At 46.5% G+C, this 567,198-nt stretch overlaps 12 protein-coding genes and 1 pseudogene across 24 annotated transcripts; 7 read left to right on the top strand and 6 right to left on the bottom strand.

Moving 5' to 3' along the window:
- Window positions 1-7,330: 7,330 nt before the first annotated feature.
- Window positions 7,331-35,433, bottom strand: EIF4E2 (eukaryotic translation initiation factor 4E family member 2). Of its 2 annotated transcripts, XM_066620324.1 has the most exons (8): window positions 35,325-35,433; window positions 32,385-32,499; window positions 27,101-27,235; window positions 21,553-21,657; window positions 21,118-21,270; window positions 20,893-21,029; window positions 10,870-10,948; window positions 7,331-7,770 (listed from the first exon to the last, which is right to left on the bottom strand). In XM_066620324.1, exons 1-7 carry the CDS (start codon window positions 35,342-35,344, stop codon window positions 10,903-10,905), a joined length of 711 nt encoding a protein of 236 aa, XP_066476421.1. In that variant the 5' UTR covers window positions 35,345-35,433; the 3' UTR covers window positions 7,331-7,770; window positions 10,870-10,902. The 2 variants fall into 2 exon arrangements, with proteins under 2 accessions (XP_066476421.1, XP_066476422.1); XM_066620325.1 differs by lacking the exon at window positions 10,870-10,948.
- Window positions 35,434-37,646: 2,213 nt separating this feature from the next.
- Window positions 37,647-53,925, bottom strand: LOC136645341 (cytochrome P450 2J2-like). The gene is made up of 10 exons (XM_066621571.1): window positions 53,755-53,925; window positions 50,728-50,893; window positions 45,897-46,046; window positions 45,461-45,621; window positions 44,014-44,172; window positions 41,626-41,811; window positions 40,956-41,097; window positions 39,219-39,406; window positions 38,484-38,625; window positions 37,647-37,825 (listed from the first exon to the last, which is right to left on the bottom strand). Exons 1-10 carry the CDS (start codon window positions 53,923-53,925, stop codon window positions 37,647-37,649), a joined length of 1,644 nt encoding a protein of 547 aa, XP_066477668.1.
- Window positions 53,926-65,123: 11,198 nt separating this feature from the next.
- LOC136643806 (cytochrome P450 2J4-like) lies at window positions 65,124-92,148 on the top strand. The gene is made up of 9 exons (XM_066619156.1): window positions 65,124-65,297; window positions 67,529-67,691; window positions 71,106-71,255; window positions 72,863-73,023; window positions 74,473-74,649; window positions 74,780-74,921; window positions 86,107-86,294; window positions 90,091-90,232; window positions 91,970-92,148. The coding sequence occupies exons 1-9, from the start codon at window positions 65,124-65,126 to the stop codon at window positions 92,146-92,148; spliced, it is 1,476 nt and encodes a 491-aa protein (XP_066475253.1).
- Window positions 92,149-96,467: 4,319 nt separating this feature from the next.
- On the top strand, window positions 96,468-109,924 carry LOC136643807 (cytochrome P450 2J4-like). The gene is made up of 9 exons (XM_066619157.1): window positions 96,468-96,641; window positions 98,903-99,065; window positions 100,813-100,962; window positions 102,605-102,765; window positions 104,504-104,680; window positions 104,809-104,950; window positions 105,987-106,174; window positions 107,417-107,558; window positions 109,746-109,924. Exons 1-9 carry the CDS (start codon window positions 96,468-96,470, stop codon window positions 109,922-109,924), a joined length of 1,476 nt encoding a protein of 491 aa, XP_066475254.1.
- A 5,400-nt stretch (window positions 109,925-115,324) lies between these two features.
- LOC136645340 (cytochrome P450 2J4-like) lies at window positions 115,325-134,944 on the bottom strand. The gene is made up of 9 exons (XM_066621570.1): window positions 134,771-134,944; window positions 133,682-133,844; window positions 128,075-128,224; window positions 126,948-127,108; window positions 124,626-124,802; window positions 124,354-124,495; window positions 118,795-118,982; window positions 116,756-116,897; window positions 115,325-115,692 (listed from the first exon to the last, which is right to left on the bottom strand). The coding sequence occupies exons 1-9, from the start codon at window positions 134,942-134,944 to the stop codon at window positions 115,514-115,516; spliced, it is 1,476 nt and encodes a 491-aa protein (XP_066477667.1). The 3' UTR covers window positions 115,325-115,513.
- A 17,857-nt stretch (window positions 134,945-152,801) lies between these two features.
- Window positions 152,802-184,231, bottom strand: CAPN10 (calpain 10). Of its 3 annotated transcripts, XM_066620303.1 has the most exons (14): window positions 184,149-184,231; window positions 178,790-178,848; window positions 177,102-177,305; window positions 176,286-176,417; window positions 170,793-170,989; window positions 169,501-169,718; window positions 167,497-167,638; window positions 166,768-166,934; window positions 163,337-163,620; window positions 160,521-160,723; window positions 157,890-158,145; window positions 155,132-155,337; window positions 154,679-154,724; window positions 152,802-153,408 (listed from the first exon to the last, which is right to left on the bottom strand). In XM_066620303.1, exons 3-14 carry the CDS (start codon window positions 177,243-177,245, stop codon window positions 153,379-153,381), a joined length of 2,025 nt encoding a protein of 674 aa, XP_066476400.1. In that variant the 5' UTR covers window positions 177,246-177,305; window positions 178,790-178,848; window positions 184,149-184,231; the 3' UTR covers window positions 152,802-153,378. The 3 variants fall into 3 exon arrangements, with proteins under 3 accessions (XP_066476400.1, XP_066476403.1, XP_066476402.1); XM_066620306.1 differs by lacking the exons at window positions 155,132-155,337; window positions 157,890-158,145; XM_066620305.1 differs by lacking the exons at window positions 152,802-153,408; window positions 154,679-154,724 and having other exon boundaries at window positions 155,250-155,392.
- Window positions 184,232-185,639: 1,408 nt separating this feature from the next.
- On the bottom strand, window positions 185,640-208,740 carry RNPEPL1 (arginyl aminopeptidase like 1). Its single transcript, XM_066621949.1, has 12 exons — window positions 208,315-208,740; window positions 207,981-208,173; window positions 201,631-201,771; window positions 200,669-200,820; window positions 199,782-199,898; window positions 195,696-195,931; window positions 194,794-194,907; window positions 192,894-193,006; window positions 191,957-192,065; window positions 189,357-189,584; window positions 188,551-188,693; window positions 185,640-188,314 (listed from the first exon to the last, which is right to left on the bottom strand). Exons 1-12 carry the CDS (start codon window positions 208,632-208,634, stop codon window positions 188,042-188,044), a joined length of 2,139 nt encoding a protein of 712 aa, XP_066478046.1. The 5' UTR covers window positions 208,635-208,740; the 3' UTR covers window positions 185,640-188,041.
- Window positions 208,741-216,458: 7,718 nt separating this feature from the next.
- Window positions 216,459-283,053, bottom strand: ABCC5 (ATP binding cassette subfamily C member 5). Of its 4 annotated transcripts, none has more exons than XM_066622602.1 (30): window positions 282,969-283,053; window positions 279,595-279,777; window positions 256,682-256,842; window positions 256,280-256,435; window positions 255,823-255,970; window positions 251,325-251,558; window positions 248,324-248,497; window positions 246,321-246,468; window positions 245,333-245,481; window positions 240,687-240,794; window positions 239,269-239,619; window positions 237,972-238,043; window positions 237,517-237,641; window positions 236,394-236,466; window positions 234,679-234,882; window positions 234,230-234,373; window positions 233,910-234,006; window positions 233,245-233,429; window positions 231,554-231,700; window positions 230,422-230,551; window positions 229,927-230,080; window positions 229,697-229,825; window positions 228,724-228,910; window positions 227,938-228,027; window positions 227,036-227,225; window positions 224,081-224,240; window positions 223,414-223,492; window positions 221,650-221,763; window positions 220,466-220,630; window positions 216,459-219,489 (listed from the first exon to the last, which is right to left on the bottom strand). In XM_066622602.1, the coding sequence occupies exons 2-30, from the start codon at window positions 279,721-279,723 to the stop codon at window positions 219,388-219,390; spliced, it is 4,305 nt and encodes a 1,434-aa protein (XP_066478699.1). In that variant the 5' UTR covers window positions 279,724-279,777; window positions 282,969-283,053; the 3' UTR covers window positions 216,459-219,387. The 4 variants fall into 4 exon arrangements, with proteins under 4 accessions (XP_066478699.1, XP_066478700.1, XP_066478702.1 ...); XM_066622603.1 differs by having other exon boundaries at window positions 256,682-256,839; XM_066622605.1 differs by lacking the exons at window positions 216,459-219,489; window positions 220,466-220,630; window positions 221,650-221,763; ... (20 more) ...; window positions 248,324-248,497; window positions 251,325-251,558 and adding exons at window positions 252,188-253,468; window positions 253,747-253,821.
- Window positions 283,054-312,625: 29,572 nt separating this feature from the next.
- On the top strand, window positions 312,626-346,265 carry EIF2B5 (eukaryotic translation initiation factor 2B subunit epsilon). The gene is made up of 16 exons (XM_066620018.1): window positions 312,626-312,965; window positions 321,538-321,662; window positions 322,896-323,081; window positions 323,188-323,365; window positions 325,244-325,324; window positions 327,483-327,560; window positions 328,254-328,566; window positions 330,341-330,486; window positions 331,713-331,851; window positions 332,691-332,792; window positions 333,412-333,519; window positions 333,678-333,768; window positions 334,109-334,232; window positions 339,763-339,888; window positions 342,506-342,616; window positions 344,529-346,265. The coding sequence occupies exons 1-16, from the start codon at window positions 312,786-312,788 to the stop codon at window positions 344,592-344,594; spliced, it is 2,154 nt and encodes a 717-aa protein (XP_066476115.1). The 5' UTR covers window positions 312,626-312,785; the 3' UTR covers window positions 344,595-346,265.
- A 5,965-nt stretch (window positions 346,266-352,230) lies between these two features.
- Window positions 352,231-431,488, top strand: DVL3 (dishevelled segment polarity protein 3). Of its 7 annotated transcripts, none has more exons than XM_066620167.1 (17): window positions 352,231-352,489; window positions 402,754-402,823; window positions 406,239-406,360; window positions 407,614-407,720; window positions 408,149-408,284; window positions 408,811-408,904; window positions 409,121-409,190; window positions 412,093-412,232; window positions 413,381-413,457; window positions 420,719-420,786; window positions 421,378-421,428; window positions 421,543-421,620; window positions 423,058-423,189; window positions 426,360-426,527; window positions 426,912-427,124; window positions 428,338-428,730; window positions 429,136-431,488. In XM_066620167.1, exons 1-17 carry the CDS (start codon window positions 352,317-352,319, stop codon window positions 429,165-429,167), a joined length of 2,124 nt encoding a protein of 707 aa, XP_066476264.1. In that variant the 5' UTR covers window positions 352,231-352,316; the 3' UTR covers window positions 429,168-431,488. The 7 variants fall into 7 exon arrangements, with proteins under 7 accessions (XP_066476264.1, XP_066476261.1, XP_066476265.1 ...); XM_066620164.1 differs by having other exon boundaries at window positions 421,543-421,692; XM_066620170.1 differs by lacking the exon at window positions 352,231-352,489 and adding an exon at window positions 368,639-368,689 and having other exon boundaries at window positions 421,543-421,692.
- Window positions 431,489-434,413: 2,925 nt separating this feature from the next.
- AP2M1 (adaptor related protein complex 2 subunit mu 1) lies at window positions 434,414-482,859 on the top strand. The gene is made up of 11 exons (XM_066618979.1): window positions 434,414-434,524; window positions 460,381-460,497; window positions 467,336-467,601; window positions 471,032-471,114; window positions 476,060-476,195; window positions 476,330-476,471; window positions 478,976-479,095; window positions 479,724-479,859; window positions 480,413-480,510; window positions 480,634-480,745; window positions 481,762-482,859. The coding sequence occupies exons 2-11, from the start codon at window positions 460,424-460,426 to the stop codon at window positions 481,894-481,896; spliced, it is 1,302 nt and encodes a 433-aa protein (XP_066475076.1). The 5' UTR covers window positions 434,414-434,524; window positions 460,381-460,423; the 3' UTR covers window positions 481,897-482,859.
- An 11,032-nt stretch (window positions 482,860-493,891) lies between these two features.
- On the top strand, window positions 493,892-511,222 carry MMP23B (matrix metallopeptidase 23B). The gene is made up of 8 exons (XM_066621568.1): window positions 493,892-493,987; window positions 494,512-494,642; window positions 495,709-495,845; window positions 499,172-499,339; window positions 500,498-500,662; window positions 503,848-503,958; window positions 509,778-509,907; window positions 510,934-511,222. The coding sequence occupies exons 1-8, from the start codon at window positions 493,892-493,894 to the stop codon at window positions 511,220-511,222; spliced, it is 1,227 nt and encodes a 408-aa protein (XP_066477665.1).
- A 14,670-nt stretch (window positions 511,223-525,892) lies between these two features.
- Window positions 525,893-544,065, top strand: LOC136645338 (cytochrome P450 2J4-like; annotated as a pseudogene).
- The last annotated feature ends 23,133 nt before the right edge of the window (window positions 544,066-567,198 follow it).

Raw genomic sequence — 567,198 nt, 5'->3', positions numbered from 1 at the left:
GGGCCCCTCCCCCTGGAGCCATTCCGGGCGGGGGTGCAAACGGAGGCGCATTTGGGCACCTGCTGAACCTGGCGCCTCGCCCCCCCGGCTACGCCACCGCGACTCCTTCTGGAGGAGGCGCTGCGAGACTCGGCGCCTCGCCTGTCCCTCCTGAGCGCCCCACGCGCCTTTCTCTCGGTGGCGTAGCTGGAGCGGGGCCAGCCTGCGTGTCCACCCCCAGCTACGCCACTGCCTTCTCTGCCTCGGGGCAGCGCTGCTGCTCTCAGCCGCACCAGGACGGAGCGCCCGCCCCGCCGCTTGAAGAGCGCCTGCGCGCGCCTCGTCTTGCAGCGCCAGCCGGCTCCGCGGGGGTCTCGGCCGCTCCCGAGGGCGGGGGTCGCGGTTCGAGGCGTCCACGCGCTGCGCAGGTCGGCTGGCCGGCCCTCGCTGCAGCACGCGGCGGGAAGGCCCCCGGGGGGTGGCGCTGCCCTCCGGGTCGCTCTTTTGGGAGGGGGCTCGCCCCACGGCTGCCTCGTCTGCCTCCCTTCACACCTGGCTCACCCCACACCTGCTTCCCCTAGCAAGTGACTGTGCCTTTCACAGTGGGGAGGCTCTGCCTCCCCCCACACCTGCTTCCCCTCACAAGTGGCAGCGGTTCTCACAGGGGGGAGGCTCTCCCTCACCTGACCTCACACCTGCCTCCCCTGACAAATGGCAGCGCTTCTGGGGGGGGGAGGTGCTGCCTCACCCTCCTCACCTCACATGGTGGTGGCACTTTTCAGAGGACTCCGGTGGGGAGGCTGTGCCTCAACTGCCTCACCTCACACAGCCTCGCTTCACACCTGCCTCACCTCACAAGGTGGTGGTGCTTTTCAGAGCACTCCGGTGGGGAGGCTCTGCCTCACCTCACATGTAGCAGCACTTTTTGAAGGGCTACAGTGAGGAGGCTCTGCCTCATCTGCCTCAGTGGTTTTGTTTCTCAATTTTCACTATTCCCACATTCCTTACATTATTCATTAATTAAAATGTGATTAGTTTCTTCATTATTACTTCCACAGTTCCCATTCATGTATTTTAAAAGCAGGAGCCTACCTTGAAGGGCCACAGCAGCAGGTTTTTTCTTGTCTTTTTTTGCATTTTGAACAGTCTTGAGCTGTCTTTTTCTACGTGTCTTAAAAACCAGAGAAGACTGTACCACCACAATCAGTCGCAGTTGTTCTATCGGTCCCAAGAACTCATTGCATCACTCCCATGATGGACCTCCTTCCATACCAGACCATACAGAATAAGGGCCCAATCCTATCCAACTTTCCTGTGCTGATGCAGCCACAATGAAGCCCCAAGCTAAGGGGAAAACTGTTCCCTTTCCTTAGCAAGGCCTCCATGACCCCTTCACTGCAGTGAACTCCCCGTTGGCTGAGCTACATCAGCACTGGAAAGCCGGATCGGATTGGGCCCTAAATTACAATATCATATCCACAGCCTAAATGCAGTGACATCACTAGGGTTGGTGTCACCCCCATTATTTTATTTATTTAATATGTAACAGTACAGATCACCCAACAAATCAGTCAAAAAACCAGTGGCCAACTTGATGACATTCACATAACTGAATAAGAGTTCTAGTATTAGTTGTGAGTGTGGTGGTACAGTCTTCTCTGGTTTTCAAGACATGTAGAAAGAGAATGAACTGAGAACAGAATCGCAAAGACATTGGATGAAAAAGAGAGTCAAATCAACAAGAGTGGTCAACAGTATCAAAGGTGGCAGAGAAGTCAAGAAGGGTAAGGACTGAGTAGAGCTTTGGACTTGGCAGTGAGGAGATGTTTGGAAAGGCTGAGAATCAGCAAGCCGAGAATCATCAATAATTCTCTCTGTCTGAGAACTGCTCTGGTGACCCAGAGAGTCACCATCTAGGCCCTGCTTCCAGATTTCCTGGTTCACGTCCCATGGCTTGTTCTAGAATGTTTGAGCATGCAACACTAAAGTCAGTGCTACTCTAACAAGTGTATGGTCTACTTTACAGATACTTGCTGTGTCGTGGAGCTCAACATCCACTTCTGCACGCCCAGCACTCACATTCTGTCCAACTGGATCAAAGAGGTGAGCCAATGGGGGAGCCTTCCCAACAGAGCAACAGGAAGAGGGGGCAGAGTGGAAACATGGAAGAGAGAAGAATGGTGGGATAGAGCATCTCCGTTGCTCTAGCCCAACACTCAGCTCTCCATCATACTTCCAGGGAGACAGCAAGGGTAGCATGTGGTCCCTGTCATGCTTGTTGTGTCAAAGGACAGAAGTCTGTCCCTGCTGGCTGAGAGCACAGCAGGTTCGCTTTGTCCAGCATCCTGGGAAGCCGACAAACAGGGAATAGTGCTACCCTAGAGTGGAGCCAGTACCACAGCTATTCTGCCCCTGAACATGGAGGCTCCTTAAAACCCTCAAGTAATAGCTCCAAATAGTGCAGGGCAGGGACATCTTTTTATAGGTGGGAGAGACACATTTGAAGATTAACTCGCTTCTGTTATCTGCAGGCAGAAATGGTACAGTCCTGAAACACATCAATGACTCACATGAGTCCACTGATGGCTCAGCTGAGCTCTTGGAGTCATGCCCTTTTCTGGCAGGCTTCACAGTGTCGCTTCTCTTGCTGCCTCTCCTACTGGACTGGTCAATGCCAGCACCAGATTGCTGGAGGCCATAAAGCCCCTTCCCTGACTGTGGATTGCAAACCTCCTTCCTCCACTTCTTGAGCCACTTTCTCTCAAAGTTGAAAAACTGCAGCACATTCACCTTTTCTTGTAGGAAGTGCCATTCTTGTCACCCTTTTCTGGAGCTTTTCCAGCTTGATGAAGTTCTTTTCAGGATGGAGCAGCAAAAATCAGACCCGTCTTCCAGCTGCACGTGCCCTGTCGCTGGATGCACCAACTGTTTTATCCAGTCCCGTGTCCTGAGAATTCTCTACCAAGCACCTGCCCACAAGTGCCAGAAAACCCCAGTGCAGTGACTCCAACGATGACAGTGTAACGGTGCCCCTTGCAGGCTACGTGCTGCAGGTAGAGGCCTTGGACTGGATCCCGTGCAGCAGCCTGCACCTTCAGAAGCAGGGCCTGACTTCACTGGTGCCACTTTAGCTCCGACCAGTACCCCTTTCTCTGGCCTGTACCCCTTGGTGCTAATTGGCAACTCCCCACAAGCCACACTGCAGCCCTTTTGCATGCTGGGATGTTGAGCCTTCACATAGTATGCAAGATGAACTCTGCATTGTCTAGAAATGTGCAAATCTTGATCATTATTTCAAGATATGAGAGATGCCAACGATCATGCTGGGAGGGTCCAATTTTAACGAGGGCCAGTTAAATTGCTTCTGGAGGGTGCATTCAGCCCATGGGCCTTGTGTTTGACACCTCCTCTCTAGAATGTCTACTCATGTCTAAGTTTCACTCGGCCACAGCCTCAACCAGCTTCAAATAAAACATTTATGGCTTCCAGGTCTACAGCTTTGGTTGATCCCAGCTGGGGAATTAGTGATCAATTGCCCAGTGTCAGTGTCAGTTCCTGTGAGGTGGGGTGGCTTTTGTTACCAAGTCCCGTCCCCCCTGGTTCCACTTTTCTTTTTAAAATTGGAATAGAGAACCTCCAGGTACAGAAGCAGTGTGCCTCTGAGCACCAGCAGCTGGGAGGAGGCAAGGCCATAGGGAGAGCCATCACTTTTCAGCTCTGCCTGATTAGCTGGCTAGCTGGACCGGATCCAGGAGGGCTCTTGCATTTCCAAGACCAGCTGAGTGCCTCAAAAAAGGCAGAAGAAACAACAGATCAGGACAACAGGGAGGGAAGGGGGGGCGGATGAGCCAAAGGAGAGCCAGGATAAGGACACAGGCGCTAGAAAAGCGAAAGGCTTTCAGAGGCCTTCACTGGATGAAGCAGTGGCCAGAGCAGCTCTGGGCTGGCACAGGCCCAGTTAAATGACCACCACCTAGTGAGGGCTTTTGCTATTTTCCGAGAGTGCTGAAGGTTGTGTTCAACCCTCACTGAATCAAAGCCTGTCTGTGATGGAGAAGGGTGCTATCTGGCATCCTTTCCAGTATGCTGCTTTTCTGCCTGCAGGGATTCTTTGTGTGTGGTGGATCATTCCATCCTGTGACCTACAGTTGGAAGCAGGGATGTGTAGTGTGTGAGTGGAAGGTGAGGCAGAGGCACCCCACTGGAGTCCTTTAAAAAGCACTACCACCACTGCTGCCATGTCAGGTGCACAAGCACTCACAACCCATGCGCAGAGCATGTGGGCTGTAAGGGCTTGCCTGCCTCACAGCAGCAGCAGCAGTGGCATTTTTTGAAGGGCTCCAGTGGGGCAATTCTGCCTCACCTGCTGCCCCCCCACACTGTGCGTCCTTGGTTGGAAGTGGCATGGGTCTACTAAGTGAAAACAGGGCCAATGATTCCTAGCCATGCCTGTGTCTGTGGAGAGACAGCATTGTTTTTAAGTTGTTCCTTTGAAGCTTTCCAGAGTACTTCAAAGCTGAGCTGAAGTGAGGCACAGAGAGAGAACTGAAAGGAACCTTTGCAGACCAGAAGTATCCTCACCTTCTGGATGAGCCTGTCTTCCCAGGCACAGCTAGGAAAGACCCTTTTGGAAACCTGGGGAGCCACTGCTGGTTTGTGTAGACAACACTGAGCTGGATGGACCATTGGTCTGACTCAGCAGGGCAGCTTCATAGGCTCATTCTTCTCTTCCCCATCCAGTCTGGTGGCAGCAGAAGCAATGTGATAAGTGATGGGGGCAAGGAGGTTCAGAGGGCAGGCCTACCAGCAGAAGCAATCTGAATGGGTCTGCCATGGAATTGGGCAGATTGGCAACCCCTGCTATTATACCACCCCAAAATACCTTGTATGCATATCAGTGTGCATATATCCCCCTCACTCACTGCTTAGGGCAACCCTCATCAGCTTGCATGTGCCGGAGGCTTAGCGGCTAGTGGTTTAGCCCCAACCCATCATTGCTTACCAGGGCACCTGCAACAGCCAGCTGGTATAGGAAAAGCAAATACTTGATGGCAAATAGATTATGCAGATGGGGGAAAGGATATAGATGAGTTCTGTCCTTAAGTCTGGCCAAACCACCGATGGAATCGCTATTCATCATAGACCCTCTTTGACACCAGTGAACAGTCTTCAGTGATTGTTCTGGGTGTGTGTGATTGTGTCAAAAAAACAATCTAGATAAAAGTGTGTTGCGTTCATTCTTTAGAGAATTTGTTATGCACTCCTTCCAGTTGTCTCCAACCCCTCAGCCCTTGTTTAAAACAGTAACACTGGCCAGAGGCTGGTCAGACACATGATGCAGCCTCATGCTCAGGACTCTGTGCGATTAAGAGAGAAATCTGCACCCTGGGAAACTTGATGAGCTACATCAATTCTGCAGAGAAAGGATACCTCCCCACCATGCTACTTTTCTATGTTCAGGAGCTACTTGTTTTGCACAGAAGAAACATGTGAGCATCCATCCCCGTGATCTGAAGTGGTACAGCCCACCTTACTGGGCCCCCAGCTCAGGACCTCGTGCATGCCAAGCGTGGCCTCTGCTTTGCATTGATGCTTCCCCATTGCTCCATCAAGTTCCAGCTGACCGCTTAGCTTTTCATTGTTTCTGTTCCACTGCAAAGCCCCCTTTCATTCCAGCTTCAGCACTGATGAGAAGATAATAATCAAATAGACTTGACTGCTCCCAAAAACTCAGAATGGAGAGTCAGTCTCTTGAGTGGAAAAGGAAACCAGAAGGTGAATGACTGAGAAAGACTTTAGCCAGCCCTGAGCTGCGGCTTATCTGCAAGGTAGGCGCTGCGGGATGCGCCGTCTTCATTGTGAACAGCAGGACTTGTCATTTGTCTGGGCTCGTACACTGTGCATGAGAGCAGATGAGACAGCAGCAACTTGTTCAGTGCACAGCTGGGACTGGGAGCGAGACAAAATCCTTAAGTGCCATCATTTGCAAAACAATTAATGCAACTTGGCGGGAAGGAGGCTGCAGCTGGCAGTTTAAGCTTGCCTCATGCGGATGCTTCAGAGGCTTAGAGCACCAAAGTGCTATTACAATGAAGCGCAAATCTCCTCCTGTAACCAATATTGGAAGCGGTAGGGGTCGTGTGTTTAGCTGAATAATGCATGCTAAACACACGGCGGGTTGGCTACTCGCAGTCCCAGGGAAAAGCACAAACCACTTCTAGATGGGGCAGGATGCGAATTAACACAGAGGAGGAGGGGAAGCAAACCTGGGGCAGGGTAGAGGTGGTGGTCATTCATTCTCTGCCAACTTACTACCACTGCCCCTTACTGGCGGGGGCACCAGTAAGTGGTTCAAGATGGCCAGAGGGAAATGCTGCTCTACGATGTGTTCAGCATGACACACAGTGGCAGCGTGCGTGACTATGGAGCTGACGGCAGCAGAGACTGGTATGTGACCCATGAAAGTCAGTGGGGCAAAGCTTCTCACAGGTCCAACCTCAGAGCCAAGTGGCGTGCCCAGTATTAAAAGGCCAGCTGGAACTAGAAGTGCTTGCTTCTTCTAAAACTAAAGGCAGTGAGGCACGGCAACAGAGACAGGGTGCTTAAATCTTTCCCATCATGAGGTTTTCCTGCTGGAAGTCACCCAGTAGCTCTTTACCCCCCAAAGTAGCCCTTTGCATCATGTGCTTGCTTGGAATACAGCCATTGCCATCCCTGCTTTGCTGCAGGGGGGCCAGGTGTCTTCTCTAAGGGAACACTTCTTGCAGGAATGCCAGTTCCCCAGCAGCCAAATGGAAAAGCACAGCACTTTTGCCAAACAATACGATGGTCATGGCCATGAAAGTAGGATGTAGGAACACAGGACATACATTGGTAATGAATGAAGCAATCGCATCCTTCTCTGTTTTCCCAGCATCCCTGCAATTTTCCACAGACACTGCTATTTATAAGTTGCTCTACAGTCTAAACCCTCTCCTTGGCTAATGCTGAGGCACACAACCAGTTACACCACACATCAAACACACTGCCCCCACCTTCCCCTTCCTATTCTGTTGCACCATCACAGTTCAGCAGCACTAAAAGCCTATCCGGTTCGACTGGTTTATTAGCCCAAACAACATTTGCTTCAGTGATGCTATTTGTGTGACAGTGTCTGCTGCCTGGGGAGACTTTGCAAAAAGCAGCTGCAGACGTTTTAAGTGTGTTTGTTTTCACCTGTATAACTGCAGTGAAGCCTGAGAGTCACTGCAGTGAAGCCTGAGAGTCAAGGAGGGATCCCAATTCCCCCATTAAGGGATCCTGAGCAGGTCAGTCCTTCATGTATTAAGACACAACAGCAAGGAGGAGGGAATAGAAGCCTAATTGTTTATTGGCAGAGGCAAAGGGGGGGCACTTGCCAATATCAGGCTGCTTCTGCGGCAGGAGGCGGAGACATTCGTAATACTGGAAGTCCCTGGGCAGAAGACGGCCCTTGGTAGGAGAACCCTGGAATCGAATGGAGGTCAGGCGGAGGCACCCAGGGTTTTGCTGAGGAATGCAAAGTACAGCCACCTGCTCAGCCAGCCAAGATGGTTGGGCGCCAGGTCAGTCCTTGATGCAGGTATAAAAGGCATCCATGGGGCTCTAGGGCCCAGGCAATCCTGCAGCCTCCTCAGCAGGCAGAAACTACAGGGGATGCATGGAGACCCTCCCCCATTTTCTGAGGCAGATTGAAAAGGAGGAACTTGTGCACCGGACCTCCCGCCTCTGCCTCACAATGTGATCTTGGTATTTCGGAAGCTTGAGTTATCCCTGGAAAAAAAAAGGAGAGGAGATTAGTAAATGCAATTTCCAAGGCAGCCATGCTTGATCTATGACGCTTTATAAACCAAACCTGTTCGGTTGTGCCCCCCACCCCCCATGTAGCAAATGTTCCTGAATCTTCACACACAGAGCAGTTGCAACACAAAAAGCATCTCAACCACAGAAAGCCCACAAATCCCCAAATTCAAAATGTGAATTCCTGGGATCCACAAGTTGTGTGCCCTGTTTCTGTGCTACATTTTTCCAGGTATGGAAAAGTGACTCGCACAGGTACAGAAACCTGACAAAAAGTGAATCATGCAACCAGTAATCCACAATAGCATTAGAACTGCAGATGGCCAGAACTTCCACCTCCAAGTCTCAGTGTTTGCTTGCAATTCTCTTAAATTCTGCAGGAAAATGAGATTCTCTTCAGCCCTTTCCTTGTCATTTAACCTCACAGATTATGGCCTTGGTTAACTGTGTGTGCCTGGTGCAATTTAATCCTCTAGTTCAGGGGTGTCCAAACTTTTTGGCAGGAGGGCCACATCATCTCTCTGACACTGTGTTGGGGGCAGGGGGAAAAGAAGAATTAATTTACATTTCAAATTTGAATAAATTTAAATAAATGAATATATTAGAGATGGAACTTATAAGAATGAATGAAGGTCTTGCAATAGCTCAAGGCCTATATAGGGCCTTGCACAAAGCAAGGCCATCCTTTCTTTTGCTGCTGTTGCTGCATCACAGATGCACCAACACCCCTGGAGGATTCAGTACTGGAAGGGGTTTTCCAATGACCAGCCAAGCAGTGGGCCATGAGAAACCCAGAAGATGTCCAGGGGCCCATCTGCCTTGTCCAAACCCATCCAACAAAATGTCAATTTGTCAGTCTTTGCTCAGCCACCAGATTCTTCCAGTTCAAGCCTGCATAGTGAAGAAACAGGCACTCCCTTGGGCAAATACTTGGGCAAAAACAGAGCCACTCTGTTGAATGGAAAGGGATTAACATCTCTTCTCCCGGAGCCAGGGCAGCTATACAATTGCCCCTGAAGGCTAGCATGCCAAGTTCACATCTGTGAAAGGGGAAAGTAGCAACATCTCTGCTTCCTGGTTGCTTTGTCATATGCAGAGCTGGGTTCCAGATGCTTTCTCGCCTTGAATGCCCCTTCTAATGTGCTTAGGGCCACTCTGTGGGTAAAGTCACCCCACATTATTGCCATAGCTCAAGAGAAATGTGTCCCTTGCAAGGATGGCATTTGGCAAATGGAACTGGCCCATTTGGGAAGTCACTGGAAAGCCTTGCTAATAATAAACATGACTTACAGGCAGCACTTCAATCACAATCCTATTAAAACTGGCCCAGCATAACACATACATACACACACACACACACACACACACACACACACACACACACACACACACCCCAATAAACTGACCCCACTTTTGCATGGGTTGATAGGCTGAGTTTACTGACCAATATTTGTGCAAAGCCAAAATGGGTAAATGCTAGAGATTCCCATAACAGCCATTGAAACAGACCTTGAGATGGGGGCGAGCCACACAGCACCTCTTGTAGCCCAGCTCTGAGTTTCATAAAACCCTGTGATATCTAGTAAAAGGACACTGGGCTGACAAAAACAAGAGCTGAAAGGGGGCCCTGCAGAGGCCAAGGGACATGCCCCAGCTCCTGGGTTATGGAGCAATCTTCTGGCCACCCCTCAACTCAGAGTGAGGATGACCATGGATACAAGGTTCACAAAGGCACTGCCCCCCATGAGTTCTTCCATGAATTGTTCCCTTGACCCAACCCCCATAGCTAGTGTCTCTGCAAGCCTTCTAAGAGGGTCTCCCTTGAAAGCCCAGCCTCCCTCACCCCACTTCCTTCTCAGCTTCAGCTTTCACTTCGCCCCAGGACTGCAAATGTAGACCAGCTTCAAGTAGTCAAGTCTGGTCTGCACAAATTTGTGCCCCATCCAGCTGAGAACATTCCACCAGCCACAGACTGCCTGCCAACTTTGCAAACCCCTCCCACACTGTTTCTGCAGTCCCCTGCAGACTACAGAAACGGAAGGTTTGTCAAGCCATTGGTGGGCCCAGTGGTGGTGCAGCCCAGAATGCCACCTGATGCTGCCGCAAGTCCACCGCCACTTCACAATGAAAAAATAAAAGAGCTGCTCACCTCGCTCCTTGCATTTTCCTGAGCTGCAGAAGTGCAGGACTTCTGATTCGATTTCCGAGGAGGGCCCAAAGGAAGAAGCTCCTTTGTTCACACAGTCCTGCATTTCTGTGTCTGAAGAAACTGCCAGGAGCAAGGTATGGAGGAGTGATCCATTTTCTGCTTGCTTTTAGCAAGCAGAAAGTAGATCATTATGGACTGCCCCCATAGCAGGCTGGAGGGAGGCAATGACGGCAACCGAGTCAGGGTAAAGGGCACCCTACACCGACTGCCCTCTTGCCCCCCCATCAGTCACTCATGCAACCTGCATCACCTCATCTGATGGATGGGCCCTTGTTTGTGGCTGATGGATCACAAGTTGGGCTGGGCTGGCAGCATTTGCAGAATTGGGGGCCTTGCTCTCTTCCCACCCTAACAATTGACACCGGCACAACATAAGCAAGCTGAAGACATACCTCTCAGCCTCACGAGGCCTCTCCCTGTGACGCAGTGGCCTTGCAACAGGCACTGCGTGGTCAGAAAAGGGGGCAGATGCCACATTGCCAGAAGATCCAATTTACATTAAGAGATCAATGCAGGCTCACAAAGATCCATTTGCCTGGTTAACTGCCATAAGGCTGGTCTGCAGCCAATCAGACGGGACATTTTACCAACGGGATTTCCCTCCTTTTAGGCCATAAGTGACTGACACAGATTAGTCATTTGCATGTGTGCATCTAGTCACATTTGTGGCCTTGTTTATAAGGCCACCTAAGTGCAATGTTGAAACTCACAGAGAAGTTTGGTCATGAGGAAGTCGGTCTACAAGGGAGGAGTGGAGGTGCCCAGGCTGTGGAGCCAATAGGCTCACCTGGCAGCAGACCCAGGGAGGCTCTGGCTGAGAGGTGAGTCCACATGATCATGTAAGAAGAAAGATGAGGCCCTACCCTGGGTGTGAGAGAGGGAGGGAGAGCGCTCATTCAGCGACCGCTGCTGTTCACCAGGCCATGAAACTCCTCCCAGGCCCTGGCAAGCCAGAAGGGGAAAGAAAAAAAGAGGGGGGAAAAAGAGAAAACAAAAACACAAAAGGAAAAGAAAACAAAAACGAGCACTTCAAACCAAAGGCTTAACTCCGAACAAGAGCTTAGACAATTGTGTGCAATTTTAAGGCACTTGTCTGGAAGGTGCAAAGCACTGTTGGCAGGATGGCATCCATAAGAGTAGAAGCATTGGGCAGCCCAAACAGCCTGGGGCAGCAAAAGTCCACTTGAAAGCCCTTCACTGCTGACTCCGGGGCCCAGGAAGACTGAGCAGGTGTCACAGCATTTGCTCACATTCATCCCAGGTCTCGCCCATTCTGCCTGTCCCCCGGTGGTCTGTTGCTCTCTGTCCACTATTGCTATCCTCTGTACTGAATGGAACACAGCAAATTCACATTGTTCTGTAAAGGCCCACATACACTGATGACATTGCATAAACAACAAAACTCACAGACACGGAGAAATAGAGTTGGTTGCTGGAGTCACTGTAGATGGGTTAGCCATAATAAAAGACTTCCCTCCTATTGCTTTTTCCCAAATAAAGTAGCATGGCTAAGAAAACCTGGGAAGCTACTGATACCACCCAAATGAATAGTATGCCAAAGAATTCCTAGCTTATGCTATCAGGGTCTACAGTTTGGAGTCTGGCTGTCAATTATATATTAAGAGTCCTAAAAATTCATAACACCCAATTTAAATTGGTTGTAACTTATGACTACATCTAGTCACAATGGTCTGACCATTATAATGTGTAATGTCTGGGTCCGCCCTGGGTCCCTCTGGGGAGAAGGGCGGGATAAAAAAAATAGTTTATTATTATTATTATTATTATTATTATGTATTATTTGCATTTGCTGTGTGTTGAGGGCTTGTGTGTTTACTATGAATAAGATTCATGTATTTTAAAATCCTCAAACAAACCAACATGTCATGCACACGTGCAGCTTACTCGGCCCACCTAAGCTCAGTGGGCTCTGCAGAGAAAGTCTTTCCCAGCCTGGACAGATCCTTCTGACTGCAGATGTCAGTAACTGAACCTGGAACTTTCAGCATGCAATACATGTGCTTACCACTGAACTCAGACCCCCACCCCCTGCCCAGCAAATACAGGACATATCATCTCCTCTTCCAACATTCTGAAGCCACATTTGAATGATTCAGACCAACAATGCACTTAGTCCACTGCTGTCCATACCAACTGGCAGCCCAAGCCTGGACCCCAGCTATCCATGTTCTCAAGGCAGAGGTGTTGCCTTGCACCACAACCTGAAGCCCTCTCCCCTTGCTGGTGGCCAAGATGCCAAGAATTTTGACACCTTGCACTGCTGCTGGGAAAAAAAAAACCGGGAGCTCTCACAACCAACAACACTTCCACCCACCTCAATCAGGGCTTACAAGAAGTCTGGGCAATGCATCACTTTGCAGGCTGCACACAAATCTGTTAATAGAGCCATTTTTTGATTGGAAAGGGGAAGCCAATTGTTACCAGTCACATCTTCCCTTAAATCTGCTTTGCTAATGACACCCACAATAAACATAAAAATGCTATCACTATCTGCGGCAAAAGTGCTTTTAGATAAATCTCAGGGAACGGGCCTAATGCCACCTCCATTGCTACTATTTTTTCTCACTGATGGGTAAAGTGAGTAGGAAGGAAAAAAACTGCCACTCTGCAGTCAGATAAATGGAGATTACTTGGAGAGAAGATGCTGAGAGTTCATAAGAAACCAACCATTTTTCACTCTTCCAGAGCAGCACAGGGAGAGAAGCAGTCACTAGAACAGGCAGGATTTGGCCTTCACAACCTCCACTTCACCCTTTTACTCTGTAAAGCTAATTTTTACTATAGAACAACAAGCTTACATACACGTGCAGGGAAGCAAATCTGTCTCTAGCCCATTACTGGCTTGGGATCCCTGCCATCTCCCTAGTTTAAAAAAAAAAAGGATTGCAGGTGGAAGGTCTGGGAAAAACCTTTATCTGAGTCCTCAGAGAAGTGTTGCCACTCAGACTGGGCAAGATTAGGCCAGAGGAACCACTGGTCTCACTCTGTAGAAGGCAGCCTCTAAAGTACTCCTGGAGCAGCTCTCAGGGAAAGGGGGCTTCCAGAAGCTGCTATTTGAGATCCTTGCATTGGGAGCTTTTGCAGGCAGACCATGTGACCTACTGCTCCCATCTTGCAATGGGTTTCCTGCTGTCACTCCTAAGGTGGCAGCAGATGCAAGAGAATCGTTTGAACCCAGTCCACCCTGTGCCTGCTTCCTGGAAACAGGAAGGCACACAGGGGCAACTAATGTTCCGCTTACAACAGCAGCATTGCCAAGTAACGCAAGGAAGGCAAATACCTGGCTAGGCATTCTCCTTCGTTGAAACGAACAGGAGTCATTTCAGAGCAGTCCTGCCTTGCAGAAATCCCCATCACAAACTGTGCCTCAAGATGCTTCGCCTGCTCTTCTACCCTGCTCCTTTTTGTTCAAAAACAAGCCCACAGTTAGATATGGGTCAATGAGTAAGCACACTCCTCACTAGGCAGACTCAGCAGGAGGCTTCCTTTCCCTCTGGCTGGCAGCCTCAGAAGTGTTTCACCCCAGGGTGAGGGTCAAACTGCTTCAAGCAGTGTGTGGAAGGACCTGACATGTCTCTCCTGGCACCAAGTTAGCCCCTCACAGGCTGCAACAACAGGGGCTGTGACAGCAGGGGCTGGAGAAAAGGAGGGGGAATAAGACAAGGAAAGGCCAGCCCAATCCTGAGCTACAGAACTGAGTAGGCACAGGAGGACATGTCTATAAGAGACTATTAGCCATGGCGGCTCAGTGGGAATTCTGAGGCAGCCCCTCTCTGACAACTGGGGACACATGACAGAGGGCAGCAGCCTTCAGGTCCCACTTGTGAGCTTCTCAGAGGCACCCAGATGGCCATGACTGGAAACAGGGTGCTGGCTAGATGGAGCTATGAAGCCAGCAGGGTTCGTATGTTCTCAGCGGAAACTGAAGGGATGAACAGTAGGGCACAGCAAACAAGCACAGATCTGTGACAAAACCAGGGGCTTTTCTCTCACATCCTAGTTTCCCCAGAAGTGACAGCAAGTGTCTAGTATGCCAACACTGGAAGCGCACAGAGGCATTGCCCAGTTTGCCACTCCCTATCACTTATCACAGCAAGAAGTATGGCAGCAAAAATAAAAATAAAAAAATAAACCAGCAATCTCACCAACAAAATCTAAGTCTAAAGATCCACATTTCATAACCAAGCCAGTTGAAGCAAAATTTCCCTAAATTGCACAATTTATCTCAGCCACAGTTTTTCAATCTGTGGACTGCAGAATTACAGGTTTCTAGACTCTTTGGCTAAGGGGTAGCCCTGCATCAGTGTTGAATGGGATTTATCTTGATTTGCAGCACAACCAAGGCATGGGGACACTTCAAAAAATATCAGCTCCTCCTCCTCAGGTCATTTTATCTCCATTCAAGATGAGTGGAAGCCAAGGCGGTTCTGAGCAAAGAAACTGGACTCCACAACGAGGTTCAGGGATAACCTGAGGGTCAATGTTTCACTGGGTGGGGGGAAGGGAAGGGGACTATTCACTGCCTGCATTCCTCCAGTTCCTGCTCTCTTTGCAGAAGCTGACAACGGGGAGGGGAGGCGCGGGGAAGTGACGAGAAGAAAAAAGGAGAGGACTGTTAAGACAAAAACTCTTAACCTCAGTCTAACAAGCACTGTAATGGCTGCTAAGACCGACACTAGACCTGACCAACCATATCATTAGCCCTGCTCGCTTCCTCCTTCCCCTGTAAGTAGCATGATTAGGCAGGGGGTTTAGTCTAGATCAAGAACAAGATGAGGGGGCAGGGTTATCACCCAGCTTTTACCTTCCATTGTAGTTCTATTTTGACCAGCAACCCCGCCACTCCCCTACGCATGCTAATTACCAGTGAGAGGAGAGAACAAATAGGCCAAGGCTAGAAGCATCACTAATGTCTAATTGGACCATAAGAGTAGGCAGGAGCTGAAGAAGTAATTCTAAGTTACCCCCTTACAAAAGTCACAGAGGACTGGAGATCAAATGCTGGAAAGACATACACAGGCTGTGACCATTCCTGGTATTCTCAGGCAGAGTGCGACAGCACAGGGGATAAATGGCCCACGAACCTTATAGAATTCTTTGAAAAGGTCAACAGGCATGTGGATTTGGGAGAACCCGTGGACATTATATATCTGGACTTTCAGAAGGCGTTCGACACGGTCCCTCACCAAAGGCTACTGAAAAAACTCCACAGTCAGGGAATTAGAGGACAGGTCCTCTCGTGGATTGAGAACTGGTTGGAGGCCAGGAAGCAGAGAGTGGGTGTCAATGGGCAATTTTCACAATGGAGAGAGGTGAAAAGCGGTGTGCCCCAAGGATCTGTCCTGGGACCGGTGCTTTTCAACCTCTTCATAAATGACCTGGAGACAGGGTTGAGCAGTGAAGTGGCTAAGTTTGCAGACGACACCAAACTTTTCCGAGTGGTGAAGACCAGAAGTGATTGTGAGGAGCTCCAGAAGGATCTCTCCAGACTGGCAGAATGGGCAGCAAAATGGCAGATGCGCTTCAATGTCAGTAAGTGTAAAATCATGCACATTAGGGCAAAAAATCAACACTTTAGATATAGGCTGATGGGTTCTGAGCTGTCTGTGACAGATCAGGAGAGAGATCTTGGGGTGGTGGCGGACAGGTCAATGGAAGTGTCGACCCAATGTGCGGCGGCAGTAAAGAAGGCCAATTCTATGCTTGGGATCATTAGGAAGGGTATTGAGAACAAAACGGCTAGTATTAGAATGCCGTTGGACAAATCTATGGTAAGGCCACACCTGGAGTATTGTGTCCAGTTCTGGTCGCCGCATCTCAAAAAAGACATAGTGGAAATGGAAAAGGTGCAAAAGAGAGCGACTAAGATGATTACGGGGCTGGGGCACCTTCCTTATGAAGAAAGGCTACGGTGTTTGGGCCTCTTCAGCCTAGAAAAGAGACACCTGAGGGGGGACATGATTGAGACATACAAAATTATGCAGGGGATGGACAGAGTGGATAGGGAGATGCTCTTTACACTCTCACATAATACCAGAACCAGGGGACATCCACTAAAATTGAGTGTTGGGCAGGTTAGGACAGACAAAAGAAAATATTTCTTTACTCAGCGTGTGGTCGGTCTGTGGAACTCCTTGCCACAGGATATGGTGCTGGTGTCTACCCTAGACGCCTTTAAAAGGGGATTGGACAAGTTTCTGGAGGAAAAATCCATTACGGGGTACAAGCCATGATGTGTATGCGCAACCTCCAGATTTTAGAAATGGGCTATGTCAGAATGCCAGATGCAAGGGAGGGCACTGGGATGAGGTCTCTTGTTATCTGGTGTGCTCCCTGGGGCATTTGGTGGGCCGCTGTGAGATACAGGAAGCTGGACTAGATGGGCCTATGGCCTGATCCAGTGGGGCTGTTCTTATGTTCTTATGAGATAAGCACCAATGGGATAAAAAAGCACCACAAGATAAATGGCTCCCTCAATCCCATCCAGGCACTTGGAAGTGTGACCACAGAAAGGGCATGTCTATGGGCTGTCTGCTCCAGTGATCAGCCACTTCCTCTCCTGTCCATGCAACACAGGTGGGTTCAGACCAAAAGATAACTACAGGCGGTTCACGCACAGGTGCTGGTTCCTTGGAGAGGAAAGCCTGTAAGAACATTCAGTTCTCCAGATATACTCAAGAACAAGATATGAAGTAATGGAAAGAAGGATCACCACAGCTGGCAAGTGTAATGGAAAGAGGGGGTGGGGGTGGCAAAGACTTCACAATAACAAAAGGCCCACAGACTCGCTGCCTGGATGCAAGTACATTTCCCATCCGTCTGATAACAAAACACAGCGGCTTTCTCGTCCCTGCAGTTTCCCAGTGAATCAGGTGTACAGTTCCTTATGATGGAGTCCCAGGAAATTCTGAGGACTCTTTGTGCATTTATGGTACAGCTGGAAGATGCACCTCATATTGTTGCCCTTACTTAGCTGTCTCCTATTTTGGACTGGGCAGATTCCATACCTACCCTACCCAAAACTATATGATAAAGGACCTGGAGATTACCAGTTGCAGTTTCATCTGCCCTAACTAAGAAAACAAATCAAAGCCAAGTTCATCTCAGAGGAATGATTCAGTGAAATCATTGCATTATTAGTAAAATAACAGATAAAATACAATAAAATTACTACTATGTGTGTATGGTGGAAGCAACAGGGCCACTGAGAGCTGGGACTGGACCCAGGGCATGATGTCTGATTGCCCCCCCTTCCTAAATTTGTTTTATACTGTATAATATGTTTTCTCTGTAAACCGCTTTGTGAACTTTTAGTTGAAAAGCGGTATATAAATACTGTTAATTAATGTTTTGTCATGGCCCGACCCACCCCACCCCTGGGGGCTAGGGGATAAGAATAGGCCCTCAAGTTTGGCTGCACTTGTCATAAGAGGCGACTAAACAGCCACCGGGTAGATGGGACTCGTCAGTCTGGGAAGGCAGCTCATCTAAGAGAAGGAAACTCTGACCTCAAACCTCCACTGCCTTGTGGCTATATCCAGTTGTGGAAAAGGCTTCAGGAGTCAACCTCAAGGCAAAATCCAGAGCCAGAGTCCCCGAGGCTGTTCATGGCTGAACACAGTCGCGTTCTGGCAACTCCTGCGACACCGCTGGAACCAACCGCATTGGCTTCTACCTTTCCAATGGACCATTCCAGCGACGTGGAGAGGGGGAATTGCTGCATGGGTAACAGTCTATCCTCCACATCTACTTTACCCAGGCTTCGTGCACTGGAGAGGACACTGTTCCAGAACCACCTTTCAGAGCGCAATACCATAGTTTTCCGAGACTGAAGGATGCCAACCCCAATGGTAGAAGCACTTGATTTTTGAGATGCCCCCATGGCCTTTGACTTCAACATAAATACATCTGACTGACAAACACCCTCCATCTTCTGTTTCGAAGTGTTTGGCAACCTTCCTCCCTAAATCACCGCTGACCGCAAGCCTGTGTAATCTTTCACTTACTGTGCAAATAAATACAAACCAACATTCCCCTGCTCCAGCAACTGACCAGTGGTGGTCTTGTGCCAAGTAAAGAACCACGACGATGGGGTGCACACCCCCAGACTCTGCACTCCTCCCTTTCTTTGTCTTATGCTAACTTGCAAGCATGCTCCCAAGTCTCTCTCAATGCCCCATCAGAGATCAACATTGATGGTGACGGGGACTCTGGCTGAAAGACCGGCACAAAGCAAAATGTTTTACATTATTTGCTGGATACTTGTTCATGTCAGCCAGTTCATGTCAGCCAGTTCCTTTCCATAACCTCTCTAGGTAAGAACATTGTTCTTATGGTTTGTGCATGTGCATGTGCAAACGCACATATGACAAAGAAGAAACAGAACTGCTAATCTAAATCAATACTTGAACTTATTGTTCTCTTGTCACTGGATACGGGATGGACAATTGTCCTTCCTTTCTACCATCTTCCCATAAGAACGTAAGAAGAGCCCCGCTGGATCAGGCCAAAGGCCCATCTAGTCCATCTTCCTGTATCTCACAGTGGCCCACCAAATGCCCCAGGGAGCACACAAGACAACAGACATAATCTGCATCCCAGTGTCCTCCCCTGCATCTGGCAATCAGAGGCAGCCTGTCTCTACAACCAAGAGCTTGCACATACCTACTATGACTTGTAACCCGTAATGAACTTATATTTATATTCCCATTTATCTGAGAAGTCATGGTTCCAGTCCTCTTTAGGAGGCCTGAAGGAAGGGGCCACAAAATGGAAATCCTCCACACGCCCAAACAGGGAGTCACTCCTTGTCCACAAGCACTGTCAATCAAAGTATCAGTCCATAATAAATTAACTTATGCTGGGCAAAGAGTTTCAGGGCCCAGTCAGCACACATTGCATCTGGTTTGGGATGGAATGTGGTTCCCTCTCCCCCCAATTCACTTCCTAATGGCCTAATTCTAAGGCAGTTTACACATTCTGCAGCTTTCCGAACAGTAGGTCCATCAGTGGATATTAGCCATGATGGCTAAGGATGAAACCTCCCTGTTTCATCCAGATGTAGGGGAGAGCACCAGGATGAGGTCTCTTGTTATCTGGTGTGCTCCCTGGGGCATTTGGTGGGCCGCTGTGAGATACAGGAAGCTGGACTAGATGGGCCTATGGCCTGATCCAGTGGGGCTGTTCTTATGTTCTTATGTTCTTATGTTCAGAAGCAACACATTTCTGTGTGTCAGAAGCTGGGGACAAACAACAGGAGGACTTTGGCCATCTCCATCAGATCCTGCTTCTCCGAGACAACTGGCAGGTCATTGTGGGGAGATACGATTGCTAATTAGACAGAGCTTTAATCTGATTCACCAAAGCAGTTCTTAAGTTCTCCTTGCAGCTCCTTAGGGAAGATTTGCCTCCCTTCTTGAGAACTGGCCTGTCGATAGTCTGGGGAAAAGGGAAACTGGCCCTGTTCAACAGCTAGACTGGAGAATCTTCTACTACTGAATTCTACTTCTCAGTTGTTTCATCTCCCCTCCTCCTCCTCTGTTTATGTTAATTTTGCAGCATTCACCCACATGACCCAACCAGCCCCCTTTGCTCATGGTGCACTTAAGTGCAAAAGGTTTTTCACATTCCTCACCCCTGATCTGAAAGCTCTTAAATATGCAGCGATCCTTCATCACTTTGCAGGGAAATAAAAGTCATCTTGAACGGCCTGGCATGGTAAACTATAATGGTCTTGTTTAAAATACAGCTGTCCTCTCCATGTTCTATAATCCTCTGTTCTAGTTAAAGAGCTTCTGTCACCAGGGGACTGGGAGGATTTAAAATATGGCATTTATTATGATTAGAAATCATTTGTACAGCACAGTAAATTTACATAGTGCCTTCCTGAGAACATTTATAAATCTAATAGGTCTATAAATCCCTGTTAGCTTCTGTATTTTATTTCCCCAGGAATGCGGTGTATTCAAACAGCACTCCTCTTCTGCCACCTTGGCTCAGAACAGGGAAAGCCATGATCCAATGCCAGGATAGCAAGCACCAGAAGCAGCGATGCTACTTGAGACTGTGTTGGGAGATGCTGGTTCCTGGATTGTTGGGCGGCTGCATTTGTGACGTTTGAATTTTATTGCGTTTACTTATCACAAAGTTTTCTTTTGGTAGGAAAGGCAAGGCTTAAATATTTTTAAACCAACAAGGCAAAATAAATATCAGGTTTGGCCAAGGGTCTGAGAACTTGGTTTTCAGGAATCCGGAAGTATTTATTTAATGCCATTCTTCTACCTGAATATATGCAGGAGCCACCAGGAGCTACTTAAGGAGGTCAGTCAAAACAGACAGTGTTTCTCAGAGACACCCTGCCTGTCACTAGTGACTTTCCCTTTCACAAGGAAATGGCTGTAGTGTTCCAGGAAGTACTGTCAGCTCGTGCAAGAGGACAGTGAGGCTCAAAGGACCCGGACAGCATCTTGCAGGAAGGAAATTCAAGAACCTCTCTTGAATCCTCTGTAAGGGTCTGATGACAGAGGTGCTGGGACTTATCTGATGGATTCCCTGAGGCTCAGAAGTTTGGAAAAATCACTGAGCTAGGCCACCAGTGGCAAGCAAAGTGTAATGGGCAGTGGGCAGATGGGCAGTGGAGCAAAGTATGCCATAGCAAAAGCAACCACAAGGGGTTTGGAACTTTGTTCTTTGTTAGCCACATGAATGGTGCTCAGAGCTTTAAAGTTTAGCACACGTGCATGCATGTACCCTCCCCACCTCTCCCCTACTCATATAGCATAGACCTTACTTCTCTTTTAAGCATTAAAGCTGATAGAAAACAAGCTTGTGGCCGCGAGTGCTCCCCGCTCCCACCCAGCACGTACTTGATGCTGTCTGTGTGTGTCTTATACTCCATGATGGTGTTGGGGGGCAGATTGAGCACTCGCCGCAACGTGTCCCGTATCCGGGCAGTGGTTGCCTGGTCACTGGCGGTCTTGTTCCATATGGAGATGATGTCCTCCTGCAGAACGACCAATGGGAGATGATCACACAAGGGGTTCTCAGTCCAAGCCAGCAGATGCATCCCACAGCTGCCCCGGGTGCCTTACCTGAAACCGGACAGACACTACAGCCCCACAGATTTCTTCCCCCACCATAAATTGTTCTCCCAGCATTGCCAGAATAAGGTTCTCCCAGCATCGAGATGCCAAGCCCTTCCGGAGGCGAATGATCCACTTGCCACCATTCTTGTTGGCATCATCCTGCAGAGATGTTTATAAAGAACTCAGCCCCCTCACCAAGATAGCATCTTTGCAAAGCTTTACATTTTCATTCCAGAGCCTCGAAAAAGCCCCCATTAAGGCAAACTTAACAGACAGAAAGCTGATGTGAAGAAAACTGACTTGTACAATGCCTCTCAGTGAGACTACGCATAGCTCAGCCCCTTAAACCCAGATTCAAGTCTGCTCCACACTGGAAAAACGAACTCACACACACTGCCAGCAGGCACACCTGTGAGCAAGCACAAGTGATTGTCAACTCACCTCCCACATGGGTTTAATGCCTTCTTTGAAAAGATGGAAGTCGCTATGACCGGTCAGGTCCCCAGGACGGACCATGTGACTATAAAACCTCCAGAATTGCTCCACCTGGAATAAAAGTCAAACCATCAAGTCAGACAACCTTCCAGGAGCCAAAAAGAAGTGTCCTTCCCCAGCCAACGCTTCTGGCTGCAAAACAGCAGGGGAGGAGCAGCTTGTGTTGACTGAAAAATTCAAAGATCTTTCAAGCCTCCTGGAGAGCAGCTGAATGCCTGCCCAGTTATCTGGGCCACTGTCAACTCAGACAAGGCTTTAAGTAAGCCCCACCACTGCAGAGACCCTTGGTGGTATGCCAGCTAACTTCAGCAGGTATGTCCCATCTTACAGGCCCCAGGTGACCACAGTAGTGGCCATGGTTGGGATGACCAGTCAAGCATTAAAAAAAAAAAACAATACCACCACATCACCCAGCATTAATATAGAACTTTTAGAATGTCCAATAAACTTCATGTACTGTTGTGATCCTTACAACAACCCACACATAGGCCAGTATTATGACCCCCATATTGCAGAGAGTGGGGGCGGGGCGGCAACAACTTAACTATGGTCAAATGGCGAGTTCATGGTGGAAAAAGAGTTTCCATGATGAACATTCCAATTCATAGCCCAGTCTCTCACCAGCTCTAACACATTTATTAGGATACTAGAAAGAAAAATAAAACATAAAGCTCCTGCCTTCTTGAGGATTTCCGCATCCCTCCCTTCCCAGTCCCAGAAGCTTTACATAGCTTCGTGCTAGATCCCACAAAGACCTCTAATCATCACAGCACACACAACGGACTTGGTGCAATCCTGCCTCCTGGGCACTTGCTATGTTTCCTGGGACAAACGTTTGAGTGTTTGGTTCCCCGAGCCCAACTGTGCTCCTGATGTTCCTGTAGCTTAACTGGGAGGGTAGAGAGCAAAGGTGAAGGGTCCCCATGTCGCGGCCTCTCAGGACATTTGTGTGATGCCTCCTCTTCTCTCACTTCCTTCAAAACCCTGCATAAAACCCACTTTTTCCATGAAGCCCTTAGCACAACCCTTTAGTTCACATAACACCCTGTAACCAATTGAGTACACATAACTGAAATAACTGCATATTCTTCCCGTTTATTCTGTATCTATTACCCAACCCTTTCCTCTCTGGTGCCAATATCTGGACTGTCCGCTCCTAAAGACAGAGACTTGCCCTTCCTTATTCATTGTAAGATACCATGTATGTGGATGGCACGACAATCATAAACTCAAATACATAGGGCCAGGGAGCAAGGGACTCTCGCTCCTTCTAGCCATAATGCAGTCAAAAAAAGGCAGCCACCATCTATGCAGAATTGATATGTCGCCAAGATCATTTCACAGTAACTAATTGAGTTGAAATAATACCCTGGGGTCAACTGACAATATCTGACTAGTCAGTTAGTCAGTTGCAGGCTCTTCTTGCCTCTTGCCAGCTATTTCCTGGATGCCACCTCCTCCTCCTCCCACTAACCCCTAGGCCTGCCAGCACTTAACCAAGTCCAAGATTGGGGGGGGAGCCTCACTATGCAATTCTGCACCAAGTGTTTTCCCTCTTAGACCCTTGAAGGCATGCCTTAAGCTGTGTCAGTCCTAAAAGTAAACCCAATGCCCATCGGAGAGTTCATCTCCCTAAACATTCATCCTTACAACTTCTATGCAATTATACGTAAACCTTCATCGTGTGGCTTGTAAAGAGGTTCCACATACAGAGCTTTGAGGAATTATATAGATCCGGTTACATTCATTTCTTCTTCTAGTGCAACACATTTCCAAAGTCTCCACTGGGAGTTCTGGAGACCACTGCTGCCCCCCAGTGGCCAAAACGGATTTTCAATAGATCGTACCAGACTTGACATGCAAGCCTATACAGGTCTACCAAGAACTGAGTGCAATGGGACATGCTCAGTTAACTGCATATATGACTGCAGTCTTACAACAAAACAACATACAACAGTGACAAAACCACTGGTTTAAACCCAGGTACCTCCCAATCATGCACAAAGTGATGGGGGAGATTTTTTTTAGTTATTTCACAAGAAGGTGCATCTTGTTTAACCCCCCTCGGCCTTTCATGTGAACAGCGAGTTTCATTTCATTTCACAAGTATCGCCCTTGTCTCTGATATAACTGCATAGTGCAAAAGGCATGTAAGCTGCAAGGCAGGGCTGGGGATGTATTCCAGGATATACTTGCCATTCACCTGGAATGCTAGAGAGGCCCAACAGGTCAGGCCAGTTTCACACATGACCTGAGTGTGCCCTAGGATACGACCCAGAAGCTCCTGCAACACCCTGGGGTTTTGTAATGGATACATAGGAGTTTCGTGGCAGATAAGTAGAAAGGGTTCCCTGAAAGTCTAATGTTTGAAAACCACAGCTGTAGCCAATGGTTGGCAGTGGGCTCATATAGCAAGCACCTCTTGCCAATCTACTTGTCTAAGAGTAGGCTTTGTTGCTTGCTTTTGCTAACAGCAAGGTTAAGTTCAGCTTGGGGTTAGACTACATATGACAAGGTAATCCAAGAATAGGGTCTCCTGTGGTTTTTTCCAAAGTCTTAATAGCAACCATGCTCAGCAGAGTGTGGGCGGGAATGCAAACTGCAACATCCGCACTGAGGTGGGGGGTGAACCCCATTCCATTTTCATCTTCCCTCCATTTCATTTTTCTGACTGAAACTTCCCCCATACTTTCCCTCAAAGCAGATATAAATAAATATCACACAGGTACTCCCTAAGTTTTCCCCTGTAAGAAACAGCTGTTGGGGGGAGGGGTACATTTCCTGCTGTTTCAAGAAAACAACATGGGGAAAAAGTCAAGCCCCTTTCTCAGCACCATAATCCAGATCTGAATTGGAGACCTTTGCAGCTGCTTTTAAATTTAAACACCTGCAGTAACTATACAGCACTATCATGTTGGTGCACTACAGAACACCATAAGCTAAAAGGTAGTCCCTGCCTTAAAGGAGTCTGCAATTTAAACTTTAATAAAGGAAGAGGAAAGCTACAGGATGGATAGGCATGGTGACTAGGGTGCCCTTCAGGGAGAAAGGCGTAATATAAATCTAATTCATAATTAGGCACAGATTCAGTTTAGCTTAGGAAGAGAACAAGAAGCCAAGGCATAAGTAAAAAGTTTCATGGAAAAAGTAGGTTTTAAGGAGGAAGCAAAGACAGAGGAAGGGGAGCTTGCAGATGTTCTGGGTGAGAGTTCCAGGAAAAAGGGGTAGAACTTCAAAATACCCATTCTCACTCCTCCATACACCACAGCCATGCCTGTTGCTAAACAGGTGTAGATCGGTTTCTCTCAACCGGTGATACTTGATACTTTTTAGATTGTGAGCCCTTTTGGGACAGGGAGCTATTAGATATTTGATTTTCTCTGTAAACCGCTTTGTGAACTTTTTGTTGAAAAGCGGTATATAAATACTGTTGTTGTTGTTGAACCACTGGTGTTACTTCAGAGGGTCTCCAATGGTACTCACAGGACTCCAGACTCCTGCTACCTGGCAACAAGACCAGCAATGCAACGCAACAAGCAGAAGTAGGAGGTTCAGCTCAATGGGCAGAGCTCCAGCATGAGCTTTTGTGTGCTCAAAAAAGCCCTCTTGTCTGCCTTGAGCTTCTTACTGGTGTTTGTTGCATTGCATCTGGCCTCCCAATCTGGAAGAGACATGCAGAAGTGGCAATGACATCATCACCAGTTACTTCCAATGGTACTTCCAACAGGTGGACGATGCAATGTGGTACAGTGGGGGACGAATACTGAGAAATGCTGGTTTAGATCCTTAGCTTAGGAAAGGGGGCAACTGCTCTACTCTGCTGGACAAGGAGGAATGGTATTCGAGAGGCAAGAAAGGCCTATGGATTTTTGCTGCACTTTCTCCCTACCAAACTCTCTTTGGTTAGGACGCCAACCAGGCGCTTGTGCTCCTATCCCTGAGTTTCGGTGTTCCAAACCTGTTCAGCAACCCTTTTCTCCACAAATGCTGAAACTAACACTACGTGCCCCAGGGTAATTTTAAAATGAATAGTACATTTGTACACACCAGCAAAGAGTAATTTAGTCAGGCCAATATTTCCACTGAGACTCAACCCCCGCCTTCAACCCTTGAGCAGTTCTGGGTGCTTTGAAAAAGAGAACATTTAAAAGGGTCTCTGACCCATTGGGGCTGGGAGTGCACTGAGCATTGGGGCCTGGCTGCAGGACTGCCGGGTGGACTTGAAAATAAATGGTGGAGAACTCTGAGGTTGGCAGGCATGCGAGTGATGGAGGCAGTGAGGGTCAGCACAGCAGCCAACGGAACATGGTCAACGATGTATTATTTAATGGTTGCCATATACAGTGTTCCATGAAGGTTTAATCATGCTGATAACGCCTGAGGAACTGGCCTGCTGCCACCTTAGCATCACTTCCATTAAAACTTAGTTTTTTAATAGTTCTTGTAAGTTTGCATTCTTTAACTTAATTAAAAACAAACTGTAAGCAAACTCTGGTGTTCCGGGCTAAAAGTGGAACAGGAGGACTATGCACTGAATTGCTCAAACTTAAAGAAATCTTTCCTAAGTTTGTAAAATGTTACACTATAATAACATTTTTCTTAAAGTTAATGTCATTGTTTCACAGTAACAGCAAACTAATCAAGGTAAGTATCAAACCTGTGGATGACTGAAGTGCCTCTTTCTGTTTATGGTAATAGAGTCAATGCTTTAAAAATACTACTGTGTAACAAAATTTGAACAATTTCATGTTTACCTGAATATTTTGATGACTCTTTATTAATTTTGGATCAATGATTTCAACAATGCTGCTGTTTTTGGCAGAGTATCAATAGTTTACCTACAACTTACACCATGCAGTAGTATAATATGACATGTAATACAATGCACTAAGCAATGGGATAAACAAGAGCACAAATTTTAAGATAACTAAAAATGTTCTGATGAAACAAAAAAATTATGATTACCGTTGGAACCAGCACCTCTGAATTGTATAATAAACATCATCAAGTCAACATAAACAATTTTTGTGTCACACAGTGATTTGACATGTCAACTTTAACAGAGGGAGAAAAAATTCTGTCCATCCAATCTCACACCATTCACCTTCATTCCATCTGACAATGAAGGCACCTGCTAGCACTCACAATCTTACTTTGCCCAACTACCCCCTAAGCCTGGTGCTCCACACCCAAGAACATGCATGTGGTTTATGAGCATCAAACAGAAGAAGCTGCTTTATAGCAAGTCAAACCATGGATTTTCCAAGTTCAGTTTTGTTCTCTTTGGCCTGGCAGTAGCTCCCCAGGGTCTCCAGCAGGGGCCTTTCCCAGCCTCGATCCAAGGGACTGAACCTGAGATGTTAATGCATGCAGTGAATGTGCTCTACATTCTAAGCTACTACTCCTCCCCACGTCCTGCACTGCACAAACACCCACACAGCCACCCAAACTACACTGAATCAAGTTAAATGAGCAACAACAGAAATGCACTTACAGAGGCGAAGGTACCAATTTGTTTGATGTTCTGTTCGTAACTCTGAGAGCTGGTGGGCCTCCCGGGTGTCCGTCTAGAGTACCAGAAGGTGTAATTATACTGCAGGGGGTGCTCAGCCGGCCCTGGAACCACAGCCTGTGTGTGGAATAGAAATGTTCATTTATCCTTATGCATTTCTCTAAAGAAAGGGCTGAAAGAGACATTTGCAGCATTAGAAGTCTGCCATCAGAGAGCGTGAAAGAACAGTTTAGCCTCATTTTCTTTGTGAAATTCCATCTCTGTTAATAGCTTGAAACAGATCATTAGTCTGGCAGGAATCGACTATACTTCAAATAGGAGATTAGCAAACCTTGGTGCGCTCGATTTTCTCCAAGCTGGCAGCAGACGAGCCCCATGAGGGGCATTTCGTGTCTCTCAAAAGCAACTCATCAGACAAGGCCAGTTCATGAACTCTGCCTACATGCCTTTATATGTCTCCAACTGTTAGAATAACAGATCTCAAAACAAAACAAACAAACCCTGTGATACAATGCCACATAGACCCTCTCTGAGTGGGGAAAAAACACATGAAATCAAAGCAAAGCAAAGAGAAGAACTCCAAAGATGTTCAAGTAAGCCAACAAAGCCACACTGGGAAGCTGGACATTATTAACACCATATTTATCTTTTGCATCAAAGAGATATGAAACTGCCTTCTCCCAAATCAGACCACCGGAACATCCAGCCCAGCATGGTGTCCTCAGGCTGGCAGTGGCTCTCCAGGGCTTCAGGCAGGGAGCTTCTCATGACCTACCTAAGGGCCCAATCCTATCAAACTTTCCAGCTCCGGTGTAACCACTATGCAACCCTGTGGTAAGGAAACAAATGTTCCTATACCTTGAGAAGGCTCCAGTGACTGCCCCTTCACCATAGGATGCAGCTCACACCCTACTGGCACAACTGTACCAGCACTGGAAAACTGGATAGGATGGGGCCCTAAGTGTCTTAAACTGGAAATGACTTCTACCTGCCTGTTAACATACCAGCAACCCAGCTTCATCAAGATCACCACCATTGCTATGCCCCTTGGAATGCAACAGGATTTGCTAAAACTTCAGCCCAACACTGTCCGCATAGCTCTGCTCCTCCATTTCTTGGTCACACTAGATCAGTGGTACGCAAACTGGTGGGTCCCAACCCACAAGGGGAATCATGAGTAGGGCATTCTCCCTTAACGGGAGTGGCCCTGCAGTGATGGTGCTGAAACAATGGGTGCAATTCGCAATTGCGAAACCAGGTCATGATTGCTATTTTTAGGCATTTTAAGGTTTGGGGAGTCTCATGGAGGTATCTGCAAGCTCCCCACATCCCCCAGGAGGCTGGAACTGCCCCTAGTAAATAGAAAAAACAATTTCAGTAGCGCAGTAGCGCAATCCTGGTGATTGCATCACTGCCTTAGCCCCTCCCTGCAAATATTTACTAAGTTTCCAATTTCTCTGTAGAAGTTTGGGAAGCATTGCACTAGATGGTGAAAAACCCACAGTAGCAAGGTTTTATTAAAAAAAAGGATTCCCTTTCAATGGATAGAGTTCCTCTTGGGGTTTAGCATGATGCACTGGGTTTGTGAGTATTGTAATAGGGGGTTACAGCTACATTTACCTCGAGGTCAACAGGAGTTTGACTAAATTGTTGGAGCTAGAGGTCTTAACTAAGGGATCAGTTGCAATGACCTTTAGGGTAATGGGGAGAAAGCGAACAGATGACTATCATCCTATAAATTGAAAGCACTGACAAACTCTTAGAGCTGCGGTTTTCAAACTCTTATTAAGAGTTTTCTCACTTATTAAGCTTCGGGGAGCCCTGCGGACAGCCGTGCAGGGCTCCCCCCACCCCCAGGAGGCTGCAGGAGGATCTGGTAAGTGTACCCAAGCCCCTGCAGTCCGCCTGAGCGGCGCGATTCTGGGGATTGCCTTGCTGCCTCTTCCCTGCCTCCAGGCTTCCCCCGCCCCGTAAGGGGAAACAGGCCAGGGCCCACCAGCTGGGGCGTCACAACACCCCAGTCTGAAAAGCCCTGCCTCAGAAGAAGCCACCACTTGAGTGCAAGAGTATGGGGCTTCAGTCAGATGACTGGCTACAGCCTTCAGAGATGCAGACTTCACCAACAGTCGCAGGCCAGATGTACAAGGTCCCAGAAGGGTCTGTTTGAAAAGACTGCCATGTTGTGCTGCTCCTTCCCACATGCAGCCTGTGGTCTCTGAAGCAAACAAGCATCTAACTGACCCTCTGCTAACTGAGTAAGAAGCACTTTTTCAAGTGGGTGCTCTTCTTTTTTAAGCAGGGGGAGAGTAACTGGCCCTTCTCACCCCAGCAGTGTCTTTTCTAGTGGCTGCCTGCTGGTGTTCTTTTGCATCTTTTAGATTGTGAGCCCTATTGGGACAAGGAGCCATTAGTTATTTGATTTGTTCTGTAAACCACTTTGTGAACTTTTTGTTGAAAAGCGGTATATAAATACTGTTAATAATAATAATAATAATCTAAGGCAGGGGTCTCTAAACTTTTTGGCCAAAGGGCCGCATCAAATATCTGGAACAGTGTCGAGGAAAAAATAATTAAATATAAAATTTAAATAAACACATTAGAAATGGAACTTAGTTGAATGAATAAATGAATAGGCTCAAATGCCCAGGACTTCTCCAAGAATGAACACAGCCCAAGAAATAAAGCACACACTTAAATGGACCCCCATTCTCCCACCCCACAAGCACAACTCTGGTTGTGTTTGGTCAATTGGGCCAGAGGCTCTCAGGGGCTCAGAGGCTGGCTGCGGGTTGGATAGAAGCTTGCCCGAGGCTGCATCTGGCCCCCGGACTGGGGTTTGGAGACTAAGGTGGCCCTGATCTAAGGCAATGATTCTCAAACTGGTGGGTTGTGACACACCAGTTTGTGTAAAGGGTACCCAGTCCCTTTAAGGGGTTGGGGAGGGGGCAAGGGCAGAAACACAATCCCTAGGTTCACATCGCTAACAGGGGTGGAAAGCCACTTACAAGTGGCTGCAGGATATTGCAGGAGGAGTCCTGTGCAGTCCTCCACAGGGCTCGCCGATGCTTAGAACATTGAAAAAAGTGGGTACAAATAACTTCTTCTTTACATTTGTATATAGGAAGTGGCCGTAGCTGTGGGTGAAGGAGATCTATTTGGACATTCATGAGCCATAGAGAAGCTCTTTGTGGAGCAACCAGTCATTTTAATTTTGCCAACTCTAACTTCACCTAGTACTAGCAAACCACTTGTCATTTTGATAGTTGGCATGTGTGTGAAGAGCGGGTCAAGGGCCCTTGACAGTAGGGGGTGCAGGCCCCTGCCATGACTGCCAAGACTTATAAGAACATCAGGCCTGCTAGATCAAACAAGGTTCAGCCTCTTCTCCCTCAGTGGTCAGCCTAATGCCTCTAGGACCTAGTAGGTCCTGAAGGCAGCTTGAAGGCAGCCAGGACCTAGTAGGGCTTCAAGGCAGCAGTCCCCTCCCACTGCTGCTCCCCAGCAATTAGCATTCAGTGGCATCCTAACCAGAAAGGTGCCCCTCTGAGAATCAAGGCTTACGGGGCTAGCTTGGCCCTATACCTAACTACCATTTCCCCCAAGTACAGTGCCTGGTTTTCTTCACAGGAATAAATGATAGAAACGTACACAATTTGCTAAATTATTATTTAGCAAATATTTATCTACTGAGTTTGTATTTTTTCGTTTAGTGTTTATCCTGAGTTCTGTTTCAATTTATATGGGGTTTTGCTTCTATTAATGCATTCTTAAAATGCCTTGGACCAAATTGTTCAGAAAAGGCAGAAAACAAATAATACAGAATGCAAAGTGCACTTGGGAAAACCAGGGGCCATGGAGGGTCTGGACATGTCCCCTGCCCCTAATGGCCCACGTTGTGGAGAACCCAGCTTGCATCTAGCTGCACAACCTCATCCTGCTACTCAGTCACACTAGGGCAGGGGTCTCCAAACCTTCCAGCATGAGGGCCACATTGTATATCTGACATAGTGGGGGGGAGGGGGCAGAAAATAAATAGATAATAAATACATGGAGAAATGCATGGAGAGTTTGATTGAATACGATAAGTGGGTGGCGTTGGAAGGAGGAGGGGAGCAGAGGGCAGAACTGACTTGCACAGGAAGAGCAGGGAATGGATTCTGAAAATGCATCAAACAACTTATGACACATCATAAACTTCCTTTGTTTCAGTTTCTGCTCCATATAAGTTTAATGTAGACATTAACTTTAATTAATATTTATATTACAGGTCTCTCAGCATCAGTATATATCTCATTCAACCACTAAAGGTGCTGAATGTAATGAAATGTAATGGAATAATTTCTTTCCATTATATTGTATTACATTCAGCACCTCTAGTGGCTAAATTAAGTATGCCCCCCCCATATCCGCAGATCCCACACCCGCAGTTTGGGTCCATTGGCCCTCCTGCGTGTCAAATCCAGGTCTTCTGAGCCCAGCGGAAGCCGCATGAGTCTGCTCGCAGCTTCTGCTGGACTCAGACAGACACTTAAAGAGTAAAAAAAAAACACAACTTCTGGTATTTTTGAAAAACTGGAAGTGACTTTTTAATGCCTTACAAGGCATTAGGAGGCCCTGAAAAGTCAGATGAAATCATCCAGAGGGCCTGATGTGGCCCATGATTTGTGGTTTGGAGACCCCTGCACTAGAGTGCAGAGGAATGCTGGGTACAGGTTTTTTTAGGTAGTCCTTACAAGCCAGGTTGTATCAACTCTATGCCACCAAAGTCCCATTTCCATTACTCTCCTGATTATATACAAATCTATTATTTCATATGCATAATAGCTTCTATTTTCACAACTGACACTTGTCAAGAACTCAGATTACTTTCTTTGACAAGGAAGGAAACAGCATGCAGGCCAGTAGGGTCTTACAGCCCAATTCTATGCACGTCTACTCAGAAGTAAGTCCCATTATAGTCAATGGGGTTTACTTCCAGGTAAATGTGGATAGGATTGTGACCATAAGGCCCAATCCTATCCAACTTTCCAGCACCAGTGCAATCACAACACAGCCCCAAGGTAAGAGAGCAAGTGCTCCAATATCTTGAAGAGGCCTCTATGAACTGCTTCCCCACAACAGGATGTAGTGCATGCCCCATTGGCATGGCTGCACCAGCACTGGAAAATCAGATAGGATTGGGCCCTTAGTCAGTTGTGCACAGTTAACAATTTTCTCTCAGAATTCTCTACTGAGTCTGATGTATGGTGGAAAGCCAAGAATATACCTTCCTCTTGGTGCTGCTCTGGGATTTGTCTCTGTCGTTTTTTTCCTTCTCACCATCTTTCTGTGTGCTGTTCTCTTCATTCTGGTCATGATCTCCACTGTCGTCATCCTTCAGACTATAATAGAAGAAGAACAAAAAAGAAGAATCAGTGTGAAAGCATGTGGCTACCAGTAGCCCACTCTCACAAGACCCAGTGCCTACCTCAGAAAAGCTGCTAGGGAAAATACTTTTAAAAGGAAACAACAACCCAACCCCACACTGTGTGTGGTTTTGGGTGTTAAAACAACTATGGGAGAAGAGGAAGCACAAAAGACTGTGACTTCTTAGTACTGTCTGAATAGAATTTTTGAACTGCTTCCCCTTCTGTCCAGGAAGAAGATGTAGAAGTTCACACTCGAAGACAAGTAAAGCAGTTGCCTCATAGGTTTAGTGTGGATTTTGACGCTGAACTAGCTTCTTACCCATTATACAAGATGCTATTGCCTGACTCCCCCCCCCCCCCCAAGAATAAGAGCAACAGGGAGGTTGCAATTTTCTTGAATCACAGACCTATTGTTGGAGTCATCTTCTGGGCAGGACAATGTCCCCTCTCCGTCATCCCTGAACTTGCCTCTTTTGCCTTCACCTTTTATTTGCCCAGAGTTACACTTTTAAACTTGTTTCAACCTATTTTTGCCTGGCACACAGGTGTACACATTTGGTCCCTGTTGCATATATGCAACGTTGGGCAGAAATGGCTTACCCTGGTCTGGCATTGATATGTTTCCAGTGGATCTGTCCATTTTTATTGCATTGTCTTTATTTGCAATTTTATTGTTTTAAAAATTATCAATTCAGAGCCCACAGGCTAAATAAATAGTAGGTTAAAATTTTTACAAATAAGTAAAAACTCCCTTTGGTTCCAATCAATTATCCAGCAAGCCACCAGTTTCTTTACTTCAAATCACATTTCAAAATGTTCTTGCACACAACTGTTCCCAGGCAACTACGTATTCATCTTTTTTCTGCAACTATTTACACTCACCTTTTCCACACTACTGATTTTCTATGCCCAGTTTCCTTCCCTTGTACAGTATCTCTCCACACTGGGAGAATAGGCAGCAAAATGGTAGATGCATTTCAATGTAAGTAAGTGTAACGCAATACACATTACAGCAAGAAATAAAAACTTCACATATACACTAAAGGGATCTGGGTTGTCTATGACAGATCGGGAAAAAGATTTTGGGGCACTGGTGGACGAAAACATGCTCGATGAAAACATCGACCCACTGTATGGCGGCTGGGAAGAAGGCCAATTCCATACTCGGTGTAATTAAGGGGATAGAGAATAAAACAGCTAATATTATAACGCTATTGTACAAATTAATGGTAAGGCCACATCTGGAGTATTGCATCAAGTTCTGGTCACCACATCTCAAAAAGGACATAGTAGAACTATAAAAGGTGTAAAAAAGAGTGACCAAAATGATTACTGGACTGGGTCACTTCCTATATGTAGAAAGGTTACAGCATCTGAGGCTGTTTCAGCGGCGTAGCTAATGGGGTGCAGGTGATAGCAAATGCACCAGGCAACAAGCTTGGGGGGGGCGACAAGCTGAGCTTCACACTGGTGGACAAACTTATGAAAACCTTGGTATGTTACATCATCCATCATGTTACATAAAACCATCATGTTACATATCATTGGAAAAGTAATTTAGCACAAAATGCAATGAAACAAACTGCACTGAAATACCTGCATTGTATCAAAAGTTATGGTCAATTAACCAGAAAATGAAAACACAACTGCCTTTTGAAACAAAAAGTGGATTTTCTTAACTCAAAACTGACCTATAAGGCTGATTGTTCTGAGAGCCAATGAGGTGTTATGTCATCGCAAGGAACCAATAAGGTGTTAATATGAGTCAGCTCTCATTTCCATGCCCCATACTACAGTTACTCCTGCTAACTGAGTAAAGAGGCTCTTTTTCAAGTGGTGATCATTTTCCATTTAGTAGGGAGAGAATAACTGTCCCTCTTCACCCCTGCACAGTGTTCCTAACCAATATGGGGCAAACGTTTTATTTATTTACCTAATTAAAATATTCCTTGTCCACCAATAACAGATAAAGGCCTTAGCTATGCTACTGGCTGGGGGAAAGGAGGTGGCAGAGCAAACAGGTGATGAGAAGCTGGGGGCAGGAAGTGGGTTTCCCCCGCTTTTCACTTTTTTAAAAGCCTGGGTGTGCTGTCACTTCCGATTGTGACATCACTTCCGGGGCATCATTCTGAGCTCGGGACCAGGTCACGCAATCGATAGCTACGCCACTGGCTGGACTGAGTGGGCCTTTGGCCTGATCCAGCAGGGCTCTTCCAACCGTCTTAGTGTTTGCAGTTGTGTAGAGAGAAGGAATCCCGACCAGAGGCAGCAACAACTTCAGACAACCTGCCTAGAAAGCAGCCTCTGCCAAGGCCACCGCATGCCCCACGCTTGCCCTGCGGGCAGAGGCCCTCCTGCATCCCAGCCCTTCAAAGTCATTTGCTGTGTTGTCCATGGAACGTGGGTGCTCCACAGGGAGCCTGTGTGAGGAGCCGCACCAGTCACCCCCACCCCCAAGTTGCTCTCCCAGTCACTCCCACCCCCAGTCACTCCCCCCCACTCACTCCCCATCACCCCCACCGCCCAGTCACTCCCCCAGGCATCACCACCCCTAGTTATCACTTCCCCCAAGCCATTCCCCCAGTCACCACCAAGTCACCACCCCGCAGTCACTCCCCCACTCACTACACCCCCACCCCCCTGAAGTCACCCGCCAAGACACGCCCAAGCAAAGGGCTCTGGCCTCCCAGTGGGGGGCGAGGGCAGGACGGGGGGGCTTTGGGGGCGGCCTGCTGCTGCGCCCGCCCCCAGGCACCCCGAGACTACCCCCCGCCGAGCAGGCCGCGGACCGCACTCACGCGTCGAACTTGTTGTTCATCCTCCTCGTTCGCTCGCGACGGCCGTCCCCTTCCTCGGCCCCGCCGCTTCCGCTCGGCCGGTCCCCGCTCACCGCCGCCCACTTCCGCCGCGCGGAACCTCCTCCTCCGCCCCCGTTTCCCTCCGGCGCCTCAATGCTGGAACGCTCGCTGTGCGGCGGGGGCGACCACCCGGACCGCACTTCCGATCGGCGACCGCCTCCCAAGCCGCTGTTCTCTATGGTGCGCGGCGTCGCTCTGGGCCGCTCATGGAGGAAACTCGACAGCAGGCCCTTCTCGTGGGCTGAGGGAAACCGGAAGTCCCGCCCAAGACAGTGGAGGGTGTGGCGTGGCGGCGGCCCCAGTGGGACTTCCGGTCGCCTATGGAGCGCTAACCCTCAGAGGGAGCGAGGCAACAGGCGCCACCAGGTTCCCTGCTGCCACCCTGGACACGCTTGCCTGGGAATAGCCCCACTGACTGTAATGTTACTTTCGAGTAGGCATGCATAGAGTGGGGCTCTAGGGCTGCCATGCTCTCCACACTTGCCTGGGAGTGGGAGCCACTGACTGTAATGGGGCTGTCTACCGAGTAGGCACGCACAGGGCTAGGCCTTGACTGCAGTGGGACTTACTTCTGAGCAGACAGGCGCTGGGCTGGGCTCTTGAGTCCTGTCAGAAGTGGATAAGGCTACAGTTTTGTTCTTCAAATGCCATGACTTTTTCCACATCCTGTTGTTCATGTTTTATACATCTGTGTGGTGGTGTAGCTGGAGGGGGCGGAGCACTCAGCCTGGCAGGGGGGTGGGCGAGTGGCCCCTCCCTTCGGAGCCATTCCGGGGGGGCAAAACAGAGTCATACGGCTCTCCCCCATCTCCCTTCCCCCGTATGGCTCCGTTTCCCCCCCCGCCAGGAATGGCTCCGAAGGGAGGAGCCGCTTGCCCCCCTCCAGCTACACCACCGCATCTGTGCAGCTGTGGCACAGTCGTGAACAGACTCGCTCTGGATCTTCCAATTCACAATTCCAAGGTCACCAAGCAATAACACTTCAGGAGCCTCTGTCAGTTCAGTTCTGGCAATAATTCAAGTGATTCATAAAAGCAGTAGCATAGCTAGAGGGGGTGCAAAGCACTAAGCTGCACGATGCCTCACCACTCACCCAAATCTATGAGAGCAGTGGTTCTCATACAATTAGCACCGCAACCCACTTTTTAGAATGAGAATCTGTCAGGACCCACTGGAAGTGACGTCATGACAGGAAGTGACATCATCAAGCAGGAAAATTTTTAACACTCCTAGGCTTCAATCTTACCCACACTTACCCAGGAGTAAGTCCCATTGACTATCATTGTTAAAAGAATATACATAGCTTGTTAAAAGTACAGGTCTGTCACATTTCCCCAAATGCAGTCACATACCATGGTGGCATCAAGTCTAATATATTAAAAATAAAATATTGAAATGAATGGGGACTCACCTGAAATTGGTTCGCAACCCACCTAGTGTGTCCCGACCCACAGTTTGAGAAACACTGTGTTAGAGAATAAGCTGGAAACATCTGAGGAACAAGTTGTGGGGAAAACGAACATTGAGGCCAGTACGGTGGATCAACAGAAGAATCAATGCAATTTAGCAGTTTAATTTCTAAACTACTTCACAAAGCAAATTGCTACCCTCCCTTTTTCCAGGCTCTGACTGGGATCTGGCTGGGGCATTGGATCATGGAGGGCACATCCATGCCTTCATGTTAATAATCAGGAATAAACTGCTGTTTCTGAACAGCTGTGGATGACACTGTGGGCATAACTACATTACAGACACGAGCTGGTTTAACTGTCATTTCCTCTCCCCAGAGAACTTGTAGGAGGATGGGGAGAGGCAAGGCCAGGGATCTCCAACAGAGAATTCTTAGTGTCTTCATTTCAGGTCCCATCATTCTTTTGGGAAAGTGATGACTGTTAAAATAGTTTAAGGTTGACATAGGTTTTCAGTCTGGATATGTACTCACATTACTATTTATCTTATGAAGGCCCATAGGCCAGGGAGACAGACCAGAGACTGACTGCACTTGCTCCCAGTGTGGAAGGGATTGTCACTCCCGAATTGGCCTTTTCAGCCACACTATACGCTGTTGCAGAACCACCATTCAGAGCGCGATACCATAGTCTTTTGAGACTGAAGGTTGCCAACACAACACAATTTATCTTACACCAAAACACCCACCACCCCATGATGCTAATATAAGTTTTAAAAGGGGGTGAAAGTATTGTCCCTGCCATGAGGAACTTCAAAGTCAAGTATCTTGGCTGCTGCTGGATCAAATGCATTCTAGCGAGGAACAGCGCATGTCTTGTATGGGTTTGGATGTAGGGCAGCTCCCAGCATAGGCACACTGTTGATTTCCTTCACTCCTTCTGGCAGCTGAAATCTGAATACTCGCAGCAAGCTGGTGAAGAAGATGAAGAGGGTTGCTCTTGCCAACTTCTCTCCTAAACACACCCGGATCCCTGCAAAATGAAAATATGAACCACTATCATTCGACAACAAACAGATAAGCATGCCTGGGGATGGGAGGAGGCTGTAGCAGAGCACCTGCTTTGCATGCAAAAGGCCTCAAATTCCAACCTGGCATCTCTAGGTGGAGAAAGACCCCTGTATGATGCCCAGGAGAGCCACTGTACTGAGAGAGTACTGAGCTAGATGGTCCAAGACAGTTTCATCTGTTCCTATGGATGGCTGTGCTTGGGGTTTGACTCATGGAACCAAGGAGCTGTTCACATGTTAAGCTGTATCAGAAATCTTATTCTCTCACTCCTCTGTATAAAGCAAGGGTCTCCAAACCCTGGCCCGGGTGCCAGATGCGGCCCACGGCAAGCCTCTATCTGGCCCGCAGCCAGCCTCTTGTACCCTGAAAGCCCCTGGCCCACTTTGCCGAACAGGACTAGAACTATGCTCTGGTTGCATCTGGAGGGTGTTCTAAGGGCCAGAGAGGTTGAATGAATGAGCCCATTCATTCATTTATTCACACATCTAAATTCCATCTCTAATTTATTTATATAAATTTATATTTAAAAAAATTTTCCGGCCCACAAAACCGTGCCAGACATTTGATGCAGCCCTCTGGCCAAAAAGTTTGGAGATCCCTGGTATAAAGCAATGCATTACCTGCTGAAAATGGTAAGAAAGCTTCCTTGTTGATGAAATTCCCATCCTTGTCCAAGAAGTGATTGGGGTTAAACTTGCGTGGTGTCTCCCACTGCTTGTGGTCATAGTGGACAGAGAAAATGTTTGGAAGAATGGTGGTCCCCTGAAGGAAACAAGATTCTTAGGTAATGCTAAACCTTGGCATTTGCAAAGTCCAATTATGTTTTATCATGATGTCTGAGCTAACCCCACCCAACAGTGGTTTGCATGGCTGGCCTCTAAACCAGAATCTAACACCATTGTTTAATGCTAGTTTGCAAACCATAGCTTGGGGAAATTGTGGTTTGAAGTTACACCTCAACTTATACAAACTATAGTTTGCGATGTTGCTGCGTTCTTAGAGATTAACAGATCAGAAATGGAAGCATCAAGAGTAAGAATCAGGGATCCTTTAAATGCTTTTGATCATTGTTTAATGTTAATGAGAGGATTTATTGCATTGTTTTTATTAATGTGATCTGCCTTGGAAAGGTGGGATATACATTTCTTAATAAATAGAATAAATTGAGCAGGGGGAGAGACAAACTACCCAAAACCTGGTTGCTTTGTTTGGAGTCTGAACTATGGCCTCTGTGAGGGTGAGGGGCTTTTTTTTATTTTCTAGTGGCTGACCAAGAGACTAAGGTGATGGGACTGCACCAACTTTTTCAGCTTATGTATTAGTGAAGAACAGATTCCAGCTCTCTTGAAATGCACCTTTCTGATAGGCAGGCCTTGGACATTTGTATCCTTGGTGCACTTATGCACAATTCCAATTGCGGCCATGCTGCTCATTCTCTGGGTTTCATGTATCACTGCATTGGTGAAGGGCAGGATTTTCCGGTCCTCATAGCGGATGACACGGGATGGGTCCACGACCGTATCCAGCTCCTCTTGCACTCGCTCTACCAGAGAATGCCAAGACATTCAATGAAATTGTTAAGTGAAGTTGACCTTGCTTGGGACGCCTCTTTTCCTAACAGACACTTCTTTTTATCTATGTGACAAATTCCTTGCATTTCTGCTTGCTAGCGTGTTGGGTGTCTCAAACCAGAAGGGCAGTTTGCAGTACACCTTTGTCTGCCGGCAAAACTGGAGGTGGAACTGTTATTCCGAGGTGCCACCTGGCAGCATTACAACAGGACTCTGCACCTGTTCAGGTGATTCAGGTAGGGAGTGCAGTGTCAACTGCCTCAGGCCTCAACCAGGGATCTACTTCAGGTTTTCAGGTGTAGAGACCCAAGGAAACTGGCTGTTAGCCCAGATAGCAGAGAGAAAAGTGTGGTTCAGAACCAGGATAGTGTGGTGGTTCTGGTGTTGAACTTAGACCTGGAAGATCCAGGTTCAAATCCCTGCTCAGCTATGAAGGTTCCAGATGGGGAAGACTGAGGCTGAACTTTTCTAAGGCCATGTAGTGAGAATTCATGTTCCACCTCTATTTTACCTAGTGGGTACACCTCCCCTCCACTTTGATCTCCAGAGACAGGACAAATTTGCCTTATGTGCCCAAGAAGGAGTTCTAGGAGATCAGACTGAATTTTAGATTTCTCCCCCTGGTAGGGAAGAGGTGCACCCCTTTCTCAGGAGTGCTCCTCTGGACTTTAGTGGAAGTGCTCTTCAGGACCTGTGGAGGACTGAGCATAGATGGGGAAGAGATGCCCCCTCTGCAGTGGTGTTGCTAGAGAGGGTGCAAAGCACAAAGTTTTGCAGGAAACCTCACTGCTGCATGCATGGCCCCTCCCCTTCAGAGCCATTCCAGGCTGCGAGAGCCAAACGGATACCTTATGTTGTTAGGTGACTTAGGGTGAACTTGGATTGCTTTGAAAAGAGTCAGAATTTTTCCCATTGAAATTAATGTAATAATTGTACACATCCAGACTTTCCCTCTATAAGGAATGTTTTCAGGAGTGGATTAAGTATGTGTAAAGAGGGAAATGAGTATTATGTTGGTTTCCTCCCTTATTTGTTATTAATCCACTATCCCCCTGATCCCCCGCACAAAGTCTGCAATCTTGTACATGGTTACCTGGGAGTAAGTCCCATCATATACAATGGGACTTACTTAAGTGTAGACCTGCCTAGGATTGTGCTGTAAAGAGAGCAACAGGTAAGGTGAACAGGTAAGGATCAGTACCGGAACAGACTGCAGCACACTCCTGCCAGGCAGCGGAACTGTTCCCCAGTGACAGCATACCACAGCGTACCACTGGTACCATTTTCATGCTCTTAATCTGCCTGCCCTGCTGCTCTCCCAGCTGTGGCAGATTAGGTTAGATCTGCCAATTGTGATTTGATCCACTGGGGGTACTTCTAACACGCACAGGTCCTTGGCAGTTGCCCAATTGTACTCTATGCTGCACTTAAAATATCTTGCATTATTGTGGCAATTGTGTAAACTGAATGCAATATGGAAGCAGGAGGAGAAGAAACCCATATATGGTGCATCATCCAAACCTTGTATCTCTGGATATGCCATCATGTAGAGAAGTGCCCAGTACAAGGCAATGGTGGATGTGTCTGAGCCTGCTATGAAAAGGTCTATAATGACCTGGACCAGATTGGCTTCTGTGAATGTTGAGGTGGGATCATCTTTGCTCTGCAAATGGAAAAAAGAAGTACTGTCTTATTTTTTAATTTTATTTATTTATTTATTTTTATTATGGTGAAGGAGAGGCACTTCCAGTTGGAAATGCATTTCTTAATAGCAAGTTTATATGCACATCTCATTTGGCACAAAGTGTGTCACTGTTGAACCCTTGAAGGGTAGGAGAGCAACATCTGGTGGTCTAACAGGAACATTATGAACCTACAATTTTGGTTCCTGCCTAGGACTGTCAAAATAGGTGGACTATCAAGCACCTGGAAGACCACATGATATAGCAGTTGATGGGTAGTGTTCCGCTTTGATCTCTAGCATTAAAGATGAATAATCCTTGGCATGTTCACCTAATGTTTGGAATGTTATTTGAACGGCACCATTAATTTGAACGTTCCCCAAATAGGAATCCCTAAGGACACCTTGTAGGTGTAGGTTCAAAGTATCTGTGGTCTCTTTGTTGGCCAGCAAAAGTCACTAGTAATTTAAGCTATTAGTTTCGGGAGTGCAGTTGGCACAGGTGCTTACTTTTTCCAGCTGAGCAAGGTACAAGTCAATGAAGTCCCGAGGCTCCTCAGGTGACCAGCTCCTCTGGTGCTGCTGGATCTCCTCCTTGACAAGCCTTTCAAGGTCTTTCCAGTGAACCAGGCATGTCAATGTTCTGTTCAGGATAGGTTGTAGGTGTTTCATCAGTCCTGGAAAGGCATCAAAGAGCTGCATGGAAAGAAAAAGCACCAATTATATTAGGATTCATACATGTATACTGTCAAGGGTTAGAGGGCGGGAATCCTGACCAGCCATGGTTTTTGTTAATAACTACCAGCCCAAAAGGAGAAGGGGATGGCATAGGATGAGTTGGTTGGATAGTGTCACAGAGGCAATGAACATGAATTTGGACAAACTCTGGAAGAAAGTGGTAGACTCCGGAAGAAAGGGGCCTGGTGTGCTGTTGTCCATGGGGTCACAAAGACTCAGACATGACTTAACAACCGAACAACAACAAACAGCCCATTCCTACTCAACTCCCACACAGTGATGCAGCTGTGCCAACATGGCACCCCATGGGGGAGTATCCCTGTATCCCATGGGGGAGTTTCAGCCTGGGGATAAGGGAACATTTGTTCCCTTGCCCCTGGGTAAGCCCAGGTTGGCCTGCTAGGTCTACTTGGTCCTGTGCCAGCTCTATTGTTGGTGCAAGTTTTCATGGTCCCAGGTCTGGATCAAGGCCAGGAAGTGGACTAGTGTATCATTGTGAGCAGCAGCTGCTGATACCTTTCCCTTCTCAGCCTTGATCTGCCCACCCACCACCCCATTCTCCTCCCCCTCCCTGTCTTGTTCTGCTCACAAAACACAACTAGATCATTATCTGGAAACATCTGTGGACTGAACTGTAGGAATACCCCTTGCGTGGCACAAGTTAAGGCAGACCCTTCACTGACAAGTTCCATGCTTTTTGGTCATGAGGGAATCTGTCAGTGCATCTTGTAAGGCAAATTGCAAGCAGAGCAGGGTTGTGCAGTTAGCACAGCAGTAGGGCTAAGATCGCCTTCCAGACTGTGAAATGCCACTGGTTGAAAAGTACTGTCCAAGAATTAGTGTTTGCCGCAAACCATTTCAAATGGGCCTCATAATTTTAATTAGATGTTTTACAAACTCTGAACACTTGAAAGATTAACAGGCCAATCCCATTCAGGACTGGATTGTTGTGCAAAAGCATTTATGACAGCAGTACAGAGGTCTGCTGTCATACAATGGCTGTTGATGGGGCTCAAAGCATTCCTTCAGCAACCGTTTTCCAAGCGCTAACCCAAGAGGTGGCAACTCTCCAAACCTTCCAATAGACCAGTCATTTTCAACCACTGTTCTGTGGCACATTGGTGTGTCATGAATGGTTGGCAGGGGTGCTGTGGGAATTTGGGGAAAGGTCATTTGGGCCTCTTCAGCCTAGAAAAGAGGTGCCTGAGGGGGGACGTGATTGAGAAATACAAAATTATGCACGGGAAGGATAGAGTGGATAGAGAGGTGCTCATTACAATCTCAAATAAAACCAGAACCAGGGGACATCCACTAAAATTTAGTGTTGGGAGAGTTAGGACAAAATAAAATATTTCTTTACTCAGCGTGTGGCTGGTCTGTGGAACTCCTTGCCACAGGATATGGTGATGGCATCTGGCCTAGATGCCTTTAAAAGGGGATTGGACAAGTTTCTGGAGGAAAAAACCATTACGGGTTACAAGCCATGATGCAACCTCCTGATTTTAGAAATGGGCTACGTCAGAATGCCAGGGAGGGCACCAGGATGAGGTCTCTTGTTATCTGGTGTGCTCCCTGGGGCATTTGGTGGGCCGCTGTGAGATACAGGAAGCTGGACTAGATGGGCCTATGGCCTGATCCAGTGGGGCTGTTCTTATGTTCTTAACTACAATTCCCAGGAGGCCTTGCAGGTCTCTTGTTAGCTGGTGTGCTCCCTGGGGCATTTGGTGGGCGGCTGTGAGATACAGGAAGCTGGACTAGATAGGTCTGTGGCCTGATCCAGCAGGGCTGTTCTTATTTATTAGTAGGGCCATTGAGGAACTTGAGCCCCTCACCCAGTGGCGTTCCTGGGGGTCCTCACGCCTGGGGCAACCCCCATAATTCTGCCCCCACACCCCATTTTGCCCCCTTTCTCCGCCCCTTGTGCACATGACCCGGAAGTAATTGCGGTGACGTCATCATCACCGCAATTACTTTTGTGCAGCTGCCTCCTCCGTTCCCCCTTTGAAAACAAGGGGGAACGGAGGAAGCAGCCGAGGCTCCCACGGAGCCTTCCGCGGGGGTCTCCATGGCAGCGGTCTGGGGCTGCTCCCAGCAGCCCCAGACTGCTGCAGTGGAGACCTCCGCACAGCTTGTAAGCTGCACAGAAGGCTCCGTGGGTACCGGGAAGCGGCGCACGTCCCCTCCGAAGTCGGGGGGCATGCGCTGCTTCCACTCCACCCAAGGGACGCCCTCAGCGGCGGAGCAGGGCGACCTGGCCGTGAAGCAGGAAGACCTGGCCTCAAGGGGTGCGCACCACTTCCGCGACACCCCTGAGGGATGCTATCAGACGCGGAGCAGGGGCGGCCAGGAGCGCTCCTAGGAGGCAGCGTCTCGGCGCCCCCTCTTCCCTCCTCCTTTATAGGAGACGAGATGGGTGCCCTAGAACATAAGTGCCTCTCTAGGGCATCTGTCTCATAAAGGAGGAGGGGAGGGGCGGCTCAGTCTGCGCTCAGGCGCTGACGGAGAGGCGGCCTCTCCACAGCGCTCCTGGGCGCTCCTCCTGGCGGGGCGGGCTCCAAGGCGCCCCTGGACGATCAGCTCCGGGCCCCGCTTGCATAGGCAGGCATTTCTAAATCCCTCAAGGGATTTACAATCATGGAGGTTCTCTCTTTCAAGAACCAACAACATTTCAGGTGGATCTTCCTGGTTTGGTCTCACTTCTGGCCTCCAGTTCTCCCACGCACACTGACAAGCAGCTCCACCTCTCGCATGGAGGGCAGCCAAGACGCTTCTTGCTCCCACCAAGAGCAGGTGGAATCACTCAGATGGGCTTGTCAGCTGCTTCAAGGTCTCGCCATTCTCAGCCATTCAGGGAGCTCCGGTGTCCTCGAGCTGGCAACCTTCTGATGTTATCTACGGGCTAAAGGAGGCTCTACCCTCTACACGAGGGGTGCTCAAACCCCGACCCGGGGGCCACTTGTGGCCCTCAGGGAGCCCCCAGTCTCCAATGAGCCTCTGGCCCTCCAGAGACTTGCTGGAGCCCATGCTGGCCTGATGCAACTGCTCTCAGAATGAGGACGACTGTTTGACCGCTCACCTGAGCTGTGGGACGCAGGCTCCCTCCACTACTTGCTGTTTCATATCTGTGATGCAGCAGTGGCAGCGAAGGAAAGGCTGGCCATTGCTTTATGCTAGGCCTTGAGCTATTGCAGGACCTTCATTCATTCATATAAGTTTCATCTCTAATAAATTCATTTATGCAAATTTGAAATGTAAATTTATTCTTTTTTTCCCTGGCCCCCTGACAGAGTGTTGGAGAGATGATGTGGCCCTCCTGCCAAATTGTTTGGACGCCCCTGCTCTAGACCAGACCTCCTGCCCTATAGAGCTGGCGCAGGTCCAGAGACCCATTGAGGAGTGGGTGTCTTATAGGAATGGGGAAATAACTTGCCTCCTCCCTCCAAAGCCTCCTGACAGCCCTGCACCCCCCCCCTCCCCAGGATACAGCATGCTGGTTTTTTGGTGTGGCTGCTTGGTGGAGGGAGGAGGATTGGGCCCTAAGACTGCATTGCTGGGGCAACAGTGATGCATAACAACAAACTGTAGTTGTGATATGAGGAATACAAACCCGTGGCCAGATAGTGCCACTGAATTCTTCCAAGGCTTTAGAGCCTTTGTTCAGGCGCTGGAGAGTGTCATCCTCCATGGAAAAGCAATGGCCCAAAAGAATTGTGGCAATCAACTTGTTAACAGAACAAAAGATGGGACTGAAGGGGTCCATTGGCTTTGCTGTGAAGTGAAGGGGACACCATTATGCTGAGTTGTAGTGAAGAGAGGACTACATTGCATTGCAGTAGGATTTGAGTTCAGTCCCATGGATCTCCAGTTGTTTATGATTTTTTAAAATTATTTTTTATGTTGAGAATGCACCTCCCATCTTAGTTAAAATTAAAACATCAAGTTGGATCACAACAAAATCATAACAAAAACAGAAGCACAGCGCAATAAAACACAGCAGCTTGAAGCAGAATGTGGGACTCTGGAATGGTGCCAAGGGATTTTACCTTGCTCTTGTGCAAAGGCTTGGACCAGATGCCTGGCTTCGTGATGAATGCAGTCTTCCAGGCTCCTCTTCCCGAGACCCAGGTTCCGCAGCACCGTCAGGCTAAATCGTCTCTGTTGCTTCCATGCACGTCCATTAGCAAAAATGATACCTGGCATTATAGAGACAGTGAGAGCCTGGGATAAGGGTTCACAAGCAGCTTTGAAGGACCGTTCCCACAACAGGTAAGAGGTCAGTATTTGATATTTCGCTTGATTTCTTGGTGGAGATTTTATTCCAGCTAGCCTGCCTCTTTCCCTACAATAGCCAGCATGTTCTCACAGGGCTTCACGATGGGGTGTATTTTTTTGCATGGAATTGCAACAATCACACTACAGCAGACTCTTTAGAGCAGGGTCTTGGGGCCAGGTAAAGTAAAAAATATTTCACTTCCATCTTCTATTTGCATACTGCATTTCACAGCTGCCTGCATAGGGATGTTTGTAAGTCATACCAGATGCAGCAGACAAATATTCCTGCATGTATTTCTAAAATATTCCTAAAATATTCCAATTTTAATGGAACTGATGACAAGTAAACTTGCACGGTCTTCTTAGTGTTGATACCCTAGCTGTGCAGCAACTTTTTCAGGGAAGCACCCTCCTACTTCTTTAATTATAAGCATACCTGCAAAGATTGTCCTATCTTCTCAAGTTTTTTTATTTACAATGTAAGCCTATATGTGTTTACTCAGAAGTAAACCCACTGAGTTCAATGGGTAAGAGTGCATAGGACTGCATCCTTAATCTAGCAGAGAAATGCCAGGACTGTGGCCCTCTTGGGACTCCCTCAGCAGCAGGCGCTGTGTACTACAGGCCCCTTCCTACTGCACCCCAGCTAGGGCGCTCCCAAGGGGTGGGAAGTGCCTGCCCATTGTGTTGGTGAGCAGTATCCCAGCAGTAGCATAGCTGGAGGGGGTGCAAAGCAACTAAAATGATGACTGGGCTGGGGCACCTTCCTTATGAAGAAAGGCTACAGTGTTTGGGACTCTTCAGCCTAGAAAAGAGGCGCCTGAGGGGTGACATGATAGAGAAATACAAAATCATGCAGGGGTGTAGCAATGCTACTTGGGAAGCAGTCCAAGACCCTGGGATTCAAGGACTGCTTGGTGTGGCATAGAGGCCAGAGCAAAGAATAAAACGACAGACATGTATAGAAGCGAGATGCAGAAGGAAGGCCACTGGGATTCAGCCTTCTCTGGCTTTTATTCCCTCTCAAACAATACACAACAGGCTGGGGTTTTCCATTCTCTTATCTTGTTTACAATACTAAGCAATGAGTCAGAAGTCTGCGGCTTCTACTGAACAAGAACAAGGCAGAGGCTTCTAGATGTGTCCAGATGCCAACGCAGGTGTGCCTGCACTGTTGCCATGTCTCTAAAAGCTTAATGTTCTATACATTTTCCTACACAGGGGATCGATAGAGTGGATAGAGAGATGCTCTTTATTCTCTCATAACACCAGAACCCCTGGGTTCCCCTGGGGCTGGGGATAAGAATAGGCCCTCAGTTTGGCTGTACTTGTCGTAAGAGGCTGTTTAGCCACCGGGTAGATGGGACTCGTCAGCCTGGGAAGGCAGCTCATCTGAGAGAAGGAAAACTCTGATCCCAAACCTCCACTGCCTTGTGACTACATCCAGTTATGGAAAAGGCTTCAGGAGACAACCTCGAGGCAAAATCCGGAGCCTGAGTCCCTGAGGCAGTTCATGGCTGAACACAGTCACATTCTGGTAACTCCTGCGACACCGCTGGAACCAACCGTATTGGCTTCTACCTTTCCAATGGACCATTCCAGCGACGTGGAGAGGGGGGATTTGCTGCATGGGTAACAGTCTATCCTCCACATCTACTTTACCCAGGCTTTGTGCACTGGAGAGAACACTCTGTTCTAGAGCCACCATTCAGAGCGCGATACAGTGGTCTTCTAAGACTGAAGGATGCCTAGGCAGGCCCTCCAACCAGGTGCAGCTGGAGACTCGGGCAGGACTAGGATGCAGTTGGCAGCAACTGGTGGCCCCTTACCTTGCAAAACGCTGGGTGGCACTGGTTATTGCTCCTTGCCTACGGGGCTGCAACACCTGGCTGGCTGCAACTGGTGGCCCTGGGTGGCATCATGTATTGCTCCTTATCCATGGGGGTTGCAATGGCCAATTAGCACTAACTGGTGGCCCTTTACCTTGCAAGATGCTGGGTGGTATCAGGTATTTCTCCTTGCCCATGAGGGGGGGCCTGCAATGGGAGGGAGGTGAGGCAGGTGTGGGGTGTGGCAGTCGTGTGGAGTGAGGCAGAGCCTCCCCACTGTGAAAAGTGCAGCCACTTGTGAGGTGAGGCAGCTGTGTGGGGAGGTGCATTTGGGCGCCTGCTGAACCTGGCGCCTCGCTCCCCCCCCCCGCCTGCCCCTCCTGAGCACGGCCACTTGCCCTTCTCTCGGTGGCGTAGCTGGAAGGGGGCGGTGCCGCCCCCTCCAGCTACGCCACTGCCTTCTCTGCTTCGGGGCAGCGCTGCTGCTCTCAGCCGCACCAGGACGGAGCGCCCGCCCCGCCGCTTGAAGAGCGCCTGCGCGCGCCTCGTCCTCCAGCGCCAGCCGGCTCCGCGGGGGTCTCGGCCGCTCCCAAGGGCGGGGGTCGCGGTTCGAGGCGTCCACGCGCTGCGCAGGTCGGCTGGCCGGCCCTCGCTGCAGCACGCGGCGGGAAGGCCCCCGGAGGGTGGCGCTGCCCTCCGGGTCGCTCTTTGGGGAGGGAGCTCGCCCCGCCCCAAGGCTGCCTCGTCTGCCTCCCCTCACCGCACACCTGCCTCACCCACCTCACCCCAGACCTGCCACCCCTCACGTGGCACCGTTCTTCAGTGGGGAGGCTCTGCCTCACCCCACACGTCTGCCTCACCTGCCTCCCTTCACACCTGCCTCCCCTCACAAGTGGCTGCGCCTTTCACAGTGGGGAGGCTCTGCCTAACCCCACACGACTGCCACACCCCACACCTGCCCCCCCTCACAAGTGGCTGTGCCTTTCACAGTGGGGAGGCTCTGCCTCACCCCACACGACTGCCACACCCCACACCTGCCTCCCCTGCCTCCCTTCACACCTGGCACACCCCACACCTCCCTCACCTGCCTCACCCCACACCTGCCTCCCCTCACATGGCATAGGCAATCACTGCATGCAATCATTGCTCTGCCCCCCCCCGCTCGCGCTGCTCAGTGTGGGGGGGGCTTCCTGGGGGCGGGGCTGAGGGGAGCTGCAGCAGGGCGTGGGGGGGTAGATGAGGCAGAGCCTACCCACCTCTTGGAAAAGCACCATTGCCTGTGAGGGGAGGCAGATGTGAGGTGAAGCTGAGGCAGGTGAGGCAGAGCCTCCCCATCCCTTGGAAAAGCGCCACTGCCCAGTGATGTGAGGCAAAGCCTCCCCACCAGAGCCCTTTCAAAAGCTGAGCAGCTGTGTGACATGAGGCAGGTGTGAGGTCAGGTGAGGCAGAGCCTCCCAGCAGGAAGCCTTTGAAAAGCAGAGCCACCATGTCAGGTGAGGCAGAACCTCCCCACCAGAGCCCTTCATTAAGAGCCTCTGCCATGTGAGGGGAGGCAGAGCTCTTAGCACTTGTTGTATATGGTTGTTGTAAATTCTGCATAGTTTACTTTTTTCCTACATCACTTGTAAGTTAGGAGTGATGTTGTTGTAACAATATTATAGTTATTCTTATTAGTTATTATATATTATACAGTTACAATAATATTACTGCACCCTGATATTCTGCTTCATGCCAGTGATTGTCCATGCCTGCCAGTATTGGGGGTTTGGAAAGACCATGAACTCCGCATTCCTGCAGGCCCCACTAGCTTCTGTCTTGTTTCCCCCTGCTGGATTCTGGTGCTGGATTCTGCCCAAAAGTGCCATATACTCCTGAGGATAGAGAATTGCTGTCTTTCGTGGGAACTACAATTCCCCAGAATGGGGGCCTCCAGAGCTGTGGCTCAGGTTGTGTGGATTGAGCTCTCTCCACCACCCCTGCCTCTCCTTGGTGGTGTTTAGCGAGGGCTCAGCCTGCCATAGCCAGTCTATACTCTGCACCACGGCCTCTGGATCCTGGAGTAGACCAGTGACAGAATAGAGCCATGCAGTCACATAGGGGCTTCTGTGCAGTGTTTGATATTAAAAACATAAGAAGAGTCCCGCTGGATTGGGCCACAGGCCCATCTAGTCCAGCTTCCTGTATCTCACAGTGGCCCACCAAATGATTCAAGGAGCACACAAGACAACAGACACAACCTGCATCCTAATACCCTCCCCTGCATCTGGCAATCAGAGGCAGCCTGCCCCTACCTTGCATATACCTACCATGACTTGTAACCCATGATGAACTTTTCCTCCAGAAATTTGTCCAATCCCCTCTTAAAGGCATCCAGGCAATCACTACTTCCTGTGGCAAAGAGTTCCACAGACTAATTACACACTGGATAAAGAAATATTTTCTTCTGTCTGTCCTAACTCTCCCAACACTCAACTTTCGTGGATGTCCCCTGGTTCTGGAGTTATGCGAGAGAAAAAAGTGCGTCTCTCTATCTGCTCTATCCAGCCCCTGCATAATTTTGTATGTCTCAATCATGTCCCCCCTCAGGCGCCTCTTTTCTAGACTTAAGAGCCCAAAACATTGTAGCCTTTCCTCGTAAGGAAAGGTATTGCCAGGTTAGGAATGGGTGAACTTGCTGGCCCTAACAGAACACATATGGATTCTAGTAAATTCAGTGAGTTGCAACTCCAGTACACCTTGCATTCTAATCTGGACAACCTTCATTGACAAATACCCTTTGCACCACCCAGTAGGTCTTCAAGGAAGGGTTGGAGGGGCCGTTCTGCAAAATCCTCTGAGTGGTTGATCAGAACCTCCTTCACAGCCTGGAACCCATTCAGCACAATGATAGGGGTGTGTCCCAACCAGAGTGTGTAGATGTCACCATACACCGAGGCTATCTGGAAAGACAAGCGACACGTGGCATAAAAACACATGCAGGGAGGGGGAGAGGGTGTGGGAAATATGGAAGCTTGAGCCAAAAGATTCCAGTAGGTCAGTCACCTGTATGGACTATAGACTGGTTATCTCTGAAGCTGGAACTAGCAGGATGGTGACATGATGAAATGAAAGGAGGCTGTGGCTGTTTCTTCACCATACATCTAATAGTAGTAAATAGGTCAGCGACCTGTGTTTGCAGAGGAACTGTGTGTGCCAGTGGCATAGCTAGAGGGGGTGCAAAGCACTAAGTTTTGCAAGGGAGCCTCACTGCAGTGTGCAAGCAGCCTCTCTCCTTCCCCTTCAGAACCATTCCAGGCAGTGGGTGCAAAATGAAGGCGTATGCCTGGAACGGTGAGATTCCCTGCAAAACTTAGTGCTTTGCACCCCCTTTAGCTGTGCCACTGGTGTATAAGAACATAAGAACAGCCCTGCTGGATCAGGCCATAGGCCCATCTAGATAGATCTACATAGGCCCATAGACCAGTGGTTCCCAAATGTTTTAACACTAGGACCCACTTTTAAAAATGACACTCTCAAGACCACATAAGACTAAAAAAAAGTTGCACTTTACCAGCTACTCAAGCCTCTGTTTTTATTCTTTTTATAATGGTGGGGAGAACTGTCTTCTGGTGTATTTGTTGAGCTCCACATTCATAGGATGGGACCATTCTGGTGGGGTTGCCTTCCCCTCAACCTGCCCTTCAAAGTGGACTGAGGCACATTTGCCCACTCATGAGTAAATGTGCACATGCTGCTCCATTTCAGTTTCCATAGTGCTTAATACATTTTTTTTTTACAGCAACCAGCTTGTTAGTTTCAAGACCCACCAAAATTTGGATCCCAGCCCACAGATTGGGAACCACTGCAATAGACCACAGTGTGGAAGAAACACCATCTGCATTTCATATAAGTGGGTAAGTTTTCAATTCCAGGCCAGGAGCTCCAAACAGGTTCCAGAGCATTCATCCTACCCTTGTTTTCTTTATAATAAGAAATACAATGTGTGTGGTGGGGGGAGAGGGGGTTAGGCTGACAGGGTCCCCAGGGATTCTTCGTGTGTGAAGCCTGTACCAAAACAATGGCCAAAGGAGAACATAGGAAGCAGTCTTCTGCTTGTACCATCTAATTTACTTGATGGTGATACTACAACAACAACAGTAGTCACCACTACCTACAGAAAAGGCTTGTGTACTTTTCAAAACGTTTAGAAGACAGAATTTCAGCAGACTAATTTATCAACTTTGCTTAACAAACTGCATGTGCAAAAGATTTTCCCACTTCACAAATATTTTTTAAAAAGGTCAGTCTGCAGTGGGACATGGTGACCTTTGCTCAGCCCTCAGCTGTAGCAAACCTCCATGTATCAGACATTTGAAAGAATTGGCATGTGGAGAGGAAGCTGAGGGTCAGCTAGACAATCTGTACCTGGGCTGTTTTCCACAGTTGCTCTGTATCTCAGTGCTGGCACTGATCCCTTTTTTAAGTGTCCTGGAGTTCATTCAGCTTTCGCTAGTAGCAAATGAACAATAAAAAGCACATCCAAACAAGTGTTTATCATAAGAACATGAAAAGAGCCGGATCAGGCCAAAGGCCCATTTAGTCCAGCTTCCTGTTTTTCTCAGTGGCTCCCCAGATGCCTCTGGGAACACTCAAGACAACAAGCTACCTGTATCCTGTTGCCACACATTTGCGTGTGGCATTCAGAGACAGGCTACCACTAAAACCTGGAGATGGTACATACCCATTGTGACTTGTAACCTATAATGAACTTTTCCTCCAGAAATCTGTCCAGTCTCCTTTTAAAGACATCTAGGCCAGATGCCATTGCCACATCCTGTGGCAGGGAGTTCCACAGACTAATCACATGCTGGGTAAAGAAATATTCTGTCTGTTCTGACTCTCCAGACACTCAATTTTAGTGAGTTTCCTCTGGTTCTAACTCTCCTGACACTCAAATTTAGTGGATGTCCCCTCCACCTGGGTCCAAAACAGATAAGATAATGCTGGGCATTATCTCACAAACAGCCCAATCTTACCTAAGTTCCCCTGCAGCAATGCAGTGGCACCAGTGAGGTTTCCACTGCACCCTGCAGGGAAATTTCAGGTTCTGGAGGTCTCTGTGGGGTAACAGGCCATTTTTCCTCTTTCCCCAGGGTTAACCCCATAAGCTACTCAGGCCTGCACCAGCATTATCACTGGCAGAAGTCTGCATTGCCCCATTTAGAGGATCGGGCCTGGGAAGGGGGATAGGATATGCTGCGTGTCAGCACTGCCAATACCACAAGCCCCCGGCCAAATCCACTCACCCAAACCTGTGTTGCAGCCCTTCCCCTGCCTTGTCACACCCCCTCCTTGTTCTCCCCTTGACCTTTCTCCACCTCTGCCCTACTCAGTAGGAACTTATCTTGTCCAGCACATGCTACTTCTTACATTAGCGTTGGCAGAAAGGCTTTGGGCTTCCTGCCAGCAGTCCTAGATGGTGTGCAGTCACAAAATACTATATGGCACGCTTGTGACAGTGCGCACCAGTGGAGCTCTCGGTCCACTGGTGGTGAGGCAGTGAGAATATGCAGCAAGTCCCCAGCATTCCTGAAGCCCAGCCCCTCCTTGCAACAAACTGCAGACAAAGGCTATATGCACAGGAGTGGGGTATGTGCTCTGGGAGCATCTAGGTGCAGGACTTGCCAGTGCACTCTCATTCTCCCTCCCACCATGTGTTAGTCTCTGTGGGGAGAAAGAGTACTGCTCTTCTCCTTCCTCCTGCTATTGCCTTCGATCACACTTGTGAAGCAGGCACTGGCGGGAGAGGCAGACATTGTACCTTGAGCAAAGTTTCATGGTGGAGTTGAAAGCCAAGCAGTCTCAGGTTGCCAATGACAGGAAGTGGGGCTGGTCCAGCCGGGAGTTTGCTTCGGGCTCTGTGAATGTTCAGGATGTGCCGGGCAAAGAGAAAGACTATGAACCCCAAGAACAGTGGAATGACAGGGAACATTGTCCTTCCAGGTTCCAGGCTCCTGGGTTCAGCTTGTTCTCCTGTAGATGGATCCTCCCTCCAATTCGCTGTAGCTATTCCAACAGGCTGCCTTTTAACATGGGCGTGCGCTCATGTGCTGCCCCTTTTACACCTCTTCAAATATTTACAGTTTTACTAGCTTTGGTCCTGGTCCCACAGCAGGAGATTGCTAGGCCAACATTATTAGGAAAGAAATGTGCTTGTCTCCATGGCACTGAAAGTGTCAGCTGCAGATTCCTGCATACCAGTGCAATGGTTCTGAATGCAAGTTACTGCCATGGAAATGGGTACTGGTCGCTCAGACCTGGCCACGGTGACCCATGCCCTACATCCAGATTAGATTACTGCAACACGCTCTACGTGGGGCTGCCTCTGAAGACAGTCTGGAAACTGCAACTAGTGCAGAATGTGGCAGCCCATGTGGTTGCTGGGGCTCGTCAGTTCGACTCAGTCCGGCCGCTGCTTCGGCGGCTACACTGGCTGCCAGTTTGTTTCCGGGCTGAATTCAAAGTGCTAGTTTCGACTTTTAAAGCCCTATATGGCTCGGGTGCAGGGTATTTGAGGAATCGTCTCCTTCCATACAATCCGACCCGTCCTCTCAGGCCATGGGGGGGGGGCCTTTCTGATTGTGCCGCCACTAATGGAGGTGAGGGGGATGGCGGCTAGGAAGAGAGCCTTCTCAGTGGTGGCTCCCAGTCTGTGGAACTCCCTCCCCCTGGAATTGAGGACAGCTCCCTCCTTAGAGTCCTTTCGGCAGGGGCTTAAGACCTTTTTATTTAGGAAGGACTTTTAGGCTGACATCAGGGGGCATGGCGTTTTTAAATGTATTTTAATTCAGGATCCAGGTTTTTTATTTTTTTTTATTGTTTTATTGTTTTTAATGTCTTTATATATATGTATATTTTATGTTTTATATGTTTTTAATTGTAAGCCGCCTTGAGTGTAAGCCACCTTAATTGAACTGAAAGGTAGGGTATAAATCTCTCAAATAAATAAATAAATAAATAAATGCATACATACATACATACATACATACATACATACATACATACATACATACTGCATTGGTATGTCAAAGGAACCCAAGATGCTTTGCTTAGAAGAAGGCTTTATATTGAGCAGGGCTTTATATCTGGGCATTACAGGCCCAGATCTTCATGTTTATAATAAATTAAATCACAAGTTGATGCTTGAGTTATTTTTCACTACTCTTCCAGCTATTATGTTTGGGCCTACGTAAAAGCTAGAACAGAACAGGCCAGATTGGGCTATTAATGAATGAAACTGAAGCAAACAACAGCAGGATATGTTAGACCAGTGGTGTCACTAGGGGATGGCGGGGGGTGGACTGCACCAGGTGGCGCTCTCAGGAGGAGTGAAACCACTACTAGCCAAAATTGTGAAATCTTAGAGCTTTTGAATAACATATAACATCATGTTATATATCATTCAATGTATAATTTAATGCTGAATGCAATGAAACAAACCATACTGAAATATCTGCATTCTATCAAAAGTTATGACCAAATAACTAGAAAAGGAAAACTCAACTGCCTTAGGGCCCAATCCTGAACGGTGCGCACCACCTCACCAGCAACACACACTGTCACAAACATGCCGTAAGGCATGCCTGCAACTGTTAACACCAGGCCAGCACTGCACCTGGCCTGGCATGAGCGCACGCTGGGCCAGCGCCAGTTGGAGGCTGGTGGATTACTGCCTGGTGCTCACCCGGAGCGCTGGATGGTGAAGAGGTGTGTGGGGGTGTGACGTGAGGTGTTCTGGGGCAGGGGAGAGCAGGGAGGAGGTGTGGTAGGGGATGGAGTGGGGCAGGAGGGGGTTGGGATCCAGAGCTTCATGTTGGGCCTCATGGCCTGACACAAGACATCGTCACTCTGCGCCAGCTAAATAGCCAGCACAGAATCAGGTAGCCCCATTGCAGAGCTACTTTCCTCACCCAGACTGATTGTTCTGAGAGCCAGTGAGGTGTTGGTGAGAGCCAGTGATGCAGCAGGGAACCAATAAGGTGTTAAAATGAGTGAGCTGTCTTTTCCATGTGTCAGAACTAATACTAGAACTCTTTTTCAGTTGTATGAGTCCCAGCAAGTAGGTGGTTGGTTTGTTGTTGATTACTGATTTGTTGGGTGACCTGCACTATAATATAAATACAATAAACAGGAAGAGCAAGAGGAGGGCGTACAAAGAAGGGAATCTCCTGCCTATGGTGATGCATCTCAGTTGGTCTCATGGATGGGCCATGAGAAGCCAACTGGCTTTCAGTTTTCTCTGTTGTATAGGGTTGTGAAATGGGAGCCTGGCTACCAGTTGGAAGAGAGACTGGCTTGTGCCCAGGGTGGGGGAGAGGAGTGTTGGAGTTGATGCAACTCCATTTGCTGTCCAGAGGGAGCAGGATGCTGTCCAGAAGGGGTCAAGCTATGGCCCAGTGACTGACCTTTCTATCTCTTCTCTCTGTGATCCTTGTGGGGTGTGGCCCTAACCCTTTATCCTTCCCTTCTCCTCTGAGCACTTCCTCTTGTCCTCTGACCACCGACCTGTTAAGATGCGCACACCAGGGCTCTGATACCCAGGCCATCTTGAACACAAGGCATGCAGGGCGAGGCAGCTCTAGGGTCTTGCTATCTCTAAGTGTTAGCTGAACCTCTGATCCTAATCAGATGCTGTAAATATACACTCAATGGAACTGTAAGTAAATAACTTCTTTTTTGCAACTTTAGCAAACTGTTGCCTCTTTGTCTTTTTTATTGATTAGCAGTCAGCCAGGTGAGGGAGGTTTCCTGTGGTGAAACCCAGAAGGGGGGGCCTTCTGCTTAAGCTACCCTGCTTCCCCCCAAAGAAGAAACTATTTTTAATTTCCTCCAATAAGGAGAACCACAAGCCATCTTGGTCCTTGACTTGTACATAAGAACATAAGAACAGCTCCACTGGATCAGGCCATAGGTCCATCTAGTCCAGCTTCCTATATCTCACAGCGGCCCACCAAATGCCCCAGGGAGCACACCAGTTAACAAGAGACTGCTGCAAGGCCAATCAGCAACTCAGATAAGCAACTCAGTATGACTCAGTACACAGGGATGAAGGTTCACAGGCTTTTATTGAATTGTATACAATTGGTCCACGGGACTCATGTCCAAAGCATGAACCCCGTCTGAACGCTAGTCCTTAACCTTTATACCACACAGTCCTTTGTCTGAAAATCTAGACTTCTCATTCGCTGAAAGTTTGACATCATAAATGGGGCTAACTCTTAATAGGATATAGATAAAATACCATTTACATACAAGATGGAAAATAGGTGGGCAACAAACGATCAAAACTATTGATTGGCTCTTATTTACATACAGGTGGGGTTTCATCTTAAAACTTTGCCAAAATTACACAATTTCCAAAAGTTTTCAAAACCAGTAGGGTTCGTTGTAACATCATTCCATCCAGCACTGACCCCCACTCACATTTATCAATCTAACTAGGGACCTCTTTGAGAAAATAGGTTTTCGTACTATCCTCATTAAAGAGAACACACAAACACTTAAACACGGGTGTGAAGACCTTAATTTGGCAGAACTTCTAACCCATTTATTGACATATATTCCTTTCAAACCCTTCCTAATTAGGATCTTATCTCTTCTGCATCTCTTCTCCTGGTTTTAGTAAAACTCTGTGGGCCCTCTGCAAACCTCTGCGAACCAAAGTCTTTTAAACTTCCTTTTAACAGTTTTACTATATGTCTTAATTTTATTTGTGACTACTATAGTGGTGTGTATCATTGCTAGAAGTGACTTCTTTTGTGGCTCGCTAAGGCTTTAGCCAGCTTCTTGTGACTTTTTATATATTTTAACATAAAACAAGCCAAACTTTCACAGCATCACAATTTCCTTTTTAACAAATCCTTCTCTCATTTACCTTCAAACAAGTTACTGAAACATTATCTGCCAGGCAAACTGTTTTTTCCCTGCACCAGCCCCCTTTAACATTCATTTCTCCATTTCAGTTGCAATTCAAACAAAGACTAATTCTTAAGGATGCTCCTGGTTATCTAGTTAAATGTATTCTTTTTCTAAATTCGTTTCCTGCAGCTGTTTGCCAAGAACATCCTTGCCAACTGATAAGGATGTCTGCAATGTTAAACCCTTTGTCTAGTTTTCTTTAAGCTTTTCTAAAATCAAGCATTTTTGTTTAAGACTTACTTCTAATAACTACCATATGTCCCATATGCCCAAATATGTTGGTTATACTTTAAAGCAAAGACTATATATTCTATGTCCCCATATAAGTTTTTCCTTCTTTTGAAAACTTGGAAGAATAAACAAGTGAGCGCTGGCAGCAAGCCTAGTGGAAGCCTTGGCCAGACCTATGCATCTGCCAAGAATCAGCCTATTATCTTTTCCAAATTCTAAAGTGTGTAACTTCTGTGAAACTAGCAAAGAGCTTCTAAAAATAATTTTCTTCAAGCAGCTTGTCCCTGCTCTCTGTGTTTCTATGCTTTTAACCAGACTTTTAACCTTCTGCACAAATGGTATCAAGCTGCTCTTTACTATTGTGTATATGCTATAGTCTTAAAATGACTTTATGGTCTAGGGTCAAAGGTCACCGTGCCTCAAGACCTGCATCCTTGTGCCCTCCCTTGCATCGGCATTCTGACATAGCCCATTTCTAAAATCAGGAGGTTGCACATACACATCATGGCTTGTAACCCATAATGGATTTTTCCTCCAGAAACTTGCCCAATCCCCTTTTAAAGGCATCCAGGCCAGATGCCGTCACCACATCCTGCGGCAAGGGGTTCCACAGACCAACTACACGCTGAGTAAAGAAATATTTTATTTTGTCTGTCCTAATTCTCCCAACACTCAATTTTAGTGGATGTCCCCTGGTTCTGGTGTTATGTGAGAGTGTAAAGAGCATCTCTCTATCCACTTTATCCTTCCCATGCATAATTTTGTATGTCTCAATCATGTCCCACCTCAGGTGTCTCTTTTCTAGACTGAAGAAGCCCAAACACCGTAGCCTCTCCTCATAAGGAAGGTGCCCCAGCCCAGTAATCATCTTAGTCGCTCTCTTTTGCACCTTTTCCATTTCCACTATATCCTTTTTGAGATGTGGTGACCAGAACTGGACACAATACTCCAGGTGTGGCCTTACCATAGATTTGTACAACGGCATTATAATATTAGCCATTTTGTTCTCAATACCTTTTCTAATGATCCCAAGCATAGAATTGGCCTTCTTCACTGCCGCCGAACAGTGGGTCGACACTTTCATCGACCTGTCCACCACCACCCCAAGATCCCTCTCCTGATCTGTCACAGGCAGCTCAGAAGTCATCAGCCTATATGTGGTTTTGATTTTTTGCCCCAATGCGCATGACTTTACACTTACTGACATTGAAGCGCATCTGCCATTTTGCTGCCCATTCTGCCAGTCTGGAGAGATCCTTCTGGAGTTCCTCACAATCACTTCTGGTCTTCACCACTCGGAAAACTAAGCCATTCTGGCCATGGAGGAGAGAGAGCATGGTCAGTGCCTGGCATGGGAACAGAGAGGAAGAAATGTACCATGGCCCATGGCTTGTACCTCAAGGAAGCATCTTCCCCAGCTGCAAAGAGTGTGGGTTGTTGGCGGAGAGAGCAGTGGTGTTATGCAAGACATTCATCTCCTCTTCCCTGTGAAGATTTCTCCCTGAAGCCCCTTGGAACTACAGAAAGAGCAAGAGATTAAAAACAGAAGATTTATAAAAGCAAAGTGCAGTGATTTTTAACTTTTTTCCCCAATGGCACTCTGACTACTGTGGTCTTCACCTCTTGTGATGTCACTTCCAGCTTCTGGGAGACACTTTGGAGACCTGCGGTTTGCTTTCCAGGGCAACTGTCTGTAGCAACAAACTGTCTGTCCCTCTTCAGAACCCTAAAGACTTTTTCAGCAATTTTCAACTGCTGTGCCCCAAACTCCGGTGGCAAACCAGTTGCTTACCAGTTCACTATCTTATGGAACTGCATAACGACTGTTATAAGAACATAAGAACAGCCCTGCTGGATCAGGCCATAGGCCCACCTAGTCCAGCTTCCTGTATCTCACAGCGGCCCACCAAATGCCCCAGGGAGCACACCAGATAACAAGAGACCTCATCCTGGTGCCCTCCCCTACATCTGGCATTCTGACTTAACCCATTTCTAAAATCAGGAGGTTGCGCATACACATCATGGCTTGTACCCCATAATGGATTTTTCCTCCAGAAACTCGTCCAATCCCCTTTTAAAGGCGTCTAGGCTAGACACCAGCACCACATCCTGTGGCAAGGAGTTCCACAGACCAACCACACGCTGAGTAAAGAAATATTTTCTTTTGTCTGTCCTAACCCGCCCAACACTCAATTTTAGTGGATGTCCCCTGGTTCTGGTATTATGTGAGAGTGTAAAGAGCATCTCCCTATCCACTCTGTCCATCCCCTGCATAATTTTGTATGTCTCAATCATGTCCCCCCTCAGGCGTCTCTTTTCTAGGCTGAAGAGGCCCAAACGCCGTAGCCTTTCCTCATAAGGAAGGTGCCCCAGCCCCGTAATCATCTTAGTCACTCTCTTTTGCACCTTTTCCATTTCCACTATGTCTTTTTTGAGATGCTGCGACCAGAACTGGACACAATACTCCAGGTGTGGCCTTACCATAGATTTGTACAACGGCATTATAATACTAGCCGTTTTGTTCTCAATACCCTTCCTAATGATCCCAAGCATAGAATTGGCCTTCTTCACTGCCGCCGCACATTGGGTCGACACTTTCATCGACCTGTCCACCACCACCCCAAGATCTCTCTCCTGATCTGTCACAGACAGCTCAGAACCCATCAGCCTATATCTAAAGTTTTGATTTTTTGCCCCAGTGTGCATGACTTTACACTTACTGACAATGAAGCGCATCTGCCATTTTGCTGCCCATTCTGCCAGTCTGGAGAGATCCTTCTGGAGCTCCTCACAATCACTTCTGGTCTTCACCACTCGGAAAAGTTTGGTGTCGTCTGCAAACTTAGCCACTTCACTGCTCAACCCTGTCTCCAGGTCATTTATGAAGAGGTTGAAAAGCACCGGTCCCAGGACAGATCCTTGAAGGGCTTGATTGAAGTACCATTAATTACTACAGCACATCCATTGCCATCTTGGTGACATTCTCTCTCTCACATATAAAGTAAATAACTAATCACAATACTAGGCCCAGCCGAAACCTCTCCCCATCCCCCAAAAGCCTTGTGAAATAAAAGTACTCTTTGGCCAGCTCCCCAGGGCCTTCATCAGCCTTTGTGATCTCACAAAAACACATTGCTTCTTGTTTTGGCAAAGTCCCCTGGAACAGGCCAAAAAGTGCCAAGAGATGAACGCACACTGGAGATCAACATTGCCACCAGCTCAGGCATTTTGATATCACCTGTCCTATGGGTGAGACCTGGTGTGGGCTTAAGCTTCCATGCCTCCCTTGTGACACCCCTGGTCTAGGAACATCTCCGTGTCACTTTATAGGGGCCATATGAGGGGATGTTGTCCAGCCATCACCCTGGGATTGGTGTGTAGCGCCTCTGTTTCCATGGATGTGTTTCCATGCAGTTGTTTGGGCTCTTGGTGCAGATTAGGGTTGGGAGACCATCTCTGTCAGCATAATGCAATGTCTGTACTGGCAGCCAATAGAATTACACCATTCATATACAGCAGCTGCTGCTAGGAGGCTTCTTCAGCCCTTCTGCTCTGAAACTGTTACACAGTTTTGGTCTTAAGGGTTCATAAATTGCTTGACTCTCCCCACAAACAGTTTGGGGAAACCGGTCTGACAAGAGCTGCATGCTGCTGCCTCGCTTCAGATGCTTTGTACATGCTGAGATGGCATCTCTTTGCTAGTTTTATATCTCATTCTGGGAATCACCTCAAGCATCTAATTATATTGAGATAAAACAGGACATTGATGAAATGATGAGAAGACAAGAAATGTTGTCTTGTATTTCCCAATCTGTATTTTCAAACCTCTCTGTTTTCACAACCCGCACCTCCATCCTTGCAAGAGAAGGGACTGGTCCTCCCCTCCTCATGCAGAAAATGCAAGGAACTTCAACATCATAAAGCACTGAAAAATTGAAAGTACGTTGAGTGCTCTCATTTCTATTTTACAATTAACCTTTTTGATAGACCACCATTTACAATGAAGTGCTCTTCTTTCCCCTTGACAAGTGGCTTGTTACCCTGTGAGGGTGATAAGCAAGATCTATTGGGTGGGGAGTGAGCTTTGGCTGTGTTGAGAGTGTGACCCCCCTGCACCTCCTGCTCCAGGGCAGAAGGGATGCTGCCAGGAAGGGGGATTCTTGATGACAGTTGCTACAGGCACTGCCAAACAGTCCAGCTGCAGATTTCAAGCTTATACTTCAGTGCAGGAGGGGAGCTTAGGGGGTTGCTGTGACAGATGTTCCCTGGACTGAATGTGTCCCGGCAGCCCAGCCATGTTCTGCAACAGGAGAGGGAAGCCTCAGGTCTGTTGGCTGTGCTCCTGTGATATGCTCTTGAGCTCCTTGGCTGAACAGGTGAGTCAGCAATTTCCTCTTCTGCTCCAGGTAAGACATCTGCACCTGCTTGTAGGCTAGTGAGGAAAGCCATCAAACAATTTGGAACACCTCATGTAGGTGTCATGATCTCCAGGGCTGTGCTGAGAAGGACCACTTTCACCTCCAGGAACCCATGCTTTCCCATTCTCAGTTAATGTCAGATGGCTCATATACAGCGTACCACTGCCCTGCATGCAAGGTTCCAGCTCTGTGAGATGAGGCCACAAAGCAAACCTTCCACCCAGCTGTATGTTTATCCATCCGCCAACAACCTGCACACTGAGAAGGAGGGGGAGTGTCCTCACTGATGTTTTGCTTCTCTTCTTGCCCTTTGTGTCCTATGCATCCCCATAACACTAGTTGGCAACCTTCAGTCTCGAAAGACTATGGTATCGCGCTCTGAAAGGTGGTTCTGGAACAGCGTCTAGTGTGGCTGAAAAGGCCGATTCGGGAGTGACAATCCCTTCCACACTGGGAGCAAGTGCAGTCTGTCCCTGGCCTGTCTCCCTGGCTATGGGCCTTCCTTCTTTGCCTCTTAGCTTCAGACTGTTGGCCAAGTGTCTCTTCAAACTGGGAAAGGCCATGTTCCACAGCCTGCCTCCAAGCGGACCGCTCAGAGGCCAGGGTTTCCCACTTCTTGAGGTCCACTCCTAAGGCCTTCAGATCCCTCTTGCAGATGTCCTTGTATCGCAGCTGTGGTCTACCTGTAGGGCGCTTTCCTTGCACGAGTTCTCCATAGAGGAGATCCTTTGGGATCCGGCCATCATCCATTCTCACAACATGACCGAGCCAACGCAGGCGTCTCTGTTTCAGTAGTGCATACATGCTAGGGATTCCAGCACGTTCCAGAACTGTGTTGTTTGAAACTTTGTCCTGCCAGGTGATGCCGAGAATACGTCGGAGGCAGCGCATGTGGAAAGCATTCAGTTTCCTCTCCTGTTGTGAGTGAAGAGTCCATGACTCGCTGCAGTACAGAAGTGTACTCAGGACGCAAGCTCTGTAGACCTGGATCTTGGTATGTTCCGTCAGCTTCTTGTTGGACCAGACTCTCTTTGTGAGTCTGGAAAACGTGGTAGCTGCTTTACCGATGCGTTTGTTTAGCTCGGTATCGAGAGAAAGAGTGTCGGAGATCGTTGAGCCAAGGTACACAAAGTCATGGACAACCTCCAGTTCATGCGCAGAGATTGTAATGCAGGGAGGTAAGTCCACATCCTGAACCATGACCTGTGTTTTCTTCGGGCTGATTGTCAGTCCAAAATCTTGGCAGGCCTTGCTAAAACGATCCATGAGCTGCTGGAGATCTTTGGCAGAGTGGGTAGTGATAGCTGCATCGTCGGCAAAGAGGAAGTCACGCAGACATTTCAGCTGGACTTTGGACTTTGCTCTCAGTCTGGAGAGGTTGAAGAGCTTTCCATCTGATCTGGTCCGGAGATAGATGCCTTCTGTTGTAGTTCCAAAGGCCTGCTTCAGCAGGACAGCGAAGAAGATCCCAAACAAGGTTGGTGCAAGAACACAGCCCTGCTTCACGCCGCTTCGGATGTCAATGCAACACATTCAAGCCTTTTCTGGGTAGCACATCAGCAGGCAGCCCAATCCACTGTAATTCCCGGCACAGCGATGCAGTGGCACCAGTGCGGTGCCCAATGTATCCCGCAGGGACGTTTTGGAATGTTTAGGCCCCCTCGTGGTAAGGGAACGTTTGAGCTCTGCCCCATCCCATCTGTTATCCTCACCAGATCTGTCCCCACGCTTATTTCTCTGCCAGCAGAACTTCATGGGTGGTTGGTCTGGGTGGTGCTGTCAGCAGCGCATGGCCTTTCAGGCCTTGGATTTGTGGCAGCACTCCTGTTCCAGAGGCAGATCCTTGGACAAATGCCTGAAGGTGAACTAGACCGGGCAGGATCCAGGAAGGTTCAGATCCAGACTTTTGTTCTCTGGGGAAACCAGATAGTCATAGGGCTCTAGTATAAACCTGAGAGGGGCTGCTGTGTGTGATACATGATCCTGAGCACTGGATAGAACAGGGGATACAACAGACTGTTGACATTGGTCAGCTGCAGTGTACACAGGGAACTATCATATCACTCATATTCAAAGAAGAAGTTGGGAGTTGTGTACATGGACCGTTAATTGAGTTTGTATTAAAGAATTAATCCATCAACAACTTTCTGTTGAAACAAATTGTGCTTGGATAGCAATTAAACAAGAGTGGTGTGTCTTGTTTGGCAGTATGGTATTTACCTTTATGTTGCCTTTTTATCTGACAGCCACAGCTGAATGCATCAGCTAAATGTAACTTAATTAAATTCTGTGACACCCCCTGTAGTTTTTTCTTAAGCCATAATGGTGCTTGAGAAACCCTTCTGGGGATGGCTTTTCATTAAATTTTCATTGTTGATCACACACCAACCTATAAAATGCCCTAAGCAATGGAGATATACTGGTAGGCTTGGCAGAGGGCTCGCCAAAGCAAGAAGGCAGGCTGGAAATATCTGGCCTGTGAACAGGATCACATCCAAAGCTTCAGCTCACACTACTGCAGCACAGAGAGCTTCTGGTCTGAACCTGGGACAACTGCGCTTCCATGTTGGGACTGGGTTCCCTGTTCATCCTGTTCCTCCTGAGCCTTCTGACGGTGCAGTTTGTAAGGCTGCAATGGAGAAGCAAACGTCTTCCTCCGGGACCGACTCCTCTCCCAATTGTTGGAAGTTTGTGGCAGCCGAAGCTATTTCAACTCAGTCGTGACGTCCTGATGGAGGTATTTGTTTTCTGACCCTTGAATCAGTTGCCTGAGCAGTAGGCCAGCTTGTGTAGAAGTGATAGAGGTGATAAGAGAAATTGGGTTTTTGTATATTGAAACTGTTGCTCTCCAACTGTTAGGTTCTTTAGTAGTTATGGTTTGGCTACGGCAGCCCCAAAGTAGTTGCACAGTTTCTTTAGTGTATGGACACTGAGAAGAAAGCCACATGATGCAGGGAACACTTTGTTTTCACGGATGCCATGGTGATGTGTGTGTGTGTGTGTCTTTCCCAAAACGTGTGTGTAGGGATCTTTCACCTTTTGTCACTGTGCAAACACCTTTTAACTAGTCTGAAGAAAGAGAGGGGGGTAGGGAGTGAGGGCCCAATCCTATCCAATTTTCCAGTGCCCGTGCTGCAGTGCATGCTGCAATGGGGCATGCGCTGCTTCCTGTGGTGGGGAGGCAGTCACAGAGGCCTCCTCAAGGTAAGGGAATGTTTGTTCTGTTATCTCAGGGCTGCAATGTGGTTGCACTGGTGCTGGCAAGTTGGACAGGATTGGGCCCTGAGTCAGAGCCCAGACATTCCAAACAGACAAGTTGTATTTGACATAAATTAATGTGATGAACAAAAGGAACAGCATCAAAATAAAAGTCACTAATAACTATCAGCAATTGCTATTTATCCAGGTGAGCATAATTTAAAAAGGAGAAGAACTGCTTAAGCACACATATAGATAAGTGTGAGCAGGCATGAAAAAGTGAAAGAACCAGGAAGAGGCTTTTTCAACTTACAATGAAACTTCTCTCAGGAAACGCAGGGCTCCTTGCAGAGACAGCAGTTAACAGGAGGGGGAAGAGAAGCATCAGGGTGACGCAAGGTGGATTTACCTGTTTTTGAACCTATTCAGCTCAAAGGGAGAGAGAAGTTGATTGAAGGGCTCCCCTCACATACACTCTTCTGCTTGCATCTCTGCCCCTAGTCCAGCACTCATGAAGCGGTGCACCTTTCAAAGATCCTGCTCCTATGGTAAAATCCCAAGGGTGTGTTTCTTGGGTGAGCTACACCGGATAAGAGTAATAGAATCCTCAAGGAGTAACAGGATTCTCTAGGAGTAGGGAGCTGTAACCCATAAAGTTACACAGCTGAACTTGTTTCTCCCAAGAGAATGGTGTCACCATCACGTTCAAGGGGCAGCCTGTGTTTCCTGCTGGGAAGACCTTAAAGGCAAAAGGCCTGCAATTCTCAGAATACGCCTGACTCCCACCGGCTGCACTTTTATCAGGGATCATGGCACCCTTCAGTTGAGGCAGGCTGCAGTTTGAATACTTTCACTTTGCTTAGAAGCCTCTTAAGAGAAAGGCAGGCAAAGGGTTGATGGGGGATCAACCACTTGTCCTCCCATCCTGTTCACCCCAAATGTGTGGGTGCATGTGGGAGGCAGTGCCTGCCCAATGACTTCCCTAACTGCACACTGGATCTCTTCAATACAAGTTAGAACAATTAGGGCGCAATCCAAACCTGCGCTGCAGCAGGCAAGCCAGGAGGCTTGCACTGCATCCAACACAGGTTCACTGGCTGCAGCGGCTCAACCAGGGGCAAGGGGAAGCTCTTCCCCTTACCCCTGGGTAAGGGCTGTGCGCCCCAATGGGTCTCCTCGAACCTGCACCACCACTGGAGGTGGTGCAAGTTCGAGGAGAACGGAGCGGCTCAAAGCCACTCCTTTCTCCCCGGGGATGGGGGTTGGGATCCGGCATAACTACCCCAGCCCCGCCCCCAGCTATCCACGCACCGGCCCCCGGGGCCACTCATTGCCCGCCCTCCCCCCTGCCCAGAAACGCCCTCTCTCGCCTCCTCCCCAGCCCCCACGCCTACCTTCACCGCTTGTGTCGGCGCGGATGCACTGGCACAAGCAGCGGGGAGGAAGCCACCACAGAGGCTTCTGCCGGCTTCTGTGCATCAGCACATCTGCGTCACACAAACTTTTAAAAATTGAAATTAATTGTTATAACTTAAAGATAGGGAAGGTTTCTAAAATTGTAAATGATTAAACAGCTGTTCTCTGTACCTTTTATCCTGAAATGCCAGGACCAGCCTCTAGTTGCAATGAAAAATAAAACAATTATAACTCAGAGTAATTATTACAGAAATGAAAGTCTGCTCCCAAAGGCCCTTGTGCTAACAGGCTGGGAGGAAGAGAGGCTGTGTTCATGGACAGGTGAAGTGTACTTTTTATTGTGTTTTCCTACAGGTAGCAAAATCCTACGGAGACATCTACACTTTGTGGTTTGGCTGGAACCCTGTGATTATACTGAATGGATTCCAAGCGGTGAAGGAAGGTCTCACCACCAACCCAGAAGCGGTTGCAGGCCGGCCTCTGACTCCTATCTTCAGAGCGATGGCAAACAACAAAGGTGAGATGATCCTGCTATCCGCCAGAGACACATGAGTACACTGGTCATTCCTTGGATGTGAAAAGTCCTATTCCAGAACGGTTAAGGTGGAGTCCATTTTTAGCCTTCTACAGCTATAAAGCACATACATTCAGTTCCATATAGAATGTGTTTGATGTGCCCTGTCAAAGTGGAATTTGGCCTGATGAAGCTCTTTGAAGTGAACAACTTCTCCACATTTCAGAGATGTGGCTCAATCACAGCAGTTTGCTGGTGGGGGGGGAAGCTCAATCACAGCAGTTTAAATTCAGGGGGGAGAGGTAGCCTTAACGGTTTGCCAGCCTGGCCCCATGCCAGCCACCAGCTCCGCTTCTCCTCCTCCTCTTCTCACTCTGCAGTTTCAGACTGCAGGAAGTTGGGCTTCAACTCACTGGATTTGACTTTCAGCCCTCAAGGGCCCTCAAGGCGGCTGGGTGGGTGGTGTATGTACAAGGAGACCCATAGGCGGTCTTACTCAGAGGTAAGTAAAACTACTTTTTTCTTACCTCTGATTTGCCATCAGGACATGCCCCCTCCCCCCATAACATAAAGTGAGTGCCTTTTTGCTGTGGTTTTTTTTTTTTCCAACAAAGGTAACACTGTCCTTGAATGGCTGGACGAACTGGACATTGATATTTGATCTAGTTTAATTGTTATGTAAGTCCATGTATTATATGCCATATGCTAAATAAATAAATAAATGCTGTGGCTGCATGCTTTACTACGCAGGGGGAGAGGATTGGGTCTTCTGAGGCTGAACTTGACATTTGCTTCACTTCAAAAGTGGGTCAGGTTGCAGGTTGTCTCCATGGGTGTGGCCACAATTGCTAATGTAAAGGAATGCATTTCATCCTCTCTGGGCTTTAGGCAAGGTCCTTTTTCAAAATAAGGCAGGAATGGATGGTGCCAGTGGAACAACAAGGGATTTTGCTAATGATGTTTCTCATGTCATTTTCCAGTAAATGTGATTGGATGATAAATTTGGCTTGATCCAGCAGAGCTCTTCTTATGCTCTTAATTGATACCAGTTCAATTCAGATTGGCACAGAAACTGAGCATTGACTCACCAGTGTTCAAGCCTCCCACTACAAGTGTTTTATTTTCCTTTACTGATGGAGCATCTGAATCTGAACTCCAGAGTCAGGAAAACAATGTACATATAGGTCGTGTCTGGGAAAAAGAGAATCCCCAAATATAAATGATAGTAATTCCCCTCAACATACAGACAAGCAGAGGCCCAGCCCTTCCCCCTGAAAAGTGTGAAGCGGGTAGCACAGAACATGAGGGGTTTTATATTATATGATATAACATAAGAACAGCCCCGCTGGATCAGGCCATAGGCCCATCTAGTCCAGCTTCCTGTATCTCACAGCGGCCCACCAAATGCCCCAGGGAGCGCACCAGACAACAAGAGATCTGCAAGGCTTCCTGGGAATTGTAGTTAAGAACATAAGAACAGCCCCGCTGGATCAGGCCATAGGCCCATCTAGTCCAGCTTCCTGTATCTCACAGCGGCCCACCAAATGCCCCAGGGAGCACACCAGATAACAAGAGATGTGCATCCTGGTGCCCTCCCTTGCATCTGGCATCCTGACATAGCCCATTTCTGAAATGAGGAGGTTGCACATACACATCATGTCTGTAACCCATAATGGAATTTTCCTCTAGAAACTTGTCCAATCCCCTTTCAAAGGCATCCATGCCAGATGCCATCACCACATGCTGTGGCAAGGAGTTCCACAGACCAACCACACACTGAGTAAAGAAATATTTTCTTTTGTCTGTACTAACTCTCCCAACACTCAATTTTAGTGGATGTCCCCTGGTTCTGGTGTTGTTGGCATCCTTCAGTCTCGGAAAACTATGGTATTGCGCTCTGAATGGTCGTTCAGGAACAGAGTGTCCTCTCCAGTGCGCGAAGCCTGGGTAAAGTAGATATGGAGGACAGACTCTTTCTCATGCAGCAAATCCCCCCTCTCCACATCGCTGAAATGGTCCAATGGAAAAGCAAAAGCCAATACAGTTGGTTCCAGCGGCATTGCAGGAGTTGCCAGAATGTGACTATGTTCAGCCATGAACTGCCTCAGGGATTCCAGCTCCGGATTTTGCCTCGAGGTTGACTCCTGAAGGCTTTTCCATAACTGGATGTAGCCACAAGGCAGTGGAGGTTTGGGATCAGAGTTTTCCTTCTCTCAGATGAGCTGCCTTCCCAGGCTATCGAGTCCCATCTACCAGGTGGCTGTTTAGTCACCTTTTACGACAAGTACAGCCAAACTGAGGGCCTATTCTTATCCCCAGCCCCCAGGTGTTATGTGAGATTCTGATGTTATGTGAGATTGTAAAGAGCATCTCTCTATCCACTCTTATCCTTCCCTTGCATAATTTTGTGTGTCTCAATCATGTCCCCCCTCAGGCGTCTCTTTTCTAGGCTGAAGAGGCCCAAAACACATCATAAGGAAGGTGCCCTAGCCCAGTAATGATCTTCAACGCTCTCTTTTGCACCTTTTCCATTTCTGCTATGTCCTTTTTGTGATGTGGCGACCAGAACTGGACACAATACTCCAGGTGTGGCCTTACCATAGATTTGTACAACGGCATTATAATACTAGCCGTTTTGTTCTCAATACCCTTCCTAATGATCCCAAGCATAGAATTGGCCTTCTTCACTGCCACCGCAAACTGGGTCGTTTCTTCTCTTATGTTCTTATATTACTTTCTAATAGAGTATTTCAGAAAGCAGTTTACATAGAAATAAATCAATAAATGGTTCCCTGTCCCTAAAGGTTCACACTCAAAATAATAATAATAATAATAATAATAATAATAATAATAATTACAGAAGAGACACCATCAACAGCCACTTCAAAAGATGTGATGTAGGTGAGAAGAGGGACAGTTGCTCTTCCCCTGCTAAATATAAGAGAACATCACTTTTAAAAAAGGGGGCTTCAGTGAGCAGTGTCTGTGGTATCTGAGATTACATGCATGTATTTCATGATCAGGAGTTGAGTTCCTGAGCACAAAATGTATCATATGAAGTGGCATGAAGCCGGCTCCATTTCAGATTTTTTCATTGGTGTAGTTTTAGCAGTTGATCACACACCTATCAGGGATCACCCTTTCATCCTCTTCATCCCCTGCTCAGACAAACAGAATCAAGGGTCAGGCACGAACTGGGAAGGGAGTGCTCACTACCTGTTGCTGAAGCAAAATTGACATTCTGTGCGGTGTCTCATAATGGTAGGAAGGCTCAAGGTATTGGAATTAGTGTTTGAATGGCCACCTTAGATTCCGCCATTCTGGGAGTTGGATTCTGCACCCCAAGTAATGTCTTTGGTCCTGTAAACAACTCTACAGTATCTGCAGGGTTGCTAAGCTGATTTTCAATGGCTTCAGGTCTGTTGTTGGCAACTGGCAGAACATGGAAGAATCAGAGACGATTTACCCTTGTGACTCTGAAGAGCCTGGGCTTGGGGAAGACAAGCCTGGAGTACAAGATGCAGGAAGAGGTCCACCATCTGATAGATGCCTTTAGGAACACCAAAGGTACAGCTTGACTGAGCAAATGCATCTTTTGTTTATTTTCTTCCTGTCCATAAGCCTTTTCTTCTTCTGTACTCAAATGGAACACACACCCCCCCCCCCAACCTATCTTTGTATTGAGATTGAAACAAAGGAGCTGTTTTGGAATCATTGCATTGCCAAGCAAGATTTATTTATTTATTGCAATTTGATACTGCCTTTCAGCCAATGACCCAAGGTAGTGTGACATTTAAAAACACACAAATGAATAAAAAGTCAGAAGAGCAGCAGTGACATGGGTTGAGGTCTGAAGTTGGGGAGGCACTGCCTGCAGAGTTTGGTGATCCAAAAGTATGGTGGTGACATGATGATGGAATCGCCAAACATCCAGGTCACTGAGCTTCTGCGTTATTGTGATGTAGCAAATGTGCAATCACAGTGGAGAGGAGTGTCCAAACAGGGAGACTATACAGGGAGAGCCTAGAGCTGCAGCAGGTGAGAGCTCTGCCTCCCCTGTGATCGCACAACCCCTCCGAAACTGGGTGGAATGTGCAAGCAATCCAAAGTGAGGCTGAGGCTATTTTCCTTGTCTGACAGGTGAGGCTCTGCCTCCTTTGCCTCCTCAGACTGCACATCTCTGGAAAGCAGCATTGTTTTTGGCCCATTGGCAGTTCCTTCAGGAGGAGCCGCTGACATGAGTTCACTGGCTTGGGGTTGGTTCTTTCTCTTCTGTCGTCCTTTCTGGCACACAAACTCATGCGCAGCTGGGTGACAGTATCCCCCATTGTCCAGGCTGGGGATACTACAGCTATCTGTCCGATCTTCACTGGCCACTTGGAGCACAGACACAGCTGTGAAGGGAGAAAGTGAAGATCTGACAAAGATTAACCTCTGATGCTCCTTCTTTTGTACATCCAGCAGCATCTTTAAGCACAACTGGATGGGCAGTGCTGCAAGGGGCAGCTGTGGCAGTGGCAAGATGCATGTTGAAGTTAAAACAAAGAATGAATTAAGATCCTGCCCGAGGTCCCGTGGAGATGCATGCATGGGGGATGCATCTTCTATGGGGGGGGGGAGACACATGAAATCTCTCAGACCTGGGGAAGAGATTTGTGCTGATGGGGGCAGCAGATCCATGCAGTGTCAGGCAGTGCATCCTGTTGAGCCATCCCACATTATGAGGACCTCATTAAGTAGATTTGGTTTATTTATTGTATTGATAGCCCACCTTTAAGACCACCATTCTCACAATACAGCTCACAACAAGAGTGAAAATAAACTCAAATGCACAAGAAGAACATTACCACCAGAGGAAGAGATCCTTCCACTGCTCTCTCCTAAAGTAACCAGTATTGAATTGCCCTGTGCAGAAAGGGGGGGCGGGCTAGAGTAGGCATCAGGTCTTTTTGCCTGCCAGACTCCAACCCCACTTGCTTCTTCTCCCCCCCCCCCCTTGCACTACATCAGCTCTATGACTGAGGCTTCAAGACAGCAGCTTGGCTGAGTCCACCTAGTGAGTTTGTGGCTGTCACAGCATTTGAGCCAGCAGCTTCCTGGATTCCCAGTCAGATGTTTAGCCCCTGGGCTGCACTCCCAAGACTGGCTCATGACACAATCCATTCCACTTGCAGGAAAGCCCACAAACCCATCTTTTGCCCTCACACTGGCCGTCTCAAACGTGACTTGTGCCGTGGTCTTTGGGCACCGCTTCTCCTCTGACAACGAAACCTTTCATCAGCTGCTGGAAGCCATGGAGTGTATCTTTAAGTTTGGAGGGAGTCTCTTGCACTATGTGAGCAAACCCTTTTGTTACTTTGATCTTTTCCCCTTTCCCAAGAGTCAGAAATCAGGATGTTTCTGTAGCCAGACAAGTTGAGAGAGGAGAGGTCCTGGCAAAGAGTGGCTGGACTTGGCTGGTGGGAGGAAGGGCACAGCCCATTCTTGAGTTTCAGGGACTTCACCCCATCCATTGAAGACTGGACCGCTATGCATTCCAACTTGGGAGTAAGCCCCACTGTAATACCCCGTTCGTCTTATGGCTTTTTGGTTCATGGCATGCTAGCATTGCTGGTTTCCGCTGAATTTGTTCAGAAAAAGCAGTGACATTCCATCAGGGGAGGCAGGGCAGTAAAAAATAAAAGTACCTTGCCTTTCCACACCACTCCTTTCTTCTCCAGCACAGTCAGTGAGTTAAGCAAAACACACAGACACACATACATGCAAGCACACCCATGCATTACCATACACAGGGAAGCAACCAGCAGCCAATTTACTCCTGCCTTACTACAGGTTGAGCCTCATTATTCGCTTGAGTTCTGTTCCAAGCACTCACCTGGATGGCAAAAATAGCAAATCCACTATAGCAAATCCATTTAAAAAACAAAGTTTCTTTGCTCCAGTGATTTAAAAACAGCCTTGCTGACATTTGTGTTGTAAGGTAAGAGTCATTAAGAAGACAATTCTTCAATCAGTGGGCCACTTCACTCAACCCCTCCCTTCCCCAATGCAAAGTGATCACCTTTCTTTCACATGCTCAGGGGGAAGGGAGGGGTCCCCTGGAGAAAGATTGATGGGATTGTCAGCCAGCTGACCTCTCTCTCTCTCTCTTTAAGGGGGCTATTGTTAAAGGACTGTTCAGTTTTTAAAACTGATTTTAAAAGGGTGCATTTTTCCCCTTCTCCAGGGATCAGCACATTCCTTCTCATTTGCAGGGGCCATTCGTGTTGCATATAAAAAAAATCCGTGTATAAATAGGCTGGACCTGTATACTTCTTTTATAATGAATGCCATGTAGATTTCTCAGTTGCATGCTGGGTGGGCCTTGTTTTTTCTTTAGTGTCAATATGGCGCAGACACGTCTACTAAAATTGCAAGGGATGCTGGGGGAGGGGGGCGCGAACATCCTGCATCATGCATGAGTATCATCTAAACGGTGCACAGCAGGCCAGCATAACCGGTGGTCTACCAGGTGGGTGTGCATGAAATCTGCTCCACCCAGGCTTCATTCCAATTAGACCTTCCAAAAGTCAAAAGAAAAAGCTGCTCCGGCAGCCTGCCTAGAGAAGGATTTCTGCCAGAGTCATTGTAGTCATCACCCTGCCCTCAGGTGTCTGAGGCAGCTGAAGAAGGGGCTTTTCAGATGAGGAAGGTTCACAGTGGAGAAGGGGATCCCAGCAGGTACTTAATGGATATTGATGCTCATGGCTGTTTCTGAGCACCATTTGCCTGATATGTCTTCCAGTTCTATGATTTTTTCCCCTGGCTGATGCAACGTATCCCAGGGCGCCATAAGAAGATGTTGCTCAGCTGTGATGTTGTGCGTTCCGTCATAAAGAAGGAGATCAGCAACCACCAGGCAGCAGGGATGCCAGAGGAGCCACAGGACTTCATTGATTTTTACCTTGCACAGTTAGAGAAAGTAAGTGGCTGCTGTGTTTGTATTCTGAAGATGCACAACCCTTCCTTGTTGTTCTCAGTTATGAAAGACACCAGTTACGAGGGTAGCCTTGGACATGTCATGAGCCATTTCCTTCTTTGTTGCCCTGCAGAGCAAAGATGAGCGCAGACCAGTCTATGATGAAGATAACATGATGCAGTGTATATTTGACCTCTTTTTGGGTGGAACAGAGACCTCCAGCACTACCCTCTACTGGAGTTTGCTCTACATGGTGCTGTATCCAGACATCCAAGGTGAGAGAAGAATGAGATGAGCACATAGTCACATTTGTGTGTGGAGGGGGGAGGTGCATAGCTTGTTGGCAGAACCCACCTGCTTTGTGTGCACAAGACCCTAGATTCAGTCCCTTGTAACATCTCCAGGGAGGACTGGGAAAGCTCCCTGTCTGCAAACCCAGAAAGCCACTGCCAGTGGGTGTAGAAGGTATTCATCCAGCTAGACTGAGGGTCAGACTCCGTATAAGGCAGCTTCCTGTATTCACAGAATCCTGTACCCTCTCTGAGTTCTGTGTGGCTCTTGAATCCTTACAGAAGAAATAAAATGTCATCTTTTATACCGAGTAACTGAGAAGGTAATTTCAAGGCCGATAATGATAAGATGGGCCTGTTGGTGTACAATGGCCATGCTTCATTCCCTAAGAACAGAAGGAGAGCTCTGCTGGATGAGGCCAAAGACCCATCTCCAGTCCGTTATGCTGCTTCCCACAGTAGCTATCCAGATGCCTCAGAGTTTTCTCATGCACGTTGCAGTCTGATTAGTGCAGTGTTGGCTTGTATCTGTGTTAAAGTCTCCTCCAGCTGTCCTGGCACCGTTCTTTGACATATGCAGTTTCTCCATCATTTCTTATAAAATTGTGTTTGAATACTGATGGGATATTGTTGACCCCATAGCACTAGTAGTTTTATTTCGCTTCCCGCCTCTAATAAATATATATCATCCCTCCAGAGCTTTTATTATTATTATTATTATTATTATTATTATTATTATTATACCGCTTTTCAACTAAAAGTTCACAAAGCGGTTTACATAGAAAATCAAATAACTAAATGGCTCCCTGTCCCAAAAGGGCTCACAATCTAAAAAGATGCAGAAGAACACCAGCAGACAGTCACTAGAAAAGACACTGCTGGAGTGAGGTGGGCCAGTTACTCTCCCCCTGCTATAAAGAGGAGCACCCACTTGAAAGTGTGCCTCTTACCCAGTTAGCAGGGGTTTTAATACCTTTCTTACCTTAAAGGACAGCCCATGCTGCATTCATATCATTGCCCCCCCCCCCCCAATTTTCTTTGCCTTGGCTGCTGCACAATATATTTGACTTTTAAATACTGATGTTAGGTAACATGCATGGTTTTGCTTAAATACTAGTTTCTTGGATACAAATTTTCCTGAGTGGATCACCTTCTAAACCTACTCCTTTTGCAATGGAGTATTCAATCCAGACACATTAAAGTTTAAAATATTGACTGCATTAGCCATTATAAAACAAACACCCAATCCTAACTTGGACTGAGTGGCCTGTGCAGTATCTAGTGCAAGGTAAGGGTCAGCTGGAGCAGGGCCTCTGAGAGGCATTTTATCAGGGGGTACGAAGTTTCTTCTGGGCCCTTTTGCAAAGGGGGAGGGGTGAAACAGCGTGGGGGAGGGTAGTGACAGACCAGCAGAATGGGGCAGGAGAAGCAAAACAGGGGAGATGAGGATGGAGACAACTGGAAAAGTCTTTGGAGTCCAGGTCCCACATGGGACCCTTGTGGAATCAGCAGCAAGAGACAGTAATACGGGAAACCAAACATATTCCTAAGGCTCTCTAAAATCCTTTAAATATAGAAAACTATTGCAGAAAGTCAGCATCATTGTGTTTAGGCTCCCGCCAGAATGGAAAGTGTCCTGTGCAGACCAGACTTTCTTCTGCAGCAACTGTCCCTGAGCTCCTCTGCACTCCCTCATGGTAAGCGGTTCCACAGGCAAAGAGCTACTGTAGCAGGCCAGTTTCCTCCCAGATTAGGCACTGTGTTAAGGAGTGTCCTGTGTTCCTTGGCCCAGCATACATGGCTTGCCAGTAGCTGCAGCTACACACTTGTGGTCGTGTTCCCAGCATCCCATGTGGGCAACATCTGAGTAGACAGGAAAACACAAGGTCCCAGGAAATTTCTGGGCCCCCTCCTTTGGCTCCTGGGCCCCCTTTCTGAACCTGGGCCCAGGTACAAATTACCCCCTTTACCCCCCTCTCCTAGGCCCTGAGCTGGAGCACAACTTGGAGTAAGGGGATATTTTTCCCCTTACCCTGAGTAAAGCCCCAGCCACCCCATGGTGCTACTGGGATCTGTGCCAGCAATTTCACTGGCACAAATCTGAGCAATCCCTGCTGCCTAGGAATGGGGTCAGTATCCACATAACTGCCAGATCCTGGCCCCGCCTCCCACTCCCCAAATGCCTGACCCTGGGAACACCCACTGCCCATCCTCCCCTGCCCCAAAATGCCTCCCTCCTGCCTCCTCCCCACCAGACCCCTGTGCCAGCTGAGCTCGGCCAACTTATACTTATCTATACCTATACAACATACTTCTCAGGCCTGGGGTTCATGTCTGCACAGCGAGGCCAGCACAGGTTCCTGCTCTGGCCCGTCTCCCCTCAGAGTGGTACAAAAGTGCTCGATGGCACTTCTGGGAGACTCCTGGGCCAGCTCAAGGGACTTGCATCAGCCCAAGGCTGCTTCAGGATTGCACCCTTAAATTAAATTGAGAAATAAGAGATAGAGAATTAACAAGAAAGTTTGTGTAATCTAAGCAATGACTGAAAGTTACGCAAACAAAAGTCTATCTATCGTTTCATCCACCTTTCAGAAAGGTGTGAACTACCAGCCAAGCAGATGCCTCCGTCCAAGTCACTTTGATCTAACTAATGACCTGGAGATAACAAAAATAATAATAGAGTAAGATTCTTCTCTCGAGTTTTGCACCTAGAACACCTAGTGATTATTAACCTGTTGCCATTTATATCTAAGTTTCTTGATCTAAAAATAAGTATTACTGAAATGATTATATTTACATATAAGATATAACATTACAACATATAAATACATTTAATAGTTACTGTTCATTCCATGTGTTGCAAATTGCCAGGTGGGGAGTGCCTACTGTAAGATGCAATATTTAAGATAAGGTAAAGTAAACTGGAACAAGTCATCAATGAAGACCTGTTGCCCAGAGAAAGCTTTGTAGACTTCATAGGGCTCCTTCCCCTTCCACACTCACTGTGGAAGCTGAGCCCTTCTTCTGAAAAACTGTGCTTTATCCAGCCCATCAGTTCTGTGGTAGTTGCTGCATGTGTGCAGGGCTGGTAGCCCTCTTGGGCAGCTTCCAAGGGTCCAGCACCCCAGTACAGACACCAGTCCTGCCCCTTTCTGCATTGGGAGGATTGGACCGACAGGAGGAAGGCCGACAGGAGCCGAGGGGCATCCGGTTCGGGACTCCTCATCCCTATGGGATGAGGATGGGGAGGTTAGAGAACAACAAGACAAAGGCAGAGTAGGAGAAGAAATTGGGAAAGGTAGTGTGATGGGATGTGATAGACGGTTTGGCACAATGAGAGGATGCGGGGACAAAGAAGCGAATAAGCAGCGCATCCTGGGGCATTCTGTGTACAAATGCTTTTATGCAAATGCCCGAAGTCTATGAGCAAAGTTGGGAGAACTGGAATGTCTGGTGACAAGGGAAAACATTGACATAGTGGGCATAAAGGAAACCTGGTGGAATGCGGGGAATCAGTGGGATACCACAATCCAGGGCTATAAACTCTACAGGAGGGACAGGCAGGGGCGTGTTGGAGGTGGGGTGGCCGTTTATGTTAAGGAAGGGATAGAATCCAGCAAAGTAGAGATTGAAGGTGGGTCCGACTCCACCGTAGAATCTCTGTGGGTTAAATTACCAGGCTTGTGCAGCGATGTAATACTGGGGGCGTGCTATCGTCCTCCAGACCAGAAATCGGATGGGGACCTTGAAATGAAGAAACAGATCAGGGAGGTGACAAGGAGGGACAGGGTTGGAATCATGGGGGACTTCAATTATCCTCATATTGACTGGGTTAATTTGTGTTCTGGTCACGATAAGGAAACCGGATTTCTTGACGTGCTAAATGACTGTGGCTTAGATCAGCTAGTCACGGAGCCCACCAGAGGACAGGTGACTCTGGATTTAATATTGTGCGGTACGCAGGACCTGGTTAGAGATGTAAACGTTACTGAGCCATTGGGGAACAGTGATCATGCTGCGATCCGTTTTGATGTGCACGTTGGGGGAAGAATACCAGGCAAATCTCTAACAAAAACCCTTGACTTCCGACGGGCAGACTTCCCTCAAATGAGGAGGCTGGTTAGAAGGAGGTTGAAAGGGAGGGTAAAAAGAGTCCAATCTCTCCAGAGTGCATGGAGGCTGCTTAAAACAACAGTAATAGAGGCCCAGCAGAGGTGTATACTGCAAAGAAAGAAGGGTTCCACTAAATCCAGGAGGGTGCCCGCATGGCTAACCAGCCAAGTTAGAGAGGCTGTGAAGGGCAAGGAAGCTTCCTTCCGTAAATGGAAGTCTTGCCCTAATGAGGAGAATAAAAAGGAACATAAGCTGTGGCAAAAGAAATGTAAGAAGGTGATACTGGAGGCCAAGCGAGACTATGAGGAATGCATGGCCAGCAACATTAAGGGGAATAATAAAACTGTATTGGCAACCTTCAGTCTCGAAAGACTATGGTATCGCGCTCTGAATGGTGGTTCTGGCACAGCGTCTAGTGTGGCTGAAAAGGCCAATCCGGGAGTGACAATCCCTTCCACACCGGGAGCAAGTGCAGTCTGTCCCTGGTCTGTCTCCCTGGCTATGGGCCTTCCTTCTTTGCCTCTTAGCCTCAGACTGTTGGCAAAGTGTCTCTTCAAACTGGGAAAGGCCATGCTGCACAGCCTGCCTCCAAGCGGGCCGCTCAGAGGCCAGGGTTTCCCACTTGTTGAGGTCCATCCCTAAGGCCTTCAGATCCCTCTTGCAGATGTCCTTGTATCGCAGCTGTGGTCTGCCTGTAGGGCGCTTTCCTTGCACGAGTTCTCCATAGAGGAGATCCTTTGGGATCCGGCCATCATCCATTCTCACGACATGACCAAGCCAACGCAGGCGTCTCTGTTTCAGCAGTGAATACATGCTAGGGATTCCAGCACGTTCCAGGACTGTGTTGTTTGGAACTTTGTCCTGCCAGGTGATGCCGAGGATGCGTCGGAGGCAGCGCATGTGGAAAGCGCTCAGTTTCCTCTCCTGTTGTGAGTGAAGAGTCCATGACTCGCTGCAGTACAGAAGTGTACTCAGGACGCAAGCTCTGTAGACCTGGATCTTGGTATGTTCCGTCAGCTTCTTGTTGGACCAGACTCTCTTTGTGAGTCTGGAAAACGTGGTAGCTGCTTTACCGATGCGCTTGTTTAGCTCGGTATCGAGAGAATGAGTGTCGGAGATCGTTGAGCCAAGGTACACAAAGTCATGGACAACCTCCAGTTCATGCTCAGAGATTGTAATGTAGGGAGGTGAGTCCACATCCTGAACCATGACCTGCGTTTTCTTCAGGCTGATTGTCAGTCCAAAATCTTGGCAGGCCTTGCTAAAACGATCCATGAGCTGCTGGAGATCTTTGGCAGAGTGGGTAGTGACAGCTGCATCGTCGGCAAAGAGGAAGTCACGCAGACATTTCAGCTGGACTTTGGATTTTGCTCTCAGTCTGGAGAGGTTGAAGAGCTTTCCGTCTGATCTGGTCCGGAGATAGATGCCTTCTGTTGCAGTTCCAAAGGCCTGCTTCAGCAGGACAGCGAAGAAAATCCCAAACAAGGTTGGTGCAAGAACACAGCCCTGCTTCACTCCGCTTCGGATGTCAAAAGGGTCTGATGTGGAGCCATCGAAGACAACAGTGCCCTTCATGTCCTTGTGGAAAGATCTGATGATGCTGAGGAGCCTGGGTGGACATCCAATCTTGGGGAGAATCTTGAAGAGGCCGTCTCTGCTGACCAGGTCGAAAGCCTTTGTGAGATCTATGAAGGCTATAAAGAGTGGCTGTCGTTGTTCCCTGCATTTCTCCTGCAGTTGTCTAAGGGAGAATACCATATCAGTGGTGGACCTGTTGGCTCGGAATCCACACTGCGATTCTGGATAGACGCTCTCTGCAAGTACCTGGAGCCTCTTTAGTACAACTCGGGCAAACAGCTTTCCTACAACGCTAAGGAGAGAGATGCCGCGGTAGTTGTTGCAGTCACCCCTGTCACCTTTGTTCTTGTACAGCGTGATGATGTTTGCATCCCTCATGTCTTGAGGTACTCCACCTTCTCTCCAGCAGAGACAGAGGATTTCATGCAGCTCAGTGACGATGATCTCTTTGCAGCATTTTAGGACTTCAGCAGGGATGCTGTCTTTTCCAGGTGCCTTGCCAAAGGCAAGGGAGTCCAGGGCCACGTGAAGTTCTTCTAGGGTTGGTTCACTGTCAAGCTCTTCCAGCACAGGCAGGCACTCAATGTTGTTCAGTGCTTCTTCGGTGACTACATTTTCTCTGGAATATAGCTCAGAGTAGTGCTGCACCCAGCGTTCCATCTGCTGCGCCCGATCCTGGATGACCTCGCCTGTGGCAGACTTCAGAGGGGCAATTTTCTTCTGTGTTGGACCTAGGGCCTGCTTGATACCATCATACATCCCCTTGATGTTGCCCGTGTCAGCTGCTATCTGTATCTCGGAACAGAGCTGGAGCCAGTAGTCGTTAGCACATCTCCTGGCAGTCTGTTGGACTTTGCTGCGAGCAGTTCGGAGGACCTGCAGGTTGCGCTCACTGGGACAGGCCTTGTATGCTGCTTGAGCTCTCCTCTTTTCCTCAATGACTGGTGTCAACTCCTCAGAGTGGGCTTCAAACCAGTCTGCCGCCTTGTTGGTCTTCTTGCCGAATATGGACAAGGCGGTGTTGTAAACGGTATTCTTGAAATGTTCCCATCTGTTGGATGCGTTTGCGTCGGCCGGGCCTGGAAGAGATTCCTCAAGCGCTTGTGCAAATTCCTCCACTTTTCTCTGATCCCGGGTCTTGCTGGTATCAATGTGAGGTCTTCCTTCCTTTTTCGTGTGATACAGTCGCTTTGTTTGCAGTTTCACTCTGCTGCACACCAGGGAGTGGTCAGTGTCGCAGGCAGCACCATGATAACTGCGTGTGATCTTGATGCTGGGAAGGCTGGAGCGTCTGGTGAGGATCAGGTCGAGCTGGTGCCAGTGCTTTGATCTTGGATGTCTCCAAGAGACTCTATGTCTCTTTTTCTCTTTTCTTCTTTCTGCCCCTTCAAAAAATTCATTCATTCATTCCACCTTTATTGGCATAAACAATCCAACAAGAAAACAAAATTAAAACATTCAGGGTGGCCACCAATCATTGATCAGGCAAAGAAATACAGAGGAATTTATGCCTTGACAGTGCCTTAAATATATATTTTGCTACATTTGATGAGCAGCACTCATTTCTCCTGTCTAACAAGTACCGGACCAAGTCTGTATCTGAACCATGAAAGCTTTCTAGGAATAGATATAGAAATAGATGGTGTAAATCAATATAGTGGGTACAATACAAAAGTACATGGGTCAAGGACTCTTTTGAGGTCAGGTTGCAAGGAAATGACTGGGGACTTTCCAATGGTCTATTAAATCTTGCTCTTAGTACATTTGTAGGTAAGATATTAAACCTACCCAGTGTAAAGGCTCTATGGATCTGAGGTGAACACATGAACGATAGATAGCTTGAACCCAAATCAGAGAACCCAAATCAATGAATGAATGAATGAAAAAAATTCTTGTTTGTACTCTGGTAGCATGTAGGCTTGGCTACTGAAACCCTTCTAACTGGTCTATTGTTGGCCTTTACTTCTTTACTGTAAACACTTTACTTCTGTCCAGCACTCTGCTAAGATTATTTATCTGTCTCACTACATCAGCCACACCAAGCCTCTTGCTGAAATCCCTTTACTTCTTCCCTCTCTGAGTCACCCCAGGGCTATGTATTTGAGGGGAAAAAATCAGTGAATGAAAGTTAGAGGAATATTTTTCTCATTAGTAATTTATGAAAAGAATTGTTGTCCTTTTGAGATAAAATTAGTCTGTTTCACTTTTGTGGAAGGAACATTTGAGTGCTCTTTGCAGTGTCAATGTTAAATGCACTCAGCTGTCTGAATTGAAGTTGGCTTATTTACTCTTTCATGTTTGTCAGATATGGAAGGCTGGGAACAAGATTTGGAATGGTGTACAGGTATTTTGTGATATTTGGATATTGTTACTAGAAAGTTGGGCCAGCTGGAAATTTTCATTCTCATTCCCTAATGGTAGCTAGTTTTAGTTAAGAGGTTTTTTTGTTGCTAGAATGTGTGGCAGTTGTAACAGTTGTTGTTATCCCTGGGGGCTGGGGCTAAGAATAGGCCCTCAGTTTGGCTGTACTTGTCGTAAGAGGCGACTAAACAGCCACCGGGGAATAATAAAAACTTCTTCAAATATGTTAGAAGCAGGAAACCCACCAGAGAAGCGGTTGGTCCTCTGGATGGTGAGGGAGGGAAAGGGGAGATAAAAGGAGACTTAGAGATGGCAGAGAAATTAAATGAGTTCTTTGCATCTGTCTTCACTGCAGAAGACCTCGGGCAGATACCGCTGCCCGAATGGCCCCACCTGACCGAGGAGTTAAGTCAGATAGAGGTTAAAAGAGAAGATGTTTCAGACCTCATTGATAAATTAAAGATCAATAAGTCACCGGGCCCTGATGGCATCCACCCAAGAGTTATTAAGGAATTGAAGAATGAAGTTGCAGACCTCTTGACTAAGGTATGCAACTTGTCCCTCAAAACGGCCATGGTGCCAGAAGATTGGAGGATAGCAAATGTCACGCCTATTTTTAAAAAGGGAAAGAGGGGGTCCCGGGAAACTATAGGCCGGTCAGCCTAACATCCATACCGGGTAAGATGGTGGAATGCCTCATCAAAGATAGGATCGCAAAACACATAGACGAACAGGCCTTGCTGAGGGAGAGTCAGCATGGCTTCTGTAAGGGTAAGTCTTGCCTCACAAACCTTTGAGAATTCTTTGAAAAGGTCAACAGGCATGTGGATGCGGGAGAACCCGTGGACATTATCTATCTGGACTTTCAGAAGGCGTTTGACACGGTCCTTCACCAAAGGCTACTGAAAAAACTCCACAGTCAGGGAATTAGAGGACAGGTCCTCTCGTGGATTGAGAACTGGTTGGAGGCCAGGAAGCAGAGAGTGGGTGTCAGTGGGCAATTTTCACAATGGAGAGAGGTGAAAAGCGGTGTGCCCCAAGGATCTGTCCTGGGACCGGTGCTTTTCAACCTCTTCATAAATGACCTGGAGACAGGGTTGAGCAGTGAAGTGGCTAAGTTTGCAGACGACACCAAACTATTCCGAGTGATGAAGACCAGAAGTGATTGTGCGGAGCTCCAGAAGGATCTCTCCAGACTGGCAGAATGGGCAGCAAAATGGCAGATGCGCTTCAATGTCAGTAAGTGTAAAGTCATGCACATTGGGGCAAAAAATCAAAACTTTCGATATAGGCTGATGGGTTCTGAGCTGTCTGTGACAGATCAGGAGAGAGATCTTGGGGTGGTGGTGGACAGGTCGATGAAAGTGTCGACCCCATGTGCGGCGGCAGTGAAGAAGACCAATTCTATGCTTGGGATCATTAGGAAGGGTATTGAGAACAAAACGGCTAGTATTATAATGCCGTTGTACAAATCTATGGTAAGGCCACACCTGGAGTATTGTGTCCAGTTCTGGTCGCCACATCTCAAAAAAGACAGTGGAAATGGAAAAGGTGCAAAAGAGAGCGACTAAGATGATTACGGGTCTGGGGCACCTTCCTTATGAGGAAAGGCTACGGCGTTTGGGCCTCTTCAGCTTAGAAAAGAGACGCCTGAGGGGGGACATGATTGAGACATACAAAATCATGCAGGGGATGGACAGAGTGGATAGGGAGATGCTCTTTACACTCTCACATAATACCAGAACCAGGGGACATCCACTAAAATTGAGTGTTGGGCGGGTTAGAACAGACAAAAGAAAATATTTCTTTACTCAGCGTGTGGTTGCTCTGTGGAACTCCTTGCCACAGGATGTGGTGATGGCGTCTAGCCTATACGCCTTTAAAAGGGGATTGGACAAGTTTCTGGAGGAAAAATCCATTACGGGGTACAAGCCATGATGTGTATGCGCAACCTCCTGGTTTTAGAAATGGGTTATGTCAGAATGCCAGATGCAAGGGAGGGCACCAGGATGAGGTCTCTTGTTATCTGGTGTGCTCCCTGGGGCATTTGGTGGGCCGCTGTGAGATACAGGAAGCTGGATTAGATGGGCCTATGGCCTGATCCAGTGGGGCTGTTCTTATGTTCTTATGACCATGTCAGCAACTGTTGGATGCTGGCCAGGTAGGCTCCTGCACCCAAATCTTGGTGGTGGGGACCCTCATGTTCTGCAACACACGCATGTTCTCACTCTGCTTCTCCTGGTCACACCTCTTCCCTCACCCTCCATTAAAAAATTGTGAGGGGGCAATGGGCTGGACTGTCTCATCTTCTCCTCCTCTTTGCCAGCACATTTTTTGAAGGGATGATGAGGATGCAGAGGGGGAGGCATGTAGGCCAAATGATGGTATGTAGCCCTTGTTCCCTGTACCCTGGATGGACAGGTGTGGGCAAGAGTGTGACTCTGCCCTGCTGCAGTGAGCATGGGCGACTCTTGCATGGCCACCTATCACATTGTGTTTGTCCCACCTCTGAGTAGCTGCAAGAGTAATGTTCTTGTCCTTGCCAGCTGCATGGCCAAAGTAAGGGGAGGGGGTCCCATGGAAGTAGGATCCCTGCAGAGGCCATGCAGCCAAGGGCCTGCCTCAGTCTGGAAAGAGAGAGAGAGAGAGAGAGAGAGAGAGAGAGAGAGAGAGAGAGAGAGAATGTAATTCTGAAGTGTGTTTCGTAGCCCTTTTCCAGTTTTGTATATGCAGCAGAAAAGTGTGGATTAAATAAACTACACCACTCCAGATTGCAGGTGGAGAATCACCTGTTTTTATGCTCCCTACATTAAAAATACAATTTCTCCTCCCTTGCAATAGATATTCAACACTGTTGGCTGAATGGCTGAGCTAGAGCCTCTGTCATTGAGGAGCTACTTGTCTATTTCCAGACATTTTTTTTACTTGGGGGAGCATCCAAAAGTGATTACCCCCACCAGTAGGCTGACATGCTACAGCCCATGGTCTGCCTTCACCTCCTACCACTTCATTCTACTACATGTGCAGACCAGGCCTTAGCAATGGAATGTTTGGAATCTCTCTGCATCCTGAATGAATCCCTTTTGCTTCTATAGATGAATAATCTGTTTCTCCCCAGCGAAAGTCCAAAAGGAGATGGATGCAGTTTTGGCTCCTGGCCGAATGATCTACTATGAGGATCGCAAGATTCTGCCCTACACAAATGCTGTGATCCACGAGGCCCAGCGCTTCAGCAACGTTGTTGCCATTGGGATGCCCCGACTTTGTGCAAAGGACTTCATGTTGGGGCAATTTCACCTTCAAAAGGTAAACAGATTTCTTGTGAGCCTGCTCTTCCTCCTTCAAATGTCTAGGAAGATGATGCAGAGCCTTGTTGGTTTGTTTTTTATTTGTTTTTGTCATGCTTCTGCAATTAGATGCAGGGCCATAAAATGAGCTCTCCAGTCTAGTTTGCAAAAGAGTCTGCATGCAAAGGTGGAGGGAGATGGAAATTTGGAAAATGAGAAAACTGGTCCTTTAGACTCTTCCCACTTGAGCTGTGTTTAATGCTGAGGCTGCAAGCCTGTAACGTCCATGGCGGGAAGAGGCCCCTTCCCTGGGGTTGTTACCGAGCGCAAGGGGCTTACCCGGTCGATGAGCAGTGGTCGGCGGTGAATTAAAGGACGGAAAACAGGTATGGTAGCTCTACACAGGCAGTTTAATTGCGTCAACCGTTTTACATTCATGTGGACCTTTACTGCACAGCCCATCACACTCTATGCTGACTTGTGCCGTCATCGTCTGATCCTCTCAGGACCCGGCCCTTCTGGCTCCTTGGCGGTTTCAGCCCAAGCTTCCTGGCCAGGGTCTCTTGGCCCTGAGCCCGGGCTCTGGAGGGCCACAACCCTGCTGGCTGGAGTCAGGCTGGCTGGCTGGCCTTGGGAGGGCCCACGGTACCTCTGTGCTGGATCACCGGTCAGTTAGCCACCACGGGGTATAGTTGGCAGCTGGTGCAAGGTCACGAGAGCAAAGTTCAAAAGCAAACTCAGTAGGCAAGAGTTGTGATCGTCTGCAAGCTTTATTTCATTGCCAGCAATGGGCCTCTCAGGGACTCTTGTCCAAATATGGAGAGCAATGACAGCTGTGTGGTAACTCTCAGTGTCTCCAGAGAAAAGCAATGTTCCAGTGTGTGTCTCTGTTTATATAGCATTTTGGCTTCTTTGTGTGAAAATCTGTCATTGGCTGGGGTTATGACATCAGAAATGGAGGCTTTCTCAGGATTAGTTACAGATTTACAGCATCTGATTGGTCAGTTTCAAGTTACAGATTCCATATAAGGCAAATACTTATACAAAAACACTGTTTCCAAAAACCACTAGGTGGCGCTGTTTACTTTTTTATTACAGAGCTAGTCTAAATTCCTTTCTGTTTGGTTTTATCGGTGGGCTTTTAACTTCTGTTTAACTTAAACCTCTGGTTTTCTGTAATTCTTAATATGTATATAAACTTATTTTTAATACAAAACAAACTAAATTCTTACTGCAAACAAGGATTTCAAGAGACTTTCTTCTTTATTTTAATTAATTTTAGCTCCTTCTGCCAGCGTTTACCTCTTGACAAACATTCTTAGGAATGTTTGCTAATTAGGGCTTTTTCATATTATCTAGTCCAGCTGTTTATCTGTTTCTGTCTGGCTAGTTTCTGCTGATGTCTGTATCTGCCAAGCTCCATTTTAATTAGCGGCAGATTTACTGTCTTTATTCTTCATTAAAATGTTAGTGCTATCTCTTTAGCCTATGTACGACCCCTAGTTTTCTCGCTTCTTGCAATAATTTGTTACTGCAAATGTCAAGAGATATTCTTTTTCTGGCTTTCTTGATTAATTGGTGCAGGTGTATCCTGGCTACTTATAAATTTGTCTTATAATCTGTCTCTCTTTGTACTTCCTTAGTTCTAATTAAAATTAACAAGCTGGACTTTAAAGAGATATACAGAGTTCTTATCTGTAAACTATAACTTTTCTAGAGTCTCCTTGTCAAACTCTTAATTAACTTTGCCAGACACCTGCCTTTTCAAGGTTACTTCTGAATTACAATTTATAAACCTGTGGCTCTAAATCTCTTTAATAGTTTTCCCCTTTCTGTGTATTTCTGTACTATTATTTATCTTTCAATAACATCAGGCAATTAAGCTTCACTCCAACAGCCAATCTATACATTGTTTTTTAAAGTGTAATCAATCTCTATAATTATTAATGCATTAAAGAACTATTGGCATTTCTGTGATGCTCTAGTGTCTACAAAGCCTTTTCCAAGGCTATTCTCTGTTCAGCCTAGCTTCATCCATCATTTTCCCAATTAAACTTGACAGCTGGGAAATTCCAGCCTCTTTATCTAGTTTTTGACAGCTTGAGTCTGATTTACAGCTTGTCTCTGTTTCACTTTCAGACTTCTTCAGACAAAGTGGATTTCATATGTTTTAAGCATTGCTAAACATAATATTTTCCTATTTCTTGAATCATAAAAACAAATAACTAATTTAGCTATTAACATCCATTAACATTTGGTTCATTAACATGAGTAAACATTTGAACATTTCCCTATTAAACTGCTAAACATATAAACTATAATGTGTCTGTTTTTGCTTGGCCCATGGCTTTCAGAGCCTTGCCTCAGCGGTGAGCGCCTGGCTCAAAAACCCAGTCTCTCCAGGGTACGCCCTCTGGGTCCAGGCAGGTCCTGGGTCAGGGAGGTCCCTGCCCAAGCCTCCCCTCTCTAGAGCGGACCACAGCCCCTTCCCTCTAGAGGCCTCTCTCTTTCCCCTCAAGCAGGGGAGACTTTCCCCCTCTGGCTTCACTCTGGCCTTCCACCCCTCAGGAGAGGAGCAACCTCCCTCTTCCCTCTCCAGGCTCCTTATGAGGCCAAACTCAGGTCGGTCCAGCCCACCCCTCCTGACCATGCATCTGCCTGTTCCCAGCTGTTCCTTGTCCCTACTCCCAGGTAGGTGTTCTGCAAGGGCCCCAGTCCTGATGACACTTGGGGCTTACTCCCGAGTAGGCCTCGACTCTAGAGGAGATCCCTGTTCCCAGGGAACTCCTGGCCACCTGGGCTGGGCCCATGTGACAAAGACTTTACACTCTTTCCTGGGAGTAAGCTCATTGGACAGAGTGGGACTTATTTCTGTGTAAACATATATTGGATTGCTGAGTGAACATACGTTGATGGCTTTTATTGTCTAAAAAAGTACAAATGGCATCAACCACACTGCACACTCCTGACCTTTTTCCCAGTTCTATGATATCCTTTTTGAGTTGGCACAACCAGAACTGGGCAGTCTTCTGAACAGCACACAAGAATTCTAGGCAGTGGCGTTATGATGGTTACTGTTTTATTTTGAATTTTCAACGCTGAATTTGCCTTTTCACTGCTGAAGCACATTGAGGCCTTGTTTCCACCCATCCACTATGACTTCAAGTTTGGTTTCTTGAGCATTTAGAGCAAGTTTGGTCCCTGTCCGGGTATACTTGAAATGAGGCTTGTAATTGTACCTTTTTTTTGCCCCAGGGTGCCAGATTCTTGAGCCATGCCACTGCCACCAGCTGGGACCCTATCAGGACATATTTAAAGTGAGGATTGTAATTGTACACTGACAGCGTTGCACAATGTGGACCCAGCACAGGCTTGCTACAACCCCCCCCCCACACACACACACACACACACAAGTCCTTGTCTGTTTTGCAAAAGAGAAGATTTAGTTGTTGTCTTCTATGCGGGCTACCAAGGAGGCCCCAATCCAAGTGGTGCTTCTCTTACATTTAGGAGGGGGAGAGCAGATGTCCTGCTTCATTCCAGCAAAGTGTCTCCAATGGTTGTTTACTGGTATCTCCACCTTGGTGGCTTTTTTCTTTTTTTAAAGATACTGAGACCCTTTGGGACACAGAATCATTTTCTCATTCCATTAGCTATGTAAAGTGATTGTGAGCATTGCACTGAAAAATGAGGATAGATATTAATAAATGTGTAAATGTTGAAAAACGGCTCTCCTTCTAATAAATTTCTTTCCCTGGAGCTCAGCTGAGAGGCCAAATGAAACAAACTAAACTAAACTAAACTTCTCTTTGCAGGGCATGGTCATTTTCCCAAACTTGGCTTCTGCCTTGTATGACCCCAATGAGTGGGAGACGCCTCGACAGTTCAGCCCAGGCCACTTCCTTGACAAGGACGGGAATTTCACCTGTCCAGAAGCCTTCGTTCCCTTTTCAATGGGTAACTGCACAGACTGGGAAAAGCTCTTTCATACCATTGAAGCTCAGGGTTTGAAAAAGGGTCTGCTTCCCAGAACACCCGCATGGAAAAGTTGCACATTAAGCTACAGGCAAAACTTGGCCTTGCAGTTTTGAGTTTTTTAAAAAAGAAATAGCAGCTGAAAGTATCATGAAAGGGATTGGAACCAGAGGGGCGTTGGGAGCGGCTAAGGGTGTTGCCCATTGTGATTTCATTCATGGTCGTGCTTCCCCATCCTAAGGCTCCATACCCCTTCCTCTGTAGTTCAGCTTCTGTTCATACCCTTGCAGCTGCAAGTTTTTTAAACATAAGCCACCAGGTCACCTGATAGTCTACGTATGCCCAAAGGTATGCTGTTCCCAGGGCCTAGGAGAAGGGGGTAAAGGAGGTAATTTGTACCTGGGCCCAGGGGCAGAAAGGGGGCCCAGGAGCCAAATATGGGGGCAAGGAAATTTCCTGGGATCTTATATTGTCCTGTTCCCCCTGGATTAGCTGTCAGTGTGGGATGTGCTGGGCCAAGGAAGGCATACATGACACTCCTTAACACAGTGTCAGATCTGGGAGGAAACTGGCCTGCTGCAGTAGCTCTTTGGCATGTAGATCAGCTTGCCATGAAGGAATGTATAGGAGCTCAGGGACACAGCAGCGGGGCTACAGCTGCTGCAGAAGTATATTGTGGTGCAGACAGGACACTTTCCATTCTGGTGTGAGCCTAAATATGAAGGTGCTAATTATCTGCAAGGATTTGCTATATTTAAAAGATTTTAGAGAGACTTAGGAGTGCATTTGGTTTTTTTCATATTACTGTGTCTAGCTGCCAACACTGCATGGGCAGGTAGACCTGGGCTCTGCATTAGGAAGCCCAGTAGATCTTGGCTCCAAAGACTTTTCCTGCAGTCATCCTCCTCTCCCTGCCCTGTTTTGCCCCATCCCTGCCCCTGTTCTGCCTACTGTTATCACCATCCACCCCTGCTCTGTTTCATCCCCTCCCCCTTTGGGAAGGGGCCCAAAAGAAACTTTGTACCCCCTGTTAAAATTCCTCTTGGAGGCCCTGGCTGTTCCTGTCATGGCTTGTGCTCTTCAGGGGGGGAAGTGGGGGCAATAACTCAGTATCCTAATGAGCAGCATAAAATGGTGTCTAGTTTGCTGGTTTGCTGTACTGGACTCCTTCATCACCCTTACTGGGAGCCACACCACAGACAGGCTGGTGCTGAAGGATGGTATGTTGTGGTGGAGTGACCAAGAAAAGGGACATGTAGCTGCCTGAGGTTCAGTCCTCTTGGATTAGCAGAAACTGAGCCAGGATGAAGTCAAAGGCTGAATGGTTAGACTTTTCAGCATTTTATTCAAGATTGTCTTTTTTGCCTTCAATAGTTGGGACATGCAGAAGCAAGTCTCCTTCAAGACAAGCCTGGATTCGTCTTTAACATGAACTCTGGGAATCACCTGCTTACGCCCACCTGACAAGCAATTTTACACTAGTCTGAAATGCTGCTCTGCTGCCTGCCATGTTATCCTCTCAGTTTAGAATCACATTCCCATGTCCAATGTACAGAGATACACTCAGAGCCATCAAATAAGTGTGCTGTGGACACAGGATTGTGGAGGACCCAAGAAATGTGTTTGATTTGTTGAGGACTGCTTTTCAGCTGGAATGTTCCCTGTAGCACACCCTGGGCACTGATTGTCCTCTCTCTCTCTCCCTCTCTCCCCTTGCAGGACATCGTGTGTGTTTAGGAGACCATTTGGCCAGGACGGAGATGTTCCTTTTCTTTGCAAACCTTCTGAAGACATTCACATTCCATATGGCAGAAGGAACCAAAGATGTAAACACGGAGCCTGTTGTGGGGGGAACTCTGCAGCCTCAGTACTTTGAGATCTGTGCTATTCCTCGATAAGCCTTGTGTGCAGTCTCTGCCTGCCTGTTTTTAGGGTGTTGCATGGCAGCGACAGACAGTACCGTGAATTGAAGGATTTGGTTTCCCAGCCCAGAATGTTGTGGCTTTCTTCCAATTCTGTTGTTCTTTCCTGGTATAAAGGAAAAAGGGTGTATTTGGAATAACTTAACAATAACAGCAGGTATTTAGTGTGCTGTAGTGATCTGAGTGCTGGACTCAAGTGTGAGTCAAACAAGTGTGCCCCATATGAACCCAGCTACTGCTTCGTGAGGGGCCACATTGCAGCCTGAAGACAGAAAAAAAGCCCCGCAGGATCAGGCCACAGGCCCATCTAGTCCAGCTTCCTGTGTCTCACAGTGGCCCACCAAATGCCCCAGGGAGCACACCAGATAACAAGAGACCTGTAAGGCTTCCTGGGAATTGTAGTTAAGAACATAAGAACAGCTCCATTGAATCAGGCCACAGGCCCATCTAGTCCAGCTTCCTGTGTCTCACAGGGGCCCACCAAATGCCTCAGGAAGCACACAAGACAACAAGAAACCTGCATCTTAGTGCCCCCCCCCCCCCCACATCTGGCATTCTGAGGTAGCCTACACCTAAAGTCAGGAGGTTGCACATTACACATCAGGTCTCGTAACCTGTGATAGATTTTTCCTCCAGAAATGTGTCCAATTTCCTTTTAAAGGCATCCAGGCCAGATGCCATCAGCGCATTCTGTGGCAAGGAGTTCCACAGACCAACTACATGCTGAGTAAAAAAATATTTTCTTTTGTCCTAACTCTCCCAACATGCAATTCTAGTGGATGTCCCCTGGTTCTGGTGTTATATGAGAGGGAAAAGAGTATCTCTCTATCCACCCCCTGCATCATTTTGTATGCCTCAATCATGTCCCCCCTCAGGTGCCTCTTTTCTAGACTGAAGAGCCCCAAATGATGAAGCCTTTCCTCGTAAGGGAGATGCCCCAGCCCAGTAATCATCTTGGTTGCTCTCTTTTGCACCTTTCCCATTTCCATTATATCTTTTTGGAGATGTGGCGACCAGAACTGGACACGATACTCCAGGTGTGGCCTTACAATGGTTTTATCCTTTTATTTAGCTGCCTTAGATGCTGGACGGAAACAGGTCTTTGAAAACGGTGCTGGGATGCTTTTGTCTGACTAGCGAGTCTGCCCTCAAGTCTGTATCTGTTTATACCCTTTGAGGAGCCCAGACAGCTGCTACCCCATACTGAATCAGGCCATTGGCTCTCCCAGCTGAGTGTGGTCCACACTGACTGACTGAAATCCCTGGTTTCTGGCAGAAGATACTAAGGCTGGAACCCAGCACCTTTTGAATGCAAGGCAGGTTCTCTACCATGGAATTGTAGCCCCTCAAAAATCAGAGAAACACTGCTAGTTTTATTTGTTTGGTGTGCTTTTGTTTGAAATGCACAAGCCGCCTTGAGGTCATGTTAGAAAAGATGGGCTAGAAATGCTATCTGAGTCCAGAGAAGGGCTGCCAGCAACTGTTGCAAGGTGTTGCAAGGTTCAGAAGCAAGAGGCACTTTTTCAAGTGGGTGCTCCTCTTTTTAGCAGGGGGAGAGTAACTGGCCCACCTCACTGTCTGTTCGAGTGGCTGTCTGCTGGTATTCATTTGCATCTTTTTAGATTGTGAGCCCTTTTGGGACAGGGAGCCATTTAGTTATTTGATTTTTCTCTGTAAACCGCTTTGTGAACTTTTAGTTGAAAAGCGGTATAGAAATACTGTTGATTGATTGATTGAAGCAAGACTCAGTAGTCAGAGTGATCGTCTGCAAGCTTTTTTTTCGTTGCCAGCAACTGGCGTCTCAAGGGACTCCTGTCCAAAGCTTGGAGTGCCAATGTCAATCTTAACCAGAACCTTTATAGGATTTTGGGTCCTTTGTTTGAAGAGTTTTACACTTCTCATTGGCTGGGGTTTGACATCATAGATGGGGCTTTACTTTTCATAGGCTGGAGATACCTTAGAGACATTTGATTGGTGAGTTTCAAGTTACAAGTTTCAAATAAGGCAAAAACATCCATTTGAACATATACAATACAAAGTTTTCAACAACCAGTAGAGTGCACTGTAACTGGACACAATACTCCAGGTGTGGCCTTACCATCGATTTGTACAATAGCATTATAATATTAGCCGTTTTGTTCTCAATACCTTTTCTAATGATCCCAAGCATAGAATTGGCCTTCTTCACTGCTGCCGCACATTGGGTCAACACTTTCATCGACCTGTCCACCCCCCCCAAGACCTCTTTCCTGATCTGTCACAGCTCAGAACCCATCAGCCTATATGTGAAGTTTTGATTTTTTGCCCCAATGTGCATGACCTTACACTTACTGACATTGAAGCGCATCTGCCATTTTGTTGCCTATTCTGCCAATTTGGAGATATCCTTCTGGAGCTCCTCACAATCACTTCTGGTCTTCGCCACTCGGAAAAGCTTGGTGTCGTCTGTGAACTTTGCCACCTCACTGCTCAACCCTGTCTCCAGGTCATTTATGAAGAGGTTGAAAAGCACCGGTCCCAGGACAGATCCTTGGGGCACACCGCTTTTCACCTCTCTCCATTGTGAAAATTGCCCATTGACACCCACTCTCTGCTTCCTGGTCTTCAACCAGGCCTCAATCCAGGAGAGGACCTGCCCTCTAATTCCCTGACTGTGGAGTTTTTTCAGTAGCCTTTGGTGAGGGACCATGTCAAACACCTTCTGAAAGTCCAGATATATAATGTCCACAGATTCTCCCGCATCCAGATGCCTGTTGACCTTTTCCAAGAATTCTCAAAGGTTTGTGAGGCAAGACTTACCCTTACAGATGCCAGGCTGATTCTCCCCCAGCACGGCCTGTTCGTCTATGTGTTTGAAGATTCTATCTTTGATGAGGCATTCCACCATCTTACCCAGCATAGATGTTAGGCTGACTGGCACATGCTTGTAGACTGGTGAGGAAAGCCATCAAACAATTTGGAACACCTCATGTAGGTGTCATGATCTCCAGGGCTGTGCTGAGAAGGACCACTTTCACCTCCAGGAATCCATGCTTTCCCATTCTCAGTTAATGTCCAATGGCTCATATACAGCGTACCACTGCCCTGCATGCAAGGTTCCAGCTCTGTGAGATGAGGCCACAAAGCAAACCTTCCACCCAGCTGTAGGTTTATCCATCCGCCAACAACCTGCACACTGAGAAGGAGGGGGAGTGTCCTCACTGATGTTTTGCTTCTCTTCTTGCCCTTTGTGTCCTATGCATCCCCATAACATAATGCAACACATTCAAGCCTTTTCTGGGTAGCACATCAGCAGGCAGCCCAATCCACTGTAATTCCCGGCACAGCGATGCAGTGGCACCAGTGCGGTGCCCAATGTATCCCGCAGGGACGTTTTGGAATGTTTAGGCCCCCTCGTGGTAAGGGAACGTTTGAGCTCTGCCCCATCCCATCTGTTATCCTCACCAGATCTGTCCCCACGCTTATTTCTCTGCCAGCAGAACTTCATGGGTGGTTGGTCTGGGTGGTGCTGTCAGCAGCGCATGGCCTTTCAGGCCTTGGATTTGTGGCAGCACTCCTGTTCCAGAGGCAGATCCTTGGACAAATGCCTGAAGGTGAACTAGACCGGGCAGGATCCAGGAAGGTTCAGATCCAGACTTTTGTTCTCTGGGGAAACCAGATAGTCATAGGGCTCCAGTATAAACCTGAGAGGGGCTGCTGTGTGTGATACGTGATCCTGAGCACTGGATAGAACAGGGGATACAACAGACTGTTGACTCATTGGTCAGCTGCAGTGTACACAGGGAACTATCATATCACTCATATTCAAAGAAGAAGTTGGGAGTTGTGTACATGGACCGTTAATTAAGTTTGTATTAAAGAATTAATCCATCAACAACTTTCTGTTGAAACAAACTGCGTTTGGATAGCAATTAAACAAGAGTGGTGTGTCTTGTTTGGCAGTATGGTATTCACCTTTATGTTGCCTTTTCAGCCACAGCTGAATACATCAGCTACATGTAACTATTAATTAAATTCTGTGACACACTCGGTAGTTTTTTCTTAAGCCATAATGGTGCTTGGGAAATCCTTCTGGGGATGGCTTTTCATTAAATGTTCATTGTCTGTGGAGCACACACCAACCAATTAAATGCACTAAGCAATGGAGATATACTGGTAGGCTTGGCAGAGGGCACGCCAAAGCAAGAAGGCAGGCTGGAAATATCTGGCCTGTGAACAGGATCACACCCAAAGCTTCAGCTCACACTACTGCAGCACAGAGAGCTTCTGTCTGAACCTGGGACAACTGCGCTTCCATGTTGGGACTGGGTTCCCTGTTCATCCTGTTCCTCCTGAGCCTTCTGACGGTGCAGTTTGTAAGGCTGCAATGGAGAAGCAAACGTCTTCCTCCGGGACCGACTCCTCTCCCAATTATTGGAAGTTTGTGGCAGCTGAAGCTACTTCAATTCAATCGTGATGTCCTGATGGAGGTATTTGTTTTCTGACCCTTGAATCAGTTGCCTGAGCAGTAGGCCAGCTTGAGTAGAAGTGATAGAGGTGATAAGAGAAACTGGGTTTTTGTATATTGCCGTTTCCTTAGTGTATGGACGCTGAGAAGAAAGCCACATGATGCAGGGAACACTTGGTTATCACAGATGCCATGGTGATGTGTGTGTGTGTTGACCATTGAACTAGTCTCATGAAAGAGAGGGGGATAGGGAGTGAGGGCCCAATACTATCCAATGTTCCAGTGCCGGTGCTGCAGTGGATGCTGCAATGGGGCATGCGCTGCTTCCTGTGGTGGGGAGGCAGTCACGGAGGCCTCCTCAAGGTAAGGGAATGTTTGTTCTGTTATCTCAGGGCTGCACTGTGGTTGCACTGGTGCTGGCAAGTTGGACAGGATTGGGCCCTGAGTCAGAGCCCAGACATTCCAGACAGACAAGTTGTATTTGACATAAATTAATGTGATGAACAAAAGGAACAGCATCAAAATAAAAGTCACTAATAACTATAAGCAATTGCTATTTATCCAGGTGAGCATAATTTAAAAAGGAGAAGAACTGCTTAAGCACACATATAGATAAGTGTGAGCAGGCATGAAAAAGTGAAAGAACCAGGAAGAGGCTTTTTCCATTTACAATGAAACTTCTCTCAGGAAACGCAGGGCTCCTTGCAGAGACAGCAGTTAACAGGAGGGGGAAGAGAAGCATCAGGGTGACGCAAGGTGGATTTACCTGTTTTTGAACCTATTCAGCTCAAAGGGAGAGAGACGTTGATTGAAGGGCTCCCCTCACATACACTCTTCTGCTTGCATCTCTGCCCCTAGTCCAGCACTCATGAAGTGGTGCACCTTTCAAAGATCCTGCTCCTATGGTAAAATCCCAAGGGTGTGTTTCTTGGGTGAGCTACACCGGATAAGAGTAATAGAATCCTCAAGGAGTAACAGGATTCTCTAGGAGTAGGGAGCTGTAACCCATAAAGTTACACAGCTGAACTTGTTTCTCCCAAGAGAATGGTGTCACCATCACGTTCAAGGGGGCAGCCTGTGTTTCCTGCTGGGATGACCTTAAAGGCAAAAGGCCTGCAATTCTCAGAATACGCCTGACTCCCACCGGCTGCACTTTTATCAGGGATCATGGCACCCTTCAGTTGAGGCAGGCTGCAGTTTGAATACTTTCACTTTGCTTAGAAGCCTCTTAAGAGAAAGGCAGGCAAAGGGTTGATGGGGGAACAACCACTTGTCCTCCCATCCTGTTCACCCCAAATGTGTGGGTGCATGTGGGAGGCAGTGCCTGCCCAATGACTTCCCTAACTGCACACTGGATCTCTTCAATACAAGTTAGAACAATTAGGGCGCAATCCAAACCTGCGCTGCAGCAGGAGGCTTGCACTGCATCCAACGCAGGTTCACTGGCTGCAGCGGCTCAACCAGGGGCAAGGGGAAGCTCTTCCCCTTACCCCTGGGTAAGGGCTGCACGCCCCAATGGGTCTCCTCGAACCTTGAAGTTCGAGGAGAGTGGAGCGGCTCAAAGCCATTCTTTTCTCCCCGGGGATGGGGGTTGGGATCCGGCATAACCGCCCCAGCCCCGCCCCCGGGCTATCTGCATGTCTGCCCCTGGGGTCACCCATTGCCCACCCTCTCCCTGCCCAGAAACGTCCCCTCCCTCCTCTTCCCCACCCCCCCAGGCCTACCTTCGCCGCTTGTGTCGGCGCGGATGCACTGGCACAAGCGGTGGGGAGGAAGCCACTGTGGAGGCTTCTGCCGGTTTCTGTGCGTCAGCACATCTGGATGCGCCAAGGCAGCTTCCTCCCACGGAGGCACAAATGTGCTTTACAGCACGTTTGCGACCCTCCAGGGGCTCCTATACCGGCATAAGTGCTGGTTAGGATTGCTCCCTAAATGATCTACTTCAAATATCAGCAGGCACAATATAATACTAAACAAAAAGAAAATTATTTTATTGTGACACCATAATAGTACACTTTTAAAAATTGAAATTAATTATTATAACTTAAAGATAGGGAAGGTTTCTAAAATTGTAAATGATTAAACAGCTCTTCTCTGTACCTTTTATCCTGAAATGCCAGGAACGGCCTCTAGTTGCAATGAAAAATAAAACAATTATAACTCAGAGTAGTTACTACAAAAAGGAAAGTCTGCTCCCAAAGGCACTTGTGCTAACAGGCTGGGAGGAAGAGAGGCTGTGTTCATGGACAGGTGAAGTGTACTTTTTATTGTGTTTTCCTACAGGTAGCAAAATCCTACGGAGACATCTACACTTTGTGGATTGGCTGGAACCCTGTGATTATTCTGAATGGATTCCAAGCGGTGAAGGAAGGTCTCACCACCAACCCAGAAGCGGTTGCAGGCCGGCCTCTGACTCCTATCTTCAGAGCGATGGCAAACAACAAAGGTGAGATGATCCTGCTATCTGCCAGAGACACGTGAGAACACTGGTCATTCCTTGGATGTGAAAAGTCCTATTCCAGAACGGTTAACATGGAGTCCATTTCAAGGTGGCTAGGTGGGTGGTGTATGTACGAGGAGACATAGGCAGCCTTACACAGAGGTAAGTAAAACTACTTTTTTCTTACCTCCAATTTGCCATCAGGATGTGCCCCCCCCCATAACATAAAGTGCCTTTTTGCTGTGTTGTTTTGTTTTTTTCAACAAAGGTAACACTGTCCTTGAATGGCTGGACGAACTGGACATTGATATTTGATCTAGTTTAATTGTTATGTAAGTCCATGTATTATATGCCATATGCTAAATAAATAAATAAATGCTGTGGCTGCATGCTTTACTATGCAGGGGGAGAGGATTGGGTCTTCTGAGGCTGAATTGACATTTGCTTCACTTCAAAAGTGGGTCAGGTTGCAGGTTGTCTCCATGGGTGTGGCCACAATTGCTAATGTAAAGGAATGCATTTCATCCTCTCTGGGCTTTAGGCAAGGTCCTTTTTCAAAATAAGGCAGGAATGGATGGTGCCAGTGGCACAACAAGGGATTTTGCTAATGATGTTTCTCATGTCATTTTCCAGTAAATGTGATTGGATGATGAATTTGGCTTGATCCAGCAGAGCTCTTCTTATGCTCTTAATTGATACCAGTTCAATTCAGATTGGCACAGAAACTGAGCATTGACTCACCAGTGTTCAAGCCTCCCACTACAAGCGTTTTATTTTCCTTTACTGATGGAGCATCTGAATCTGAACTCCAGAGTCAGGAAAACAATGTACATATAGGTCGTGTCTGGGAAAAAGAGGATCCCCAAATATAAATGATAGTAATTCCCCTCAACATACAGACAAGCAGAGGCCCAGCCCTTCCCCCTGAAAAGTGTGAAGCCGGTAGCACAGAACATGAGGGGTTTTATATTATATGATATAACGTAAGAACATAAGAACAGCCCCGCTGGATCAGGCCATAGGCCCATCTAGTCCAGCTTCCTGTATCTCACAGCGGCCCACCAAATGCCCCAGGGAGCACACCAGATAACAAGAGATCTGCAAGGCTTCCTGGGAATTGTAGTTAAGATCATAAGAACAGCCCCACTGGATCAGGCCATAGGCCCATCTAGTCCAGCTTCCTGTATCTCACAGCGGCCCACCAAATGCCCCAGGGAGCACACCAGATAACAAGAGACCTCATCCTGGTGCCCTCCCTTACATCTGGCATTCTGACATAGCCCATTTCTAAAATCAGGAGGTTGCACATACACATCATGTCTGTAACCCATAATGGAATTTTCCTTCAGAAACGTGTCCAATCCCCAGACTCCTGGACTTGACAGGCTTCCGTTCCCCATCCCACCAGCCCACACCTCTTTACTTATTGCATTTATGTCCCATTGCTCCTCCAAGGAACTTCAGGCAATGTCCATCGTTCTCCTCTTCTTCCCCTGCTCAGACAAACAGAATCAAGGGTCAGGCACGGAACTGGGAAGGGAGTCCTCACTACTTGTTGCTGAAGCAAAATTGCCATTCTGTGCGGTGTCTCATAATGGTAGGAAGGGTCAAGGTATTGGAATTAATGTTTGAATGGCCGCCTTAGATTCTGCCATTCTGGGAGTTGGATTCTGCACCCCAAGTAATGTCTTTGGTCCTGTAAACAACTCTACAGTATCTGCAGGGTTGCTAAGCTGATTTTCAATGGCTTCAGGTCTGTTGTTGGCAACTGGTAGAACATGGAAGAATCAGAGACGATTTACCCTTGTGACTCTGAAGAGCCTGGGCTTGGGGAAGACAAGCCTGGAGTACAAGATACAGGAAGAAGTCCACCATCTGATAGATGCCTTTAGGAACACCAGAGGTACAGCTTGACTGAGCAAATGCATCTTTTGTTTATTTTCTTCCTGTCCATAAACCTTTTCTTCTTCTGTACTCAAATGGAACACCCCCCCCCCCAACCTATCTTTGTATTGAGATTGAAACAAAGGAGCTGTTTTGGAATCATTGCATTGCCCAGTCAAGATTTATTTATTTATTGCAATTTGATACTGCCTTTCAGCCAATGACCCAAGGTAGTGTGACATTTAAAAACACACAATTGAATAAAAAGTCAGAAGAGCAGCAGTGACATGGGTTGAGGTCTGAAGTTGGGGAGGCACTGCCTGCAGAGTTTGGTGATCCAAAAGTATGGTGGTGACATGATGATGGAATCGCCAAACATCCAGGTCACTGAGCTTCTGCGTTATTGTTATGTAGCAAATGTGCAATCACAGTGGAGAGGAGTGTCCAAACAGGGAGACTATACAGGGAGAGCCTAGAGCTGCAGCAGATTATTATTATTAATTATTATTAACAGTATTTAATAATACTGCCTGCCTCCCCTGTGATCGCACAACCCCTCAGAAACTGGGTGGAATGTGCAAGCAATCCAAAGTGAGGCTGAGGCTATTTTCCTTGTCCGACAGGTGAGGCTCTGCCTCCTTTGCCTCCTCAGACTGCACATCTCTGGAAAGCAGCATTGTTTTTGGCCCAGTGGTAGTTCCTTCAGGAGGAGCCGCTGACATGAGTTCACTGGCTTGGGGTTGGTTCTTTCTCTTCTGTCTTCCTTTCTGGCACACAAACTCATGCGCAGCTGGGTGACAGTATCCCCCATTGTCCAGGCTGGGGATACTACAGCTATCTGTCCGATCTTCACTGCCCACTTGGAGCACAGACACAGCTGTGAAGGGAGAAAGTGAAGATCTGACAAAGATTAACCTCTGATGCTCCTTCTTTTGTACATCCAGCAGCATCTTTAAGCACAACTGGATGGGCAGTGCTGCAAGGGGCAGCTGTGGCAGTGGCAAGATGCATGTTGAAGTTAAAACAAAGAATGAATTAAGATCCTGCCCGAGGTCCCGTGGAGATGCATGCATGGGGGATGCATCTTCTATGGGGGGGGGGAGACACATGAAATCTCTCAGACCTGGGGAAGAGATTTGTGCTGATGGGGGCAGCAGATCCACGCAGTGTCAGGCAGTGCATCCTGTTGAGCCATCCCACATTATGAGGACCTCATTAAGTAGATTTGGTTTATTTATTGTATTGATAGCCCACCTTTAAGACCACCATTCTCACAATACAGCTCACAACAAGAGTGAAAATAAACTCAAATGCACAAGAAGAAGATTAACATTACCACCAGAGGAAGAGATCCTTCCACTGCTCTCTCCTAAAGTGACCAGTATTGAATTGCCCTGTGCAGAAAGGGGGGGCGGGCTAGAGTAGGCATCAGGTCTTTTTGCCTGCCAGACTCCAACCCCACTTGCTTCTTCTCCCCCCCCCCTTGCACTACATCAGCTCTATGACTGAGGCTTCAAGACAGCAGCTTGGCTGAGTCCACCTAGTGAGTTTGTGGCTGTCACAGCATTTGAGCCAGCAGCTTCCTGGATTCCCAGTCAGATGTTTAGCCCCTGGGCTGCACTCCCAAGACTGGCTCATGACACAATCCATTCCACTTGCAGGAAAGCCCACAAACCCGTCTTTTGCCCTCACACTGGCCGTCTCAAACGTGACTTGTGCCGTGGTCTTTGGGCACCGCTTCTCCTCTGACAACGAAACCTTTCATCAGCTGCTGGAAGCCATGGAGTGTATCTTTAAGTTTGGAGGGAGTCTCTTGCACTATGTGAGCAAACCCTTTTGTTACTTTGATCTTTTCCCCTTTCCCAAGAGTCAGAAATCAGGATGTTTCTGTAGCCAGACAAGTTGAGAGAGGAGAGGTCCTGGCAAAGAGCGGCTGGACTTGGCTGGTGGGAGGAAAGGCACAGCCCATTCTTGAGTTTCAGGGACTTCACCCCATCCATTGAAGACAGGACCGCTATGCATTCCGACTTGGGAGTAAGCCCCACTGTAATACCCCGTTCGTCTTATGGCTTTTTGGTTCATGGCATGCTTGCATTGCCTGGTTTCCGCTGAATTTGTTCAGAAAAAGCAGTGACATTCCATCAGGGGAGGCAGGGCAGTAAAAAATAAAAGTACCTTGCCTTTCCACACCACTCCTTTCTTCTCCAGCACAGTCAGTGAGTTAAGCAAAACACACAGACACACATACATGCAAGCACACCCATGCATTACCATACACAGGGAAGCAACCAGCAGCCAATTTACTCCTGCCTTACTACAGGTTGAGCCTCATTATTCGCTTGAGTTCTGTTCCAAGCACTCACCTTGATGGCAAAAATAGCAAATCCACTATAGCAAATCCATTTAAAAAACAAAGTTTCTTTGCTCCAGTGGTTTAAAAACAGCCTTGCTGACATTTGTGTTGTAAGGTAAGAGTCATTAAGAAGACAATTCTTCAATCAGTGGGCCACTTCACTCAGCCCCTCCCTTCCCCAATGCAAAGTGATCACATTTCTTTCACATGCTCAGGGGGAAGGGAGGGGTCCCCTGGAGAAAGATTGATGGATTGTGAGCCAGCTGACCTCTCTCTCTCTCTCTCTCTTTAAGGGGGCTATTGTTAAAGGACTGTTCAGTTTTTAAAACTGATTTTAAAGGGGTGCATTTTCCCCCTTCTCCAGGGATCAGCACATTCCTTCTCATTTGCAGGGGCCATTCGTGTTGCATATAAAAAATCCGTGTATAAATAGGCTGGACCTGTATACTTCTTTTATAATGAATGCCATGTAGATTTCTCAGTTGCATGCTGGGTGGGCCTTGTTTTTTCTTTAGTGTCAATATGGCGCAGACACGTCTACTAAAATTGCAAGGGATGCTGGGGGAGGGGGGCGCGAACATCCTGCATCATGCATGAGTATCATCTAAACGGTGCACAGCAGGCCAGCATAACCGGTGGTCTACCAGGTGGGTGTGCATGAAATCTGGTCCACCCAGGCTTCATTCATAAGAACATAAGAACATAAGAACAGCCCCACTGGATCAGGCCATAGGCCCATCTAGTCCAGCTTCCTGTATCTCACAGCGGCCCACCAAATGCCCCAGGGAGCACACCAGATAACAAGAGACCTCATCCTTGTGCTCTCCCCTACATCTGGCATTCTGACTTAACCCATTCCTAAAATCAGGAGGTTGCGCATACACATCATGGCTTGTACCCCATAATGGATTTTTCCTCCAGAAACTCGTCCAATCCCCTTTTAAAGGCGTCTAGGCCTTCCAATTAGACCTTCCAATTAGACCTTCCAAAAGTCAAAAGAAAAAGCTGCTCCTGCAGCCTGCCTAGAGAAGGATTTCTGCCAGAGTCATTGTAGTCATCACCCTGCCCTCAGGTGTCTGAGGCTGCTGAAGAAGGGGCTTTTCAGATGAGGAAGGTTCACAGTGGAGAAGGGGATCCCAGCAGGTACTTAATGGATATTGATGCTCATGGCTGTTTCTGAGCACCGTTTGCCTGATGTGTCTTCCAGTTTTATGATGTTTTCCCCTGGCTGATGCATCGTATCCCAGGGCGCCAGAAGAAGATGTTGCTCAGCTTTGACTTACTGCGTTCCGTCATAAGGAAGGAGATCAGCAACCACCAGGCAGCAGGGATGCCAGAGGAGCCACAGGACTTCATTGATTTTTACCTTGCACAGTTAGAGAAAGTAAGTGGCTGCTGTTTATTTTCTGAAGATACACAACCCTGCCTTGCTATTCTCAGTTATGAAAGACACCCATTGCAAGGGTGGCCTTGGAGATGTCATGAGCTGTTTTCTTCTTTGTTGCCCTGCAGAGCAAAGATGAACCTAGACCAGCCTATGATGAAGATAACATGATCCAGTGCATATCTGACCTCTTTTTGGGTGGAACAGAGACCTCCAGCACTACCCTTTGTTGGAGTTTGCTCTACATGGTGCTGTATCCAGACATCCAAGGTGAGAGAAGAATGAGATGAGCACATAGTCACATTTGTGTGTGGAGGGGGGAGGTGCATAGCTTGTTGGCAGGACCCACCTGCTTTGTGTGCACAAGACCCTAGATTCAGTCCCTTGTAACATCTCCAGGGAGGACTGGGAAAGCTCCCTGTCTGCAAACCCAGAAAGCCACTGCCAGTGGGCGTAGAAGGTATTCATCCAGCTAGACTGAAGGTCAGACTCCGTATAAGGCAGCTTCCTGTATTCACAGAATCCTGTACCCTCTCTGAGTTCTGTGTGGCTCTTGAATCCTTACAGAAGAAATAAAATGTCATCTTTTATACCGAGTAACTGAGAAGGTAATTTCAAGGCCGATAATGATAAGATGGGCCTGTTGGTGTACAATGGCCATGCTTCATTCCCTAAGAACAGAAGGAGAGCTCTGCTGGATGAGGCCAAAGACCCATCTCCAGTCCGTTATGCTGCTTCCCACAGTAGCTATCCAGATGCCTCAGAGTTTTCTCATGCACGTTGCAGTCTGATTAGTGCAGTGTTGGCTTGTATCTGTGTTAAAGTCTCCTCCGGCTGTCCTGGCACCGTTCTTTGACATATGCAGTTTCTCCATCATTTCTTATAAAATTGTGTTTGAATACTGATGGGATATTGTTGACCCCATAGCACTAGTAGTTTTATTTTGCTTCCCTCCTCTAAGAAATATATATCATCCCTCCAGAGCTTTTAATACCTTTCTTATCTTAAAGGACAGCCCATTCTGCATTCATATCATTGCATGGGCTGAATGGCTGAGCTAGAGCCTCCGTCATTGAGGAGCTACTTGTCTATTTCCAGACTTTTTTTTTTATTTGGGGGAGCATCCAAAAGTGATTATCCCCCACCAGTAGGCTGACATGCTACAGCCCATGGTCTGCCTTCACCTCCTACCACTTCATTCTACTACATGCACAGACCAGGCCTTAGCAATGGAATGTTTGGAATCTCTCTGCATCCTGAATGAATCCCTTTTGCTTCTGTAGATGAATAATCTGTTTCTCCCCAGCAAAAGTCCAAAAGGAGATGGATGCAGTTTTGGCTCCTGGCCGAATGATCTGCTATGAGGATCGCAAGATTCTGCCCTACACAAATGCTGTGATCCACGAAGTCCAGCGCTTCAGCAACATTATTGCCATTGGGATGCCCCGACTTTGTGCAAAGAACTTCACGTTGGGGCAATTTCACCTTCAAAAGGTAAACAGACTTCTTCTGAGCCTGCTCTTCCTCCTTCAAATGTCTAGGAAGATGATGCACAGCCTTGTTGGTTTGTTTTTTATTTGTTTTTGTCATGCTTCTGCAATTAGATGCAGGGCCATAAAATGAGCTCTCCAGTCTAGTTTGCAACAGAGTCTGCATGCAAAGGTGGAGGGAGATGGAAATTTGGAGAACGAGAAAACTGGTCCTTTAGACTCTTCCCACTTGAGCTGTGTTTAATGCCACTGAGGCTGCAAGCCTTTACACTCTTTCCTGGGAGTAAGCCAATTGGACAGATTGGGACTTATTTCTGAGTAAATATTGGATTGCTGAGTGAACATACGTTGATGGCTTTTATTGTCTAAAGAAGTCCAAATGACATCAACCACACTGCACACTCCTGACCTTTTTCCCAGTTCTATGATATCCTTTTTGAGTTGGCACAACCAGAACTGGGCAGTCTTCTGAACAGCACTCAAGAATTCTAGGCAGTGGCGTTATGATGGTTACTGTTTTATTTTGAATTTTCAACGCTGAATTTGCCTTTTCACTGCTGAAGCACATTGAGGCCTTGTTTCCACCCATCCACTATGACTTCAAGTTTGGTTTCTTGAGCATTTAGAGCAAGTTTGGTCCCTGTCCGGGTATACTTGAAATGAGGCTTGTAATTGTACCTTTTTTTTGCCCCAGGGTGCCAGATTCTTGAGCTATGCCACTGCCACCAGCTGGGACCCTATCAGGACATATTTAAAGTGAGGATTGTAATTGTACACTGACAGCGTTGCACAATGTGGACCCAGCACAGGCTTGCTACAACCCCCCCCCCCCACACACACACACACAAGTCCGTGTCTGTTTTGCAAAAGAGAAGATTTAGTTGATGTTTGATGTCTTCTATGCGGGCTACCAAGGAGGCCCCAATCCAAGTGGTGCTTTTCTTACATTTGGGAGGGGGAGAGCAGATGTCCTGCTTCTTTCCAGCAACGTGTCTCCAATGGCTATTTATTGGTATCTCCACCTTGGTGGCTTTTTTCTTTTTTTAAAGATACTGAGACCCTTTGGGACACAGAATCATTTTCTCATTCCATTAGCTATGTAAAGTGATTGTGAGCATTGCACTGAAAAATGAGGATAGATATTAATAAATGCTTAAATGTTGAAAAACAGCTCTCCTTCTAATAAATTTCTTTCCCTGGAGCTCAGCTGAGAGGCCGAACTAAACTGTTGGGTTTCTCTTTGCAGGGCATGGTCATTTTCCCAAACATGGCTTCTGCCTTGTATGACCCCAACGAGTGGAAGACGCCTCGACAGTTCAGCCCAGGCCACTTCCTTGACAAAGACGGGAATTTCACCTGTCCAGAAGCCTTCATTCCCTTTTCAATGGGTAACTGCACAGACTGGGAAAAGCTCTTTCATAGCATTGAAGCTCAGGGTTTGGATTTAAAGAGGGGTCTTGAGTGCTGCTTCCCTGGCCACCCGCATGGACAAGTTGCACATTCAGCTACAGGCAAAACCTGGCCTTGCAGTTTTGAGTTTTTTAAAAAAGAAATAGCAGCTGAAAATATCACGAAAGGGAGTGGAACCAGAGGGGTGTTGGGAGCAGCTAAGGGTGTTGTCCAGTGGTGGGATTCAAATAAATTAACAACAGGTTCTATGTCCTAATGAGCAACTCAGCTTCAATTGTCTGCCACAAAGGAAGTTGAAAGACTATTTCTGCACTCCTATACTGTACAGTACACACTTTCCTGGGAGTCAGTCCCATTGAACTTACTTACTTAGGATTGGGTCCTAAGTCCTCTTAACTGTAACTTTCCAGCACCAAGTCTTGGCGGTCTCCTTGTGACAAGGGAATGTTTGTTCCCTTACCTCGGGACTGCAATGTGGCTGCATTGGCTCTGGAAAGTTGGGTAGCCCTTAGGCTGCAATCCTACTCACACCTGGGAAGCAAGCCCAATTGACTATATAATGTGATTTACTCCTGTGTAGGCTTGCATAGGATTGGGCTGCTATTCCCAGGTAAGTGTGCTGAGGATGGTACAGTTAGCATGCTCCTTCTCTGGCAGAAAAGTTCCTTTAGGTTATTCTCCCCCCCCCCCCCATGCAAGTGAAATGGCAGGCTGACTAGAAATTGAAGATTTTTTGATCAAGTTTGCAAATTGGGTTTAGGTCTTATCACCTAATGAAGAAGCACTGGAAAGAACTTGTGATCAGGGTGAACCTCAAAACCTGCAAGGCTTGTTACATGTGCTGTTAATTTTCATTTTTAGGCTGGGTTGTGGGTGCTTGGGCACCTACACAGCTGCAACACTTTCAAAGGGCTGTGGTGGGGAGGTTCTACCTCACCTGCCTCCCCACCAACTGCAGTCACCTCCCCACCCACTGCAGGCTTTGCACTCCCTGGTCAGTAGCAGCCCTCAAACTTGTGGGAGAATCGCCACTAGAGTAGACCAAAGTGATGGGTATCTGCTGTTGTCTGTCGGAAAGCAACCTAGAAGAACAGTCCCCTCATAGTACCTTTTTGTTCATTAGTGAAACTGTCCTTCAAGGCTGCCATTCTCTCTCAAACCCTGGAAGTCAACAACTCCCTTTGAACTTGTTGAGCTTCTGAGTAGACATGCATTGGATTGCAGAGTTGGAAGTTGGAGGGGGAAGCTTTAGAGTTCACTGGAATTCTTTTTGGGGCTGGGTGGTAAAAGCAATAGAGCAGCATTTCTCAACTGGTAGTACTCATACCACCAGTGGTACTTGAGGTGGTGCCCAGTGGTACTCATGGCAGGACCCCCCCCCCCCCGACCTCCACTGCCTGGCAGTGAGACCAGCAATACGATGCAACAAACAGTGGTAGGAGGCTCAGTTCTGCTTTTCTTGCACTCAAAAAAGACCTCCCATCTACCCTGGGAGCCCAATCCTATGCATGTCTACTCAGAAGTAAGTTCCATTATAGTCAATGGAACTTACTACCAGGAAAAAGTGGATAGGATTGTAGCCTGAGCCTCTTACCGTGGTTTGTTGCATCATGTCTGGCCTCTTAATATGGAAATAACTGGTGATAAAGTCATTCCAGTTACTCCAGTTGTACTTCCCAGAGGTGGGCCATGCAAAATGGTACAGCGGGCGAGAGGTTCCGTCTTCTTGGATTAGCAGAACTGAGCCAGGATGAAGTCAAAGGCTGAATGGTTTGGCTTTTCAGCATTTTCTTCAAGGTTGTCTTTTTTGCCTTCAATAGTTGGGACATGCAGAAGCAAGTCTCCTTCAAGACAAGCCTGGATTCGTCTTTAACATGACCTCTGAGAATCACCTGCTTACGCCCACCTGACAAGCAATTTTACACTAGTCTGAAATGCCGCTCTGCTGCCTGCCATGTTATCCCCTCATTTTAGAATCGCATTCCCATGTCCAATGTACAGAGATACACTCAGAGCCATCAGATAAGTGTGCTGTGGACACAGGATTGTGGAGGACCCAAGAAATGTGTTTGATTTGTTGAGGACTGCTTTTCAGCTGGAATATTCCCTGTAGCACACCCTGGGCACTGATTGTCCTCTCTCTCTCTCCCTCTCTCCCCTTGCAGGACATCGCGTGTGTTTAGGAGACCATTTGGCCAGGACGGAGTTGTTCCTTTTCTTTGCAAACCTTCTGAAGACATTCACATTCCATATGGCAGAAGGAACCAAAGATGTAAACACGGAGCCTGTTGTGGGGGGAACTCTGCAGCCTCAGTACTTTGAGATCTGTGCTATTCCTCGATAAGCCTTGTGTGCAGTCTCTGCCTGCCTGTTTTTAGGGTGTTGCATGGCAGCGACAGACAGTACTGTGAATTGAAGGATTTGGTTTCCCAGCCCAGAATGTTGTGGCTTTCTTCCAATTCTGTTGTTCTTTTCTGGTATAAAGGAAAAAGGGTGTGCTTGGAATAACTTAACAATAACAGCAGGTATTTAGTGTGCTGTAGTGATCTGAGTGCTGGACTCAAGTGTGAGTCAAACAAGTGCGCCCCATATGAACCCAGCTACTGCTTCGTGAGGGGCCACATTGCAGCCTTAAGACAGAAAAAAAGCCCCACAGGATCAGGCCAAAGGCCCATCTAGTCCAGCTTCCTGTGTCTCACAGTGGCCCACCAAATGCCCCAGGGAGCACACCAGATCACAAGAAGACCTGCAAGGCCTCCTGGGAATTGTAGTTTAAGAACATAAGAACAGCCCCACTGGATCAGGCCATAGGCCCATCTAGTCCAGCTTCCTGTGTCTCACAGTGGCCCACCAAATGCCCCAGGGAGCACACCAGATAACAAGAGACCTGTAAGGCTTCCTGGGAATTGTAGTTAAGAACATAAGAACAGCTCCATTGAATCAGGCCACAGGCCCATCTAGTCCAGCTTCCTGTGTCTCACAGGGGCCCACCAAATGCCTCAGGAAGCACACAAGACAACAAGAAACCTGCATCTTAGTGCCCCCCCCCACATCTGGCATTCTGAGGTAGCCTACACCTAAAGTCAGGAGGTTGCACATTACACATCAGGTCTCGTAACCTGTGATAGATTTTTCCTCCAGAAATGTGTCCAATTTCCTTTTAAAGGCATCCAGGCCAGATGCCATCAGCGCATTCTGTGGCAAGGAGTTCCACAGACCAACAACATGCTGAGTAAAAAAATATTTTCTTTTGTCCTAACTCTCCCAACATGCAATTCTAGTGGATGTCCCCTGGTTCTGGTGTTATATGAGAGGGAAAAGAGTATCTCTCTATCCACCCCCTGCATCATTTTGTATGCCTCAATCATGTCCCCCCTCAGGTGCCTCTTTTCTAGACTGAAGAGCCCCAAATGATGAAGCCTTTCGTCGTAAGGGAGATGCCCCAGCCCAGTAATCATCTTGGTTGCTCTCTTTTGCACCTTTCCCATTTCCATTATATCTTTTTGGAGATGTGGCGACCAGAACTGGACACGATACTCCAGGTGTGGCCTTACAATGGTTTTATCCTTTTATTTAGCTGCCTTAGATGCTGGACGGAAACAGGTCTTTGAAAACGGTGCTGGGATGCTTTTGTCTGACTAGCGAGTCTGCCCTCAAGTCTGTATCTGTTTATACCCTTTGAGGAGCCCAGACAGCTGCTACCCCATACTGAATCAGGCCATTGGCTCTCCCAGCTGAGTGTGGTCCACACTGACTGACTGAAATCCCTGGTTTCTGGCAGAAGATACTAAGGCTGGAACCCAGCACCTTTTGAATGCAAGGCAGGTTCTCTACCATGGAATTGTAGCCCCTCAAAAATCAGAGAAACACTGCTAGTTTTATTTGTTTGGTGTGCTTTTGTTTGAAATGCACAAGCCGCCTTGAGGTCATGTTAGAAAAGATGGGCTAGAAATGCTATCTGAGTCCAGAGAAGGGCTGCCAGCAACTGTTGCAAGGTGTTGCAAGGTTCAGAAGCAAGAGGCACTTTTTCAAGTGGGTGCTCCTCTTTTTAGCAGGGGGAGAGTAACTGGCCCACCTCACTGTCTGTTCTAGTGGCTGTCTGCTGGTATTCATTTGCATCTTTTTAGATTGTGAGCCCTTTTGGGACAGGGAGCCATTTAGTTATTTGATTTTTCTCTGTAAACCGCTTTGTGAACTTTTAGTTGAAAAGCGGTATATAAATACTGTTGATTGATTGATTGAAGCAAGACTCAGTAGTCAGAGTGATCGTCTGCAAGCTTTTTTTTCGTTGCCAGCAACTGGCGTCTCAAGGGACTCCTGTCCAAAGCTTGGAGTGCCAATATCAATCTTAACCAGAACCTTTATAGGATTTTGGGTCCTTTGTTTGAAGAGTTTTACACTTCTCATTGGCTGGGGTTTGACATCATAGATGGGGCTTTACTTTTCATAGGCTGGAGATAGCCTTAGAGACATTTGATTGGTGAGTTTCAAGTTACAAGTTTCAAATAAGGCAAAACCATACATTTAAACATATACAATACAAAGTTTTCAACAACCAGTAGAGTGCACTGTAACCTTATTTTTATTCAGAACTGGCCTTTTGGCAAGTATTTAGACTTTTATCTCTTGGCACACTAATTGAAATGACCTCCTACTTGTTTCAAGAGCCATCTGTGTTATTTTGTCTTACATTCTTTCTCCTGTTCCCAGCAAACACTGCAGGACTTTCTGCCAATCTTTGCTAAGCAAGGTCCTTTGGACCTTCTGCTATCAAATTTGTATTACACAAGCATGCACGGCCATGCTTGAAGTTTGAATGTAGGCAACTAAGGGACAGCTGCCAATGAGGTTTTCCTCCACCTCTTTTGCTTTTGGCATCCAGACACCCAGCCTGTTTAGAATAAGTGGCTGGGTTGTGGTGGGGGAGTAGCATGATTGGAAGAGAACTGCAGCCACTGCCAACCTCCAGTTCCGCCACCGAGTGCTCACTCATGGCACTGGAGGAAGAGGAAGTGATCAGTCACTGTCACCCTGGTTCTTTCTTTCTTGCTGTCCTTCCTTTGTGAGAAGGAGAATGAATGAAAGGAGGATCAGGGTGGTGGCAGGGCGAAGTGGCCAGGCTGATAGAGGCGGGAGGCAGACTGGGTTACAGAGCAACCCACTGCCTTCTGCAGCCTGCCACTTCAAGGGGTCACTCATTTCCATAATCCCGCCTTGCTATTCCTGGGGGGCCTCCGCTCATCCTCTCCCATCCTTCTTGCTGTGACACCCTTTTGAGGCATTCTTAGAGCCACAAATTATCTCCTTCCCTGCCCCACCCAAATGTTTGCTAGAGTTGACCTTTTGCCATTTGTTTAATAAAAAAAAATAATGTGAAGCATAATCCGAAGTATAATGTGAAGTTTAATGCGAAGTATAATCCTATGCATGTCTATTCAGAAGTAAGTCACATTGAGTTTAATAGGACTTACTCCCAGGTATGTGTGTATAGGACTGAAGCTGAGGCAGACATTGTACCTTGAGCAAAGTTTCATGGTGGAGTTGGAAACCAAGCAGTCCCAAGTTGCCAATGACAGGAAGTGGGGCTGGTCCTGCTGGGGGTTTGCTTTGGACCCCTTGAACATTCCAGATGTGCCCCCAAGAAAAGGGCAATGACAGGGAGCATCTTTCCTCTGAAGCCTTCTAGGTTCTGGCCCTGCAGACTGCTTGCTGCTCTCGCTTGTCCTCTGCTGCAGCTGGCTGACAGGCTGGCTTTTGCATGTGCTCAGGTGCCGCTCCTCAAGCATTTGCTAGCATGGGAAAAAAGACAACTAACCATTTTATTGCCCAGAATGTAGTTGGCAGCTTTTTATTGGCTCTGTCCTCTTCTGGCTGTGCAAGAGGGCTGCCAGCCCCAGCACCAGGTTGCAACTTGGCTTCAACTTGGTTGCCTAAATAGATTGGCCTGGGAGGCCTGGTCTGTTAAGGAACCAAGTGCTCAACTGTGACACTGCTTGGTCTGCCAAGTAATTTAAAACAAACAAAAATGAAACAAAAATAAAACACTTAGCAGATACATGTGTATGTACTTAACAAAAAATACACATCACACCACAAGACACCAATGTGCAGCTTTGTCTTTCAGTGTTAACATTTCTAGACATCATGACCTGCTCTTTTTCACCCTTTTAAGTCTGACATCTTGTCACTTGATTCAGACCTTTCTTCCTGCTTAAACCTTGCAACGTCCAATCACTTTCTTTGCAATTAACCCCACAACAGTGTGATGTCTCTCTTTTTAACATTTTCTAAACCCTTCACCTTCAACATAATCTCTTTAGCACAGCAATTTTCAATGCTTCTCACAGCCTTCTCTGCTGGATCCTATCCTATCTTATCCTCTGTGTCGGGCTGAAGAACCCAACATGGAGGTTCTCAAGTCTGCAGTGGCAAAATAGATGGGTCTGGGGCTTTCTGCAGGGGAAGGGGATGAAAGTTCTCTTCCCCACGGAGACCTCTGGCTACTTCCCAGGATACAGAGATCCACGGATACAGAGATCGCCATTTTGGCACTTTTGTTCCTCCAGGCACCAGGAAGTTTAGGATGGGGCTGTTAGTAAAGGAAAACAATCCTGGGGCCAGGGAGGGGCTAAGCCTTTCCCCCTTTTGACTTCCTTGTCTCACCACATGAATAGATCACAGTTGTTTTGCAGGAAGAAAATGCACTTAGACATTTGAGTGAAGCAAACTGCAGTTTTTACTTAGAACACTCGGAACACAGTTTTCCGAGCAGCTTGTCAGTGAGCTTTTATGCTCACATTCACCCTAAGGAAGGGGGAGGACCTTCACGCCCGTTTATGCTCACATTCACCCTAAGGAAGGGGGAGGACCTTCATGCCAGTTTATGCTCACATTCACCCTAAAGAAGGAAGAGGATCTTCACGCCAGTTTATGCTCACAATCACCCTAAGGAAGGGGGAGGATCTTCTTGCCAGTTTATGCTCACATTCATTCATAAGTAAGTCCCATTAAAATCAATGGGGCTTACTCCCAGGAAAGTGTGGATAGGATCGGGCTGTGACTTATCTGCCACGCACCTTTCAGCACATTGCAGAGGATTCTGGGACATGTTCATATGGTGCACTCTGTTCACAAAGAGCAGTGGTCAGGCCTATTGGGCCTGCAAGAGGGCAGTGACAATGACCTGGCTGGAGCCTCAGCAACACATTCAAAAGTTTATGTCACGTTCTGTAGTGAATCCATCTCCATTTCTTTGATCTTCCTCTACATTCTCTAGAAGTTCAGTATTTATTTATAAGAACATTCCATGTGGTCATAAGGAAAGGATAATTTATTTACAGGAACACTATGCTTGGATTAGGGGGAGGGACAGAGAGAAGCCCCACATGCTTCCTACGTAGCTGGAATGGGATCCCCAGAAGGAGGAAGGATAGTCTGAGATTAGGAATCTATATATCAAAGACAGCTTTACTGAAAAGATAAGACTTTATTATTATTATTATTATTATTATTATTATTATTATTATTATTATTATTATTATTATTATTATACCACCGCTTTTCAACTAAAAGTTCACAAAGCGGTTTACAGAGAAAAATCAAATAACTAAATGGCTCCCTGTCCCAAAAGGGCTCACAATCTAAAAAGATGCCAAGGAATACCAGCCGACAGCCACTAGAACAGACAGTGCTGGGGTGAGGTGGGCCAATTACTCTCCCCCTGCTAAAAAAAGGAGCACCCATTTGAAAAAGTGCCTCTTACCCAATTAGCAGGGGTAACTTTATTTTGGCTAATGACGCATGATTTGATTATCAGGATTTGGAGGAAGCCACAACATTCTGGGCTGGGAAATCAAATCCTTAGCTTCACAGTACTGTCTGTCGCTGCCATGCAACTCCCTAAAAACAGGCAGGCAGAGACCGCACACAAGGCTTATCGAGGAATAGCACAGATCTCAAAGTACTGAGGCTGCAGAGTTCCCCCCACAACTGGCTCCGTGTTTACATCTTTGGTTCCTTCTGCCATATGGAATGTGAATGTCTTCAGAAGGTTTGCAAAGAAAAGGAACATCTCCGTCCTGGCCAAATGGTCTCCTATGCACAGGCGATGTCCTGCAAGGGAAGAGAGGGAGAGAGAGAGGACAATCAGTGCCCAGGGTGTGCTACAGGGAACATTCCAGCTAAAAAGCAGTCCTCAACAAATCAAACACATTTCTTGGGTCCTCCACAATCCTGTGTCCACAGCACACTTATCTGATGGCTCTGAGTTTGTCTCTGTACATTGGACATGGGAATGCGATTCTAAAATGAGAGGATAACATGGCAGGTAGCAGAGCGGCATTTCAGACTAGTGTAAAATTGTTTATCATGTGGGCATAAGCAGGTGAGTTCCAGAGGTCACGTTAAGAGATTAATCCAGGCTTGTCTCAAAGGAGACCTGCTCTTGAATGTCCCAACTATTGAAGGCAAAGGAGACATCTTGAATAAGAAGCTGGAATAGGCAAACCATTCAGCCTCTGGCCTCACCCTGGCCCTATTCTGAACTGCATACCACCTTTCAGCACACAAAGAGAAATACATGTCCATGTTCTCGTCTGTGGAACTGGTCACCTCAACTTGGGAGAACACATACAGGAAGAGTAAAATCCCAGGCTAGTGGATCTGCTTGAAGTGTGCATTTCTGTATACCTTCAGTGGGGAAATCTAATCTTGCTAAGCTGACAGGAATCCTCTACCTCAAACTAAGAGGTAAATGCTCAACTACTATATATGTAAATACAGACAATATTACAAAGGTGACTTAAGCCTCCAGAGCTCTCTCCTCCAAAGGAAGCTGCCTAGAGCAACAGCCACTCAGTTTCTGCTAATCGAAGAGGACAGAACCTCAGACATCCCCATGTTCCTTTTCTCTGCCACTCCACTATGGTGCATCTTCATTGGGCACCAAACTGCCTGTGATGTGGGACCCATGGTTCCACTCCCTTTAGTGATGCTCTCAGCTGCTATTTTCTTTTCTTAAAAAAACACCCCAAACTGCAGGGTCAAGTTTTGCTTGTAGCTAAACGTGCAACTTGTCCATGCGGGTGGCCGGGGAAGCAGCACTCAAGACCCCTCTTTAAATCCAAACCCTGAGCTCCAATGCTGTGAAAGAGCTTTTCCCAATCTGTGCAGTCACCTATTGAAAAGGGAATGAAGGCTTCTCGACAGGTGAAATTCCCATCCTTGTCAAGGAAGTGGCCTGGGTTGAACTGTCGAGGCGTCTCCCACTCATTGGGGTCATACAAGGCAGAAGCCATGTTTGGGAAAATGATCGTGCCCTGCAAAGAAAAAGCTGACAGTTTAGTTCGGTGTCTCAGTTGAGCTCCAGGGAAAGAAATTAATTAGAAGGAGAGCCAGTTTTCAACGTTTACAGGCTTATTAATATTTATTGACCATTTTTTTCAGTGGAATGGGTTCACAAATCAGTTGACAGCAAAAGGAATGAGAAAGCAACAACAGGCCCCAAAGGATCTGAGAATCTTAAAAGAAACAAGTAGCCAAGGTGGAAATACCAGTAAACAGCCACTGGATAGGAGACTTTGCTAGGATGATTCAGGACAGTTGCTCTTCCCCATGCAAAGAGTAAGAGCAGATCCACTTGGATTTGGGTTACGTTCTTAGCCCATACAGAAGACACCAACTAAATCTCCACCTTTGCAAAATGAACAAGAACTTTTGTGGGATGGGGGTGGGGGGGGTCTGTGTTACATGGGCCCACATTGTGCAATGCTGCAGTCAATGTATAATTACAATCCTCACTTCAAATATATCCTGATAGAAACCAAGCAGGCTCAAAATGCTCCAAAAATTGAACTTGGTCATAGTAGGTGGGTAGAAACATTGCCTCAGTGTGCTTCAACAGTGAAAAGGCATAGTGTTGGAAATTCAGAATAAAACACCAGCCATCACTCTAGTCACTGGCGTAGCTAATTGGGGCTGGGGTTCATTTCCCCAGGTACCAGGCCTTGAGGGGGTGTCAAGGGAGCTTGACACTAGTGGCCAAAATTGTGGAAACCTTGGTATTACGAGTAATTCAAATCATGTTATATATCATTTGAATGGTAATTTAATGCAGAATGTAATGAAACAAACCCCATTGAATTATCTCTATTCTAGCAAATATTATAACCAAATAACCAGAAAAAGAAAACACAACTGCCTTATGTAACAAAATGTGAATTTCTTTAAATCAAATTGATCAATGACACTTTAGTTCTGAGAGCCAATGAGGTGTTATTATGATACAGCAGGGAACCAATAAGGTATTCATATGAGTCAGCTCTCATTTCCATGTATCATAATACAGTTACCCCTGCTATTGGGTAAAGAGGCACTTTTCAAATGCTGCTCCTCTGATATTTAGTATGGGGAGAATAACTGCCCTCTTCACCCCAGCACAGTGTCTTTTCTAGTGGCTACTTGCTGATGTTCTGCATCCTTTTTAGATTATGAGCCCTTTTGGGATAGGGAGCCATTTACTTATTTGATTTCATCTACAAACCACTTTGTGGACTTTTTTGTTGAAAAGTGCTACATACATATCCTTAACAATAATAGTCAGAGCTAATACTAAAACTCCTATTCAACTGTGTGAGTGTCATCAAGTTGGGCCCTGATTTTTTGTTGGTTACTGATTTATTGGGGGACCTGTGTTTTTTTGGTTCCCCCCCTCCCAACATTTCAAGACAAAAAAGCCATTGGCTGATCAGCATGTCGCACAACCACTCCAAGCACACCATAACTCAAAAGCAATTGGGTGTAAAAAATTTTTGTTCCCCTGGGTGCCAGATGCCTTCACGGTGCCACTACCACTACCACTATTCCACTACCACTGTTTTGCAACAGAAGTAGAGAGAATCACAGAACAACTGTAATAGTACACCCCTATGCATGATTACGCAGAAGTCCCACTGTGTGCAGTGGGGCTTACTTCCAAAAAAATGTGTTAAAGGCTTGCAGCCTCAGTGGCATTAGTTATGACACTGCTCAAGCACTGAAAGTCTCTGTGACCAGTATTGCGGTTTTCAAATGTCCATCTTCCTCCACCTTTGTGCGCAGACTCTGTTGCAAATTAGACTGGAGAGCTCATTTTATGGCCCTGCAGCTGGCTGCAGAAGAAGCATGACAAAAACAAACCAACAATGACATTTGAAGGAGGAAGAGAAATCCATTCACCTTTGGAAAGTGCAACTGCCTCACCACGATGTCCTTTGCACAGTATCTGGGCATCCCAATGGCAATAATGTTGCTGAAGCGCTGGACCTCGTGGATCACAGCGTTTGTGTAGGGCAGAATCTTGCGATCCTCATAGCAGATCTTTTGGCCTGGAGCTAAAACTGCATCCATCTCCTTTTGGACTTTTGCTGTGGAGGAAGAAACAGACAATTCATCTATACAAGCACAAGCGATTCATCCAGGATTCAGGGAGACATGAAACATCCCATTGCTAAGGCCTGGTCTGTGCGTGTAGTACAGGGGTGTCCAAAGTTTTTGGCAGGAGGGCCACATCAGTTCTCTGACACTGTGTCGGGGGACAGGGAAAAAAAAGAATTAATTTACATTTAAAATTTGAATAAATTTACATAAGTTTACATAAATGAATATATTAAAGATGAACTTATATGAATGAATGAAGGTCTTGCAATAGCTCAATGCCTATAAAAGGCCTTGTACAAAGCAAGGCTGGTCTTTCCTTTGCTGCCACTGCTGTGTCACAGATGTGTAAGAGCAAGCAGTGAAGGGAGCTCTCATCCCACAGCTCACACGAGAGGTCAAACAGTCGCCCTCAAGCTGAGAGAAGTTGCGTTGGGCCAGTGCAGGCTTCAACAAATCTCCGGAGGGCCAGAGGCTCATTGGAGACTGGGGGCTCCCTGAGGGTCGCATTGAGAGGCCTCGAGGGCCGCAAGTGGCCCCCAGGCTGGGGTTTGGGCACCCCTGGGTAGAATGAGGTGGAAATGAAGTGGCAGAATGGAGAGGTAAACCATGGCCTGTACCATGTCAGGCTACTGGTGGGGGTTATTGCTTTTGGATCCTCCCCCATGTGCAGAAATGTCTGCAAACAGACAAGTAGATCTTCAAAGACACAGGCTCTAGCTCAGCCATTCAGCCACTGAATGTTCTATTGCAAAGGAGGTACAACCACAATGGCAACAGTGATGGGAAGCCACATAAGAGCTGCCCATGGGCACTGCAGCAGGGCACAGTCACAATCTTGCCCACACCTTTCCATCCAAGGTAAAGGGAACAAGGGCCACACACCGTAATGTGGCCCACATGCCTCCCCCCCCCGGTCCTCTTTCTCCCTTCAAAAATGTATAGGGAAAAAGGAGATGAAACAGCCAAGCCCATTCCCAGGCCCCCATTTTTTAAATGGAGGGAGAGGAAAGAGATGGGACCAGGACGAGCACAGTGAGAACATGCATGTGCTGCAGACCATGAGGGTCACCACCACCAAGATCAGGGATGGAGAAGCCTACCTGGCCGGCATCCAACAGTTGCTGGCATGGCCTAATCCTCCCAATGCAGCAAGGGGTAGGACTAGTGTCAGCAATGGCACCACCCTGGGGTGCTGGGCCCCTGGAAGCTGCCCAGGAGGGCTATCAGCCCTGCACACATGCAGCAGCTGCCACAGAGTGGATGCGCAAGGAACAAATTCTAGGTTCTTGTAGACGAGCTACACGCTCTTCTTGTCAGGAAGGGACGAGGATCCTTTGCTGGATGCTAGCTGGATAAAGCACAACTATTCAGAAGGAAAGTTCTCTCTGCTCTGCTATACATGGGGAGTGTGGAAGAGGAAGGAGCCCTGGGAAGTCCACAAAGCTCTCCCTGCACAACAGCTCTTCACAGAAGCGTAGCTAGATCGTTTGACACCAGGGGCCCATAAAATTTTGTCACCCTGTATGATGCAATCAATCAATCAGTCAATCAATTAACAATTTTATACCACCCTCCTCTAAGCAGCTCAGGATGGTGTACATGGTTCCTCCCCTTATTTTGTCTTCACAACAACCCTGTGAGGTAGGTGAGACAGAGATAATAATAATCACAACATGAAATGAGTAATAATAGTGGCTGGAAAATAAATGCAGTGAATATTTCCCCACAAGCAATGGATGAAATTCTGCATCAAATGGTATATAACATGATGGTATTATTCCTAAAAGCCACAATTTCCAGAATTTTGGTTACTAGGAAGAATGTGGGGGATCTAGGCTTGGAGGGGGGAGAAAGGAAGATTGTGGAATGATCCAGGCTGGGGGGGAGAAAGGGAGATTGGGGGGGATCCAGGCTTGGAGGGGGGAGAGCAAGCATATCACTATCAGGACTCACCCAGCTTTGCAAGTCTAAAAACAATTAAAAATTCACCTTACAGCTAAAGCCTCTGTTTCATTCTTGGGGGGGGGGGAGGCTGCCTTCTGGAGCATTTGTTGAGCTCCAGTTTCATCGGATTGGCACCATGTAGCTAGCCTTGCACTCCCTGTGCCCAACATGACCAGGAACCAAGGAACGTTTGCCTACTGGGGAGTAAACGCTACCATGTGGCTTCCTTTCGCTTTCCATAGGGCTCAATACATTCATCTGCTTGGAGGGAAGGACTTCCTTTTTGGGTATTTTTTGGGGGCTGCTTTCATTGGACAGGAACTATTCTGGTGCCGTTGGATTACTCTCAGCCTGCCCTTTCGGACGGACTAAGGCAAGTCCGCCTACTCATGAATAATCATGCGATATGGCTCAGTTTCACTTTCCATAGGGTTCCATGCAATTTTAGGTTCCTGGTTTTTTGGCCATAACTTTTGATGGAAAGGAGATATTTCACTCTGGTTTTTTGCATTACATTCCACTGGAAATTCCACATCCAATGGTATATGGCATGATGGGGTTACTCCAAACCTTCATGATGTTAGTGATGTTGGGTCATTTGTGGTGTCACCCACCCAAGGGTGGAACCCGGGGTGGACTGCCCCCCACCCCCCGCTAGCTATGCCACTGGCTCTTCAATAATGCCTTGGTCCAGTTTACTTTGCCTTATCTTAAACCAGGCACCACCCACCTGGCAATTTGCAACACATGGATTAAAAGTAACTGTTAATTAAGTTTATATGTTGTAGTGTTATATCATATATGTAAATGTAATCATTTCAATTATACCTACTTAGATCAGGAAACTTAAGATGCATAGCTCATAATAACAAGAAATTAATGAAAGCTAGATGTTGCAGGTGAAAAGCTTACAGACTGTCCTTTAATGCAAGCAATGTACTCTATTTAAAACTCTGGAGGGATGACAGATATTTATCAGAGGAAGAATGCAAAATAAAACTAGTGCCGTTTGGTCAATCTCTGCTCCCAATAGTATTCAAAAACAATTTAATGAGAACTGATTGAGAAACTGCAAATGTGGAAGGAAGGTGACATAACCATTGGAAGAGACTTTGGCCCAAATCCTCACCAACTTTCCAGCACTTACATAGCTGTGACAGGGGGGCATGTGCTGCATTCTACAGTTGGGGGGGGCGCTCACAGAGTCCTCCTCAAAGTGAGGGAATGTTTGTTCCCTAACCTAGGAACTGCACTGCCCTCATGTTAGTCCTGGAAAGTGGGTTAGGATTGAGCTCTTTAGCGCAGATACCTTTTACTGGACTCTTCTAATCAGATTGTATCATGCATGAGAAAACCTCTGAATTTTAGAAATTGGTCAAGGCATGAAAATATAGAGGATGTGTATAAACAATGGAACTCTGGAAAAAGAGATTGCACCTTCCTTTCTGAGAGACATGGATCTTATTCCAGAATTGATTACTGGAATGTACTATATAGTTAAAACATATAGGGTGCAATTCTAATTAACTTTCCAGCATTGAACTAAGGGCAATGCAGCTCTGCAGTAAGGGAACAAACATGCCCTTACCTCGAGGAGGCCTCTGTGCCTGCCACTCAACTGCAGGATGCAGCACATGCCCCACTGGCACAGCTATGCTGGAAAGTTGGTTAGGATTGTGCCCATAAAGTCTAAACTAGAATGATAGTGTAGACCATGCTCCAATTACCTTTATCTTTATGGGAATGAAGGTGTGCTACCCACTCACTGTGATGATCAAAGGCAGGAATACATTCCTTATGAGGTAAGGCTACAGTGTTTGGGATATTTTAGCTTGGGGGAAAAGGCAGTTAAAGGGGGATATGACTGAAACCTGTACAATGATTCATGACTTGGGGGTAATGGAGAGATACATTATTCTCCCTCTCTCACAATATTAGGACTATTAGGGGTGATCCAATGAAACTGTTTGGCAGGAAATTTAGAACAGTCAAGAGAAGGAGCTTCATCACACAGTGCATAATTTGTCCGCGAAATCTGTGGCTTCAAGTTGTGATGATATCCACTCCCCTGTTTGGATGACTTTAAAGGGGCACTGGACAAATTAATGGAGAACAAGTCTATCAATGGCTACTGATCATGATGGTGATGCAGCACCTTCTTGTTCAGTGGCAGTCTACCACTGAAAACCAGTTGCAGGGAAGCAATAGGATAAGAGAAGTATGCCTTTGTATTCTCTTTATGAACTTTCCAGAGGAATCTGGATGGCTACTCTGCGAAGCAGGATAATGGATTAGAAATGGCTCTTTGGCCTGATCCAGCAGCTTCTTTCTGTCCTTAAGAACATATAAGAACATAAGAACAGCCCCACTGGATCAGGCCATAGGCCCATCTAGTCCAGCTTCCTGTATCTCACAGCGGCCCACCAAATGCCCCAAGGAGCACACCAGATAACAAGAGATCTGCATCCTGGTGCCCTCCCTTGCATCTGGCATTCTGACATAACCCATTTCTAAAATCAGGAGGTTGCGCATACACATCATGGCTTGTACCCCATAACGGATTTTTCAGAGACTTGTCCAATCCCCTTTTAAAGACGTCCAGGCCAGTCGCCATCACCACATCCTGTGGCAAAGAGTTCCACAGACCAACCAGACGCTGAGTAAAGAAATATTTTCTTTTGTCTGTTCTAACTCTCCCAACACTCAATTTTAGTGGATGTCCCCTGGTTCTGGTGTTATGTGAGAGTGTAAAGAGCATCTCCCTATCCACTCTGTCCATCCCCTGCATAATTCTGTATGTCTCAATCATGTCCCCCCTCAGGCGTCTCTTTGCTAGGCTGAAGAGGCCCAAACGCCATAGCCTTTCCTCATAAGGAAGGTGCCCCAGCCCAGTAATCATCTTAGTCGCTCTCTTTTGCACCTTTTCCATTTCCACTATGTCTTTTTTGAGATGCGGTGACCAGAACTGGACACAATACTCCAGGTGTGGCCTTACCATAGAGTTGTACAACGGCATTATAATATTAGCCGTTTTGTTCTCAATACCTTTCCTAATTATCCCAAGCATAGAATTGGCCTTCTTCACTGCCGCCGCACATTGGGTCAACACTTTCATCGACCTGTCCACCACCACCCCAAGATCTCTCTCTCCTTTGGGCAAGAAGCACAGCCACTGTAAGCTAATATGCCCACCTTACCATGATCTGCCTTGATCATAGTACCCTTTCATTTGCTCAGTATAAAAGGCTGACAGTGGCTTTCCAGGTTATCAGACAAGGGGCTTTCTTAGCCCTCCCTGGAGATGTTACAAGGGACTGAATCTGGTGTCTTGTGCATGCAAAGACAGGCCACCAAGCTACAGCTCCTCCCCCCAACTGTGAATGTGACTGTGTGCTCATTTCATTCTTTTCTCACCTTGAATATCTGGATACAGCACCATGTAGAGCAAACTCCAGTAGAGGGTAGTGCTGGAGGTCTCTGTTCCACCCAAAAAGAGGTCAAATATACTCTGGATCATGTTATCTTCATCATAGGCTGGTCTGGGCTCATCTTTGCTCTGCAGGGCAACAAAGAAGGAAATGGCTCATGACGTGTCCAAGGCTACCCTCGTAACTGGTGTCTTTCATAACTGAGAGCAACAAGGAAGGGTTGTGCATGTTCAGAATACAAACACAGCAGCCACTTACTTTCTCTAACTGTGCAAGGTAAAAATCAATGAAGTCCTGTGGCTCCTCTGGCATCCCTGCTGCCCGGTGGTTGCTGATCTCCTGCCTTATGACGGAACGCACAACATCACAGCTGAGCAACATCTTCTTCTGGCGCCCCGGGATACGATGCATCAGCCAGGGGAAAACATCGTAGAACTGGAAGAAAGGCACATCAGGTAAAAGGTGCTCAGAAAACATGAGAGCATCAACCAGTGACGTCACAAGGGTGCAGTATGGGGGTAGGCCACCCACACAGCGGTGCCACACCACACTTTCCTTTGACAACCTCCATCTTGCTCCAGGCTCTGCCTCCTCCTGCACTTGCTGGGAATTGTGTTTTTGCCGCTAACCAGCGAGGACATGAAGCTAGAAGACCCGAAGATCACTAAATGGAAGTGATCCAGAGGCAGGTTATTGCATTTAATGCATTGTGATAGCCCAGAAGATTGGGGCTACATGATGATGTTTCAACATCATCCCCAAAATTCTGCGTCGTGGAGATCCTTCAAGACTGTGGCACCCCAGGTGGCACCTGTATCTGGGACGCCTCCAGCATCAACATCCAAGAAGTACCTGCTGAGATCCCTTTCTCTGCTATGAACCTCCCTGCATGATCAGCTCATCTGAGGAGCCCCTTCTCCAGCTGTTTCAGGCATCTGAGGCCTACAAAGCCATTGGTAGAAATCCTTCTCTAGGCAGGCTGTCTGAGCTGCTTTTTCTCTTTTGACTTTCAGAAGGTCAGTGAAAAAGACCTGCATGTTTCGGAGGGCCTCTAAAGTAGTGAACAGTCTATGTCAGGGGTGTCAAACATAAGGCCCGGGGGCTGGATGCGTCCCCCGGCAGCTTTTTATCTGGCCCTCAGGCTCTCAGCTGCTGCAGTGCTGCAGCTGAAATGGTAGCCCACATGAAAATTGGGCTTTCCCAAATCTTGAAATATGATCAAGATTTGCGTACTTTCTCTTCTGTCATTTGCAGTTAATGAGTTTCTATATGAGAACAGGGTCTGATTTCTGACCATTAGCTGCTTAATGATGTCACTTTCTGCTTAATGACATCACCTCCAGTCCTCAGCTAGAGTCCTGAATGCTAACTTCAGCCCTCTGTATGAAACGAATTTGGCACCCCTGGTCTATGTGCTGGTGCTTGATGCATAGTCTTGTGGCTGATTCTAGCAATGGGCCTTTTGGTTTTGGATGCTGTAATTCTCTTTATTTCAGTTTTACAATGTTCATTTGTACATTTCGTTTGTACATCGTTTGTACCTTGAGAGCTTTGCCAAGACCCTAAGGTTGATGAGCAGGCCTTAAAATGCAGTAAATAATTAGGCTACTTGGAATGAAGCCTGGGAGGGACAGATTTCATATGCACCCTCCTGCCTCTCAGTGAGCCAGACCATTGGTCATGCGCTAGCCTGCTAAACACCATATAGAACAGTGGTTCTCAAACTGTGGATTGGGACCCACTTGGTGGGTCTCGATCTAATTTCTGGCGGGTCGCAAGAAGCTGGTGGCAGCCATTTTGGAAGATGGCAAAAGACCTAGGCAGCGCCATTTTGGAAGTGGGCAAAGCCTGGGCTTCACCATTTTAAGCTTCCCGGCTTAAACATCTTTCTGCTCTGACATCACAGTGATGTTACTTCCTGTTTGATGATGTCATTTCTGACTATGACATCACTTCCAGGTTGCTGACATCACTTCCGGTGGGCCCCAGACAGATTGTCATTCTCAGAAGTGGGTTCCGGGCTAAAAAGTGGGTTCCGAGAATCACTGATATAGAAGATAGTGGCTTAGCTTAATCAATGCATGATTATGAAGGATCTCTACCCACCCACAGTATCCCTTGCAGTTTTAGTCGATATGTCTAAGCCATACCCACATTCATGAAAATATAACACTCACCCACCATGCAATTGAGAAAACTAAACAGTATTCATTATAAAAGAAGTAAAATACATTTCAAAGTCACAGAATCCAAACCACTGCTGTACCTTTTTGGAACAAATTCAGCAAAAATCAGCCAGTGCTAACATACCATAAATCAAAAAGACATAACAGAAAAGGGATACCACAGTGGGGCTTACTCCCAAGTCAGTGTGCATAGCGGTCCTGCCTTCAGTGGATGGGGTGAAGTCCCTGAAACTCAAGAATGGGCTGTGTCTAGCAGTGCCCTTCCTCCTGCCAGCCAAGTTCAGCCACTCTTTGCCAGGGCTCCTCCTCTCTCAACTTGTCTGGCTACAGAAACATCCTGATTTCTGATTCTTGGGGAAGGGAAGAAGGCAAAGAAACAAAAGGGTTTGCTCACATAGTGCAAGAGACTCCCTCCAAACTTAAAGATACACTCCATGGCTTCCAGCAGCTGATGAAAGGTTTCGTTGTCAGAGGAGAAGCGATGCCCAAAGACCACGGCACAAGTCACGTTTGAGACGGCCAGTGTGAGGGCAAAAGACGGGTTTGTGGGCTTTCCTGCAAGTGGAATGGATTGTGTCATGAGCCAATCTCATGAGTGCAGACCAAGGGCTAAGTGTCCAACTGGGGATCCAAGAAGCCACTCGCTAGAATGCTGTGACAGTCAAACTCACTAGGTGGGCTTACCCAAGCTGCTGTCTTGAAGCCTCAGCCATATGGATGATGTTTGGGGGGGGGGAAGCAGGAGAGAGGGGGAGTCGTAGGCCAAAAGACCTGATGCCTGTTCCGGCCTGACCCCCCACCCCCACCCCGCCCTTGCACAGGGTGACTGAACACCAACTGTCCTGAGAGAGAGCAGCGGAAGGGTCTCCCCCTCTGGTGCATTTTAGTTTTTCACTCTTGTTGTGAGCTGTCTTGTGAGAATGGTAGTCTTAAAGGTGAGGTATTCATACAATAAACAAACCTGATGTAAGCCCTCATAGGAACTACTGAGGCCAGGGATGGCTTAAGAGGATGCAATGCCTGACAGTGCTTGGATCTGCCACTCCTACCAGCTTGCATCTCTCCCACATGCAAGCGTCTCCATGGCACCTGGGGCAGAATCTTAATTTTTGCTGTGACTGCACATTTGCTACATCACAATAACGCAGAAGCTCAGTGACCTGGATGTTTGGCGATTCCATCATCATGTCACCACCATACTTTTGGATCACCAAACTCTGCAGGCAGTGCCTCCCCAACTTCAGACCTCAACCCATGTCACTGCTGCTCTTCTGACTTTTTATTCATTTGTGTGTTTTTAAATGTCACACTACCTTGGGTCATTGGCTGAAAGGCAGTATCAAATTGCAATAAATAAATAAATCTTGACTGGGCAATGCAATGATTCCAAAACAGCTCCTTTGTTTCAATCTCAGTACAAAGATAGGTTGGGGGGGGGGTTCCATTTGAGTACAGAAGAAGAAAAGGCTTATGGACAGGAAGAAAATAAACAAAAGATGCATTTGCTCAGTCAAGCTGTACCTTTGGTGTTTCTAAAGGCATCTACCAGATGGTGGACTTCTTCCTGTATCTTGTACTCCAGGCTTGTCTTCCCCAAGCCCAGGGCCTTCAGAGTCACAAGGGTAAATCGTCTCTGATTCTTCCATGTTTTGCCAGTTGCCAGCATCAGACCTGAAGCCATTGAAAATCAGATTAGCAACCCTGCAGATACTGTAGAGTTGTTTACAGGACCAAAGACATTACTTGGGGTGCAGAATCCAACTCCCAGAATGGCAGAATCTAAGGCGGCCATTCAAACACTAATTCCAATACCTTGAGCCTTCCTACCATTATGAGACACCGCACAGAATGTCAATTTTGCTTCAGCAACAGGTAGTGAGGACTCCCTTCCCAGTTCCGTGCCTGACCCTTGATTCTGTTTGTCTGAGCACGGGATGAAGAGGAGAACGATGGACATTGCCTGGAGTTCCTTGGAGGAGCAATGGGACATAAATGCAATAAGTAAAGAGGTGTGGCCTGGTGGGATGGGGAACAGGAGCCTGTCAAGCCCAGGAGTCTGGGAAGAGAGGTTGCCCAGGATGCCAAGATGCATAAAGTTGGTCCACAACAACAGGACACCTTCCCATGTGTGCTGCTGTGACTGTCATAGTTAGCAACCACTGAAGCAACTCCCAACCCCTTTTCAGCTGCACCATCTGACTGATTCCTAATGATACCATCACATCAGCCAACATGCATGGAAGCCCTCAGGTTATGCCTGATAGGTGTGGGATCAACTGCCAGAACTTCACCAATGAAAAAATCTGAAATGGAGCAGGCTTCATGCCACTTCATATGATACATTTTGTGCTCAGGAACTCAACTCCTGATCATGAAATACATGCATGTAATCTCAGATACCACAGACACTGCTCACTGAAGCCCCCTTTTTTTAAAGTGATGTCCTCTTATATTTAGCAGGGGAAGAGCAACTGTGATGCACACCTGCATCACATCTTTTGTAGTGGCTGTTGATGGTGTCTCTTCTGTGTTTTTTATATTCTGTGTTTTTTTACACTCTTATTTTGAGTGTGAACCTTTAGGGACAGGGAACCATTTATTGATTTATTTCTATGTAAACCGCTTTGTGAAATACTCTATTAGAATGTGGTATATAATATAACACAATATATTCTACTCCTTGTGTTCTGTGCTACCTGCTACACACTTTACAGGGGGAAGGGCTGGGCCTCTGCTTTTCTGCATGTTGAGGGGAATTGCTATCATCTATATTTGGGGATCCTCTTTATCCCAAACACTACCTACATATGTACATTGTTTTCCTGACTCTGGAGCTCAGATGCTCCAACAATAAAGGAAAATAAAACCCTTCTAGTGGAAGGCTTGAACGTTGGTGATTCAGTGCTCAATTTCTGTGCCAGTCTGAATCGAACTGGTATCAATTTATTATCCAATCAAACTTACTGGAAAATGACAAGAAGACCATCATTAACTAAACACCTTTTTGTGCTGTTGCAATGACTTAAAAGGAACAATTGGCAGCATCCGGCCTTTTTTTGATAAAGGAATTTGCCTAATGCCTAGACAGGATCAAATGCATGACTTTACATTAGCAATTGTGACCACTTGCAAGCGCTCCTGACATGAAGCAAACTTCAATTCAGCCTCAAAAGGCCCAATCCTATACCCCGCCATAGTAAAGCATGCAATCACAGCAAAAAGGCACATGCTGTATGCTACGGTGGAGGAGTGACCTGAAGGCAAAAAGGAAGTAAAAAGCATATGTTTTGAGGAGGGAAAAGTTTCCAAGAGAGGGGGGTATCCAAGAGAGGGGAGAAGATCCAGCAGGCGCAACTGCCACTGAATCCACCCCTCCCTTCCCTGATGCCCCCAGTTCCTGTCCCAGAACATTCCTCCCCCTCCCTGCCCACAGCCCACCCTGCTGGAGGATCTGGAAAGCTCACTGTAGTGTGGCCAGCACCACTTGCCGTTTTCAGAATTGGCTTGAGTAATACACTATAGCTGTGGTTCTCACACTTTTCGCACCGGGACCCACGTTTTAGAAACAGAATCTGTCAGGACCCACCAGAAGTGGGTGGGTCATGAAAGGAAGTGACATCATCGAGCAATAAAATTTTTAACAATCATAGGCTGCAATCCTACCCACACATACCCAGGAGTAAGCCCCATTGACCATCATTGTTAAAAGCATGTGCAGAGTAGCCTATTAAAAGTACTGATCTGTAATATTTCCCCAAATGCAGTCACATAGCAAGGGAGCATCAAGTCTAAGAAATTAAAAATAAAATACTGAAATGAATGGGGACCCACCTGAAATTGGTTTGCAACCCACCAAATGGCTCCCAACCCACAGTTTGAGAACCACTGCACTATAGAACATGGGTGCCCAATTTTTGGCAGGAGGGCCACCTCATCTCTCTGTCACTGTGTTAGGGGCCAGAGGAAAAAAAGAATTAATTTACATTTCAAATTTGAATAAATTTACATAAATGAATATATTAGAGGTGGAACTTATATGAATGAATGAATTTTACTGAGGCAATGATACACAAGGGACAATCAGGGATGTGCTTTTACCAAAGAATACAGACAAAGCCAGAAAAGGTGGGGGGTATTAACATAATTCCTGACCACACACCTCTTGCCCGGAAATAAAACACACGGAGACATAAATTGTTTGGAGGCAATGATGCATATGGGACATGGGGGTGGTTAAAATAACATCAATCAGGAGACAATCAAGGATGTGCTTTGAGACTAGCCAGACTCACCATTCTTCTCTGTAGGTAGGGTTAAGAGGGTTAAGGGTGAGAGCCTGAAGCGGCAGCCATGGAGACCTGAAGATCTTGTGATAGCTCAAGACCAGGGGTGCCCAAACCCTGGGCCAGGGGCCATTTGCAGCCCTTGGGGACTCCCAGTCCGGCCCATGGGGAGCCCCCAGTCTCCAATGAGCCTCTGGCCCGGTGGAGACTTTTTGGAACCCGTGCCAGCACAATGCAACTGCTCTCAGCGTGTGGGCGACTGACCTCTTGCATGAGCTGTGGGATGAGCGCATCCTCCACCACTTACTGTTTCACATCTGTGATGCAGCAGCAGCAGCGAAGGAAAGGCCGGCCTTGCTTTGTGCAAGGCCTTTTATAGGCCTTTAGCTATTGCAAGACTTTCATTCATTCGTATAAGTTCTGTCTCTAATATATTTTATTCAAATGTGAAATGTAAATTACTTCTTTTATTTTCCTGGCCCCTGAGACAGTGTCAGAAAGATGATGTGGCCCTCCTGCCAAAAAGTTTGGACACCCCTGCTCAAGACAGATGTGAAACAGCAAGCAGCAGAGAGAAACCTTGCCTACTTTTTACTATGGTGGGGAGCCCACCTTTCAGAGCATTGGTTGAGCTCATAAGAAACATAAACATAAGAAAGATAAGAACAGCCCCACTGGATCAGGCCATAGGCCCATCTAGTCCAGCTTCCTGTATCTCACAGCTGCCCACCAAATGCCCCAGGGAGCACACCAGATAACAAGAGACCTCATCCTGGTGCCCTCCCTTGCATCTGGCGTTCTGACATAGCTCATTTCTAAAATCAGGAGGTTGCACATACACATCATGGCTTGTAACCCGTAATGGATTTTTCCTCCAGAAATGTGTCCAATCCCCTTTTAAAGACATCCAGGCCAGATGCCGTCACCACATGCTGTGGCAAGGAGTTCCACAGCCACACGCTGAGTAAAGAAATATTTTCTTTTGTCTGTCCTAACCCCCCCAATGCTCAATTTTAGTGGATGCCCCCTGATTCTGCTGTTATGTGAGAGTGTAAAGAGCATCTCCCTATCCACTCTGTCCATCCCCTGCATAATTTTGTATGTCTCAATCATGTCCCCCCTCAGGCGTCTCTTTTCTAGGCTGAAGAGGCCCAAACGCCGTAGCCTTTCCTCATAAGGAAGGTGCCCCAGTCCCGTAATCATCTTAGTTGCTCTCTTTTGCACCTTTTCCATTTCCACTATATCCTTTTTGTGATGCGGCGACCAGAACTGAACACAATACTCCAGGTGTGGCCTTACCATAGATTTGTACAATGGCATTATAATATTAGCCGTTTTGTTCTCAATACCCTTCCTAAGGATCCCAAGCATAGAATTGCCCTTCTTCACTGCCGCCGCACGTTGGGTCGATACTTTCATCGACCTGTCCACCACCACCCCAAGATCTGATCTGTCACAGACAGCTCAGAACGCATCAGCCTATATGTGAAGTTTTGATTTTTTGCCCCAATGTGCATGATTTTACACTTACTGACATTGAAGCGCATCTGCCATTTTGCTGCCCATTCTGCCAGTCTGGAGAGATCCTTCTGGAGCTCCTCACAATCACTTCTGGTCTTCACCACTCAGAAAAGTTTGGTGTCATCCGCAAACTTTGCAACCTCACTGCTCACCCCTGTCTCCAGGTCATTTATGAAGAGGTTGAAAAGCACCGGTCCCAGGACAGGACAGGACATCTTTGATGAGGTATTCCACCATCTTACCCAGTATAGATGTTAGGCTGACCAGCCTATATTTTCCTGGGTCCCCCCTCTTTCCCTTTTTAAAAATAGGCGTGACATTTGCTATCCTCCAATCTTCTGGCACTGTGGCCGTTTTGAGGGACAAGTTGCATATTTTAGTCAAGAGATCAACAACTTCATTCTTCAATTCCTTGATAACTCTTGGGTGGATGCCATCAGGGCCCGGTGACTTATTGATCTTTAATTTATCAATGAGGTCTGAAACATCTTCTCTTTTAACCTCTATCTGACTTAACTCCTCGGTTAGGAGGGGCCGTTCGGGCAGCGGTATCTGCCCGAGGTCTTCTGCCGTGAAGACAGATGCAAAGAACTCATTCAATTTCTCTGCCATCTCTAAGTCTCCTTTTATCTCCCCTTTCCCTTCCTCACCATCCAGAGGGCCAACTGCTTCACTGGTGGGTTTCCTGCTTCTAACATATTTGAAGAAGCATTTATTATTCCCCTTTATGCTGCTGGCCATGTGTTCCTCATAGTCTCTCTTGACCTCCTGTATCACCTTCTTACATTTCTTTTGCCACAGTTTATGTTCCTTTTTATTCTCCTCATTAGGAGAATAATAGCTCATTAGCTCCACATTCATCAGATTGGGGCCATTCTGATGGCCTTGCATACCCCTTTGCCTGGCCTTCAAGGAGAGCCAAGGCACATTTGCTTCTCGTGAGTAAATGCACATGTGTGGCTCAGTTTCCCTTTACCTAGGGCTCAGTATATTTTTCCTTATCAGCTTGGAGGGGCAACTTCTTCTCGAGAGTTTGTTGCGGTCTGTGTTTATCAGATCGGGACCATTCTGGTGGCATGCTTTGCCTCGGCCTGCCCTTCAAAGTGGACTGAGGCATGTTCAACTACTTATAAGTAAACACAAACGTGCTACTTTGTTTCAGTTTCCATTGCACTCGATACATTTTCTTGGTCAGCTATCCGCTTGTCAGTTTTGCAAACTACTGGTAGATCTCGATCCACAGATTGGAAACCACTGGACAAGTCACATTCCAGGAATGACCAATGCTGGCATGTGTCTCCAATGGAAAGCAGGATCATCTCACCTTTGTTGTTTGCCATCTCTCTGAAGATAGGAGTCAGAGGCCGGCCTACAACCGCTTCTGGGTTGGTGGTGAGACCTTCCTTCACCGCTTGGAATCCATTCAGAATAATCACAGGGGTCCAACCAAACCACAAGGTATAAATGTCCCCATAGGATTTTGCCACCTGGAGGCAAACACAAAAAAGGACACTTCACCTGTCTGTGAGCACAGACTCTTTTCCTCTCGGCCTGCACCCTGCTTAGCACAAGTGCCTTTGGGAACAGACAATCATTTTTGTAATAATTACTCTGGAATAATACAGAGTACAGAATAATTACAGAATAATTACTCTGAGATTATATACATAATCACTTTTTTCACTTTTTCATGCCTGCTCACACTTATCTATATGTGTGCTTAAGCAGTTCTTCTCCTTTTTTAATTATGCTCACCTGGATAAACAGCAATTGCTTATAGTTATTAGTGACTTTTATTTTGATGCTCTTCCTTTTGTTCATCACATTAATTTATGTCAAATACAACTTGTCTGTTTGGAATGTCTGGGCTCTGACTCAGGGCCCAATCCTGTCCAACTTGCCAGCACCAGTGCAACCACAGTGCAGCCCTGAGATAACGGAACAAACATTCCCTTACCTTGAGGAGGCCTCCGTGACTGCCTCCCCACCACAGGAAGCAGCGCATGCCCCATTGCAGCATGCACTGCAGCACGGGCACTGGAAAATTGGATAGGATTGGGCCCTCACTCCCTACCCCCCTCTCTTTCTTCAGACTAGTTCAAAGGTGTTTGCACAGTGACAAAAGGTGAAAGATCCCTACACACACGTTTTGGGAAAGACACACACACACACATCACCATGGCATCCGTGAAAACAAAGTGTTCCCTGCATCATGTGGCTTTCTTCTCAGCGTCCATACACTAAGGAAACTGTGCAACTACTCTGGGGCTGCCATGGCCAAACCATAACTACTAAAGAACCTAACAGCTGGAGAGCAACAGTTTCAATATACAAAAACCCAATTTCTCTTATCACCTCAACTCAAGCTGGCCTACTACTCAGGCAACTGATTCAAGGGTCAGAAAACAAATACCTCCATCAGGACATCACGACTGAATTGAAGTAGCTTCGGCTGCCACAAACTTCCAATAATTGGGAGAGGAGTCGGTCCTGGAGGAAAACGTTTGCTTCTCCATTGCAGCCTTACAAACTGCACCGTCAGAAGGCTCAGGAGGAACAGGATGAACAGGGAACCCAGTCCCAACATGGAAGCGCAGTTGTCCCAGGTTCAGACAGAAGCTCTCTGTGCTGCAGTAGTGTGAGCTGAAGCTTTGGGTGTGATCCCGTTCACAGGCCAGATATTTCCAGCCTGCCTTCTTGCTTTGGCGTGCCCTCTGTCAAGCCTACCAGTATATCTCCATTGCGTAGGGCATTTTATAGGTTGCTCAATACATGATAATGAAAAGCCTCCCTTAGAAGAATTTCTCAAGCACAAGTACGGCTTAAGCCAAAAACTACAGTGTGTGTTACTGCATTTAAATAATGCGCTCAGTTGTGGCTGTTAGATAAAAGGCAATACCATACTGCCAAACACTTAAGACATACCACTCTAGTTTAATTGCTACCCAAATGGCATGACATTTTTTAGTATTATATCAGCTGTCAAAGGGATCTTCCTGCCAAATTTCTGGCAGATAAGAAAAAGGGTCCTTGGTTATAGGCAATTTAAAAAGGCCCACAGACACTCAGCATAATTACCACCTGAACTAGTGGTTCCCAAGCTGAAGGTCATGACCCACTGTTAAAAGAAAAGAAAAAAGATCCACTGCCATGATCTGCTTCATGGTTAAACCCTCACCACCACCACCACAAGTTACAAAAACAAATAGGAGTGAACAAACTGAATGATTCATATGCTGTTCAGTTTGACTCTCATACAGGTTTTTATGATATGTTATGTTTTTATCTGCTTGTAAATTATGTTTGTTTTGTAAGCTGCCTTGAGTCCCTTCGGGGAGAAAGGCGGGGTAAAAATAAAGTATAATAATAATAATAATAATAATAATAATAATAATAATAATAATAATAATAATAATAATAATAATAATAATAATAATGTCCTTCATTTAGAAATGAATAAAATAAAAAATTGAATAAAATAAAATAAATAATAAACTGAATTGGGGCCATTCTGTTCAATTTTTGTTTGTTTGTATCAAAATGAATTCACATCTCAATACAAACAGGGAGAACATTAGGAGCATGCCTTCCCAGGCCTGATCCACTTTCATGGGTCAACCCAGACTTGCATCAGAGATACTGCTGGAGCAAGTGCAAGTTGACCCATGGCGGTAGCTGAGGCTTACCCTGAGGCAAGGGAACAAATGTTCTCTTACCTTGCGGAGGCCTCCATGTGCCAAAACTATCCTGTGGAGCCACTGCATCACCATGCGGAGGGTTATGGCAGATTGCGCCACCCAGAAGATGCTTGGATGTGTTGTGTTGTGTTACAGTAAACCTACAGCTGGGTGGAAGTTTTGCTTTGTGGCCTCAACTCACAGAGCTGGGACCTTGCATGCAGGGCAGTGGTATGCTGTATATGAGGTGTATCTGAGAGCAGGGAAAAGTTCCTTGAAGATCATATGGTGTTCCCAAATTGGTGTGCATGTGGTGTTCCAGAATAGTTTTGTGGCTTTCCTCACCAACTGAAGCTGAAGCAGCTGTTAACTGGAGCAAAAGAGGAAATTGCAGGCTCACCTGTCCAGCCAAGGAACCCAAGAGCACATCAGAGAAGCACAGCCAACAGCTCTCAGGCTTCCTTCTCCTTTTGCAGGGCTGCCAGTACATACTCAGCCAGTATGTCCAGGGAGTCTCAGCCACAGCAACCCCGTAGGCTTCCTTCGTGGTCTGGAGTAGAAGCATGGGGTTCAGCTGCCTGGCAGTACCTGCAACCACTGCAGCTGAGCAACCCCCTCCTGGGAGCAGGAGAAGAAGGTGCAGGGGGTTGCTCTCTCAACAGAGGCAAAGCTCACTCCCCTCCCGCTGTTCCAACCTTGCTCTTCATCCTCACAGGGCAACAACCTTCTCAACATGGCTGCCAGGGGGGAGGAAAAGCATCATCATAAATGTTGGCGTATCAAAAAGATTAGTTGTGAAAATATAAATGAGAGCTCTCAACATGCTTCCAATTTCCCAATGCTTCTTACACTATGAAAAAGATAAGAACAGCCCCACTGGATCAAGCCACAGGCCCATCTAGTCCAGCTTCCCGGATCTCACAGCGGCCCACCAAATGCCCCAGGCAGCACACCAGATAACAAGAGACCTCATCCTGGTGCCCTCCCTTGCATCTGGCCTTCTGACCTAGCCCATTTCTAAAATCAGGAGGTTGCACATATGTTGAACCATTGAAGAAGCATGCATTTTCTGGAGGAGGAGTGGAGGAGGAACCAGTCTGTTCTCTTGCAAGAATGGGGGCACAGGTTGTGAAAACAGAGAGATAAGAGGCATTAATCCTTCAGTGTCTCATCAACATTTCATCAATGTACTGTTTTATCTCAACTTAATTACAGTAGTTGCCTGAGGTGGTTTCCACACAAAGCAGGTTAGCAAGGAGATACCATCACAGCATGTACAAAGCAGCTGAGTTGAGGCAGCAGCCAGGTGAGGCAGCTCTTGTCAGACCAGTTTCCCCAAACTGTTTGCAGGGAGAGTCAAGCAATTTATTTTAACCTTTGAGATCAAACTCTATAGAAGCTTCAGAGCAGGTCTGGCTGTTCCAGAAATTCTTTCAGCAACCTGAACACAATGCCCTACTTCTCCTTCAGCAGGCTCGGCAGAGGGAGAGCACAGAGGGAAGAGAAAGAAGCCGGAGGGAGACAGACATGAGAACAAAGGAAAGTGATACATGTGTGGCAAGACTTCTTTCAGACATGTGCATTTGCCATCCAGTAAAAAGCACTGGTCCCAATCAGTGTTCTCTATTACCTTGCCCGCCCAGCCCTCCCCCCATGCATAGAGCCCTACCATGCCTACCTTCTCCGGAGCACTCAGCAATGATGTCATCATGGGCAGGAGGTCTGATCTAGAGGGTAGAGCCTCCATTCGCCTGAAGATAACATCTGAAGGTCGCCAGTTCGAGGCCACCGGCACCATGCGACCTTGAAACAGCTGACAAGCTGAGCTGGGCTATTCCATCTGCTATGAGTGTGGGAGGATGGAGGCCAGAATGTGCGACCAGATTAAGAAACAAACATCTGAATGTTGTGGTTTCTTGAAAGATAGAAACCTTCTTTCAAATTCATCTCCTTCTTTCATCTCCTGTGACAGATCAGGAGAGAGATCTTGGGGTGGTGGTGGACAGGTCGATGAAAGTGTCGACCCAATGTGCGGTGGCAGTGAAGAAGGCCAATTCTATGCTTGGGATCATTAGGAAGGGTATTGAGAACAAAACGGTTAGTATTATAATGCCGTTGTACAAATCGATGGTAAGGCCACACCTGGAGTATTGTGTCCAGTTCTGGTCGCCGCATCTCAAAAAAGACATAGTGGAAATGGAAAAGGTGCAAAAGAGAGCGACTAAGATGATTACGGGGCTGGGGCACCTTCCTTATGAGGAAAGGCTACAGCGTTTGGGCCTCTTCAGCCTAGAAAAGAGACGCTTGAGGGGGGACATGATTGAGACATACAAAATTATGCAGGGGATGGACAGAGTGGATAGGGAGATGCTCTTTACACTCTCACATAATACCAGAACCAGGGGACATCCACTAAAATTGAGTGTTGGGCGGGTTAGGAAAGACAAAAGAAAATATTTCTTTACTCAGCGCGTGGTCGGTCTGTGGAACTCCTTGCCACAGGATGTGGTGCTGGCGTCTAGCCTAGACGCCTTTAAAAGGGGATTGGACGAGTTTCTGGAGGAAAAATCCATTATGGGGTACAAGCCATGATGTGTATGCGCAACCTCCTGATTTTAGGAATGGGTTAAGTCAGAATGCCAGATGTAGGGGAGAACACCAGGATGAGGTCTCTTGTTATCTGGTGTGCTCCCTGGGGCATTTGGTGGGCTGCTGTGAGATACAGGAAGCTGGACTAGATGGGCCTATGGCCTGATCCAGTGGGGCTGTTCTTATGTTCTTATGTTAAATTGTAAAATTGCCTGCCTATGTAAACCGCTTTGAATAAAGTCTAAGGAGAAATCTGAGGACCAAGAAAGGCAGTATAGAAATACCTATATTAATTATTATTATTATCATCAATGACTCACCGAATATGTCATCACTGAGCTAGGGAGCACCAAGAGGGAAGCTGCATGAGCTTCCTATAGGGCTGCACAGGTCACACACAGCTTAGAGGGAACGCAGATCTTTGGGGGCACTCTATGTCTCACATCCACTGAGAAAATTACACAATGCTACTTATTTCCATAGAAGATCCGCAATTTTGCACAGGAAGACACTCTGAAAGAGTAAGAAAGAGATGTGTACTTGGTGTTTGGTGGGGGAGCTTGGTGCCAGCAGAGTGTACATGTGGTGCCCTGTTGGGAGGAGAGCAAGGTGGCTCCCACCATTACCATTCCCTCTCCTGCAGGGGAGTGGTGGCTGCCATGGGACTCACTGTGAGAAATGACTCTTCTGCCCCTGTGGCTATGATCCTGACAAACAGAAGGGCTCCCAATGAGCCTTCGGCCAGCAGTAGCAATGGTTGTAATGCCTAGCATTCACCAGGGGAGAGAAGATGCTCACTGTCATTAGCTGTTGCAAAGAAAGGGCTGGTCCCCTGCTAGCTGATAACGAAGACATGACTGGCAATGCTGAAAGGCGATTGTTGGGCTAGAGAGGCAAATATGCAGCATCAGTACATTGCAGTATGGAACTCCCTCCTTTCCTTTGCTTACCTGCATGGAGGTGACGTCCTCCACGATCCTCCCCAGAGTGTCCTGCAGTCTGTTTATTGCCCCTAGAGGTAATTAAAAGGCCATAACCCTGTTAGCCATTTAACACCTCTCTAGCTTCTCCAATTTCAGTTGCCAATTGCTCTTTAACCATAAGAGCTTTCAGTCCTGGTAGTCAGGCCAATTTGGTAAACCCCTTGTAGCCCTGCTCCAGCCTGAGCCTCTCTGACTTGGCTTGAACCCAGGAGCCACCGGTTCCAGTTACTGGGGTCTCTAGGTCCCACACTACTCACTCTGGATTAGCTCACACAACCAAGTTCCCCTTGTTCAATCAGTCCCAATAATCCATTCAGTTGTAATGGATAGGATTTATTGAATATAGATTTAAAGAATAGTTATACAGACAGCACTGCATCAGTCATAGATTTCAGAATGTAGGGTAGAGCATATCAGTACAATGCAATACTCAGCACTCATCATTGGCATCCTTCAGTCTCAGAAGACTCTGGTATTGCGCTCTGAATGGTGGTTCTGGAACAGCGTCTAGTGTGGCTGAAAAGGCCAATTCGGGAGTGACAATCCCTTCCACACTGGGAGCAAGTGCAGTCTGTTCCTGGTCTGTCTCCCTGGCTATGGGCCTTCCTTCTTTGCCTCTTTGCCTCAGACTGTTGGCCAAGTGTCTCTTCAAACTGGGAAAGGCCATGCTGCACAGCCTGCCTCCAAGCGGGCCACTCAGAGGCCAGGGTTTCTCACCTGTTGAGGTCCACTCCTAAGGCCTTCAGATCCCTCTTGCAGATGTCCTTGTATCGCAGCTGTGGTCTACCTGTAGGGTGCTTTCCCTGCACGAGTTCTCCATAGAGGAGATCCTTTGGGATCCGGCCATCGTCCATTCTCACGACATGACCGAGCCAACGCAGGCGTCTCTGTTTCAGTAGTGCATACATGCTAGGGATTCCAGCACGTTCCAGGACTGTGTAGTTTGGAATTTTGTCCTGCCAAGTGATGCCGAGAATACGTCGGAGGCAGCGCATGTGGAAAGCATTCAGTTTCCTCTCCTGTTGTGAGCAAAGAGTCCATGACTCGCTGCAGTACAGAAGTGTATTCAAGACGCAAGCTCTGTGGAACTGGATCTTGGTATGTTCCGTCAGCTTCTTGTTGGACCAGACTCTCTTTGTGAGTCTGGAAAATGTTGTAGCTGCTTTACCAATCCGTTTGTTCAGCTCGGTATCAAGAGAAAGAGTGTCGGAGATCATTGAGGTCTGGGCAGGAGGTCTGGTCTAGAGGGAAGAGCCTCCATTTGCCTGAAGATAACATCCACAAGGTTGCCAGTTCGAGGCCACCGGCACCGTGCGACCTTGAAGCAGCTGACAAGCTGAGCTGAGTTATTCCATCTGCTCTGAGCGTGGGAGGATGGAGGCCAGAATGTGCGACCAGATCAGAAAGAAACATCTGAATGTTGTGGTTCTTGATAGATAGAACCTTCTTTCAATTGTAAAAATCCCTATGGGGATTTAAATAGCCTGCCTATGTAAACCGCCTTGAATAAAGTCTTGAATAAAGACTAAGAAAAGCGGTATATAAATACCTGTATTATTATTATTATCAAGCCAAGGTACACAAAGCACTAATTAAACAATCAAGAGCTAACTCCTAACTCTAACTATCACTCACCAAAGTCTTACACTTTCAGAGTTCCAGTCCAACCCATCCTTGCTGCAGTCAAGGCGGGTCCATCTTGTCAGAATGTCAAAGCTCAGGCCCCCTTAGCCAGAGACAAAGGTATAACAAAGGAAAGCTCTTTCCTTTCACCTTTATAGGTCTCCTAACCCATCCACCAATTAGAACTCGGATCTAGCCTAACATTCTGGGGTGAATGTGCCACAAGCCTCCTTGCTCATGGTGGACTCCCCCTCCCAACCTGAAAAGTTCACAGCTGTACCTTGTTGTTAATCAACCTTGAAGCCAACCTTGGTACGCTATCTGAGGGTATGCGCTAATTAGAAGTTGGTTACAGCTGATCCTTGTAACTCAGGCCTACCAACATGGCTACAAGCAGAAGTTTTCCTTATTCTGATGTTACCTGATCGCCAAATGTTCACTTTTCTGTCACAAACACTGTCCTTGCTTCCCCTGGTGGTATGGGAGGTTGGTTCTACTTAGGTGTTTGGATGTGGGGCCCTCCTGGGGCAGGGTAATTACAGGCACCTGTAATAAGAATTCTGAGGAACAAAGTGTATCTTGCCATGTGTGTTGTGAAGCTCAGCAGGCTGTCTGTGGAAAGTGCTCCATAAGAACATAAGAACAGCCCCACTGGATCAGGCCATAGGCCCATCTAGTCCAGCTTCCTGTATCTCACAGCAGCCCACCAAATGCCCCAGGGAGCACACCAGATAACAAGAGACCTGCAAGATTTCCTGGGAATTGTAGTTAAGAACATAAGAACAGCCCCACTGGGTCAGGCCATAGGCCCATCTAGTCCAGCTTCCTGTATCTCACAGCTGCCCACCAAATGCCCCAGGGAGCACACCAGATAACAAGAGACCTCATCCTGGTGCCCTCCCTTGCATCTGGCATTCTGACATAGCCCATTTCTAAAATCAGGAGGTTGCGCATACACATCACGGCTTGTACCCCATAATGGATTTTTCCTCCAGAAACTTGTCCAATCCCCTTTTAACAGCGTCTAGGCTAGACGCCAGCACCACATCCTGTGGCAAGGAGTTCCACAGACCGACCACACGCTGAGTAAAGAAATATTTTCTTTTGTCTGTCCTAACCCGCCCAACGCTCAATTTTAGTGGATGTCCCCTGGTTCTGGTATTATGTGAGAGTGTAAAGAGCATCTCCCTATCCACTCTGTCCATCCCCTGACAGAGTGCCTCTCTCCATAGTTCCATCACAAAAGTTCCTGTGTGTGCGCGCACTCTCTGTCTAAAAGACAAGAGCCAGATATATCTCCGTGCCACATGCCCTGTCATCTGGGTTGGGGTATCCCTGGCGGGGGCTTAAACCTTAGATTCATGTGCAGTGATTGGCTGCAAAGGGCAATCTGTATCTTATGCTCCATTGTAAGAAAGTGGACTGGGTTGTGTGGGTAAAAAGATCGGATGTTTTTACCTTCCCCATCATTCCCTGTGGGTTTTCCCCTTCCTCTGTTAGCTCTGTCATTGGTGTAGCATTTTTAAGTGGCCAGGTGGTGCTTGGGATATGGCGTCTGCTGACTCCTCCTCATCCCAACCATATATCCATACCATTTTGGCCGGTCTGCAGACTTCAGAATCAACTTTCTTAATGATAGCTTGTGAAGCAATTTTAATCACTGTAATAATTATGAATTTTTTTTTTTAATAATGGAGAGAAAACTGCTTTATTGTGTTCTTAACATATTCTGCCTACAGAGCAAAGATGACCCAACAGCTATGTTCAATGAAGATAATTTGGTCAAAGTGTCACTGACCTTTTGAATGGAGGAACAGAGACCACCACAGCTTCTCTGCCTGCAAAAGCACCCACAGGTTCAAGGTGGGTGAATGAGCTGCAAACATTCATGATGTTTGCATGCTTGCTGAGTAAAAATGGTGTACTTCAATCCAGGAATTCATGTGCAGGCGTGCATTGATTTGCCTGCAGCCCAGAAAGACTAACTGGGGCTGGGCTTTCACAACACTTTCACATCTGTGTCACAGTATGAATGGACGATGCTCAACTCACCTGCACAGAGCAGTACAGAACTAACTGGGGCTGGGCTTTCACAACACTTTCACAACTGTGTCACAGTATGAATGGATGATGCTCAACTCACCTGCACAGAGCAGAGCAGAACTGATACCCATGAGAGGTGCTGCCTTTGCACCTGGTCCCCTCTGTCCCAGACAGACTGCTGGGTGAGTCAAACTGCTTAAGAGACATGTATTCCGTGAAAGAAAAGCTCTCCCACACTTCAGCTTTTGGGGAGTTTGGACTGGTCAGATATCTGTGAAAGTGTCTCTTACTATAGTTGTGCCTCAGGTGTCACCTGACGGGGGCAGCAAAATAACCTCATTGTTTTCTTAATGACAGTGCCAATTCCCAAATGGGCAACTGACCTACAGGTCTCAGGTCCTACAGGTGTCACATCAGTGCTCTGCAGGCTGTGGAATGTGGGAGAAGAGGAGGCCATTTTGCAGACTGAAAGGGGCAAAGAGAAAAAGCTGGGCATGTCTAGCTGGAGTCAGCTGAAACAGAACACGGGGGGGGGGGGGAACCATAAGCCAAATGAAGGGTTACTCAAGTTTACCTTCACTGTGTTCCATCCCACTGCTAATCTCCAATGTGCTCTCACCCAAAGGCAACTGAACCCTGTTATATTGCTCTTGGGAAAGTGAGGAGGGAGTAACAGCTTCTTATGCAAGCTCTCAAGCACAAATAATTAAACAGACTTGGTACAGACCGGCCAACCTTATTTTTAAAAACTAATTAAACTTTGCCTTTGCAGGCCGGCCCGTCAATGACATGCAAGGCGATACTTGTGTTGGGCAGCAGATTGGGGGAAGTGGCTAAGCAGGTGACTGCTGCCTCCTTCCCTGTGGCCGACAGAGTCAGCCCCCTTGCTCTTTCCAGTGTGCAGCCGAAGGAGCAAGTCAAGAGGGTGGGGAGCCAGGCTGCCGCAATTCAAGGCTCAGAATGCAGGATTCCTGCCCCCCTTTGCCCTTTCCTCAACACTGACCCTGAAAGCAAAGCAAGAAGTGCAGAATACACAGAGATCACCCCCAGCACCTTCCACATTTCCTGCTTTGCACAAAGGCCCATTCCTGCATTGGGGGGCAAGGTGAGGGCAGGAGCAGGGAGAGAACATAAGAAGAGTCCTGCTGGATCAGGCCAAAGGCCCATCTAGTCCAGCTTCCTGTATGTCACAGTGACCCACCAAATGCTTCAGGGAGCACACAAGACAGAAAGACAAGACCTGCGTCCTGGTGCCCTCCTCTGCATCTGGCATTCCAAGGTAGCCCATTTCTAAAATCAGGAGTTTGCACATACACATCATGGCTTGTAACCCGCAATGGGTTTTTCCTCCAGAAACTTATCCAGTTCCCTTTTAAAGGCATCCAGGCCAGATGCCATCACCACATCCTGTGGCATGGAGTTCCACAGACCAGCCACACACTGAGTAAAGAAATATTTTCTTTGTCTGTCCTAACTCTCCCAAAGCTCAACTTTAGTGGATGTCCCCTGTTTCTGGTGGTGTGAGAGGGAAAAAAGTATCCCTCTATCCACTCTATCAATCCCCTGCATAATTTTGTATGTCTCAATCATTTCCCCCCTCAAGTGCCTCTTTTCTAGACTTGGTCTCCAAACCCCAGCCTGGGGGCCAGATGCGGCCCACAACAAGCCTCTATCCAGCCCATGGCAAGCCTCTGGCCCACTCAACTGAATGTGATCAGAGCTGTGCGCGTCACAATTGGAGGGTGTTCTGAGGGCCAAGGAGGCCACTCACCTCCCCTCAAAGTGCCTTCTAAAGGACTAAAAACATCACTGCCTGGTTTTCCTGAAAAACCAAAAGTGTCATTTTTGGGCCATCTGAAGACCTTAGGCTTTCTAATGTATTTATTTAAATGTCATATTTAAAATTTATTTTTCCAACTCCTGTCAACATGTCAGGTATTTGATATGACCCTCTGGCCTAAACATTTAGAGACCCCTGTTCTAGACTGAAGAGCCCCAAATGCTGTAGCCTTTCCTCGTAAGGGAGGTGCCCCATCTCAGTAATGATCTGGGTTGCTCTCTTCTGCACCTTTTCTAGTTCCACTATGTTCTTTTTGAGACGTGACGACTAGAACTGGACACACCACAATTAGGTGTGGCCTAACACCTAACTGAGGGCAACAGTTTTGAGCTACCTCAAGCAGCCCAAGAGCTTCAGCTCACCCTGGCTATGGCTATAGCCTGAAGGCACCTGATGCAGCACCCTTGCACCCTGAAATTCGGCAAGGTGGGGCTCTAGTCAGTGCTTGCAGGGAGACCATCAGGGTCCCCCAAACATGTTGTCTTGACTTCAGCTGAAGACAGGCAGGATATCTGTGTAATAAATTCCAAAGCTCTGAGGACCTTCAGTTTTGGAAATACTTCTTGGGAAAGAGATGGGCCAGTCCTCCTTCCTGTACTAGCTGCTTCCCTGACAACTCTCCACTGGGTCCAGGGAGTCCTTGGGCACCAACCCTGGGCTCAGAATACTGAAGAACCTGTTGGTGGGTTGCCAGAACCTCAGATTGGGTCTGGAAAGTCAACCCTGGCCTGAGCATCATTTTCAACTTGGGCTATTTTGTGAGGGCTGTGGTTCCTGTCCCTTTCCCTGTCCTGTCCCTTTTCTTTGATGAACCCGGGGGCTGGGGATAAGAATAGGCCCTCAGTTTGGCTGTACTTGTCGTAAGAGGTGACTAAACAGCCAAGATGGGACTCGTCAGCCTGGGAAGGCAGCTCATCTGAGAGAAGGAAAACTCTGATCCCAAACCTCCACTGCCTTGTGGCTACATCCAGTTATGGAAAAGCCTTCAGGAGTCAACCTCGAGGCAAAATCCGGAGCTGGAATCCCTGAGGCAGTTCATGGCTGAACATAGTCACATTCTGGCAACTCCTGCGATGCCGCTGGAACCAACCGTATTGGCCTCTGCCTTTCCATTGGACATTCCAGCAACATGGAGAGGGGGGATTTGCTGAATGGGAAACAGTCTATCCTCCATATCTTCTTTACCCAGGCTTTGCACACTGGAGAGGACACTCTGTTCCAGAACCACCATTCAGAGCGCAATACCATAGCCTTCCGAGACTGAAGGATGCCAACAAGGATGAACCCTGTACTTCCCAGTCTTTCTCTGTGCCCCTCTGGTGTTCTAGCCTGGAAGCATCTAGCATCTTCTCTACTAAACAGTAACTGACAGAGAGCCTGTTCCTTTGTTCTACCAAGAGGGGGAAAAGCAGGGATTAGCAAAACCAGTTTATCTTGATCTAAGGAGATGGGAGGGAGCAACTAGGCAGCTGGCACTCCTCCAACCAGTGGGGCATATGTCATTCCAGCCAAGGAAAAGAATAGCTTCCTAGCCAGAAGCTCACAGTCTCTTTCTCCAACCGTCCAGAGCTCCAAATTGGAGAGCCTACCAGCACCTGCAGAAAATGTGAGGGGAGGCTGGCTGGTGGTCAGATACAATAAGACAGGGACCGTTATTTTGTTAGACAACCATCAGAATTTGTTGCTTTTGGCTTTGTCACTCCAGAAGCTTACAAAATGCATTCTGAACACCTGGAGAGCTGGCTGGCTTGCTACAAATGCAGATGAGATTCTGCAGCACCTCAGCACCAGCTGCTGGCAGCTGGTATTATTGCACCTTCTTTTTTGTTTTTCTTTCAAGTCATGTAACCCTTTTGTTTTACTTTTTTAATTAGACTTTTAATAAACATTTTAACCTTGAGTCTGCCTGATCTCCTGGGCTGCTGACAGCAGATTCATTCTACCGAGGCTTTTCTCATTCAGCTGCCATTCAGACTCCTGCTGCTGCTTTTGGTTCACACAAATCTTGAACGTGTCACATGTCTTATAATGGACACTGCTGGTCCACTCATCTAGCCCAGTACTCACTGAGGGAGTTGGTGTGATCCGAAAGCAGGAGGTGGACAAGCAGCAGGGAATGGGTGTGCTGGAACAGGTGTGCTGCCCTTTTTCCATTGGCTGTTCTGCTAATAGTACCTCTCCCAGCTGCATTTTTCCTCCATGCAATATTTATCTGTGGGTAAAGATGCATCTGGAATTCAGGAAAGTCCCAGCAGGGTCTACAGCAACTGCCCCCCCCCCCCGCCACTTAAAGTTGTAGTCTTCTGAGGGGAGCTTTTCTCCAATAAAACCATTGTGATTGTTGTACACTTTTGAGTATGGCATCTGTTTTGCTCCTTTACGTAATAATTAATTTGCGCCACAAACCCAAGTTCCTTCTCTCCCCCCACCCCTTGCAGGGAACGCTTCTGCTGCCAAACTCTCCCATTCAGCTGAAAGACCTTGGAGGGCAGCTCTGTGAACAACGAAGCTTTCACAGAGGTCACTGCACAATACAAGTGACAAAGTGATGCCAATGTCACCCAGCATGCAAACTGTTTGGCATCTGTTTTGCTCCTTTACGTAATAATTAATTTGCGCCACAAACCCAAGTTCCTTCTCTCCCCCCACCCTCTCTCTTCCCTTGCGAAGGGGGCTGCTAACCAGTGTAGGGTTTTTAAGTATCCCTAAACAAAAACAAACAAAATAAAAAAAGCTATGCATTCAGACAGCCAGCAGCAGGGTGGGGGCTATCCAGTGTTTTGCATCGAGTGCCACATGTATGACTATATGCCTCTGGGGCATAAGTCATGGGTGTGTCCTCGGTGCAAGGAGCTCCAGGGACTCAGGGAACGCGTCTGGTCCCTTGAAGCCTTGGTGGCCGACCTGGAGAAACAGAGGATGGCAGAGAAGGACCATGGAGAGACTTCCCGGAATGATCAGGCTTCGTCCCAACCTCAGGTGTGCACCTCCTCAACTGGCCGGGTAGGAAGTCTTGGGGCTGGAGGACGTCATCCTGGAGAGGAGGGAAACAATCCCCTAGGGGGGACCCCTTTTCCAGGGGACAGGCCCGTATCCAAACGCACTCAGGATACTCCTTGGTGGGAGGGGGTTCGGGAGCTTCTTGTAGTGGGGGATTCGATTATTAGAAACATAGAGAGGGGGGTTTGCGACGGATGTGAGGACCGCATGGCGACTTGCCTGCCTGGTGCGAAGGTTGCGGACATCACTTCTCATCTAGACAGGCTGGTAGACAGTGCTGGGGAGGAGGTAGCGGTTGTGCTGCATGTCGGCATCAACAACGTGGGCAAGTGTAGCTGGAAGTCCTGGAGGCCAAATTTAGGCTATTAGGTAGGAAGCTGAAAGCCAGGACCTCAAAGGTAGCATTCTCTGAAGTGCTACCTGTTCTACGCACAGGGCCAGCTAGGCAGGCGGAGATCAGGGGTCTCAATGCGTGGATGAGACGGTGGTGTATGGAGGAGGGTTTCAGATTCGTTAGGCACTGGGGAACGTTTTAGGACAAGTGGGGCCTGTACAAGAGGGACAGGCTCCAATTGAACCAGAATGGAACCAGACTGCTGGCGCATAACATTAAAAAGGTGGCAGAGCAGCTTTTAAACTGATCCCTGGGGGAAGGCTGACAGGAGCCAAGGGACATCTGGTTCGGGATCCCTCATCCCTATGGGACAAGGATGGGATGTGATACACAGTTTGGCACAATGAGAGGATTCAGGGATAAAGGGGCTAATAAGCAGCCCATCCTGGGGCATTCCATGTACAAATGCTTTTATGCAAATGCCCAAAGTCTACGAGCAAAGATGGGAGAACTGGAATGTCTGGTGACAAGGGAAAAATATGACATAGTAGGCATATCAGAAACCTGGTGGAATGCGGAGAATCAGTGGGATACCGCAATCCCAGGCTATAAACTCTACAGGAGGGACAGGGAGGAGCGTGTTGGAGGTGGGGTGGCCATTTATGTTAAGGAAGGGATAGAATCCAGCAAAGTGGAGATTGAAGGTGAGTCCGACTCCATAGAATCTCTATGGGTTAAATTACCAGGCCTGAGGAGTTATGTAATACTGGGGGCGTACTATCGTCCTCTAGATAAAAAACCAGAAGGAGACCTTGAAATGAGGAAACAGATCAGGGAGGTGACAAGGAGGGACAGGGTTGGAATCATGGGGGACTTCAATTATCCTCATATTGACTGGGTCAATCTGTGTTCTGGTCACGAAAAGGAGACTGGATTCCTTGACATGCTAAATGACTGTGCCTTAGAGCAGCTAGTCATGGAGCCCACCAGAGAACAAGTGACTCTGGATTTAATATTATGCGGTACTCAGGACCTGGTTAGAGATGTCAATGTTACTGAGCCATTGGGGAACAGTGATCATGCTGCGATTCGTTTCTACATGCACATCAGGGGAAGAATACCGGGCAAATCTCAAACAAAAACCCTTGACTTCCAACGAGCGGACTTCCCTCAAATGAGGAGGCTGATTAGAAGGAGGTTGAAAGGGAAGGTAAAAAGAATCCAGTCTCTAAAAAGAGCATGGAGGTTGCTCAAATCAACAGTAATAGAGGCCCAGCAGAAGTGTATACTGCAAAGGAAGAAGGGCTCAACTAAATCCAGGAGGGTGCCCGCATGGCTAACCAGCCAAGTTAGAGAGGCCATAAAGGACAAGGAAGCTTCCTTCCATAAATGGAAGTCTTGCCCTAAATGAGAATAAAAAGGAACATTGTGGCAAAAGAAATGTAAGAAGCTGATACGGGAGGCCAAGTGAGACTATGAGGAACGCATGGCCAGCAGCATTAAGGGGAATAATAAAAGCTTCTTCAAATGCGTTAGAAGCAGGAAACCCGGCCAGAGAAGTGGTTGGCCCTCTGGATGGTGAGGGAGGGAAAGGGGAAATAAAAGGAGACTTGGAGATGGCAGAGAAATTAAATGAGCTCTTTGCATCTGTCTTCACGGGAGAAGACCTCAGGCAGATACCGCTGCCCGAACGACCCCTCCTGACCAAGGAATTAAGTCAGATAGTGGTTAAAAGAGAAGATGTTTCAGACCTCATTGATTAATTAAAGATCAATAAGTCACCGGGCCCTGATGGCATCCTCCCAAGTGTTATTAAGGAATTGAAGAATAAAGTTGCTGATCTCTTAACTAAAATATGCAACTTGTCCCTCAAAACGGCCATGGTGCCAGAGGATTTGAGGATAGCAAATGTCATGCCGATCTTTAAAAAGGGAAAGAGGGGGGACCCAGGAAACTATAGGCTGGTCAGCCTAACATCTATACCGGGTAAGATGGTGCAATGCCTCATCAAAGATAGAATCTCAAAACACATAGACGAACAGGCCTTGCTGAGGGAGAATCAGCATGACTTCTGTAACGGTAAGTCTTGCCTCACAAACCTTATAGAATTCTTTGAAAAGGTCAACAGGCATGTGGATGCGGGAGAACCCATGGACATTATATACGTATCTGGACTTCGACACGGCGTTCGACACGGTCCCTCACCAAAGGCTACTGAAAAAAACTCAATAGTCAGGGAATTAGAGGGCAGGTCCTCTCCTGGATTGAGACCTGGTTGAAGACCAGGAAACAGAGAGTGGGTGTCAATGGGCAATTTTCACAATGGAGAGAGGTGAAAAGCGGTGTGCCCCAAGGATCTATCCTGGAACTGGTGCTCTTCAACCTCTTCATAAATGACCTGGTTAGCAGTGAGGTGGCTAAGTCTGCAGAAGACACCAAACTTTTCCAATTGGTGAAGACCAGAAGTGATTGTGAGGAGCTCCAGAAGGATCTCACCAAACTGGCAGAATGGGCAGCAAAATGGCAGATGCGCTTCAATGTCAGTAAGTGTAAAGTCATGCACATTGGGGCAAAAAACCAAAACTTCACATATAGGCTAATGGGTTCTGAGCTGTCTGTGACAGATCAGGAGAGAGATCTTGGGGTGGTGGTGGACAGGTCGATGAAAGTGTCGACCCAATGTGTGGCGGCAGTGAAGAAGGCCAATTCTATGCTGGGGATCATTAGAAAAGGTATTGAGAACAAAACAGCTAATATTACAATGCTGTTGTACAAATCGATGGTAAGGTCACACCTGGAGTATTGTGTCCAGTTCTGGTCACCGCATCTCAAGAAGGATATAGTGGAAATCGAAAAGGTTCAAAAGAGGGCAACTAAGATGATTGCTGGGCTGGGGCACCTTCCTTATGAGGAAAGGCTACGGCATTTGGGCCTCTTCAGCCTAGAAAGAGACGCCTGAGGGGGGACATGATTGAGACATACAAAATAATGCATGGGAAGGATAAAGTGGATAGAGAGATGCTCTTTACACTCTCACAGAACACCAGAACCAGGGGACATCCACTAAAATTGAGTGTTGAGAGAGTTAGGACAAAGAAAATATTTCTTTACTCAGCATGTGGCTGGTCTGTGGAACTCCATGCCACAGGATGTGGTGACGGCATCTGGCCTGGATGTCTTTAAAAGGGGATTGGACAAGTTTCTGGAGGAAAAATCCATTATGGGTTACAAGCCATGATGCGTATGTGCAACCTCCTGATTTTAGAAATGGGCTATGTCAGAATGCCAGATGCAAGGGAGGGCACCAGGACGAGGTCTCTTGTTATCAGGTGTGCTCCCTGGGGCATTTGGTGGGGCCACTGTGAGATACAGGAAGCTGGACTAGATGGGCCTATGGCCCAATCCAGTGGGGCTGTTCTTATGTTCTTAAGAACAAAACATCAATAAATTAATAAAAACAAAACATAGGTACAGAAGAGCATAAAAAGGTTGTTTCCAAAGGAAGGTCTTCAGTCTGTATCTGAAGGTTGGCAGAGAAGGAGCCAGTCCACTATCCTTCAGGAGGGCCTTCCATACACCAAGCACTGCCACAGAGAAGGCCCTCCCTCTGTTTGAGTTTGACTGTGTTTTGGATTGCAGCAGCTGGAGAGAAGGGCCTCTCCCATTGATCTTGCAGAACAGGCAGGTTCATGGGGGAGTTGCCAGCCCTTGAGGCAACCCAGTCCCAGGACTAAAATCAGCAACTCCAAATTGAACTCTGAAGCACACTGGCAGCCAGCAGAGCCGGCACAGAACAGAATGAGCCACACAGTTCCTCCTATATAGTGATGTGGCTGCTGAATTCTGGACCAAATGAAGCTTCATCAAAACAGTCTGCAGAGGCAGCCCAACATAAAGCGCACTGCAGTAATCCAAACTGGATGTAACTAATGAACTGAACTCAATTTACAGAATCATTCCCTAGATAAGGCTGCAGCAGATGCACCAGCCAAAGCTTGTAGGAAATGCTCCTGACCATCACAGTCAACTGGGCATCTGGAAACAGCTCTCAGTTCAAAAGCATTCCCAAGCTGCCTGTTTGACTCTTTGAGGGAAGCGCAACTCAATCCAGAACAAGCTAGACACCGTTATCCAGAACCAATGCATCTCTCAACACCAAAGCTTCCACTTTGTCTGGATGAAGTTTCGGTTTGCTTGCCATTCCAGAACCACTTCCAAACATTGGTTAAGGACTTCCACAGCCTCCCCTTGATTAGTTGTGGGAAACATGAGGTAGACTTGAGTGTCAGCTATAGAGTGGAGACAATTCAGCCCAAAGCTCTGGATGACCTCTTGAAGCAGCTTAATGGTGATGTTAGAAAGCGCAGGGGCAAGATGGATCCTGTGCACCCTACAAGCCAGCACCCATGGAGTGCAGCAGCAATATTTCACTTAAATATTCCATTTTGAAGAACTTTCCTCCTGAAACAATTGCAGCGTAGCCTTCTTCTCCCCTGTCTCCTTTCCCAACCATCACTCTCTGAAGCTTAACTCAGTAAATGTATTCTTTTCCCAAACCGGTTTGCACTATGCACACCACACACAGGTCAAAGTATTACTGTTGCAGACTTAAAACCAATCTGAACACAGTGCATGCACAACATATCTTTCTACTGGTATGATGAGCAGGGGGAAGAGGGAGAGACTGAGGCACAAAGAAGGAAGTGCACAAAGGACTACAAAACATTTCTACACGGGCTAAATGTTGTATGAGTGTGTGATAAAAACAAGAGGAGGATTCAAGTTGGGATTTGATTCAGTTCATTTACAGAAAGGCTGAATAAAAGGGCTGGGATGCTACTGTGCCTGGCACACACTGGATCATTGCAGTTTCAGTTGGAAACGACTTTCCTTCTAGGAGTTTCTACCCAGTGTTGACGTGCCATTTTCAATTTACATTTTCATCACAGCTTTAAAGGAGACCTGCAGAAAGACAACAAAAAACACATCCAAGTCCACATAACATCCACATCCAAGTCCACATAAACAGGCAGCATTTAATGTACTTTGTAAATGTTCCCAGGAAATTACAGTCAGAAGGAGAGACCTCTGCAGGTCAGAATTAGTCCACAAAAGTGTGCAATATAAGTTCCCCCTGACTCTGCTGGCTACTGGGGGATCTTGAGAACCTAAGCGCCTTTAAATAAACAAAGCTTCTCATCCACATGGCGTCAAAAAAGATGCTCTCTCCACACTTATGATGCACAGTTGACTATTGGAGGGGCCCGGAAGGAACTTCTGGGATGGAGAAAAGGGTTTTAGAGATTTATTTCACACAGACTCTCGTCCCCTTCCTACAAAACAAGTAAGCAAACGGACTAATTCTAAATGCAACTACAATAAAAAGGTATCCAAAAACCAAAACATAAAACTTCTTGCATTAATGATAGACAGTGAATCGTATTTCTGGATGGCAGTTCCTGGACAAAGCTTTAGAAAGCTTTCGGTCTCTCCCTGGGGTCAGTCTTATCACACATTAAACACAATAAAACTGAAACTGAGGTTATTCTGTGAGCTTCTTATGCAGAAAGCTCCAGAAATACTTCCAGGGTAGTATTTTCAGAAATTCTACCTGTTCCACCTTCCACCACCTGACAGTCAGGAGGAGCTGATGGCTCTCAATACATGGATGAGACAGCAGCGTCAGGAGGAGGGGTTTGTATTGTTAGGTTCTGGAGAACATTTTGGGACAAGCCAGGCCTGTATAAATGGATCAGGCACTACTTGAACACAATTGGAACCAGACAGCTGGTGCTTAAAATCAAAAAAACTGGCAGTGCCATTTTTTGACTCACCTCAGGGGGAAAGCCCTGGGCAGCATCCAATTTCGGCCAAAGCATGGCCAAGGAAGGAGGGTGTAAAATGTTATGGATCATTCAGAAGGGGAAAGGGTACAGTTAGGAAATGAGTGTGTGGCAGGGCAAGACAGCAGGCCAAAGAAAGTCAAAAGCAGCAGGGAAAATGACACATGCTAGCAACATTTGAAAGAGGACACAGTGGAAAGGTATTTGTGTGCAAGTGCCAGAAACCTCTGAGCCAAGATGGGGGAGCTGGTGCACTGGATCACAATTCCTGTGCTTTGATTTGTTGATTTATTATTCATTAGAGTTATCTACTCTGGTTTCTTTAAAGTGATATATTTATATTTAGTTAAGAATACTTAAACTCAATCATACTTAAAAATGCCACTCACTTCTTGCAGCCTTTGTCCTAAAGTCTCCTGGATTCGAATACTTTTCCTGCGTAAAAGCAAACACAAAACAATAAATATTGCAAACATTATAGCTTTTGACTTCATTTTGCACATTTTAAAATACTAAAGTAGTTCCACAACTTTGGGAGTTGAATCTGCAACATCTGGGTCCATCGTTAAATCCATCTGGGTCCATCGTTAAATCAGTTTCAGAGGTCTGAAAACAATTCCTCCTAGATAGCAACTGCACCATTCAGAGGAGGGCAAACATTCGGGGAAAGTCCTGAGTCATGAGCTTCTTAGGAGAGCTGCATCTAGTATCATAAAGCTGTCACTGCCAATGGGATGCAGATTCATTTCTTTTGTCCCACAGGTGGGGGTGCGGAACTGGCATCCAAGTCCAGCTTGCTTGGATTTATGCGTCAATCCAAAACAAAACTAAGAGTGCTTTACCTGTCTATTTTGGTTGCTATGATCAGTGTGAAACTGCCTTCTGTGTCGGGCAAGTATGTTGACGGAACAATGGCGTAATTTCCTGAAGGCAGTCGGCACTGCTGGCTTACTTCCTGAGAATAGCAATGGGGCACGCAGCTCACCAGAGGCTCCAAGTGCAGGAAAGAAGCAGGAGGCATTTTCTTGTTGTTGTTATCGTAGGGGACCTGAAAGGATCGTAGACCAAAAAGTCTCCACCTTTAGTCTTTCAGATATGACTCCCTTCAATCAGAGAGAGAAAAAGAGGTCTGGTCTACACGCCCAACAGAATTTGCTCCTGCTAAGTGGGGCAAAGAGGCAAGCTATATACATCACTTTTTGAAAGTTTTGCTGAAAAGCAGTATACAAATCAAAACAACAACAACAGCAACAGTAATTTCATTTCATACTACAGGTAGTAATGCAGGTTTTGAATGCTCAGTGCTCCCCCAAGTACAAAGAACACATGCACGTAAAACTGTATATCAGGGAGGGAGACTCTGGTCCAGTACATTCTGTATTGGGCTAATTTTGTACTTGCAGGGATTTTTCAGACGAGAGAGCATTTTAAAATATGATACCCCACCTGCAGCTGAAGTGGTACAGCCCATTCTGCCACACTTGTAGACCAGATCTAAGTTCCAATTAATTTCATGCGTCTTACCCAGGCCCAGTCTACACATGCAGCAGAATGAGACAGAAGACTGGACTGCACTACATTACAGATGGAGGATTTCGCTTTTAGATGCTCCTCCAGATTGAAAACACATAAACATTCCCTGCGAATAGAAAATTAGCAAAACAGGAAGATGGTTCTATCCCAGTTCTTTACTTTTTCGCAGGGTGTTAAAAAAAAATCCCACAGGGAAGCACCTGCAACTTGATGTGCTACAGTTAGCTCTGTAACCTCCAATCCCCATCATCTCATCTTGCTGCATGTATAAGGACACAATCCAGACCACGTTTGCACCTCCTCAAGAGGAAGCTGGGCCAGTGCTCCAAGAAGCGACAGCCTGCAGAGGCTGACATAAGCCTCTGCGCCAGCTTCCTCTCTCAGACTGGTGTTGGCCCAGCTGGGCCAACGCAAGCAGAAAAGGTAGGTGGGGAGGAGACAGGGAGGGGGGCATTCTTGGGCGGGAGGAAGGCAGGCAGTGGGCAGCCCCCAGGGGTGGGCAAGCGGGGAGTGGGAGGCAGGGCTGGTAGGTGTGCAAGAGATGCCTTGCCTTCAAGAGGTGGCGCAAGTCCAAGGAGACCCATAGGGGCCAGCAGCCCTTACCTGGAGGTAAGGGGAAATGTTTCCCCTTACCTCTGACTGAGCTGCTTATGGCCACTATCCTGTGCTGGATACAGTGCAAGCCTTATGAGGAAAGGCTACGGTGCTTGGGCCTCTTCAGCCTAGAAAAGAGACGCCTGAGGGGGGACGTGATTGAGACATACAAAATTATGCTCTTAGAGCATAAGGATAGAGTGGATAGAGAGATGCTCTTTACACTCTCACGTAACACCAGAACCAGGGGACATCCACTAAAATTGAGTGTTGGGAGAGTTAGGACAGACAAAAGAAAATATTTCTTTACACAGCGTGTGGTTGGTCTGTGGAACTCTTTGCCGCAGGATGTGGTGATGGCATCTGGCCTGGACGCCATTAAAAGGGGATTGGACCAATTTCTGGATTGGACCAATCCATTATGGGTTACAAGCCATGATGTGTATGTGCAACCTCCTGATTTTAGAAATGGGCTATGTCAGAATGCCAGATGCAAGGGCCATCCCTTGAAGGATGCAGGTTATCTGGTGTGCTCCCCGGGGCACTTGGTGGGCTGCTATGAGATACAGGAAGTTGGACTAGATGAGCCTATGGCCTGATCCAGCGGGGCTGTTCTTATGTTCTCCTGGCTTGCCTTCTCCAGCACAGGATAGGACTGTGGCCTAAGACCAGATCTCAGACTTCCTGGCTGAGGAGGAAAGGTCAGTATTTGGAGACATTTGTCTAAGCAATTGTGGCTCACGTCAGGAGCTTTCAGAATTTCTATATTCATGGCAAATATTTCTTTAATTTTCGTGTGTAAGTACCTGAAAAGTAACCCCTATGTTTGGTAAAAGTTTCTTAAGAGTGTGACATCAGGTTAATACAGTAGTTAGGCGTGTTGGGGCCTCACTATCACTCATTCCAAACCAAGAGCAACCTTCAAAGGATGGGCAGTGGTGGGCAAGCTGACCATTTTGTAAGGACCCACCAGAAGACAGTGTGAAAAGCAGAGATTCAATAGATGCCAGGGCTCCAGGAGGGCCCACCACCACTTACAAAATTTTCTCTTTCTTTCTTCCTGGCACAGCTAGAGTCATCTTTTTAATTTCCCCACAAAGTTGTCCCCAAAGTTTCACAGTTGTAGAATGACGCTACATTACAGGGGCAATGTGGAGAATTAAAATGGTGGCTGAAGTTGTCTGGTGCAGAAAGGAGCACAGCTACCACCTCATTGAGAGGGCCACCAAAACAGAACACTTTGCCGAAGGCACGTTCAAGCAGGCCTTGTCAGAAGGTTTGCACTTGCATGAGCAAATTGTTACTCTTCTGCTTGACAAGCAGGGGCCCAGTCCATTACAACCTTCCAGCAACACTGGGAAAGGCCTCCACTTAAAAAGCTGTAGGGGCCCTCGAATCAGAGTTGACGATACTGGTAAAGCCAGGCCAATGGTCTGACTGGCAGGAAGAAGCCATCATCAAGCTAAATCCTACCTGGAAGATATGAAACCCAATTGGACGGCACTTGTTATCCGGGCAGTGTTGGCGGAGAGCGACCTTGATGCTACTCTGTCCCAGGTTTGCAGGAACACAGAGGGGAAAGCAGGGATTGGTGTGGAAAGATGGGAAGTTTCTGCTCCCACCAGCGCTCTGCCCTTTTCTCCAGCATCCCTCCAGCTGGGCTGTCTCCCATTCACCTCCCGGGGCATCTTCACGGATGGGGTTGTCAGGAGCTGGCAGTTTTATCTCACTACCAGAAGGAAAGCAAGAAAAAGAGACCATTCACATTTCCAAAGAGATAAATGGAAAAGGCAAGCTCCTGTTTCCATCAGAGAGCTGGTGCAGTAACATTGTCAATAATAAGGAGGGGGTGAAAACCGATGAAGACCCTTACCAAAGTACACTGCCTGGAATTCTTTGGGGGAAGCAAGGAGAGATAAACTGGTGCAAACCAGATATATTTTTAAAGTGCAGCTATGCTACCTAGCCTTGAACCAACTACTGCTCTCACAGTCCCAAACTCTCCTTTGCATTCTAGTTGGCAACCTTCAGTCTCAAAAGACTATGGTATCGCGCTCTGAAAGGTGGTTCTGGAACAGCGTCTAGTGTGGCTGAAAAGGCCGATTCGGGAGTGACAATCCCTTCCACACTGGGAGCAAGTGCAGTCTGTCCCTGGCCTGTCTCCCTGGCTATGGGCCTTCCTTCTTTGCCTCTTAGCCTCAGACTGTTGGCCAAGTGTCTCTTCAAACTGGGAAAGGCCATGTTGCACAGCCTGCCTCCAAGCGGGCCGCTCAGAGGCCAGGGTTTCCCACTTGTTGAGGTCCACTCCTAAGGCCTTCAGATCCCTCTTGCAGATGTCCTTGTATCGCAGCTGTGGTCTACCTGTAGGGCGCTTTCCTTGCACGAGTTCTCCATAGAGGAGATCCTTTGGGATCCGGCCATCATCCATTCTCACGACATGACCGAGCCAACGCAGGCGTCTCTGTTTCAGTAGTGCATACATGCTAGGGATTCCAGCACGTTCCAGGACTGTGTTGTTTGGAACTTTGTCCTGCCAGGTGATGCCGAGAATACGTCGGAGGCAGCGCATGTGGAAAGCATTCAGTTTCCTCTCCTGTTGTGAGTGAAGAGTCCATGACTCGCTGCAGTACAGAAGTGTACTCAGGACGCAAGCTCTGTAGACCTGGATCTTGGTATGTTCCGTCAGCTTCTTGTTGGACCAGACTCTCTTTGTGAGTCTGGAAAACGTGGTAGCTGCTTTACCGATGCGTTTGTTTAGCTCGGTATCGAGAGAAAGAGTGTCGGAGATCGTTGAGCTAAGGTACACAAAGTCATGGACAACCTCCAGTTCATGCACAGAGATTGTAATACAGGGAGGTGAGTCCACATCCTGAACCATGACCTGTGTTTTCTTCAGGCTGATTGTCAGTCCAAAATCTTGGCAGGCCTTGCTAAAACGATCCATGAGCTGGAGATCATATCACCCTGCCTTAAAGGGATGCTGTAAGATTACTAGGTGAGTGTGCAAAACAGTGTATATAAACAGTGTGTGCTCAGAACAGTGTATATAAAAGGGTTGTTCTGAAACTAACTACTGCTTGGCTGTTTAAAAAAAAAGGAACACTTATGGAACACAATTTAATATGACTCAGAGTTAAATACCATGGCCACACTAAATTTCCATGCAATCTCCATCTGATTTGATGCAATTGTCAGGCCAGCTAGTAACCCATTCTGCAGCATGCATAGTCATACAGCAGCAGAGTTCCTCTCCTTTTGTTCCTAATCTCTTTCATTAGCTTCTTGTTGGAGAAAGTTTGTTTGAGGTTACTGCTCAAACAGCCCAAACAGCACACTCAACAAACAAACTTTGGGTGCAGTCCCAACCCCTTATGTCAGTGCTTTCCAGCACTGACTTAAGGGCAATGCAGCTCTGAGGTAAGGGAAGAAACATTCCCTTACTTTGAGGAGGCCTCCGTGAGTGACACCCAACTGCAGGATGCAGCACACATCCCATTGGCACCACTATGCCAGTGGTGGAAAAAACAGACATAAGGGGTTAGGATTGCACCCTTTGTCTGTTTGGCCACTGTGTTCTGGGACCGTAAAAGGAGAGCAATCACCTGAGAAGTAGGAGAGCAATTAGGAACAAAAGGAGAGGAAGTGGACATCAGGCTGCTTCTTCTGCATGACATTGCACACACACACACACACACACACACACACACACAGAGTGACCTGCAGAACAGGTTACCAGCTGTCTGAGCCTGGTGGAAAAGTTCTTAGTAAAGAAGCTTGTCCCAAGATATGACAATTGCCTCATAAGAACATAAGTAGTGTGACCTAGTGTGGCCATGGTATTCAACTTCTGAGCTGTATTAAAATGTTTTCCTTAACTCTTGTTTTTTAATCAGCCAAGCTGTAGTTAGTTTCAGTAATAACATGGCAAGTATTATTATTCCATCTCCCAGGACGCCTCTAGCATCCTAGCTGCTCAGGCATCCCCAGGAGCTGGACATCCTATCATTCAAATCATGGGAGAAAAATGTTAAGATAGCAACACTGCACACAGGTTGTTAATGACAGAATTCTTTTTCTCCCTATTTCCCTTCCCTTTAGAAGTACCTGAGGGAGATTCTTCCACTGGAGAAGACCCGAAGCAGGAAGTTTCCTTCAGCATCATTCAGAAAGGTGCTGGGGACGACAAGGTAATACCCAGGAGAAAGACTGCAATGCAGGTGCACTTCTCGGTTGTAGGAATGGCAAATGGTGCCTGAAACTGGAGGCGCAGAGAAGGTTCTCGAAAGATTAAACTGCTTCTTCTCAACCTAGAAGGTGAAAAGGAATCAACAGTACTAAGAATTCAGATAAGAAAATTGTTTGGAAACATTTAAAAAAGGATCCTGATCTTCAAGGTAGGTTCAGGTCATGCCTACAAACATGCATTTCCATAGGGTAAGGCAGGTCCCCCATTCCAACCCAACGTATGACAAGGAAGATTCTGAACCTGGAATCTTGATACACTGCTCCTCACTGTACTGTTCCCCTCCTCAAGCCTAATCCCATCCAGGGCTGGAGAAAGGAGGTTCAGGCCCACCAGGGGAGGCTGATCAAGTTCAATTACCAATTCCTGGACCAGTCATTTTATTGTCTGGATGACAAACTCTGAGTGAAGGAACCCACCACCAGTTGTTGGGCCTGATTGTAGGAGAGATTTCCCCACTCCCTCTACCCATCATTTTGCACCTCAATGCTGTGGCCAGCTGGCAGTACCCCAAAATGGCTGCTGCGGTAGGCACTGCAAAGATATTTCATCTCACCAACTGCACCTCTCTTAATTCACTCAAAGACTGCGGGGAGGCGCAATTTCCTACAGATGTGGGCTCTTTTGGTTACAACACTGACCCTTCCTCAGCACCCTGACTTTAACAGGACCCAGGCAGGTGCCTCTATAGAATGACCACCCTTTGGCTGCAAGGTCTTTGTGCTATCAGGAGCATCAGTCAGAGCAACAAGCCTCGAGACAGTCTTGCCTGGTCAGCAACACTGCTCATGGGTTTGGCCTGCCTGAGGGCGATTGCCCCGTTTGAGGTGCAACTGGTGTCTCCTCAGACACAGAGCCATTTTTGAGCACATCTGCTTTTCTCCATGAGCCCACTGCAAAGCACTCAAGGAAGGCCAGGCATTGCAGAAGTTCTCAGCCCCTTTCCCCTCCTTTGTCTTTCAACGGGACAGAGAAGCTCCGTCAATACCCCATGCTTTGGAGAAGACAGGATGAGAACTGCAAGGGGTCTGCTTTCACAGAACAATGCAGGGAAGTCTGATTTGTATAGCCATGCCTAATAATAATAATAATAATAACAACAATAATAACAGGTATTTTTATACTGCCTTTCTTGGTCTTTATTCAAGACTTTATTCAAGGCGGTTTACATAGGCAGGCTTTTATTTAAATCCCTTATTAAATAGGGATTTTTACAATTTGAAAGAAGGTTCTTTCTTTCAAGAACCACTACATTCAAGGTGTTTCATTCCGATCTGGCTTCACATTCTGGCCTCCATCCTCCCACGCTCAGAGCAGATGGCATCGCTCGGCTTCAGCTTGTCAGCTGTTTACAAGGTCATTCATACTAGAGAATGAAACATGCAAGGATACATGAAACATGATCAAGGATACCCTCTTATGTTGCAGGAAAAGGAGTTATGTTCCCTCTCCTGCTGTGTTGCAGCCCTGATCCAAATCAGATCCTGTCTAAGACTGCTTTTGAAAAAGAAAAAGGTATCAGGAGCTTCAATCATAGAACTCCCATGCTGCATCTAATGAGACCCAATGTCATTTTGTAATGCAAATTAAAAGGTTATTGGAAAGGGACAGGGCAAGGTAGAAGAGTAGGAAGTCAAATTTCTGGCAAGGGTAGAGGAAAACAGAGAAGGGGAGTGTTTTGAAAAGGTCTGGTGAACTATTCTGGATTATCTAGAGCAGGGGTGTCCAAACTTTTTGACAAGAGGGCCTCATCATCATTCTGTCTCTGTGTTGGGGACCAGGAAAAGAATTAATTTACATTTCAAATTTGAATAAATTTATAAAAATTTACATAAACGAATATATGAGAGATGGAACTTATATGAATGAATGAAGGTTTTGCAATGGCTCAAGGCCTATAAAAAGCCTTGCACAAAGCAAGGCCGGCCTTTCCTTTGCTGCAGCTTCTGCATCACACATGTGAAACAGCAATGGAGTGGAGGGAACCCTTGGCCTGCAGCACACGCAAGAGGCTGAACAATCACCCTCAAGCTGAGAGCAGTTGCGTCAGGCCAGCATGGGCTCCAGCAAGTATTCAGAGGGCCGGAGGCTCCTTGGAGACTGGGGGCTCCCTGTGGGCCGGATTGGGAGTCCCTGAGGGCCACAAGTGGCCCCTGAGCTGGGGTTTGGGCACCCCTGATCTAGAGCAAAGGATTGTTCCCATACTAAACAAAGGGCCGCTTTCACCAGCATGAGTCTGTCCACCAGCTAGGACTGTCATCAGAGACTCTCTCTCCCGAAGTGCTCCTATCTTCTGAAGTCAGGTAGCTGGTTACCAAAGAGAAGGTATTTTCTGTGGGCGGCCCTAAATGATGGAACTCTGTCTCTAGTCATGTTCAGCTGGCATATCATTGTCTCCTTATAGGCACCAAAATCTGTCCTCTTCCAATGGTATCTGCAATCCTTTTACTGCTAACAGTGTTCATAAGAACTACTAAAGAGCAAGTGCTAAAACTATAGTTGAGGGACTCATTGGAGACTATAGTTGAGGGACATTCCACAATATGGTTAAGGGATATTCTTATTCATATTCTTGCTTCCGACTCATTCACACTTCCACATTCCTCTATACAAAAGAAACATACTTTTGATAATAGAATGCCCCCCCCCCCCACCATAGAAGGCAAGCTTCAATTACCTTCCAGATATGCAATCCCACAGCATGGTAGTTCTTTCCCCGGATGCCATCCGACAAAGATGGATCAGGCTCCACTATGCGGGGCCAGTTCCGGATCCTGCCAGCCCAGTCTGTGCTGTACTTCCGATGCTTCTGCAAGAGGGCAATGCACACCTCGCTCTGCTCACAGACCCGCAGCCAAAACTTGGGGTTCATGGAGAAAGTACTGTTGTTCCGGCAGCCACCTGCAGACTGTCCCCTCACCCATGACCCATACAGCTTCTGGGTATGGCTCAGCACTCTGTCTGTTGAGAGGGATGACCACATATTTATTTATTTAGAAATTTTCTATACCTTCTTCCCCCAGGATAAAAGTCTGGCACTCAGGTTTTTGCAGTTCACAGGGTACAACGTGAACCTATTTATCATCTAAGCAGTGGTTCCCAAACTTTTAAGAACATAAGAACAGCCCCACTGGATCAGGCCATAGGCCCATCTAGTCCAGCTTCCTGTATCTCACAGCGGCCCACCAAATGCCCCAGGGAGCACACCAGATAACAAGAGACCTGCATCCTGGTGCCTCCCTTGCATCTGGCATAGCCCATTTCTAAAATCAGGAGGTTGCACATACATCATGGCTTGTAACCCGTAATGGAATTTTCTTCCAGAAACTTGTCCAATCCCCTTTTAAAGGCATCCAGGCCAGATGTGGCCTCACCATCGATTTGTACAACGGCATTATAATATTAGCTGTTTTGTTCTCAATACCTCTTCTAATGATCCCAAGCACAGAACTGGCCTTCTTCACTGCGGCCGCACATTGGGTCAACACTTTCATCGACGTGTCCACCACAACCCCAAGATCTCTCTCCTGACCTGTCACAGACAGCTCAGAACCCTTTAGCCTATATGTGAAGTTTTGATTTTTTGCCTCAGTGTGCATGACCTTACACTTACTGACATTGAAGCGCATCTGCCATTTTGTTGCCCATTCTGCCAGTCTGGAGAGATCCTTCTGGAGCTCCTCACAATCACTTCTGGTCTTCACCACTTGGAAAAGTTTGGTGTTGTCTGCAAACTTAGCCACCTCACTGCTCAACCCTGTCTCCAGGTCATTTATGAAGAGGTTGAAAAGCACCGGTCTCAGGACAGATCCTTGGGGCACACCGCTTTTCACTTCTCTCCATTGTGAAAATTGCCCATTGACACCCACTCTCTGTTTCCTGGTCTTCAACAAGTGCTCAATCCATGAGGGAACATGCCCTCTAATTCCCTGACTGTGGGTTTGTTTTCAGTAGTCTTTGGTGAGGTTCTCCCGCATCCACATGCCTGTTGACCTTTTCAAAGAATTCTAAAAGGTTTGTAAGGCAAGACTTACCCTTACAGAAGCCATGCTGATTCTCCCTCAGCAAGGCTTGTTCGTCTATGTGTTTTGAGATTCTATATTTGATGAGGCATTGCACCATCTTACCTGGTATAGATGTTAGGCTGACCAGTCTATAGTTTCCCAGGTCCCCCCTCCTTCCCTTTTTAAAAATCGGTGTAACATTTGCCACCCTCCAATCGTTTTGAGGGACAAGTTGCATATCTTAGTCAAGAGATCTGCAACTTCATTCTTAAATTCTTTAATAACTCTTGGGTGGATCCCATCAGGGCCCGGTGACTTATTGATCTTTAATTTATCAATGAGGTCTGAAACATCTTCTCTTTTAACCACTATCTGACTTAATTCCTTGGTCAGGAGGGGCCATTCGGGCAGCGGTATCTGCCCGAGGTCTTCTGCCGTGAAGACAGATGCAAAGAACTCAATTTCTCTGCCATCTCGAAGTCTCCTTTTATCTCCCCTTTCCCTCCCTCACCATCCAGAGGGCCAACCGCTTCTCTGGCTCGGTTTCCTGCTTCTAACGCATTTGAAGAAGCTTTTATTATTCCCCTTTATGTTGCTGGCCATGTGTTCCTCATAGTTTCTCTTGGCCTCCCGTATCAGCTTCTTACATTTCTTGTGCCACAGTTTATGTTCCTTTTTATTCTCCTCATTAGGACAAGACTTCCATTTACGGAAGGAAGCTTCCTTGTCCTTTACAGCATCTCTAACTTGGCTGGTTAGCCAAGTGGGCATCTTCCTGGACTTAGTTGAGCCCTTCTTCCTTTGCAGTATACACTTCCGCTGGGCCTCTATTACTGTTGTTTTAAGCAGCCTCCATGCACTCTGGAGAGATTGGACTCTTTTTACCTTCCCTTTCAACCTCCTTCTAACCAGCCTGCTGGTTAGGGAAGCCTGCTCGTCAGAAGTCAAGGGTTTTTGTGAGAGATTTGCCTGGTATTCTTCCCCTGAGCTGCATGTCAAAATGGATCGCAGCATGATCACTGTTCCCCAATGACTCAGTAACACTGACATCTCTAACCAGGTCCTGAGTACCACACAATATTAAACCCAGAGTCACCTGTTCTCTGGTGGGCTCCATGACTAGCTGCTCTAAGGCATAGTCATTTAGCATGTCAAGGAATCTGGTCTCCTTTTCGTGACCAGAACACAAATTGACCCAGTCAATATGAGGATAATTGAAGTCCCCCATGATTCCAACCCTGTCCCTCCTTGTCACCTCCCTGATCTATTTCCTCATTTCAAGGTCCCCTTCCGGTTTTTTATCTGGAGGATGATAGTACGCCCCCAGTATTACATTGCTCCTCAGGCCTGGTAATTTAAGCCACAGACATTCTATTGTGGAGTCGGATCCACTTCAATCTCTGCTTTGCTGGATTCTATCCCTTCCTTAACGTAAATGGCCACCCCACCATGCCCCTCCCTGTCCCTCCTGTAGAGTTTATAGCCCAGGATTGCAGTATCCCACTGGTTCTCCACATTTTATAGACCCTAGAGACTGCTGCCTGATTTATAAATGCCAAGGGGTATGGCTGTAATGGAGATTGGGCAGCAGTGCTCCTCCCCCCACTAAGTAGCAACTTGTTTAGCCCTTGATGAACATAGCCTAATCTGTCCTGTCAGTTTCATGACCCAGTAAATATTGGGTCACAACCCACTGATGACGCCCAGACTCACAGTTTGGGAACCATGGCTCTGATGGAATACAGGGTCCTAACAAAGGTTAGGACAAATAGTGGTTATTCATTAGAAATGAAAGTTCTGGGCTTCCTACACATAGGGTTAGAAGCACAAAGCAGAGTTATAGGGATGGAGGGAGAGAATCTATTAAGAAGTAGGACAGGATGTAAGGAGAGAGTCTAGTCATAAGAAAGACACCAAGGTATCCTCAGCTAACTTCTTGGTTCGTACAAACTATAGTTTCTTACTTTAATTTCTTTGTTTCACGCCACAAACAGAAGCTGCAAGCTCCAGCATTATGCTCACAATGCTAAATTATGGTTTCAAAGTTGGGTCTGAACAAACCTGATGTCTCAGGAAAAGTGTCCTCTTTCTGGGCACCTCATACCTGTGTAAAGGCTCTGAAGCTGTCCTTCTTCAGTAATTGGATAGCCAGTTATTATCTCATCAAATTCCACAAAAAATTCTTCTTCCTCCACCCAGAATTCTCCTTCCTGTATCTGGGACAGCAGTTCTGCAGCCACCACTGGATCCAGCTGGCTCCACCCTGGACCACTGAAGAACAGATGACAGGAAGTGAAAGACAGTTTGTTTACAGTCCAGTTTGGAATCATTTTTTTTTAATCCTTTTCTTATTCTGAGGCAGGCTCTAGGGAAACTGTATGTGTTGCAACTACAGTGCAAATGTTACCACATGTAACAACGCCAGAAGATATGTAAGCACTAAGGTAGGCAATAACCAACACAACTACTCCATACACATTCCCAACAGTTAGTAGGCATTTTGCTAGTAAATATATATGTTTTTAGACCAAACCTGTTTTAAGGATCTGTGAAGGAAAGAAATAAGAGTGCCCCCACTTTGGCCAAAATGTTCAGATCTCCTTCACAAAAATAAGGAACTCCTAGTGCAGTCTTATGCGTTTTTATAGAGAAGCAAGTCCCACCATAATCAATGGGGATGTAAATGTGTTCAGGGGGTAGCCTTAATATTCAGGTTGGGGATTTTCCAGACTGTAGCCCACAACTGGTGTCTGGTGCGGCCAAATAGGTATCCTTAAATGTACACAGCACCTATGCAACCTGAACATGCCACCACTAAACATAGGTCACTCACCCCTCCCTCCAGGGCCCCTTCCAGCAACGTCTCCCCCAGGGGTTGCGTATCCTCAGCAGAACGATTTCCTTCCCAGACACTTTGGAGAGGTCCTGCATGTCTACAACAATGAAGGCATGAAACTCCCCCAGGTCACTGGTACCTAGTGGGAATGAGGGGAGGGGAGAAAAAGTAAGCACTGTTTGAAGACATCCAACACACACCTTCCTTGATGAAGTGGAAGGAAATTGCACTCTGCCTTATGCAATCACCAGTGCTGGGAAAAAAGTTAACAGTGAACCACTCTAGCCATAGAGTTAAAAACTATAGAGTTAAAAACTCAGACAGTGAAAAGAAGGCATGCCTCACCCCTTTATTGTCAATTTCTGGAAGAGCACTAGTTTCAGTGGGCATCTGAAAGTATGGTTTCTAATTGAGCCATACCTTATAGTTGGCAGTACTAATGCTAGAAACCAGCCATTTTTGAGGCTCTCTTTCTCTTACAATCTGTTGTTTTATTGTTTAAGGTTTCTAAAACTAAGCTCGTAACCATTCTTAGTACATCAGTGATTCTCAATCTTTTACAACCAGGACTCACTTTGTTGGCCATGGCATGCCCCAGAATGCCTTGTGGCTTTTGGGTAGCGCCAGCATGCAACTCACTTCATTGGCCGGGTTGTGGCTCAGAATGCCTTTAGGCTTCTAGGTAGCCTGGTGTGCAACCCACCAAAAATCAGGTTGCAACCCACAGTTTGAGAACCACTGTAGTACATGCTAATGTAGAAAAGCAAGGAGTCAAAGATGGACAGATGCAACAGGAGTGGCCAGTGAGAAGATGACTATGACAGAGAAGTGAAAGGCAGGACTGGGGTGTCCATGGGGTAGAAGGAAAAGATTTTGGAGATGCTGAAAAGGAAGGAGAGGAGACTTATGCAGGGCCCAACTATAGGGAAAGAAGGTGAGGAGGGATGCCGATGCTGACCCAAGGACTAGAGATGGTTGGTAACCTTCAGTCTTGAAAGACTATGGTATAAGCCTACAGCACCTGGTATTCCCAGGCGGTCTCCCATTCAAGTACTAACCAGGCCTGACCCTGCTTAGCTTCCAAGATCAGACAAGATCAGGGATGTGCAGGGTAACAGTTGCTGCACCCAAGGACTAAATGCTTGTGGAAGGGGGAGACCTTCTCCAACAGACAAAAGTCAAAGAGGGTTCAGCCAAAAAGATGTTTTGTTTTAAGAGAGTGGCAGAATGGCCAGAGACTGCTGCTAGGCTGAACACGGAGAAAGACAGTTGGCCCCACACAGTGCAATTAGGAACATATGCTAGCATGCACCCAGCCCCCTCCCAGCACACCACCTTGTCCTTTTATTACTAAGAACATTTACATGCTACTCTTCAACTAAAAAGTTCAAAACGTTTTAATCAAATGAGAGGAGGGTTCATCCAAACCTTTCTCATATGTGAACTAAATATTAGTTTACCAATTTGTATATAGTTCAGTGATTTTCAATGTTTTTCTTCTCACAGCACACTGTCCTCTATGATCTTCTCTAGGTCTCGAGATGTCTTTGAGATCTTTGCCTCGAGATGTCACTTCCAGCTTCCAGGTTCTTCAGCTCTGTTTCTAGGACAACTGTCTTCCTCTATCAGCAGAGGAAGAAGGACATGTTATGAAGGACATGTTATGAAGAAGGACATGTTCTTATGTTCTTATGTTCTTATGACAGACAATTTGTTACTACAGACAGTTGCCCCAGAAAGAGAGCTGCAGAACTCTGAAGAGTTTTCCAGCTATTTTCAACCACTGTGCTCCAAATTCCCATAGCACACCTGCAGACCTTTTTTGGCACACCAATGCTGTGTGGCAGGGGAAGGTTCAGACAGCCTCACACACACAAGTAAAAAATGGAAGGTGTATCAAGAAGAGGACTGGGACTTTTTCACATATGTCTCTAATTGTGTGGTGGGGGTTGGCATTGTTCTGACCATACCTGAGGTGGCTTTGCAGTATTCTTCCCTTACCTTGTCGTGAACTGAAAACTGAGCAGCTCATGACACATTTCTCCTTCAGGTTCATCAGTCTCCTGAATACCTCCTTCTCCAAGACTTTGCTTGCCTTCTCCTTCTCTGTGCTTCGGCCTGGATCTTTCAGGGCCCATCTCTCTGCAAGGCCTCCAGTCAAGTCAACAAGAGCATCTGCGACCTGGCCTGCCCAGAGCTGCTCATAAGATCCATGCACCCTAGAAATTTAAGAAGATGGAAATCTCAGAGTCTCGTATCACTTATTTCAAACTGCATTCCTCAAAGGAAGAGGAAAAGTAGCATCTTTTGTGGACCAGTTTAGGATGATGAAAAGATTACATAAGCTCTTGCCAATCTGCAGAGGGGTAGAGTGGAAAAATAGTGAGTTTCATCTATAGCTAAGGAATTTCTAGATAAAATTTAAAAATAGACAGAAGGTATCACTTCAGGTAGACAAAGGCCTAAACAGTAATTTGCCTGGCTGCCTATGACAGTAAGAATTTCTTGCTTAACAAAAGGCAATTCTTTTCTGTTTAAAACAGACACCATAACAATATTATACATACATGTGTGGACAGGCAGCTTAGTAAATATTTGTATTTTGGACTTATTTTGCAAGCTGGCCTGATCACATTAACAACTCTAATACATTAACCAGCAGCAAGAGAAATTATTCTTATTAAACCACCATATGTTAGTAGTGATTATCTACAGTGCTTTCTTTAAGAAATGTCTGTGTAAAAGATCCAGTAGAAATCTAGTATCTTGATGTGAGGTACAAGTTGTACAAAAAGTCTATGTGAATGATAAGTTATAACGTAAACATTTTTTCCACACATTCCTAGTTCAAACTAGGCACACTGTTCAACCAAGGAGCAAAATTATTTGAAGGACAGATTCATATCCACCCTTCTCGTGACCTATACTATACTGACAAATGATGTACATCAGTAAAAACCACTAATTATTATTGCAACATCAGTAATAATCACTGAATTATTACAATATTAAGAATATTTATATTCCACTTTTCCACAAAAAACTTCACAAAGCAGTTTACAGAGAAAATTAAATAGCTAAATAGCTTCCTGTCCTGTCGATTGTGAGCCAAAAGGGCTCACAATCGAAAAAACTGCAGACGAATACCAGCAGACAGCTGGCATGAAGGGGGACAGACTCTTCCCCTGCTAAATATAAGAGGAGCACCACCTGAAGAGAGCATCTTTTCCCAGTTAACAGTACACACATATACACACAATTTACAGCCACTTCCAGGACTGCCATTCACATACTTGGCATAGGCCTTTTCCAAGAGGGGAAGCCAAAAAACATCTTCCGTCTGGCACTGCGAAAAACAGAGTTTTCCTCCAAGGCAAGGCAGACGATCATCTACGGTGACCTCCACCCAGTGTCCAAACTGCCAGATTCGACAAGTGAAGCAGCCTCTATATTTCTCATCCCTCCAGTTGGGCTGACCTGGAGGTATTACCTGTCAAGACAGAACAGTAGCAGTCAGCACAAATGGAAGATTTTTGTTTGGGGGGGGGGGAGAATGAATAGGCATTGGGTTTTATATTCTACATTTGTGGCTAGCCATGCAAGTGAAGAATCAGCATGCAACATTCCTTAGTGAACTAGTCCTTATGGCAGATTTAATTAATATAACTAAGGGAACAAGCCTAACCAGGTCTACTCAGAAATAAGTCCTATTTTGTTCAATGGGTCTTACTATCAGGAAAGTGTGGTTAGGATTGCAGCCTTAGATCATGACAATGAAAGAAATTCCCAAGAAGCTTGGAGAGGGAGGTGTATGTGGTTTCTGGAAAGGAAGAACCATGTTTTGAAGCAGGTCTGTTCAAACTGTCATCAATTGATATGCTCTGATATGCCAGGAGGTGTTGGCAAAGAGAGACGAGACTGAGCATGCTGGAGAAACGGGGGAGGGGGGTGAGTGGCAGTGAGAAGATGTGGCTGAAACAAGGTCACATCCCAGTGCAGGATTCACTGAGGTGCGGGGGGGGGGGGGGGAGAGAGAGAGAGAGACAGAGAATGGAACTGACTCTGGACTTTGGAAGGTGGGGAAGAGGGAGGGGTGGGGAGGGGCAGTAAGAGGGGTTAACTGCAATTATGATGGGGAGATGTGTGTGCAAGAGGGGAGGAGGTGGGGTGGGGGGAAGAAAAGCATCACTTGCCTGCTGATTTATTCAAGAGAGTGCAACCAAGCCTCTGTACGTCTACTCAGAAGTAAGCCCCATTATAGGTAAGTGTGGATAGGATTGGGGCCCATACCCTTAAAGCCAAAGCCTTGCCAGGGGAGGCAATGCAGACAGGGTCACTTTGGGGCATTGCTGGCAAGGAAAAGGGTCTCTCCAGGATCCTTCCCAGCCAGCTGCTTCTGGCTCCTACCTGCTTCCACCTTCAGGCTCACTCTCACTCATTCCTGGCTCTCCGCGCTCGCCCTCACTCCCTCCACATTCTGCCCTGCTCTTCCAGGCTTCTCTAGCTGCCTGGCTGGTTGCCCAATTAGCACGCGGGGCACGCACCAGCAACAGCAGGAGTTTTTCTCCTGCTACCACATGAGGCTGCAAGCCTCCCCTGCGTGCAGCTGCTTCTGCCACCACCGCCTGACTCCTTGGCCCACAGCACACCTGAGGCAGCCTTACGGCACACCAGTGTCCCATGGCGCAGCGGTTGAAAACCCCTGCCTTGTGGCTTCAGAGAGAATATGGGAACCACACTTGAGGACCCGGCTGAGGAATATGCAATCTTCTGTACTCACCCAAACCAAAGACCTTAACCAAATCTGAATCCCAAACAGAGTTCAGAGAGGATTTTTTAACAAAGAACTGAGCCCAAACCTCAAATCTCTTGGTTGCCTTGAACCAAAGCCCTATACACAGAAGCAAAAAAAGGGAGGGAACAATCACCTCAGCTTTTAATTGAGCATAAGAACATAAGAACAGCCCCACTAGATCAGGCCATAGGTCCATCTAGTCCAGCTTCCTGTATCTCACAGCGGCCCACCAAATGCCCCAGGGAGCACACCAGATAACAAGAGACCTGCATCCTGGTGCCCTCCCTTGCATCTGACACAGCCCATTTCTAAAAACAGGAGGTTTCACAAACACATCATGGCTTGTAACCCCTGATGGATTTTTCCTCCAGAAACTTGTCCAATCCCCTTTTAAAGGCATCTAGGCTAGACGCCAGCACCACATCCTGTGGCAAGGAGTTCCACAGACCAACCACACGCTGAGTAAAGAAATATTTTCTTTTGTCTGTCCTAACCCGCCCAACACTCAATTTTAGTGGATGTCCCCTGGTTCTGGTATTATGTGAGAGTGTAAAGAGCATCTCCCTATCCACTCTGTCCATCCCCTGCATAATTTTGTATGTCTCAATCATGTCCCCCCTCAGGTGTCTCTTTTCTAGGCTGAAGAGGCCCAAACGCTGTAGCCTTTCCTCATAAGGAAGGTGCCCCAGTCCAGTAATCATCTTAGTTGCTCTCTTTTGCCCCTTTTCCATTTCCACTATGTCCTTTTTGAGATGTTGCAACCAGAACGGGACACAATACTCCAGGTGTGGCCTTACCATCAATTTGTACAATTGCATGAATAAATGTTTCTATCCCATTGCATGCATTTTTGTTTGTAAAATTTTTCAGAAAAAACAACTATTTGAGAGAAAATATTTATGACTTCACAGATTTTCACAAGAAAAAAAGTTTGATATCATTTTGTCTATGTTATCTTATGCAAAAGATAATGTGATAAGAGGAACAGAGCATTTGAAATTTGGGGTACAGAGTTTCAAAGAGAAAGGAAGGTCAGTTATGAAACAAACATTAAAAGAACAATTACTAACACTTTAATGATATAAAAAGAAAGTTCAGGGCTGCTGCAGACATAATACTGTCAACTGTTTAGTCCTTCCTTCCCTTCTGCAGTCAGCCATCACATTCACAGATGTTATTCAGGGTTAGAGCAAACCAGGGCTTGCAAAACCTGGAATCCAAAACCAGTTTGAAGCTATTATCTTTTCCCTCCTCCTCCTTTTGTTCACCTCCTTGACTCTTTGAATAAATTACAGATTTATTTTGATTTAGTAGACATTCCTCCACCAGGACAAATTGCAGTTCTATGAAGAGGGACAAACAGATGCACAAACAGATGTGGTGCCCTGGGCAGGAATGGAGTGACATCACGTGACATGATGATGTCACATGTCACTTTGGGAAGCAACAGAAGCAAGTACCCATGCTTGCAGCCGTGGCTGGGGTGAAATTGCCCTAGCCACGACTGTGAGCACCCAGGCGGCAGGCTCTCCTGTCACTTCTCTTCCCTTTCCTGTGTCACTCCCAGGATCTGTCCTGGGACCAGTGCTTTTCAACCTCTTCATAAATGACCTGGAGACAGGGTTGAGCAGTGAAGTGGCTAAGTTTGCAGATGACACCAAACTTTTCCGAGTGGTAAAGACCAGAAGTGATTGTGAGGAGCTCCAGAAGGATCTCTCCAGACTGGCAGAATGGGCAGCAAAATGGCAGATGCGCTTCAATGTCAGTAAGTGTAAAGTCATGCACATTGGGGCAAAAAATCAAAACTTTAGATATAGGCTGATGGGTTCTGAGCTGTCTGTGACAGATCAGGAGAGAGATCTTGGGGTGGTGGTGGACAGGTCGATGAAAGTGTCGACCCAATGTGCGGTGGCAGTGAAGAAGGCCAATTCTATGCTTGGGATCATTAGGAAGGGTATTGAGAACAAAACGGCTAGTATTATAATGCCGTTGTACAAATCGATGGTAAGGCCACACCTGGAGTATTGTGTCCAGTTCTGGTCGCCGCATCTCAAAAAAGACATAGTGGAAATGGAAAAGGTGCAAAAGAGAGCGACTAAGATGATTACGGGGCTGGGGCACCTTCCTTATGAGGAAAGGCTACGGCGTTTGGGCCTCTTCAGCCTAGAAAAGAGACGCCTGAGGGGGGACATGATTGAGACATACAAAATTATGCAGGGGATGGACAGAGTGGATAGGGAGATGCTCTTTACACTCTCACATAATACCAGAACCAGGGGACATCCACTAAAATTGAGTGTTGGGTGGGTTAGGACAGACAAAAGAAAATATTTCTTTACTCAGCGCGTGGTCGGTCTGTGGAACTCCTTGCCACAGGATGTGGTGCTGGCGTCTAGCCTAGACGCCTTTAAAAGGGGATTGGACGAGTTTCTGGAGGAAAAATCCATTATGGGGTACAAGCCATGATGTGTATGCGCAACCTCCTGATTTTAGGAATGGGTTAAGTCAGAATGCCAGATGTAGGGGAGAGCACCAGGATGAGGTCTCTTGTTATCTGGTGTGCTCCCTGGGGCATTTGGTGGGCCGCTGTGAGATACAGGAAGCTGGACTAGATGGGCCTATGGCCTGATCCAGTGGGGCTGTTCTTATGTTCTTATGTTCTCAAGTCAGGAAACAATGGGAGCAAGCACTTGCAGCTGGGGCAAAATCACCAAGCCATGGCTCTGAGCACCCAGGCAGCAGGTGCTCCTGTCACTTCCCAGTTTGGGAAGCGACAGGAGCCTGCCGACGCTTGCAGCTGGGGCAAAATCAACTGACTGGCTGCTGAGAAGGGACTTGTACACCAATCACTTCCCCAGTTGGAAGCTACTGGAGCCTGCGCAAGCTCTCAGCATTCAGTTTGGCAATTTTTCCCTAGCCATTACTGTGAGGGCATGTGCATTCCAATAGCTTCCCAACTAGAAAAGCAAATTGAAGTGCACACGCTGGCACCCACCTCAAACTGAGGTCCAGGGCAGATACGCCCCTGGGGACTAGGAATCTCTAAGCAGGAACCCTCAGCAAACACAACAGCCACGATCTGGGAGAGTGGAAGTCATGACAGATGAAGTGGTATTAAACCAATATAGTTTGATGTACAGATACAGGTATAACGTAATTATCCACAGATTTTTCTTCCGTAGTTTTATTTCAATGTGATGAGAAGCACCCTTTAAATCAAAGACTTTTAACAATAGCCATATTAATGGGGGAGAGGGCAGCTGGTAGACAACCCATCAATCATTCTCTCTCCAGGCACTCAGAACAGCCAGGCAAGTGACCCCTCCCCCTTCCCCCTGAGCACACAAAAGAATGCATGTCATTATCACCCCCTCCATTCTTTCCCTGTGCTGGGCTCCTGGGGAAGGGAGGGTTTGCTGCCTCAGAGTGAAGCCTTTCTAAGAGCCTGGAAAGAGACCGATTGCCTCTGTCGGCATTACAAAAGGTCAGCAAGGTCATTTTTAAATCACTGAGCTAAAGGACATTGTTTTTTAAATGGATTTGCTTTAGCGTGATTTTTGCCATACATGTGAGTTCTGGGAATGGAACCCTCAAGAATAAGGAGGCTCAACCTATATACTCCAATAATATTCAAGTTAATCTGTCTTCCAGCTGTAGGCAGTGACCCTCCCTTAGATACCTTCCATACTATTTCTATCCCTCATAACCAAGCAGGCTCTTGCTCCTTCACAGACTGATTGTATGAACACAGCTCTCTTGCCCAGACTCCAGCAGCTTTACACTTCTGCAAAGCCAGCCCACCCAAGGTTCCCATAAACTCTTTCCAGTCAGATGCCAAGAAATTATTATGATTTACAGAACCTCTTATGCTGCACCTAGATGTGTCACCATATCACATTTGCTGCTGCCAGAAAGATACAATCCATCCAGATCTTGCAATAAAAATTGGTTCAGTTGGGACACAGAGCACAACACGCTTGCATTCCTGTACCTTTGCTAACAGATATTTACTCTTCTGCAAAGCAGCACAAGCACATAGGAACCAGCAGTCTCCCAGCATCCCTTGCTTGACTTGCCACTCATATTGATTGTCTGAAAATAATCGAGGTGTTGAACAAATCTCCTGATAGAGAAAAAGAAAGGCAAAGGTTTAAACAAACAAAAAAACAGAACAGTACAGTTTACTGTCCACCAAAAGAGAGAGAGATAACAAACCAAATTTCAGGATAAAAACAATGAAAGCCTGGGATTCAGCCTGAAGCAGTTTCTTAAAATGGATTGATTCTTTTGCTCCAACTGTATCACACAATCACCAAATCATAATGCCATTTGCGCAGAATTACAGGACAAACCAACACCCAAAATTAACAACCACCTATTTTGACAACTTAAGCACTCATGCCAACATGTGATGTTGTGGGTTGTTGAGCCGCCCTGGGTCCCTTTTAGGGAGAAGAGCGGGATACAAATAAAGTTTATTATTATTTATTTATTATTTACCCATGCTGAATATTGTGTTTCACTGTTCTTCTTATGTTTGTTCAGAGAATACCTTCTCCTCTGAACAAACTTAAGAATACTGAAACACAGCATTTTATGAGGACACACAACAGCCTGCAGCAAGAGACTGATAACTGCAAAGATAAATGCACATAAAGCAGTTGAGAAGCCAAGTTCACAAGGCTGATGAACAACCCAAGCAGAAATTAATTTAAAAACTTGTGACATATGAGAAATTTTTACAACTACTCACTAGCTACTCAAGTGCTAAGGTTTTGCCAAAACAGCCCATACATTAGAAACAAACCTGAGGTCTCAACCAACAAATCTCCCCTCTGAAATGAGCCAGTGGAGTAGAGTAGTTAAAAAAGAGAGAATCATCGTTGGCAGGAAACGCGAGATCCTTGTAAAGTTCTCTCTTCTGATCCGACAGTACTCTGTCTCCCAGCATCTTCGACAAAAAATGAAGCACTTGCCACTACTTCAGAAACTGCAAGGCTTTGATGTAAACCTGTAAAACATATTAGGAGACCAAAAAAATACCAATTACCACCACAGTTATTCGTGCAGTTGCTTAAGATAATACAAGACAGTGGCATAGCTAATGATTGTGTAGCTAATGATTGTGTAGCTCAAAATGATGCCCCGAAAGTGATGTCACAACCAGAAGTGGCATCACAGCTGGGCTTTCAAAAAAGTGAAAATCAGGGAAAAACCTGCCTCCTTCCCCAGAAGCTGGCCACCCACATGCCTCCCCCCAGATGCACAGCAAAGGTAACTATCTGCTACCTGGGGTCAAAGAAGATTTTGTAGCCCCCCCCCCCAAAAAAAAAATCAAATTTCATTAAGTAAATAAATAAAAACCTAACCTTATTGGTTAGAGGCACTATGCTGAGGTGAAGAGGGACAATTACTCTCCCCCTGCTAAATATAAGAGGAGCACCACTTGAAAAAGAGCCTCTTTACCCAGTTAGCAGGAGTAACTGTATTATGATACATGGCAATGAGAGCTGAATCATATTAACACCTTATTGGTTCCATGCTGTATCATAACATCTCACTGGCAATCTCAGAACAATCAGTCTCACAGGTCAGTTTTGACCTGTGAGACGGAGTTAAAAACATCCACTTTTTGTTACATAAGGTAGTTGTGTTTTCATTTTCTGGTTAATTGGCCATAACTTTTGATAGAATACTGATATTCCAACGGGGTTTGTTTCATTGCATTATGCATTAAATTACATTTTCAATGATATATGTATAACGTGATAGTATTATTCGTACATACCAAAGTTTTTTACAATTTTGGTCACTAGTTTCAAGCTCAGCTTGTTGCCTCCCTAAAGCTTGCTGTCCAGTACAACTGCTACCCCTTGCACTCCCTTAGCTACGCCACTGATACAAGAAAAGACAGACTGATGGGAATGAGTTGGAATGAATCAGTGCAGGACAAAAAGGGATGTCTCGCTCATAACACTGGAACTCGGGGTCACCCAGTAAAACTGACTAACAAAATAAAGTACAGATACTTCTTCCTGCAATGCATAGTTAACATACCATAGTATAAGAACTACTCAAATTCATGAAATCTATTCGCAGTGAGTAGCCATGAAAGCTAAATGGAGCCTCCATGGTCAAGGGAAGTTTACATGAGAAACTGGGAGCAGACCACAGGAGAGGGCTGTTACTTTCATGCTCTGCTTGCAGGGACAACACAGGCATCTGGCTGGTTGCTGGGAAAACAGTACATAGGATAGCATGGATCTTGGCCTGATCAAGCAGGAATCTGCTGATGTTCTTAAGGAAGAAAGTTCAAGGGCCTTCAGGAGGAGGGTATTACTTAGAGTTATAGGGTCATTAGAAAAGACAGGCCTGCAGTCCACCCAGTGGCCACAGGCCAGAGAAGCTGAAGAAGCAAGGAGAACACTTGCTTCTGAGATGGAGAATACTCCACCCCCTGCTGCCCCAGTTGATATGGAAAAGTATGTTGCTTACCATGCCTGCTCTCTCAGTCACCTTGAGCTAAAATCTTCTTCAGGCACTGCAGCTACCACCTGGAGGTAATCACATAGTATAAATCAGAAAAAGGGGCAGAGAATAATCTATTTGTATGGAGAGAACATCAGAGACTAAACAATCAAGAGAGTAAGGAATGCTTATGTTTACAGGGGGTGTCAAAATTCTGCACCAAATTCTGCCACAAGTTGAATTCTAGAGCCAACTTAAGATATGCAAATTATGAACAGTTTTCTCTCCTGTAGCACAATGGTTTCTGCCTCTGCCAATTACAATCTGGGGTGGGTAGAGAGGCACAAAAAGCCTGATCTCTGACGCCTGGCAATCTCATTCTGAAGCATCTGGCTGCAACCTGACTGATGATTTTAGGTATGCTTTGGAGTTTTGTGTTTTCACCCATCCACCCCAAATGCATTTTTTCCTTAATTAAAAGCCACCTTAGAAAGCAACAAATAGGAACAGAAGAATGATGGAAGGGGAGGGTCTGCCTAACCTTACCCCCTCCTGCCAGTACTGGCTAAGAGGTTGAGCTGAGAATCAGGACTTCTCTGGTTTGCATCTCACTCCTGTGAGAAGTTCATCAGATGGCCTTAGGTAAACCATTCCCAGTACACTAATATGCCATGGCACACTGGTTGAACTTTGCTGCCTTAAAGGGTTGTCGTAAGGACAACAACAAGACAATGCACACTTAGAAACTGCTTTACCACTGTTAAGAATTAATCCACCAAAAATCATTTCCCAGCTGCTTTTTTCATCTACTGCAGGGGTGCCCATACCCCGGCCCAGGGCGGCTTGCGGCCCTTGGGGGCTCCCAATCCGGCCCGCGGGGAGCCCCCAGTCTCCAATGAGCCTCTGGCCCTCCAGAGACTTGCTGGAGCCTGTGCTGGCCTGGTGCAACTGCTCTCAGCGTAAGGATGACTATTTGACCTCCCACCAGAGCTGTGGGACGAGGGCTCCCTCCACTACTTACTACTTATTTCACGTCTGTGGTGCAGCAGCAAAGGAAAGGTTGGCCTTGCTTTGTACAAGGCCTTTTATAGGCCTTGAGCTACTGCAAGACCTACATTCATTCATGTAAGTTCTATCTCACTTGCTGGGGTGAGAGAAGCTATGAGCCAGTGGTTGCTCTTTTGTGCTTATTTATTTATTTATTTATTTATTTATTTATTTATTTATTATTTCCCACCTTTCCACCCTGCTTAAGTGCCTCAAGGCAGCTTACAAGATAATATCTCAATACAATGAAATCAATGCTAAAAGCATTAATTTAAACAGGAGTGAAGTATGACAGAAACATATAGGCCTGACTAGAATTTTAACCACTTGGCCAACTGTTGGAACTAGAAGAGACAAAGCCAGAAAACAATTCCCACTGAGCCCTTTCATCCACTAATTATCCTGATTGTGCTGTCAGAGTGCACACTCATCAATGGGGTAGTGTTCCATCCAGAGCAAACAGTGATCAAGGGGGTCTCAATCAGACTAGGACTGCACAAGCCATGCTGCTGACTGAAGCAGCTTGCCAAATGCTCCTCCCCTCACATCTCTAATGTGCCAGTCTCTGCTCCTCTCACTCCCTGACAGAGCACAAGAGGAAGCTGTGGAGGAGAGTGGAGATACTCTAGCCCAGGGCTGTCCAAACTTTTTGGCAGAAGGGCCAAATCATCTCTCTGACACTGTGTCAGGGGCTGGGGAAAAAGAATTAATTTACATTTCAAATATATTAGAGATGGAACTTATATGAATGAATGAAGGTCTTGCAATAGCTCAAGGCCTATAAAAGGCCTTGCACAAAGCAAGGCCAACCTTTCCTTCGCTGCCGCTTGGGCTCAGAACAGAGCCAAGACTCAGCCCAGCATCTCGCTCCAGTCCATGGCTGTGCCACTGCGGCCCTATAAGTGAGCACAGACTGAGGGCAGGGTAACAAATAATGGACATTACTTCCAACAAGGAAAGTTAGTTTGCATATGCTTAGTGGCACTATGTGCTGATGCTCCAAATCCCAGCTTTTGAGGGGGAAAAAAAAAGCTTTTGCAATGGAAAAGGTCACATTCCCATGAGGACTCGCGTTTCTGCCCAAACTCCCTTTTCACAGCAAAACTGAAAAGTGAGTTAGTCTTACCCTCTGTTATGTCTTATAACCTAATGGGGAACTTTCTCAGGCAAAAGCCATTCCTTCAAATACACCAGACCACAAGCTCATCTCATCCTGCTTCCTGTCCCCCACAGCGGTCAGCCCACAGGGAGCTCACAAGGGGGCGGCATGAAAGGTAAATGCCCACCACAGCCTCCACCCACATTGTCTAACCCCAGCACCTGGCACTTCGAAGTACACTGTTCCTGAACATGGAGGGTTCATTCCATGATCGCGCTTCTGTGGGCTGATCTGCCTCCATGAACGTGTCTGATCCCCCCTTTAAAAAGCCACCTTTGAACCAGTGGCCACCATCAACACTCCTTGAGCATGCATTCTGCGACTTCAGACCAGGGCCTATGAAAGGGGGGGCAGCTGGGATGAGCGGTGGGTGGGGAGGCAGGTGAGGCAGCGCCTCCCCACCAGAGTCCTTCAAAAAGCACCACTGCTGCTGTGTGAGGTGCTCAAGCACTCTCAACCCGCCAGAGAAGCGGTTGGCCCTCTGGATGGTGAGGGAGGGAAAGGGGAGATAAAAGGAGACTTGGAGATGGCAGAGAAATTAAATGAGTTCCTTGCATCTGTCTTCACGGCAGAAGACCTCGGGCAGATACCGCTGCCCGAACGGCCCCTCCTGACCAAGGAGTTAAGTCAGATAGAGGTTGAAAGAGAAGATGTTTCAGACCTCATTGATAAATTAAAGATCAATAAGTCACCGGGCCCTGATGGCATCCACCCAAGAGTTATTAAGGAATTGAAGAATGAAGTTGCAGACCTCTTGACTAAGGTATGCAACTTGTCCCTCAAAACGGCCATGGTGCCAGAAGATTGGAGGATAGCAAATGTCACGGCTATCTTTAAAAAGGGAAAGGGGGGGACCCGGGAAACTATAGGCCGCTCAGCCTAACATCCATACTGGGTAGAATGGTGGAATGCCTCATCAAAGATAGGATCTCAAAACACATAGACAAACAGGCCTTGCTGAGGGAGAGTCAGCATGGCTTCTGTAAGGGTAAGTCTTGCCTCACGAACCTTATAGAATTCTTTGAAAAGGTCAACAGGCATGTGGATGCGGGAGAACCCGTGGACATTATACATCTGGACTTTCAGAAGGCGTTTGACACGGTCCCTCACCAAAGACTACTGAAAAAACTCCACAGTCAGGGAATTAGAGGACAGGTCCTCTCCTGGATTGAGAACAGGTTGGAGGCCAGGAAGCAGAGAGTGGGTGTCAATGGGCAATTTTCACAATGGAGAGAGGTGAAAAGTGGTGTGCCCCAAGGATCTGTCCTGGGACCGGTGCTTTTCAACCTCTTCATAAATGACCTGGAGACAGGGTTGAGCAGTGAGGTGGCTAAGTTTGCAGACGACACCAAACTTTTCCGAGTGGTGAAGACCAGAAGTGATTGTGAGGAGCTCCAGAAGGATCTCTCCAGAGTGGCAGAATGGGCAGCAAAATGGCAGATGCGCTTCAATGTCAGTAAGTGTAAAGTCATGCACATTGGGGCAAAAAATCAAAACTTTAGATATAGGCTGATGGGTTCTGAGCTGTCTGTGACAGATCAGGAGAGAGATCTTGGGGTGGTGGTGGACAGGTCGATGAAAGTGTCGACCCAATGTGCGGCGGCAGTGAAGAAGGCCAATTCTATGCTTGGGATCATTAGGAAGGGTATTGAGAACAAAACGGCTAGTATTATAATGCCGTTGTACAAATCTATGGTAAGGCCACACCTGGAGTATTGTGTCCAGTTCTGGTCGCCGCATCTCAAAAAAGACATAGTGGAAATGGAAAAGGTGCAAAAGAGAGCGACTAAGATGATTATGGGGCTGGGGCACCTTCCTTATGAGGAAAGGCTACGGCGTTTGGGCCTCTTCAGCCTAGAAAAGAGACGCCTGAGGGGGGACATGATTGAGACATACAAAATTATGCAGGGGATGGACAGAATGGATAGGGAGATGCTCTTTACACTCTCACATAATACCAGAACCAGGGGACATCCACTAAAATTGAGTGTTGGGCGGGTTAGGACAAACAAAAGAAAATATTTCTTTACTCAGCGTGTGGTCGGTCTGTGGAACTCCTTGCCACAGGATGTGGTGATGGCGTCTAGCCTGGACGCCTTTAAAAGGGGATTGGACAAGTTTCTGGAGGAAAAATCCATTATGGGGTACAAGCCATGATGTGTATGCGCAACCTCCTGATTTTAGAAATGGGTTATGTCAGAATGCCAGATGCAAGGGAGGGCACCAGGATGAGGTCTCTTGTTATCTGGTGTGCTCCCTGGGGCATTTGGTGGGCCGCTGTGAGATACAGGAAGCTGGACTAGATGGGCCTATGGCCTGATCCTGTGGGGCTGTTCTTATGTTCTTATGTTAACCCAAGTGCTTCGCTCCTAGCTTGAGTGTGCTTGAGCACCAAACATGGTGATGGCACTTTTCAAAAGACTTCGGTGGTGAGGCTCTGCCTCATCTCACAGAGCAATGGTGCTTTTCGAAGGACTCCAGTGGGGAGGCTCACCTGCCTTCCAACCCACCACACGTCCCTGGAGTGCAGGGGATAAACAGTATCCAGACCTAGGGTGCGAAAGGGGGCCCAGGTGCCCCCTTTGCATGGGGCTTCCAAAATTCCTGGGATCTTACATTTCCAATCTCACCAGAAAGCTCATGAGAGGGAGCTGCGAGGGGCACATCACACCAGGCTGTGAGGTAAAAAGAGTGTGCAGGAGGAGGGTGTCAAAGGGGGGGGGAGAAAAATTTTGTGGGATCTCAGAAAATGTTTGCACATACTGTGCGGAGGCTATAACTGCGCATTTTGTGTCAGGCTCCATAGTTGTATATTGTGTATATGTTGTACATCCTCTATATATTAACATTTGTAGCAAGAATGATCCAGTGGATAAGTGGGGGTCAAAGGACATTTGTGCCCCCTGATCAAATTCCTATCAGAGGCCCTGGGGCAGACCACCCTCACCCCCCCACCCTGAGGTGAGGGGACCCTTCCCCCCACACCCTGAGGTGAGGGGCTGAGGGGACCCCTCCCCCCGCCCTGATTCATCTTCACACACCTCCCTCCAGGCACGCCAGACAAAGCCGGCTCTCCAGCTCGCCTCCCATTTGCTCCCACCACCCCACCTGCATGAGAGAGGAGAGGCCACCTGTGGTCCCCCACGCCCCCCCCCCGAGCTGCACCCCTGCCAGTCCCACCTGCCATCAGGACTCCTGCAGCCAGAGCATCGCCTCAGCCAACCCCAAGGAAGGGCCTCAGGTGCCCGCGATGTCGCTGCCACCAATCACAGACGCGCCTCCCCGCCCCCGCAGTGCTCCCCTGCAAAAAACTACCCTTCCCATCAGGCGCCGCGGTCGACAAGAGGGTAGCCACCCAGCACGCCTTGCGGAAAAGGGAACTACATGTTCCAGCATGCTCTTCAGTACAATCCTTTGGGGGCACGCCCGCGCCACCTGCCTATAGCAAGCTGACCATGGCGAAAGGGCGTGGTCAGGAAGGCGCTTCTGCAGGAGGGTTGGCGCATGCGTGGTTAGAATAGGAGGCCAGGGGAAATAGGGTGGCCAGACAGAGTGGTCTCTACCCTGAATACATTGCTGCCCAGCCCACAGGTGCACACATTTCATCCCTGTTGCGCATATGCAACGTTGGGCAGAAATGTCTTAAGCATTGCATAGAAGAGGGAATTTGGGCAGGTGCAGCTTTTTAAGCCTTCCATTGTGGAACTGCACCTGACCAAGTCCCTTCTAGACTGCACTCTGCCTGCCCCACTTTGCACCTGGTCACACCTGTCTATTCCCACCTGGCCTGAGAGGCAGCATGGAACAGCCTCTGTTGCACTTCTCACTCACCACCTTCTGCCACAGCACTGCTGTCACCTAGCCAAGGCAGGGCTTGCTATCACCTGTGGAGGGAAAATCCACCACTATTTATGGACAGTCTCTGTGACTAGGGATGTGGGTGCTCGCGCACCTCCCACAGCCATGACACTTTTTTAAGTACTCCAGTGGGGAGGCTCTGCCTCACCTGCCTCCCCACCCACCACACATCCCTGACTTAACAGATCAGGAACAGTAACTGGGCTTCTCAGGGGAATGGAAAGTGTGCCCTCCTGCCCTCAGGCTGCAGTGATGGTATATTCAGTAGGTTTTATGCATTTAAAATTGGCCACTGTGTTTAATAAAGTAGCACAAGTTAACCCCAATTGCAATCTGGTGTCTTCGCTGGGGTGTGTGAGCATAAATAGAATGCTAGATGCAGGGAGGTGGTAGTGCGATGCAAGTATCTTGTGTGTGCTCCCTGAGACATCTGGTGGGCCACTGTAAGATACTGGAAGCTGGACTAGAAGGGCCCTGGGCCTGATGCAGCAGGGCTCTTCTTACATGCTTATAATGGGTGCTTACCTTGCCCCTTATCAGTACTCTACAGTTTGGAGCTAGGGTGCCTAAAGAACTGCTGCCTTCTCCCATAAAGAACTTCCCTACCCCTGAGATCATCCGGCAGGGCCCTCTAGTGCCCCCCAATTATCCAGTGGAAGAAGAGATGCACAGGGCAGTCTTCTCCACCGTGGCCCCTTCCTTGGGAACCTGCTCCTCCAGCAAATTTGTTGTGCATCTGGAAAGCCCCTCCCCACCACAACCCCAGGGGCAGCACAGTGCAGGACAAACCAGAGCCTCAGAACGTCACAAAGCTGAGCTGAATTCAACATTTATCAATGATGTTATCATAAGGCATCAATGTATGTTTAAAAAAAGAATTTCCACCAGGGTTGCATACATTCTCTTGCAAAAATAAAATGCAATAAAATAAAGGCCAACAGCAACAAGGGAGGGAGGAGGGCACTGATGGTTGTGGCTTCTCTGCCAGGCTGGAACTGGTGTCAGAAGGTGCTACAGGCCAAGTGAGGTAAGCCTTGCACCATTACCAACATGGCACAGGTGTACGTGGGCAGAAAGTTCAACATATTCCCCACAAATGAAGGTTAATCCCGGTTACAAAGGAGAGCAAAGCTTGCTGTAACTTCAAGTATCACAACACAGAGGGAGCATTTTTCTGATGCCTGAGTTCATTATTGCTTTGTCTCAGGCTAACATGAAAGGAAGAAAAAAATTCATAAGTCAACAAATTGAAAAAACAAAAAACACTTGTGCTGACAGCAAGCACCTCCACCTGCATGCAGAGGTAAACAGTTTTCAGATTCCAGCCTGAGGTTCCCCACACACACCTCAAAGTATGGCTAAAATGTAGCTGTGCCCATGATACAGTCCCCTTCTATTACAATCAGCAAAACTGACAAGCATCATTCTTGAGTGCGAAGGCCGGTCATGTGAGCAACACCTACAGCCCCTTCCCAGATTGCTTTATGCAGCAGCCAGGAAAACTCACAAAAACAAGAAGGGGAGATTATGTGAGCAAACCAGAAATGAGAAGGAACCCAGGAACCACTGCCAATTCCCACTCACTTGTGCCAATGTACTGCCTGGCCCGAAGTGCATGGGAACAGGGGTCTCCTCCTTGCAGTGGCATACACCAGTGTCCCCAGCTCAGCACATAAAGAAGTTGCTGGGCACCCTCGCCTCCCTAAAGATGGATGCAGTGCATAAAGCATGTGCCCTGTTTCTGTGGACCCCTCCCCCGCGGCAAGACTATTTCCAGCGTTTCCTAGAAGCCTCTTCAAAGACCTTACAGAGTCATTTACTGTAAGAGTCAACCATCAGCTCTCTTCTGCTCACAGACCGCCCTAAATATTCAGAGGACAGCCTGACACAACACCATTTTGCCCATCTTTGGTCACCTTCTGAAGGATGCACTAGGGTCTCACACAGGGCAACCCTCCCTCCCCATTCACTTCTGACAAATACTAACTTTGCTGCCTGTTTGCATCAGATGGATGTTGCATAGTTGAACTCTCTCCACCTGATGGTCAGGGAGGAAAAGCTCTTGTGAGTGGGCAAGAGCCTTTCCTCCCGGCACAGTGAGTGGGCAGCTTGGCTCTGAACACAAGGACTGCATTCAATTTGGAAGTCCGCTGCGGCCTCATTTTTCCTCTGGAGAGAGCCTAAAACACATCTTCTGCAAGGTGCAAGCTTCTGGGCACAAAAATCACCTGATCTCAACCCAGTAAAACCACCTCCATGGTTTCTATGGCCGCAGAGGCCAGAGATACAATCTAACTGGATCCTCTCTTTAAGCTGGCCTCTTAAAAAAAAGCAGAAGTTACACAATACCAAACATGGAAAATTTCTGGTGGAATGGGTCCCTGCTTGCCCACACATCTCCTGTATTACTTTGCCAGGAGGAGCACATCTCCCCATCTGTTTCACAGCTGCACCTCAGGCACTAAGGAAGGCCAAGGCTTCAATCTGTAATAGGATTCAAGAAAACTGAACCCTGACCCCATTGCGGTTTAGCAGGGTGTGAGCGTCCAACTTCCAGCAAAGCAGAAAGACAAGTCAGAGCTGAAGTGTGAGAGGCTATCGAACTCTCCTCAAGTATGCCTAACCATCTAGATGCTGCTAGAAAGAGATTCTGCATTGTTCAAGATTTTCCACCTTCAAAATCACACAGTAAAGAGCACAAAATAAAACATGTTCCCCACCCCTTTTCTTTCGGTTTTAGAAAGTCCATTCTCTGCAGAGGACTGCCCCACCTTCATGATCTTGATCATCTCTTTTTCTTCCTTCATTGGCAACACAACACACACCACTGCCAATTTTGTCTCTCTTCAGAATCAGAGGGCATAGCACCACCCAAGTGCCTGAAACAGAACTATTTCTGTTTGCAGCGAGAGAACAAAAGTCACCCTGGAATTCACCTCCATGATGCATCTTCAAAAGCTCCATCCCGAAATGGTTCCCATTTGCAGCTGGAAGAGATACATCTACATCCCTGATATCTGGCTGTGCCAACACATCAGGCACATGAAGGCACATACGCTTGGATTTTTTTTGTGTGTGGGGGGGGGGGAGTGTCAAGAAACCCAGTCCCCCAGCAGTGACAGCTGCAGTGCAGAGGGTTAAATGGCAGCACTTTGCCAAAATGTCCTCCTTCCTGTCTGTTCCTCCACCTTCAACATCCTGCAACTGTTGGCAAACTAAGCAGACACATTCACGTCCCTGAGAGAAATGGCACCATTTGCAGCTTCTGAGGGTTTCTCCTCCAGCCCAGGAGCTGGGGCATCTGCAGTGACAACTGTAGAGTCCACGGCTACAAGAGGGTTCAAGCCCTGTGTCAAGATCTGCTGGATAGTTTTCCGCAAGTTTGGGTGTAGCTGGTTCTGGGTCTGGTAAAAAACTTCTAAGGCAAAGGACTTCAGAGTGCCAGTGCAAAGGTCCTCATACAATGGAATCGTGTACATCCGAGACATCTGCAAAGCAAACAGAAAAAGATGAACCCTGCACCAAAAGGCAACGCTTCCCCCCTGCTCTGGGCACTGCTGCCCTCCTCTCACATTTCCATCTCCCCCTAGCCTCAGCATCACAAACTGCATCACACACTTGGCCAAGTTGCAGGGGTTCCTTGGTTTGTTGGAACATCTCATGACTCATGCCTAAATCTCATGTCCCAAGAGGTGTGAGGCTCCTCCCCCACAGCAGACAGTACCTGGTTTTCCAAAAAGCGCCGCACTTTGTGGAGGTCAGGATAGTAGTCGTTGCGGACAATGATCTGCAGCCAGCGGATGCGAATCTCTGCATTCATGCTGTCCAACTGTGAGGAGTAGCTTTCAGAGAGCTTTGATATTACCTCTGAGAATCAAACATCAGAGAGTTACGACTTGGCAGCAGAGTGATTGGTACTAGAAACAGAGAAATCATAAAGGAGAGGAGCTATTCCTACCTAGATAACTGGCAAGTCAGACCCAACCAGAGCCAAACACAAAGAGATCCTCTCTCCCTCAGCATCCACAGTCACCCCTGCTGCCGACTCTTCCTCCTCCTCCAATGGCCAGTGGAGGAAATGCTGGTAGCCCAGCACTCCCGCTGCAACTATTGTGGGAAGCAGTAGCACTACCAGATGCCGAGTGAGAGGCAAGTGATGCAGGGAGGCGTCAGGGGTTACGCTCCCCATTATTCCAAGGGAAGGTATTGAGGTGTTTGCCTCTCTCTCTCAGTGTTGAATTCCACTGCCACCATTTCCTCAAACAGCTGTAGAGGGAATGCTGGGCTTCCAAGTGCTATAAATGTCCTCTTTTTCCCAACACGTGCAGTCTAACCTAACTCCATTTTGGTTTCTGGCTGGCACTTCTGTAGCCCCTCCTCCCCTTAGCTACACCACTGCTTAGCCCCCAATCATATACTTAGCTTACATGGAAAATGTAAACACCACAAGTAGAAGTGGGGTCTTAGATACTCTGATCTAAGTGGGCACTGCCAAACATAGCTCTGACCTGCCCACTCCACAAAACTCACCATGAGGCAGTGGTGACCCATCCAATAATCTGTCCAAGAACAGCACAGTTTGGAATGTTCGCCACTTTGTGATGTCAACACTGCCAGCAGCAGCAAGAGCATCCAAAGGCTCCATAGTCCAGAGGCTGAAAAGCGTCTCCACTGGACTGGTCAGACTGGATCCCTGAGATAAGTCCGGTTCAATTAGAGGAGGACCTGTTGCATTCAGCCAGCGTTCAAATTCTAGTCCTGCAATAAGATAAAGGAAGAAAAGTCTATCAGTGACTGGCTGGAATCTCCAGATTTAGAGGCAGGATGCCACAGAACAGCAGCTGCTGGGGGCCTGTAACAGTGGCCAGAGGGCTTTGTGGACTTTCCAGAGACAGCAAGAAGGCAGGACTAGGAGGCCCTTTAGACTAATCCAGCAAAACTCTTATGTTCTCCTCCCTATAGCTACTGCTAGCTCACTCCACCTGCCCCATGATTTGGTCCCAAAGATGCTACTGCTGTCACCAGCACCATCTTCTCCCCCGTGGCCTCAGTCATACTCAATTTCCTTAAAAAAGGAAGAGGCTCTTTATTTAGCAGAGACATCCAAGAGCCAGCATAAGAGATTGCTGCTGCTTCATGACAAAGTGCAAAGAACATCACAATTTTAGACAGATGCAAAAAGGGCTTTGGGTCCATACATGAGTTTCAATCGAGTTGCTGCTAAACTGAATCAGGCTACAATCCTATGCAATCTTTCTAGGGAGTAAGTCTCATTGAACGCAATGGCAATTCTGAGTAGACATGCGTAGGATTGGTCTGTCAGTCAGCAAATGACTGCTGGGAAGGTATACAACATACCCATTTATGCAGTATGCAAATCCAGCACTGGGCTTCCAAAATTCCTCCCCTTGGAAGTCAGTCAGGCATCCATTCCCCTAGCTCAATGTTTCTCAAACTGTGGGTTGGGACCCACTAAGTGGGTCAGGAGCCAATTTCAGGTGGGTCCCGATTCATTTCAATGTGTATTTTGGGCAAGAGGTCTGGTCTAGAGAGTAGAACTGCCATTAAGCTCAAAGGTAACATCCAAAAGTCATCAGTTTGAGATCACCAGAAGCTTCTGTGACCTTGAGAAGCGACTGACAAGCTAAGCTGAGCTATTCCAGCTACTCTTTGGTAAAAGAGAAGAAGCTGTCTCTGCTGCCCTTTGGCGAGAGAAAAGGAGCTGTTTGTCAGTCAGCATGGGAGGCAACCACAGCCAGAATTTATATCAGACTGTGAAAGATCCATTTGGAATGTTGTTTGTTTTTGAATGATTAGAACTTCTTTGTGATTGTAAAAAACCCCTAGGGCAGTGGTTCTCAAACTTTTAGCACCTGGACCCACCTTTTAGAATGAGAATCTGTTAGGAACCACCAAAGTTATGTCATGACCGGAAGTGACATCAAGCAGGAACACTTTTAGCAATCCTATACTGCAATCCTATCCACACTTACCCAGGAATAAGTCCCATTTACTATCATTGTTAAAAGCATATAAATAGAAGCCTGTTAAAAGTACAGGCATGTAACATTTCCCCAAATGCAGTCACATACCATGGTAGTGTCGAGTCTGATATATTAGAAATAAAATATTGAAATGATTGAGGACCCAACCTTAACTTGGCTCACGACCCACAGTTTGAGAAACACTGGCCTAGGGCATTTAAAGAAAGCCTGCCTATATGAACTGCCTTGGATAGTCAAAGGAGTAATCCAATGACCAAGAAAAGCTGTATACAAATACCAGTTATTATTAATACTATATTTTTAATATATGATACCTGACGCTACTATGGTATGCAACTGCATTTGGGGAAATGTTACAGATCTTTACTTTAAACATGATACTATGTATATGCTTTTTACAATGATAGTCAGTGGGGCTTACTGCCAGGTAAGTGTGGATAGGATTGTGGCCTTTGGGATGTTTGGGAAATTTTTTTTAAAAACAGAACAGCAACTGCTTGGGTGGGGGTTAGGAAAGTTCTTTAAACTTATATTAATTGTAAACTTTTAATTTACTAAATTGATTTGATTAGGTTATATGGGGGCATAAAAAATTTTCCTACTTGATGATGCCACTTCTGGCCATTACATCATTTCCAGATTGATGACATCACTTCTGGTCGATCACAACAGTTTGTCATTCTAAAAAGTGAGTCCCGGTGCTATAACATTTGAGAACCACTGCCCTATCTTTTAGGCAGTTAATTAAAACCTGGTTGTTCAGGAAAGCATTTACTACTACAGGCGTGCCCCCTTATCCTCAGGGGTTCCGTTCCAGAACCCCCAGAAGATAGCTGAAACCGCAGATATGGACGAACGCCCATCCCTTTAGTCTGGGCGCCACCTCACCTCTGGGTGGGGCTTCTGAGTTCAGCAGAGCTGATAATGATAAATTACTCAGAAAATGCAATTAACAGTTTCTGGTTTCCTAAAAAAAAAACCCTTTATCCAACCCATAGCTGCCACATATAAGTTTTCTTGGTGAGAAATGGCAACTGCATCAATTCTACAGACTGAGTGGGTTGTCATCTTATGCCAGTGTATCGGATGGGCATAAGATCAGGTCATTGCTGTGCTCCTTCCCACCTGTTTTGCTTTCAATGCATTGTTCTTTCAGTTCTGGGAAGAAAGTCAGGAAAGAGTCCAACAGATCATGGGCCACCACACTAGTGAACTTGTACTTCTCAATGTAGGCCTGAAAGGGAGACAGAAAACAGAACATAAGAACAGCCCCACTGGATCAGGCCATAGGCCCACCTAGTCCAGCTTCCTGTTTCTCACAGCGGCCCACCAAATGCCCCAAGGAGCACACCAGATAACAAGAGACCTGCATCCTGGTGCCCTCCCTTGCATCTGGCCTTCTGACATAACCCATTTCTAAAATCAGGAGGTTGCGCATACACATCATGGCTTGTACCCCGTAATGGATTTTTCCTCCAGAAACTTGTCCAATCCCCTTTTAAAGGTGTCCAGACCTGTCGCCATCACCACATCCTGTGGCAAAGAGTTCCACAGACCAACCACACGCTGAGTAAAGAAATATTTTCTTTTGTCTGTTCTAACTCTCCCAACACTCAATTTTAGTGGATGTCCCCTGGTTCTGGTGTTATGTGAGAGTGTAAAGAGCACTCGCTATCCACTCTGTCCATCCCCTGCATAATTTTGTATGTCTCAATCATGTCCCCCCTCAGGCGCCTCTTTTCTAGGCTGAAGAGGCCCAAATGCCATAGCCTTTCCTCATAAGGAAGGTGCCCCAGCCCCGTACAGGATTTAGGAACTGAGAAGCATCAAGGAAAAGGGTAAGATAACAAAGGCAGGGAATTATCAGCAGGGAAAGCAGGGAACAAATGTTCCAGAGCAGTGGTTTCCAAACTGTGGGTAAGGACCCACCAGAGGATTGTGACCTGCTTTTTGTTGGGTTGCAAAACTAACAAGCTGATAGGCACTCTCTCTTCCTATATAGTTGGACTGAAATATACACACATGTGGTTAACACCCTAGCCCTGAAACCCAGGTTACTAACCCGGAGGAAGGCATCAAAGTGTGCTGGGTCTCCACAGAGCTGAGACAGGTAGTAAACAAAGCAGTAACCTTTCTCATAAGTGAAGAGGTTCATCAAGTTGCTGGGATTCACACCTGGATGAGGGAAGGCACTGGGTCAGGCAGTGAGAAAGAATGCAAGCAAAGTTTCTTTGGACTACGTTTTTCTTCCCCACTCAAATCTTTATTTTAACTACTACTGATGCAGCTCCATTAATGGACATGGCACTGAGTAATAGCTGATAAACAAAAGGTAGACAGTTCCCTCCCCCCAATGGGCTAGCTGTCTAAAACAGTCAGTGGGGAAGATGACAAAGGGAGGAGAGAGAGACACATGGGTAAGCAAAGGTGAACATGCAGCTCCGTGTACTTGAATATGGTTACAACTGGGAATGCCAAATACTTTAAGAAAAAGTGGATTCTGAGGGGATTGTAAATCCTCAATATAAAATACGAACCTGAGACGTGAAAAACAAGTCAAGCTCCCTTCCATTTTTCCACCAGGTAGCACCACTGGTTCATACAAATTGTCCCCAGCTTTGACTTTATGTGGGCTGTATGAGCTATTAGAAGTTGATTAAGGTAGGTTGTCTGAACACATAGACAGGCCAGGACACTGGAGTATATTGGATAGGCTTTTGAATGATTAATCTTGACAAGCAATGGCCTGGATCTCCCTCAGGAAATCTACTTTCTACTGTCAAGCAATTTTGGGCTAGCACTTGGTTAGGTATGAAAGACCATTATGCAGTATAATCTTTATAGACAGTAAAATATGACAAACGCTGGAGAATCATAAGAACAGTCCCGCTGGATCAGGCCAAAGGCACATCTAATCCAGCTTCTTGCATCTCACAGTGGCCCACCAGATGCCTTAGGAAGCACATAAGATAACAAGATACCTGCATCCTGTTGCCACTCCCTTGCACCTGGCCTTCTGAGGTAGCCTATTTCTAAAACCAGAACCTAACACATACCCATTATGGCTTGAAATTTATGATGTTTCTTCTAGAAATCTGTCCAATCCACTTTTAAAGGCATCTGGCCAGATGCCATCACCACATCCTGTGGCAAGGAGTTCCACAGTCTAATTACATGCTATTCTTTTGTTTGTCCCAACACTCATTTTAGCGACTATCCCCTGGTTCTGGTGTTCTGTGAGAGGGAAAAGAACATTCCTCTATCCACTCTACCCACCCCCTGCATAATTTTATACATCTCAATCATGTCCCCGCTCAGGCGCATTTTGTTTGAAAATCTGTCAAAAATGCTGACAAAGGGCATACTCAAAATACTGAATATGACTTTTTTATAAAGCATACTATAATCATTTTGTCATAGAATCAGGTTAGATTTAAAAGGTTAATTTATCTACACCTTCAATGCATGTTAACATGTGGAGTTGCAATAATTCCTCATTAATCAACAGTGGTATGAGTTTCTCTTTTACACTGAGCAGCTGCTGTGAGAAGCACTGAGTTCAGTTTGTTTGAGGGGGGAAAACCATCCCACAGAGAATTACAAAAGGCTAAGTATCCTTACTGAGAAGGGAAGGGTAAATGCCAAAGGGCTGTGTCAGGAAATTCAAATTAACCAGCAACATATCCTGTAAGGCAAGTTTATTCGCTGTCCCTGATTTAAAGTGACATTTAAAAGACAAGCAGGGCCCATTATGCAGTAATATTTTAATGCTTGATCTCTCCCAGTGACATGACATTCCTGCTGTGGAACTGACCCAAAATTCAGCTAGCTATTTCAGGCCCTCAGAATGAGATTACAGCAGCCACAATCACGTTTTACATGTGCAGCCAAAGCAAGCTCCCCCCCCCCCCCCACACACACCTGTCTGGTTTTACAAAAACAGAGGTCCAGGCCAAACATACCTGGTTCCAGCTTAACCTGAAGCTTGCTAACAGGGTTGTCCTCCCCAAGGAGCTTCATTTGTCTGTGGAGGGCATCCAGACGGAAGGCAGTCTCCAGGCATGTAAAAGCAGCACCTGTCCTCCCACCAAAGAAAATTGCATTTATTTAGACTAGTCACCTGCAGCTAAATATTTGGCTTCTGTCTGTCGCTTAATAAGTGTTCTCAGGTGCACCTCTTATGGTAGTTCTTGTATTTAGCAGGGAGAGAGAACAACTGTCCCTATTCAGTCTAGCAAAGCGTCTTTTCCAGTGGCTGTTTTTGGCATCTGTTTATTCTTAACTATTGTGAGCCCTTTGGAAACAGAGAGCCATCTTTTCACATATTTTGTTATGGAAACCACTTTGTGAACTTTTCTAGTAAAAAGCAGCATATACACAAAGACAACTGTAACGTTGTCAGCATTGAGAGTGCGCCCCCCACCTCTGGCATTACCTTCCCACTCAAGCTTCAGCCACACGGAAATGAGCCATCATTAAAGAACAAAGGTGAGCTCTAAGCTGGACCATAAAACCTCTTCAAACTGTGGTTTCAGATCCTGCTTAAACAAGTGAACAAATCTGATTCTATTTAACTGGGGACAAACCACCTGATTCTGAGTCCAGTTTTAATTTGTTCAGCATGTTTAAAAGGGAGTGGCCACAAGAGCAAAAAGTCCCAGGACAACATCTGCCAGACACACCAACAGGTGGGGTATTGTCCATTTCACAGCAGAATTGCAGCAGTACAGAAGTCCCTGCTAATAGTGACAAGCGCACTGTTGAAACAAGCTGCCTCCTCCACTGGCCTAGGCAATGTACAGAAGTAGTGGGAAAACAGGGTCTTGGACACACTGACCACCCTATGAGACAACCTGTGGCTTACCATAGGTCTCAGTGGTGATCCGGCGCTGAGCGTAAGTGGCCAGCCCCTCACTCAGCCACATCTCTTCCCATGTCGCATTGGTGACTGCATTGCCAAACCAGCTATGGGCCACCTCGTGGATCACATCAATGATGAGAAACTCATCACTCTCCAGAATGGAAGAGATTATGAAGGTCAGGCACGGATTTTCCATGGCAACAATAGGGAAAGAGGGAGGAAGAAACACAATGTCGTACCTGGAAAGGACAGGTGAGAGAATGATCAGATGGTCAGTAGTTATGGAGTCAGAATTCTCAGTATGTGACAACATACAGGAAGGAAGGGTTGGGACCCACCAAGTGGGTCGCAAACCACTCTGTGCACCTTTGTGCTTCTCCATTATCATTCAGTTATGAACCAGTTAAAGAGAAGCAGCCCCAACAGAGATCTTGGGGAACCCACTTTGGCCTTCCTCCCCTGGGAAAACTGCCCATTTATTCCTATTCCCTGCTTCCTATTCCTTAATGTTACCAATTCATAAAAGGACCTGCTCTCAGATTCCAAGACTGCTATGCTGGTGAGGGGCTTTGTCAAAAGCTTTTTGAAAGTCCAAGTAGACTACGTCAACTGGATCACCTCTATCCACGACTGCTGAGATTCTATGTCTAGAACACTGATTCTCAAACTGTGGGCCTGGGACCCACCAGTGGATCATGACCCTATTTTGGGTGGTTCACGAAACTGACAGGGCAGATTAGACTATGTGGATCAAGGCTTAAACAAGCTGCTAATGGGGGGAGAACTGCTAGCCAAACATCATTACAGCCACAACCCTTGGCATTTATAAATCAGGCAGCAGCTCTTGAGCTTCTATAAGAGTTTGAGAACCACTGCTGTAGATTCTACAGTGTTTCTCAAACTGTGGGTCAGGACCCACTAAATGGGTCGCAAACCAATTTCAGGTGCATCCCCATTCATTTCAATGTGCATTTTCTATTTTTAATATATTAGATCTGAGGCTACCATGGCACATGACTGCATTTGGGGAAATGTAACAAATCTTTTAACATGCTACTATGTATATGCTTTTAACAATGATAGTCAAAAGGGTTTACTCCAAGGTAAGTGAGTAGGACTGCAGCCTTTGGGAAGTTTGGGGATTTTTTTTTTTAACATATCAGCAACTGCTTGAGAGAGGGAGGAGGGTTCTTTATTATAAATAATTTTTTAACTTTGTAAACTTTTAATTTACTTAATTGATTTGATTTTGACATATAGGGGTGCTAAAAATTTTCCTGTTTGATGATGTCACTTTCGGCCATGACATCACTTCCAGTGGATTCGAAAAGACTGTCATTCTAAAAAGTGGGTCCCAGTGCAAAAAAGTTTGAGAACCACTCACTGCTCTAGAACAGGGGTGCCCAAACCCCGGCCCTGGGGCCATTTGTGGCCCTTGAGGCTTCTCAACGCGGCCCTCAGGGAGCCCCCAGTCTCCAATGAGCCTCTGGCCCTCCAGAGATTTGTTGGAGCCCACACCGGCTTGATGCAACTGCTCTCAGTGTGAGGGCGACTGTTTGACCTCTTGCGTGAGCTGTGGGATGAGGGCTCCCTCCACTGTTTGCTGTTTCACGTCTGTGATGCAGTAGCAGTGATACAGGCTAATAAAAGTCAGCCATTTATGCATATGTTTAAAATTAAACTTAGCAAGTGATTATGCTATGCAATTAAAATATATTATTAATTTAGCAGTTAATGGGAAAATTTATACAAGCTCAATAGTGCTTAGCATAAACAAATATTGGCAATAAGATAATTAAACAAATTATGCTCACATGTTTAAATTTTAAGCCAAGAAGCATATTTGGTCTCAGTCTGTAGAAAGTGCAGGCTAATTGGCAGTTTTACTGAGATAGCAGAAGAATGTCTCTTTGACAGCCTTCCAAGCAGATAAAGACATAGGAGTTTGGGAGTGACACACACTCCCTCCTGCTTGCTTTTACTAATCATTTATGTTTACTTATGTTAATAATGTTAATGCAATGTTATGGGTGAATTAGTTAAGTTTATATGTTTAAGAAATAAGGAAAATGTTATGCATTTAACAAACAAATATTAAGAAATAAGAAAGTGTTAATATGTATAGCAATGCTTATATGTTCAATACTAGAGAGCATTGTTCTGGTTTTTGTCTCCAAACCCAAACAACAGGCAAGCTGTAAATCAAGGAATGTTTTTAACTAAAATGTCAAAGACATCAGATAAGAGTTTAAGCTTTAAACCACTGTTTGTGAAGGAAGCTAGAATTCCCAGCTGTCGGGCTTAATTAGTATGATAAATGAAGCCAGGCTGAACAGAGTAGTTTCATTTAAAAATACACTTCCAAGCTTGAATGCCTGCTTCTGAACAGAGAAAGCACATTAAAAGAAGATTTTTGTATTTTGAAACATTCAGGCTTTTGAACAGAGAACATGCTGAATTTTAAAATATAACTCAACAGGCTTTCCAAAATATGCACTGGGAGAGCTGTTTAAGGCTAATTACACAAAGGCAACACACCAGAGCATAATGGAAGTGTCAAAGGATCACACAGTTAGCATGCAAGCCAAATATTTTAATGCTTAATAGTTATTGCTTAGAATTATAATCAAAATATATGTATAAAGGCATAGTAAAGAGTTTAACTGTTAATAATAGTAAAGAAATACACAAAATAGTAAAAAGCCATTAAATTAGACCATTAAGGCTGCTTAAGTCTCAGATGTAATTCAAATTGCAACCTTAGCAGAAGCCTCACAGACAAGCTCATAGACCTGGAATGTGAGCAAAACAACTCCCCACAGACAAGACTTCTCTTCCTTCTTCAAAGGACTTTTAGTCCAGCTTGTTAATTTTAATTGGAACTAGAGAGGTACACTCAAAGAGAGATAAGATATAACATACAGGAAAGACAGATTTATAAGTAGCCAGGAAGCAGCTGCACCAATTAATTGGGAAAGAGATATAGGTTATACACAGGTTAAGAGATAGTACTACCATTTTAATGAGAAAGTTTATCTTGTAGGACAAGCAGAGATGTTTACTGAAATACAGACACTTGCAAATCAAATGGACAGGAACAAGATAATATGAGAAACCCCTAATTAGCAAACATGCCTAAGAATCTCTGTCAAGAGGTAAATGCTGGCTGAAGGGGCTAGAATTGATTAAAATAAAGAGGAAAGTCTCTTAAAATCCTTATTTACAATAAGAATTCAGTTTGCCTTGTATAAAAAATAAGTTTATATACATATTAAGAATTACAGAAAACCAGAGGTTTAGTTTAAACAGAAGTTGAAAGCCCACAAATGACCAAACAGAAAGGAATTTAGACTACTTCTGTAATAAATAAGTAAACTGTGCCACCTAGTGGTTGTTGGAAACAGTGTTTTTGTATACATATTTGCCTTATATGGAATCTGTAACTTGAAACTGACCAATCAGATGCTTCTAAATCTGTGACCAATCCTGAGAAAGCCTCCATTTCTGATGTCATAACCCCAGCCAATGACAGTGTGAGATTTTCACACAAAGAAGCCAAAATGCTATATAAATAGAGACACACACCGGAACAATGCTTTTCTCTTCGAGTGCTGGGAGTTCCCACATAGCTCCCATTGCTCTCTCCTTTTGGACAGGAGTCCCTGAGAGGCCCGTTGCTGGCAACGAATAAAGCTTGCAGACGATCACCACTCTTGCCTACCGAGTTTGCTTTTGAACTTTGCTGCTGACCTTGCAACAGCAGCAGCAAAGGAAAGGCCAGCCTTACTTTGTGCAAAGCCTTTTTATAGGCCTTGAGCTATTGCAAGACCTTTATTCATTTATGTAAACTTACGTAAATTTATTCAAATTTTAAATGCAAATTAATTCTTTTTCCCCCGCCCCCAACACAATGTCAGAGAGCTGATGTGGCTCTCCTGCCAAAAACTCTAGACACCCCTGCTCTAGAAGATTAATTAACCAGGACTTACCTTTGCACAACCCAGGCTGATTCTACCTTCAGCAAAGCTCACTCTTCTATATGCTTAATAATTTTATATTTAATTAAGCTTTCCCCAGTTCCCAACTTACCTTCCCCATATATAGGGCCCATAGAGACTTTCTGCAGCACTTAGCCAGCGCTCAACCCTACCCGAGAGTTTGCTGACAGCTGTTGACAGAAGGCACGATTCTGCCCATACTCTGCTCCTGTTACAAAAAAGCAATAGTCAACCAAAAGACCTCACACTGGATCCAGGATTAACTTTATTTACCAGTAATTTTGTGACCCTACTCTAAAATGTTGCATTTCCAAATACAATTCCACATACGATTTTAGTTTTTAAGTGAACTGCCTGATAAATGCTGATTAAACACAGGTCACATAACACAGGCCTACAAAATTGAGGGTCAGAAAAGTTTTTCCCAAACTTTATGGTGGTTTGATATGAATTTGGGGTGCCAATTACAAAAATGGCATCCGTTTTGCCCTTTCACATCTAGTTTTGGAGATATAGCATAGCCTCTTTAGTGAATAGTTGAAGCAGCTTCCTCATGAGGAAGTTGCTTGAACCATTCACTAAATCCATTACGGGTTACAAGCCATGATGTGCATGTGCAACCTCCTGATTTTAGAAATGGGCTATGTCAGAATGCCAGATGCAAGGGAGGGCACCAGGATGAGGTCTCTTGTTATCTGGTGTGCTCCCTGGGGCATTTGGTGAGCCGCTGTGAGATACAGGAAGCTGGACTAGATGGGCCTATGGCCTGATCCAGTGGGGCTGTTCTTATGTTCTTATGAGAATATGTAGATGTAAGGCCTACTTGAGAGATGCCTGGCAGCACCACTGTCAGCACTGCACAAGCTGCACAGGGCAGCAGTACATGTTGGCAGGAACTGTTTTGCTGACCCATCCTGCTTACAAAATTCTAAGCAGCTTTGCAAATGAACACAGCTAAAGCAGGCCAAGGTAGCTTACCTAGGACCAATGTCTGCAGGCACAAGGTCTCCTGCGACCAGTGCCACCAGATAAGCAGGGACTGGATATTCCATGTAGAACTGGTAAACGCCCTCCTGCTCCTCATACGTACTTTGGGTAGCACTCATCAACACATGCATGCCCTCAGGAGCCTGAAAAACACAATGTGCAAACGCTGATAGGATTGCTGTATGGGCTGGGTCTATGTATGTAGATATGTTCAAATTCTGCACATTCCATCATTGTCCTGGTGGAATCTGTAGCATGCAGCACCTTCCACTAGCTATAACATCTCCTGGACAGAAGTACAAGAGAAAGTGGCCAGGCCAACCTCCAGAACATGCTACTGCAATGTGTTATACATGGGGCTGCTCTTGAAGATTTCTTGGAAACCTCAGTATGTACAAAATGCAGCTGTTAGGTTACTTTCTGAAAGTGGTGCCCCATATTGAACACGTCCTAGAGAGGTTCCTCTGGAACCAACTTTGATGCCCTTCCAGTGCCACAGAAAGACTTTTCTTACTTGCTTAGCATTCCAGCATGTCATACAGATGGTCTGAATTACTGCTTTATGGTCTGGCTGGTTTTTATTGACCAATGCTGCTGTCTTTCTGTGCTTGTATGCCTTCACTGCTTTATTTTATTATACTGTTTTATTCTTTTAATTGCACTTGCTGCAGATCTTCAGGGATCATTTTCAACTCTGCCTGCAGGCAGCAGGGATTGAATCTGAGACCTTTTGCATGCTAAATATGCACTGTACAACTGAGCTACACCCTTCTCCATTCTAAAACAAGAGTGCTCCACAGAGGCACTCAACACAGGTTAGTTATCTCTTAGCTGTGAAAATATGCTGAGCGTGCCTGCTTGCTTTGTAAATTTAAACCATATCAGTGCACTATAGACTCAGAACAGCTCAAGTGAGGCTTTCCTCTCCACAGAATCCTAAGCAGCATACCCACCTTGACAATGGCAGAATAGGTACATTTCACAGCTGGTGTGTCAAAACAAGGGAAGAAAGAGCGATTGCACACTGAATGGCCTTGAGTGAAGACAAATGGCTTGGAGTTGCCATAGGTCAGTTCTGGATCCAGCCACCAGATCTGAAGAAACAAGAAGGAATATATGAGGAAAATGACAGAAATTTAAAGGAAGAAAGCAGCATGAAAACAGAGAGGGTCAAATATATATTTCAATGAGAGTATGATGAATTGAGAGATCATCAGCCAATCAGTATCCTTTAGCATATGATGGGGGAAGAACACCCACCAAGGTATGTACCTAAAACTTGGCTTTGCACATCCTCGTTGACTGGTTAGAACAAATGAATGAAGTGCCCTCCGTGTGGAACTCGCTACCCTAAAAAAGAGCACCAAGCTGCATCCTTGTCCACGTTTTGCCAACAAGACAGCACCATTTTATTCAAAAACATTTTAAAAAAATATTAATGTTGGGTCACTCTGAAATGAATTTAAATTTTATTTCGTTTTAATTATTACAGATGCTGGATTGTAAATGTTTTGTTTTTAAACGTTGTTTGTTTTACTGTCTGACTGTGATATCGACGGAGCAGCAGAAGCCTCACTGCCAGTGCCCCTTACTCCCTGGGTGTCACAAAGTGCTTTACAGCATATTTGCGACACCCAGTGCTGGTGCAGGGGCAGCATTTGATTGGGTAGTCAGATTTTTCCACAGACATCAAATTAGACCAATCTTGCCCATCAGCACATTTGTATGTATGGTGTAGCTACACCAGTAGCCAATCAGTCCTTTCTATCTACTTGTTTGACCATTCCAAGTACACTGGGGCAATCTGCAGAATTCAAAGGTGCCCACCTTGCTAATTTGAGATAGATTTGGGTTCCAGGCTGCAAAACTAATAAGCCAAGCAGTCATACACTTGGGATTTTCCAAGCATGAGCCTTTCCATACAGCACCCTGCTCTGTACCAAATAGCATGAAAAATAAACACTCTTCAGATGCCTGTCTCAATTATAAGCAGAACAGTCTGGAGTGCAGTGCAGAAACAGATGAAAATTAATCCAGAATGATGACAACATCTCTAACAAAATGTCACAGAGGTCTCCAGCTCCGGGCAGACTTCCAAGCCGCCACACAGAGAAGAGGGCATTCCACTGTCTCATTTTTTAACTTGGCCAACAAGCATGGCTTCCTCTCCTACCAAGAAAAGAACAATAAAAGCCCTGAGTCACACAACTAGAAAGCTCAAAGAGGTTTTAAAAAGTACGTTTTCCTTTGCCACATCAGCTCAAATGGCAAAGAGATTAGAGAAACTTATCCACCATATAAGGATACATCCTCCTAATGTTGCACATGATCAGCCCTGATTTCTCAGCCTCATCTATCCACTGGGTTGCTAGGAGGAAAGAATGAAAAGGCCCATGTGTTTGAAGAAAAAAGGGATGTCTCTCCTGCCCTGGTGCTTTGCACAGCAGAGCAACAGGACAATACAAGACCCTCTGTAACTCCTAGAAATTTAGTTTTCCCAAGGGTTACGGCAGTGGTTCTCACACATTTAGCACCGGGACCCACTTTTTAGAATAAGAATTTGTCAGGACCCACCGGAAGTGATGTCATGACCAGAAGTGACATCATCAAGCAGGAACATTTTTAACAATCCTAGGCTGCAATACTACCCACACATATCCAGGAGTAAGTCCCATTGACTATCATTGTTAAAGGAATATACATAGTAGCTTGTTAAAAGTACAGGACTGTAACATTTCCCCAAATGTAGTCACATAACGTGGTTGCATCAAGTCTAATATATTAAAAACAAAATATTGAAATGAATGGGGACCCACCTGAAATTGGCTCACAACCCACCTAGTGTGTCCCGACCCACAGTTTGAGGAACACTGAGTTAGGGTAATAGCAGCTCAATCCTATCCTGGGATGGCCCTGAAGCAGCCTCCACTGCATGCTTTGGAACAAGCGACCAGGCAGCAACAGAGAGGTAAATAAAGATATTTTATACTTACCTACTCTGCTGTTGTCTGGTTACCAATGGCTCTACATGGATCTGCCCCAGCTCTTTGTCTTATGTTCTCCCAGAAGCACCTGGTGGGCCACATGAGATATAGGAAGCTGGAGTAGATGGACCCTTGGCCTGATCCAGCAGGGCTCTTCTGATGTTCTTTGGTTAGTCATGGCCCTAACCAGCCACCATTTGAGGCGCTCTCTCATCTTACTGACAACCTGCATGATTTTGTGTATCCATCTGGCTATCTTCTCCTGAAAAGGAAGGAGGAGGAGCTGGAGAGGTCTTGTGGGGGACCCTGTCCACTCCATGGCATCCTGGCAGGATATATCATGTCTATTAATTGAGACAGAGACATGAAGTCCACCTTCCTGAGCAATCTGATTTGTTGCACGCTTGACAGAACATGCATTGCCTCCCCTCTGATGCAGACATGTGGAACTACCTAGTGCCTATTTGGACTCCCAGATGCACCAGGTATCAGGGACCTCTTCTCCAAATTCACCACAAACCCCAATTTCTGTAGGCATTTCGCAGTGTTTTTCACACCCTGAAAAAACCACCACCTTATACAATGCATAGGATTATAGTCCTAATGCGGAGCCACGGCCAAGTGAGCCACCAGCTGAAAAAATTTGGCAACCACTGCCCTCAGTCTTCAAAATAAAGTTTGTTACAGTCAAAACCTGAACATATTTCAGAAGCACTGCTAATACCCTCTCTATCAAGGTAAGGATGTCAAGGTAAGGGTGGGGTAAGGATGTTCAGGAATAACCTAGCGTGGTGAACTGTTATCCTGGGGATGATATTTTTATGCTTATACATTATTACCTGACCACAGCAGCAGGACTGTGCATACAATAAATAATATTGGAGCATAGCTGGTAACAGAATGCAGTGGTGTCACTAGGCTTTGCGTCACCCGGTGCGGGAGGCCAGTGCGTCACCCCCATGTGCAATGCACCCCCTCCTGTGCAGTGGATGGTGCCTCTAGCATGCACACAATGCTAGATCTAACTGCAGCCAAGTTCGGAGGTGCCTGCAAGCCCTTCTGAACTCAGCTGCAGGTGCCTCTAGCGTCGTGCGCATGCGCGAGGCTCGCACACATGCACACGACCCTAGATCTAACTGCAGCCGAGTTCAGAAGGGCTCGCAGGCACCTCCAAACTCAGCTGTAGGTGCCTCTAGCGTTGTGCGCATGCGCAAGGCTCACGCACGACACTAGATCTAACTGCAGTCGAGTTCGGAAGGGCAGGAACTCGGCTGCAGTTTTGAGGCTGTGGCATCGTGCGCTTAGTAAGCGCGCAGGGGGTGGGGGCGTGTGGCGCGTCACCCCCCCACAGCACGTCACCTGGTGCGGCCTGCACCCCCCTAGCGATGCCAGTGCAGAAAGTAGAAATAGAAACACATGGGAGAGGCCCTTTATGGAGAATGTCTCATGACACCGTAAAACGCAGCCTTGATGCTGCAACATGACATTGATCCCCATAGAATATGTGCTCTTGAGTTATGGAGAGGTTTCAAGCACAGAGTTAATCATCTATTAATCCAACTGAAGCAAACAGTTCCAGGCACTGAAATGAACTAATAATATATTTACTCTAGGAACAAAAAAGCTTCTGTTTATCCAAAGGCCATCTGGAACTTAGCAAAAACTGGGGTGAAACAGGCAGGTATAGGGGTTTGGGGGCAAAACAGCACTTTGACTGACACTGTGCCAAACTCATACTGGTGAAAATGTAGCAATGGCACCAAGCTAAAAAAGGGAAATTTCATAAATCCAATATTTTCCTTCTGTCAATGCATTAAAACCCTTTGTTAGAATTTCTGTTAAAAACTGTTCAGATCAAACTAGGATCCAACAAGTCTAATACGCTCATAGTTGCATGCTTTGGGAAGCTCACAAATAAAAGATAACAGCAGTTGCCAAACAGAATGGAAATCAGGTATACTGTACTGCCCCTAGAGAAGGTTCCATTCTTAGATATTACAACCAAAGGAATTGACTGGCTGAGCAATTACAGTTTTGGCCGCAGTCCTAACCAACTTTCTAGCACTGACATAAGGGTAATGCAACTCCGAGGAAAGAGAATAAACATTGCCTTACCTTGAGGAGGCCTCCATGACTGTCCCCCAACTGCAGGATGCAGCACATGCCCCACTGGCACAGCTATGCCAGTGCTGGAAAGGATTGCACCCTTTGTCTCATGAGTTTTAAAGCCACCAAAGCTAATGGCGATCCTCGCATCCTTTGGCAACAAACTCCAAAAAGGAATTCTGTTCAGTGTCAAAGTCCTTTCTATTGTTTGTTATGTACTTACAGGCAATCAGGTTCACTGGATGAACCCAAGTTCTAACAGTTTCCTTTGCTAGGGTTCAAGTCTTAGTGTTTGAGAGAGAATAATTTCTCTCTATTATTAATATACTGTTTTTAGAAATAAAAATGTTATTTACCCAGGTATTTGTATCCCACTTACTTACCCAAATGTGCTCTCAAGGCAGCTCACAATATAATAGAAACACAATAATACAGTAAAACAAAAAAATGCAATACAAATAAATAGGCAACATTAGCTACACTATCAAGTTGACTTACTATGATGACTAACAGCAGAGAAAAACTCAGGCTACAAAACCATGGGAACCAAATCACCAAATGCTTACAGGAAATTTTATTTCCACAAGACACCTAAAACTCAACAGCAAATGTATAGTGCTTTCTGTGTGTATAAAGTGCTTCATGTGTATTATGTTGATGTTGTCCTTATATTTTCTTAATATGTTTTTAGCCTGCCTTTCCCCCCAATAACATGGGCGCCCAAGACAGCTTACATAAAATAAAAAATAGATCATAAAAACAATGACATAAACCAGGGGTGTCAAACTTGTTTCATACCGAGGGCCGAATGGCATTCATGATGCCTGCTGAGGGTCGGAAGTGATGTCGTTAGGCAGGAAGTGATGTCATTAAACAACTCATTACCAAAAGTAAGCACTTTTTCTCACTTAGGAATTCATTGACAGAAGAGAAAACACACAAATCTTTATCATATTTCAAGATATGGGAGAGCCCAATTTTTGTGAGGGCTGCCCTTTTAGCAGTAACATCTAAGCACTAATCAGCAGCTGAGAGCCTGAGGGCCGGATAAAAAGCTTCGGCTGGCCGCATCCGGCCCATGGGCCTTATGTTTGACACCCCTGACATAAACCATCAACATAAACAATGCAGTGATGAAACAGAAAAAATCAGAGGCAGCAGGAAAAAATGTCACAAAAGCATCAGTAAGACATAAACATATAACATACAGGAGCAGAAAAATGTAGCAGCCTGTATGGTAAGTGTGATCATCCCCATACTGCAGCTGATGAGTGGAGACAAGTAGGGGCAACCTGCCTACCACCCAGTAAGTTCATCACAAAGGCCAGATGTGAACAGGAGTCATCGCCTTGGCCCCTGTGCTACAACAAAGTGGCCAAAGTGAAGAGGGAGGGAGCCTGCCAGCCCTGGGAACCCCATTTGACAACCAGCAAATGTGAACATGGGAGACCCAGGTTCAAAACCCCACTTGGTCACTACACGGGAGTTTGCTTTATTGGGACCTTCACTGCCCTTCTCAGACTGCAGCCCACCCCCAGCCTTAGCAAGAGAAGTGGCCTGAAGACACCTGGTGCAACCACCTCAGGGATGTGTGGTGGGTGGAGAGATAGGTGAGGCAGAGCCTCCCCACCAAAAGCCACTGTGTGAGGTGCTCAAGCACACTCAAACCATGAGCAAAGCTTAGGGAGGCTCTATCTCACCTTGTCAGGTAGCTCCAGAGGGGAGGCTCTGCCTTGCCTGCCTCCCCACCTGCTGCAGGTCCCTGAACCACCTTACTGGAGGTTCAGCTGGGTCTGGTCAGTGCCTGGATGCCTCTGGGGATCTGCACCTGCACGAAGAACTTGTGGAACTGTCCATCACATGCCTGGAGAGGAAAGCAACTGACCAGCAAGCCACCTGCTTTGGACACCCTGCTTGGCAGCTGCACCATGAAGCCCAGGAAGTGAAAGCCCAACCCTTTGCATGTCTACTCAGAGGAAAGCCCCACCGCAGTCAACAGGCTTACTACCAGGTAAGCGTGTAAAGGATGGCAACCCTTTGCATGTCTACTCAGAGGAAAGCCCCACCGCAGTCAACGGGCCTACTCCGTTGGCCAGGCCAGGCCAGCGAGGCCAGGACTGTGGCCTGGGGCTGAGCAGCCCATGCAGGCTTCCTGGAGCGGCCCCACCGGCTCTTCCCCCAGCGCCCCCTGCCCGCCCGGGCGCGGTACTCACGGCGGGCGCGTCGACGGCGGTGTAGCGGACGATGAGCTGGAAGGGCTGCCGGGGGTCGAGGGCGGCGGGCAGGCTGACGGAGAGGGCCGCGCCGAAGTCAGCGAAGGGCTCCAGGCGGAAGGGCAGCGGGCGCGCGGGGCCGGCGGGGCCGGGGAAGGTGGGCGCGGGCGGCGGCGGGGCGCGGGGCGCGGGCGGGCGGCGGGGCGCGGGCCGGGGGTCAGGCGCAGCGCCGAGGGCGAGGGTGCTGAGCGGGCAGTGCGGGTGCGGGTGCGGGTCGGCCGGCGGCGCGGGCGAGGGGCAGCGGGGCGCGGCCGGCGGGTCCCAGGCGGGGGCTCCGGCGGCGGCGAAGGCGAAGCCGCAGCGCTCCTCGCCGGCCCGGCAGGCGCGCAGGGCGACGGAGGCCACGCGCAGCGCCGGGTGCGCGTCCAGCACCAGCGCCTCCTCCTCGCCGCCGCCGCCGCCGCCGGGCCCGGGGGCCTCCGCCGCCTCCGCCCGCAGCTCCAGCACGAGGCAGCCGGCCAGGGCGCGGGCGTCGGGCCGCAGCTCCAGCCCCAGGCGGAGGTGGCGCGGGCGGAAGCGCGCCCAGCTGGAGGCCGAGGCCACGTCGGGGGGCGCCGCCATGGAGGCCGCGGGGCGGAGGCGGCTACGTGACATCCATGGGCGGCGCGGCTGCCTCACCGGCGGCTCCGAGGCCGCGCCGCAGCCGGGAAGAGGCCCTGCCCTGCCCTGCCCTGCCCGCGCCGGGTCTGGCCGGCGACGCTCCCGCCGCCGAGGTCGGGCCGCTGGGCGGCGCCAGGGGGAAGCGGGCGGCGGCCGCGCCGGCAGCAGGGGGCGCCCGGGCCCCGTCACGGGCGGTCGCGGCACCACCGGCCTGCCGCTCCCTGCCCGGGCGACTGGGCGGGGAGGCGGGCGCTGGCAGAGCACTCCTGAGGAGGAGCCCGCCTCGCGCCGCTGCGGGAGGCTCAGCCGCGCCTCAGGCGCCTGCCTCGCGCTCCGTGGGGAGGCTCTGCCTCACACAGCAGCGGCAGAGCTTTTCAAAGGACTCCGGAGGCGGTGCTTCACCTCGCCTCACACGGTGGTGGCGCTTTTCAAAGGACTGCCTGTGGGGAGGCTCTGCCTCACCTGCCTCACCTCACCTCACACGGCCTCGCTTCACACCTGCCTCGCCTCACATGGGGGTGGTGCTTTTCAAAGGACTGCGGTGGGAAGGCTCTGCCTCACCTGCCTCACATCACATGGCCTCCCCTCACACCTTTGCCTCGCCTCATGCCTGCCTCACTTCTTTCCTTTACGCCATTTTAGCTTGGAAAAAGGTGACCCATTTTTGCCCGGGTCACAGGTGCACACATTTGGTTTCTGTTGCATATATGCAACATTGGGTAGAAACGGCTTCAGGGCAGATGTGATGGAGGGCACAGAACTCCCCTGCGCTGGAACAAGCAAGCTAAGAGGCTTGCGCTGTAGGATAGTGGTCATAAGTGCCTCAGCCAGAGGCAAGGGGAAGCTTTTCCCCATACCCCTGGTTAAGGGCCAGTGGCCCCATGTGTCTTCTCAGACTTGCGCTCTTGAGGTGGCGCAGGTCCGAGGAGAGCAGAGCAGCTTGGACCCACTTCGTTCTCCCTGGGAATGGGGGTTGGGACCCGGGATCCCAGTACCGCCTCGCCACTCCCCACCCACCTGCCCACCCTCCTTCCCGCTTCCTCCCCTCCTGCCTTTGTTCCTTGCATCAACCCAGCTGGGCTGACGCAACTCGCAAGGAGGAAGCCAGCGCAGAGACTTGCTTCAGCCTCTGCAGGCCGGCGCTTCTTGGAGCACCAGCCCAGCTTCCTCTTAAGGAGGTGCAAACATGCCATAATCAGCGCAAGGGCACTTTTGGATTGTGTCCTGAGACTTACAATATTATGCATAGTGTGGGATGAGAGAGGTTTCTATCAAAATACTGAAATGGAGGTAATTCAATGAAACTGATTGGTGGAAGATTTAGGATGGACAACCGGAGATGCTTCTTCACACAGTGCACAATTAGTCTGTGAAACTCATTGCCACTAGCCTGGATTCAGGCAAGGGAATCAGAAATTCATGGAGAACAGGTCTATTAACAGCTCAGCTGTGTGTTACCTCCTAATCCAGTGGCAGTCCACCTCTGAAGAGCAGTCACTGGGGAGATGTGGTAGGAGAGAAGTTTCCATTTATTTCTATGCCCTGCTTCTTATTCTTTAATCAGTTACCAAACCCTAAGGAGTCATTATCTCATTCCATGGCTACCATGTTTACACAAAGGCATTTGCCTCAAACTCAGTTTCAGTCAAAGGACCTCAGTGTCAATAGGCCTCTGTTACAGCCACTGCCAACTTCCAATGCCATTTAAGACACTTGATGTTGAGCTGGTACTGGAGAGGTTTTGTCCTGCTCCCTCAGTATCAAACACCCATCTCCTCAGCTCAAATATTGAATGGTACTACAGATGGGAGACCATAGAACACACAAGTGCTGGTGTTGTTTGTATCTTACATAAGAACATGAGCCCCGATGGATCAGGCCAAAGACCCATCTAGTCCCTGTATCTCACAGTGGCCCACCATGCATCAGGGAGCACACAAGACAACAAGACACAACCTGCGTTCCAGTGCCCTCCCCTGCATCTGGCAATCCATGGTAGCCTACCTCTAAAACCAGGAGCTTGCACATACCTACCATGACTTGTAACCCGTGGTGAACTTTTGCTCCAGCTGAGCTGCTAAGTGTTCTGTGAACGTATTACCCACCTTTGAGTCAAGAATTGGTATTCTATAAAGTGTTATAGACAGGAGATTGTAGAATTCACAATGGCAGCAGTGGGGCATTAGAATAGGTAGGATTTGTATCTTTAAAAAAAAGGAGATCAGGCTTCCCTTTGGAGCAAGGCCTGCTTGCTTTGCATCACAATCCTATGCATATCTACTCATAAGAAATTCCCACTGTTTTCAGTGGGACCTATTGCCAGGTAAACATGTATAGAATTGCAGCTTTGGAACATGTGAACTCTGCCTGTTTTTACACTTTTTCCTTTTTAATGAACTGCTTTTGGAAATGTGTCCTTTCCAGTCACATCACAGCAGAGCGCTCTTGCCTTATGCTCCCTTACAGATCACTTATGGTCAATGCTTCAAGGTTCTGTGTGTGCATGTGCCTCTGCACACACCCAGGAGCTGATGCTGGCTAGGTCAGTTGTCTGCACCTTTAACAACTAGCTTCTCTGTGACAGCAACTTCAGTAATTGGGCTGTCTTCTGATGGGAGGATCAGTGGTGTAGCTAGAGGGGGGCAAAGCACTAAGTTTTGCAGAAAGCCTCACTGCAGTGTGCAAGCAACCCCTTCCCCTAGGAGTCATTCTGGGCGGGGGAGCAAAACAGAGGCAAATACTCTAAAGGGAAGAGGACACTTATATACTGCTGGTTTTTTGGAAGACTCACCTAGTGCAGAATGTGGCTAGCAGGCTGCTCACTGATGGCAAAAGTTGTGACCATATCATACCTTTGTCATCATCTACATTGGTTGTCAAAATTTGTTTCTAGTTGCAAGTCAAGATACTGGTTGTGACTTATAAAGCCCTATGTGGCTTAGGACCTAGGTACCTGAAGGACCAACACATTCAATCTTCCTGTCCAAGTGAGATCCCCTTGCATCACCAGTAGAGGTCTGACTAATAGTGGGCGCAATCCTAACCCCTTATGTCAGTGCTTTCCAGCACTGACTTAAGGGCAATGCAGCTCTGAGGTAAGGGAACAAACATTCCCTTACTTTGAGGAGGGTTCCGTGAGTGACACCCAACTGCAGGATACAGCACACATCCCATTGGCACCGCTGTGCCAGTGCTGGAAAGTACTGACATAAGGGGTTAGGATTGTGCCCTGTATTAATTACAAGTAAAGGCCTTTACTGTTGCAACAGTAGTTGGCAACCTTCAGTCTCGAAAGACTATGGTATCGCGCTCTGAATGGTGGTTCTGGAACAGTGTCTAGTGTGGCTGAAAAGGCCGATTCGGGAGTGACAATCCCTTCCACATTGGGAGCAAGTGCAGTCTGTCCCTGGTCTGTCTCCCTGGCTATGGGCCTTCCTTCTTTGCCTCTTTGCCTCAGACTGTTGGCCAAGTGTCTCTTCAAACTGGGAAAGGACATGCTGCACAGCCTGCCTCCAAGCGGGCCACTCAGAGGCCAGGGTTTCCCACCTGTTGAGGTCCATTCCTAAGGCCTTCAGATCCCTCTTGTAGATATCCTTGTATTGCAGCTGTGGTCTACCTGTAGGGCGGTTTCCCTGCACGAGTTCTCCATAGAAGAGAACCTTTGGGATCCAGCCATCATCCATTCTCACGACATGACCGAGCCAAAGCAGGCGTCTCTGTTCCAGCAGTGCATACATGCTAGGGATTCCAGCTTGTTCCAGGACTGTGTTGTTTGGAACTTTCTCCTGCCAGGTGATGCCAAGGGTGCGTTGGAGGCAGCGCATGTGGAAAGCATTCAGTTTCCTCTCCTGTTGTGAGCGAAGAGTCCACGACTCGCTGCAGTACAGAAGTGTACTCAGGACGCAAGCGCTGTAGACCTGGATCTTGGTATGTTCCGTCAGCTTCTTGTGGGACCAGACTTTCTTTGTGAGTCTGGAAAACGTGGTAGCTGCTTTACTGATGCGTTTGTTTAGCTCGGTATCGAGAGAAAGAGTGTCGGAGATCGTTGAGCCAAGGTACACAAAGTCATGGACAACCTCCAGTTCATGCGCAGAGATTGTAATGCAGGGAGGTGAGTCCACATCCTGAACCATGACCTGTGTTTTCTTCAGGCTGATTGTCAGTCCAAAATCTTGGCAGGCCTTGCTAAAACGATCCATGAGCTGCTGGAGATCTTTGGCAGAGTGGGCGGTGACAGCTGCATTGTTGGCAAAGAGGAAGTCACGCAGACATTTCAGCTGGACTTTGGACTTTGCTCTCAGTCTGGAGAGGTTGAAGAGCTTTCTGTCTGATCTGGTCCGGAGATAGATGCCTTCTGTTACCGTCCCAAAGGTCTGCTTCAGCGGAACAGCGAAGAAAATTCCAAACAAGGTTGGCGCAAGAACACAGCCCTGCTTCACTCCGCTTCGGATGTCAGAGGAGTCTGATGTGGAGCCATCGAAGACAACAGTGCCCTTCATGTCCTTGTGGAAAGATCTGATGATGCTGAAGAGCCTGGGTGGACACCCGATCTTGGGGAGAATCTTGAAGAGGCCGTCCCTGCTGACCAGGTCGAAAGCCTTCGTGTGATCTATGAAGGCTATAAAGAGTGGCTGTCGTTGTTCCCTGCATTTCTCCTGCAGTTGTCTAAGGGAGAATACCATATCAGTGGTGGACCTGTTGGCTCGGAATCCGCACTGCCATTCTGCATAGATGCTCTCTGCAAGTACCTGGAGCCTCTTTAGTGCAACTCGGGCAAACAGCTTTCCTACAATGCTAAGGAGAGAGATGCCTCGTTAGTTGTTGCAGTCACCCCTGTCGCCTTTGTTCGTGTATAGCGTGATGATGTTTGCATCCCTCATGTCTTGAGGTACTCCACCTTCTCTCCAGCAGAGACAGAGGATTTCATGCAGATCAGTGACAATGATCTCTTTGCAGCACTTCAGGACTTCAGCAGGGATGCTTTCTTTTCCAGGTGCCTTGCCAAAGGCAAGGGAGTCCAAGGCCATGTGAAGTTCTTCTAGGGTTGGTTCACTGTCAAGCTCCTCCAGCACAGGCAGGCACTCAATGTTGTTCAGCGCTTCTTCAGTGACTATAGCTCAGAGTAGTGCTGTACCCAGCTTTCCATCTGCTGCGCCCGATCCTGGATGACCTCACCTGCTGCAGACTTCAGAGGGGCAATTTTCTTCTGTGTTGGACCTAGGGCCTGCTTGTTACCATCATACATCCCCTTGATGTTGCCCGTGTCAGCTGCTATCTGTATCTGGGAACAGAGCTGGAGCCAATAGTCGTTAGCACATCTCCTGACTGCTGGACTTTGCTGCGAGCAGCTCGGAGGACCTGCAGGTTTTGCTCACTGGGACAGGCCTTGTATGCTGCTTGAGCTCTCCTCTTTTCCTCAATGACTGGTGTCAACTCCTCAGAGTGGGCTTCAAACCAGTCTGCCGCCTTGTTGGTCTTCTTGCTGAATATGGACAAGGTGGTGTTGTAAACGGCATTCTTGAAATGTTCCCATCTGTTGGATGCGTTTGCGTTGGCCGGACCTGGAAGAGATTCTTCAAGCGCTCGTGCAAATTCCTCCACTTTTCTCTGATCCCGGGTCTTGCTGGTGTCAATGCGAGGTCTTCCTTCCTTTTTCGTGTGATACAGTCGCTTTGTTTGCAGTTTCACTCTGCTGCACACCAGGGAGTGGTCAGTGTCACAGGCAGCACCCTGATAACTGTGTGTGATCTTGATGCTGGGAAGGCTGGAGCGTCTGGTGAGAATCAGGTCGAGCTGGTGCCAGTGCTTTGATCTTGGGTGTCTCCAAGAGACTCTGTGTTGGGGCTTCGTGTTGAAGAACATGTTGCTGACACAGAGACCGTGATGACAGCAAAACTCTAGCAGGCGTTGGCCATTTTCGTTCATCTTCCCAGTGCCAAACTGACCTAAGCAAGTGGGCCACGAACTGCTATCAGCACCAACTCTGAAATAGCCGAGGATGAACAATGGCTCTTTTCCGGGGATCTTCTTGATAGTGGTGGCCAGGTCATTGTAGAATTTGTCTTTGGCTTCTGCTGGAGACGACAGAGTCGGTGCATAAGCACTGATGAGAGTGACAGGTCCTGCTTATGACTGGAGCTGCAGGGACAAAATTCTTTCACTTCCCACAGTAGGTGGGATGATGGATTCCAGCAGGGTATTTCTGACCGCACCCATGAGGTTAATGGACCGTGGCGAGGCAACACCTTACTGGCTGGGGACTGCCCAGCTTAAGGCGGGCGGCAGCTGCCCAATGAGATGCAATGATCTGTCCCACCGTCGGAAGCAGCCCCTGGCGTCACGCTGTACGCCAATCGAGCGAAGACTTATAACCGGTAAACTGCTGCTTCCCGTGTTGTGCCGACGCCATATGGCGAAGTTGGAGTGTCCTCTCCAGTGCGCGAAGCCTGGGTAAAGAAGGTATGGAGGATAGGCTGCAACAGCCAGGCTCACAACAGCTAACAGCTAACAACAACAGGCTGTTGCAACAGCCAGGCTAACAAACTCCCCATCACAGGAGTCTTGATCAGCTCTAACTCTGCCTGTACCTTGGAAAATGCACTTTTCTGTTCTGTGAAGCTATTGATTAGTGGTTTCTACAAAGGTCTATTGAGTCTGGTTTTTGTGTGCATTTTAGTGCTGTCATTTGTAAATCGCTATGGGCATCTGTCTGTGGAAGGAAAACGTAGATTTACATAAATAAAAATAAAAATATATAGATTTGTTAGAGTTAAATAAACTTGGGAACGAAGTCTTATAATTTCACTGCCTCTGTTGTAGATCTTTGTGCTCCCATTAAGCTCTGCAAGGATGAAATTCCCCATTACATAGAGTTTGGCTCACTTTCTCAACTTCTAAGTTACTTTACTCTTTCTTTTGCAGGAAGTGTTCTTGCAATGCACATGGTTTTTCCTTGACGCACACGGGGAGCGGAAATGCACTGTTTGTGGAGGCAGGGTGGGAAACAGGCAGCCTGATCCTATCCATGCTCTTCACTTACTGCAGGCTCTGGATGTCACAAAAATGTGCTATGAGGCACTCCGGGGCTGGGAGTAAGGCTGCAGTGACTGCACTGAGGTTCAGCACCAGTGGCTTAGCACTGAAAATTAGCACCGAAGGAGCCCCCAATGGTAAGTTTTGCTGCTGGTTCGCAGTGAAGCATTTTGAGGTTGAGGAAGGTGGGAGGGGAGTGGAACTGGATGCAGGCCCTTATTGAGCCTCTGGTCTCTTGTGAATATGGACTCCAAATCTATTTCTCTTCTGTTTTACTCGAAGCACCTGTCCTGGCTATCAATTGTGCATTAAACCTGTGCCACCAATACCAACCAAGGAATGCTCTTCTGATCAGTTACCACAGTAGAAGTTTTCTACTTTGTCCCCAAAAGCAGGGACACCAAAGCTGTGCACAAGTTTCTGAAGGGCAAAAGAAGCAACTTCCTCATTACTGTGGTACTAGTCCTAACCCAGCATTAGTAACTGTAAAACTGTACAAATGTGGGGCATTTATTCACAAAGAGGCACTTTACCTTTTCTTTCCAGTGCAGTTTGGAAGTAACCCAATCTGCTGGCATTTGGAGCTTTCCCTAAGTAGTATAGTAGTTGGCTCAGTAGGGAGGGATGTTGAATTTTCACTTAGCTGGAATGTATCCAGTTACACAACTGTCTAATCAGCAGTAGGGACAATTCTGTGTTACTGGGAAGAGATCTACCATGCCCCAAACAAACAGTTTCACACAAGAGTTTACAAAACCCAAAATAGTTTTTATTTACTTTTCCGGATTTGTGTCTCAACAAGTCATTTTGCAAACATGCTAAGGCTATAATATCTGTTTGAACCCATCCTTAAGAAAGAAGAAAGAGAGAGAGAGAGACGTGCAATGCTGACCAGTTTAAAAAGTCACAGCTATTATAGGATGGACCATGCCCACCTGGGCTACTGGTCTCATGTAACAGGGATGGCAAACAGTAACCATGGTAACATACCACACAGGACTTAGCAACCTGAGGTAGGTCTCTTTACAGTAAGAAAATAAGACTTCCTACACCAGTGTTGACTCTGATCAGCAGGAGCTCGTGTAAAAAAATGTATGTGGGGAGGGCAATAAGAACAGCCCCACTGGATCAGGCCATAGGCCCATCTAGTCCAGCTTCCTGTATCTCACAGCAGCCCACCAAATGCCCCAGGGAGCACACCTGATAACAAGAGACCTGCATCCTGGTGCCCTTCCTTGCATCTGACATAGCCCATTTCTAAAAATCAGGAGGTTGCACATACACATCATGGCCTGTAACCCGTAATGAATTTTTCCTCCAGAAACTTGTCCAATCCCCTTTTAAAGGCATCCAGGCCAGATGCCGTCATCACATCCTGTGGCAAGGAGTTCCACAGACCAACCACAAGCTGAGTAAAGAAATTCTTTTGTCTGTCCTAACTCTCCCAACACTCAATTTTAGTGGATGTCCCCTGGTTCTGGTGTTATGTGAGAGTGTAAAGAGCATCTCTCTATCCACTTTATTCTTCCCATGCATAATTTTGTATGTCTCAATCATGTCCCCCCTCAGGTGCTTCTTTTCTAGGCTGAAGAGGCCCAAACGCCGTAGCCTTTCCTCATAAGGAAGATGCCCCAGCCCAGTAATCATCTTAGTTGCCCTCTTTTGCACCTTTTCCATTTCCACTATATCCTTTTTGAGATGCGGCAACCAGAACTGGACACAATACTCCAGGTGTGGCCTTACCATAGATTTGTACAACGGCATTATAATATTAGCCATTTTGTTCTCAATACCTTTTCTAATGATCCCAAACATAGAATTACCCTTCTTTACTGCTGTCGCACATTGGGTCGACACTTTCATCGACCTGTCCACCACAACCCCAAGATCTCTCTGATCTGTCACAGACAGCTCAGAACCCATTAGCCTATATGTGAAGTTTTGATTTTTTGCCCCAATGTGCATGACTTTACACTTACTGACACTGAAACGCATCTGCCATTTTGCTGCCCATTCTGCCAGTTTGGAGAGATCCTTCTGGAGCTCCTCACAATCACTTCTGGTCTTCACCACTCTGAAAAGTTTGGTGTTGTCTGAAAACTTAGCCACCTCACTGCTCAACCCTGTCTCCAGGTCATTTATGAAGAGGTTGAAGAGCACCAGTCCCAGGACAGATCCTTGGGGCACACCGCTTTTCACCTCTCTCCATTGTGAAAATTGCCCATTGACACCCACTCTCTGTTTCCTGGTCTTCAACCAGGTCTCAATCCAGGAGAGGACCTGCCCTCTAATTCCCTGACTGTGGAGTTTTTTCCATAGCCTTTGGTGAGGGACCGTGTCGAACGCCTTCTGAAAGTCCAGATATATAATGTCCATGGGTTCTCCCGCATCCACATGCCTGTTGACCTTTTCAAAGAATTCTATAAGGTTTGTGAGGAAAGACTTACCCTTACAGAAGCCATGCTGATTCTCCCTCAGCAAGGCTTTTTTGTCTATGTGTTTTGAGATTCTAAACTTTAGAATCTAAATCTTTAGAAACTTTAAATAACTTTAGTAACACATTATGCAGAAAAGAATGCTTGCACTCGTATTGAGTACTGTAAAGAATTAATTGTTACAAAATATTTTAAGAACTTTCCAAATGAATTATTCAATTGGTGAATTGAGAACTTGTGCAGGGAACATCAGGGTCCCAACTTGAAGGCAGTTCACTGTTGCCATTTATTCATGATGTGCGCTCTGGGCAGAGAGTTTCATCAGGAAACTGATGAAGTCGTTTGTATTTTCTTTCCAAAAAAGATAAACTGGGCTCTACTGACAGAACACACCATCATATCCCCCTGTAATGCACCAGGGTGAGCAGCAAAGGGGTTTTAAGGTGCCTGAGGTAAACAACTGCTTCTTCTGCTACTGTTACCAGCAGATGTTGCCTCTTAAATCACAGAAAGAACCTCCTGCCAGAAAGAATCATGGGAAACAGCTGCTACCATTTCCATGCACCAAAGACTGTGACTGACCGTTAAGAGTCACATCACCAGAATTCATACCTGCCCTACGCAGAACAACAGGACACAAAGGTTATAATAGTAATGCTTCACTTCCATCCAGAGACCTGGAGAAATTCAGGACTAAGAAAACCAACTGCAAGAGACAAGACAGGCTCTGGCAACAGCCAGATTCCCAGTACCAGATTACTGTACAAAAATGATAGAAAAGAATATGCACTGGAATTAACACAGCGCTTATTTTAATATAAAATAAACAGCTTACATTTCCACTGTAAATATAGGCTATGTACAGAATTCTGTATAGATATAGCTACATATATAAAGCTTCAATATAGGCCTCTTGATACATTTATAATCATGGCTCCCTGAGCCATTTCGAGGAGTGCATTTGATAGCAAAAATTAGTAATAAGAATATGGAATAAATACCATAATAAAAACTGTGAAGAATCCTTACAATACTTTGATATATATACTTTTTATATACAGAAAAAGTATATATAAATAGAAAACTACTTCAACATTGAGCTGTTTCTTTTTATATATAAAGGAAAAGAAAAGGCTCAATCTTTACCCACAATGCTAAAAATTAAACATGTGAAAAGGCAATAATCTGCTTGGGGAGCATGGTGGTGGTGGAAGAAGAGGAGGGGCCTGCCACAGGCAGGGAGCATTACCCTCCCCATTAAAGTGACATCGCCCTGAATTTTAGCCCTTGACAGCAATCTTGTTTTCTGCAGCAGCGAACATGGAATAGAAGCGAGAGTTCTCATTGGATAGGAGAGCAGACGGAGTGTCAAATTCCACCACCTGAAATAAATTAAGCAAGAAGATTGTTAGTGACCTATGACATTTGGTGTAGGGCCTGGGTACCTAAGAATGCTCACCATCATGTCTGTGCTTTCTCATAAGAGGCAAGGCGCTGCATAGAGAGCCTTCTCCATGGTGACACCCCAACTTTGGAGAGGCTCACCTGGTTTGTTGTCATTTAAGTATCAGGCAAAGGTTTTGTTTTCCCAGAAAATTACTTTCTGAGAGATTGTTACTGCCTCCAGTTTCATTGCTTTGACATTTATATCCTGCCTTTCCTCCCATACAGTGGGGTGCCAAAGGTGAGCATCCTTCATCCACTTTCTCTCTGTATGTGCAATGTTACATTTTAAAACTATGTTTTGTTATACTAGCAATCAAATATTTGATATTGAAGGGTTTATAGAAATTTATTAAATAAAAAAGAAAGCAAAGCAAACACCATCAACAAGCTTTGGGACATCACAGGCATCAATGATATGAGTTAGTCATGACGAACAGCCCAACTCCCCACACAGCAGTGCAGCCAAACCAGTGGGGTGCATGCTGTATTTGAGACCTGAAGTCCTCCTCGAGGTAAGGAGGAGGTTCCCTTGCCCCAGGGTAAGCCCTTGCCACCTGAATGGATCCACTTGGACTTATGCCAGCTATACAGAGAGCCGTTTCACAGTGTGAAAATACAGATGTGTGTCACTTAATGATGGACAGCATATACAACAGTGGTCAAACACAACAAAGAAGCTCTTAATGCAAAGAAAAGGCAATATATCTCCAACAGGCTGTGCAAGCAGCTAGTGTCTGGCAGGGAGTGTCTGTTTACACAACGAAGACTAGATTGGTTTGAACATTCGCTTAATAACCTAATCACATAACAAGGATTGGAGAATGTATCCCCATCATTAAGTGGCGCACATCTGTAACCCATTGTAATAGTTTTAGAGCAGCTAAAGGAAGAAAGTCTTCCCTTCTTGCTCACCTGTCCTTGTGTCAGCACCATGATCCGATCAGAGCCTAGGACCGTATGCAGGCGGTGGGCAATTGTCAGCATTGTGCAGTTTGCAAATGCCTCTCTGATAGTCTCCTGAATCAGCAAATCAGTCTCTGTATCCATAGCAGCTGTTGCTTCATCCAGGATCAAGATCTGAAAATAGAGCACAGTGCAAGCTGTGTCAAAATACAGACATACTCCTTGATCTGTGCGCATGTCAAAAGATTTTTCCAAGATGCCAAAAGATTCAACCGCATACTGGTTTTAATGCTTCAGTGGCAAATCTGCAGGTGCATGCAATAAGCAGACTTTCCAGAGGCAACTAGGATCTCAGACAACAAGACCCTACTCACGAATGGCGAGGGGTCGTCTCAGTCTTGTTCCTTTCAGCTATGTGAATTGGCGTACGCTGAGGACTGACTGTATGTACCAAACAGCTTCTGCCGCTTTCCTTCGCCAGACACGAGTCAATCCTCAGTATACGAAAATTCACGTAACTGAAAGGAACAAGACTGAGACCAACCCTCGCCATTTGTGAGGAGGGTCTCGCTATCCGAGATCACTGCTGCCTCTGGAAAGTCTCTGCTTGTTAGCAGAGACCTTCCAGAGGCAGCAGGGACACTGATAACAGTGCCGCCCACCTCCCGACTGGCACAGAGCGTGTTAAAGTGGATGGAGAAAGTCTCTAAGGCTTTTCCTGGCCCCTTCAAAGAACTCCACGCCAATTGCAGGGGTTGTTTAGAATCTCCCTGCTGCATTCAGGAAGTTCCTGTGTGTAGCAGGACATTCATAATTGCACCAGTGACCAGCACAGAACACTTTCAATGCCAGCTGCAGGTAACTTTCCCCCCATCCCTAAACCCCTGGTACAGAACCTCATCGATCCCATAGGATCAATGGTTCTATACCTGCTAATTCACAACCCATGGGGATTTGCAGGAACCTAACTCTCCTGGGTAATGGGGATTGACTATACTTTGTTGCCAGTGCAGCAGCAATTAAAAAATTGAAGGCAAGGGATAAAGCAAGTAGACAGACAAAATTCAGGTCTTTGGTAAGAAAGTAAATAATAAATAAATGTTGCCAAGGCCAAACAGCCCTACTCCTTAAATCTTGACTTCAGAGCAGATTTTAGGCTATAGACAATTATCCTCTTCCACTCCCCTGCTCACCTTACAGCGACGCAGCAAGGCTCTTGCAATGCAGAGCAACTGTCTTTCCCCAACAGAGAAGTTTTCCCCATTTTCCATCACTTCAGATTCAAGTTTCATGGGCAGCTGAGAAATCTGGTCAAAAAAAGCGAAGAGAGGGATCGATGCCATGCCACTATCTTAATGGGAAAAGGCTGTTACACCAATGCCCTGTTTACCAAACAGCTCTCAGTCAATGAGAAGGATACGACGTTGAAATGTTTCCCCACATCTGAGTTTCAAAAACCTCCACTATAGGCCACATCAAAGCTAAGCAATACGCAGAAGTGCAGTCCAATCAATACCACCCACAAATTCATCTGACATGGTCCTTTTTTATACAAATGTTTGAGGGTCAGTTTCCAACTCTTTTTTCAAGAGTGTTCAAAGTGATGTACAATAAATTCAATTCTTTGTATCAGGTGGTGTTTACATTATTCCTGTTTTTGATATTATAAGCGTGTAATTCCAGATCAGTATCATGTTCAATAGTGATCTCAATAACTCTTTACAAATATACACCACACGGAACATGCTATAAATCTGCTACACCAAAACCCTCATTATCAATCACCTTCACCCTTTGTGTAACCCCACATCACTTAATCCTGGTTGTAATTATCCAGGTATCTACAAACATCCCAGGTCTCAGTACAAGAACAGAGTCAACTTTAACCAACAGGCTTGACTTCAAGCTAGGTTATTCTCAATTGGTACTGTATTACAAAAATACAGACTGACAACCTTCTTTCAGTCCCTGCCACTTGCTCTATACCAGCAGTCGCCACTGGAGACCACTGTGTGCTGGTAAAGGCGTCCCCAGCATGGATGGAGCTTACAGTTCTGCCAGGGGGCCTCTCCATTTTGCCACAGATTGCCCCTGGCCTTCGTGGCGGCCAGCCACTTCTGGGGTCTGTTGATTCAGCAGATTTTGCACCTGGATTTCTAGACACACGCGGCTGGCCACCATGAAGGTCAGGGGTGATCTACAGCAGAATGGAGGGGCCCCCAGGTGGAACAATAAGCTTCATTCACCTGGGGGAAGGATCTCAGTGGAAGCTGGATCCAGCCTGCAGGAAAGGGTTTAGCACCTGCCGTTTTATAACAGGGCTGTCCAAACGTTTCGGTAGGAGGACCACATCATCTTTCTGACACTGTGTCGGGGGCTGGGAAATAAATTTATATAAATTTGCATAAATTAATATACTAGAGATGGAACTTATATGAATGAATGAATGAATGAATGAATGAAGGTCTTGTAATAGCTCATGGCCTATAAAATACCTTGCACAAAGCAAGGCTGACCTTCTTTCACTGCCACTGCTGCATCACAGACGTGAAACAGCAAGCAGTGGAGGGAATTCTAGGCCCACAGTTCATGTAAGAGGTTGAACAGTTGCCCTCACGCTGAGAGCAGTTGTGTCGGGCCAGCATGGGCTCCAGCAAGTCTTCGGAGGGCCAGAGGCTCATTGGAGACTGGAGGCTCCCCGCGGGCTGGATTGGGGGTCCCTGAGGGCTGTGAATGGCCACCCTGTGAATGGTGTGGTGTTTGGGCACCCCAGCTTTATACCTTCAAATATAACCAAGGATTATCAGATGCAAGATTCTTGATTGCTCGCAAAAAGCAACTTTTTCTTCCCATTAAAGAGAGTGCAGTCAAGTTATCAACAAGTCTTTATAGAATCAAGACATTGTACTCTGGCTACTAGTAAAAACCCCACCTCTACTACAGATTCCTACACTTACACATTCCTTCATGTGAGTCCTTTCCAAAGCATCCCAGATCTGCTCTTCACTGTACTGCGTGAATGGATCCAAGTTAGATCTAAAGAGAGAAATATGACAGAAAATAACCACCAATTCCCTTTTACAAAGACATGTAAGCACCCATCCCAATTCACACTATTAACGACAGGCATTCACGTACAAGGCTTGAGGCAGTCCAGTTTACGAGACGTTAATCACTTAACAAGGTGGAGAAGAGATGAATAATGTTACAGAGAAAATGTTCCAGACCACTTGGCCCGACACCCATGTGCTGAACAAAAATGGAAAGCAAGACATATTTGGTAGCAGGCGACCATCTGCATCACAGGTTTAGAAGTTCATGCAGGATGGCAGAAAGCAAGGCCAACTCTAGAAAAACTTTCAATGTCTATATTCCCAAGAGACATTTATCATAGAATCTCCAGAGGTTTGAGCAGAATAGAGATCCTTCAAATACTGATCTGCTTTGCATGAGACAGAAAATGCACTGAGCAGGAGTAGCAGAGCAAGACAAGCTCATCACATTCTCAATTTGGCATGCTGTACCATGAAATGCCCACTTCCATTGCAGCCAACTCAATCTCAACTGAAGGCGTGCATGTGAGTAGGAGAACAGTCTGTTGCTTCAGCTATGTGTTTTACTAACCTCACAGTACCACTGAACAGCACAGGCTCTTGGGGGATTATGGAGAGCTTGCTGCGAAGATCTGCTAAGCCAATATCATTGATCTTCACTCCATCAATTTTAATACAGCCTCCTGAGAGTTCAACCAAGCGGAAGAGAGCCATTCCTAGAGAGGACTTCCCTGTGAGAGACAGCAAAGAGGAATACAGTCAGTGTTTAAGAAACATCCAAGTTTGATTGGGGTTCATAAATTAGGACAAATACATTAAAATTTTACAATACCACTATATCAGCGGTTCTCAAACTGGGGCGACATGACACCCCGACCTGAGGGCCCTGGACTCTGGCCCCTTAAGGGCGGGGGCAGGGGGAAGGCAGCGACGCGAACCCCAGGATTGCATCACTAAGGGGGACACAGGGGCTGGCAGGTACTTACCAGTCCCTACAGCAGCCTCCTGGGGATGTGGGCAGCCTTGCGCAACCCACTGCAGGGCTCCCCAAACTTTAGAAATTGAAAGTGGAGCGACTGCGCTCCACTTCCAGTTTGCAATTGCAAATCGGAGGTGGGGTGTAATCGCTCTACTTTCATTTTCTGAAGGTTGGGGAGCTCTGTGGTGGGTCACGCAGGGCTCCCTTCACCCCTGGGAGCCTGCTGCAGGGTACATGCCAGCCCCTGTGCCCCCCTCAGCGATGTGGTCCTAGGGATTGTGCCACTGCCTTTGTCTCGTTCCTGCTGCCTTCCCCACTCCCCTGCACACAATTACAGTGGTTCTCGAGCTCCCTGGTTTGAGAACCACTGCACTATATACTCAGAGATGTTGCATCAAACCTTCTGAAACATCAAATTATCTTTTTAGTCATGAAGACAGCCCTAAGGGAATTGGGAGAAAACAAAATATACTTGACTGGAAAGAGTGCTTATCCATGGGTCTTTGCCCAGAGAACCACCCAACTGTTAAAAAAAAAACTGTTCCTATGCCACAGGTATCATGGGATCAAGTAGTATCAGCCATATCATCAGTGGTTCAATCACTTGCTCAACTCCTAATGAGATGCATGCCATCATTTGCCAATATCCTTCTGCTATCTAAACAGGATAAACAAGTCAATCTATGCAAAAAGGCAAAATAAACACAACCTGCCATTTATAATGGCAATATTCAGAAGCCCAAAATGTCTTAGCAGGTAAAGAAAGAGGATGGGGAAATTATGTTCCTCATCCCCCCAAGGGGGAATCTTCACCCTTGGTCTTCCAGGGGAACTTGGACTGGATAGCTCACACAGGAGCCTGTCATCTATAGTGCAGTCCAAGATAGAGCCTCCAGGGATACCTTAGGCCAGTGGTTTTCAAAATGGAGCATCATGACGCCCCAGCATGAGGGCCCTGGCCTCTGCCCCCATAAGGGGTGGGGGCAGGGAGGAAGCAGGGAGGAGGTAGCGACCTGATCCCCAGAATCGTGTCGCTAAGAGGGCTGCAGGGGCTTGGCTGGACTTACCAGAGCCTCCTGCAGCCTCCTGGGGGTGCGGTAAGCCCTGCAGGGCTCCCCAGGTCTTCAGGAATGAAAGCGGAGCGATCGCACCCAACCTCCGCAAAACCGGAAGTGGAGTGCAATTGCTCCACTTTCACTTTTAGAAGCCTGGGGAGCCCTGCAGGCACTCATGCAGAGCTCCCCGCACCCCCAGGAGGCTGCAGGAGGCTCCGGTAAGTTTAGCCAAGCCCCTGCAGCCCTTCCTCCCACCCCCACCAAGACTTACTGCGGTTCAAACTCTCCCTGAGAGAGTTGCCACTGCTTTAGGCCCCAAGTAATCTGCTGGATGCAAAAGGTCTCTGGATCCTCCACCAGGATCAGGCCCAGTCCACTGAGGCTCTGTCCCTGCCTCTCCAACAGAAAGCCAGCAGCTTCCCTCCCAGTCCCTACAGGAGATCCAATCTCCTTTTGGGTCTTCTTCTTGTTATCGCCTCCTTCCTTGTTCTTTCCTCCTCCCTACTTCTCCCTGGCCTTGATGCAGGCTTCGTCTATTCCTCCACCCACCTCCCAGCCAAATCAGCAATCCTTTTAAGAGCTGAGCATAGCCCCATGCTCTCTCAGCCAAATGTTGCCTATTCATCCCTCAATCTGAGCAAGAGTGAGTGCAACCAATGGCATAACTCAGTGGCTTTCAAACTCTCTCGGAGAGTTTCAACCACTCTAAGTCCTTGTGGGGGCGGGGGGAGGCAGCATCACGATCCCCAGGATCGCATCGCTCAAGATGCGATGAGCTTACCAGAGCTTCCTGCAGCCTCCCAGGGATGCAGAGAGCCCTGCATGACTGTCTACAGGGCTCCTAGAAGCTTTGAAAGCAAAAGCAGAGCGATCGCACCCCACCTTTCGAAAACCAGAAGCGGAGTGCAATCACTCCACTTTCACTTCTAAAGCTTTGGGAAGCCCTGCAGAAGGTCACACAGGGCTTCTCGCACCCCCGGGAGGCTGCAGGAGGCTCTGTTCAGTGCAGCCAAGCCCTTGCAGCCCCTTAAGCGACACGATCCTGGGGATCACATCACTGTCTCCTCCCTGCCTCCTTGCTGCCCCCACCCCTTAAGAGGAAAGAGGCCAGGGCCCTCAGGCTGGGGTGTCACAATGTCCCAGTTTGAAAACCCCTGGCATAATTGGTTGCTACCTCATAGCTCCTTCTGAAGGTGGAGGTTTTTCTCCTGCACTCCTTCTGGTCAGCCAGATCACCAGTTCAGCTTGTCCCTCATTGATCAGCAGCACTCTGTGAGCTGCTCCCTTGCTAGGCACTGGAGCTGTGCCCCCTGCCATGGCTCACACCAAGTCAGTCAGCAGTCTTCACAGAACCTGCTCCAGTACAAAAGTAGGTACTCCCTACAAAAAGCAATTTCCAACTGCATGTCTAACAGGTGGCTCCACCTGGCTCTTATCAGTACTGATGGTGCTTTCAGAGCTTCCTGAAGGAGTTGACAAATTACATCCTTACCTGACCCTGTCCTCCCCACAATGCCAATCTTCTCCTTGGGTTTTATGGTGAAGGACACTTTCTTCAAGACAAGGGGGAGGTTCTCCCGATATCTCATTTCTGCATTTTCAAAGATGACTTCTCCTTCCTGGGGCCAATCTAGAGGGGGAGCCTTGTTCTTAATCCGAGCGGGAGCCTCCAAAGAAAGTGTCTTAGAAATAAGTTGGGGAGGGGGAGAGAGAAAGAAGAGATTGTTAAACTCAGTTATGAAAATGTTCTTAGAAACAGTTATTCTGAACAGCTGCAAACTGGAACATGAGCCACAGGAACTGAAATGTGAGTGTTTTAAAGGAAGCAAATCCATTAAAGGAATGGATAAGACCATAGCTACTGCCCAGAAGCCCCAGGTCAATAGTCCCCAAATGGAACTAATATATGTTTTGGATCCACCACTGATTTTTCCCTGTTAAGTTTATTAAAACTGCAGCATTACTAGGTTTTAAATGCTTAGAGTAGATGAATTTATTCTTCAACCAAGGGAGTGGCTGAAGTCAAGAGGGTTCCTCCTGCCCTTGGAGGTTCTAAAATCTGCCTGAAGTGAATGGGAGAAGATGACAGATCACCACAGGAAGTCCCCTTCCCTGTAACAAGAAGACAGCGCTCCAAAATTCTTCTCAAGTGCACACATTTTGTATTTGCTTCAATTCTGTTGCTGAAGTTTGTGACACTATCAAAGCAGAGCCAAATAAAAGGATTTCATTTAGCCTGCTATTCTCCAAATGTTTATGATCAAGCTTAATTTAAAGAATGTCACAAAACCAGCATGCAAGATAATTCAGTGGTTGGAGGCATTTCTTCTACAGGCCGATCAGTGAAGAACACTAAAAGCAATGAGCAAAATAGTGGGGAAGCATTCTGGATACCTTGATATAGTGATCAATTCTCTCCACAGAGGTGAAGCGGGCCTCTGTCTCAGAAGCCAGCCTGACTGTGAACTGGAATAATCCTGTTAGCTGTGGAAGAAACAAAACCATGTTCAAAATCACCTGCACACAGAGTTTTGGGGCATAACTTTTAATTTATATAATGCAGCAGTACTAATCACACAGCCCATGAAGTCAATACCGCAACTCAAGTATTTTCCTAAACTGCAGTCTAACACTGTAGTAATTCATGCAACGTAATGGTAACCATCAACTGGTCATATGTACTCCGCTTGAACAATAGGGCGAGCAAAACCTATCTTCCCTTCCCCACTGCAGCTCTCCAAGTCAGAGTTACCTTCTGGATTTCAGCCATCTAACTGCACCATCCTATGCATACCTGCTCAGAAGCCCTATTGTGTTCAGTGAAGCTTACTCCCAGGCAAGCGTGCATAGGATTGTAGCCTAAGTATTTTTCCTCAAAAACTAATGTTTCTTTTCCTTTGCAGAAGCTACACTTACTCTAGTGCAGACAACCTTCTACCCCAAGCACTTAAAATGCTCACACATTCCAAGACACAGTTAACTCTTCTGTCAGTGGTTCACAGTCACTTAAGACAGGAAGGCATGCAGAAGAGAGTTAGATTTTAGTATATTACATACAAGAAAATTTATGTTCTCTGCTGCACCCATTACCTTCTGTTCTTGCTGGACAACAGCACTGCTACATGCCATTAGATAAGTTCCAAAACTCAGGATATATTTTGAGACAAAGGAAGCACTCACCTGAACAGCATAGGATATTGCTAGCCCTGCATAGGCAGGGGGGATCTGGCCGTGCATTAGGACAATAATTAAGCCTGTGGTTGTGATGAGGGCAATGCTGACAATATCAAGTCTGACAGCCAGCCAACGCATCGCACAGCTGAACAAGTAGACTGGTGCCTGATTGTCATCCAGCAGTTCCTGGTACCTAGCAAGAAAGAGATGGAGAATGTTACACTTCTAGGTATCTCACATTTATTAAAAAGTTAGCTGGAACCGAAGTTTCACAAGAGTTGAGTAATGAACTGCTAAGTGTAACAGTCAGAATTTCATATGGACAGAAGAGCCCTGTTGGATCAGGCCCACCTAGTCCATCTTCCTTCATTCCACAGTGGCCCAATAAATACCTCTGAGAGCACACAAGACAACAAGAGACCTGTATTCTATTGCCACTCCCTTGCATCTGGCATTCAGAGACAGGCTACCTCTAAAACCTGCAGGTTGCATACTGTCATCATGGCTTGTAACCTGTGATGGACTTTTCCTCCATAAATCTGCCTGATTCCCTTTTAATGGTATCTAGGCCAGGTGTCATCACAACATCATGTGGCAAGGAATTACAAAGACAAATTACATGCTGGGTAAAGAAATATTTCTTTTTGTCTGTTCTGACTGTCCTGCCAGTGAATTTTAGTAGATGTCTACTAGAACTTATGTTGTGCAAGCAGGAAAAGAACTTTCCCCTATCCACGTTGTCCATTCTATGCATAATTTTATGTGTCTCAATTATGTTTGCCCCCCCCCAGCCCAGTCTTTCTAGACTGAAGAGCCCCAAACATTGTAACCTTCCTGGTAAGGGAGATGCCCCAGTCCATTAACCATTTTGTCCCTCTCTTCTGCACCTCTTTCAGTTCCACTATATCTTTTTTGAGATATGGCGACCAGGATTGGATACAGTAAAAACTGTGGGTCAAAGAAATACTAATACACTAACCTGTACAGGAACTCCTGCCCTTTATTATAAGCATGAATTGTAGACAGTCCCTGTATACTTGATGTAATGTGTGAAAGGAATGGAGACTGTGTGATGTTGTCCAGGCGCTTCAACTCCCGAATGAAGACTCTGAAGAAGAGAAAATATGATCTTCAATGAGAGATCTGCCACTGCAAACATGACCTGCCTGAAGAAACATAACTGAAGAATCCCAAAACGACTGTGTTTACCTGGATACAACATGCAGGATTATAAAAATGACAACAAGTGGTCCAACTGCCATTAGGAACCACGGGAAGACACCAGAGATAACTCCCACACAGAAGAATACCAGAATGACATTCTGTATAAACACTTCAGCTTGAAATGGCAGGCGGACATCAACTGAAAGAGATGGACAAAGATAGCAAGTCACCACACAGAATTCAAGAAGTTCCTAACCAAGCTGGACAACTTCACCAATCTGCTGTGGATGTTTTAGGGCGCAATCCTAATCAACTTTCCAGCACTGGCATAGCTGTGCCTGTGGGGCATGTGTTGTATCTTGTAGTTGGGGGGCAATCATGGAGGCCTCCTCCTAAAGGTAAGGCAATGTTTGTTCCCTTACCTTGGAGCTGCATTGTCCTTACGTCAGAGCTGGAAGATGGGTTAGGATTGTGCCCTTAGTCCACCACCACCACGCCAAACAAACCAACATAATGACCTATGATTTTTTAGTGAGTTACCTTCATCCATATCTTTGGAGAACCTATTGAGAATCCGTCCTGTAGGTGTGGTGTCAAAAAATTTCATTGGGCTGCGAAGAATTCGACGGAAGAGCTCATCATGGAGCCTGGAGGAGGCTCGCAGTGTTCCCTGCATTGACAGTAAAACATAGTTACTGGAACTAGGCAGGAATGCCAGAAGCACTGTAGGTGCATGCACCACATAATCATTTCTGGCTCCAGATGAAAGTTCATAGAAGCCTTCAGTGACTAAGGGCGCAATCCTAACCCCTAATGTCAGTGCTTTCCAGCACTGACATAGCGGTACCAATGGGACATGTGCTGCATCCTGCAGTTGGGTGTCACTCACACAGGCCTCCTCACAATAAGGGAATGTTTGTTTCCTTACCTCAGAGCTTCATTGTCCTTATGTCAGTGCTGGAAAGTACTGACATAAGGGGTTAGGATTGTGCCCTAAGAGGTTAAAGAAGCTTGGTATGTTTAGCCTAGAGAAAAGAAAAGATAGCCATCTTCAAGTATTTGAAGGGCTGTCATAGAAGGAAGGGAGGACTTATTCTTTGTGGCTCCTGATGACGGGACTAGAACTATTGGGTTGAAACTACAAGGAAGTAGTTTTAAACTAGACATTGGGAAGGAATTCCTAAGTGCAAGAGCTATCTGGCACTGGAACAGTCTGCCTTGTGCTATTGTAGGCTCTCTCTCATTAGATGATTTGTATACCAGTAAAGGTTATTGGATTGGACGTTTCAAGCAGAGGCTGGATGGCTGTCTATCAGGGATGCTGTAGTCATCTGCACTGAGAGGGTTGGACCAGATGACTTCCATGGTCCCAGTGCTAGCATTTTATGATGTCCCCACTAGCTCCCCTCAAACAGAAAATCCAGGCTGTTGCAACTATAAAGGAGGCAACTAGGAGCAAGAAAAAAGTCACCTTTAAAGAGACTTACTATAAATAAAGAAAAATACAAAGAAGATTCAAGGGAATATGTCTGGATCGGCTAGCACTGCTAAGTGAAGGCAACCCACTCCGATCACTGTGGAGAAGGGAACCAGGTTCCAGAGCTCTGCTGCAGAGAAGAGTGTTTAAACACACACCTCGACACACCTACACATTCTGTCCCCCTGTGCATACCTTGACAAAGACAACACCACGCACTGCTTTCAGAATCAGCATGACACCCATTGAGAGTGCATAGATGCCCGCATAGTAACGCATGTGAGGGTTGTCCTTCATACTGTTGCTCACCACCGTTTCATTTCCCAGCATCAAAGTAGTGTTCTGTTAAAAACCAACACTGGTTACATGACAAAGATGGAAACAGGTTTGCCATGTTTTGTACCATCAGCTGAGCTACCTCCATCTTATACACAACATTCTTTTTTGGGTCTTAACACTTAGGAATTACAACAGAACTTCTGATGAGTTTTCATGATTCTCAAACCCCCCTAACCCTAGTAATTCTACCACAAGTCATCTTTAAGTTTCGATTATACTGTAGGTGGAAAAGTCAAAGGCTTTCCATATTAGAATTGAATATTTTGGTTTTTGCTTCTGTTTTCTTAAACTCACCAACCTGTAAGGCTAGCAAGCCTTTGTCATTTTGACGTATCTGGCTGACAATCTTCTGGCGTATATTGTTAAACTTACAAGTCTGTCATTCTCCATCCTTTTTCCTAGCTCTTACTAAATAGAGGACCAATAGCTGCTGTCTCCCCGCCACCTGGTACTGCTCCAATATCAAAGTCTCCCTAGAAACAGTTAACAGTTTGATTATGGGATTTCTAAACTCATTAATGTGATAATCATCAGCTTAGCTATCCCCCCTTCCCTACAAAACATAACAACAAACCAGATGCTTACTGATTTTTGCAAGAGATTTAGGGCCCAATCCTAAATAGTAGCAGCGCCAGTGCTGAGCTCCAGCACTGGTGGTGGATGTCACAAATGTGCCATAAGGCACATCTGTGGTGCATAGTGAGGAGAGGCCGTCAGCACTGGGCCAGCACCAGTCAGCTCTGAGCCTCAGTGCCGCGCAGAAGGCTGGCCAGCACTCCAGCAGTGCTGACTGGCAATTAGTAGTATCATGGCAGGGGGAGGAGGGAAGTGGGCAGGACAAGGGAAGGGCAGGGCAGGGAGAAGAACCAGTATTGCTCTGCAAAATAGCTCGCACAGGCTTGAGAAGCCCCACTGCAGGGCTTGGGGCTTTCCCCACGGGAAGGGGACAAAAGGTCCCTTCCCCCAAGGAGACCTCCAGCAGCCTCGACAGTGCAGCAGGATGCAGTGATAACTATTTTGGCACTGCTGCACCCAGCAGAGCTACCAGTTTTAGGATCGGGCTGTTAAACAAATTGACTATCTGGTCATTAGTTAATCTCTATTTTGAAACTAAGATTACAATCCAACATACATTATCTGAAATAAGGTCCGGTCAGACATGGCACTTATTTCCTGAGTAAAAATGCTTCGCTATTAAAATCAAACTTTGCTGTTATTATTCTTCCCTCCAGTCATGCCCATGCTTTGAAATTATCAGCCTTCTAAGAGACTCCTTTGATCACTCAAACGTCTTCAAAAACCCACGTTGCTTATTAACAATATTTGTAACCTGCCTATCAAGAATCTTTAGGTTATTTCTTCCCCTTTAAAAACTTACTAAAATCCTCAGACCAAGATTTCTTTTCTGCAGGTTTCTTTGAAGACTTGGTTCTGATTAAAAATTTATTGGTCCTTTAACTGAGAATGTGGCATCTCTAAATCCTATGATTCCATGAAGACAATCCTCTCTTAATACATTGGAGAGTAAAAGATACCATTGCTCTTACCCCACTGCCTTGCTTGATCCAGTAACTCAGCCACCAGTTGCTGAATGCAGTGCTGCCCACATTCAATATAAAGAGTGCCATGATGATGAGAAAAGCAATGGGACCTCCAGCTGCCTGGATGTAAACACCATAAACTGACCAAGGGACAGAACCTTTGCCTTTCTCTTCCAACTGCATAAGTTGACCTAAAACACATGCATAAACAAAGAGAACAGGGAGGGGAGGGAAGCAAAATAACAAAGTGAGCAGGCTGGTGGGTACTGCAATCTAAACTGTAAATGTTTCAAGGCTGCCATCATAAAAACCTCTAAACGGTTATTATTTGGCCTTGCTCAAGTTTCATCCACATACAAAATGCACAGTGCAGCATTTCAGGATCATAACGAGCATTAATTGCCAAATTCCAGCTAAAGACACTCACTCAGTTTACAAATATAACAGAAACTCCTCTGCAGAGATGCACTGCTTTAATAAGCAGGAAACGTCTCTGAATGATTGGAGTTGAACTGTTAAAATGCCAGAGTGTGTACACAAAGAGCAGAGTGGAATATCCCCTATCTAAGACAGCTGTACTAAAAATGGTCTGAAATACACTAGACCACTTCAAACATGAGCCCTTTTAAAGATAGTGAAACTGAAAGGTATTTCTGTGTGGTCAACTGTACCGTCTTCCTTCTTGACTACTTTCTCTTTCTTCACAGATCCTGTTTTGGTCCCTTTATCTTGGTGCTTTTTCAGTGAACTGTCAGTTACTTTTTTAATCTGCACAACAAAGAAGAAACTAAGTGAGGTACAACTCAAACTTCAGAACAAAAATACCTTCATACAACATGTTCAGAAAAAAAAATAGAAGGCTTCAGCCATTACCATTTTTGTTTTTAAAAACTTGTAATGTAAATGACTGCTTTGGGTGTTCTTCACAACAGGATACACAACATAGAAATGGTAAAAATAAACCAATTCCAGCTGCAATTTGACTACTTACCTCAATGTGTGGAGTCTCCCCCAGCTGCAAGTTGTTAAAAATGGTTGCGTAGTCACCGTTCAAATTCATTAGATCTTCATGGCTTCCCCTCTCAGTGATACAACCCTCCTTCATGAAGATCACTTCGTCACAATCCACAAGGTACTAGTAAATACGAAAGACAGAGAGGAGCACATTTATTAATGCACAATATTCAGGGGTGGGTGGAGTGGGGAGAAGCATTTGTAATAATTACCCAGGGGTGGCCCACCCATGTGCCTGGGTAAAGAAAGCCATTATTAATGAAAGCCACAACAAGGAATTGTTTTTCATTTCAAGGCTTCCACTGTCTTCCCTTAGGTCGAGTCTGAGGAAAAGGGCACCTTTCAGTTCCACATCTCTAGAAACAGAGGCATGTTGTTCAGACTGCACAAATTAAATAACCATGCAAGGCAAATCCACTGATATACCTGTAGCTGGTGGGTAATGAACAGGACTGTTTTTGATTTCAAGTGCTTTCGTATGGCACTGTTGAAGATGTGGTTTCCAACATGGGCATCCAAAGCACTGAGAGGGTCATCAAGGATATAAATGCTCTTGTCACTGTATAGTGCACGGGCAAGGCTGATTCTCTGGCGCTGTCCCCCGCTCAGGTTTGCACCTCTCTCCCCAATCTAAGTAAAAAATGTTTTGTTAGGTTTCCTTTTGTATTAAAGCTAGAGAAAGGGTTGTACCGAACACTTTTATATCCCTTCCTTTGTCCAAAGAGGTGAGAGTAGCATTCTGTCTGCACAATAACACAGTAAGAGGGGCAAGACTGTAGTCCTTGGCCTGGACTAAGGTCACTTAATGAGCAGCCCAATCCTAACCTGCCCTGGAGCAGGCAGACTGGCTGACCCGAGCTGCATCCACAGCAGGGTTGGGTCGGGTTGCAACACAACTCAGAGTAAGAGAAATTCATTCCCCTTACCTGGTGTTGTGTGGTAGCTGCTCCTATGGGGCTACTCAGACCTGCTACCTAAATCATGGCACAGATCCAAGAGTCCCAGCATAAGGCTGGGTTACTCAAGAAGGGGGTTAGGATCTGGCCTAAGTGCCAGATCCTGGTCCTGCCCCTCTCCTGGGTCTGATCCTTCCCCTGTCCCACCCCACTCCACCCCCACTCCCAAAATACCCCTGGAACCCCCTCTCTGCCCTTCCTAGATTCCCGTGCCAGCGGCTCGCCACCAGCGAAAACTTATCTTGGGCCAGGGCCAAGGAGGCTGGGGCACTTCTGTGTGTCAGCCTGCCAACTCTCCCAGTGGTGCAGAAGTGCTTGATGGCACTCTTGTGACACCTGGAGGCCGGCACAAGGAACTTGTGCTGGCCCAAGAACGCCTTAGGATCATGCTCTGAGGTTCATGACCAAACAGGGAGTTGAAATTGGGTTGCGTACATTTAAGTCATACAACCTAACCACACTACACTGGCCTTATACATCCCAAGAAGCTACTGCAGACAAAATAATTTGGCCAATATACTGGAATCAGGACCTTGCAAAGAGACAGACATGCTCAGGTAACCATCCACCAAGGACAAGTAACAGTGGTTCCTGCAGGGTAATTACTCATCAGACTTATCAAACTCGCTACCAATACGGAGAAGCAGGTACATGGTGGTGGATCAATACATTTTTGGAGTGTTGACACTATTTTTGAGTAAGGTGCTCAAGCCCATAAATGAAACTCAGTTCTAGAAACTCCTGGGTAAGATGGATAATTTAGACCCAATGCAGTCTTGCTTTGGGCTGGCATTTGAAATGAAAACAGCTTTGTTTTCACTGAAGCCTATGCCATGGCTTCCTCACGAGGAAGCTGCTTGAACCACTCACTGAGGCTATGCTGTATCTCTGAAACTAGACTTGATAGGGCAAAACCGACACCATTTTTGGAATCAGCACCCCAAATTCATATAAAATCACCATAAATTTTGAAAAACATTTTTCTGACCCTTAATTTTGCAGACCATTAATGGATGGTAAAATAAACCAGTGTTTTAGATTCCTATAACTAAATCCTACATGGCCTTGAATCTGTTAACAGGAACAAAAGAGAAGGAGTTCACCAATTTGTAAGCATGTCAGACCCTTTTCTTCACAGGCTGCCTTTTAGGGTACTGAGCTAATACAGTCAAACAAGATTCCTACCTCTGTCAAGTCCCCATTAGGTAAGATAGCCAGATCAGGTCTGAGGCAGCAGTCATTCAGAACAGAATTGTACCTAAAAAATACATTTAAGAAGTACTGAACAGTAGCAATGTTTCCAGGTGTAACGTTAAAGGGAACAATAATATCCCTGTAACACTTCCCCTGTATCCTTGGAAAAGCAACTCAGCAACAATATAGATTGAACACCTGTGTTAGCGGCAAGTGCTCCTTTAAGGAAAGGTGTTCTTTGGTTCTGTCCCAGATGTGACCATGGACATATTAATATCAATCACAACCATTTGCCTAAAATGTTTAAGTAACACAGACCTAACAAGCAAAAGAAACACACTGGACTTGACAAAAAGATAGTTTGCTAAAAGTTGATTAGCTAAAGTCAACTGCACCTCCAATCTAGGGACATAAAGGTTTGGAAGGGTATGATCCAAGGTAAAGTTATATAAAAGTTAACAAGTATACAAAAAATATACTGTTTGCCTAGATAGAAAATCATAATCTTTTAATCCAGGGGTGCCCAAACCCCAGCCCTGGGGCCACTTGCGGCCCTCGAGGCCTCTCAATGTGGCCCTCAGGGAGTTCCCAGCCTCCAAAGAGCCTCTAGCCCTCTGGAGATTTGTTGGAGCCCACACTGGCCCGACACAACTGCTCTCAGCGTGAGGGCGACTGTTTGACCTCTCGCATGAGCTGTGGGATGAGGGCTCCCTCCACTGCTTGTTGTTTCATGTCTGTGATGCAGTAGAGGCAGCAAAGGAAAGGCCAGCCTTGCTTTGTGCAAGGCCTTTTATAGGCCTTGAGCTATTGCAAGACCTTCCTTCATTCATATAAGTTCATCTTTAATACATTCATTTATGTAAACTTATGTAAATTTATTCCAATTTTAAATGTAAATTAATTTTTTTTCCCGGCCCCCAACACAGTGTCAGAGAGATGATGTGGCCCTCCTGCCAAAACTTTGGACACCCCTGTTTTAATCAGACAGGCTGGTAATCCAAGAACTGCCAATACTAAACAGAGTGGAATGCACCTGTTCTAAGTAGCTTTTTCAACTCGCAGCAAAAGGGTTGAGCATTTATAAAGGCTCAGCACATTAACACAGATTACAGACCTTTCTTCATCAAACTCTTTTCCAAAGAGGATATTGTCTCTAAGCATAGCATTGAGAATCCAGGCCTGCTGGGCTACATAGGCGAACGACCCATGCACAGCAATGCTGCCCTCCAGCAGTGTCATCTAGAACAGATAGCAGGAAGTCAAGAAAGGATGCCACTCCACACTTATATAGGAAAGTATCTCTCTGGCATGCAAAACCAACCACAGGTTCAATATGAAGTTATTTAAGTCATTTAAAACTCTGAAAAATGTGCCCCACTTCACTGCAGTATAATAATTTATCTGATCTTGGATTTAAATACTCACTGTGTGGCTAATGGCACATTGAACAAAATGCCAACTACTGGCAGAGAGGATTATTGCAGGGGCTTCCTGCTCCTCCTGCAGACAAGAGTGCAAAAAAGCCAGAACTGACAGCATGAAAGGAGAAACCAAGTGATTGTTGCTCACCTGTCCTAAAATGGCTGAAATGAGAGATGTTTTCCCGCTCCCCACACTGCCACAAATCCCAACAAGCTTCCCCTAGATTAGATTGGAAAAGGAAATATTAGCACATTAGAAATCAATTCTTCACACCAGATTTATTGCAAGCTGCAGCTTATGTGTTTTAACAACCTAATGTGTGAAATAGAAAGAATCAAGAGATCACATGGTTTGGGAGGAAATCCACGTCCCCAGTGTTGAAAGCTAGACCTTGGCATAAGTACTTTTAGGCTCAGGCCAGCCCCCTTGGTGTCCTTTTGGACTTCTCACAAAATGCCCAACTTCAAAGAAAGGAAAATAGCACTAAACTCAACACGACTAAAATATTCATTGTATTAAAGAAAAAGAGAGAAAAAGCCTTTTTGCCATCCTCTGCCCAATTGACAGAACTGTAGTTAGAAAGAACCACTGCGTCCCTGTGCCTGGAGAACTGGATTCAGATTTGTTATATGCAACACACGAGTGCCTGTCTTAACAGCTTGTCGGTTCTGTGTGCAATAAACACAGCCAGCATATCCACAGGTAAACACAAGCCTCTGAAGAGAAAGTGCACAGTCATTTGCAGAGACCCAGGGTGGGGAACTGTGGCTATTTGTTTGACATGCATCATTCTTCCCAAAAAGCAGAAGTATTTAACTTGTGTAGATGTGCTGAAAAGTTGTTTGTTGCACCAAGTATGAACTGGCCCTCAGTAGTCACTGGCTTGACTGCCTGACAAAACATAGTATGCTATTATTCTAGAGCATTGTTTCTCAAACTTCCCGGGAGATTTACTCCTGGGATCTTTGCGGGGGCGGGTGCAGAGGCAGCAAAGCGATCCCCAGGATCGCACCTCTGTGGGGGAAGGGGGGGGCTATTTTTCAACTAACCTTACGTGCTCCCAGGGTCCAGGCAGTGTGGGGAGCCCTGCAGAGTTGCTTTCAGGGTTCCCCGCGGCTTCTAAACACTGAAAGTTTAGAAGTGGAACTTCTTGTTTTGCCGCACTTGGAACTTTCACTGTTTAGAAGCCGCAGGGAACCCTGAAAGCACTCCGTAGAGATCCCCACACTGCCTGGCCCTGGGAGCACGTAAGGTTAGTTGAAAAATAGCCCCCCTTCCCCCACAGGGGCACAATCCTGGGGATCGCTTTGCTGCCTCTGCCCCTTGCCCCCACCCCTTAAAGGGAACGGGGCATCATTACATGAACTGGTGGGTCGCGACCCACCCGTTTGAGAACCACTGTTCTAGAGCATTCTGGTCCAAGGGAAAGAATTTCAGTCCTCACCTTCTCAATTTCCAGGTCAACACTGTACAGAACCTTCTGCAGTCGGACATTTGTTGAGTGTATGGGTTTGTTCTCCTCCTCGGGGCACAGGGGTTCAACACCATCCACTAAAAGATGACCCTTCTGCTCAGCCAGCATTGCCTGCTGTCCCTCATGATGTTGCTGCTTCATCTTTTCTTTCTTGTCTTTGGCCATCTTGTCTTTTTTCATTTTAGGGGTCATCTTGGGTGAGCTCTGGACACTAGCATGAGAGGATTCCCATGCCAAGGTAGCATTTTTCACCTCTATGGCGGTGTGAGGATTGGCTGGTTTTTTCTTTATCATATGAACCTCTTCCATTAGAAACAAACTCTGATAGGAGTTGTGAGAGAGGTGCAAAGATGAGATATCTGGTCAAGACCGGGGAGTGGGGAACAAGCCTACGGCACGCACACGTTGCAAAACACATCAGGCTATACAGTGGGCGGAAGCTGAAGAGCAAAAAGTTAGCCCATTAGTGAAGACTAACTCCAGGTCCACAAAAGGGCCTGGCTATCCATGGGTGTGGCACTTCTCAGAGGAGACTTCTGAAATGGTCCCATACTCTACACACTGACGTGCACAAAACAAGATTATGTTTAATAGCTTGCCCTCACTATTGCTTGCCCTCATATTTGGGTAACAGGGTGACAGAGAGCAAAACAAGGAAGTAAAGGAAAGGCTGGTTCATCAGAAAAACCACAAATCTTAAAATGAGATGGAAATGTGTCTTAAATCAGCATTCAGAAAAGTTATATTCTTTGCACACTACGGATAGCACAGCATTGCAAACAAAGCTTCTATGCCCACATTATCCAGTTACTCAAAAGATATTGCTGTGTCTGACAAACTACTCAGGCAAATCAAATGGACAGATGCATTTTCTGCTCATTAACCAGCATTTCCAACACCAACTCCCAACCCAGAACTGTGGTAACTACATTGAAATACTATCCAAATTAACAAATTATGAGCCCCTTACTGACAGGATCACAGGTTCATTTAGGATTAATTCCGTTGTTCTCTCACCTTCTACTATCTAATATTTTCTTTTAGCATCCTATACATTTAAAAGTGGTTTTGTCGCACATCTCAAATTAAAAAACCCACAATTCTGATCACCCCAATTTGTTTACCTATGAAATTCTTGTATGTTCAAGTAGCAATAGCTTTAAAGCCTACAGGCCAATTATGGTTCAATGCCAACGTACAATGCCTTTAAACCACATGCGGTCTTTGACAGCTTAACATGAATCATCCTCAAATTTTTCCTGCCCCATGCCACTGCAAGAACTACACAACCAATAACACATTAAAGACCAAATCACCACCTGCAAAATGTAGCAAATCACAAAATGCTAATCACATTTGCAAAATGTAGCAAAAAAAGAAGTACTCACCTTGTATCGGTCAGCTGCAACAGATGCCTCAGACAGAGACTTCACAGAAAAAGGTGTGACTTTCAGAGCAAAGGTCATTGAATTGAACACTGTGACTACTGTAAAAGCCTGAAAACAAAAAGGTGGAAAGAAAAATGTCTGACTGCAGTATCTCCTAATGCAGTGTATCTCAAACTGTGGGTCGGGACCCACTAAATGGGCCGCGAACCAATTTCAGGTGGGTCCCCATTCATTTCAACATTTTATTTTTAATATATTAGATTTGATGCTACCATGTGATGTGACTGCATTTGGGGAAATGTTACAGACCTGTACTTTTAACAAGTTACTCTGTATATTCTTTTAACAATGATAACAAATAGGACTTACTCCTGGGTAAGTGTGGGTAGAATTGCAGCCGAGGATTGTTAAAAATTTTCCTGCCTGATGATGTCACTTCTGGTCATGACATCACTTCCGGTGGGCCCTGACAGATTCTCATTCTCAAAAGTGGGTCCCAGTGCTAAATGTGTGAGAACCACTGTCCTAATACAATGGTTCCCAAACTGGTGGGTCACGACCCACCAGGGGAACTAGAAAAGGGCTATTTGGTTTTAAGAGAAATGGCCCGGAAATTGGCAGCAACGTGATCGCCATGATCATTGTGCTGCTGGGCAGTGAAGGGGCTTTGAACTTACCTGGGTAAGTCACTATGACTCACCGGAGAGTCTGGGGAGTCTGTGACCCCCCCTGTAGCCCTACCCAAGACTTGGATATGTTGTAAAAAGGGGGGAAAAACCATTTCCAGTTTTCATCCTAAAATAGGAAGTACAGGTGGAGCCTATTTATCCGCGTTAGTTGTGTTCCATGACTCGACGCAATTAACAAAAAATGCATTGTGCTAAATTCCATAGAGTTACACAAATACACTGCAGCCTGACACTTCTGGATGGAAGGAAACTAAGGCAGCTGTTCTCAATCCCCTCCCCTCCCCTCCTACTCAGCCCTCCTGTTGCCAGCTGTCCTGCTTCTTTCACAGTTGGATGGTGAACTTGCTTGGGAAGTCTCATCCTCTGTGCCCCAGACGGCCTCCCAACATCGCTGCAGGTTCTCCTCCTCCTGCTCCTGCAGCCCTCCCTGGATACCATCATGGAAGCTCCTCCCAGAGCATTCTGGGACTTGTAGTCCGGCTCTCTGCTCACCCTCACCTATCTCTCCAAGGCTTCCCAAGGCTTGCTGGAGCAGCCTGCATGTGGGGGGAGGGAATTCGGCAAACACTCCCTGGGTTTTTTTTAAAGCAAACCCCTCTCCTCCCCCTCCTGAGCCCTCCCCACTGCCAGCTGTCCAGCTTCTTTCACAGGTGGGATGCTGAGCTTTTCAGAGTCCAGCCCTATGCGTTTCTACTCAGAAGTAAGAAGAAGAAGTAACTGAGTAAGTGTGGAGAGTATCATAAGCTATATCTCATGCTTTGCTTGGTGGGAAGGCTTGCTTGTGTTGGTGATTGCCTGCATCATGGGGAGGGGGGGAATTCGGCAAACACTCCCTGGGTTTTTTAAAGCAATCCCCTCTGTTGCTACCATACCTGTGTGTGTGTGTGAGAGAGAGAGCGAGAGCGAGCTCCACCTTGCTGTTCTGGTTACACACAGTTTTCTGCCCCCCTCTTCAGCCTCTTTGCTGGCTCAGGGGCTCCAGGAATGTTTTACTGTTCCTTGGAAAGGGGAACCTCTTCCATGACTCCAGGGCTATTCCCTGCCTGGGCGAGGCAGAGCCTTTTTGCAGTGTTTTGGGCTGCCTGGAAACGGATGGAGAGGCCAGGGCAGGGTAAAGGAGGCAAAGGTGTGTGTGACTTTCAGTGCCTCCACCCCACTGGAGTGGAGACAAATCCACAGATAAAAAGTCTGTGTATAAATAGGCTTCACCTGTAGTTTTTTTTTTCCTTTTTACAACATTTCCAAGCCTCAGGGAGGGCTGCAGAGGGGGGTCGCAAGCTCCCCAGACCCACCAGAGAACCATAGCGATCCCCCCCTGTTAAGTTAAAAAATCCCTTCCCTGCTTGGCAGCAATGCCATCATGGCAATCACATTGCTGCCCCTCCATGCACATTTAACACTTCACATTTAATCCCTCTGACTAGGTGGACAGGTTTAGGACCCTTATGGATTAAGGCAGATGGAGTTCCACCCACAATTTTGTCAGTCAGATATTTCTGTTCTATTACGGCCAGAAATATAATTTGACCCATTTACTCACACTAGGGCTACACTTTGAGCCAACACTGAATTAAAAATTGGGGCGGAATCCTTTTTTTTGGAAGAATTGGGTGGGCATAAGATTTTTTACTCTGGATCAGCTGGTCGATGATGATCAGGAGTTTTTTTTCCTTTGACAAATTGAATAGTAAATATGAATTGCCATGTTTAGCAATAAATAAGTAAGGGCCCAATCCTATCCAGTTTTCCAGCACTGATGCAGCCATATCAATAGGGTGTGCACTGCATCCTGTGGTGCTGGTGGGAGTTATGGAGGCCTCCTCAAGGTAAGGGAATGTTTGTTACCTCACCTTGGGTCTGCATTGTGGTTGCATTGGCAATGGAAAATTGGATAGGATTGGGACCTAAGTTATTAGTAAGTAAATTTAGTCGAGTTGCAATGTCAGCATCTCAGGTACCTTCAAATTTAGTAACATTAGCTGAATCTAGTATGAAAAAGAAGCCTACAATATTGCTATATAAACATTTAAAGTCATTGAACAAATATGACCATAATAGTCTTTGGGACGTGTGGAATGACAAGTTGGAAAATCCTATCTTAGATGACCAACAGCAGATTGCAATAGCAAATGTAACCAAAATATCTACGGATCTTAAGGTTGATCCAGCAAAAAATCCTTTTTAGCATCTACTGGACTCCCAAGCATTTGTTTAGTAAGGGACTTATTAAGGAATCAGATTGTTGGCGATGTGGTGAGCGTAATGCTTCAGTCCGACATACGTTCTGGTCTTGTGCTGTTATACAGGCACCTTGAATAGAGGTTATTAGTAATATTAATCAGATTTTGAAGCATTCAAGTTTTTTATAGATATGTCCAATCTTTTGAATTATATACCAACTTTATGGAAACTTTCTGAAGGATAACAAAGATGGACTCTCTGCAAACTCTCTGACAGTTGCAAAAAGACTTCTATTTAAAACTTGGAAGGACAAACACCCACCCACTATTATCTAATGGAATGGATAATCCAATGGCATTATCTATATTTGAATATGTTGCAAGCAGAAGACAATTTTGTGTTGATAAATTTCTTGATATTTGGAAACCTTTTTTTAGATATTTCTATATAGATTTTAAAATTCTTCTTACTTTCATCTTTCTATGTGCTGTTCTCACTTTTTTCTTTTTTCTTCTTTATAGATAACACTATGTACTAAAATTGTATCTTTTGTATGATGTTATTCACTAATAAAAGAGGTTTTTAAAAATGCAAAGACATACAGGGTTCCCAAAGTACAAGTAGGATGTTGGGAACCACTGTCTTCAAGTAAATCCAAGAATCATCGGCTACTCAGAAATAGCAGGAAAAACTCAATAGGAATATATTCAATAGGAAGTTAAACTCAAAGAGAAAAAAGCATCTTTTTGCTCCAGAAGCCTCCAACTTCTGGGGTGGGGAGTTAAAACACAACTGTCCTTCAGTGCTTCCTGCAGTATACATACTTCCTATCTCCTTGTTACCAGGAAGAAGGAACTAGGAATTTTTATAGCTGAAAATCTATATAGTTTCATGCAGTTTACAAGCAAATCAGGGAATTTACAGGTAAGACCAAATTTGCCATTCTCAGTGGTTCCAGGATGGCTCACAGTCCAATCCTGAGCTGCCCGTAGCACCCAGGTCTGGCGGCTCTGTGGAGGGCTGCCGTCGGATCCTGTGCCTCCCGCACTACCGCGGGAGACTCCTTGGGAGAAGGGGACATTCGTCCCCTTCCCCCAAGTAAAGGAAGCAGCCCCACAATGGGCCTACTCACTTTAGTGGTGACCAAAAGGTTGGCGCTAAAGTAAAGGTGCTCGTGTAGGGCGCGCAGCCCTGCATGAGTGCCTTGGATCCTGCGGAGCTCTGCTCCGCAAATCCACCTCACTCACTCCCCTCAACATGCCTCCTGCCCGCCCCCGGCCACGCCTCCCGCCGGCCTCCCCCTCCCTGGAACGCCCCCATGCCCCCGCCCCCCCTTTTGCAGCCCGGTGGTCCAGGAGACAGCAGAGTTGCGGAACCCAGGCGACCGCCGTGCACTAGCCCAGTGCCAGCGTTTGCGACTGAGGTCCATGGTGCGGAGCCGTGCCACGGACCTCAGGATTGGGCTCTCAGTTCTCTAAATCCTACAGAGGTTCTTTAACTTTAAAAACCAAAATGCCCAGCATGCCTGGCAACTGTCAGAGTCACCTACCCTAATCTGAGAAGCAGAAGGAAACCAGTATACTGGTGACAGCCTACTGCAGCAGCTGACCTTTCTAGGTTCATCGTGACCCCAACTCGTGCACTTCATCACTGAAATCCATGCCAGGGACAAAGCCTGTCAACCATTAAACTGGAAGACTCCTCCTGCCCCTTCTCATGGCACAGGACAGTAATGTGCAGAAATGATCACGATGATGCCGCCCAATGAAGAGTTACCTGTGCTGCTGTGAGGTCGTAGCCAAGGATCATATGGACAGAGAAGGTCACCACACTGGCAATAACCACAACGATAGGAGCCACTCCCACAGTAATACTTTGAAAGTAGCCAGCACGTTCTAAGATTTTACGTTCTTCCTCTCTTATTTCTAGGAATAAACACCACCACATGCTTAAAAACTCCACATATTCAAATAAGCAAAAAAAGAAATGATCCACCTACATGGAGCTTTCCATGATGTTTGCAAGTTCCTGCTTCAGCATTCACGATATTACAGATACGCTCAGAAGCAAAATTCATAATCACAGAAGCACAAAGCATAATCACACAGATTACACAGGCCTACAAAACTGAGGGTCAGAAAAGTTTTTCCCAAACTTTATGGTGGTTTGATATGAATTTGGGGTGCCAATTCCAAAAATGGCATCCGTTTTGCCCTATCACGCCTAGTTTTGGAGATGTAGTATAGCCTCTTTAGTAAATGGTTCAAGCAGCTTCCTCATGAGGAAGCCATGGTGTAGGCTTCCTCATGAGGAAGCTGCTTGAACCATTCACTAAAGAGGCTATACTATATCTCCAAAATTAGACGTGATAGGGCAAAACGGATGTCATTTTTGGAATCGGCACCCCAAATATACCCAGGAATTGGTGTAACATTTAAGGAAACAAATATGTGTTGGCCTGTGTTATTATTCACAACATAGCCATTAAACACCATCATGCTTTGCAGTTAAACATTTATAACACTAGGGAGGATCAGGCTTAACAATTTGCAGGCAATGCAAGTTCACTAAAACCAAAGACCCTTACACTTTAAAATCAGCCAAGGAAATATAATAAGAGCAGAAGAGTCACACAGAGTCCGGGAACAGAGCATTTAATGATCTGATTTTTGCTGGCATTTTTTTTTTTTTTTTTTGGGGGGGGGGTTTAAGGGAGATAAAAGATACTACACATTAGTCAATGAGAAGGAAAACTGACACTCACTCAGAACATTCTGGGAAAAGGCTTTAACCCAGGCGTACATTTTAATGAACTTAATGTAGTTAAGAACTTCATTCATTTTCTGGACACGCTCATCAGTTGCCGAAACACATTGCCTTCTGAAATAAGCTGTTAGGCGAGATGCAAACATCTGAAACAAAAAAGAGGCAGCATGAAACATGGTAGCAGACACACCAGACTCCTTCCAGATACAAAACAGATAAATGAACAACACATGACAAGAGTGAAAATGCATCTGCCTGCCATACTATTTTTCTCTATATGGTTCCTACTCTACCTGGAGGAAGAGACAGGGTTATGGGGGACTGCCAAGTTTCCATTACAAGCAAATTACACAAGCAAACTACATTTCATTCCTCTAACTCAGTGGTTCCCAAACTTTAGGAGCTCAAGGACCATTGAGGTAAATATTGGAATAGTCATGGACGATATGCAACCCACCACCACCCCCCCGCACACAAAAAATACAATTTAACTTGTGATATTAGAGATGTATTATTTACAGAGAAGATTTGTGGGTTTCTGCTTTTCTTGCAGCTTGCAGGCAGCATGTTCTCCGCCCTCTAAGGTAGTGTTTCTCATACTGTGGGCTGGGACCCACTAGGTGGGTTGCGAGCCAATTTCAGGTGGGTCCGCATTCATTTCAATATTTTATTTTTAATATATTAGACTTGATGCTACTATGGTAAGTGACTACATTTGGGGAAATGTAGCAGATCTGTACTTTTAATAGGCTACTATATATATGCTTTTAACAATTATAGTAAATGGGACTTACTCCTTGGTAAGTGTGGGTAGGATTGCAACCTAGGATTGTTAAAAATTTTCCTGCTTGATGATGTCACTTCCGGTCATGACCCACTTCCTGTGGGTCCTGACAGATTCTGATTCTAAAAAGTGTGTCCCAGTGCTAAAAGTTTGTGAACCACTGCTCTAAGGTGATCTGTGGGGGAGCACTTGCTCAGCAAGTTAGTACAAGTGATCAAAGTAGATTTTTTTTCCTGAGGCCTCACAGACCACCTGTGGTCCATGGACCGCAGGATGGGAACAAGAGCTCTAGCCTAAAGACCACTATAGCCATGACTTTCCAGCAATGTCTACATGCATCAAGACAGATAAGAAATAATTGTGTGGCTACTTAGCATGTTCTCTTCCTTCACAGGATCAAAACTAAATAAATTATAATTATGAAGCAGCCTTTCTTCTTTCCCCCATTCCTAAATATGCAGATGAACGCATGCTTTCAAGTTTCACAGAAACAGCCAATGCAGCAAGAAAAAAGTAACCTATTCTCAATTGCATACAAAAATCAGGATATTTCTCAGTAATACCATTTGCTTGTCTTTCTTTCCAACTCAATTGGTTGCCTGCAAGTAATGCGTTTAAGCACCAAGCTGTTAGGCAAACATTGCCCTAAACACAAAGAATTAACAGAGACAACACTGTAAATGTAGTATGTCAGGATGGCAAACTACAGTAATCATTCTAAAGGCAACATCTCTGTTAAGCCACTGATTCCTTATGTCAGACTAAGATTGCAGAAACTGGCAACATACCTTTATTCTACTTAACACACCTCCTTCCAATCTAACAAAAACAGGCTTGCTTGTTCCTTTCAGTTTATGCAATAAGTGGAAACAACAAGCATTGCTCAACAAGAGCCAGAAGAATTTTCCAGAGCGATGACATCAGAGGAGGAGCAAAAGCTAAACAAACAGACCAACATTAGGACAGCACAAAGGAAAAAGGATGGCACAACTCAGCATCTCTGTGCTGACTGAATATCGCCTGGGCTATTGTTTATTCTGGATGTGAACAATTTTTGAGGCCAATCTGAACTCCTAAACTGCCAGGAGCAAGCATGTCCAGTTCAGGAGAACATCACAACTACCTCCTCCTCAGGTTTCCTTCAGCATTCTCTTCTCATTCGCCATTCAAGAGGTGGGTTCACATTTAGTTTTGTGTGCCAGCAACCATCTACTCACCATTGCTGGATAGAAGAGGATAAAGACCGCTGATCCCAAGAAACCTGTTGGTCCCAGAATAACAATGTTATAAACCATGCCTAGAATGGCAACAACCGGACCTCCAGCCAACAAGCTGCCCACAGCTGCCGCCTCAAACATTCTCTGTCCATCATTGGAACACACATTAATGAGCTGGAATACACAAAACACAGGAAAAGTTGATTAGAAACAGCAACTTAAACCATCAACAGAAAATGAAACAAAGAAAAAAGTTGCCTTCACACCAGTACTACTGAAAGCAAGCACAACAATTTGAGCTTCCTGTCACCAGAGGCACAGTTATTTCTCTGGCTCTAATAATACAAGCAAGTAGCAGCATTTAGACAAAAGAAGATCCCTTATGTGGAATCAGACAAAGCTGGCCCATCTATAAGGCCAACTGAAGCAGCTGCCTCAGTGGATTTGTAGAGGGCACCCACTTCTATCCATCTGCTTGCCTACACTGAGATTCTCCTCTTCCCCCCACTCCCTGGATTGGAAAAGGGAATAGAGCATAAGTGTGTGCCTGTGGGGGGTGCTACCCATGCCTGTAAGCAGTGGCGTAGCTAATGATCATGTAGCCCGGTGCCAAGCTCAAAATGTTGCCCCAGAAGTGATATCACAACCAGGAGTGACGTCACACCCGGGTTCTTTGAAAAGTGAAAATTGGGAAGAACCCATCTCCCCCCAGAAGCTCACCACCCACTTGCTCTGCTGCCTTTCAGTGGCATAGCTAAGGCATTTATCTGCTGCCTGGGGTCAAAGAAGGTTTTATAGCTCGCCCTCCATGACAAAGTCAAATTTAATTAATTAAGTAAATAAATAAAAAGTTATTGGTTCCCTGCTGTATCATAACAACATCTCATTGGCATTCAGAACAATCAGTCTCATAGGTCAGTTTTGAGTTAAGCAAATATACATTTTGTTCCATAAGGCAGTTGTGTTTTCATTTTCTGGTTAATTGGCCATAACTTTTGATAGAATACAAATATTCCAATGCAGTTTGTTTCATTGAATTCTGCATTAAATTACCTTGCCAATGATATATAACATGATGGTATTATTCATACATACCAAGATTTTCACAATTTTGGTCACTAGTGTCAAGCTCAGCTTGTTGCCCCCCTAAAGCTTGATGCCTGGTGCAACTGCTACCCCCTGCACCCCCTTAGCTACGCCACTGTCTGTAAGATAAGTACTATCTACACTGCAGCTGGAGAGTTGAGGGTTAGAGAAAGTAGCTTGCATAAGGCCACTTAGTAATTTCAGTCTTCAGATGAATGACCTGCTTTTCCCCCTATTTTTTGCCTATTTCTTATTTTGGCACACTCAACTCACCAGGAGCTCCTGTGCAGATTCAGAAGTCTAAAAAACAGCTGAGGGGTCATATTGTCAGCAACTTCTGTCTGTTGTTTGAAAATTCCATTTCCCAAACATGTGCTGTTTGTGAATTTGGATTCACTTCCTGTCTGGAATAGTCAGCCCCCCTCTGGGATTGGCATGTGCTTAGCAAATGGACTGCCAAACCTGTCCATCTAGGTCAGAGAGGTGAGATGGAACGTTCAGGGGGGCTCCGCGACTCCAACCAAGTAACTTGATGACATCAAAGCAAAGTTATACATTTCCCGGACTACAGGAAATGTGGGGTGTTCTCTACCAGTTGTGCCTCAATGAACCATTTGTTGGGTGCTCCTCGCTGAGCTCCCACTTGTTAACCCACAAATGCAAGGACCAGGAATCCTTGAACAATGTACGTTGCTTAAGGACCAAACAACTAGATTGTGATCAGGGAATTTCCTGTTGCTTTGTCTGCTAAGTTACTCCAAGCAGCGTGCAAGCTTCCCCCGGCTTGACACACTGACAGTTTTGAATAGCATCTCACCTCTATCTGCCAGGCATATCTGATTACTGTATTAATTTAGTGAAAATTTTTCTTTGAACTTTCCAGCTCAGCATAGGCATTTTTCATCAGGCTGCTTGCACTTTTACTAGCCCTCTTTTTCCAATTTTGTTAATTCCCTTTTCTTTTGGACTTTTCACACACTAGTTACATTTTGACCCTTGGTCTGCCTGCTCCATGTTCATGGGTAATTCAGTGGACTGTCACATCTCTTTGCTCTGAGGACACTGCTATGGGTTTGATTTTTAATAACAGCCTCTGAGATTCAAAGCTCTCCTAGGAGGAGTTTTTTCCCCCCAGATGACCTTCTTTTGCCTGTTCTCTGTAGCCTGAGATGGTGGTAGCAATTTTTTGCCCTGTTCGGCTGCTGGTTCAAATAAAGAGAAAGCAAACAGCAGGAAGGGGTGTTAGCAAACACTAACCACTAGGCATTACTCCCTTTGGTCACCATGTCTTCTCCCAGAATATCTTTCCCTGACACTATGCTACATCAACTTCAGATAGCAAAAAGACAGCACATCTTCTTGGAACAAACTTGGATAGGCTACAATTACAGAGGGAAATGCTTCAGGGATATCTGAATAATGATTCGCCTGTGCCCACTGTGTCTATCTGAAGGCTGTATCTGCTAGACTCAAGACATACATGGCAGCAATCTTTCATCTAGTTAGGGACCAGAGCATGTCCTGCAAAAAGCATAAATACCTATATAACACCTGCAAATGCAAGTGAGACCTAAATAAACAGAAATAAAAGAAAAATACAAGGAGGGCCATATCTGCCAATTCAGTTATCTGTGGATTCCCCCCGCCCCCCCGTAAGTGGGCTCAGAGGACCCTCCAGAAGTGAAGGGAGCAAAGCTCCCCTCAGCTCCAGAGGGTGGGGGACAGGCGTTCACCTGTATCCAGATGAAATTTGATATGTGGTTATAATTGAAACTGGTTGAAAGAGCAAAGCAATGAAAGCTGATGAAAGTCAAAGTGTTGTCGTCAGAGCATGCAGGCAACACCACTAGAGATATACAGCTTCCAGGGCATGTTTGACTGAATGGCATTGCCAGAAGGATGGATTCCAGTTTACCTCTCCCAAAGACTTCTCCTTGATACTTTTCAGCTTGAGTATTTTCTTGAAAGCCATGGTCAGGATAGCTCCCCGCAGTCGGACACCAGTGCGGTAATTTAAAGCCCAGGTTAAAGCCAAGGACCAGGAACGCACTACTTCCATCATAAAGATGCCAAAAACTAACAACAGGCTGTACTGCACATTGGGCTCCATTTCCTGTGTGTACTCAAGGAGGTGTTTCACCACAAATGCCTAAGGAAGAAATGCAAGCTTGCGTGAACACCCCAACGTGCCAGAGGAACCATGTGATAATTTTATGTTAAGTTAGAAATAAGTGAGCTACATTATATCCAATATAAAATTCATATTTAAAAAGAAGTATTTGAATAAGACTGAAGCAGTTACACTGTCTGCTGAAGTCAAGCAGGAAGTCAAATTTAGCAACAGGAGTGGGAGGAATTGGAAACTGCAATTCCTTACACAAAACTTCTGCTCCTTCATATCTCCTAACTTAACATAAAGTCGTCAGATGAAAGCAATCCATCAACATCAGGTACTTTAAAATAATCTGTACTTATGCAAAAATTGAGAACATTAAAAATATATAGTCCTTTACATGACATTAAGACCTTTGTTTCAAACGTGCTTATTTTATAAAAAGGAACAAATGTACCTACAGTTGAACTGGGGAAGAGTGTGAGAAGGACATTTTGCAAAACATTCCTGAAAATAAACATCAGCAGTTTAATAGTAAAGAAAAGGACAAGCAGTTAAAAAAATAAAGGTGATACCACTGATTAAAAAAAAGAAAAAGCCAACCCTTCACCCTCACCCCCCTGTCCTCCCCCCACTTCCAAAGACAAAAACAATTTTACCTCAGGATACCTCACATTTCACACACCACCTGCAGAAAGAGAAAGACAGTCCCAAAGCCACAAATCCCCAGTCACATGTGTTGTCTGAAGAACAGAGCAGCATCACAACTCACATTCGTCAGCAATATTAAGCACTAATAAATGGGAAGCAGGAAACTTTTATTCTTTTTTTCCAAGTACTATATTAAAATGGGCAACATCTCACAAAACACTATACAAAAAAGGTATTGTGGAAAACATACAAAACTGCATGCACAAGGAAAAATTATACAGGGCCTGAATCCAACACACAGTCTTGCTTCCAACATAAAATCAAGTTGAACTTCACATACACACAAAAATTAAATACAGGAAAAAGCAGAACCAATATTTGTTCACAAAGTCCAAGAAGTCGTAAAACTCATAAGGCTAGTCAGGAAGACTTCCAAGGCCAGGGGTGTGTGTTTGAGTGTATGTGCGCATGTGTATGTCTCACAACTTAACAGAACTTTGCTACAGCAAGGTTGCCCAGCTGAGTTTTTCCAACAATGATGCCTGTGGATGCCGATGCTCAAGGTTCTTTAATCAGAGCTGAGAAATACCTTTGCCCACCACAAAAATCTGAAAACAAGAAAGTGATTCAGGAAGACTTTTGGAGTCCGCGGGAAGTCCTCTTGACTAAAACAGGCTTTGCAATTCAGAGTTCTGTGCAACACAAGGATGGATGGAAACAAAAGCACACAGCTTCAAGCAAAGGCAACAGTTGCTAAAGCCGAGCATCAAGGGTCAGATTTAAAAAGGAAAGCAGAATGAGCATGAAAGTCTTGAGGTGGTCAATTCGGAATGCCACGAGAACTCAGTTGTACTGCATTTCTGTCATGAGTTTTCCACATGCACACATTAAGAGACAGATGTCCAGGGAGTTTACAAAGAGACCACCATTAAAAAAGAAAACCCAACCCAAAAAAACTATGAATCTGTGATCAGCGCACATGAGCCCATGTTCAAAAGTTACTCTGTGTCAGCTTTCGCTTCCATTTGGCTTGTTTTACATCCTCTGTGTTGAGTTGTAACTTGCTATGCAGCTAGTTCGCTGTTACTTAGCAAAAAGATCTTTAGTTTCTTTCCACATTCAATCCAACAAAGGCAACCGAGTCACTGGAAAGGCCAAGAACCCCTCTCTGCTTGACGTTCATGAGCCACAACCCAGAATGGCCACTGTTTTCTCACGTACCACAGTACTGAAGAAAAAGTCTCCATAGGAAACATGTGCAACATCAAGCAGGATCCTTCTCTCCCTCAATAACTCTAAGTTAAATTGTTTGGAAACAGAATCAGTGACTCTGATGAAGAGACATCGCTTACTTTATTTTTAATAAAGCCTTGAAGAAAGAGCAGTTTAAGGGAAGAGACAACACTTACATTCTTGGAAAACATTGTTCATTGTTAAAGGCATAAAAATCCCAACACATACAATATAATAATTATAGCTATCAAGACTAGCAGAATTATGGGAAATTATTCCTGGAAGCAGCTGTCCTTGATTGCCTATCTTAAGCATTCCCATTGAATAAATGTCACCTTACCTTTCATCTTGGCGTTGGATTCTGCCCAGCTTGACTGTCTCATTCTGATCGCAGAATACAGCCATCCTGGAAATTCTAAAGAACAGCTTCTGTCATTGCTTTCACTACAGAGAAAGATTCCCCCAAACCACATCCAGCACTTTACAGCACAAAGCAAGCTGTGACTGGAGTGGACCTGGAAGAGTGGGAGGCTTACCTCAAATGGCTACCCAATCCAGCCACCCTTCCCACACCCCACAATATCTTCTTCAGAAACTGCATGAGAACTCATAATGCACTTCACTACAACTTCACTTCACTTTTTTTGGTCTTTCAAAACAGGAAGGATGACTTCTGATATACATCATCATCAAACTTCAAGCCCAGATTTAAGACCCCTGGCTGAATCAAGCAGGAGTTCTTTGGCCCCAACCTGAACAAGAAATGTTTAGCAGCCATCTGAACAGAATATTACCACTCTTTTTTTTTCCTAAAGTTGCACCTTGTTCTATCCTATAGAGTTCTGATGCTATTATAAAATTTGAAGCTGTTTCAAGTGGATGAAGGTCAAAATATGGGTTTGAAAATGATGCTAGACAAGGACACTGTACAATTATTTATGTGCTTATTTATTAAGATAAGGCTATTGCAAGTTTGAATAATACTAGGAGCTTATAAACACCACCACTCCTACTTTTAGCAACAGTTACCAAGAGGAATTATAAAAACCTAATTGTGCTACTTCCTGCTAGTATTCCATGTTTATGGATTTTCAAAATGTCAGTTTGCAAAAACGTTTCCAATTCATTGATAAAAATGGATGAAATATTTTTTCAGGCATCACTTTTGCCCAAAATAATGTTTTTTTTAAGCTCACCAATACTTCAAGGAGAGACAGCAGATGACTTTAAAGGCAGTGGAGAAAGGCTATCATTTCTCTTGTTCCAAATGATGGAATCAAAAAGGGAGCTATTCATTCACAGATGACTGGACAATAGTGGATGTGCAGAGGAGGTCTCATAGACCTAGACTGCACAGGGTGAACGTGATTCAGTTCCTTCCTTTCTCTCAGGTTGGATCTGATGAATTAGAATCATGCAGCCTAAAGACATTATGGACAATACTGCTGCCAACTCTGCAAGAGGTAAAGAGCATCCACAAGACCCTGTAGTGAAACAATGACAGAAGCTCTTCTTGGGGGGAAGCTGGTTCTGTTAAAACCTCATTCTTACTAGTAAGTATCACCATAACCAATTAATCCTGTTTAATTTCCATTTAGTTTCCATTACCAACTGTTAAACAAAAAATAGGAAGACAAAACTATTTACTCCCTTCTTACGGAACAAACAAAAAATCTCTTAAGATTTAAGAAAAATAGATGGGATTTGGGAATTTAAAGGAATTTAAAGGACAGACAAATGCACCTCAGCTGTACTTACCCAAACACTGAACCATTCCGCTTAACAGCACACTGAAATGTGTACTACAAGCAATAACTGCTCCTACTCCTCAAGGGAAATGTGTAGAGAATAGATTTAGTCAAGATGGCAAAAAGAGTAAATCTTGCACAACATGTGCAACAAACAGGTGACAAGAAAACGTTGTGAATGTCAAGTTCTATATACTGCATCTGCATTGCCAACCAAGAGCTGGTATCAACAGTCTTCCAGTCACACCACCAAAAAGGCAACTGACCCAACTGTCTTTCATACAACTCTGCAGAATCCTCCAAGCCCTGTTACCTGTGGATCTCAAGGAACCTAACAGTAGTGCTCCATTTCTTGCAGAGATCAAAGCAAATGACCTACAAAGGACTGTTTTTGTTCATTGATTTTCAGTAAAAAAAACACCTCAATATCCTCCCCTATCTGACCACCTAGTACAACCAGTAAACATACACATGCCCCTAAAACAATTCAAAAACTTTCTTAAGATTCTCAGAGCATTCTGGAAAGGTCTATTTCCTCTCTGCAAATTGCACGTCATATTTCTAAAAAAAGGGTTTGAGATTCACTGCAATGCAACTTGTATACAATTAGTGCTGGCCATAAGATGGAGCCCACTGTGGACATCAGACAAAGGACAGATAATACTTACTGGTCCACAGAAGCCAGCAAGTTGCGTAACCATCAAGCACACTATGGAGATGATGAGCCTGGTACGACAGAAGACCCACACAACCTTGCGGAGCGAGGCTTCATCTGGCCCACATTCTTGCAGTTCTTGGTGCCACAACCGTTCTAGCCTAGAATATCACAAATATACATCATGGAATCCTTTCATTAAGGAGACAATGTTTTAAAAATTTAAAAAGGTAAAGGAAAGCTCTCCAAGGGGAACGGTTGAGTTCTTTTAAATACACAAGGACAAAGAAGTTTCAGCTCCTTTCTGAAGTAGAAAGAAAAAACACATGTGAAAAAGGAATGCAAAATTTCCAAAGGGTTGTGCCATCGAAAACAGCTCATCATCATCAGACTTACAGTGGGCTTTACAAGCAGCTGACAGACGGTAGGGAGAGGGATTTCTGTACGAACAAAGAACAAGCAAGTCATACCTTCTACAGTTAACCTCTGAAGACTCATGCGTAGACACAGAGTATACATCTTCTGTCAGTAGTTCCCCTTTCTTGTAGGCTAATCGTGCCAAAGGAGTAAGCCAAGAGAAAGTCATATAGGAGAAAAGTCCAGCATTATCTATGGGGTGTGGATGTCTATAAATATAGAAGCAGAGAGATTATAATCAAAAGGAGGAACAAGACACACACTATAGTGTTCCAAAGTAAAATAAAATATTTTATTACTCAAGAGACTGGGTGCCAGTTTCCATTCAAAAGCATAACTTAATGAGCATCATTGCAATTTCTGAGCCAACATTTCAATTCACACCCACATCTGTTTTGGTCCTCCTGCCTTCAAAAAGCTTTGTCTGTAATTCATTAATACGACGTCTGTCTTACTTGGAAGTAGTCCGGATGGGTTTCAGCAAGTTCAAGCCATAGTGATATTTCCCTTTGTGATGGTCCTCATCCAACACTCCCAAAGGATAATTTGTCAAGGCATCTAATGAAAGGCCTTCTGCCCGGGCAGCCAGTTCCAATGCATCTTGGCATTCCACCTGCTTGATAGGGAAAATTGTGAAAAAATATGCTACAGAGTGAACTTAAATCCTATTCTTTCTATCTCAGACAATTTCATATCATGTTAATTTGGGAAAAGTAGGGATTATCGATCATGCCCTGCTTTAATGGAAAGTGCAAGTCTTATTTTCCCATTTTGCACAACTGGAAAGCCAGAAGCTATTCACTAAAGAGAATGATGCCAGATCATCTTGTTTCTTCCTCTGATATCTGGTAGCTTACAGATATGATTAAGATAGCCTCCTGAGCATGATAACCTCAATGATAAGTGATCTAAAAGGTCACCAATAGTTAGCAGTTGGCTTCCTCCAATCCCTCTGGTTACACAACTTTGCAAGCTTTACTGATTTTTTTCCCTACAGTCATGGTACAAGAATGTCAGTGCATTCTATGGCCAAGGGACTAGAAACTTACTTTACTACAAATAGCTATGCCATCATCTGATCTGAAAGCATATGCAGAATATGGAAAATGTTAGCATACCATTAAAAAAACACAAACCATCAACCAAGTATTCAAAAAGCATTTTTTAAAAAGGGAACACTGTCAGTTAACGGTGATCTTTATGGGACTTCCAACAAGCTGAGGTTAGCATTCTCTCAGACACCCATGTAAGCACTCCATCCTTTCTAACACTTAGCCCATATGTTCATTTTCAAGTAACAAAACTTTTGCATCCATGCTAATTCATAGACTTTACTGCTGCTTAAAAGTTGGAGGTGGACTTTCATCCAATACAAAACTGGGGGAAATAAACTGCTACTAAGTGAGAGCAAGCATTTTGCAATTTTCATTAAGAGAAAGAGTTCAATGTAGATACACGAGCAACAAAAGTTCACGCCTCCCCCAGCAACTACATATGCCACCTTAAGAAGGCCCATTTCTACATACTTTTATGCTAGGCTGCCCACACTGCCAGACAGCACTTGTGGGTATTTAGATCTTAAGTAACAGACTTGTTCAATAAGGCTAAAGCAAGGGTGTTCGAATTTTTTGGCAGGAGGGCCACATCAGCTCTCTGACACTGTGTCGGGGGCCAGGGAAAAAAAGAATTAATTTACATTTAAAATTTGAATAAATTTACATAAGTTTACATAAAATAATATATTAAAGATGAATTTATATGAATGAATGAAGGTCTTGCAATAGCTCAAGGCCTATAAAAGGCCTTGCACAAAACAAGGCTGGTGTTTCCTTTGCTGCTGCCACTACATCACAGATATGAAACAGCAAGCAATGGAGGGAGCCCTCATCCCACAGCTCACGTGAGAGGTCAAACAGTCGCCCTCACGCTGACAGCAGTTGCACTGGGCCAGTGAGGGCTCCAACAAATCTTCAGAAGGCCAGAGGCTCATTGGAGACTGGGGGCTCCTTGAGGGCTGCATTGGGAGTCCTTGAGGGCTGCAAGTGGCCCCAGAGCTGGGGTTTGGGCACCCCTGGGCCAAAGATTCATCTAGAATGGCAGCTTGCTTCCAGCAGTGGCTGCCAGATACTTTCATAAACTTCTTTAGAGCAGTGCTCTTCAATCTTGTACCCTGATCCCAAACAAACAAACTGGGGACCCATTACTGATTCTGCTCCCCTCCCAGGACTCTATCTGCCCACTCCTTGCCCCCATTACACACTCCCAGCACTGCTAACCAAATATTCTTATTAGAGAGAACAGAAAAAGTTACTGTGAAACCTGGCACTAGTGAAAACTATTTCTGCACAATTGCTAAGAACCTGAGCAGGACTGAGATGTCATTTCTTTGTATTTGAAGGGGTACACTAGATGCCTCTTCCTTTGACTGGTGGTGCTCTAGTCCAGTGGTCTTCAACCTTTTTCATTCCTGTAATCCCACAACTGAGGCTTCGCAACCCCATTGGGGTCACAACCCCAATGTTGAAGAACACTGCTTCAGACATTCCCTAAAGAAAACAGCCCAACTCTGTTGTACACCCCCTGCACTTCTCTGAAAATAGAAGTCTATTTAGCCAGCACGGCTAATAACTGTTGATAGACTCTGTGAGACTACGCTGTCACAACACGTTACTTCCATAGTTGCAAAATGGCGTCAGTGGTCACAAAGACAAAAAAGAAGAGTTTTCCATAAGCATGAGACAGATGTAAGATACAGAAGCGTAACAGATACACTTCTGAAGTATAACAAGGATGAAACCTGAGGGGAACCTGCCACAGGTGCTACACCAAGGGGGGCACAATTGTTTTTCTTAGACAGCACCTTCTCCTTTATTTACTATATTTCTGCCCCGCCTTTCTCCCCAAAGGGACCCAAGGAGGCTTCTCCGGAGAATTCGGAAGTCATGGAGGAGGCGGTACTTGAACAGCCACTTTGTGATCACACTGCCATTCCTTCTCCTGTGGGGGCTTCCCTTTGAAGGGGGCATTCCTTCAAGGGGGAGATCCCAGAGGAGAAGGAACAGGGGGTGGCAGCCAGATTGCAACGTGACCACTGACAGCCCCTCCTCCTCCAGGCAAACCTGGAAGTGACATCACTGCCCTGGGTGATGCTCTCCACTGTTTCGCCACCCCAGTTTCAGTGTCAGGAGTTGTAAAACCAGACTAGATTGATGTCAGATTTTGAACAGCTCTTGGGTGTACCAGCTATTTCTTTCCAACCAGTACTTTCACTTTCAGTACTTTCAGGCCAGGTCTGGCATATGCAGATTCTGGGTGCCTCTTTCAATCACATTTTAAATGCTTTCTTCATTCATCTGAAGTCTATCTTACTGTACTTCGCAACAAGGATTAAAACTGCTGCTCAGAATTTCCTATCCACTCCTCTAAGAGGAGTAGATTTATCTCCATAGTCAAGACTGAGCAAAAGCAGGGCTTTTCCATTTATTTATTTATTTTTGTAAGTACCATTTTTTCAAGCAAGACCTTTGTAGGTACCACATTTCCAAGTACTACCAGTAGGTATAATTGTGTATTGCCCCACAACTGCCTGTGTAACAAGGAAGAAGTTTCTTCAATTGTTGTTAGCTCAATCAGGAAGCTTTCCACCTTTCCTAACTGACATCTCTTCTGGAGGCCCATACCATCACACAGCCACACATGTGACCAGTGCACTGTCATCCAACCTCTGCCAGAGTCAGACCAGGCAGAGCAGTTTCAGAAGGGTCCAGTAGCAATGGGACCAAAGCACTGTCTCCCATACTGTGAAGTACCACCAGCCATACTCATACCACTGGTTCAAAAGCACTGAATTCGAGCTCTCCCTGTAATGTCTCAATGTCAGTGCTCCTTGTGACCTAATTTGGTGACTTAACCTCTTATTTATAACATTCTTTCTAAAGATGTGCTTCAGAACTATTTTTCCAATCATATTTTCTATCTACCTGAGAAGACTTGCTCCCATTTCTTTAGAAAATATTTCCTTACCCAGCATGTAATTAACCCATTTCTGCCCAGCCGACAGCTGTACACATTTGATCCCTGTTGCATATATGCACCATTAGGCAGAAATGGCTTAATCTGTGGAACTTCTTGCTAGAAGATGTAGTGATAGCGCCTGGCCTAGATGCCTAAGGGTGGCAGTTTCCAAACTGTAGGTCTGTGACCCACCAGTGGGTCATGACCCACTTTTTGGTGGGCTGTAAAACTGACAAGGCAGATTAGGCTATGTGCAGCAAGGATTAAACAACCTGCTACTTTGGGGGAGCACTGCTGCTGAATTACCATTATAACCACAGAGGTTTGAGCAGCTGGTAAAGTGAAACATTTTTTAAGGTGGGTCCCGATGCTAAAAATTTTGGGAACCACTCCCTAAGAAGATTCGACAATTTTATGGAGGAAAATTCCACCACAGATTACAAGCTGTGAAGGGTATGCCTCCTGGTTCTAGAAGCAAGTTATATCTGATGCCAAATGCAAGGGAGTGTCAAAAGGATGCAGGTCTCTTGTTGTCTTGTGTGCTTTCCAAGGCATCTGGTAGGCCACTATGAGATATAGGAAGCTGGACTAGATGGGCCATAGCCTGATCCAGTGGGGCTCTTCTTATTTACAGATGGGGAAACCCAACATTCAATACAGCTCCCAATGCAGAGGTTCCCACCCTGAGTGTCGCAATGCATGTCTGAGGGCATCACAGGACCTGCACCGGCCAAGCCACTCAGCAGAGCAAGACCAACGTGACACACTAGAGTGCTTTGAAGAGGTCTGCAGCAGCAAACTGGATAGCCTGTGGAGCTCCAAGGGCCTGCTCTCCTACACTACCTGGCCAGTTTTAAGCTATTTTTGAGGTGTTTTTCCAACCTGGATGTGCTGATGACATCAGCACATCAGAGCATCATCAGCATTTAGTTCCAGGTCCAGAGCTTGACGGGAGCAGCACTGACTGGGTAAGTTTGGAAAGCACTGCCCTAATGTGTAATTATAAGTATATGACTATGCTACTGGCCAATACTTATTAGAGCCCCTGTAGTAAGGCACACTGCTTGAGGGAAAGAGGTTGACGGTACATAAAAAGACTCGTATGTTTTGACAAACTATTTTATTGTTGCTTCTTCACCCATTTGAACCTTTCATGATCTCAGCTATCCTTACTCCAACTGTAGCAGAGAGGCTGATTCTGTATGCCAGATTGCATCTTCATCTCATTGCCCAGTTTAGACATAAATGTGACTTGCAATAGCACAGCCTCAAGTGAATGACTCAAGCCCTGATTAACTTCTCAAAATCATGCTCCAGTTTGCCTCAAAGCTCTGCTCAGACACGATAATTGAAAATCCTATCATCTTCTGTAATCCCACACGTGCTGGTATTACATGTGATTTCCAAATCACAGGGCCTTTATATGGGTAGCTGTTCATTTTCTGAAACCATACAAGGAAAAAGTACAAGCACAAGATATAGAGCTCAAGTTACAAACCTACACTTTCACTCATACATGCATTAAAGTAGCTCAGCATTAGAGAAGAGTACAGTTGCAGGCTGTTAACCTTCATTCACCTACATAAGAACAGCCCCGCTGGATCATGCCACAGACCCATCTAGTTCAGCTTCCTGTATCTCACAGCAGCCCACCAAATACCTCAGGGAGCACACAAGATATGACCTGCATCCTGGTGCCCTCCCTTGCATCTGGCATTCTGACGTAGCCCATCTCTAAAATCAGGAGGTTGAACATACCCATCATGGCTTGTAACCTGTAATGGATTTTTCCTCCAGAAACTTGTCCAGTCCCCTTTAAAGGCATCTAGACCAGATGCCATCACCAAATCCTGTGGCAAGGAGTTTCAGAGATCAACTACAAGCTGAATAAAGAAATATTTTCTTTTGTCTGTCCTAACTCTCCCAACACTCGATTTTAGTGGATGTCCCCTGGTTCTGGTGTTGTGTGAGAGTGTAAAGAGCATCTCTCTATCCACTCTGTCTACCTCCTGCATAATTTTGTATGCATCAATCATGTCCCCCCTCAGGTGCTTCTTTTCTAGGCTGAAGAGGCCCAAATGTTGTAGCCTTTCCTCATAAGGGAGGTGCCCCAACCCAGTAATCATTTTAGTCCCTCTCTTTTGCACCTTTTCCATTTCCACTATATCCTTTTTGAGATACGGCAACCAGAACTGGACACAATACTCCAGGTGTGGCCTTACCATAGATTTGTACAACAGCATTATAATATTAGCCACTTTGTTTGCAATGCCTTTTCTAATGATCCCAAGCATAGAATTGACCTTCTTCACTGCCGCCGCACATTGAGTTGACACTTTCATCAAGCTGTCCACCACCATCCCAAGATCCTTTCTCCTGATCTGTCACAGACAGCTCAGAACCCATCAGCCTAAATCTAAAGTTTTGATTTTTTGCCCCAATGTGCATTACCTTACGCTTACTGACACTGAAGCGCATCTGCCATTTTGCTGCCCATTCTGCCAGTCTGGAGAGATCCTTCTGGAGCTCCTCACAATCATTTCTGGTCTTCACCACTCGGAAAAGCTTGGTGTCGTCTGCAAACTTAGCCACCTCACTGCTCACCCCTGTCTCCAGGTCATTTATGAAGAGGTTGAAAAGCACCAGTCCCAGGACAGATCCTTGGGGCACACCGCTTTTCACTTCTCTCCATTGTGAAAATTGCCCATTGACACCCACTCTCTGTTTCCTGGCCTCCAACCAGTTCTCAATCCATGAGAGGACCTGTCCTCTAATTCCCTGACTGTGGAGTTTTTTTAGTAGCCTTTGGTGAGGGACCGTGTCGAACGCCTTCTGAACGTCCAGATATATAATGTCTACAGGTTCTCCCACTTCCACATACCTGTTGACTTCAAAGAATTCTATAAGGTTCGTGAGGCAAGACTTACCCTTACAGAAGCCATGCTGATTCTCCCTCAGCAAGGCCTGTTTGTCTATGTGTTTTGAGATCCTATCTTTGATGAGGCATTCCACCATCTTACCCAGTATAGATGTTAGGCTGACCGGCCTATAGTTTCCCACATCCCCCCTTTTTCCCTTTTTAAAGATCGGCATGACATTTGCTATCCTCCTATCCTATGGCACTGTGGCTGTTTTGAGGGACAAGTTGCATGTTTTAGTCAAGAGATCAGCAACTTCATTCTTCAGTTCCTTAATAACTCTTGGGTGGATGCCATCAGGACCCGGTGATTAATTATTTTTAATTTATCAATGAGGTCTGAAACATCTTCTCTTTTAACCCCATCTGACTTAATTCCTCGGTCAGGAGGGGCTGTTCGGGTAGCGTATCTGCCCGAGGTCTTCTGCCATGAAGACAGATGCAAAGAACTCATTTAATTTCTCTGCCATCTCTAAGCCTCCTTTTATCTCCCCTTTCCCTTCCTCACCATCCAGAGGGCTAACTGCTTTTCTGGTGGGTTTCCTGCTTCTAACATATTTGAAGTTTTTATTATTCCCCTTAATGCTGCTGGCCATGTGTTCCTCATAGTCTCTCTTGGCCTCCCATATCACCTTCTTTGCCACAGTTTATGTTCCTTTTTATTCTCCTCATTAGGGCAAGACTTCCATTTATGGAAGGAAGCTTCCCTTGCCCTTTACGGCCTCTCTAACTTGGCTCATTAGCTTGGCTTATTATTAGCCACTTACAGGCTCAGCTCCATTTGACAAAGGGCATAAGATGGCATCAAGGAACTTTTCTATCTTCAGGTGCTACAACTCCATTCTTCTCCCCCCATCCCTTTGTGGGTGGTTGAAACTACTAGTGAAGGGACTTTTTCCCCCCTCCAAACAGAACAAAAGAGCAGAGAAGGGACTATGGCAGTTGAAGTCTTTGTGAGAACTACTTCCTTTGAAATAACTCTCCAGAAACTACAATCCCATGTGTCCCTTCACCTTTGATTCCTCATGCCTGGAAGGAAGCAATACATATGTATTAAGTTAACAAAGTATCACTGGCAATATTTAATATTTATATAAGGTCTTTTCAGTCCCCCTCCTCAGCAGACACATGGATTGGGTAAGTGGTACATTGCTATCTCTGCTTGCAATATCTCCACATCCTGCTAGCCCTGCGCCTAACCTCCATATGTAGACTTTAGGATCTAAAAAGTGCCTTTTTTAGACCTCCTGGTTAATGTGCAAAAATTGGGGACGGACATAGCGAGGCATAGCACTGGGGGGATGGTGCCAGAGGTGCACTCCTGCTCACTGTGCTTCATGCCATCTTCTGTTTCTTTGCAGTAGCCTGTCCAACACTGACATAAAAGTCAAAGGGCTGTATTATCTTGACAAGCAAAAATGATTGTACTTCAAAAAAGCCTTCCCCACTGCAGCCTGGAGGAGGGGAGTGGGTGGATCACATCCCAGGAGATTAAACAAAATAGTAGAAAGGGGTGGGTAAAGCAGTGGGTACAAGCAGGCTGAAGAAAAAAGCCTTAGCTCAGCTAGACAAGCAAAAAGAAAAGGTTTGATCAAATGGAAGTAACCATTAATGCCTTACAGATGAGTCTGGGATACCAATCAGAAAAAATTGCCCACAGATACCATCCCAGCCTCAACCCATTGTTACCTTAAACCCTGTAAAGTTTGCAAGTTGACTTGGAGTAAAAATAGCAAACAAATGAAACTAAAAAGTTCTTGATCACCTCTAGTTAGAAATGATCCCTAACACTAGCAACTTACATTTGTCAAAGGAATCCTGGCCCTTTACTCTTACTGGAGACTGGGTGCATGCTCATGTCCCAGCAGTAGGTATTCACAGAAGAAGCAAGTGGGACACATCCAGCTTCCTATGTGCTCAGGGTTAAAAAAAGCCTTCATCAAGCCACACCTAGCTTCTCCACTCCAGCCCTTTATTTGGACAGGTTAGGCTGCTCATTGACAGATGCAGGCTCTCTCTAAGATGAATAGCTTCTACAGACACAAAAAAATCTGTGACTGGGGGATACCAGTGTTTCAGAGGACAAAAGCTGCTTGCCCACAGCTTCAGGTTGCTGAACAGACACAAGAGCCTCGGGGAAGCAGTGTCAAAAAATAAGGGAAAGTGGGGAATTAAGATAGTCATAAGGCGTATATGGATACCCTTATTTAGAAGAGCATCAAAGAATGCATTGAGACTTTGTTTCTCAAACTGCAGGGCTAGCAGGATAGCAAACTCAAACATAACAATTTCAGGTGGGTCAGGTAGTATCTAGTTCAGCTGCCACTGAAAATAGAGAGCTGAAAATACAGGGCACAAAGCTGGTGGGCAGGGCAGGCTCCTGATGGGAGAGAGGCATAGTGCTTTGCCCTGAATAGGGATGCTGGAAAGGGGGGAAGGGCTGTGTGGTTGGAGAAGAATCCAAACTACATTCTAGTTTGACTTCAGAGCTGGAATGTTTGAATTCCAAGCTATGCAAAACAATAGCACAAGCATGCTGTGTAATGGAACCTTTGGCTGATCACCATTAGGTACGAAGACTGAATTGATGATGTCACTTCCAGCCACGACATCACTTTCAGGTCAATGACATCACTTCCGATGAATCCCAACAGACTGTTATTTTAAGGAGTCCCAGGGCTAAAAGTTTGAGAACCATTGCATTAACAGAAGCTGCCACATCCCAACCCCCAAGCTCTGTATTTCAACCTGCTTTAAGTATTTACCCACATAACACTCACAGCAGAATCCTATCATGAACATTTCAGTCATTGCTCAAGAATTCACTTCTAGTTGGTACAGTATTAGGATATCAGGCAGCCTTCATTGGACACCACCTTTACTACTGGTGAATAAGCAGCCAAGGGCTCAATCCTATCCAACTATCCAGCACTGAAGCACCTGCAATGCAGCCCTGAGGTAAAGGAACAAATGTTCCCTTAGTGTGAGGAGGAATCCATGACTGCTCCGACTGGAGGATGCAGAGTGCACCCTGTTGACTGCATTAGTGCTGGAAAGTTGGATAGGATTAGGCCCCAAGTTTCTTCTCACCCTATTGCCACCTATTTGCCAATGCTAACTTCAGACATTCGTTAACATTCTTCTCAGAAGCCCCAACACAGAACAGAAAAACAACTTTTACAGATATGGTTGTTATGGTTCAGCATTTTTAATACATATTTAATTTAATATTTAACATATTTAATATGTATTTTTTCTTTGCAGAATCTCTTCACATCAAGGAAACTGGAAATCTAAAGGCTTGGCTGCAATAGCCATTTTGAAGGACATTTAGCCTTGATTAATGGATATCAAGAGTCTCATTACTTCAGCAACCTGGTCACACGTCTCTTGTTTTCTTCCCATCAAGGTCCTTCACTACCAAGAACACCAACTCCTCAAAGGAGCAAATAATTTGACATTTGTGTAGTCCTCCATAGTGCAACCATATTTGTAAAACTGTCTATAGTTCTGGTCTCATATCTTGAAAATATTGTTGAGCTGAAAGCGATGCACGAGAAAACCAATTATGAGGGAAATAGAATATCTTCCCTACAAGGAAAGGCCAAAGCACCGTTTCTCAAGCTATGGGCCGGGACCCATTAGGTGGGTTGCAAGCCAATTTCAGGTGAGTCCCCATTCATTTCAATATTTCATTTTTAGTATATTAGACTTGATACAAACATGGTATGCGACTACATTTGGGGAGATCTGTACTTTAAACAGGCTACAATGTATATGCATTTCACAATGGTAGTCAATGGGACCTACTCCTGGGTAAGTGTAGATAGGATTGCAGCCTAGAATTGTTAAAAAAAATTTCCTGCTTGATGCCACTTCAGGCCATGACATCACTGGACACTCCATGAACTCCTTGTTCATAAAGGACCTGGAGACAGGGCTAAGCAGTGAGGTGGACAAGTTTGCAGATACCAAACTTTTCCGAGTGGTGAAGACCAGAAGAAATTGTGAGGAGCTCCAGAAGGATCCCTCCAAACTGGGAGACTGGGCGGCAAAATGGATACATTTCAGTGTAAGCAAATGCAAATTCATGCATACTGGGGCAAAGAATCAAAACTTTACATAAAGGCTAATGGGTTCTGAGCTGTCTGTGACAGATCAGGAGAGAGTTCTTGGGGTGCTTTGTGGACAGCTCAATGAAAGTCTAGAAAAGAGGCACCTGAGGGGGGACATGATTGAGACATACAAAATTATGCAGGGATGGATAGAGAGATGCTCTTTACATTCACACAACACCAGAACCAGAGGACATTCATTAAAAGTGAGTGTTGGGAGAGATTGGACAGGCAAAAGAAATATTCCTTTACCCAGCATGTAATTAGTCTGTGGAACTCCTTGCCACAGGAAGTAGTGATGGCATCTTGCCTAAATGCCTTTAAGAGAGGACTGGACAAATTTCTGGAGGAGAAGTTCATCACGGGTTACAAGTCATGGTAGGTATGTGCAAGCTCCTGGTTTTAGAGGTAGGCTACCTCAGATTGCTAAATGCAGGGCAGGGCACCAGGAAGCAGGTTGTGTCTTGTAGTATTGTGTGCTCCCTGAAGCATTTGGTGGGCCACTGTGAGATACAGGAAGCTGGACTAAATGGGCCTTTGACCTGATCCAGAGGGGCTCTTCTTATGTTCACTGCTAGTGGGTCACAAGAGACTATAATTTTAAAACGTGGGTCCTGGGTTAAAATGTCTGAGAACCACTAGGTTAAAGTATTTGGGCTTTTTTAGTTTTAAAAGGCAAATAAAAATACATAATTGAGGCCTATAAAATCATGCATGGAGGGGAGAATGTGATAGTCTTCCTTCTCACAACAGTAGAAAGAGGGGTTATCCAATGAAATTTGCTGGGAGGAGATTCAGGTCAGACACATGTGGTTCTGGCTACAAGTTCAGAAAACTTTAAAAGGAGACTAGGCAAATTTGTGAACAAGTCAATCTATGACAAGTCATAGTGGTTTCATTCTATCTCCAGCTCAGCAGCAGTATGCCTCTGAATAACAGCTGCAGGTAAGCAACACTGGCAAGGGATGAACCCTTTGCTTCTGCTTGTATTCATCGTAGAGGCATCTGGCTGGCCACAGTGGAAATTAGGATGCTGAACAAGTTGGGCCTTTCATCTGATCCAACAAGGATTTTCTTATATTTTTCCAAGGATCACATCCAAGCTTCTTTTCACATTAATGTAAGAGGCAACCACATTACTGCACCATTTCCGAAAGATATCCATCAAGCCACAGAACTACCTGCTGCCAACCAGGACATGACTGGTTCACACAGGCAAAGGAAGGGTCTGAAGTGGTAGAGGAGAAGAAAGAAACACTATCCAGTGCCAAAGGATTTCCTGACACTGTTGAGAGAAAAAGGTCAAAAAATCCTCAAGAGGAAGATGGTTGAAGTTTGGGCAGCTTCCTTGTCAAAGTACAGCCCTGTTCTTTTTTTAGTACCAAGGTCCTCAGTGCAAGCAGCAGCAGCAAGAAGTCTGAGTTAATTTAATACTTAAATCTTTTATTAAGAGTTTATTAAGAATCATTATATGTGGGGGGGCGGAGCCAACACTCAGCAAAGCAGCAGTGAACCTCGGAGGGCTCCTGGGGGGATTGCTAAATACATGTGTTTTTCATGTTCCTCAACAAATGAGACACGCTTCGTTGCCAAGAAGATGGTATGAAGAGCTGAGAGCTTGAACGGGGGAGTCTTTTGAAACAGGCAATTTCAAGGATTTTTCCCCATTTGCTCTGTGCTGAATCACATCGTATCCCGGTCGCCATCTTTGGAGATTCGGAAAGCTGAGAACTCACCCTCCCACGGCCTAGATACAACAATATGATAGCAAAAAAAGTTTTAAAATTGTAAGTAACCTTGGATCATTAAAAGACAATAACAAGAAGTGTAATCAAGAGTTTGGAAGGAGGAAAAGATAACTTTAAGATTATTTACGTTGGCCGGTAGCCGCCCAGAGGGGAAGTGAGCAAATCTGGATCTAAAGAAACCCCTGCTGGAGTAAACACAAGATTATTTTGTTTAATGGTGTGCAAGGAAAAGAAATGACTAATAATCAACTGCTGAAAAAACTTTACTTTCGTTTTCCTAGCAAGAGGCTTGAAATCTGCCCTGCTCATTTAAAGGCATACTAACTTAATTTGACTGTGTTGTTGACCTGGATTATTCACACACCCTTTTTGGAAGAAGGGATGCAAGATAAAGATTTGGATGACTCTTTAATGGTTTGACTGATTTGGCATCGATATTGACTGGACATGGAATATTGACTTATACTTTTTGGATACAAAAATTGGAAATTAGCCTTACAAGAAGTGGCTGGATTTGATTTTGATAAAAATGGCATTTAAAAATGTAAAGGACGTTAGTAAAAGCCAGACCTTATTAATGAATTTCTTGATGGATTTTACAAGAGAAATGGAACAACAGGTCAGAAAATTATCTGAACAAATGAAGCAAACAAGCTCCTCCCTCGTAAGCACACAGGAACAGATTACAAACAATCGACAAGAAAAAAAATGGATCAAATGTCGGGTGAAATTAAAGAAGTGGAGTATTTTGAAATGAGACAGAAGACGGAAGAAGCAATTGTCACTATAACAACTAAGAATCTTAAGGAAGAAAAAAGAGGAAACGTTCAGGGAGCAAGCTGTCTCAAGAAGAGGAAGAATTTATGGATTAAATCCAAAAACAACAGAAGAAGAAAGGAAAACAGAAAGGGGCCAAGAAATCTGAAAGATTTAAGAAGAAAAACAAGAAGTGGAAGAAGCAGTAGGAGGAGTAAGAAAGAACACTGATAAGATAGAACAAAGCAAGCACTAAGACAGAAAATTAAAATGGCTGAACACGTAGAAATTTTTTTTACCATATTAAATCAAAATAGATGTAAATGAAAATTTGAAATATAAATATTGCAAAAATTAAGTGGTATTAAGATAAATAAGGGTTATTTTTTAAAAGAAAGTTATATAAAATAATCTACAGATGGTATTTTATTCTAAAGGAAATAGTAAAAGTGTACCCTCGATCACAGTGTACCCTCTTCACTCACAACAGGAGAAGAAACTGAATGCTTTCCACATGCGCTGCCTCCGACGTATTCTCGGCATCACCTGGCAGGACAAAGTTCCAAACAACACAGTCCTGGAACGTGCTGGAATCCCTAGCATGTATGCACTACTGAAACAGAGACGCCTGCATTGGCTCGGTCATGTCGTGAGAATGGATGACGGCCGGATCCCAAAGGATCTCCTCTATGGAGAACTCATACAAGGAAAGCACCCTACAGGTAGACCACAGCTGCGATACAAGGACATCTGCAAGAGGGATCTGAAGGCCTTAGGGGTGGACCTCAACAAGTGGGAAACCCTGGCCTCTCAGCGGCCCGCTTGGAGGCAGGCTGCGCAACATGGCCTTTCCCAGTTTGAAGAGACACTTGGCCAACAGTCTGAGGCTAAGAGGCAAAGAAGGAAGGCCCATAGCCAGGGAGACAGGCCAGGGACAGACTGCACTTGCTCCCAGTGTGGAAGGGATTGTCACTCCCGAATCGGCCTTTTCAGCCACACTAGACGCTGTTCCAGAACCACCTTTCAGAGCGCGATACCATAGTCTTTCGAGACTGAAGGTTGCCAACTAACTAACCCTCGATCATCAAACATGTTGGATCAGTAAAGAATTGAGGGAATTTTTTATTATGTGTGGTGGAATGGCGAAAAAGTAAAGAAATTTTGGAAAGTGATATATAACATGTTATAAGAGATACTGAAGTCTGTATTACCATTTCAATTGGAGACATTCCTCTTAAATGCGATATTAGAAACTAAGAATCAGATAAGAAAAACCTTATTTTAAATATTAGCTTAGTGGCAGGAAGACTGTATAAGTAAAAGTTTGAAGTCCTTTTATGATTGGATAGATAATTTTAGAGAAAGCATTGATTGTTTAGTTAAACTATTAATCAGTAGATTGATAAATAGGATAATTTTTGTATTAATGAATAATTTAGTTTGCACCAATGTATGTTGTAATCGATGGCCAATACCCTCATGTGTAACCTGTGTAGTCCCAGTCCTAAGTTTATCCAGTCTTCCTTACCTGTATCTGTAATAAATAAAAAAAGTATTCAAAAAAAAAAGAATCATATGTATACAAGCTGTATAAAATAGGAGCAATCACAATCCAACCAAGTTCTGTGTCCAGGCAACTCTCCAATATCAGGTAGCCAGCCCAACCCATTGAGATGGGCTTGTCTCTTACCAAACTGCAGAAGATTAGTTTCACGTCAGTTCCATGATCACCCACTGAACCCTTACCAATTGTTAACAGTGGCCTTAAATACCCTGGTTACCTACTTCAAAAATATTGAACTTGAGTGCTTCCATGATACATCATGCTCACTGCCATGAACTTACTCAATATGCAAACTGAATATGCCCTGGGACTTATTTTTCCTCAAAAAATAAAAATCAACACATGCAGGGTTTTGCTCCACTTTCTTTTTCTTCTTTTGTCTATGCTCCCCATAGAGAACTTCTCCATACTAATCACTGCAGCAGTTCCCAAAAGTGAAAATGTGGGGAGGGAAGCAGAGATGCCCTTGTGAGGTTTCCACAGAGAAAGAATGAACTGCGCGACTGATTGCTTGCCCATAGAGCCAACAGTTCCCTTCCTGGTTCAACTAGGAAGACTGCCCTGGGCAATCAATCAGCCCACTGTGAATTTAAGTCTAGGGCGGTGATTCTCAAACTGGTGGAACATGACCTACCAGAGAAAGTAGAAAAGGGCCATTCCCCTTTAAGGTAAATAGCCCAAAAACTGGCAGCAATGTGATCACTATGATTACACTGCTGCCAGGCAGGGGGGTTTGTTCACTTACCTGGGGTCACTATGGCTCTCCAGACAGTCTAGGGAGCCTACAACCCCCTCTGCAGCCCTCCTTGAGGCTTCAAGATGTTGAGAAAAGGGAAAATGCCACTTCCAGTTTTTGTCCCAAAACAGGAAGTAGGTTTTTTCTTTCTTGGGAAGAAAGAACATTCTCAGGCCTTGGGAAGGGCTGCAAAGGGGGTCACAGGCTCCCCATGGAGAGTCATATCACCCCAGGTAAACTCCCTCCCTGCCTAGCAGTATTGCAATCATAGTGATCACATTGCTGCCAATTTCTGGGTCATTCGCCTTAAAGGGAAATGGAGCCTTTTCTGAAAGTGCTATCCTGCTCTCAATCCCCAGATCTAGAGACCCCAATTGCTATAGCAACATGGTCGCTATTACAGCAATGCGGTCACTACTTACAGCCAAGCTGCTCAGTTTGTCCCCCAAGCAGCTTCTGTAGCCTGTCTCGGGGCATCATAGTTAAGCCAGGTGCGCCAGCAAATGCACAAGGGCTAGAAGCCCACTCCCAGACTATGTCCAACTGCTGGGAGTTTTACTGTGTTTTGTAAGTGCTTTGATCATATTTCTGAAAAGTATAAATCCAGGAAATATTCATTTCCTAATAACTCACCAGACACAAACTTTGCCTTCTTCATTGTTACTGCACACCCAGCTGATATTTTCCACTAAGTTCACCACCACAACCTCAAGTCATTCCAAACAGTAAGATCTCTTCTTATTTCAGGCAAGTGTGGGAGAAGCAACTGTCAGGGTTCAGTGTTTGTTCCCAAAACAGTCTAGTTCAGCCCCTCTGATAAAAGGTCAGAATGTTCAGGATAGGAGATATGAAATTAGATTTTCAGCCTCAAACACACACATCTATCCAAATTAAACGCCTCAAATTCTCTTAACAGAGAACTTCGTTTCAGTAAAATCAAAGGGAGTAGGTGGCCCAAAGCTGCCAATTCACATTGATGAAAAAGTTTACTTTAAAAACAGAGTGTCACCAAATTCTCTTCTGAAAGGAGATCTCGGTTTCCTGCCTCCCCAAATTATGAGCATCCAAGTTACAGACTGTCGCATCAGTGCTTCTGCACAGGAGCAGTACATCCTTTGCGGTGCTTTTGCACAGGTGTGACCAGATTGGGCCAGCAAGAGCTGACTGTGCTATGTATGTTTTGCCTTTTGCACAAACCTTCAGAACACAATCGGTACATACGGAGGACAGAGGGAGCCCAATCCCAACCAGTGCTGGCACACAAGGATACACAGCCCACACCATATCCAGCGCTGGTGAGGAGCAGGACGGAGGTCTAATCAGAGTAAAGGGACATTTGTCTCCTTATCCCGTATAAAGCCCCAGGCTGCCCAATGGGGCTACTTGGATCTGCACTGGCTAAATAGCCAGTGCAAGTCCAAGAAGTCCATGTTGGGGGGAAAGGTTTAGGAAGAAGGCATAGGATACAGAGTAAGCCTGCTTTGCCAGTCCTACCTCCCCCCACCCACCAAGCCTGATCTGCCCCTTATTCCACCCTCACCTTCCAGAAACAGCCCTCCCTGCCCCTGTTCCACCCTTCCCCCCCCACCCCAGTGCTGCCTAGTTCTTGTAGTCAAGTACAAGTTTTTGACTACCACAGTTTTTGTAATCAAAGTTTAAGAGAAAATCTAACATGGACATTGCAGATCACAGTACTTCCAAGGACACCTCTAAAATGGAATTTGTGATGCTGCCATCAAAAAAACTTTACAATGAAGTCCTTCCTCATCAATTTAATGTCTTCCAAAAAATCCGTAACTTAACAGAATATTGAGCACCTGAAACTTCTGTGCAGAATGAACTTCACATGCTGATGAACTACACATACTGTATTTTCAAATTACACAGTACAGTAGAAAATCCCATTAACTATTTGAACATAAAGACTGTAAGTTATAGACTAACACAGAGACACAACCTTTTGAAGGTTTGTTAATAAGACAGACTCAAGGGGGATGTTGCAACACTGGGAGAAATGGAAGCTCACAATGACAAGTAATGAGCATTACTTCCCACATCAACACTCCTTCACAAGCCATTTAGGCAAATGCACTTCTTGGGAAACCATCACTGATGACTTGTGTAACTACCTCTCAACCTGGGTGGTTCGTTTCTGTATATGGGACAAAGGTCTATAACTTCAAAAACTGCAGCAAATGGAAAGCAAACGGAAATATTATTTGCTTGCTAACCTCTTTGCTTCATAAGATGGCAGTTGTCAACCTGCCACTACGTGGGGGGACAGGGCCTAGTATCAGCTTTGAAGAGGCAGCAGCGGAAGAAAAGCCTCCTGGAACATTCAAGCTACCCAGGAGTACATACACTATTACACAAAAGAAAAACATGAAGTCCCCAAGTTATATCCTGTTTCAGAGGTTTGCCCAGAAGTTGGAATGGACGTTCGTCTTAATAGCCTGAGCTAGTCTGAGCTCTTGAGGACTAAGAGCTATTACAAAAGTACCAACATAGCCAGCCATATGCTGGCAACATAGTGCACTTGACTTCAACCCTCATACGCCTACTGAGCCTAAGCCCTTGAAGTTCCCAACTTTCTTTATTAAAATCCAAACTTTGTTCTCCTGCTGTGTTTATCCAACAGGAGACTTTATTTCCCATACTTTTTACACTTCTACTTCCATTTCCTATATAAAGTTTCACACTTGCAGTTCACAGCAGTACCTTCAACAGACACTTCAAGTTCTACTGGCCAGATGGATAACACTACAGAGCAGAGAAAATTCAAAACACAGTACACTAACTAGGGAAAAATCCATTTCTAGCTGCTGCAATCTGTTTTGCTGAGGATCTTACACAATGTGTAAGCACATCTGCAGGCATAAGCCAATCCCAAAAAGTGTCACTAGGCAAGGCTACAGCAAGGCTCAAATCCTTGAACTTAAAAGGCTGCCTGCAAAGAGTAATGCTGCTGACACCAGCAACTTGACAATGGACTGCTACAGTTCACATAAAGAGCATGAATTTTGGCAACAGCAGCAAATTAAGAAAAAGCAACTGAACTGCTCAGTATCACCATCTGCATTTGAAAACAGAAGACAGGTATTTCCATCTCCCCCACCCTGCACAACAAGGACATTCTACCAAGTCACAGACTACAGCACCAAGCCGAAGAACAGTAATGGCAACAACTGCAAGCTGATGCAGCACTTGAAATAGTGCCCTACTGTACTGTTCTCTTTAATATTCCAAATTCCAGCAGGAAACCTGCAAAAACCAACTGAGAAAAAAACTGGGCCATGAGACTCCACTTTTGCAGAAACAGAAGCAACATAGCTATCCCTCTAGCATTTTGTCTGAATCACCATTTTCACCTGCTGGAGAAGAACACACTTACACACTGCAAGGCCCTACTAGTTGGTGGCCATTTCCTCTATCAAAAAAATAAAAGCCTTTTTGAGATACTGTTCACTAAATCCTTGCAGAGGTTAGATTGCTCCAATGGTGCTCTGTACAGGGTTGCCCTTCACTATCAGCTTTGAGCAGGTGCTGATCACTGCTTCTCTTCAGAGAGCATGCAGCCAGGAAAGTATGTCATAAGTATCTGCACACGTTGGTAGCCACCACTGAGAGTAGCACTGTACATGCTCTGCATTTTAAAAATACAAAGTTCTATGCCATGAGGAAAGACCTGGAAACGGCCAAACCAGGATTTAGAATGATCCTGATCTTGACAGACTTTATCACTGGGTCCATAACAAGAAGATGAAGTTTTAACAGCGACAAATGTAAAGTCCTGTATGTAGGGACAAGAAAACCAGACACACAAGTACAGATGGCAAAGACCTAGCCAGCATGTATGAAAAAGGACTAGCATATCTTAGTGGACCACAACTACGTGACCCTGCAGCATAATGTAGTTGTGAAACCAAAAAAACAAAAACAGAGCAATGCAGAGCTAGGCTGAGTTCAGAGACAAACACAGCATCCAGATCATGAGAAGTAATAGTTGACTGTATACCAATACTTTCTACACCAGCTTTTCTCACCATTTGTCCCCTGCTGCACCACTTCTCATAACATAGCTACTGAAAATACCACTGGAAGAACTGGCAATTATATCATCTCAATGATGTCATCACCAGTTACTTCCAGATTGGGAGGCCAGTTGCAGTAAGACAAACATGATAAGAGGCTCAGGGCAGATGGAAAGGCTTTTTCAAGCACACAAAAAGTGCATGCTGGAGCTCTACCTGCTGAGCTGAGCCTCCTACCGCTGCTTGTTGCATTAGTTGCTGGTCTCGCTGCTAAGCGATGGGTCTGACAGTCCCACAAGTACCACCAACCACCACCTCAAGTAACACCAGTGGTACACCAGTTGAGAAACACTACACAGATAAGCTGGAGTGGGTGCAGAGGAGGGCTAAAGATGGTGAGGAGTTTCGAAACTAAGGAGGAGAAGCAGTTAAAGAGTACAATCGTTTAGCCTGGAAAGGAGGAGACATTTTAGCTGTTTTTGAGCATCTGAGAAGCTATCATGCAAAAGAAGGGGGGACTTGCTCTCCATGGCTCCCGATTAGAGGCCTAGAACCAATGGGTTAAATCTACATGGAAGCAGATTTAGGCTAGACATAAGGAAGAATTTCAATCATACGGCACTGAAATAGTTCATCTCATACAGTAGTATCTCCCTCACTGCTGGATTTCAAGCACCATCCACTCCCCTCCACTTCCTCTGTTGTCTCCCATGTGTCTTTTAGACTGTGAACCTTTGGGACAGGAATCCACTTTTCCACTCTACATAAACTGCTATGTACTCAGAGGATAATTAATAATAATGCATTATTAAAGATGCATAATGTGCCAGCTCTGAATCAATCTCACTTAGTTGGTTTAATTTGATTCACTTTCGGTTGCATGTTTAAATCTCTTACCAATGATTAAGCTTCACCTGTATATGAAAGTAACCCCCCCTTTAATCCATCAGGACTTGACAGAAAAGATCTCACATCAGAGATGACAGAACTGTATTACCTCCAAGGTTTACAAGCTTGTCAAGAACTTCAAAGATCTCAGTTCTCATGTCAAAAGAAAGAAAAAATAGATTTGTAGTCCTCATTATTGGTAATAATGTGTAATTTATTAACACAGCGTAATTTATGAACTGCTGGAACAACTGTTTCAATTATAATCCTCACCAAACTTAACAAGGTGCCCATCTCAAAGCATCTATCCCCACCACACTGTCTCTACACTTCAACTTCTTTACAGACCAACCCACACCAATTATAGTCATGCCCAGCACATAAACAACAAGGAATCAATTAACATCCCAGTGATGCATGCTAAAGATGCTTTGGTAAAAATTTATTTAAGAGATTTCTACCCCACCTTTCCTCTGTTGAAAGCAGGTGCCCAAGGTGGCTTACAATTTATAGATTAAAAAAATATAAATACAATATACAATAGAGCAGCGGTTCTCAAACTGGTGGGTCATGACACATTAGTTCGTGTAAAGCTTCCCCTGCTCCTTTAAGCTCCTACTTAGCCCTACTTAGTTAAAATGCAAACACCCCCCCTTCTCCCCCTTGAGCAAAGCAAATCTGAGGATCATGTCACTGCCTTTGCCTCTCCCCTGCAAGACTTACTGAGGAAGTAAAACTCCCTCAAAGTTTGAAAACCATTGCAACAGAGTCAGTAAGCAATAGAAAAATACAATGCAAAAATAGAAAAAGGAAATACAATGGGGGGAACACCAATTGGAGAAAGGCAAAAATACTCAAGGAACTGCTGTAGAGACACAGGAGGCAGACACCCCAAAAGCAAAATGAAACAAAAATATTTTAAGCCCTTGCCAAAATGCCATGAGGGAGGGGGTAGATCTTAATGGTGGCCATAAATTTAACTTCGATGACCAGCAGAAAAAGTCTCTCATGTGTGGGAAAGTCTACTTAAAATCAAATCTATGCAAGAAGTCAATGCATGAAGTCTAGTCTATTGGGGTACAGCATCTTCCATGGTTGCATCACAGCTTTGGAAGCAGGTTCCTATGAAGGCCAACTGGATGACTAATTGCTAGTCTTGACACACTAAATTAAAACCTTTTAATCTCCTCCATTTTTTTAAAAGGTTTTAGTTTTTTGATAGTCTTCCTTTTTGTTGATATTGTTGGTTTATTGTTATTTACATTCCAACTAAAAACTGCCTTGAGGATACATTTTTAACAAAGGCGCCATATAGGCTTTGGGCGCTCTGTCTGGGCACCATATAGGCTTTCTATTCAACACTGCAGCCTCCTTTCTTTGCATCTGCTCTTCACACAGCTTTGTGCCAGGCAGCTGCTTCCCCCAGATAACTGGGGCAAAGAGCAGGGGTGCCCAAACCCCAGCCCTGGGGCCACTTGCGGCCCTCGAGGACTCCCAATGCAGCCCTCAGGGAGACCCCAGTCTCCAATGAGCCTCTGGCCCTCCAGAAACTTGCTGGAGCACGCACTGGCCCAGCACAACTGCTTTCAGTGTGAAGGCCAACTGTTTGACCTCTCGCATTAGCTGTGGGATGAGGGCTCCCTCCACTGCTTGCTGTTTCATGTCTGTGATGCAGTAGCGGCAGCAAAGAAAAGTTCAGCCTTGCTTTGTGCAAGGTCTTTTATAGGCCTTGAGCTACTGCAAGACCTTCATTCATTCATATAAGTTCCACCTCAAGCACATTAATTTATGTAAACTTATGTAAATTTAATCAAATTTTAAATGTAAATTAATTCTCCCCCCCCCGGCCCCCGACACAGTGTCAGAGAGATGATGTGGCCCTCCTGCCGAAAACTTTGGACACCCCTGGTGTAGAGTGTTCTGGGGTGACAGATGAAATGGCTGACTGGTGTGAGGCTGTGTGAAGGAGGTTGCAACGTGGAATGGAAAGGATATTCCTGGCATGTTGGACTTGGAGACCGTTGATGTAAAGATTTTCAGTACAGGGAGACAGAGTGCCATCAGGATACATCTTATGCTAGGCTGTAGCACCAGTATCACAGATTGTAGGATAAGGTTGTTCCATCACTCCATCCGCTGCTACTCCTCCTCCATTACATATGCTTCAGTTAATCAACTGATACCAAAAGGGACTTCACTAGCCTTTGTAGAGCAGGAAGTATGATAGAAAGATCATAAGAAACAAAGTGACACCCACATGACCCAGCCAAATGGGAAACTCCTGCCAAGAATTGAATTTTTTTCCTCTTTGACATAGTTTTATTTGCATAAAGATAAGTGTCTTTTGAATGTTTGTTAAAACCTCAGTCTCTCTCCCACCACAGACTTATATCAAGCAATAATGAATGCATATGGTGTCTTTTTTAAAGACCTAAGCCCAAAACATACTGTACAAGTGCATTACAGTGAAAGTTGAATAGAGACAAAGTTGACATAAAAAAATTAAAAGCTATTCCACCATGTAATTCAGTAAGCTGCTACACAGGCCTGCAACAACTGGAGGATGAAAGACAAATGCAACAAACCCACAGCTCCTGACCTTGTGCTTATCTTGCTGGTAGTTCAGCCCATCTTGTTCTTCACGTTGATCCAGGCTGCTTTGCCTCCTCACATTCCTATATCCAGGACTGGGTATAATATACTCTTTTCCTAGATCGATATCTTTCATCCTCTCCTTTTGTAAACGCCAGGGTTAACAAATATACTTGCCAAGCAGAAAACTCTGGGAAAGAAAAAAAGACACAAAGCAGTATTGCCTGAGAACCATCGTACCCCGTTTCTTCTTGAAAACAGGCTTGAGTTACAGTTTTGAAATCCTGTTGCAACATATGGGCCAGGCTAATGCACATCCAGCACTACCAAGCAGAACAGATACTATTTCATATGTACTTCTGCTAAGTGACCCCAAATGATCCTAGAGGAATATAGCTACCAAACAAGGTCACTAACAACACATTTTTGCCTGGCCCACAGGTGTATACATTTGGTCTCTGTTGCATATATGCAACCTAGGGCAGAAATGGCTTTTAAGGCAGCTTCATCATATCTCAAGTCTATATTATCTACAATATAGTAAAGCAGTGTTTCTCAACAAGTGGTACAGGAGCCACCAGTGGTACTTGAGCTAATGTTTGGTGGTACTTGCTCAATGCCTGCTGCCCAGCAGCAAGACCAGGAACATAGTACACCATGGCCCCCATAAAATATAGTAGGCACTTTTTAAATGAACTTTTAGAGAGGAGAAATAGAAGTTTCAGTAATAGAAACTTCATCTCCCAACATCTTAGAATAATGACAAAAAATTATTGCAACAGTTCTCAAACTTTTAGCACTGGCACCCACTTTTCAGAATGAGAACACACCGGAAGTGATGTCATGACTGAAAATGACACCATAGAGCAGGATACCCTAGGTTGCAACCAATATCCTAGGTTGCAATCCCACCTACACTTACCCAGGCCAGGAGTAAGTTCCATTTACTATCATTGTTAGAAGCATATACAGAGTAGCCTGTTAAAAGTACAGATGTGTAACATTGCCCCAAAAGCAGTCATATAACATAGTAGCATCAAGTTAATATATTAAAAATAAAATATTGAAATGAATGGGGATCCACCTGAAATTGGCTTGCAACCCACAGTGAGAGAAACACTGCATTATTGGGTTTACATTATATTTTTACAATGCAATGGTGTCTCCAGAATGGATTACCCTACTGAAGTGCGGGTCCACTGTATTTAAAAACATGTACAGCTGGTATTTATATGTACAGTGTCTATGGTATACCCAAGGTGAATACACTTCCCATTTAAAAACTTTCATGTTAGTATGTTTTCTCTTCTCTTAGCTGTTCTTTCTCTTTTTTAAAAAAAAGCGACAGCAACAAATAAGACATTGGCACTATTTGGATGCTATTACATTTTATACCTCCAGGGCATTTAGAAAGGGAGAGTGTGTGTGGGCTTGTGTGTAATACTATACCATCAGTGGAAGAATTAAACAACTTCAGAAGACATGAATCAGCAAATCTAGCCTGTTACCACTATATTTCGTAAAATACAAAAATCCTGTAATTATTTCCAATAATTCTTAAAGACTAGCAGCAAAGCTATTTTCCTAAGATGCAAACTACCAGGTCAGTGCCTCTCTTCATTGGTAGCTCTTCAAGGTGCCTTCTCATGTTACTCATACCAAGATATCCCTGTGGACATGACACCACCAACCCCATTCACAGACCACCACACATTCCTCTACATAACTGTTTTGCATTCGGAGGATTCTGCATCATCTCTCTGCGGCCAGATATGTTGCTAGGTCATCCATGACCTCTTTTGCAGCACCCTCTGTGGAGTCAGTTAAACAGTACTAAACACAGTTCACGTTTAAAACTCCCTTTTTCATGTACCTTTTTTCACAACTGTTGGCAGCATCTGCATGATGCCCTCAACTCCTGTACCTCCTGAAATACAACTCTCCTATAAAAACTACAAGAAGCAATTGGTAGCCTGCTTCAGGCAGCATTCCCTCCACAACTGGGAACAAGCAGCAACATAAACAAGGGAGGGGTCCTCAGCCTGTAAAAGCTTCCTGCACATCCCATGTCATAACCACAGCCGACTCCACACAAAACTACACAGTGGAGGCTCCTATTTTAAAGGGTCCAGGCAAGTTAGACACTCAAAAATCCCTGAATTAACTTTTACCCCCTTTCCACATTAACATAGAGGGAGTTCATTTTTATTACACTTGTAAGATGTACTAATCTGTCAGAGGAGTTAATACCAACTTTAAAGAGACAGAACCTTGCAATTTGAGAGCAAAAAATACATAGGCTGTCCCTTCAGCTTCCCAAATTGTTTACTCTGACACTGTCAGTCTCTCTCTCTCTCAGACCCACACAGTAGCCCCTTGAACAGCTCTCTACATCTGTTCCCCTTATGCCCTTCCTAGAGGACCTCTATTTCACTACCCAAATGAAGACCCTAATACACCATGGTCCCAAAGAGCCTCATCAAGGAATTGATGACTAACGTGTTAAAGGCGGCCACAGCGGATCAGGCACAAGCCCATAAATGGACCAGAGACACAGCCTTCAAGTGAGAAAGAAGATGGAATAATATATATAAACCAGGAACAGCGACTGAACCTACACGAGTGTAGAAGGGAATGTCCTGCTCTGGCACTGGTCTCGTTGTTGTACATGAATCATAAAGACGCATGAGTGGGTTTTTGAGACCTCTCCTGGAAGAGGTCCCCAATCTTTCTTTCCCACTGCTGCCTCCCCACAACTTAAGGTTACAGCATTATTACCCAGCACCACCAGACACATCTGAACTAAACCTGACCCAGGCACGTCAAGTCCTCCTCCCCAACCAGAGATGTGTGGTGGGTGAGGAGGCAGGTGAGGCAGTGCCTCACCTTTGAAAAGCACCACTGCTGTGTGAGGTGAGGCAGAGCCTCCCCACCAGAGTCCTCTGAAAAGTGCTGCCACGGTGTGAGGTGTGCAAGCACTCAAAAACCATGTGCTCCACAACTGTGTGTTTGCACACCTCCCACAGCAGTGGTGCTTTTCAAAGGACTCAGGTGGGGAGGCTCTGCCTCGCCTCACACTTGTCTCACCTCACATGGCAGTGGTGGTGCTTTTCGAAGGGCTCTGGTGGGGAGGCTCTGCCTCACCTCAAACAGCAGCAGCACCTTTCAAAGGGCTCTGGGGGGAGGCGTTGCCTCACCTGCCATGCTGGGGGCGCTTTCCAAAGGACCCGGGGGAGCCACTGCCTCACCTGCCCCTTCCCTAACACCCCTTCCCAAGGACGCGCCTTCAGCGCCTGCGGAGCCTCCTCACACTCGCCCGGCTCCCCCAGGCCCCTCACTCAGGGCTGCCAGCGCCAGCCAGCCAGCCAGGCCACTCCCTACCTGGCCGGGCGGCTGCACCACAGCCTTCAGCGGTCCTCGAGCCGAAGAACAGAACAGCCCCAAACCAATCACCTTAAAGCGGTTCCTCAAGCTCACCCGTCTCAACGCGCATGCGCCGCACCCAAGCCCCCATCCCTCCCTTTCTCCCTCTCGCTGGGCACCGCGGGGGTTGTAGTCCACGCTCCCTTCCGGGCTCTCACATCAGCCTGCGCAGAAGACTACGCTTCCCATTATGCAGAGCGCCAGCGGCCGCAGCCGGCTCATTTGCATAGGCCCCGCCCATCGCTCTGCCCCTTTGTGCCCGGTGCCGCAGCCCCCGCTGGGTCTGGAACGTTCGCTCAGGTCCTGCTCTGGCCGCCTCACGGGGGAGGGGGTGGACACGTGAACGCCCTGCACGTGTGAATGGAGGGAGGGAGGGCATACGTGGCCGGGAAAGCCAAAGCTGTATGTGTGTGTATGTATGTATATATACACACACACACATATATATAACACGTGTGTGTGTGTGTACATGTACATATATAAGTACACTCATACATGTATGTGTGTGTACATATATATATACTAATACACGTGTATGTGTATGTATATATATATACTTATACACACACATCTACTTTATATACTTATACACACACACATCTATATCTATTTATATATAGATATATAGACATACACACGTATCGGGGACATGTGGTGGGTGGGGAGGCAGATGAGCCAGAGCCTCCCCACCAGAGTCCTTTGAAAAGTGCCAGTGCTCAAGCACTCTCAACCCACACACTTTGTGTGCTTTGTGCCTGGGTTGGTTGAGCACTGGCAGCAGCAGTGCTTTTCAAAGGACTCCAGCCGGGAGGCTCTGCCTCACCTGTCTCCCCAACTACCACACGTCCAATGTCTCCATCAAGACCAAAATTTGCCTGTTCCAAACACTGATTCTGCCTGTTCATAAATTGGAAACATGGACTCCACTCAAATCAGCCATGAACAAGCTCGAGGTCTTCCAAATGAGATGCTTGAGACAGATCCCGCATGTCTCTCTTCCTGATCGCCATCATAACGAGACAATTTGGACAAGGTGTGATAATGAACCACCAGATAAGAACAAATCCAAGAAAACGCAGGCTGCCGTGGTTTGGCCACATCTGGGAAATGAACACTAGTTGGCTGCCCCACAAGCTCCTCTGGCAAGAGTGACCTCCCTGCTGGAGGGTTCAGCGGGCAGCACCAAAGAAAATGTGGATCAAACACACATTGAGGAAGACCTAAGGATCCAGCGATTGACCAGTGACAAGGCAAGAAATATTGCCAACAATAGCCAAGAGTGGAAGTGTGTCACGAATGACACAGGAATCCCAGCAGCATCTACAGCAGTATATTGGCTGAGGGACAAATCCTATCCAACTTTCCAGCCTTGGTGCCAATGGGGTGTGCGCTGCATCTTGTTGTGAGAGAGTAGTTATGGAGGCCTCCACAAGGCCCTTGCCTTAGGGCTGCAGTGCAGCTGCACCATCACTGGAAAGTTGGATAGGATTTGGCCCTGAGAAGACAACCTGCTCCCTTTTATTCCAGCTAAGGAATAAAAAAGAAGAAGCTGTTGTGGTTGGAATTGTCCCCAAGAGTGTTCCTATGAGTTTTAAGACCATGTGGACTGCATAGTGTTCTTGTCCTTTGACAATGCCCTTCATAGCTAAGGGCGAAATGTTAGGAATAACTAAACTGAACTTGAGGAACATGGTCTTAAAACTTAAAAGAGAAGATGTTTCAGACTTCACTGATAAAGATCGATAAGTCACCGGGCCCTGATGGCATCCACCCAAGAGTTATTAAGGAATTGAAGAATGAAGTTGCTGATCTCTTGACTAAAATAAGCAACTTGTCCCACAAAACGGCCATGGTGCCAGAGGATTGGAGGATAGCAAATGTCACGCCTATCTTTAAAAAGGGAAAAAGGGAAGACCCGGGAAACTATAGGCCGGTCAGCCTAACATTTATACTGGGTAAAAGATGGTGGAATGCCTCATCAAAGATAGAATCTCAAAACACATAGACGAACAGGCCTTGCTGAGGGAGAATCAGCATGACTTCTGTAAGGTTAAGTCTTGCCTCACAAACCTTATAGAATTCTTTGAAAAGGTCAACAGGCATGTGGATGCGGGAGAACCTGTGGATATTATATATCTGGACTTTCAGAAGGCGTTCAACATGGTCCCTCACCAAAGGCTACTGAAAAAACTCCACAGTCAGGGAATTAGAGGGCAGGTCCTCTCGTGGATTGAGACCAGGTCGAAGACCAGGAAACAGAGAGTGGGTGTCAATGGGCAATTTTCACAGTGAAGAGAGGTGAAAAGGTGTGCCCCAAGGATCTGTCCTGGGACCAGTGTTTTTCAACCTCTTCATAAATGACCTGGAGGCAGGGTTGAGCAGTGAGGTGGTAAAGTTTGCAGACAACACCAAGTTTTTCCGAGTGGTGAAGACCAGAAGTGATTGTGAGGAGCTCCAGAAGGATCTCTCCAAACTGGCAGAATGGGCAGCAAAATGGCGGATGCATTTCAATGTCAGTAAGTGTAAGGTCATGCACATTGGGGCAAAAAATCAAAACTTCACATATAGGCTGATGGGTTCTGAGCCGTGACAGATCAGGAATGAGATCTTGGGGGGGGTGGACAGGTCAATAAAAGTGTCGACCCAATGTGCGGCAGCACTGAAGAAGGCCAATTCTATGCTTGGGATCATTAGAAAAGGTATTGAGAACAAAATATTAATTTTGAGGCTAATATTATAATGCCGTTGTACAAATCGATGGTAAGGCCACACCTGGAGTATTGTGTCCAGTTTTGGTCACCACATTCAAAAAGAATGTAGTGGAAATGGAAAAGGTGCAAAAGAGAGCAACTAAGATGATTGCTGGGCTGGGGCACCTTCCTTATGAGAAAAGGCTACAATGTTTGGGCCTCTTCAGCCTAAAAAGAGATGCCTGAGGGGGGACATGATTGAGACATACAAAATTATTCATGGGAAGGATAAAGTGGATAGAGAGATGCTCTTTACACTCTCACATAACACCAGAACCAGGGGACATCCACTAAAATTGAGTGTTGGGAGAGTTAGAACAGACAAAAGAAAATATTTCTTTACTCAGTGTGTGGTTGGTCTGTGGAACTCCTTGCCACAGGATATGGTGACGGCATCTGGCCTGGATGCCTTTAAAACGGGATTGGACAAGTTTCTGGAGGAAAAATCCATTACAGGTTACAAGCCATGATGTGTATGTGCAACCTCCTGATTTTAAAAATGGGCTATGTCAGATGCAAGGGAGGGCACCAGGATGCATGTCTCTTGTTGTCTTGTGTGCTCCCTGGGGCATTTGGTGGGCTGCTGTGAGATACAGGAAGCTGGACTAGATGGGCCTGTGGCCTGATCCAGTGGGGCTGTTCTTATGGGAGGGCTGTTGCCTTCACGCCTTGGTTATGGGCTTCCCAGAGGCACTAGTGGCCACTGTGGCAAACAGGATGTTGGACTTGATGAGCCATTTCCCTGTTCCAGCAGGAAAACTGTGTTCTTAGCTGTGCAGCTGGCACTCTAATACTAAGAAAAGTTCCATTGAGTTCAGTTTAATTTACTTTCAAATAACTGTGCTTAGATTACAGTTAAATTACCTGTACCATTCCCACGCTCTCAAGTCCAGGTTCGCATACTATACTAAAATACCACCTTACCAAATCCTTTGCAAGTGTATAATAGTAAGTTAAAAGAAAGGATTGCAAAGTGGCACCCAAGAACAAAACCACAGAGAATCTGTCTATAATGGGAAGCGTGTAACAGCCTTAAGCAAAGATTTGCCTGGATTTTTAAATACACAGTTCAGATAAGTTCTTGTATTACTTTCATAATGAGAATTTTTATTTTGTTGATGCTGTCTTAGCTCAGAAGCAGATGTAGCAGGGTGGTTTGAGTGACATTTTCTAAGAAAACCACCCTGTTATATCTACTTCTGAGCAGATTCTTTATGAATATTTTGAATATTGAATGAATATTACATGAATATTACAATTACAATTTTTCAATTACAATATTACAATTACTATAATATTACAATTTTTTCTTAAAACAATAAAACCACTTTCAGTTCAATCCTGTGTGTGTCTACTCAGGCGTAAGTCTGAGCAAGAAAGCTGAGGTCTACTAGGGAGGGAGGCTAGATCTATCCAAGTAGCAGAATGAGATGATAGAACAAACTATAGCACTACAGATGGGATATGGGGGATATAATTTTTGAATGCATCCCCAAATTAAAAACAAGCCAAAAACTTTCCCTGCAAGAGGAAAACCAGCAGAGGAGACAAAAAGTGGCTATAAATTTACAGCCTACTATAATACTTTTTTCTTTGGCTAAAAACTTTCTATACCACCTGCATGCTGAACTGGTAAAGCCCATCCTACCACCTCGGGATTTCAGTGTCTAATTCTGCTGCACCTGCAAACCAGGCTCTCCACATGGAGTGGAGCTTCATGCTGAGTAAGCATGCTTAGAATCAGGCCACAAAACTACTGTGGTCATATTTTCTCTCCAGAACTAACATTGAGAATCCAATGTAAAATGGTGACTCTCACAACAAGGAAACAGTCAGATTACATAATCCTTTGTGACCAAAACCAATCTCATTCGCTGGTGCTGTGACTGGACAAGCTTATGCATGCAGAAACTCTGCTAAATCTGACAAGAGGTGCAGGATTCTGAAAATCCCAGTTCTTTTTTCCCCGATTTGAAAGCATATTTCTTTCCCTTATGGTTGGGGAGAGGTGTTTGACAGAACTCAGGCAATGCCATTCAACACAGCAAAAAAATCAGCATGGAAGCAACAAAGATTCTATACTTTTACATACAACCTTTCTTACTTCTATTTTTAATAACCTTCAGTAACTCTTCTGTTTTGCTTACTTTTGCCCATAAACCTCTCTTTGTGAAGATAGTCCTTTTCTTAAAACCATGAAACTTTTAGGATCATGAAATCATAATTTGCAAATGACTAAGCAACTCTGGGAGCTCAATCTGGATATTTTTTGGAGCAGAATACTGCCTGCCGCTATCTTCTGCTTACTCTTTATCAACCATATGCTTGGGACCCTGCAGGTTTTTGTTGTCCTTTTACACAAACCAAGAATAGTGATTTGAAATTCTAATCTTTGCCAACCAGAATACTGGATGGAAGTTTAACTAAATGCATGAGTGACTCTTTCTACAGCCAGCCACATATCTTGGTATGGAATATTCCACTGGGAGCTTTGGCTATGCAAATACTGTATAAACCGGTTTGGCTGGGATTTTACTGTGTTGTATAATTATTTTATTCCGAGTGACATGGGCGCGCTTTGTCTTTCATAAACAAGGGAGGAAATTTGAATAGAACCCAAAACAGCAAAGACACACAATCCAAGTTAGCAATACTTTTATAATTCCAGACTTAACACATTTCTTGTAGAAATGAAATGTATCAATACTGAGCAATTGTAACTAACTTTATGCAGCCAGCAAAACAGCGCATGTACAATGTTTAAAAGTTGAAAACAGGCAGCATACCCATGATCAAGAAGGTCGAATCCTAGGTCTACAGACATTTGCACTCAGTTCACCAACCAACACTTTGTAATGTACCATGAGTTATGAACTGGGAAACCTGGCAGAAAGACCAAGGGCCCAATTCTGAGGGTGTGCTATGCAAGCATTCTGTCCATATGACGTTCCACTGTCATAGCTCACTTTCCAGCTGTTGCAAACATGACTCTGCCAGAGAGCATGGCCTGGCCACCACCAGAAGTGGTGAGTGGCCAGGTCAACATGGCAATGGACTGAGAGGTGCCTGCCACCCCAGGTAAGGCCTTGTATGGGGTCAGATGAAATATGGTGGGGAAGGACAGAAGAAGGTGGTGATGGGGCAGGAGGGTGGATAGGGCCCAGAAAGGGGATGTGTTCTGTGCAGCTGTATCCGCCAAAGTCTCATCCCCTTCATGAGTCTGATTCACCTTCCTGGGTCAATATGGACTTGTGCCAGTGATATCACTGGTGCAACTCCGAGTTGGTTCACTGGCCTCACAGAGACTTACCCTTACCCCGAGGAGGCCTAATTATTATTATTATTATTAACAGTATTTATATACCGCTTTTCAACTAAAAGTTCACAAAGCGGTTTACAGAAAAAAATCAAATAACTAAATGGTTCCCTGTCCCAAAAGGGCTCACAATCTAAAAAGATGCAAAAGAATACCAGCAGACAGCCACTAGAACAGGCACTGCTGGGGTGAGATGGGCCAGTTACTCTCCCCCTGCTAAAAAAAAGAGCACCCACTTGAAAAAGTGCCTCTTACCCAATTAGCAGGGGTTAAGCCTAAGAACATAAGAACAGCCCCACTGGATCAGGCCATGGGCCCATCTAGTCCAGCTTCCTGTATCTCACAGCGGCCCACCAAATGCCCCAGGGAGCACACCAGATAACAAGAAGACCTGCAAGGCCTCCTGGGAATTGTAGTTTAAGAACATTAGAACAGCCCCACTGGATCAGGCTATAGGCCCATCTAGTCCAGCTTCCTGTATCTCACAGCAGCCCACCAAATGCCCCAGGGAGCACACCAGATAACAAGAGACCTCATCCTAGTGCCCTCCCTTGCATCTGGCATTCTGACATAAGAACATAAGAACAGCCCCACTGGATCAGGCCATAGGCCCATCTAGTCCAGCTTCCTGTATCTCACAGCGGCCCACCAAATGCCCCAGGGAGCACACCAGATAACAAGAAACCTCATCCTGGTGCCCTCCCTTGCATCTGGCATTCTGACTTAGCCCATTTCTAAAATCAGGAGGTTGCGCATACACATCATGGCTTGTAACCCGTAATGGAGCCTAAAGAGGCCAAAATTCCCCAGTAGGATTCAGCTGATGCTGGATTGCTGTTTGGGGGGTTGCAGTAGATTGGGCTGTTAGGTACCTAAGTGTCAAAGTACATATTATTGTTTTGATATATTATACAGAACAATGCAACATATATTGTAGGATATAGTGAGACCTCAATATCTCTGTTCCAAGATGCCCTGTGGATTACCAAAATCTGTGAGTGGGGGAGCCCAGCACCACAATAACCTTGGGGCTGTTGTCTCCCAGCCTCCTTGACACGACCGGAAGTCATTTCTGGTTCAGGCTGGCAACTTCTGGTCGTGTCTGGGTGGTCCTCTGAGGACCTCCAGTCACGTGCTCAGCATCCATGGATCCTCAAATCTACAGATGCTGAGTCCATGGATATTATATAGCACATCTCAACAGAAAAGCTCCCAAAGCCATTTCATAGCAAAAATGAATAAATGATTCCCTGCCTTTCAGGAAGAAGGGAGAGGGATGAGAGAAACAGTTTCCCATCAAGCTCCAGCATCCCATTACTTTGATCCAAGGCATGTTTACTCTGAAGAGACACAGACAGAGGAAAAGGGGTGGTGGAAAGCAAACACACAGTTAGCAGTAGGGAAAACACTGAAAACAAAGAGAGAGGCAAAAGGAAACAAAAAAGTGTGTGGGAGAGAGAGAGCGAGAGAGAGAGGAATAAATACAGAGAGAGGAAAAATTAGAGGACAAAGTTAATGAACAAAAATTAAGAAGTAGGACAACTGAGTCAGGAAAGGACCGGGAGAAAGCAGGCTGGCAAAGAGGTGTCACACCTAGTGGTTATTGGCACATACCCCTTCCTGCACCCCACTTTCCCTTTACTGGATCAGAAGCTGAAAAGGAGAGAACCTGGGTATATTTTTATTCAGCAACTGTTACCCTGCACATGCCCAATCTTGTCTGATCTCGGAAGCTAAGCAGGGTCAGGCCTGGTTAGTACTTGGATGGGAGATTGCCTGGGAATACCGGGTGCTGTAGGCTTATACCATAGTCTTTCGAGACTGAAGGTTGCCACCCATTTGGTATATTTTAAGTACTGCCAATATCATTCCACCCACCTGAAAACACCCCCTCCCCACCTCCCCATGCTCCTATGCTGGTAGGTGCAAATTCTACGTCCACCAGGGGCCCTAGGTTGGGATATAGCATCGGCTGGGCAGCACAGGCCTCCCTACCAGCATTTCTGACTCTTGAGTCGTCATGAATGTGCCTTACAGCATGATTGTGACACTCTAGGCTGACTCAACAGCTTCTGTGCCATCGGAGCACTTCACTAGGATTGCGCTCTGAGATAGTTTACAAAGGTGTCATAATCAGTAAGTCTGGTTATATAGTTGGCAACCTTCAGTCTCGAAAGACTCTGGTATCACACTCTGAATGGTGGTTCTGGAACAGCGTCTAGTGTGGCTGAAAAGGCCGATTCGGGAGTGACAATCCCTTCCACACTGGGAGCAAGTGCAGTCTGTCCCTGGTCTGTCTCCCTGGCTATGGGCCTTCCTTCTTTGCCTCTTTGTCTCAGACTGTTGGCCAAGTGTCTCTTCAAACTGGGAAAGGCCATGCTGCACTGCCTGCCTCCAAGCGGGCCGCTGAGAGGCCAGGGTTTCCCACCTGTTGAGGTCCACTCCTAAGGCCTTCAGATCCCTCTTGCAGATGTCCTTGTATCGCAGCTGTGGTCTACCTGTAGGGCGCTTTCCCTGCACGAGTTCTCCATAGAGGAGATCCTTTGGGATCCGGCCATCCACGACTCGCTGCAGTACAGAAGTGTACTCAGGACGCAAGCTCTGTAGACCTGGATCTTAGTATGTTCCGTCAGCTTCTTGTGGGACCAGACTCTCTTTGTGAGTCTGGAAAACGTGGTAGCTGCTTTACCGATGCGTTTGTTTAGCTCGGTATCGAGAGAAAGAGTGTCAGAAATTGTTGAGCCAAGGTACACAAAGTCATGGACAACCTCCAGTTCATGTGCAGAGATTGTAATGCAGGGAGGTGAGTCCACATCCTGGACCATGACCTGTGTTTTCTTCAGGCTGATCGTCAGTCCAAAATCTTGGCAGGCCTTGCTGAAACGATCCATGAGCTGCTGGAGATCTTTGGCAGAGTGGGTAGTGACAGCTGCATCGTCAGCAAAGAGGAAGTCACGCAGACATTTCAGCTGGACTTTGGACTTTGCTCTCAGTCTGGAGAGGTTGAAGAGCTTTCCATCTGATCTGGTCCGGAGATAGATGCCTTCTGTTGCAATTCCAAAGGCCTGCTTCAGCGGAACAGCGAAGAAAATCCTTTAAAAAAACACAACTCACTCAGAGTACAGTTTGTGAGACCGAGGGCTCAATCCAAACCAACCTTCCAGTGCAGCTGCAGCTGCAGTGCAGCCTCAAGGTAAGGGAACAAATGTCCCCTTGACTGCCACCCCCACTGTAGGATACAGCTCACACCTTGTTGGCACAGCTGCATTGGTGCTGGAAATTTGGATAGCTTAGGTCCTGTCTCTCTTTGACAAATTCAGACGAAAATATAGCTCAGAACCTTCTCTGGTTATTGGTCCATCTAGATTTTGGACTGCTCAAGTCCCAGGGGAGATCACAGCTTCTTCTGCAAAACTGAGGGCCTGTTCCTATCCAACTTCCCAGTACAGATGAAGCTGTGTTAACGGGGTGCATGCTGCATCCTGAGTGGGGCAGTCAGAGAGGTCGCTTCAAAGTAAGGGAGTGTTTGTTCTCTTAACTTTGGGCTGCAGTGAGGTTGCATCAGCATTGGAAAGCTGGATAGAGTTGGGCCCTGAAACCCCTTCTCCCATTTGGCATTTCTCATCCTGAGGACTTCTGGGCTTGGCTTACAAAGAGGCAAATTCACAACACTCACAGGCACCACAAATTCCTGTGAGATACCTGCAGCTGTCAAAACTAGAGATGGATACCAGGAGCTGCTTTATACTGAGTCAGACTATTGGTCCATCTAGCCCAAGATTGTCTACCACGATTGACAGCAACTGTCTGGGTCAGGAGTCAGGTCTTTCTTAGCACAGCTCCATGGAAGCGTTTAACCAGAAATGCCAGGGATTAAAAAAATTTTTTGGTGGGGGAGGGATTCTTTTACCAAGCTGAGCCCAATAATATTGAGCACGAGGACTGTGAAAAGTTCTGCTGGAGAGCTCATTGATAATGGTGCTTAACTCCCAGGGCCATTCCCAGATGGGGGAAGGCATTTTTCACAAACCACCCTGGTGGATTTCTTGTTTTGTTTGCCTTCCTCTGTCCCTGCAGGTTTGCTCAGCAGGGTGTGAACAGCCCTTAGAGCAATTTTTTGCCTGCAGGCACTGCTGGCACCTCTCTGGTTCTTGTCTCTGTTCCTGGCATTTTGACAGTGCTTGATCTACAGGCGTGTTCAAGGGCAAAAGATATTGCCTCAGACAAAGTCCTTGAGCAGAGGCCCTTCAGGTGTGTTTTCCAGCTCTGCCTGCCATTCACTGAGGTCACTAAGAAAAGTCCAAGAGATTTATGTTAAAAAGTCCAAAGTCCAAAGCCATTTATGTTAAAAGTCCAAAAGCCATTTATGTTAAATTTAGGAAAACACTAAGAGGAGCCAATAGAACAGAACCTCTCCCTAGACTGGGAAACTGCCAAGACTTTTCTAGAGGTCAAACTGTGAATTTGTCCTACATGGGCCTGCACTTTCTATGCAGACACAGCTTCTGTTACCATTCTTCCAGTGGTGTCACATGGCAGCACATCCAGAAATCTGGCTGTCCAATTTGCGCTTTATAAAAGTTGATAGCCGAGAGAGAGAGAGAGAGAGAGAGAGAGAGAGAGAGAGAGAGTCTGAAAAGGGTAGTGATGTCAAACAGAGCTGGTTGCAGAAACCACCTAGGAAGTGAAAAGGGACAGATGAAAAGGTTGATGACAGATGTGCAAAAGGGTCCTGGTCATCATGTTTCAGTAACAGCTGTCTTTGTCAGACAACCTCCATTGTCTGTTTGCAATTACGTTTGAAATGATTAAGGACGGATGAACTGCTCTCCTGAATTAGGCCAGAGGTCCACCTCCCACACCAGCAAGCCAGCTGCTTCTGGAAAAGTCACCTGAAGACATTGGCCATGCCTTGTGGTTGGCCTCTAGCACCTACTGTCCAGAGACACCTTGCCAGTGTACACAGAGATTCTGTTTCAGTACTAAGGGCAAACACTACAGGAGAAAGCAGCAGGACAAGACGAGACAGCATTGCTTGCAGCCTGTCCTGGCTGATTTGTTTACAACAGATGTTTTAAAACCATTCATAACACCAGTACAAGAGGGCAGTTAGCCACCAAGGTCACAGAGGTACACAGTATAAGTGTGCAATGCACCCTCAGCAATGTGCCCTCCAGGGGTCCGACACCCTTCTTTCCAGAGGCCCTCACAAACAGATGGCCTTTCATGTAAGGAGGGGTTGTTCTATGACCTGGAATAACCACAGAGAAGGCCCTTCTCCATACAGCAAATGCTCTGGTCTCCACAGGAGGGAGCCAGGGCCAGCCCATCCATGAGGCCAGTTGTCACTTCAGGCAGCAACCGGGGGGGGGGGTACCCACCTCCATCAACCCACTCACCTCTGCTGTTCTTCCTCTTCCTTCCATTCTCTGAACTGGAAAAGGAAAAGGGCGGCAAAGTGGAAGAGCGCTGTAGCCCACCACTCCCCCCTGCACTCTCTTCTGCTTCAGCCCCCATTCTGTTTCCAGTCCAGAGAATAGGAAGAGCAAAGAATGGCATATCACGAGGTACGGATGGGCAGCATTTGGTATGTGTGTTGCTAGTGTTACCAGTTATGTCCCCTTCCGCACATGGACCAACAGTCTCTCCAAACTTCATCTTGGTTCCATAACAGACATTCCAGAGGGTCAGCCAGAGCTTCACACTGGATGGGGTGAAGCACAGCTCCTTCTAATTAAGATCAGATGCTAAATAAGGGCCAGGGAAGACTGTGGGACACTTGGGTGTCATCCTTCTCTAAGATCATGCATGTGTAGACCAAGAGCAGAGGAGAAGCACATGGAAACTTGCACAGCTGTAAACAGAGAAGCTTGCAGCATTCATGCAATTCCCACTGCACAGTCTTTCAAGATAAACATCGATTATCATGAGACAAATGATTACATCTCAAATGTTCGCAACATTTTGTTGGGTCAAATAAATAGTGAATATTTATTCGGAAGGGAATTAGGTCTGCCTTGGAATGAGGGGGTGTATAGGACTGTGTCAGGGACAGGTTGGCTAGTCTTGCATGCTCTAGTTTGCTTGTTTTTTAGATTTTGATTCTTACGGTCTGCTGATCATGTTTTACAGCCTAATCCTATGCACCTTAGCGCCATCGCTGGGTGTTGCAAATGTGCCGTAAGGCATGTCACATTTGTGACACCCTGAGAGTGAATGTTGTGGGCGGGGAGGCCTGCACTGCCCTGTTGGATGTGCATTTTGAGCCAAAACAACCAGAGGAGGGGAGCTGAGCTCCAAGCGGCCCTGGGGAGTGGGGAAGTGGAGGGAGGGTTATTTAGCTGGCGCAGACTTGATAAACCCCATTGAGCAGGCTGGGGCTTTACTCAGGGTAAGGGGACCACTGTCCCCTTCCTCTGAGGAGACCTCCAGCCTGCTTGTATCCAGCACAGGATACAGCAGTGGGCATTTAGTTCTGCTGCTCCTGTGCTGGATAGGATTGGGCCCTAGAATTCACAAAGTAAAAGTCCATCCTCAGCATCCCTCAACAACAAATGTACAACTGATCTGTGTGGAGTGATCCTGAGTATGTCACCTTGAGGCCACACTGATCCACTGACATTCTTGGCCAGAATCTCAGCAGCCAGCAGCAAAAAAGTGGCCCTCCAGAAACTTGCTACTGATTGACAGGTAGATCACAGTGTACTACTGCCCATCCCAGACCAAGTGACTTTTTAATTTGCCTTTGAATTTGATAATTCAATAGCATGGAAGAATCCCTGTATTCTTTGTTGCTCAAAGTATCTGAGGACCCACTCAATGGCTACCGTAAAAAAAAAATTATATGGGTAGTGTATGTTAACTCATGCTGTTAACAATAGCTTGGCATCCAGAGCAGCTGGTTGAGCAAAGAACTGTGCTTGGGAAATGAATCATTTAAGGATGTTTTGTTTAATGATTAGAACCTTATCTCGGAAGAATAAACACACACTACTTCCTTCAAAGCGTTTGGCTTGTAAATGTACCTGCCAGGACACGTAAGATCAGCTTTCAGGTCTACGGAACAACTGTGGCATGTTTGTGTCAGTGCCAAGATCCAGATCTAGCCTCATGCAGCAGCAAGGCACCTTGATTGCCCTTGGCAGGGAATCAGGTGGCTTCCCAAGTTCACCCTCAATGCATTGGTGCTGGTGGGTGGCAAAAGGATGCGGCAACCTATTGCGCAAAGGAAAGCACCCACCTTTCCTAATGCAAATGATGCAGCTGCACTAGCTCTTCCCTCTAAGATTATTACAGATTATTCCCTGGGCTTAGTTCCTGGCAGGACTCTTGTGACTTTGAAAACCGTGCCCTGGGCATTTCCCTGTTATTGCATGGATCACCAGAACATGCCAGGGCTGTCAGGGGCAGCTCTTCTCTCACCAGGGAGGACATGGGGGCACCAGAAGCAACAGTTGATTAACCTGGGAGTGCTGGACTGGGGATGGAGGGGATGGACCAGATACTGAAAGGTAGAACCACCGGTGAGCAGTTGGGCTGGCTGTGCAAGCAAAGGAACTGAAAAGATTCCACACCCCAGAGTCCAGCACAACCATGGCCCACTGACCCCTGCTCAGTTTAGGAGGACTACCACGTGGTCTTGGCCTCTCGTCTTCTCCCTAGCCTGTCTCCTTCCTTTCTCCCAAGGACCCTGTCTCTTCACTGACATCATCCCCCTGAGTTTAACTCATTTTTCCTTCTTCCCTCCTCCCTTTGTCTCCACTTGTCTCTTTTGTTTCTCTCCCTTTGGCTTCTCCGCCTGTTTCTTCCACTGCCGCCTTCTCTCTCACTTGCCCTGCCTCCTCATTTGCTTTGTTCTACCACCCCAGCTCTGCCTTTCCCCTTTAGAGCCCCCTGTCTCTTGAGGCTCCACCCCCTCCCAATCAGCTGGCCAGGTCAGCCCTTTCTGTCCTCTGTAGATTCCAAGGCACTCCAGTCATGATATTGTCACCAGTCACAATGAAATTCCCCCAATCATCAGAGTTGCATTACGCAGCTGCCGCCACCCTGGGAGCAGCACAGGGCACCACAATGGCCAGGAGCTTGGATGGCGTGAAAGAAAGACTGGACAAACTCACAGAGGACAGGTCTATCCACAGCTACCTGTAACAATGGCTATGAGCAACCTCCAGGTTCTGCAGCAGACTGGCTCCGAAGACAAGTTGCAGGGGAGCAATGGTGGGCGTGGAGTCTGCCTTCATCTCCTGGTTGTGGGCTTCACAGAAGCAGCTGGTGGTCTGCTGTGTTTCCACAGGGGTTATGCAGGGGATGGACAGAGTGGGTAGAGAGATGCTCTTTACACTCTCACACAACACTAGAACCAGGGGACATCCAAGAAAGTTGAGTGTTGGGTTAGGACAGACAAAAGAAAATATTTATTTACTCAGCGTGTGGCTGTGGAACTCCTTGCCACAGCATGTGGTGACAGCATCTGGCCTGGATGGCTTTCAAAGGGGGTTGGACACGTTTCTGGAGGAAAAATCCATTATGGGTTACAAGCCATGATGTGTATGTGCAACCTCCTGATTTTAGAAATGGGCTATGTATCAGAATGCCAGATGCAAGTTTGGGCACCAGGATGCAGGTCTCTTTTTATCTGGTGTGCTCCTGCTGCAAGGTCAAAAGCAAACTCAAAAGCAAACTCAGTAGTCAAGAGTGGTGATTGTCTGCAAGCTTTATTTCGTTGCCAGCAACGGGCTTCTCAGGGACTCCTGTCCAAAGTGACGAGAGCAATGAGAGCCATGTGGGAACTCTCAGAGCCCTCAGAGAAAAGTGATTTTCCAGTGTGTGCCTCTCACTTATATTTGATTCTGGCTCCTTTGTTTGAGGAGTCTTACATTTCTCATTGGCTGGTGTGTGACATCAGAAATGGGGGCTTTCTCAGGATTGGCCACAGATAACTTTACAAACATTTGATTGGTTGGTTTTAAGTTACAAGCTCCAAAAAAGGAGAAAACATACATTAGACATATAGAAAACATTGTTTTCAACAACCACTAGATGGCACTGTTTACTCATTTATTACCGGCCTTTGGTATGTCTTTGTTTATCTCTGTCCTTGATAGAGCTACCAGTGTTATCTTTCTAAATTCCTTTCTGTCTGGTATCATCAATCACTGTGGGCTTTCTGCTAACTTCTGTTTAAACCAAGCCCTTTGGTTTTCCCTCTATTTCATGTGTAATTCTCCATATGTAACCTGTTACTGTATAGTGGTATAAACATATATTTAATACAAGACAAACTAACCTCATATTGTAAAAAGGATTTTAAGAGACTTTTCTCATTCATTTTAACTAAATCCAGCTTTTTCTGTCAGCTTTCAGCTCTGACAGAGGCTCCCATTATGTTTTGGCTTAATTAGGGGACTTTCTCTGTAATGTTCCTGCTTATCTGTTCCTGTCTGTTTCTGCCAAACAAGATAAACTGTCTGCTTAGATCTCCTCATTAAAAATGCTTCTAACCTGTGTATAACCTTTAGTTATCTGTTCTTGGTGCCAAGTGATATCGGCTTCCTGGCTACTCCCTAGTTCCTCTGTATGTTGTATCTAATCTCTTTGAGTTGTAAATCGGTCTCTGAGTTGTAACTCTTTAGTTCCAATTAAGCAGGACCTTGAGTCTACAGAGGAGTTAGGAATCCCTTTTGCCAAAGATAAGAGTTTTATCTGTGACCACATTCCAGTGTCTCCCTGTCAATTAACGTTTGCCAGACATCTGCCTTTTCAAGGTTACATTTTCAGACTTGTGGCTTTAAGTAAAACTTAATAGTTTTTTCACCTTTCTGTGTATTCTATGCTTTGATCAAACTATTCTAACAGCCAAAAATTCACTTTGAACTACCATATATTTCTACTAACATTAATTTACACTTTTAAGCAATAACTATTGAAGCATTATTTGCATGTATGCAAGCATAATATTCCTTTGGCATTTCTATGTATCTTTAGTGTTCATTATATGTATATGCAAGACTCTTTTTTGATTTAAAGAGAAGCCTAAATGAACATTGTTCAAAAAGCCTTTTTCTCTCTGGTTTAAGGAAGCTTACATAAGAACATAAGAACAGCCCCACTGGATCAGGCCATAGGCCCATCTAGTCCAGCTTCCTGTATCTCACAGCGGCCCACCAAATGCCCCAGGGAGCACACCAGATAACAAGAAACCACATCCTGGTGCCCTCCCTTGCATCTGGCATTCTGACATAACCCATTTCTAAATCAGGAGGTTGCGCATACACATCATGGCTTGTACCCCATAATGGATCTTTCCTCCAGAAACTTGTCCAATCCCCTTTTAAAGGCGTCTAGGCTAGACGCCAGCACCACATCCTGTGGCAAGGAGTTCCACAGACCGACCACACGCTGAGTAAAGAAATATTTTCTTTTGTCTGTCCTAACCCACCCAACACTCAATTTTAGTGGATGTCCCCTGGTTCTGGTATTATGTGAGAGTGTAAAGAGCACCTCCCTATCCACTCTGTCCATCCCCTGCATAATTTTGTATGTCTCAATCATGTCCCCCCTCAGGCGTCTCTTTTCTAGGCTGAAGAGGCCCAAACACCGTAGCCTTTCCTCATAAGGAAGGTGCCCCAGCCCCGTAATCATCTTAGTCGCTCTCTTTTGCACCTTTTCCATTTCCACTATGTCTTTTTTGAGATGAGGCGACCAGAACTGGACACAATACTCCAGGTGTGGCCTTACCATAGATTTGTACAACGGCATTATAATACTAGCCGTTTTGTTCTCAATACCCTTCCTAATGATCCCAAGCATAGAATTGGCCTTCTTCACTGCCGCCGCACATTGGGTCGACACTTTCATCGTCCTGTCCACCACCACCCCAAGATCTCTCTCCTGATCTGTCACAGACAGCTCAGAACCCATCAGCCTATATCTAAAGTTTTGATTTTTTGCCCCAATGTGCATGACTTTACACTTACTGACATTGAAGCGCATCTGCCATTTTGCTGCCCATTCTGCCAGTCTGGAGAGATCCTTCTGGAGCTCCTCACAATCACTTCTGGTCTTCACCACTCGGAAAAGTTTGGATTCGTCTGCAAACTTAGCCACTTCACTGCTCAACCCTGTCTCCAGGTCATTTATGAAGAGGTTGAAAAGCACTGTCTTTTCAAGCCTGAAGGGATTAGGACTTTAAAAATCTAAAAATGCTTTTTCTATGTGTTTTCATCTGATCACTTGTTTGACATTCAAGCTTGGATGTGTATTTCACTCCCTTTTCAATGAAGCGTTTTCCTTATCTGATGTCCTTGACAGTTTGCTAAGAAACATTCCTTTAGACCAGGGGTGCGCAATAGGTCGATCGCGATCGACAGGTTGCTCGTGATCGACAGGTCGATCGCGAGTGCAAAATGAGTCGATCGCAGAGCTGCTCCAGCTGTTCCTGCAGTTCCGCGGCTTGGCCAGCAGGTGGAGCCTTAGAGCCACCTTCTGGGTTCTGAGCTCACCTCCGAGCCTGCGCAAGGGCAGCCTAGAGTGCGACGAGGGTGCGCGCGCACTCTGTGACTCTCACCGGGCGTCGGGGCGGGCGGAAAAACAAAGTGAGAGTGTGCGCAGTCGCCGTTTGTTGCTCCGCTCGCACCCCCTCCCCCTCAGCGCCCGGGCTGGATAGGAGAGGCTGGAGCTGCGGCAGCGCAGGCTGCTGGACAAGGGTGGGTGGGGGGGAGGGAGAAGAGAGCCTCGCGTTGCCTCGCCTCCCCGCTGTGCAGCTTTTGTGAGAGGAAGCGCCCCTCTCTCCAGCCCACCCCTAGGGTAGAGGGTGGCCTGGGTGCAGCCCTGGGCTGGAAGGTGAGCGGGCGGCGGGGTCCCTGCAGGCGGAGCGTGGGGGGCTGCGGGAGGGCAGCAGGTGGTCCAGGCTGCTCGCCTGCCTGCCCGCTCTGGGAGGCGTGACTGCTGCTGCTGCACCTGCACCTGCTGCTGGACCAGGTGGTCCCTCCCCCCTCCCTCAGCAGCCTGAGGGGATGGGGCTGCTAGGGCAAGCCCGGCCACCTGCTCCTCTGCCGGTCCTCCTGCAGGCAGGGGGCTCCCGGCACGGGCCAGGCAGGGCGTCCCTGCAGAGGGGGCGAGCCTGTGCAGGGAAGGCACTCTGCACGTGCTCAGGAGCACCTCCAGACGGTGGCGTAGCTGGAGGGGGTGGGGCACCCAGTCTGGTGTGGGGAAAAACACTTTGCACATGCTCAGAGGTCGTGGCACAGCTGGAGGGGGGCGGTAGATCTCCAGGCATTGCTGGGTTTCAAAGTAGCTCTCGAGCCAAAAAAGTGTGAGCACCCCTGCTTTAGACTAATTTACAGCCTGTCTGCTGTTTGCAGACAAAAAATGCTTTCTTTGTTCCAAACATATAAGCATGCTAAACATAACATTTTTCCCTATTTCTTAAACATAGAAACTAATAACTAATTTAGCTATTAACACCCATAACATAGCATAAACATTTGCTTTCATTAAACTTGTAAACATTTGAACATTTTCCCTCTTAAACCGCTAAGCATTTGCTCCGTTTAAATGATTTGTTTTAACATAAATGGCTGGCTTTCATTAGCCTGTATCACTCCCTGGGGCATTTGGTGGGCCGCTGTGAGATACAGGAAGCTGGGCTAGATGGGCCTTTGGCCTGATCCAGTGGGGCTGTTCTTATGTTCACAGGAAACAGGATGCTGACCTAGATGAGTCTTTGGCCTGATTCAGCAGGGTTTTGCTTACATAGAACAGCTCTTGTTATGCAGGGCTAGTTGCCCAGGATTATTGATGATAGGTCAAGTGTGTTATTCACAAGTAAGGGCCAGACTAGGTAGGACTTTAATCACATTGCTATCCCAGTGTACTTGCTTTTTTCCCCTGTAAACAGCTCAAATGGGGTATGTGGGTGGTGGGCCAGAACGGGGAACTGAGAATATCAGGGGCCTCAACCTCACAGCCCTGCTGCAGTTCTGATTAGGATTGCCTGCTATGTTTGCCTGTGCCCTGGAAAAATCTCCTGTTGTAGCCAATGGGAGCCTTTCTCCCAGGACAAAGGGAATGCACAAAGGGGCCTGATCCATATCAGAAACCCATTGGTGGCAGGGATCAAGGTGCTTACCCGTCCCCCATTGTGCTTCACTCTGGATTACTTTCCCACACATGCGAGTCACAGAAAAATAGGGAGGATGTCAGGGACAACAATTTGATTTGACAACAAGGTCGCACCGTGCGACCTTGAAGCAGCTGACAAGCTGAAGCCGAGCTATTCCATCTGCTCTGAGCGTGGGAGGATGGAGGCCAGAATGTGAAGCCAGATCGGAATGAAACACCTTGAATGTATTTGTATTGGCAACCTTCAGTCTCGAAAGACTATGGTATCGCGCTCTGAAAGGTGGTTCTGGAACAGCGTCTAGTGTGGCTGAAAAGGCCAATCCGGGAGTGACAATCCCTTCCACACCGGGAGCAAGTGCAGTCTGTCCCTGGTCTGTCTCCCTGGCTATGGGCCTTCCTTCTTTGCCTCTTAGCCTCAGACTGTTGGCAAAGTGTCTCTTCAAACTGGGAAAGGCCATGCTGCACAGCCTGCCTCCAAGCGGGCCGCTCAGAGGCCAGGGTTTCCCACTTGTTGAGGTCCATCCCTAAGGCCTTCAGATCCCTCTTGCAGATGTCCTTGTATCGCAGCTGTGGTCTACCTGTAGGGCGCTTTCCTTGCACGAGTTCTCCATAGAGGAGATCCTTTGGGATCCGGCCATCATCCATTCTCACGACATGACCAAGCCAACGCAGGCGTCTCTGTTTCAGCAGTGAATACATGCTAGGGATTCCAGCACGTTCCAGGACTGTGTTGTTTGGAACTTTGTCCTGCCAGGTGATGCCGAGGATGCGTCGGAGGCAGCGCATGTGGAAAGCGCTCAGTTTCCTCTCCTGTTGTGAGCGAAGAGTCCATGACTCGCTGCAGTACAGAAGTGTACTCAGGACGCAAGCTCTGTAGACCTGGATCTTGGTATGTTCCGTCAGCTTCTTGTTGGACCAGACTCTCTTTGTGAGTCTAGAAAACGTGGTAGCTGCTTTACCGATGCGCTTGTTTAGCACCTTGAATGTAGTCGTTCTTGAAAGAAAGAACCTTCTTTGAAATTGTTTAATAGGGATTTAATAAAGCCTGCCTATGTAAACCGCCTTGAATAAAGTCTTGAATAAAGACCAAGAAAGGTGGTATACAAATACCTATTATTATTATTATTATTATTATTATTATTATTATTATTAAAGTCCTTAGATTACAGCCTAAATGGGCCCTAGAACCCTGGATTTTGGTGGAACTGATGTGCGTGGGACAGTTCCACATCTAACCTTGGAAGTCAGAAAATGCATTGGGTGCTGAGGATGAAGGTGTTGTTAAGAATACAGTACATTTATAAACCTCTTTTTAACAAAAAAAAAAAGTTCAAAGCTGTTTATGAAGCAAAGTCAATATTTGATTTATTTTATAACATGGCACTGATTGTTACCATGCTCCTGGGCATTATGGTCTGTTATACTGTTTTTATATTATGATGCATGTTGTATAGAATGTGTGGGTGAGTGTGTAGAGTGTGACTGTTGGAATTGTTGTATATATTTATGCCTGTATCTCAAAGGTGCATAAATTTCGTTGTGCTGTAGCACAATGACAATAAAGTTACTACTACTACTATTCTTACCCTTCTATCTTGCTATAAAAGGCCCAAGGTTGCTAATAACAGTGTAAAAATACAACAGAACTCAGGAAAATACAGAATCATAAAAGTGACAATAAAAACAACAATCATAATAGCTGCAGACAGAAACTTCACATTGTGTGAAGGTGGTATGAAAGAAACACATCTTGAGCTGCTCCCCGAAGGCCAACAGGGAAAGTTCAGTTCTTAATTCAACAGGGAGAATAAGTAAATGGTTCCCTGTCCCCAAAGAGCTCACAATCAGAAAAAAAAAAAAAGATGCAGGAGCACCAGCAAATGGCCACTGGAAAAGATGCTTTGCTTGGGTGGGGAGGGACAGTTACTTCCACCCACACACTCCCCACCTTTAAAGGTGTCTCTCTGCCCAGTTTGCTGGGGCTGAGTCCGATCTAAAAACCTTTCAGGTTGGAGCAAGAGAGAGCAAGAGCTCCAGCCTGTGGCCATCAGGTGAATGAGGTGCAATAAAGTGTGCAATTGAGCCAGGAAACCTTGTGAAGGGCTGCCAAATTGTGGACTGCTTCTGCGCCTTTACAGCAGTCTGATACATGGAAACTGAGATGCTCCGATTGTTTTTTCTCCATGATAGTGAAGATTCTGCCCCATGAGTTCTTCGTGCCACACTGCTCTCAGAGGCAGGAGTGGGACTAGTAAAAAAATTGAGAACTGTATTACTGTTGCCTCCCCACAGCAAACTTGTCTCCTTTCCCCCTCCCTGCTTCAGTAAGGAGAAGTGCTAGCTTCATCAGCTAAGCAATTTGTCTTCATTTTGTCCGACACACCAGCTCTATAACTGCGCAGGCTGTCAACAGCACTGTGGGAGAATGGTTTGCCTAATGTGCCTGCAGCTGCATCAGCGTGGCTCATTGGACTAAGGCACTTCTGCGATGCGCCTTGCTGCTCATTATTCCCATTCTCACAGTTGCTTTTGACAATATGTCAAATGCATGGGGTTGTGGTGATGTAGGTAGGTCTGTGGTGGTGCCAGTGAATTCCCTCCTGTTCTGCTCTGACCCCTTCTATGTGACATCCTCACAGCACAAATGTTCTGTAGCAAGTCTCCAATGCTAGAGACTGGGCCGCTCAGGCACATACCTGGAAGTAGGGAGGACCCCCTATTCTGTTTAAGGCACCAGAGATGTACTTTTCAAACCTGGGCCAGCCCAGGAGCCTTGCTTTTTGCATCTCTGGGCAGTGAACCTTCTGGAGCTCTTCACAATCTCTTAAGAACATAAGAACAGCCCCACTGGATCAGGCTATAGGCCCATCTAGTCCAGCTTCCTGTATCTCACAGCGGCCCACCAAATGCCCCAGGGAGCACACCAGATAACAAGAGACCTCATCCTGGTGCCCTCCCTTGCATCTGGCATTCTGACATAACCCATTTCTAAAATCAGGAGGTTGCGCATGCACATCATGGCTTGTACCCCGTAATGGATCTTTCCTCCAGAAACTTGTCCAATCCCCTTTTAAAGGCGTCCAGGCTAGACGCCGTCACCACATCCTGTGGCAAAGAGTTCCACAGACCAACCACACGCTAAGTAAAGAAATATTTTCTTTTGTCTGTTCTAACTCTCCCAACACTCAATTTTAGTGGATGTCCCCTGGTTCTGGTGTTATGTGAGAGTGTAAAGAGCATCTCCCTATCCACTCTGTCCATCCCCTGCATAATTTTGTATGTCTCAATCATGTCCCCCCTCAGGCGTCTCTTTTCTAGGCTGAAGAGGCCCAAATGCTGTAGCCTTTCCTCGTAAGGAAGGTGCCCCAGCCCCATAATCCACTTAGTTGCTCTCTTTTGCACCTTTTCCATTTCTTTTTACCAATAAGAAAAGTTTGGGGCCATCCATAAACTTGGCCAATTTGCCAAGGCTGAAAAGCACAGGTCCCAGGACAGATCCTTGGGGCACACCACTTTTTACCTTCCTCCAAGGGTGAGGGAGAGGGACAGCTTGGAGGGTGTGGTGAGGCACCCTGCAAAACTTGGTGTTTTGACCTCTCTCTGGCTATGCTACTACTGTAAACAGGAGTTGATAAAGAGAAGTGTCCCCTCCCTGCTGGAGGAGCAGGAGCAGAGTTTTGGGAAGGAGCTGGCACAGAAGTGGGGCTGCCTGCTGCATGGACAGCAGCAAATGCTCAGGGTGGCTTACAAATGCTACAGTAATTGTACCTCTACTGAATGGAACTTGTGTTCCACAATGTAGAACTTGTGGGTACAGTGAGGTGCGACGCTTAACTGGGAGGATTCCAGAATAATCTGCAGTCGCCCTGAAGGCCGGAAATTAGGAACAACTATGGAAAAATCACATTGGTAAAGCAGCTACCATGTTTTCCAGACTCACAAAGAGAGTCTGGTCCAACAAGAAGCTGACGGAACATACCAAGATCCAGGTCTACAGAGCTTGCGTCCTGAGTACACTTCCGTACTGCAGTGAGTCATGGACTCTTCACTCACAACAGGAAACTGAATGCTTTCCACATGCGCTGCCTCCGATCTCGGCATCAGCTGGCAGGACAAAGTTCCAAACAACACAATCCTGGAACGTGCTGGAATCCCTAGCATGTATGCACTACTGAAACAGGGACGCCTGCGTTGGCTCGGTCATGTCGTGAGAATGGATGATGGCCGGATCCCAAAGGATCTCCTCTATGGAGAACTCGTGCAAGGAAAGTGCCCTACAGGTAGACCACAGCTGCGATACAAGGACACCTGCAAGAGGGATCTGAAGGCCTTAGGAGTGGACCTCAACAAGTGGGAAACCCTAGCCTCTGAGCGGCCTGCTTGGAGGCAGGCTGTGCAACATGGCCTTTCCCAGTTTGAAGAGACATTTGGCCAACAGTCTGAGGCTAAGAGGCAAAGAAGGAAGGCCCATAGCCAGGGAGACAGACCAGGGACAGACTGCACTTGCTCCCAGTGTGGAAGGGATTGTCACTCCCGAATCGGCCTTTTCAGCCACACTAGACGCTGTTCCAGAACCACCTTTCAGAGCGCGATACCATAGTCTTTTGAGACTGAAGGTTGCCAACTACTATGGAAAAATCTCTTCCTTTCTTTCTTGGTGAACCTCCCAACAGTGTTGCAGCTGGAGGGAGGCAAAACGCTAAGTTTTGCAGGCACCTGAACAGGCTGCGCAAGTGGCCCCCCCCCTTCGGAGTCATTCCAGGCGGAGGGGACAAAGCAGGGGCATCTGCCTCCCTGCCTCCACCTTTGTTGTGGAGGGCGAGGAACCCCTGCACCCTGCGGGGACTCGAGGGCAGGTCCGTTGCTGCCACCCACCAGTGCAGCTAGAGGGGGTGCAGAGAGCTCAGTCCTGCAGAGAGCCTGGCCGCAGCCTGCAAGGCGCCCCCTTCGGAGCCGTTCCGCTCAGTGGGTGCCAAAGGGAGGCAGAAGCCTGGAGTGCCTCCAAAGGATTCCATCTCTATTTATAAATTTTTTTCTGGCCCTCTGCACTGTGCCAAATATTTGATGTGGCCCTCTAGCCAAAAAGTTTGGAGATCCCTGGTTTAAATGGTGAAGATGTACCCCAGTCAAGGTTACGGGATATGAGAGATCCAGACAGTTCAGAGATAGCTGGATTTGCTGGTATTATGAAAGTTGTTTACGGAGGCTGCCAAGCAGAATGCATAGACAGGCTGGTGACCAAGAGACTCTGCTTATAGAAAAATATTGCTTATACAGTATTGCAGTCAAACTGACCTTTTACCAAGATTTGTATTGAGGGTAAGAACACTCTTGAACCTGAAAGTATTAAAACAGAAGTTCCTTGAAATGGTTTCAGCATCAACATTGCTCTGTCAGCAACGTGGGACATATGTTTGAAGTATGTCACTGCCACAGTTAGGTATAAGAATCCTGCGTTCTGCTTTCTAATTTCATGCTGATTTGGGTCTGACCCCAGCATCATCATCTCTAGATACTCAGATAGAGATACTCTCAGTCCTTTTACCAGCTGACTAGGTGTGACTTATTGGCTTGAAGCACACCTGGGAAAGAAACCCTAGATCTATCCTTTGTCCCCAAACCCTTTGGGATGTGCAACCCCTGTACACTCCTAAACAGAGTCTTGGGGAGCCCTGCTGGCACATGTACAGAGTGGCACAGTGTCAAATACCAGCAAAGAGCCAGAACCAGAGGGGGCTCAGGAAGGAAGGAGAGCCACAAATGGGGGAGGTGGGAGGGAAGGACGAGCAAAATGGGCAGAGGGCAGATGGCAGCCACTGGTGGTGTCCTTTGTGGAGCTCCGAAGGGCTCTAGGAGCAAGAAGCACTGCTTCAAGCCTTCACTTGCCTGTGCAGCATGCTCTTCCCCTTCTGCTTCCCAGACTCTGCCTTTTTAAATTGGGGGGTGAGAAAGGGAGGAGCAGCAGCAGTGGCTGGCACAGGCAGGAACGCAGGTGGCTAAAGTGTGGGCAGAGGCGGGTGGCTGGGCAGGCAAGGAATGTGTGTGGTGGAGCCCCTGATGCCTCCTGCAAGCCTGCTGCCCAAATTGGTCACTCCATCCAGACTCAGCAGCAGGTTTGCCAGGAAAAGAGGCAGAGTCTGCACCAATGACCCTGTAGATGGGGGGGGGGGCACTGTGGCTCACTGGGTCTGCTCAGCTAGGATATTGCTGTAGCTGCCCAGAATGGCTCCAACAGTAAATGGAAAGGGCCGCTTATGCCGTGCATCGCAGAACCTGCAATACTTACCATGCCACCTCCTTGTAGCTATGCTATTGGACTAGGTGTTCTATAGACATTGACCAACCCCCTCCCCTGAATAGCAGCAGCAGCAGCAGCAAAGCTCCTTGACCTCCTACCGATTCTCCTGCTCTACCACAGTACTCCCTCTGCTCAGCCTCACCTCCCTGCCATTCTCCCACCTTCCACCTGTTGCAACTGAGTATGCGCAGTTTTGCCACTCTTGGCCCCTTTTCTCCTTCCAACTAGCCAGGAGGATGGGCAGAGGACCCAGCAACTCATCCTGTCTGGGACCACCAGGCAGGAAATGGTAGAGTAGGGACCATAGCAGTGGGGTGGTTCAACTGCCCACTTCTCTCCCCTGCTGGATGGTTGGCTGGTTGGTCCTCAACATACCTACCCACATCACATCATGGTGGATGTGACATGAACTGGCCTGCCACCATCCTGGGTGTATACAAGCTAGCTGTGGCTGCTACTGTGGCCAGGTGTGCAGTTTCATTCTTGCCTGCATGCCAGCTGGCAGGGAAGAGCAGAGGCAGTGCAGCAGGAGCAGCCGCCCAGCAGCCATGTTGAGACAGGTGGTGGTGGGTGCATCGGCTCTTCAGAGTGGGCCCAGGTTGAGGTCAGAGGTGGGATTCTGCTCTTGACTGGCTGAAGGCCACTTGTTTCCATTCGAATTTGAACCCAGCCTGAGACGAGGAGAGGACTGACATCACCCCTGCTTATTTCATAGCTTCTTAGGGATTTTAGAGCCCAGCACTGGATCTGGAGGGCACTGAGGCTACAGAGGATTCTGCGGCCAGGATGCCTGGTGACACCACAACCTGCGGTAGCCACAGACTGCTGGTGGTGTGGGGGGAGGAGGCTTTCTCCATTTTCAACCCTGTTCTCCATTGCTCAATCCGGTCTGTCACCATGGCAATTGTGACCTCACGGAGGGAGAGGCAATCTGGGCTGGTCACTGTGGCAACCAAATCAGTGACATCAAAACCCAAGCTGCCATTCCCAAGGCAACCTAGGTGGCATCCAAAACGGGGGGGTTGTTCAATGGGCGCTGGAAGCCTGGGGTGGGGGGAATCCATCTCTGCACACTTTTGCTCTGTTTTTGGCCTGGTCAGAGAAGCAGCACAATCACTTCTCAGCCCATCCTCCTTCAAAGCTCTGGAGACCCCAGATGGCCTCAGGGAGCTACAGACTCCAGAACTGCCTGGCCTTGAAGGCAGGTTATTGGGGCAAGAGTGAGGAAAGGAGTGGGAACTGCAAGCACCATTTAATGCCCCTTCCTTCCTTCCATCTCAGCTTGGGCTACGGCAACCTTGGCAGCAGCCTGCCTGTGTGTCTTTCTCTTGCTCCTGCAGAACCGACAGGGATCTGGAAGTGATCTGGCTCTGTTGTTGACACACCACATACAGGGTCTTCTGCTCAAATCCAAACAGCTCTTGGATAGAGCTCAGCAGCTTCACTGCATGAGCTCGAAAGGGTCAGCTCCATGTGACAGCATCTGGTTGGCACACCTGAGGTCCCTGGCTCAGTCCCTGGCACCTCTAGGTAGGGAGAGGGAAACTACTACTTCCTGGAAAGAGCATCAGTTCAGGCATATCAATCTGAGGGTCATTTGCCACCCTTGGCTGTGTCTGTCATTGATGGAAGGAAGATAGACAGCGGCCAGCCACGGGTCTACTGGTACATATGGAAAAGGCATATTCGTTTTGCTCCCTCTAGCCATGCCACTGCTCAACAGGCAACAGTCTATGGAAGCTCCCCCTTCCCCCCAAGCTGGTCACCAGCTTGGTTTCCCTGTGAAGGGGCAATGGTGGAACCAAGTCTCAGCCTGTTTGGCTACTGATTCTGCATTCCCACCTACAAGAACACACAGCCCCAGTTGTCAGTGGGTTGCAGCAACTTGCCTTCTAAAGCATTTGGGGCTTTTTCAGTTCAGGTAAAAATGCTGAGGGAGGACTTCAGCAGAGATCTACAACATTCTGGACAATGTGAGCAACATTTCTCCCTCTCATACTATCAGAAGTGGGGGTCACCTTGTGCAACTGGATGGGCCAAAAGTACTTCAGATGATGCATAAGAACGAAGGACCTCTCCGCACAAGATGCACCTGGTACAAACATTTTACACCATCACAGAGGTCAGAGCAGGATCAAAGCATTTGGTGGCTCCCAGAGAGCAGGTGGGGGCCACATGTGGTGCTGGGAGGGTGCTGCCTTGGCAGTGGCATAGCTAGAGAGGGAAAAGCACTATGTTTTGGTGGGCCACGTGAGATCCAGGAAGCTGGTCTACATGGGCCTGATCCAGGGGGCTCTTCTGATGTTCTTCTGACTCTCACAGCAACCCCTTGAGACAGTGCCAGAGCTGAGGGGGCTTTGAGCCAGTCCAGGTCCCAGGCCACAGCAGAGGAAGGGCAGGAAGAGCCGCCTCCTGTTTCTGGGGGGGCAAAGCACTGAGTCTTGCAGGGAGCCTCCCCCGCTCCCTCCCCCTCCACTCGGAGCCACTCCGGGCGGGGCGGCCTTGCCCCCCGCTCGGCCTGCACCTTCTGAGCGCCGCCACTCGCCCTTCTCTCGGTGGCGTAGCAGGAGCGGGGGCAAGCCTGGGGGCTCTGCCCCCCTCCAGCTACGCCACTGCCGCTTGAAGAGCGCCTGCGCGCGCCTCGTCCTGCAGCGCCAGCCGGCTCCGCGGGGGTCTCGGCCGCTCCCGAGGGCGGGGGTCGCGGTTCGAGGCGTCCACGCGCTGCGCAGGTCGGCTGGCCGGCCCTCGTTGCAGCACGCGGCGGGAAGGCCCCCGGGGGGGTGGCGCTGCCCTCCGGGTCGCTCTTTTGGGAGGGGGCTCGCCCCGCCCCAAGGCTGCCTCGTCTGCCTCCCCTCACCGCACATCCACCTCACCCCAGACCTGCCAACCCTCACGTGGCACCGCTCTTCAGTGGGGAGGCTCTGCCTCACCCCACACGTCTTCCTCACCTGGCTCACCCCACACCTGCCTCCCCTGACAAGTGGCTGCGCTTTTCACAGTGGGGAGGCTCTGCCTCACCTCACATGGCAGTGCTTTCTGAAGGACTCCGATGGGGAGGCTCTGCCCCCCCCCCGTCTCCCCAGCCACCACCTGTCCCTGGGCGCAGCAACGCCCTTCAGCCTCAGTGGGCTGGGAGCGAGGTTGCCCCCTGCGTGGGCAGCTACGAAGGGTGGCAGGAGGACCGCCGGGTGCCTCCCTCTGTGTGCCCAGCAGCGCCCCCGAGCCGGTTGGGAGGAAGAGCGGCAGGAAGCTCCTGTGTGGCTCCAGCCTCCTCCTGTTTCTGGGGGGGCAAAGCACTGAGTCTCGCAGGGAGCCTTCCCCGCTCCCTCCCCTCGGAGCCACTCTGGGCGGGGTACAAACTTAGACGCGTTCGCGCCCCTGCAGGACTTACTGCCCCGCCCCCTCTGGCTACGCCGCCGCGCTTGTCCTGGAGGACGAGCTGCCTGCCTGCGCCTGCGTCCCCGCCCCCTTAAGAGGGACTCCGCGCCCCCCTCCCAGAGCCGGCGCGGCTCAGCGGGTGGAGCGACCGCCTCGTCCCCTGGACGGGGGCCGGTTCGAGCCGTCCCGCAGCAGGCGCGGACTACGCCGGCCGGCCCTCGCTCGCCCAAGGCGGCGAGGTCACCTTTTCGGGTCACTTTTTCGTGGCGCGGCGGCCGGGGCTCCCTGCTCTGCCCCTCGCTGTGGGTCCAGCGCGGGGCTTTCCGGGGGGCAGGGCTGAGGGGGGCTGCAGCAGGACTGGGGGAGGCAGGTGAGGCAGAGCCTCCCCACCCCTTGGAAAAGCGCCAGTGCCTGTGAGGGGCGACAGGTGTGAGGTGAAGCTGAGGCAGGTGAGGCAGAGCCTCCCCACCCCTTGGAAGAGCGCTGCTGCCGCCAGAGTCCTGCGCATGAGGCACAGGCACACACGCTTCACGCTCTCCCGGCCTTGTGCTGGGTTGACAGTGCTGGAGTGCCTCAAGCAATGGCGCTTTCTGAAGGACTCCGGTGGAGAGGCCCTGCCTCACCTCACATGGGGGTGGCGCTTTTCAGAGGACTCGGGTGGGGAGGCTCTGCCTCACCTGGCCTCACACATCAGCGGCGCCTTTGAAAGGAGTCCAAGGGGGAGGCTCTGCCTCGCTCACCCACCTGCGGTGGCGCTTTGGAAAGGGCTCTGATGGGGCTGCACTGCACTTGCACTCCTCCCCTCCCCGGGGTCCTTCGCGTTCTGCTCCAGCGTGTCCCCTGCAGGGCGCCGTCGCGCCCCCACCCGGAAGCGGAAGCGGCGCGCCGAGAGGCGGTGCGAGGGCTCGGCGATGGCGGCGGCTGCTGCTCGTGGCGCCAGCGGGAAGCGTGGAGCGGGGTCCGGGTCTGGGGCCGCCGGCGGCGCGCGGGGCTCGGAGCCGCAGGAGGAGCCGCCGCCCCCGCTGCAGGCCGTGCTGGTGGCCGACAGCTTCGATCGCCGCTTCCTGCCCATCTCCAAGGACCGGCCCCGGGTGAGCTGCGGTGGCGTAGCGGGAGGGGGGCGGTGCGTTCAGAGGGCGCGGCGGGCGAGCGATCGAGCGAGCGGACCTTCCCTTCGGAGCCATTCCCGGCGGAGGGAGCAAGGCGGAGCCGCGCCTGTGTCCCTGCCCCGCTCCTTTGGCCAAAGGCTGCAAGAGGCAGGCGCTGTGCTGGGGCGGCTGCCCGGCCCAGCTCCCTCCCCCACCCAGCAGCCCCTTGAGGCAGGCCAGGTGAGAGGGCCTGGGAGTTGCTCGCTTGCCCTGCCTCTGGAGCCCCTCTCTCCAGGGGGATGCTCTTCTTACACAGCCCCAGAACCAGGGGACGGCCTCTAATATCCAGTGTCGCTGGAACTCCCTGCCACTGGATGTGGTGATAGAGTGCGTAGGGGGTTCTTTTTCCCCTCTCACACAACACCAGAACCGTGGGACAGCCATTCAAATTGAGTGTTGGGAGACTTAGAACAAAAGAAAATGTTTCTTTACCCAGCGTGTAATTAGTCTGTGGAACCCCTTGCCACAGGATGTGGTGACGGCATCTTGTCTAGATGCCTTTAATAGGAAATTGGACAGATTTCTGGAGGTGACGTTCATCACAGGTTACAAGGTTCATCACAGGTTGCATGTACCTAACATGGTGTTCTCACAATAGGTATGTGCAGCCTCCTGATCTTAGAAGTAGACTACTTGGAATGCCAGAAGGAAGGGAGGTCACCAGGATGCAGGTCTCTTGTTGTCTTGTGTGTGTGCTCCCTGAGGCATCTTGTGGGCCACTGTGAGATACAGGAAGCTGGACTAGATGGGCCTTTGGCCTGATCCAGCAGGGCTCTTCTGATATTGTTATGATTGATGCGATGCAGCAATTTCTTGAGGTAGGCTGGGAGGGGGGGAGCACGACTGGCCTGCTCAGCCTTGGAGCTGAGTTGAGATTTGAATCATAAGAACATAAGAACATAAGAACAGCCCCACTGGATCAGGCCATAGGCCCATCTAGTCCAGCTTCCTGTATCTCACAGCGGCCCACCAAATGCCCCAGGGAGCACACCAGATAACAAGAGACCTCATCCTGGTGCTCTCCCCTACATCTGGCATTCTGACTTAACCCATTCCTAAAATCAGGAGGTTGCGCATACACATCATGGCTTTTACCCCATAATGGATTTTTCCTCCAGAAACTCGTCCAGTCCCCTTTTAAAGGCGTCTAGGCTAGACGCCAGCACCACATCCTGTGGCAAGGAGTTCCACAGACTGACCACGCGCTGAGTAAAGAAATATTTTCTTTTGTCTGTCCTAACCCGCCCAACACTCAATTTTAGTGGATGTCCCCTGGTTCTGGTATTATGTGAGAGTGTAAAGAGCATCTCCCTATCCACTCTGTCCATCCCCTGCATAATTTTGTATGTCTCAATCATGTTCCCCCTCAAACGTCTCTTTTCTAGGCTGAAGAGGCCCAAACGCCGTAGCCTTTCCTCATAAGGAAGGTGCCCCAGCCCCGTAATCATCTTAGTCTTTCTCTTTTGCACCTTTTCCATTTCCACTATGTCTTTTTTGAGATGCGGCGACCAGAACTGGACACAATACTCCAGGTGTGGCCTTACCATAGATTTGTACAATGGCATTATAATACTAACCGTTTTGTTCTCAATACCCTTCCTAATGATCCCAAGCATAGAATTGGCCTTCTTTACTGCCGCCGCACATTGAGTCGACACTTTCATCGACCTGTCCACCACCACCCCAAGATCTCTCTCCTGATCTGTCACAGACAGCTCAGAACCCATCAGCCTATATCTAAAGTTTTGATTTTTTGCCCCAATGTGCATGACTTTACACTTACTGACATTGAAGCGCATCTGCCATTTTGCTGCCCATTCTGTCAGTTTGGAGAGATCCTTCTGGAGCTCCTCACAATCACTTCTGGTCTTTACCACTCGGAAAAGTTTGGTGTCATCTGCAAACTTTGCCACCTCACTGCTCACCCCTGTCTCCAGGTCATTTATGAAGAGGTTGAAGAGCACCAGTCCCAGGACAGATCCTTGGGGCACACCGCTTTTCACCTCTCTCCATTGTGAAAATTGCCCTTTGACACCCACTCTCTGTTTCCTGGCCTCCAACCAGTTCTCAATCCACCCCCAGGTGGAACCCAGGCATCTCCAGATCTAGTTCAAATACCACACTCTTAAAATGACAGTAGTAGATAGGAAACTTCTTGTGTGACTCAAACCTCTTTCCTTTTGGACTCAGTGGCATTCCTAGATGCAGGGAAGCACTAAGTTTTTCAGAGAGCCTCTCCGCAGTATTCAAAGCACTAAGTTTTACATGCGCCTCAATACACCATGCAAGTGTTCCCTCTCCACTTTGGAACCTTTCTGGGCAGTGGGTGGTCAGCACCTCTGTTTTGCTCCCCCTGCCCAGAATGTCTCCCTAAGGGGACCGGCTGCTTGCATGCTGAGGCTCCCTGCAAAACTTAGTGCTTTGCACGCCCCAGGTATGCTACTATTTAGTTTATTGTTTACTTTACTACCTTGACTGTTACTTCTGGCTTCCCTCTCTCCTAGGGATATGTTCTATTACTAGTTCTTTCTCACAGACCAGTCTGTTTGCTAAGCTTAGTGTGCTGGTTTCATCCCAACCAGATACAACTATCAGAATCTTTCAAAAATAAACTTTAGTTTATCTTGAGTGGCTGAAATGTTCATGGACATTTCATCAGTCGGTCAGTGTTAGCTGGATGTGCAACCCCGTATAGATGCTAGTGCTTTTTGACATCTTTGTTAATGGGTGACAGATCCCTTATTTCATTCAGTCTTGTAACAGTAATTGGGCAGGAAGGACTAGACCACTTCAATCAATGATAGTTCAGGGGTAGACCTTGGGTGGACATGTTATGAACAGAGGCACTGATTGTAAGCTGAAGAAATGAACTCAGAGAGACCCTAACTTTGGGGTGAGTGGTTATTTCTACATCACCTCTAGAATTCTGATCTCACAACCATGTGAGGTAACTTAGGATGGTGGTGCAAAATCCATCCCTCTATGAAAGGTCCACTCCAGTTTTTTCTACCAGCCCAACCCACCAACAGCAGTTATGATCTTGGAAGGTTTTCCTTCTCCTTTCTTTAGTCAGTCCTGGGAGAACAACAAGGTGCATTATCTGTTTTCCTCCCTCCTGGGGTGTGAAACTTGTTGTACAGATTGCATTTTTTAATACAGCAGAACGGGGAAGTTCACATGATCTTATTCACCAGAAAAATCTTGTTATTCAGTTAAATTTGGTGTTCTTTGAAGGTGTTCAACATTTGTGTTTGAAATGGAAGTGGTGATCATGGGGAGAATTGCCTGGCAACATCAGGCTGAAAAGGAGAGGAGGAATACTTTTTGCTGATCCTGGAAGTAGGCTTCCAGCACTTACTGTCAGGGATGGCATTGGAGGTGGATCAGATACTGGTTGAGGGCTTGTGCCCATCAGAACTCTGCACTGGCAAAGTTGGCACCAGTAACAGTGGTAGCACCCAATGTACCATCAGTAGAGGTGTTTGAAAATGATGTAATTTATTTTACTCAAAAGTAAGCCCATTGTGTTCAGTAGGCTGCAAACCTATCTTACTCACTGGAAACAAACACCTCTAGCTATCAGTGGTGGGTAGGGGTGGAGATGTGGAGGCCTGGAAAAAACTGTGGGCATTTTTTAGAACATTGAAAACAATGGTAATGAATTTTTTCCCTTTGTGAATCAGTGAAATTATTTCTATGACAAAATTTTACTCTCTCAAAATACCAGGAACTGTGTTGTATGAGATGGTTGACAGATGTGGAGAACAATAATTGGTGTATACTTTAGACAAAATGCAGCATTCAAATCCAAGATGCATTTCTGCACCTAGAGGTTGCTGCTGTCTTCCTGAGAGGAGCATGCAGGGTGTTCATTGCTTGTGCATTGTTACTTTCCTTCTTCTGGTGATGTTTATTCTGCTTTTGCAGAGAGAATGCTTGATATAATTAGAGAGCCTTCCTTTCCAAAAAAGGAAACTTTTTTTGACTCTTCTACCTTCTATCCAGCATCATGGACTGGCCAGATTAGGGTTAGTAGAGTTTACTGGCTTTCCTGAAGGTTGGCCTTGTAAATTTACTACCAACCAACCGTGGTGATCTTCACCGTGAAGGCTGCTGACAGCTGCTAGACCTGTTCTGCCACAAAAGTTCATTTTCCCATATGGAGAGAAACTGCAAGGAACTAAAACCAGTTCTCTGCAGCTTGTTGCATGCTTGTTTTGGATGGAATGTTATGCTTTTAGCATGTACAATATGACTGCTTGTTAGGAAAGTAACACAAGAAGAAGAGTTGGCCCTGGGAATCATTCCAAGGAGACACTTTCAGTAGCAGATGCTGTGTGTTTTAGGCGGGAGTGGATTGGCTCAGAATCAAACAGCAGTCCGGCTTTGTGCCATTATTTTTGCAGAAGAGTAATGGAGGGAACCAAACCAAGATTTTACATGAGCTGATGGATGCTGACATTATTTATCATAAATGAACTTGTCAAATCTGTTTGGGGAAAAAGCAGAGAATCTGAGAAGCCCTCACAGGCAAGGCAGGGTGATAGCTAAGTAGGGAGCCAGAACTATGAAAGCATCTAACCTCAGAAGTGTGTGTGGGGGGGGGGGATGGGAGATGGGACTTTTATGATGATTTTGGAGTTTGAGAGAGAGCACATGGGAGAAGATGTTCCTTTGGTCTAGGGCTACATTTCTCAGTGCTGTTCCCCTAATGTACCACTTGCTCTGACACTCTCCAAAGAAGTACCACTAGAAGTAACTGGTGATGACATCATCACCAGTTACTTCTGGGTTCGGAGACTGCAAGGAGAGCTTCCAATGGCAGTAAGAGGCTCAGGGCAGGCGGGAGGGCTTTTTCAAACACATGAAAACTGCTGGAGCTCTGCCCACCAGATAGCCTCCTACCACCTTTGGTAGCTCCTTGCTGCCAGGCAGCAGGTGCTGCGCGTACCCCCCCAATACTGCCCGGAATACTGCCAGTGGTATACATATTACCAGTTGAGAGCCCCTGGCCTAGGGTTTCTAAAAGTTATAATCAGCACTTTGAATTGCCTGGAAGCTATGCAGTACTTTGAAAAGACAGTAATGTCTTTGAGAAGTATCACTAGCTTAAGGTAAGATGCGCAAGCCATACATTTCATATAGATGTAGGTGGGTGCATTAAGCGTTACACTTTTAGATGTGCAAATCCACTTGTATGTGGAAATGTTAACATGGGAGAGTTGCCTGAGGATATGCAGATACTACTGTGTGGGAAAATAAAGTGCAAATCAGAATGTTTGGGATGCTGGTGGCTTTTCAGCTTGCTTGGTAGGAGGCAGTGCCTCTGTTCTTTGGACTAAATTGCTTTCCAACACTTGACTAACCAGTCAGTGTGGCGAGGACACTGTTGCTGCCTGAAATTTGAAGTTGTAGTGGCTTGGAAGGTGTGGCTGTGTGTCAAGACACTTCCACCCCCTGGCAGAGTAAGGGGTGAAAAAAAATTAAGGTTATTTTAACAGGAGCATGATACCTTCTTCCCTGTGAATGAAAGGCTAGATTTAGGGTTAGAAGGAATTATAAGCAGAGATTTCTAGTCAAAATTTCACTGGTTTGCTTGTCTAGACTTTGGAGAGAAATGTGTGGGAAAGCTGACTTGTCCTTTTGTCTAGTTGCAGTTTGCGCTTCCCAAAGGACTAATGTAAAGTAAGCTGCTTTTTATAGCTGCTTGAAGAAGGAGGGTGTGCTGGGAGTGTTTCCGAATATTAGACCATCTAAGGGAAGATCTCAAAGTTATGTCTGGCTACATGAAAGGACTGGCACTGAAGGGTGATTTGGAATTAACAAAGTGTCTCTTTGATGTTGGTGGAGAGTGACTGGAGCATTGCAGGAGGAAGAAAAGCCTGCATAAGCTCTTCCAGGCTGACATGGAGCACATGTCAGTGTTGACTTACAGGAAGGCAAATGAAGAGACTATTGTGAGTAGACTTGTAGAAAGATGGGATTTACCTATACAATAACTATCATGATGACTGTGTGAATCCATATAAACTGTCTTCTGCTGCGATTTGGTGTACTTGATATGTGGATTGTATAAGAAGACTGTTCTTCAGTTTTGGTGATCTGGTGAGATCACCATGCAAGATGGGTGGGGGGAGAAGCTAGGCATACAGCCCATGCACCTGACCTTCCCACACCTTTCCAGCTACCTTGTGCCCAATGTTTCCTCTACATTTGGAGGGGAGTATGTGGAACTGAATGGTGGCTGCACAGGCATGGCTCTGGAGCAGTCAGGCCAAGCTCCAAAGCACCAAGAGGGAAACTACAGGGCTCAAATTCCAGCTGTGCAGCTGCTCAGCTTACAGGAAAGGCTGCTTGTGGGTAGTTGTGACAGACAGAGCACCCTGACTTACAGCTCAATCCTATCCACACTTTCCTGGGAGTAAGCGCCATTGACTTCAATGGGACTTACTTCTGAGTAGACGTGCATAGGCTTGGGCTCTCGGTCAGTGCTACCACCAGGAAGGGGAAACTTTATGAAGGTATACCTTTTTAATGCCTTTTCTCCCATCTAGAGCAGGGGTCTCCAAACCCCAGCCTGGGGACCAGATGCTACCCGCCGTGAGCCTCTATTCGACCCGCGGCCAGCCTCTTGTCCCCTGAAAGCCCCTGGCCCACTTTGCCAAACATGACTGGAACTATGCTCTGGTTGAATCTGGAGGGTGTTCTAAGGGCCAGAGAGGTTGAATGAATTAGCCCATTCATTCATTTATTCAAACATCTAAGTTCCATCTCTAATTTATATAAATTTTATATTTAATTTTTTTTTCTGGCCCTCAAAACCATGCCAGATATTTGATATGGCCCTCTAGCCAAAAGTTTGGAGACGCCTGATCTATAGTGATTCCAATAATCACTTTCCGTAGTATGGAAGCTGGTTGTTAAAGAAGGGACCAGAGAGCGAAGTGACCTCACCAGTTTCAGCTCTTCTGCACATACATGCACAGCCTTTGTAGTATTAACCATGAGTAATCTATAATAGAATAAGGGGTAATTGCACTCTACTCTTTCTGAAAATAGAATGAGGTTTTTTTCAGATTCTGAAAATCTTTTCAAAGGAACTTTAGTTAACTAGGCAAGAAGCAAACATTCAGAAAACTGGTACCTAGAATTAGGCAAAAGCTGGTCTTGATATCTGAAGCAAATCCTAATGCAGTCTGTCTTTTCTAACTAGGCTTTCATTTCCAGTTTTAGGGCCCAATCCTATCCAACTTCCAGTGCCAATGCAGCCCTGAGGTAAGGGAACAAACTTTTCCTTACCTTGAGGAGATCAATATGACTGCCCCCCCTACAGGATGCAGCACACACCGTTTTGGTGCTGCAGCATCTGTGTTGCAAAGTTGGATAGGACTGGGCCCTCAGTTTTCTTGGCTGATTCCACAGTTCTGATGAATGTGACAGTAACATATAGGAAACTTTGCATGTGCTGAAACAAGTCATGCATGTCTCAAGTTAGTCTCCTCCCTGTTATGCCTGTGCAGAAAATAGGTGAATGGGACTCTTTCTGACTGCTGGGTCTGAACAAGATGCTAGAAGATGACAGAGCAGGCGTTGGTGCCAACTTACCTATCAGGGCATTGCTCTGCTTTGTCATGGTTTAGCTAATTAATCAGAACTAGCTAAGACATGGAACTACCCATTAGAACTTCCCTGGTTTGAGTCTTGCGTCTGCCATGAGCTCACTTGGTAGCCTTTGGCAGGCCTCTCCCTCAGGCTCCCTGACTAGTAAAGGGAGAATAATATTGCCTTGCCAAGATGGTTGAAAGGATGCCATCAAGATAATATGTGAAGCACTTTATGAGCTCAGAAAGCAGTATATAAAAAGGGACAATACTGAGGGATCTGATTGCAAATTAGAGACAACTGTGCTGAGTGTGCGTTAAGCAATAGGCTCTTACTGTCATTGAACCATAGAATCCATAATCTGCCTACCTGAGATTGAAGATGTATTTTTTATTTTTAGAAGCCATTTTGTCTCTGATGTGTTACTGGAATATGAAATGGAAATATAAAAGCTGACCTTTTAAAACAATGAACTGTGGCTTTTGTCAAATTATCTGGCAAGGTCAGTGTGCCTAGGCAATTACCTATATAATGAGTATATCTGACTATTCAGATTTAAGAACATGGAGTTCTCCTGGAACAGAGGAAATGTCCAGCAGTAGCCAACCAGATGCCTCTGAAAAACTTCTTGAAGGCAATAGTCCTCCTTTGCTGTTGTCCTCAGCAGCTGGTATTCAGAAGTTAAAATATGATTGGCTTGTTGAAAAAAGATGTGATCTTGGGTTTTATTCCCATTACCTAATCATCCAGAGCTGAGAACATAATAAGAAATTTATGTACCACTGGCTATGTGTGTTTTGAGTATATTTCCAAATCAACATCAGTGTGAGTTTTTGTTGATCTCATGATTGTACATGTGTCATTCTGTTAGCAGAATGTGTGTGTGTTGGGCTAATTTTTTATCTTTCCCTAGGCTCTGATTCCTCTGGCAAATGTGGCCATGATAGAGTATACCCTGGAGTTCCTAACAGCAACTGGGGTGGAGGAAACCTTCGTGTTTTGTTGCTGGAAGTCGGCAGAGATCAAGGAGCATTTACTGTAAGAGCAGACACCTTTTCTGACTAACCCAAGGAAGGAGCATTTTCTTTTCTATCCCTCAGTCCTGAGTTTCATCTAATGACAGCTGCTGTTGCTGGAGGGATGATTTTCTGTAGGTCAGCATGGACAGTGCCTGGAACCTCTTTCCATGCTACTAGTGGCAAGGAGGGGTTTGTGGAATGCTGAGAAAAGACCTGGATGATTTTCTGGGATCCCATGGGCTGCAACTGCATCTGCTGCAGACCTTGTTGGAGGCTGTAGTTGTGACTGTACTACAGAAATGTGGTGGTGGGAAACCAAGGCACAGAGAGAGATCTGGGGCAAGAGTTGGCAGAATGAAAAAAGAGACCTGCCCATATTTCCCACCAAAATCTGAAGTCATTCTTTATGTTTGTTTGGATGGCTAAATTGTTTGATACAAAGGATTTGTTAAAAATCAGCTGTTTCTGCACAAGTTCTCTTCATTTCTCTGGGAACTGTGCTGGAGAGAGCCTGATGGGTCATATCTTTTCCACAATATATACAAGGCTATCCCCTTTGTATTTTGTGTTCCTTTATCTGGATTACATACACCCCAACCCGTAGAGGCTAAAGCCAGAAAAGGTGCCAGCCTGCAGAACTGATTTCTTGACAACTGACTTGAACTCAAAGGACAAAAGGCAACCTATAGAAAGAAAATGTTGAAAATTCTGCTTCCTCTGGGCATGGAGAGGTGTTGGAGAGAACATGGGCACACTGATAGAATTTCTACTCTCTAGAAAGGAAATTCAATAGTGTTGTAGAATTTGCATGACTGTGCTTGCTGTAGGATTTAATTGATATATTTTTAAAATATTTGTATTAAAAATAGCTTCTTGCAGATTTACATCTTTGTTGTGTACCATTCATAGCAATGTTTCTTTAGTCTATCAAAAACATTTTAATTTAAAGGCAATTAAATACTGCTGCCTTCATTTTAACAATAATTGCCCAAACAACTTTAGTTTATTTTTCCCAAAAGCTGTAAAAGAGTTGAACACTGAGGTTTCTAGGATTTGAGCTGAGCTTCCAGGTTACATATTCCCTGCTTTACTCCCTGTATGACTGTGGTTATGCAGCTACTGCAGCCTCACCCCTCCACCCCAATTTTTGATGTAGTTGTGTACTGATATTTGAAGAAAACATTGAGAGAGTTTCTTGTGACTGCACTGTGCATATGTCTCCTCTCACTTTCAACCTGTGTTTCCTTGGCAGGAAATCCAAGTGGTGCCGTCTAACCTCTCCAAACACTTTGCGGTTTGTGACTTCAGACCTCTATCGCTCACTTGGCGATGTGCTAAGGGACGTTGATGCCAAGTCACTTGTTCGCTCTGACTTCATCCTTGTTTCGGGAGATGTGGTGTCCAATATTAACATTTCCACAGCTTTACAAGCACATAGGTGAGTGTCTGGGGGAGACGATTCCACAACCTCACTTGCTGGGGCTGCCTAGGATTGTGTCCTCTGAGATCAATCACTTAGATGCCATTTCTGTTCTTCTGTACAGGCTAAGGCGCAAGCTAGAAAAGAATGTGTCTGTGATGACAATGATTTTCAAAGAGTCCTCGCCAGGTCATTCTGCTAGGTGCCAGGAGGATGACATTATTGTTGCCATGGACAGTGCAACAAAACGGGTTCTACATTACCAGAGAACTCAAGGATTGAAGCGCTTCCGATTTCCCATGGTATGTTAAAAGTGGAGCAAACTGTCCTGTTAGTGTTCTCCTGTAACTATCGATGGAGAAGCTGCGTTGTTCCCTTCAAGATCCAATAAGCTAAGAACTGGGCTTCAAATATGAAATTAGCATTGGGCTTGCTGTGTTGCCTGGGGCAGTTTGCTGTATCTCAGTCTAGGTGTGTCACCTGTATAGTCAGCATTCCACTATCTTCCAGGGCATCTTAAAGGTTGAACTTAAAAAAAAAAAAGTTAGCTGTATGTTGGGGAAAGGCTGTTGTTACAGATTTATTACATTGGCATAATATGTCCCAAAGGATCTCCTCTATGGAGAACTCTTGCAAGGAAAGCGCCCTACAGTTAGACCACAGCTGCGATACAAGGACATCTGCAAGAGGGATCTGAAGGCCTTAGGAGTGGACCTCAACAAGTGGGAAACCCTGGCCTCTGAGCGGCCTGCTTGGAGGCAGGCTGTGCAACATGGCCTTTCCCAGTTCGAAGAGAGACTTGGCCAACAGTCTGAGGTAAAGAGGCAAAGAAGGAAGGCCCATAGCCAGGGAGACAGACCAGGGACAGACTGCACTTGCTCCCAGTGTGGAAGGGATTGTCACTCCCGAATCGGCCTTTTCAGCCACACTAGACGCTGTTCCAGAACCACCTTTCAGAGCGCGATACCATAGTCTTTCGAGACTGAAGGTTGCCAACTATAATATGTCTTAATTGTGCACAAAGGATCATTTTAATGTTTATAGCTTGAATGGAGCCATACCGTTCCAGAATTCGGTGGTTTGCTTGGCTTGGAAGGAAGTGGTGCCTGAAGTGATATAAATTTCTATCAAATTTCAGCTGGCTATGGGGAAGCAGGGGCTAGGGGACATAGGGTTCTAAAATATGGCAGGCTCAGTGTTACTCATTTGCTCTCTGGCTTTCTTCAATGATAAAATGCTAATCTTGCACACACATTTCACCATGGAGGAAATCCATTGGTTACTTTGAAAGTGTGAAAAAACTTGGTGATCTTGGGGTATGATTCTCCCGCTGTGGGTGTTTGACACCCTGGCTGAAATAGCAGAGCTGCCCCTCTCATGGTTTTATGTGTCAAGGCAGTTGGATGTGTGACTGAGGAAAAGACTGTAACTTTATGACTCAGAGATCAATAGTACTTTGCATGTGTATTGCTCCAGGGTTTTAATAAGTGGCATCTCTATTAAAAAGTCTGGTTGTAATGAAGCTGGGAAAGAAAAGACCACTACCCCACACTCTGGAGAGTTATTGCTTATGAGAGCTGACAGTAGAGAGTGAATGGCCCAGTTGATATCTTGGTATAAGGCAGTGCCACATCCTCATAAACAGAGTTGCTTTCATCTTCTCTCTTGGCACTTCTGCATAGTATTTAAAACTGTTTCTGGAAATTTGGAGAAGTTGATAGCTTTTCAGTATCATTTCACTGAAAGGGAATTGAAATCCAGTCTAGCACTTGGCTAGCAGGATTGCAGTGAGGTTCTCCAGAGTTGTCTAGACTCCTTGTGTGGTGTTGAGTAAAATGTACCAATTGCCTTTCACAAATGAACATTCAGTGAGGGTATTTACTCCTTCATAATACTTGTTGCAATTTCTTCTGTGGTACAGTCTTGCTTACTTGTGTTGCTGTTTAATTCCTGTACTCTGCTTTCTATCTGCTTTGCGTACACTTACTGTAACTGCTGCTGCAGTGCTTTTGGTGCAGCCTGGATATTAGACTAGGTTCATGTGATTAACTCCCCCCACCACCCTTTGAAGTACAGACTGTCTCCTGCCAGATTCTTGAATGTTCCTTGTTAACATGGGTGGCTTTGACATTGGATGCTATGTGAGAGGCTCACAAGGTTTTGCCTTCTTTGCTTTCCAGAGCTTGTTCCAGAATAATATTGAAGAAGTGCAAGTGCGGCATGATTTGTTGGACTGTCACATCAGCATCTGCTCCCCCCAGGTAAGTCCTGAAGAAAATAGGGATGTCTCTGTCCAGGGGAAGGGAGTGCTTTTCTTGGTTTAGCTACATTAATGTTGCTTCATCTTTGGCTGATGTTATAGCAATATGAGTTTGCTTTATTTCATAGTCCAGATACTGTTGAGGTCTGCTAGGGAAGGAGTGGTCAGAGGGACCTTTGCTGTTGGCACCTGTTTCACCATTGATAAGTAGGAGTGAGGTTCTAGTAACAGTAATAGTAAATTACAGTTTCTCTATAAACTGCTCTGTGAACTTTTTTTGAAAAACAATTATAAATGTTCTTAGTACATGCATAGGATTGCAGTCCTAAACACCGCTGCTTCTTCTCCCTCCAGCCAAGGCACTTTGCCTAGGCTGTTCAGGCCTTTAGTCAGGCTTTAGCTTACCTGTGTAGTTGAGACATGCAGGGATTATTTTTCATTTGGCTCCTTTCCTTTAACCTCAGAGCGGAGAAGGTATAGATGGTGGTGTGGGGAGATCTGTTGCTAGAAAATGCACTTGCTTGCCACCTCTATCTAGCTTCTCTTCCCTGCCTTTGTTGTTTTTCTCTCTTCAGAATCCTTTCCTCATCCTTAACCTACTTTGCCTCCCCTCCACTTGCTTTTAGTATTCAAGATAATTTTGCCTTTCTGCTCCTCCTTTCATGCTCATTTCACAGTCCTTGCTTGGGAGGGTGTCTCTTTTTCATTTTCCAAATTCAAACATACATCTCTTCGCTTTTTCCATTTTGGCCCTGTTTCTCTTGGTTTGTGTGTTGGGTGGTGGTGATTTTGCACCACTGGGGACAATAGGTGGGGAAAGCCTTCAGCATTTTTGGGCTGGTACGCATATTTTATTTCTAATGAGGGATATGAAGGCCTTAGGAATGGACCTCAAGAGATGGGAAACCTTGACTTCTGAGCATCCCGCTTGGAGGCAGGCTGTGCAGCATGGCCTCTCCCAGTTTGAAGAGACACTTGCTCAACAGACTGAGATAAAGAGGCAAAGATGGAACGCCCATAGCCAGGGAGAATGACCAAGGACAGACTACACTTGCTCCCAATGTGGAAAGGATTGTCATTCCTGAATCAGCCTATTCAGCCACGCTAGACGCTGTTCCAGAACCACATTTCAGAGCGCAATACCATAATCTTTTGAGACTGAAGTTTGCCAACTATTCAAAAGAAAAACAACCGACACAACATTAATACAAAAAATACATTAAAATGCAAAAAAACCAAAGAAAGAAAAACTGCACAGAAAATATCTAACAGCGTAGCAAGAGTGAAACCAAAAAGTTCTAATTACGTACTGCATTTATATTAATGATCTAAATTTCCACCCTTACAAAAGCAATATCTCCAATAGTCCCTCTTATGACTAATCTTCAAATCCAAAACTCATTAAATCATTACTCTCTCTTGCAAAAAGTCAATAATTGGTTTCCAGTTATTCATAAAGGTTTTTCTTGATTTCTCTTTAAGTAAAGTTGTAAGTTTATCTACATTTTTGGGCTGGCTCATGAATGCAAAGTAAACTTGTCAAACCCTGTATTGAGCTTTGGAGTCTTGTTGATAGGAGGAAAAACAAAAGTATTATGGACTAAATACTACAAACATTATGGAATATTTAGATTTCCTTAAATATTATGGCATTATTATAGTATCCAAATATTATGGATTGACTGGTCCCATAACTTAATCAGTTTTGATTAATTGGTCATTCTCCCTACATGATTGCCCATACCATTCAACCTTCAATTTCAGGCCCTTCATGCAGATGAGGTGCAAGTAGGAGGCACTTAAACACAATCTTCTGTCCTATGCTCCCTTTATGATGTTCTCTTATTAAGAGTCGAGCTTCCCAGAACTTGTTCTTGTAATGCCCTGTGTTGGGGCTGTTTTGCACAAACAGCCAAAGAGAGTGTAGTCTGGCCTGTGGCCACTGGAACTCTTTCCTTTTTTAAGAGAAGATGGACTGTAAAGTTTGAAGTGGCTTTTGTGTGTGTATGAAATGCATTTTTTCTGTATACACAATTGAAAAGAACTGTATGGGAAAGTTGGTGCTTCTGCCTCCCCTCAAATCCAAAAACCTATTGATAATTACTTGGAGCCATCACTTCTGATTTCTCTTTGCTCTAGTATTGCTTCTGTTCTTGCAGGTGGCTGAGCTATTCACTGATAACTTTGATTATCAAACTCGGGATGATTTTGTGCGTGGCCTTCTTGTGAACGAGGAGGTAAGTTTATGGTTCAGTGGTTTGTGTCTGCCATGCCGTTTAGGCAGCTACACTGGATCCCCGTTCCATTCCAAGCCCAATTCAGGGTGTTGGTGATGACCTTGAAAGCCATATCTGGCATGGAACTGGGATATTTTAAGGATGACCTTCTCCCATATAATCCTGCTTGTGCCCTACAATCATCAGATAGAGCCCTAATTAGGCTACCACTAACAGCTGAAACTGAGGGGATGACAGCAAGGTTCAGATCCTTTCCTGTTGTGGCACCACATTTGTGGAATCAACTCCTGGAAGTCCTGAAGGCAGCCCCCTCTGTATATGATTTTCTAGTGGGGCTTAGAAATGTCTATTTTGTTTGGCTTTTGAGAGGATGATGTTCTTGAGGACCTTTTTTAAACAGTGTGAATAGATTTACTTTGTGCTGTTTTTTGTCTGCTCCTGTATTGTTTTCAGTCGTTTTTATTTCATGTGTGTTCAGATATTTTATTGCTTTGTAATGCTTAAGGTACGCAGCTTTGAGCTTTTGGAAGGGCAGTTTATAAATCTTTTAAATAAAGTAATCAATCCTCAGGAATGCAAAACCTGAGTAAGATTTAAGTTTATTCTTATTAGTTTTAATTGCATCTGCCTACTCTTGCCGGAGAAATGGGCCAGGACCTGCCTTTTTCTGAATGTCATTCTTTTGCTCTTCAGGTCCTAGGCAACCAGATACATATGCACGTGACATCAGAAGAGTATGGTGCCTGTGTATCCAACTTGCTAATGTATGAATCGGTGTCCTCTGATGTCCTCCAGCGCTGGGTTTATCCAGTGACTCCAGAGACTAACTTCAGTGGTGACAAGAAGCAAAGTTGTACTCATTCTCGACACAACATCTACCGGGGGGTAGAGGTGAGCCTGGGCCACGACAGTATGCTGGAAGAGAACGTCCTCATCGGGCAGGGAACATCTGTGGGCAAAAAATGCTCTATAACCAACAGTGTCATTGGCCCTAACTGCAAGATAGGTGAGTTTTGTAGGCAAGGAGATGTGGGTGACTGGACCAAAGAGTTGTCTGCCAGTTTGTGGCTGAATTAACAGGAGCTGTGATGAACCGCAACCTACTGAATTGCATAACAAAATGAAGTTGGAGCAAATTAAGGGCAGAAAGTGTATTGGTGACCCAGGGACTCACCAGTGAAGCTAGCGAGACACTAGTTAATACAGGCAGGCTACAGATTGAGAAAGGAAAGGGCCTTGGGTGGCCTGGATTGATTTAGGCTCAAACTACATTGTAATGCTATCCAGTTCTGTGAAGATGTAATTGGCAAGATTTCTAAGGAGGTCCAAAGAGATATTTAAATGTTAAAAAAGAGGAAGCTGAAAAGAAAAGAGAATGAGATCTCTGCAGAGTGCATGGAGATTATTCAAACCCACCACAACAGTAGCTCAACTAGAATGTATACCACTAAACAGGAATGGTGCCACTGTGGGTGCATGTGCAGGCAAGGAGGCTACAAAAGGCAAGAAAGTGTCCTTCAGAAAATGAAAGTCTTGCCCAAAAGAGAACAAAACTCTGACCAAAGAAATGTGAACTGACAAGTAAGGGATATGAAAAGAGAAAGTACAAGGAGTGCATGGGGTACTAAAATCATCAAGGCAAGCTATAAAAGCCATATTTAAATACTACAAAAGCAGAAAACCTGCTCACGTGCCACCAGTGGATGCAAACTCCCTCCAGCCTGCAGTGGCAGTGTTACAAACCCAGTCCAGGCTAAGAAACATCTGGCCTGACCTGATGAAGCAGTGGAAACCATGTTGCACCTGTCTGTGTGACTTCTGGGTAAACCACATGCAGGTGCTACAGTATTGAGTGGGGGCGGAGGAGGTCCAAGTAAGCTTCTGTGGAGGAATGAACAGCTTGGTCTGGGCCGGGGACTGGTGGGAGCTCCTTGACCAGCTTCCATCAAGGAGGGTCTTAGCTGAGGTTCCCAATCAGCACTATTCCTGCTGAGCTGCATCAAATCCAAGCTCTGAGCTCAGCAACCTGAAAGTTTGGTGATGGCATGTGATATCATCACCGAGTGTCCAGAGACAGTGCTACAGTGTTGTTCAGCAAGAGCAACGGGGAACATAGCTGGTGAGGTAGGCCAGCCCAGCTGTAATAAGGAGGACTTGCATGGCTCTCTAACTCCCTCCTCAATTCGGAAGCCCTGCAGGCTGTTACAATACTCTCATATTCATTCTAAAATGTCATGGCACATGCTGAAGCACGTGCTTTTTCCCCATTCTCTTTGGTGTGTGGATCAGCTCTTACTCTTTGAGTGCAGGGCACCAGCTTCCCAGTACTAGTAGCAAGCAATGTGTACGACATGGAATGCGAGTCAACTTAAATATGCAGTAAACTGTTGAGAGAAGGACAAATAAGTAGCAGGGGTGGGAACTGAACGGTCCTACAAATGGAGGAGCAATTTGATGGAGGACTAGGGTGATTCAGGGTGAACTTTGACATTGTGCCTCCTGGGTTTGGCACTAAGTGCCTACAGGTTAGTTGCAGTGTTGAGCGCTGCTGCTTGTGCTGCACCTGGGAACTGAACGGTCCTACAAATGGAGGAGCAATTTGATGGAGGACTAGGGTGATTCAGGGTGAACTTTGACATTGTGCCTCCTGGGTTTGGCACTAAGTGCCTACAGGTTAGTTGCAGTGTTGAGCGCTGCTGCTTGTGCTGCACCTGGCTATTCAGTGTGGGTATGTGAGGCAAAAGGTGTTAGTTCCCCATGCTTTTGCTGCTGTTTGGCAGGTGATGAGGTCATTCTGGACAGGGCATTCCTATGGAATGGTGTCTGCGTGGGAGACCGAGTGAAAATCTTGCAGTCAATTGTTTGCGATGAGGCTGAAGTGAAGAAAGGGGTAACATTGAATCCTCGTTGTGTCCTTACTTCCCAGGTAAGTGACTTTGGTTTGTCTGTGGTAAAGTATTTGAATCCCATTTTCTACTCAATGGGGCTAACATGCACATAAAAATACAATTATGGTGTACAGGTTGAGGAGCTGCTGCTCTGCTCTTGTTCTTGTGTTGGCTTTTCTCACCAATAACTGCTATTCAAGTCAAACTGCAGATGTAGAGGCTCACTAACTCAGCCTTAGTTGTCCACCTGTCCACAAGGTCCCTTTGAGGCTGATGACCTGCCTCAAAGGGACCTTGTGATATAAAGATGGCAATGCATTTTGTACGTTATAAAGTACAGGTGTCCCCCCATATCTGCAGGGATAGGTTCCTACAGCTACCACAGATACTCAAAACTATGGATAGCAGCGAATCCTAATCAAATCCCCCCTCATACTCATGACTCACCTCTCTTCATTTGCAAATGCTTTTCAAAAGGTAGTTTTACTTCTTTTGGAATAGGAAGCAGACAGCAAGAACCTAGACTCATAGCTGCTAGAAGAACGCTACAGGAGACCAAAGATAGAACACTAACAGGAAGTGTACAGCAGAGGACTTCCTGTTAGTGTTCTCACTATTGCCTTATGTAGCATTCCTCTAGCAACTATGAGTCTAGGTTCTCACTGTCTACTTCCTATTCTAAAGAGAAAGGAAGAAAACTCTTGCAAAGCGTTTCCAAATGCAGAGAGGTGAATCATGAGTGGGACAGGAGGAATGTGAAACTGTGGATATGGGACCCAGATGGGGGGGACATATGAATGGATGAGTGCTGTAAATTATGTTGTTTGACAAGAGAGCAATGATGTGAAGGAGTGTTTGTTGGCAGCCTTAAATAATTAATTGGTCATCTCTTGACCTTTCAGTGGGATTTGAATGAGTTCTGATCAAATGCCCATAAGAATATGGCAATAATAATAATAATATGCTGGGACTAGTATTTGCAAGTGTTTATTTTCTAGAGCAGTGATTTTCAACCTTTTTCATCTCATGACACACTGATAAGGTCCCAAAATTGTCAAGGCAGGCCATCAGTTTTTTGACAATTGACAAGGCACACCCCCACTGACTGCAGGGGCTTGCATCCCCCAGCGGCCCTACTAACAAATGATCCGTCTGCAGCACACCTGCAGACAATCCGCGGCCCACCAGTGTACCATGGCACAGTGGTTGAAAATGGCTGTTCTAGAGGAAGAAGAAACAAAGTATTTGTTTGTTAAATTTCTAGGTGGTGGTAGGCCCTGACATGAACCTCTTGGAAGGCACTGTAATCTCCCTTCATCCCACGGATGAGGAAGAAGAAGATGATGACCAGTTTAGTGATGATTCTGGTGTGAACAAAGAGGAAAGCAAAGTGAAGCTAAAAGGTACAGGCGTTCTCATCTGTCTGTTTGCTTGGGAGTGAAGGCGCTCCTTTACATTCTGCCCAGTGTTTATAGTGCCTATTGTTCTAGAGTCACCTTGTTTCTGGAACCTGTTCTATACTGAGGAGTGGAACTTGCAAAGAATTAAGCAACTAGTTAAAGTTGCTGTTCCTGGAGTGGGGGAAGAAAATCTAGACAGAGCAGAGGGCTTTAATTTCTTTCTTGATGGTGTTACTTCAGTAGCTAAACAGGCCCTGGGTTCAAATCTCAGCTCAGTCATGAACTCTTAGCTTCTGTTTCTGCATCTATGAAATGCTAGTTTTAGCTTACCTAATGCTGAGGACTTAAATAGGTGAACTTGGTTTTTCTTTCTCAACCTGTAATTTGTGCCATTTTTACAGGTGGTAGTGGCATTTAGCTTGGATCTGCGAGGATATGGGGATATGGGTTTGTGAGGGAATGATCCCGTGATACAAAATTGCAGAAGTATTGAGTCACTTTTTCATTGCATGGGAGCTAATAAGTTTTAAAGCAGGAATGGGTGACTTGGAACCAGATGTGTTTTAAAAGAAACTTATTGCAGCCTGCAGATTCTTGTGGAACTTTTTAGAATGGCTGGATTTTTTCCCCATGTTTGGCCCTTATAAGGAAGGGCTAAAAAGTGTCCGGCTTTTTAGTTAGGAAAAAAGACAAGAATGTGTTTTTAGGTGCCTGCTAATCTACAGGCTGTTTAGAATTTAGATCGTGTATCTGGAGATCAAGGTGGGTGCCTCCATTTCTGAGAAATGTCTCTCTGTCAGGTGGTTTGAAGCCACATCAATATTACTTCTTCCTTCTTCTAGGTTACAATGTCGCAGAAGTTGGCTCTGAGGGCAGAGGTTATCTCTGGAAAGCAGACAATGAGGATGAAGAGGATGAAGAGGAGCAAAGACAGAGTCTTTGGGGTGAGGGAAAGTGGAACTTAGGCAAATGGAAATGTCTTCGCCTGTGCAGAGAGGGATCTTAATCTGGGGCACAGTCCACCAGCAGCTTCCTCTGTAGTTTCCCTTGAGATGAATGGGCGTTGTGCAAGAATGCAGATGGGGCTGTGGGTTTTCCTAGCCTCGTAGATTATTGATATGCCCCTGTGTGAAGGCCATATCAGTACAGCTACACAGGGTGCCTGGTTCAGTAGGAAGATATGGGTAGATGGGTGTCCTGAACGTATAACATACACAGGGGGACAGAGCAAGATCTTTATAAGCAGGGTCTTGCATGTGCCAGATATGGCTTCCTTTCATCCCCTGTAGTGTCAAAATCAGTCAAAAACCCCTGTAAACCATACTGCCTGGCAGGCTGAACAAAAGACACAAAGAGGTGCTATAGATTGGGGGGGGGGGCTGTACTCCTGACTTTGGAAGAGTGTACATGAGGGGCAGTTTATCACTCTCTGGGGTAGGATGATAATCTGCCTAAGGGTGGATTGTGGGAAAGAGGTACTGAAAGGGAAGTTGGGGTTGTGATGTGGGATGCTTGACAAAAATTGAAGCTTGGGGGGCTGTTCTATCTTTACATTTTCGCCAGGCCCTGCTCTGAAGGCAGAAGAAGAAAGTGAGACAGAAAGTGAGATGAGCCTGGGATCTGAGCAGCCAGACAGTCGAGCAGCTTCCCCTCTGCTGGATGACATCAAAGGTGAGAAACAAGCATGTGCCTCTTTTCTCTGCTGTAAGGAGAAACTAGTTTGAGTGAAAAATCCCAGGTTTTGTGTGTGTGTTGGGGGAGGGGGTAAGGTCAATAGTGGCCTTTCTTAGTGTATGCTGGCATTCTTAAGATCAGTTCTTGACTTACAGTTTTCCAGAATGAGGTGTTGGGAACACTACAAAGAGGTGAAGAAGAAAACATCTCCTGTGACAATCTAGTTCTGGAAATCAACTCTCTCAAGTAAGACAGTTCTTTTTCCAAGACTGATTTGAATTTAGGATGGGGGTGGGGGCAACTTTTCAACTTAGTCCTGCTCTCCAAACCTCCCAGCCCACCAACAGCTGTCTCTCTGGCAGGCAAACTTGCAGTCATTCACTGTGCTGCTGAGCGCAGTTCATTGTTACGTCAGTAAAGATCTCTGAAATGGGGCATTTCAGTGAATTGAATGTTGGCATGAGAGGGCTAGAACGTGGCATCTCAAACTCTTTCTTAAAACCATCCAACCCCAGGAGGAGGAGGAAGGGCTCAAAGTCTAAGGAATGTGCAGTAGTGTCTTGATGTCTGTCTTCTTCTCTTGCAGATATGCGTATAACATTGGCCTGAAAGAGGTGATGGAGGTGCTCAGCAAGGTGGTTTTGGAGTTCCCCCTGCAGCAGATAAATGCAGAAAAGGATCCCCAGCACTACTGCATGTTGATAGTCCCTGTGAGTCTCTTCAACAACTCCGTTCATCTCTTCAGGAGCTCACTTGTTCCTTTAGAATGGAGTGGCATTTGCTGTTTCAGAGATACAGGCTACAATCCTATCCACACTTTCCTGAAAGCAAGCCGCATTATAGTCAATGGGGCTTTCTTCTGAGTATATATGCATAGGATTGGGCTCACAGACAGATAAAAACAGTTGGGGCAGAAATTCAGTTCAAACAATGTGAGGAGTAGAAAACAGCATCCATGGACAACAAAAATGCCACCAGCAAACAGTAAGCGGTGTATGGATGCAGGAGGCCAACTGCCAAAATCCTTACCCAAATACTTGCAGAAATAAAAATGTTTTTAGCCCTAGTTTAGTTTGTAAATCCCTTGAATGGGAGTTCATAACTGTGGTGCCGTGTGTGAGAAGGCTCGCCCCCATGCTCCCACCCTTTTAATGTGAGCCAGAGGTGGCACTTGCAGGAGAACCCGTTCTGATGATCCAAGAGGGCGGGCAGAAATGTGTGAGAGAAGGCTGTCTCTAAGATAACCTGGTCCCAAACCATGAAGGGCTTTAAAGCTCAACACCAGCATGTTGAATTGGGTCCAGAACCAAATGGACAGCCGGTGTAGCCGCCAGAGTAGCAGTCCAATAGAATTGAACTGTTGAGCTCTGATAACCATGTGAGTTGCCACATTCTGCACTAGTTGCGACTTCTGGACCATCTTCAATGACAGCCCCATGCAGACCATGTTATAGTAATCCAGTTGTTACATTACTCAGGCAAGGACCACTGTAGCCAGGTCAGAATGATACAAGTACAGTCACAGCTGGCACATCGGCTGAAGCTGGGCAAATACACCTGTTCCCATAACTGCCACCTGACTCCAGGTGGAGCTGTGAGTCCAGGAGCACTCCCAAACTGTGCACTCTGAATTTGGTATCCACTAGGTTTTCCAGTAACCTAACCCAAGCAGCTGTACTGAACTGAACTGACTGTATTAGACAAGAAATAGTGGAACGACTGCAAAGCAGTGACCTCCAGCCCAGACTCGGTCAACTGGCCCAGAAGGACACCATGGTCAATGGTGTCAAAAGCCACTGAGAGGTCCAACAGGACCAGCAGGAATTCACTTCTCCTGTCTAGCCCTTGATGCAGATCATCCAAAAGGGCAACCAAAGCCACATCTATCCCAAAGCCTTTTGCTGGGAAAAGAAACTGAGAGAACTTTCTGTGAGGGGAAAAAAAGGAGGGCTGGGGGTGGGGAGATCAAATAAATAATGATTGACTCTCCCTGCGTGCTGGGCGTGGTCCCTGCCTTACTTTCTCAGCATATTGCATGAGACTTTCCCTAGTTCATTTGACATTCTGATGAGTTCAATGTGGTTTGAGAGCTGGATCGGAGGCAACTGCCAGGCTGGTTGCTTGCTGAGAGTCTCATTTGAGATGTGGTTGAAGAACTCCACAGAGACTGCCATGTGCAGTAGCATGGCTCTGTGAGTGAAGCCAACCCTGCTTTAAGAACAGTCCCGCTGGATCAGGCCAAAGGCCCATCTAGTCCAGCTTCCTGTGTCTCACAGGGGTGCACCAAATGCCCCAGGGAGCACACAAGACAAGAGACTTGCATCCTGGTGCCCTCCCTTGCATCTGGCATTCTGACATCGCTCATAGTTTGTTTTTTTCTGTTGCTTTCTGTTGTAATGTGTGTGTGTGTATTGAAGTGGAGTTAAGAGGAACAGATTCCTTGCTCCTGTCCCTCATTGGCATGGGATTGGTGCCCCAGGAACAGGCAGCTCACTTCTTTCAAAGCATCCCTGTTATTGCCTTGTGGCAAAACATCTCTGGTTTAGCTTCACTTTGCCCTTATGGCACTGGATTTTCTGGCAATGAGCAGGAGTATGGTGAATTGCCCACTCCCTTGATTTGAGACAACAGGAGTGGCTGAGCTCTTGTCACACATTCAAGCTTGCACTTAGTGCTGTCTTTCAAGATGCAACCAGACTATTCCCCTCTCCCTGCCCCCCACCAAGTAGCTATGTAGATAATTGTCCTGTTGATCTGTATTCCACTGTCCTCCTTATGGCAATTCATTCTGTTAACTCTTCCTTTGCTGCAAACTGCCTACGTTTCTGGATGAGCATGGAACTTGGACTGCTGTGTCCCTTGGCATGGCATCTAGGCCTTCATGCCTCAGACTTGGATGCCTTGTTCTGCATAAGCTGCTCCCTTGAACATCTTGTCCGCCCATTCAAATAGCAGGGCTTGCCCCAGAAAATAAACCACCACCTCCTCTGTTTGGCAGAAACTTTCTTTTTAAAGGTCTTTGATAAATTCTCTAGTAATGCCTCTTTCCTGGAAGCATAATTTAGGATATGTTGTTGTTAATGGGCGCTGACGGAAATGCCATGTTTAATGATGCTGCTTTCAAAGTGTTAATTACTTCTTAGTCTTGAAGAGCGAAAAACCTCAGATCAGCCAGGAATGTGAAGCCTTCCTGTCTTTCATCACTGTTTCTGTTCCTGGCAGTCAATCCTGGTAGTCACTGCAGTGTCCTAACACGTCTTGGGTAAGGGCAGGCAGTGCTTTTGGGAGATTTCCTACTTTTCTTGGGATGTTTTACAAAGCTCTTATGCTGTCCTCCTTTTGTTCACTACTTCCATGTCTGCTGTTGAACATCAGCTTCATTTCTCTGTGGAATCATCTCAGAAGCTTTCCCCAAATCAACCTAGACTTCACCTCTTTTGCACCAATTACCCCTCTTCTTCTGTCCTTTCTGTTCCTCAGTTCCTCCCTTTGCATTATCTTGCCTGTGCTGTTTAGAGCAGGGAAAACCTCATATAAGAAAATCTTAAAACATTACATATCTTGTGTTATGGTTCTTGCATTCCTAATGTCACCCAAAGGCTTTTCTTCAGTCCCCTTCTGAATACCTTGGTGAATCCCAGAAGAACTTTTATCTCAAAATGTATCATAATTTTAAGATTTGTGGTCTCTTATTTAATACCACTTTTAGTTTGTATTGATTTGCTGGCATCTCTTCTCCATCCACCACACTCCCCATTTGAGACGTGTGTTGCTGTCTTGGCAGCATCTAGCTGGCCACTGTTGGAAACAGGCCTCTTGGTCCAACCCAGCAGAACATTTTACTACTATTACCCCTGCTAACTGGATAAGAGATACATTTTCAAGAGGATGCTAGTGTACTCTGAAGCTTGGTCAAAATTTTTAGACCCGTTGTTGCATTTAAAGAAAAGGCACAATGCCCACGAGGACAAGATCCTCTATTTTATCTTGTCAGCTAATAATCCAGACTCAGTAGAAAAGGTAGCTACTTTTCTGGAGTTAGTGTTAAAGAGCAGCAGCTTTAGACCCGAAGCACAGCGGGTTAACCAATTGCTATCATTCTGATTTGCATTTGTACTTGTGACTGACAGTGTAATTGTTTGTTCTTTGTCAGGGCAGCAGGGGAGGATAGCCCTTGCTTTCCCGATAGCAGAATGGCACAGGAGCGTAGGGAGATAGCACAAGAAGCAGGTGATCCCAAACAGCCAAAGAAGCAGACACAGGCTTGTTTGTTGCAGAAGCAGGTATTGGTAAAAGGAGCAGGCAGAAGAGTAGTCAGTCAAATGGTCCAGGAGTCAGGGATGCAGAGAGGCACAGTCACAATAAGTAGTTCAAGTCACAGAACAAACCAGCAGCACGACACGCAGAAACTCCACCACAGCAACCCACATTTGGTGTCTGTTCTTGCCCCCATATATACCAGGGCCAGCCAATCAGAGTAGGGCGACCTCATAGTCACAAGACAGTTTTGTGACCCACTCCGATTGGCTGTCCAGTGGTGCATTGCACCACTCCACCATAGCCTACGTGACTCTACACCCATCTCCCCAGGTCACATGGCTCCCACCTAACACAGGTGCAGTTGATTGCTAATCACACACATATACAGTGCAGCTGTTCCTTTATTTGCATTTCATACCAGGCCTGGACATCAAGGCCCCTCCTGCCACATCCTGGCTTACAACAATTCAGGGCCTGGGATGCCAAAGGCCTGACATTCGTTGTCTGTTTTTTGTTTTTTTTGAAGTGTGTATATATGCCAATAATGGTTTCTAAGTCTAAAGAGGGTGCTCCTCTTTTATTTAGCAGGGGGAGACTAACTGGCTCTCCTCACCCCAGCAGTGTCTTTTCTAGTGGCTGTCCCCTGGTGTTTTGCATCATTTAGATTGTGAGCCCTTTTGGGACAGGGAGCCATCAGTTATTTAATTTTGTCTGTAAACCGCTTTGTGAACTTTCAGTTGAAAAGTGATATATAAATAATAATGATAACGATAATATGAGATTATGGGGTGTGGTGCTTGGAGCTCCATTGTTTCAGTAGTGGCACCGCTGCCAAAGATAGCCACCCCAAGAAGGTCTGCCAGGTCCCCCTTTTTGTGGGTACTGTCTTAAAACCTTCCAGTCTTTCTGATGCTTTTTAAAAGTCACTGGAATTTCTGTTGGTTTCATGTCTTCAGGATCTCCAATTTGGTTTTATTATATATTATCTTGGGTGATCGCAGAAGTTTCTCATTCACAATCGCTTATTCCCAGCTACCCACCACCAAAAGCCATTTGAAATAAAAATATCTTCAATCTCTATTAGAAAATTTCCAGGGAGGGGGCTGATGGTAATTTGCAATACAGGCGTGTCCAGAAACCTATCCCCGCGGATACCTGAAACCATGGAAAAGAGGGAATGTTATGTTAAGTCATTTTCGCCCCTCACTGCCTTATGTTGTTCTTGCTTGCTTTACTTACAGGTCTTGAAGGAACATGAGGTGGTCAGAGGCAGGATAGAGGGAGATGCTGCCCAATCGTTATCAGGATCTCTCTAGTTATCTCTCCCTCTGTCATGCTTCTGACTGCCTTATCGTCGCGTTCCTTCAAGACCTGTAAGTAAAGCAAGCAAGAACAATGTAAGGCAATGGTCCCCCAATCCACAGATAATTGGAACCGCTGTTATGGGATCAGCAGATATGGGAGCATGCCTGTATTATAAGAGATTGTCTCAAAGTAGTTTCCTTTCTTTTAACATTTTCCCAAGTTCCTGGTGTGTAACCTGATCCAAGTTCATGGGGAGAGAATCTAAGAAAGAGGAAAGTTCAAGTTCATATAATTTTTAACTTCCCATCAATGTGGTAACCGTTTTTACAGTACCACAATGCATGAGATCTGTGTCAGAACTGCATTAGCAATGAACTGCCAATCTTTTAGACAGACACTAACCTGGGATTCAGTAAGAGGGATGTATAATCTTGAATGTTACGAGTTTTAATCCTTCCTGATACGACTGTTGCTATAGATGCTGCTAAAGAATTTTGCTGTTGCTCTGCCAAGGCATTTCCAGGTTCTTGGGCTGGGTGTTAGCCAAGGTCTTTTCCTAGCCTTTGAATGATGTCATGATCAGGAACTACTGCCAACACACCTGCACCAAACTGACTAGTAATAAGATGATATATTTAAATGGCTGTCATCTTGATTTCTTCCCTCCCACAACAGTTACTGAAGAATTGGGCTCCCGTTTTCAAGAACTACATAAAGCGGGCGTCGGATCACTTGGATGCCTTGCACGCCATTGAAGAGTTTTTTCTGGAACATGAGAGTCTTTGCATGTCCATAGCCAAAGTAAGTTTCCACATCAGTTGAAATGATTATGTTTTCAGCACTGAAGTAAATGTATGGCTTCTTTTCTGTTCTTGTTCTTGGCATTCTCTTACCAGGAAAGGAAGTGCCCACGTGCCTGTCAGCAGGAGTTGATTAAGAAGCTGCTTGCCTGTCATTGAAAAGGCCTTGTGGTAACCTGGGGCTTTGAATTAACATAGTTAGCAGAGGAGTTCTGCTGCATGCTTCTTGTCGGAGATGCCTTTCTGTTGCAAAGAAATGCCAACTCTAAGATCAAATCACAAAACAGAGAATACGTTCTTAAGAAATACAGTTGGCCTTCAGTATCTGTGGATACCCTTTCCAGGAACCCCTGTAGATACCAAAATCTGCAGATAATGAAATCAGTGCGCAGCAGGCGGTGTTGCAAAACTTGCCTGGAGGCAGCAGCTCAGAAGCCTCTTGGGAGCGACTGGAAGCCATCTCAGGTTCACTCCAGCAACTTCTGGTCGTGTCCTTCAGAACAGCGGCTGGACACAACTGGAAGTTGCTGGCATGATGGTTTCCGGTCACATCTAGGAAGCCCTCTGAGGTCCTCTGCAATGCAGGTGTGGCAGCCACGAATAAGTAGGGCCCATTGTACTACTTCTACAAACTGATTTATCCAAAATGTGAGGAGGAGCCTTTTGGAATTCTGGTCAAGTGGCTGGATTTTACAGAGTTCTGTGTTGTACAGTCCGTGTACTCTTGTGTAGTTTTGTAGCTTTCTAGATCCCTGATTTATATTCTTTCTCTGTAAGTGGAGCAAGGTTGGAGTTTGAGATCCGTGGGTATAGTGCATCCTTTTTCATATATGAGAACCAAAATTGAGTGCCCAGCACTTAAGCTACTGCAGGTGTTACCTTGAGAGAGATTCCTGCTTATGAGTCTCAGGGGCAGTTGATGGTTCTTACTCAGAATTAGGCGCTAAATGGGACTAGTTTCCTTTGAGCATCTTTCTATGTCTAATTGTCACGGATATGTACATGTTAGGCCTTGGTTAGCATGTGAAACTGAACCAAACTAAGTCAGTAACGGAGAAGTGGCTCGCAGTTCCTAGCTGCAAGAATGTGAGTAAACAAACAAAGATTGTTGTCTCTCCTTTGCTGGCCAGAAAGGATAGACAACAAAAATTACAACCCATTGGAATGTTAGCACCTCTGTAGACAGAGAGGCACCTTAACATGCTGATGAAGTGCAGCTGTGGATCTCCAGTTGGGAGGGGTAAGAACTAGGAGGGCTAGCAACCAGACCCACTTGGAGAATGTTCTGTCCTCAACAGTTTCTGATTGGACAGTCTAAATAAGTATGAAGTCACCTCAGTACTATTAGCATAAGAAGTATAATAATGAGTGCCCCAAGGGGTGTGTCTGGTTCTTCTTGAGCAAAGTTTTTGGGTGCAACATCCTGCTGTGAGCTCCATAGTCCACCATTGGCATCTGGCCTCACAGGTAGCCTGGAGCTAAAAGATCTACAAGAGAAGCTGACCCAGGTGAGAGTTAGCCAGCTAGCCTTATTATTGCTGATATGTTTCCTAGATGTTTATGCCTCTAGCATTTGCTGCCTTACGTAACCTTACGTACTTAATAAATTAAAATCTCTCTTACCAAGTTGTTTCATTGTCGGTTGGGGACAAAGGTTCAGAATCCTGCCTAGCTGTTCAGCAAGCTACCAAGTGCTCATTGAGGTCTAGTAACTTGAGGACTGAAGCTTTAGTTGGAGAAAGTGCTCAGTGCCTGCAGGGGATAGAGTTAAGCCTAGAGGGTCTCAGTGTCCCTGGATTGAGGCACTGGCACATACAGGGTGGTGGCAGTACTACTGGACAGGGGTACTTGAGGGCTTTAGGGTTCAAGAACCAGGAACTCTGAGCACCCCAAACCCCCCTAAGTTTGCAACACTAATTGCACCCACTTTGTAGCTCAAAGTGTTTTGAGGTCCAAATGCCACCATATTAACTTGGCTTTCTCCAGCTGACTCCTCATATGAACTGGATCTGCTTTTTTCCTTTAGGTGTGCATCTTCAAAGGAGGATACAACTATCCCCCTGCATCTCTGAGGATGTCCTTGTCATTGCTCTAACTTTTTATTTTCCTCTTGCCCCTGGGGGCTAACTAGCTCTCAGTTGTGTGTTGTGCTTGGAAGCAAAGGTGTGCCTTAAATCTCCTGAGTGCTTTTGCCTTCTGGTTTTGCATGGGTGGGTGAGTTGTCTCCATTCAGATTCAGCAAAGAAGCCCAAGCTTCCTCTGAAATTCTTACTGCCCTAGTGATTGATGATGCAATTGAGTTGTGTCTTTCTGCTAACACAAGAGAGATGACCCATTGTGCTGCTACCAGTTTCTCTGTCTCTTCTTTTGCTAGCCATGATGATTGGGGGAAGAGTGCTTGGCAGTACCCTATGAAGACTTAGAAAGTAGATTTGTGAGAGTCATGAATGTTTTGCTTAGCTCCCTATCCTTGCCCCAGACCTTCTTGTATTTCAGTTCCTCTCCCACCAACTATCTGAAGCTCTAAAGTTTGTCTGTGGTAGCTTACTGGCTTGATGAATCTGATCCAGAATAAATTGCCCATCACTTCTAAGGTGTCTGTCCTCTGGTTATTATAGGTGCTGATGACTTTCTACCAACTGGAAATCTTGGCAGAAGAGATGATTCTTACCTGGTTTTCTCAGGGGGTCACATCTGATAAAGGCAGACAGCTTCGTAAAAATCAGCGGGTGAGTCCTTGGATGGGGTGTGTAGAGGAAGCATTTGTTAGCAACAGTACTCACTTCTTGGTGTCGTCTTCATGAAAAATGAACTCTCTTCTTGGAGAGCAGCTCTCTTGGATTGCCTTTCTGCACATAGATAAACCCCATTTATTTCAGTGAGGACAGCACAGCTAGCAGCTAGAGCTCAGGTTTACAACCTTGATACCTTAGATTTGCTGTTTGGGAGTGGGCTGGCAGTGTTGATTTTAACATGCCACCTTCATTTTTGTCAATTCTCACAACTTCCCTTGCATGGGGAAGAACTTCCATTTGTAGCAATCTTCTGAATGTGGTGCATCTGATACCCCCTTGTTCAGAGAGCTCTCCTGAATTACAACTTAAAATTTCTTTCTGACAGATGACATTTCAAATCAGTTGCCGTCTGACGAACCAGAATCCATGTTTGCATGTATAGGGGAGCCCCATATCTGCAAATCCCATATCTGTGGATTCAGTTATCCATAAATCGGGTCTGGCCCCCATGCCCAACTCTGCTCCCCTTGCCTCTGGAGAGGCTTCTGAGCTCAGCAGAGGCCGAGGACATCTGTCCCTGGCCTTCACTAGGCTCAGACTGAAGTTATGTATTTATTACCTTATAAGGTATTAGGAGGCCTGGGGAAGCACACAGAGCTCCTTTCGCCTCTGGAGGAGTGCGGCTCCCCCCAGACTGTGGGGGTGGGTGTTTCAGTTATCTGCATGCTCTGCTGCTGAGGAGTCTTCTGAATCCATACCATCTACAGTGGCTTGCCTCCTTAGGGTCCTTACACACAAAGCCTCTTAGAGGTTCTGAACTCTGTGTGCTACACACCAATTCATTCACATTATAATTTATTGCTTTGTGATTGCAGCACCATGTTGAATATAGTAGTGTGTGAAGTAGCCCTTATTAGAGATAAAACAATAAGCTTTATTTTTACATAAACTCAAGCATGGTGCTTTTCTAATGGAAGCAGCTGACACATTAAGATCCTGAGGACTTATGCAGCAGAATGTGGTGATAGAATCCTGAGATGTTAAAAGTGGACTGTACCACTTCAGGCCACATATGGAAAAGAATACTGCTGCTTTGCATTTATATAGCACTCTTCTGAGTGTGCAAAGTGCTTCACGTGTATTAAATTGATGTACTAATCAAAGCTATTGTATTACCCCTGTATTGCTGCTGGAGAGCTGATTGGGAGTGGCTTACCTAAGAGTACTTACCGAGTACGTGGCAGAGACAAGATTCAAACTGAGCAAGTCTTGATTTGCAGTTCTGTCTCTGTACCAATATAGTAACTCTTGAAAACTTCATTTTTGAATGTTGTCCTGTGTTCTTAGCATGCCAAGGAGAAGTGCTCTAGCCCAGCCCACTCCCTCAAGTGCTGGTTTTCTGCTTACAGGGAATTTTAAAACAGGGAGTATTCAGATACGAGTCTCCACCTGTAGACCAATATGATGCAGTCTGTTCTCTCCCTTGATTCTTTTCCACCTGCATATTCCTTGTACTGGGTCATTTTAACCTGCTGCTACCTCTTTTAAAAAAGAAGGAAAAAAATAAGCTAAGATTGTGCCCTCCACCCAGTGGCCATGAGGTGCCAACTGTCATATGATGAAGAAGAGAAGAGGAAGACAGGCATATGTGTTTTGTCTTTGTAGTCATTTTAATTGATGTAAGCTGCCTTGGGGCCCTCCTTGGTCTCCAAAAGGCAGGATAAAAATCTCCTAAATAAGTGGTAAATCATCAGGTGATGTGATGTATGTGAATGTGTGGATTAGCCTATATACCTACCCAGCCCTGGTTTTCCTTGTTCCAGCTATTGATGATCAGGATGCCCAAAACTGATATTGTTGAAGAGCCAGTTTCCCTGATTTTCATAATCGCTTGTTGTTCTTTCAGCTTCAGAAGTTTATCCAGTGGCTAGAAGAAGCAGAAGAAGAGTCATCTGAAGGAGAGCAAAACTAGTATGGCATTTGCCAGTAGAAAAGGTGCCCCGCTGCCCTTTCAGGGAGAAGGGAGGGCCACAACAGCAGGCTTTGCCTGATGAAGTGGCAAAGCAAGAGTGAAACCCAATGCATGGTGTGTATGTGTGGGACCTGAACACGCAAAGGGACTGACAATCTGCAAGTTTATGTTCTTAGCGCCTTCTCCTGGAAAGGCATCTCACATTGGGACAGCATAGGAGCCAATAGTGGGAAAAGCCAGAGACCTCCATAATGTTGAAGATCTTTCTTATACCATGTTTGTGGTGGTGTATAAATAAGCTATCCATGGAAGTGGGGGGGGGGGCTTGCTGCTGAGGTAGATGGTGACTGACAGGCCAATACATACTGACTCCATGTCCACCTTAACTGTTGAGTTCTGAACCACTTTTGAGTTGTGCAGAGGAGATCCAGTGCAACCAAATGTACTTGAAGCCCTTGATTTTCCTGGAGTGGCGCATATGCAGGGGATTTCTTGCTTTTGGGCTCAAAGACCAGTTGTTAAAGCAGGTGATACTTACCTGTGTATTTTAGTAGTCCAAGTTCAGGAATGACGTGAGAAGATTGTCTCCTGCTGGTGGTGTCAGAGTTATCCAAGGATGCCAAGGGGAGCATTCCGCCATGCAAAGACTTTTCCTGAAGGGAATGTTGTTTTGCAACTAGACTTGCTTTCATTTGGGCTCACATGTCTACCTGGCACGGTTACCTTTTGCCAAAATCACAGAGCCTCTTCTCATAACAAAATGGGGAAAATGTTCACCTACCTCACAAGGAGTTTGTTCATAATTGAAAAAATGTAATAAGTGCTCCTGATGGTGGGAGCCTTTTGTCCATGTCCCAACCTGCTTGCTGACCAATCTGATTCTTTGAATCTGGGAGGGTGGTCCTTCTCCCCCCCCACCGCTAATAGAGGAACAGCTGTTCTTGTTATCTACAAGAAGCTGCTGGAGTCTGTTCCCTGTAACTGCTGAGAAGTCCATGTACTGCTTCAGAACCTTCTTTGCATTCTGCTATGGCTTTTGGTGACTATGCTGACAACTATGTGAACACTTTGCAGATGCAGGTCAAGTCTGTCATGCTCCACACACAGCATCTAACAATTCCAGAGGCTTTCAGACCCTAATTTTATAATTTTAAAGTACACTCCTGTTTCCTTTTAAATGTTAGCATTACAAGACCTGTGATTCTGGGTTCAGCAAAGGAATGTGTGATAGCATTGCCTTTCTCCCCCATTGCTCTTTGCACCCTTTTCATCACTGGCAGAATCCTCAAACAGTCATCTTTGCTGGGTCATAGTTCAGCATCCACTGTTTACTAATGGGGACAATGAGGTACAGTGGGCAACAGCTTGGTTGACCTAGTTGGGCCCCTCCTGCTGATCCTGACACTGTCCCTTTGGGAAAAGGAGCTGCAGTGGATCCAGGGAATGGCGACATCAGCTTTGTCAGTCTGGGCGGTTTTAGGCATTGGATGGTGCCATTGTGTTACGTGGGCCCAAATGGAGTCACTGAAGTGTCAGGGGAGGGAAAAGCCTGAACATCGACAGTGATGTTGGATTTCTTATCACCATATTCTCTTGTAAACAGTGAGAAAGAAGTGTGCTTCCTTTGTCAATATTTAATTTGGGAAACAATTAAAACATCCCTGGAATAAAGCATGGGCTGTCTGTTTGTTATATGTCGGAATCTACACATATATCTAAAGTCTAAATAGGTGCTAAAGTTGAGATTCACAGCTTATCCCAGGTAAGTCTCTTAAATCTCGTTTGCACATAGTATAATTTATGTGGTTGCCACTGACTGACAGCTCAATCCTAACCCGTGATGGAACAGGGTGGCCGGCCCCATATGCAGAGTGGGGTTGTGGGCTGCCTGCGGCTCGGCAAGGGGAATTCATTCCCCTTACCTGGGACTGGGGTTAGGATCTGGCACAAGTGCCGGATTCTGGCCCCACCTCCGGCTTGGCAATGGCCTACCCACAGGCTCACTTACCGCCTCCCTCCCTGTCCCAGAATGCCACCTTCCTGCCCTTCCCTCACCCTCCCCAAACCATTCCGCCAACCCCATGGAGCTTAGTATTACGCCTTACCATTCTGTTGGCCTCTGGAGGGTGGTGCAAGTCCGTGGGCTGACTTCCCCCCTTCCATGGTGGCATGAAAGTGCATTATGGCACTTCCATAACACCTCTGGGCTGGCGCAAGGGGCTTTCACTGGCCCAAGGTGTGGTCTAGATTGTGCCTTAAGTTGCTCTCAGACCCGTCTCCATATGTGGAAACACGAAGGCATCTTTTATACATACTTTTAATAGGCATGGTTGTTGCCATTTCTGCAGTTTCTCCTTCATATAGGCACATGTGAAGATTTTATGCCTATATGGATCAGCTTCCTGGCATATTTAAAAACTACACAAACGATGTCTGGATCCTTGGGAGGTCCATCACTAGTTCCATTTGTAAACGTGCTATGAAGCTGAACAACTTGGGCAGAAGTCATGTGTGCCTATATGAAGGAGCAACTGCAGAAATGACAATGACCATCCCTATTTAAAGTAAGTATAAAATATACCTTAGTATCAGTCTTCTGTTTAGCAGTTTCCATGTATTTTTGATTATTTCTGCAGGTGATCAGTTATACAGGTGTGCCCCTGTATCTGCGGGGGTTCTGTTTTGGTACCCCCTGCAGTTATGTGAAACCACAGATGCAGGTGAACCCCCTCCTCACCTCTGGAGGGTCCTTTGAGCCCAGCAGAGACAGTGGACATCCATCTGCAGCCTCTGTTGGGCTCACACAGAAAAAACCGAGGGCTTCCCTGTGCCTCTAATGCCTTACAAGGCATTAAAAACATTGTTTTGGTTTCACTGAGAAACTGGAAGTTGCATTTTTACTGTTGGACCCAGTCTGAGCCCGGTAAAGGCCACAGACAAATGCCTATGGCCTCTGTTGAGATCAAAGGACCCTTTGGAGGCGAGGAGAGCAGAGCTCCCCTCATCCGGAGGGGGTGCGGGGAGGCCCTGCAGACCCTATCCATGGATACAGCCCCCCTGTATTTAGCTGGCTTATTGGGTAGAGGGATTTGCTGAATTAAATATCCTGTGATCTAGAAAATGACCTAGTGAGCTTGTGTTGGATTTTAAAGGTAATTTGGCCAATATATTTAAGAATGAAAATGAATCTTGAGAAAGTCTTGGTTTTAAGCCAGCATAGGCTGTCGTATGACGCATGCTGCTCCACAGCTTGTTACATGACTTAGGAAATGAGTTCCTATGTTGTGGTTGAAATTGATTCAAACCCCATGGGTGCAGCTTCACACAAGCTGTGAATCTTGCTGAGGCACTGGTGTAAGTTAGATTTCCTTGTGGCCACTATGCACCAGGATAATGTATGAAATGGGCTTTAGTTCTGCTTGCTCCCAATATAATATTTTAGTAACAGATGTTTGCTGCTTGCTGTGTTGGGAGTTACAGACTACTACTTCCTTAAATATAGTTTAATTATAATTAGCCAACATTAAATTGGCCCACTAAGGCCTTGGAGCCAGAGAATAACTTTCCTGGTTTTAAAACCTATTCTCTCCTGGTTCTTGGAAATGTCTAATTTTACTATTTCCTTTTTCCAGCATTAACCTGAAAGCAGGACACATTACAGACTGATAGAATACAGTACTTACTCCTACTGCTGCTTTGTTACAAACTTTTATACATTATTGCCTTACTTGGACTCTCCCTTTTAATACTGGTTAGGGAAGGCAGATATAACAAAGTGCCCTGTTCTAAAAATGTTTACAAGCTTGATATAAAACCCAGGCATTTAATAATTCTTTGGATGCCTGAAGCTTTTTAATTTTTTTTAGAATTTAAAAGTGGCTTGTAATTCTAAAACTGTTTTACTTTTGCTGGATATAAACATATATCCTGCTGAGCTATAGATAATTATCTGTTCTGTGTCCTCTGCCTGAATTCTGTACTTGGAAAATACAATGGAGCAAATCCCCCTCATACCCCTCAAGGCATGTGAAGTGGAGTGTGTCCATTTCAAAAAAGCAGGCAATCATGATACCAGATGCTGACCTCAGGATTTTTTCTTCTCTGGGCTTTTCTGGGTCATTTTTTTTTTTTTTTTTGTAACTGTGGGAGCGAAACTTTGAGTTTCCAATAATAATGCTTTTTAAAAATAAGAATTATAGCTCTTCTAAGAGCTGAAAGGTGTCTATTAAGACACTGAATTGTGATCAGGGCTTTCTGTGGACTCTGAACAAAACTATAAAAATGAAGCTTCTGAGATTACTTACTGCCCTTTGTGTTCAGGGTGATACAGAAATCCATTATGTATAAGAGCACAATCCAAAGAACTTGGTGGGCTGGTGCAAGTCCCTTGTGCTGGCCTGGGAGTGTCACAAACGTGCCCTAAGGCACATCTGCAACAACTCAGGGAGGCCAGCATGAGGACATGTGCTCCCCTCTGTGCCAGATCCCACCTGACAATAGGTGAGTATGTGCCGGCCTGAGGAGGTCAATGCCGGAGGTCGGAGAGGTTGGTGGAAGGGTGGAGCGGGGGATGTTTTGGGGTGGGGGAGGGTAGGCCGGTGGGCAGACCAGACCTGGGAGGGGAGTGGGACCAGCGTCCGGCACTTGGGCTAGATCCTAACCCTCCTCTTAAGCAGCCCAGCATTACACCAAGCTGCTTGGATTTGTGCCAGCAATATAGCTGGTGCAGATTTGAATAGCCCCATTGAGATGGCTGCCACATGACATGGGGTAACGAGAAATAAATCACAGGCTTCCACTTTAAGGGGACAACATCCATTAGGTTCAGTGCAGCACTGAGAACACCAAATTGAACAAGAAATGCTCACACTTTACATTTAGGGCTGTGTGCTGCAATTTGACACAACTGTAGAAAAATGGAGAATGGTGTTGGTCATAAAATGCTGTGACTCCTCTCTGCTTTCAGACTTTTTTCTCCACACTATTATCCTTATACCAAAAAACATGTAAAAAGCCAAAGTATCCTAAGACCACTGCTTAGCTCAAAGTACAAGAAAACCGTACCCAACTTCCCTTCATGGATCACTACCTTGTCGTGGCGAAGGGGCTTGAGTAACTCAGTGAGGCTATGAGCTATGCCATGTACAGGCACCTAAGATGGACAGGTCATAGTGGAGAGCTGTGACTAAATGTGATCAACTGGAGAAGGAAATGGCAACCCACTGCAGTATCCTTGCCAAGAAAAGCCAATGGACTTTAGTATCAAAAGGCTAAAGTCATGATGCCGGAAGATGAACCCCTCAGGTCAGAAGGCATCCAATATGCTACTGTGGAAGAGCAGAGAACATTTACAAGTAGCCACAGAAGGAATGAAGTAGCTGGGCCAAAGCTGAAAGGTCGCTCAGCTGCAGATGTGTCTGGAAGGAAAGTCCGATGCTGTAAAGAACAATATTGCATACGAACTTCAGAAGTTAGTGGTAGACAGGGCCTGGCGTGCTTGGATCCATGGGGTTACGAAGAGTTGGACATGACTGAACAACAACCCAACTCACTAAAAGAAAGAACTCCTGAGAATTTTATGGAATAGATGAATCCACTAACACTTTAACGAGAAGGAGATTGAAAAAGATACAAAATTGAGAATAGTAGTGGGTACTGGATTCTGTCTCCTGAAAATCTGTCTTTACTTCTTTCTCGTTAGTGTTCTAGCCTTCATGAAAATGTGGTGGGCAAAACCGGATGAAATCTTAGCCAGAGAGTTTTCTAAATAGGATTTGCTGTATTATATATTACATTTGCTGTACCTTATCTGGTATTGAGATAAGCTATGGTACCTCTGAAAGCCAGAGGCATGTCAACACCCACTTCAGTTCTTCTCTAACACCTAAAAATCAACCAGTGGCCCAGCTCAGCAGGACATCTGGGACCTACTGCAGCCACCCTAATATATATTGGCAACCTTCAGTCTCGAAAGACTATGGTATCGCGCTCTGAAAGGTGGTTCTGGCACAGGGTCTAGTGTGGCTGAAAAGGCCAATCCTGAAAAGGCCACCCTAATAATGAGGCAGGATGAAAGGCTAATTTCTTGCCCCTTTATTTGGAGAATGCAATTCAAACATACCAACCTCTAGCAAGTTTTTGACCAAAATAGTGTATAGTGTATTGTCCCCAGGCTCTCACCTCCAGTCCACTGCTGGGCCGGGGAAGCCCCTTCAAGATGGTACCAGTTCTTTGCTTTGGCCCCTTTGCTACTGCTCTCACTGTAACTCCTGTAGGGGGCAGTAGTGCTGTGGCATCTTCATGTGGGGGAGGCAGTGGGTAAAGTGATGTGCTCAGCACATTGCTCTGTTGCTGCCTTTTCCTGGCCCCATTTGCATATGCAAATAGGTTTCCCTGGAGGTCCCTCTGAGATGTAAAAGCCTATGAAGAGCTGTAAAGGGTAGCAAGAGCAGATGACACCCCCCACGCGGGCTTTCTAGCAGCATACACAGAAGGCACCAGGACCAGATACAAAAGAGCAAGGATGAGTCACAAGTCTTCCCCCCTTGACTTGTGTTGCAAATGAGTCATTATGGGAGTTCACTGAGATTTGTCCAGAGGTGTTTTTAGAGCCCTTTTGCCTCTGAGTCTTTTCAAAAAGCAAGTCATCTGTGGCTGCCCAGAAAACAAGGAGATGCTGGTGTGTTTATGTGTTGGGAGTTCTCACTTAACATTTGACCCTCCTCCTGTCACCCAGGCTCCAGCTCATGCTGGTTTGGACTCTGCTGGCTTCTGGATCACCCACAAGATCTTTTGGGGTGCTGTGGAAGCGGTGAAAAAGAAAGTTAGCAGGCACACGGTGAACTGAGCTGGTGGCCCAAAAGACTTGTCTTCCAAAACTCGAGTTAACCAGTCAGAACTTGTTTCTGAGAAAATACTGGAGTTAGTTGTGGGTTGAAAGACACGTGTAACCTGAGTTGCAAAAAATGTATGTGGTGACTTGAAGGTGAGTCTTGTCCCATCCCTGCCAAAGAGCCATGTGAGCAGGGAGGGACTGGGGACCTGGGTGCAGGAGGAGCAAGGGTCTGTATCGGGACCAAGGGAGCACGGCTGCCTCCTGCAGCCTCAGTTCCGGTGGTGATGGCCAATGGGGGGGGGGAGGTAGTGGCAGTGCAGTACCCCCATAGAAGCATCCAGGGATGTGTGGTGGGTGGGGAGGCAGGTGAGGCAGAGCCTCCCTGCTTGATGGGGGGGGGGGTGCTGGGAAAAATAACCTTGTTGAGGAGGAGAAACAAACCAGAGGTGAAAATATCCAAGAGAAAGGGCGCTGGCTGGGGCTGCAGCCCTATGCACACTTCCCTGGGAGGAAGCCCCCTGGACTGCAGTGGGACGTTCCTCTGAGCAGACCTGCCTGGAGCGGGGCTCAGTCCCCTCCGCCCTTCCCTGCGAGGAAGCCCCGCGGACCGCGAGGGGACCTGCTTCTGAGCAGGCGCGCGCAGAGGCTCGGGGCTCCGCCTGCGGGGACTGGCGCGAGTGCCGCGGCGCGCGGGCCCCTCCTGCCGGCCGTGGGGAGGCGCAGCGGACGGGGGCGGAGCCGTGGCCGGAGCAGCAGGAGGCGCCGCCGCGGCTAGTGCGCGCTCTGGGCGCGGAGAGAGGCCTGGCCCGCCCGGCGCCGCGCGCCGTCCTCGGCCGCAGCCGCGAGAGGCAGGCAGGCAGGCAGGCAGGCCCGGGCCGGCCGGGGCGATGGCGGCGCCGGCGGCGGAGACGAAGATCATCTACCACCTGGACGAGCAGGAGACGCCCTACCTGGTGAAGCTGCCGCTGCCCGCCGAGCGCGTGACGCTGGCCGACTTCAAGGCGCTGCTCAACCGGCCCAGCTACAAGTTCTACTTCAAGTCCATGGACGACGACTTCGGGTGAGCGGCGCCGGCCGGCCCGGCCCCCCGCCCTGCAGGCCAGACTCTCCTCCCGGTCCCCAGGCGGGGGGGGGGGTTCGGTGGTAGGAACGTGTGGTGCGGGGAGGCAGGAGGGGCAGAGCCTCCCCACCTGAGGCCTTCCGAAAGCGCCACCTCTGTGTCCGGTGAGGCAGAGCCTCCCCACTGGAGCCCTCCAAAAAGCACCACTGCCGGGTGAGGTGAAGGTGAAGCAGGCGAGGCAGAGCCTCCCCACCTGAGGCCTTCAGAAAGCGCCACCACCATGTGAGGCGAGGCCAGGGCTCCCCTTCAGAATCCTTCAAAAAGCAAAACCTTTGTGTGAGGTGAGGCAGAGCCTCCCCACTGGGTTCCTTTGAAAAGTGCCACCACCCTGAAGTGAGGCAGAGCCTCCCCACCAGAGCCCTCTGAAAAGTGCTACTGCCAGGTGAGGTAGAGCCTCCCCACCACAGTCTTTTGAAAAGCGCCACAGCATGAGAAGCTTTTCAAAGGATTCCTTTAGGGAGGCTCTGCCTCACCTCACAGGGCAGCAGCACTTTTCAAAGAACGCTGGTGGGAAGGCTCTGCCTCTACTGCCTCCCCACCCAGCACACATCCCTGGTTGATAGGATGCACCAGAGCAGTAACCAAATGATATCACTTTCCAGTGAATCAGTGCTGGAGCAGAGGGGGTGTCCTGAGCACCCCTTGCCAAGCCTGAGTGCATGGGTGCACCTCTCCCCCCCCCCATCTTCTGTCCATGTTAACACCAGATTCCTCCCTCTTCCAGGAAGAAGCTGCCCTTCCTCCAGCCTTGTGGGTTAATACCATCTCAGGAAGTATACACCAGAGACTTGTGGTGGGTGGGGAGGCAGGTGAGGCAGAGCCTCCCTACCAATCTCCTTCAAAAAACGCCATCACCACATGAAGTGACACAGGTGAGGCAGAGCCTCCCCACCGAAGTCCTTCAAAAAGCACTGCTGCCACTTTGTGAGGTGTGCAAGGACTCACAACCCATGTGCATAGCATGGAGAACCCATAGCACGTGGGTCGTGTGTGCTAGCACACATCATATGGTGGCGGCGGCGCTTTTTGAAGGACTTTGGAGGGGAGGCTCTGCCTCTCCTGCCTCCTTACCCACTGCATGTCCCTGGTGTACACATTCCCACAGTCTTTCCCTCTTTCTTGCAAGGGGCTGTTTCTAAGTAATGTGGAAGAGTGAAATTGTTTTATCTCGAAGTAGTCTAGTTTCCTAGCATGATCTCCAAGGGACTGTAGCCTGGATGCAACTTAACCTAGGTCTGCAAGTTCTCCCACAATTCTTTTTTCTCTTAAGACCTTGTGGCTTCTAGCTCAGTGTGTTTGTAGCAAAAATGGCAAACTGCACTTTAAAGGCAGACAGGCATCAGGCCACAGAAGATGACTTCATCAGGTGCATGAAGCAGGATTCTCTGTTGGCAAGTGTGTGTATGTACATGGTAGAATTTAGTATGTTCAGACAAAGCAAAATTCCCCTTTAAGGAATTTGGTATCTGTGGCTTTTTGGTGCTTTTTTTCCCCCATGACACTTCCCCACCTCCCTTTCTCTCAGGATCTTTGCATCTTGCCATTTGTCTTCTTCCTTTGATGTTAATTCTTTCTGGATTCCCCCTGCCCTTAGGTCTTAGTATGGTTTCTTTTTGTATCCCCAAGATTTAAATATTGCTTGGAAGTTCTTGTTTCCTAAGACCTATAACTTACTAAGGGCTTGTCTGTGGGAACTGGGCAGCAAGTGAATAATTTTTTGTGGTGTGACAGAAACAAACCTTATGTGGCCATACTCCACCTGTCCCAGGAGCTCTTGTTATAAGATCTTGATCTCTCTGAGTTCAGAAAAAGTACTTGGGTCAACCCTCTTGGAGCTACATAACCTCCTAATGGAAGCATGTGTATGAATGGGATTGAATGTTCCCCTTGTAAGAAACAAAACAATTCCTGTCAGCAAGAGGGCTAGTTAGAATCTTCTCACTTTCCATTGGTAGGAAGCACTTGTGTGGAGCCTTCAGTTCTGTGGTTCCTCTCTGTATTCTGAAATGCTATAGCTCCAGAGGAGTTATGTGTGCCTATGTGTCTTCTGAATTCGTAGGAGTGTCCCAAATACTAACTCAGAAGTTGCCCACAAGACTGGTAGAAAGAACAGCAGGTAAATCAGTGGGAGGTAATCTCTTGGTTTTACTGGCATATGAAAATTTTTTGCAAGGTTTCCATTTCCGGACATTGTGAAGGGTTTGTATCTCTTGAGTTTGCTGAGAATGTTGATTTCTATAAATTTCACCTTCCTTTCTAGGAGATACCTGAAAGACATGGTATTTCAACTGAGGATTTGCTGTGCATTCCCCAGCTGTTTCTTCTGGGCAGAGAGGGTTGCTTTTTCCTTGGTGGAGAAAATGCTGAGGATATAAATTAGCATATTAGAAACTTTGTAATCTTACACTGGAAAATTATTGGCAGAGCTCTGCTGCAGGCCTGCCACATGAACTTAAAACGTATAGCTATAAACAAAATATATTGGAAAAGTGAAGCTGTTCATATTCTGCACAAAAGAGAGAGCCACTGTGGGATAGTGCCTGGGATGCAAGACGTAAACTTGGGTTCTAATCCCTGCTTGATGATGAAGTTTGCTGGATGACCTCTGGTCACTTGCTATGCCTTGCAGACTTGTTCTGAGGGTAAAATGTAAGCACCCCTCTGAACCCTCGGAAGGAAGAGTGGGAGAAAAATGTGATACATGGTACTAAATTTGAGTCCAGAACTTGGGTTCCACATGCAGAATTACTTATCCAAATATATAGTGTGTAAAGTACTAGTACTTATGCTTGCTCAGTTTGTGTACTGTGTTGTGATTGAGAGATCTTCATTTTTGCAAAATTCTGGTGTGTTTTGTATTTAAAGGAATGTGGTTGTTAGCAGGTGGAGAGCTGGTCAGTTGAACCTGAGATACCCAGTTTCAAGTTTTGCCTCTTCCAGGATGCATTACGTGTGTTTGAGTAAATCTTCATCAGTAAAGTGGGAACAATGACGGAGTTCCTTATGAAGTTGTTGTGAGCAAAGCAAAAGATTCTAAACCTCAGTGTAATGTTTGAAACCCTATAGGCCCAAAATAGCTCTGGATTTACTAAGTAACTACAGTATTTAGTTCTCAAAGCCTGAGAGAGTCTACAAATTCTTTTTAATATCCAATATATTGGCATTGGCTCCTTTTAATCACAGTGAATGGTGTAATAAAGATTATATTTTTAATAATTTTGCTTTATGGCAGAATGATTTTATAGAATATATGACTACTTCCATAACAATGTAACAGGGAGTTGCACCAAAAAATAAAATAAAAAAGGCTGCAGGGATTTTCAAAGGGGTTTGTGATGCAAAAATGGTCTAAGAAGCATTGCTATACATACTTACCTGGTAGTAAATCCTGATTGTAGTCAGTGGGACTTAATTCTGAGTAGACATGCATAAATTTGCATGAGATGCCTATTTTCAGATCTTAAAGGATTTTTCTTCATTGGTATTCGAATATCTAGTATAAATCAAAAACTAGCCCAGTTTATGGTTCTAATTAATCAGGTAAAAAGAACTTTTAGGAAAATATTGTTCAACATTATTTTATATGGAAAAAGGAGGCATGCTTAATAAAGGAACACTTCAGTATACATATAATAGAACAGTGTTTCTCGGACTGTGGGTTGGGACCCACTTAGTGGGTCATGAGCCAATTTCAGGTGGGTCCCCGTTCACTTAAATATTTTGTGTTTAATATCTTAGACTTGATGCTACCGTGGTATGTGACTGCATTTGGGGAAATGTTACAGACCTGTACTTTTAACAAGCATGTATATTCTTTGAACAATGACAGTGAACGGGACTTTCTTCTGGGTAAGTGTGGGTAGGATTGCAGCCTAGGATTGTTAACAATTTTCCTGCCTGATGATGTCACTTCTGGTAATGACATCACTTCCGGTGGGTCCTGACAGATTCTCATTCTAAAAAGTGGGTCTCAGTGCTAAATGCGTGAGAACCACTGTAATAGAAGATATAGCTTATATAGCAGTTGTTAGTTGTTGGCACCCAGGCTTAGTTGATGTCCACCCAGGCTCCTCAGCATCATCAGATCTTTCCACAAGGACATGAAGGGCACTGTTGTCTTCGATGGCTCCACATCAGACCCTTTTGACATCCGAAGCGGAGTGAAGCAGGGCTGTGTTCTTGCACCAACCTTGTTTGGGATTTTCTTCGCTGTCCTGCTGAAGCAGGCCTTTGGAACTGCAACAGAAGGCATCTATCTCCGGACCAGATCAGACGGAAAGCTCTTCAACCTCTCCAGACTGAGAGCAAAATCCAAAGTCCAGCTGAAATGTCTGCGTGACTTCCTCTTTGCCGACGATGCAGCTGTCACTACCCACTCTGCCAAAGATCTCCAGCAGCTCATGGATCATTTTAGCAAGGCCTGCCAAGATTTTGGACTGACAATCAGCCTGAAGAAAACACAGGTCATGGTTCAGGATGTGGACTCACCTCCCTGCATTACAATCTCTGAGCATGAACTGGAGGTTGTCCATGACTTTGTGTACCTTGGTTCAACGATCTCCGACACTCATTCTCTCGATACTGAGCTAAACAAGCGCATCGGTAAAGCAGCTACCACGTTTTCCAGACTCACAAAGAGAGTCTGGTCCAACAAGAAGCTGACGGAACATACCAAGATCCAGGTCTACAGAGCTTGCGTCCTGAGTACACTTCTGTACTGCAGCGAGTCATGGACTCTTCGCTCACAACAGGAGAGGAAACTGAGCACTTTCCACATGCGCTGCCTCCGACGCATCCTCGGCATCACCTGGCAGGACAAAGTTCCAAACAGCACAATCCTGGAATGAGCTGGACTCCCTAGCATGTATTCACTGCTGAAACAGAGACGTCTGCGTTGGCTTGGTCATGTTGTGAGAATGGATGATGGCCGGATCCCAAAGGATCTCCTCTATGGAGAACTCGTGCAAGGAAAGCGCCCTACAGGTAGACCACAGCTGCGATACAAGGACATCTGCAAGAGGGATCTGAAGGCCTTAGGGATGGACCTCAACAGGTGGGAATCCCTGGCCTCTGAGCGGCCCGCTTGGAGGCAGGCTGTGCAGCATGGCCTCTTCCAGTTTGAAGAGACACTTGGCCAACAGACTGAGGCAAAGAGGCAAAGAAGGAAGGCCCACAGCCAGGGAGACAGACCATGGACAGACTGCACTTGCTCCCGGTGTGGAAGGGATTGTCACTCCCGGATTGGCCTTTTCAGCCACACTAGACGCTGTGCCAGAACCACCTTTCAGAGCGCGATACCATAGTCTTTCGAGACTGAAGGTTGCCAATACAATAAAAAAAAAAAAAGTTGTTGGCAACCTTCAGTCTCGAAAGACTATGGTATCGCGCTCCGAATCGTGGTTCTGGCACAGCGTCTAGTGTGACTGAAAAGGCCGATTCAGGAGTGACAGTCCCTTCCACACCGGGAGCAAGTGCAGTCTGTCCATGGTCTGTCTCCCTGGCTGTGGGCCTTCCTTCTTTGCCTCTTTGCCTCAGTCTGTTGGCCAAGTGTCTCTTCAAACTGGAAGAGGCCATGCTGCACAGCCTGCCTCCAAGCGGGCCGCTCAGAGGCCAGGGATTCCCACCTGTTGAGGTCCACTCCTAAGGCCTTCAGATCCCTCTTGTAGATGTCCTTGTATTGCAGCTGTGGTCTACCTGTAGGGCGCTTTCCCTGCACGAGTTCTCCATAGAGGAGATCCTTTGGGATCCGGCCATCATCCACTTTCACATCATGACCGAGCCAACGCAGGCGTCTGTGTTTCAGCAATGCATACATGCTAGGGAGTCCAGCTCATTCCAGGATTGTGCTGTTTGGAACTTTGTCCTGCCAGGTGATGCCGAGGATGTGTCGGAGGCAGCACATGTGGAAAGCATTCAGTTTCCTCTCCTGTTGTGAGCGAAGAGTCCATGACTCGCTGCAGTACAGCAGTGTACTCAGGACGCAAGCTCTGTAGACCTGGATCTTGGTATGTTCCGTCAGCTTCTTGTTGGACCAGACTCTCTTTGTGAGTCTGGAAAACGTGGTATCTGCTTTACCGATGCGCTTGTTTAGCTTGGTATCGAGAGAAAGAGTGTCGGAGATCATTGAGCCAAGGTACACAAAGTCATGGACAAGCTCCAGTTCATGTGCAGAGATTGTAATGCAGGGAGGTGAGTCCACATTCTGAACCATGACCTGTGTTTTCTTCAGGCTGATTATCAGTCCAAAATCTTGGCAGGCCTTGCTAAAACGATCCATGAGCTGCTGGAGATCTTTGGCAGAGTGGGTAGTGACAGCTGCATCGTCAGCAAAGAGGAAGTCACGCAGACATTTCAGCTGGACTTTGGACATTGCTCTCAGTCTGGAGAGGTTGAAGAGCTTTCCGTCTGATCTGGTCTGGAGATAGATGCCTTCTGTTGCAGTTCCAAAGGCCTGCTTCAGCATGACAGCGAAGAAAATCCCAAACAAGGTTGGCGCAAGAACACAGCCCTGCTTCACTCCGCTTTGGATGTCAAAGGGGTCTGATGTGGAGCCATCGAAGACAACAGTGCCCTTCATGTCCTTGTGGAAAGATCTGATGATGCTGAGGAGCCTGGGTGGACATCCGATCTTGGGGAGAATCTTGAAGAGGCCGTCCCTGCTGACCAGGTCGAAAGCCTTCATGAGATCTATGAAGGCTATAAAGAGTGGCTGTCGTTCCCTGCATTTCTCCTGCAGTTGTCTAAGGGAGAATACCATATCAGTGGTGGACCTGTTGGCTTGGAATCCACACTGCGATTCTGGATAGACGCTCTCTGCAAGTACCTGGAGCCTCTTTAGTGCAACTTGGTCAAACAGCTTTCCTACAACGCTAAGGAGAGAGATGCCGCGGTAGTTGTTGCAGTCACCCCGTCGCCTTTGTTCGTGTATAGCGTGATGATGTTTGCATCCCTCATGTCTTGAGGTACTCCACCTTCTCTCCAGCAGAGACAGAGGAATTCATGCAGCTCAGTGACGATGATCTCTTTGCAGCACTTCAGGACTTCAGCAGGGATGCTGTCTTTTCCAGGTGCCTTACCAGAGGCAAGGGAGTCTAGGGCCATGTGAAGTTCTTCTAGGGTTGGTTCACTGTCAAGCTCCTCCAGCACAGGCAGGCACTCAATGTTGTTCAGTGCTTTTTCGGTGACTACATTTTCTCTGGAATATAGCTCAGAGTAGTGCTGTACCCAGCGTTCCATCTGCTGCGCCCGATCCTGGATGACCTCGCCTGTGGCAGACTTCAGAGGGGCAATTTCCTTCTGCGTTGGACCTAGGGCCTGCTTGATACCATCATACATCCCCTTGATGTTGCCCGTGTCAGCTGCTATCTGTATCTGGGAACAGAGCTGGAGCCAGTAGTTGTTAGCACATCTCCTGGCAGTCTGCTGGACTTTGCTGCAGAGCAGCTTGGAGGACCTGCAGGTTGCACTCATCTGAGACAGGCCTTGTATGCTGCTTGAGCTCTCCTCTTTTCCTCAATGACTGGTGTCAACTCCTCAGAGTGGGCTTCAAACCAGTCTGCCGTCTTGTTAGTCTGCAATGGAACAGAGTATTCCTTACATCTTCTCTCTTTTATTTACAGATGGTGCACAGCATCAAAAATCTTTTTAGAAAATGAGTTTACATAACAATGACCTTTGGAGAGGTGGGATCTCTGGGGCTTCTGTTTTCTATATGGTACATTTGTTATGAAATTGAAGTTGGCTGGAGAAATGTAATAGGGTAAAATAAACTATTGTGTGTCCTTTGATGCACTTGAAAGAGGTTGTCCAGAGGAACTATATAGAAACAATTACATTATTAACTGTTGGGGCAAATCTAGTGTATAAATGGAAATTAGTTGATCCTTAAACTGATTGAGCAGGAACTCTGGAAAAAGGGATTGATGTATAGTGCAGTCATATGCATGTCTCCTCAGAAATAAACCCTGTGGAGTTCAATGGCATCCACACCCAGGTTGGTCATACATAATCACATTGTTTTGTGCTTTGGTGGCATGAAGACATGACTACCGAAACCTACCGCTGTATATATATTTGTAATATATGCTGGCTTTTGTGTATTATAGTATTTTAATGAAAGTTGTAAACCATCCTAGGTACCTTGTTTTTGGAGATGGGTGGGATATAAATCTTCTAAATGATTTCACAGTGGGGAATGGGTTAATCTCCAGGTTATAAATGGACAGACTTTCAGATACTAGTGAGGACAGAGAGAACAAGTGGAATGGACAGTAACTCAGACTGACTTGGGACACAAAGTAGCTAAATGCAGCTGTGGGAAAAAAAACATCCCATACCCCCATCATCTTGAAAAGGATGTTTGAACACAGAAATGTTTACAAGATGTCAGTTTAATAACTGCCGGTTATTCCATTCAGCAAGGAATCAGTCTCTCACTAAGATGCGAGGAACCCCAAGCCTGGAATTTTGTGTTGTGCAGTCCTGGGTCCCTTCAGGAATGAGGAAGAAGAATTTGCTTATCCCTCTATTTGAGAAGAACATAAATGTTACCATGTGGCTCCAGCTTGTGTGCAACTTGTCCTTTTGGGTTGTTGGCTCATGGCACACCCAGTGGATCCTGGTGGCTGCAAGAGATGAGAGACAGATCTCAAGTTGCACACTAATATTTATTAGTGCAATGATAGGGAAAGAAAAAAAGATATAATAATTCGTAAGGTATTACAGCTTTTATGTTATGTTAACTTATAATAAATGAAAGCGGTGTTCTAAACAATCAGATTGCTAGCGCTGTTGAGCAAATGTTGTCGTGCTTTAAGGAAGCGGAGGTGGGAAGATGGAAGGAGTGATGTTAGTATTTTATGTAAAACGGTATATCCATTCAGAAGGGTCAGGACAGTAGGAAAGGAGATGCAGGTTCCAGAGTTGAGTGAGAGAAAGGGAAAGAATTTCTGGAATTTGGTGGAAAGAAAGCAGGGATTCTAGCCAAGGCTTGAGACCATGACTGAGGCAGAAATTTGTTCTAGAGAGCTCTAAGCCAGAGAGAGGGAGAGACACATGGATGCTACATTTACTACCAGTTTGGCTGCATGTCAGACAAGAAACTTCCTGTTTTAATTGCCTAAAGGCAGGGAAAATGCTGGTAGAGGTTATGGGTGCTAAGTGTCTGGTGGTATAATTCCAGCACACAGCCTTGTAGATTATGAATTGAGAACAATTTGGGGTCTGTGACTAGCCTCTTTATAGGGGATGGAATCCTTTGTGGAATGAACTCATTGCAGACAAACCTAAATGGTTCTTGATGGGTCATTCCTGATTTTCAGTGGATGGGTGGTTTTGTTTGTTTTGTCTTAGAGAAGACTCTTACTGGGACTCTTTAGATTGCTCAAGGAGCCTGAAATTTAGTTAATGCAGAGCTCTGATTACACTGTCAATGAGGTTCTTGAGGAAGAAGGAGAGGCAGCTCTTTTGTTGTCTAGATGGTTGTGTTTGTCTCAAGGGCAGGATGCTTCAAAGATTGTCTTGCTAATTCAAGTAGGATGGCAAGGCAAGGTGTGGCTGCAGTGGAATTTTCCTATGGCTACAGAGGGACTGCATCAGTCATAGGAAAAGTTTTGCCTTTTACAGGAGGCTTATGGGGTCTGATGCTCTCTTAGCACCAGACCTGGTGGAACAAGTTCTGGCCTGGGTCTCATGTGCTCAGCAGTTACCCTTCAGCACTTACACAGTCATATGTATTGGGTAACAGCCAGAGATAAACTTGGCTTAGAGGTTGATGGAAAGGAAAGAGCAGTGCAGATCTGCAAATTTATTCATCCAGATGTTTTCCCAGGCTCTGAGTAGACAGCATTTTCCTTCTTTCATCTATATTTACAGCAATCCTGTGAGGTTGAATCACTCATAGGTGTGATTTCCCCCCTTGCCCCTGTGGTCTCATCCCAAGGGGGTAGGTCTGCATTGTAGGGGTGGGGGTATGACATCATCACTGTCCCTGGGTGGCCCTGCCCCAATATCCACTATGATGGAGGCTTGTGTCTGCTGTCCTGTTTGTTCTACAACTTGTTCTTTTAATGTTCTGCCCTGCTAGTTCCCTAAGCTATGATGTCACTCTCTTGCCAGATCACAGTGCTTCTTGCTTCCCCTCCTTCCCCCAAATGCCTTCTCTCTGACTTTGGCACTTGGCTCCTTCTGCCTTGCCCTAAGTCTCTTCCTTCTGTGCCTGTCTCCAACCCTTGCCTCTCGCTCTGCCCTCCACCTTCTCCCCTTGGCCTTTGTCCCCCTTGAGCTCTTGTTTATGCTGATTTCCACACTCTTCTGAATTTCCTCCCTGTCATTGTCTCCTGTCACTCTCTGCCTTGGCCTCAGTCTCTTATTTGTTCCAGCTGCTTGCCTTGCCTCTGTTCTGTTGTTTGTCTCTCCTCTCTTCAGCCTTAATCCCCTGTGCGACCCTCACCTTCTTGATCTCCATCAAACCTATGCCCTCTCTTCTCTTTCCTCCTTCCTGGTTGGCTCTTTCTCTCCTTGTGCCTCCCATCCCTGCTCTTCCTATTGTCTCTTTTTGCATTCTGCCACTACTCCACTGTTGTACCACCCTGACTCTCCCCAGCTGTGTGACATTCTGTGTCTCTCTGTGTGTCTGCCTGGCAGTGATGCCATAACCTCACCTTTGGTCTCATGAGAGCTGGTAGTCTTCATCGTTCTGGGTGTTTCTAAGCTGCAGGCGAGGCTGTGGATGCCACTGTGGGGTGCTGAATATTAGTGAAAATGATTTGCTCAAGACTGAGCTAGTGTATGCACCTAGGTCTTAGCTGGGCCTCGCATCAAGAGCTGAAAGAATCTTCTTGGTTTAAGATGAGATATAAAGACAATACTATGTGTTTAAAAAGTGGAGTGTGACTTAGATTAGAGCCAATGTGGTATAGAGGCTAACATGATGAACATTTTCTGAGGACATCAGATTTCACATCTGTACTCTTATCTGTAACCTCACTGGTTGACCTGTCACCCAATTTAAGCTATCCCACAGACTGGCTGTGAGGAGGAAATGGGATAAACCTGTGTATAGAACCCTGGGCTCTTGGAAGAAAGGTGAAATGCAATATGAATGAGTAGCTAGTGTGGAAGCCACTTAATAAGAGAATGCTGTACTGAAGATCATAAGAGAAGGCTAAAATTACAAATGAGAATGCCAGGCTGTGGACCAGAGAGAGCTGTTCTGTATTGGATGCCAAGGATGAATTGGCAGCAAACCTGGTATTTGGAGTGTTCTATCTGGTGTAAGCAATTTGCTTTAGGATCCTGCATGCTTTGCTACATGAGCTTTGTGGTCATTTGAAACAACACAGATGTTGTAGGTGCTGTATACAATTCCTGGAGGTGTTTGAAAATGGTGTTATTTACCTTCCTTGGAAGTAAGCCCACTGTGTTCAGTAAGACTTAGGCTGTAGTCCTTATCTTACTCATAGGAAACCAATTCCTCACTCTTTCTGGACTATCTGCATTTTGCTTCAGGCTGTGTAGTCTTTCCTTTAATAGTCCAATCCTATGGGCTGCCCATAGACTCACAAAGAGAGTCTGGTCCAACAAGAAGCTGATGGAACATACCAAGATCCAGGTCTACAGATCTTGTGTCCTGAGTACACTGCTGTACTGCAGCAAGTCATGGATTCTTTGCTCACAACAGGAGAGGAAACTGAACGCTTTCCACATGCGCTGCCTCCGACGCATCCTCGGCATCACCTGGCAGGACAAAGTTCCAAACAACACAGTCCTGGAATGTGCTGGAATCCCTAGCATGTATGCACTGCTGAAACAGAGATGCCTGCGTTGGCTTGGTCATGTTGTGAGAATGGATGATGGCTGGATCCCAAAGGATCACCTCTATGGAGAACTCGTGCAGGGAAAGCGCCCTACAGGTAGACCATAGCTGCGATACAAGGACATCTACAAGAGGGATCTGAAGGCTTTAGGAGTGGACCTCAGCAGGTGGGAAACCCTGGCCTCTGAGCGGCCCGCTTGGAGGCAGGCTGTACAGCATGGCCTCTTCCAGTTTGAAGAGACACTTGGCCAACAGACTGAGGCAAAGAGGCAAAGAAGGAAGGCCCATAGCCAGGGAGACAGACCAGGGCCAGACTGCACTTGCTCCCAGTGTGGAAGGGATTGTCACTCCCGAATTAGCCTTTTCAGCCGCACTAGACGCTGTTCCAGGACCACCATTCAGAGTGCGATACCATAGTCTTTCGAGACTGAAGGTTGCCAAAAACTTATGGGCTGCCCAGTGCTGGTGGAACAGAGACCTGCTCTTGTAAAGTGATTCTTTTATAGTGTACACAGTGTGGCGTGTGTAGCCTTTTCCAAGCCATCACTACACAGCAACAGCGTCAGAGGTTTGCGATTGTGTCATAAAGTATAGAATGTCCTTGAATGAGAATTTCAATTTTCTTCTTTAAAAAAAGAAAAAGAAAGATAGTAACACTTGCAGTTGCTGAGCTAGAGCAGCAAAGTGGGCGCTTTCAGCATACAGGGAGACAGTGAACAGTTGTTTTAACAGACTTGTGCAGGGGAAATAACCGACTAATGTCTGGTAAGACTGAAAGTCCATTAAATCACAATGCATTTATGACAATACACACTCACACACGCAAAGCATATACAATAGTTTATCTGAAAGAAGCAAGCAGTAACTGTTATTTCCATTCTGTTAAGCTGAGGTTCATTAAATGGAAGGTTCACTGTATAAATGTTTTCATCAATTTAAGGACATTTGAATTTGTAGTTTTTAAAGAAAAAGAAAACATGACATGTTTAACTATCAACCCCTCCCTGGTCTTTTATCTTTCTTCCCTCTTTCTCCATGTAAGGATTTGTTTTATGATGTGCTTTAGATCTCTTGGTGAGCTTGCACCAAGATTGACTTGATCCCTGGATCCCTTGGTCAAGGCAACCTTGTTGCTCCTTGATCCACACTGTGATCTTTCTATTGTAATCATTGATCAAGATGAAGAGGGTGGTTACCAAGGAGGTACAGCCCCCACTAATCAGTACTTATTAGCACTTGTGGTATAAAACTCAGCAGGTTGCAACTCTAATTGTCAACGCCAGGCATATAGTGCTTTTATAGTATTATTATTAAGACTATTAACTAGAGATGCAGGGCTAGAATGTTGCCCCTGTGTTTGTCCATGGAGATTATAGAAGTGTTTAGTTTTAATACTGGATCTTCTGACTTTTTAAAAAATTGTTTTAATCTCTGGGGTGATTTAACAGATGGTGATGGGGTCATGCCTGGCGTTCAGCAGTGACTATCTATTTCTAAACATCTGTGCTGCTTTTATCTAGGAAAGATGAAAATGGAAACCTGTTTGCAGTAAAATTGTGGCAAGAACTCATGAAGATATGATTGCTATGACAGTGGTGATTCTTGATTGTATATCTGAGCTTGTTGACTATACACTTGGGATTGTTGTTGTCTTTGGTTTTTAACATTTGCTTCTCCAAAAAAATAAAAAAGGGCGGTTTAGCATTGAATGCAATATGACTAAGGATAGCTGGATACATTTTCCACTTCCCATAAACAGAACCTCCCTAAACCTTTCTTTGTTAACATCTTAGCTTCAGCTACAGCAGGTCCTGGAGAAGGGCCATAGTTCAGTGGTAGATCATATACTTAGTGTGCATAAGTTTGTCGTTCCAGTTCCATTAAAAGAGCATAAGAAAAGCCCTGCTGGATCAGACCAAAGTCTAGCATCCTGTTTTTGACAGTACCCCCTGCTGCCTCTGGGGAGCTCACAAATAGGAGTTCTTCTCCATCATTCTCCCCTGCAGTTGGTATTCAGAGGCATACTGTCCTCCAGACTCCAGGGTGGGGGTTGAGGGCCTGGAGCACTGTCTGGAGGCAGTGAGGATCTGGATGGGGGCTAACAAACTGAAATTAAGTCCGGATAAGACAGAGGCTCTCCTGGTTCGGAAATCCTCGATGCAGGTGCTGGACTATTGGCTTGCGCTGAATGGGGTTGCACTCCCCCTGAAGGAGCAGGTCCGCAGCTTGGGGGTCCACCTGGACTCACAGCTGCTCCTGGATTCCCAGGTGGCAGCTGTGGCTAGGGGGGCCTTCGCTCAGCTTCGGCTGGTGCGCCAGCTGCGGCCGTACTTGGATCGTGCAGACCTGGCCACGGTGATCCATGCTATGGTGACATCGAGGTTAGATTATTGTAACACGCTCTGCGGGGTTGCCCTTGAAGACGGTTTGGAAACTGCAACTAGTGCAGACTGCGGCGGCCCGTGTGGTTACTGGAGCTAGGCAGTTTGACTCTGTCAGCCCGCTTCTCCGGGGGCTACATTGACTGCCCATTCGTTTCTGAGCCCAATGCAAGTTGCTGGTTTTGACCTTTAAAGCCCTATACTGCTCTGGGCTAGGGTATCGCCTACTTCCGTACAATCCGGCTTGTCCTCTTAGGTCATCAGAGAAGGCCTTTTTACAAGTGCCGCCGCCTAGGGAGGTATGTGGGGCGGCGGCTAGAAATAGGGCCTTCTCAGTAGTGGCACCAATGCTATGGAATTCCCTTCCCCTTGACTTAAGAATGGCTCCCTCTTGAGACCTTCCGGCGAGGCCTGAAGCTCCTTCTGTTTTCTGAGTTCTGAAGCTTTCTGAGTTCTCGGCCTTTTTAACATCTTTTCAACATCTTTTAATTTTTTACAGGCCTGATTCTTTTATGACTTGCTGCTCTATGCTCTTTTTACCTTTTTACTACTTGTTATCTGACTACTGTTTTTATGATATGTGTTAATATGCTTTTATCTGTTTTTAAATTATGTTGTTAATCTGTTTTTTAAGTATGTTGTTTAATCTGTTGTTAACCTGTTGTAAGCCGCCTTGAGTCCCTTCGGGGAGAAAGGCGGGGTAAAAATAAAGTTATTATTGTTGTTGTTATTACTGAACACAAAGGCATGGCTGTTTTGACTAGTATCCAATCCTCCAGGAATTTGTCCTCCAGGAATTTGTCCAATCTCTTTGCAAAATCTTCCAAGCTAGTGGCCTTTACCACATCTCATGGCAATGAATTCTACAGACTAATCAGTGTGCTATGTGAAATACTGTGTCCTTTTGTCCATCCTAAATCTCCCACCAATCAGTTTCATTGGTGACCCCTGATTGGGTGATCCCTGATTCTAGTACTTTGAGATAGGGAAAGAAACCTGAATCATAGAGATGGAAGGAACCTACAGATCAAGTCCAACCCCCTGCCAATGAAGGCTGTCCCCAGCTACAGCATCTCTGATAGGTGGCTGTTCAACCTCTGTTTAGACTTCCATAGGTGGAGAGTCTCCCACATTCTGAGGCAGACTGTTCCTCTGGTAAACAGTCTGTACCATCAGGAAGTTATTCTTAACATTTAACTGTAACATGTAACACTTGCTACAATTTAAATTCATTTCTCCTGGTTTTATCCTCTAGAGCAGGGGTGCCCAAACCCAGGCCAGGGGACCACTTGCGGCCCTCGGGGGCTCTCAATCCGTTCCTTGGGGAGCCCCCAGTCTCCAATGAGCCTCTGGCCCTCCAGAGACTTGCTGGAGCCCATGCTGACCTGATGCAACTGGTCTCAGCATGAGGACGACTGTTTGACCTCTCATCTGAGCTGTGGGATGAGAACTCCCTCCACTACTTGCTGTTTCACATCTGTGATATAGCAGTGGCAGATAAAGGAAAGGCTGGGCTTGCTTTTGCAAGGCCTTTTATAGGCCTTGAGCTACTGCAAGACCTTCATTCATTCATGCAAGTTCCATCTCTAATAAATTCATTTATGTAAAATTATTCACATTTTAAATGTAAATTAATTCTTTTTTTTCCTGGCCCCAGACAGTGTCAGAGAGATGATGTGGCCCTCCTGCCAAAATGTTTGGACACCCCTGCTCTGGAGCAACCGAGAACAAATTTACTTCATCTTCCACATGACTGCCCCTCAGATATTTATAGATACTTATCATGTCCCCTCTTAACTGGCAGTTCTTTAAACGAAGCATCCACAGCTCCTTCAACCTGTCCTTGTAGGGCATGGTCCCCAGCCTTCACCATCCCAGTCATCCTCCTCTGGACCTGCTCAAGTTAATAAATTGTGGTGCCCAAAACTGGATGCCATATTCCAGGTGAGGTCTTTCTTGCTGTCCACTTCCTCCATGTCATGTGTAATTTTATACATCTCAGTCATGTCCCTCCTTAATCACTTTCTTTTTCAGTCTTAAAAGCCCCAGATGGACCTTGTAAGGAAGTTGTTCAGGGACATTATTTGGGAAAACTCTGGTTTGGAGGAGCCTGGTGTGTGAAGTGTGCTGTGTTCAGGGATGTTATTTGGGAAGACTCTGCTTTGGAAGAGCCTGGTTTGTGAGGTTTGCTATGAGGTGTGATTGTGTTGGCTTAGGTTGGCATGCTGGCAGAGTAGCTTTTGTGGCAGCAAAGATCGCGATAACCATCCTTTTCCGCAGTGCCTGCTGTGCAAGACGGGTTCAACAGCTGCCTCTGTGAGGGTTTTTTCCTTTCTTTTTTCGTAGTTAATATACAGGAAAATCAGGCAGTTCTCCTGACAGGCCATAATATAATATATGGCTTCTTGGGTTAGAAGACATGCAGTCCTGCTCAAGAATAATTATTGACTAAATTGGAGCAGAGGTCTTGTTTAGTAGAGAAGTTGTGACATGCTTCCCTCCACTGTCTCTCAGCAGGGAAATGTATTCGTTATCCAGACATCTGACAAATGGTGCAGGGTCATGACAGCTGCAGATTTGTGTTCCTCTGCTGCTAAGCAGGGGCTCTTGTCTGCTTTTCTGTTATGTGGAGGAAAGAAGTTTTCTTCTCTGTCTTGCATATCTTTGCTGTTTCTCCAAGATTCTTTCTTTGAAAAAGTAATAGAATGGTGAGCCCAGGTTGCATTTTGGCCACATGTCTTTCTGGAGAAAAACTGTAGTATGGGAAAGGATGGGAGGGGTATGAGCAGATTTAAATATACATGTGCTTGTGTGGAAGTCCACAAAGATGAGATGGATAAGATTTGTCAGGGTAACGGTGGGTGGGGGAGAACATATTGGGGACAGTCATGATGCTAATGGGGTCCTGGGTAGGTCAAGGGGCAGAGGAAGTTGGGTCCTTTGCCTGACCTTCCTTCTTGCTGCAACAAACGAGCTCGCTGCTGGAAAATAGTTTGTCAGAGAGCAAATATTTTTTGAGTGAATTGTTTCCAGAAATAGCACTTTATCCTTGCTGATACAGGTTGGTGCGTGTCTATACTGGCTAGCTTACCAACTTAGTATTTGCTATCTGGTACAAATTATAGTATCTGAGATCTCAGACTTTTTCTTTTTTTTAAGCCTGATTCTAGTTCCTGGAAAAACAGAGGGATAGAACAGGGGGAAAGCCCATTCTGCATATGTGGTCCAGTGGGTTCCCCTCTCTTTTTCCCCTTTGTTTTTCCAGGAGCTAGAATCTCCTAGGGAAGATAGAATTTATTTGCTGGATCAGACCAGAGATGAATCAAATCAAGCATCTTGTTTTGCTCTGCTAACCAGCCAGATTCCTCTGGAGAGCCCATATACTGTTCCCCTGATTTTCCCTAGCATTTGGTATTCTGAGGTATACTGAATATGAGAGTTCTATTTAACTGCTTTTCCTGAGAGCTGTTCATAGACCTCTTCTCCTCTGTGAATGGGTCTGACCCTTTTAAAAAAAGTAAGCAACTAACCATCACAGCTGGGGGTAGTGAATTCCACCAGTTATAAAAATGCTCCTTGTATATGCTGAACCTAGACAAAAAGTTCAGGGCTTCTGCTACAGAAAATCCTGAGCTCTTTTGTGTGTGTGTGTGTGTGTGTGTGTGTGTGTGTGTGTGTGTGTGTGTGTGTGAGAGAGAGAGAGAGAGAGAGAGAGAGGTTAATGATTTTCTAACCCCTCTGTCATGTCCCTTCTCCCGTATCATTTTTCTAAACTCCCCAACATGGTTTTTCTTTTCCTTGTAGGAAAAGTATGTTAACCCCATGAACATTTTGTTTGCTATTTTTCTGCACTCTGTTGTCTTATTTTTGCATAGCATGACCAGATCTGTGTGCAGTACTCCAAATGCGACTGCTTCATATATTCATATAATGGCTTTGCAATATTGGTTGACTGTTTTATATTATATAGTCATTTTTATTCTCTGTCACTTTTCCCAATGGACTCAGGGTAGTGTGCAAAATAAATAACCAAAATTGCAATTCTTAAATACAGAACAATAAATAAAATTTAGAAAATCAATGGAAAGGGAAAGGAACCAGGGAAGGGAGCTAAATGTCACACCCTTTCCTGAATAGATCCAGGTCTTAACCAACCACTTAAAGACTTGCAGAGTGGGTATCTGCCTGTCCTCCAAGGGGAAGGCATTCCAAAGGCCTGGCACTGCTGTTGAAAAGACTATGCTTCTTGTGGATGACAGTTAGACTTCTGATAAATCAAGCTCTCAAAACAGAGCTTCAGGTGACAATTTGAGCATACTTGGGGTGGGGTGACATTTAGGAGAAGGTGCTTCTCTAGTACCTGGGTTCTATATCATTTAGGCTGCCATCCTATACATACTTTCCTGGGAGTAACCTTTATTGTATACAGTGGTATTTCCTTCTGAGTAGACTTGTAGTGGATTGTGCTCTTAGGCCTGTAACATCAAGCCAATCATTATCTGTTGGCCTAATGCAGAGGTTCTCAAGCTGGGGTGTTGCAATGCCACAACCTCAGAAGCTCTGACCCTGTCCTCTTAATGGGTGGGGCAACCATGACAGCCGTCCCAGCACTCCTGCAATTGCGCCAGCACTAGGGACATAGGGGCTATTTTTAGACTCACCGAAGCCTGCACATGCCCTCCAGAGTGGGGGAAGCCTGCGGGACCTTCTGCAAGCCTCCCTGCACCTTAGAATTGCTGAAAAATGTTTGCATGACCCACTTCCCGTTTCATAGGAGCACCGGTGCCAGCCCCTTCTCTCCCCATCAAGGGCTTACAGTGGCCCAAACTGTCCTGAAAGTTTGGGAGAGTTTGGGAACTTCTGGCCTAGCGTTTGGGCCTCTTCAGCCTAGAAAAGAGACGCCTGAGGGGGGACATGATTGAGACATACAAAATTATGCAGGGGATGGACAGAGTGGATAGGGAGATGCTCTTTACACTCTCACATAACACCAGAACCAGGGGACATCCACTAAAATTGAGTATTGGGAGAGTTAGAACAGACAAAAGAAAATATTTCTTTACTCAGCGTGTGGTTGGTCTGTGGAACTCCTTGCCACAGGATGTGGTGATGGCGTCTGGCCTGGACGCCTTTAAAAGGGGATTGGACAAGTTTCTGGAGGAAAGATCCATTACGGGGTACAAGCCATGATGTGTATGCGCAACCTCCTGATTTTAGAAATGGGTTATGTCAGAATGCCAGATGCAAGGGAGGGCACCAGGATGAGGTCTCTTGTTATCTGGTGTGCTCCTTGGGGCATTTGGTGGGCCGCTGTGAGATACAGGAAGCTGGACTAGATGGGCCTATGGCCTGATCCAGTGGGGCTGTTCTTATGTTCTTATGGCCTAATGTATCTTACAGGTTTGTGAGATTAAAGTGGGTGGTAGGAAGAGACCATGTATGCCATCCTGAGCTTGTTGGAGGACGGTCGGGTAAAACATTACTTAAAATACACTGCATTCTCTGTGACTGGCAGGCAGTATGAAGCTTCTGGGTAGCTAGACCTAGAACCTGACTTCTGGTCCTTCTGTTTGCTGCACATCTGACTGTCTCTCCAGCTCAACTCTCAGATTCAATCAAGGATAGCAGGAACTCTGTTGTATCTCTTCCCCACCCCCCACAATTTAGATTGAATATGTTTGCAGCCTGGTCCTGACAAAAGGTCCCTGTGTGCTATGTTTCAGAAACTTTGGCTGGGCACTGAAGCCTGTCCGTTCTGTAAAGGAAACATCAAATGATGCTGTTCAAGCCCTTTCTCAAGTAAAAAGACAAACAACCCTCCTGTTAGTGCAGCACGAGGATGAATGGATAGAGTGGCTGCTTTTCTCTCCTGATTCTTGGCAGCTGGTGTTGCCAGTTTAAAGTTAGGAGCAATTCTCTGGTCTCAGCTGGTGAGTGAAAATTAGTACCCAAGTAATTGCTGGTCTGATGATTAATCTAGAGGTGCTTAATTATCACCCAGTGTTCCCAAGATGAGTTCGAGGCTGAGCCTTGCAGGACTTGCAGTGAGGGGAACAAAGAGAGTGCGGCTGGAATTCCCAGTGTGTCAGCCAGACGCTGCTGGTATTTGGCAATCTCCTTTTGCCCACATGTGCATGGGGGAAATGTGTTGACGTGTGCAGAATGGTCGATTTGATTTATTTTTATTGTATGTCCTGTTTGAAATCAGTGCCAGGAGTCTCTGGCCTCCTAGTGGAGATCTTCTCCAAATGCAGGATGAATCTTCTACATAATGAACTCCTTAATGAGTTGGCCTTGTGCTCTCCTGCCTTGTGGCCTGCCAGCCATTTGCATCTCAAGGTGGCTTTTCCTTCTACCAGGGACTGCTTGCAGTGAGCCTCATGACTCGAGCTGATGATGGCTGCTGCTGGCACTTGGGAACCGATTTTGTGAGGGGTTGAGAGAGAATGTGACAATAGCACTTGCAGACACTGGATGGATGGCTTGCCTTCTTTGCTAATCTCCCTTGTTACTGGTTTGGTTAAGTGGCAGGACTGCCTTGCTTTGGAGCCCCAGGCACTGACTTGCTGGCTCCACCCAGCTTTTGTCTGGTTCCTTGAAGGGGCCAGGAATGTTCTGTTCTAGAGTTACTTGGTGCTTCTTGTGCCCACTCAAGTGCGCTTGGCCTGGTTTTATTGAGCAGAACTGTGTGATGCCACCTCTCCCTTCCCCCATCCCCTTCTCTTTCCAAATTATGTTAGTCCTCTCTTTAACTGAAAGAGAGACTGTAGGTGTGTAATGGCACTTGCTCACAGGTATCCACTGTAACTGTTGCCTCTCCCTTTTTTCCATGGTTCCTTCGCAGTTGCACGGCAGCTTCTTGAGGCAAAAGCCTAGTGTTAGTGCTTGTGAAATAGCAACATCTGTGTTGATGGCAGGGTACCTATGCAGTGCCTGGAATTTTAATAGAATTTTCATCACCCGTACAGATTTACCATGTTCAGGCTTCCTTGGCAAAAGATGGTTCAAAAACTTCAGCTCGTGCTGAAGGACAGATAATGGGAGTTTGACAGTACAACAGGGAACTTCAGATCTGTACTCTCTGCATTATTTGCCAGTTTGTTTTGGGGTCTCATTTCAAGTATTGGTGTTTAACTTGAAAACCAACATTGTGTGGATCCAGATCACTTTAAGGCAGCAGTTCCCAAAGTGTCATTGCCAGTCACTTCCAGGTTCAGGGACATCACATGTGTCTCCAAACAGTGGTGTGGCAGGTGGGCTTTTCCTAGCACTTGGTTTTCATGCACTGGAGCTCTGACCACTATACCGAGCTTTCAGCCCACAATGGCCCTGCAAGTGCCTCACACTCCAGGGCACTGTGGTGCAAAGTTTGGGAGCCACTGCTTTAAGGGATGCCTTTGCCCTTATGAGCTTGCCCAAGGTTTATGCTCTACCTTGGGGTCTCCAAACTTTTTGGCCAGAGGGCTGCATCAAATGTCTGGCTTGGTTTTGAGGGCCGGAAAAAATATAAAATTTATATAAATAAGAGATGGAACTTAGATGTGTGAATAAATGAATGAATGGGCTAATTCATTCAACCTCTCTGGCTCTTAGAACACTCTCCAGATGCAACCAGAGCATAGTTCCAGTCAGGTTCGGCAAAGTGGGCCTGGGCTTTCAGGGGACAAGAGGCTGGCTGCGGGCCAGATAGAGGCTTGCTACGGGCCGTATCTGGCCCCCTGGCTGGGGTTTGGAGACCCCTGCTCTACCTCACAAAGACCCCTGCTTTCTAGTCGACCATTAACACACATTTTTAATTAATTTTTTCCAAAAACAAAAATAACAAACACACATAACGCAATACATAAAGTATTAGAAGGTGCAAGATATCATACATCACTATAACTAATAAATCATTACATATTTCCTAACCCAGTTCCTCTTCTACGATAGCCTCTTAATATCATTTATCCATCATATCATATATAATATATCATATATATAATACATTCATCTAAATACCCTATCTTATGCTTCTACAACTTTATTTTCAACCAAGCATAAAATAATTTTCATTACTCAGTCTATATCGGTTTCACTGTTGATCCAAGCTCTCTAGAAATCTGTCCATTTCCACCACATTCATTATTTTCTCTATTAATTCATCTTTCATTGGGATCTTCATGTCTTTCCAATATCTAGCATATAAAATCCTCACAAGAATTAATATCATAATCCAATATCTAACATATTAAATTCTAACAACTTTAGATCCTATCCTATCTATAACATCCAAAATTAATATATCCTCATGACTAACTACATAAACATCCAAAACAATATCACCTAAAATTAATTCTAATTCATTAAAATTATCCTCTAAAATTCTAACATCTGTTAATATCAAGCTAACTAAAATTTTTATACTTATTACATATCACCTATAAAAATTATATAAATTCTCATTGACATTTAAAAAACTTTAATTTCTAACATACAAAATTAACACATTACTGTCTTTCTTTTTACCTATTCCCTTGCCTCCAATCTAAATATCCACAGGTCTGCCAATGATCTTTTCTTCTCTAGACTTTTAACTTTCCATCTTTTTTTTCTAATAAATTTCACATGAATTCCTCTTAACAGATCATGGTTTAATGTACTCGCCCTTCTTGCTAAATCAACATCTTTATGAGTCATCTCTTTCATTTGATCATTCCAATCTATGTCAGTTGGTTGAAATATTTCTTCTTCCTTCACTTGATCAATCCAATCTGCATCAATTAGTCGAAGTATTTCTTCTCCTCTGTGGTCTGGTGACTTTTGAGTCTTTATCTTTAAGCGATCTCCAATAACATTGTCTCTTCCAATTGTTTGTTTTGTCCTGTCTCCAGTGTTTTGGATTTATCTTCCATATCTTTGCTCTTTTGTTGATCCTCTCCTGTTTGTTGTGTATTAGACTCATTTGTCTGTTGAATTAAGATTTCCAGGCTAATTTGGATGTGTAAATATCGATTTGCTTGTTGCTTTCCCATTTCCAATACTTTTTCCATAATCCTTTGTTTTTTCTCATGTGATTCGGATATAACATCTTTAAATTGCACACTAAGATCATTTAGTTGTGTAGTTAATGCATCCAAACCAACTTGAACCCGCAGATATTGATTTGTTTGTTGCTGTCCCATTGCCACTAATTTCTCTATATTGTCTTGTATTGTCTACTTCCATTCTTTCCCTTTCGATTCCTCTTGTGTTAGTTTTCCCAAGCTGGACTCCGGGGCAGAAGAGCTCCTAACTTTTGCTCCTTTTCCTGTCATCCTTTTTCTTCCTTCTTATATCTTCTTTCTTCTTACTTCACTTGTCAAGTCCTGTTCTTGTCCTTGTAGTATCTTTTTTAGTCCACTAGATGTCCCTGTTGTTCTTATTTCTGTTGTTTATATCTTATTTCTGTTATTTATATTTGTTTCTATGTCAACCCATTCCTTTCCAGGAGATAATCAAAGGAATGTAAACAATCAACCACTTTTGTAAAACAAAAACAAAAAAATGTAGGTATCCAGCCGCTCTCCACAGGTGCTCCACAAGCTCTCCACAGGAAAACGAAACTGAAAACTCCACAACAATAATTGTTTTCCAAGACAGTTAATTTGTAATCCAACAAATTTTAGATTTATAAAGTTAGAGTTATGCACTCTTATTTCCATAACAAGCTTGGCACATCTCCTCCAAAGCTGCTTCTCACATCAACAAACAAATACGCAGAGAAAGCCTCCCCCTCCTTCCTCTTCTCCCAGGAGGGGGAAAGCCTGCCCCTCCTTCTCTTCTGTCCTGCAAAAGCTTAATCAGGCAGTCAATTAGTCAATTAATGCCAGACACGCACAACAGAACAACACTCACTTGCTTCTTTCAGTTTCCTTCCCTGCTTGGAGCCTTCAGCTTAATTTCAACATCGAATCCTCAGCATCACCGACATTGATGGCTGGGTTCCCTTGGAGAAAAAACAGTCCCTGGCTGGACACTTCTTCTCTGAAACCGTATACCATCTGTAGGATCGAGGCCTCTCCTGGCCAGTGATCCTCGGATCTCATCAGACCCGTGATTCTGGGAAGAAATAGTGTGTTTTCCAAGAGCTTTCCAGGAGCTCAGAAAAACACGGCTACTCAGCCACCTCAGGCTCTGCCCCCCCCCCCGATCCATTAACACACGTTTTTTGATTGGGACCAGGAATAGGACTTTTTCTGGGGTGGCACCATGAGTGCCTCAGGGGGATGCTTCTATCCCTGTATCTCACATCTGTTAAGACTTTTTAAAAAAATTATTATTCTAGAAGGCTTTTAACTAATATCCTTTTTGGCTGCAGTTGAGTTCCTGTTTTCTTGCTACTTCTAGGGATTGTGCTTTAGTGTTGTATTGTAAACGTGCTAAATCACTTTGTGGTGTGTTAATCTAAAAGACAGGATAAAAATCTCTTAAAGAAATGACTTTTCTCATCATGGTGCTGGAGCCAGTTTCTGAATATAACATTTGGCTTGCTGTGCACAATGCATTGCAATGTCTTCCTGACACAGGACATTTTTCAATTCTGAAAAGAACAGTTTTGGATTCTGATCATTTTGGTGGTTTTTGAGGGGGCCATGCAGGCTGAGTCTGCACAATTGGCAACTTCTAACCTGTGATGGGTTGCCAATGACCTGTGCCAGATCATGCCTTGTTAAACCAGTGAGTCATCTTTTCCCTTCTGGCTACTTGGAGGGAAAGGACTAGTGTGGTTTTCTAGTTTAGCCTGAACTCGCCTGCCTTATTTTCAAGCTAATGATGAAGCTATTGCAGCAATTGTTTGATCTGCTGATGCATCCTGAAGATTGGTTTCTGAGGACTTTGTTCAGATCTGGGCTGATTGCCATTTGGAACTTAAACACCTGCTGCAAACAGCAAATTTCAACAAAGTCCTGGCAGGATACATCAAGGCTGTTAAAGCACCTCTTTTGGGGCCTCTGTTGTTAAAAGAGTGAAGCTGTTTCAAATGGCAGCATTCTGTCAAAGAGCTCATTTGAAGTGTATGAGAAAAGGCTCTGGGTTTGCTCATACTGACACAGTTCAGATATCATGCCAGTTCATGGTTATAAAAGGTTAACTGCGGTTTGGGGCAGTGTCTGAATTGAGAAACCATAATTGCAGTCATTGCTGTGCCTCCAGAGGCCATTGTGCCTACTGCTGAAAGGATGGAAAACGAAGGCAGAAAGACCTGGCCTGAGCCCAGACTGCATTTTGGGATGATGCCCTTCTTCCCCAAGGTGCATAAAATGTGCCTACTCCAGATTTGGGCACGTAAACCATGTCTACCTCAGACCACCGCTTCCTTTCCCCTGGTATGCAAAGTGAACTTACTCTACACCCTTTTAATTTTATTCTCCCCCTTCTCTAGATGTGCAGCGCACTCCCACTCCAGACCCTGTGGCTTCCCCGCTTAACATGGCTCCCAGCAGCTTCCCTTAACTCTCCTTTCCCTTCTTCCTCCCATTCTGTCTTGTCATTTCAAATCAGTGAGATGAGAGCAGGAAGAAGAAAATGGAGTGGAGGAATAGAGTGGCCCACCCCCAGTGCCCTTGTTTTTTGCCCTCCTGCTTCCTTCTTCCTGGTCCTGCCCTCTGCATTTTGGCAGAGTGAGCTGAATGGGGAAGGGGAAGAAGAGGAGATCCAGTAATAACAGTGGCAAGACCAAGTCTCTTGGAACAGAATTGCTGATTGCAGCCTGGTCTACCTGCAGAGCAACTGACATGGTAAACCTGTTCTAGGACCTTATTACTTCATACTGTAGGTGGCAGCAAGGAGGGCACACAGAAATCATTCAATTGGGATTCTCTGAGAAAGCAAAAATCCTCTCCAAAGAAAATTAGAAAGCTGAGGTTTCTTAGCCTAACATTCTCTGTGATGTGAGTGACAGAGAGTCCAGGAACTATCAGCCTTAAATGTGAGTCAGATTTGAATGTTCCTCCTTTTTGTTTCTCTAGAGCCTCTTGTCCAATGGTTTTCTAGGCATTATGGGATGACTTTCCAGTATTCAGTGCTGTGTTTAGAGAAGGAATCCAGGACCTAACTCATTTGGAACAAAAGTTGTCTGTAAACAGCTCAGAAGCGACCTGAAGAGGTGGGTTGTACCTATAGAGAATTATTTCATGCTACCTCTGAGCATCTTGGATGATCAGTGTGAAGGGAGATGTTAATCTTGGAACCCTGTCAAATACCTGCCTTTGATGCCCTCAGGAACTGGCCCTGCTGCTTGGACTAAGATGAAAGTGGTAATGTATCAGTGCATTTTGCACTGGAGGTGGCTAGTGGTTCTGTAACACAGGCTGACAATAACCTCCCCCTTTTTTAGTTCCCTGGGCCAGAGAACATCCATGCAGACATGGGGAGAACGTGAGCAAATTCCACAGAGACAGTGGCCTTGACCAGGAATCTTTTTTGTTTTTTTACTCATCAGTTTTATGATGAAATGACTTTAAATGAAACAACTTTAAGTGAGGAGTTGCTGTAATCCAAACAGGCAGGCAGTGCATTGGAAACCATAGTTAGGTCTGACTGACCCAGGAAAGGGTGCACTGGCCTAAGGCCATCTAGTGAATTCATGACAAAGGTGAGAGTTTGACCTCCTGATTTTAGAAGTGCATTACCTCTGAATGCCAGATGCAAGGGAGGGCACCAGGATACAGATCTCTTGTTGTCTTATGTGCTCCCTGAGGCATTTGGTGGGCCACTGTGAGATACAGGAAGCTGGACTAGATGGGCCTTTGGCTTGATCCAGAGGGGCTCTTATGTTCCTTATGTAAGTTGAACTGGGGAATTCCTGATTCACCACTCCTCTTCGTCACTAAGCTAGACCAGCTGCTTGATGTAATAAAGAAGCACTCTGAGTATGTGGAAGGTGAGTTGCTTTAGGTCAGAGACAGGATGGTGTAGTGCAGGGGTCTCCAAACCATGGCCTGGGGGCCACATCTGGCCTGCCACAAGATTTTATCTGGCCTGCAGCAACTTGTTTTTTTTTGTCTGTGCATTTGCTAATGTTTGACATTTTTGCTCATTCTATATCATTTCAAGCAGGGCATTGTTCTGTTTGTAATTGTAACATTTCTGTTTTGTTCTGAATCATGTCTTGCCAATTCCAAAAAAGATCCAAGGAAAACTTATTCATTCACTTCAATTTCACTCATTCATTAATAAAACTGTTTTTGGAGATGTCTGGTATAGTGGCTCAGAAACCACTATATATAAACTGTAGCAAGTAATTTCTGAAACACAAGAATGGTTTCTATACTTAATCCGCAGCCTAAACAAGGCTTTCCTCTTGAAGATAGAGATTGCTATCAGAAGTGAGCCACATGCAGGATGAGTCAGTCGATAACAACAAGCACTCCATTCAACCTACTTTTTCTGGGGTCCCCTATTAAATGGATTACTTCACCAAGCACAAAAGAAGCCCCACATTGCATCATTCTGCACATCATCAGTTATTTCCTTAATTACCAGGACATTATGTTGCGGGGGAGGGTGCCTAGAGTCATAGAGTCCATAATGCAGAAGATATAAGCAATACTTTTCTCCTGAAAGGCATGCAAGCAGTAGTTTGTTCTACCCAGTATTTGATTGAGCCACAAAGGACTTTAGCCTTTGCTTAGGAGTCACCAAGTGTCTGGGAACATTTCGAAAGAAAGTAGCAGAATGGGTCTAAGGAAAAAAGCAAAATAGATAGGTTAAGGTTATTGGAATGAGGAAAGGGAAGGTGTCATCAGCTGGCATCCAAGACCTGGCGCATGAGAAAGTGCCAGGCATGGTTTGACATGGGTTTTTATAGATAAGAGACTCTTTCCCACGAAAAAGATCAGTTGAAAGTGACATGTGATGGATGCAAATGATGAAACAGGAATGAGGAATTGGCTTCCTGAGTAATGGAGAATTAAAATTTGTAAGAACATCATGCACTCCTTGGAGACAAATTTACTTTCTCTGGAGCAAGTATAACCCATGAGTTTTATTCCAGCCAGAATGGCAGTGAAATCATAAGAACATAAGAACAGCCCTGCTGGATCAGGCCATAGGCCCATCTAATCCAGCTTCCTGTATCTCACAGTGGCCCACCAAATGCCCCAGGGAGCACACCAGATAGCAAGAGACCTGCATCCTAGTGCCCTCCCTTGCATCTGGCATTCTGACATAGCCCATTTCTAAAATCAGGAGGTTGCACATACACATCATGGCTTGTAACCCGTAATGGATCTTTCCTCCAGAAACTTGTCCAATCCCCTTTTAAAGGCATCTAGGCCAGATGCTGTCACCACATGCTGTGGCAAGGAGTTCCACAAACCAACCACATGCTGAGTAAAGAAATATTTTCTTTTGTCCTAACTCTCCCATCACTCAACTTTCATGGTTGTCCCCTGGTTCTGGTGTTATGCAAGAGGGAAAAGAGCATCTCTCTATCCACTCTGTCCATGCCCTGCATAATTTTGTATGACTCAATCATGTCCTATGTATCCTATGTATGTTTACTCAAAAATCAGTTCCACTGTCCAGTGGGGCTTACTTCTTAGCAAAAGTATTTATATAGAATTGCTGCCCAACAGTACATTTCTAGTATGTCTGCTTGGAGATAAGTTGCACTGTGTTACATGGAGCCTAATTCTAGATAGTTTGTATAGGACTCAGGTCATAGCTAATGTCTCAAACACTATTCTAGTTCCTAAAATGAGGACAATATTAATAGCATTTCTTATATAGCACTTACCCAGATTATCTCAGTAATCTTTAAACCACCCAGGTCAGGATTATTATTCCCATAGTTCAGGTAAGGAATAAAGTTCAGAGATTGTGGTTTGTCTAATATTGTGTGCTTAATTCATGCCAGAGGTGAGTGTTGAACCAGGGAAACTCCTGATTCTCAGCTCAGTCCTTTTAATAACAATGCTAGCTCCATCGGTGCCTCTAGGAGAAATCCAGGAGTGGGAGATACACAAATTTAGAGCTGTGAAATATTTGGATTTCAGCTAACTGTATGTTCTTTCATGAAGACCATACTTCTGAGAGACTTCTCCAGAACATACATGCTAACAGTGCTTTCCAGCATGCCAGCGTTTGTCTGGTAAGTATGGGGAGAATTTCTGTCCATGACTGGAATTCTGGATCATTGCAGAATTCCAGTCATGTAAAGCAACGCTTCCCCACATCCAGCATTGCCTTTCCAGTGTTTGAATGTAGGGGGAGTGGGGCGCAGGGCTAGACTTGTTCCTGAAAAGCCCTTTTCACATGAATAAACAGGAGCCACAAATTGCCACAAATTTCTGAGCCACAAATTGCCAGATGATGAAGCAGTCCACTCCACAGATGCATAACCAGTGTCCCTCTGGGATTCACCCTTCAAAAACTGGAATGATACAACTGGCTCTTCCTTTACACACCCAAGCTAATACTTTAAAAACAGTTATTGTCTTCACAACTACGTAATTTGAAAGGTCAGTCCAAGATCACAGGAAAATTAAGGGTATTTCTAGGTAGGAAGGCTGAGACAAGCCCTAAAAAGTCCAGATGTGAGGCAGGGTGGGAACAGAATTTAAAGAGGAGGATGATTAAAATGTGAAGGGGGGTATAGCACTCAAAAAATGTCTGTACATGAACATCTAGAACAGTGTTGGCGAACCTATGGCACGCGTGCCAGATGGGGCATGGAGCGCCGTCTCTGTGGGCACACAGCACTGAGCCAGGCAGCCTGGAGAGGGGCGCTGAAGCTGCGTGTCACTTTAAAGAAAATGGAGACTTTTTCCGAGCCCCAAGTGTTGGGAAGGTGGGCGAGCTGCTTCCCTCTGCCCCCTGCCTGAGCTCACTGCCCTCCTCTCCCTTCAGCCCCCACCTGCCCTGCATTTGTTTCCCTTGCTTAAGGTCCCTGTTTTCCCTTCCCCAACTCTCCAGCAGGCTCAGCCAATCAGCATCCAGCAGGTGCCTGGCTTTTTCTGTTGGAATGGCTCAGGGCCCTTCACTGGCTGACCACCAGCCAATCCTGAGCCACCGCCCTCCTCAGCCATTTCGAGGCTTTGCAGCCCACCTCCACAGCAGAGGAGACATCCTGCCTGTCTACTAAGAAGCAAGTCCCATTACAGTGGATGAGGCTTACTCCCAGGAAAGAGTGCCTGGGATTGCAGCTTTGGAGCTACTCCTGTGCATGTCTACTCAGTAGTAAACCCCATTACAGTGAATGAGGCTTATTCCCAGGAAAGGGTGCCCGGGATTGCAACCTTGGAGTCTGCTCCTGTGCATGTATACTCAAAAGTAAGCCCCATTACAGTGGATGAGGCTTAGTCCCAGGAAAGAGTGGCTGGGATTGCAGCCTTGGAGCCCACTCCTGTGCATATCTACTCAGAAGTAAGCCCCATTAGAGTCAATGAGGCTTACTCATAGGAAAGAGTGGCTGAGATTGCAGCCTTGGAGCCCACTCCTGTGAATGTCTACTCAGAAGTAAGCCCCATTAGAGTCAATGAGGCTTACTCCTAGGAAAGAGTGGATGGGATTGCAGCCTTAGAGCCCACTTCTGTGGGTGGGACTTTTAAAAAAAATATATTTTCTTGTTTGAGAAAATGAGCAGTGGCAAGGTCTTGCAGCCACCCCCTTCCTGACAATAGTTCTTTACCCAGCATGTAATTAGTCTGTGGAACTCTTTGCCACAGGAAGCAGTGATGACAACTTGCCTAGATGCCTTTAAGAAGGGATTGGACAAATTTCTAGAAGAAAAGTTCATTAAGGGTTACAAGTAATAGTGGGTGAAAGATGTTAATGTATCAGTTGTTTTTTTCTAAACTAAAACTTCAATATTCAGGTTAAATTGCCGTGTTGGCACTTTGTGATAGATAAGTGGTTTTGGGTTGCAGTTTGGGCCCTCGGTCTCTAAAAGGTTAGCCATCACTGATCTAGAACAATGAGCTGCCTTTGGCTCTCAGTATGAGCCTTCCTGTACTGCTTGGATAGAGATGGAGATTATCCCCTGAAGTACTGCTGTACTTCAGAGGGCACATCTTAATTCTGGGGAAGGTGCTTGTTTGTGTCTCCAACGTTTCACAGGAAGGCTGCAGGTCGTTGTTTTGGCACCCAGAATGCTGCTGCAAAGTCCCAAAAAACTCCAGCTCCATGTTTGAAGCTAGAGAGGTTTGGGGATTGTTTCTGTAGTTGGGTTGAGCTTTCAGTGCCTCTTGAAATCCCATGAAACTGAGAGGACTGTGCCTGCTTTTCTCATGAGCTCTAAGTTTGGGACTAGGGAATGTGGGTAGGTGATATCCCTGATCCTCTCCCAAAAGTGCAGTGAAGGGGTTAGGAACCAAAAACCTGATTCTAGTCATGTCTGTTTAAATCTCACTTACTTTAATGTGAGTAGCTCCTACTTAAGTGTGAATATTTATATAATTGATTCATGTGCTACCTGTCAGTGAAATTATCAGTATGGTTTACAACATTAAAAGGAAAAACTAGAGCTAATTAAAAGTGCTTCTAAAGCAATCCTGTATTCACTTACCTGAGAGTGCACCCTATTGAGTGTGGTCAGACTTACATCTGTGTAAGTGTAGCATAGCTCTGTCCAAATTTGTTGGCTCCTCTTAAATTAAGAAATATGTGCTTAGGTGTAAAGCATCTGAGAGAAAGTATGTGGATGTGATTCATGTCCTGTGTGGTAATGAAGCATATAGTTATAGAAGTGCTGAGGTTTGGGATACATGAGTTGCAACTTTTATTCACATCATCTGCTGCTAGTGAACTCAGGTGGTTGTGTGTCTGTCAGTTTGTACACAAAATAGGGTCACCCAAAAAGTAAGAGAGAGAGAGAGAGATTTCTATATTTTTTAGGGGAATAGGTGGAAGTAGGTATGTCTGAAAATTAAAAGATTTTTTAAAGCAAACACACATGCAAACAACTTTAAATGCCTAGGATCTGCATGACCTGCAAGGACCTTTCAGAATGTTCACGCCTGTTGTCATGATTATGTACAGTTTAGGCCTAGGTTAGCATGTGAAGCCTGAACCAAACTAAGTCAGTTACGGAGAAGTGGCTAGCAGTTCCTAGCTGCAAGAATGTGAGTAAACAAACAAAAAGATTATTGTCTCTCCTTTGCTGACCAGAAAGGACAGACAACCAGAATTACAACCCATTGAAATGTTAGCACCTCTGCAGACAGAAAGGCACTTTATTAAGCTGATGAAGTGCAACTGTGGATCTCCAGTTGGGAGGGGTAAGAACTAGGAGGGCTAGCAACCAGACCCACTCTGAGAAGGTTCTGTCCTCAAAAGTGTCAAAAGGACAGTCTAAATAAGTATGAAGTCACCTCAGTACTATTAGCATAAGAAGTATAATAATGAGTGCCCCAAGGGCTGTGTCTGGTTCTTCTTGAGCAAAGTCTTTGGACGGAACATCCTGCACGCTATGAGCTCCATTGTCCACCATGGGCATCTGGCCTCACAGTTGCCTGGAGCTAAAAGATCTACAAGAGAAGCTGACCCAGGTGAGGGATAGAGATTAATAGAGATAGCCAGTTAGCTTTATTATTTTATTGCTGTTAGGTTTCCTAGATGTTTATGCCTCTAGCATTTGCTGCCTTATTGTAACTTTATTTAACCTTATGTACTTAATAAACTAAAATCTCTTTTACTAAGTTGTTTCCTTGCCGGTTGGGGACAAAGGTTCAGAATCCTGCCTAGCCGTTCAGCAAGCTACCCAGTGCTCATTGAGGTCTAGTAACTTGAGGACTGAAGCTTTAATTGGAGAAGGCGCTTAGTGCCTGCAAGGGATAGAATTAAACCTAGAGGTTCTCAGTGTCCCTGGACTGAGGCACTGGCACATTTAGGGTGGTGGCAATACTACTGGACGGGGGGGGGGCCCTTGAGGGCTTTAGGGTTCAAGAACCAAGAACTCTGAGCACCCCAAACCCCCCTAGGTTTGTGACACTAATTGCACCCACTTTGTAGCTCAAAGTGTTTTGAGGTCCAAATGCCACCATATTAATGCCATCGTTTGCGACATGGTGGCTGCGGTGGGATGTCGCAAAGTTTGGGTGTCGCAAACACTCTGCCCAAGAAGAAGCAGACACACCCCTTGGGGCACTCACTATTTTACTTCTTATGCTAATAGTACTGAGGTGACTTCATACTTATTTAGACTGTCCAATCAGAAACTTTTGAGGACAGAACCTTCTTGAAGTGGGCCTGGTTGCTAGCCCTCTTAGCTCTTACCCCTCCCAGCTGGAGATCCATAGCTGCATTCCATTCCCGCACCCCTCAGTCTACTGAGGTATTAAACATTCCAATGGGTTCTTCTTGTCTGTCCTTTCTGGCCAGCAAAGGAGAGACAACAATCTTTTTGTTTTTTTACTCACATTCTTGCAGCTAGGAACTGCTAGCCACTTCTCTGTTACTGACTTAGTTTGGTTCAGGCTTTACATGCTAACCTAGGCCTAAACTGTACATATTCATGACATCTATAAAGATGAGAAAATGCTGAATTCCTCATTGCAGGAGGGGCAGATACACTGCTGTAGTCCACTTGCTGCTGTGCTAAAGATCTTGGATTACTTCACTGTTTTCTGTGGGCATCTCACATTCCTGTTCCAAGGGAAATAAATGAATAAAAGGGTATACGGAAATCCCAAGCCTTTGTGACTCTTACCATTTACACCTATAGTTGAGTGCCTTTGAAGAGAAAACAAAATGTTCAGGTATCAGTTGAAGGAAAATACAGGGAAACTGGAGTCAGGGGCAATAACCTTAGGGTTAACATAATAGGCATAAAACCATCTTAACAGCATTTCCTAAATAAATGGGAATCCACATAACATTTTGTTGCTGGACCCACTTGTACAGTGTAGTTCAAAAATTAAGCAAAGTCAGCAGTGACAATTTGGAGCACAGCCCTTGAGATGCCCCAGAGATGCCCAGGTACAGGCTTGACCATGATAGAAACCACTAAAATACCAAATGTGTTCTTGAATTGGCTTATTGGGCTTGCAAAGGAGAATTGGCTCTTTCCAAAGTCCTTTTAACTTGCCCAGAGTTAGCACATCCTTTTGCAACTTGAAGAACAAGCGCCCAAATTATCTGGGGGGAAGTGACTCATGCTCCACATTTCTCTTCTTCATAATTGGAACAGGAGAGGAAGTTTCTGCACCTGCAGTTGGCTGTGTTATGGAGGCTTCAGGAACTACTGCTTCAGGCGAGACCACTTGTCCGCTTCCGAAAGTCTCTGTGGAGCTTAAGCTTCTGTTCATATCAAGGTGTCTGTGAGCCAGGGTCCTTCTTCCTTGTTGGCTCATGGCCATGCATTTATTTCATATTTTCTGAAATGTATCCAGTCATCTCCCTAAGTACCCAGTAGATGGCATATTATAGACTACAGGGATACTGTTACTATAGTTATTATTAGACTATGGGTTTATATGCGTTGGGCCCAAATCCTAACCAACTTTCCAGCGCTGGCATATCTATGCCAGTGGGACATGTGGTGTATCCTGCAGTTGGGAGGCAGCCTTAAAGTAAGGGAGTGTTTGTTCCCTTACCTCTGAACTTCATTGTCCTTATGTCAGTGCTGGAAAGTGGGTTAGGATTGTGCCCCTTATAGGCAGAAGATATGTTTTTCTCCATCATACCTGATGCGGTGCAAAATGTGAGACCTACTGGCAGCAACCATTGCAAGAGGGGAATATAGCACTAACTTCTTTGCCTAATTCAAGACAATAACCTCAGCAGACAAAATAGAAATTGGGTACATAAAAGTAGAGGGATATCTCTAATGGTTAAAACATGTCTCAGACTTTCCAGTACGAGGGCCTCATTGTATTTTTTACTCATTTTTGTGGGCTGAAAAATTGGTTTTGTAAATGAATGAATATGTTTCACTTGGATCTTTTTTGGAGTCAGCATGATACGAGTCAACAAAAGAGAAATGTTACAATTGCAAGGAAGCAATGCCATGTGCAAAGATGTCAAATGTTTGCAAATGCTCAGAGAAAAAGGTTGCTGCAGGCTGGATAAAATCTTGTGGTGGGCTGGATGTGGGCCCTGGGCCATAGTTTGGAGACCCTGGGTTAGAGGAAAGCGGGGGGGGGGGCTGAGAGAAGAAAAGGGATAGAAAGGACATTTTAAATTACCTGCTTTTCTTAATGGAATCTGGTGGAAGCATGTGGCGTATTCAGGCCAAGATGCCTGCAGGAGGCAGCAGGCATGTTCCAGTTTTGGGGAAACTGTTATTCCTCTATTTAAATTCTAGTAGCAAAACAAAAGGTTGCCTTGGTGTCAGGGCAGAATCGACTGCTAAGCAGAGTCCAGGTGCCTGATGGAGTTAGAACAATATTGGAAAATCTCATTTGTTGCTGGGGAGCAGCAACTGTATTTGGCAACTGCAGGCCCTTGGCTTGGGGCCTTAAGACTATTTGTCAGTTGTTCTAAACCCCTCATTCAGCCAAGGTTGCAAAGCTGCTGTGCAAAGGGTGCACTGTGGCAAGTGCTTCATATGCCAGAACTTGCTGCTCACGTTGGATTCTGGGTCCTACCACAGGCAATCGCTATTGGGCATTTATGATGCTGAGTGTCTGTGTAGCCCTAGTGGACCTCACCCTTTTGCATTCAGATCCCATCCACATTGTCCTCTGCATGAATTGGAATGGCAGGGTCCCAAGCAAAGTAACATGCCAAGACACACGCATTTGGCAAAAGAATTTTCTCTCATAACTTGCCAGTGCAAATGGAAGTCTCTATTTTGAGGCTTCTGCAAATTCTCTTCACGTGGTTAATCTGGCACTCTCCAAGCCAGAGAGCTTCTGAATTAGCTGCTGCTGACTGATTTTAGCAAAAATGGTGCAGCTGTGCCAGTGGGGCGTGCACTGCATCCTTTGGGGAAGAAGCAGTCACAGAGGCCTCCTCAAGGTATGGGAACATTTGTTCCCTTACCTTGGGGCTGCATTGTGGTTGCACCGGTGCTGGAAAGTTGGATAGGATTGGGCACTCGGTCCCCAAGTTACGTACAGGTTCCAAATTGTAGGTTTACAATTCTTTCAAATCATATTATTTTTTCAGTATTTATTAAAATTTCTTCAGTGTACCATTTGGAATTTATATGCTGTATATCAACCTTGGAATATCAACATGGAAGTGATCAGTACTATAATAAAATTAAACACAGTAATGCACTATTGAAATTATTTCTTTAATTTTTTTAATGTTTTGGGGTTGTCCAACATCTCATCTGTTAGGCTATTGGCTTTCCTTTTAAAGTTTACACTAGCAGTATTTGGCACCAAAGGTGTAATTTCCATATCAAGAAAGGTGAAATCTGCCCAGCTTACCTCTCACTCTTGCAAGTGTGTTACCTAAAGTACAGTCAGTTTCTTTAGTCAGGACTTTTTTCCACAGTGCTATACCAGAGCTAGATATTATTCTGTACAAAGTAGCATGAATGACCTGAATAGAGAAAGGATGATTATATTCTTTAATGTCAGTTAAAGCTTTGGGCTATCTATTCCATACCACACTTGGTACTTGCACTAGAACAGAGGTCTCCAAACCCCGGCCCAGGGGCCACATGTGACCAGCAGCAAGCCTCTTTCTAGCCAATCTCTTGTCCCCTGAAAGCCTCTGGTCCACTCAACTGAACATGACCAGAACTGTGCTCTGATTGTGTCTGGAGGGTGTTCTGAGGGCCCGAGAGGTGGAATGAATGAGCCCATTCATTCATTTATTCACTCATCTAAGTTCCGTCTCTAATTTATTTATTTAAATTTTATATTTAAATTTTTTTTCCGGCCCTCCACACCATGCCAGATATTAGATGTGGCCCTCTGGCCAAAAGATTTGGAGACCCTTGCACTAGAAGATTCCTTTTGAGATTTGCAAGCTCTATGGTCAGCTCAAAATATTGTTTTATGAAACTTACTTTTAGCACATGATGCCCCCAGCAACATTTCGAATGAGGAACGGGGAGTTTTACGCCCCAAAATAAGCTGTTGGGATCCCCTTAATGCTGCATGCCTGCTACTGAGACTCTGCTCACAACAAGACGTTCTTGCATCCTGGTCAGCTGAACACTTGTTGTGCAGCAGATCCTGCCAAGTGTGATGCCCCTGGCCAGTAATTGTGATATACAGCAATAAGGAACCAGAAGCATCCACCCCAAAATAAGGTTTGGACCGCACCACATCATTCACCCACAACACTAATGAATTCTCTGAGACATCCTAACTTTCAGTTCATTTCAGCTGTTTGTTTTTGTGCCACATCCTGCCATGTGTACTGCAGGTTGTTGAAATTTGTAATAAGGAACTGGACAGCAGCCATCTACATTCCACACACTTTAATGGTGAAGCCTACCCAGGTTTGCTTTAGTTTTTAACTCACTTAAGCTGTCTTAAGTCCAGGCGGTTCTTGGTCACTTTGACTTTCCTACAGGGACCTATGTCAGGAACTGGATTACCTTTAGAGGGGAGAAAGAGGCCTAACAGAAGTCATGCTTTCTTGTGTTCTCTTCAGTGTGTGTGTGTGTGTGTGTGTGTGTGTGTGTTTTAAATAATGCAAGATTGGTTTGGTTAAAATTTCTGGCTATTTTCAGTGTTTAGGAGAGGAAGAAGAGAAATGCCCTACTTATTATTTCTTAAGTGCCTGCAAAGGAGATTTTGTACAAGTACGCTTCTCAAAGAGGATGTCAGGAAACTAGAGCTTTAACTTTGGAATCACATGGTGCAGGGTTGGGAGAAACCTAGTATAGTGAGCTACCTGACCATACATTTCTGAGCCTTGGAGCCTCTTCAGGACCAGAAGAAAATAAGGGTGTGCAGCATCAGTCTCTGCGATTAGCAGACAATATGACGCCAGGCCTGACCTCAGTGAGAATAGTCTGACCTTCTGCCCCTGCCTAGTTAACACAGTAGAACTTTCTGTCCATCAGGCTTCAGTAGCACCCTACAACATATACCTGGGATGGAGTGGCAACCTCCAGCCCACATCTGGCAAGGGTTCTCCTTAAGAAATGGAGCAAATTTAATGTCTGCTGAGTAATTTCAAGGCAAACCCTAGCTAGTAGGTGTTGTCACTTTTCCAGTTGTAGCTGTCATGGGGCTTCAGTGTTCCCCAGGCTTTAGGAGGAGCTTAATGGGTCATGGCGCCAGTGCAAGAGAAATCTGTTGCAGGGAGAAATTTGCAGAAAGCCCAGGGCCACTCCACTTGAAATGTAGCTGCCCCGTTTAGCTTGCCTTGTTGATTGGAGCAGCAGTGCCCTGGCCTTCATGGAGACTGCAGCTAAATCAGAATCAGTGTCCTGAGGGGCTGTGGCTTGGCATTTGTGGCTCATGCCTGTGTCAGATTTCATTTGCTGAAACTCCCCAGGTGTGTATTAAACCCTCCTTGCATGAATTCCACCAAGAGAATGCTTGATGAATTTATGAACATGAATTACATATTTGGGGATATAAGAAATTAAACTCTGAATTTGCAATGAGAGGACCTTGCAGTGCAATCCTATCGATTGGCTACTCAGAAGTAAGTCCCATTAGGTTCATTGAAACTTATTCCCAGGTGAGCATATATGGGACTGCATTTTATGTTGGTCTGTCTCCTCATAGTAATTCTGTTTTAATACTGAGTTCTGGTGCTATATATTGTTTAATGTGGTGCTGTTTTTTGTTAGTTCTTGGATCATTTAATTGTCCTTTTAATGTGCTGTGGACCACCCTGAGTATCTCCCTTGAAGGAGGGGAAGGCAGGATATAAATATTTGAAATATGGGAAATCACAAATAATAGCTAAGAGAGATTGCTAAAGCAATGTAGTTGCCATTCACCACTACCTAAATAAACATCATGAACAAAACAGCATAGTCCCATTGCCGCTACCACTTCTGTCGCAGCAGACCCTCTTCAAGCACACATCTTTGGCTGTTGATGCTGTTGCTTGACTCGGATAATGATCAGATGGCACAGGAGTTGGGCCAGCAATCTTCAGGAGCAAATGAGGAGAGCCCCCCCTCCCCCGGCCAGATCTTTCTTCCTGTCTCTGTTGCAGTCTGACAAAGCTTCTCAGTTTTTCCTCCAAGGGAGTAGGGAGCGCTGTATATATGTGTGGGAAGGCAGCAACACAATCCCCAGAACTGCGCTGCTGGCAGAGATGGGTTTTTTAAAATTTACCTGCAGCAAGCACTGTGGTTCTGGGGGTTCCAGGGAGCCCTCCGCTGGGCTCCCCATGTCTGCAAAAGTATAAAAAAAGAAAAAGGGCACTTAAGTTTTGCAACAAAACCAGAAGTGACCTTTCCCCCTCTTTTTAAAAACTTTTGCAGGCTTGGGGGCCCTGCAGAGTGCTCTGCAGATCCCCCTGGATTGCAGCTGTGGCTACAGGTAAGTTTAAAAAAAACAAAACCCTCCCATCCCCAGCAGCAATTCTGGGGATCATGTGGCTACCTTCCCCGCCTCTTAAAGGGGCAGGTACAAATGCTGCCCTGACTGGTGGGTTACAACCCACCAGTTTGGGAACCACTGCCTTAAGGAACACCAGGCACCCATAGGCCTATCAGTCTGGCCCAGTTGTTGTTTTTGGCTTTCCAGTCTCTGCATGGAACTCACTTTACTGCCTGAAAAAACCACTGCTCTGTGTTCCAGATACATTATGTAAATAAGCTAGTCTGCATAAACTGTATTTGGCAAAATTCTCTGAATGGCTTGCTTTATTCCATGCAAAATACTTAAGAATGTGTGTATATTTTTCAGAAATTGCAGTATATTTGGCATTGAGGGACTAGTGGTTAGGACAGGCAGCTTCTGCCTGTCTATCTGTCTGTCCCTGGCAAGGTGTGGGATTGAAGAGTTTGAGCTGGAGCCTTGCCTTTCTCCCTCCTCCCTGGTCTCTTCTTGCTCTCCTGCTGAGTTGAGGCATTTCCAGGAATGAACCATTCTGCTAGCGAAGCACATTCCATAGCCTGCATTCTTTTTGGCAGGGACTGTTGCCTGCTGTTAAACCAGAGCTGGGACTGGCTCCACAGCTGTCTTGTGAGCACTGTGGTTGGACGGGTCTGGAAAGCATTGCCTTCCACCCCTAAACACTGTGACCAGACAAAGGTATAGGGGAAAGTCTGACATCTCATGCAGTACTCAAGAGAACAAGCAAGTTAGGAAATCTTAATTTTGAAAATTAAAGGCTTAATTGTTGGGCATAAGTTTTTTAAAAATAGATTTGTTACATTTGTGTATTGTCCAACATGTGGTGGTGGGACTCCCATATAGTTTTGCATTCCATTATTGATCAGCCCCAGACCTGTTGAACTTCAACATATAGGGCTACTACACTGAGCACCTTCAAGTCATTTTCTGGTTTGAGCATTGGTTGAATTTGAGTGATGGTTCACTTAGCAAATTATGGGCAGCTCAGTCATTCATTGCATTAATGGAGCAAAGTGGGGAGGGTGGTATTAGGCTTATTGTAGCCACAGTACAACTGGGTCTAGTTGTAACATATTAACTATTTTAATTAGTACATGCGAAACCAAAAAACAGGTCATTAATGTGCCCGATGGTCACTGTAGCCTCATATTAACGTAACGGCAATTTCAGTTTCTGAAGAGGATAGGTTGAGTTTGTAAATAGCCACCCACCTCGTTGCCCATGGTGTATAAGAATCTCCTCTAGGCAACTAAGCTTTTTAAAATGTGGTGGTTCTTTCTTTTGAACCATACACAAGTCAAATAGGTAGGTGTATACAGGCCAGTGAGACAAAATGTTTATCAGATGCTAACTTTTATAGACTTGTCACATAAATATGGCAAGCAAAAACTAGCAGGGCTCCCTAGCTGGCAACAGAGCTTCAAAGCAACATTAGATTGTGCTACACTGATAGAAGGTCTATTGATTAATTCAGTCAAATAACAAATGCATGCAGTTTGTCATTCATGTGAAAATGTACAGGTGCCCAATGGCTTGGCGTTCCTTATGAGAAACTATGCATGACCAACAAAAATTGTAGGCAAGCCTGGTGCAGCCTATTTATGAAGGTCAGAGTTCCTGAAATATGAACTATAAATGCCAGTTAATGGGTGGCAGCATTCAGTGCTAGTCTGAGTCCTGGGGCGTGGGAAGAGTACTAAAGAGGAATGCTTTTAGACATGGGGTGAGTGCCATTATTACTTAGTACCAAAAGAAAGACAATTGCCCTGGGGTTAGGGGGAAGAGCTTCTAGTCAGGCTAGAACTCTAGTACTGTGTTTCCCAATTTAGAAATTAATGTTACTGAATAGTTACTTGGGAGAAATTCTACTTAAATACAGTGAAATTGACTTGAGTGACAGCCAATCTGGAACTAGATGTTTGAGTGCTTTGGGCCACAGACTGTAGAAATTGGCTTAGCAGAAATGTATTTAATATAATGGCATTTTTAAAAATTCAGCAGTTCATTGTGGTTGTTGATTTTTGGTAAAGTCTCTTGTTAAAACCTGATTCTTCCTGGCTGTGGTCGTGTGTAAACTTACTTCTTGGCTATACTTCATGCTTCATACTCTTTAGGTGAGTCTCAATAGTAAGTGTTGAATATATGCTACACATACATAGCATATATGTTGAACAGATACTAGTCATGTATTTCTGTGATGTTCTCTGAATCCATGAGGGCTGGAAATTTTCATTTATAAATGAAAGTGGTCAATATAATTTTTGCCACCAAATAGTTTCACACCAAAAACCTCACAAAAATCATTGTGATAGAAGTGCAGTACAGTCAACACAAATGATGTTAAGCATAAGTAAAAATGTTAAATAGCTTTAGGCATTTATCAAGTACCAGGGCTGGCAAGCTGTACGCTAACATTTTAAATTGAGGAGGGCAATTTGCACAGCAGCAAGGGGCCACTGTAGCATAACACTCACAAGAACTTGCCTCCTGATTCAGCACTTGGCCCACTGAAGCTTTTGAGACTGCTTGCACCTGCATCTCAGTAAGATGCAGCTACCTGGCTGGTTGGATGTGAGAAATGGAGGCTCTGTAAAGTGCCTTGTTCGGATTACATGAGTGCATTTGAGCCTTCAGGGGCTCACAGGACAGTTTCCTTTGATGTATCTAAACAGCAGTGTAGCGAGGGGAGGCTTCCTCTGGGTGGGGCAGAGTTAATTAATATTGCCTTGGAGAGTTTGTAGCCATGTTTTCATTACTATTTAGTCAGAGAACACAATTCCACCTGCAGAGAAGTTTGGCAACCAGAGGGAATCCTGTATCAAGAATTCCTGACTTGCTCTGGATTTGTATCCTTGTTTGACTTGTAGACCTCCCTTCCCTGACTTTGATTCTTGAATGTCAGCTTGCTTATTTTCAAATTCAGTTTGACATGAATGCATTAGGAGACTTCAGAGTGAAGGAGATCTCCATTAAGGTGGACTTTATTAATTGGTTTAGTGCTTTGCCATCTTAGTTTGTCTTCAGAACTGTCCTGTACAGAGTAGTTCCTGCTCTACAGAACTCAAGGCCACACACTCGACCTCTGTGTCACTCTGTACACAGGCTACAAGAGCTGGGGTGGAAGTGAGACAGTGCCCTGGACTGGCTGTCTATGGAGCCCTCCTTCATCAGAACTTGTCTTCCCGTCTCCTACCCCTTCCTTCTGTTGTAGGAGAGTGTGGAGCTCTGTGGTAGACTGCATCCTGGGCTATCTTGGCCATCTGATTTGCTCCAAGGTGCCTGGAGATTGTGTTGGTGAGAACAGGTGGCTGGGGCAATGGATTGGAAGAGGATAAAGTCTGCAATGGTGGCCAGATTCAAGGTCAGCCAGAGAGGAAACGGGGAGAAAGAGAAACAAGAGCGGACTGAGAACACAAAGTAAAGGGAGAGGGGAAAGCAAAGGAGGCCTAAGAGGAGAAGGCTAATAAGTAGAGCATCTTAGCTGGAATTGGAGCGGGTGAAGAAAGGGGGAAGCTGAGAGAGAAGATGGAACTGGAAGAGTGCAGAGGGGCCAGAAGACAGAGGAACTGGGAAGATGTTGCTGCTTGTGAATCCTGGCTATAGCTTTCCCACAGTCTTAAAGGGCCAGAGGGTCAGGTCGTTGACTTGTTCCTTCCCAGCGTGTCCTTTCCATGTCAGAGGAAGTAACCCATTGGGCCCATCCTTTCTACCATGCAACTCCTTTACAGAAAGGAGTTTTATGTAGGCAGTCTGTTGTTGGAACTTAAGTGATTGTAATTAGAAGTGTGAAGAATTGGACTTAGAATTGACTTCAGTTAGTGCATGCGAATTATATTTGGACCCCCCCGCACACAAAGTGTTTCACACTGTTGCACGTTTCCCAAGGGTCATATGGATCTCACATGCCTTCATCCCCTCTTTATTAGATGTTGAACTTCCCCCTTTGGAGGAGGTAGAGGGGGCATCATCACCATGGCTTCTCAGGCTCCCAAACATTGGGAACAAACATTGAGAAACGCTTATCTAGCTCTGGGACTGTATCTTACCCCTGCTCCGTTCACCCTTCTAAGTACCAGCATTGGAGCTGGGTGGATGTAGTGATTGGCTTCTTGGACAGCATACTGATGACACATGGACGTCACACTGATTACACGTTGCCATCATGACTCTGCTCCAAGGCTGAGAGACTGTTTCAAGGTTTCCTTGTATTCTGCTGGTGTTAGTGGGAGGGCTGCACTGATGTGGCATTAGGATATGGGCTTAGGATGGATGGGCTTAGGATATGACTGAAGTTGTGCCATTGTCACAGTGCCTGCATACGATTGGGTCATAAGTCCCATTAAGTGAGCTTATTCCTGAGTAGAAATGGGTGCTATAAATATAGAGCAGAGGTCTTTGACACCCGAAGATCTGGAACTTAAAGGATCCAACTCTATACCAGTAACACCATATCTGAGCAGAGTCCCCTGGGCAAATTGCTAGCCTTTTAAATCTGCTCCCTCCCCCCACTCCTCCATTGACCCAAATGACTGTGCTTCTTGCCTGCCCTTTCCATCTGGTGGAGAGACATCAAAGCCGTTCTGACAGTAGCATCTGGCCTTCCAGAAGAATGGAGGGTTTTGTGGGTAGTGCTCTCCAGCACACATACACAATTGCTTTCCTTTATGTGGCACAGGCTCTCCGTAAACCAGGAAAAATGCAGTTTGAGCATCCTGTGGAATAAGGTGGGACAAACATGGAGCTCGTGTTCTTTGCTGGGGTGGGTTAAATCATTTGTTTTTATAAGAGTGGGCTGAAGATTTTTCATCTTAAATCTTTCAGTGGTTGAAATTCATCAGAGGCAGGCTGCGACTGGTGTGGTTGAACTTGGATTCAGCCTAAAATGTGCTCGCCCACCAAGGGTGCCTCTGGTCATCTGCTAAAACTGAAGGCTGAAGCCAGGGCTAGGACTTGAACCAAAGCCTGCTTCTCTGCTGATCAGGTTGATGTCTTTGTATTTGTACCAGGTCTAGCCAATTAGTCCTCAGCTTTTGTATAGCTCTTTCTGAGAGTGCAAAGCATTCTACATGTCATATCATGGTGGCCTTATATTTTCCCTGTTTTTCAGCAGGGGAGCTGAGGCCAAGAAAGTGTTGCTTTCCCTTGCTTTCCTAAGGCTGAGGTGAGATTTGAATCAGGAACATCCAGGTTCACGGCTCAGCCCTTGGGCACTACACTGTGCCAACTTCATACTGCCTACCAGTCACAGGGACAATGTTGCACCCCCTTCCCCCTTTCTCTGCAATCTTAGCACAGCAATCTCTGCTTTAGGCTCTTTGTTCAGGCCTCAGACTACCTGCAGGTCTGACCCAGAGGTGCTGGTGCACTTGAACAGTCTGTGCTTTCTCACAATGGTGCTTGCACATCAGCACTCTGTTGAGCTTTTGCTTGTGCTTTGTGAATTCAGGATTTCTTTCCTATCAGTTTGCTTCGTGTAGGCTGCAGGGAATCTTATGTGGAAGATCTTAATGATGACTTTAAAAAGATCCTGGTGGCTTCTAAGAAGTCTTTTATCCTTTCGTTGTGTTCATTTTCAAAATTTCTCCAGTATTTCCCTTCTGTTCTCCCATTTCTTCTCTCTCCCTTACTTTTTCCTGTGTTTATTTTTCTCCCTTTGCTGTGTCTACTCCCAACATGCTGGCTTTGCATTTTGATTTCCCCTGTGTGACCCCACTTTTCTCTCTCCTGCTGGAAACTCTTCTTTTTCCATGAAGTCTTTGGCTTAGCTCCTTAGTTCTCATCTCCAACTGAACCAAATCCTGAACCTGTGTAACTCACTTGTTCACTTTCTTTTCTCAGTTGTCTTGGCTTCTTTGCCATCTCCCACAGTAGGAATTTAGACTGTAAGCTTCTCTCTTTACTTTTGTTACCCTGTAGGTCACCATGTATGTGGTCAACATCCTCTACTTTATCGGGTTGACACCCTATAAAGATCCAAGTCTTTATACCTGCTATTTTTTGTTTTACAATTTTATATGCAGCAAAGGAAAAATAAGTCTTGCTTCTCCATTAACTACAGTAGATACTCACGTATAGTACATGAAATTTTGCCAAGTAATCCAGCTCCAATTCTCACTTCAACTTATCTCCTGGTCAATCAGAAGGCAGAGCCTTTCAACTCTGAACAGTTTCCTTTCTCTGGGGAGCTGGGCTCAGCTCAGGCAGGCACCTCCTTAGTTGCTATAGTTACTTTCCAGGGACATTCCAGCCAAAGTTAACCTTTTATTCTCCTCCTGCTGCTGCAGCCTGGTTCTGCTTTGCAAATGCTTGCAAAGCAGGTCTGTTTTTGGAAACACCAGGATGGGACTCTTCTTCCCAGGCTACAATTCAGTGCATCCTTACTTAAGAATAACACCCATGGAAAGCAGTGGGTCTACTTCTGAGTAAAAAGGGTTGCAAATATCTCATCTCTCTGCTGTGAATTGAATTGCACACTCTCAGTTATGTGTTATAGGTTGTATGTTGTATGTAGAGCTTCTGGCTTAACACACCAGACACCTTAAAGGTGGATTTGATTCATGGTTCTCCTGCAGTGGTTCCCAACCCTTTTCACTTGCATAGCCCTTGGCAGCCCATTTCCATAAATTTTACCCTTCATATTAGCAAAATGTTTGTAATTAATAATACAAGCCCTCATCTCCTCTCAGACTTCATGTAGTCATCATATATTTGCTCTTTCCATCTGTTTGAGGAGCAGAAGACTCTGCCTTTGCACTGTTTTGCACCAGAAGTGTGCTGAGAAATTCTGGGTGATTAATTATGAGAAATTCTGGGTGATTGATCACTTTCCATATTATGTTTCAGCTTTTTTACTGTGCTGGTTTTCAATCACTGGTTCATAGATGAATTGATGACCAAAAACTAGCTATTGGTGGGGCTTTCACAGCCAACTAGCTACCTCCCTTCCTGCCTTGCAAGGCATTCTGGAGCACGGCCTGTCTTTTTCTGCCATTCTTTTTCAAGTACCCCTAAAGGTTCTGTTGAGTGTCCCTGGGAGTACGTGAATACCAGGTTGGGAACCACTGTTTTACTGTTATGTAGTTTACAGTGCACTTACTCTGATACACTTTCACTTTACACTTTCACTCCCGGATTGGCCTCTTCAGCCACACTAGACGCTGTGCCAGAACCACCTTTCAGAGCGCGATACCATAGTCTTTCGAGACTGAAGGTTGCCAATACAAATACTCTGATAGTGTTTACAAAAAGGTGGTGAAGACCAGAATTTAAAAAAGAATAAAAATGTATCTTATGAACTTTTACTATGTTTTTAATAAATTAGAGACTACAGTTCTTAGGTAACAATTAGTGATAGGTTATTTTTCAGGATCTGACCTTGGATAAAATCAGTCAAAACTATAGTCAGACACCCCCCTAAGTTTAACCCCTGACTTATCCGAGGGTCATAGAAAATTCCATGATTGTTGGCTCAAAACCTGCCCTCGACTTATCTGTGGGGTCAACTTATAGGCGGGTATCTGGGGTAGGTTCCTTTGCAGTTTTCTCTAGTCTCTGGATCCTAAGAGTTGCTGTGGAAACAGAATAGTGATGTGGATGTGGAACTCTAACAATTGATAATGGTCATTTTGCAGTTGCATCTTGGCAAAAGGGCCTCCCCTTGTGGCTTCTGTTGTGTTTCTTCATTTGCCAATCTCTTAACTCAGTGGTTTCCAAACTGTTGCGTTGCAGTCCACCAGGGGAACTGGAAAAGGGCCATTTCCTCTTAAGTGGAGTGGTTCAGAAATGGGTGCCCTGCTGGTGCTGCAGCATTCGAGGTGCTGCAGGGACCCAGGGGCACTTTTACTTACCTGGAGGGCAGAGCTGGCCTCCTGCAGGGTCTAGGGGGCTCGGGGCTGCTGCTGTCCTCAGTGCTGGTGTATGCAGTGCTTATCTCCAATTAAAAGCAACTTCTAGTTTTTGCATGGCCAGTGATTGGGCTTTCAGAGACTATCTATGCCAACATTCAGCTGCTGTTCTTCTGTTTGTCTGTCACTGCAATCAGGGCAGTGTGCATTTTGTGACCACTTCATTACATTGCACCGGTGTATCAGCATCCTCAGAATCTCAGCTTTTATTAAAAACAACAACAAAAATAAGATTCTAATTATGAGGCCTCCCTGCGGGGGGAGGGGAGGGGTCTGACCCACCCGGCCTTTCCAAGGGGGACCCCCTTGTGGAGGCCTCAGACTAATTCACCAGAAGAAAGGTGGGAGGGTTGTGTCACCCGGCTCCTCCTCTTTGGGTTGGCAGCATTTGCCAGAGTCAGGAGCAGGGGCTGCTGTCAGCAGATCCTCCTGCCTGCTCTCCCAACTGCCTTGTCATCCCTGGCCTCTAGGTTTATGTAGGGCAGGCCCCTCTCCTTTGGCCCCTCCCCTTCCCTCGCAGGGATAGTACAAAAAGGGTGTATCTCTGGGACTGCCCTCCCCTGGGACTACCACAACTCCTCCCCTTCCTCTCTCTGTCTCACTCCCACCTCCTCACCTCCTCTCACCTGTAGCTGCCAGGGTTGTTCCTGAGATGACTGGGGAGGCTGCTGCCCCTGCTCTGGTCTCTGCCTTTGGGGGGTGGGCTAGCCCTGCCCACCTGGGTCCTGTAGCTCTGCAGACGACGTTCGGGAGGTCCAGCTGTGGGCTCCCGACGTCATAGCCAGGTGCCCGGCGCGGCCTGGCAGGTCCTGGTTGGCTGGGCGGGGGAGTGCTCCCCTTCTCTCCCGAGATGGGGGAGGTGTGGCTGCGCAGCAGCCAAATGCCCTGCGTTCTGTCTTCCCCCTCCCTCCTCCAAGGCGGAGGGGGAAGGGGGGTTTGGCACGCAGTGTTCCTCTGCTGCGCTTTGCCGCTCACAGGAGTGCCCAGCAGCATATGGGGAGGTGTCCCCATGTTCCACCAGCTTCCTCCCTGTTCCTCTGACCCAGAAGTCTTCTCCCTGGGTAAACTGGGGACCTGTGGGAGGAGGGGAACCCCGACACTAATCATTGTCTTCTAAAAGACATTTAAAAATGTTAGGTAATATCTTGGCATGTATTATGCAATGCATTCATGCACGTTATCAAATTCAGCTCTTCTTGGTGGAGAATTGGGATTTCCTCCTGCTTCCCCAAGAGCAGGGTTTTTGCATCTCTATTGTGTTAACATAGCTTGTTTTACTAGGGATGGTTACACTTGTCTAGCCTGGTGACCAACAACAGAATGGAAATTGACTGCTCCACCTGACTGAAAGGGTCTGACTGGCTCATGCAGTGGATCTGGAGAACAACTTGTGTCTCCTCCTGCAGCAGCTGGGTTCTCTCTCTCACATGAGAGAGAGAGGTCAGACGCCTAGTTCCTATGTTTAGTCATATAAGTTTGTTTGGCGGCCTGGACAAATCTCTTTTTCTCAGCCTCGCTTCTCAGGACTATCTTGAGGATAAATGCATTGTCACATGCACATAGAAATTATTGATAATTATATTCTGTTGCAAGGATAGTTTATTCTTATTGATGATAAAGAGAAGGACTTGAGGGCTTGGTAGGTGCTTCTGTAACGATATATAAAGAAAATACACCTTCAGACAACTCCCTAGTGTCTATCTTGATTTGTTGATTCCCTGAGTGTGGAGTTTGAGAGTCCCAAATTAGGACAAGGGAAGCAGGAAACAAGGTTCTTGTACTGATTGCTGGACTTCCCGTAGAAAGCGGCTCTTGAAATGTACAGTAATTATTAATATAGTATAGAAACTGCCATGTTGCTTTAAAAAAACCAAATTTTAAAAAAACCATCCTCCTTGAAGATGGTAATTTCTTCATTATTTTGAGAATAATTAGATTACACTGTCCTTTGTAAACAGTAGTTGTCAGAGTTCCTTGGGTGAGAGCCATGCCAATTTAAAAGTCTTGAAAATTCATACTGAGGTTGGTGTGTGGCCGTGTCAAACTCTTGCAGTCTGAGAGGCTTTCAGTTTTAAGGTTGTTTGGCTTATTTGCTCAGCACAAGCCCCCATTTATCCTGTACCCTTTCCCTCTAACTGCTTCTGTATGCCTGTTCTCCATAGTGTTTTGCCAAAAATCCTCCTGGAATTAAGTTCATAACCAAACTGCATGTACTGTAAACATATACAATTTATTTCAGTTGCAACATGTTGGTTTTCTCAACCTCAGTGTTACAGCCCTTACAGATATTTTTCTTTTCTCGACCTCTCTCTGCCTCTTAAGAAAGTATCATTTATATAACACTTTTCAACTAAGAGGTCTCCAAGTGGTTTGCAGAAGAGAAGGAATTAGAAAATGATTCCCATTTCCAAGGGAGCTTACAGTTTAAAAAGAAACTCAAGGGAGACAGGTAGGGAGGCTCCTGTTCAGTAGTGACCTTGTCTCTCTCTCTGCTAAAGATAAGAGAGCCACCACTTTAAAAGGGATCTCCTTGTCCTTAGGAAGACTTTATTTGGAGTAAATGTGTAGGGAGAAGCCAAGGTCTTTTATGTTTGCCAGTAGAACTACCCCCCCCCCCAATAGTTTTTCCTCAGGGGTTAACTGGGACTCTGACATCTCCTGTGTGTTCCTCTTTTCCACTTTGCAGGGTTGTGAAGGAAGAAATTTCAGACGACAATGCAAAACTTCCCTGTTTCAATGGCCGGGTGGTGTCTTGGGTAAGCAGGCATCTTGACATGTGCATGTGTGTGTTTCTGTTCTTCTCCACAAATCCCTGCAGTTAGCCATAAAAGTTGATCCCCTTGGCTGGTGGGCTGTGTGAGCTTGGTGAGTGTTGCATACCCTCCCCCCCACCGTGCTCTTGACCACTCCCTGCAGTGGAAGCTTGACCTCAGGACATGTCCCAACCACTCACATGACAATCTACATTTCCCCCAGATGTAGTATGTGTTTGGATGCAAAACCAACATGGGTTTCAACCATGAGTTTTTTCCCCATGGAATAAGCCAATAATCTTTTTTGCTTCTTAATTCACGAGTTTGGACAGACATGCTGCTGAAATACATGCAGACACAGGAAGACCATCAAAAGGGTATTAAGGGATTTGCATACTGGACAATTGTGTCCTGATCAATGATGTCTCTGGACATTTGCATCTGGATTTTTTTTGATTTTTTTTTGCGTCCTGGTCATTTGCATTCCACTATAACTAGGCAACCAACAGACTATGCCTGTACATCTAATATAAATATACATATATTGGGACCAAAGAGAAGGGATGCAAAAGTCTAGCACTAGAATGCATTTGACCAGGTCACAGTTGTCCAGGATGCAGTGGTCCTGTCATTCATCAAAATTTGTTTGACAATGCTGGAAGAGAGACTCGCACAGCATTTTCCTCAGATAAACCCTCAGATTGCAGTGAACATCTGGTTGCAGATCCCACATGGATTAACCAATGTCATTTCCCATGGATTTATTGTGTGTTTGCTCTGGGCCTAAGTTTTGATGATGAACCTTCTGACTCTGAATCAAGTCCCAGTCATACATTTAATTGGCTGAACTTGGGCAAGCAAGGCTCCATCTGGCTCACTTTTACATCTGTAACTTAGGAAATAATTATGTATCTCAGTAGTGTTATGAGGACAACCAAGAAAGAGAAGAAAACACTTGTCACATTAAAATCTTACTCCTGTATATGTCCCAGCTCACTAATGTGCTTCTTTGTTGCACTTGATGTTCAGGGCATTGTGCCCTCCTCTTCTGGAGGGATGTGTGCTGGAAGCCGAGAGTGAGAAGAATCTAGGGAAAGGACACTTAATTTTGTTAACCAGAACCTGTCCTGTTTGTGCACATGCATGCATCAGCCTCCATTGCAATTCTTGCCTGCTGTTTCTTTCTCCGATAGAAGAGCGCAATCCATACTGACTTTGGTAAGATAAATGACTGTGGCTGCTGTTGGAAAAACTGAGGCATAAAATAAAACCTGTCTTACTCCCCTGATATTGCATTACATACTCAAATGTTTGGGGTCAGAGGACAGGCTAAGTTTCCCCTACCTCAGCTTTGTTCCCATTGGGAGAAAATGAAGAGGCTGCAAGTGGAGATATCACTGACATTGGGGAGAAATCTGGTTGTACATGGTGGACACAGGTAACCCCAAACATTAGTGGCAGGTTTTATTCCCCTTAATTTCTCCCATAGAGTTTTTTTTTTGTTTTGTTAAAAACATGTGAAAACACAGACCATTTCATGCTTAACATATCCATATAAAAACACAAAACATTGCATTTTGGAGTTCAAGATATTTTCCAAAAATAAAAATAGATTACTTTTCCAGTTAGAAATAATACTGTGGTTGTATCTGCTAACACTATATTACCTATATCACCTACCTAGTACACGTTTAAAAGTGTTCAAAATTATTAAAAATGTGAACTTGGAATAAAAACACATAACACTTCTTGCCTTCACAAAATTTGCGAAAAAAAACAAACCATTTTCAAACACCCTTCCCCGCAGACACCAGTGGCTCCCCTTGACTGCCAAAGGATATGTTTACAGGGCTGGAGCCGGAAAGACTGTTGCAGTGGAGGCTAAACTTACTCCCTTCCTGAGAGCCTGCTGATGCCACCTCAACTGTGTGATTGTCTGCAGTCCCCCTACTCTCTCCGATAGATGTCAGTAATATGTCGTTACAGTGATTGCAGTGTGTTCTACTTAGAGTCTCATGACTAGTAAATGATCAATATTGGTATAAATGGCAGAGCATTATATTGAGATAGTCATGATGGTATCACAAATATGGACTCCAATACAGGATCCTGAGAGGTCTGCTTACTTTTTAATAAAGAAGTAAACAAAGCTGGAGCTCTTATTGTCAATGAGAAGGGGGACAACCCTCAAAATATGATTCTATATTTCCTTCTTTAGCCATTCTTGCCAGGTGAAGTCTTGGTAAGACTTTAGTAGTTCAGTGTAGAGCTCTATGCTGCCCATCCTGCCTTCTGGCAAAACCCCAAACAAGCACACCTCCTTCCTTTGCCCCTCCTTTGCCCCTCCTTTGCCCCCTTCAGGGGTCCTGAATATCCTTTCCTTCTAAGTTTTCTGAAGTGTCTGCACAGGCATGCACCCACACTCTTCCTTGCTATTTGAATGAAGGATTCAGGTATGTGCAGATTTCCAACTAGCACGGTATATTCTAATTGCAGAATGTTGTAAGTTTGTAGGCACAACTTTGGACTTTGAAGTATGACTCTGCCTCAGAACATCTGTTTTCTAGCAGGACAGCTGAACCCCCCAAGCTAGGAGTGGCCTCTTCCTTTGTGCATTGTGCCTGTTGCCTCTGTTCCTATGCCCCCATGACTTTGGGAATTGTGTTTTGCTGAGGCCAGACAGTGAAGAGCTATTTCAGGAGCCTAGCTCTAATTTTAGGGGGGGGGGGCAGGCAGAGCTGAGTCTCAAGCCTGTCCAGGCAGTTTAGAGGGCAGGGAATTGACAGGACTATTCCTTAGATGTTCCATCTGCAGAATCCTGGCCTTAGACTTATGGTGGAAGGTGGTTGCGTTCCCCAAGAGGCTCCTCCATCCGGATGTTCCTGGGAGAGTGAATCCATCTGCATGTGCACAGCTGGCTGTTCTTGGGGTTACCCTGTTCCTGGGTTTGCTCGGGTTCCCCCAGCTTGTGTGGAGTTGAGGTAGTATTTTTAGCAGAAAATAAACAATTTTTTGGCCCTGCCTTCTCCGAAGTGCTGTTAGCAAGTGCTCTTGTTAAAACTAATCGTTCAGTACTGTGAAGGAGCTGAGTGCCTTGGGTTAGCACTTCTTACAGAGATTGGGCTGTTGAGTATCCCACTTTGTACTGCTGTTAGAAGTTGAATTATTATACCATAGTCTTTCGAGACTGAAGGTTGCCAGTACTATAGAAGTTGAATTTCAATGGATCATCTTGACTTCTGACAGCACAGGGATGTTTTCGTTCATTAAGATGTTGCTAAATAGATGTGTCAGGCTAACAGGCTGGTGAAATATTTTGTAAGCTTTTAAACTTGACCTCTTCCTCTGCCCCTCAGAAATGGAAAGCATTCTCATATGCCTCAGCTCGCTTGTCACTCTGCATCCTTTCTCCCTGCAGCTGGTGTCTGCTGAGGGGACTCATTCGGACGCTGGCTCAGTCTGTGCCGACAATCAGCCAGAGCTGCCGCCTTCCATTGAGCGTACTGGAGGCATAGGGGACTCCAGGCCTCCTTCTTTTCAGTAAGTTAAATGGGGGTGCAATGAGTCTTGGTTTGAGAAAGGAGAAAGTGGATCAGATTTCTTGCAGGAAACAGACTCAATACCCCATTCCTCTTCAAGCTGAGATCAACTAGGCCTTTGGTTAACAGAAGTAGTGGGGGTGGAAGCCCATATTCATTTCCTAACTCATGCGAAATGGTGGAACAATACTTAACCTTCTGACTAGAGGGCTCTCATCATTGAATAAATAGCTCTCTTCAAGCCTGACCCACCCCTGCCACCCAGTTGTCTCCCGTTAAACTTCTAAACTTCAGTGACAGAGGACACATTTTGCATGCTTCAGTCCCTGATGTTAGCAGTGAAAATGGATCTCGGGTAGCCCTGCTGAGAAGGACTCTTGCCTGAGAGCTTGGAGAGCTGCTGTCAGTTGGAGTAGATTCCACCAGGCTACATGGTTGCCACTGTTCCGTCCGAGATAGCTTTGTACCATGACAGCTTCATATGTTTCTATGTCTTCACATGACTGCTTCATAAACCTCACATTGGCCCAAGGCCTGTTCCAGAAGTTACACCACTGAGTGCTCTTCTACTTGAGAACAGGTGTAGCATTGGTAGAGTATCTGAAATTACCAGAGAGAGGATATTTCTTCCGTGTGTCCCACTGGAGTGTTCTAGAGATGGTAGGAGTTAGATGGGATCAATCTGGGACTGTTGGTGGCATTATGTAAGGTATGTGGATGCTGCTAGGGGATCTCTTTTCAAGTTCTTGGCTGTATCAGAGACCTAAGTAATTACTGACTTCAGGTCCTGGTTTATTTAAATGTGCAAAAATGTCATGTGATGCAGCCCTTTTTCTGGAATGCACCATTTCAGTGAGTGTAGGGATGTTGACATTTGGGAATGTTCTCCCCAAAAATCTTGTAGATGAAAAGGGAATCAGGGAGAAGGGTTAGTCTTCACCTTGGAATACTAGTTTTCCATATACAGGATTGGTGGAAGGGGGGCTTGAGTTTTTAAGTGGGAGAGTATTCAGATATGCAGTCAATCAGTCTTTTACTGCCTTTGCCCAGAGGCTTTTGCAAAGGAAAGTGCAATTCCTATCCTGCATCTGAAGTAGTGCAGTCCAGGAAGAATTGCCAGCATGCATTTGGCAGGTTGAATTGACATTCCCTCCCTCCCCCACAATAAGCATCAGGCCACCTTGAGCAAACTTGGAAGAGTGTGAATGCATGAACTTGGTGCAGTTTTATGTTAGACGTGTTTTTATTTTGCAGCCCCAATACTGGAGGAAGTCGGGAGAACCTGGATAATGAGACGGAAACTGACTCAGTGGTGTCAATACAGAGGGAGCGACCACGCAGAAAAGATGGGCCTGAGCATGGCAAGTTGTTTTTCTAGAGCTCAGCTGAATATGTTGGCAGCCTTGTCTTCTCCATTGCTCCTTGTCCACTGGGCTTTGTTGTGCACCGGTAGCACAAGGACAAAGGAATAACTGTAGAAGGTCCGTGTTTGTTGCCTCTACCCTATCATTGGGAGCTTTTGTTGTAGGCTTCTTCTGCAGTCTGTTATACCAGCCCCATGGCCCCTCAAGACCCACCTCCTACAAAGTGTTCATGTGCCAGATGGGCAGACAGTGACATGCTTTCACTTGAAATGGGGGTGAAAAATTGACCTTTCAAGGCTGGGGACATGGGGTTCACCAGTGCTAGAGGCACAGCCCACCTGTAAACCTGCTGCAGACTGCTTGACTTCCGGAATGGGGTTGCTTGTGTTGTCCCCTTTGAATGTTGATCCTTGTTTTTTCATCAGCTCCCAGAGTGAATGGAACAACCAAAGGGGAACGACGTAGAGAAGTAGGTGGCTATGAGAGCTCCTCCACTCTCATGAGTAGTGAACTGGAGACTACCAGCTTCTTTGATTCGGATGAGGATGATTCCACCAGCAGGTAAGGGAGGGCATGCGACCTTGAAGAGGCAGGTTCTGCTATCCCAAATAAAGAAGCTTCTGCTCCCTTTCCTCTCCTTAATGCTCCTCCTTGAACTCTGCTGATGCCAGCAATTGCAACTATTTCTTCATCTCAAGTTCTGACTCTCAAAGCAGAAGCAAACTGGGTTTGAGACAGAAGGTCTTTTCCACACATTGTTGCAGTAAACTTAGATTCACATTTGTGGGTGTGCTTGACAATGAGCTGCAACCAAACATACTTCTTTAAGTGTGTCTGCATTACCCAGATCAGTATGGCTGCTTATTGGGAGGACCTCCTTGGAATATACATGCTTCTCTGCTGGTTACTGTTGGTCAGCACTCTCTATCTTGTGTTTGGGAAAGCTGATGATAAATGGAATGGTCCTGTCTTTTTTATTCAGAGTTCTAGATGACTTTGTTCAGAGTTCTAGAAACTTTGGTTTCTAATATCCACTGTTGACAGCTTGAATTGATCCCCGTTTCATGGTGCCCTTTTGACTTTGTAGGTTCAGCAGCTCCACAGAACAGAGCAGTGCTTCCCGCCTGATGAGAAGGCACAAGAGGCGCCGACGGAAACAAAAAGCACCACGCATTGAGCGGGTGAGGTACCTGGGAAATGTGAATGGGGCAGGGGACAGGCCTTGGGTAATTTCACAACTATAATGGTTGGGTTTTAATAGGTTGGGTCATAGGGAGCAGAGGGCTTTGCAGGCTATTGCTATTCCCCCCTTCCAGTTACTGAATCCAGAAGTTACATGGGTTGTGGGTAGCATGTAGATTGTGCCTTGGGTCTCATTCTGTTCATTTGTATTGTAGTCCTCATCATTCAGCAGCATCACGGATTCCACCATGTCACTGAACATCATCACAGTCACCCTCAACATGGGTAAGTACAAATAGTCATTTGAAACATCTTGGCCCACACTGTGGCAACTGGATCGAGTGGGTAGGCAGATGTTTTGCATGGAACTAGAGTGTCTTGACTGTTGATGACACATAGAACCCGGGTTATGATCCAAGGTGCCTTCAATGAAAACACATGTATTAGTTGTGCTTAAAATCTTCCAAGGCAGATGTTTATCTGGATTTTCCTTCCAAGCCTCACTCTCCTAAGGAAAGTCCTCAGGTTCCCTGTGCAACTTGTGGTCCACATAATTGGGAAGGTGGGTGTTTTTGTTTGCTTGTTTTTAAAACACCAAAAATCCCAGATCATGTATTGTAACTAAATGCGCAATTTTACGTTATTGTTAGCTGCCTTAAGCAAAAGTAAAAATGGTTAAATGGAAATGGATAGACGGGTTCTGCTGCACTTCCTTGTTCCCTTGGTCCGCTGTTTTCGCTATTTCTGAAACCTCCTTTTTGCCCATTTGCATTCTCATCATTAGTGGGTGTTTTCCATCGACGTGTTTTCCATGCAGACCACTGCCTACATGCCTAGGGAGCTCCCTGCAATTCTCTGGCAGTGCTTGGGAAAGAACAACTTCAGAACAATGGACCTTGCGATGGATATGCCTCGGAGCTGCTGATGAACCCCATCTGATGAAAAAACAGTGCTTCAGAGAGGAGATCCTTTAGTTAATCCTGGCAGTGCTCAGACAGGACCACCTCTTGTCAGTGATAGACCTTTTCTAAGGCTACCTCACATTACCTTGCCTTTGCATGGGAGATTTCTGTGATTTGTTTATGCAGGAAGCCACTTCCAGTATTGAGCGCTGCAATTTGGCCTACCATTGGCCTCCAGAGTCTTCTCCAAGGTGTTAATGGCTCTGGTGGCTCACCTTCATCTGTAAGGGATCGTGGTATACTTTGGCAACATCCTGATCCACTACTGCAGTCAGCAACAAGGGACCCAAGATGTTTAGTGGACCATCGTGGACCTTCAGCAGCATAACTTTGTGGTCAGCCTCACCAGGAGCATTCTAACTCCACCAGTCAGGGGACAGAGCACCTTGGAGTGATCCTGGACACCAGGAGCAACAGGTTCTTTCTTTATGTGGAATTATCTGCCAAGATCATCAACCTCAGTTCTGAGGGCTCCTTGAAAAAATATCCTTGTGCAACTCCTGGGAAAGTTAACCTCATGCCAAGAAGTAATGATGTGGGTGGGGCTACAAGCTTTGGATCTCCAACAGCATCTCCTTCCATTCCAAGACCTGAAAGCCATCAAAAGCAGTCATTGAGGAGTCTTAATTTCTTAGAGCTTTGTATACCATCTTCCGAGCACTCTGGTTCTTCTAACACCAGATCAGGAACCAGGAGTTCCTAATCTATACAGGCAGCACCTCTGTCAAAACCTGTGTGGACAGCCCGGAACAGGTCCCTATCTTTTCACAAGACAAGCAGACTCTTCTGCTGGGCAGAAAGACATATTTGCTCCATCTGAGCAGAACATATTTTGGGAGAGACTAATACGATAGAGGACTGGTCCAGCAGTCAAGTTCTTTACTAGTTGGAGTAGAGTCTGAATTTGGTGACTGTCAGAGATTTCAGAACAATGAGAAAGTGAAACTGTTTGCATCACCCACAAACCATCAGGTTGAAAGATTTTTCTTTAAGGGCAGAGCAGTGTGATCATTGATGCGTGGCCTTTGGGAACCCTGCATGGCTCTCCCCCATTGATTCTGTTTACAAGTGTCCTCTGGAAACAAGAGAGGAAAGAGTGGAAGTGGCCTTCATTGCACCCATGGTTCACCGACATGGTCAAGGAGTGAGCACGCCCAGTCTCAGGCGACTTCCCCAACACAGATTTCTCATCCAAGAGCCAGTTCTCCTTGCCTGTTCTGCTTGGACAATTTACAACTCACTGCATGGAGGTTGAAAAGCAAGCTTGGTATGCCTTAGGCTATTCCAAGACTGTCATGTCCACCTTACGCTTGACTGGGAGACTATCAACCAAGTTTACAACTCAACATGGTGGGCCTTCATTGCATGGTGCCAGAAGGTGGTGGTGTTTGAGCTTCCATTTTTAAACACCTTTTCAGGTTCTTGCAGTTAGGACTAGAAAAGGGCTTGAGTATCATCACATTCAAATGCCAGGTGTCAGCTACTGCATCCATTCTAAGACATCTTCAAGAGAGGACTTCATTGGTGCAAGTTTTCCAGGGGAGCAACTCCTCTGACTCCTCAGTCCATAAGGTCCTGTCTTGGGACTTCAACCTGGTTTTGAAAGATTCTGAGGATTTTAATTTAGGCGTCCCACCTTCATTGAACCACAGACATTTTGCCATCCAAATAAATGATGCAAATGTGGCCATCTGTTTTGAACTGTTGTACAGAATTCTTGAATTCTTTGAATTCTTCTGAAAAATTTGAATTTTCCGTTTTTGAGGGGCTTAAATGGGGACTATGTGTGGAATGCTGGAATTCATGCCATGTAGGAGGATAATATATGTGCAGAATAGAGGAACATGAGAAGGGGCAGGGAGTGTAGATAAGTGCAGGACACTTAATCCCCATGTCCATTGGAATCAATACCATTCTCCACGCTATTGCCTAGGGCTTTAGCAGAAACATGTTTGCCTTGACCATGATGAGACCAAGAATCTTTTTTTTTTTTTTTTAAATTAATGGTAGGGTTCTGCAGAAGCTACCAGTTGTAGCCATGCAAATTCTGAGCTCAATTACTTCATAATGAAGTAATGATTATTTAATTCTGAAGCCCTGTTTTTCAGAACAAAACAGTAATTACATAACATCTGTTCCTTCAAACTAGCGAATAGGCTGATTGAATTAATTTGATGCTTTCCTTCAGTTGACCACTGCTCTAACTGTGTATACCTTTTCTTCAGAGAAGTACAACTTCCTGGGCATCTCCATTGTTGGGCAGAGCAACGAGCGAGGTGATGGTGGTATTTACATTGGCTCTATCATGAAGGGAGGTGCGGTGGCAGCTGATGGAAGAATTGAACCAGGAGACATGCTCCTCCAGGTATGACAACAGGAGAGACAGGTACACAGGAGGCCTTGCTTGGCATGAGGAAAGCTAGACTCTAGTTCAGTGATTTTCAACCTTTTCTATCTCATGGCACACTGGCAAGGCACTAAAATGGCCAAGGCACATCATCAAGTATTTGACAATTGACAAGGCACACTGTGTTGCTAATGGGGGGCTCACATCCCCTAATGGCCTTACTAATTAATGACTTTCACCCAAATTCCTGTGGCACACCTTGGGCCCATTCATGGCACACCAATATGCCATGGCATAGTGGTTGAAAATGGCTGCTCTGGTTGAAGAAAAGCTAGATTCTAGACTCTGGCTGGCCTCTCTACCAAGTCAGGGGAATGACTATAAGGAAACCCCAAATGTGGCCACATTTGGAATATTGTGTACAGTTCTGTTTGTTCAATCTAACAAAGGATGTAACAGAGCTGGAAACGATACAGTGTGGAGCAAATGTCCCAGGTCAACCTCAGGTCAACCACCTGAAAAGGATATTGAGTGCCAAGCCCATGAAAGAGCTCCCTCTCCAGAGATCTTGGAGAGCCACTCTTAGCCAGAACAAACATCTCTGGGCTAGATTGGACCAGTCATCTAGCAGCAGCTTCATACATAAGGACGCAATCCTACCTTGCCGTAAGGCACATTTGCGCCTCCTTGAGAGTCAGCTAGGCTGGCGAGCAGAGGCTGGATTCAACCTCCGTGCCGAAATGGGGAGGGAGCTTTGCTTTGGCCGAGCTCAGCCGATGCAAGGCTCTGGGGTGGGCAGGGAGGAGGCAGGAGGGAGGTATGCCGGGACAGGGGAGGGTGGGTGGAGGGCAGGTCCGGGGGAGCAGGAGGCAGGGCTGGGACCTGGCAGTTATGCCAGATCCCAACCCCCATTCCTGAACAGCACGGAGCGGCTTCAGGCTGCTCTGCTCTCCTTGGACTTGTGCCACCTCAGGTGGCAAGACCCATAGTAGCTGCAGTGGCTTACCCGGGGGTAAGGGGAAGAGTTTCCCCCTTACCTTCAGCTGAGCCACTTTGAAGCCCTATCTTGCGCTGGGGCTCCTCCTGGCCTGCCTGTTCCAGCACAAGATAGGATTGCGCTGCAAGGCACACTGGTGAGACTCAGACTCTGTTATCTGCCTTGGCAGGTGAATGATATCAACTTTGAGAACATGAGCAATGACGATGCTGTGCGAGTGTTGCGGGAGATTGTGCACAAGCCAGGGTAAGTGGCTCTTCCTCTTTCCCCTCTCTGTGTCCCATGACTCCTTTTCGGAACTGATCACTTCCCAAACCACCTTGCCACTTGTAGTGCAGGCTTGGCATCTACTAATGCAAGCAAGTGCTTGGTTTTGAAGCAGCATCCCCTAGTGGCCTGTTTCTATGTCCATCCTGGTATGCAGAATCTGCAAATTACCTAGAGCAGTGTTTCTCAAACTGGGTCAGGATCCGCTATGTGGGTTGCGAGCCAATTTCAGGTGGATCCCCATTAATTTCAATATTTTCTTTTTAATATAGTAGACTTGATGCTCCCATGGTATGTGACTGCGTTTGGGGAAGTGTTACACATCTGTACTTTTAACAAGCTACTATGTATATTCTTTTAACAAAGATAGTAAATTGGACTTATTCCTGGGTAAGCCTGGGTAAGATTGCAGCCTAGGATTGTAAAAAATTTTCCTGCTTGATGATGTCACTTCCAGTCATGACATCACTTCCGGTGTATCCTGACAGATTCTTATTCTAAAAAGTGAGTCCCAGTGCTAAATGTGTGAGAACCACTGGCCTAGAGGATAGTTGAACATTTCAGATGAAGAAGCACAGCTGTGCTTAAAAAACAGAGACCAAGGCTGCTCGTATGCTGTGTGAACAGAGGGCAAAAATAATGGCATTAGCATCCATCATCCATTCCAGGCACATTTTGTCAGTGTTGTAGTTTGTGGATATTGTTGACTCAGAGTGACAGGTCTTCTAGCCCTGACCTTTGTTTATCCCTTCTAAATATGTTTAAGGGGCCCAAAGCAAGTTATAGTTTCTCAAGCATCTCCCTGTTTTGTCCTCTTAAGTACCCAGTGCTGAATGTTACGGATATTACATGGGAGGCTGCTTTGACCATTGGTCCATCTAGGTCAGAATTGTCTACACGGACTGTCTGTAGCTCTCCAGAATTTCAGTCAGGGGTCTTTCCCAGCCCTCCCTTAAGATGCCAGGGTTTGAAACTGGCATGCAAAGCAGGTACTCTTATCACTGAACTATAGTCATTCCCCACATGTCAGAGGGAGCAGCCTCTTCACCTCCTGATGGCATGACTGGGCTCAGTCAGGCCACTGCCGGTCTTCAGGCAGAAGTGGATGGATCAGTCACACTCTTATCTGCTCTTGGGGGAAAGGCTGTTTGGGATGTCTTCTGTTTGCTTAATAAATAAGTAAATATACTTACACACTCTTTCTTATATACTATAAATCAGAGGTGCTCACCCTTTTTTGGCTCGAGAGCTACTTTGAAACCCAGCAAGGCCCGGAGATCTGCCAGAGTTTTTTTACAATGTTTGCGCCATCATAACATATAGATAGCCAGACCTGACCACAAAAGTCTATGCATCATTCATCCTGCAGAATACAGAAAATATCATGCCCTCCTTCCAAGTCATGCACCCATTCAAACACTATCACCACAATGACATCCATGTTTCACACTGACCCAATCTTAGGGTTGAAATTTTCCCCTCCCCTTTGGGCTGCCTGGACTTTTAAGTTCTGAACAGGCCAAAATTCAACAAATGCAGCTTTTGTTGACATGGATGTGAATCCAATAAGGGAAGACACGCCTGATGAATTTCTACCTTTTGTAAGCCATTAAAGCCCTGCCAGCAAAGAAAAGGAAAAAAAAACAGTGGAAACTTAAGAACATAAGAACATAAGAACAGCCCCACTGGATCAGGCCATAGGCCCATCTAGTCCAGCTTCCTGTATCTCACAGCTGCCCACCAAATGCCCCAGGGAGCACACCAGATAACAAGAGACCTCGTCCTGGTGCTCTCCCCTACATCTGGCATTCTGACTTAACCCATTCCTAAAATCAGGAGGTTGCGCATACACATCATGGCTTGTACCCCATAATGGATTTTTCCTCCAGAAACTCGTCCAATCCCCTTTTAAAGGCGTCTAGGCTAGACGCCAGCACCACATCCTGTGGCAAGGAGTTCCACAGACTGACCACGCGCTGAGTAAAGAAATATTTTCTTTTGTCTGTCCTAACCCGCCCAACACTCAATTTTAGTGGATGTCCCCTGGTTCTGGTATTATGTGAGAGTGTAAAGAGCATCTCCCTATCCACTCTGTCCATCCCCTGCATAATTTTGTATGTCTCAATCATGTCCCCCCTCAAGCGTCTCTTTTCTAGGCTGAAGAGGCCCAAACGCCGTAGCCTTTCCTCATAAGGAAGGTGCCCCAGCCCCGTAATCAGCTTAGTCGCTCTCTTTTGCACCTTTTCCATTTCCACTATGTCTTTTTTGAGATGCGGCGACCAGAACTGGACACAATACTCCAGGTGTGGCCTTACCATCGATTTGTACAACGGCATTATAATACTAACCGTTTTGTTCTCAATACCCTTCCTAATGATCCCAAGCATAGAATTGGCCTTCTTCACTGCCGCCGCACATTGGGTCGACACTTTCATCGACCTGTCCACCACCACCCCAAGATCTCTCTCCTGATCTGTCACAGACAGCTCAGAACCCATCAGCCTATATCTAAAGTTTTGATTTTTTGCCCCAATGTGCATGACTTTACACTTACTGACATTGAAGCGCATCTGCCATTTTGCTGCCCATTCTGCCAGTCTGGAGAGATCCTTCTGGAGCTCCTCACAATCACTTCTGGTCTTTACCACTCGGAAAAGTTTGGTGTCGTCTGCAAACTTAGCCACTTCACTGCTCAACCCTGTCTCCAGGTCATTTATGAAGAGGTTGAAAAGCACCGGTCCCAGGACAGATCCTTGGGGCACACCGCTTTTCACCTCTCTCCATTGTGAAAATTGCCCATTGACACCCACTCTCTGCTTCCTGGCCTCCAACCAGTTCTCAATCCACGAGAGGACCTGTCCTCTAATTCCCTGACTGTGGAGTTTTTTCAGTAGCCTTTGGTGAGGGACCGTGTCAAATGCCTTCTGAAAGTCCAGATATATAATGTCCACGGGTTCTCCCGCATCCACATGCCTGTTGACCTTTTCAAAGAATTCTATAAGGTTCGTGAGGCAAGACTTACCCTTACAGAAGCCATGCTGACTCTCCCTCAGCAAGGCCTGTTTGTCTATGTGTTTTGAGATCCTATCTTTGATGAGGCATTCCACCATCTTACCCGGTATGGATGTTAGGCTGACCGGCCTATAGTTTCCCGGGTCCCCCCTCTTTCCCTTTTTAAAAATAGGCGTGACATTTGCTATCCTCCAATCTTCTGGTACCGTGGCTGTTTTGAGGGACAAGTTGCATACCTTAGTCAAGTGATCTGTAACTTCATTCTTCAATTCCTTAATAACCCTTGGGTGTATGCCATCAGGGCCCGGTGACTTATTGATCTTTAATTTATCAATGAGGTCTGAAACATCTTCTCTTTTAACCTCTATCTGACTTAACTCCTCGGTTAGGAGGGGCCGTTCGGGCAGCGGTATCTGCCCGAGGTCTTCTGCCGTGAAGACAGATGCAAAGAACTCATTTAATTTCTCTGCCATCTCTAAGTCTCCTTTTATCTCCCCTTTCCCTCCCTCACCATCCAGAGGACCAACCGCTTCTCTGGCGGGTTTCCTGCTTCTAACATATTTGAAGAAGCTTTTATTATTCCCCTTAATGTTGCTGGCCATGCGTTCCTCATAGTCTCGCTTGGCCTCCCCTATCACCTTCTTACATTTCTTTTGCCACAGTTTATGTTCCTTTTTATTCTCTTCATTAGGGCAAGACTTCCATTTACGGAAGGAAGCTTCCTTGCCCTTCACAGCCTCTCTAACTTGGCTGGTTAGCCATGCGGGCACTCTCCTGGATTTAGTGGAACCCTTCTTTCTTTGCGGTATACACCTCTGCTGGGCCTCTATTACTGTTGTTTTAATCAGCCTCCATGCACTCTGGAGAGACTGGACTCTTTTTACCCTCCCTTTCAACCTCCTTCTAACCAGCCTCCTCATTTGAGGGAAGTCCGCCCGTCGGAAGTCAAGGGTTTTTGTTAGAGATTTGCCTGGTATTCTTCCCCCAACGGGCACGTCAAAACGGATCGCAGCATGATCACTGTTCCCCAATGGCTCAGTAACGTTTACATCTCTAACCAGGTCCTGCGTACCGCACAAAATTAAATCCAGAGTCACCTGTCCTCTGGTGGGCTCCGAGACTAGCTGATCTAAGCCACAGTCATTTAGCACGTCAAGAAATCCGGTTTCCTTATCGTGACCGGAACACAAATTGACCCAGTCAATATGAGGATAATTGAAGTCCCCCATGATTACAACCCTGTCCTTCCTTGTCACCTCCCTGATCTGTTTCCTCATTTCAAGGTCCCCATCAGATTTCTGGTCTGGAGGACGATAGCACGCCCCCAGTATTACATCGCTGCACAAGCCTGGTAATTTAACCCACAGAGATTCTACGGTGGAGTCGGACCCACCTTCAATCTCTACTTTGCTGGATTCTATCCCTTCCTTAACATAAAGGGCCACCCCACCTCCAACACGCCCCTGCCTGTCCCTCCTGTAGAGTTTATAGCCCGGGATTGCGGTATCCCACTGATTCTCCGCATTCCACCAGGTTTCCGTTATGCCCACTATGTCAATATTTTCCCTTGTCACCAGACATTCCAGTTCTCCCACCTTTGCTCGTAGACTTCGGGCATTTGCATAAAAGCATTTATACACGGAATGCCCCAGGATGGGCTGCTTATTTGCTCCTTTGTCCCCGTATCCTCTCATTGTGCCAAACCGTCTATCACATCCCATCACCCTACCTTTCCCAATTTCTTCTCCTACCCTGCCTTTGTCTTGTTGTTCTCTAACCTCCCCATCCTCATCCCATAGGGATGAGGAGTCCCGAACCGGATGCCCCTCGGCTCCTGTCGGCCTTCCCCCAGGGATCAGTTTAAAAGCTGCTCTGTCACCTTTTTAATGTTATGCGCCAGCAGTCTGGTTCCATTCTGGTTCAAATGGAGCCCGTCCCTCTTGTACAGGCCCCACTTGTCCCAAAACGTTCCCCAGTGCCTAACGAATCTAAACCCCTCCTCCCTACACCACCGTCTCATCCACGCATTGAGACCCCTGATCTCTGCCTGCCTAGCTGGCCCTGCGCGTGGAACAGGTAGCACTTCAGAGAACGCTACCTTTGAGGTCCTGGCTTTCAGCTTCCTGCCTAAAAGCCTAAATTTAGCCTAAAAGCCTAAAAGCATAAACTTAAAATTTATGGGGAAAGGTCCAGAGCAGATGACATTTCCCTTCTGAACTAAAGTTTAACTTTGTGAGATCCAGCACTCTTTCAAGCCCATTTTCAAGACTGAAAACTAAGGTTGCAATCCTAACCACACTTCCCTGAGAGCAAGTCCCATTGAACAAAATAGAACTTACTTCTGAATAGACCTGCATAGGATTGTTCCCTAAGGCAGCAATCCTATCCACACTTTCCTGGGAGTAAGCCCCATTGGGACACAATGGGACTTACTTCTGAGTAGGCATGCCTAGGATTGTAAGTTCCAGTGCGCTCCAGGCTTTCCAAGAGCACACCCCTTAAAAACCCTCTCCAAGCGGCCCAAACCCAAGCTGTCTACTCGAGAGTAAGGAAGTCCCAGGCGGCGGCTGCTGCCCTTGCTCACGAGGACTTGCACCCTCCACCTTGCCCCCTTTCCCAGCAGCTTCCCGAGAAGGCATTTCCTCTGCAGGAAGGGCCGGGCCCTGCCTCTCCTCCGGCCGGCCGGCCAGCCAGAGTCACCCGGGGAGAAGCTGGGAGGGCTGGCAAGAAGCTGGGCTGGGAAGGGGAGAGAAGGTTGACCAACTTGGGGGATGATCCAGAGGGAGAAAGGCGACTGATCGCCGCCAAAGTCGAGGCAGGGGGAGGTGGGGGAAAGAGCCCCCCTCGGTGGAGGGAGAAGCCCCCTCCTCTTCCCCCTCCTCCTCCCCCCCAGCCCCCCTTCAGGTCCTCCCCCCACTGCCTCCTCCACTCCTGCAACTGGGAACAAAGTGGATGCCTCACATTCCTTCCCAGCCCCGAGTCGGGCAGGCGGGGATGCGGCGCTGCCCCCCATGGCCCCAGCCCCCCGCAGAGCCACTCACCAGTCTCTCCGCCACCTGGAGCCGCGATCGGGCCGGGGGGGGAGGCAGGCGGGAGCCCACCAGGCAGGAGTCTCCCCCGGGGCGGCAGCAGGGGATCAACAGGAGAGGCCCCTGCTCGAGCCGCGTGCCACCTTCCTGGCCTTCGCACCTGTGGGCGTGCGCAGCAGCGGGAAGGCGGCACGCGGCGCACTCAGGCCTGCTGGGGAGGCCCCTGCTCGGGCTGCGCTGACCGCTGCTGCATACGCCCACAGGTGCGGCGGTCGGTAAGGCAGCGCACAGCGTGCTCAGGTCGCACGCCGCCTTCCCGGCCTCCACACCTGTGGGCGTGCACAGCAGCAGTCAGTGCGGCCCGAGCAGGGGCCTCCCCAGCAGGCCCGAGCACACCGCGCGCCACCTTCCCAGCCTGCCGCTGGCCAGTTACCGACAGGGAGCCGACACGTCACCCGCCAACGAGACGGGGAGCACCGCCCCCCCTGCCGCCCAGGGGCATGCCTCGCTCAGGCGGGGCTTCCCGTCCTCCCCCCACAGCCCACCGTCAGGGGCCGCCCCACCGCCAGGGACCGGCTGCAGCGGCCCTGAGCGCCCCCACCTGCGCTGACGCCGCAGCCAGGTAGCCCCGTCAGCCCAGCCCGGCGCGTGATCGACTCACTGTTGCCTCGCGATCGACCGGTCGATCGCGAGCGACGTTTTGAGCACTCCTGCTATAAATATACTTATTTTAAAAGATTTCTGTCCCACCACTCCCAAAGAACTCAAGGCAGCTCACAACAAGTTTTAAAATGCAATATGTTGTAAAAACAACAATACAACTTATAAACCAACACAAGAAGGAGAGAGAGACCAAATGAAAAATATACACAACTCACAAAGGCCAGCTAAATAATTAGGTTTCAAAGGAGTAGCAAAATGAGTAAAGGAAAGGGGATATGGTGAATCTGCTGGGAAAGCAAGTCTCATATGGCCACCACAGAACAGACCCTTCTACACATCTCCTTCATTTTCATCTTAGGTGGTTTAGGACATGCAAGAGGACTCCTCCAGAAGACCTCAGGGAAGATTCATGTAGGGAAGGGCAATCCTTTAAGTTCCCTGGCTCCAATCCATTTAGGAATTTAAAGATCAATGGAAATGCTACTCTGTGAACCTGGCTTATAGGATTTGTAACATCTATTGTCTTTCTATTGCAGGCCCATCACTTTGACGGTTGCTAAGTGTTGGGATCCTAGTCCCAGAGGCTGCTTCTCATTACCCAGAAGTAAGTGAATTAAGGCACTATTTTCCTAGTTTTGCTTGTGTGTTTGCATAGTGGGATGTGTGAGGGCCAATTTAAATGGAATCCTATGTTTTTCCAGATTATACTGCTGCAGGTCCTCACCTACAGCTGGGCTTCAGTTGCAGGTTTGAATGCACCTTCTTGGGGTGTTTGTCCTTGTGTCTAGAAAACTAGCATGTCAAGGAGGAGGCTTCCAAGATGCTAGTTGTTCTACACACAGAAAGATTTTTACATGCTATCTTTCGCCTGCAGCTTACAATGGCCCAGTCCAGGAAAAGCTTTACTGCTTCATTCAGATGAACATATAAACTGATTTAGAGTGACTGAGAAAGAGGGAATTCTTTTTTGTGAACCTCTGCAGTGCTGTCTTTCTTGCTCTCTTTCCATTGTCCCCTTCTGTCTTCTCATGCTTACTCAGTTCTCTCCTTCCACATAACACCTGAGATACTCAATCCCTTGCATGCAAGCAACTGTTGCACACTCACCTCCCAGCTGCCCTGCCTCCTGTCCACAGGGAGAGCCAGTCCCGCTGCACCCCTCTCGCTGAACCTTCCTTTCTTCTTTCTCCCCCAGTTGCTCCCCAGCGGATCTGGGCTGGGCCAGACTCTCCATGCTCCGATCCGGGTGAGTCCCGGTGATGCTGGGGGAGGATGGGGCTGCCCAGAGGTGGTGGGTTGAACAAAGGAAATGCTTCTTGAAGAGGAGGTTTTTCTCACATGTCATGTGTGTTCCCTTTAGGCGAGCCCATCCGACCCATTGACCCAGCAGCCTGGGTTTCCCACACCGCAGCGATGACCGGCACTTATCCAGCGTACGGTATGAGTCCATCCATGAGCACAATCACTTCCACCAGCTCCTCCATCACCAGCTCCATCCCAGAAACCGAACGTAAGTCTTTGTGCCTGTGTGTTTCCCCACCCCACTTGGCTTCACTTGCATGCCATACCTGACAGGAGCAATACATGGACAGGGGCATAACTCCAGTTTAAGGGTTGAAATAAGTCTCTGACCTTCCAGAATAATGATCTTCTCTCACACATTGAGAACTGCTTGGACAGGGATGTCTTTGTTGTCTTATGTGAAGCATTAGGAATGTGTTTGGAGCTAGATATTTCAAATGAGAGAAAGAAGAGGAAGTGAATACAGTGGCTAGAAGGGAAGGTCTTGCAGGAGGAGAGGCTAAGCAGAGACCAGTGGGCTTATTTAGCAGAAGGCAGTAGGCTTGTTTATGTGACTACTTACCAAAGGATAACAAGCCCTTCCAGTGTGTGTACATGACCAGTGGGGGAATCAGGTAGTTGCAGGAAAAAAAAAATGTCTCTGGAAAATCATCCGATCCTGACTTGGTTTCCCTTGGATATCAACTAGTTGCAGTGTGATAGTCTTTGACGTGCACAGTTGAATGGAGTGCTATCCTTAGAGAGGAGTCATGACCCAGGTGGCTTGAGATAATGAACCACATGTGGCCCTAACATGTCCTGGAGTCCTTACATTTCCTTATAAGCAGAGGTTGTAGACTGAAGCTTAGTAAATCTTGAATCAGTATCTGGAGGGCAGCTTCAAGGAAGTTGGATTGTTGAAGTGGATGCAGATGGTAGAGGATGTTGAGGGCAGTGATGCTGGGGGTGGGGTGGAAGAATTTGCCTCTGTTCGGAAAGGGAGCTCAAGAACAAGAAGAGGGCCAACCGTAAGCTGAGAGCAATGTCTGATACAGCTGCTATGCAGTGCGGGCCTCTGGTTGGCTATTGGCCAGTGCTTGAAAATTTGACCTTTGGAGCTGGGACCTGTCCGCTCATCTATTGCAGAGCCCCACAGATTGTGCTGTATAAACAATAAGAAGAAGAATTCTGGGAGCCTCTGTTGTTGTAGCATTGTTGAAGTGAAGCAGATGCATGCCTCATCTGTGATTGGATGGGATACCACTGGAAGCCCCATAATAAAGCAGTTTGAGCTTTGTAAAGGAAGCATGTCAGCAGATGGGTGAATTGTGATGGAGACTGTGGCAAGACTATAACTGATTATTTGTAGCAATAGGACAAGCAGTAGCATGAACATTCATACCCTGAGGAAAAGTTCAGTTCAGAGAGGGATTATAGAAGATTATGGTCTTGGCCAGCTGATTCAAGACTTCTGGGGTGTGCCTGTGATGTGTTGTTCCCTGGCCCCATCCCTCTATGTGTGGCACCTCCATGTGCTCCTCTGCTTTTCCATTCCCTTTCATCTCTGCCTCCCTTCCCTCCGTCCAACTTGCAGGCCTCGATGACTTTCACCTGTCCATCCACAGCGACATGGCCACCATTGTCAAAGCCATGGCCTCCCCAGAGTCAGGCCTGGAAGTACGTGACCGCATGTGGCTGAAGATCACCATCCCCAACGCTTTCATTGGTAAGATGCAGCCTCTCTGTGGGAAGGGAAGTGTGTCTCCCATGGAGATAACAGTTTAGCCCTGCATTTCTCAAACTGTGGGTTGCAGCCCTATGTGTGTTGGGTCACAACCCCATGTGTGGCAGTTTGCAACCCCAAGTGCTCTAGGCTACAACACAATGCTCTCTGTAGTACCTTATTGGGAGCCCACAGAGGCCACCTCCAGACCACAACTCACTCCATTGGCCTCTGAAGGCCCCAAAATTTCCTACAGAAGCAATAGAAGCCATTCTGTTTTGCAGAAGCAACTTCTGGTTTGCTCCTACAAACCAAAAATCACTTCTGGTTGCTTCTGCCAGGCATTCTGGGGCCATGGAGGCCAATGGAGTGGGTTGCTGGCCCAGTGCAACCTGGAAGCTACCCCCAGAGGCTCCCAAAAAGGTATTGAGGTACTATAGGGAATCCTGTGTTGTGACCCACCATAGAGGACAAGTGGGGCTACAGCACTAAAAAGTTGGGAACCATTGGTTTAGCCCAGGGGTGTCAAACATAAGGCCAGGGGGCCAGATGTGGCCCATGGAAGCTTTTTATCCAGCCTTCAGGCTCTCAGCTGCTGAGCCATGCTGAGGTGTTACTGCTGAAAGGGCAGTCACTTGAAAATTGAGCTCTCCCATTTCTTGAATATGATCCAGGTATGTATATTTACTCTTCTGTCATTTGCAGCTAACGAGTTCCCAAGTGAGGAAAAAGTGCTTATTTTTGGTCATGAACTGTTTAATGACATCACTTCCTGCCTAATGATATCACTTCCGGCCCTCAGCAGGCATCATGAATGCTATTCGGCCCTCTGTATGAAATGGGTTTGACACCCCTGGTTTAGCCCATGTTTTAGGTCAATGATTGTACCTGTCCTTTCAGTGACATTAAGCAACTATGGGAATGTAGAACAGCATACAAAACTGTTTATCTTCAGAGATGACTTGCTTTCAGAATTCTGCATTCTGGTGCAGGTTTCTGGTGCAGAATTTGCATTCCTAAGTATCTTGGCTTTTACTTTTTTTCTCTATAAACTTCTAACTTTCCTAATTGGAAAATATTAATAAATAACACAACCTTCAAGAACTGTTTCATATGCACTGTTAATACAACAGTTCAGTAAGAGAGGTCATATTATTATGCCCATTTTGCAGATGGAGTGGGATTGAGGCTAAGAGAACAATAGCTTGCCTGAAGTGAGTTCAGATGAGATTTGAATCAAGAGTTCCTGGTTCTCAGCACACACCATGGTGGGGGTTACTGAACAAGGTGGGGGTGATGCTTCAGTGTATCATGTACATTGTCATTGCCCCATGACCTTGACGTACCACCCACCACTCAAGATAGCCTTACTGCCCTTTTACTCTCTCTTGCAGCCACTCTCTTGTTGCCACAGAGCTCTCAGCTAAAAGTTCTGCAGCATCCAGAGTCAGATGAATCATGCAAGTTGTTCATGTTTAGTTCTAACTAGAACTGCAGCAAATGGATGTCTATTTTTGCTACTGCATTTGCAGGTTTTGACATTGGCAGGGCCATTTCGGTGTGAATTGTAGAAGACTGAAAAATGAAGCAAAGTTGGGCTGAAAGTGTGTGTGTGGCGGGGGGGGGGGAAGAAATGGCTTCCTGGCAGCAGCTCCTGGTGGCTGCTGGCTACTCTGTCCCTTCTTGCTATGTCCTTCTGAACAATACTATATCACTGCATAGTGTTGTTCTGAGGGGAACTGTGGTCCAGGGAGGAAGGCCTGTGAGACTGATTGTAGAACCTGAGCAGGCTCATGTGGGCACAGGCGGTCCTTTAGGTAACCTGGGCCCAGACTGTTTGTTTTTAGTACCCAGTCCTTCAATTTGGCCTGGAAACAATCTGTTAATCAGTGTATCTGATGCAGGATAAATGTTACTCTCAACTCACTTGACTTCCACTAGAGTCCAGGCAACAACATTTTGAATCAGTTGCTGTTTCTGAACCATCTTCAAGGGTTGAAGCGTGTAAAGCACATTTCAGTAGACCAGTCTGGATGTGATTTGTGTGTATGTGATCATACTTGTAGTAGGTGGTCCTGTTTTGGCTAAAATCCTTTTGGCACAAGGTGGGAACTTTAAAAGTAGAGAGACTAACATAAATATTTTGTTACCCACAGTTTGCCCTGAAACAATGCTACGTGGTGATGTAACACTGTTCACAAGGCATGGTTTTGGTGGGAAAAATAGTGGTTGACAACTGCCAGGAGAACCGCCCATGTAGAACAATGAGAAAAAGATGGTGAAACAATGAAACCTGAATTCAGCCAATAGTACTCCCAGGAGAACTTTCAGCTCCGTCCTCGTTGTCTCTGGTAGTGATATCCATAATTAATAAAATAGTGCAGAATGTTAGCTTTCTTTGGCTGCAGTTCCTTGCCTGGAAACAAGTCTCATTGTACACAGTAGAGCCTGCTTCCAAGTCAGGGTGTACAGGTTCAGGCTGAACATAGAAACCTTTGGATGGCATGCCATTTGAAAGGACCTGCCTGCATATAGCCAGTGGTTTGAATGATGGCAACAGCAGAGGACCTGACTCGGCCCGCCTTCCAAATCTCCTTCACCTCTGAGTTTCCCTTCCCTCTTCCTAGAACAGTGGTTCCCAACCTTTAGGAGTCCACGGACCAATGAGGAAAAATCGGAATTGTCATGGACCACATGCAACCCCCTCCCCCACTCCCTGCACACACAAAAATTCAATTAAATTTGGTAGTCCATGGGGGAGTGCTAGGTGAGTGAGAGCTTCCTCATGGACTACCAGAGAGGCTGGAGAATGGACCACCCATAGCCAACACTTCAGTGCTGGGTGCAGCTACTTTCAGTCCATTCTCTACACTCTCTGATGGTCTGTGGAGGAGTGCTCACTCAGCGGGATGCTGGAAGTGCCAGGTGAAGTTGAGGGCTGTCTCTTCTCTACCCTCTGTGATGGTCTGTGGGGAAGTGCTCATTCAACGAGTTGCTGGAAGTCATAGAAGCTGATCTTTTATTTTTCTGAGACCTCATGGACTACTTCTCAGGGTCTCACAAACCATCTGTGCTCTATGGATCGTAGGTTGAGAACCACTGTCCTAGAACCACCTACTTTTCCCTCCTGCCGTTAATGTCCTAATTTCCCCTTACTGCTGGGTCTTTTGCAGGATCAGATGTGGTAGATTGGCTTTACCATCACGTAGAAGGCTTTACGGACCGTCGAGAATCCCGCAAGTACGCCAGCAATCTGCTGAAGGCCGGTTACATCCGACACACTGTCAACAAAATCACCTTCTCGGAGCAGTGCTACTATATATTTGGCGATCTCTGTGGCAGTACGGCCTCTTCTTTTGTAATTTGTAATTGGGGGGAGCAGGGTGGATTGTGAAGCAAAGTAGAAGATTGCAGACTCTACTACAGTGAAACAGATGGTGATGGTTTCAGGCTGTCATGTGGCAATCTGTTACACTGGAAAGTAGAACGGCATACCAGGATTCACATGTGCTGAATTTCTTTGCATCCTGACTTATGGCATGCTGGCAAAGTCACTCCTCTCTGTAGGGAGCTGTAACTTTCAAGCAGTAGTCAGTGGGTAGGCATCGCTTCCCCCCTTCCAGTTCCACTGAAATTTGATAGATAAGAGTAAGGTAGCTTTGTCCCCCTGCACAACTACCCCATTTCTGGTCTAAAGTCTTGCCTTTTCTGTCTCTCTTCTTCAGACATGGCCAACTTGTCCTTGCACGACCACGATGGATCCAGCGGCGCCTCTGACCAGGATACACTGGCTCCATTACCCCATCCTGGAGCCGCCCCATGGCCCATGGCCTTTCCATATCAATTTCCACCACCTCATCCATACAATCCCCATCCAGGATTTCCTGATCCAGGGTACAGCTATGGAGGGGGCAGTGCAGGCAGTCAGCACAGTGAAGGTAAATGTGCAGGCTGGGACTCAAACAGAACTTTCTCTTACACTGTAAAGAACAAAAAATATCACCAGATTCCAACATGGTGGTCCCACTTTTTCTTTTCAAATAATCTTCACAGAAAGGTTTCATTTTCTTTAGATTAACCATCCAGTTCCTTCTTGAGTGACTCTTGATGTTTCAGGTTTTTTTTGAAAAAAGAAGCTAATGGAAAATGTTGCCTACTCTTCCCTCCACCTCTGCAATAAAAAAAAACTCAGGGCCCTTTGCAAAATGGTGTAAAACCAGAACTATCCACTAGGCAAGTTTGAATAGTTATTTGGAGACTGACTCAGTGGGTTCCTTCAAACACCTTTGGATGAATAGGTGGCAGTGGTGGCAGCAACAGGTGGAGGGACTCCGCTAAGATTTAGGATTGGGGGGAGGGGCTAAAAGGTTCAAAAGGAGGCAGAGCGGCAGGAAGAGAAACTAGGCGAGGTAATGCAGGAGAAGAGGGGAGGGAGGATGGATGGTTGTCCTTACAAGCAGAAGAATGTGCAATCCATGGCAAAGGTATTTATCTAGCATTTCAGCATCTTCTCTGTTCAGAGCCTGCTTAAAAGAACAAGTTCCTTAGTGAGTGGCAGCTTCACCCCCAAAGGAGGAGGAGGATTCTTCCTTCAGCAGTTCAAGTTCAACTAGGCTGCGACTACCTGGTGATACAGCAGGAGCACCCTGCATGCCTTCCATCTCTTCAGCTACCCTGGGGGAAGAGAGGGGAAAGGACAGGAGAGGAGATGGACAGAAAGGGAAAGAGAGAGAAAGAGAACACAAACATTTTCATCTGTGCTGTCCCTGACAAGCAACAAATCTCAGAATTTTAATCACCCATCCCAGGATTGTGAGAAAATGCTTAGCCCATTCCTCTGAAAGGATTTGCTTTAGTGTAGGGCTAGTCAGCATAATTGAATGGCACATCCATGCACAGTCAATAAACTCCTATGTACCGGATGCTGGGGACATTAGAGAGGACTGTTGCTTTCACGCCCATGTGCCTGTGAACTTACTTAGGCTAGAAATGGAATAGTGGACTAGATGGATCTCAGTCTGGAGCCTGCGAGTAATTTAATGCTCCTATGAGGTTCTTCATACTCTTCTAGTGGGCCGCCCCTTTTTTTCAAGGTTGCAGCCCAGAATATTCCCTAATCCTCATCTCCATCCCATTCTATTCTCTGTACAGGAAGTCGGAGCAGTGGCTCAAATCGCAGTGGAAGTGAGCGAAGGAAGGAGCGAGATCCCAAGGCTGGCGAGTCTAAGTCAGGTGGCAGTGGCAGCGAATCAGACCATACCAGCCGCAGCAGCATGAGGCGGGAGCGAGCAGCCAGTGAGCGCTCAGTGCCAACCAGCCAACGCAGCCACCACTCACTAGCCCACAGCATCCGTAGTCATCACAGCCAACAGTCCTACGGGCCTCCAGGCCTTCCACCTCTCTACAGCCCTCCCATGCTCCTGATGCCTCCACCACCTTCTGCCATGGGACCCCCAGGGGCCCCTCCTGGCCGAGACCTGGCCTCTGTGCCCCCTGAACTGACGGCCAGTAGACAGTCATTCCGAATGGCCATGGGCAACCCCAGTGAGTTCTTTGTGGATGTAATGTGAACTGTTGTCCGTCCTTCCATCCCTACCTATCTGTTGCCCCATCTGTTTGTCTCCTAGGAAGAGCCCAGTCTCATTCTGGTCTTTTTTTTTCGTTCTGGTAATTATGAAAAGGGAAAAAATAAACTGAACTAAACGTTTTGATTCTAATCCCCGCCTGTGCGTGGACCCAGCATCTTCTCCCTACTCCCCCTGCCCTTGATTGCAAAGGCGAGCTCCCTTGCTTGTACCAGTCCCCCTAACCCTTTCTCTAACCCATTAATCTGCATCTGCCTGGGGTCTCTGCTGCTCGCCTCTGTTTTCCATGCCATCTCACTCTCCCTGCCCTAAACACATGCCCTCTTTCTTCTCATCCCTTTCTGTGTTCCTTTCTGTCAAGCAGCCAAGAATTACGGGGTGTTTGACTTCCTTTGAGCTGGTCGCCTGTGGTGGGGAGAGCTGCAACGCGCTGTGGTGGTGGTGGTTTGACTTCCCCCCAACAGAGGAAGACACAGAGCCCTCCAGGCAGGCACTTGGGCCCATGTGGGGGCTGAAGATGGCTTTTTCCCTACACTTGGAAGATGCCCCAACTTTATCCATAACCCCGAGAGGGGAACAGGGCTAAGATCCAGCTGTATCTTTCTTCTGTCTAATACATGTAGCAACATGGTGGTCACTGGCATGAAGCTGTGAGGTGAAGAGAACCTTCCACCCTTGCTGTCTAGCACAGTGTTACTCCCAACTGTGACAAGCCTTCCTGGTAAAGTGGGACGCTTCAGAGAGGCTTTCCCCCCTCTTCCTTGATGCTTTTGCCTTCCCATGTCTTGATTAGAGCCACAGTGAGAGCACCAGCCCTTATAGCACATGTCAGGATATAGGGAGGATATGGTTTGTACAGCTCTGACCATGGACACCAGTTTCCCGTGTGTACTAAGACTGCTGATGCTGTCATCTCTTCCTAGAACAGCCTCCTAATAATAGTCTGCTGTGCCACAGAGTAACTGCAAAGAAAATGCCTCTCTCCAAGCAGGGTTTCTCCACTCTTCCACATGTTGTTAGCCATCTTCCTGTTGCTTCCACTTTTGCTAGTGGAGCCCTTCTCACCCGTTTTTCACACTTGCGTCTACCTTTTTTAAAAAGTCAAATTTTGTTTTAAGTTGGAGATCTAGCATTTTAAACCTTCTACCCCAGTCTAGTTGTATCTGGACTACAAACCCCAAAGAACTTGGGCACTCCTGCTTTCTCTGCAAAACTTTCTCTTTAAATACAAAACACACCATTTCTGTTCTTAATAACCCAAAAACTGAAATAAGGGTTAGTTTGGGGGGGGGGGGGAGAGAAAGAAAGGGAGGGACTTTAGTCATGAATAGTTAGAGGATGACTCATTTCCATGGGATATAGTTCTTGCTTGTGTAGTGCTGCCTCCTGAGAGGTTGGATCCACTTCTGCATATGTCTGCATGCTGTACTTCTAAGGAATCTCAGCAAAGTTTTGAGTATGGGCAATGGCTCAGTGCATAGAGCTTGTGCTTTGCATAAGTTCAGTCCCTGGCATCAAGAAGTAGTGGTGGAAAGTCCTGTGCCTGGAACTCTTAGAGCAGCTGTTAATCACGGGTCTGACTCAGTGTACGTAGCTTCAGATATTCATGAGAAAACAACAAGAGCCACACAACTCAGCTTCTAATTGGTTTCAACAAAACAAATTTTGTGGCCTTTCTGCCTGTGGAGATGAATTTGTAGTGTGTGGACAATGCCAGGTAATCTCTAAAGCCAGAAGAGTTGCTGTGACTGTTTTCCGGTGGTCAGAGGTTGGACCTTAAGTATTCTGAGTAGTCCAAACACCAGAAGTAGCAGAAACAGATAATGCAGAATTCTGTTCTGCAGAACCTATACATGCGCATGTACATTCTGATCGCATTGTGTCCAGATGCAGTATTCATCAGTTTCCTGTAGAGGGTGACTTTATGCGTGAAGCAATCCTTATTCTTATTGTAACATTAAGGATTTGATTAGTCAAGAACTCCACAGCATTTGGCTTTCATACTCCAGTTCTTGCATAAACAACCATAATATTTGCCACTTTCTTGAAATAGTAAGCATCTTTGTTATACTCTTGGCAAGGGGCGGCAGCCTCTCTTAGCTGTACAAGGACTGTGCAGAAGATAATTATATACTTTACCACTCTACTGCCTTTAATCAGATTGACTTTCTGCCCTGGGATGGGTTCTTGTTGACATGATGCAATTGCCCTCTGCACCAATGTACATGGGGGTCTAGTTGTTCTTGTGTATTGAAATGTACCATCACTCCCACTTTCAGTCCAGCACCAAGTCGCTCTCCTCTCCTGCTTGCAGGTCCCCTTCTATAACTGTGATATCTGTACCTCTGCCAGCTTGCTCTGGTCTGCTGCCTTGCTGTCTGTCCTTTGGAGTCCTCATTTTTGCCCTCATTTTGGCCTGCTCCTTTTCTCTCTGTCTATCAGCCTTTTAGGCTGTTGCCCACAATTTAAACATCACTTGGCCAATCCCTTCTCTGTCCTTCTGGTGCTACATCACGTCTCATCTTCCCTCTTGCGGGTACCTTCCTTGTCCTTCTGGTACTATGTTGCCTTCTTGCTTTTCCTCCTGCTCTCTCCCTTCCATTTTGGTGCTATCTTCTCTTGTCATATGTACTGCCCTTATCTCCCCCCACCCATTGGGGTTTTATATACGTTAAAACCATCCAACCTGTTTTTATTTATAAAATAGTTTTATTGGACTCCCTGTTGTTTGTGTGTGGTTCATTTTCTCCATTATCTTAAAGGTCTAGCACATTTGGTTTGTAAAGCGGTATGACATGATTTTGTCACTTGGTTTCATGATAGGGGGTTGGGGGTGGGTGGAGGGAAACACTATAAATCAATATAAATTAAACACTATAAATTAATACACTCCTTTTCTTGCTGATTCTCTCTGTTGGAAATGGCTTAATTTGATCTCAGCTTCTCAAGTCACTGCTCCAAACAGCTTTTAAAAATGAGGGCTGCCAGAGAACACAAGAAAGGAGTGTAGATATTAAGAGATGATTAGCAAGAAAAGGAGTGTATGAAAAGAAAAGGAGAAAGGGACAGTGGAAAGCTTAATGTAAAGAAAGGGGGAAGAAAATACGGAGTAGAAATGAGAGAAATATGGGGGGAGAGCTTGTAGCCAAGGAGGATGTGTAAAAGAGAGAATAAAGAATGGTAAAGTGAGAGCAGGCATGCCAAAAAGGCAAATAGTGTGGAAGCTTCATTAGTGGCTACATCAGATACTGTATAGAGCTACACTTTCAAGAGCAGTAGAAACATATCCTGTTCTCCAGTCCTGCCAATTTCCAAGCCTGATTTGTAAATTGCTGATGGGGACTAGAATTTTGCACCATTCAGCAAGTGGTCAGGAAGTGGGGGGGGGGGGAATACAACAGACTCAGCAACAGACTGCTACACCCAGTTTTACTGTAAAAGAACTGAAGTGGAAACAGTTGTCCATGTCCTGATCGTTAATCACTGCAGGTGATACTGAGGTATTTCTACAAATCACCAACATGTGAGGATGAAACACCAGTGCAGACAAATTCAAGGTTGTTCTTGAATTTGTGGCTATGTTGCTGAAACATACAAATTCATGGCTATGTTGCTGAAAGGAGGAAGCCTGGCTGGGAGCCCATGTGTGACTATTGTAGCAGCTCCCTAGTTCCACTTACTCCTGCAGCTCACTCTGGGGTGGCTTTTTGTAGCATGCAGAAGGCTCAAGTTTATGCCTGTATCTAGGGACCCAGAAAAGATATGGAGTTTCCCCCTTCACAGCTGCTTCTCATCCCAGTACTGTAGCCCCATCTTCTGTGTTAAAATGGCAGAAGAGAGCTGGATGGAGCTGCAACCTTCTGCTATCTCCTCAGGTGGAAGTGAGAGCTTCCCATAGAAACCCAGAGTTGTGAATGGAAAGTCTCTCTCACCTACCACCAGCACCTTGGCAGGGGACAAGAAAATTCATGTCTTTTCAATTCAGGACACAATTCAGGTGACAGATGGAATACTGTATACGGAATACAGTGGTTCTCAAACTTTTAACACCATGACCCACTTTTTAGAATGAGAATCTGTCAGGACCCACCAGAAGTGATGTTGTGACCAGAAGTGACATTATGAAGCAGAAATTTTTTTAACAATCCTAGGCTACAATCCTACCCACACCCAGGAGTAAGTCCCATTCGCTATCATTGTTAAAAGCAGATACATAGTATTCTGTTACAGATGTGTAACATTTCCCAAAATGCAGTCACATATGGTAGCATCAAGTCTAATATATTAAATGTAAAATACTGAAAAGAATAGGGGCCGGCATGAAAATGGCTTGCAACCCACCTGGTGGGTCCTGACCCACAGTTTGAGAAACACTGCTGTATAGCAAGCAAGGAGGGGGTCAAAAAGAAAGCCACTTTCCCCGAGCTTCAGGTCTTTGCCGATCCTAACACTAACACTGAAGGACGGTAAGGAAGTATAATTCTTTTATATTTAGAAGTGAGTAGACAAAAGCTTGCATGTACAAAGTTTATTAAAAACTAAAAGAAGGAAAAAATTCTTGCCTACCTTCATACAGGCCTCCATCAGACTCCCTCCCTCTCCAGCTGACTGGGGCAATTCCTCCCACCCTCAAAAACAAGAGGAAGAACTGCTGCTCCCTAGTAGTGATCCCAGCCATGAAACGGGAAGCCCTCAAAGCATGCCCAGTTATCTGGATGAGGGGGTGAAGGGTACTGCCTGCATGAGAGACACTTTCTCCACTGATGGACATGTTTCCAGGACCCCCTGCCTCTAAGGGCTGGGAACAACTCCAGGTCTTGCAGTGGGAGTTGCAGAACCCACCTCTGGGAGGAGGAGGTGCTGGTGGCTTTGTGCCCCCTCTGAGAGGCGCCAGGAGCCATGCTGGAGGAGGCATGATGGACAAGGAAGTCACTTCTGAGGTCAACCCAGAGGAGGCGCTGGCGGCCTCATGCGCCCCGTTCCTTCTCCTGTGGAGACTCTCTATTTGGAGGTTACAAAGTCACCAGTGTTGTTGCCTTCCAGCACGGTCTGGGGCAGGTGCCCCTCAGGGGTTGCAAAGCCACCAGCGTCCTGCCCCCCCCAGCATGGCACCTGGGGCAGGTGCCCCCTAGGCCCCACCCTAGTTACACCTCTGATGCTGGGAGCCCCTCCTCATGTGCAGAATGCGCAGCTTGGCCTGCCTAAGTTTGGGGGGCAGGAATGAGTGCCACACGGCAACCCTGGCCCTGGTGGGCATTGCTGTCAGGGGCCCACAGAACTGCATCCAACCCCATCCACCGCCCAGCGCTTCCTGTTCCACTGCTGCCAGGGCGCCTAAGAGACTGGCTCTCGGGGCGCACTTTGGTGCGCATCCTCTATCAGGGAACTAATGGGGACGCCAAGCTCGGAATCAACCACTGAGTAGTCCCGCAGCAGCCAGGGCCCCAGCGCAAACTACAAGTCCCGCGATGCCTTGCGCCGCCGCTTTCTGGTCAGGCGGTCCGTTCCCTTTCTACCCGCGCTTCTCTCGGCTCGCCTGTCCTTCACCGCAGTTCCGAAAACTGGCCCCAGCGCAGGGCGCATGCGCGGGCCGGGTCGGGCCGGGCGTGGCGTGGCCGACGCATGCGCGCTGGCGGCGCTGCTGCAGTGGTAGGGGAGGGGCGCCGGGAGAAGGCCTGCGGTGGCCATCTTGGGAGGTGGTTGAGGCGGCGGCTGAGGAAGCGGCACTGGCCGGGGCGGCGGTGCTGGGGCTGGTGAGCGAGGGGCGGAGGAAGGCGGCGGGCGAGGCTCGGGACTGCTTCTCCCCGGAGGTCTCCCGCAAGGGGTCTCTCTTCGGGCGGCCTGGTCAGCGCCCCCCTTGGGAGGTCTGGGGCGGCCTTGCTGTCGGAGGGGGCGTCGTGCAGGCCCGGGGGCAGAGCCCTTCATGCGAGGGTTCCCGGGCCGCCTTTGGGGGGAGAGGCGCGCCTGGCCCTGGGGCGCTCGGCAGCAGAGCTCGTGCGGCAGGGTGTTGCTCTCTGCCCGCGAGGGCTCTGCAAACCCAGGAGGGAGGGATGCGGGTGAATGGGGAGCGCCCTGCATCTTCTTCCTCCTGCCCCCCATGGGTAGTAGCAGTGGCGGAGCTGGAGGAGGGCAGAGCACCAAGTCCCTGCCTGCCAGTCCATGGGTGGTAGTGGTGGGGCCCCTTGCGCGCTGCGGTGAGGGTCCCTGCAAAACTTGATGATTTGCCCCCTCCAGCTACAACCAGTGGGTAGTAGAGCGTTTGCTTTGCATGCAGAGGGTCTTCCCGCACCCTCTCTGAAGGGCTGGTGGAGTCCTCCTGAAGAGCCCCTGCCCACCAGCCAGTGTAGAGCACTGTGTTGGGTGCACCAAGGGTCTGATGTGTCGGACAACCTCATATGTCCCAAAGGTTGAGGGTTTTCATAAACCTCCTCTTCAAAGTCAGAGGTCTCCAATCTTTTCAGTACGAGGGCTGCATCCAAGCCACATTGTTTTTTTTGTACACGTTTGCAGCCCAAAAAATCAGTTTTATAAATCAATGAACGAAATTTAAATGAACAAGTTTTACTTGGGTCTTTTTTGGGATCAGCATAATATAAGTATGCTGCATAATGTGCAGTATGATTATGATTATTCATAATATGAATATGTCACAAAAGAGAAATGTGACATTTGCAAAGAAATAATGCCATACTTAAATTGAGAAATGATAATGTTTGACATTTTTACTCATTAGCAAATACGAAACAAGTTGATGAGGGCTGGATATGGCAGGGCCATATCTTGTGGCAGGGCCAGATATGACCCCCATCCCAGGCCACAGATTGGAGACTCCTAAGTAAAGGCACACTTAATTGTTTGCTGTTGAACTACATGGCATTGCTCAGGTGTTTGTTGTACCGCCCTTCGCTGGAGGCAGTGATCTGTGTAAGATGCAGACTGGTGTGGTGGAGGTTTTGGTTTTAATCTTGCTGTGGGCTATAGTGTTTGGGATGGATGCCATCAACTTGACAAAGCTAAGAGACCATTGTTATGGTGCTCTTTTTGGAGACTCTGATGTAAATCCTTCCGATATGTATATTGGCCAAAGGAATCTATTGTTCTGTCACCTTTAGCCTGCATTCTTCTCTCCCTTGGTGTTGACCTCTCCACAAGTGTGATGTTTTGGAGATGTGACTGTTTGGTTTGGGTATGTGGTGAATCCAATGGTAAGGAAAGTTCCCATCATACACCTATCTAGGTGGCAAGGTACGAGGAATAATGTGTTTCAGGTAGAATTGACTCTGTACAGAACTGACCAGGGCTGCAAAGGGAAGTAGTTTTTTAAGTTTGGCATCATCTCAAGGTTGATGCCAGTTCTGTGTTTATAATGAGGATTGAGCAGCATAGAAGGAAATCTTAGTATCTCAGCTGGGTGTATTTGTGTGGGATGCTGATTTTGTAGAGGTTGATTGTTAATCGTCCTGTGGTGCCATAAAGACCGGTTTTTAAGAACTTGGCCAGGCTGAAATATGTGTGTTTCTGTCTTGCTGTTGTGCAACATGGTTGGGCAGCTGCTCAGCGAGATTTGAGAGCTATATCTATGACATCAGGAGGCCCAGTGAAACATTGTCATTGCTGATGTGCACGTTTTCTCCTGAAAGCAGTAGTCTTACTGCACTTTGACCCAGTCTGTGCTTTTGTTAATGTGGTGGTGGGGGTAACCTTCAGTGGTTATTTTTTAGAACCTTTGTATGGTGTTTTCGTGCTGAAAGGGAACTGCCTCAAGTGTGCTTTCTCTTAACAAGGAGAGATCTGTTTCTGCAGTGTAGTAGTTGTGCTGCCCACCTATTGGCTTAAAAATCTGTCATAGCACAGTTGTATTTGGTTGTGACTGAAAAATTGCTGGCTGATGTGTTTGGTAAACCATCTTTTTTCTACGCCAACCTCTAAATCAGGGGTGTCAGACTTGTTTCATACAGAGGGCTGAAGTTAGCATTCATAGGGCCTGCTGAGTATTCAAAGTGACATCGTTAATCAGAAAGTGACATCATTAGGCAGATGATGGCCAGAAATAAGCACTTCGTGTTCATATAGAAACTCATTAGCTGCAAATGACAGAAGAGAAAATATGCAAATCTTGTTGATATTTTCAAGATATGAGAGCCCAATGATCAACCTGGGATAGCCTAATTATAACAGTGCTGCGTTTGGCCTGTGGGCCTTATGTTTGACACCTCTGCTCTAAACGATTAGTCAAATGTTGTCTTCTTCCCCCCCTTCTTTGCCCCACAGAAACAGAGCTGGGGTGGGAAACTTTTGTCACAGAACAGCACTGTGGTGTTGCTGTCATGACCTAGAGCAGGGGTGTCCAAACTTTTTGGCAGGAGGGCCACATCATCTCTCTGACACTGTGGGGGGGGGATTTACATTTCAAATTTGAATAAATTTACATAAATGACTATATTAGAGATGGAACTTATATGAATGAATGAATTTTACTGAGCTTTTTTGTAATACACATGGGGGGTTGTTAAAATAATTCCTGACACATAAAACACACCTCTTCCCTGGGAAGAGTACAGAACAAACTTAAGAGGAGTCAGAGTGGTCTCCCCCCCCCCCATGCAGGAGCATGTTTTTACTCTCACTCTTCCCCCCCCCCCCCAATCCTGGCAACAAGCAGCAGCAAAGGAACACAATCAGTCAGGGAGCTGCTGGGCACATGCCCCCTCAGGACAGGAGTTTGTTTCTCCTCATTCACACAGAGAAGGGAGCTGCCTGTCTCCCCCTCACAGTCCTTCCCCCAGCCTGCACCCAGCAGCAAACATACTTAGAAGCAGGCAGAGAGCTGTGTGTATTTCCCCATTCACAAATGGACCCCAACCTTCCTCCCTCTCTGCCAGCAACCCCAACAAGCAAAAGCAGTAGTTTTCCTCCCCATTCAAATATCCCTTGAGTTCTTCCCTGCAGCGCCCGCCCGAGCACGCACAGCCCAATCGGATCCACACTTTCCTGGGAGTAAGCCCAGTAAGACAGTAATGGAACTTACTGCTGAGTAGACATGCTCTCCAGCTGCATTCAAACATCCCTGGGACTTCTCCCCTGCAGTGCCAGCCCCCCACCCCACCCCAAGCACACTCACAGTCCAATCGGATCCACACTTTCCTGGGAGTAAACCCCACTGAGTCTGATGGGATTTACTGCTGAGTAGGCATGCTATCCAAGGGCATTCAAAGGGGATTTCTCCCTTGCAGGGCCTGCCCCCCAGCACACTCAAGCAGCACAAATAGACTCACAGTTTCCCCTCCCTCCTCAGTGCCTGCCCCCCCAAGCCAAACGCAAGCAGCACAAACAGATCCAGGACTTCTTACCCTCAGCAGGCTTAATGGGAGGGTTGCTGATGGGTGGGGCTCCTGCTCTCCTGTGAGTGCTTAGCCTTTTCCTCCCTGCAAAGAGCAGTCGAGTTGGGGAAGAGCAGTTGTGTGGGGCAGCGAGTCCCTGGGGGGCTGGATTGGGACCCTCTGTGGACTGCATGTGGCCTGGGGGCCGGGGTTTGGGCAGCCCTGACCTAGAGTGCTGGTATCTCTTTAAAGGTAGATATAAGAATGAGAGTTGTATGTGCAGTCTTATAGGGCTGTTTGGTTTTGAATAAAGCAGTGGTAAGGAGCCCATGGCTCTGTTCCTGCTCCTAATTGTTATAGCACATTCTGTTATCTGGTGACTGGAGGACAATTGTAATTTACTACAGGCTGCTAAATTATAAGGTTGTGTTAAACATTATTGTTCAAGAAGCCTGGTAGATCTATATGATGAGTAACATTTTACAGCAGGTACCCAACACCTTTCTAGTAGATCTGATAGAACTAGATGAGCGGTGCCCAAACCCCGGCCCAGGGGCCACTTGTGGCCCTCGGGGGCTCCCAATCCGGCCCGTGGGGAGCCCTTAGTCTCCAGTGAGCCTCTGGAGACTTGCTGGAGCCCATGCTACTCTGATGGAACTGCTCTCAGTGTGAGGACGACTGTTCGACCTCTCACCTGAGCTGTGGGATAAGGGCTCCCTCCACTATTTCATATCTGTGATGCAGCAGTGGTAGCGAAGGAAATGCTGGCCTTGCTTTGTGCAAGGCCTTTTGTAGTCCTTGAGCTACTGCAAGACCTTCATTCATTCATATAACTTCCATCTCTAATATATTAATTTATGTACATTTATTCAAATTTTAACTGTAAATTAATTCTTTTTTTCCCCAGCACAGTGTCAGAGAGATGATGTGGCCCTCCTGCCAAAATGTTTGGAGACCCCTGAGCTAGATCATAGAAACTCAAGCACTACTTCTGTGCACTCTGGTGTATTCATCTGGTCACATAATTGGAATGCAATAATCCATATTAATGATGCCATCCTATAGCTTGGCTAAAACCATTGCCTAGGGCAGTGATTTTCAACCTTTTTCATCTCACGGCACACTGGCAAGGCACTAAAATGGTCAAGGCACAACATTAGCTTTTTGACAATTGACAAGGCACACAGTTCTGTCAATGGGGGCTCACATCCCCTAATGGTCCTATTGATAAATGACCCTCTCCCAAATTCCTGCGGCACACTTGGGGACCATTTGTGACACACCAGTAGTTGAAAATGGCTGGCCTAGGATATCATTCTAGAATTTGATGTTGATTAACTTAACTGCTGTCGGAATGCTTTAGATGAAGGGTGTCCAAACGTTTTCGCAAGAAGGCCACATCATCTCTCTGACACTGTGTTGGGGGCTGGGAGGAAAAAAGAATTAATTTACATTTACAATTTGAATAATTTTACATAAATGAATATATCAGAGATGGAACTTATGTGATTGAATGAAGGTAGCTCATTCAATCATTCATTCAATAGCTCAAGACCTATAAAAGGTTTTGTGCAAAGCAAGGCTGGCCTTTCCTTTCCTGTCACTACTGCTTCACAGACATGAAACAGCAAGCAGTGGAGGGAACCCTTGGCCCACAGCTCGCACAAGAGGTTAAGCAGTTGGCCGTTGTGCTGAGAGCAATTGTGTTGGGCCAGCACAGACTCCAGCACAGACTCTGATGCGCCAGAGGTTCATTGGAGACTGGGGGCTCCTCGTGGGCGGAATTGGTGGTCCCTGAGGGCCGCAAATGGCCCCTGGGCCAGGGTTTGGGCACCCCTGCTCTAGAGTAGGGTTGTCACTTGTTTCATACAGTTGACCAAATAGTATTTGTGGTACCTGCTGAGAGGGTCGGAAGTGACATCATTAATCAGGAAGTGGTATTATTGTGCAGGTGATGGCCATAAATAACCACTTTGTTCTCACATAGGAAATCATTAGCTACAAATGATGGAAAAGAAACTGTGTAAATTTTGATCATATTTACAGGATATGAGTGAGCCCAGTTATCGCACTGGGACACTGACGTATCATATAAGCTGCCCTCTCAGCAGTGCCACTTCTGCCTAGGCATCACTTTGTAGCTCAGCAGCTGAGAGGTGTTCTGCAAAGTGACGCCTTGGCAGAAGCGGTACTGCTGAAAAGGTGACTTGTGTGACAGTTGTGCTCTCTTAGTGTCTTAGTACATCTCCATCTTGGTGTACCCCTTCCCCATAGCATTTCTTGCTTTTTGAGGTCTCCTTCCATCTCTCCCGCTTAGTGCCTTGGCAGAAGTGAGAGAGCTCAATTATCTGGGAGAGCCCAATTATCATGTGGGCCAGATAAGAGCTTCCACTGGTTGCATCTGGCCCACAAGGCCTTATGTTTACTACTCTAGAGCAGGGGTGTCATTGAGACCAATAGGAGAGACTAAATATTTATATACTGCTTTTAAAGAGAAGTAGTTCATAAAAAGGTTTATATAGGTAAATAAAAATGGTTCTCTGTCCCCAGACAGCTCCAAATGTTGAAAAAAAAGTGCAAAAGAAACACCTGTCTGTTAACTAGAAAAGGCATTGTGCTGTAGATGGAGAGATCCAACTGAGTTGCTTTATTTTTTGAGAAGTCTTCTGTTTACAAGTGCTGGAATTCTTGTACCTTGCTTCTCTGACTTTCTGCTTTATTTGTATGTTCCATACTGTTTGGTTATTTCTTAGTAATAATCTGTTGATGCCAGTTGTCAGTAACTAGAATGGGAAGAGGTCACTGAAGCAGGAGGCAGAGAGCCAGCATTAGGTAGAACTTGTTTGCTCTATTGTCATGGTCGCAAGCCCTACCTGGGTCTTGGTGATCAGTCTTACATACTCCTGGCCCTTTGCCTCCACTTCTCAGGGAGTCAGGAATGTCTGTTCCAGTTGGTTCTTGGGTAACATTCCCTCTCAAGGTTCCAACACACCACTTAAGTGATGAAGCTACTACTAAGTTGTTCTTCTGGGCCCCACGAACACAAGGGTCAATACAGCCCGAACGTGCAGGGCACAGTTCTTATACCAGTGTTCCTCAAACTGTGCCTCGTGATGCACTAGGTGGGTTGTGAGCTGATTTCAGGTGGGTCCCCGTTCATCTCAATATTTTATTTTTTATATATTAGACAAGGCTACCATGATATGTGACTGCATTTGGGGAAATGTTACACATCTATAATTTTAGCAGGCTACTTCGTATATGATTGTAACAATGATAGTAAATGGGACTTATTCCTGGGTAAGTGTGGGTAGGATTGTAGCCTAGGATTGTTAAAAATTTCTTGCTTGATGATGCTACTTCTGGTCATGGCATCACTTCCAGTGTGTCCTGACAGATTCTCATTCTAAAAAGTGGGTCCTGGTGCTAAAAGTTTGAGAATCACTATCCTAGACAAACCACTTGCTGCATACAAGTTTCTAGTGCCTATCCATCTGATTAGCTGACATGCTAACAGATGTGCATTGGGTTGGAGAACTGGATTGGGTTGGAGAACTTGGACTGCCCTTTAGGGCAATCTGACCCCTGGTATGCTGTTGCCATGACCAACTTGCCAGTTCTCCAACCCAAGGGGAGCTACAGGCAGTAAGCCAGCCCTTGGAAGCTCTGAGCTACCTCCCAGATCAGGGACTGTGAGGCCTCAAGGCTCTGGCCAGTTGCAACAGTAGCTGTCTGAGCAACCCAGGCAGGACTTGGATGAATCTTAGCACCTTGGTACTCATACAGGCACAGACCTGTAATATACAATAGTTTATTTTAAAGAATGTTTAAGGTTGCTAATCAATTCAGAAAGGCATTGGATATGTTTTCAGAGGACGCATCAGACATGCCCAATGCTAAAACAACAAGGCAAGCTTTCTAAGCGTACTTGAACCTCTCTTTCATCTGGTTCTTCCAAGCTTCTGAGCACAAGCAAGTTTGGCTTTCTGCCTGTAACTTTATGTCATGTAGCTACAGGAGTGCAGGATGGAATGGCCTCCCCTAAAAGAGATTTTTTTTATACCTTAGCTTAGAGCAGTGGTTCTCACCCTTTTCAACCCGGGACCACTTCTGAGAATGACAATCTGTCTGGGACCCACTGGAAGTGATGTCATCAACCTGGAAGTGATGTCTTGGCCGGAAGTGACATCATCAAACAGGAAGTGACACAACTGTGATGTCAGAACCAGAAGTGATCTCATCAAGCAGGAAATGACATCACTGTTCTTGCCTAGGAACTCAAACTGTAAATGACAAGAGAAAATATTCCAGCTCAGAAGCTTCTTACAATTCTCCTCCCCTGCTACCATTGCTATCAAGCAAAAAGAATAAAAATAAAACATCTGGAACAAAATATTTGTGACATATGCTCAGTACTTACTTTCAGCCCATTTCACGTACAACCCTGAAGATCACCAAAATCATGGAAAAGGTCATCTAGACCAACCGGCATTTCACATACAACCCTGGATAAGATCATTAAAATGCTCTCAGCCACATGCTCTGACCTCTCTTTCAGTCAGTTTCACATACAACCCCAAAGATCACCAAAATCATGGAACTGGAAGCTACGTAAAAGGTCATCTTGTCCAGCCCCTTGTCTGTAGCTTCTCAGACATATTCTCAGTGCAGCAGAGATGGCCAAGGTACTTGGAGAGATGCATCATATCTGTTTGACTACTTCTAATGGTCATACTTACTTCTAATGGTCTACTTCATAGATCTCACGAAGGCTTTCGACCTGGTCAGCAGGGATGGCCTCTTCAAGATTCTCCCCAAGATTGGATGTCCACCCACGCTCCTCAGCATCATCAGATCCTTCCACAAGGACATGAAGGGCACTGTTGTCTTTGATGGCTCCACATCAGACCCCTTTGACATCTGAAGCGGCGTGAAGCAGGGCTGTGTTCTTGCACCAACCTTGTTTGGGATCTTCTTCGCTGTCCTGCTGAAGCAGGCCTTTGGAACTACAACAGAAGGCATCTATCTCCGGACCAGATCAGATGGAAAGCTCTTCAACCTCTCCAGACTGAGAGCAAAGTCCAAAGTCCAGCTGAAATGTCTGCGTGACTTCCTCTTTGCCGACGATGCAGCTATGACCCACTCTGCCAAAGATCTCCAGCAGCTCATGGATCGTTTTAGCAAGGCCTGCCAAGATTTTGGACTGACAATCAGCCTGAAGAAAACACAGGTCATGGTTCAGGATGTGGACTCACCTCCCTGCATTACAATCTCTGCACATGAACTGGAGGTTGTCCATGACTTTGTGTACCTTGGCTCAACGATCTCCGAAGCTGACGGAACATACCAAGATCCAGGTCTACAGAGCTTGCGTCCTGAGTACACTTCTGTACTGCAGCGAGTCATGGACTCTTCACTCAGGAGAGGAAACTGAATGCTTTCCACATGCGCTGCCTCTGACGTATTCTCGGCATCACCTGGCAGGACAAAGTTCCAAACAACACAGTCCTGGAACGTGCTGGAATCCCTAGCATGTATGCACTACTGAAACAGAGACGCCTGCGTTGGCTCGGTCATGTCGTGAGAATGGATGATGGCCGGATCCCAAAGGATCTCCTCTATGGAGAACTCGTGCAAGGAAAGCGCCCTACAGGTAGACCACAGCTGCGATACAAGGACATCTGCAAGAGGGATCTGAAGGCCTTAGGAGTGGACCTCAACAAGTGGGAAACCCTGGCCTCTGAGCGGCCTGCTTGGAGGCAGGCTGTGCAACATGGCCTTTCCCAGTTTGAAGAGACACTTGGCCAACAGTCTGAGGCAAAGAGGCAAAGAAGGAAGGCCCATAGCCAGGGAGACAGGCCAGGGACAGACTGCACTTGCTCCCAGTGTGGAAGGGTTTGTCACTCCCGAATCGGCCTTTTCAGCCACACTAGACACTGTTCCAGAACCACCTTTCAGAGCGCGATACCATAGTCTTTCGAGACTGAAGGTTGCCAACTACTTCTAATGGTGTGCATCAGAGAAATGTCAGGGACTGGTGGAGCATTTCCCTCATTACTGAAGGAGGAAGATAGGCAGGCCCCACTGTTTCCCTCCCAGCTGCTAAAAGAAGCCAAACAGTGGGGTGGCTTCATTGGAAGGGAGTGCTCACTTGTTGTGGCTGTGAGAGGTGGCAATGGTGACAGCGCTCTCCTTCACATTTGCCAGGGTGAGGTGACCTCCATGACTGCCTGGCTGGCAAGTTACAAGCACACGGGAGAGGGGACGCCACCCATTCCCATCCCAGGCTTACCTCAGCAGCTCCACGCTGAAAAGAGGGCTGAAGAGAGGGAGGAGGGGGCAGGGGAGCAAACCTGCCATGTGGGGGGCAGCGCTGCAGTGGGGTCGACTTGGCAGAGGAGGGAGGGACAGGGCTGGGGGGCTTCGAGGACTATCACCACCACCAGCAGGCGAGAAGGGCCCTGGCACCTGGTAATGGAGCAGGGGAGCGTCCCCCCAGCCTCCTCACCTGCCTGTGCCTGCCGCTGTCCGTGGAACCCATGGGAGGGGAGAGGAAGCTTAGAGGGGAGCCCTGGAGCAGAGCCCATGGGAGGCGGTGGCAGCATTCACACCTCTCCCTGGTCAGGGGAAGGTGCAGATGCCGCCGCCTTACATGGGGTTCACTGCAGGGTGCCCCTCCAGCCTCCTTCTCGCTTGCCTGTGACAGGGATAGGTGCGTGGAAGAAGGCGGTGGTGGCAGTGTCCAGACCTCTCCCTGACGCAGGCAGGCAAGAAGGAGGCTGGTGGGGCACCCTAGAGTGGACCCCATGGAAGGCGGCGGCGTCCACACCTTTCCCTAACTAGGGAGAGGTGTCAGAGAGAGGTGTGAATGCTGTCACTGCCGCCCGTGGGCTCCGCTCCAGGTTACCACTCCAGGCTTCCTCTCGCCTCCCATGGGCTCCACGGGCGGCGGCAGGCACAGGCAGTTGAGGATACTGGAGGGGCGCTCCCCTGCTCCATTACCAGGTGCCAGGGTGCCTCTTGCCTGCTGCTGCTGATGGTGGTGATCATCCTTGCAGCCCCCCAGCCCACCCCTTTCCCTCCCTCCTTCGCTAAGCCGACCCCGCTGCAGGCTCCCTCTCCCCTGCCTGCCTGCCAGCCAACCCAATCAGGTCTACTCAGAAGTAAGTCCCATTAGACTCAATGGGGCTTACTCCCAGGAAAGTGTGGATGGGATTGGGAAGAGTACTGGGGGAAGGGTGGACACTGCTGCTGCCACAGGTGCGCTCTCCTAGGAATGGGGCTGGGCAGCAGCAGTCTTGCACAGGAAAAGCTGCACGCTGCTGCTCTGTGCCTGTGCGAGGTGCTTTTTCTCTTACCCTGCACCTGAAGAAAGCCTAAAATGGTGGTGCCCAGGCTCTGCCCTCTTTCAAAATGGCACATTTTGCCCTTTTCCAAGATGGCGACCACAGCATGTGGGGACCCACCTGAAATCCTTTTGCGACCCACTTGGTGGGTCGCGACCCACTGTTTGAGAACCTCTGGTTTAGAGTTTGCTGCCAACAACTTTCCAGAAGGATGATGGAATACTAGACTATTAGTGGTCACTCTGACCTCTCCCATCTGGAGAATCGCAGCTGTGTTCAGTTCCTAGTTAGCACAACCTTGGAGTGTTAGCTTGTTATCATGGCTTGCATGGACTGGAATGCACCATGAGATAGCGAAACTGCTTCATCATCAAGTTTTCTACAGCTGCTGTGAAAATGGCTGCAGATTCACAAAATGGAGTCGGACTGTTATGTTCAGGGTTTTGTTCTTTAAGCCAGTTTGAGGATTACCTTAAAGGTATAGAAATACTTTGGGTAAGTGAAAGAACTGTTGGTATTCAGAAAAAGATAATTATCCTCATGAACCCAAAGCACACATCCATGACTGTGTCTGTGTGAGTGGCAGCTCTAGACTTCCGGACAGGAGTTGGTGTTGAAACCTTGACGTAATCAGGACTATGGGGGGGGGGGGTTGCAGACACATACTGTGTCGCTTCAAACTTGCAGCAATAAAGGATGTGCTATGAAGTGTTTCTGACTTTCAATTTAAGAAATTCTCCAGTCGTTCTAGGGTGGCCCAGCCTTTGCATGTTGGAATCTTCTCCTTTTGGTAGCAGGCGGGGTCACGTGATCTGAAGAACACCAAGGACACCATGTAATTCTCCACCAGCTCCATCGTTTTGGAAGTAGTGACAAGACAAAATACCTGACTAAGGCATTTAGATAGGACTCATGGTTGGCAAGTGTCCCTTTTACCTGAGGGAGAAAGGGCGAGTTCTTCAGAGAGCCTCTGGACTTCATCATGATGGACACTTTGGAACAGAAAAAATTGCTACATACCAAGAACATGGGAATTACTTCTTCAAGGGTCAGTATTTTTTTTCAGGGGTCTAAGGGGCATTTCAGATCAAAATGGCAACCAAGCAGGCTGTCTTCAAAAACGATCTTGACTTCTTCCAATGCTGGATCAAACAACATAAGTCAGCCTGATGCTTGAGCTCCACTGCTTAGTGAGGAAGGGGTATGCTCTGGAGGTCTTGATGACCCCCCCCCCCCGAGACAGTTTCATGCCAAGATGAGCTTTGTTGAATGTTGTGCTCTTTCTCTGCGAACTCTATCTTAAGTATGAAAGAGTTTTTTGTTTTCACTGAGGGACACTTGCCTGGTTATCTTGGGCAGTTTTGCATTCTGAATAGAAATGAGAAGATCTGGAAAAATTGTGAAAAAACCTTACGCTTTTCAAATGTTACTCCCAAAGGACAATTCTGGGAAAATTTGGGGAAATTTTGAACATTCTAGTACAGTGGTTTTCACACATTTAGCAATGGAACCCACTTTTTAGAATGAAAATCTGTCAGGACCCACCGGAAGTGATGTCATGACTGGAAGTGACATCTTCGAGCAGGAACATTTTTAGCAATCCTAGGCTGCAATCCTACCCACGCTTACCCAGGAGTAAGTTCCATTTACTATCATTGTTAAAAGAATATACATAGTAGCTTGTTAAAAGTACAGGTCTGTAACATTTTCCAAATGCAGTTGCATACCATGATAGCATCAAGTCTAATATATTAAAAATAAAATATTGAAATGAATGGAGACCCACCTGAAATTGACTCACAACCCACCTAGGGGAGACCAACCCACAGTTTGAGTAACATTGTTTTAGTGATACATTTTTCTATTGAAATGAATCCATGCATGATAAGGTTTTACTTGCCAAAAAGCCAGGAACTGAAAGTTGGCAACATTCAGTCTCGAAAGACTATGGTATTACGCTCTGAATGGTGCTTCTGGAACAGCGTCTAGTGTGGCTGAAAAGGCCGATTTGGGAGTGACAATCCCTTCCACACTGGGAGCAAGTGCAGTCTGTCCCTGGTCTGTCTCCCTGGCTATGGGCCTTCCTTCTTTGCCTCAGACTGTTGGCCAAGTGTCTCTTCAAACTGGGAAAGGCCATGCTGCACTGCCTGCCTCCAGGTGGTCCACTCCCACCTGTTGAGGTCCACTCCTAAGGCCTTCAGATCCCTCTTGCAGATGTCCTTGTATCGTAGCTGTGGTCTACCTATAGGGCCTTTCCTTGCACGAGTTCTCCATAGAGGAGATCCTTTGGGATTCGGCCATCATCCATTCTCTCGACATGACCGAGCCAATGCAGGCGTCTGTTTCAGCAGTGCATACATGCTAGGAATTTCAGCTCGTTCCAGGACTGTGTTGTTTGGGACTTTGTCCTGCCAGGTGATTCTGAGAATGCGTTGGAGGCCGCGCATGTGGAAAGCGTTTGGTTTCCTCTCCTGAGTGAAGAGTCCATGACTCGCTGCAGTACAGAAGTGTACTCAAGACGCAAGCTCTGTAGACCTGGATCTTGGTATGTTCTGTCAGCTTCTTGTTGGACCAGACCCTCTTTGCGAGTCTGGAAAACGTAGTAGCTGCTTTACCGATGTGTGTGTTTAGCTCGGTATCAAGAGAAAGAATGTCGGAGCTCGTCGAGCCAAGGGCAGGAGGTCTGGTCAAGAGGGTAGAGCCTCCCTTTGCCTGAAGATAACATCCGCAGGTCGCCAGTTCGAGGCCACAGGCACTGTGAACGGCGAGACCTTGAAGCAGCTGACAAGCTTAGCCGAGTTATGCTGAGTTATTCCACCTGCTCTTTGGCCGCTGTCAGCCTGTGTGGGAGGAAAATGAAGGCCTGAATGTGATACCAGATCATTAAAGATCCATCTGAAATGTTGTGGTTCTTGAAAGACAGAACCTTCTTCAATTGTAAAAAAATCCCTATTGGGATTTAGTATAGCCTGCCTATGTAAACTGCCTTGAATTAAAGTCTGAGGAGAAATCTGACAACCAAGAAAGGTGGTATATAAATACCTGTATTATTATTTATTATTATTATTATTACACAAAGTCATGGACAACCTCCAGTTCATGCGCAGAGATTGTAATGCAGGGAGGTGAGTCCACATCCTGAACCATGACCTATGTTTTCTTAATGTATGGTATGAACGTTTGTATGTCGGAGTCTGCAGAAGTGAAGAATTACTTTGCATGTGGTAGACAAAACACATTATTCAAATCTAAGATGCATTTCTGCAACTAGAGGATACGACCGGCTTCCTGAGAGGAGCATGCAGGGCACTTGTTGCTTGTGGGCTGCTGTTTGCCTCCTTCTCGTGACCTTGTTCTGCTTTGTGAAGAGTCCACTGCTGCTGCTGCTTTTGACCTGGCCCCAGTCAACCTTTTATCACTCCTTTCAAGTGACTGTGACAGACCTGCTTCTGCAAACTGAGAAGCAAGCTTCTTATTACCCTCCCTTGCTGGGGGATGCGAAGATCTGAAGGGGAGGGGCGGAAACTGCCAGAGACTGTCATGGGCACCAAAACCTCTGAGGAATAACCTGAAACTAAGCTGTAACCAGTCCAGGGGCATCATAGGGTGTCTGTTTGCAGCTCTCGTGGGTATATTGGCAATGATGCATATGCAAATGAATACCTTTATACTTTTGAAGATTTATATGTTCCAAATGTAATTTGATACGCAGAATTATAAATGAGGCATTTTGTGCAATAAAATTTAGACTTGATACAAAGTAACTTGCTAAAAAGTTCTGATTTTTCTAAAACATTTTCTGTGGCTTCATAATTTTTGGAAACTTTACATCTTTAGTCCTAAGACTAAAACTTCCATGGCTGTTTTGTGTGTGTGTTTTGGACAGCATTCTTGGCACTTTTGTTGAACTGGTCACAGCTTCTGAGGGCGCAGTCCTAACCCCTTACGTCCGTACTTTCCATGCCAATGGGTCATGTGCTGCAACCTACAGTTGGCTGTCACTCACAGACGCCTCCTCAAAGTAAGGGAATGTTTGTTGCCTTACCTCAGAGCTGCATTGTCCTTATGTCAGTGCTGGAAAGCATTGACATAAGGGGTTAGGATTGCGCCCTGAGTTAGGTAGCAATTGAACATTTTGTGGAATGGTGGTTGTCTGCCTCAGCCTTAGCACAGTGTTAGCTGCACCACCCCAAATTCTGTTGACACAACTGACTGTAGAAATCACTTTATCATATCTCACTACTCTGCCACTCACAGTCCCACTGTGCAGCGGCAAAGTGACCACGTGTTCCTATCGCCACTTTTTTTGCGTGTGCTCTTGGACCATGCTGGTCAAGTGAACCAGCCTGTTCTTGGATCTGATGGGCACTGCTTTGTCAAACCGCCCCTTCTTTGCAGCTGCATTTTTTGTCCGCAATTGGCTGCCATCCTCGGATGGCAATTCTTTCACTTAGGACAGCGGTTCCCAAACTGTGGATCCATGGCCCATCAGTGGGTTGTGACCCATTTTTTGGTGGTTTGTGAAACTTACAGGGTAGATTAGGCTACGTACATCAAGGGTTCAACAAGTTCCTACTGGGGGGAAGCACTGCTGCCAATCACCATTATAGCTGCAGATGCTTGAGTGACTTGTAAGTAAAACTTTTTTAGGTGAGTCCCAATGCTAAAAAGTTTGGGAACCACTGGTTTACCGTTTTCCTACTAGATTTTGCCTCTGATCGACTGCAAAACAGAACTGCAAGTACTTCTAACACACCCTCTAATTTTTTTTCTTTAAAAAAATGTTTGATACCTCTGACCCTCAGCACACAGAAGTTCTGGATTTTAGAGCATTCGGAATTCTGGATGAGGGGTAATCAACCTGTATTTGCCACACCATTTGTACACTTGGGTGAAAAGCCTCACGTTCCAACCAGAAAATTGGCTTATTAAAATGTCCAACCTTCAGGTCTTTGTTTAAATAGGCAAGATGGGACCCTTTCCCTTTGCTTTACTCCTGTATTTGACAGCTGTTCTGGCTAACTTCCTTTCTGACTCATTTCTGCTAGGCAATGCATGGCTATACCTCGGTCTTCTTAAAAATTGGTTTAGACTGGTGTTTGAAGTTAGTTGCATGAGACCTGCTGGCTGCCAAGCTTGTGTAGTTGAAGCTTGAATTTTCAGCTTCAGATGAGTTTTCTGTGGAAGGAAGAATTTCCTGGAGTGGGCAAGTTTGTTAAGCAATTTTTCAGACTAATTGTGCTAGAATGCAGGTTGTCCTGGTCTCCTGTGTGGCAGTAAGGCAGTTAATCGAGTATTTCATCTTTTCTGTGGGTGGAGGTGTGACCTGCAGACCACAACTTCCTATACGATACCACCACTTCCCAATCTGTTAGATTTTTTTAAGCTCTGTAGGATCTGGAGGTGAGGCCTCTTAACTTGTGTACTGCCAATATGTTGACCTGCATATCAATCCTTGCGTTAACTTTGACCCCAAATGGAAGTATTTGGAACAAAAAATCATTTTAAGGCCTCCTTATTTCCAGTGGCCATGAGTAATATTGCTGGGTGTTGTCACTTTTCATCAAACTAGTTTACATAGCTAAAAAATCTCCCTAACTTATTGCACTTAATACAGTCATTTATCAAATAAGCTTCTGCTTTTTATAGTCCCCCCCTGAGTCCAGCAAAAAGGATTTACAATCCCCCTATTTACCTTCATAACTTTTGCTGTGTTCAAGCTTTCTTGACCCTGATCCTGTTTTATAAAGTGGACCCCTTTTAGTTAGCTTATAATTATGAGTACAAACTGCCTGATCTTTGAAACCTGCACAAAGTTTCTCAGCATAAGGGAAAACTGGTGGGTGGTACTTTAGTGCCTCTGCTTTAGAAATGAAGGGCCTTGGCTACTTGCAGCAGGTGTCTGTTTTGTTATGTCTGTTTAACACTGACATAAAGGAGTGTCCTAACATAAAGGATTGACCAAATTCTGTGTATCTATGGAAGGATTCTCCAGGATGGGCCACTCAGCTGCCTAATGCAGGGGTGTCCAGAGTTTTTGGCAGGAGGGCCACATCATCTCTCTGACAATGTTTTGGGGGCCGGGGGGGGAGAATTAATTTACATTTCAAATGTGAATAAATTTACATAAGTTTACATAAATGAATATATTAAAGATGAATATATGAATGAATGAAGGTCTTGCAATAACTCAAGGCCTATAAAAGGCCTTACACAAAGCAAGGCTGGCCTTTCCTTTGCTGCAGCTACTGCATCACAGACGTGAAACAGCAGGCAGTGGAGGGAGTCCTCATCCCACAGCTCACGCGAGAGGTTAAACAGTTGCCCTCACGCTGAGAGCAGTTGTGTTGGGCCGTTGTGGGCTCCAGCAAGTCTATCCAGAGGGCCAGAGCCTGGGGCCTCCCTGAGGGCCACATTGGGAGTCCTCGAGGGCTGCAAGTGGCCCCAGGGCCGGGGTTTGGGCACCCCTGGCCTAATGCATAAAAGCAGAATGACATTGACACATCAGGAGGATAAATATAGCTACATTGCTGATCCCTGTGATGTTGCTAATGCTTAAACCTCTAATCCCATTGAATTGCCGTTGGGGTCCTGTTGTAGTCCGTTCTGCAGGTGAGAATGAGAATGTGCACTTAATGTGTTTAGCTGCTTAATGTAGGCAAGCTTTCTTTTTCTGTTGGTCATTAAGACCAACATCCACTTAAGTTACTTTTCCACCTTAATTAGTGACAAGGCAAGTTATCCTGCTTCGGAGGACTGCTTGGATGAGTGTAATATGTGGCAGAACACAGGAAGCCTGAACTTGCTGCTACACAGGAAAATACTGAACATTTCAGATTCTGAAATTTGGATCGTTGAAAGAGTAGACTATTGTGGCACAGCATGATATGCTCATCTGAAAACAACACTAATGGGAATGAGAACACTTAAGCTGGTGGCCTCTGCTTGAGTTCCTTCCATCTGAATTCTATTTATGCAATTGAATAATTAATGAAGAACATGATTTGTCTAATTTGGGGCCATGGAAAATCCTTGAGAGCCTGAAATTAGAGTTGCTTTTTATACTTGGTTCCAGTAGTGCATACTGGAGAAGAGTCACAATAAGAGTGGGAGAGAATATGGCAGAGAAATGTTGAAGTCTGCAGAGAGCGTTTCCTTACTTGACATGGGAACACTGTGCTAGTGGTACTTGAAGGCAGAATGGCCCCTTGGAAGTGGACTGCAGGCTGTCCTTGGTGATGTCTTTGGAGATGGGGAGGAAAGCGTGCAGCTTTGTAACAGTCATTTTGTTATCCAAGACAGTGTATAAACTGACAAAGTGAGTTGTGGGAATGTGTGAGGGTAGCATGGCTAATCTCTTTTCTGCAGCTCTATTTGAGGGTTTTGATAAGAGCAGTTGCTAAAAGAAGGCAGTCAAATCAGGCATTACTGCATGTCTGTGGTCCATGAACTGGGTGCGAACAATGCCATGTATGTGTTTATGCGCATTTTTCTGTGGTGGGGTGGGTCCATATCTTTCATCAGGTTCTCAAGGGAGTCTGTGACCCCCCGAAAGTAAGAACCACTGGTCTAAATAAAGCAACTGTCTGTGTATAAGGTAAACTAGTTAACGATGTCCTAGGACAGGGGTGTCAAACTCATTTCATACAGAGGGCCACATAGCATTCATGATGCCTGCTGGGGTCTGGAAGTGAGATCATTAGGCAAGAAGTAATGTTACTAAACTGTTCATAACCAAAGATAAACACTTTTTTCTTACTGAGGAACTCATTAGCTGCAAATGACAGAAGAGAAAATATACAAATCTTGATTGTATTTCAAGATATGGGAGAGCCCAATTTTCATGTGGTCTGCTGCAGCAGTAACACCTCAGCACTACTCAGCAACTGAAAGCCTAAGGGCCACATAAAAAGCTTCTGTGGGCCACATCCAGTTCCCGGGCCTCATGTTTGACACCCCTGCCCTAGGACTTCCTGGGCTGTTTTGAAGGATATGCTGTCTCCTGGCACTGCACATGTGCTCTACTTGTTTTTTTAGCACTGTGGGGTTCTTAAGCTTAATCATAGAGTTTGTGGTTCATCCTAATCCCCTGCCCCATACATGCTACTAAATTCTTGCAGCCTTGGAAAAGCAGTGGCAGGCCACCAGGAGCAACTGTTTTCTTGTCCTTTTCATCTCTCTCCTTAGATGCTGCTGGGAAGGGGAGCAAAGTGTTTGGCAAAAATAGTTGTAGCTGGATGAGGAAGCCCCATGACTTTATATCAGGCCATTTTGATAGCCACTTCTGGGGTAGGGTCTCTATAGGTCATCCCTTTGCATAACCTCTCCACAGTATGAGCATCCCTTTATCCTTGGTGCTTCCAGGTTGTCTCATCCACTTTCCCTGCCTGCGCAGGTTGATCTAGAAATGGTTAGAGAGTGGTGGAGTATCTTGGGAAGCTTGTATGATGGTTTATCTGTTTCAAAGCTGGTGGTTTATCCGCCTGCAGTAACCTGCCAGCCATGTGCTTTTGTGGATTGGTGTCCTTCCTATCCTCCTATTGAGATTGTCAAGTACCTACCAGTTGGGTAGCTAAACCTATCTGTCTAGACCAGGGGTGCCCAAACCCCGGCCCGGGGGCCATTTGCGGCCCTCGAGGCCTCTCAATGCGGCCCTCAGGGAGCCCCCAGTCTCCAATGAGCCTCTGGCCCTCCTGAGATTTGTTGGAGCCCACACTGGCCCGATGCTACTGCTCTCAGCATGACGGCCGACTGTTCAACCTTTCGCATGAGCTGTGGTATGAGGGCTCCCTCTATTGCTTGCTGTTTCACATCTGTGATGCAGCAGTGGCAGCAAAGGAAAGGCAAGCCTTGCTTTGTGCAAGGCCTTTTATAGGCCTTGAGCTATTGCAAGACCTTCATTCATTCATATAAGTTCATCTTTAATAAATTCATTTATGTAAACTTATGTAAATTTATTCAAATTTTAAATGTAAATTAATTCTTTTTTTCCCTCGGCCCCCGACACAGTGTCAGAGAGACGATGTGGCCCTCCTGCCAAAAACCAATGGTCTAGACCAATGGTGCCCAAAGTTTTTGGCAGGAGGGCTACATCAGCTCTCTGACAATATGTCCGGGAAGAGGGCAGTGGAGAAAAAAAAAATTAATTTACATTAAAATTTGAATAAATTTACATAAGTTTACATAAATGAATCTATTAAAGATGAACTTATATGAATGAATGAAGGCTGGCGTTTACTGCTGCTACTGCATCACAGACGTGAAACAGCAGGCAGTGGAGGTAGCCCTCATCCCACAGGTCACGCAAGAGATCAAACAGTTGCCCTCATGCTGAGATCAGTTGTGTCGGGCTAGAGCGGGCTCCAATAAATCTCCGGAGGGCCAGAGGCTCATTGAAGAGTGGGGGCTCCCTGAGGGCCACATTGAGAGGCCTTGAGGGCCGCAAGTGGCCCCAGGGCCGTAGTTTGGGCACCCCTGGTCTAGACAGAGGAGTAGAATGAAGTGGCCAGGTAGGTTCCACTTGTCCAATTTGGTAGGTTTGATGTCATCAAGCTATATAACCCAAGTGCAAGCACAGGGACCCTTGTGTGTTTTGGCCATGTCTGCTATGATCGTTATGTTGGTTTGCAGATTGCTCACAGGCAGTACTGCAATTTCATTGTTTAAAAAGGATCCCTGGGATTCTGTGCTCTCCTGGGAAGGGAGTTTTTTCCCCTTGGAGATGCCCCTCCGCCTGATCTCTGTATCCTGGGATGGTGGCAGCAGATAGAACGTCCAGTGTCCTCCCCATTCTGCTGCTGGGAAAATGGAGAGCAAGGAGAGGTTCATGTGCTAACCACTAATTGCCACTCCATTCAGTCAACCTGGGTTCTTCCAGTACCTTTCCTGACATATTGGAAGAATAGAGGAGAAAAAACACTGAATTCAGAAAAAAATGGAGGTGGTCCTAAGAGCTGCAGCTCAGATGCTTTTTTATTCCTAGTGCCTGGGGTTTGGGCTTGCTGACCTTTCAGTAGATAAAGGCTGGGCCATTGGTGGTTTCAGCATAAGCATTTTCCTTTTTCTAAACTTAACATTTGCTAGAAATAATTGTTGGGTTGAGTTCATTCTTTTCATGGTACCAAATGGCCTTCTGTTTTCTCCCCATATATTAAGTTAATTAGACACCTCTGGAAGCTATGGCTGTGTATCTGGAAACTATGGCCTTTCCGGGGAAATATCATATTGTCATTCAGGTTCTACTCAAAACAAAAGGGGGGATCTTGAGGGAACTTGAGGATGAGGTACAATATTTTGAATCTGGCTCACAAGTTTTGCTTAGGCCTGATTTTGACCAAAGTTTAGCATGTGCCTAGGGTCACCCACCAGTATGTTGGGTGCCAATTTGTAATAGGTTCAAAAAATGTTGTGCAAGGGTCTAGAGCAGATGAGGTCTGAGCATATTTCTGCAACTAGTAGTAGTTGGCAACCTTCAGTCTCGAAAGACTATGGTATCGCGCTCTGAAAGGTGGTTCTGGAACAGCGTCTAGTGTGGCTGAAAAGGCCGATTCGGGAGTGACAATCCCTTCCACACTGGGAGCAAGTGCAGTCTGTCCCTGGCCTGTCTCCCTGGCTATGGGCCTTCCTTCTTTGCCTCTTTGCCTCAGACTGTTGGCCAAGTGTCTCTTCAAACTGCGAAAGGCCATGTTGCACAGCCTGCCTCCAAGCGGGCTGCTCAGAGGCCAGGGTTTCCCACTTGTTGAGGTCCACTCCTAAGGCCTTCAGATCCCTCTTGCAGATGTCCTTGTATCGCAGCTGTGGTCTACCTGTAGGGCGCTTTCCTTGCACGAGTTCTCCATAGAGGAGATCCTTTGGGATCCGGCCATCATCCATTCTCACGACATGACGGAGCCAACGCAGGCGTCTCTGTTTCAGTAGAGCATACATGCTAGGGATTCCAGCAGGTTCCAGGACTGTGTTGTTTGGAACTTTGTCCTGCCAGGTGATGCCGAGAATACGTCGGAGGCAGCTTATGTGGAAAGCATTCAGTTTCCTCTCCTGTTGTGAGTGAAGAGTCCATGACTCGCTGCAGTACAGAAGTGTACTCAGGATGCAAGCTCTGTAGACCTGGATCTTGGTATGTTCCGTCAGCTTCTTGTTGGACCAGACTCTCTTTGTGAGTCTGGAAAACGTAGTAGCTGCTTTACTGATGCGTTTGTTTAGCTCGGTATCGAGAGAAAGAGTGTCGGAGATCGTTGAGCCAAGGTACACAAAGTCATGGACAACCTCCAGTTCATGCGCAGAGATTGTAATGCAGGGAGGTGAGTCCACATCCTGAACCGTGACCTGTGTTTTCTTCAGGCTGATTGTCAGTCCAAAATCTTGGCAGGCCTTGCTAAAACGATCCATGAGCTGCTGGAGATCTTTGGCAGAGTGGGCGGTGACAGCTGCATCGTCGGCAAAGAGGAAGTCACGCAGACATTTCAGCTGGACTTTGGACTTTGCTCTCAGTCTGGAGAGGTTGAAGAGCTTTCCATCTGATCTGGTCCGGAGATAGGATGCAACTAGTAAGGAGGCACCCAAACATCCATACTTGCTCAAGAGCTGATTCTCTTGACTTCCTCTAAGCTACTGTTCTGCTTGGCAAAGGATTGTTTCCTTTGACTACTCTTTCAGAAATGGATCAGTCTTTAAGAATGTATAAGTGCATGTATGTGCTCACCAGTCTGTCTTTTTTAATGGTTCTTTTTTAGCCTCAAGTAGCCTCTGCAGATGTACAAGGAATATATTCTGTCCATTTTATAGCCATTTCACAGGATATCAGTTAATCTCTGAGAGCAAAACATGGTGTTGGTTTTGTCTAGAAAGTCCTTAGCAATCATGGCCCTGCTTATCTGGTTCTTCTCCCTGTATCCAGTTGACAGAGAAGTTGATGCTCGGAGGCCTTCTGAAGCTGCTGGCCTTCAGAAGGATCTGCAAGATGCACAATAGGAGCTAACTGGCAGGCTTTTGTTAAATTCTGGTAGTGTTGTTAACTTAATTACAAATGCCATGAACTGCCATGCTGTCTTATTCCACAACTTGGTGTTGGTCATGTTGTGAGAATGGATGATGGCCGGATCCCGAAGGATCTCCTCTATGGAGAACTCGTGCAAGGAAAGCGCCCTACAGGTAGACCACAGCTGCGATACAAGGACATCTGCAAGAGGGATCTGAAGGCCTTAGGAGTGGACCTCAACAAGTGGGAAACCCTGGCCTCTGAGCGGCCCGCTTGGAGGCAGGCAGTGCAGCATAGCCTTTCCCAGTTTGAAGAGACACTTGGCCAACAGTCTGAGGCAAAGAGGCAAAGAAGGAAGGCCCATAGCCAGGGAGACAGGCCAGGGACAGACTGCACTTGCTCCCAGTGTGGAAGGGATTGTCACTCCCGAATCTCAGAGCGCGATACCATAGTCTTTCAAGACTGAAGGTTGCCAGCATTGACATTGGTGTTGGTCAGAATGCAGCAGAATTAAGAGAGTCTCCTTACTGTTTTCAGTATGCCTTCGGCACTGTGCTCGAGTTGATGGACTAGGTTCTGTTCTGCCTAAGTATACTTGGTTCCAGGCACTGTATTAATGTTACAGCTACCTCTTCCTAATTCCATAGAACTAAGATCACTTACTTTGAAGCATTACTAAGTTTCCAATTCAGTGGTAGGGCAAATCTTGATCTAGTTTCATTAGTCATTCTGCTTTGTAAGAAATGGTTATACTGAATACAGATGCAGAAGCTTGTCTCACTAGGCTGGGCTGTATGGGATTGTCAAGCTTTTGCAGTGCTATAACTCTGTGACTCTTAATCCTGATAAAATTCCACTGTGTCTAACTATGCAGTCTAACTACAGTAGGTAGCAGAATTGTACTGATCTGCTGTGACTCCCTAAAAAACATACCCTTCTCTATACCTTCTCCTTTCTTAAACATATGCAGACATTTTTGGACTCATATGGTGAAGGGTTCCATTCGCTATTTTTTGTAAAGCCTCTTTTGTTTTTAATAAGATTAGCTTGCCTGTCTTAGACAACGTGTGCAGCTTGTCCATTAAAGTTTATCCGTCACATGCCCATATTCAGAACAGAAAGCCGTGGTAACACCACTAGATTCTTCAGAAAGGTACTGGAGCAGACTGTTGGACAAAGGGCTGAAATGACAGCCAGATTTGGTTGGGCCTGACCATAATAATAATAATAAAAATAATAAAAAAATAACTGCATTTATATACTGCCTTTCTGGTCATCAGATTACTCCTCTGACTTTATTCAAGGCTGTTTACATAGGCAGGCATATCTAAATCCCTCAAGGGGATTTTTACAATTATAGAGGATTTTTCTTTCAAGAACCAACAACATTTCAGAATGGATCTTTCTGGTTTGGTTTCACTTCTGGCCTCCAGTTCTCCCACGCACACTGACAAGCAGCTCCACCACTCACATGGAGGGCAGCCAAGACGCTTCTTGCTCCCACCAAGAGCAGGTAGACTCACTCAGCTGGGCTTGTCAACTGCTTCAAGTTTTTGCCATTCTCAGCCATTCAGGGAGCTGCCGGTGTCCTTGAACTGAGGACCTTCTGATGTTTATCTTCTGGCTAATGGAGTCTCTACCCTCTAGACCAGACCTCCTGCCCTGGTAGTAAAGGGGTAATCTGAGTTGGTGAACTTGGGTGGGACCAGCCAGTGAGAGAGGCAAAAACCCAGTTCTGGCATCCCATAAAAATGAAAGATTGTTTGAGAGATTGTGCATTTTGTTTCAGCAAATGCAGAATTAACTGCTGATGCCCCACTTGTGCTTTGGAGAAAGTGACCTGTTAGCTTATAAGAGAAGTGTGTAAAAATATGCTAGACTTGGACCTGATAATCAGAGGAACCATCCTGAAACTTGTTGCTTCTTAGCGGCAAGCATTAAGGTGTTATTCCACTTGGCAGAAGGAGAACTTATTCATCTCAGCACAGCATCTTTTTTTCCAGTTTTTGTTTGCTGGTGTATGTCTTGCATATTTTTTTAGATTGTGGCCCCTCTGAAATGGGGAACAAACTTATTTTTCTATGTAAACTAGTTTAACCTTTGTTGCTTATAATGTATATTGGTATTCATAAGCTGCAGCTTCTTTTAGTCAGGGGTCTCATTTATCTGCAGAACATGGAAAGTTCAGATTTTTCTGTGCATTTCCTCCTCTGAATTCACCTAAGGGGGGGAACTGCCCAGCTGGTATGAATGGTCTTCCTTTGTCCTGCCAAACAAGTTGATGAAAAGGGTAAGAACTTCCATAGGGAGATTTTGAACCAGAGTTTCTACCTGACAATGCCTCAAGTGGACCTATGACTCCCTAGTGAGAGTGGCTTGTGTTCCTTGCAAACTAAGGGGAAACATTTCGCAGGGTTGATATTGAAGAAACCTATGTAGAAATAGGCAGCTGTGAAAATCCCCCAACTGCACTCATGCTGATGAAGTAGCTTGTTCTGCAGAGAGCACACTCTTCCTCTTAATAATTAGCAATTCATCTCGTCTAGATCTTATAACAGATGTGGTTTGACCAGCTATATTAAATATTGCAGTCCCACTTGACCCAAAGGGGAAGGAAGACCAGGGCCACCTTCAAACCAGTAGATGTTCTACTGGACCAAGAATGAAAGCCGCTACACTTAAACTAGAACCCATGAATTTCAACTGGCACCCAGCCAAGACTTGTACGTGCTACAAATCTGTTTGTCTGACATGAGAGTGCCACATGATGTTTAGAGTTGCCACCCTTCCTCCCAGTCCGCACTCCAATCTCAGGAGAAGATTGAGGATGGCTGAGGTGGCAGTGGACTGTACTTGAGAGATGTTGATCCCAGATTGGTGTTGGAAGTGGGGGGGGGGGAATTCTTGGGACTTGTCATTTTCACTCCGTTATGTACCATATATCTGATCATCTCCTTTATTTGTAGATCTGATCAAAGGACCATGGAAAAGGAAGACTAAATTTTCATCATGATTGGGGGCCTGTTCATTTATAATCATAAGGGAGAGGTTTTAATCTCTCGAGTCTACCGAGATGACATTGGGTAAGTGCTTTAATACAGTTCTGCTTTCATTCAGCACCGAACTTATACTTTCCCAGCTACTGCTGCTTTAGCTACATGTGCATGTCGAGATTGTGCTGTGTACTGCCTTTAGAATGTGTCCCACCTTGCTTTGTTCCTGGGGGTATAATGTAGCATTTCCAGTCAGTGTCCATCATGGCAACATTTGTGGGAATGGCTCTCCTTTAACTGTTTGTTTCTTGGGTACCTTCTTCAGAGAAGCACTTTTTCTGCTTTGGAACTTTTCAGGAGCTGATCAGTGCTACCTCGAGTCCAAAAAATTGAAGCTTGTAGAATATAGGACTTAAAGATTTCTTCTTACTGTAATTTGAGCTTTTCAGGCTCCCCGAACTGAGAGCTCCTTCCCACTTTTTGATGCATGGATAAGTGCATTCATTGGCTTTAATAGTAAAGCTGGCAAAACAAGATCCATGTTTGGTCTGCATATAAGGCAGGTTCTTCCAGGAAGTTGTGCATAGTTAATACACAAACTAAGGCAGATGGGACTCAAGACTTGTTAACATTAGAGTGCTCTCCTTTCATATTGTATTTGTCAGCGGTCACTTCTAGAGAGTTGAATGGGCAATATGTCAAGTTGGTGGAAGGATGTAGTAGTGTCTCAGTGCAGTCATCTGCATGTTTACTCTGCAATCTCATTGAATTTAATAGAACTTACTCCCTGGAAAGTGTTTAGGTTTGCTGCCTTATTTGGTTTCAAATGATAACTGCAAACCTTGATGTTGCCCTAGACATTGACAGGAGTGACAGTTCTGCAAACATCAGGCTTGCTTTCATGCTGCATTTTATATTTTTTACAGATTCCTGTGAAGCTTATCTGTGGTGGGTGGGGTACAGATATAGCCCAGAAGTCACACATTTAGCACCGGGACCCATTTTTTAGAATGAGAATCTGTTCAGGACCCACTGGAAGTGATGTCATGACCTGAAGTGACATCATCAAGCAGGAAAATTTTTAACAATTTTAGGCTGCAATCCTACCCACCCTTACCCAGGAGTAAGTCTCATTTACATCATTGTGAAAAGAACATAATAGCTTGTTAAAAATACAGGTCTGTAATATTTCCCCATATGTTGTCACAATACTAATGTAGCATCAAGTCTAATATATTAAAAATATTGAAATGAATGGGGACTCACCTGAAATTGGCTCGCGACCCACCTACTGGTTCCAGACCCACAGTTTGAGAAACACTGCTCTTGGAAGCTAAAGGGTTATACTGAGACTCAGAAATCAAAGTTGGCCAGTATACTAGTATAAAGATATTACTGACCAATAGTAAGTCTTTCATTCTCCATAGTCTCTTTCCTGCACCTTGGGTTTAAAAAAATATGACTTGGTTACCTTTTTAGGAATTCTTTTGACCCACTTTCCCCATAGAGGTCCTGTAATAAAAGCATGCAGGAGAGATGCCTGCAGCAGCAGTAGAGATCTCATTCTTCTTTTAGTGAGTCATTGGGTTCCCATTCAGCTATACTTTGTCCACTGGAGTGTTGGTTCTTCCCGCTTCAGAAAAAGAGGCTCTGACAATCTTCTTGGGTTGAAGAGCTTTACTGGACCATGTGGAACCCATGAACCACATGTTGCTTACCTCTGGTGGGGAGAGTGGTGTCAAGTACTTAAATTTCTGTTCTAAATCTAAGACTTCAGTGCTTGCAGGCCCTTTTGCTAATAACCAATCATTGTGAAATATTGTTGGCCTGCAGTGGCTGGTAGTCAGCATCCTACATGATAGATGTAGGGAGAGAATACTGTAGCAACTGCTTTGGCAAAGTTCTTGCACTTGTGTTAAGATTACAGTACAGACTGAGCCTCATTATTTGCGTGCATTCCTCATGTGGATGGCAAAAAAAAGCACTATAGCAAATCAATTTAAAAAACAAAGTTTCTTTGCTCCAGTGATTTAAAACAGCCTTGCTGACCTTACTGATGTAAGATAAGAGTCATTAAGAAGACAATCCATCAATCAGTCCTCCTCCAAGCACTTACAAAGGCACTTCACTCAGTCCCTCCCTTCACCAATGCAAAGTGATCACCCTTCTTTCACTTGCTCAGGGGGAAGGGAGGGAGAGGTTGTCAATTGCTGGATTGTCAGCCAGCTGCCCCCCCCCCTCTCATTAAGAAGGCTGTTGTAAAAGGACTGTTCAGTTTCTTAAACTGATTTTAAAGGGGTGCATTTTCCCCTTCTCCAGGGATCAGCACATTCCTTCTCATTTGCAGTGGCCATTCGTGCTGAGTCAAATCCATGCATAAAAAATCCTTGTATAACAAGGCTGGACCTGTATTTCAATTCTTGGCATACAGGGCCGCACCTACATATGAATCTTTGATATAACCTAAATCCTATTTGAGGACTGTTGGGCAGTTTGCTTGTCAATTTTTAGCTTTAGCAACTGGTTTTTTTTTTAAATTAAAACAAAATTGTTATCAACATAGTATAGCTTATATTGTATGAAACTGACCTGGCTTCCCCTTGGTTAATACCTTAATTTCATTTATTTTGAGCCTGATAGTTGGCAAATGAAAATTGAGTGTAACTCTGCCGTGGGAGATCTTACAGTGCTAGTTGTCATACCTTGGGAGTCAGCATTAGAAGCCTTTGATAGTTTAGTTCAGGCTGCTGAATGCTCATTTTCCTTTTCTGTTTGCCTGGAGCTTGACTTACCACAGATGACTTTTTCAGATTTGGGACCCAAATCTGACTGATAAAAGTCTCCTTTTATCTCCCCTTTCCCTCCCTCACCATCCAGAGGGCCAACCGCTTCTCTGGCGGGTTTCCTGCTTCTAACATATTTGAAGAAGCTTTTATTATTCCCCTTAATGTTGCTGGCCATGCGTTCCTCATAGTCTCGCTTGGCCTCCCCTATCACCTTCTTACATTTCTTTTGCCACAGTTTATGTTCCTTTTTATTCTCTTCATTAGGGCAAGACTTCCATTTACGGAAGGAAGCTTCCTTGCCCTTCACAGCCTCTCTAACTTGGCTGGTTAGCCATGCGGGCACTCTCCTGGATTTAGTGGAACCCTTCTTTCTTTGCGGTATACACCTCTGCTGGGCCTCTATTACTGTTGTTTTAAGCAGCCTCCATGCACTCTGGAGAGACTGGACTCTTTTTACCCTCCCTTTCAACCTCCTTCTAACCAGCCTCCTCATTTGAGGGAAGTCCGCCCTCATTTGAGGGAAGTTTGGAATGGGTGCTAATGCCATTTATGGACAAAACATATGGCCAGGCGTGCTTGTATCTTAAGAACTTTTAAGTAGGATGTTCTTAAGTAGGGGAGCTTCTGTATTTTGTTTTGCATTGGATCATCCAACTTGGTATTGTCTATACTGATTAGCAGCAGCTCATCCAAGTTTGACTGGGAAGTTCTTTTCCAGCCATACCTGGCAATGTTAGTGAATGAACCTAGGACCTTCTGTATGCGAAATAAATAGTTAAATCTGCATATTAAGCATTCTGGTGGTCAAAAGGACTACTTCTGCTAAAGGAAACAAATTGTTGACAAAATCTTTGGTTCAATTATAGTGAAATGGTATGGGTGTCTACCTGTGATTTATTCAGATAATGTTGTTACTGACCTAGTTTCTAATAGATGATTCTTTCATTTCTAATAGATGATTCTTTCATTTAGCCTCCTTTGGGGTAGCTGCCTTTTCTGACCTTTCAGTACAGTTTCGGAAGCCAGCATCTCATTCACTTGGAGGTGTTCTTCAGCAAGCCTATTGCTGCCTCTTTGCTATTATACTTTTCAGAACGATAATTCCTGGTTCTGTGGGAGACTGTAGCATCACAGATAATGCTGTGTCAAAGTGGTGACACTGACTGCTTTATGCGTATGTAGGATGACATTGGTGGTATGACCTTGATAAGTAGGTATAGGGTAAAAGTATCTCTTATTGCTAAGTGTCTCTTAGATTCTGTTCAAGTAGAAATCATCTCAGTGCATCACAACATCTATTGCTTGTACACTGTGGAACCTTCTTGGGGCAGGTTCATTAGTAGAAATGCATGGCTCTGAAATATTGACGTGTGCCTATATAAATTAAGGAGGCAAATTATGTACTGAATTAAGATTCTGCATATGCAAGACTTTAGGATTGCAGTACCGAGAATGGCTTGAAATGTATGCATGGTACACATCTGTCTGCTATGCAGAGATGATTGCTGCATGTTGGCTTCATGTTGGACAAAAGATGCATCCAAGTAAGTCCATTGTATTAAGCTATTGTGAAGATGCAGTGTACTGAACGTGTACTTTCATGTTATACTGGCAGTCTGATACTGAATAACTGCTGCCTTTTTGAAAATACTTCTTATTGGTACCTTTCAGGTACCTGCTTTTAAACTACAAAATGTTTTGTGCTTTAAGTTCTGAACTTGACAAAAATGTGCTCTAGCTGTGGTATAAGTCAGTACATTGACTACTGCAGCTACCCTCCTGGAAAATAAGTTGGAAAAATCAGATTGTGCGATTGCTGTTTTAGGTGTTTAGTAAAAGAGCTATTTTTAAAGCAGGTGTAGGTATCTCCTCTCACATAGCACCCTGTGTCATTTGCTTGTGTAATTACTTTAATGTAGAAACCGCCTTTAATAATAATGAAGGAAGAATGAGTTTACAACAGATAACTACCATTTGCAACAGGGATGAAAGACTGTGTTTTAAAGAAAGTGTTTCCTATTTCAGGAACACAGTAGTCAAAAGGCCTTCCAAAAATGTGCCATTTACAGTCATCTCAGTCCTACAGACTACCCACTTCAGATTATAGCTCATGTGGCAGATAAAACTGGCCAACGGGTCATGGTTGAAGAGTGGGTTGGTGGTAATCTGTTCTTTTGGTGGTAGTGGTGTTTATAATTATTTTGGAGGCAGTCTTGTTTACTGACTTGAATTTGCAAAGTTCAACAGTGGAAATGTCTGTTCGCAGGAGCCTGTGTATCAGAAAACCTAATTCATAGTAAAATGTCAATTCAACCTAGAATAAAATCAGTGAATGAAGTGTTTGCTTATTATGAGAGTTCAAATAAATAATTCTTGAAAGCAGTCCCAAACGTTAAGTGACATTGTTAGAACTAGCAAATAGTTGCCATCTACCTCTTAAAGAACAGTTTTCCAAGTGTAAACTGTATTTTTTCTAGTTTAAGAAAACCGAACTTTGCCTTGGTATGGCTTTGGCAGCTTGGTCCACTGACTGTTGCATTGTTCGTTCTAAATGTGTGATGTAGAGTTGGTCTCCAGTTTGTCAAATTTGGAAGCTGATAATGCAAATCCTAAAGCATTCTGGCCATCTTCCTTTCCAGAGGGCAAGACTATGATATTTAGGATTATGCAGCTGAGAGCTCAAAATAGTGAAAGCAAAAACATTTAGGGTTAAGCAAGCTTTCTACCTTTTTGGTATGACCAAACACCAGTATGGTCTCCTCCTTTGACAGTGATAAGAAATGGGATATGACTTGCAGTTCACTTGATAACACAAAATGCTCGGCTGCTCCATTGGCACTGTTAATCTGTAAACTCGTCTCTTCTGTGCAAGCTTCTCTGCCACTGCTGAAGGACTACTTTGAACCTTTGCGTGGGAGGGGTGGTTGCTTGTCTGTGTCTGTGCCTTTGTCTCTCTTTCTTTGATTCATTGTGCTTTGTGTGTACGTGTGTGTTCTAACCTTTCTCTTGTTGCTGTCACTCCTCCTTTTCTTCGCTGGCGCCATTTCTGTTCATCCCATCTCATTGGCTGCTGTAGTAATAGGTAAGAGATAAATGGCAGGACATAATGGGCACTGCAACAGTGGGGTAACTGGTATAGCAATTTAACTGTATGGCTGTTATTAAATCAAAATATTATTAAATCAAAGTGTGGCCCACAGGAAATCAGACTGATTCTGTTACCTTTGTAGTTTGAGACTGAAATTGATTATCTCAGCAGTTGTACAGCTCCTTCTGTTTGTTCCTGATATTGGGCAGGTGGGAAAGGTCATGTAACAAAAAGTCACATAACAAGCATTTTCTCAACAGCGGGAACTTGCAAAGTGCTCTTCCCAAAGGAATGTGGAAACTATCGATGATGCTACAGACAACCCAGTTAAACTGGGAAGCACAACTGAGTGTTCTTCCCGAATCTCAGATTGGGCTTGGACGTTTGTCTTCGTTCTTCTGGCTTCAACTTTCTGTGTCATTCCTTTAGGAAGATGGGGATCTCCCCTTGTCTTGAAGGAATGAAGTTTGGTGCAGTAGTATTGTAACAAATGATAAGCTCTCGATTCCTATTGCAATCAAGTACAATTCAGTAGCAGATGCATGAGAAAAAAAGCTTACATTAGGAAAGGCTGCAAGTACTAGCAAAGCTGCTCCCTTGAACTCTGACACTTGAATTTGCCCAGCTATTTTAGCTGATAAATGACTGAAAGGAATCCAAGTCATGGTAAGAAGTTCTTTGTGAGAACATTACCTATAGATTGTCTTGCTTGAAGGACATTCTAGAAAAGAAATTTCCTATCTTTCTAAGCAGCTTCTTCCACTACTGAACTTGCTGTTGCTTAGGGAAGAAAGTGGTTGGTGTTCAACCATCTCTGGTCATTTTTTCCGTCAGTAGAGCCCCATCTTTGACAAATATGTTGAACTTGATATGTGGTTTTTAGTTGTATGTGTAGTAAGACTAAACCCAGAAGAAGCATAGTTTCAGAAAGCGCCTAGCAACTAAATTTTGCTTTCTTTTATCAAAGCTGCACCTAGACAGGTAGTATGTGACCTGCCTGACTGGAGCCACTAGCATCTCACTCTGTTCTTCCCTCCATGTTCCAATTCTTTAGGCGGAATGCAGTGGATGCCTTCCGGGTCAATGTCATCCATGCACGGCAACAAGTTCGCTCACCAGTCACCAACATCGCCCGCACCAGTTTCTTCCATGTCAAGCGTTCCAACATCTGGCTGGCTGCTGTCACTAAGCAAAATGTCAACGCTGCCATGGTCTTTGAGTTCCTCTACAAGATGTGTGATGTGATGACTGCCTATTTTGGAAAGATCAGTGAAGAGAACATAAAGAACAACTTTGTGCTTATCTACGAGCTTCTGGATGGTGAGGATGAGCCATACTGACTGAATTCTGGGGTATAAATCCCTCTAGTAGTGGATGCCCAAATTGGCATTGTAGACTTGGAAGCAGCATATATTGGGTGGGATACGTAGGTTCTACTTTGGCCTAATAGACCCAGACGAGACTACCAATGTAAGTATTCCAACCTCCTGATGCTGAACCTCATAGTTGCTGCCTGTTAAGTTGGAGTAAACCATTGCAACTCACTAAAGTGTTCAAGCCCAACTATAGGCACCCTTCCTGTAGGCATGTCTTTTGCATGTCTACCCATTAAGTGTTAAACTCCAGGAGTGCACAAGTGTGAAGAGAAACTAAATGCAAGTCATATGAGAGCTCTCAGTACCACCACCATTGCCCTGCATAGACTGCCCAGTTCATGACCCTGTTTTCCCTCCTTCCAGTTGACCTCTGCTGAAGGCAGGCATGTGTGTTCCCTAATTGGATGTGATTTGAATCATTCAGTCATTCTCAAGGAAGAACTTCTTGCCCTCAGGAGGCACTCAGAACAATTCAAGGAAATGGGAGTGGGGGGAGGGGTGCTGATGGGAATTTCTTGCGTGCCCTAAAAGTGAACCTTCTCAGATGAACAACAGTGTGCCTCCTAATTCAGAAGAAACAGTGTATCTTGGTTTGAACTCTTAATTTCTTGACCACTAGTCATCTGACAACCTCAAGGCAGTTTACAGAACAGTAAAAACAAGTTCAGAATCCCTTAAAGAGAAACACAAAACAAAAAATGGCAATAATGAAGTATAACCAACAACCAGAGGAACTGAATGGAGCTCAGCATACTTTAACCCCTTATTAATGTTAACCAAAAACCTGGGTAGACAGCATGGATTTTTAATTAACTCAGAGGTTGGGAAGAACCCAGAAGAAGGCAGTACGAACCTAGCTGAAAAGCAAATTCTGCTGCGTGGGGCAATCAAGAAGGCCCTGTCCTGTGTGTATGATAGTATTGGCAACCTTCAGTCTCGAAAGACTCTGGTATCGCGCTCTGAAAGGTGGTTCTAGCATAGCGTCTAGTGTGGCTGAAAAGGCCAATCCGGGAGTGACAATCCCTTCCACACTGGGAGCAAGTGCAGTCTGTCCCTGGTCTGTCTCCCTGGCTATGGGCCTTCCTTCTTTGCCTCTTAGCCTCAGACTGTTGGCCAAGTGTCTCTTCAAACTGGGAAAGGCCATGCTGCACAGCCTGCCTCCAAGCAGACCGCTCAGAGGCCAGGGTTTCCCACTTGTTGAGGTCCATCCCCAAGGCCTTCAGATAATTTTGCCAAAACAGGTGTAGCAGCTGTACTTTCAAATGTGTTTCAAGGAGCACTATGTGGAGAACACTTTGCAGTCATCTAAATGGTGATGATGGCCAGATGTGAATTTCAAGGATTTGTCCCAACACTAGTTGAAGCTGAGCAGCAGCATTTCTGGCCACAGCCACCACCCAACACCGGAAGCAATGCCAGTCCTGGAGCACTCTAAACCAGTACTTCTCCAGCTCTTCTCAGGTTCCGGGGCCCCAGTCAAAGAAGGATACAACTCAAATAGATAAACACAAAATTCCCTGTTAACAGTTTTTAGTCTGTGGTCCCCTTCAAATTGCCAGGCCTCCCCAAAGGGCCATATGGCCCCCGTTGAGAATGGCTACTCTAAAACTTAAGGCTTATGTTTAAGTCTTAATGTGTATGTGCACATCTAACCCATCGCTGCCTCCAAACCCTGGCTCAGAATAGCCAGCACCTCCCTTGAATCAAATGAGAAATTGGGATAAAGTTGGATTCTGTACAGCCGAAAAGCCAACACCTGCAGCATTCTTTGCAGATAGAGCTTGAACCAATTCGGGACTACCTGAAGGATACTATGATTGATGGGCAGGAGGTCTGGTCTAGAGGGTAGAGCGTCTGTTAGCCCGAAGATAACATCGGAAGGTCGCCAGTTAGAGGCCACCGACAGCTCCCTGAATGGTGAGACCTTGAAGCAGCTGACAAGCTGAGCTGAGTTATTCCATCTGTTCTTTGGTGTGAGCGAAGAAGCGTTTTGGCTGCCCTCCACGTGACAGATGAAGGAGCTACTTGTCAGCCTGTGTGGGAGGCAACTGGAGGCCAGAAGTGAGACCAGACCAGGAAGATCCATCTGAAATGTTGTGTGGTTCTTGAAAGAGAACCTTCTATGATTGTAAAAATTCCCTTGAGGGATTTAGAAATGCCTGCCTATGTAAACCGCCTTGAATAAAGTCAGAGGAGTAATCCGATGACCAGAAAGGTGGTATATAAATACCTAGTTAATATTATTATTATTATTGGTGTCAGATGCTGCTGAGAGTCAGCAGACTCAAAGGGGGTGTACTCCTCCATCTAGTTCCTGGTGTAGGCTGTCCAGCTGGGTGATGGAGGCTGCTACTGATGTGTATCAAGCTAATTAGTTTTATTGTGACCCCCCTCAAACCAAAATGTCACCACAAGTGGTTTTGCCTTGTCTGAAAAGGCAATAAAATAAAGCTTAAAATCCTTCAGGTAAGAAGGCTGGAGAGAGTTTCTATAACAGAGGCCTGACCTAGGACTGCTCATCTCTTCCCCCTTTCTAATTCATTGGACATTATTCATTCTACCCAATTTTTCAGCCAAGATGGGCAAGAAAAGTACATGAAGTTAAACTCACCTTATGGAGGATCTTGTCAGTATCCTCGGACTGCTGAACCTGAAAAGTTAGTTGAATAAAGTTTGCCCGAACCCTTTGGAATATCCTTAGTGAAGAGATGTTTCAGTTCAGAGGCACCATTGTCTAGGTTACATTTTCGTGGACTTATCACTACCTAGTGTTGTGTCATGCCTGCAGCTCCTTCATCTGTGGATGATTGTTGAGATTCACAAGTCTGCCCAAAAGTTAAGGGTCTTAAAGCGCTTCGGGAAATGGAATGGGAAGATCATGAGTCTGCAAATAGCTGTAGGCCAGAGGGAAACTGGTTCACAAGTGCAATGTCTCTTTATTTGTATTACAGGTTTGGTCCCTCTGGATCCTTAGTCGGTTTGTGGGTGGGGAGGGGGATGTGGCGGCAGCTAATGGTGATTTCCTTTCTCTTGAGCTTGTTGGTCGGCCTGCCCTGCGATATTTGCTACTCTGCTGTTGTTTTTTTAGGTTTTGATTTTTATGGCATGCTCATGCGAAAATCAAAACCTAAAGAAAATGCTGCAAAGATAGATTATTCTGCTGCTTCAGATAATCCTGCTTCAAAGCGGGTTCCCTTGGATGCCTGGCGCCTGCCCTCTTGAGCTGCTGACTATAGGACAGCTGTGTGACCACCACAGATGAGAGAGATTGTGGGGAACAGTTCCTTAGCAGATGCCATTTGTTACTTGCTCATACGAGCAGCGGTTGCATCAAGCTTTCTGGGTGTCATCTCTGACTTTTTACTCTTTTGCAGAAATCCTGGACTTTGGTTACCCTCAGAACTCTGAGACGGGAGCCTTGAAAACATTCATCACTCAGCAAGGAATCAAGAGCCAGGTAAAGATGGCGTAGAAGTGTTGTGGGGTTGGTGCTTGGTATGTGTGAGTATTGGGGGGAAGTGGAACAGGTGGAATTGGGAGGTATTGGGGGGGTGGAATGGGAACAGTCTCAGGACCACGTCCACTTACAGCCTCTCTAGAATATAGAGCAGAGTGTTTGGCCCCAAATATTTCACTTGGGAGATTCTGAGGTCCTCCAAGGTTCTGTTCTAACCAGCAGGATAATATATAAATATCAGTGCTTCTATTTCCCTTGTTTTTGTCCTTGGTTAATTCTAGGAGCATAATGTAACTTGTTTTAATTTGTCACAAGGTTTTGTTAACCACTGAATTGCTTTTCTAATTCTAGAAATTACCTGCTTACACCCCATTTTTATTCCCTTTAGCAATTATTAGACCCATGTCACAAACAGGAGCTTGTGTGTGGCTGCCATTTCTTTTTCCCTCCAGCTTTCCAATCTAATATTCCAGGTGTCCGCTTTGCACTTTAGCTTATTTAGCTTAAGCTGCTAAATTGCAGATGGAAGATTACAGCACTCTTGTGCTAGATGGGGACTGTGTGTGTGTGTTTGTGTAGGTGTAACTGAAATCTGTTGCCAAGGTGGAAATCTGTTGCCTAGGCTTAGGTGGAAAAATCTACAGGCTTGAGCCTGGGAGGTGTGATGCCTGTACTTGCCCTGCATTATAACTAGAAGTGTGTGTTTTCAGTGAACTAGATAGGATTACAGCCTAAGTCTCCTGAACACAATGGGCTTCTGAGTAAAATAACACCATTTTCAATCACCTCTAATTATAACACTTGAAGCAACTAGTGGATCATTCCAGCCCACAGCCAAGAAGGCAGATGTTCTAATCAGGCTAAATGCTGTACAACAGAAAACTGGGAGGAGCAGGTAGATTTTACAAAACTTGAGCAGTTTATCAGCCAGGAGCTGACTAGCCTGCTTGCTGAGGAAGAAGAGGCAGAACAGGCACTGGCTGCTAGTGTTTGATGGCACTTGGGCAGTTCCCAAGTCTTTGGTATAGAACTTGCGCAGTCACTTTGACCAGGGAGAAGTCCCATTGCTGGGTGGGCTCTGAAGAGCCAACGCCTGTGCCTGGCTTCAGCTGGTACTTTGCCCCACAATTTGAGGACTTCTGTTCAACACCAGTAAACTCCTTTAAAGAATACATGATGATGTGTGAAATTATAGGAAAATGTAGGATTCTGAGGCAGGTGGAGACTTCCCATTTCTCTCACCATATATCCTGGATGTGTTGAATATTATCACAGAGGATTCTTACTTATCCAAGTTGGGCTGAAGGTTTCTGTATCCCCATGTTGCCCTCCTTCCCAAGTCTGACTGGCAAGCCTTCCCAGCACTAGACTGGCTAGTGCTTGTGCGCCAGTGAGTGCCCTCTGCTCTAATACTGATGTTGGGTTACTGCCCCAGCCCACACCTGCGTACAAGTTGCTGCAGCAGCAGCATGTAATGGCACATTGGAATCTTCGCATGTTCATTTGTGGAACAGATATGGGGTGAACCCAGAAGGAGAGGAGCAAATTTAAAAATGGACCCTCTGTTGTGAGTGAGTAGAGCATCACTACTTTTCTGCTCTTAAGTAGGACTCTTAAATCACATAAATGATTTATCAAATGGAGTGATTACACAAACTGCTCCATGAGCAAGCATTTCTGGTTAGAATTGGAACCCTTTTCTGGTGACAGTAAGTTTGCCATTTGGAGAAGTGTGTGGGGCCAGATGTGAATGCTGTTTGTTGCAGAAATCTTTCCTAGGAAAGGGTGTGTTAAAATGCATCGAGCTAAAATAGCTGAGTCTGAGAGAAATAGCCCAAACATTTTCTTTCTCCAGCCTTCTTGTTGAGGCTGCATCTTGCTTTAATGGTGGTTCAGTGTGAGAGCATACTACTTAGATAGCAGAATGGCCTTCAGTAGCAGTGCCTGTTTCAGAGGTGTGTGTCGTCCAGTGTGGCTTGGTCTCAATTTGCCTTCAGTCCAATGCAGTCCTGCCTGGATTCTTTTAACTACTTGCTCAGCATTTAACTCCCTCCTTACCATGCAGTAGTAAGACTTGAGCAGCTATGTGCTACAGTAGGGGCTGCTATCCAGATGAAGGTTTCCGGAAGTGGTACCTTAGAAGCATGTGATGAGAGCTGATGGTGGATGCAAGTCCCTGTTTTAGAGAGATAGTGTGGGACTAGGGGAGAGGATACCAGAGCGCGATACCATAGTCTTTCGAGACTGAAGGTTGCCAACTAGGGGAGAGGAGACTATGAAAATCATTTCCTGCTTAGCAGGTGATCTTCAGCCAGTTGCACTGTCTAATCTCCTTCATAGATGTTCAAGAGCACAAAATAGGCCAATCCAATTTTAAGTGCTTTGAGCTCCTTGAATGAGCTTTGGGCCCTCACCTGTATTTTATTAACCTGAGGCTGTCACTGCTGTCTTTGTTTTAGGGGTCTTTGGCTATAATGACTAGAGGTATTCAGTCTTGCTGTGCCATCTGCCCTTGCAATCAAAAGGGTCCTCAGCACTGCTGTTTGTGGCAAACATTAATCTACCTAGTCACTTGTCTAGTATTTTTATGAGATTGTCCTGAGTTATAAACCTCCAAAATGCAGCAGGCTAGCGATTTGTAATGCCACTCTGACTTGTTCCCATCATGTAAGGTTTGGATTTGAACCCCATTAGAAAGGCACTCTGGAGATAAGAATATAAGAAGAGTCCCACTAGATCAGGCCAAAGGCCCATCTAGTCCAGCTTCCTGTATCTCACAGTGGCCTACCAAATGCTTCAGGGAGCACACAAGACAAAAGGAGATATTCCTTTTATGCTATATACAGAAGCTTTTGGGACTGCATGCAAACATTGATTAAAAGAATAAAGGCTTTGTGTACTGAAAATGATCTGTAGATTCTGGGCCTAGAGCTTCACTTGGATTCCCTGGCTATCCACCTAATGTTCTGTAATGTGGGAACTGTCATGTGCCCTGACAGGAGATGACAGCTCAAAATAAAACATTTAGAGCCACTGTGAGATACAGGAAGCTGGACTAGATGGGCCTTTGGTCTGATCCAGCAGGCTCTTCTTATGTAACATATCCATACTCTGTATAAGAGGGTCTCTAAAAAAATTGAACTGCTTCCTGCAGATGTTTTCTGCAAACAAGGAGAGGAAGCTGCTATACCTCTGGAGAAAAAGCATGTTCTATCTTATGAGAGTTGTTAAGTTTATCTTGGACTCTAAGGAGTTGAAGCCTGGAGTAAGAGGTTATTGGTGGCTGTGATGACCTGTTTCTCTAAGGAACAGCATGATAAGCTAAAAATGCTCCTTTTTGCTTTTCCTTAGAATTGTAAATTTACCCAAAATATAAACTTTGGGATATGAAGGCACCCACCTAAATAATATTACTACAAGAGCTGTGGCTTCAGTTGCCTCTCACCAGTTGTACTAAATGAGAAACCCCATGCAGGACTACACATTAACCCAGAGGACTGACTCTTCCTTGGCACAGAGCATGATTATGCCAGAAAACATAAAATTTATTTATATATTCGATTTATATTCCGCTTTTCTCCCCGAAGGGCACCCAAGGCAAATGGAGGCTTGTTGTCCAACAGAGTTGAGGGCAGACTTCTGGTAACTAGAAATGGTCAGCCAGGCAAAAGTTCTTATCTGGTCTTTGGGGGGTGCACACATGCATGTGTTTTGAGAGGTTGAAGTTAGCCCAATAATAATAAAGCCATGAATCCTCACATATGCATATGTAAGGATTGGGGATCCAGTATATACCCTTATGCAGTGTTGGTCACTAACTTGCATATGGATTTATTTTTTTTACATAACTGTAACATCACTAGCCCTGGTGATCTTGGAACATGTAGCTGCACTGAAAAAAAAATCAAGACAGTTGCTTGTGTCTGTCAAGGAGTAGAGACCTGCAGTCATGCAGCATTTCTCGAGTTTTGTCTGCCTACAGGGAAGCAGCCTTTGGACCTCATTCCTCCATTTGTCCCCCAAATGATACATTCTCAGTTTCTGACTGCAGATTAGAGGAAAGCCCTTCCTTTAAGGCCTATTAACAGAACAGATGCGCTTTTCTGCCTCCGTAGTGTGCTTGATTGTCCTCAGCCTAACATTCTTCTCTCTTCCTTCTTCCCTTCCCCTCTACTGACCTGCTTGCCTCCTAACCCTGTGTGTGCACTGCTGCTCTGCATCTCTCTTGTGTGCTGCGTGTGACTGGACCTGCTGTAGCACCAGGTAGGAAAACTTCTTGTCTGTCCGAATCAGTCCTTGGTGGCCTAGCTTGATCCCGCCTTAAGAACATCAGTTGCCAGATGAGATTTCTGAAGCACCTCCCGCCCTCACCCTCAGTTGAACATTTTTATAGTGTACTGGCCTTGCCATGCCTGGATAGTGTCATCTTGGAAGAGGAAGAATGAACTGCCTACGAAGGGGGCAATGATGCTTTCTCCTGGCAGAGAGAGGGATCCGTGGACACTTGCCCATGGCATACAAGCTGACTTCTCTGCCTTAGTAGGACTCCTTCTTTCCTGGCTGTTCCTTTTCCAAACAGCACAGCATTCAGTGTTCTTCCCAGGTCATGCCATGCTAATTTGGAAATGTCTGTTTCCATGGCACCTGAAAAGGCAAAATGTGCTCAGTTGTAACACTTCCTGTTCAGTGAGGCTGGAATTTCCAAGCTTAACCTCTGGGTAACCTCTGTGATGTCCTTTCCCTTCAACCAGATGATTGCTTCAGTGTATCCTGCACTGACTGTCCCATTGATACTTGCGGAGCTCATAGCATAAATGGGAGTAGCAACTACAAGTAGCAAGTTACTTGCTGTTTAGGACAATCTTTGCTTTTAGTGTTTGGGGTTTACATATCATCTTTTCACATTCCGAGGTTGTGTGTTCTTCTTCCCTGTCCAATCCTTCAGACGAAAGAAGAGCAGTCTCAGATCACTAGCCAGGTGACTGGTCAGATTGGCTGGCGACGTGAAGGGATCAAATATCGGCGCAATGAACTCTTCCTGGATGTACTGGAGAGTGTGAACTTGCTAATGTCGCCACAAGGTAAGTGTAAGCTGGAGAGGTTCCTCCTGAAGTAGGCTGGGACTTGATAAGGCAGCAAGAGACAGCTGGACTTTTTTCTCCTTCCCCCCCTTCCAAAAAAAGTAATACTACAGTGTGTTCTTCCCTCCTTCTAGGTCAGGTGTTGAGCGCCCATGTCTCTGGCAGAGTAGTGATGAAGAGCTACCTGAGCGGGATGCCAGAGTGCAAGTTCGGCATGAATGACAAGATTGTCATTGAGAAACAGGGCAAAGGAACTGCTGATGAAACAGGGAAAAGGTGAGGCTGTGTACATGATTACCCCCCCCCCCCCGGCACCAGGTGGTCTTGCTAAACAGTGTAGCACAATCTCTCTTTTGCTTTTGTTTCCCAGTTGGGAAAGTGAAATTTTTTTTAGGTTTTTTGTGTGTTGCCAGTACAAAGATGAGGGTTGTGTTTTTTTTTTAGGTTTAGATGGCTGGTTTCTAGTCTGCTGCTGCAGGGTCCCATGATGTCAAGATCAAGACAGGGCAGAGTTGCAGTTCCAGACACAATTTAGTTCCAGCTAGTCTCAAAGCAAAGCTGCTCTATTTCCACCGATGTTCCCCCACAGGGGAGGAGCTGCAACTCAGTGAAGAGCACCAACAGAAGGTCGCAGCTTAAACCTCCAGATAGAACAGAGAAGAATTCTGTCTGAAATTCTGGACAATTCCTGCCAATCTCTTGACAGTCCCAAATAAAATGGGCCACTGATATGACTGGTGTAAGGCAGCATCCTGTGCTCACTAAACAGGGTCTTCCTTGTTCTTGGCATATATTTGGAACATGAGAAGCTCGAAAATTGTCTAATTTCTTCTCCCTCTGCTCACCACAACTCCCCATGAAATGAGATTCTAATCAGAGTTGGGTTGTCATAAGCTGGTGTAATGCCCCTCTGTGGAACCATGGAATGGGGGGTGGGTGGGATGATACTGTAGCCAGAGCTAGTCCGTCACGTCTTCCATATACCAGCTTTGTTAGGGTTTGAAACCGTACGAGTTTCCAGAAACCGTATGAAACCGTACGAGTTTCCAGAGGTCCTCACTTTGAAGTGGACTTCCTGGTCGGTCTGTTGGGTGTTCTGAGGCCCTCCTTATCCCGTTAACCACTCTTGTGTTACTGAATTCTTTTTTCTTTTGTGTTCTGCTGACTCCAGTGAAACAGGAAGGTAGATAACCTGCTTACTGCTGTGTGCACGCACTCCTCACCCCTTTCCCATCTTCTTGCTTTGTGTGCCTTTTGCATGTGCCACCATCTTCAGACACTTCCACACAGGTCATGCCTGTGGTTGAAGGGTGAGCTGCCACTTGCTTGTTCTTGGAACAAAGCCCACTGAAGTGTCACAGTCCCATCCGGCTGGCACGGGAACGTACCAGAGGGAGCTGGGCAAGATTCATAAGGTTTTAAGTAGGAGCTGCTACACTTGTCAAAGGCTATAGTTGGCTTCTTGCATTAGCCAATAGCAAAAAGGCCTAGTATGTTCTCCCACCGGTCAAGGTACAGAAGCAAGTGTGAGATGCATTGATGAAGCTAAATGGAAAGGTAAATCCTACATGGTGTTGGTAGTGATGACTGCAAGCAGAGTAGCTGAACCCTTGCCCTGTGGAGGAGAGGCCTTTTCTGAAGACCCTCTTCCTGGAACCTCCAGAGCCTTGCATCTTGTGTCAAAGCCGCCAGTTGTGTGTGCTTTTCCCTCTACCTTTGTTCCCTGGTCCTCTTGGGTGATTCAGCATGTCGTACTCCAGGTTTGATTCCTGAAACAGTTTCTGCCCCTTTGTGGATGACGCCTTGGGTTTCTAGGAGGTTCTTCTGGTAAAACTGGTAAGGGGAAAGATGCAGAAGGCAAGCTATGAAGTTTAACCTCAGCAAAGCACTATCTGGCACAGAAAAGCAGCCAAGGTGGTCAAACCAGTCCTTTCAGAATCCCCTTGAAATAGAGTCTGAGCTGTGCACCTGGAAAGCAGGTGGGCACTTGCCAATCCCCTGTCGCCCAGCCACCTTCCTGTCCTCTGGCACACCCTCCTCTAATGACTGCAGTGTGATAAGTGTCATTCACTCACCCCCCCATTCAACATTTGCCTTTGGCAAGAGTTGCAATGAGCCCTTGCTGTTGATTTATTTTTGGAGTTCTTCCACTGTTGGAGGTTGAGGGAATTTCTTGGCTTCTTTAGTAAATCTGCAGAGGTACGTAGTAGCTTAATTGGGTTGGGAAGGTATTCACAAGGACTCCATAGTAAAATACTGCTTAGGCTGCTGAAGAGCTGACCATATTGTGAAGTACCTCACCCAGAAGGCAGAAAGCTTGTGCTTCCTTTGGGTATGAGTACAAAAGTGTGTGTAAAGTCCTTTCCCTTCCTCCTTCCCGCCCACATCTGTGGGACCTGAGGAACTGCTTGGGCAGTGCTGACTGGACTCTGCTCTACGCAATGAAGTGATGTGCGCAGAGCAAGAGTGAACCTTTGCATGGGACCTACTGGTTGAATGGGGTGCTGCTGCTGGAAAGCAGCCTGACTTGGGTCTTGCAGGGTTGCTGAACTTGCCCACTGGTTATAAGGGGGTGGGTTGGTGCCAGTAGCACCATATTTCTGGCTTGCTCTTCTCCTCACCTCTGTTACTTCATTGATTCAGCCTGTGATGGCCAAGTGCTTTTCATAAAGTAGTCTTGTTGCAACTGTAGCCTGGGACAGTGCAGCACATGTGCACTTGGGTGGCAGCAACAGCTGCCGCTGGGTGTGATGATCTCCCTTTGTGTGTTTGTGCCATAGTGGGAAGCAGTCAATTGCCATTGACGACTGCACCTTCCACCAGTGTGTGAGGCTCAGCAAGTTTGATTCGGAGAGGAGCATCAGTTTCATACCCCCGGATGGAGAGTTTGAGCTCATGAGGTATGCTCAGTGGAAATGGTTACTTGGGCTGGGTTTGGGAGGAAGATCTGCCTTGTGGAACAGGTCAGAAGTGTTTGGTGCCCATCTGATATTGCAGAATGATGGCTGCTTTGGTAGCACTCCTTTCACAGAGGGCTGGGCAGTCTTATGGGGTGTGCTAAGATTGGTTTTGGAAACTGGCAGAGCAGGACTGCTTCAGATCAGGCATTGAGCCTTGTAGGCGCATTAAGCATGAGCACCAGCTGCTGCTTCAATTGGTGGCTTCCCTGGCAGTCTTGCCTGGCTCCTCCTGGAAACAGTTGAATAGTTTGTATTACCCTGGCCTCGAGTAAGCCTTCTGCTTTTCAGAAGATGGTGCAGAATCCAAACCCAAACCCTGCTCCTGCTAGAAGTTAAGGCTGACCATTGGGTTGAGCGGTTTCCCCTCCCCACTCCACCCCTTACTGGATCAGTAGTGCAGCCATCCATTTTCTCTTTAGGATAGTTTTGTCCCTTTCACAAGCGGATGGCTATATCATCAAGCTGTTGCGTTGGAGTGCTGGGCACCCTACTGTTTCAAGGAGAGGATTTGCAGAATGTGGCATGATTCTTTCCTATGCCCTGAGAGATATTCGCTGTTGTTCCCCAGATACCGAACCACCAAGGACATTATCCTGCCCTTCCGCGTGATCCCCCTGGTGCGGGAGGTGGGCCGCACGAAGTTGGAAGTGAAGGTGGTAATCAAATCCAACTTCAAGCCTTCCCTCCTGGCTCAGAAGATAGAGGTAAGAGCAGTAAGGGTTGCAGCATGTCAGAACGTGGCAGTGTGGGGTGTGAGCCACCTGCACTCCACACTGGAGAGGTGGAAAGAAGCACCCGGTGCGCTCGCCTTAGTAGGCTGTAGGAAGGGTGGCTGTGGGCACTAGTGTCCTGCATGCGCTTTTAATCCCAGGAAACAATTGCTGCACACTCTGTTGTGCGCCTTTCCTTCCTTCATGAAGAATGGGTGAGGCTGCTTTAAGTCTTGTAGTCCAGGCATTGACTGGCAGCTTAGTGTGATGTGACCGGCTGTAGCCGGGCATTTAGTATCCATCCACTGTTGGACAGAACACATGCATGCTGGTGATGCACAGTTAGCAGCCCCATCTGCATGACACCAACACAAATTTCCCTGGTCAGGTATCTGAGGTGGACCTCATGCATGCAGGAAATACCTAGTAGTGCCTGAGTGCCCTCCCCAGTCTTGAGCACTCGGCTTCCTCGAAGCGCTGGCTTCTGGATTGCAAGTTGGTCTTTTTTAAAAGAGGCAGCCAAGTCAAATGTATGTTTATCTTCCAGGTGCGAATCCCAACACCCCTGAACACTAGTGGTGTACAAGTGATCTGTATGAAAGGGAAGGCAAAATACAAGGCCAGTGAGAATGCCATTGTCTGGAAGTAAGTGCGATTCTTGCATTTTTAACATGGAAAGCAGCAGATCAGTTGGAATCCAGTGGCGGGTGCTGTTGATGCTGAGCTGGGTACTGCTAGATCGTCTGATCTTCTTGTTTGCTCCCTTAGGATTAAGCGCATGGCTGGGATGAAGGAGTCCCAGATCAGTGCAGAGATAGAACTGCTTCCAACCAATGACAAGAAGAAGTGGGCTCGACCACCCATCTCCATGAACTTTGAGGTAGGAGGACTGAGCTTAGTGCAGCGCCTTTCTGCCATTGGGACTCTACAGTGGTGCTTGGCCCCACTGCTGTGGTGATCATGTGACATTGTCCTGTCTTTCCCAACCCTGCTGCAAGTGCAGGTGACCAGAGGGATGGGGGATGCATGCACACTCACCAGTGAACAAAGATGGAGCTATGCTTAAGTGCTAATTCATTGTACAGGGTGAGGCCCCAACTATGGGGCATGCTGGTGGTATTTATAATGAGGTACCCACAAAAGCTGGTTCTTGCAAAACACATGTGGGGAACCCCATAGTAGGCTTGGTACATGGTGGCTGCTGATCCTGAGAGAACTATTGGTAGTATTGCTGCAGAAATTATGGGGCTATGAGCAGAAAATATTCTGGGATGCCTCTTACATTCTGCACTGACTGCTCATGCCTCTTTCTGCTGGTGACATTTACTGTAATCCTTGGGCAGGTGCCTCACTCTACGGTTTCTGCTTCTTGCCACAGACTTGTTTTTCCCCTGATTTCTGTTGCGATGAGGAATTGCATGCAAGCTCTTAAACTAGCTTAGCCATCTGAACTGCTGTCTTTCTTGTGAGCAGGAAAGCTGCTTATGAAGGCAGCTTGCGGCTACTCTAGACTTTGCACAAAAGTGGGAGGTGGGATCTGCACAGAGAGCACAGGAAGCAGATTTTGTACACTTCTGTTATGAGGTGTGTTTAAGTCAAGTCAGTGAACCTTGCTGTGGGGAAAGGTGAATCAGATTCTGCTTCAGGTAACATGCCAAGGGTGCAAGTAATCTGTACACTGTGCACATTGCCTTGCTGAATATTTAAGGGCAGCCAATGGACATAGTTGCTGACTTGCACCACTTGAGGAGCTTCTCGGCAGGCACCAGAACAAGTGTGGACAGCCGAAGGAAGGCTGTGACTATGATCAGCTCCTCCTGTGTTGGACAGCATTGCCTTGAAGCATTCTAAGTGCACACTTGATTGGTGTTCATCCTTGTTCTCTGCTCTGTCCAGGTTCCATTTGCACCATCTGGGTTGAAGGTGCGCTACCTGAAGGTCTTCGAGCCAAAGCTGAACTACAGTGACCATGACGTGATCAAATGGGTGAGGTACATTGGCAGGAGTGGGATCTACGAGACAAGATGCTAACCCTGTGCAACCATCTGGCGCCCTCTTCTCCCAGCCTCCTAGTCTCAAAGTACAATGAAGACCGTCTCTCTGGCCCCTCCTCTGCACAGAGGCTGGAAGCGAGACTCCTGCAGCTCCTCTCTGGAAAAGACACTGGTGCCTGCTCCAGTTTCAGTTACTTTCAGAGTGGCAGCTCAGTCAGGTGGCAAAAGAGCCTGGCAGGTAATTTTGCTTCTGCCCCAAGGTATGAAAGGGCCAGTCTAACCACCATCCTTTGTGGTCACATTAGGAAACATCCACCATGTGATAAAACCCCTCCTCTTCAGTTGGTGTCACTACTTGCATTGTACTCTAGTATTTTTGGAAGTTTTTGTGCATATGTACTTGTAGAATAGGTCTGAAAACCATAGACTGGACAAACCTTGAGTTAATTCTGGCTCCCATACTTGCTACTGGTGGTATTGTTGCTGTGCCGCTGGGGAGGGCCTTGCCATTCCCCATAACTCTTATTTCTCCCCCACTTCTCTTCAGTGTCCTCAGTATGGAGCTCTGAAGTGGAAAAGCTTATGACCAGAAAGGTGGAAAGTAGTGTCTCTTTGCTGGCGGTGGGGGTAGCTCAGCATTTTGCAGTCTGGAGGTCTCTAGTCCTTGGAGCACCACTGGCCAGCTAGGCTAGCACTTCCTCCTTTGATCAATCGACCAACTCCCCCCCCCCACCTAGCAGGCACATTATGGGCAGACTGGCTTTGTGTGAGGATGTGAACTGCAGGAATAGTTCTCTATAATTCCAGAATTGGCCAGTAAGTCATTCCTCTTCTTGGTTTCTTCCCCCTTAACCAAATTGGCTTATGCCGCCTACCAAATGCTTTTGGGTCAGAAGAAATGCTGTTGCAGCCCACAGCCCCCTGCTTCCTATAGTGTGGTTTCCCATTTTGTATACTTGTGATTTGTCCAGTTCTAAACCTAATAAAAGTATGTAGAACAGCTGGTTTGTGAGTTGTGCTTGTAATGGAAGGGTCTAAGCAGAAACTCTGCCTCCTGATCTTGAGAACCAGAGAAGAGACCAAAAAGCCACAAACTCGTGTAGCTCCACGTGTGGTGATCCATTGGTGGAGTTGGGATTTTGGATGATAACAAAATAAAAATGTATAACTTTCTTCATGTCTCATATTTGTAAAAAAACATAAAACCCAAAATCTGCAAAAAAAAATCTAATACCTCCACATGTGGCTGCATCAGCTGACTCTATACCACCTATATCATCTACCTAGTACACCTTTAAAGTGATTAAAATTTATAATTATACTTTATGAAAATGTGCCTTTCAAATAAAAACGCAATTCCATTTTCTGCACTTCTAACTTTGGAAAATGCCAAAATCCATGCGAGAACAAAACCATTCTCACCCACCCCATCCATTGGTTTTCTGATGTTAACAGAAAACATGGTGTGGTGTTGCTCCACCACTTCAGTAGCCTTCGGTTGGGTAGTCAAGACACTGACATGATTGGGACATGATCGGGATCACTGCACTAACACCCATATACACACTTGCCCTTCAGGATCGCTTTCCATATACTGAGAACTGTACTTGATGCAGAGGCTTAATGTAAGGTAATATCTTGCGGTTGAAAGCTCCTTCCCTTGTATCTAGTTCAAACCCCATCCTCCATGCTTGAAACAGGAGAATCTTCTCTAGAGTATCTCCAAAGATGCTTCTCAAGCCCCTGCTTGGAAGACCTCCAACAAAGGAGAAGTCTGCACTTCTCAATTTTCTTGCCAAACCACTCCTACTGTTAAGTTTCTCCTGATACTCAAACAGGATCTCCCCTCTTACAGCTTAAGCCTGTAGGGTCTAGTCCTACTCTTTGGGGCTGCAGAGACAAAATCACTGCCCACTTCCATGAGATTACCCTCCAGTAGAGTACAGTAGAGTACTATTTGTAGAATACTATCAAGTTTGCCTCAGCTTTTTCTTCTCCAGGCAAAAACGTATACAGAATTCCCTTATCTTTTCCACACAGGATGTTTTTCAGATCCCAGAAGCTGTTGCTGTGTTTATGAATTCCTTCCTCAGCAAAAGTAGCTAGGGGAAACTCCTGCACAACTGGCATGAAATTCTTGTCTGTCCCAAGGCAATTCTACATCATTAGAAAAGGTGTTGAGAACAAAACAGCTAATATTTTAATGCCGTTGTACAAATCAATGGTAAGGCCACACCTGGAGTATTGTGTCCAGTTCTGGTCACCACATCTCAAAAAACACATAGTGGAAATGGAAAAGGTGCAAAAGAGCGACCAAGATGATTACTGGGCTGGGGCACCTTCCATACGAGGAAAGGCGTTTGGGCCTCTTCAGCCTAGAAAAGAGACGCTTGAGGGGGACATGATTGAGACATACAAAATTATGCAGGGGATGGACAGAGTGGATAGAGAGATGCTCTTTACACTCTCACATAACACCAGAAATAGGGGACATCCACTAAAATTGAGTGTTGGGAGAGTTAGAACAGACAAAAGAAAATTTTTTTTTTACTCAGCGTGTGGTTGGTCTGTGGAACTCCTTGCCACAGGATGTGGTGATGGCGACTGGCCTGGACGCCGTTAAAAGGGGATTGGACAAGTTTCTGGAGGAAAAATCCATTACAGGTTACAAACCATGATGTGTGTGTGCAACCTCCTGATTTTAGAAATGGACTATGTCAGAGTACCAAATGCAAGGGAGGGCACCAGGATGCAGGTCTCTTGTTATCTGGTGTGCTCCCTGGGGCATTTGGTGGGCCGCTGTGAGATACAGGAAGCTGGACTAGATGGGCCTATGGCCTGATCCAGTGGGGCTGTTCTTAAGGCATTCTGAGGCATGTTCAGGCCACACCTGGCTTGTTAGGCCTTGTTCTGTATGACTAGAGAGGCCCTTGGAAGGATCTAGCTCAGTGGCAGAATATACATGCTTAGCATGTAGAAGGGCCTGGGTTCAGTCTCTGGGTATGGCTGAGAAAGACCTGGGTCAAAGCCTTTTACTTTGGTGCCAGGAAGTAGGCCTTGTTGAGCTAGACTGACTATGGTCAAACCTGGCATGGCAGCTTTCTGTGGTCTTAACCAGTCTTCTGTGTGGTGGTGGTGGGTGAGACCTATTCAGAGAAGCTTTCCACTGTTGCTTAACATATTGAAGAGCCTTAGGCTTTCTTGGAACACTGTTCAAAACCCACAGTGGTAGAGTAAGAATATTTTGCTTGGCTCTAAGTTGCAATCCCATAAAATGGAAGCTGTGTGGACTCTCATCCCTAGGACTGGAGGCTGCAGGATCCTGGAGGATGCCCCTGGCATACAGCTCAGCAAATGTTGCCTCAGTTGGTGATGTGTTTACATGGAATTGTCATACATGACATACAATATCGCATGACTATTTGGATCTAATTTTCCAAACTGACTAAAAATACCTTCCATCTAGTAAAAACTAGGTATCTTAAAATGGTAGCAGACCCTCTGAAAACAGACTTGCAGCGCAAACCTATGCATGTCTACTCAAAAATAAGTTCCACTGTGGTCAATAAAATTTACTCCCAAGAAAGTGCGCATAGGGTTGCAGCCTTAGACTCTAAGTTGGAGCCTTACAGAAATTTCAGCCCTAGCTCAGTTGAAGCTGGGAGTGGGACTTGATTAAGATATTGCATCTTTCACAGTGGTACTAATAAAGCTATTGGATCTGTTTCAGTGAATTGCACACCTTGCCTGGCTTCCTTCCTTCAGGCATGAGGGAGATAAGTACCCAGTAACTTTTCAGCTCTGTGATCCTGCTTCCATGACAGTTGGTGCCCTTAGAGCCCAATTATCATGCATACCTCATAAAGAGTTAGCGAGGGCCTTATATTTGACACACCTGCTTTAAACAGAATGCAGTGAAGTTGCTGGTTCTTCTGCAGCAGGATTTTGAAAAGAATATCCTACATCCAACTACTAAGAACATAAGAACTTATCATAAGAACAGCCCCACTGGATCAGGCCATAGGCCCATCTAGTCCAGCTTCCTGTATCTCACAGCGGTCCACCAAATGCCCCAGGGAGCACTCCGGATAACAAGAGACCTCATCCTGGTGCCCTCCCTTACATCTGGCATTCTGACATAACCCATTTCTAAAATCAGGAGGTTGCACATACACATCATGGCCTGTAACCTGTAATGGATTTTTCCTCCATAAACTTGTCCAATCCCCTTTTAAAGGCGTCCAGGCCAGTCGCCATCACCACATCCTGTGGCAAGGAGTTCCACAGACCAACCACACACTGAGTAAAAAAATATTTTTGTCTGTTCTAACTCTCCCAACACTCAATTTTAGTGGATGTCCCCTGGTTCTGGTGTTATGTGTAAAGAGAGTGTAAAGAGCATCTCTCTATCCACTCTGTCCATCCCCTGCATAATTTTGTATGTCTCAATCATGTCCCCCCTCAGGCGTCTCTTTTCCAGGCTGAAGAGGCCCAAACGCCATAGCCTTTCCTCATCAGGAAGGTGCCCCAGCCCAGTAATAATCTTGGTCGCTCTCTTTTGCACCTTTTCCATTTCCACTATGTCTTTTTTAAGATGTGGTGACCAGAACTGGACACAATACTCCAGGTGTGGCCTTACCATCGATTTGTACAACGGCATTATACTGTGAATACTTGGGGGGGGAGCTGCTTTCTAGTAGCACGAAGCTCCAAGAAGGCGAGCTGCCACATCTGCTATTTACCTGAAAAGGCTCTCATGAATGGAGACTCATCAGTCTTTCAGCCCCTTACTTGATCTTTAAGCTGTAGTTGGAGATCTCCTTAGAAAACCTTGCAAGATATTGTAAAGCCTTTGAACGTCCAGGCTTTCCATTTGAACTCCTTGTCAACCGCAGGATTCTGGTAAGTTCTATAGTTCCCAGAGGCCTTTGAATACTGCCTTTTAATTTGCCTTAACCTTTTATTTCTTAGCTTTACTAAGCAGTAGGAAGAAAAACGTCTTGGCACTGATAATTGTTGGTCTTGGGGATGAAGTAGACCACACACTTCATCTTCGTGAAGATGTTTGAGAAATTGATGGGTAAATCCTAGTAAGCTACAACAGTCAGCCAGCTAATCCTGCCTCAAGGGCTTGTGAAAACATACACATCCTTGCCTTATAACATGAAGTCTCATAGTTCACTGCATTGGGTCTCAATGACAATAAGTAGAGGTGGGAGAAAATGGTGATCATGAATTTAAAACACTGCTTTCTGCACTATTTTTGTAAACAAAAATCCCCCAAATCTTCAAAAAGTGTTTTATTTCGTTTTTATTTATTTAAGGGGGGCTACATGGGTTATGACTGTGGCTACATTTGCTGACGCTATACTAGCTATGTACTTTTAAAGCTATTACAGTTTAGGATTAAAATGTAAATTCTGGATAAAAACAACAATGCTTCCTGCACTCCTAACTTTGGAAAACACCAAAATCTGCTAAATAAAACCATTTTTTCCCACCTAACAAGTAGTGGTAATTAAGATTTTGCGATGGGGAGGGAGGAAGAGTGGTAGTTCCCTCTATGGCTCTGAAGCTCTGATGAGGTTACTCTCCGTATCTGTTGAAGATGTACTCCTGATGCCTATAAAAGGGCACTTGACAGTAGCAGCTACTGCTTACCCACTAGGTTTAGAACAAGGGTAAGTCTATCTTCAAGTAGGGACAGTACCATGATTCAGTGTTCATTGAGGGTATGCCTGTCTACAAGCTTTTCTCAAGCTGCCTTACTCCAGCCTCTGAGTGGTTTGAAGTCTAAAATGTGCCGGAGTGAAAGGGATGTCTTGACTTGTAGAATTGGACTGGTGTTCCGTTTGCCTCTGAATTTTGTTGGTTTCCACTGGGAAACAGAACAGGGGATGCTACGGGAGTATAGTACATCAAAAATGTGTCTATGCGGTCCCATTAGAGGAGGAGCCGACACTTCAATATAAGTAATAAAACAAATCCACCAAAACAGAATAATATGGCTGTTGAGATGAATACATTTCACAACAGATTGGAAAGGCAGTTCCTTCCAGGCAGATAGCTCTGAACCAGCGTGGTTATGACAACTCACCTCATAGTGGTAATCTGAAGTACGAGGTGGGCCTCCAGGTTTTGGGGGGAGGGGTTTACAATGGGGTGCAGCAGCTGAGAAGGTCCTGAGCTGAGCCCCAGCCAAGTGAACTTCACCCTTCCAAGGAGTCTATAACAGGGCCTCCAGAAAGGGTTGCCAATTTGACCGATGCTGTTCCTGGAGATTCTGTTATCGGATGTCATGTTGAAAATTCTCAAGCCCTGTTACAATCTCTAGGATTGCTTTCCGTAATTAGGTGGAGATCGTTGCTGGAGGCTGCAGGTTGATCCTGGAGGGTTGACAGCAGTACCCCTCTAGTGAGTGACTAGACTCAAACCAATTTAAAGTGTAGGTTTGCTGCTGTTTGGGATGGAAGGACAGCCATGTGAAGCCCCCTTCCCCTGTGGTCTGTGCTTCCCTTCCTAGCTCCACAAGCGTGGCTAAGGCAGGCCACTCTGGGTCAGGCACAGTACGTGAGTAAAAAATGTGTTCCCTCAAAGAGTCCTGTGCCACTGTGTGGACCCCTTCTGTGGCTCCACAGTGGCATGGCACTGTCTCCAGATGTTTGGCTGTGATCTTTTACGTCATCTCTGGACTGCCAGGAAAGCCGAGCTCTGCAGAGCTTGGTTTAAGGTTTGGAGTCGTGCAGCTTAAAGGGAACACTGACCCAGAGGTCACCTGGGCAAGCTGGAGTGAGTAGTTGCAGCCTTTCAATGGCAGGGCAGAACTACTGTATCTCATGCTTGATAAAGCCAAAGCCTTGTAAGTTGGCTGCAGTCTGCCAGTCATCGGTGGTGATCATTCAAGCCCTGGCTAAACAGCCTGATCTTGTAGCCTGACTGAGACAGCAGAAACCAGGCAGTTCTTGAGCAGCTGGGAAAAGCAACAGCGTGGCTTTGATGCTGTGACTGGACTTTGCGGATCATTCGCTGCCCAGGATCACAGCGCAGGGTTGTGGCTGCAACTCGGCCTACCATTGTCTGAGGCCTGGCAGTGCTGAACTTGCTTTGGAGCTTTGCGTGTGCCAGCAAAAGTGTGCTGTGCATCTGGATACTACTGTTGGCTTTACAGTAACCACACTGATAGGGTGACTTGTGCATTAATAAATAAGCAGTAAAGGGCTTGATTCTCTGGTGTCTAGCAACATCGACCACCTCCAGAATAGTCCTTGCTCAACTGCCGTTTCTCAACCCAGGAAAACCTCAGCTTCTTTCAGGAATTGAAACTGGTCTCTTCCAACCCCAACCACACCCCAGCATGTCAGATTGCTAATGCTAGCTCAAGCATGCTCTGAAAATCCAGCTGAATCCCCAGGAATGGCCTATATTTCCTTGAAAGTAAGCCCGGCTGCTTTTATGAGGATGTGCTTCTCCATAAGCATGCTTGCCACTCTCTTGCACTATCTGGTGTAAATACATAATTTCACAAATGCCAAGCATCTTAACAAAGTGGTGCTCAACTACTTATCATCAGCTTATCTAAACACCAGCAAATGCCATCGGGCAAGCTTGGGAGCCAACAGTTTTAATGGCAAAACAAGAACTGTAATTGAAAATGAGGGATGAGCTGTTTTTCCAAGCTGGTGCTTTCACAGGGAAGAACCACCTGCATCTTGTCTGCACAGGGCTGTGGTTTGCGCAGGCTGAGCTGCACTTGGATCTTGCCTTCCATTTTCCTTGGGCTCTGATTGACACTGAGGCTCACTTGTGGGCACAGGGAGCAACAACGCTGACAGGGCGTCAGTCAATCATCAGAAAGGATGGTCATCCTCTTAGCTGGGAATTCCTCAAAATGGATGGAGCACCAGTGATCTCCTCATCAGCAGAAACTCAGCAAACCTGTGACCAAGTCCCAAGCAGTTGTTTAGTAGCTATGAATTGTTAGCATCAGAAGAACAATTATTAGGTGCAGGAGCTGTAGCCTACTGATGCCCCCCCTTTAATAACATCTTTAAGTCAGCCCCTCTCCCCCTTTCAGCACTCTGCGGTGCTTGAAGTTGGAATTAGCTGGAAGGATTGTTCCTGCCTAAATCAGGTAACTACCCACCCCCTCCCTTGAGCTCGATGCCACCACCTTCCTCCACTCTGTCCTGTCTGAAAGAAAAAGGGTGAATGAAGCATAGTGGCCATGGGGGGGGGGACGACGACGACTGTGATTTCTTTTCTACTGTATTCTGGAGGGGTGCATAGATGCAGGGTAGCAAATCTGCTCCCGATTCAGGCAGTAGATCCATTTGAGCTCCTCCAGGTCAAGAAGGTAAAGTCTTGAGCAGGGCGAGCAGAGACACTGCTGTCTTTAGACAGACAATATCCTGTACTCAGAGAAGTCTCTGTCTCCTGCCACCAGCAACTCCTGGCTGCTGACCCTGCCCTGGTCGAGACCTGGGCCAGTGCCCCCCGCCCCAGCCTGTGCAGCAGGGAAGTGCCCCCTCTTGGTAGCAGACAGGGTTAAGTGGTCTGAGGAACCCCAGGGAGGGTCTCCCTCTCGACGCCACAGACAGATCTGAACCCCCTGGCAGCAGACTCAGAAGCACCTGCAAGACCCACGTACCTGCTGCAGGCATCCCTGGGTACTGCTGGAGCGCCAGCAGGGAGCCACAGCAGGTGTTCCTGGCCCCCAAGGAAGTGCTGCCTTGTGGGGCGTGGGGGTGACAAAGAGGCCAGAGGAGTCTGGAGGAATGAGGGGGCTCTTGGCCCCCATCCCTGCCTCCTGACCGGCGCTGAGGCCTAGGCGTGGGTGTGTTGTTGCCACTGCCCTGTTCTCAGCAATAGCCCAGATTAGCTCCCCACTCAGAGGGAGGCTGGTGCGGGCCAGAAGGTGAGGCAATCTGGGCCTGCTCCGGGACTGGCTGCAGGACCCTGGCCAGGAAGAAATCTGTGTTGGTTTGAGAACTGAACCCTGTGAGGAGTGAGGAGCCAGGCTGTCACTGGAGTGGTGGGAGTAGGCCCAGTTCTGCTCATCCAGATCACTGGCCTCTGGTACTGAAGTGGGTCCCAGAGAGGCTGTCCTGCCACCACCTTGCTCTCTTCAGTGGGCAGCAAGGGTATTTTCCAGAAAATGGTAAAGATTTGGGGGGGGGGCAGAATTTCTCAGGAGCTCTAGTATAGGGGACCTGGCTGCCTCTGGCCCTGTGGGAGAGGCAGAAGAGGGAGAGGAGCAATGGGTGCACTGGGCATAAAGGGGGGGGGGAAGGCACAGAGCAGGCCAGGCTGCTTGCCTCTGTAGCAGTTGCTGTAGCCGGTCCCCTCACCTCTCTGCCCCTTTCAAAACAGCAATGAAGCTGCTGTCCTGAGGGGAAAAAACAGCAAGGGGCTCCAGGATAGAAGCCACTGAAACCAGCCAGAAAGCTCTTCTCCCATGCCCAAGGGGAGGAGCACACCAGATTGAAGGAAGCCGCAATGCTGCAAAACACAGCTCAGAGCCTGGCACAGACCCTGTGCCTGCTGGCCAGGCAAAACCAGTCTCCTCCCCTTGGTGTTTTGCCTGCTACCAAGAGGAGAAGCTTCCTGTGCACAAAGACTGAGCCACCTTGGAACCACTGCTTGATAAAGTCCAGGCCAGGGTTTGCTTGTTGCAACAATGAGGGCTAGAAACCTGTTGTTTAACTTCTTTTAAACAACAGATTAAAGTGTTAAACAGCTTTAAAGTGCTTTGAACTTCATCAAGCACTTTTTCTCCAATTCCCCACACTGTTAGCTTAGTAAAGATTTCCTGCTGTTTATCTCCATTGAGCCTGCCTTCTTATTAAAACTTCCGGCTGGGAACTCTTTCTGGCTCAATTGATTGCAGAATGCCCATTGATGTGCCTTCAGTGGAACAGCTGTGGGGTGCAACTGTCATGATTTCTGCTCCTGAGCTAAATGTGCTCTGGAACTTGGCTGAATGCTGCAGTCTAGCAGTCCAGTCATAAGAACATAAGTACAGCCCCACTGGATCAGGCCATAGGCCCATCTAGTCCAGCTTCCTGTATCTCACAGCGGCCCACCAAATGCCCCAGGGAGCACACCAGATAACAAGAGACTTCATCCTGGTGCCCTCCCTTGCATCTGGCATTCTGACATAACCCATTTCTAAAATCAGGAGGTTGCGCATACACATCATGGCTTGTACCCCGTAATGGATTTTTCCTCCAGAAACTTGTCCAATCCCCTTTTAAAGGCATCCAGGCCAGATGCCGTCACCACATCTTGTGGCAAGGAATTCCACAGACCAACCACACGCTGAGTAAAGAAATATTTTCTCTGGTCTGTTCTAACTCTCCCAACACTCAATTTTAGTGGATGTCCTGGGAACATCCAAACAGCCCTGGGAAGCCTGCCACTAAGATGAACCAGTCTCATTCCCTAGCATAGCATAGCATAGCAACCTTGGATCATCAAGTCTGGTGGCAGCAGGCCAAAGAATGAAGGTGGGAAATTCCACTCTCCCTTTTCCTATCTTTGACCCATTCACTTTTAGTCTGCTCTCCTCTGGATCTGGATCCACTAGTTCTAGATCAGAGCTCTTGACCTGTCGGCTCAAAGGAGTCTCCCATCTGTGGGTGAATTCAGCACAGGAAATGAGCTCTTTCAGAACCAGCCAATTCCATCTGGAAGGCCCTTCCATGCAGATTCCAAGCAGATTAGTGTAGGAGCAGGCCGGCCAACTCAGCACAAATCCATGCTTGTAGTACTGTTGATCCTGGCTTGGCCTGCTGGCTTGCACAGTAGCAGGCTCAGCGTAAGTGTAGAAGTAGAAATGGTGGGACTTCACTGAGCAAAGGGAAGAGGATTGTGTTGAGCAGATGCCGCTCTCCCAAAAAGCTTTGAGTTGGAGACTCAGAACTGCAGACCCCAAGAGTTTGTACAACCAGAAAATGCTTGCGAGGACCAGCAACAGGATGAAAGCTTGCAAGAAGACAGCACCCTCTTCTGTCTCAGTTACCGGCTGCACGAGCTGCGTGTTACTGCAACAGTCTACCTCACACAGTAGTGTGCTCTCCTTCGTTGGCCATTTCTGAGCAGAGGCTGGTCAGCCACCTGTCAGAGATGCTGTAGCGGTTGCCTGAACAGAGGGTTGGACTAGAGCACCTCCAGGACCCCTTCCGACGCCAACATTCTATGATTCGGTGCTATTTTGGCTTAATGTATTTGGTGTCCTCCTAATATTGGTTTCCCTGGCATGCTCGACTCTACTGCTTGTTCTTCCAGAGGTCCTTGCTGTGATTCAAGGATCTCTGGCATGTGAGTGACTTCCAGTGGGCAAGTACTAATACTAGGAATATCTGTATTGGCCTTGCCAGAGTCTCCGTCTTTGGGAACGGCTGCAGGTAAGGTTTCAGGGGGCCGGCACAGCAGGGTGGGTGGGATCCAGGCTGCAAAACAAGGGCCTCGAGTGGCTGGGAGTCTGGCAAGGGGGAGTCCTGGCAAGGTTGGAGGAAGACTGAAGAACAGTCCACGTCATGCCTGCATTCAGCCAGCCTAGGAGAGGGGGATAGCTGTCTTCTGTCATTGATCCCCTGCATCTGGTATTCAAAGATCTTCTGCTTCTGGACAAGGACATTCCCTTGGCTGTTATGACCACTAACCCATCCCCCATGAATTCATCTAGTCCTTAAAAAAGGCCATCCAGGAGAGCAGTGTGTTCCGTAAGTGAGAAATCTGTTGCCGGTACGGTGCCTTGAATCTGCGATGTCAGTGATCCTCTGGATGGCAGGGAGGAGACGGGGTCTGCATCTGGAAGCCTTAGCAGAAGCTTGCTTTGTTCCTGTATATTTTGGACAGATGGATCCAATCTGGCAGGGCTGGGGGCCGGCTGCAGTGTTGAGGTAGGGCGGCTTTGCAAAACTGGGGTAGCAGCAGCTGGCTGACTGAGCAGGAGCAGCAGATTTCTGGTCATCAGGGAAGGGATTAATCTGGCTCTACTCATGGGCCCAAGCCCCCTTTTGTGCACCAAAATGCCAAGGGTGTGTTGGGGGGCAGCGGCTGCAGCTCTGTTCTTGCTCCTGCCTGCAGTGATTCGAATTCTGCAAGATGCCAGCCAGGGCCAAGAGGTGGGTGAGGACGGTGATTTCTCCCAGGGATTTGGGGAGGCTTTTTCTGTGGGGAAGCAAATGGACTGAGAGAAGCTGATCCAACCCAGGGGGAAGCGTTTCTGGCTCGACTTGCAAAGAGAGCCGATGGGTGATCAAAATGTTTATGTATTTAAAAATGTTCAAAAGAAAAAAAGACCTAGTTTAAAATGGGGGGAGTACTTAAGCCCCCTCCCCCCCTCAGCTTCTCATAAACCTTTCCTCGACAGAACTATTGAGCTGAATCTGCTGGAATTGAGATCTTGGAGGGAGCATTGCCCCAAACTCTGCTTGCGGAATTTCCCCACATGGCAGAGATCAGCATGCACATGCTTTTGCAGAGAAAGGGAATGAGGTGGAGGAAAGGAGAACAGAGGGGGAATCCTAGCGAGGAGTAGGATGGGACTCTCTGGCATAAAGGCAGCAATGGTTGTTCTTGGGTCAGCCAGGCTTGAAAGAGTGCAGAATGTACTCTTATTGCCCCAGATGTCCTTGCTTCCTTGTAGGGGACAGAACTAGCCCAATCTGAAGGAGAGGCACCTGCTGCCTTGCAAGCAGATCAAGCCTTGGCCAGGAGGAGGCGCTACGCAATCAACCCACTGGGCTACAAATGGGACCATGTCAATCTGACCTACAGGTGAGTGAGGTGACTGTAGGCCATGCACTTGCACAACAACAATTGCAAGGTGTCTAAGGGCCAAATCCTATCCACTTTCCAGTGCTGATGCAGCCATGCCAAGGGTGCGTGCTCTGCATCCTGTGTAGGGGGACAGCCACAGAGGCCTCTAGGTAAGGGAATGTTTGTTCCCTTTCCTCGGGGCTGCATTGTAGTTGCACCAGCACTGGAAAGTTGGATAGGATTGGGCCCCAAATGGCTTTATGCACTGCTGTGTTCCACTCACCTTTCACCATTTCTTGGAAACCTTGCTGTTTGGGTAGGGCTCAATTAGTTGCCTTTGAAGTGTTGCAAGATTGTGCACCTCCCTGTTCTTTTGGCTTCCTGCTCCTTTTATAACTGTGGTTGAGTTAGGCTGCAGTTCTATATGCATTTATCTGGGAGGAAACCCCATCGCACTCAGTGGAGCTCCTGAGTAAAAATGCATAGGATTGCGTGGCAACTTTATTATCTTGATTTATAGTTGTTTATAGTAGTTCCTATTATCTTGATTTATAGTGGTTGCTTCCATGAGGGTTGTATGGGAGGTGAACAAGAAGAAACAAGTTTCTGAGGGTGCCAGGATCTCCAGAACACAGTTTGAAAACCACATTGCACTGCGCTGTGGGGTTTCCATTGAATCCCAATTATCAGATGAAGGAACTCCAGAATTTGCCACTAGCCTGGAAGATGGCTGGCTAGACTGGTCATTTAGGGACTTTGATCTCCTCCCTGCAGCACCGTCTGGCGGAAGAGCTTGGTAGCGAGCAAGCTTTGCGTTCCCCATTCTCCCGCGGCAGCTTGCATCCCTGGTGCCCTCCTTTTATGGTTGCGTCCTGAAGTGAGTGTAGGGCAGGTCTAGCATAGATGCCACAAGTACAGCTGCTTTCTGCCCTACATGGCATTCAATTCAGGAGCCCACCCCCCACGTCTTTTTCTTTTTTACAACTTACTGTACCTGCAGTTCCTCTGGTTGACAAAAGCAGGTGGACTCCTGGTTCTCAACCTGACTTGATGGTTTTCTGTCTGCTCCTCCCTTTGGCTTCAGGATTGTACAGTTTCCCAGCACTCTCAACAAGGGTGACACCGAAAGGGCCATTGCCAGTGCCTTCCGCATGTGGAGTGATGTGTCGCCACTCAGCTTCCAGCGCCTGCCCCCTACCCAGCCAGCAGACATCACTATAGGTAGGAGCTGCCTGGAGGCAACGGCAGCTGGAGGGTGGGGCTGAGACAGTAGTAGCAGATATACAACAGTCAGCAATTATAGAGTGCTTTCCTGCGTTTGAAGAATTTCACATTATCCTACTGTGCTCCTTACAGCAATCTTGTGGGACGGGGCAGTGTTAGAGGTCACCGTAGTGCAGCTTTGCTGAACTGTTTCATAAAGAACTCAAATAGTTCCTGGTTAAAGTTTTGATATCAATGTGCATTGGGAACACCAGTTCAAGAACCTGATGGATCTCTGTGTTTAGGTTAGTGTTATTCTCATGTTGCAGGTTGAAGACTGAGGCAGGTAGTGAGTGGCCTTCCTAAGGCCACCAGGTGAATTCATGGCAGAGGTGAATTGGGGACTTTCTGATTCACAGATACTCTGAGCTACTACACTACATGAAAGAAGCACTGTGTGGCTGGTCAGAAGCCACTGGCCATACTGCCCGCCCTAGCCTATTCTGTGTCCACCTAGATGTCATGGAAAATTCTGTCCAGCAGAAGTTCCTCCCTCATCCTTTTCCACAACTAGCAAACCAATCTGCAAAGAGCTGAACTGGTGTCCCCTGCTCCAAACAGGTGTTCTTTTACCACATAAGGTGCTCTTGCAGAATTGTGGAGACTGGGGTTTAGCACAGCAAGCATAACGGGGATGGGAGGCTTGATTTTCTTGACTCCAACTCAGTTTGCGTGCATCATGTCCAGAAATGAAGGACTAGGGCAGTGATTTTCAGCTTGTTTGCCAAGGTGTATTGGTGTGCCACAAAAGGCCCGCAGGTGTGCCACGGTGTTTGGAGCACAGTGGTTGAAAATTGCTGAAAAATTGTTCTGGGTTCTGTTTCTAAGGCAACTGTCTATAGTGATGAATTGTCTGTCCCTCTTCCTCTGATGGTTTTCCCAGTTAGAAAGAGTGACAGACAACTCGCTACCACAGACATTTGCCCTAGAAATGGAGCTGAAGAACCCGGAAGAGTCTCCAGAAAGCTGGAAATGATATTACAAGAGGCAAAGACCATGGAGTGCCATGAGAAGAAAAATGCTGAAGATTGCTTGACTAGGGGGTGTGCCATCGTTATTTTTGCCTTGGGTGCGCAGATGCCTAAGGCATTTCATGGGCTGGGGAGAGACTGTGGTGACCTCCATATCCTGACTGGTGAAGAGTGCCCAACACAGCATTCTCAGTCAGTCTTTTGCCACTGTGTTACCATCTCTTCTAAATGAACTCAGACTTTTGGCACCACCTCAAGAATGGAAGAGGAGTTTCTGGCAGGCTTAGTACATCTGGGTTTGCTGGAGAAAGTTTAAAGGAGCAGAACAAGAAGGAAAAGGCTGTAGAAGGAATGCAAGACACATGGGGAGAGGCTGGAGAAATGGGATCTATTTAGCTGAGGAAAATAAGAGTGAGTTCTCCTAGAACTTTTATTAAAACAGACAAGCTTTAGTGCAAGGAGGAGTCAAGAGTGCCCTTATATTTATGAAGGGAGGCTTGACATACTGTATGTGTAGCCAACATAAATAAATGTGGGAATTTGTAGTGGCTGGATTTTATTTTAGGGAAACAGTTGGAACATACGTGTCCTTTTCTCGTCTAAGACTGGCTTCTCGTGGCTTTTATGTTGGCTTAAGGCACCCAAGCCCTTGCATCTTCCAGCTGTACTGATGCAAAATTTGCCTCCTGCAGTGTCATCTGTCACCAGGAGGGAGGACATAGAAATACCATGGCAATGTTCTGTACACACATGTTGTCCAAAACCTCCAGTGGTGCCCCCTTAATTATGACTTGGTTCTCACTAAGGTGGTCAATCTGTGTCTGGGTTGCAACCCTTCAGACTGCAGGTGGGAACTCACATGACGGAATTCTCTTTCATATAAAAACAACCTTGCACATAGAAAAGCAGCACATCAGGGAGATGGCCATCCTAGAACCCCCCCTTTTTAAAAACAGAGATGTATTCTGTTTGCAATTTGAAGTGGTACAGCTTCGAGACAAGTTTGCCTACTTCATGAGAAATAGCTTTCAAGTGTCTCATTATTGACTTGCTTCCTAGACCTGTCTGCAGAGGAGAATCTAGATCTCCTCTATCCCCAGCCTTTAATGTAGGACTGTTATATCTGAAAATTAGCAGGGATGTGCCAATCCACCGTGGCTAGACTTGAGTTGCCCCCTTTGACTCGACTCATCTCAAGTCTTGGGTGGCCATGGGGACTTGTCCAGAGTGTCTTTGGGACTCCGTTTGACTCAAGTCAGAGTCTTTTTGGCAAATGAGTCAGGCACAGCTCTGCAGAAAAAATGGAGTTGCTGGTGTGTGTTTTAGATGGAGTTCTCATTTAGTCCCCATTCCATCTGTAAACAAAAGCTCTGCTGTTCTTCAAGCAAGGGCAGTAGTACAGAAAGTGCTGATCCAATTGGTTCCTGATGAATCCTAGTCACTAAACCCTGTTCCCATCACAACTCCTTATTCCACCCAGATGGACCTACAGGGAGAGAGAAAGAGGCATCCCAGTTCACAAGGAGGGAGGGGACGGGCAGAATGAGCAAGGGGACAGCCTCCTTCCTCCTTGCCACCCCAAACTCTGCATCCTGGAACCAACCTACCCTCCTCTCTCCAAGTCTCTTGCTTGTGCTTGTTTGAATGGCTTCCGGATTGCCCAGGAGGTCCTTTGGCAGCCTTGGGGAAAAAGTAAGCAAAAACACACACACAGAGACATCAAGCGGAGTAACTCTCCACTTGTCACCGAGAGAAACTCCCAAGTCTCTTCTGGTTTCAAAACAAGCGTGACTTGAGTCACCAAAAATGTGTGTTTGGCGACTCAAGTCTCCCAGTTGAGTCACCCATCCCTGAAAATTAGCACGATTAACAAGGCAACAGAATGGACCCAGCCACCAAAGGCATCTGAAAATGGGGTAAGTTGCAACCAGTGAGTTGTTGAAATTGCTTATCTTCCCACGCTCTTTGTTTATTTTGCGTTCTCTGTCAGTAGACTCACTCACAAGCATGTTGGCAGCACAAGTCCTGCCTTCTGCCTCTTTGGATTGCAGGTTGTGAATTTGCTCACATCAGCCCAGGACTTCACATCATCAGGCCTCTGTATGAATGAGCAAAGAGCTAGTTTTGGGTTGGGGAGATCCAGAGTCAACTCCCTGCTCAGCCTGCACTTTGTGGGAGGGCCTCAGACTGGTGGTTCTCTCTTGGCAAAGATTACAGAGTTAGGATAAATCAGACTGTTGTTGGCTGTCGACATCATAGCAGCCAATGTGAGGAGTAATTGAGTCCTCTGTCTTCTTGGCTGCCATTGAGCAGGTTTCTACACCTTTAACCACACGGACTGCTGGTTCTCCCCCCTGCATCCTTGCTTTGATGGGCTGAACGGGGAGCTGGCTCACGCCTTCCTCCCTCCCCGTGGTGAGATCCATTTTGACAACCATGAATTCTGGATTCTGGGCCGCTCACGCTTCAGCTGGAAACAAGGTACTAAAGATTCAGTAGCAATGTACTAACATCAAGCTAAAAGAAATGGATGAATTTAAGCAATGAGTGTTGCTACAGGTTGCAAAATTTTTTTCCTTGACATAAGGAATTAGTCTTTATAAAGCATTATGTGTTGCATAAGCAGAAAGCACTGCTCTCCATTGTTGCCAGTTCTACCAGGTCCTTTTTTTTGTTTCCTCCCATGTCAGAAAGTAAACTGGGGGAGAGCTGATCAGGGCTGGCCTATCCAAGACCTCAGGCAGCAGATGGAACACCTCTGTGTCCCCACTCACCTCCACTCCTCCTCCCCCCCACCCTCTGCATTGCAAAAGGAGGAAGGGGGCAGAATGGAAGATGATGCTTTCACCACCACCCTCCTTTCACTCCATCTGGCTGGCTGGCACATTGCTGACCAGGAAGTCTTATGCTAGACCTGGATCTGGCCCAGTAAAGTTGTTCTCAGGCTGCATCTCGGGTTGCTCCTATGAAATGTCCTAAGTCAACAGAAATGGCAGTTCTACATTCTTAGCATTTGTGGGTTTTGTGCCCGAAGGGTGACTTCTTGTGCTATGTCTTGTACTGAGGTACATGCAAGGTACATGCTGTGTCCAGCATGAAAGGTGTACTTGAGTAGAAATGACCACTTTCCCTTTAAAGCCCACAGAAGAAGGGTTCTAGTTGCCCCTTCAGTGTGTTTTTTATTGGGAAAAGAGGGAATTTACATGTGTGTGCCCTTCACTACTGGTGTGGTATGCATGTATTTGGTACAAAATGTTAACTCAAGAAGCCACAAATATCTTCACACTGTTCAGAGGTATCTGCCTGCATCAGATCTTTTGCCATTTTGTTAGTATTCCAGTTGTTGAAGCCTCCAAGTCTTCTCTCTTCCAGAAGCCTGGTGTGACTTTGGACCTTGAGCTAAAATGAACTCTTGGGGCAACAAGTTCCTGATCTGGAGAGAGCACTGGAGCCCTCTTAAGTATCTTTTCAAGACCTTTTTCAAATATAGTAGGAAGGAATGGTGGGGTGCTCTTCCAGAAGCCTCTAGGACTTTCTGTACCATATTGCCTTCCGAACTGTGTGCCTTTAGAAAGGGCCTACTGGATGTCTAGTAGTGGAAGTCCTCTAGCCTTTCTTCTGTGCTGACCTCTTTGGCAGGTGTCTGGCTGAATGACTTGGTGCAGGTAGCAGCACATGAGATTGGTCATGCCCTGGGCCTATGGCACTCCCGTGACGTCCGTGCCCTCATGCATCCCAATGCCACCTACAGCAGGACATGGCGCATTGGCCAGGATGACATCTGGGCCATCCAGCGGTTGTATGGTAAGGAATCCACCTGGTTCTAGAACAAGGAAGCAGCCAATGCCTGGTGCCAACAAACTTCAATGTTCATTTTGGGAGTGCTCCAGCAGCTTAACTGTTGTCCTGTATGAGGATTGTTGCCTCCCTTCCTTCTCCAGTCAGGCCTATTTCACCAGGAGGCCTGCTTTCTCAGTGGAGCTGTCTACTGCCCAGTTTGCTGCTCTGTTCCAGAGCTGCATCTCCCTGAGCACTGAGAGCCAAGGCTAGACGGCGGGACTGTTGAACAGACTAAGCTGCCATTTGCTGAATCAGGCCATTAGTCTAGCTGGCTCTGTCTTGTCTACTCTGGAAGCAGCTTGCTAGGGCTTCTGAGAGCCTCCCAGCTGTGCTGAACAGACAGACAAAAGAAAATATTTCTTTACCCAGCATATAATTAGTCTGTGGAACTCTGTACCACAGGAAGTAGTGATGGCATCTTGCCTGGATGCCTTTAAGGGGGGATTGGACAAATTTCTGGAGGAAAAGCTCATCACGGGTTGTGTCATGGTAGGTACGTGCAAGGTAGAGGTAGGCTGCCTCTGATTGCCAGATGCTGGGGAGGGCACCAGGACGCAGTTTGTGTCTGTTGTCTTGTGTGCTCCCTGAAGCATCTGGTGGGCCGCTGTGAGATACAGGAAGCTGGACTAGATGGGCCTTTGGCCTGATCCAGTGGGGCTCTTCTTGTGTTCTGAATGAGACCCTTCCAACCAGAGATGCCAGGGTCTGCACCTTCTGCGAGCAAAGCTTGTGCTCAGCCACTGACCTGCAGCTCCTCCCCTATTGGGAGAAGAGTCTGTGAAGGGCAATGGAAGCTGAATGGCAGAAGAACAGAGCTGAACATGTCTGTCATGGTCTCCCTGTGAAAGTGGGCAGCAAGAAAACCAGTCTTTAGTGGAGAAAACCAAAGCAAAAGAGGTCCTGGTTCTTGTGCTTTGAAGAACTTTGCAGAAGCAAATGCTGCTTGTTACTGCATTTGCAAAACACAATACACACAAAAATGCAAAGAGGTGCAAAAACAGCTGCATCAGCCAAAACTCCTCCTTCAACCTTTGCATCTGCTGCATTGGCCAAAATTACAATAAATGGATGAGTGTTGGATAGGAATTCAGAAAATGCAGGTTGGTGGACTGTGCCCACCCTCCACTTGCCCACTCACTTCCACTGCTCCTTCCACTCCCTGGACTGGAAAAGGGAGTGGAAGAGGAAGTGTGGAGTAGAGGAGTTTTCTACTGCTCCAGCCCACCATTCTCTCCTTCTCCTGCGCACTTCCTCTCCTGCTCTGTCCCCCTTTCTTTTCCAGTGCAGGGAGTAGGTGACTAACATGTCACTAGTATGGAGGAGCAGTTTGGTGTGCCGCCTCAGGAGCTAGGAGGTCTTGGACCAAACCTGGCCACAAAGCAGGGATGGGAAAACCCTCATGGCTGGACTCAAGTCGACCCGCCCAGTCACTGCCCCCCATGACTTGACTCAAAAAAGAGTCCTAACAGGGGCACTTTCCGAGTCTCCGAATCAACCTTTAGTGACTCTAATGGACTTGGGTCAAGTGGCCCCCCCTTTAAAAAGCCCCCCTTTATAAAATGGAAAAAACAGGACTGCTGCCATGGAGTGTGTCTCGGAATTCTCTTTGAACACTCTCATGCTATACCCACCCATCTGTAAACAGGGAGGGAGGGGTGGAAAGGACTGCAAGAGAGCCAGGAGGGTCATGTGCAGCAGCTGCAAGGCTTACCAGGATGACCCAATTCATTGCAGCTCTACTCAGAAGTAGTCCCACTGCAACCAGTTATTCATTGAGAATTCCTACTCCCTTTTCATGTGGTTGGCAAGCATACCGCTATGAGCTTCCACCCCGGACCATCCCTGCCTTCTCCCTCTCCCTGGTCTTCTCTTGTCAATTGTAAAGCAAGAACCCTCCTTGGCTCCTCCTCCTGCTCTCCCTCAACCAATGAAAATATAAGAATGCCCATCCTTTCCCCAGTGAGCACCCATTCTTTCCTTCCTATCAGAGATGGGAAAAGAGAGCCCCCTCCAGCTCACAATATTCCTTTCCTGCCTCCAGGCTGGCATTTCCCTGCTGCCCGCGGTCGGAATGCTGGCCCCACAAGGTTTTCCATTCAGCAAAGACAATAAGCAAGCACCCCCAGACACAGGCAGACTCGAGTCGGCCCACGGGGGGGATGAGTGCTGAGTCAGGGGGCCCTGACTCAAGTCTTTTTCACTCTTCCACGTGTGCGACTCACAAGTTGCCCAAAATCATGCATTTTGGCAACTCGAGTCTGAGTCATGGACTTGAGTTCCCAGCCCTGTCACAAAGAGATGCTGGGACAGAGTGAGTAAATAAAGCTGCATTCTAGTCTGACTAACTCGGGGGCTGCCCAATCCTGAGCTGCCTGTTGCGCTGGGACTGCCGTGGCGCCAAAATGGGTGCCGAGGCATCCTGCACACAACAAGGCACACACCAGTGGCTCCTTGTGGGAAGGGGACTTCCCTGCAATGGGGCTACTTGATTCTACGGCAACCCAAGGGACTGACACAGCAGACTGACACAGACGCTCTGGATGCAGAGGAGTGGCGCTCCTGTGGTCCTGCCTCCCTCCCACCCCATTCTCTCCCACCTCCTCCCTCCCCTCTCCTCACCCTGCAATCACCTCCCCCTACCCCATAATGCCTCCACACTCCCACCTACCTCTACACTGCCCAGTGGTTTGGGCAGCCTTGGAGTGGTGGAGCAGCGGCTGTCCACTGGTGCAAGCCAGCACTGAGCAAGCACTGGTGCTGAACCGGTACTGAGGTCTGCAGACCTGCCTTACGGCACACTTGCAACACTCAGTGCCAGCGCTGGACCGGCACTAGAAGCTCAGGATTGGGCTCTGAGTGGCTTGCCTTGGTCTGTAGCTGGGAATTTCCCTGGCTGGTAGCAGAGCTGGGAGAATCAGTCAGTCGCACGCATGGCAAAGCTGAATGTTTTTCAGGACTTTTGCTGGGGTGGGAAGGAGCCTTTTCAGGCAGGTTTGCAACACTGTCATTGGGAGGAAGCTCGGCCCGAGTGTATCACATTGGGTGGTGGCCAACGAGCAGCACCTCCTCTCCCTGGAGAACTGGGGGAGGAGATGCTGCTGTTTGACACGTATGCGAATCCCCTGCTTTCCCTGTCCCTTCCTTGGCAGGCTGCGTGGATGAGAAGAGGCAGTGCCAGCCGTGGGCACAGCAGGGCTTCTGCACACACCAGCGGACCTTCATGAAGAGGCACTGCCCGCGGATCTGCAATGCCTGCCTTGGTAAGAGCCCGGTGGCCTTTGCTTTGCCTTTCAGAGAGCAAGGGACACCAGCACCCTTTCTGTTGCCCGCCTGCATCTCTCTCAGCCTGCAGGCGGTGCAGTCAGCATTTGTGCCACACAATTAAATCATTCTTAGTTGGTTAACAGAGCCAATAAAGGGGTTGATTAAACAGTTAACTCAGTTCTCTTTTTAAAAAAATTATTTTTATTGCGTAAACAAACCCCCCAAAAAGAAAAAGAGCATTACATGGATGCATGCTTATGAATTAGATACTTTAAAAAGAGGAAAATGCACACACACACACACACACACACACACACACACACACACATACACGACCAAAGTATCTGCATATCAACACTTCGTGTGGCATTATGTTATTATAGCAAGGAATGGCCTCCAGATATAATCAAATATATCCACGCGCAATTGACGCCAATATGCCATTTGCTCGAATACTAATAAATGCAAAATATTGTCCATCCATTGGGCATATGTAGGTGGGATCCCTCCTTCCAATGAAGTAAGTCTTTTGGCTACCGTGAGGGCACAGAGAGTCCATTTCAATTGTCCAGGTGTAAGTCTCCAAATAACGGGTAGATAATTGAGAATTACATACATATCTGTAAAAATTAAAAGTTGTTGTAGCACAGTCTTTATAATGTTATTTCATCCCAAAAACTTACAATATCAGGACATGACCACAACAAATATGTAAGTGTAGCATTCAAACTCGAGCATCGCCAACATCTAGATTCATTACTAAATCCTTTAAGGAATAGCCTCTGTGGTGTCCAATATATTCTAAAGAGTATTTTTTGCTGTATTAGGCGTAATCTAAGATCTCTAGATATTGCCTGTATATTCTTAACTGCCACATCCCATTGCTCACCCAGGAGAGAACATTCCAATTCAGAATTCCATTTAGTTCAGAGTAAATATGTATCAAACTTAGTACATGACATTAAATATTTATAAACAAATATTACTGGTTTCCTCATATCAACAGACTGCATAAGTACGTCTAAGAATGGGGGAGTTTGTGAGGCAGATAATGCAGAGGGACCACATTTAGAAACTAATAAGTGTTGCATAAGAACATAAGAACAGCCCTGCTGGATTAGGCCATAGGCCCATCTGGTCCAGCTTCCTGTATCTCACAGCGGCCCACCAAATGCCCCAGGGAGCACACCAGGCAACAAGAGACCTCATCCTGGTGCCCTCCCTTGCATCTGGCATTCTGACATAGCCCATTTCTAAAATCAGGAGGTTGCACACACACGTCATGGTTTGTAACCCATAATGGATTTTTCCTCCAGAAACTTGTCCAATCCCCTTTTAAAGGCGTCCAGGTCAGACGTCATCACCACATCCTGTTGCAAGGAGTTCCACAGACCAACCACACGCTGAGTAAAGAAATATTTTCTTTGTCTGTCCTAACTCTCCCAACACTCAATTTTAGTGCATGTCCCCTGGTTCTGGTATTATGTGAGAGTGTAAAGAGCATCTCCCTATCCACTCTGTCCATCCCCTGCATAATTTTGTATGTCTCAATCATGCCCCCCTCAGGCGTCTCTTTTCTAGGCTGAAGAGGCCCAAATGCCGTAGCCTTTCCTCATAAGGAAGGTGCCCCAGCCCCGTAATCATCTTAGTCGCTCTCTTTTGCACCTTTTCCATTTCCACTATGTCTTTTTTGAGATGCGACGACCAGAACTGGACACAATACTCCAGGTGTGGCCATACCATCGATTTGTACAATTGTAATTGTAAATTGTGCAATTGTAAATATTGCCAAACATTGTAAATATTACAATTGTGCATTTGTAAATATTGCCAGTGAGCGGCCTTTGGAAGGTGATACTGTTCACTAAGTCTATCAAATGAGAAAATTCCTGATCAATAAGTTGATCGAATGTAAAAATTGCCCTATCCGTCCAGCTCTGCCATAAAAAGATTCCCTATTAATCTCTAAAGTTGGATTCATCCATAACGTTAATCTACAGTGGGAAAAGGGATCAGATTCAAACTTCCGTGCCATCATATTCCAAATATACCTAGCTGAGATTACTGTCACGGGTACTTGTCGATTATTAACATGTTTAGACCCCAATGCTATCCATTTACACAATGGGGCTAATATAGACATTTCTAGCACCACCCATGATGATATCTCACTCTGCTGGTTGTCCCATCTATTGCAAAAAGTTATCAAACATGCAAAATGGTACAGATTCAGGTGGGGAAGTCCAAACCCTTCCTCCTTATATAAGACAATTGCATCTGTTTTAATGAAATCCTTGGTGTTGCAGAACCCCATAAAAACTTCTGAAACAAAGTATAAAACTTACTAAAATAACTTTGTGGTATATACAAAAGAATCAATAACCTGTTCTGAATGGGGTCGAACTACCTCTGCAGGAGCAGGTCTGTAATTGGGGGTTACTCCTGGACTGCTAGACAACTGCTAGACGCTCAGGGGATGGCTGTGGCTGGGAGGCCTTTGCCCGGATCAGCTGCATCCTTGTCTGAATAATTCAGACCGCATCACAGTAGTTTATGTACTGGTGACATTGAGGCTGCATTATTGTAATGCGCTCTGCATAGGGCTGCCTTTCCAGACTGTTCGGAACTAGACCCAGGGCAAAATGTGGCAGCATGTGCAGTGATGTGGGTTGCAGTCACCTCTGCTGGATTGCTTCTTCTTTGTCTGTACTTGCTGCCAATCTTGACCTTTAAAGCCTTTTATGGCTTTGGGCCCAACCCTATCCAACTTTCCAGCATCAGTGCAGTCACAGCAGGGCATGCAGCACTGCATCCTGCATTTGGGGGTGGCAGTCATGGAGGCCTCCTCAAAGCAGGTGCAGATCCAGTGTTTGTGTTTGGAGGGAGGGCCATGAGCACTAAACTCCAGAGCCCAGGTCAACTAGGCTGGTAGACCTGGGCTCCTGGCTGAACTTCTGTCCACACTAGGAGCCCACATCTATGTGCAGGGTAGACCTGGACTCCTGGCCATGCTTGGGCTACTCCCCATCCCAACAGGTGCCCTTCCTGCTAGCGTGACAGTTTGGGATGGGCCACACACCCTTGGATCTGCCCCTCAAGGTAAGGGAATGTTTTTTCTTTTACTTCGGGGCTGCATTGCAGCTGCATCGGCACTGGGACGTTGGATAGGATTGAGCCATTTGGGTCTCAAGGTATATCAAGGACCACCTTCTTCCATACGAGGTGGTCCACCCCCTCAGGTAATCTGGGGTGGCTTTCTATGGGTGCCACCTGTTATAAGACCATGAGAACAGCCCCACTGGATCAGGCCATAGGCCCATCTAGTCCACCTTCCTGTATCTCACAGCGGCCCACCAAATGCCCCAGGAGCACACCAGATAACAAGAGACCTGCATCCTGGTGCCCTCCCTTGCATCTGGCATTCTGACATAACCCATTTCTAAAATCAGGAGGTTGCACGTACACGTCATGGCTTGTACCCCGTAATGGATTTTTCCTCCAGAAACTTGTCCAATCCCCTTTTAAAGGCATCTAGGCTAGACGCCAGCACCACATCCTGTGGCAAGGAGTTCCACAGACCAACCACACGCTGAGTAAAGAAATATTTTCTTTTGTCTGTCCTAACCCGCCCAACACTCAATTTTAGTGGATGTCCCCTGGTTCTGGTATTATGTGAGAGTGTAAAGAGCATCTCCCTATCCACTCTGTCCATCCCCTGCATAATTTTGTATGTCTCAATCATGTCCCCCCTCAGGCGTCTCTTTTCTAGGCTGAAGAGGCCCAAACGCCGTAGCCTTTCCTCATAAGGAAGGTGCCCCAGCCCCGTAATCATCTTAGTCGCTCTCTTTTGCACCTTTTCCATTTCCACTATGTCTTTTTTGAGATGCGGCGACCAGAACTGGATACAATACTCCAGGTGTGGCCTTACCATTGATTTGTACAATGGCATTGGCTGGTGGCAACGAGAGGAAGAGACTTCTCCACAATGACACCGTAAATGTGGTCCACCCTCCCTGTTGAATTAAGAACTGAAAACATCTGACTGACCCTTAAGACTTTCTTGTCCTGTATCAAGTTTGATCCTTGATTATCATCAGTTTGGCTGCTTGTTGGTTTTCTGCTTATGATTATTTTGTTGCTTTTATTGCTGCTTTATTGCCCAGTGTTTGTATATTGATTATATTTTATATTGATTTTATTGTTGCACTTTTATTGAGGATGTAAGCCAGGGCTTTACAAATTGGGGCGTCGTGATGCCCCAGCCTGTGGGCCCTGGCCTCTGCCCCCTTAAGGGGGCAGCCTGGAGGCAGGGAGGAGGCAGCGGTGTGATCCCCAGGACTGCGCCGCTCAGAGGGCTGCAGGGGCATGTGTGCACTTACCCAATCCTCCTGCAGCCTCCCGGGGGTGCAGGGAGCCCGGCGCAACCTCCGGCAGGGCTCCCCGCAGCTGTGAAAGTAAAAGCGGAGTGATCGCGCCCCACCTCCGCTAAAGTGGAGCGTGATCGCTCCGTTTTCACTTTCACAGCTGCGAGGAGCTGGGGATCGCGCTGCTGCCTCCCCCCCCGTCCCCGCAAGCACTTACAGTGGCTCAAACTCTCCATGAGAGCTTGAAAACCGCTGATGTAAGCCTTGATTGTTCTTTGCTGTGGAATAAGAGTCAGGATGTGGACTCACCTCCCTGCATTACAATCCCTGAGCATGAACTGGAGGTTGTCCATGACTTTGTGTACCTTGGCTCAACGATCTCCGACACTCATTCTCTCGATACCGAGCTAAACAAGCGTATCGGTAAAGCAGCTACCACGTTTTCCAGACTCACAAAGAGAGTCTGGTCCAACAAGAAGCTGACGGAACATACCAAGATCCAGGTCTACAGAGCTTGCGTCCTGAGTACACTTCTGTACTGCAGCGAGTCATGGACTCTTCACTCACAACAGGAGAGGAAACTGAGCGCTTTCCACATGCGCTGCCTCCGACGCATCCTCGGCATCACCTGGCAGGACAAAGTTCCAAACAACACAGTCCTGGAACGTGCTGGAATCCCTAGCATGTATTCACTGCTGAAACAGAGACGCCTGCGTTGGCTTGGTCATGTCGTGAGAATGGATGATGGCCGGATCCCAAAGGATCTCCTCTATGGAGAACTCGTGCAAGGAAAGCGCCCTACAGGCAGACCACAGCTGCGATACAAGGACATCTGCAAGAGGGATCTGAAGGCCTTAGGGATGGACCTCAACAAGTGGGAAACCCTGGCCTCTGAGCGGCCCGCTTGGAGGCAGGCTGTGCAGCATGGCCTTTCCCAGTTTGAAGAGACACTTTGCCAACAGTCTGAGGCTAAGAGGCAAAGAAGGAAGGCCCATAGTCAGGGAGACAGACCAGGGACAGACTGCACTTGCTCCCGGTGTGGAAGGGATTGTCACTCCCGGATTGGCCTTTTCAGCCACACTAGACGCTGTGCCAGAACCACCATTCAGAGCGCGATACCATAGTCTTTCGAGACTGAAGGTTGCCAATACAAGAGCCCCCATTGACTCCAGGCTGAGTATCACAACAGAAAAAACTGCAGAGGAGAGAATGTGATTTTGCATATGCACAAGTCTGATAGTGAGAAGAGCAGAGCAGAGCAGAACTCCCCTGGAGAAATTCACTGGTACTTTCAAAACAATTTTTTTCTTCTCTCAAAATGTGTGTTTCACATCACCAACTTCCAAATTGGCCCTAAACTTCTCATTTAGGCATCACGTGGTGGCAACCCATGAGCTACTATACCTGCTGCCTTCATGCATTGTGTTCTGTGTCTGTCCATTGTCTTACAGAGCACCCTGCCTCGTCGTCCTCCTCAACACCTCCCCGGCCTTCTCTGGTTCACACCAGGTACATCTCCAAGGGCAGAGTCGTCACCTTCCGTTGTGGCCTGAACTCCTCCAGGTCACACTTGCAAGTTAGGTGAGCATCCTTCATTCAGTGCAGCTCTCTCAAGCAGAAAGTGCAGTATGAGCTCCAAGGGTGGGAGAAACCAGTCCTTGAAGCCCAGCCACCAGCCCATCTCCATAATCCATCTACTCATTGCAACAGGAGTTTGGGATGGCAGAGAGCAACAGGATGAGGGAATGGAATGATGGAGAGAGGTGCAGGGAGACTGGGGGAGAGCTCATACCCAACAGAAGGGCAGGACGATCTGCAGAGCACCAAAGTCCACTTGGGTTGACTGGAGGTGCTGCTCACAGCTCAATATGGTTCCAAAATGGCCTTTAATGTGTCACTTTGTTTTGCTTTGGAACCAGACAAGAAGAGTAAGTCAGTGCATTTAGCACCACTCCTGTTCCTCCTCCTCTAAAAAGTACAGGAATACGTAGTAAACTCTTATTTTAGAATTACAAGAAAATTATAGTTTTCCTGCTTCAAGCAGGGGTTTGGACCAGATGAAGGCCTTTCCAAATCTAAGATTCTAAGAGGAGTGCACCTGAGTATGTGCAGAGTGCTTTCTCCTCTCCGTTGAGCAAGTGCAGCCTGACCCAACACACACACAGAGGGTTTCTCCCCAGGGCATTTGATGGCATTCCAGTACTGGTCTGAGCCTTCTCAGTTTTAAATCAAACACTGTTCACGTCTTCCTTGATTTTGTATCTGGAAACTTTTAAGGCTTCTGGGGGAATGCCCAGGCCACTGACTCAAATGCTGTCAGATTTCAGTAACAGTGGGTGGGTCATTGGGTCATTGTTCTAACTGCTCCTGCTGCTGTTTTTACTGCACATTATTGAAGCCAACAAATAAATACAATAATGTGCAGTAAAAACAAGACAGCAGCAGGAGATTCTAAGAGGAGTGCATCTGAGTATGTGCCAAATTCTTTCTGGGTGCATGCTTTCCGAAAGTTGCCTTCTTAAGAGTGCAGAGCCACAGAGAAGATGCATCTGCTTTGGAGAAGGAGGACATGTCTCTCTCTGACCCTTTCCATCTCTTCACTTGCAGCTGGTATAAAGATGGGGAGCTGCTTTCCCACTCTGTCCCAGGCTTTGAGCTCCTTCCAAGCCAGGACCTGCGTGTTGTTGCCACCGAGTTCAGTGAAGGGCGGTACGCCTGCTTGATTCGCCATGGCAGCAGGACCCTCCGGGTCAATTCCTGGCAGATAAAGCTCAAGAGTCCCCTGCGCGTTATGCCGGGGTTGCATAAGGACACACAGGGCACAGTCGGATCTGAAGCAGCATCACTGGAGATGCATTTAAGAGCTCCTCTACCACTCGGACAGGGCATGGTGTAAGCCAGCCATCCAGCCTTGCATCTGTTCTGTAGCCAGATATGTTGATGCGGGATGTATTTTGGGAAGTCAACATGTACAGATCTCATGCAGACATCCAGTCCTGTGTTGTTTGTCTTCCAAATTCACTGAACTATCACCTACCCCAAAATTGAGGCCATGATGATGCTTGAGGGCTTATTGCCTCACCAAACCTATTGCTCCTGAAAGATGCCTATCTGCCATCTTGGACTCTGCCCAACTTCATCTGAGTAGATGAATTCTGTGGTTGCCCTTCTCTTGGGCCACCAAAAGGTGGCTTCAGATAGAGACAAAGCCTATTGTTGTCTTCCTTTCAAATGGATGACCTCCTGGGCATCAGTTGGAAACTGCTCTAAATGCCCGGAAGTAAATGAGAGACTGGCCAGCCCCATAAGGCCTTCCCATGGCTGCACTACTTTGAAATGGCAGAACGTTTGTTCACATGTTGGAGAGGGAAAGAGACCCTCTTAGTCTTCCTTCTCTGCTTGGAGTGGGATGTGCTGGGAAGGGGTGAACCCAAATTACCCAGTGGGGAAAGGGAGTGGACTCTGGCTCTGTGACTTCCATATGCTGAGCTACAGTAGTGTCTTTGATAATGCTCTTTCCTAACTTTTCATGCTGGGTTATAAAAACAAAAAGCATGAAATTTGGAAGCAGCAGAAGAGAGAGTTTGCACTGCCAAATCTAGAAGAAGCTGATGTTCTCTTCCTCACCCCACCTCCCATCTAAGGTAAGCCCAGAAAACTGGAGTTCGCTCAGCACAGATGCTGGATGCTATAGGAATGATCTTGGATGCCACCTGGCCAGGGGAACCTCAACTCCTCTACACCCACACTTGCTCTGGGCAGCTCTAGCTCTGAGAGGCCAGCAGAGACACTGAGGAGATGGTTCTGCACAGAAATACTTGGCAAATATCTTGAAAAAATAACACGGGTTTATTTACAATTAATATCAAGGGTAGTGGTAAAAACAGGCACAAGCAGGCACTTGGAACTGAGTAAAATATAGGACTTAGAGCTAGACAAAAGATAGGTCTTGTAGTTAGCTTAAAAAATCACACACACAGGTCTCAGCGTTGGAAGCAAAAAAGGAAACAACAAAATCCTGCTGCAACAATCTACACAGTTTCCTCCCTGAACTAGAGCTTTTAGGTCATAGCTGTGGTTTGTCCAGTGTCATCTTCAGCATAAATGATGGGCTCTGAATGCTGCAATAGACAAGCTGAGCTTGTAAGTTTTGGAACCGACAATATCTCAAAGCAGATTGGTGGTCCGCCCTGCCTTGGTTAGGGGTGCTCCTCTGCCTTTCTGATTGGAGGCATCAGGGTACCACCTGAACTGCCTATCCTCTGAGCTGGTCAGATGGGCAGGACTGCCCAAGAGGCTGGCATATGCCAATCTCAGCAGGTGGGTTGGCTGCAACCATTTTTCTTTGGCGTACGTAAGAGGAAGACAAGCAATACACAAAATAACAGATCAAGTGGCCAGCCTTCAAGGCCAGTGGTCCAGAATGGCTCAGCAGAGCCTCTCTCTGATGAAGACTGCCCGGACCTCCCTTAGGGGGAGCAGGAGGAGAATACAAAGGGAGACTCACCACTCAGAATGGCTGGGACTTGGACCACAGAGCCAAAAGAGCCCCTGGGCATCTTTGCAGGGCTCTAGGCATCCTGGTCTTTCAAGCCAGGCCCCAATGCAGAGTGGGGCCTCTGTCTTTAATCAGAAGTGAACCAAAAGGCAAGAGATACCAACTAAGGAAGGGGGAGGGCCCTGCAGTGTCTTTGCACCCAGGTGTGAGCTTCTCCTTGGAGCACAACAAATCTTCTCTCTCTGGGCTGGCCGGAGTAGCTTCCAGAATTGGTTCTGCAATGCGGCTGCCTCTCCCCCGCATTCCTGCTCTCTCCTGTGACATGCAATCACCCAAAGACGACTGAGCTTCCAGGTCCTCCTTTTCAGCTTCTGCTGGCTGTTCTCTGCCCAGTGGGAGAAGGGACATGCAGTCTACACACTGCCCTTCCTCCTGTTGGGAGCTTCCCTCTTGTGCTCCCTTGCTAGCTTCACCCTCACCGGCCTAGGAGCCCTGGAGCCCAATGGAACTGGGCCACACTGGCAGCTCTTCACAGAACTCGTGCCTCTGTTGCTGCTACACCTGTTCCCCTTCTCCTTAGGAGGAGCACAGTTTAGAAAGCACAGCTGTCACCTGACCATTGCCAGCAGTTTGAGGAGGTGCCAGGCCTGGGGTTAGAGATGAGCCGGGTGGTGTCTCCCTAAGCAGGGCAACGAAGCAGGTTGGAAAAGTTTGAAATCTGGTATTTCTCTGATACCAACACAGATATGGACACATTTTCCTTGTTTGCTAGGAGTTGCTTGTCTCACTGAGTTGCCCTGTTAATCTCCCTCAAGATCTGCCACCTGACCATGACGGATTATGGCAGCTAGTGTTCAGGTAAATTAAAGGAAGAATAAATTACCACACAGTTTTATTAAGAGAAAGGATTCTGGGCACTGCAATGAGTTCTTGTTGGACTATGTCATGCAGGAACCCATCCATGTGCAATGTGACGACATTAATCTGGAGGATTTCCTGGTGGGCACTTCTCCAGCAACAGTAAATGCTAATGCAAGGAGGTGGAAAGGAAGCACTTCCGAGAAGAGATGCATCCTTGTGTGTGAGAGGAGCTTGGCAAGAGACACCTGGTGCCAAAGTACCTGCTAAGGTTCCCACCATGGCTAGGCAAACCCAGCCAATCTTCCAGGCTCTCTGCCCTAGCAACCATCGCCATGGGAACTAGAATGTTATCTGAGTGGATGGTGGGTACCTGAGTTCTAGAAGCCACTTCATCCATACAGGCATGTCATTGGATGACCTGTGGCTGTGAACTGTTAAGCATGGCTGTCTTTGAGGCCCTTGAAAAGTTTCATCTGTGGTGTTTGACTTATGATGGCTTGTGTCCACACCTAAAGCATTGCTTGATTCGTCAGCCTTCAAGTGATGGACACGCATGTGTGAACAAGTGGAATACAGGCAGGGAGATCCACATTTTCACTCACCAAGTTGAGCGTGTTGTTGTCTACTGGTGAGCAGAATGGCACTTGCGCAGCATTGGGAGGAAAGGCTGGCCATTCTTTGATCGAGTGGACAGCTCGATGAAAGTGTTGACCCAATGGGCGGCAGCAGTGAAGAGGGCTAATTCCATGCTTGGGATCATTAGGAAAGGCATTGAGACTAAGTCAGCTAATATTGTAATGCTGTTGTGCAAATCAATGGTAAGGCAACACCTGGAGTATTATGTCCAGTTCTGGTCACCACATCTCCAAAAGGATATAGTGGAAAGGGAAGAGGTGCAAAAGAGAGCAATTAAGATGATTGAGGGGGGGGGACATCATTGAGACATACAAAATTATGCAGGAGCTGGATAGAGAGGATAGAGAGATGCTCTTTTCCCTCTCATGTAACACCAGAACCAGGGGACATCCATGAAAGCTGAGTGTTGGGATAGTTAGGACAGACAGAAGAAAATATTTCTTTACCCAGTGTGTGATTAGTTTGTGGAACTCCTTGCCACAGGAAGTAGTGATGGCATCTTGCCTGGATGCCTTTAAGAGGGGATTGGACAAATTTCTGGAGAAGTTCATTACGGGTTACAAGTCATAGTGGGTATGTGCAAGCTCTTGGTTTTAGAGGCAGGCTGCCTCTGATTGCCAGATGCAGGGGAGGGCACTGGGACCCAGGTTGTGTCTGTTGTCGTGTGTGCTCCCTGGGGCATTTGGTGGGCCACTGTGAGATACAGGAAGCTGGACTAGATGGGCCTATGGCCTGATCCAGTGGGGCTGTTCTTATGTTCTTAACTACAATTCCCAGGAAGCCTTGCAGGTCTCTTGTTATCTGGTGTGCTCTCTGGGGCATTTGGTGGGCCGCTGTGAGATACAGGAAGCTGGACTAGATGGGCCTATGGCCTGATCCAGTGGGGCTCTTCTTATGTTCTTATGATCACAGTTGCAGAGATCCTTGAAAGCCAAAGCACAAAGTCCTCCATGCTTTCCAGCTCCAAAATGAATGATCAGCAGTGAAGCAAGTAGTTATCCCTGACCTCTCACAAAGGTGCAATATGAGCTCAGGGACCAGGGGAAGGACAGGGCTGGTTCCTAGAACCAGCCAAAAACAATTGACCTCTTAGCAAAGGATGTGAGTACAGTGGTTAACAAACCACTGACCCAGATACATTATGGGAATTGAGCACAATTCCATGTATCTCCCCTTTTGCACAAGTTATGCTGCTTCTGTTAATAAAGCAAAACAAGGAGTTTGCTGTTCGATCAGGGTGGCTACAGACCCAGGTTTGAGGCAATGTAGGCTTATTCCAAAGGCTCTGCTTTTCTTTCTCCCCCCCCCCCCCAATAGCAGCACCAGGAAGAGCGTTGTGTAACTCAAAAATTTGTAATGCTTTATGAACTCCTGTTGGTCTGTAGCATGTCTGAAACAGAGACGCCTGCATTGGCTCGGTCATGTTGTGAGAATGGATGATGGCCGGATCCCAAAGGATCTCCTCTATGGTGAACTCGTGCAAGGAAAGCGCCCTACAGGTAGACCACAGCTGCGATACAAGGACATCTGCAAGAGGGATCTGAAGGCCTTAGGAGTGGACCTCAACAAGTGGGAAACCCTGGCCTCTGAGCGGCCCGCTTGGAGGCAGGCTGTGCAGCATGGCCTTTCCCAGTTTGAAGAGACACTTGGCCAACAGACTGAGGCAAAGAGGCAAAGAAGGAAGGCCCATAGCCAGGGAGACAGACCAGGGACAGACTGCACTTGCTCCCAGTGTGGAAGGGATTGTCACTCCCGGATTGGCCTTTTCAGCCACACTAGACGCTGTGCCAGAACCACCATTCAGAGCGCGATACCATAGTCTTTCGAGACTGAAGGTTGCCAACAGTTGCAACAGTTGTTGGTCTGTTTGATTGAGTCTTCCTGTTGCATTCCTTTGGATCAGATTAGCTACAGCAGTGGATCAAAACAGAATAATCATGTGTGTAATGGCTGAATGATGACTATGAGCTGGCGTATGTTGGAAAGCAGATAGGACAAATAATAAAACCAATTAGGGAACAGCCAGCCAGCCAGCCAGCCTGTATCTGGAAGAACACTCACCGCAAAAAGAGATGCTTTGGTTTGCACCCTATACAGGCTTTCTCTGAGCTGTGTTCACTGGAGATTGCTCTCAGGTAAATGCCTACAGAATTGTAACCATAACCCTGGCAAATAGTTTAATGTGGTCTAAAGATAAAGATCGTGGTTATGATAATCAAAATGAAAAGTGTTAGGTGCAAATAGCCCAAGCTTGTGCTTGCTGGTGTGTGGGAGCAGACAGTCAATACACCAGGCTCTGTTAGATGGTGGGTCCCAACAGCCCTCAGTACCAAGGCCTCCAGGATATAGTTCCAGCTCTTGAATGGAGACCCTACCATTCTGCTATGCTTTTAGACACTGGGAGGGCTAGAAAAGGAAGCTGGGGTTGTCCTTGGCCACTTGTTGGCAGCTTAAGGGCGTTGAACTGCAAGGGCACCAGAGTGCAGTCCAAAAGGTTTCAGGGCCATTTTTTAAGTGACCTTTGGGGGAAAACTGACCAGAGCTCACAAAACAAACATTGGGGAGAGGAACAAAGTGTACAGGTGCTGCTATGCAAATAATAGAAGTCCTCACCTGGAGATGGGAAGCACATGTGTGTTTAGTGCTCACTGAAAACCTTGCTACTGTGGAGGTGTCAGACCTTGCTGGAGAAGGAGGATCCCTGGGATACAGTTACCCCTGGATATAAAAACCATAGAGAGGACTGGGAAATGTAGGTACAGGCACTTTTTCCCCTGTAGGTCAAAGAGAGCACAGTGTCCAAAAAAGCAAAAGCAAACAGGAACAAACTCCTTTGCAGAACTGTTGTGGTGGAAATACCAGGCCCCAAAGCAGTGGTTTTCCATTGGTGCGCCATGGGCCTTTGAAGCACAGCAGTTGGAAATGGCTGAAAAACTCTTCTAGGTTCTGCAGCTCTGTTTCTAGTAACTGGAATAATGACTTGTCTGACCATCTTCCTCCACCAGCAGAGAAGGAGAGACAAACTTACTACAGACAGTTGCCCTCAAACCAGAGGAGCAGAACCCAGAGGAAGTGGCCTCACAAGAGGTGAAAACCACCGAGATGACCATAAACGTCAGTGTGGTGTGAGAAGGAAAACTTTGGAAGTTGCTGCCCTGAAGTATAGGCTTGTGGGACATGCTACCTCTCCCCAAACAAAACTCTGAAGGTGAATTTAAGATGGAGAAAAGAAATCAGGGAATCTGTGATGATTGGGGCAGCGAAGGTCTGATGCTGCTGCCTCCTTTTTTGGCTCAGATCCACTCCTCTGCCAGGGCCAAAGTCCGTAGACCTGGCTGTCACCACAGGATCAAAGCCAGGCCGAGAGAGAGAGAGAGAAAAATATGGGCAATATATGTTGCCATAACAAGTTTCAACTTGGCTGGGTAAACTTCCATTCAAAGTAGGACAAAGATTAGATGTCTAGATACAGGAGTTACTGTGTCATAGCTAATCATGTCAACAAGAGGGGAAGTGACCTTGAACTCTAGTGAGAGGATCTGAGAGTGAACTCAGGATCTGGTGAGAGACCAAAGTGTTGTTGAACCACTAAGCAGAGCCCTGTTGGCTCAGGCCTGAGACCTGTCTACTCCAGCAACCTGTTTCCTGTAACGGCCTCTGGGAAGCCCACAAGCAGGAGAGAAAAGCACCCTTCTCTCCCACTATTGCTCCCCTGCAACTGGTATTTGGAGGTGTGCTGCTGTTGAAACAGGAGGTAGTGCATAGCCCTCATGGCTAGTAGCCAGTGCAGGACTCCATCTTCATCTTTCATGCATTTGTCTAAAGCTTTTTGAAGCTTTCTGATTCATGGCTCATCGCAACCTTGTAGCAGCAAATTCTGTAAATCATTTATGTTCTGTGTGAAGCACCTCCTTCTGTCCGTCCTAAACCTCATGCCCATCAGTGTCACTGGGTGACATCTGATTTGAAAAATGTGAGAGGAGAAGAAAAATCCCAGTGCTATGAAATTCAAGATACGTTGAAAAGAAAGAAGCCAGTTGCCTGTAATTTCAAAAGAGGAGACTTGTCCTTGGTGTGGGTATTAGTTCCAAGAAGGACAGAGCCAGGAGCCCATATCTGGTCCAGGCAGTTAGCAGTTTTATATAACCTCCATCAGGGTAGCACAGATAAAATGTAGACCGCAAATTAGGAAAGCTATAAACAAAGCACAAGTGATTGCCACCTAGGTGTGACGTGGAAGGGTTGGGAAGGGTTGAATGAGGAAATAAAAAGTAGCACAGACTCCAGCAAAAGACATGCTAGCTGACAATGAGGAGGTGAAAAAGACTTGGGGGGGGGGGGCAACCTGCTAACATCAAGAGGATTTTGGCCATAGAGACCGTTGGATGATAAAGGGGTGAAAAGGAGAGGAAGGCTGCCTACAGTTCTACATAGACTTACCTGGGAGTTAGCGTCACAGAGCATGGTAGAACTGAGACCTGATTGAAATGGTACGAATACCATGTGGTTATTTTAGCAGGGGAGTGATTTGCAGGGGATTTGAGATGGATTCCTGAGGCGGGACAGGGACGAGGACATGCTTGTTGGCACAGTGGAGCTAAACTCCAATATAACTTGAATACTCACTAGGAGCTGAATATGGTTTAGACTCAGCCTTATTTCTGAGTAAACATGTATAGGATTGCATTGCAAAGAGAATTATTATTATTATACCACTTTTCAACCAAAAGTAGTTTTCAAAGCAGTTGACACCACAGAATAAATCCAGAAATGGTTCCCTGCTCCAAAGGGTTTACAATCTAGAGATGCAAAAGACACACCAGCAACAGCCACTGGAAAAGATGCAGGGCTGGAGTGAAAAGGGACAGTTCCCTGCCCCCCCCCACCAAACAGATGAGGACACCACCTTACAAGGAGCCTCTTTGACCCCAGTTGCTAGTTGAGCTGCTAGTTTATTTATTTTTATTTTTCACACTTTTATATCGCCCTTCCTCCAAAGAGCTCAGGGCGGTTTACACAGCTGCTTCTCCCCTCTTTCTTGTCCTCACAACAACCCTGTGAGGTAGGTGAGGCTGAGAGAAAGTGACTGGCCCAAGGTCACCCAGGAAGCTTTGTGGCTGAGGGGGGATTTGAACCTGGATCATCCAGGTCTAAGTCCACCTCCCAAATCACTACACCACCCTGACTCTCAGATCTGTTTACTCAGATCTGTGGCCTTTCCCTTATTTTTCTTGACTGCTTGGCTCTGCTTGGCTATTCTAAAAGAAGCTAAATGATGTTCTTTGCAATGGTCTTTACCAGGGCTGGGTAAACTCAGGCCCACAGGCCATTTGCAGCCCTCGGGGACCCCCAGTCAGGCCTGCAGGGAACCCTCAGTCTCCAATGAGTTTCTGATCCACTGGCCTGTGACTACTTATGTCTCCATGTGTTTCTGGCTTGGTCTGTATGTTTTCACTGTGCAAAAGGTGTGTGGCAAACAGTTCATGTTCAGGTATGAACATGAAAGTGATCAACAGCGGAACAAGTTTTGGGGGACTGGCTACATGTAACGTTGGAAGATCCACAACTAATCTCCCGACTTTGTTTTTAACTAAATGTGGCTGGGGAGTTGCTAACATGACTAGGGAAGTGGTGTAGGAGGTGAGATCGTTTAACCCTCCTCTCCCCAGTGTTTTCCTAATCCAAATCAGACACTCAAGTTGCTCTTTGTTCTACGGGGTAAAAAAAAATACTGGTGCCTGTGGCTGGGCGAGAGATGTAGACGGAGGGAAATAGTGCAGGGGAAAATGGCTATACCCACCCGTTTCGACATACACATCAGGGGAAGAATACCGGGCAAATCTCTCACAAAAACCCTTGACTTCTGACGGGCGAACTTCCCTCAAATGAGGAGGCTGGTTAGAAGGAGGTTGAAAGGGAGGGTAAAAAGAGTCCAATCTCTCCAGAGTGCAGGGAGGCTGCTTAAAACAACAGTAATAGAGGCCCAGCGGAAGTGTATACCGCAAAGGAAGAAGGGCTCCACTAAGTCCAGGAGGGTGCCCACATGGCTAACCAGCCAAGTTAGAGAGGCTGTAAAGGGCAAGGAAGCTTCCTTCTATAAATGGAAATCTTGCCCTAATGAAGAGAATAAAAAGGAACATAAACAGTGGCAAAAGAAATGTAAGAAGCTGATACGGGAGGCCAAGAGAGACTATGAGGAACACATGGCCAGCAACATTCAGGGGAATAATAAGAGCTTCTTCAAATATGTTAGAAGCAGGAAGCCCGCCAGAGAAGCGGTTGGCCCTCTGGATGGTGAGGGAGGGAAAGGGGAGATAAAAGGAGACTTAGAGATGGCAGAGAAATAAATGAGTTCTTTGCATCTGTCTTCACGGCAGAAGACCTCGGGCAAATACCGCTGCCCGAATGGCCCCTCCTGACCAAGAAATTATTAAAAGAAAAGATGTTTCAGACCTAATTGATAAATTAAAGATCAATAAGTCACCGGGCCCTGATGGCATCCACCCAAGAGTTTTTAAGGAATTGAAGAATGAAGTTGCTGATCTCTTGACTAAAATATGCAACTTGTTCCTCAAAACGGCCACGGTGCCAGAGGATTGGAGGATAGCAAATGTCACAGATCCTTAAAAAGGGAAGGAGGGGGTACCCGGGAAACTATAGGCTAGTCAGCCTAACATCTATACCGGGTAAGATGGTGGAATGCCTCATCAAAGATAGAATCTTAAAACACATAGACAAACAAGCCTTGCTGAGAGAGAATCAGCATGGCTTCTGTAAGGGTAAGGCTTGCCTCACAAACCTTTTAGAATTCTTTGAAAAGGTCAACAGGCATGTGGATGTGGGAGAACCCTTGAACTTTATATATCTGGACTTTCGGAAGGCGTTTGACACGGTCCCTCACCAAAGGCTGTTAAGGAAACTCCACAGGCAGGGAATTAGAGGGCAGATCCTCTCCTGGATTGAGGCCTGGTTGAAGACCAGAAAACAGAGAGTGGGTGTCAATGGGCAATTTTCACAATGGAGAGAGGTGAAAAGCGGTGTGCCCCAAGGACCTGTCCTGGGACCGGTGCTCTTCAACCTCTTCATAAATAACCTGGAGACAGGGTCGAGCAGTGAGGTGGCTAAGTTTCCAGACGACACCAAACTTTTTGGAGTGGTGAAGATCAGACGTGATTGTGGGGAGCTCCAGAAGGGTCTCTCCAAACTGGCAGAATGGGCAGCAAAATGGCAGATGTGTTTCAATGTAAGTAAGTGTAAAGTCATGCACATTGGGGCAAAAAATCAAAACTTCACATATAGGCTGATGGGTTCTGAGCTGTCTGTGACAGATCAGGAGAGAGATCTAGGGGTGGTGGTGGACAGGTCAATGAAAGTGTTGACCCAATGTGCGGCAGCAGTAAAAAAGGTCAATTCTATGCTTGGGATCATTAGAAAAGGTATTGAGAACAAAACAGCTAATATAATACCGTTGTACAAATCTATGGTAAGGCCACACCTGGAGTATTGTGTCCAGTTCTGGTTGCCACATCTCAAAAAGGACATAGTGATTGTGGAAAAGGTGGATCCATGCGCAGGGCCACGCGCAAGGCCAGGTAGGCAGACGGAGATCAGGGGTTTCAATGTGTGAATGAGATGGTGGTATAGGAAGGAGGGGTTTAGATTCATTAGGCACTGGGGAACGTTTTGGGACAAGCGGGGCCTGTACAAGAGGGACGGGCTTCACTTGAACCAGAATGGAACCGGACTGCTGGTGCAAAACATTAAAAAGGTGGCAGAGTAGCTTTTAAACTGATCCCTGGGGGAAGGCCAACAGGAGCCGAGGGGCATCCAGTTCGGGACTCCTCATCCCTATGAGACGAGGATGGGGAGGTTAGAAAACAACAAGGCAAAGACAGAGTAGGAGAAGAAATTGGGAATGGTAACCTGATGGAATGTGATAGACGGTTTGGCACAATGAGAGGATTCGGGGATAAAGGAGCTAATAAGCAGCCCTTCCTGGGGCATTCCATGTACAAATGCTTTTATGCAAATGCCCGAAGTCTCCGAGCAAAGATGGGAGAACTGGAATGTCTGGTGACAAGGAAAAACATTGACATAGTGGGCATAACGGTATCAGTGGGATACCGCAATCTTGGGCTATAAACTCTACAGGAGGGACAGGCAGGGGCGTGTTGGAGGTGGGGTGGCCGTTTATGTTAAGGAAGGGATAGAATTCAGCAAAGTAGAGATTGAAGGTGGGTCTGACTCCATAGAATCTCTATGGGTTAAATTACCAGGCCTGAGGAGTGAGGTAATACTGGGGGCGTACTATCGTCCTCCAGACCAGAAACCGGAAGGGGACCTTGAAATGAGGAAACAGATCAGGGAGGTGACAAGGTGGGACAGGGTTGTAATCATGGGGGACTTCAATTATCCTCATATTGACTGGGTCAATTTGTGTTCTGGTCATGAAAAGGAGACCGGATTCCTTGACATGCTAAATGACTGTGCCTTAGAGAAGCTAGTCATGGAGCCCACCAGAGGACAGGTGACTCTGGATTTAATATTGTGCAGTACTCAGGACTTGGTTAGAGATGTCAATGTTACTGAACCATTGGGGAACAGTGATCATGCTGCGATCCGTTTTGACGTGCACGTCAGGGGCAGAATACCAGGCAAATCTCTCACAAAAACCCTTGACTTCCGATGAGCAAACTTCCCAAAAGAGAGCAATTAAGATGATTACTGGGCTGGGTCACTTTCCTTATGAGCAAAGGCGGAAATCCGTGGCCTCTGCTGTGCTCAGATTGAGGCTTTCAGTGTACAAACGCAACTTCCTGTTTCTCCGTGAAACCAAAAATGTTTTGTAATGCATCATAAGGCATTAAAAACGTCACTTTCACATTAAAAACAATGGTTTCACTAAGAAACCGGAAACTAGTCACTTCCGGGTTTTGAATTCATACCCACTTTTCAAAAAGTGAGAAATAAAAATGTGCCACATTTTGTTTGACAGGCAGAGCTTGAGTTCTGCAGCTGCCTCACCGGGGGGGGGGGGGGGGAAGGAGGCTGTGGAGAATCAGCCAGCCCACTCGCTGGCTCACAGTGGCTGGGGGACGACAATGAGGACTGGGGGCAGGCAGGTGGGAGGAAGCCACACCTGACCTTCTGAGGCCTCAATCCTAGCCGCACTTCCCTAGGAGTAAGCCCCACTGATTCTAAGGGGACTCACTTCTGAGTAGATGTGCCTAGGATTGGCTTTGAGTTCATGCAGATGGCGGTGGCAGTGGCAGTGGCGCACCTCCCTCTTCTTCCCTCCCGCTGCTGCTGCAAGGAGCAAGGTGGAGGAGGTTGCAGCCCTGCAGAGGAAGCTCCCTCGCCTCAGTGCCTCTCGGTGGGGCGGCTGTTGGTTCTTGGGTGGGGGGGCTGTGGCGCCAGCACTGAGGTAGCCCACGAAGATCTCCCACGAAAGTCTGGGGCGAAGTAGAGCTGGCTCTTCTGGGCGGGAACTTTCCCCGCTCAGCTTCTGCCTGCAGTTGCCACCCCAACCGCCTTGCCAGCTCAGACGGGTGGGTGGCCTGCCCCACACCCCCTTTGCTTTCCCTTCCCGCCCAAGTGAGGGCAGGCGGAGCTTCCCTGACCCCCCTCCGAGGGGCTTCCCTGCTCTCTTCCAACTGCTGGGGGCTGCTGGGGGGACGACAACAGTGTAGTCTGTTGCCATGCGCGTGACATATACTTGGCTGCACACGGTGATCACAGCAGGCAACATTTGCCCCTGAAGTCGTGCGTGGGAGTTTTTGCCTGCCCAGCCTCTGATGTTGCCCCTCTAGCAGCTGTAGGCCGGTGCATCCGCTACCCCCTGCACCCCCTTAGCTGCACCACTGAGTGACTGGGGTTCCACTGTTCACCACCAAGAACAGCCATATTCAGACAGCGACTTGTAGCCCCTCCGTCCAGGGAGTTGGGGACATTCTAGAACAGGAGTGGGGAACTGCGGCCTTAAGGCCACATGCAACCTTTGGGGGCAGCAGTTGCAACCTTCTGTGTATTTGTCCACAAATACTAAATCCACCTTTTATGTCATGACATAATGCCAAACCTGGGTATCTGTTCAGTAACTTTTATTCGTTCTACCCTGTCAGAGGCAATGCTGCAATTGGCCAACTGGCAACTGCCCAGGGACTTGTGTCATAGGCCTGAGAGCTTCTTAGAGAAAGAACTGTAATCCGTCAAATAAAAATGAAAACCTTTTCTAGTTCAGGAAAATAATAATGAATTATATTTGAAAGTAATACACACAAAATGTGGCCTCTCAATATTAAAAGGTTCCCCACCACGTTCTAGGAGCTTTCCTGAACTTTCACCACTTTGACCCAACCCTCTTCTCCGGTAGTGCCAGCAGAGCACATGCTCTCCCATTGCAAAATTGCTGTAATGATCTGATTGTCATTTGAGCAGGAAGCAGATAATTGTGACTCGCATTAGTAGCAGCTTGAGTGGAGGCGGCAGCAGACTGGTGGTGAAAGGCACCTCAGGTCTGCAGCTCCTGTGCCCCCCTTGGAATCTGCTGCTGCTGCAGACTGCACCAGGTGGCCTCATGGATGGGCCCGCTGTGCTCCCCAGAGCAGGGCCTCTGGGAGGAATTTTATCAGAGGGTACAAAGTCTCTTTTGGGCCCCTTTCCAAAGAGGGAGGGGTGAAACAGAAGGGGGGAAGGGCAAAACAGGGTGGGGGGAGGGTGGAGACAGCTGGAAAAGTCTTTGGAGCCCAGGTCTACCCACTCATGTGACATTAGCAGTTAGATATGGTAATATGGAAAACCAAACACACTCCTACGTCTCTCTAAAAATTTTAAAATATAAAATCATGCAGAAAATTAGCATCATCACATTTAGGCTCACACTAAGAACTTAAGAACAGCCCCACTGGATCAGGCCACAGGCCCATCTGGTCCAGCTTCCTGTATCTCACAGCAGCCCACCAAATGCCCCAGGGAGCACACCAGATAACAAGACCTGCAAGGCCTCCTGGGAATTGTAGTTTAAGAACATAAGAACAGCCTCACTGGATCAGGCCATAGGCCCATCTAGTCCAGCTTCCGGTATCTCACAGCGGCCTACCAAATGCCCCAGGGAGCACACCAGATAACAAGAGACCACATCCTGTTGCCCTCCCTTGCATCTGACATAGCCCATTTCTAAAATCAGGAGGTTGCACATACACATGGCCTGTCTTGGAAAAGCGCAGTGCGTAACACATATAATCCAGCAGCAATGAAAATCTTCCCTCCTTTATCTGAACATCTGATAATTTGTGCTACGCATGCCAAAGCAACAACCACATATGAGGAAGGTCACATTCCTAGACTGTAAATGACCCTTATGGTGGCACATAGTTGGCAGTTTTGCCTGGCTCATCACAATGTATTGCTCACTGGCATCTTTGTTGCCTGGTGCAGGAGGGTATAAAAGGAAGTAAGTCAGAGCCAGCAGATGTTTGAGGAAGATAGGGAGGCATCCAGAAGGAAATTGCAGGGCTCCTCTGAGACTTTTCTGGTTAACAGACTTAACACGGAGCAGACACTTGGACAGCGATGGGGATCGGTGGCTTCTTGACTGCTCTGGCCACCTGTCTCCTGGCTGTACAATTCGTGAAGCTGCTTTGGGCAAGACGACGGTTCCCTTCTGGACCTATCCCCTTGCCCCTCATTGGAAGCCTGTGGAGGGTTGGCTGGAAGATTCGTCAAGATACTTTAATGAAGGTATTTTTCTAAATAATTAAAGAACGCAGTCGAGCAAAACGTTTTTGTATCTAGAGAAACATGTTGCCCATTTTGTGGCAACCCTTGCTGAGATGGTGACCCTCGTGGAGCAGCAGGGAATTGTGGGAGGATATCTGAGGCTGGGATTAGGCAGTAGAGGAGACCCAGAGTTGCCACTAGTCCATGTTCTTGTCTCCTTGTTACTGCCCTGGGATGGGGAGTACAGCACGGCATGTGACACTATTGCTTTCCCTGTACATAACTGGTTGTTGATGGAGGGTGCGGGGAAAAGCAGTTTGACCATGTCAAAAATGAATGAAGATGGGTGCGGGTTTAAATAGATCTATAATGCCAATATATAAGAGGTAGATGTCTTAGAATCAGGGCTCCCCAAGACTTCCTGACACCCGAAGATTCATGCCAAATGCTGCCCCCCTTATCCAATGATGTGCCAGGCTCTGTGCCTCCCGTTCTCCCATTTTCTAGCTCATCAGTCCTTCCCTCCACATTTCCTCTTCCTTTCTGTCCCTCTTTTCCAATCCAGGGAGTGGAAAGAGGAGGACAAGCAATGGGGGCAAGTAGGCAGACAGAGATGGGCACCACCAATGGGCAGCTGTTTTGGTTGGCCTCATGGATGGGCCAGCCTTGCTTAGAATATGTTTGAAGTTTGTCCTCGCCATTCTATCCTGCATTAGCTACATGGATGTCGACTACACCTTGTAGTGTACCTGTGTGCAAACTGGGCCCTCTTCTCAGGGACAAGAAAAAGGTCCAGCCTTGCCTTTTCCCTACTATGCAAGTTTTCAAGATGTACATTTGGGGAGGGCATTCAAATTTACAATCTCCCACTGAAGTGGCACAGTCCAGGCACAGTCTAACCATGTAATATGAGTAGAAGTATTTCTTTCTGGGAAGACAGGTTTACAGCCTAAGTCTTACTGAACACAATGGGCTTACTTCTGAGTAAAATAAGTAACATTTTCAAACATCTCTCAGTTGGAGGTATTTGCCTAAACAGAATCTAGACCAGGGGTGCTCAAACTTTCAACTTTAGGGATGCTGGACCTTTAACAAGTGTATAGAAGAGAGAATTTCAGAGCAGCTGCACCTGCTGAAATTCTCTCTTCTATACACTTGTTAAAGGTCCAGCATCCCTAAAGTTGAAAGTTTGAGCACCCCTGGTCTAGACTCTTTGTTGTGTAAAGCAGTCCACCCATAACCTTCTGAGAGGATTTTGCTCAGGAAAAACAAACTGCTGGTGGACTCCCCGCCCCCCAGGCCTGTCTTCCACTGAATTCAGAGGCACCCAAAGAAGGCAAGCATTGGGGAACTGGAGAGAGGAAAGAGGCTGGAGGGGCAACTGTGACAGATGGGGCAAATAATGGGAGGTTAAGGAAAGAGCAGAAGATGGGAGCAGAAAGCGGCAAGGATAAGGATAAGAAGTGGGAAGGATAATGGAAGGATAAGAATGGGAAAACCAGAAGTGCCTTCTTTTGGATCAGCACTCATAAGGCTTAATTCCAGCAGGCCTGAAATTTGGAAAATGCTTATATCAAGTAACTCTAAGCAGGGGCAAAGTGCCCTTCCCTCCTTACTAAATAAGGATCCTCCATACACACTAGTAGTGTGAAAATGTGGCAAGAGTAAACAAATAGTTCTGTACCTTTATGTGGAGCTGATCCAGGTCTGTTCACAGCTCCTCTCTACTCAGACAAACCCAACTTAGGCAGGCTTAACATGGTTCCAGAGTAGGAAGTTGTGGGTGGAGGCTGTTGCCTACTGGGAATTGAGAAGCCAGAATTGCATCACTCCAGCTGAGTGGGTAAAGGTGTGACAGTGTGTTTTGAGTGGGTATATGTTGGTAGCCCTAACCGGCCCTCTGGCTTTAGCCATGATGAGGCTGAAATATGTGAGTGAGCATCACACTTTCCCCCCTCTCTCCCTTGTCACAAATTCTCTTCTTCTCTTGGAGACTGTCTCAGAGTTGCAGTGTAAATTGAATTTCAGATGGATCTGGTATTGATATTTGATTGTGTTGTAATCAGGGATTCCTACAAGCAAAATTTTTGCTGAACAATCCCTGCAGAAGTTCTCAACTGGGGGAGTTTGGCAGGCAAACCCCTCAGTGTGTGATTATTGTCTGGGCTCTGGCAGCCTTGGGCCATCTACTGCTTTCAGGTACGGAGAAGCTTGAGCTGTGTCAAGTCTGGCAAAAAGCCCTCCTGCAAGGGAAGACAGTAACTAGTTAGCAGGCACTGGGCGTGGGCCTGCTTCACAGAGCACATGACACTCCCACATACGGCAATATTGCCTTTACGTTTCATAACAGGAACAACAGGAAGTGTGGAGTAGTTTACATGCAGAGGTGACTTGATGACTCCTTGAGCAATTGTTCTGCAAAATATCTGGCTACAGTGTGGAGGGCCTTGTTATGAAACCCCCCCCCCCCATTTCCCTGCGTGCTACTGGGATGAGCCTCTTGTAGCTGAAAGAGCACCAGCGGCTGTCACTTAAGGCTATGGTTCCCAAACTGTGCACCATGGCTCCCCAAGGAACTGTGGAAACCAGCCAAGAGAGCCATGGAATCCTCATGAAATACCCACCACCCTGTAAAACAGTGGTTCTCAACCTTTAGGAGCCCATGGACCACTTAGGAAACATTGGAATTGTCGTGGACCACATGCAACCCCCTCCATCCCCATCACACACACAAAATAATTTGGTAGCCCATGGGGGAGGGCTCGGTGAGACACTGGAAATGTCAGCTGCTTTTGCCCTCCCTGCCTGCCCTCCCTCCACCCAGGAATGCCTCCCTCCCGCCTCCTCCCCGCCCACCCCAGAGCCTTGCATCAGCCCAGCTGGGCCACTGCAAGGCTCGCTGAGCAAGCCACCACGGAGGCTGGATTCAGCCTCTGTGTACTGGTGCACCACTGTGTGCTGGCGCTGCTTACTCTGGAGGAGGCACAAATGTGCTTTACGGGCTGGGCCAGTGCAAGGGACATGCGTGGCCCAAGAGCACCTCTGAATTGCGCCGCTGGTTTATTTTACAATGTCTTTGTCAAGATTATTGTGATCAAGAGTGCGGTATACTTTGAGCACTTAGAAAAAGTGCTGTATAAATACTGTTGTTCTATCTTACTGTCCCCAAACTAGTCAATGCCACGTTATAGATTTAATTGTCCCTATTGTGTGCAGAGGTGACTTTTGTGTGCTTTGACTTCACCCACAGCTTGCAAGCAGTTATGGAAACGTTTTTACCTTATGGATAGGACATCTACCCGTGGTCGTATTATCTGGGTTCGAGGCTGTGAAAGATGGACTCACTCACGATCCTGAAGCATTGTCTGGGCGACCAGCAATCCCATCTTTAAAAATTCTGGGAAACGAAAAGGGTAAAAGCTGTTGCAAACACCAGGTTTCTTCCCTGCCAGCCATATGAAGCTGGGAGTTGTTTGGTGGTTTGTTTGTTTTTAACCTCAGTTTGTATGGAAAGGAGCACATTCTGTATTCATTTGTAATGTTTGGTGAAGGGTTAAAACGAGCGGCTAAAATGCTGCCCACACCTTGCTTCAAACTAGTTCCTGCTAATGGGGGAGCCAGATAAGTTGCTTTCAGGAAATGGATCTGGCCCGTGGGCAGTAGCAGCACTAGGGTACTGGGGCCTGCAGCAAAGCCTTGCACTGGGCCCCCATGGTGCTCCCGCCCTCTCCCTGATGGCACATTGAGGACTATTATTATTATTATTATTAACAGTATTTATATACCACTTTTCAACTAAAGTTCATAAAGCGGTTTACAGAGAAAAGAATCGAATAACTAATGGCTCCCTGTCCCAAAAGGGCTCACAATCTAAAAAGATGCAAAAGAACACCAGCAGACAGCCACTAGAAAAGACAGTGCTGGGGTGAGGTGGGCTAGTTACTCTCCCCCTACTAAAAAGAGGAGCACCCACTTGAAAGAGTGCCTCTTACCTAGTTAGCAGGGGTTGACCCAGTTAGCAGGGATTACCACTGCCATCGGCTCAGGATCTGGCCTAGCCTACTGGATTTTCTAATGGATGTGGACACTTGGCCACTGCGCCACCTTGTTGGAAGAATCTGAGAATGCTTAACATTGGGCGCCATCCTAACCCCTTATGTCAGTGCTTTCCAGCACTGGCATAGTGGTACCAATGGGACATGTGCTGCATCCTGCAGTTGGGTGTCACTCACAGAGGCCTCCTCAAAGTAAGGGAATGTTTGTCCCCTTACCTCAGAGCTGCATTGCCCTTATGCCAGTGCTGGAAAGCACTGATAGAAGGGGTTAGGATTGCGCCTATAGTGAGGCAAGAATTTAAGCTTGATGGCAATAGGCAGCACTGTAAATAGCACAAAAGATAAATTGTTGAAATATCTTGAGTTAGTGTCTGAGGGCCCAAACCTGTCCAACTTTCCAGCATCCTCAATGCTGGTGCATCCTCAATGCAGCCCTGGGTAAGGGAACACATGTTCCCATATGTTGAGGGCGCTTCAGTGACTGCCCGTCCACTGCAGGATGCAGAGCATGTCCCATTGGCGCAGCTACACCAGCACTGAAAAATTGGATAGGATTGGGCCCTGAGTCAGTATTAGGAGTAAACTTCTCCTGGGTCAGCACCATCAGGTCCACTTCCCTTCCTTCCTACCCCCACTCAGGCTCTTGGCTCTCAGAAGCTACTGGGACTGCCAGTTCTGGCTCTCAGTCCTGGATGACACCAGGCTGTCAGCCCCCTTATTTTGGTATCACCTTTTTGTTCTCTTTCTTTATTCTTACAGTAAAGCTCCCTGTTGAGTTTGAGAGAACCACATGTGTGTGTTTTCTTTCGAATCGTTCTGCAAAGCTGGCATATTGATACAAAAGGTTCCACACATGAACCATCTTGCTTGGGATCCTTGGTCCTGATTTGGCTTACATCCTGATGCCACTTCTGCCTGAGGTCCCGCCCCCATTTCTGATGCATAATGTTGCTGGTTCTTGATCACTACAGGTATTATGTATTCTAATGGCAAAACCTGGAAGCAGCAAAGGCACTTTGGACAAGCTACAATGCAGAAGTTGGGGCAGAGGGAAAAGGGTCTGGAACATCAAATAGAAGAGGAGGCCTGTCAACTGGTGGAGAGCTTTGCGCATGAAAAGGGTACGTATATGACGGCCAAGAGATTAGACAGTTGTGCAGTCTGATCTGCAACACTCTCTTCCCAGTTCACCTAATAGCAACTGTAGGAAGTAACTTTTGGGAACATTTGTTCCTACATTTCAACCTATAACTAGTGCTGGAAGATACCTTTGATGTGCAGCACAGCTCAGATCTGCGTGAAAATTGTCTTTAACGTGAAAGAAAGTCATATTCTCAGGCAGACCAGTCAAAGACCAGGCTTGAACTTGTACCCACTCAGACAAAGACCTGTCTTGGCCAGCATCCTGTTCCCCAAGGGGCCAACTCTTTATATTCAGGATGCCAGCTTAGCAGGGCATGAAGCCAAGTGCCTTCCCCTAATGTGGCTCCCCACCAAACTGTATTCAGCAGCAAGTTGCTTCTGAACATTTAACCATCATGGCTAGTAGCAACCAATAGTGTCTAGTTGGGACCCACTGGTGGGTTGTGACCTGGTTTTGGTGGGTCCTGTAACAGCTGAGCAGAGCCTCCAATGAAAAGATCAGATAACCGCCTCAAACTCTAAGGCCGTTCAAACATCAGGTAGCTGCTAATGGCGTTACTAAGAGCTCAGCTCCTGTAGTTTGCAAGCATGTGTAAATATAGGGATAAAAATGTCTGAGCATTTTATTTTCCTGATTATTATTCTTGTAAAGAATTTAAAAAAAAAAAAGTACTTTTACAGTAGATTTTTTTAGTCTTGTAAACTTAGGTGGGTCCTGATAGAGTGTCATTTTAAAAAGTGGGTCCTGGTGCTAAAAGGTTTGGAAACCATTGGTTTAGTGCCTTTTAAAAGCCTCCTAAGCTCATGGCCATCTCTTTCTCCCCCCCCCCTTCTGTTTTTGTGTATTGTTGATGGCTGTGTTAAGAAACAAGTTCCCCTTGAAACAAGGTAGCAGTATCAATTATATTAAGCCATCCTGTGCAAAATTGTCAAAGTAATGTGGTGGTTGGTAAATGACATTTTGCATATTTCAAATCATCTAGTCTAGGATGTTATTAAGCCATCTTTTCTTTTGTCTTCCTCTTGGTCTTTTTCCAGTACTTTTGGCTTTATATGCTTTATTGACTAGACAAGAGTTGTTCATGCACAGTATATAGCCAGAACCTAGATTTAATAACCAGTACTGAAGGCAGTTTCTTACCTGCTTGGGTCCATACATGACTGTATTCCTCCATTGTTACCACCACTGAACTCAGTATTTTATGTAGATAGCAGGTCTACAACTTGTTGTAGTTTCTGTTGTTTCTGTTGATCTTTTTGGTCTTTTCAAAAGCCATCTAAGCTATTGGCCATCTCTGCAAACAAATGCAAACTGAGAATTCTAAGAACATAAGAACAGCCCCACTGAATCAGGCCATAGGCCCATCTAGTCCAGTATCCTGTATCTCATAGTAACTCTCAGGGAGCACTCATAAGAACATAAGAACAGCCCCACTGGATCAGGCCAGAGGCCCATCTAGTCCAGCTTCCTGTATCTCACAGCGGCCCACCAAATGCCCCAGGGAGCACACCAGATAACAAGAGACCTCATCCTGGTGCCCTCCCTTGCATCTGGCATTCTGACATAACAAGAGCACACAACAAGAGACCTGTGATTAATGATTTCAAGCATGGAATTAGCCTTCTTCACTGCCGCCACACATTGGGTTGATACTTTCATCACCCGAAGATCCCTCTCCTGTTCCGTCACAGACAGCTTAGAACCCGATATGTGAAGTTCTGATTTTTTGCCCCATTGTGCATGACTTTACACTTACTTACATTGAAATGCATCTGCCATTTTGCTGCCCATTCTGCCAGTCTGGAGAGATCCTTCTGGAGCTCCTCACAATCTCTTCTGGTCTTCACCACTGGAAAAAGTTTTGTGTCGTTCGCAAACGTGGCCACCTCACTGCTTATGGAAGGGAGCAGCTCTTTCTTGAAAAGCGGGGGAACTTACTCAGTTGTTGGCAAAAAACAAAACTATAGAATTTGCCTTCAAAATCTGAGATGGTTGGGAAATGAAAATCTATGTTTCTCTACTTCAGAGTATGAATTTTAATTTCAGAGCATTACTGCACAATCCTATACATGTCTACTGAGAAGTTGTGCCGCTTACTCCCAGAAAGTGTGTATAGGATTGCGACTGGGCAGCCCAATCCTGAGCTGCCTGGTGCGTGGGGCTACCATGGTACCAAAATGACTTCTGTGGCATCCTGAGCGCACCAGGCAGCCGACAGCGGCTCCTTGGGAGAAGAGAACATTTGTCTCCTTCCTCTAGGTAAGGGAAATGGCCCCGCAATGGGGCTTCTCAACTCCGTGTCAGCTATTTAGCTGGTGCAGAGTCAAGATACCACGTGTTGGCCCGCGAGGCCCAACATAGGGCTCTGAGCTCTGCTGGTCTTGCCCACTCGCCCTGCTCCCTCCCCTGCCACACCTTCCCCTGCCTCTATCTGCCCTGGAACGTCTCCCCCCATGCCCCCACTCTCCTCTCTGCTGCCCAGAGCTCCAGGTGAGCGCCAGGCGGCAGACTGTTGGCCTCTGACTGGCACTGGCCCAGCGTGGGCCAGCGCTCTGAATGGTGGTTCTGGCACAGCGTCTAGTGTGGCTGAAAAGGCCGATTCGGGAGTGACAATCCCTTCCACACCGGGAGCAAGTGCAGTCTGTCCCTGGTCTATCTCCCTGACTATGGGCCTTCCTTTTTTGCCTCTTTGCCTCAGTCTGTTGGCCAAGTGTCTTTTTAAACTGGGAAAGGCCACGCTGCACAGCCTGCCTCCAAGCGGGCTGCTCAGAGCTTTCCCACTTGTTGAGGTCCACTCCTAAGGCCTTCAGATCCCTCTTGCAGATGTCCTTGTATCGCAGCTGTGGTCTACCTGTAGGGCGCTTTCCTTGCACGAGTTCTCCATAGAGGAGATCCTTTGGGATCCGGCCATCATCCATTCTCACGACATGACCGAGCCAACGCAGGTGTCTCTGTTTCAACAGTGCATACATGCTAGGGATTCCAGCACATTCCAGGACTGTGTTGTTTGGAACTTTGTCCTGCCAGGTGATGCCGAGCATGCGTCGGAGGCAGCGCATGTGGAGAGCGTTCAGTTTCCTCTCCTGTTGTGAGCAAAGAGTCCATGACTCGCTGCAGTACAGAAGTGTACTCAGGACGCAAGCTCTGTAGACCTGGATCTTGGTATGTGCCGTCAGCTTCTTGTGGGACCAGACTCTCTTTGTGAGTCTGGAAAACGTGGTAGCTGCTTTACCGATGCGCTTGTTTAGCTCGGTATCGAGAGAAAGAGTGTCGGAGATCGTTGAGCCAAGGTACACAAAGTCATGGACAACCTCCAGTTCATGCGCAGAGATTGTAATGCAGGGAGGTGAGTCCACATCCTGAACCATGACCTGTGTTTTCTTCAGGCCGATTGTCAGTCCAAAATCTTGGCAGGCCTTGCTAAAACGAACCATATACATAGTAGCTTGTTGAAAGTACAGGTCTGTAACATTTCCCCAAATGCAATCACATACCATGGTAGAATCAAGTCTAATATATGAAAAATAAAATATTGAAATGAATGGGGAACCACCTGAAATTGACTTGCAACCCACCTAGTGGGTCCCGACCCACAGTTTGAGAAACACTGGTGTAAGAGATTTTTTTTTTCCAGCTCAGTTGTAGGTGCAAGGAAAAAATGGCTAGTAGGAGGCAAGGGAGATGCTGCTGGAGTGCATTTTATTAAATCTCTCTTAATCAGATTCTTGTCTCAATGATCGCACTAGCCTGAAAGAAAGCATCTGCAATCATGGTAGTCGCTATGGTACAGTACAGCATTGCCTGGAGGAAATAAATGTGTGTGATTTTCATGATGGGGAAGATCTGTTAACCTCCCTGGGGAATCGATGCTGATGTAATTGTGACTGGTGGCGTTCTATCCGCGTTCTATCCGCAGGGCAGCCTCTGGACCCTTCATCAGCCATCATGCGTTCAGCTTCCAAAGTGATCTGCGCTGTGGCTTTTGGACACCCCGTTTCCATCGATAATGAAGACTTATGCAAACTGATCGAACACATCAATGTTATTACAAAATTTGAAGGCACTGCTGGAGATGTTGTGAGTAGTCATTTATTCCCTGTGGAACTGGAGAGTTCTCCTCAGTGGGGCAACATTATGTCACACCTTCATCTGTCTTATGCTGAATCAGAGCCCAGGTTCATCTTACTTAGTTTGTCTGCTCTCCATGGAAAAGGCTGAGGTCCTTCCCATCCTCCTAGCAGGGCAGGAGGTGGTAACTTCAGGCAACAGGTGAGCAATAGGCACCCACCTCGGCTCGCCCACCCGCCTCCACGGCTCCTTGCCCTCCTCCCACTCTCTGGATTAGGAAAGAAGAGGAGACTGAAGCAGAAGAGGAAGTGTGAAGGAGGCTGGTTTGGTGTCTGCCAACTCTGTCCCTCTCATCCTTTCCAGTCCAAGGAGTTGGGAGAAGCAGAGGTGGGCACATCATCAGGTTAAGGGGGAAGCATTTGGCTGTCACCTCAGGCCCCTGGAGACCTTGCCAACTCTGCCTCTAACCTTAGATCCTTTTGAAGAGCTGAAGCCTTGCAAGCAAAGTAAGTGCTTGCTTTCACCTTTCACTTCAGTCTCTCGCCATAGCCAGTGGTACAGTTCCCATTCCCATGTAACCAAGTAGCCTTGCTGCATGTGGGATTGGCTGCTGTGGGTTTTTTGTTGTGCTGGGGAACGTGAGTGTACTGCCTCTGGCAGGGGTGGGGAAGGAAACACTGTTAGAAATTGGTGGTGCATTCAAAATAGTATGTGTAAGCCAGAGAGGAAGTTGTGATACATTTTCAAAGCATTCAGTAATGTTCATAGACATTTTCTTTTGTCTTTCCTACAGCTATATAACATCTTCCCTTCACTTGCACAATATCTCCCTGAACATCACAAAGCGGTGTTTTCCTCCTCTGAATATGTGCGTTCCTTTATCAGGAAGGAAGTAGAAAGCCGCAAGAGTAAGAAGAAGAGTAAGGAACTCTGTGAGCCACAGGACTACATTGACTTCTATTTGGTTCAGATGGACAAAGTAAGTTTCTGTTATGTAATATGGGCATCTGCCTCTCACTTGGACCACTGGTGATGACCCAACAAGCTGAAGGCGGCTCACAAACCACGTATGGCCACAGCTAAGTAAATTCCTCGTTTTTGCTCCCTACCCAGACTACAAACATGGTGAATTATCAAGCAGGCCATCAGGCATGGTTGGTGGGTTACAAGTTACTTAGCTCCTTGGAAGATTCAGATCAGGTGGGAGAACCTGATCTTTATTTATAAAGACATCAACAAGTGGTTTGGACTAGCAGGGATGTGCTGGAGTCACACCTCTGAGTCCCAAGTTGAGTCTTGAGTCTCTGCCCCCCCCTTTACTTGAGTTGCAAATGAGTCATAATGGGCAGCCTTGTCCAGAGCCCAAGTTCAGAGTCACTCTGACTTGAGTCTGAGTCTTTTTGAAAAGCGAGTAAAACTGCGAATCAGGTGCAGCTCCTCTGAAAAAATGGAGGTGCTGGTGGGGGTATGGGAATGTGGAGGTGTCAGAGTTCTCATTTAACACTGCCCTGATGTTCCACCCCATCTGCTGTCAGTGATGTGTTGAAGTCCTTCTTTTCAAATGAGCGACAAGTTTGGAAGCATTCCTCTCCTATTGCAAGGAAGCACCTCCTCCCTGCTTTGCCTGCTTCCTTAGCCTCCTTTCCTATGTAATCCCTGTCCATTGGGCTTCTCCCCTCCCTCACCCAGACAGAGACATCCTCCCTCAAAAAACTCAGGCCATCCCATTCAGCCAATTGATTGTCCATTCCTTCCCAGATGAACAAGAGACCGTGTTCCCACCATGTCCTGGCTGCCCCCGCCTTCCTTTGGTTCCTCCCCTCATCCTTGTGCAGTCTTCCTCCCTCCTCCCCTCCCCCCAGCCCCCACCTCCTGGAGCCAACCCACCCTCCTCCCACCAAGTCTGTTGCTTGCGCAGCTTTGAATGAGGCTTCTGGATTGCTCACAAGGTCTTTCTGGTCGCCGAGGAGGCACCGAAATAAAAGTGAGCAAGCACACAGAGTGGACTGGGCTGGTGGGCCGATAGACTTGAGATCTGAAACTTGAGTTAATGAGACCAGGCTTGTTTCTGAGATAAGGAATGAATCACAAATCAGTTCTGGGTTCACGAATCAATCCCAGTGTAACTTTGGTGTGCACGAGTTGCAAAAAATGTGTATTTTTGTGACTCGAGAATGAATCACAGCCCATTCCTGTGGTATTAACAGTCCTAAAAAGGCAGACACTTTATGGAGTGATCCTCTAGATCCAACTTGTATGCTGTAGGGAGATGACTCAACCAGTCCGTGTCTTTCCAGTAATAAGTAGCTGACTAAACTACATGAGAAGATGCCATCTTTCTCATGCTTCTCCTCCTTTGCAAGGCAACGCTCATCAAGTGGAACTGGGGACAGAGAAGCACTAATATGATGTCACATGGCAGGTTTTCAGCTATACAGTGCTGGGCAGGTGTGGCCCAGGTATGGCAACACCCATGTCTCTCACCACAGCTTGTAGACTCTGCAGCTTTCATTGAGCTGAATACGGATGAGCATGGAAACTGGGAGATTTTTGACTGGATAATTTCAGAAGACTTTTGGCCTCTCCTAACTGAGATTTTTCCTGAACTTGATCCCAGACCTGGAAGCCAAATGGGACTTGTGCTCAGTCTGACTTGCTCTCCTAACCATCTTCAAGGCAGGCATAGAGAATTTGTGTGTGAGCTCCATAGACCACAAAAAGGAAGCTGTTGTGTTGGAACAACCCAACCACCTTCAACTGCCCACCCCTGCCATTGCTGTGATCTTCTTTTCTTGGCACTGCTTCCCATGATTTTTGTTCTGCACTAAAGTACAATCCTGTGAAGAAGAGGAATTGCATGTCTGAATACTCCCCCCCCACCTGTTAAAAATTCCCTTTCTGGAGAAAACTGACTTGTTATTGAGAAAGGTTCCAGCCTAGTCTATCCCTTGAAATGCTAGTTTTCTGTGTGCAGAGGGTATTATTTTTTAAATGCAGGTCGAGTATTCAGGGATGTAATTCTTTCACTTGCCATCTGTAGCAGTACATTCCTAACAAACCAAAATGTATGCCTTGACTGGTCCACAAATCACAAAATTCTGTTTTTTTTCTGAAAAGCAATGTGGTAATTCCACACAACAAAGTACAAATCATCCTTTTTCTGGAGTACAGCAGTGTACTGCATTCAGTGCAGAGAGCTGAGACGAGAAATGCAATGGTAGCCATTGAGACTGCAAAGGCTTCAGTAACTTGGGTTGCAATGTTGTGCTTCCAAATATCGTCCATAGGAGAAGGTGGATGCCACGTCTACGTTTGATGAAGACAATCTGATTCAAGCTATTCTTGACCTGTTTGCCTCAGGAACAGGCACTATAACTGCCACCCTAACATGGGCGCTGCTTTTTATGGTGACTCATCCTGATGTACAAGGTGAGAAGAGCTTATATGAAGTATGCTTATGAAACAACACCCCGGGGTTGTCTTGGGGGGTATCAAGGTGCCAAGATCGAGCTACTTTGTGACTCCGCCTAACTCCTCAGGTTTTTTCTTTCCCTGTCCTTGATTGACTCTCCTCCAAAAGCCCAGATTCCTGCATGGTTGCAAACGGGCCCATTCACTTTGAGCAGCAGATTAGGGTCTGAGCAGAGTGGTGGCAAATGGAAGCCTGCCACCTGCCTCCCACTCTGCCACTGTGGATGGGAATTTACTGGCCCCTTGCTGAATGCAGCCCCTTAATCCAAGTAGGCAAAGGTGGGCATTTTTGCCCAAAGATTGCCTCCCAGCACGCTCTGCATTGCCTGCTTTGTATAAAGACCCCGCCTGGAGGAAGGAGTGAGATAGCAGCATCCAGTCCTTGGAGCACAGCAATCTGACTTCCTCACTTCCTCCAGCAGGTGCTTTAAAAGAGCCTGGTGGGGGAAGATGCAAAATCACTCTTTCCTCCACTTTCCTTGACTCTGGAGCAGCCCTGCATGCTTCACATTACCTGCTTTGATTCAAGAGTCTGTGCGGAAGAAGGTGCCACATATGGGGGGGGCGAAGCTGGCTGGAGGACTGTGGCACTATGTGGTGCCTCAGGCAACCAGTGCCTTCAGCCAGCCCTGCATGGTTTCTAAGTCCATAGTCAGACTATTCTGCTCTGGCAAGGAACCCTTACAAGACCATTTAAATATGATTTTCATATCCTTTAAAGAAATAACCCCAAAGCAGTGGGAGGGAGAAAACTCATAAGTGCCATATAAAATTTCAAGCAATTGCATTCCCTTTTATTCAAGCACGTGCAACAATTTTCCTTTTAGATAAAGCTTTTGACCAGAGGTTCTCAAAACTCTTGGGATTAAAACTGTCAAGTTATGTCTTTTTTGGGGAGGGGGGTGAAGGCTGTGACGTGATCCCCTGAACCGCGTCACTAACGGGGGGGAAAGCTGCTGAGAAAAAAGCAATCACAAACAGCTCCTGGTTTGTGATTGCGAAACCAGAAGTGGTTTGCGGTTGTTTATTTTCAGTATTCTAAGACTGGGGAAGTCCTGCGGAGGACTGTGTGGGGCTCCCTGCACTTCCTGGATGTTGCAGCAGCCCCCTGTAAGTAAAAAAAGTACCCCTTCGCCCCCCTGTTAGGAACATGACCCCGGGGATTGCACCGCTGCCTTCCCCCACGTCTTAAGGGGCCAGGGACTGTTTGAGAACTTCAGGTTTTCCCAACTTCCCAACGCCCCAGTTTGAGAACTTCAGGTTTTGACATATTAGCCAGAGGCTCTGTTTAATGGAAGTTACTGGGCATGGATTAAAGTACTTGGATGAGTACTTAAATACATTTAAATTAAAGATTGAGGTATTGAGACAAGAGGGTGGCCCAGAAAAGATTCTTCTGCTTCTGAATCTGGATATTTGTTTTCCTCTCAGAGAAAGTCCGAAAGGAGTTAAGCAGTGCTCTGGAGCCCTCCAAACCCGTCAGCTATGAGGATCGGAAGATACTGCCCTATACTAATGCTGTGGTTAACGAGATCCAGCGCCTCAGCAACGTTGTATTATTTGCACTCCCCAAACTGAGTGTAATGGATGTGACTGTGCTTGGCCATTTCATCCCAAAGGTATAGAATGATTTCCATTCCTGCCCTCCTCTTTTCCAAGACAGGGGGCAGCCAGCCCTCGAACTTCCCCAACTGGGCCGAGCTAGGAATTAGCAAATGCTTCTGTCAGTGGGGTACTACATTTAGGAAAGGATGGGGTAATGACAAAATGGGACATTGGGGTAGAGAAACAAAGTTGTTGGAGTGGAGATATAAGGGGGTGTGTGTGTGTGTGTGTGTGTGTGTGTGTGTGTGTGTGTGTGAGTGAGAGAGAGAGAGAGAGAGAGAGAGAGAGAGAGAGAGAATAGCATGCTGAGATAAAAGAGAGAGGGTGCTATGGAGAGAAAAGGATGGAGGATTAACAGAGAGAATGCTTCAGAGCTGGTTGTCACCTAATCAAACACATCCTACTTAACCCTGACTTTCTACTTAGAAAAGGGTACACAGGGCAGATGGCAGTTAATGGACTTGTGGGGACCTCTGTGGGCACACTGGAGTCTCCACCTATGCACCAGAGATTTTGCTTGCACACTTTGGGGTGAGTTTCTAGCCGAGTCATCTTTCCTGCCATGGGTGCATGTCTGTCTTCTCTGCCTAGAACTGTCTGATCAAGTTACTTCCAGTAATCAGAACCTTTACTGGCATAATACACAGGTCCAGCCTATTTATACACGGATTTTTTATACATGGATTTGACTCAACATGAATGGCCCCTGCAAATAAGAAGGAATGTGCTGATCCCTGGAGAAGGGGAAAAATACACCCCTTTAAAATCAGTTTAAAAAACTGAACTGTTCTTTAACAATAGCCTCCTTAATGAGGGGGGGGGGCAGCTGGCTGACAATCCATCAATCCTTCTCTCTCCAGCTGACCCTCCCTTCCCCCTGAGAGCAAGTGAAAGAAAGGTGATCACTTTGCATTGGTGAAGGGAGCGGCTGAGTGAAGCGCCTTTCTAAGTGCTTGGAGGATGACTGATTGATGGATTGTCTTCTTAATGACTCTTATCTTACATCACAAAGGTCAGCAAGGCTGTTTTTAAATCACCAGAGCAAAGAAACTTTGTTTTTTAAATTGATTTGCAATAGTGTGTTTTTTTGCCATCCACACGAGTGCTTGGAACAGAACCCACATGAATAATGAGGCTCAACCTGTATACCTATACAAACAGTTCACAAACCTAAAGAATAATTCCTGATGTATCACCCATTTCTCTAATAGCTGAGCTATGGTGTTTCCCAGAGATGTTTTAGAAAAGCCCCCACTGTCTCAATTATAATCGAGTCCTCAGAGGACAGGTACCAAGTACACAGGAGCTAATTTTTCCCTTCTTTGCAGGATACCCTTGTGATTCCAGATCTGTGTTCTGTTCTTCTTGATCCCAAGCAATGGGAGACACCTCAGCAGTTCAACCCAAACCACTTCTTGGATAAAGATGGAAACTTTATGGCTAGAGAAGAATTCTTCCCATTTGGAGCAGGTAAAGGCATATTAAAAACATAAGCGCAACATCTGTCAAGGGTTTTGAACCAAATTTTTTGGTATGTTTTGAGACCTAGATGAGGCAGCAGGAAACTGAAAGATGGGCATTTGAATGCAATCCTTCTGCCTCTGCTAGCTGCAAATCACGTGTAAAGGCCTAAGCAGACATCAGGGCTGCTGTTTTGATGTAAGGAAACCACCACTTTCTCTTAATTTCAGCATGCAGTAAACAAATAACTACATCCATGGTCCAGAGCGTTGAGAGTGCCTTCACCCTGTTATAGCTCAAAACTGGTTTTGGAAGTTTTTCAGGGTGTGATGAGTTACTGGCAGCAAGAAAAATCCACAAGCCAAAGTCAGCCAATCACTTTATTAGGGACGGCAAACAAATCCCAGGAATTGAGCAGTAGGCATTTGAGTTCTCCAGGACACTTCATCACAGGCTGGATGTACAGCAAAACAAACAGACATGGCTTCTTTTCACTCTATACTCCTTTGTTGCTCTAGTTCTTACTTACTGAAATTCTAGTCCTCCAGACCCCACCTCAAATAGGATCAGTTAAACAGCAGTCTGACAAGGTAGCACAGATTTGGTCCACTCACTTACCAAAAAGCACCGGTTGAGAGCAATTCTGACCTTACATTCTCATAAGACTTTAACAAAAAATATAATACAGTCTTAAAAGTGCATTGCTGACATGTTCAGGGAAATGAGAGTGAATGCATGTTGAGGGGACATAACAAGGCAACTCTTTTTGGGTATTCCGGTGTAAATACTGTATGAAGAATACAACCCACTAAAAATGCATATCAACTAGGGCTACTTCATATGTTAGCCCTTCTTATGTTAGCCACCTTGGGTGCCCTTCGGGGAGAAAGGCGGAATATAAATAGAATAAATAAATATGTTGGCAACCTTCAGTCTCGAAAGACTATGGTATCGTGCTCTGAAAGGTGGTTCTGGAACAGTGTCTAGTGTGGCTGAAAAGGCCAATTTGGGAATGACAATCCCTTCCACACTGGGAGCAAGTGCAGTCTGGCCCTGGTCTGTCTCCCTGGCTATGGGCCTTCCTTCTTTGCCTCTTAGCCTCAGACTGTTGGCCAAGTGTCTCTTCAAACTGGGAAAGGCCATGCTGCACTGCCTACCTCCAAGCGGGCCGCTCAGAGGCCAGGGTTTCCCACCTGTTGAGGTCCACTCCTAAGGCCTTCAGATCCCTCTTGCAGATGTCCTTGTATCTCAGCTGTGGTCTACCTGTAGGGTGCTTTCCTTGCATGAGTTCTCCATAGAGGAGATCCTTTGGGATCCAGCCATCATCCATTCCCACGACATGACCGAGCCAAGGCAGGCATCTCTGTTTCAGCAGTGAATACATGCTAGGGATTCCAGCACGTTCCAGGACTGTGTTGTTTGGAACTTTGTCCTGCCAGGTGATTCCAAGAATGCGTCGGAGGCAGCACATGTGGAAAGCGAATAAATAAATATGTTACTGAATAAGGGCCCGGTCCTATGCAACTTTCCAACACTGATGCAACCATGCCAATGCCACATGCACTGCATCCTGTGGTGCGTTGGGGCACTCATGGAGGCCTCCTTGAGGTAAGGAAATATTTGTTTCCTTACCACAGGGCTGCATTGCAGCTGCGTTGGCGCTGGAAAGTTGAATGGGATTGGGCTGTTAGGCTGCAGTCCTATACACACATACCTAGGAGTAGGCCCCATTGAACACAGCATAAGATTGGGTTGTAAGTATACACTGCATGCACACATGTATATGGTCATGTCTGAAGTGGCTTCATAATATGTCACAATGCCTATGATAGTATGTGTGCAATCTCCCCTCCCTGCTGCCTGTCCATGTGGTGATAGGTGCGCAAAGGCACTTTAGATGACGGACTATAGCACATGCAAAGGTGTACCAGTAACATGCACTCTTAACTGTGATGTTTGAAGCAGCCTTTAGCAAATTAGTGCTGCAGGTATGAGATACTTACTGTCTTATCTTTACTCCCTCTGCAGGGTCCCGTGCGTGTCTGGGGGAGCACTTAGCACGAACTGAACTCTTTATTTTCCTTACCTCCCTACTGAGAGCATTTACTTTCCGGCTGCCTGAGGGAGTGAAAGAAGTCAACACAGAACCTCTACCAGGGGCTACAGTACACCCCCATCCATATAAGCTCTGCGCGATTGCTCACTAGGCTGCAATGGATTGAAGACCGAGGAAGGAGAATTGAGAGCAGCTTGTTTGTTGCTCTGGATTTTTAACATCTTAATGCTTAACTCTATACACTTCTCTATTCTATATTTCTGCTATCATGATTACGTGTCAATTATATCTGGGTCAGTAGTGTTCGGGGGGGGGGGGGATGGTTAAGTTTTTCAGGTGTCAAAATGGGCCATGTAATGGCCATGTAAGTGGCCCCTCCCGCTCGCCTTCGGGCCATTCCAGGTAAGGAGAGCAATGTGGAGGCATCTCCTCCTCATTGCTCTCACTGCCCGGAATGGCTTTGGAGGTGAGGGGGAGGGGCTGCTTACACGGTGCATTGAGGTTCCTGTAAACTTACTGTTTTACACCCCCCTCCCCCCGGCATGCCACTATCTTGGTGACTGCATTGTTTGGAGAATTCAGGCTTGCGCTGATTAAAGGATCATGTGTGACACACACACACACACACACACACACACACACACACACACACACACACACACAGAGCCTAAGCTGAGTAAAAGTTTCAAAAGCTGAGCAAAATTACTGCCCAGGCTCAGGTGTGCATCCTACCTTGTAAACGTCCTGAGAAAATAAGTAATCTGTACCTGAATGCCAATGCTCACTTTATGTTTTCATTTGTGGGTACAACTCCTGTAGCAATGATTTTTATCCCCTAGCATTCTGCATTCCCACCCACATAAACATGAACAATTCAAATACGAGCAGACTTCAGTGATGCATAAGACACATAATCAAATGTAATTAGCTTTAGAAAAAAGGTGATAATAAGGAACATAAGAACAGCCCCACTGGATCAGGCCATAGGCCCATCTAGTCCAGCTTCCTGTATCTCACAGCGGCCCACCAAATGCCCCAGGGAGCACACAAGACAACAGACACAACCTGCGTCCTGGTGCCTCCCCTACTGGTAAGGTAAGGTAAGGTAGCTTACCTCTAAGACCAAGACACATACCAACTATGACTTGTAACCTGTGATGAACTTTTCCTCCAAAAATTTGTCCAATCCCCTCTTAAAGGCAAGGTGCCATCACTACTTCCTGTGGCAAGGAGTTCCACAAACTAATTACATGCTGGGTAAAAAAATATTTTCTTCTGCCTGTCCTAACTCTCCCAACACTCAATTTTAGTGGATGTCCCCTGGTTCTGGTGTTATGTGAGAGGGAGAAGAGTATCCACTCTGGCCATAACCTGCATGATTTTGTATGTCTCAATCATGTCCCCCCTCAGGCGCCTCTTTTCTAGGCTGAAGAGGCCCAAATGCCTCTTCCTCATAGGGAAGGTGCCCCAGCCCAGTAATCATTTTGGTTGCTCTCTTTTGCACCTTTTCCATCTCCACTATATCCTTTTTGAGATGCAGCGACCAGGTGACTTAACACAGAAGCACAGCAGTAGATTATCCCGATCAACCCATTAAAGAGGTGATCGGAGTTTGTTTGGCCCTGGCCAGGACACTCTGAGAGTCCAGCCCCTCCCCAAGGGGGAGGTGAAGGGGGCTGGGTCTAGCAGCCACGGCGGACCTTTTAAAAGGGGACGAGACCCAGCCCTCTTCCTCCTTGTGCACGTGGGCACCGTGGGAATACCCACCCGCCCGCCCTAGAGGCAGTCTGAGTTTAACTGGTCGCCGTTTGGGGCCGGGTAGGAATTTTTTGCTGCCTGCCAAGATTGGCCGAGGGGCAGGCCGTTTTTTCGCCTACCTCAGACTGTTATGGGCCTGGGGGTTACACCCCCCCCCTGTTTGCAAGCTATCATTGGTCACTTTAAGAGGGCTGGTGGTGCAGGTTAGGAGGCGTGAATGGGACTTTGGCATGCACCTTCAGGCGGCATAGGCAGGGCAGAACCCTATTTCAGTCCTCAGGGGCTTGGCGGCACGAGGAAGTGGACGGGGCCCTGGCCGGGACCGCGGGGCACACCTCAGAGGCTCAGCGGCTCGAGGTGGCGCAGTCTGCGGTCCGGCTGCCTTCCCCTTAAGGGATAGACATGGATGAGATGCGCCGTCCCAGCAGCGGGGCGTGACTCGGAGTCGGGTGCATGCCCACCTGGGGGCAGAGGTTTCTGGTACCGCCCAGAGGTCCCTCCCCGCACCACAGGGGCTTTCGGTTGCCTCGGATGCTGCAGGTCTCAGCCTCTGCTTCTCTTGGTAACATGAAATAAAGTTGCCCTTTCTCCCATATCTGTTGTCTCGAGTGTTCATTGGACAGTGCGGAAACAATCTAGCTTTCCCAATGGAAATAGCGTTGCCTTCTCACAGATTCAGTAACTGGAGCTGGCCTCTTTGAGGAATGTCATCTGAGAGTGCCCATCATGGAAAACTCCATGGAAGAGCCTTTTTGCTGCCCCATAATGCTTGGAGCCTGGAGTGTTCCAAGGTGCTTTAATGTTCCACAGGACCATTTATGTGGGGTGGACTCTCTAGCTGCTCCCATATATATCTAGCTGTTCCCAGTGTCAGACATGTTTGGAGAGGCAGCTTGTACCTTTTTCTTCCCTGAAATTTGTCCAGCATGGGATAGCTATTCTGCCTAAACCTAGAAATGCTTTTCTCCTTGGGCATGTCACTGAATCTTGGTTATTCTTCACCCATGTGGTTCCCAACATAAGGTCCATGAGACCCTGAGAAGTGGTCTGCGAAGTCTCAGGGAAAGATCCCCTTTGATCACTTCCTGCATTGGCTGCTTCGGCTGCATTGGCTGCGGCTGTGAGCAGTCCATTTTCTGCCCTCTCTGGTAGTCTGTGGGGGTGTGCTAACTCAGGAGACGCTTCCCCGCAGATCACCAGAGAGGGTGGAGTATGGACCGCCCACAGTCACAGCCAGCAACAAAAGCAGTAACTAAAAAATATTCTCTAAAATAATAAATCATCTCTAATTATTACAAATTTAAGCCATTTCTGCCCAATGTTGCATATATACAACAGGGATCAAATGTGTACATCTGTGGGTTGGGCAGAAATTGGTTAATTGTATTTTTTGTGTGCAGGGGCATGGTCCATGACAATTCCAATTTTTGGACCAATTTCAGTGGTCCGTGGGCTCCTAAAGGTTGGGAACCACTGATGTAGATGGAATTGCCCTAGTGTGACTGTAGTGGACCCTGCAAAATTCAGAAAGACTTTGCTTTCACAGAAAACAGTTCAGGGCCAGGTGGTACAGGTGGAAAAGCAAATGAGGCTCCTTCAAGGTGCAAGGGTAGAGAGCAGTGGTTCTTGAACTTTTCCAGCCCGAGGCTCCCCATTACATCACCTCAGTTACCCCCAAAATGGGGATGAAAGTGTTATAATTATACACTAGAAACAAAAAAACAGCTGCCAGCACTCTGAGGCTGCAATCCTAACCACACTTACCTGAGAGTAAGCCCCACTGAACACAATATAACTTACTTCTGAGTAGACCTGGCTAGGGTTGTGCCCTGAGTTTGTTAGCAGCACTACCTGGAGGGTTTGGGAAAGGGAGGGGGGAAGTGATGAATTTGCTGGGGGAGGGGAAGACTTTGTTTTGTGTGTATCTGCTAATTGCAAACTGATGTGACACTGAGATCCAGAGACTGTTTGGCTACAATCCTAACCTCACTTTCCTGGGAGTAAGTCCCATTGAACACAACAGGACTTACTTCTGAGTAGACCAAGCTAGGATTGTGCCTTTTGTCTTACAATAGCAGCCAACAGTTAACCCCTGCTAACCAGTAAGTGGCACTTTTTCAAGTGGGTGCTCCTCTTTTATTTTGCAGGGGGAGAGTAACTGGCTCACCTCCCCCCAGCAGTGTCTTTTCAAGTGGCTGTCTGCTGGTGTTGCATCTTTTTAGATTGTGAGCCTTTTGGGACAGGGAGCCATCAGTTATTTGATTTTTTTCTGTAAACCACTTTGGGAACTTTTTGTTGAAAAGTGGTATATAAATACTGTTATTAATAATAATAATAACATGGGAAGTAACCCCCCCCCAGGAGGCAGGAGGAAAAAGGGGGATGGCTGAAAAGGAATGGGTATTCTTATTTTTTAATCAATTTTTGGAGACAAAACCATCAAGAGTGGCTTTTTTTCTTTTTTGAAGGGGCAGGAAAAAGAAAGGTGAAGATCCTTGGTTAAGCTGACACAGACCCCCAAGCCTATGTAGGTCTACTCAGAAGTAAGTCCCATTTGAGTCAATGGGGCTTACTCCCAGGAAAGTGTGGAAAGGATTGCAGCCACACAGAGCAAAGATTACAACTCACCCCCAAAGCAGATGGGGGCTGCTCACACACACACACCCAACATGCAGATGCCACCCCTGTTCCCCCCAGGCAAGACGGAGGAATGCAGGCTGGGGCATTTGGACACTCCCCCCCCCCCAGAGCAGCCTGGGCTCCCTCCTTCCCAAGTGGAGGAAAGCATTGCTTCCCTCCCAGTTTGAAGCCTGCCAGGAGCTCGTCCTGTGCTGATGAGATGCATGCAGCACCTCCGCTGCTGCCCAGCCAGCCTTCTCTCCCACCTCCCCCCACCATGTTTCACATGCCCTCCCTCCCCACCTCACACTGCCCCACCCACCTTGTTCTCAGCCAAGGAAAAGCAACAAGTCAGGAGGCAGCACGTGCAGCAGAGCAGAGCAGCTACTCTACTCTACTCGGTCCTGTGGCTACGGCCACCTCTCTCCTGGAGATGCCTCATGGTGCCCCTGGCAGCCAGCCATGCCTCCCTAGGTAGCCAGGATGCACAGATTGAATACCTCAGTAGAGAGAATCCATGTCATCAAAAACTGGACCGAAAGGCACCCAATTCTGCAACATGAGATCAGGTCTTTTGGAGAAGGGGGCAGCCACACGGCCAACCAAACAATCAGCACAACCTTCACCTTTCTGCTTCCCTTCAAAACTGCTTTCCTCCCCTATGCAAGCTGTAGTGGCTGATATGCTTCTGGAATGTTCATCTGCTCTCCCTCTGTCAGGCCCATAGCACTGTACTTTGGTGACCCCTACTGGCTAAGATATATGCTTAACTGCATATTTGCCTAGCTACAAATTTTGGGAAAGTCCTGAAGCCTGATTGCTTCAGGGATGGGAGACATACCTGCTCTTTATATGAGAACTGGTTTATTAAAAATTTAAAAGTAGTAGAAAAACTGGGCTTGGGGAGATTTGATAAAAGAAAACTGCTTGCTGCTTCTGTTTATGGAGGCCAGAACAGAAGTTCCTAGTATGATGGAGCAAGATGAAGATGACTGGGTGGCTCCTTGGCAGACGGTGCACAGCAGGCGTGGCCCAGTCATGAGGCCTGTTGAACAATTTTCCTCAGGTGGAGGGCAGGGGTAGGGGGCAAATTTGGTGGGGGCTGTGCTTCCCAAACCTGCTTGCTGCCAGCAGTGGACCTAGTGCTGGGCAAATGGGGCAAATGTCCCAGGCACTGTGCTCGCGTGACACTAGGACCATGTGGGAAGTCTTACTGAGGCTACCGACGCCGTCAGAAACTCTACTTCTGGTTTTCCAAAACTACAGTTTAAGACTGTGGGTAAGTCTCAGAAGGCTTCCCCAGTCTGTCCAGGAGACGTGCGAGGCTCTGTCGCACTGTGAAGGTAGGGACAGCAGCATAGCTCGTGGGGATGGCATAGCCTGCAGGGGAAGCCATCATGGACCATTGCCCCAGGAGTGGGGAGGGTAGTTTCACCACTGCTTGCCACTTCCCCCAGCCCAACACTTGCCCAGTGGCACCATAAGAACAGCCCCGCTGGATCAGGCCATAGGCCCATCTAGTCCAGCTTCCTGTATCTCACAGCAGCCCACCAAATGCCCCAGAGAGCACACCAGATAACAAGAGACCTCATCCTGGTGCCCTCCCTTGCATCTGGCATTCGGTCATAGCCCATTTCTAAAACCAGGAGGTTGCACATACACATTGTGGCTTGTAACCAGTAATGGATTTTTCCTCCAGAAACTTGTCCAATCCCCTTTTAAAGGCGTCCAGGCCAGATGCCATAACCACATCCTGTGGCAAGGAGTTCCACAGACCAACCACACGCTGAGTAAAGAAATATTTTCTTTTGTCTGTCCTAACTCTCCCAACACTAAATTTTAGTGGCTGTCCCCTGGTTCTGGTGTTGTGTGAGAGCCTAAAGAGCGTCTCTCTATCCTTTCCATGCATGATTTTGTTTGTCTCAATCATGACGCCCCTCAGGCGCCTGTTTTCTAGGCTGAAGAGGCCCAAACGCCATAGCCTTTCCTCATAAGGGAGGTGCCCCAGCTTAGTAATCATCTTAGTCGCTCTCTTTTGCACTTTTTCCAGTTCCACCATGTCCTTTTTAAGATGTGGTGACCAGAACTGGACACAATACTCCAGGTGTGGCCTTACCATCAATTTGTACAATGGCATTACCATCCTTTTCTGTGAATGCTCAAGAAGAGAATGGGGAGGGCTTTCCTTCTCCCCCCCCCCCCGCAACCTCCGGCTCCTCTGCCATTCCTTGTGAAGTGACTGGTGGAGAGAATCCTAGGAGTGGAAAAGTTCTGCTCCCAGCATTCTTCCTGAGGAGTCATTTTACAAAAAGCAGGGGTTGGGGCGGAGCAGGACACACAAAGTGAGCATGCTGTGCTTGTATGGGTTGGGGGTGTGGAGGGGGAATGAAACTGAGACCTTTTCCTATCACAAATGCACGCACACACATCTGCACATGCCCTGCACCCCCAACCCATACAAGCATGTTTGACATCATAAAACCTGGCTAGAAGGAAGGAATGAGGACCAGGCACTTTAGTGCAGCAAAAGAAACATAGAAACTGAAGTCACTTTATTGTTGTAGTGTTAACACCTCTTGAACGTCAGAGATAGAAGAAAGAACTGGTGTCAAGAGGGGTTAGCAGCAGGAGTGACGAGGTTAAGCCCTGAGGTAAAAGTTTCCAGCCAGAAGCAAGAGGATGAATTATTATGGTGGTTGGAACACCTGTGCAACTGCTTCTGTAGCCACAAAAGGCAGAAAGCCAGAACCTTGCGCTGTAATGACCAAACATGGGCCCAAGCTTCCTGTAACAGTATATAAAAGGAGGTTCTCAAGGTGCCAGAAGCTCTGTCTGTCTCTCTCTTGGAAGGACACCAGGAGATTTAGTCATTTTCTGTTAGGGGCTCTCACGCACAGTCACTAGGGCGTTAGTCAGGCTCTCGCTCTGGGCAAGCCACCAGGAGTGTTAGTCACTTGATTTCCCTTTCCTTCTCTTGCAATAAAAACCTTGTTGCATATGGAGAACCTTGTCTCAGAGAGTTTCCTTCAGACCATGTGGTCAAAACCAGCACATCATAACAAAGAGTCCAGTACATGAACCTAAGATTTCAATTTGATTAACATTTGCACTGAGATGTTGCATGTGGGGGTGGTGCATGCATGCGCATGCTGGAGGGGGTATGGGGAGAGTAGTGGGATGTGGGGGTGGGTTCAGGGGGTAGTTTGCCTTGGCTGCACCTGGTGCAGCATTGCTAAGAGGGAGGAGGGCTAGAGAGCACTTGAAGAATGCAAAGGACTGGACCTTCCTATGTCAGAATGCCCGATGCAAGGGAGGGCACCAGGATGAGGTCTCTTGTTATCTGGTGTGCTCCCTTGGGCATTTGGTGGGCCGCTGTGAGATACAGGAAGCTGGACTAGATGCGCCTATGGCCTGATCTGTTGCAAGGTTACAGCAAAGTTCAAAAGCAAACTCAGTAGACAAGAGTGGTGGTCATCTGCAAGCTTCTTTATTTTTCATTGCCAGCAATGGGCTTCTCCTGTTCTTCTGTTAAGATGAGAGCAGTGGGAGCTATGTGGGAACTCCCAGTGTCTCAGAGGAAAAAAACAATGTTCTAGTGTGAATCCTTGGCTTAAATAGTTTTCTGGCTTCTTTGTTTGAAAATCTCACACTGTCATTGGCTGGAGTTATGACATCAGAGAGATTATTTTACATACTTCTGATTGGCTAGGTTCAAATGACCAATAAAAAACCAGAAATTTACATTGAAACATATGTATCCAACAGCCACTAGGTGGCACTGTTCACTCACTTATTATTCAAAACTGATTCTTTCCTACTCCAATAAGAGCAATTTCTTTATCTTTTAACTCAGTTTTCTCTAGTTATAATCTTATAAATGTGTACCTTATTATATGTTTAAACATATAATACTGGAAAACTAACCTTTATTGTACAATGAATTCTTTTTAGAACTATTTTCTTGTTTAAAACAAATCTCTTTTCCCTCTGTGTCAACCTAGAGTTCAAAGTTCTCTTGATGTTTGGCTTAATTAGGGGAACTTTCATAGTCAAATTTATTACTTTGTTTCTCATTAAATGCTAGTTCTATCTCTTAGCCTGTGCATAACCTATATCTCTTTCCCAATTAATTGGTGCAGCTGCTTCCCATAAATGGGCTATGTCAGAATGCCAGATGCAGGGGAGGGCACCAGGATGAGGTCTCTTGTTATCTGGTGTGCTCCCTGGGGCATTTGGTGGGCCGCTGTGAGATACAGGAAGCTGGACTAGATGGGCCTATGGCCTGATCCAGTGGGGCTGTTCTTATGTTCTTATGTTCTTATGTTCTTAAATCTTTCTGTACTTCTCTAGTTAAAATTAAAATTAACAAGCTGGACCTCGAGTAGTGTCTCCTTGTTAAACTTTTCTCATTAAAAAGGGACTCATCTCTGAGGGAGGGGGTGCTCCCGCCTGCCTTGAAGCAGCAATGGTTCGCCCTCTCCTGAAGAAGCCCTCCCTGGATCCCACTAATTTAAATAACTTTTGGCCGGTCTCGAATATCCCATTCCTGGGCAAGGTGTTTGAGTGGGTGGTGGCGTCCCACCTTCAGAGGGTACTGGAGGAAACAGATTATCTGGACCCATTCCAATCTGGCTTCAGGCCGGGGTTCGGGACGGAGCCTGCCTTGGTCGCCTTGGTTGATAACCTTCGCCGGGGGATGGACAGGGGGAGTGCAACCCTGTTAGTCCTGCTGGAGCTCTTGGCAGCTTTTGACACCATTGACCATGGTGTCCTTCTGGGCCGGCTGGCCAGGTTGGGACTTGGAGGCACTGTTTTGGAGTGGTTCCGCTCCTTCCTGGCTGACAGATCCCAGAAGGTGGTGCTGGAGGATGCCTGTTCGGCACCCCGACCTCTTAGGTTTGGGGTGCCGCAGGGTTCCATCTTATCCCCCATGCTCTTTAACATCTACATGAAGCTGCTGGGAGAGGTCATCCAGGGGTTTGGAGTGGGATGCCACCAGTATGCTGATGACACCCAGCTTTATCTCTCCTTTCCCCCTGATTCTGAGGAGGCGGTTGGGGTCCTGGATCGCTGTCTGGAGGCGGTTAGGGACTGGATGTGGGCGAACAAGCTGAAATTAAATCTGGATAAGACAGAGGTGCTCTTGGTTCGGAAATCCACAGCTTGGGTGCTGGACTATTGTCCTGCTCTGAATGGGGTTGCACTCCCTCTGAAGGAGCAGGTCCGCAGCTTGGGGGTTCTCCTGGATCCACAGCTGCTCCTGGAGTCCCAGGTGGCGGCGGTGGCCGGGGAGCCTCTGCTCAGCTTCGGTTGATTCGCCAGCTGCGACCGTACCTGAGCTGCGCGGACCTGGCCACAGTAACCCATGCCCTAGTGACATCTAGATTAGATTATTGCAATGCGCTCTACGTGGGGCTGCCTTTGAAGACGGTCCGGAAATTACAACTAGTACAGAACGCGGCTGCTCGTGTGGTTGCCGGGGCATGTTGGTTTGACTCTGTTGAGCCGTTGCTCCGGCGGCTACACTGGCTGCCGGTTCTGTTCCGGGCCCAATTCAAGGTGCTAGTTTTGACTTTTAAAGCCCTTTATGGCTCGGGTCCAGGGTATTTGAGGGACCGCCTCCTTCCCTACAATCCTGCCTGTGCTCTTAGATCATCTGGGGGGGCCCTTTTGACTGTGCCGCCACTAAGAGATGTGAGAGGGGCGGCGGCCAGGAAGAGGGCCTTCTCGGTGGTGGTCCCCAAACTGTGGAATACCCTCCCCTTACAACTGAGAACTGCTCCCTCGTTGCTAACGTTTCGGCGTGGACTGAAGACCTTTTTATTTCAAAAAGCTTTTAATTGTTGACAGGCTGGCTGGCGTTCTTGTTTCTTGCTTTTATATGAAAATCCACGGGGTTTGTTTGTTTTAAGATTTTTTAATTATTGTAAATTGTTTTTAATGATTGTCTTTAAAGTTGTATTTTTAAAGTGTTTGTAAGTCGCCTTGTGCGATACAAGGACATCTGCAAGAGGGATCTGAAGGCCTTAGGGATGGACCTCAACAAGTGGGAAACCCTGGCCTCTGAGCGGCCCGCTTGTAGGCAGGCTGTGCAGCGTGGCCTTTCCCAGTTTGAAGAGACACTTTGCCAACTGTCTGAGGCTAAGAGGCAAAGAAGGAAGGCCCATAGCCAGGGAGACAGACCAGGGACAGACTGCACTTGCTCCCGGTGTGGAAGGGATTGTCACTCCCGGATTGGCCTTTTCAGCCACGCTAGACGCTGTACCAGAACCACCTTTCAGAGCGCGATACCATAGTCTTTCGAGACTGAAGGTTGCCAATACAAAAAAAAGTCACCTTATGTGCCCGTTGGGCAAAAAGGCGGGGTATAAATGAATTAATTAATTAAATAAATAAAAATGATTTAAGTTGTATGTCTTTTCATCTCTACATCCTGCCTTTCTTCTTTAAATCTCTCATCTTGGTGCTGTCAAGAGTCTCTATTATTTACTCCCTTGTTCCAATTAAAAAGATCAGACAGGACTTCTTCTTATCTGTAGAGTCTCTCTGTTAGACTCTTAATTTATGGCTGGAAGCAGCCTTAATGGTCAAATTTAATTGCTTCTGCTTAGAGCTGCAATTTTGAATTGTAGGGCTTGAGCAAATAATTATTTCTGTGTATTTCTAGAATCATACTATTAAAAATTCACTTTAAACTACCATACTAGCATCAATTACACTTTAAAGAATAATCTTTATAATTATTAAATTATAATATATATAATATAATAATTATAATTATGAAAGCATTAAAAGCTATTGCCATGCAGGCATATTATATTTGGCACCTAAAATGCAATAATGCTTTCTCCCTTTTCAAAGGAGTTGGACTTGGGGTGTTTCTCAGCAACTCTAGCAAAAGGGAGTATATTTTTGATTCCAAAATGAAACTACGGCTTAGCCTCATTCATCTTAATTAAACTGACAGCTTCTTTGAAGCTTACAACTTTTATTTAGTTTGACAACTGATTTACAGCTTGGAATGCTGCCAAAAAGACATTCCTGTACCATCTCAGGGAAAACTGCACTTCCTACATCAGACCCTTTCAGAGAGAGAGAGAGCAAAATGGATTCTTTGTAAATTTGTTTGTGGGCATGCTGAACATATGAACATAGCAATTTTCCCTATTTCTTTAAATTAATTTACCCATAACATGACATAACATTTGGTTCATTAAACATGTTTACATTTGGCCTGTTAGCATAAGTAACTTTTGGTTAGCATAAGTGGCTTGCTTCCATGGCCCTGTCTCAGATCCTGTGGGGCTGTTCTTATGTTCTTCCCTGGTAGGCTGCAGTTCTTGGTGGCTGTAGCCTTGGATTTGCTTTGTGGCTGCACTCGCCAGCTCCTTGGGAGCAGGGTGTGATTGGGGATTGGAATGGACAGCAGTGCCCCGCCCTGCCAGAGTATGGTAGGCATAGCTTTGCTTCTTCCCCCAGTTTGTCTGGGTGTAGCCATGCCAGGCCCCAGAAGTGGTGGTAAGCAAGAAGCCTGCAAGACATGAAGGCAGAAGGGTCTCGTATTTGCTTCCATTTAAAACCAGGCCTTATGTAAACTGTTGCGAGGCCAAGAGGCTGACCCCAAACAACAACGCACCAGTCAGAGTGATAAGTTCAAAGGTTTATTGAAATTGTACAATTTGACCCAGGGGACTCACGTCACCAAAGCTTGGGTAACACAAGCTCAGGATTTTTATAGTACACAATCCTTTGTCTGAATTCTAAATCTCCTATTGGTTAAACTTTTGACGTCATAGTTGTTGGCATCCTTCAGTCTTGGAAGACTATGGTGTCACGCTCTGAATAGTGGTTCTGGAACAGAGTGTCCTCTCCAGTGCATGAAGCCTGGGTAAAGCAGGTATGGAGGATAGGCTGTTACCCATGCAGCAAATCCCCCCTCTCCACGTCGCTGAAATGGTCCAATGGAAAGGCAGAGGCCAATACGGTTTGTTCCAGCGGCGTCGCAGGAGTTGCCAGAATGTGACTGTGTTCAGTCATAAGCGGCGCACAATTTCAATTAGTGATAATACAGTTGCATACAACATGGAAGAAGGGTGGATTACACAACTTTGATTGGCTCTTCATTTGCACATAGGTGGAGTTACATCTTAAAACTTTGTCCAAATCATACATTCTTAATACCAGTTGGGTGCGCTGTTTCCCTTTCATTTACATACATGTATTAATTCTTAAAAAGTTTAATACTCTTTTATTGAGATACATACAAATGCTATAATATATAGACAATTACTTGAATGAGAACATACAGGCAGACACTCTTTCCATGCTTTCCTAAAAGCTCCTCTTACTAACTTGTTTGATATAATCTTCTTCAACCTTCCTCTAACTTTTCCCACATCCTGTGACTTTTCTTTAAAGTTACTCTGCACATTCATTCTATTAACTTTTCATAAACTTCCTTTATAACACTGATCTTCCCTCTCTGCCTTTATGTTTCAATCCTTTATGTGTCACCTTCAAGAGATGTACTGTTTTAACAACTTTATTAAATCTGATCATAGAAGGGGCTCCTAATAAAAATAACCTAATTAGCTCTTTTTGTCTTGTTCTAGCCTGACCTTGTGTTGTTGCAAAGCAACGCCTGGTACTACTGCCTACTCATTAAGACAAGAATATTATCTTTTGAGCTAATTGGCGTGATAGCCTACACATCTGTTAATCTTGCCTTACTTCCTTAAAATCTAACACCTTGGTTAATTACTATATTTTCCTATCCTACTTATATTAAACAAATACTAACTATTTTTGGTTTTTCTCTCTTTCTCTAAGAATAAACTTAATTGGCATCTGACCTATGTCTAAGCCTAGGTGTAAATCAGATTGCTCTGTTATCTTTTGTGCTCTAAACTAATATCTGGTTTCTGTGGGGGTTTACAAAGTAACACTTCGTACCACTCAAGGCTGTGATTGTATAGCTGGGCTTGATTTACACCTGCTTTTCTTGGATACTCCCTTACAGACTGGAGTCTCAAGGCTTTTCTTATCTGTGGATTGGTTGTCAAATTCCTATATGGCTAGAACATAATTATTTCTTTGTAATTTATAATCAAACTATAATTGCTAGAACTTATTATTTTGGGGACTTTAAACAACTTTCGACATGCAAACTTTGATACTGGTGCTTCCCCTTATCTGATTCCCCTGGTACATGTCAAGAGTTGTTTAACAGCCTCATAAAACTTCCAGTTGGTTTACTTGCACTTCTGACTGAGGCCAAAAAAAACCATTGATGTGGATTTCTTATGTTCTTCTGCTAAACTGCCAAGCATTTGTACATGGGATTTTAATTAATAATTTGTTAAATGTTTAACTTTTAAACATTTATATACCATAATGCTAGCCTGTATCAAAACAATGATGCCAGAATGATAGAGGGGGGGAGGGGGATTTCAGCCAGCTGGCTTAAGCAGACTAGTACAGCTGGTCCTGGGCAGGATCCCCCCTGATAAAGGCCTGTTGGTGGCCCCAAGATCTGCAGAGTGACCCAAGGAACCAGCAGGAGTGGCCCAGGAACCAGTACAGAACAGTTTTCTACTGTTTGCCACTGAAAGACAAGGTGGGTGGACACTTCACAGAGGTGCTAGTTCTGAGACAAAGAGCCCCAAAGAGCAAACACATGCTCTGGGGCTGTGAGTGATGTATTTGCAGCAATGTATTGATTTCAGGAATTATTTTGTTACTCTCCCTGACAGAAGGATTGGATTTGGGAGCCATGTGAAAAAATATGCAGGTTTGAAAAAGGATATTGTGGCTTAAAGGTAACGTAGAACTGAAATGGAGCAACCAAAAGGGTTGAAGATTTGGTGCACTTTCTACAGAGGCTAAAGCATCTGTGGTGTTGTTTTTTTAAAGTTTAGAAACAAAAGTGACTATGTGGAGACATGATTGAGATTTATAGAATCATGCATGGCATGGAGAAAATGAATTGCAAGAAGTTTTTCTTTGTCTAGTCATAATGCTGGAACTCAGAGTCATCTAGTGAAATTGATTGGCAGTATATTTCAGGGGAAAGCTGTACGGAACAGGCACTGAGTCTTGGTGGTCACCATTTCCCGGTTAGGAGCTTAGTGGATTGAGCTGGGTGATTTCTGTGGGAGTGGGGTGATGGAATGGCTAGCACAGCACCTGTTCCAGTTCAGTGGGTTTCATCTCCTGTTTTCCTTTTGTAATGTTCTCATTCCTCTGCTATTAAGAACTTAAGAAAAAACCTGCTGGATGAGGACCCATCTAGTCCAGCATCCCTGCTTCCCACAGTGCCCATAAGCAACATCTGGAAAGCCCATCAGCAGGAAAGAAAAGTAGACTTATCTCCCATCTTTGCTCCCCTGGCAATGGTATTTACAGCTTGCTAAACAGCATACTACTTTTGAACCCGAAGGTAGCATATAGCCATCCCTTCTATTTGCCAGTGTTGCACCTGTCCTCCAAGGCTTCATCTAAACTCTTAAAACCATCCAAGCCAATTAGATGATTAGCTTCATCTAATCCCTTTTGAAAGCCACCCAAGCTAATGGCCATCACCACATCTCATACAATTTCAATTGTATCCTGTGCGAAGAAGTAGTTCCTTTTGTTCGTCCTAAATCTCCCAATGAATGACCCTGGTTCTGGTATTGTGGGGAGAAAAACAGCTCTCTCCCCCCCCCCCCGCCATATCACACATAATTTTATGTCTCAATCATGTCCCCCTTAATCATCCTTTTTCCATGCTAAAAAAACCCACTTTTTCTAGCCTTACCTCATAAAGAAGGTGTTCAGGCCTTCTGATCATTTTGGGTGTACCTATTCCAGATCTACAGTATCCCGCTTCGGGAGTGATGATCTGAACTGTCCACAGTAACTCAGAATTGTCTGAGTGGGTGAGATTGGCTGAACTGGGGATCAGAGAGCCTGCTGTTTTGGCTCTTGCCAGAGCGAGGAAAGACCAAAGGCTCTGCAACAGCAAACCACTGAAGGAAGCACTGGGAGTTCACTGTATTCAAGCCCTTCTAGATGGTTGGTGGTGATTGCAGGCTGTTTGGCGTGGCTCTGGAGCAATAGGACGCTGATGACAGCAACCAAGGCCATTGGCAAAGGGAGTAGCATTTCATCCATCCAGCACAAGTGTCAGCACTCCTGGTAGCAGCAGCATAAATGGGGCCAGGCTAAACTTCTCAAATGCTGTCTCAGAGAGATATGCAGAGTCATTAAGACCTTTATCGTTTCTAGCACTGCAGACAGCCAAAAGGGCTTTCTACCCTAAAATGGCAAGGGCTGGGAAGTGGAGGCTGGGAGCATGCCATTCAACCCTGGCTGGGACAGGGAGCAGGACATGGCAGCCGGCATGGTGGTTGTGGGTTTGCATGGTGGTGGATGATTTTAATTTATGGGTTACCTTTCCTGGGTGGTTTTGTTGCCTACTCATTCCACACAGGGCAGTGGCTACTCCCAACTCAGATTTTAGTCAGTTTATGGCAAAATAAGGGGAGGAGCTACAGTCGTGCTGACAAGTGCATGGTTAGCTGAAATGTCAGGGGTGTGTTTGGGTGGGAATGGCTTGTTTCAGTGTATGAGTTACCTCTTGTGGACTGTTCGTTCCAGTGGGACAGTTGCAACACCCAGCTCGGGTGCTGCTGCTGATCTATGGGGAAAGGGAAGGTGGAGGTCTGGAACATGCAGGAGGTATATTTGATCCCAGGTTAGGGATCCCATGGCTGCTTGGAATGATGGGTGACTGTTTTTATATGTTTATGGATTTATACCCCACCTTTCCAGCCCACTTAAGGGCCCTCAAGGCAGATTACAAAATAATGTTTCAATATGATAATTTATACAACAATGCTAAATCATTAATGTAAAAACTATTAAAACCATAAAAATAATTAAAATAATAACACACAAGAAGCTCAGTCGGATCTCTGTTAAAATTATGTTTCATATAAAGCACCAGTGATTTAAAAGCTTTCCTAAATAAAAAGTCTTGAGGTCCAGCCAAAAGGACTCCAAAGAGGGAGCTGTTCTCAATTCCAGGGGGAGGTTATTCCACAGATAGGGAACCACTGAGAAGGCCCTATTTCTTTCCATTCCACCACTGAGAAGGCCCTATTTCTTGCTGCCATCCCCTTCACTTCTACTGTGGTGGCATAGTTAGAAGGGCCCCTTCTGATGACCTGAGAGAACAGGTAGGATTGTATGGACGGTGGTGGTCCCTCAAATACCCTGGACCCAAGCTGTAAAGGGTTTTGCTGTCAGTGGATCATTCTGATTGACAAGTAACCCTTTGTGGGTGATTTTGCTGTCCATTAATGAATGGGGCAGTGCCACAGTGGGGCAGTTGCCACACCCAATGGACTCTGCTGTTGGTTTATGACAAAAAGGAGTATATATGAAGGGGAAGGGTTGGACTGTCCCCACAAGGGGCAATCAGTGGAGAGTGACACCTGTTTCTCCAAGTAGGTGTCAACAAGTGGGGAACTCCCAAGAAAGTGATGATTTGGGATGCTGACATTACTGATAAAAACATCTGGCAAACGTAAATGGTGGTTTATGATGAAATCATTGTCTATTATCGGGGTGCCCCATTCATTGTGAGTTGAGGTGGGTTGTATCAGCAACAGATTATGGGACGGGGCAAGAAGGTGGCAGATTTAGTGTGCCCTTCATCCTGAGTCTTCTGCTGCTAATGCCTCCCCTCCAGCCAGCCCAGCTTTGCTGCAGGTACCTAAGAACAGACCCACTGGATCAGACCACAGGCCCATCTAGTCCAGCTTCCTGTATCTCACAGCGGCCCACCAAATGCCCCAGGGAGCACACCAGATAAGAGACCTCATCCTGGTGCCCTCCCTTGCATCTGGCATTCTGACATAACCCATTTCTAAAATCAGGAGGTTGCACATACACATCATGGCTTGTAACCCTGTAATGTCCATGGTGGGCGGAGGCCCCTGTGCTGGGGTAGATTCTGAGCGCGAGGGGCTTACCCGGTCTAGGCGTGGTGGTCGGCGATGAACAAACGAGCGGGAAACAGGTATGGCAGCTTTACATAGACGGTTTATTTGAGTCAGCCTCTTTACATTCATGGGGGCTCGTTACTTCACGACCCCCTTCCGTCTAGGCTGACTGATGTGGCTGCCATCAGCGCAGCTCTGGCCCCGGTCCTTCGGGTTCTTTGGAGCTTGTGGTCCAGGCCTCCCTGCCCGGGCCCCTCAGCTCTGTGCCTGTGTTCTGGAAGACCCTGCCCCGGCTGGCTGGGATCAGGCTGGTTGGCCTTGGGAGAGCCCACGGTCCCTTGGTGCTGGCTCCCTTCTTCGTAGGTTCTCCTGGGCTGTAGTTGGCGTTGAGCGCCCATCTCGCCCACCAAGGCTCTCCAGGGTACACCCTCTGGATCTGGGCAGGCCCTAGGTCAGGGAAGTCTCTGTCCCAGCCTCCTCCCTCTAGAGCTGACCACAGCCCCCTCCCTATGGAGGCCTCTCTCCTTTCTCTTTGGCCCGGGTTGCCTTCTCCCACCAGCTTCCCTCTGGCCTTCCACCCCTCTGGAGAGGAACAACTTCCCTCTTCCCTCTCCAGCTCCCTTATGAGGCTTACCACAGGTCTGCCTAACCCCACCCTTCCGGCCCACTTGTCTTCCTGCTCACAGCTGTTCCCTGTCCCTACTTCTGTGTAGGTGTCCTGCAGGGCCTCTAGTCCTGCTGACACTCGGGGCTTACTCCCAAGTAGACCTTGACTCTCGAGGAGACCCCTGTGTCCCGGGAACTCCTGGCCACCTGAGCCGGGCCCAGGTGACAAACCCATAATGGATTTTTCCTCCAGAAACTTGTCCAATCCCCTTTTAAAGGCATCCAGACCAGATGCCATCACCACATCCTGTGGCAAGGAGTTCCACAGACCAACCACACGCTGAGTAAAGAAATATTTTCTTTTGTCTGTCCTAACCCTCCCAACACTCAATTTTAGTGGATGTCCCCTGGTTCTGGTATTATGTGAAAGTGTAAAGAGCATCTCTCTATCCACTTTATCCTTCCCATGCATAATTTTGTATATCTCAATCATGTCCCCTCTGAGGCGTCTCTTTTCTAGGCTGAAGAGGCCCAAACGCCATAGCCTTTCCTCATAAGGAAGGTGCCCCAGCCCAGTAATCATCTTAGTCGCTCTCTTTTGCACCTTTTCCATTTCCACTGTGTCCTTTTTGAGATGTGGCGACCAGAACTGGACACAATACTCCAGGTGTGGCCTTACCATCGATTTGTACAACAGCATTATAATATTAGCCGTTTTGTTCTCAATACCTTTCCTAATGATCCCAAGCATAGGATTGGCCTTCTTCACTGCTGCCGCACACTGGGTCGATACTTTCATTGACCTGTCCACCACCACCCCAAGATCTCTCTCCTGATCTGTCACAGACAGCTCAGGACCCATCAGCCTATATGGGAAGTTTTCATTTTTTGCCCCAATGTGCATGACTTTACACTTACTTACATTGAAACGCATCTGCCATTTTTCTGCCCATTCTGCCAGTTTGGAGAGATCCTTCTGGAGCTCCTCACAAACACTTTTGGTCTTCACCACTCGGAAAAGTTTGGTGTCGTCTGCAAACTTAGCCACCTCACTGCTCAACCCTGTCTCCAGGTCATTTATGAAGAGGTTGAAAAGCACCGGTCCCAGGACAGATCCTTGGGGCACACCGCTTTTCACCTCTCTCCATTGTGAAAATTGCCCATTGACACCCACTCTCTGCTTCCTGGTCTTCAACCAGGTCTCAATCCAGGAGAGGACCTGCCCTCTAATTCCCTGACTGTGGAGTTTTTTCAGTAGCCTTTGGTGAGGGACCATGTCAAACGCCTTCTGAAAGTCCAGATATATAATGACTATGGGTTCTCCCGTGTCCGCATGCCTGTTGACCTTTTCAAAGAATTCTATAAGGTTTGTGAGGCAAGACTTACCCTTACAGAAGCCATGCTGATTCTCCCTCAGCAAGGCCTGTTCATCTATGTGTTTTGAGATTCTATCTTTGATGAGGCATTCCACCATCTTACCTGGTATAGATGTTAGGCTGACCAGCCTATAGTTTCCCGGGTCCCCCCTCTTTCCCTTTTTAAAGATTGGCGTGACATTTGCTATCCTCCAATCCTCTGGCACCATGGCCGTTTTGAGGGACAAGTTGCATATTTTAGTCAAGAGATCAGCAACTTCATTCTTCAATTCCTTAATAACTCTTGGGTGGATGCCATCAGGGCCTGGTGACTTATTGATCTTTAATTTATCAATGAGGTCTGAAACATCTTTTCTTTCAACCTCTATCTGACTTACTTCCTTGGTCAGGAGGGGCCATTTGGGCAGCGGTATCTGCCCGAGGTCTTCTGCTGTGAAGACAGATGCAAAGAACTCATTTAATTTCTCTGCCATCTCCAAGTTTCCTTTTGTCTCCCCTTTCCCTCCCTCACCACCCAGAGGGCCAACTGCCTCTCTGGCGGGTTTCCTGCTTCTAACATATTTGAAGAAGCTTTTATTATTCCCCTTAATGTTGCTGGTCATGTGTTCCTCATAGTCTCTTCTGGCCTCCCGTATCACCTTCTTGCATTTCTTTTGCCACAGTTTATGTTCCTTTTGATTGTCCTCATTAGGGCAAGACTTCCATTTATGGAAGGTAGCTTCCTTGTCGTTTACAGCCTCTCTAACTTGGCTGGTTAGCCAAGTGGGCATCTTCCTGGACTTAGTTGAGCCCTTCTTCCTTTGTGGTATACACTTCCGCTGGGCCTCTATTACTGTTGTTTTAAGCAGCCTCCATGCACTCTGGAGAGATTGGACTCTTTTTACCTTCCCTTTCAACCTCCTTCTAACCAGCCTCCTCATTTGAGGGAAGTCCACTCGTTGGAAGTCAAGGGTTTTTGTGGTCTTTGCAAACCACATGGATCCATTTTCCACCACTAATAGCAAGCAGAAAGTGGATCACCCAACTCCTTACCTTGCTACTTGTACAATTTCTTCAATCAGACATAGTTGGCATCCTTCAGTCTCGGAAAACTATGGTATCGCGCTCTGAATAGTGTTCTGGAACAGTGTACTCTCCAGTGCGCGAAGCTTGGGTAAAGTAGATATGGAGGATACCCATGCACCAAATCCCCCCTCTCCACATCGCTGAAATGGTCCAATGGAAAGGCAGAAGCCAATACGGTTGGTTACAGCGGCGTCTCAGGAGTTGCCAGAACGTGACTGTGTTCAGCCATGAACTGCCTCATGGACTCCGGCTCCGGATTTTGCCTCGAGGTTGACTCCTAAAGCCTTTTCCATAACTGGCTGTAGCCACAAGGCAGCAGAGGTTTGGGATCAGAGTTTTCCTTCTCAGATGAGCTGCCTCCCCAGGGTATCGAGTCCCATCTACCCGGTGGCTGTTTAGTCGCCTCTTACGACAAGTACAGCCAAGCTGAGGGCCTATTCTTATCCCCAGCCCCCAGGGGACTTCAATCAGAACTTCTGGGATATTTTAGGGACCACGTAAATGAAGGAGCTCCTTCATCTGCATGGTCCCTTTAAATCTTATCAGAAGTCCTGCACTTCTGCAATTGAAGAAATCATGTGAGGAGCACAGTAAGTGACACCTTTTTTTTTTTTTTTTTTTTTTTGCAAGTGTGCAGACTTGGAAGACCAGAGACATTGTTCCGGGTTCTGTAGCTGCTGTTTATTATAATTAATAAGAAGCAGGTTTATAGGAATTTTTTAAATCATATTCTGTGCAACTTCAGCCTTTACTGCTTGGCAATTATATAAACTTACCTCTCTCTCTATAAACTTATCTCTAGCATTTGGGTGAATCATAAGTTTTTTAAAAATTAAATTGCATAATTATACGTGTCTAACTGTTATGATTAATGTCATGTTATGGATTGTGCTATGTAGCTTATTTCTTTGTGTGTGTGTATGTATATATATTTATGCATGTATGTACATATATGTATGTAATGTTATGTAATAATTATTACATTATTTTAAAAATGGGAGGAAGAAGGTGGCAGACAAAGTAAAGGAAGTAAAGAATCTTGACATTCTTGAGAGCCCCTGTTTGACTTTGCCCAGTGCTGTATAGGAAGAGGTGAAATTATTTCATTGTGAAGATCTTATCTAGCCTGTTATTTGTGGCAAAACTGTGTGTGGTTCAAAACTGGAAGAACGATCAGGTGCCTCCTCTAACTCAGTGGATTGATGTGTTGGCAGATAGGAGTCAGGCAGAGAAATGAGTGGAGTACCCAGAGGATCCTCCAAAAGGCAACAATGTAGGCGGCCGACCTCCTTATCTGCATGAACCGTCAAGTAAATGAGGAGTCAGAACTGAATGGACGCTAAATGATGTCTACGTTGAAATTACATGTTTTGCACCAATCTTTTTAGGATCCACTCTGAGCTTTTATAAGCTTGTATGAGCTGTGGAAGGGGGGAGTATTCTAGCTAGTAGTCAACACTTTTGCCTTGCCTGGACTGAGCTGCAGTTTATTGGCTGTCATCTGTCCTGCCATGGATGTCAGTTACTCTTTCAGGCAGGTAAAAGGCAGGAATTGAAATGAACACCATCAACATACTGGTGTGTTGACACTACACCCCAAACCTCTGGATGACCACATCTAGTGGCTTTATTTAGATCAGTGTTTCTCAAACTGTGATTGTTGTTGGGTCCCGAAACTGAAACTAATAAGCTGATAGCTGACAAGTAAAATGTATTGAATCCTATGGAAAATGAAACTGAGCTGCAGGTGTACGTTTACTCATGGGTAGGCAAATGTGCCTCAGTTTACTTCAAAAAGCAGGTCAAGAGGAAGCAATGCCCACAGAGTGGTCCAGTGAACCCAGATCCCCTCAAAACACGCAAAGGAAGTCTCCCTCCCAGCTGATAAAACCCAAACAAAAAAAGTTAACCATTTCGCTCCACCCCCCTTTGCCCCGTCTCTGAGCATAATATACCCTGCTGCTGGTACTGCTGTTTGCACATGCAAAGCCCAGCTTCTGGATCAACACAAGAGGTTTTTTGGGCGCAATAAAGGTGGCGCAACTCCTAGCCATTTGTGGGCAACTTGAGTCACCCAAACCCATGGAAACTCACAAGTCAGGAGCCCCAGACTCATGAGTATGTGGTTTTCTTCACTGTCCTGCTGAAGCATGCCTTTGGAACTGCAACAGAAGGCATCTATCTCCAGACCAGATCAGACAGAAAGCTCTTCAACCTCTCCAGACTGAGAGCAAAGACTAAAGTCCAGCTGAAATGTCTGCATGACTTCCTCTTTGCCAAGGATGCAGCTGTCACCGCCCACTCTGCCAAAGATCTCCAGCAGCTCATGGATCGTTTTAGCAAGGCCTGCCAAGATTTTGGACTGACAATCAGCCTTAAGAAAACACAGGTCATGGTTCAGGATGTGGACCCAGCTCCCTGCATTACAATCTCTGTGCATGAACTGGAGCTTGTCCATGACTTTGTGTACCTTGGCTCAACGATCTCTGACACTCTTTCTCTCGATACCGAGCTAAACAAACGCATCAGTAAAGCAGCTACCACGTTATCCAGACCACAGTCTGGTCCAACAGGAAGTTGACGGAACATACCAAGATCCAGGTCTACAGAGCTTGCGTTCTGAGTACACTTCTGTACTGCAGCGAGTCATGGACTCTTCACTCACAACAGGAGAGGAAACTGAACACTTTCCACATGCGCTGCCTCCGACACATCCTCGGCATCACCTGGCAGGACAAAGTACCAAACAACACAGTCCTGCAACGAGCTGGAATCCCTAGCATGTATGCACTGCTGAAACAGAGACGCCTGCGTTGGCTCGGTCATGTTGTGAGAATGGTTGATGGCCGGATCCCAAAGGATCTCCTTTATGGAGAACTCGTGCAA

This window comes from Tiliqua scincoides, chromosome 3, assembly GCF_035046505.1.
Source record: "Tiliqua scincoides isolate rTilSci1 chromosome 3, rTilSci1.hap2, whole genome shotgun sequence".
In the NCBI taxonomy this organism is placed as follows: Eukaryota; Metazoa; Chordata; class Lepidosauria; order Squamata; family Scincidae; genus Tiliqua; species Tiliqua scincoides.
Note: the sequence above shows the minus strand (reverse complement) of the source record. Positions and strands in the feature narration are given on the sequence as shown.

Coding starts and splice junctions, on each gene's coding strand:
- EIF4E2 (XM_066620324.1), bottom strand. CDS start 35,344: ATGAACAACAAGTTCGACGC. Junction 21,658..27,100: donor AAATTGGTACCTTCGCCTCT/GTAAGTGCATTT, acceptor CTTTTATTCCAG/GTGGAGCAATTCTGGAGGTT. Junction 10,949..20,892: donor ACACACACAGACAGCATCAA/GTACGTGCTGGG, acceptor CTGGCTTGCCAG/GGCCTGGGAGGAGTTTCATG.
- LOC136645341 (XM_066621571.1), bottom strand. CDS start 53,925: ATGTTCCCTGTCATTCCACTGTTCTTGGGGTTCATAGTCTTTCTCTTT. Junction 45,622..45,896: donor AGCCTTTGCACAAGAGCAAG/GTAAAATCCCTT, acceptor TTCACTTCACAG/CAAAGCCAATGGACCCCTTC. Junction 41,812..44,013: donor GGGACGTGCGCCGCTTCCCG/GTACCCACGGAG, acceptor CTTTCCATGCAG/CTCTTTGATGCCTTTCCAGG.
- LOC136643806 (XM_066619156.1), top strand. CDS start 65,124: ATGTTGGGACTGGGTTCCCTGTTCATCCTGTTCCTCCTGAGCCTTCTG. Junction 74,650..74,779: donor ACCTTGCACAGTTAGAGAAA/GTAAGTGGCTGC, acceptor GTTGCCCTGCAG/AGCAAAGATGAGCGCAGACC. Junction 90,233..91,969: donor CTTCGTTCCCTTTTCAATGG/GTAACTGCACAG, acceptor CTCCCCTTGCAG/GACATCGTGTGTGTTTAGGA.
- LOC136643807 (XM_066619157.1), top strand. CDS start 96,468: ATGTTGGGACTGGGTTCCCTGTTCATCCTGTTCCTCCTGAGCCTTCTG. Junction 96,642..98,902: donor ATCGTGATGTCCTGATGGAG/GTATTTGTTTTC, acceptor GTTTTCCTACAG/GTAGCAAAATCCTACGGAGA. Junction 104,681..104,808: donor ACCTTGCACAGTTAGAGAAA/GTAAGTGGCTGC, acceptor GTTGCCCTGCAG/AGCAAAGATGAACCTAGACC.
- LOC136645340 (XM_066621570.1), bottom strand. CDS start 134,944: ATGTTGGGACTGGGTTCCCTGTTCATCCTGTTCCTCCTGAGCCTTCTG. Junction 127,109..128,074: donor TGCCTTTAGAAACACCAAAG/GTACAGCTTGAC, acceptor TTCCACTTGCAG/GAAAGCCCACAAACCCGTCT. Junction 116,898..118,794: donor GGCAGTTGCACTTTCCAAAG/GTGAATGGATTT, acceptor TTTTCTTTGCAG/GGCACGATCATTTTCCCAAA.
- CAPN10 (XM_066620303.1), bottom strand. CDS start 177,245: ATGCTGGGAGACAGAGTACTGTCGGATCAGAAGAGAGAACTTTACAAG. Junction 176,418..177,101: donor TTTGTTGGTTGAGACCTCAG/GTTTGTTTCTAA, acceptor TTTCTCTATCAG/GAGATTTGTTCAACACCTCG. Junction 153,409..154,678: donor TAGGACAAAGGCTGCAAGAA/GTGAGTGGCATT, acceptor GTCTTTCTGCAG/GTCTCCTTTAAAGCTGTGAT.
- RNPEPL1 (XM_066621949.1), bottom strand. CDS start 208,634: ATGTCACGTAGCCGCCTCCGCCCCGCGGCCTCCATGGCGGCGCCCCCC. Junction 188,694..189,356: donor TGGGTCACCACTGCCTCATG/GTGAGTTTTGTG, acceptor TTTGATTCTCAG/AGGTAATATCAAAGCTCTCT. Junction 188,315..188,550: donor GGCGCTTTTTGGAAAACCAG/GTACTGTCTGCT, acceptor TTTGCTTTGCAG/ATGTCTCGGATGTACACGAT.
- ABCC5 (XM_066622602.1), bottom strand. CDS start 279,723: ATGAAAGATATCGATCTAGGAAAAGAGTATATTATACCCAGTCCTGGA. Junction 234,374..234,678: donor TCATTACCCACCAGCTACAG/GTATATCAGTGG, acceptor CGTATTTACTAG/TACCTTGTGGATTGTGACGA. Junction 234,007..234,229: donor GGGAGACTCCACACATTGAG/GTAAGTAGTCAA, acceptor TTTGTTGTGCAG/ATTAAAAAAGTAACTGACAG.
- EIF2B5 (XM_066620018.1), top strand. CDS start 312,786: ATGGCGGCGGCTGCTGCTCGTGGCGCCAGCGGGAAGCGTGGAGCGGGG. Junction 328,567..330,340: donor TGGCCCTAACTGCAAGATAG/GTGAGTTTTGTA, acceptor GCTGTTTGGCAG/GTGATGAGGTCATTCTGGAC. Junction 339,889..342,505: donor TTTGCATGTCCATAGCCAAA/GTAAGTTTCCAC, acceptor TGGTTATTATAG/GTGCTGATGACTTTCTACCA.
- DVL3 (XM_066620164.1), top strand. CDS start 352,317: ATGGCGGCGCCGGCGGCGGAGACGAAGATCATCTACCACCTGGACGAG. Junction 420,787..421,377: donor CTGCTTCTCATTACCCAGAA/GTAAGTGAATTA, acceptor TTTCTCCCCCAG/TTGCTCCCCAGCGGATCTGG. Junction 426,528..426,911: donor ATTTGGCGATCTCTGTGGCA/GTACGGCCTCTT, acceptor TCTCTTCTTCAG/ACATGGCCAACTTGTCCTTG.
- AP2M1 (XM_066618979.1), top strand. CDS start 460,424: ATGATTGGGGGCCTGTTCATTTATAATCATAAGGGAGAGGTTTTAATC. Junction 476,196..476,329: donor CTTGCTAATGTCGCCACAAG/GTAAGTGTAAGC, acceptor CCCTCCTTCTAG/GTCAGGTGTTGAGCGCCCAT. Junction 480,511..480,633: donor GAGAATGCCATTGTCTGGAA/GTAAGTGCGATT, acceptor TTGCTCCCTTAG/GATTAAGCGCATGGCTGGGA.
- MMP23B (XM_066621568.1), top strand. CDS start 493,892: ATGCCAAGGGTGTGTTGGGGGGCAGCGGCTGCAGCTCTGTTCTTGCTC. Junction 493,988..494,511: donor ATGCCAGCCAGGGCCAAGAG/GTGGGTGAGGAC, acceptor GCTTCCTTGTAG/GGGACAGAACTAGCCCAATC. Junction 503,959..509,777: donor GATCTGCAATGCCTGCCTTG/GTAAGAGCCCGG, acceptor ATTGTCTTACAG/AGCACCCTGCCTCGTCGTCC.